Source organism: Lepisosteus oculatus, chromosome 17, assembly GCF_040954835.1.
Source record: "Lepisosteus oculatus isolate fLepOcu1 chromosome 17, fLepOcu1.hap2, whole genome shotgun sequence".
In the NCBI taxonomy this organism is placed as follows: domain Eukaryota; kingdom Metazoa; phylum Chordata; class Actinopteri; order Semionotiformes; family Lepisosteidae; genus Lepisosteus; species Lepisosteus oculatus.
In genome coordinates, this window is record NC_090712.1 from 15037665 (window position 1) to 15478510 (window position 440846).

The window sequence follows — 440846 nt, forward strand, 5'->3', positions numbered from 1 at the left end:
TTCACCTGCACTTCTCCTGGAAAACAGGATTTAAATAATTGAAGACTGAAATAAAATAATTCAAAACATACAGGCATGCAAAGTCATGTTAATCATTCCATTACTATGTTCTTAGGAACCAGAGAAAAGGTAGGATTGTGAATGAAGAAAGAACATACAAAAAGGGGTTTCAAACAGTGACATATCAAAATAGAGAAAAACTGGACAAGGCTCTGACTGTCAGTGATGTGATGTGCGGTTAAGAGATACATATCCCCCTGGGTGGCCAATTGAGGTGAATAAGAGATTGCTAGCATTTACAGGCTTGGCTCTTCTGAGTAACAGTTAATGTGCTCTGGAGGGAGCTGTGGGGTGTCTGGTTCGGCCTGCCTTCCGCCTCTTACAGCTGTTTTGGGAAGTCGACCAAGGTGATGCCAGATGGACTGACAGCAGTGCCAGCACTCCAAGCCCAAGGCTTGAAATCTGGAATGGTTTCACAATTATAACATTTTGTTTAATTTAAAAGCACACACACTCACACTCTGATGGAAATATCCCATAAGGAGTGCAAATTAAAAATACACATCTCGAATTACCCATGTGTTACAGTTTTTTGGAAGCCCTGAAGTGTCTGCTGAAGTCTTGGCTTTTCTCTTTAAGCCATACCCCAAAACACTGTCACGCGAAATTTAAACACCTAATACAGGAGGAGCAATAAATTACAGAGCTTAATGCATTTATTGAGGTACACAGACTACATGTACGCTGAAATGGTCTACTGACAGCCACTATCACACAGATTGTATTGGGATCTCTGCAGGAATTCCAGTCTCCATGTTTAGAAAACAAATCACTGGCTCATGCCGCGCATGTCTCCTCTATCACAATAAACCTTTGAGAACTCTAATGATGTACTACAGCCCAGGAACTGTTAGCTTTGGCCAAACGTCTGTGTTTTCAGCTTTCGGAAAGCTCAGCTCAGCTTGGTCTCTCTCTATCCCCAAAGCCACCGTGACAAAGAGCTCTGACTGGGGAAAGCCAAGAGCATAGTTAATCCTGGTAGTTGGGCCTGCTGGGGGCCCCAGCCTACCTCCCATCAGATAGCGTTCAAACACAGGATGCATGGGTTAGAATCAGACTAAGTTCTTTTTGTCTTACATAATACTTCTTGCTACTACAGTGGCTACTACCACAACTCTATCTACTACTACTATTAATAAGAATTGTAATTTAGAAATGAAATGTTAAAAGATATGTACAGGTAATAACTGGAATTAAAATGCATTTTCCCCCCATATTGAGGTTTCTCAATGCAAACAAGTCTCTTGTGAATATGCTAGGTTTATGGGAAGCTGGATCTGTAAGGTAATTTTCACATTAATAAGTGGAGTGCCTAAAATGTTTAGCAAAGGGCTATATAAAAAAGAAATTCATTCAATTGGATGTGTAATCTTTCTCATTAAAAGCTGTCTGCAAGTTTGGTTTAGGTTTTAGAAACCTTGTGCAAAATGTGTAGCCATTTCTGTGGCTACAAATTTCAGGGGTTTTGACACTGGCATGAAAGACTATTTAAGCCACTAACAGTGACATTGCTACTTATATCCACTTTAAACCTTTGAAACTGAAAGTTAAGACACAGACAGGCACACCTTTTACAGCTTTTAGCTGTCAAACACACAGCATGTGTATTTTTATTTTTCCATACAAAAATAAACAATATATCTCATCATAATTAATGTTATCATTATATATAACAAATATCAATACAAGCTACAACAAAACAAAAGAGATGGCAAATTAATATTTTGTTGTATTTTTTTGCTCTTTGCTTTCACTGAAAGCAAATCTTCATGGCAAGATCTGTTGCCTAGTCAAATATACATTTCTCATTTCCTTTGGAAACTTAAATCCTTGATTCATCCTCATGTCACCTCTCAGTTTTACCTCAGAGAACACTATAAGAAGGGGACCCTGCCCTGGAAAATATATTTCAGAAACGGCTGACAATATGCCAAATAACCTGATGTTTTATATTCACCGTTAACACATTCGCTCTGATGTTCTTAAATAACATTTTTAAGACTGGTTTCATAGACTCTAATCAGCACCAGTCTGGACACTCTCATCTAAAATATTTATGTAGCCCAAGATCAGGGCTAGGTGGGGTCTGTGAAACTACTGCTTTGGGCTTTACTGCCAATGCTCTGAAGAAGCATTGTCTGTTTTAAATTATAGATCTTAGTGATATTTTTACACTGTAATGCATAAATATGAAATTTGGTCAAGAAGGAGATACAAAACCAAAAAAACTTAAAAGCATGATTCCCCAGGTAGTACAATATACAACATAAACACTAAATCCATATTCAAATAAAAATAAAAGATTATGAATGTGTTTCTCTAAGACCTGTTCTGTATATACAGCATATAGAAACTTTGGAAAGAAAGATAATCTTTTTTAGAACAAAGGATTCTTTAGACTTCCAAAACATTTCCCAAAGCAAATACAGCTGAAAATGAAATTTGTATTGCTAGGAAAAAAAAAATCAAAGAGCACAAAAAGACATTATTAAAGACAAGTGATTATCTGTGTCGGCTATGGGCAGTGCTCCTGTGTCATGAGCCACATCTGTCTGATTTTTTTCCAGTATTGTAAAGCCAGTGAGATTTACTTCATCGACTGCGCATGTCCGTTTTCATCTGGTAAGGTTGCCAGCACTGATGTAAGCCTCTAAAAATGGCTTGAATATACAGTATTTCGTTTAAAATTTTCAAAGATGACAAAACACAATCTCACTATTGAATAATGAGGCGAGCACACTGTAAAACATGAAAAAAATAACAGTAAGAAGGTTCACAGCACAAGAACATGGATTAGCAAACCAATTTCCTGAAAACCTCCTAAACATCAAACACTCAGATTTCAATAGAAGAAGTGCTCAAGGGGGCAAATGATAGAACCAACAACAAATACTGGGCAAAGATGCAGATGGGTCTACTGTAGAGCACAAACTGAAGAGCACAAAACACAAAGAATCAAGCCTTGGCACTTAACAGTACCTGCATAAAGAGCAACCCGAAACAGGAGATTGTCACATGTATCAGATGTAGCATTTAAATGCTTACAGCTCCCCTTGCTAGAAAAGATTTATAAATGTCAACGCCATCCCAATACATGCACTTTCTGCACTTTGCACCTCTGCAAAGGCTTCTAAGGAATGGGAGCTGTCTAACTCTTTGACAGTAAAACATGAAAAATAGTATTTATAAAAATGAATTACACTAAGAGCAATAACAATACGAATGATACTAATGAGAATAATTATCACATTTTCCAACCGGCAATATTGCACATGGTCTCCTGCTGTCTCTCTGCTGAGTAAGTCTGACACTTCAGAGACAAGTTTCTTCGAAAAATAGTGCAAGGGGGTGCAACCTTATCCCCCGCCCTCTCTCACTTCATGCCTCCATCTCTGCTCCTTCTCCGCTCTGTCTCTGTCTCCAGCGCCCAGGAACTCCCAGGGCCGCTCCAGGCTGCTGTGTTTGATCCACGTCAAGCTGAACCCTTGTCAACTAGTCGCTTTCAGGAAAGCCACCTTCCCTGGGGCTGCCACCAGGCTGGCAGAGCCTGTCTTGAAGGACACAAGCTGGTGACCTGAGGATGAGGAGAGGGAGGGAGAGTCACAAACTCATTTCTCAAGGCAGCTAAAAGGTACACATGTGCGACAAAGCTATGGCTGGACTGAACTATTGCTATCAATTAAACATGTTTTTGAGCTCCAGATGTATGGGTGTCTGTGTATGTGTGCCTAGATGCTGACATTATTCTAGTGTATGCAAAAGTAAGAAAAAAAAATAAAAAGCCAGAGACACACTAGGTTATGGGAATCATGCTGTTTTCAATTCATTTCTACATAAAAATGATAAAGGAAAGAAGAGACATAACAATGGCAGCTAAATATTGAAACTGTTTCTGTGAGGAAGTTCTTCATATCGTAGTGTTGCAGTAGTGACAGAAGTCAGCACAGCGATACAACATTGTGACGTTGTTCCTGCCACACAGAATGTTATTCCAGGAAGGTAATTTTACCTGCAACAGCAATATCTCATGTCATGTAATGCAATATGTATATACCACACCGCCAGAGAAAGCTGAAGAAATCATTTACTATACAAAACGAAGGAATGGACTCTCGGGCACTTGTAAAAATGGAATGTTAACTTAGCATAATTATGTACTTTGTGCAAACAACAAGGTGCAAATGGCTCACAATATACAAAGACTTTTTTCCCTTCTCCCTTAAAACCATTCCTTTAGCTCCGACAGACTTGAGTTGGTCAGAGACAGTTAAAGAGGTAGACCGAGAAGGAGTGAGAGGGGAGAAAAAGAAGTGGAAAAAGTAACCAGGCACGTGAAAGTGCTCTGGGTCCAGTAGAGCCTGTTTCAATAAAGATTAGCGACTGCGGTGCTGACGTCTCCCTTTCAGCTGTGTGGTTTAATTAAGTGGCTGAGCCAGGCTTCCTTGTGCAGCTGAACATGAACTAGGGAGGTTGTGGGAGAAGGAGAGGCCTGATGAAAGACGGAGGGTGGCGAGGCTGCTATTACTGCAGCCATCCATCGACACAAAGCCTGTTTAATCAGGGAGTTGTCTTTCACGGCGGGGTCATTACTGTCCCTGGGTGTCTCCCAGCACAGCCTGAGAACAGCACCCAGTGAAACACTACACTCCAACAGCACACTCACAGCAACAAAAACACCGGGCAAAGTACTCTGCCCACTTCTCCCCTCGCACTTACATCATTCAGACATGTCTGAGACGGTGATGGGCAACTCTTTCACCACAAACCCGCAGTGGGCTCCAACCCTCACATGCAGCATGGAGAAAATGTTTGTGAACCCCCACCATAATTATGGGAATTACAACTTCTTACCAGGGGTCCATTATTTAATTGAAAACAGTCTAGTCTTAAATAGCCAAAAGGGTTTATATTTATCAATGCAATGTCCTCTGAGACACAATGGTGTATGAGGCAGAAATAAATGAATATTCATCCATTACTCCATCCATTGTCAGACAGACGGATCTACCAATGGAAAATATTCAAGGCCATGGTGATCCTACCCAGGGGCAGCCTTCCTGGCAAGATCTCCTCCATCATCCAGGAAGTCACACAGAACCCCAGAATAACATCTAAGGATTTGCTGGCCTCCCTTACTGTGGTAAATGTTAGTGTTCATGCCTCAGGCATCAGGAGCAGACTGAACGGGAATAGATTTCATGGCAGGATAGCCAGAAAAAAAAAACATTGCTCTCTAGAAAGAACATTGCTGCCCATCTCACGTTTGCCAAAAAGCACCTGGACAATCCACAAGACCACTGGAAGAATGTTGTCTGGATACAAGAGACATACAGTAGGTTGGAACATTTTGACCCCAATGAAAAAACTTGTATGCGGTGAACACCAAACACTGCCATCTAACAGAAGAACCTCATCCCACCTGACAGACATGGATCAGGGCTGCATTGCTGCCTCAGCACCCCCAACTGCTTGCCACCGTGGACAGAGCCATGAATCCGGCATTAGCAGATTCAGGAGGAGCATATCAAGCCATCCATTCGCTCACTTAACGTGAGTTAAAAGTAGGTCATGGAGAAGGACAATGATCCTAAACACATAAGCAAAGCCACTGTGTAACATAATTGCTGAAAAAGAAGAAATGTTACATTTTGGATTGGTCAAATCAAAGTCTAGAGCTAAACCCCTTTGAAATATTATGGCCATACCTAAAGTAGGTGTTCATGCAAGAAAACCCTCAAATGTCACTGATTCTGTAAACCAAAATCCCCCAAAAAAATCCCTAAAAGATTACCATTTCAGTAAAAGGTTAAAGTTATTGCTGCTCAAGAAGGTGTCATCAGTTACAGATCACAGACTTATTCACAGGAAATTTATATTTGAATGAGTTTGTTAATAATTCAAATCCATCTTATCTTTAGTTTTTGTATTACAAGTTTATTGAGATTATCTTCATCTTTTATTAAGACTTTCATTAAGATCTAATTATGTTTAAGATCCAGAATATATATAACATAAGAATATGGACCAACCAGGGGGGTCTCCTAACTTTGTTTGGTATTGTATTTGCCTTACCGATATTCTGCCTTGAGCAGGACAAGCAATACTCAAGTACTAAATGTGCAATGCAAAAAAAATCAAGACATAAAATCTGAATACTTTTTTTTGCTATAACAAAATAATTGAAGATGTTTTGTTGACTGTTGAAAGACAAGTCTTTCAGAAGACTTGTCTGCTTTCAGTTTTACTTATTTGCTTACTATTAGTAAATATGCACTACTTTTCATTCTTGTACTTTTCTGTTTTAAGCGTAAAAGAGTGCCTTTGACATTACACACTGTAGTGATTAGCCGTGTCAAAGCAAAATGCAGATGCCTTTTAAGCTCAACTCAAACCAAATTCTATTAAAATATCTGAACTTCAGAGAGTGGATGTACAGTATGAGGGATACCGGACTGCTTAACAGCAACATGCACAACACTGAAGATCAATGTAACACACTTTCAACATTTTCAGTTGTGTCATTAGAGATATGCGACCAGGATTCCTTATTCCCCTTGGAAGCACATGAAAGACTGTAGCACACACATCACTGTGATTCAGTGAGGCAGTGCTGGCAAGGGCTTCCTTCGTTTGCAGTACAGCTGGTTGGAACAGTGCTGATTCGACTAACAGTTGGTGATACTGAATTAGGAAAGCACAAAATAGAAATACAGAGGGAGATTACAAGCTGCATGAAAGAAGTTTCACACAATAAGAAAATGAAGAATCCACTCACATAGTAATACATACACAAACACAATAGAATTATATATTATGCACTGTTATCTTCAGCAACCAACAAAAAGAATCCATTTAAGCAGAGCAAAACTGTCTCCTTAACACAAACAAATGTTAGGTACAAGAACCTGATAACCTTTCACACCCATACATAAATGCTATAAGTACTATACAGTTACTGCCTACTCAATCAGAAGCACACACAGCCAATGAGAATGAAAGGCATGTTACACTCAGAGACTGGGTAGGAGAGGGGAGGAGGTGGGGATCACCTGTCCATGTGGTCTGATTGGTCATCACAAAGGCTCGGCACTGGGCGTGGCTTTCACACACGCCAATGGCCTCGCGGACACTGAAGACTGATAGCAGGCAGCCTTCATGTTGATAGGATGGCCAACAGCGGTAGTTGTCCCCAGCAATGGTAGCATCAATCACACGCTTGTACTCTGTGGAAGTGGAAAACAAGCATTTTTTTTAATGGCGGTGATTTTGTAATGTTTCTCTATTCTTAAATAAGACTGACAACAGAGGACAGGAAATAATAAACTGCATGGATACCATCATTTTGATAGATAATTCACTTAATTAAAAAATCCCTTAGAAAAATGTTCTAAAAAATAGCACAATTTGCGCAGTTTGCCTCGCAGTCTGTGATGTATATCCTCATTGATTCATGCATAAAACATTTTTAGCCTGCCTGCGCGCGAGTTCTATTAACATAACTTCACAGGAGCCGCACAGTTGTGTTTTCACAGATGCCCTCTGGGTTTTTAAAGGATTCAGTAGACAGAAGACATCCTTGAGCTGAAATCTTAAAAAAGCAGGAGTGATTGTATTTTACAGGATACTGATTAACTAGCAGAGCCGACAAACAGAGGTCCAGTTAGGCACCCAACAGATTAAAAAGAGGATATTGCAGTCTGGTTGCTAATTTATTGTTCTTTTGTTGTGTGTATTGGGTTATGTGTTTCAGCAAAACAAGTCTTGCAAATAGGCCCGTCTCTCATCCATTGTTTGTCTGTATGGCTTTTACATGTAGTGTACCAATGCTTTTGCAAAGCGGAGGCTGTGCTGACTAGCCCCTTTCTGCTATGCTGTTTAGCACAGGCTGTAAACTGTATCTAGGCAACTGCAGGCCAAGGCAGCTAGCTTAAACTAGAGCCACACATGCATAGGAGATAAAAGCGTGGAATCTATGAAAAGTAATTATTCACTTTCCAGTAGCCTTTTCCTGAAGAAAAAACAGTCACACTAATGTGCCCTGGACTTTTATTTCAGAACACCATCCTTCACGTCTTAAGTCAATAATTGTATTTAAAAACCTTGGCTCAGGAATGCTACAAAGCCCGAATCAGTAAATATTTTGAAAATACATGTAACTATTTAGTACACTTAACTACATCCTAGACAGAAAAGGATATAGAAAAGAGCTCCACATCATTTCACAGTAAAACTCAGAAACACTACACTTCACAGCAGTATCAAGCAAGTCTGCTTTAATAAATGGTGTTAAACTGAAGTATTTCCTCCCGTGCCATGTCAGCTTGCTGTGCTCTGTGCAGGGATGGGTGTAAGTGAATGGGTATGTTCGCGTGTATGACAATTGTCATGTGTTCCTACTTGGGTTGATGTAACAATGAGAAACATGCATTATGTGAACCACAGCCCCTGTCCACATAATTTTCTTGTTAATTTAAAAGATTTTTTTAATACAAATGCTCATGATTATGGTGATTAATGCTGCAGTGGAGATTTAGTCTTCACCATAGTGAAGTTTCCCCCATCTCTGCTTTCTGCGTGTGTTTGATTGGGATACAAGAGTTTCTGTCTGCCGGAGGGGTTTATCTCTCCTATCCCCTGCTAGTTCTTCCTCAGCACAATGGCTCAAGCTGAGATTAACTGTCCTCAGTGCACACCACAAGTGTCCCAGTACTCTAACACAAAGACAGCTCTGTAGGCTGGATTGTGCTGTAGGAGGACTAACATCTCGTAATTTCGGAGTGCTGACAGACTTCACTCAACAGGGCGCCGCATAAAATGGGAGAAAATGAAGGCAGTTAAACAGCACACCTGTGGGAGTGTTTGTGTGCCAGCACCCGCTGACAGCACCCAGACATCTAAAGCTCAGAAAGATCTCAGCAGTACTGAAAAAGGGCCTAAAAGCAGAGAACAAAGAGCCCTCTCCAGCATTTTGGGAAAACAATTTGTCAAAATGTCTGACGACCTGGACTATTTTCATTGTCTGTGAAACAAGAGTGATCCAGCAGAACTGGGTGTCAGGCACTGGGGAATATTCATTCTTTTGAGTGATGCTTTGTTCAATCCCAAAGTAGCAACTTATAGAACATGGCACATGCTTGATCATATTAATTGTACCGTCTGCCTTTTTTAAAAAAAAGACTTCTTTTTGAATGTGAAAAGAATGAGGCAGTTAAGAAAACTGAATGTCACGCATCGCTTTTTAAGACTGAGTCACTCTCTTGCCTGACTGCACTGTAACTTTCTCTCACCACTCACCACTGCACTGCCCTGAGCCATACATCACAATGCATTGCAGTAGACATTAATCAGGCAGCTCTGTGCTGACTGAAAAGGTGGTTAAACTTGCCATTAAATCTTGTTTTAAGATGGTTGAGCTGGTTCACGAGACTGTCATGATGACTCAATAAAAAGTCCACTTTAAAATCCCTTTCATTATAAACTCCTAGTCAATTTACTGTGAATCAGTGCCCGTTAGTTCCAGCAAACATCTTTGGATGCCAGGCTGTATTTGTACACCAACCAGCTGATTTTGTGGGTCAGTTTACAAACCTATTTAAGACTGTGGACTAACAAGTTAAACATAAGTAAAAAACAGAGATATTGTTTGGCAGCAAGGAGCCAAATTTATTACTTCTCCTCACTGGACTGGGAGTTTACAGACCACGACCCTTCGCTATAAAGCCTGATACTAAAGCTAGCTACAGTAAAAGGAAATATTGTAGTCTCAACAGTTTTAGTCTTAACAATTATTTGAAGAACTTCATTGAAAAAAAAACATTTGAAAACTGAACTGGCAAATTTTCCCACAGTTTTACTGTCTTATACTAAATTTACTTTGGTCTTTCATCTTTTCCTATATTTCCTACTATGTTTTACCATTCTACTCTGTACGTAAGTTTTCTTGTGATTTCAGTACATTTTTGTGAGGGAAGAATTTCAAATGAAAACTTCATGATCCTAAAACATACCTATGAAAGTCTTAACTCTAGTTTTAGTCCAATAGCTCTAGTAGGTAACAGTACACACTTAAGTAGATCAATACAATTACACTGGCTAAGATTTTAAATGGACTGAATAGTGTGCAATATTCAATGCTCTTGCAACACGCAGGACGAGACTGCACAGAGTTAACTTAAGCCAAGTCACTTAAAAAAATAAATTCATATCACCTCTCCCTAAAATCTCTCATCAATCATCAACTGTCTACATCTGCTTTTCACTGCCACCGAAGCAAGGAGAGCACTACAGAGAGAGAAAGACAGAGACAGCTCAGAGCTTTAGATTACTCTGTTTTTTAACATGTCACTGATTATGACCTATTTGAACTCAACCAAGTTATTACTGAAGTCTTAACCTCTTTAATGTGTTTTCTTATTCAACTTATGTGAATTATATCTTACCCTTTCCTGTATCACCTGATGCAAAACAGTCACAAATATTGGAAAAAATACATACTTGGAAACAACCAGCTACATTTTTTCCCAATATTTTTATTCTCTTATTATACATACATTATGTACATACATTAGGTCTTTTAGAGGAAAAGATACAGATGGGAGTCAAATGTATTACGTGATTGTGCTGTACAGCGACATAAAGTCAATAGTATTTTGTGGTATAAAGGGAACTTTAACTCCTTCTGTTATCCTCGTTTTGGATTTAAACAAAGTGTTACCCACGTAAATTGACAATCATGTCTGTCTCTAGCATTTCTTGGTCAGGTGTTCTAGAAAATGAATGTTCTAGAAGATTTATGACAAAATCTCTTGTCACAGTCATCTGGTCTTTCTCTTTGTTCTGTTCTGTGTTCTTTATGAGCATTAATTGAACCTGCTTTTTATCGTGGAGAACACACCTTCAGAAGGCTTTGCTGCAGGAAGACAAAAGCTTCACTTTCGCACACTCTCAGACATGCATGGCAAGTCTCCAATTGTGAGCAATCTCTGGCATCGTGTACCATGGTAAATGCAGTTAACCTACATTTTCCTGTAGTTACATATAGTTTGGTCTGTGGTCAATAACACTGCGATTTCCATTATTTTATATCATTCCGTTTCATATTTCTGTACTTCACAGTATTGTGGGCAGGACTTTATTTTGCATGACTTTACCCTAAGCCTGTCTAAGGCTTGTGAGGCATAGGAAATTGAGTGGGCAGAGCTCTCTGTTGTGAAACACAGACCTTGGGTACCACTCGGTGTAAATCCAGGCACCTCTTCCTGTTGGAGGTGGCACACCCAGTGTCAGCTTTCCACCTAAATTGAAGCCTCCTGACAAAGCAGTTAATTTGACACCTTGAAGACGTGATCTCTTAATTTCAGAGTAGAGGGCATGACAACATCTTGTATTATACACCAACGGCCAGTCAACAAATAGAAGATTACGGATAGGTTTTCGCTGATCCTACTTTAATTGCGTTTTTTTTCCAGAAACCATATTTTGAGAACCAAAAAGAAAGAAGTAAAGTCCTTGCACGCTATGAAACACCTGCCAGAGTAAGCCTGTTTCTTTTAAGAACAAAAGCAGGTTAAACACTTGTTTCTTAATAAACAGAGGCCTCAGGGTGCTTTATCGCTTGGATGGAAATCAAGAACGTAGCCTTTGCTTCACAGTTTTTAACTGGTACCACCCCATTGCTTAAGAATACGGGACAGGTTTGGAATCAGTGACACCAACATTGTAGTAGGAATTTCTTCCCTAGAGGAAGGTAAGGGCAGGATGACGACATGTTTAACAGAAGCTGAAGAGCTGTTGATATATGCTATCTTTCAGCAAAAGGTTACGTTAGCTGCTGTGCAATTCCATGTCGGCACATATTCAAGTACTTTCTAGAGAATGAATAATACACTTGACTAAAGGCTGGAACACATCAAACCTCCAACTTTACGTTAACAGACTGCATAACCAGCACTTAATGGCAACCCTTTTTTTGTGCAAGAGGCAACTTCTATCAATCCCAGAAAAACCTGCAATTAAGCAACGGATTTGTTATTTCCAGGTGGTAGGAGGGGTGACATTTGGATTTAGTTCAGAACATAGTCTCCTTATATTGTAACTTACTTGAAACATTAAGGAGAAACTTCATTAACATGTTTAATTAAAAATTAGTTTGATGTTAAAAATAATCAAGTCTTTTATTCTTCAGGTAAAATAGCAGAATTGCCCAGTGGGTTTATTTGTATTAAATGGAGATGCAACAGTGGCAGTACAATAGTTAGTGTTCTTACCTGCTCTGGGAGTGTGTGTCATGTTCTGCAGGTAAAGACCGTTCCTGTAGAGGTGCAGCACCTTCTCCAGGTGACCAAGAGTCTCATTAATCCCCCAAATCAACTCTCCTACACAAACAAAGGCACAACACACTATTATTTCAAGAGACCTCAGGCCCTAGCTGGCTGAAACAGAGAACCTTCCAACTGAAGAAGGATAAGTGAAAGCAAGATTTGACACAAATAAAATTCACTGAGGAGGTAATGAACAAACATTTCCAGAATACTACTGTGATAGTTTTGCATATCTCCATTTTCTAGCTTGGCAGAAGAGGGTTTCTTTACCAAGTTTTGTTAATTATCAGTATATATGTCCCAGTCTATAAAAATTAATCTGTCATTAATTAAACCATGTATGCAACCACAGAAAATATCATATGAGCACTACGGTTATTTTTTTGCTCTTATGCGTACTACAAGCATGAAAGGTTTTGGCAGATCAATGCCTTTGGCCAATGTGATTCAGAGAGTACATGCTTTGCCCCTTCACGAAGGCTCAGTTCAGTGGAGGATGCACATCACTAATACAGGATACTCCATAAAGGAAACCTAAGACAATAAGCAGCCTGTCTGTGACTTCCCTGAAGAAAACAAGATAGCATCTTAGCCAGCCTGCCCCACGGCGCGACAGCCCAGCGCCGTCATGGGCTGCTGTGCCCTAGAAGACCAGATTTCAAATACCGTCTGACATACCATCTACTTGATGAGTACACAGATACTGCACACTAGCCCAGAGGGAAAATGCAAAAACAGAATTGAAAAATGCTGGTCTGTTGTGCGGTGTGGAGCGTGTCCAAATCATGCAGATGAAACAGATAGCAGGGGCTGCAGTAACTTGAGCTTCTAGGAGCCACGACTCCTCCTTACGAAGCTTTAACATCAGTGAAAGAGAAGGTGGCGAATCCCACCAGAGTATCTCATGTGCAGCAGATCACTGACCCACACTTTGATTTTTGGGGTTTATTGGCTAAGAACTAGAATACATCTAGTTCTCCTCGTCAGGAAAGCTGTCAATCTGCTGATTGCAAAAGAAGCAAAAGATGAGACCATAGACATTGACTGAATTCTAGTGTAAAATGAGCTATTGATATCTGAGATACTTTTGGATTTACAAATTAAAGCAGAGATAAACCAATACATCAATAGTTGTTAGGAAGACAAAAGTCCACAGAAGGTAGACAGTAAAACAGATAAACCAGCAGTTTCAAAAGGCCACAGAGACCTCAATGCTCTGGAGCTGTGGAGTCTCTCACCTGTAGAGTTGACTATCTTATCTAGTAGTGGTCTCAGAGCAGCTGGAGCACTGTGAGGCAGAAGGTATGTGAAGAAGAACCTGGAACACACAGAGCAGTGAGTTTCAGCTAATTGCTGTTGTCTACAGGAGTGGAGATTACATCTGTTGCTCTGAGAGGAAGATTGTGAGCAAACAGGTGGAAGAAGTTCTTTCATGATCAAAAACAGGATTTTTTAAGCCTTTAGTTGTGTTTAGGAGATTTCAGATTAAAGTTAAAAAGGAAAGATCAAACTGAATGAAACACTTAAGCTCACAATGTAAAATACAAAATTATTTTCCAACCACTGATTTCCCATCAGACTAAACATTGTGGATCTTGGATACTTATTACACTCATATGAAGAATTTAAAGATATTTTACCTGTGCTAACTTGACTTTTTCAAATGCCCAGTAATCATGAATAACTGTACTAAAAGGTTTCCAGTGCTCATTTGTTGCCTTTTGAACACTGCTCAGTATTTATATGAAAAAAAGTCATTTTTTTCAATTAAACTTCACAGTGAGGATACAGACCAACATCTACATGTTTTCAGTCTAGCTGGGCTTGTAATGACTTGAATCAGTTCGTTACTGGTGTAATTGCACCAGTTTACCACCTTCTCCCAGGTCTTTAGGTACTGGTACTTTAAAGAGACCTGGACAACCTGCAGGTACACTGGCCCTCCTGGACCAGGAGCGAGGGCCCCTGATTCAAAGATTCCTATGAAAATGAGTGTTTCCTGTCCGGGCTGGCTCACCGGTAAGCATTGTACAGGTTCCTTTTTTCATTGATGGCGAGGCAGCGGCCCTGACTGGAGCAGGGCAGAGTAAAGTTGCGGGCAGGGAACTCCATGAAGCAGTCGGCGCTGGAGGAGCAGGGCGCCTCTTCCGCACTGGCATCATCCAGGTCCGTTACCTTCAGCTCCCCATCCACCAGGACAAACTGCCGGGGCCGGAAATCCAGGAGCGTGACGGAACCCAGGGGGGAGTTGGCCAGGTAGTGCAGCAGACGCACCAGACTGAGACAGATCTGAAAGAGAAAGGCTGCCAGCTGTACTTCCAGCACAGACAGGAGGAGGAATGGGACTGGTGCCTCTTGAAGCTATGAGAGCACTCAGAGGACTGCAGCTCGCAAAGAGCAGTCAACACGCGAACTGTTGACAACCATGAAGAGGGTCAAAGACAAAGAGTACAGCGGTTATTGATGAGACTTTTTTGGAGCACTCTGAAAATCAACAATGCCAGTAAAAGATGAAGTATCTACATTATATTTGGACTACATTGGACTCATAACTAACTGATTGTGGGCGCGAGTCTCTGCTGCAGACACTGCTGTTGTACCCTGAATGAGATACTTTGCCCCAGTTGCTCCAGTCCACTCAGCTGTATAAGTGGGGAACAGCCATTACTGAGGGTAATCCCAGCAGTCACATCCAAAGGGTAATTGCCTTGCTCTCATGTGTACTTAACACAACATAAACCAGGCTGAGCTCTGGCCCAATAAACTACTAATGCTGTGGTACGGACTTTTCCTTTATCTATCTGCTCTACAGAAACCATGTATTACCGACCACCAAAAAAATAAAGGCATGTATCTCAGACAGTACATTTTCAAAATCTAGTGCTAAATAATGAGTGCTAAATAATGTTTAAAATGTCCCTAATTCTTCACCTCTCTTCACTGAGCACCTTGGTCTTGTGGTGTCTGGCCTAAGAGTTGGACTGTGCTGCTTATCTCTTCTTGGCTCTGATTCTTGTTTCTTTGGCTCCACTGCCTCCATCAGCCCATGACCACCCGACCTCCCCCTAAACAGAACAATGGTCTGTTCGCTTTTGTTCCCATCAAACAATCCAGTTTTGTTTTTTTTCTAATTAAGCTTGGCGGCTCCTTGTTGGCCTGTGAATACATTGACTCGGGAGCATCCCGCCTGATAGTTCAAAACAGACAGTTATTCTGTGCTTCGCTGTGTGGATTAAGCCTGTTCTATTGTGTCTGTGAGGCAAAGGGCTCAAGACTTGGCACACCAAGAATGACAAATATCTGTGGTTGGGAGAAAAGCGGGAGGTGGAGGGGAATTACTTTGTTAAAGGAACAGTACATGATTCACCCTATTGAAATCAGATTAGGCATCTTTTAATATACTGGGCTTTAAGAGAGACTCAGAGAGGTCAAGGAATAAATTGAGGGGAAGCTGCATTCTCAATCTCTGCTCAGCCTTGTCCAGGCTAGGGCAGCCTGGAAAGATATTTCAACACCGGCTTCAAGCAACAAAAAGGGGATTTAATATATGCAACCCTAGGAACCCTGAGTGGCTCAATGATTATGAGCACTAACTTTGAGAGCAGGTTAAACTCCACAGTTCAGTCATGTCTGGGTATTGTCACAAGCTGCCTGTGACCAGGATTCCCCAAACTTTTGCTGCCAGGATTTGGGTAGGGTTTCAGTTAATCGGGTCCTCTAGGTTTCCAGCATTCCAGTAATCCCTGACTGCAGTTTGTGGTGATGTCAGTGAGGGACGCACTGCAGCTCCAATTTATCGCTAAACCTCCTTTACGTTGCTGCAGAGCTTTGTAATTTGTGAAAACATGAATGATTCAAGGGGTGGAAGGGTGAGAGCAGCCTGTCTACACGTCCCCATTCTCCCTTTGTGCGTATGGGGGTCATTCCTGTGAGTTAAGACACAGATTCAAAGATTCAGAATGAGTGGGATATACAATAAATGATCGCCAATGTATAACAGATAAGGATCGCCAATGTAAAACCCAAAAGTTTAAAAGGCAACTATACAATGCCTGTGCTACAGATCAATTCTCGACTTTCTTTTTGTGACGGGAAAATCCACTCATATATAATAATGTATGGGAGCATGTGTCAAACACCAAGTCACTCTGACAATCATAATCTATCCACCTCTGGTTCCAAACAGACACCGTCAGAGCAGAACAGCTTAACCAAGAGCTTCGTTTAAAAATAAAGCATGAAAAGAAATCGCGTTGCCTTCCATTTGCCTGTCTGACCCCCAGTGTATATCACTCCACACAAATGTCACAATTTATTTTTATTAGTTACTGGTTTTTAGTGTGATTACTTTCTCTCCTGCTTCTTTGATAAATTTGATTTCTTGTTTGGATTGCACAAGAAGCAAAAATACCCAAATATAGCATAGACATAACAGCAAAATCTTTTAAAATATAACTAACCACATTTTAAGACCTGAACACCATATACAGCAGCTGTATGTGAAAATGCATTTTCTCCATATGATATTTAAATATTGGTTAATATAACACATTTCCCCTAACTGGTAAAAAAAAATACATAATGTTGCAATGTACAGCATTTTAGGGTTTTATGTTCTCTTACTTAATGGGACTATAATGCTTTAAAAAAACAAAGCACATATGAAAGTGAGTTCCTGTTCTAATCTAAAAAACAATGAACATCTATCTTGTTTCAATGTTTATTTTAGCTTTTTATTCAGGCTTTTTAAACAGATTGTAAAATCATTAACCCTAGACATCACCAAGAGCATATGCAACCCAACAGTAGGGAATAAGCCTACCAACATATATTCATGCATAATATTTCTACTATGAAAAACACAAAATAGGTTGTCTGCTGGATTTCGGCACAATGAAGTGAGATACGAAAGCATATTCCCAGCGGTACTGTGATATGAAAGTGTACATCAACGCACATAGGAAATGGCTGCAGACCTAAATAGGCTATTTGAAATTCACTGAATTTACAGAGCTGTTCCCTGGGGTCTATTAATGCCTCATATGAATTGCAAATGTCGGTGAAACATTTGTACACGCCACGGTTGGATGGTGAGCAGTCTCTGGATTAAGTTCAGTCTTCAATGCACTGCCACAGTCAGGCACAAGGAGGGACATTTAGAAAATAAAACAAATTCTGTTTCACACTCCATGAAGAGAAGCCATTCAGGCTCAAAGTCAAACCCTCCTTTCAACTTTCCACTGAAACACTGTCCAAAACTAGCAGCCAGTGCATTCCATTAAGCTCTGTCCACCCAGTCAAAATACTCATCTCATGTGCTCTTGGTGTATCTGGGTCAAAGCAATTTTATCCATTTTGCTTACAGCTTATATAATAGAGCGATCTCACATTAAGAGAGCCAATATCTAATATGACAGATGTGTTTGGGCTATAGCACACTCAACCTTCAATTACATAGTTATTTTGGTTCTCTTTTTTGACTGCCATTTTGTAGGCAGAAGACTATTTCCTGCACATCTCTATTTCTTTCAGTCTGTCTTGCCCTGATCAAGCAGACAGAACAACATGTTACTCCAGATCTCTACACACGGTAATATTGTGTGGTCTCTCATTCCACGCAAAGCCACGATCAAGCACCAGCGCTCTATTGCACTTTGAGTCCTGCTCTTGCAGACAGTCTGTGCCCTGCGGAGTGCACAGGCAGCCAGTGAAAGTGTGTTCCTCCGCAGACCCTGCTGGAGATTTATGTGCTGTAATGATTTCATGCTCCCAATAGCGGGACACTCCCAGGCCACAGGAAGCAATAGGAAATAATTACAGGGGCTGCGCAGCGATAAAGATCGGCAGTGGAGCTCGTATCTATCACTGTCTGTCTGCGGGGAGGAAGCAGGCTCTCGCCACAGGGCAGTGCAGGAGTCTTCCTCCCGTCGTCAGGGCCCAGCCGGGCCTTCCTGCCGCCTGTCTGTCCACTGGCTCCTCTGCACTTGCCAAACGAGAACGAAGGGCCAGTTGGATGGAGTATGTCTTGTGTCCTTGTGTGTGCTACTGTATATCCTTCCCTCCATACTTCCTTTATATTCCACCCTTGTTCTGGACTCAGTGCAACATGTCCTATCAGGTACAGCTCATATATGAAGTAATACATTCTTAATTTCTCTAAATCCTATTACTATGCAATCATAAAGGGGCATCATGTGAATCTTAAAGAAGTCAGAAAAACCTCTAAGACGCATAGCTTTTCCTTCAGTTTTATTCCCTCTGCCCCTCCTCCCATATTCAAGTTCTATTCTTGTTCAATGCAGTAATGCTTTTTCGGCATAAGTGTATTTTAAACACTTTTTTTAACATGTTCAAAAAAGGATTTAATACTTTCCAAGCATCACTACAGTCATCACAAACCAGTATAATTGGCTGGGACTGCTTTACTTACAATCATTAATCGGCATGAAGTAGGTGCATTCAAGGCAGGCAGCACAGTTAATATTTCAGATTCAAATGAGTACTGAGGGGTTTGTTTCATATCTAAAGCTTCCAGTCTGCTTTATATTGCCTACCTGCAGCTGGACACAGACAGTGGGAACAGTGCTAATGTACTACGTGTAATGACCCCAAAACAAGAAAATATACAGTGCATACAGTACATTGTGCTTAGGTTGAACTGTGAGAGGAGCACAACTTCCTCTCATGTTTAAAAAAGTTCTAAATACTAAGAAAATGTAGTTCATCCATGTGAGGGAAGTGTTTTTTCATGCCATTGCGCTCACCAAGTGCAAAATAATGCCTGGATATGTGCAAATTGTTGTTGCTCTTTTCTTCACTTCCAAAGGTTATAAAAAAATCACAGATATTAGAGCTTGCTTAATAGAATGAATGTTTTTAAATGCGAAAAAAGATTTAAATTTTAAAAGAAAACATCCACTGTTTTCGTTCAAGTGGTGTGTCAGGGGACTGTCTTTGTTGGAGACTCTGAATTGTCACACACAGCCTCCTCCATCACAGTCACACACAGAACACTGTTTACAAAGATAGGTTTTAAATACCAATAGAATGGACTTTTCTAAAGGCTGGTAACTGAATTCAAGACCCCTCCCCCAAATTATAGAATCTATAGATGAGTATTCTAACTACCATTAGTCTGTCTGTAGTCTTGACACCTAAAACTTCAGTCCTGTGGGAAGTTTCAGTCCACCCTTTTCAATGTGTTATCCCTATAATTGAATAGCACGCGTTTGTTTCATGTTCAAATATGTTGTTTGAGTTTTCTTTTGAAGAGAAAAGGTGTGCACAAAATGTCAGGCAGGGCAGCACTCAGGCATGGTTAGGAACAGAGGCACTTACAGACAGAATTACACGATGACAAATGCAAGCAGGCGGGTAAGCACACAGACAAGCAGACACATGCACACAAATCAAACCAAAATCAGTTTCAGGACTAACAGACTGTTGAAATGGTCATTCAACAACAGATTAACTGGCTGGCGGACTGAGGGACAGAACAGCAACGTATACAGACAAGCAGGCAGATGCTGTCCCAAGCTCTGTGTATTACTTACTCTGAATCTCTCCTCCCAGGAAGTCTGCAGCAGTTGGATCATCTCCAGAGGGCTGCCCAACTCTGTGATGGCTGTCAGAGTGTCACTTATGTCATTGCTGTCGTGGTAACAGTAGCCGTACAGCTGCAGAGACAAGGAAGTGGCCAGCGGTCAGAGATCCGGTTCATAACTCAACCCACCAACCCACAAGCTTGCACTGATACACCCATTCAACGTCTGCACCCCTATCAGCTATGAAAACACCAAACCAATAAGAATATAAACTGGGTTTGGTCATAGCAACAAGGATCAAAGGAGGTGCAGGCTGAGAGTCAAGTGCTGAAAAAAACTCTGTTTTTTTGTGTATTGTATTGTATCATATATATATATATGTTGTATTATATATATGTGCCATTCTGATCAAAGTAAATAAAAATGCTTCTGGGGCTGTATAGCTGTTTTCCACAGAACGCAACTTCTATAGACGTTCCAGTGTCAGAATGCTTATTTACTTTCCCCATACATTTCCTGGCAATCATTCACAAGAAATATTTCCATAAGCTAATTTGCCAGAATAACTAGTAAGTATGGAAAATAATGAATTTAAACAAATTTACAACAAAGAAACTCTTGTAAAGCACTGCACAGTACATCCAAGGAGTATTAAAATAAAAAAACAGGAGAAAGCATATGACAGAAAATCTTATTTATACTCCTGAAAATATAATTTTACTAATAATATTGGTAAGTTATTTAAATATAAACAGGAAAGGTTCATGTTTATAGATTATTATCATTCTTGTTAATGGAGCATTTATTAAAACAATATCAAAGCAAGGACTTCAAAAAAATTCTAAGAGTGACCAACAAGTATACACAACAGAATAAATATTACTCTTATTTTATGTGCATATGGAACCCATAAAGTAAGGTCTTTTTAATATAACAGAGAATAATGCCTACCCAGGCAATACCAAGAAATCTAAATATACATGTTTGTAGATAAATTACATACCACAGTGGTACTAAATAATTATATTTAAGAGAACACTCATCAGGCCACATTATTGTACTCACTCCTTCTCGAGCTCCTTTATGTCAGAATTTCTATTAAAATGTTCAAAGTATTGTCTGGGCCTAGTCCACACACTATATATAATATATTATAATAAATATAATCTAATATAATCTTGTTATATTTGCAATCAACACTCGGAGTCTCCAGGATAGGGTAAAAACAATTCATTTATAACCAAATTGTGTTTTTACTGAACACACATTTGTAATAAACCTGGAAGCTCTATAAAATTAACATTTCAATCTCTCAATTATTTATTCTCACTTTGCTGTAATTGACAAAGCTGTATTTTTCCATGGTTTAATCTGAAATATTTGCATTCATAAATTAGCAACAATGTTACTGATTCCTGAAAATCAAATCTTTATACAAATTACATCTTAATCCAACAGCAATAATCTGGAACAAATGTGTTTATAGTACAATATACTACAGAGGCTGCTTATTGCATCAGATATTGAATGTATCAAACTCAACAGCCTGAACTGCAGCACACCAGGGACTGTGCAGAGACTTCAGCTTGGCTGAGGAGGAGGGTCTTACTAAAATAAAGTTGTTTCCAACCCTGTAAATTGTATCTTGTTGTTGTGTTTTTCATGTTTGGACAACCAGGCAACTGGGTGGAGTGAGACAGGGTTTTATTTTGGTGTGTTTTTCGTTTTATTGCTACCTTAAATAAATTGCTTGTGCCTTAGAAATGTGTCAGGCAAACATGGGTGTGAGGCAGGGGAAAGCTCTGTGTGACAGTGCTGACATCACCTCTTCATCCAGACTGAATCAGAGCCTTTCCTCTGGCCAGGGAAACTACTGCAGAAGATGGGTCCAATTAGCTAATTAAATCTAAATTAACTGATTACAGTGTAGATGGAATGACAACCTGAGGTTTAGTGGATGGCTGGCCTTAAAGTGGTAATCAACCAGGAGACAATGACACTGTTGAAGGCAGGAGCACAGCCAAATTCCTGACCAGGTGACCAGAGAGAAGCAGCCAAACAGCAGGATACGGAGGTTTTAGAAACAAAGGCTGGGCTGCCAAGCGTGTGGGCTGAGAGTGATTAAATCTGGGAAGGCATGCTGGCAGGGAGCTGCTGTGCTGTGCTGTGCTGTGGTCACAGCAGGCCCGGCAGAAGAGTGCTTTCAGCTTCATCAACGGCTGCTGCTCCGCACGCATTTAAACAAATGCCGAGGCAGAAACGGAGTTTTTAAAACGAAATTCGCAAAAGCCCTGCCATCCTCACATCCCAATGTGCACTTATAAGACAGAAAACCCCAAAAAGGGTTTATCCACAAGCTTGTCCATCTGGTCTCTGCACCGACTTGACCATACTAACCAACTCTGAAACTGTGTGTTTCAGCATGCTGACCAAAAGTAACACATGGCAGCTTCTAGCACCTCTCCATATCAGTTTGCACTCCTTGCAGGCCTTAAGCATTCTTCTACAGTAAGTTTCATCATGTAATACATCTTTAGACGTTCAGGTTTGTGAGTATACTAGCAACGGACCTGCTGCTTTTAGTATTTCTTGTAAATTAAAGGTGAAGATTAATATAAAATGCTTTCTGAGCTTTGTATGCATTTATTGTCAAAGAACAGGCTGCTATTTGTCTAGATTGAAATCAGTCAGGCTGCTGATATTTGTGTTCTCTAATGGAGGTTGTACAGCTGTCCTGTGGAGGACACGGCTGTTCTGTAACCTTGTGCCATTGCTTGCTTTTTAAAGGGACAAATTCTGTACGTTTCCTTTTTCTGCATTAATACATTATACATTGTTTTGTAAAATGTTTGTTTTCAAATACCTTCTTTAGCCTGGTTAAGAACTCTTGACCTGTGGGTCTGCTTTTAAGGACTAGATGTTTAAGGATGCTTATGTCTAAAAATCAGGAATTGTAACCCATAGTGCCCTACATACAGTAGGAGTGTATTGCCTTGCTTATAGCATCTACACAACTGAGGTTACCATCTTCATCAAATAATGAGCTACCTCTTTGAGGCCAATCACTTTCCATTTCAATAGGCTGTGCCTGCATCCAAGCTGAGCTATGGTACAGCCAAAGTTTATATTTACTTTTGTTTCTATTTATTTGGTGCATTTTTAAATCCAAAGAGGCACTCTGGCATCTCCTCCTGTGAATCCCCAGAATTTAGGATTTACAAGATCAACACAAAGATCCAGCTTTTTATCAATTAGTAGATAGCTCTCAAGATTTGCTATGCTTATAGCCCCAATGCAGAAATAAACCTAAGACAAACCATGAACAATTAGTCCCAATAGGCAGGTTTTCCATAAGCAACATAAGCTATCCTGATTTACTACATACAGATAAAGGGATTAATTTGCCACTTAAAGTGTACAATCGCATCTTGAAAAATAAACAAGAGCTTCTCGGCAAGGAGAAAGCAACAAAAACAAAATAATTTGTTTTAAAAAAGAGAGGGTGAAACTGCAGGAGGTGAGCTAAGTGTGAAAAATTCAATCTTCTTAAAAGAACTCATCATAACAGGAAACCCTGGCAACATCCTTGTTCTTGACAAGAAACGGTGAGTCAGCACCAGGCTGTGCTGGTTATGAGGAACATTGTGGAGCTGAGAAGCTGCTCAACAAGGAAGGCAGTCAGGTATCTCAGAAACAGCTAGGAAGAGTAGAACAAATTCTGCCTCTAGGTGCAACACATCCAAACGAAACACCCCATCAATATTCACCAAACATCTGTGCTCTGTGTTGTACATTAACAAACCCACACTGTACAAAACATTTATGTGTCTGACATTATTAATACATAAATAAACTCATGGCAAGGTAAAGCTGGCTGTTACCCCAAGGCACTTTTTAATGAGAAGGTTCTGGCAGGAAATCAAAATAGGAATAGAAGCGGACGTGTTTGTTCAGAGCAGAGAATCAAACGTCTGCCTGTGAACTTGTGTGCCCAGAGTTGCACAGTGTAAACTCCACCAGAAATTAATGGGGGGCACTTCAGATTAACAGCAAGATTTTCTTGAAGGACAGAATAAGGACTTGTCTATAAAATATACAAAATTATTTTACTTTTTTAATACTGCACGTTTGCCTTGAAAGGTTCTAGAATAGTGAATAAGCCCTGTTTTGAACACTTTGAAAGTGTTCAAAATACTTTAAAAGAAATATAGTTGATAACATTAATTGAAGGAAATGTGCATTGCACAGTCCTGCAACGAGTATGCTTATCAGTTGAATTATTAGCTCTTTTTTGTTCAATGTTTAACCATTAATTTTAAATGCATACTGTACTTTACAGTGTTTGCCCTACTTTGTACATTGACTGCTGTGAATATATTAAATAGCTTTCATGACAAATTGAATTCAAATCAATACAGCCTCCTGTGATTCATGTGTAAAGAGCAAATACTGTCATTAACTTTTTAATGAAATACAATGAAGGTTTAATTAAATCCATAATGGGTTTTGTGTAATTACTTGACAAAAAATAGTAACTACATTTGTGCAAAAGGATACGGGTTTGTATATTTGGTAAAAGAATTAAGCCATAAGGGCTGACTGTTGATGACAGCTGTTGAACTATTTGTTGTTTTGAACTTGTTTGCACCTCTCTTCTGCCCAGATTTTGATCAAGTGTTTGAAGTTCTGGAAGAAACACTGGAAACAAAGTCTGTTTTCCAGTGCAGGACAACAGAGTTGAGGTAGCTGGCCACCTTTCAAAATAGATTTACAAAGCCAAGATAGCAGTGAAAGGAGTTTTTTTCAGATGTGAGAATCATTAACACTTATGCACAGTGGGAATGGATTTTTTTCTGTACAGGAATGAAACAGAAAATGAGTCACAAAAATTGGGACAGGGATATACACCCATAAAAGTATTAAAGTGCCAAACACCCTAAAGATACAGTCAAATTCTAAGGATAACAAAATGTAAAATTCCAGGACAGGAGCAAAATGAAAAAAAATCAGCAATCTGTTCAAAAAAATAACACAGACTTTAACCTTGATTTGACTTTGGAAAGTTGCTGTTCTTGCTGCAAGATGGTATTGCACAATTAAACTTTGAATGTCTTTGCATAAAAACTGAAGTGATTAAGCACTCTTAGGAAAGGTGATCCGACATTCTGGTGTATTTTTTTTTTTCGTTTCCTTCCCGTAGAAGGCTGGGGTTAAAAGTGTTAACCCTGCCTTAATTGTGCCCAGTGGCTGCCTTATCTACCACCCCAGAGTGGCCTTCATTCTAACACATCAAGGACTGGCCAGTTTTTCATTAACACAACCTGGTTATTTATTATCACACTGGCTGATATAATTGGATTCGCATATTTGTACAAACCAAGAAAATAAAGACTCTGTGGGCTAATAAGAGGGACTGAAAAATATAAGTTTATGACTCTCACCGTAAATACCAGAGCATGATGCCATTACCCTGAGCTAAGTCTTCTGTTATGTATTTTATAAATAAAATTCTCTGTTCTCCTTTGAGCATTCGATGTTTTTATTTATAGGCATGGATAATTTGAATTATTTGTCTTTAAAGTATCATTTATAGTCACTGTTACACACAATCAGGCTATTTTTTAATCTTCAAAATGTGCTTTATCTCTCTTTCGCCTTTTCTCCGAGCTCCCAAGATCTGTACTGTATGTGGTTGTTTTTTGTATCTCTTACTACTTTTTTGTGCTATTCTGTCTGGAGAAAACCAAAACGGCTCGAAATAAAACATACCATGGATAAAATAAGGTTGTGGGCATTTCTCCTCCATTACACGTTTCGCTAAAAATGTTATCCATTACAACTGCTTCAAAATATTTGCTGATTTTATGAACATACAATTCATCGTGAAAAAAACTGCTTATCTTCACTTTAAAACCTTTCCCCATTAGATCTGAACTGTACTGTTCACTTCAAAAGCACAGTGTTATTTGTTGTTGTCTTTTAATTTTGCTTTATTTCAAGTACAGCTGTAGGGGAGCCTATCTGATACGTTGCAAGCGCACTGAGAAGAGTTGCTACTCTGAACTTCAAGCACAGTAAATTGGGGTCTCAGCCATGTCTTTGCCCACACAGATTTGTTCCCAGCAGACATTTATCTCATTCTCAGATCAGTACAAGCCTGTTTTCCTTGACGAGAATTGATCTTGTTCACACTGTGAGTCACAGGAAAGAAAAAAATGAAGACCGACTTCGAGCAGCGTGCTGGGTTAAGATACGTGCCCCTGCACACCTCCACATTTTGGACTCACAATAATAATCCGTGTGTTTATATAGCAGGTGTGCCTGTTACAACGTTGGAAAAATTCTCCAGAAAGGAAACCATAACTGCCACGAAACATTACAAAACCGTGGCAGTATTTAAAACTTCCACACTGTTGTGGAAACCTGGAAAACAATTAAAGGTGTCTGGCTATTGTAAAAAAAATGAAGCTTTTTCAAGCTTGCGAACAAAACTTGGTTTTTGCATATGCTGTTAAACTATTGAAAACACATGAAAGTACGGTTCACTGGCTTCGAATCTTTCCTGTCAATCTTTAACTGTTCCAGTATAACAAGAGGATACTAAAAAGACTACAATTTGATGCTGTCTGTGCTATCACAAAGATTGTTCTGTGATTCGTTTGAATTCCAATATTCCACAGCAATAAGACAGTGTAGAGCTCCAGACAAAATTTTCCGAGCCTCCATTCCATTTCCTCTGATGAATACGTGGCAGTGAGTTTAAGCTATGAGATCTGAGGATGGAAATGCAAAAAGCAAATCAATGATGCTGCGCCAGGTCTGAGTGCTGAGGCCCAAGAGATAAGCACCACAGTCTCTCTGCTCTTTTTATAGCAAAGATGCCCACGTTTGTTTGTGCTTCTGACCCCATTAATGCTTCTTAATTACTCAGATTTGTGTATTAAATTAACATAATTTGAACTCAAGTACAAAAATGTTACAAGACAATTCTGAGGTTGTTTCAGGCTTTCTTTTACTAAATAACACATCTAAGGTATTTGCCAGACTTGTAATATGTTGCATGATGCTCCTTGATCAAGCTTAAGATAGTAGGTCTGACAAGGAAAGGGTACTGGTGCACCATCAATATCCTGATGTTGGATTTTTTTTTTCCAAACATACAGGGTCTAGCATCCACATCCATAATGGCTCAGCAACTGCACGCAGTTTGAAATTTTTAAAAATTCTTGAATGACATAAAACACAAAAAACATCAGGACTCCGGTCTGCAAATAAGTCGATTACGACACCAATGAAAACAGAAGAGCATCTGCTGCTGTACGATATTTATAAAAATAGACTCATCAAAGTGCATTCTACTATGTAGGACAAAGCAGCAGGCCAGATGACACTTCTCTGCTCTTTACACTACTGAAAAGCCCTCCTGTAATTTCAGAAATGAAGCCCTCGGTACACACTGTTCCTGATGCTCACCGCACTAATGTTGGATAAAAAGGAAGAAATTGCTAACTAATTTCTCAAGTGTTGTCTCTCTGTTCCTCTGCTACCCCATACCCATAGAAGTATAATTTGATGGAAATAATCTGCATACATATGTATGCTTTCTGTGTTTTACATATAGGTCCATGTCCTGTGTTATCATATTGTGTCTTGACACGTTTAAACAACTCTTTAAACTTTTAATACAAAATGTGTTGCAAACTTTAACAGTATGTATAATATACACACATGATTTTGTCCTGGTATTACTGTTCTTTTGTTAATTTAATATCATTGTGTGTTTTATGAAATGTGTTTTTTTTGTTACTGATTTCTCTCTCATTTTTCAGAGACATGCGCATATATCACAGAGATCTTTTACAAACGGCTGGCGAAATGAAGCCTTCTCCTTTAGCACAATCTGTTCATAAAATTAAATAAATTTTGTCAAACTTAGCAAATTCTTCATAATTTTCAACAACAGTAATAAAGTTATTTAAAATCCAAATGAAGACTCTGTTACTCCTATAAATCTTAATTAATTGAATCGGCAATTACTTTTAATGTATCACACATAAAATTCCTCATCCTATCTTCAAATAAACAGCTCCCTGGAGTATTCTACTGCTAAAGACAGGACCTTAAAAATATATTTTTTGCTCTTAGTTACAATATTTTTAGTTGCATTAACAGTCCTGCACAGACCTAGTGTAGAAATGGCAGGACAACGCCTTTTCTGGTAATATCTAACAGAGCTGTATATTGACATTTCTGGCAAGATACCCTTTTAAAGACAAATTTAATGGAAAATATTTTTGATGATGCAAAAGCATAGATCAAATGCAGTATTTTAATTTTCTTATTGATTTGCAATGTATGTGGTTTATTGGTGGTAGACTAACACTATATTTGTTGTCAAATGGCTCAGTGATTTTTTTTAATATTGAAAATTAAATCTATACTATTTAAGCGCATTGCAAAATAAAATGTTTCCCATGTCTGATAATGTAAGAATGACCATAACATTTTCTCCCTTCACGATAATTAGCATGCCTGTGCCTGGTGCTGAAATCTTTTTACACTGACCAGAGACGAACCTGCATTAATGTTGGTGCACTGTCTATTTCCTTTAGCAAAGAAATATCATGAATTTAAAAACGAGCGTTGCTCTATTTCAAATAGTTCTTAATTCCTAACAGAACCTGCAGAGACAGATTTATCTTCTTTTCCCTGCAAAGCTCTGTACTCCTGCCTCCCTACGACCTGCTAACTCCATTTGAAGGAGACTTGCGTGGGCTGAATTTATATCAACCGAAAAGAGCTCAGTACTGACCAATTAGAGGTCGCCCATGCTAGTCTTTTGACGGAACTCCTAATTAGAGGGCTCACTAAAGGCGCGTTAGAAAAAGCCTTTGTACCGAAAATGCACAATTAGCTTTGGAGCACAGCATCGTGCTTTTGTGAAATTCAGATCTCAAACGTAGACCCGATTGTCTGTCTTTGGCTGAAGAGCTTTAATGGTTTTGATCGGTGCTTATTGATGTGTTTCTTTGTATTCTGTATCTTCGAATAAGTCGAAAATTCCCCCCCAAATAAATAATATGTCAAACACGCTGGCTAGATTACAGAAATCCACTTGCATAATAGTTTGTTTATGAAAGTACTGATTCAGGTTTTTTTTTGTTCAAATAAAATCTATATATTCTGGTATCTAATGGTTGAAGATGTCTCTTCTTTTCAGAAACTCTTACCACAGGTCTTTACTGCTATGCATAAAAATATTTACACGGACGCACCTACGATTATGTATATGGCAACCATTGAGCCCAAAAGAATACGGTTTACCGTCGGGCAATAATTCAGTCCGACGTTGAACTGCCATTCCAGTTTAACTGCCACTTTTGAGTCGTTGATTGTTCTCGTGTGACCTCCTGCTCATCATGTGCCTGTTCCCTAAATTAATATAGACGTTGGTTTTAAAAAAGAACACAGACTGTCTGTCTTGTCTTAACTCATTTCTGAAAAAAATGTCAGTGCTTTCCATAACTTCCAAACCACAATTTATTTAAAATTTGTTATTTAACTTTCACCTTCAGGTAGCTCTTGCAATTTTAATTGAGCTGCCAATATGAGTTTGGAAGAATAAAATCGGTACCATTTTCTGCGACTATATCTCAGCAGAAATAAGATCAAGTTAAAAAGAAAAGATTCCCCACTCAGTTATAAACATATCTGGTTTCGGTTTTCATTTCAGCCGTATAGAATATAGTCAGTTCAATTGAGATATTTGAATAATCTAAAGGGGTGCGCTGTTCCTAATTTGTATTAACAAGAAGGGAAAATAAAAATGTTAGAATTTCGGAAATGCTCTCCTCTGTTGTTTACAAGACTTGATTATTGATTTCCCAAAGGACCAGGCGCTACAGAACTTCACTAAAGCAAATAAACTCGAGACAGACCAGAGCCTGCTACCCAGGTCTCCTCCGCGGCTTGAACTTTGTAGCAAACTCGGTTTGGGAAGGTCAGCGTAAAATCACTATTATAAAGAAAAAATGTCAAAATACAAATGTTAACCGCAAGGATAAACCTCGCTTTCCACAATGGTAAAAACAATTCTTCAGTGGTAAGCGTTACAATATACAGTAATCAGTTTTGAAACAAAACATCGAGTCAGTGGCATGTCAACAGGGGAAACTAAAAAATTAAATGTAAAATGTGATAATAAATCTCTCAATGCACTTAGACAAATGCACAATTCGGCGTTAAAGGTTAACAGTTTGTGTTAATATAAACACGCATGGTGTAAATTTTAACAACTGGGGGCTGTCTTTTATGAAGCCATTTAAAAATAATGTGCATTGGGTAATGGTTTCTTCGGGTGAGTGAATGATTTATGTAGTAAGATACTTCCTGTGTTAAAGGATTAAGATGAGATGAATTTAGAATAATATGCAGTATTTGGTGTCCGACCACGGAAACCAAGGTTTCTATCGACACGACTTCCAATTAGTACGAGCGCACCTTGAGGAATTGACTTATTCTCTCAAAACGCTGTGATCCAATAAACCCCGTCTTAATAACTTAGCTTTCACTGAAACAGCAGAACCGAAAACAAAAGCTTAAGAGAGCGAACAGATTTCTGCTCAAGAGGGGAAAATGTTAGGTGGCCTTTGTAAGTTCACCGTGACACTGTCGTATTTGTAACATTTCATCTAAAACCCCGGACAATAACGCGCGCACTGTGCACTTTAGGAATACATTTGTTCATCGCTACGAATTTGTGTGCGATTACGATTATGCGCGAAGTCTTGTTTACCTTCAAGATGTTAGGGTGTTGCAGTCTCTGCAGCAGAGTCATCTCCTTGATAATTTTGTAGGACGCCAATCGGTAACAGTTCCCGGGCGAGGCGTATTTCTTCACGCAGTTTTCCATGTCGTGCCCCCCGAAATCTACGGATTTCAAAGCCACGGAAAAGCTTTCGTTCAGGGCCACCTTGTAGACGGCTTTGGTATAGCCCGAACCCAGATACTGCACGTTTGTTGCACTGTCTATGCTGCTGCAGCCCAGCATCTGTCGACTGTTAACACTGTTCATTTTCAGGTCGAAATCAACCTGGGTTCTCGCGTATAAGGATGCTGAGGATGAAGAGCCGCGGTGGTGCGGTTCCGTGTATCTGTTATTCAGTCTTTCCGTTGCTCGGCTTTGCTCCGAAGAGCTGCGCGGCGCCAGGTCCATCAACCGCCGTCTTTCCAGAGTGCGAACGGGGTTCCCCGACCCCGGCGGCGGTGGCCAGTTCTGGCGGTACCGAAGAACCTCGTCGTACCTCTCCTGGATCTGCTGCAGGAGATCGCGGTGCTGGCTGCTAGCCGTGGGCTCTCTATTCATATAGGCACCAGGCGGAGCAGCGGGGTCCCTCAAATTAAGATCCCTGCTTCCCGCGACGTGCTGCTGCTCCTGGTAGTAGCGCTGCACTCTGTTGCTGTTGTTCCGATGGCGATCGAACCCCGGGATAAAGAGCAGATTCATCAGGGTGCCCAGAAAAAAGGAGAAACAAAACCCAGCCGCCACAGCAATCTTCCTCCGCTTCATTGTGATCGGCTTTATTTTCAGCAGCCGTATTCTTTTCTGTCCGTTTCTATTCCCCCCACGCCTTCCACCTCTGTAGCTGCAGCAGATGTTCAGTTGTGCAATCAAAAGGGTTGATTTTGACAGCTCTGAGGTATCCCGATGGTGCGAAGGATGCAGAATGCGCGCAGCTCAGGTCTTCATTTTGTATTTGTGTGTGAAGAAGTCGCGCAGGTCCAGGATCCACCCCATATAAGGCTGATCATTATGACACTTGCCTCCGATGCCTGACTGCACACTCCGCTACTACTGCTATAGAATAGGCGCATTAGCCAAGGTCCGGTCTTTCAGTGAAAGCCCTTGAGCGACTGAGCACGGGTGACGTCAGTTGATCTACAGCTCAGGGTTTCTCTCACAGCCTCTGCGCCGCCCTGGACGCTGTAGTTCTTTCGCGGCAAGCCTCGCACACGCGAGCGCAGAAGCGCGGGCGAGAAAAGACCACAACTCCCGGAGTGCAAGGAGGCGCGGCGGCTTGCGCGGTGCTCGCCAACCAGCAGCGGCAGGGCGGGTCTCGGAGGGGTTGTGTAGTCCTGGCAGCCTCAAATCCTGCTGGCACGCGCAAGGTGTGAGCTGGAGCTGCGGCGGGGCGCGGGGACGGTGCTCGCGCCGTTGTCAGGCTCTCCTGCGGGCTGTTGGGTCGAGCGCGTTTATTAGCCAGACGCACATTTTATAGACATTTACTCTCTGCGGTTGCGAGTGTTGCGAATCCCTTCTCATCTGTCAGAATTGCAGGAATGAGAACGTTAAGGGTTGCGAGCAAATGAATTCTGTACACGGCCAGTGCAGTATGCACCAAAATAAAATCTACCGTTACTGTGAATAAAACAGACGTTGTAATTTTACAGTGCATTTATATGTTGAGAGGTTTCTTTTCGTTTGTTACAGTAATACCCTTTGTTAACGTATTAAAATTGTTGTATACATTTTCCTGAAATTATGGTTTCTGTTAAAAATGGAATTGAGTATTTTGTGGGTTTTTTAAGGAAAAGTGTTCGAATAATAGTCCGTTATGTCTTTATAGAAGTATAATTTCAACGAAACTCGCAGTGCAACTGTTTTTCACCACACTGGTATTCTGCCACAGGAACACCTCTATTTGATATAATTTTATTATATTGTATCTAATCCTTTTATATGAAACGAGTTAAAACGCAGTTCTCTTCAGAGTTAAGGACTTTTCGATCAATTATGTAAAACATGATCGCAATGGTGAGAAGAGTTGGTTCTTAACGTTTCAGTATGTTTCAGACATCTTTCTCAAAGATGACTAGCAGATAACTTGTACTGAACGAGTTCAAGCGTTCATATTATATGAATTCAAACAATCTGTGTTCCCATTACAGTCTTTTTTGCTGTCACTACAGCAAGGATTGAACGAAATAAATGATCCATATATTTCTGTCACGCATGCTGATTTATGCCTATTTTTAAATACGGAATAATATCTGTCATATTTACTTCTTACAGGGTAAATGGCCTCCCCGTTCAATAGCTAAACCACAAATCACGTCCGCGACACGGGGAGCCCCTTTGCCTGCTCGAGTTGTGAATTGTGGAGCTAAATGCCAATGACATGGCTATCCATCAAATCCACATTACCATGCTGTTAGCAGCTAATTAACAAATACAATCAACCTGAAAACTCTACAAACAGACCTGGGACAGCGGGAGGCAGTAATGAAGAGAAGCTTGGAGCGAAAGGGAAGTATTTATACAAGGGCACGAACTCATACTTGCTAAACAGTGATGATTAGGCGTGGGGTAATTTAGTGAAATAAACATTAAAGTGCAAGAGTTAAAACCAATAGAAACGTGAATACACATCCTTTAATGCTATATATAGGCTATGAAATACATTTCAATTAATCAGAATTCAATTTTTTTCACTCTCTGCGTTTACAATTCCTACTACAAAAAACACATTTTAATCCACAGGAAGAAACCAATTTTATTTATTCAGATGTAAGGTTCTCTGCGTCAGTTTCTGTTCAGTTAAGGTATGTGATTATGTAATCTGCTGCATTTTACATATTATTATGCATATTGTCCTATAATGTCACCCTTGATTTGGATACTTAGTAAATGGGTATAACCAAATATAAGCTATATTCTTCAGTTCAAAAAATAGTTTTCTTCAAGAAATCACAGACCGTACATTATCTTACTTTTGAAACTGTGGTTTTTGCTTTTCTTTTTTTGGAAAGTGCACGCAAGGAAAATAACCTACAGTTAATTTTGGAGATCGCCTTAAAACCGACCTGTAAAAATTATGTGGAACCGATGAATCGCAGATTGCGAGAGACAAGCGGTTTCCCAGCTCAAGGAAGCAGTTTAGCAAACTGGGACTGTCATAATGCTGTCCACAAATAATTAAAATGACGCTACAGATTCCTAAAAACTTAATATAGCCCTAACGGGTTACTAAACACCGGCTGAGACACGGGCTGCAGGTCCTAGCACATTGTTATCATAGTTGGAAGGACTCCTGTCACTTTAAGTCTTGCTTTATTGCTTCTTAAATACCCTAGTCAGCAGAATGATTTTGAGAAAGTTTTGAGAACAGGACAGGCGCGGTAATGCCGAGAAGGATGGAGCTCCATCTTCCGGGCGTTAGGATTTCTGAGCAATATCCAGTATCGTACCAAACTATTTTGCTAAATTAAATAGACTTTTACCCCACCCCTAACGTCTATAGAAACTAACGTTTAGAACAGGGGTCTCCGGCTCTGTTAGTGGAGGGCCTAATTTCATTCGGTTTTATACATGCTTGTAATAAAATTTTAGTAACCATCTGTAAAATAGCTTAACGAAATCCTTAGTCTAAGGACATAATGAGGTAAATTGCTTAATTCACAGTTAATGTTGGATTAAACATCCGAAGACCACAGGGCCCCGAGTTTGAAACCACTGATTTATACGAAGATGAAAAATTAGAATTTGTATGACGGATTCTAACATAACAGCATAAAATCTTAAACTCCCAAACTTGCAAATATAAGAGATTGGGTTGGGGTTATAATAACCAGTAATTTACAATGCAAACCACCAAAGCAGTTTTCCGTGAGTGTTATGTTAAGTGTCTGGTTTACATTATAATGGATAATGAGATCTCTCAGGAGCATCGTTTATTCTGTATGCTTATTGTAATGGTTATTTAAGACATTTCCCAAACAAGGAAACAAGAATTGCTGTGGCGGCAGCCTTCGTACAATTATACATCAGTCCAGAAACAGAAATACGGTTTAATAATGTCTTCAAAATCATCTCCATAAAAATTTCAACGTTTACAACCAGTCCTTCTCGATATTTACTTACAGTGCGATGTTTGTCCATATTAAAAACAGTTTATCATGAAATCGCTTTCTCTAAAAGGAATAAAATAAAGAGGAAATTAAATATATCTATTTCATGTGCTGTATACGGGCACGCCACTGTTTCTTAAATTTACAGCTAAAAGCTAGAAGCAGCTAAAAGGGCATTTGCATTGAACTGCTTCGGGTGGGTTGGACAGCCCTACTGGAGGTTTAATTAAGATTTTGGAGAGCAAATAGACATTAATCCGTGTTAAATTAGTCTCATTTTCTTGGAGATTTTAACTGACAATGGAGTAAACATGGCTTTCTTGGAACACCGCGATGGAAGAAGCTGATCTCTTTTAAAAGCACGTTTTACATCTGAATCAGACCTCCGGGGGGTGACGGGGTAAACCGGCTTGGAAGAAACCAGGGCGTTTCGGATTTTAAGGGGATTACTGCGATACAAGAGGACTGAGAGGACCGTCCTGGTGTGCATCATCCCGCTGCATCGCGCTCTGCGGGCAGCGCTGGAGTTTAATGACTTATTTAATCCTGTTATGTGGTGCACTGAAAGGCGTCCTTTCTAACTCTCATACATATTTATTAAATAGATAAGATCGACAAACGTGTGTCTTTACAGTGCATTAGGAAAGAGACCGATCAATTAGTTTAACAATATATTACCCGTGTACAGTATACCGACCGACTGGAAGGACCTCGCCTATAAATCTACTAAATCTACAGGTTCTGTGACCGAAAACATTTTTTCCCTTTAAATCTTTAGATACTTTAAATGGCCAAAACTAAAATGTGTATGTTTTTCTTTTTAATTTGAATCCCATTTGGACACGTATGATATCAAGCATTAATGTGTCAGATTTGACTAAACGATGCAATAAATACAATCATACTTGTTTCAGGTTAAATGGAATATTAGCCCGTTTTGTTTAGTTCAGGGACGTCTGTCTATATACTTTGTATGAAATAGATGTGCCTGAAACCGTTTTTTTAATACTTTTGGCCCTGGATTGAGTGGAACATTGACACATTTTCAGAACTAAATCTGTTCATTGTCACAGATACTGATAAAGTTGAAACAAAATGTATCTAATGGTTACAGTTTCTTTGGTCTATACACGTGCGTATTAGAAACACTATAGTCAGCTTTTGAAGAAAGTTGTTTCACTATTTTTTAGTGAACTGATTTTTTTAAATGAATGCTGTTCTGAAAGCTTCACGTTACAGGAGAACACCCTCTCTGCTTACCCTCACAAGCACAGATAATCAATCCAGATCTGTTTCCAAACAAAGACTTTGAATTCAGAGGATGTTCTGTTAAGTGTTCACGTTGTTAACGTGACTCACTGTGACATACTGTACAGTGGAAAAAGTGCTGAGAAATTAATGGAAAACTTTGGCAACCTCTTCAATAAAGCAGATGATGAGAATTTTACAGTAAGGCAAATTATTTAAATTTTGTCCTTTGCTTAAAAGGGGGACTTTTAATTCTCCCAAAAAATATATATTTGACTATTGTACCAGACATTAACTTTTTTACCTTGAAAAACAAATGACATAATAATATAAAAAAAGATTACAAACAAGTGGAAGACTTGTAAACTTACATTTTATGTGCCTTTTGTCCACTACCATCCCCACTGTTCTGTCCCTATCCCAGATTACAGTGTAACCTGGTTCAAGTGGTTAAATTGTTTCGCTTTCTGTTTTTCCCTTTCCAAAATGATATATTCCGCTTATCTACAGTACTTAGGGGTGTTGAACTGATATCCAGAAAAATCATTCTTCTAAATCTATGATTACCCTTAGGATTGGCCTAGCTTTAAATAATTATCAAAATAAATTCTCAGTGTCATAAGAAATTTAATATCTATCAATGAATCTGATCGTAATGTTCTTCTGTTACAGTTAACAACCTGTGCTCGCATCATCAGTCTCTTGCTAATCAGAAACTTAATAAGGGTCTTTTTTCCAGGCATGTGTTGGAGTTTGCATTTTATAAAACATAAATCACAGCCAGAATGAATACAAATTGGTGAAATTTCCTAAACCCTTTTCTTACATTATATGTCATTTTTCCAGTTTCGATCTATGTGAATAAAGTTTGAGTATGATCAAACAAAAATTTGCACTGGAGTAAATAAACGGTTTATGATGAAAATCATGAACAATGCACTAAACAAAACAAATCTACAAATGCAACACAAGATTACTTGCTGACACAAAAGTGATATGTGCATTGGAGAAATTCATACTATTTAAAAAACATAGTTTTGAAAAATTTAATGTAATTGGTTCAGGAATTTAAAAATGTCTAGCACACTTATATTCTAAAATTAAACAAAATATGTAATAACATATTGCTAAAATGTTATTGCTATTGTCCTTTTTCTCATAGCAATTCTACCAGCAGTCATGGGAGATGCTGCCTTGTGTTTCTTTGGGGTTCTTGTAGAACAGTGAACCTTTTGTAAAGGGATCCATTCTCAGGTCTGGACAGGAAACCTACGGCTGAGTTGATCAGTTCTTCGGTTTTCCCATGAACGTAAGGTTGTATTCAAATCTACCTGATCTACTGTTTTCTAATTGTGGGGCCAACTTGTGCCTGTAGCAGGATGATTATTTATGTAAAAGAAGCCACACGTTCCTGTTCTGTGGATTGTTCATCGCTCAAAAATTGTATCTTTGGAATCTTCTGGTTGCAGTCACAGAAACAAAAGTTTGCCTTATAGTTTTATCCACTCCTGATAATGTTAAAATGTGAATTTTCTCAATTTTTGTCTTAAAGGAATATTTAAAAGTTGTAAACGTTCGCCACTCATGGTGTCCTAATCCCAGCTGTTATGTTTCTTTTATGTGGTGCTCAGCTATAGCATGCCATTCATACTTGAGAATGGTGGCATCGTCATCTGTTAGGCCCTAATGCCACTGCAGTCCAGTTAGTAGGGCGGCGCTGCAGGATTCTACAGCACAGTGATAAAATGTGAGTACTGCCCTCGTTAAATAAAGAGTGTTTGCTTTTCTGAGGAGGTCAAGTAGAGACATTTCACTGCTTACTGCTGGCAAACAGAAGGCTTAGAGACTCTATAGGGAAGTCATGAGTGCTACTGAACTGGTACACTGACAGCCTTGTATTGTACCAGATAGCCTGGTTGTTCGACGATCCAAAGCAAACCAATATGAATATATTTGTTAGTGTTGCTTATTTCCAGGATTTCTAAAATCAGAAAAATCTAAAGCCCACATCTGTTACAGATGAGGAAAAGGCAGGGTGTTGTTTGGAATAATAATATACTGTAGAGCAACAGAGCAGGCCTCAAAAGCAAGATGCAGATGTAATTTATGGGCAAGACCTATAACTGCAATGCAGACACAATAAAACTTAAACAATTCCATATCAGTACAGTAGGGAATCCATATCTGAGTGATCATATTGCAAGGTCTAGACTTGATTATAACTGTATAGATGAAAACATTGGATTTTGTTAAATATTATTTGACTGTCTACTAATGCAAAATAAATTGTGTGTGTCACCTTATACCTAGATAATGATCACACCAGGCATCTCTCTGAGCTCATCTAGCTACTGTATGCATGTCTATAACAAACACAAACAAGGCATTGTGTTCTTGGACCATTATTGTGCTGTACTTTAAGACAATGCTGCCAGATTGCAGTTATCACCAGTTAAACAATTGTAACATGCATATATAATCATTTTGTATTGTCTGCTTTACTTTAACAAAATATTTGTACTAATGATTATTTAACTTCTTGCTTCAACATACCTGTATTGTCTAAAATTAAGAACATAAGAACTTCAAATCAATTGTGTATTTGATTGGTCACCTCTTGTTTGCAAAATGTCTTGTTGTCGTAGGCATGTTTTTAAACAAGAGAAAACCTTTCAGTCTATCTAGTTCATTTAGCTTTTAGTTATTAATTAATCCAAGATCTCATCCAGCCGTTTCTTGAAATAAGACAGGGTGCCAGTTTCAAAAGTGTGTCTGGGCAGCTTGTTCTAGACCCTTACAACCTTTTGTGTAATAACGTGCTTCTTCTTCTTGGTTTTAAACCATCTTCCCAAATTTTATTTTAAGAACGTAAGAAAGGTTATCTGGCTCATTTTTGTCAAGAATGTCCTGAACTTTACACAATGAAATTGAACTCCCTCCTCTCTGTGTCAGCGCTGGGTGGGAAACCCATCTACAGATGGTTACAATAAGAGATGTCTAATAAACACGGCCCCAAGGGTCAGCCAAGGTCAGTATATCTCTGTGTAATATAATTTCATAGTGGCAGCCAGGCAGAAAATTGTATACCCATTTTACAGTTTATCAGAGGTATTTTTGCCAGTTCCTTTCGTATAACAACATTAAAAGAGAAGCTGTGATTATAAGAGATCACTCCTGTGATACTGTCACTTTTCCCCTGGCTTGGCTGTGTTAAATGGGGGGCCCTTGTAAACAGCCTGTCAGCCCCCTCACTGCTCCTCGCTTAACTTTATCTGACTGAGTAATTGCTCGCTTGTTTTATGTATCAATTACCTTCAAACCACAAGACTTTCTTTTCCTCCCTCACTGGGCAGTCAGCCTGCATTTCCTTGAATTGCCCTCAGGCCAGGCAGTCCTACTATTGGCACAATGTGGCAGCCAATCAGTATGCTCAATGGGATCCAGTTACCTCTTTAAAAAGGCAAGACTCTCTCAATGTGAGACATGAAATAAAGGGCTTTGAGCTCACATTGTCAGTTAAGTAAACACCTTAATGGATAATGTGAACAGGTGCAGCAGAGCTCCTACAATATTCTTAACATTCATACTGTTTACAGTAGCAGGGTCAAATTTGGAGGATGAATGAGATTCTTTTCTCATGAAAGCTGGAACCATAAAAGGAATTCCTCTGAACTGATAATACTTTTCAGATTTGTTTTTCCTTTTTGCCAAAAAGGTCTGTTTCTGTTAAGTGTTAGAAAATCGGTCATTCTCACCTTTCAAGTCAAAAGATTCATATTTTTGTGTTACCCCTTAAGTTGTATTTATTACACGTCATCCCACAGCACAGCAGTCCAAAGGCCTTAATGTTCATGGTTCTCATTTTAACTGGTGTTTCATAATCAGACACAGACCTTTAAGCAATTAAAATGTTTCTTACTGCAGCTGTTTCATTTGGTAACAAACATGTAGACAGCGTGACTGTATCACATAAGGGTAGGTTTTTGTAACTGTGGACCTAACCTTGGAAAGCTTAGATCTAAAGATTCTGGTTTGCAATTCAAACTTTGTTTAAGGTCACCTAAAATGCTGGTGTAAAATGCATCTCCTCAGCGTCTTCTTTCAAAGGTGTGAACAACCTTGTGGAAACTGGATAACAGTGTTGACCTGTGCCAATTAGGGCTAATCTAATATCCTGCTTGACTAAATTAGAGTAAATAGCGTAGCCCAGGGAAGGGGAGGGTAATGGAAGTGGGCAGGATTTGCTTGAGGATTAACAGAATTGCAGGGGAAAAGTTAAGTATTAAAGTAAACAAGCTTGTCATTTTTAGGTGTCACTGGGAAAGTTCCAGAAGCCCTAAACTAGTGTTACTTGTTCCAGAAACTTCCATGTAGCATTACCTCATTATTTCATTGCCAGCACTCACTTCCTCATTCAATGTTTAACTTTTCTTGCTTTGCAATACAAACTGTGTAGGGGACAATAAAAAGTGAGTGGTCACCCTGAAATGCATAACAAAATCTACACATATTTAAAAACACACTTTGAAAAACTTGTGGACTTCTGACTATGAAAAGTGGTCAACAAGGCCAGTGTGTCCATTAGCCGTGCAGTTGGTGTTCAAAGATTGCTTTGCTGTTGCATAATAAATGTTGACGTTTTTGGCCATTATTGCTTAAATGTTCGGGAAGATATTCTGGTACTTTCAAGAAATATGTAAGTGAGTAAGATCCTTGGAAAAATTAGCTATCACCAGATGTCTGGTAGGTAATGCCAGATGTCCCCCCCCCCCCCCTCAAATGTAGCCTTTTTTATGTTCTTAAGAAAAAATTGTCAATTGGTCAAATCAGTCTTAGGGTTAGCCATTGCTGGTGAAATGGAAAGCTACGAGAATCCTGCAAGTAATTAGCCCTGTTTATCACTGCTCCAATTAGAGTTTTTAAAAGCACAAACATAAAGGCCTAAAGGGAATTTCAGAAACAGGTACTGTAAGTTAAAAAATGCAGTCTCTTCAGACTAAGCCTAGATGATTATGGGAGAACATGATATAAGAACTCAAAATCTTGACAGGTAGGTATGGATAAAGTCATCCCAAAGTATTACTTCATACCATGCAGAAACAAGGGTTCTAATGGATGTTAGAACCAAGTGTATTAGGACAGAGAATGGGAGACATTTTACTTGTGAAACAAATTGCCAAGTAGTGTTGGTAAAGCTGAACTCTTCCTATATTCCCTTTTCATGTTCTAAATTTCCAATATTTGACAAGTAAGCATTAAAGATAAATATGAAAATCTCTAAGACTGGGGGTCTCCAAGCCTGAAACCAAATACCTTTGTTTCCCAGTATGAGCAATAATGGTTATTCGACAATAACAGAATCAAATGGGTACTATGAGTTGAAGGACTTCCACTTATTTTAAGTCTTATTTTAGAATATCCTAGATTATTTCTAAACATTGGAGCACAGTTCAGGGGCATGAATCCCATCCCGTCAACAGCTGTAGGCATTTGAAAAGTGTTGAATTGGTCGAGTGAAGTACAACTGAGTCAATAAAAGCAGAGGTGGAATGAAGACCTGCAGACACTATGGCCTTCCAGGACTGCAGTGCACTTTAGATATTCAACGTTTATGTCTTCAATTTGCTGCTATTTACCCAGTAAAGCATGCGCAATCTACTTTCCTTTCATTTGAGATAATCCCTGAAAATGATGAGTACCATTTAAGACATCTATAGTTCGCTCAATAGACTGAAAGGAATAACAAGCTACTGTATAATCATGATCAATACATTATTACAGATTCAGATTTGTCAACAACATAGCAAGCCATTAAAACTGGTGAATACATGTGAAAAATATGCATGGTCGTGTTTTCTCAGATCATATAAGTTAACTGATGTGCAGACCCATTGTTTTCCAACTAAACCTGAAATGGTAACTCAATCTGTAACAAAACCTTTCAAGTCAATATCTGGTGAATGTAAGAGGGGGACTCATGAGCAACAGTTACTACAATGAGGTTCTTCATGGCAGTTCCCAATAGAAAGAGGCAGGCTTTTCCAGTTCAGGGCACAGGGAGAGAGCTGTCATTGTCACCAGAACTGGTAAGGGGATCACTCAGGCTGCAGCACCATGAACTTGAGAAGCCTGTCTGACTGTTTGAGAAAGGCTGAGCCTCTTTCTGCAGAAAAGGGGCTCTGTATTTGTGAGGTCAGTAAAGGACAGCCAGGTGTGGGGGGAGAAATGAGAACCTAGTACCTCTCATACCTTAGCCGTGTACATCTCTATCTTGCATTAAGTCTCAAGTGTTCTTACTTTTATGTAAAATATTAAATGTATGGATCAATACATAAGCTTGCACTATAATTACGCGAGTTGTAATGTTTCAAAAGTCAAATAGAAAAACAATGTTTACATTAATAAGTACCTTTCCAGGATAAACGGCAGCCAAATTTCCTTTTTACAAAAGTGTTCAAGTAAGCAAACACTCAGTTTCAAACCACCAACATACAACTTTTGTTTTTCAGCTCTTCATTAAAGACCTAGGCTATATTTTCTCAAGCATCCTAAACTCAGTCTCGCAGGCCTGTAAGCCAGCTCAATCCAAAACTGGGAACATCCCCACTTCACAGTACAGCTCTAACACACACTCTCCTTCCAGTCTGGATTCTAAACACATGCATCTGTCTTTTGCTCCTGGCAGTTCTTATAAATCTTACAATTAGCCCAGAGGTATGACCAACCACAAACAGAGCCAATCACACCAGTTCTTTTCCTTCATATGGAAAGTCACTCTTGCTGAATTCTAATTACTCATTAAGAGCAGCTCTATATCATTGAACAAGTTCTTTCAATGAACAGTCAGCTATCCTGATACAGTACAGTGACCAATTTGGAAAAAAGTTAAAATAATAAATCACACCATTATTCTCTATCTCCGAAGCTTCATTCCAGTTCGTATTGGTTAAAGCTATGAGGTAAAGTTGTTACATACTGTATATTGTTGTTATCTCAGTAATTGCTAAAATGAAAAGACTTTCTCACAACGTGGAGTCTGCTATTTGTTATAGTACAAAGACACTAAATGCAAATGTCACTTTACAGAAAAACAACATGTAAAAATCCAACGCAGGTGTTTTATCAGTTACAGATATTTTTTCAGGTTGTGAATACAGCAGAAGATCCAGTTCAATGAGTGGGATTCGATAACTGATCTGTAAGAGATCAATATAGGTGATTTAAAATGAAACCTATAAGGCCTTTGTGGTAATGGATGGTCTGTCAGTGATTACATACTTCATGGGTTCTTGATTTAAAAGCATGAGATTTTATTATTTCCATATATTAGCATTAAGATTGTGGTGAAGACCACGTGGTGTTAGAGGTCAAACTAAGTGCTTTACTTGATCATAGTTGTTAAGGTTCTTGAAAGGGGTACTATAAAAGATTAATTTTGCTAGTTTATAATTGCAGGTTTTTTGCATGTCACATTGTTGAATAGTCAAGTTAAAGTATATTCCACCAACCTAATGTTACAAAAATCATTTTTTTGCTCTGTGGTAATTGCCTATTAATTTTTATCATTTTTATAATTGCCTATGAATGTTTATAAATGATGATAAATCTGTGCTCTGATAAGACTGAATATGTTTTATCAAAAAATCGTTCCTCACAAGTGGACCAAACTGGACTAAAATCGATTCTTGTAAGAAATGTCAAACTCCTCTGTCTTTGAAAGAACATGGATCCAAGAAGACAAATAGCCCAAGATAAGGAAAGAAAGAGTGGGAGTGTGATGTGGGAGACATGGGGAGACAGAGATGGATGTCACACAGCTGAAAGGGGAGTCCAGGCTCCAGAGAGGGGAAGAAGGCCCGGCTGCTCCCTGTCACTTATTCCCAGCCTCCTAGGAGTGAAATTACATGCCTTGTCCGTCCTCACTGTTGGAAACCCTCCACCAACAGAAAAGGCATGATGGATGGGCTCCTCACCCTGCAGAGAGGCAGCCATCCAAGACAGATTAGAAAAACTCGTTCTATTTTGTTATGACACAGAGACCAACTAATAACATCCTCGATCCTTATTAGGCAGCTGGTCCGAAGTGACATGTTGTTCAGTCACTACTTGAGCTATTCAAGTAATACGATGTTTGAGGAACACATACAGTAAAATATTGTTCTAATGAATTTCACACTCCGTGCTTTCTGATACTGTGCATTAAACAATGTTGAATTGGTCCTCCAGAACACTTTGGGAAGATAGAGCATAATAACACAGACAAACCAGCCGACTTGATTGAGAGCTTCTTTGCAAATGTGTGGTCCAGATCATTATTTATTTAAAATTTTACATTATTATATTTGAGCAAAGTTACTGCACATGGAAAACAGTCACATTTTAGATTATATCCATTTCCTTATTTAAAAATGCAATATTGCTTTTTGTTTTGGATTTTGAAGCCAATGCCAAGCAAATGTAAAACAAATGCCTGCCTGACAGTTTCCAAAGATTTTCTAATGTCTTTAGTAATTATTTATTTTTCTATGGCAAGACGTTGTTAAACATAGAACTTGTACAAGAAAAGGTAATAAATGCTGCTGTTCAGTTTTTGATACTGTGCATTAAATTGACATCAATGTCTTGAATGGCCGTGAAATACAATTTCAGGCTTTTTCCATAATGCTCTTTACAAAATTTGCAGCTCTGGAAAATTTCTCTAAAAACATATGGACAAACATTTTGGGAAACATTGCACTGAAGTCTTCTGCAAAGAGAAGAAGAGTTTATATAAGACCTTGAAAGTGATGTCAACCATTTACCTCTGAATGGCTTCAGTTAAAATAATAAATATTCTTCAAGGGGCTTTCTGTAGCCTTGTACAGTCATGTTCCAATACAAGCAAGATGCTGTTTTACAAAATCATCCACTTTAATACCGAGCAGATGAAGACGCCAAGGGAACAGGGCAGGAACAGTTATGTCAGGGGGTTAGAAGAGAAGAGCTCTTGAGGATAAAGATCTCTCACTGATGAATCTGAATTAGCCTAATGTATACACAGGACTTGGTTGCAGCACCCATGGCTGCTTTGGTATATTTGCTGTGTTTTGTCTGGGATATGAAATAAAGCCTCTGTGGTTTCTCGGCCTGGCCACCCAATTGGAAGGCATGCCTACATCTTAATTCTGTTGCTTGGCAGCTGACATGAAGTGCAGTGGCACAGACAGATGGAGAAGCATCAGGAGGGCTGTATCCGAGCCAGGAGCCCCAGTGGATGTGTCATGGCATCACTGGCACTGACAGGGACTAGGCCAGCTGTCACCACCCTTGAGTGCTCAAGTTGAGGCCCCCCTGACAGACAGACAGGAATCCCACCCGTATGCACACACCCGTGCAGTCTGTACTAACAACCGAGTCACACTTGCAGCCAACCACATTTGAATTCAATTAAACTATTCTCTGTTGGATAAACAATCATGCTTTTTGGACTGCTAATTATATTAGTGGAAGGCCAATTTGCAGTCATTCAAAAAATCCTTCTTTATGCTAAATCGCCTTCTAATCTTCATAATGATAGTTTCTGAATAACTATAAAATATTATTTTATTAGTGTTTTGGAGACAGCGTAGAAGAAATGATGCACACTGCTGTATATTGATTTCTCAATCAGAAAGCTTTTCTTCACTGTAGACACAACTGTTTTGAGTGCCCTGACCACTTACCAGTAAAACCCATTCACCTGGCCTGCTCTGATCTGAGTAAACTGCTTAGGTTCTAGGAGTATTTATGATTGGATCCTTGCTTCCATGAAGTAGAAATGTGTTGTCCTGCCTCAGTACAAGAAGGAAAGAATGTAGAAAAATGCTGGATGAAGTTATAGATATATTTTATAGAATTAACAATGCTGTTATATTCCTGTTAATCACTTCCCATGTCTTGTATGATAAAAGAAAGATGTGCATGGCAATTTTGATTAATAGCCACACTTTCTTCAGTGGGTCAGGGATGGCAATTTTTCCCCATATTTCTTGAGTGGGGGAATGACTGGGATATCCCTGAGAGATTTAGGGTGGATGGGGTGGGCGTGGCTCTGGAAGTGTGCTTTCAGCAAGTGGACACATGTGGCAATACCCTATAGCTCAGAGGAAACTGAACAAATACGTCCTCATGTGTCCTTCTAAGTGAAGTACGTCTGTGCTCTGCTTTCCTATTCTGTGTGTAATTATTCAAAATGGAAAGGGGGAGGGGAAAGAGGTTGTTTAGTTTGGATTATTGTGAGGTCAAAACACAGGCAGTGGTACTCTGAACAGACACCGCCAAACTGACTTACCTCAGATCTATTTGTGATTAGGAACTATACGTACTGTTCTTTCACTCAGTGTATCCTCATGCACACTACTAGTTTGGTCAGATAAATAGAAGGGTGGGCTTTATAGCAGACAATCTGAATATGGTTATGCTGAACTAATATGATCACCATGACTGTGGCTGAAAAAGTTCCCTTGGTCCACACTCAAGCTTCAGCTCAAAAGAAAATTAAAAACACTCCACTATGTCCTGTATTCAGTAAGAATTTTATAGTGAGGGTGTCAGTGTAAGACATTTAGGGTAATTAGTTGTTTAGATAAAATCACTTTTGTTTTTTTAAAGAATAGGATGATGCAAATGGAGCAAATGTAACTAACTGAAACTAGAGTCAACAGGCTGCTGAGACTCAGAACAGGCACCTGTTCTGTCTGTGTTGCACAACAGGCTGAGTACCTTGTTACAGAGTGTTAAGAAAGGTATATTTCTGCTGCAAGTGTAGTGGTGCCCCTCTGAGGAACAGACCTGTCATTCTTTTTTAAAAGTGTTAAAATATTTTCTGAGAAAAATGAGTCTTGCACTACACTGGGAGTGAGCGCTGCAGAACAGTCGAGCTGTTGTAAAATAACCTAGTTTTTATATTAGTGCAAATATTTTCAGTGAACGTTCCTGAAATGTGATCTGTATAAAGATGTAATATGAAAAAAGTTGTAAGTGTTCATTTGGTTCAATACTTTTTATACCTTTTAAAGACCTAACCATAGTTTGTTTGATAAAGAGGTCTTATCTGACCATTTTGGCTGTCTGATGATAGTAGCACATTGGGAAAAAAAAGGAAATACAATTTATCCATTATCCTGGGCTACATCATCCTATGCAAAAGACAGGACTAGACTCTGGACAGAACAATAGTCCATTTCATGGTGTACGTGTACATACAGTAGGGACAATTAAGAGGCACCAATTCATGTGGTCAGCATGTCTTTACCAAGTGGGAGAAAACCTGAATATCTAGAGAAAACCCACATGAAAAATGGAGAGAACATAAACACCACACAGAAGACCCCCCAGAATCTAACTCAGGACCCAAAGACCTATAAGACAGCTGCTATGTTACCCACCATGCCCTTGTGCCCCTACGTTGGTGGACTAATACATAAGTTGTAAATAATTTCTCACTTGTATCACAGCTTGGAGTAACAGAATACGGGGAAGAGCCCTACCGATCCTGGAATTCTTGAAATACACTACTGAGGGATCTTTTTAAAAGATGTTGCCTTCAGGCAAAACCTAATAGCTGCTTTCATTTCGAATCTTTACAAGGAAAATGTCAACAGAATGCTACACTTTGCTGAATAGTAATGGCTTGGGGCAAACTAATTCTTTCAAGTACGACTCTCAGAGCAGCCTGCTGCATGGAAACAACAATGTTTCTATTCAGGGTCCGGCTGTCTCCACCAGTGCTGCTGTGCTATGTGGGACTTCATGGCTTATTACAATCAAATAATCATGGCATTGACTGTGGGCACCGTGTTGCTATCACTGCCATCTGGTGACTGGGGGGTTTAAGAGTGACTTATGATGACCAGGCTACCAAGCCCCCGGGATCTTTATACCCAGCTATGAAGAGTGGCACTGTTTTTAAATTGAAGTATAGCTCTGCAATAAGCTGAGATGAATGAGCCAGTCCGACTGACAAATGAGTTCCTTTCACTTATAACAAACAGCCCTTTTAATTGGAAACACAAATCCCTGGCTACGACCCTGGGTCTTAACACCTAACAGGTTTTACACACTAATAGCATTTCGTAGCTTTACCCATACCACTGCTCACCTTCGGGACGGATATCTGACAGAAACTCCGGCTCACATGTTCTTTCACGGGAGCTAGCAGTTGTACAAAATGTGAACTCACTTGAAAGATGTCTGTTTCGTAGGACTAGGATTGTTAACTATTGCTGGTATACAGGAGCTTCTCATGTAAGATAATGAGAAGGTCTTTGTTCTGTATACCATTGAACACAGTTCCTTAATGCACTTGGTGCCATTGATTTAACGTTATATGCAGTGGCCTGGTGGCATGGTGGTTACCTCTATCTCAGAGCTCCAGGGTCTTGTGTTCAATTCCAGCTTGAGCTGCTCACCTGAGTGAAATATGCCTCCTCCATGTTAGCAAGGGATTTTCACTGAGGCCCCTGGTTTCCTCCCATCTCTGAAATACATGCCAATTGGATTTGATTGGTTGCTTTAAACTGCTCTTTTCCAGGACAGGCTAAAGGAATTTCAAACATTGGAGAGTTTGCTCCCAGTACCTCCAGTACAGGCTATGGGGGACGAGAGCAAAACAACATTCCCGTGAAATACAAAACAAAACATTTAGGAAAGATAAATGGATTTCAGTCTTCTTCAGGGAGAGCTTGTTAGCATGAATATGGTAACATTTCAAGTTTACAAACAACTGGTCCAGATTTGTCTCTTTTCACTCTATTTCACATCCAGGTCATAAAAGATGTCACTAAGCACCTGCCTATAATGCCATGTAATGCCTATTCAGTAGTGCCCAGAACACTGAATATACACAGCCATCAAGCCCCTAACAGCGCCTTCCACCAGGTGGAAATGACATGGTTGCTCCCACATAGTTATATTACTGATATAAAGCATTAAAGGAAACACATGCATTATGGGCAGTGATGCCATTCCCTGTGATCCAATTTACTGGTAATCTTTATTACTGAGCTTTTTTTCCTCCATTCTCATCTTTTTAGTAATTATTTAATAATTATTTATTTTTCTATGGCAAGACGTTGTTAAACATAGAACTTGTACAAGAACAGGTAAGAAATGCTGCTCAACCTATGAGGAAACTAATTGGAAACATTGTGATGTAATAAATATAGTATTTATTTCTTAAAGACGTTATACGTTCTGCACGTTAAATATCAAAATGTTTGCCTGTTTTTAACATGCATATAAAAAGTATCATAGATGTGTATGCATTGTATGTTTCTGTATGTACTGTATGTGTGTTCATTTTTCTAATCCAGAGGATCTGAAAATGAGGAGCGTGTCCATTTTTCCAGTCCTGGTGGAAAGCAGGAGTCCTGGGCTGTTTTGGTGGCAGTTCAATGTGGTAGAAAGCCTCCCCAGGGCAAATACCGCTCACCTGAGCTACAAGGCATTAACTACAGTCTTTAGGCTTTATTCAAGGGACCAATTCCTGGCCTTAATCCTGACTTTTGTTCCATGAGAGGTAATCACATTATTCTAGCAGCAAGCAATGGCCTTCCTGTAATTTAAAACTGCTCAATTGTCTTCTATTAACAGATAAATGATCATTATACAGGCTTTGTCTGCAGGGCACTCACACACTGATTACTCAGTTTCCTATAATTAATCTTATGTGAACCTCATTATTGCCAGGGATAATCATGTGTTAATTTTCAGTGGTCCCAGTTATCTGATAGAGGTGATTTGCTGTATGTTAAGAATGCATACATTAAAAACTAAGACGGGTATGCCAATTTACAGTATGTTAAACTCCCACCATGTATTTTTAAATTGAATGTCCATATAAAAATCGTTAAACGTGAGTTACAGCTTTTTGCAGTATTCCACTAAGATGGGGGCAAATAGCAACATTACATTACATTAAAACTCGTTTAAAAAGGCTATTTGGATCGAGTTCTATTATCTCTTAAAATCCGTATGTTTATAAGGTAAAAGCCTAATAATAAATCTTTTATTATTAAGGTGGCCATTTTAATGAGATAGACATGTCTTGAAATTCTATAAAGTTCCATTAGTATTTTTACACAATCAGACTTAGAATCTCAATGATGGAATTCATTGACAACTTTAAACACTCCTTTATTTTTACAGTTAACTACTAAGTATCTTTTTTAACACTGACACTTAGGACTTTTCTAAATCAGATTTGTACAATTCCTGTCTAATAAAACATTTCGATACAATTTTGATTTGATTATTGTTTTAATTGCTTACTTTCTTATTAAAGAGTTTTTTTTTTCTGTGGCACACTGTATAAGATTCCTTTAAAGCATTTCCAGTATTCTTGTCCCTCTCAGCTTGGCCTCTACAAGCATGTTTTCTTTGTTAGATTCGTTAGAGTTATTTCTTTCTCTGCGTTGAATGAGCAAAATGTAGATGTGTCAGGCAGACAGGGCTGTGGTACAACATTTGCTTCCCAAATCATTGAACACTAACATGGCAGTTTGCTTAAAAAGTTAACAGGGTTATACACACAGTACCACAGATGTCCTGCTTCTGTTTTAGAGCCACACTTTTTTTATTACTTTACTAAACAAAAATTCACAGTCAGAAACATCTCTGTGCTTCAAATGTGCCTGCTTTGAGGACTGGCAATCCGTTCATTGGTAACCTTCTGCTGTAAGGAGAGGTTTAGTTACTCACTCTTCTGTTTGTAGTTGTTGTTGATTTTCTGGATATAATACCTCTTTCTACATCCAGCAAGTTTGCTTTTTTTTTACACGGTGATAGAAATTGTATTTTTAATCTGTCCTAAACTTTCACACTCTCCAAAAAGTAAGCTGTACTTTTTCTGAGAAATGTTTTGAATCACTGACTTTGTTTCAGCTCGTTTTAACCACATCTTCTCTGCTTCTCCAGCATTCCAACAGGGTGAAGTATGTTTTGTCAAATCTCAATTATAAAAAATCTGGAGATGTAATAAATAACAGGGATTAACTGCAGGGCGGGGGGTGTGATCTGGAAGAGAGCTTTGCCAAATCTTACCTAAAATGACAGCACAGCATTCCTCAGATTCTCCAAAAAATCGCTCACTTGCTGTATAAACACATCACAGGATGAGACAGACTGCAGCAATTAACTGTCTGAATGATTTTCCTCCTATGGCGGCGATTTCAGCTTCTCTGGTCAGAGCTGACTTAGTCTCTATTACTGTATGCACTACATCTTTTCATCCAAATTTCGATCTATTAAATTCAAATGAAACTCATTTTCCTTTTAGAAAAATGTTGGAAGGCTTAGGATACTGTTTAATTAGATTTGTGACTACTAGTCTTCAGATCTCTCCTCTTACTCTTTAGAAATTCTTTTTGTCTGTAATGTCATTTGCACATTAAATAGAATAAGTAAAAAAGAACTGCTTAAAAAATGTAACAATATATTTTTTCACTAAATGGAATTTTTATCACAGATTCAGAGAGGAAGATCAGATCCTAATCTCACCTGCTTCCACTCTACCACTTACTGAATATTGTATATGCCGCCACATCTTAACTCTTACAGCAGCTCCCTAGCTCATTCCTCATGACAATAGACTCCTGTCCTGTCCTTTCAGCCCCATCCTCATTGTTTGGTTGTCATTCCCTCATATAGGAAAGATACAGCAGACAAATATCCAGTTCATTTTATGTCTATATTGCACTTATTAGGATCTGACTGTACTTAAAAATGGATTGAGCACAATCTTTCCAGTCTTGGACTGAATGTTTGCACGACAACTACTTTAAAATAAAAGAGGAAGGAAAATAAAGCTCATGATCCATCTGTAGCCATGTGCAAACAGACAAGATCACATTATTAATACTAATGTTACATTCTGGGATATTCAGTTCATGCTTTGTAATAAAACCTTTGTTTTCTTCTTTTAGATGATATTCTTGCATGCCTTGCAAAAATGGTCTAAGCTTTGGCTGTATTGGATCCCCATACTTAATCAAGAAAAGCCTATCCACACAGCTGTTCTTAGTATTAAAAACCCAAACATACTGCAACCATCAAGAAGAAAACAGACACATCCAAGACCAAAAGACAAATGTTAAAACAAGAAACGTAGCCAGAACAATTTTTCTCTAATCTAAGGGTTTTGACCCCGGCATAACTGATATGCCAAAAATAAAAAACAGAACAAGTTGTCTCCAGAAAAATCCCTAACACACACATTGAAAATGTTTCATATGTCTGAGCCAAGTCTCAAGTTTAAAAGAAGTCGATCCCATATCCTAGCTGCATGACAAGTGGATCACATTGTGTCTGTGTCTGTGTAAGGAGAGCCAACCTGAAAGTGGCCTTTATGGATATATTTTGCACCAAAAGGCAACTTGTGAAGCTTGGATATCATTTGAATTAAAATAAGTGCATTTACAAAACAACCATGGAAGATAATCTCTGGAACAGAAGATCAGTGAATCTGAACAAAATCATTTGTCCTCTTAAGATAGGATTCCTTGCAGAACTTTTGTTGGGCACCTAGAGGGGAAACGTTAATTTGGTTGATCAGATTTAAAAAGAGAGTTGTAAGTAAATTATAGAGGGATTCTAGTTTCTGTATTTCTCCTTGAGTGCACTGATTGTAAATTTCACCCCCAAGCTGCTGTAGCTGTGGGCAAAAAAGGTCAGTTTTTCTGTTCTCTGCTCTCTCAGCCACAGTGGAAATCTCCTACCTTTTAATCCGGCCATGTGTCAGCAAATAGGCTCAAATCTTCCCAGGAGGGAGTTTGAGAGGACTGAGGTCAGCCCTCCAGGAAACAAGGCTCAGAGCTGCTTAGATATGAAGCACAACAATCCCCACCGTTTATTTGGGCTGAGAGGTCAAAGTGCGCGTATCCCACAACAGGAAGGCACTCCAGTCTGAGTGACAGATATTAAGAGTCACTTGTTATTCAAATAAACAGGCAAACCCCCTTCGCACCCTGCATCTACAAAAGACCATCTCTTCCCTCTACACACAGCACTGCAGGGACTCCATCCTGTCTGTCCTTTTGCTGTGACATATGGATGGAATAACATGAAATAACACAGAAAAATACATGGAAAGAAGCAATCAAGTATTTAAGCAGGTCGTATTATTCAAAAGTAAATTAACCTGGCTGGAGGTACAATATTTAACCATAAATCTGTAGGGGGGGGGGCAAAACTTTAGTTCTCTAGCCATTAATATGATGCAAAAATAAAGCAGCTCTGAAACTGCATTTGTCAAGATATGTTGCTGCCACTGAGTGATAGAAAATGTTTGCAGACAGTGCTTTTGAAGTTGTCCAAATCACACTAAGGCTTGAAAACTGCTCAGTGGTGTAATGAAATCTGGGAGCTTTTTAAATGGAAGCATGGGGATTGCATTTGCATGGACAATGACTGTAAACACAAGATGACACTAAATAGATTGGTGTCTGCTGGATCTTACTGCCCAGGAATGCACTGGGAATCCTCTAGTGAACAGTAACAATGTCCCCTTTTATTCCCTTTTTTATGTATATCCCATTTTGCCATTCACATGGTGTACAGTTGTTATGCTACACAGTGGTCTGAATATTGTAACCAACTTTCTAAGCATCCTATAGCACTGCAGCTATTTTGTGAAAGAGCAGACAACAGGTAGATGGGATAAGTCTAGCAAGTCCCCTAAAAGCCAATGGCTGCCATTTATAGTATGTATTACCATTTCTGCTTGATGCTTTGGCACACAATGACCATGACAAGTTGGGTCTTTGGCTTCTAAATATTGAGCAGAACTTTTATTAAGCACTGCTGCTTCGCTGGAATGTCCCTAGAATGTATTTTGTTGATAGATTTAAAAATATTGGTAAAGTAATTGTATCATTGTATATTTTGCCAATAAATAGCGTTTCATCACTACAGTTTAAACTTATTCCTCTTTTTTAACACACTCTCCTCTACAGCTCAGGTTTTATTATTATTGGAGTTCCTATATACATTGGTTTTGGTAAAGGAACTACAAAGTTCTCTAGAATATTACTTGTACTCATCCATCCATTTTCCATGTGCTTCTTCATGCTTCTTCAAATTCAGGATCACAGGTGAGCCAGAGCCTATGCCAGCAGGCACTGAGCGAAAGGCTGGGTGCTTCCTGGATGAGACACCAGCTCATCTCACAGACACACACACACACTCACACCAGGGCCAATTTTCCCGGAAGCCATTTGACCTACCAGTATGTTTTGGACTGAGGGAAGAAACCACAGCATCCAGAGGAAACACACGTGAACAATTGGAGACTATTTGCAATTTTTCATGCAGCAGGACTCATACTGCTTCCGTAGGATGATTAGAATTAAATAGAGAAGTGATGAGACTTCAACTGACACTGCAAACTCACAGGTGCCCAGGAGACTGGGAGCCCCTGGGAGAGCTCAGATAATGGACTCGAACTGGTAATGCCAGGATATTGCTTCAACCTGGGCTGCTAGAGCTACTTTATTGTCTCTCACAAAAAAAACAAGATACCACAAAACTATTTACATGAGACTTCACTGTGCTGTGTACAATAAAGATATCGAAAAATCTATCACTTTTCTTTTGTGGAATTTATGATTCCAGACTGTTCTTAAAAGCCCCATTTAATCTGGCTGTTCAGATTCATTTGGTTATTGAGAGCCTTCATTCACTGATACCAACAGATGGTAGAAATCAGTATCAGGATACAGTATATGCACACTGAGCCATTTTATCTGAGAAGGATCCCTCCTATCTAGTGTTCAGAGTTACCAGATGGTGCCATAAGGTAACTCTCAACAAAGCAATAGAGTTCAAGCTGAAACTGCCATAGCACACAGATAAAAAAGTTGAGAGGGACTGTACTAATTAATAAATAAAAACAGTGTTATTCAGAAAATCCTAGACTTGTAAATATAGAATAATTTTGTTGAGTAATTTCTCCTCAAAGATGTCAAAACAGTAAAGAATAAATAACAATCAGAAAGCCCTTGGTACTGTCAGTGATAACTTTCATAGAGTATAGAAAACAAAGCTTTTGTGGGATTGTTCACATTTTTAAAAAAGCAATAGTTACAGCAAGCCTGGTTAAAACAACATCTGTGAAAAGTTACAGAAAGCTACTGGGTTTTTATACAAGTCAATTGCAAAGAATGATGACATATCTGGTTTGAAAAAGTGGTCCTTTAAAATTCTTGTGAAGCAATGAAAAGATATGTCTTATCTTTCAGATTGTTTCTCTTGATAAAACACTTTCCTTGTGGCAACTTCATTATCCCAGTGTGTGAACAAAGAATGTACTCAATCCCTTGTATGAACAAAATAAATACCAGTACCAGTAACAAAGATACCAACTATTTGTTAAGCAGAGACTGCACCATAAAATTGACATCCACAGTTCTTTCAATTTTCAGTGCGAGTCTTCAGTATTTACTCATGAGAAAACCCAGAAGTTTATGATTTGTAAAATGGTTTTGTGAACTTTTGTTGGATCTTACATTTGTTTAAGTTAAACCAAATTTAGTGGTTTTGTATACACACACAAAAGAAAACAATTCATAATTTCAAAATAAACCATGCAATACTGAAATTGGTCAAAAGGAGCAAATTCAGTTTCACAAGTAACCACAATAATCTGATTTATTGATTCATGTTCCTGCCAGTTCTTTGCCTGGTATTCTGTTAATTTGCATTGAAGAGAAACTCTTAAATCCCAAAAATATTTTGTAATTTATTCACTATGCTTTTTTGGGACAATTGGCCAACATAAACATTAGTATTATAACTTCATTTTATACAAAATGCAATAAATATATTTTTCACTCATGAACCGAACTTATCCCTCTTAGAGAATTACCACATTTACTTCTTTGTCCAGATAAACCCTGTTAAATTTTCCAAACTCTGTTTAACAATCATCTGTCTCTTCAAGCCTGTGAAATAATTCAGCCACAAAATGACATCCTGTCTGTCTGTTTTTATTACTAATGAAATTAAAATCTCATAAATATGACACTTTAAGCTTTTTTATATGAGGCTACAGATTAACATTGTTTTTCTGTGGGTTCTTCTCTTCAATCTTAAATAGCACGGAAGAAAATCCCATAGTTATTAAAATTTTATTGAATTATAGACTGTCTGATCCATACCTGTCACACCAGACATTTAACCTTGAACATGAAAATAATGTGACTGATAAAAAATAGAAAACATGTTCTTTATAATCTCATTACGTAAAATATTTCTCACAGCAAATAACCCTTTAGAGAGTTATTGTGCAAGAAATGCTTCCATATTGGTGCATCTCATTCTGTACATAATACTCTAGCATATATGCTAAATTCAGGTGTGGAAGATAAGTTCTCAATGTAATAAGTTTAATGTTTAAGATTAAGTAATTAATCTGTCAGACAGTTTTAAGACAAATTAATCTAAAGGATTCATCTATGAATTCAGAAAGAAAGTAATACTGTACCAGAATTATGAGTCACTCGAACAAAATGTATTTTAAAAGCTGTTCTAAACAATACAAAAAAATAGCTTTACACTGGATGTATAGCCTCCCAAAGGATTTAGTAGAATGGGTCAATTTGGAAAGCTACACTTTTACAATAACAGTCCTCAAACTTTCACTGAGGCATTACACAAAAAAGGAGTTATGTTTACTGCATTTTATTAAAATCCTAGACTTCAAATTTAATATGGCAAAATGAACAATTCAATATAATAAAGGTGTGACAGTTTCTACCTATTTTCCTTGTATAACACCCTCCCGTTTAGAATTTTCAACAGTTCTTTGAACAGTTCAAAAGAGACAACAAGGTAATGTCAACCATGATCAATTTCCGCTCTGTTTTGTTTGAACCAGATGAACCTGATCATTTTAGATAACTAAACTTTTTGGAGAAGCCACAGCGCCCCCTTTCACTGGTTGGTGTCAGAGCATTGACAGTGATAAAATATTGATATATATATATGGAAACCTCCTGTTTTTGTTTTAAGAAAATGGAAGAAAACAAGGACCTTTGTCTTCGTACCTGAACTGCACTTCATCTCCTTACAATGTGATAATAGTACCAACATTTATATTTTGTACTTTTTAAGCTGTGTTGTTAAAGACAGAGTGCAAAGCAGTTTCCTTTTGTCTTGTTTTTATGATCTAGTCATCTGCAGGGGACAATACCACTGACTCATTCTAATTTATCTGTAATTACTGTCCTAATTTCTTGTTCTGTCTTCCTGTTTTTGTATAGTAAACAGTGCATTTGCAAATGAGAAAGACCACCAGATTGTTAGTCTCATTCTCCTTGATACCTTGGTTCACATTTATCAAGCTGTCCCTGACAGGGAGCTGTTTTTTGCTTGTGAGACTAGGGGGCCTCAGTTTGAACAAACACAGCAGGCTGTGACCTCCACTGTGACCTCCTAACCCCTGCCCTGTGAAATATGCACTGCCAGTCTGACCTGCTTGCTAGGCCTTTCACGTTTAAACACAGCTCAAGACAAAGGCTGCAGAAGCTTTACTTTATTACATGTTTAGCATCTGACTAATCTCAGAGTCTCTGAATGCCAAACACAGTGTTGTGTATCTAGTAACCACGGTACTAAACTGAAGTATGCCTTTATATCTTGAGCCTCATACTAATGCTGTGAAAGTGAATTGGATGCATAATTATGACAGAACATGAATTTAGATATTCATTTCTAGATGTAGCTTTTGCACTGCCAGTACCGTCTGGTTGTTTTTATTTTTATTTTTAGCCTAGTAATTGGTCATCTGGCCTAAAGAAAATTGATTAATTATAAAAGAAGCAGTCCTTAGGCTTGGAGCCCAAATGTGGTAGTTTTTCAGCTTCCCTTCTGAAGAGGGAAAAAAAATATTAGGATGATAGGAAAAGCCTTGCATGGCTTAACCTTTAGGATAGAAGAGAGATTTTTGTTTAGATTTACAAGCATATTCTTTCCCATCAGACTCAATTCTGGAGTGGAATTTTATGCACAAATAATTCCTCAAAACTTGCAATTAGTATGGAATTGACTACACTGGATTAATGGTGAGATTGATTCAGTACTAGAAGTTAGTTATGATTTGTTTCTGGGTGGTTTACAACAAACCAAGGAGCACCGCTTGCATGTCTAAAGCCACATGCTCTGTCAGGCCTGCAATTCAACATGACACCTAAAACAGAGGTGAATAGGGGGGTGGATCATTGAGTACCATAGCCACAGGAAGCTTTAGGAAAGGGCACATTTGAACAGTCAAAGGCAATTACTGCAGACAAATAGATGGGATTAATTGTTGAGCAGGTCAGTGATGATCTACCCAAGTTCAGAAATGGGCAATAATCATGGGTTTTGAATGACAAAAAGTCGAATGTCCACCACCTAGGTGGAAGGCAGGAGCTGGGGTCACTGTTCCTTTTAATCGGCTCTTTAAAGTCAACATGTCCTGATTGTATTACAAATGTTCGGAGGTTAAGCAAAGAGGCAAGAACATTTCCCTGCCTATTGTTTTTACCCTCCAGGCTGTTTTTACTGTGTTGTTGAAGGTCAACTGTTAATATTTAATTCCACGCCATAAACTGGAAGAAAAAATAAGTCAAGAGTCAAAGTCTCAGTAGCTGAGCTCTTAGTCTATTTCCTTGTTCAGTAATTTCCTTGTTCAATAATCTTTCTATATTCTTTATTTCTTTATTCTTTATAATAGTATTAAGGGATTCCCAGCTATGTATTAAAAAACTGCATATATTGTAGATAATTTATGTCATGAATTCAAGTTTCCCAAGTTGCAAAAAAACACAGCTGATTTTTCCCAACACATTAAATAAGATATGAAGGCTATATTGTAATCTTTTAATTACCCCCGTTACTCAGTACAGGATTCGTAGCTATAAAGCAACCATATTTAACAGAAGAGACTGGCAGGGGAATTAAAGTCTTTCTTTGTCATTCACCGTGTTTTTACTATTGAAAAATGTGTATTTATATTGGTGAAAAAGTCATTAGTTTGAAACTAGGGTACACTAAATTCTGGCACAGTGTCTGTGCTTTGTGCTCTGCATAGGATTTCCAGACCTGATTCTTGGCATTCAGCAGTGAATTTGCTTACACTACAGTCTTGGTGCAATGTGTGTACTGTATCTCCCTCCCTAACACATTCCACTGTGTTAATATACAGCTCCCTCTCGACATCTGAATGCTTCAGTGTCACAGCGGGAGGAACAGGAGATCCTAGCTCTCACTGCCTTGTCTTTAAAATAAATCACACCCTAATTGACCCGCATCTCCGAACAAAGTCCGACCATGGCTGGGGTTTGAAAGCTGAAGCAAGGTGCTGGTCTGTGAGAGCTGTAATGTTCTGTGGAGGACCAAATCATGAAAGTCAGAAGACGGTGATGTGCTGTGTTGTTTGTGGGCTCTTTCACAGAGCTTTCCCTTCACTTTTTTTTCAACTTCTGAAAATTCTGTTTATGTGATAGAATATCTTAAGTAAAGAGAAACTGTAGATATATTTCACTATCTTTGAGAAGGCTTCACTTCTTCAGAGAGGGCTTTGTAATAAAAGCAATCTGTAGAATGCACTGTGATTTTGTGTTTTTTCTATCAGAAATTTAAAAATTCTCCCTGTGTTGCCTTTTGTTACTGTGAACAACATGTCTAATTTAACGTCTAATTGTTTTAACCATTTCTAGCGTCAGAATGACAGATTTTTATGTCATGTTGCCACAGCAGTGAGGAGCAAGAAGTATTGTGATTCTCGTTCATGGGCCAGGTCATTACTTACTGATGGTGAGAATCCTAGGACTGGACAAAGAGGTGCAGTGAGGATTAGAGCAACAACACCCCCATAACTAGCGTGGAGGGAGAAGCTGATGCTGTTTTGAAATTAATTTAGTATCTGTTATAATTTAAATAGAGTCAAACCACTTAGTGATAGCACGTATATCTCCGATAAACTAATGAGTTGTATTCTACAATACAAACAATAAGTATAGAACATAGTTTATAACGAACACTTAATCAAATTATCCAAATTATCAGATTCACTGAATTACATTGATTCAGTTGATCAAAAGACAGTTTTACAGTTATCAAATGTTGAACAGGTTTCTCTCAGGCTAAGTGATATCTGAACCATGATATCTGATAGTCTAAAACATGTTTAAATGTGGGAATATTTTGAAATCTCTATTAACATTACTCTAACCTCACAAGCAACCAAATGTCCCTTATGCAGTATGTTTCATCTGGCTCTGGACTCAGATTCCACAACAAGACCTCAAAAAATCAATTTCCAGATTGCAAAACTGGCTGTATACTGCATGTAGGATTCCAGTAAGCCCAAAGAGTACTGTTTTAGGGTACTGTGTTACTGGAGAGTCCAATTAAATGCTAAAGTAATAGAGTGTGTAATGCTACTAGGGGAATATGGAAATCCAAGCTGTTGGCCTCACAAGTCAATTGGCATAAAACAAGTTGAAGAATAAGCAGAAACAGCTAACCTCATCTCATTCAGACCCTTGACTTACTCTAGCTTTTGAAAAGCAAAACATCTTTAAAACACCGTATTCCCAATCTCTACCGTTCCATGCTGAGCAGGAAAGTATCCTCTAGTGCAGATATCAATATCCTCTAGCTCAGATATCAATCAGTGTAAACTATAAGGGTCTGTTGCCTGGTAGGGGAATCAAACACTAAAATGGAATATCTTCTCCAAGGAATGGGAACAGATGTGAATGTGTTTTCCATGTTAGTTGGAGGCCAGATCAGTGAAACCCAATACCTATCAGGGATGAGGGTGGTCTGATCCAGTTTGCTTTTGAGCACAGGTTGAGAACCCCAGCTTGTCTATGTGATAAAGGGGCCCGATAGCACCATACTATCAGTAGTGTCACAGAGCGCACCCTATGTGAGTCATGACACATTGACAAGGTATTCCCACACAGCATGGACTCCTGTCCTGCGCTTACTAGCTTAAAAGTAAAAAAAGGTCCTGTTTCTTGATGATACAATAATACCAACGACAACAACAGAAGCCAAGTGGAAGGAAAGAAATTCGGGAAATGCTGTTAATTCAAAATTCAGTTTTAAAACATGGATAGGAGGTATGTTTAGTCAATGAATGCCAGGTTTCTGTGATAGAAATGGCAGATTTGTGTCTGTTAGGGCAGCATCTTAACGCTTCACCTAAAAAACTTTTGAAACCATTTAGTGATACAATGCTGGCCTTTTTGGTGCCTCTAACATCGTTTGATGAAATTGTCATGTTTTAATCGGCTTTGCTATTTATTCAATTACCCTTTATGTGTCTACTGAAATAGTATTACTTTGGTTTTATTTTATTATGCCATTCATTGTACCACTTCCAGGGAGAAATGAAGATACCAAAAGACACAGACAAGACAAGGGTAACCTGTAACCTATTCAAGAGTACAGTGTGGCATCACAAGTGGACGGTGCAGTAAGTGAAACCAGCACTTGGGTCACAGGGCATGTCCTAACGGACAGTAGGGTGGTTAGGCCCATTAATGAACAGCTTGATATTTCCAGACTAATACGTTGTGAACAACTTTCTTTTCCCCCGACGGCCACAATGGTATCTGACATGCACAAATATGAGGGCAAGCATCTGAATACCTTTTGTACAACATAGGGCAGGACACAGAGGAAAACCAACCTTGCCAACTGTTTAAAAAACATCAGTGAAGGTAATTTTGCTATGAGCAGCTACTTAACTATATTTTTAAGTTTAAGTTAGTTATCAAGTTAACTCAACTAGTGTGGAGGTGGAAGTACTTATATATGAGCCAATTGTAAATTTAGCATTTGACCAAAACTTAAATGTGTTTTTTAAACTTTTATCCTTTTAATACTAGAATCATTTAATTGTGTCTTAAATGTATATGAAAAATACATTATTTTGATTTTCATTTGATTACATCCTTTTCATGGGTATTTTAAGGAAACATAATTAAATTCATTACTTTATCCAGTATAATAATTGCACATGAGTCTTCATCCAGTTATAAATCAGAAATGCCATACATTGCATTCTACACGATGGTAGCACAATTTAAATGGCTTTTACTATTGTGTGTGTGTGATTAAAACTCCAGTAACACAGTTCAAAGTAAATAACCTCTGTTACACTGTCATATGTCTGCCTAGAGCCCCTTTGTTAGGGATCTGAATTCATGCCACGAAGGTCCTGGTTTAAATCAAAGGTGATATATTACAAGTCACCTTGTACCATAGCTCAAGGTAACATCACTAAAACTGCTTTAGAAAAATACCCAGCTGTATAATAGATGAATGTTTTTTTTACATTTTCAAAAGTGTATAAAAGGTCACCTTTAGTATGAATTTATATACCATGTATAAATCAGCTTCTCCACTTGGCCTGTGTTGTGTCTGTAGTTACACTCATTTCAGGTTGTTATCCTGCTGGGCCCAGACTTTAAAAAGTTTAATTATGCCCATTACAGCACAGAGTGCTATCAAACGTTTTTGGCACATTACAGCATTATAAACACTTCATTTTGCGGTGTTCACCTGTGGTTTAAAGCATCAGACTGCAGACGCCAGCAGGCCACAGGCAATGACTGTTTGAAATGTGAAATGACATAGGAATGGGGAGCAGAGTGACCCGTTCCCAGAGTCAGTCTCATGCATACTGTTTCTAACCGTTGGTGCTCTTGACCCTCATAGATACACCACTTAACCTGAGTGTTGACCTTTAGCCATGAGGTCGGTGTCTCTGTCTCTCTCAGTCTGCCCCTGCTTGTGTTGAGAAGAGTCTTCTTTTAATCCCCCACCCCGACAGAGAGCCTGACCTGCTAGGTTTGGCCTAAAGGTCACAACCGTCCCTCTCAGCATGATGAAGTGCTGATATCTAAACAGATCAACCCATGTTTTGACAAGGATTTGTTTTCTTCTTTGAATTCAGACACCAACATTAAAGAGTACTAGCTGTCTGACAGGTTCCTTGTGTTGAGGATACTACATTTGCCTGGATATTCCCTCCATAAGCACTATTTTGTCTTGGGACTAGATTGCACTTACAACTTTCATATGAGGAGTACCCTCCAGTACAGTATCGTACTGACTCGCAGTACTTTACAGGTTTAACGTTTTATTTTCTCTGACACCCTTGTACTATTTTTTGTAAACTGAACAACCCAGATGTGAAATAGTTTTACTGACAAGCTACTGAATGTTCTGGTTTACTCACTGCAGCATTTTCAAAAAGGTCCCAACATTTCAAAGAATTAAGTTAATTAAATAATTCTCAAACATGTAGCACAGGCTATTTAGCCTTTCAAATGCAGAACGAATATCTAGAATCTACAGCCAGTATCCACAGCTTTTCAAATTGAAGTTCAGTGAAGAGCAGAAAAGGCAATGAATTCCTCCATGCAATAATGTGATAGGAATATTTCAGACACGATAAAGCTTAATTAGAAAAAGATTTGTCTTGATAAGTGAATTTTCTTATATGACAGTCCTCAAATTTCCAGATTAATGCAGAGGTAGATTGTTGAACTGGCACAAGAGGAATATAGTGTCACGGGTTGATCTTCACTTCTTTTCTTTTAAGAAGGCTGAGAGAATCAAAGTGTAGCTCTTTGATATCTCGTTTCTAACCAGAAAGCCGGCTGCCTCCCCTGCTTTGATAGTGGGAAATCAGGCAGTGGTGGCAACATCTGTTTCCGGGCCGATGGCTTCAGCTGGTTTTGGTTTCCAGAAGAAAGGCCTTGCAGTAATAATTCTGCTTTAGGAAGTATAGAAGGAGGTTCACTTCACTAATGATCTGGAGAAAAGAAACTAGACAGAAGCTGAGCCATGGCTTCTTTTTAAACCGGAAAGCAAGACGTGACAGAAATACAGAGAACTGGATAATAGCCTCTTTCTGTGAGAGTGTGATTTTATTCTACGCAAGTGAAAGCTGAGGCGCAGGTTGTGCACGGGAATTGTTGGCTTGTTTGTTTTTGTGTGTACACGTGTATGTTTGTGTGTGGTCTGGTGAGTTGATAGCTATAAAAAAAATTGTATGCATTTTTACAAATCAACAATAAAAGCAGATAATTTGCTGCTGAGGTTTTTGATAGGTTTAATGATGGATGAAGAACTTTGAAATGACTATAAGATTTATGTTACTTTATTAAAATACTGTCAGCATGGTGGCACAGTGGTAACTATTGCAGCCTAGAAGGACTGGGACCCTGTGTTCAGTTGGAGTGCTAATTGCAAGGATGTTCTCCCTGTGTTTGCGTGGATTTCCTCTGGTTTCTAACCAATGAAACAACACATGAACCTTTAGAAAACGAATGCCTTTATTTCCAAATTACTATTTACATTAGGAAAACATACGAAATAACTTTCATTACCCAATATCAAGTTTCATCCTCCAGATCCCTGACATTGACCACACATATGCACTCAGATGTGAACATGAATTTTTATGTCTGTAACATTTATGTCTATAAGTGGCATCGATAAGATTTATGTTCAATAGGAAAGACTTTTTTCATAAATTAGAGCATCATCCACAAATCAACCTTCTCTTTAAACTGGCATTACAAGAAGACAACAACAAAAATGCATCAAATAAACAAGACTGACAGGCTTTGCCTGGCAGATTTAAAAGAAAACTTCAATATTTCTACTGAAATGACAGTACGAATCCTTTGTCTAAATTTAGCCCGAACCTTCAGGTCCCAGTTTATCAAGATGCAATACAGGTGTGCGGAGGATTGTAGGTTGGAATTTACTCTCTCATTGCTTCTTCTGTCTCACTTTAAGCTTAGCACATGGTCACATGGGCTGCTGGACATCTTCTAAACATTTCCAGCCTGATAAGTGGTCCAGCCTTCTGGTCTCCAGTCTCCACTCATATTGCACTGTTATCTAGGAAGATATCTCTGCAGCTGTGCAAACACTTCAATGCCCCTTTTATCTAGCAATTTCAGCCATACTGGTGCCTGGAGTTGGGGAACACTCTCTTTAAGATAAGGGGTATAGGCATTTTAAAACCTTTCACATAACTATATAATGTATAGTTAGATACATTAAATATTAAATAATATATATATATTATGTATAATATGCATAAATGATAAATACAATGTTTATGTATATACAAATACAGGAAGGGTCTCCAATTTTTTTAATCTACTGAGACAAAACCTTGGTCTGGGAATCTTGCGAGAATCTCAGTGATTTAGCAATAGTTAAGAAAAAGGGTTTCTATACTTTTGCAAACACTGTGACTGTTCAATGATAAGTGACATTTCTCTCTTGTACAGGTGACTCTGTCCCATCACTTTCTTACAGTATTGTGTAAACTGTATAAAAATAGAATGAGGGAGACAGATATGAAACAATAATGCTGAATGAACACATTTTTAAATAGAGAATATTTTTATGGTTTTATGGTTTTCTTCAGTGAGCATTCTGTCAAGGAAGCATGTTTATCCCTTTTTCCCATACCTTGCCTTCCAATAATATCCCTCCATCAATTTTCTAACCACTTTCTCCAATGCAGGGTCATGGGGGATCCGGAGCCTATCCCAGCAAGCAACAGGCACAAGGCAGGTACACTAGACGGGGCTCCAGTCCATCCCAGGGCAGAAACACAGACAAGCACACACTCACACCAGGGCCAATTTTCCCAGAAGCCAACTAACCTACCAGTATGTTTCTGAACTGTGGGAGGAAACTGAAACACCTGGAGGAAACCCACATGAATACAGGGAGAACATTCAAGCTCCACTCAGATGGAGCGCCCCAGGTCTAGAATTTAACCCAGGGCCCCAGCGCTGCAAGGCAGCAATGCTAATAACTGCGCCAATGTGCTGCCCTTGCTCTAACATAACGCACTCAAATAGCAGTAGACCCGCCTGATGGCAAAACATGATGACAGTAACGATCAATTATGTTCAATGTGTATTACGCTAATGAACCGGGGCAATAACAATAAAAGGAAATGACAAATGAAGCCTGATTAGATAGACCTGAGCAAAAAAAAAACCTTAGGCCCTAAGGAAACACTGCCATCTGAAGAAACTAACACAACATGGAAAGCAGCCCAAGTCAGTCAGGGCCAGTGAGTGCAGACACAGGCCTAACAACACCAGCACACATATGCACATGGAAAGAATCCAGATGTGCTGTTCAGTGATGGGGAGTGGTGCTTATCAAGAGTCTTCTCCCTTTGCCCCTAGGTAATAAGTGCGTGAGGGTTTTGTTAAGAGAAGCCTTTTAATCAGTTCTAGATTCCCATTAAGCCTGTCAAGATGGCTGCCTATCACCTATAACCACTCTCTCTAGGCTTCAGAACTGCAGGGCCTCTTGTCAATGGAAACTACTTCACTGTAAGACTATAAAACAGGCTGCCCCCTCTACAGTCCTCTAATTGAGGCCAAATGATTGCTTATTTACATTTTTTATGTTTTTTTTATTAAAGCAACAATGAATGTGGTAGTTTTATTCCTATACTTAAAACACAACAGAAAATAACTTCATCTTGTCCTCTTTATTTTGAAAAAATAATATGTTAAAATTATTCTTCTTAAATGTATTACTTGTTTTATGGAAGGTTAACCTTTTTTTTCCAAGCATATTAAAATATAAAATATACATTTCTTTTTCTAAGATTGAGAAGGAAACAAAAAGCCCAACCCCTTAATTGCTGTTAAACCTTCATCTTAAAGGGAAATTTATTAACCTAAAATCAAAGACAGACAGCCATAAAGCTTGACCGATCCATTCACCTTGATTAATTTCACATGTCTCTCTTAAAAGTAACTTCTGCCAGTTCACGATTTATAGCAGAGATTTAAAAAGCATGCATCACTCCTGTCTCCCATAGAACTTTATAAAGTAGCTTCCTTTTCAACATTACCTACAGACTGTTCAAAAGAAGGAACATTCCCACACAGCCTGGCAAGAGTAGGACATACTTCAGTTCCCTTAACTGGGTCTGATTTATGGGTTCTGCAGTGGAAACACTCCAAATCTGACTGCCTCTGTAGGTGCCTATATCTCTGCATTTCAGCATCACTGTCTTTCACTCCCTTAAGAACATCAAATGACCTTTGATGCAAATTTTTTAATTCAATAATTTTTAAACATGCTATATCTATCCTAGCAGGTATTAAAATACGTAGTTGTGTATGTCAGTATATATTCTTCTAACCAGCATTTCCTATATGAAAGATAATATTACTCATGTGTATTTATGATACCCCAGGGATGACATCTCTGTGCAGATCTGGAATAAATTTAATTTTTCATGACTGCAATGAGCCACAGTGTTCCAGGCATGGAAGTCTATTTATTTTCAGAAACATTTTTTACCTGCCAAAAACTTAACAAATCTTGTAAAATGTCTCCAACAAAATGAGCTTCTAATTTGAATGTTGCGCAAGCTGTCACCTCTCAGTCGTCGGCAAGCAGAATTGAGAAGGGATGCAGAGTAGGCGCCCGGCCCTTTTCCAAGCTCTGTTTCAGTTTCAGAGGGGGAGAAGGAGACCTTCACATCCCTGAGATAAGACTGCACCCTCTGTGTGCAAGCAGGCAGCTCTGGCCCTGACTGCACCAGCAGCAGCACTCCCACAGAACAGGGCTGACGGCCTGCACAGAATGATTTATTGACAGCAAGTTGTAAAAACAATCTTATTAAAGACCATAATGTTTGGTAAAGAAGAAGAAGAAAAAAACTCCTCTAATTTATGGGGTAATTAGCCTTCATAGCTGCAGGCGTAATGCCAAAAGTACCATTCTCCCTGGCTCTGGGAGTCCAGCGGCTGTGGGACTGTGATCTCTTCCACACAACTCCACTTCTCCATCAGACTCCAGCCTCCCAACATCCCTGCCAACCAGGAGCTCCAGCCCTCCGGATGTACACCACATTCAGACTGTAAATACCAAGCCCCGTCGCTCATTGGTGAAACACGGGGATTTGTGTGTGTTTGGTTATTGTTCATAGTGAAAGTTGTTTTTTTGTTGGGGGGGATAATAATTCCTTTCAATTCTTAGCCAGTATCAAGTAAATTAAAATGTCCTGTTGCTTAGTTTTTCGTGGTTGTGATGTATTAACTAGTTCATAACCTGTAACCTGCCTACTACTAAAACACACAAAGGAGATAAGGCCTTTGGCCCATTAAGTTATTAGTTTTGTTCTTTAACATACTGTACTGTATATGAGATTTCTTGAGCAATCCCTCCCAAAACAACACAGGCATTTTATAATTAACAGGTTGTTTAAAGATTTATGCTGCCATGCAGTCAAATGGAGAGTGGATTTTCAGACACAGTAGGCATAATCTCATTCTTCTTCCTTCATAACCATGACTCATGAGTCACAACCTATTGATATTTTCACATAAACAGATTTTTAGAAAAAGTTAATGACGTTTGCCTACGGTTACAAAACACTGATCAGATTTTGCACCTGATCGAACAAAAACGTTGGAGAGTTTTCTTATATCTTTTTATAAAGCGGTCACCCTCAGGACTGAGATCATAAGAAAGGTTATAGATCGTACGAGGCTATTTGGCCCATCTAACCCATTTGATCTTAATTAATCCAAGGATCTCATCCAGCCATTTCAACTTCAACGTGACAGAGTAGTGCTTCCTGTTCACCATTTTCAATTTTTCCACTTGAGCCCTTTGCTTCTGCTGGTGGACTTTGTCAATGCCTTTGAAGCATTCAGTGGTTGTCAGTGGATTTTGGGGAGTTTCCATGCTGTATTACATCTACAATGTGGCACAACACCCTTGGTCAGTGGCAGATGAAGCTGTAGTAGTGATCTTTTCAAGACATTCAAAGGGATGTTGAGGAGTGAGTCTCTTGCTCTTTGTTTATTCTGGATGCTGCAATATGCCTCTGTAACCCCGGAATCTTATATAATAAAAATTGTTATTAATGTGAACTGAGTAAGAGACAGTCATATTAACATTGTTTCCTTCCTGTCTTGTAGCCAGAGGTCTGACTTTCTTAAACGTATTTGAAAATCCTCTTAGCAACTGCTGTTTGTCTCATACAATTAACTATTAACTGGAACTGAAATAAGTGCTTAAAGCATTAGCCACACTCTGTATTGCCATTGATGATATTGTTTTGCAGTTAACTGGGTGTACATTGACAATCACAATTCAGATTTCTTGTACAGCGTTATTTCAGTACAGTATTTAAATGACTCTAACCCATCTTTTGATCATTTGGAAAATTAAACTGCCACACTGCAGTAGCACACTGATAAAAAAAAGTCTTCTGTCAGCTCATGATCTCTGAGATCATGACCTCACCGCCATGGATTATAGATGTTTATCCCAAACATATGCAGCTGGATTTATAGAACACACTGAAATTCTTTCTTTCAAACACAGTTAAAATGGCTCCAATATAGTTCTTCCATCCTGACATCCCCGTGTGAAGACTGGCAGATTTTAAACTGTGTGGTGGGTTTCCAACAAGCTGAGCCTATGAGCCTATTTCTAGATTGACGCTTTTCAATCTGCAATACAGGTGAAATGCTCAGAATCCACATCAATTAAACCAGTACACTAGTACAGCATTTATTTAGATATTAAATCAGTCATTGTTCTTTCTACCTGTCTTTACTTAGAAAACAGTATATGCTTTATATTCTGTATTAGAGTGGAATTCAGAGCAGGACTGTTAGCTTTTCTCACTGATCCTCGACTAATTCAAAAGAAGGAAGCAGACTTGTGGTCATGACTTATCTGATCTCCTTGTTAAGTCAGAACTTTCACTTGAATTAAGGATGTGGTCCCTGAACCTTTTAGTGATTGGCTTGTGCTGTCATTCTTAGGCACAACACTTTGTGTCGGAAGAAAAGCACAGCATGCCTCAAAGAAGCACTTTATTACCTTCATAAACTGTACAGTTTCATGTCTGACTGTGTTCATAAGTTCCTCATCAATCATTCTTAGAAAAGCTTAGCAGTTTCTTTTGTGTAGTATCTGCAACACCCTTATCAACCCCTTTTCCTGCTTTCATTGAACTTCCACGTTGAGGGGGCTTCATTCAGGGTAAGGGGTCATGCATGCAAGATCTGACTTCTGGAATGTTTCTGTCGTCTCTGCTTGAGTTAACATGTACCGCTGCTAGAGAGACAGGAAGCTGGAGGAATAGATGTATTTTTCATCTGATCTGAACCGGAAAAAAAAAAATTCTTTAAAATGGATTAAAAAAATTAAAATCCTACAAATTTCATAAACATCGTAAATATTTTTTCCAAATGGAGAAATATAACAGTCAGTGTATATAAAGCCATGAATCTGAAGGATTATAAGATGATCTTGTAAAAAAAAGGGGTTTGTTAGAGGTTTTACACTATAAAACTGCTAATGGTGGAATTAAGGAGACAAAAAATAACATTGCGGGAAAGGCCTCTGTTCTTTGACTTTGTCATGTTTGTGTTCAGCATTCTCTCCTGGGGCTATTTCAGTTTGTATGGTTTATTAGACAGTATTCTAAAAAGGAGTTTAACAAGACTTGCTCACTCAAGTTAAATAAGTTTTATTTGCATTTAAGAAGTAGATAAAAATCTTACTTTCTCCTTTGGATATAAACAATTTTTAGCAGACTGAACTGATACTTTCTTAACATCCTCTAGATAGTGTTTGTGTTTTTATCTGCATCTCAACTCTCAGATTTTTAGCAGAGCACAATAATATATGTGTGTTTGGACCATCTATTACACTTCACAGCCTTTATGTCTAGATATACTTAATAGTTGTGGAATTTCCCAATGTATTCTTTTAAAGTTATGAGAAATCTAATCCAACTATGTGTAAATTTAGAGAATTAAATGTAGGCCGTCATTTTTTAGTAGGTGTTTGAGAGGAGGAACAGAGTTGTGGTCAGACCTAAGACCCTTATGAGGTTTACCATAGTGAAGTTATTATGATATGTTTGCACTTTCACCTTGGTTTAGTGTAACATTTAATATAGTTTCCTGTTCTAACCTGCTTTCACAGTGCTTTACTATACTTTCAAACAGCAGATGCATGTTAAAACTATAGGATACCCATGGGCTACCATACCAAAAGTAAGGTAAAAGTAAAAAAGAGACCATGACAAATTCACCATGGAGAATGCTAATCAGGGGAAACAGCCTTTAGCTGGATGGACACTTCTAGCACATGCCTGGAGTCATTTAAAAAACAATGCACAGCATAAAAAGTAGATATAAATATTAAGAAATATTTTAATTTAATAGCAGCAGTGACCGTAGCTGAGGTGTATTTTTTTTTTAAATACAGATTTTGTTATTTTAGCATTGTTGAAAAGGTGGTGTTATATTGTATTTTTGCACCTCTGCACTAAATGTCTTTACTTCAATGTGTATGTTGGTAAGAGATTTTATCTATAATAATAGCGTATGATTTCAGTGCATTGTGCATATCTTACTCACATTTATTTTAGAAGATTGGCTAATATTGTCAAAGGGTGCATTTAGATCTAACAGCAGCACAACTCCAGCTACCCAAAATCTTCTAAGAGGTACAGCGATGAACAGCAACAACACTTCCTCATTTTAGTAGTTGGAGTTGGGTTTGGCAAACTCAGATCCGGATGCCAGAGGGTTTTTTTTGGGAACACTTTATGAAAACTTGTGGGACACTGGTTCATTTGGCAAAAGGACTTTTCTTTCCTTCCTTCATGTTTGGGAAATAATTTTGAGAGAAAAGGTAAGAATCGGCAGGCATAGCAGGGCATTCAGCCCAAATTTGACTCTAGCAGGAATAAAATTGTCACAGCGGGTGGTGAGAAACAGAAGGGCAGGGCTGCCAAATGAAACCAGCTGCGTCAAGGTTTACCACTGCTTACTGGGAAATAGAGACGTGGCACTGGAATGGGAGAGTAGAGCAACAGATCAACGTTTTACAACCATAATCATTGCAGATTCCTATTGAATCAAACGATACAAAAATTATAATACTGTAAGAAGTTTTTATTTGAAATTGCTTTGTTTTTTCTGGAATATCTTTCTGTACATTTCTAAGTTTATTTTTATACATCAATATAAAAATTAATTTACCTCCAGCATTATAATTGGGTATGTAAACACAAATCTCTAGCAGACAATTTGTTTTATTGAATAGTTATTTTATATATTTCTAGAGAGTGCATCAACTTGAAAATGACCAACTTTGAGGAAACGTTTAGTTGTCATTTTCTGAACAAAATAAAATGAATATAATTTAGCATTCATATAATTATATAACATATATTTTTATAACAATGTAATATAAAATTAAACAATTTTCTAAAAAATAATTACATAAACCTTACAATAGAAAATAAACTCAATACAAAGCATTTGGAAGTGACTAATCATTTAACTCCCAAGTTAATTTATTACAAAAATATATGAGCATTAATTCCGAAGACTAATGTTTGATTAAGGAATATAAATGGTTATCAAGCTTTCAAAGAAGGACAGACAGCTAAGTTCTCAGAAAGGTATTTCTATTTTTAAAATAAAAGAGACTTGAGAGATTTAAACAAAAAACACAATATAAAGTTTCGTCATTAATAAGGTACCGAAAACCTGATGATTGCTATTAAAGGTTTTAAGGTCTCTCAGCACATCTCACAGTATATTGAAGAAATGTATACAAGAGCTGGGAAACCAAAGGTTCTGTGTCACAGTTTGTGCTGATTTTGTTGCTCCTTAGCTTCCTGACGCTCCCCAGCAAATGTGGAAATGAATCATTTTCCAGCAGGACACTCGTGTAATCTTCATTTTCTTGAAGGGATTGTGCAGGAAACAAAGGATTTTTACAGTAATTTGGTGTGTACTGTCACTTTTGCCTTTCCTTGGCTTTGGGTGACATGTTCTGCCAGATTGCAAGTGATCAGGGAGTGCTGCTTGCCAGGAGCAGATTCTGGGGGATTACTGTGTCTGCATGTCTCCTGGAAAACACAAACATCAAACTTCAGGTTTAAAATGTTACATCAGGAAACTTTATTTGCTAGACAAGCAAATAATTTCCATTTCAGCTCTTAAACCACTGGTACTCCCTTAAATTCCCATGTAATTTTTACAAACCTCCAGGTTTATTTTGTATTACAGCATTCAACAGAACAGTTTTTAATAAATTAAAAATGGTAAAAATGAAACAATGAGGTTCTACATTAAACTCTACAGTAACAATCAAAAACAATGTGAATTCACAAAGCACAGAAACTGGAACCAGTTCTTTAATTCCTGTTTAGCTGTGATCTGAAAACACACTTAATATATACAGCATGCAGACAATAACGTTTGATAAATGTTGTGAAGGCTTCCCTACCTTCTTGCATTTGGTCTAATGACCGCCTACTAACATGTAAGACATGTTGTCTCTTTGTTAGAAGCTTAGGAAGGCTGGGCCTGGTTGAAACTAATACACAGTTTGGTGACTGTAGACACTATGCTCTCTTTCAGTGTAGTGTGTAGTGTAGGTATATAACACGGAGCAACTTTTCTCTGCATTTCCAGTGTAAGGGATCACGGATGTGATGTCACTCTTCGATGGTTTGGCCAGACACCATTTCAGTGGTGGTGGAGAAGTGACCATCCTCTTGGGTTCCTTGCTCACTTTGAAGCAAATGCCTCTCTAAGCACATTCACAGAGAGAGACTCCATCCTTGGCTTTGCCACATGAAAGGTTTGCTAAGTTTATTGCCTGTGTGATGGGACTGTGTAACAGCTCATATCATATTTGTTTTCTTGGGAAATATTTTGATTCCTAGGCAACCATTGCTTTTTCCATCATCCTGCTCCCCACCCTAATTTCAGATCTTCTAGAAGTGCTTATCCTGTGGTATACGTCCAGAGTGCTGTAGTACACAGCATCTCTTCAATTCAGCCACAGAGGGTTCAAAGATCATACAGTATATATAATTTAGAAGTCATACAGTTCATTACTTCTTGGGAAGGTAAGCTGTACCTAAAAAATCAAACAAACTTGTTCAAACACAAAGATTATTCGTACACAACAGGTAGTTCACGGTATACCTCTTGATAGACTGTAAAAACGCAGAAAGTCATATTGTATAAATAGATTTCTAAACTGAATGTTTTCCAATTTTTTTCAGAAATGCATTCCTTTTTTTAATTTAGTTGAAACAATGAAAGTTATGATTTTCTTCTAATTCTTAATTTGGTCTACTGAAAACCAACAAAGTAGTGAAGCCAGCAAAGTCAGCTGGACCTGAAAAAGTTGAAGAAAACATAATTCAGTTTAGGAAGAAAATAGCTCCTCTTCAAACCATTGTAACAAACGGGCAGACTATAGAGGCTCTTGATGACTTGTCACAGACAAACATTTAAAATGGGACAAATGTTATGAAACCATTTATAAAAAATGCCAACGGAGACCTTTTTATCTTAGAAAGCATAGTTTCTTTAAGATGGACAGAAGTATTTTTACACTTTCTGCAAATCATTTTAAGAAGTGTCGTAACATACCATATTACCTGTTAGTTTGGTACCAGCAAGGTTGGGGAAATAGTGAACATAAGTAGAAAACTCATTGGGGTGTTTCAGATCATCCAAAGTACTCTCTACATATACTGTAGGTTTCTAAAGGAAGCTAAAAGCATTATGGAGTGAGTGACACAAACACTTGTTATTGTCGTATTGTTGCAATGTACCCTGTCACAAAACACACTTCCCCAGGGCATAATAAAGCTTGATTCCGCCCTGGTGTCATTTACACTCAGATGTAAACCACCCAGCTGCTTTTGGCGATCAAACACGTTTACCTGTGTTTACATTTGTATTTAGCTCTTGAACAACCATCAGACAATACCGTTGTCTTTGATTTCATCGTGAACACAGATGTGTTTGGTGAAAGGGCTTTGGACGGAGGCCAGTGGTACATGTGACATTCAGGAAAAACATCCAGCAGTGCCCCAATAACTGGTTAAAATTACACATCCCATTTGCCAGCTCAGTAAGTCAGCTGTAATTTACGAAGTGCAAGTTCAAATATCATCCACATATGCATCACACATGACTCTGATGTAATGGTTTCATCAATGCTGAAGGCTCTGGCTTTCATTTATAGACACATACTTATAAACTACTCTATGATCATCAGGCACATCCTTGTGGTGAGCCTGCCCTTTTTATCTAGCAAGTCTTTGCTCATCAAAGCTCAAAGGTTCGCTGGAGGAGCTCCTGCAGAAGCACCTGAGGTGATGATCTCCCATCTTGCTCAAATTCAAGCAGATAAAACTGGCAAAATCCAGTAAAAGCTTTCAGATATAAAATCAATCTTCTGCAAACGATGAAGACTCAAGTTTCTCATGTCTGGACTCTGAGGAGTTTTTATCAAAAACCAAGGTGTCAATGGTTTATGAACATCCAGTAGCTTTAGATCATACATTTAAACATGGTTTTAAACTTTTTTTTAAGTACACATCTCAAAGACGAATACAAAGTGCATATGTAATTCAAGTAACAATGCTCAGAATGACTTTTTCAAAAGCTTATGGTGTCTTTATTACATGTTACCAGTCTTAATGTGTATATACCTTCACAAAGCTGACAAGCTAAGCATACATTTGTAAGAATATACAGACCGTCTGTAAATATACATATACCCATAGAATTCAATATCTTTGGCAAGAAAATCAGTTCCTTGAGGCTGCATATCTCAAGCTTCATTACATTCTGTCTAGTCACTGTGTTCTCCTCTCTTCATGTCGCCCACATGAAACGTTAATACACAAGCCTACCCTCAATAAGTCACTTTTGATTTTTTAATTTTTTTGGCTTTTCCCTCAACTACAGTTTTGACATTTTGTTATGATCTAAACCCCTAACTCCAGCCAACTCTATTAAAGTTTTTTTTAATAATTCTTTAATAATCCCCTCAATGATTTGATACTGGGCTTTGAAGCATGGTTTTAATTCTCTTTCCTAGAGATTTCAACGATGAGTCAGTCTATCCGTGTCCAAGACAATGTGCACATCTGTAAATTTAATTGCTTGCTGACGATTTGGTATTTATTACAACACAGTACTGATGACCAGTGATAGATGGGAATTATCTGCTAGATACGGCCCAGCTGCTTCATCAGATTATAGCAGCGAGACACTAATGTAATAGTGCCAGGATCAGGCAGACCAAGCTTCTCAGTATGTCTGAACAGTTGAGGTGCAACTGGGATTTTTTTTCTTTCACTGAACAAAGCACACCACCTCATTGGACACGCTGTGTGTATGTTTATTTGGACATCTATTGTGTTTGGCTCACCCGTAACGCTATGAGTTGAATTTTAAAATTGATAGAGCTAAAAGGCTCGAAGTATGCTGAAAGATTCTGTTTAGGCAGCCATATAGGATTTTATCATTACATTGTAGATGCATTAGTAGTTGCCAATGAGTACAGACCGTTTGCATGACTTGATTGTAATTTTTAAAACACAAGAAGGTGGCCTCAGAAATATGTTAATTGACTCATGGAGTCATATATTACCATTTGTGTGTGCCAGAAAACCCCCACATCATTTGTGACACAATGAAATACAGGTAAGACAGCTGCTTTTCATTCCTGCCAGGCTTTAAAATGGGGCATGGCTCATTAGCACAGGAAGAAAACAATGTAATTTAAAAATACGGTTCGGAATATGGTTAAAATGAGAAAGTCAAATAAGTGAAAAGCATATGCCAGGAACAAATAATATGAATGTTCTTACACAAATCAGAGAAGGAGATGAGAGGTAAAGCACATGGAAACAGATCTGGGGTCATTCTGCCTCTCAAATCCTGTAACAAAGAGGAACATTGTGCTGGCAGTGTGAAAGCTGGGCTCCACTTAGAAGGGGTTTGATTGACCCTCAGCCTACCCCTCTCCTTGCCCTGCCTTTATTCTCTCCACTTTATGTCAGTTCAGCAGTTGAGTAAAAATCAGAGAGGTCCAGGGGGAAGGAGAGTGTTTGCTTTTCTGGGATCAGTTAAAATCATGCATGTAATAAGGAGAAAATCGCTTTTAAGCCTGCCTGTAGGAAATACAGCCTGGCAAGCAGTATTATTACTTCTTATTAAAGGCAGACGCAGAGTGGATAAAGACAGTTGTGTAGCAGGGGATGGGTGACCTGTAGTGTTAGTACATGTTAGCTTGTGTAGCAGAGGGTGGAAGAGGAGCAGATGATGATTATAGTGTAATCTTGGATAATCAGTACCCATACAATTGTATTTTCATGTTTAATAACTTAACAGACGCCTTTTCCAGTTAATACCTCACATTATGCTGTCATTTATTGTCATATATTATTTATATGCTTTTGGCCCAAACATATATCAACTTTCTTCAAGTGCAGTTTAGTCTTTTAGTTGAGTTTGCACTGTCCTTTTTCTTGTCTGAATATTGCCACAGTAAGAAAAAGTCTCTCTACTCTGGCTGAGGTGGACAAAAATCTCTCATGTTTCTTTACTTTCTTTCCGACAGTAAGCTTATTTTCTTACGGGCTGTAGCCTAAACTTTAGAGAAAAAATGTGACTTCTAAGCTTTTGCACATACATCACTTTTAAACCCTGATCTTTTGACAACAAGGTTTCTTTTTATATATTTCTCTTTAAATGTCAATATTCCTTAAAATAAAATACAAAACCATTTACAAAAAAATATTTCAAAATCTTCCAGGGACTGGTCCACTTTATTTTTACCATTTTGGCCACTCAACGGCAGTACTTTTCCTTGTGCCCCATATCTCGTCCTGGCTCATTCGCACATCATGTCAGGGCTGAGGATGTGTGAGATACATGAAGCAGAAGGCAAGACTAAGGAAGCAACTGGAAAACACATGTGGCATCTTTTTATTTTTAAAATTATTTTTTTCATTCTGATGAAGCTCTTTTTAAGTACAAAGACATATTTTAACTTTACATTTGTCGAGAAACTCTATTGTTTGGAATTTGCCGTGTAAGACAAACATATTTTTATTTTAAAATCCCAGCTTTATGAAGGCCTTGTTTAAGGTGCAACAAGTCAGAGTTTGAAGAATGTGGAAAAAATAACTGAGTTCCGTTCCAGTCATGGAGCAAAATTTATATTGATATAATTGTGCAGTTGCCTGTTTGTTTTCCTGTTACAGGCCTCAAAGAAAGACCTGGTAATACCATTTTCTTCCTTCTCCCAGCAGAAGTGTAACCTTATTCTCTCTTAGTCCCAGTTAAGAACCAAAACTATTTTGTTTCAACTCTGCTCAAGCTGTAAAATTATTATTGTTTCACTGCCCGGAGTGCTCGAAAACTTTCATCAGAGTCATGTGGCATGTAAGTCTTTGATTTCAGCTTAACAGCAAGCATGAAGGGGACATTTTCCTGACAACCAGTAATAGCCACTTTGATCTGCAGTCACTGACTTCAAAGCATGAAAATCACTGAAACCCCAGCTTCCTTGTGGATAGTAATTCACCTGACGTAGTCCTAACAGAGCTCCACACAGTGATGATCAGTGATGGCTTTTATATTTGGAAAGACATATATTATCTCTAACTACCTAGACCCCAGAGTTAGACCCGGACCATAATTCAAATCTGAGGGAAGCAGAAACTTGGCTCCTGATGTTTATGAAATCAGCAGAATCTCTCCAGTGAGTTATACTCTTCTCCTGGGCTTCCTCTGTTTTATCTAAAGTCATTACCCTAAATCAGCAGCATCTCGCTTAAGACCACTCCTCACATTTGTTTTGCAGACTGAGAACTCCCTGTGCATGAGCTAAGGCTAACTATGTCCATGTGGTACAGTTTGCTTTTTAATTTTTAAAGAAGGCTTATAGTGAAGAAAGTCCCTAAGCTCTTCTTTTATAAGGGCCTTTAGCAGAGAATCTCTGAAAGCCCTACAGATTGGTAACGTGATCCAGGCAGTTTGCAAGCATCTGGAAATCTTGCTTCCTTCTATAGCTGTCTTCCGATGAAGTTTTCTTCCAGCTATCCTCAAAATGTGCTGCACCCCACAACTGGCTAAAATCCCATAGTATTTGATACCAGACTCTCACAGGTGGGTTATTTTGACAAATTCATCCTGTTCCATTGAACACTCCAGCTGGTTATCTTCACATTTGGATAATCACTATCTCCTGAAACATTGTCTCATTGAATGGTTTTTAGCAAGGTCCATTCCTTCATATGCTAAATAATATCTTATTCATGTCTTTTCCTAATAAAAACAATTTTACAATTAATTATAGGTATGATTCGTTTAGTATTCCTCATTTAACTTTGAGAAAGCTGAGAAACAAGGAATTAACAGAAATTAAAGCAAAATGACACAACCAACTCATGAACTCTGCATACCCTACCGTATTCGTAAACCGTATGTGTGTGTAAACCCATCTATTTAAATACCTGGCATGTATTACAAAATAATATAGGTATTTAGGACTGAGGATTTAAGGATTTTTTAGATACAAAGCACTGTACATCTGTGATATACCTGTAGGGCCTAAGAAAATGTATGCAGCACTTGAATCTAAAAAGAAGGTGAAGGAAGGGAAAAAAATAACTGAAAAGAAGCTCCAAGTAAACACTGTTCCGACATATATAGGTTTTTATTGGTGTAAGTTAATTTTAAAGGCTCATAAAACAGTGCTCTGTATGAGGTCTATAAACACAATCAGTAAGTATCCTTTGATTGTGCTTTCTGGCCTGTCACCAGAAAGACTGAAACTCCAGCTAGTCTCTAATGAAGAAAATAAACAAACGAAAATACATTTGCACATATTTTAAAATATTAGAATCTACATTAGAATCTGAGTCTTTACATGTTTTCTAATACCACTCAAGTAAACACAGCTTGCATGTTTCTATATTTTTTACATGGTGCTGTGGACGGACATTTATCAAAATAACCGAAGAAAGCAATTAGACTAGAACTGTAGCAAAATTCATGTAAAGTTGTTAAGATAATCCCATGGTACTTGATTTCTTATGAGGTCATGTTCAGCGTAGCCCTTAAATGTATTGCATTTCTGAGCTCCAGGTTAATATTATTGCAAGTTACTTTTTTCTTTTTATATCCTATATGTTTTAGTTATTTAATTGCTAATCAACAATTCTCAAAACTATATAGCACCCTCATATAAATCAATGTGAAATAGAAGCACTGATCCTTTTCCCTATAAACATGCTCTTGTCAAAGCTACACACTCTTAACCACTCTGCTGAGTCAATAGGTGATCTCATGCAGTGGTCTGGAGGAGTGATGTAGTTTTTACAGACACCATGCAATCATTACAGGTGCCAAACACAGAAGGACTCCCTGCCTAACCTGTGGTCATCCAACCTCAGCAGTACTTGTGTGTAACATCTTGAAAAATCCCAGTCACAACTGTTTGTCGACGTAGCCTAGATTCAAACTGGCAAAGTTAAGATCATAGGACATCATAGAATTTCTTTGCAAGATAACTGTATAGTCCAAAACATCTTCATAATACCACTCATAATAACTCTTAATGCAGCTCCCAGTACCACTGAGGTTTGTGCTCATCTGGTTCAAGAAGGAGAGGTATGATTTGGAGAGCATTAATATCATACAATGTGTGACACATTTCAGTGAATGCACCATTCTGTATCCCACAAACAACACAAACTGAAAACCAAAGCAAAATGTTGTACATAGCTCATAGCATGTACAATTCCACACTTTTGAAAATGAGGACATTCTCATGTTTGACCACAAGTGAAGGTTAATGTCTGCCCTAGGTGTACAAGAGGAAGGCCACTTGAGATACAGTGGACCACCCAGGGGCTGGAGATAGCCAAGAATCACAGATCCTGCGGCATTTTAGTTAATGCGTTGTCTGAAGTCAGATTCCTTTTCAGTTGTGCCCAACCTTCCAGTTTGTCTGGTTAAAAAAGGAGAGCCCAGTTCCATTGCGGCTGAATATAATACACCAGCACCTGGTTCTCATTTCGCCTGTGCCTATTCTGCTGATTCAAGCCTCTTCCTGCTTAATTAAGCTGAAATGTGTTCAGGTTGTTTTCCCCAGCGCTCTGAGGGAGTTTGGAGGGGAAAGGCAATTTGCACCTGTTGAATTCCATCATTCTTTCCCTGCTCTCAGCCAATAACCTGGATTGTTGGCAGTTGTGAAGTTTTGTATCCACTCAATTAAGGAAAATCTGGAAAGGTGATTCACTATTCCATTTTCTCAACATAATAACCATTTTCTGGGGTGATTTAAAAGTGTTGTCCGCTGTTAAGGTTAAGCATGGCCTTTAAATAGTCTTTTTTGATGCCCCTTCGTATTGGTCGATGGAATAGGCTGTGGCTCCCCTGAAACCCTGTATTGAATAAAGTGGTTAGAAAATGACTGGATGGATCTTCAGTCTTAAGTTTAACACTTAATTAAACTGCATTAACAAACTGCATTGGAAACTGGATTGCTGAATGGTACAGTACATTTGCTGAATGGGTATGAATGGTAGATCAATGATTACAACAGTATAACCCTATATAATTTCTTTTTGCCTTTTATTAACAATGCACTTCACAAATTATGCTACCCACGTTCCAAATAGTCTGCTGTTTCTGCCACTCCTGAAGGTAGACAAGTCTGCAGTGGTTCCAAAGGAACCTGGACATTCTTCAAATTCATTCTATTAACAGTAAACAATTTGCTTTGCTAAATATATGGCCACATATACATTAGTATGGCTTTTTGCACCAACAAGGAAAATTATGGCATTATTTCTCAGCAAAATAGTATTTCTCACCCTGAAAGCTTTGACAAAGTTTCTAAGGATCCCAAAGAAGTACAAAACAAAATAAGCATAATAAGCAAAATAATGCATCTACCCTAAGTGGAAATGGCTGTTATCAACAAGTTTTAACTCAGGAATTCAATGGTTTATTACTGTCACTTCCACTGTTGGACACTGTCTCAGAAAATAAAATAAAGGAGGGGGGGAGAATGCATCTGTATCCAGTCTTAATGGGCCCTTTAGTCACAAGGTTCAGGAGTAATTACTGGGCTCATATAGATAATGGCCCTAGAGGTACTTAATAATTTCTCCCGATATTGATTGACAGGTTAATATTATTTTTCCTGATGAAGGATTACCAAGGTTAAATTAAATGGAGTTTCTGTGGTTCTAAGAATAAGCTCTATATTAGAAAACCTTCATTAAATCAGAGTGACAGTCTGCTCTCCTCTGAAGTGAAAGCAAACATATTTGGTTTCTCAACAGCCAGGTAAGGAGTGGGACACCCAACGCCTCAAAGATCCGAAAACTAATCAGCTTGATGAACTTGCTCTTACATTTTCTGTACAACCATTAACAACTCTACCTAACTCAGCAGCTTTTCAGTGAGGCCCTGTGACATGCACATAGAATTTAATCATTTCTATATGTGCTGTGCTTTTACTATAGATCTCTATAGTAAGCATTTCTGCAACAGGAATCTTTTAGGCTGCTTTATATTGTGAAACAATATTTACATTCTTACTTATTTCCAGTAACAAGTGACTGTACTGTACAACTCAGTGATAGATGTCTTGCTTGTCTTTGTGATGAGTTGATTAACTACAGGTTCCCTGGTTGCGGAAGAGTGTTGTAGTACTCAGATAAGAGATGGGTAACATACTGGCTTGGTCTCTCTGCTTGTTATTAGGATTTAATGGAGACCAAGGTTCATCCAGCAGCCAACAGGTCATCAAAAGACCATGACTCCAAATTCTGCAGCTGTCACAATGAGCCCATTCTTCCCATTATTAAAACAGAATGCCTGAGAGACTTGCACTGAGTGACAAATTACTATAAAGGGTGTACTTGTGTTTGACAGTGTGTGTGAGTGAGTCTACGCACAAGCAGGGAAATGAAGGGGAATTCTTGGGAAGAAAAAATAATAGATGTCAAGGCCGATAGGGTTGTTCAGCCAGAAAGGAGTTGTGTTTCTTCCATCTGTGGAAGAGACACTGCCAACCATTCATGGGACATAAGATAATACACACCCTCCCAGCGGCCATCGTCTTTGGCTGGCCCGGACACCTGGGTATGCACCAATATGATTCAGTCAGTAGGGGTCTGTTTGAGGGGTGTCAGATGCAATGCAATTTGGGACTGATAGCGATCTTACTTTTGACACCCAGTGTTGCTGAGCCAGCAAAAGCACTAAGAGTTATTTTTATATGATGATTTATTTTAATATGCTGCCATAAATAGAGCTTGGCAAGCTGTGTCTCAGTGCTTTCTTTGATTAAAGAAAAATGAACGGACTTGAGACCTGCAGAGCAGCCCTCAGTGCTTTTCATATTCCACAGAGGAGACGACAGTGAAGCTGGGTCTTTGTTAGCTAGACACAGAGCCCGGTTAGTCTCAGCAAAAGTCAATGCATTTATCCAGAAGGGCGAGTGGGTCACTAAATGTCAAAACTCTTTCCAAGAAATCAAAGCAGATAAAATTCCTTAACTCCACCACAGACTTTGTATTGAAAGATTAACTCTCATATTGTTACTGGAAACGAGTATAGAGAGAAAGTTCTAGCAGACAGTTTGATTACTCCAGATTAAGTATTTTCTACCGTGTATCAGAATTATATATTAAAATGTATCCCTCAAGCAGAAAGGTCACATTATTTTCCTATAAACAATCAGCTCTTCTTCAATTTCATTTTTCTCTGGTGTATTTGTTTATTTTTCTTTTTTTTTCATGATTGTAATACAACGTTTCTTCAGTAAAAGTGAAAAAGAAACAGCTTAAAGTGACAGACCAGTAAGTAAATAATTAAATAAATGCTCTGTGGCTCTGACAGAGCGGTGTGATGTATGCTTGTGTGGAGGTCAGGGGTTGCATGTTTAAGCAGCATGGCGCCACCATGGTGGTGATTTGCTCCCTGCGGATCAGAAACAGGGATTTCACTCTGGACACTCTGGCCCATCTGCTCCCTGCCATGACAGGTCAGCGCCCTCAGATCTGAGGACGCCAATATACAAATAGTTCACATGACATCAAGAATCTGTGCGTCATCCCTGCTCTCAGATCATCTTTCTTCATTTTTAGTTAGCAATAGGTTAGACAGGCCTCCCTGACTCTATCTGGTGTCAAAGACCATTGCAGTCTCTACATATGGAGGAACTATCATTGTCTTCCTATGTTATACCCACACAATCCCAGCAGGGGGAGCTCTCTCATACACTGTGACAACTGGGCAAGTGCTTGCCTGCCAAAGTTGAGCATTGAAAATAAATAGGATTAACGCAATAGCAAGAGTAAAAGGACAATTTACATTTAAAATTTTAAGGTGAATTATTAAAGGAGAAATGTATTTAATTGGCCATCTAGAATGAAAGCAGCTGTCTTCTAAAGCAATGCATTTCAAAGACATTTCTTCCACTTAAAACCTATAAACATACATATTAATTTTAATGAGCTAGTTTTACTTTAATTATCATGTATTGTATCTGATTTGCACAGGCCATTACCGGCCACTGATTGGGAAGACAGATTGTAACTAGTTGGCTTTCATCTCGTTCTCAGGAGTCAAATTAAACGTTTCCTGCTAATTCATTTCCACTTTAACACTCCAGTCCTATTACACTTTGTTTATATCTCAAAATGTTGTAATGTGCATCCTGCTCATTTAGTACATTTCTCTTTTGCTTTGCTCATTTTGGGTCCAATACACTGTTTTTCTGTTAGTCAGTTTCCTCTCAAAATTGGAAAGAAACTTGCACATGATGCAGTTTCTGCAGAATCTAAGTCTATGAAACTAATTATAATAATATGTAATAACAATAATCTAATATGCAATTAGACTGCAAAGACCATTGATTTTACTGTTTATATATTTGAACAGGAATTTATGTTCTATCTGTGAGAATGTAATTTTGCTAGAATTTTATGCTAGTTATTGTGCTTCTTAGACTGACGTAAGAATAGATAAGTGTTATATAGATAGTATCAATCCAGTAAAGCACATCTGGAAAAGGTGTAAAGGATTGTTCATGCATAGAGAAGATTCCTTGGGCAGATCCCTGTTGCCATTTTTTCAGCAAGATCCTCCTGCAAAAGATATGCCCTAAACCGAACAATCCCTGATGAAGTGAGCTGTGTCTGCTGAGGAGCCTCTGCACCCATGAGAGTGTTTCTCACTTGCTGTGAGCTCCCTCCTGCTCACTGTACCCTCCAATGCCACACGCACTCTTGTAGGGTGTGTAGGCTATAAAACATCATACTGCCCCATAAAACATTAACGACAGTTAATAATTTTCCATCTCACTCTTGGTTTGTTGTGTACACTACTTGGCCAGGGCCCTGTTCCTTTCCTATGTGCCTTTTCAACAGTGCTTGGAAATCAACCTGAGTGCCTTAAGTCTTTCTGTTAATAACCTAATTTATAGCCGTGCTTGTAGCAGGGTGTTATTTTAGCTTACAGTGGAGTGAAGCCAGGGTAAGACAGGGACACCAGATGAATAAGAAATTCAGTCTCTACAGCTAAGAGCGGGATTTAGAGAAAAGGACCTTCCTCTGTGTTTTAGACGTTTTTTAAAACCTTTCATAATGGAAGCATTGTGGTGATTTGTACATGTGATCGTTATTCTACTGGAAGCCGTAGTTGTGTTCTACAAGATATTGCTTATTAGCTAGGAGCTGATGTTTTCAATGGCACTGGATTCATTTCTCTCTCAAACCAGGGAATCACCAGTTCTCTCTAGTCTACCTTACCAGTTTGGAATCGTGGTTGTTTGTTGACTTTTCTTTTTTTTTCTTTTCTCTAGAACCTCTCGTCAAGGAGAGAAGGTGCGAGGAAAATAAGGATTCAAGGATGTACTTCTCCAGCATGTCCACTGTCTTATCCAAACCCCATTAAGCACAATGACCTTCAGGGGATTTAACACCTCTCCTTGTCGCCACTGAAAGCTTACAGATGGCCGCCAAGTCCCAGATGTTCCTTTTGTGCAAAGGTCAAGGATCTGCTCATCGGCTAAAGCTCAAGGAACTCTGGTCTGGTTCTCAAATTCAGCGTTACCTCTTGGGGAATCCCAGTCTCACTTCCTTAAAGGCATAGCCTAGCCTCCATCCTGGGTGACAGATCTAAATCTGTGTTCTGGGGATACATTGTTATTGATAGAACCACTCAGAAGCCGATTTACTGGCCCATGTTCTTGGTATATAGTCTGGTTTGGTCCAGACTAGCCCTCCTGCTACTTTGTTCTTACATCAACAGTCTCCCCAGCCTCTACAGTGGCTGGCACATGTTTGTTCAGTACTGTTTGGCTGCATTGACTACATGTGGAATTTTGGAGGAAGCCCAAAGAATATAACATAGGACCCATAGGTGGATCAGCTTCCAAGCTCTTCTTGGCAGAACACAAGCCTTTCTTCTGTAAGATTATTAGCAGAAAGTCTAAGCATAATGTAACAACCTTCTGGCAGGTTTCTTAAGGTACATAACATTTAATTTGAGATCAGAAGAGGAATCCATTTAGCTCTGCTCATGTCTTGTCTCTTTTAATTGCTATTGCATTATTTATTTTTGCTTCTAATAATACACCTGGTTAGCATCAAAGAGGGGTCACATCCATCCTAATTTCTCCTCCTCCCCCTCAGACTCTTGGTCAGATGCATGTTGGAAAGAAAAAGCTTGTGACGGATCTCTTTTACAATGAACCTTGAATGTATTGTTTCAGGCTCCCAAAGGAATCAGTTTAAAAAGCTCTCAGTTTCAGATACACAGTCCCTCTTGTAATCAGGTCCAAGTTATACAGGATACGATGCAGTATATCACAATTCTTTGAAGTAAGCTCACTGAGGGAGAGCACCCAGACCTCTCATGCTGTGTTCTGAAATGCAGCTACAGCACAACGAGGTACCTACAGGGTGATAAGAAAGATACATAACATATGCAACACATGTTGTTATTTCAGGTTTTAGGGTATTTTGTGTGACTTTCCTTAGACCTATTGTTATAGCTGTACAAAAATAATAGGATTTCTTCTAAATGTGTTCAGCTCTTTACCTATGTAATCAGTAGCACATTTCATTGTAGTGACCCTTCATTCAGCACTTTCACTCCCTTTTCTCCTAATTTCATCACTGCTTGCCTTAAAACATAGTTTAATGCACTTCTTGCAGGGTGTTGAAGAACAGTGTATAGCTTTAGATATGAAACGCTTAGATAAATATTCGGGCAGTGTTACAAATTTTCCAGCCTCATATCAAGGGCAACTTTTCTCTTAGAGGTTCGTGCAGGTTTTGTTCGACATGACATCGATGGAGGTGTTTTTGAAGTGTCCTCTTGTATTGGGGGGGTTTTCTGTGTCCAGACTACTCTCATCTTTAGAACAAAAACATTTGATGGCAATGTTCATAATGTCTTGGCTAAGAATCCGTGCAGCACATTTCAGACATTAGTTTGTTTTATGTTCAAGAATAATTATACTTACAGCACTTGCAGTAGTGGTAAAATAATACTTGCATTTAAGCAGTCTTTAGTTATTTAAGGTTTTTGCCTCTGATTTGTTTCCTTTAGAATATCAAATGTAATATACAAAATTATATTCTGTATAACTGTATTATATAGGATTCTAAGGAAAACACCTAGCTTTTTAAAACAGTTTTGACAAACACAAAGGTACTGCTGGTTTTGTTAAACACGGAAGAACCTTAAAGAAAATTAAGGTACATGGATGTTTTCTTAAACAATGGAATGACTGTACTAACAAAAGAAATAAAAAGACCTTCACTGAAATAGCCTAGCAGGCCATAAACAGTGACAGAATAAAGAAAACTAGGAAGATTTACTGAAAAAAAAAACATTCCCTTTGAAATAAAATTAGCTTTTGTTTTGTTTTGCTGTTTTTTTTTTTAATCTCGATCTTTGGTTTCTGCTCCTTTTCCTGGTCTCCAGGACAGAGCCCAAACCAGGATTTAAAAAGACTTGTGGTGGTTGCTGCTGATCAGTGGTTTACTCACGAGCCACAGCTGTGTGCAATTTTCCTGCTACCACATGCCTCAGCTGCCACAGGTCCTACTCACATTCTGAAGCGCCTCTCAGCCAATCTGTGTCTTTTAGATACCTAGAGGAAAAATCCCCAGTTTGAAACTTCAATTTCTTTTTCAGATTTGCAGTGTGGAAAGTGGCTTTGCTGAACGATTCCCAGAACTGAAGGACCCAGGAGTAGCTGGGCCTGTGTTCTAACTGGTTGCACAAACTAACAGTGCCCCCCCCCACCTCTCTCTCCCTCTCCCTCTTGCTCTTTTTGGAAAGTCACATTGTTTTCTGTGGCACCTTCCCAAAACTGTTGAGTTGCATTGACAGTGAAATTACTCACTACAGCCATTGTAAACTCTTCCACTCAATCATTTTAAACCTCATGCAGAAAAACAGAGAGCACCCCGTGCTAATAAAACACTGGAATGAACTGGTCAATTATCTTGAAGGGAAAAAAAATGCCAAAAAGATTATTTAGTAAAAGTAATAAAAAAAGGGGAAAAAAATAAACTGATTCTTGGATAAAAAAAGACTTTGGTGGAGCTGGCTTTCACCCGTTTGAACACTGGGAAAGAGACTTATAATTTAAAAATACCAAAAATACAAGGGAATGCCACAGTGGTAAAAAAGCTTTCTGGCATTTTGTTGACACCACTCAAAAGATCGGTTGTTATCGTGATCATCCATCCTGTAATGGATTACAAGAAATGCAAATTCACATACTATTGGAAGCATAGATCAAATAACAGAATTTTATTTTTAAACCACCAATATAGCTACATTCGGAGCAAGTAAAGTATAGTTAAAATTCTTCCAGTATGGAGGCTGGTGAATAAAAGAATACGGTTAGCTATCTAGCTGTCCTTTTACTAATAGGTAGATTTCAAACATTCACCAAGGCGTTCAAACTGATGCTTCATTGATATTTACCTCAAATTTATTCTGTGCTTCAGTGAGTTCTAATGCCTATCTAAATAACCGCCTCTGTGCGGATAATTCATTTCCCATGGCCACGATTTACATTCCTTTGTATGAAATGTTTTATAATCACTGCTTGGTAATGACTTAATTATTATTTGGATCAATTTACTGTGACAATTTAATCATTTTAATCTTAAATTAGACCGATCTAGGATTTGTTAGGGTGATGTAATTGAGCTGGATTGAATTAAATCCCCTACCAATTTCTCCTGGCCTAAGTTACCAGTTTTTAGTGAATAAAAAGAACACTGCTGCCTTCTATAGTCTGAGTCAACACAAACCTATTGTTAATAATGTATTGTCCTATCACTTCCAATCTCTTTATTTTTATTATTTTGCAGTCCTGTGTTCTGTCCTTTCCCCAGTTCAGACAGTGAGGTGAGTCATCACATTTGTGAATTCAAATATTACACCTCAACTTACAGAACACAGTATGTTCAGCTCAGTCAATTTCCAAAACAATTTAACTGAAGCCAAAAAAACAATTATGTTAATGCCTCTGTGCAATTGAAATTTACTGCATCTGCCTGTCATTTTTGTGAAGAAATTCTTAATTCATTTTTTTAATAATGCAATTCATCAAGTTACTGTGCATTGATTGTTTTCTGAGCTCATTCAGGGACAATAAAAAGAGAGTATTTTCATATGAGCTCCACATCCTTCTTCAGCTGCTGAGATGCCGGCATGGACACGAAGCAGTCTGAATGTCGGTAGGGCCCCTGACTCTTTCTTTCCTCTTGAGGTTTTCCTGGAAAGATGTGGAATTAAGAAGGGGCTGGGGTGAGGGAAGAAAACTAAAATAAAAGAGATGTCGGCCAAACTCAACAGGTCGACTGCTGGGAGATCATGTCCCCCCTTCTCTCACAGATGGAGGCCAGAAGAATGAGGTGTTTATGCAACCGGCCTCTCGCTGTGTGCCGAGCACAACTGCTCGCGGCTCAAGCAGCCATAAGTCTGTCAGTCTCCTCATCCACCTCCAACCCCTGTCGTACCAGGAAATTACAGGAGTCATTACCAAGCTGCGCTGGCCTGGCTGCCACTTCTTTGTGGTGCTGGTTTTTTCTAATGGCCGTTTAACACAATCATCTGCTTTCTGTGTTTTGATATTTGACCTGACTGTGTGCCATGTTGAGTCCTACCAAGTGAAGGAGCAATGTGCTCCAAGTTCGACCTGGAGCGAAGCCCACTTGTACAGGATGCTTTCAGCACAATCCTGATGGGACTTTTTTTATCCCCGATCTGGAGAGGCATGATTAATTTCATCATAAAAAATAATTTAAAAAGCATGGAAATGAGCAATTTCCCTTTTTCATTTTTACTTACCTTATGAAATGGTGAAACAACTTAACAGTAACATGTGCCTGCTTTCAGGGGGTATTCCCATCAGACTGTTGTACTGTATGTTTGAGGGAGATGGAGAACACCTGAGGACACCATGACTTTCCAGAGCACATGTAAGATGGTTTCCTTTCAGTCTTGTAGTATACAGTAGGAGTATGGTACACTTTGCAGTACTTAAGAAAACCTTTGTGCTTTGTGTCTAAAGTATAATGACCATAATTTAATTCTCAGAAAGGTTTTGTAGATATGTTTGGTAGCAGGAATGTTTTTGTTTTTATTTCAGTCAATATGCATGTTTTTTCATTTGTTATATGTTGGGCTATTTGGTCCATCTTGCTTATTTTGATAACTAGTTGTTATTTGATTTGATGCTCTCATCCAGCCATTGAAGAGTCTCTAGGTAATGCCTTCAACAAGCTGCATGAGCAGTTTGTTATAGGCATCTATATTGCTTTATGTAAGGAAGTGCCTCCTATTCTCAGTCCTTCTTCATTTTCACTTGTATCCTCTAGTCATGGTTTCACTGGTGATGCAGAAGACATGGCTGATGTTTTATCTGGGATGTTTAACATCTGTAGAACACAAGGAAGATTAAAAATGAGAGGAGGCCATTTGTCCCATCTTGCCAATTTGGTGCTTAGTAGCTAATTGTTCTGAGGATGTTGCGTAGGCATTTCTTTAAAACAAGCCAGTGTATTGGTTTCGACAGCATGGCCAGGCAGCTTGTTCCGTACTTTCACAACCCTTTGTGGAAAGAAGTTCCTTTTGCTCCACTTGTCTCCACTGGTTTGTTCATTGTTCATTTCATTGTTCATTCTGAAGATACCTACAAGATGCTGCTTGTAATGTGTTTGCTTATCCTTCTGTTTTGATTTTAAATACAAGGTTGACTAGTGTAGTACTAACTATAGAAATGCCAGAATCTAGATCACTGATGTAAATTAGGAAGAGCAGTGGTCCTAGTATAGATCCCTGTGGTACTTCACTGATTACATTAATTCAGTCTGATCATTCATGTCACATTTACTTTCTGTTGCCTGTCCATTAACCAATTCTCAAACCGAGTTTACACATTTTCCTGAAAGACTACTGCCTGAAATGTGAGAATTCAAATCTCTATGGGTAGCAAGTTCTTAATCTAATAGAATGTCTAGATTTAATGTCTATTAAAACCTTAATTACAAGAAAATAATATGCGATCAAATCATTTTAAAAAACAATTACTGCAATAAACATTTCACCATGTTAGCATGCTCATATAATGATGCTCTATAGGATGAAGCTTCTATTAGTAACGGATGAATGGAAAATATCCAGTCGGTAAGGGGTGTTTTTTTGTCTATAACTTTTGAGAGATCATTTTAAAATTTTGCTTGTGTTAATTTTCTCACTGTTCACATGTTCATTTTTTTCTTCACACTGGCGGTTTTATAAATGATATTCTAGAAATGCATCTTCAAGAACAAAGCTAGAAAAAAGACTAGTCTGTCCTTGTGAAAAGGAACACTTTAAGCAGTACAGGGGAATTTCTCTGGAAGTTTCTAACAAGAGCAGGTGTGCTAATGAATATCCCAGAGCTGCCATGTTTCAGGCCACCCAGAAGTGTCTTTGAGCTGAAAAGGCAGATTATGAATTGATTTTAAAGTGCTATTCCTCCCTATAAGGTAAAAGCAGTATGAATTGGTTAACCTAGAAATGAAATTACACAACCTGTGGTTTAGTCAATTTTGTTTTCATCACTTTTAAGTGATTAAGTATGTGGATGACTCAAAATTTTAAAACATCATCTTTATTATTCAGGGTTGGTTCTATGCTTTGGAAAGAAAAAAGAACATTTTGTAACTGTTAACAGCTCATTCAGCTTTGTATGTGAGTAAACTCAATTCTCAGATGTTCAAGTCTAAAAAAATAAGAATTGCAGGGACAAAATGGTCTGTGAACGCCTCAGTCTTCCCCTGGGTTGACTCAGCATGTTTCCCAGGCCTTCGACCAAAGAGCCAGTGACCTGTCCCTACTCCCCAGACGTCCAAAAACAACTACATTTCTATATTGGTTCAAGGAATCTGCCCGTTTGCATCTCAACTGTCACGGTATTTTTTTCTATGGGGGAGCAGTCATTTTAGCTGCCAAAAGCAATAAAAAAAACAGCTAAAATCACTTACAAAATGACAGACGTGTGTTCAACCAAATGTGAAAAATTCATTAAGTGTTCCTCACATGTTCCACAAGTGGTGTATAAAACTGACAAATACCACTGTACTTGTCTTTTATAAATATTAATTCTCAAGTGTTTGTGTGTTCTGGGTAGTTTATGTATTTAAACAGTACACATATTTGTTATCATTCTTAAAGTTCTGCATTTTCTCAGCGAACAGACATGTCAGAAACAAACAGTCCAATAAGTATTTCAGCAGCAGGACTTGGATCAAGGAGACCGCCATGTATGGATCATAACTAACATGTATACATTATTTAATTTGAAGAAGTGGAGTGCAAAACTTACTCTGAAGTAAGTGAAAATCTACTCTGAAAATCAATATATCTGCTGCTTTTCTCCTCTAACATTTTTATTTTGTGCTTGTACCTTGTCTCTATTTTTCTTAGCCGAACACATGCCATAATGCATCTGACCATTTATGAGAAAACCTCTTATTCTCGGTATGGGTCATGGTGATTCAGAATCTATCCAAGAAGGATAGGATGCAAAGCCATGCTGTACTGTGGATAAGAACGTCTCCAGGCAGACATACACAGAAGCACTCGGGTACAATTTTAGAGGCACATTAATTTAACCAGTGTTTCTTTTGGGAGGAATCTGGGGCACCAGTAAAAAAAAAAAAAAGAAAAAAAACATGCTAAACATGGAAAGAGCAATTAAATGTCACACAGAAGGCACACTAGACCAGAATCAAACCTAGGATCCAAGCACTGTGAGGCAGAAGCACTGGCTGTGAATACACCATGCCACCCATGTGCAATATTTATTTTGCATTAGTTCATTTCCTATGAGTTCACTTCAGTAGCTTGGTCAAACTCTAATTAATGTGGCACAACTACAAATTTGATAGGGACAGCATATTGAAAGTTAATTCGGTGTAACTTGCCTGGCTGAGGAAATGGCAATCTGACAGTGGGGGTTACCAGGACCCCAAAAGAGATCCCCATACACCCATAGCAGGGTTCTCCAGTGAGAAAGCTTACTGAACACAAGCACTTGGCTGATGGACTCGCTTCAGAAAGAAGCAAGGTTGGTTTCATGGACAACCAAGCCATGGCTTGATAGGAGAAATCCATGCATTGCAAATCCATGATGGGCTGTGGATAGTGCCGACCCAGAAGGAGCGACACAAAGACTGTCAGTGCTGCTGTCTGCCTGAAGGACAGTGCTAATGTCTTGCTGAAGCTTGTAGGTGAACATAAGGGCAGACAGAATGGCTGAATGAGATAAGCAAAGGGAGTAACAAAATAAAGAGATGTGTGAAGCTGATGGTAAGCACCCCCAATCGCCTCCAATGAGGAATTCCAAAATGCTTTCAGGTTTTTGCAGCATCTCCTTTACCCAGTTGATCATCCAACAAGCCAACTGGCAGAGTTCTCCTCGCTGTATCTCCTGACAGGAGAGGTACAGTAGTAGCAGTTAAAGGTGTACTGCATCTTTCAGTGATATTACTTCAGGCCTGTGGGTGTTTGCCAAGTCACAGGAATTGCCATTTGCAGGACATTTGTTTTAATTCTCAAGTGTTCTGTTGATTTCCTTACTGAATATTTGTGCTGTAAGTGAATTTTTCCACGGCTTTTTGCCTGAACTGAGCGGAGCACTGGAATTTGTGCCATGATTTAGCAGTTGCTGGGTAGCTATAGAAGGGTGGGGTGACCTCTGGTTTATTTGACAAGTCATTCCTTGTTCAGCCATTAAACACAGGATGAAAAATTATGAGTTTAGGGAATTTGTCTGGGAATCTTAACATGTGAGGTACCAAACAAAACTTATGTGACAAACCTGTAGATGTTTTTTTATATATACTGAAGCAAGCATGACTTAATTTGGACCTCAGGTCTCCTGATCATATGTCTTTCAGATGTCCAGCTATTAAATCAAAATAAGGAATCAAGTTATTTCATATGAAACACCTGGCAATAGGAAAAGAGTTGCCAAGTAATATTTGTAGGTCATTATTGTTTTCACATTTCAGTCTCTTGCAGACCAAAGTAAATGCCACTGATAATGAGTGCCAGTTTTATTAAATTATTTAGTTTTACTGTAGAACATACTGTAGAAAACTGATGGACTCAGCTGCCTCTGACTCATTTTGAAAAGATATTTCAATGACAATGGCTGGTAGGACTATTAAATTCATTCAAAGAGAATAAAGGCATCTACCAGCTTTATCATCCATCCATTTTCTGTTTTTCTATCTAATACAGGTTCAGAAGAAAGTGCAACAGGCAGAAGGCAGAATGCACCCTAGACAGATTGTCTCAGGGCAGCCTGTTAAAATAATAATAATAATAATAATTTCTTACAATTATATAGCACTTTTCAGGACACTCCACTCAAAGCGCTTTACACATAATGGGGATCCCCTCCACCACCAGTGTGCAGCCCCACCTGGATGATGCAACGGCAGCCATAGTGCGCCAGAACGTTCACCACACACCAGCTATTAGTGGGGAGGAGAGCAGAGTAATGAAGCCAATTCATAGATGGGAATTATTATTCCATGATTGGTAAGGGCCAATGGGAAATTTGGCCAGGACACCGGGGTTACACCCCTACTTTTTTCGAGAAATGCCCTGGGGTTTTTAATGACCACAGAGAGTCAGGACCTCGGTTTTACATCACATCCGAAGGACGGCGCCTGCTGTCCATTAGGACCCACGTGGACAGCAGGGTGAGCGCCCCCTGCTGGCCCACTAACACCTCTTCCAGCAGCAACCTTAGTTTTTCCCAGGAGGTCTCCCATCCAGGTACTGACCAGGCTCACACCCACTTAGCTTCAGTGGGCTGCCAGTTGTGAGTTCAGATCTTACTACTGTCACTACTGATTACAGTCCTAATGAGCACTACTAAGTAAGCTACTGCTCCTCAACTATTATTACTGTCCATTCATACATTCACTGGACAAAATATTAGGAACCTCAGTCAAATGAATTGAAGTGTTGTCTAACTGGTAGTCAACCAATGGATGGTTTAATGAGGATCAGACAGATTTTTATCACTGACCCTGGTCAGAACAATCTCCAAATCTAAATCCTGCTGAAAACTCTACAGTTTATAGTCTTACCATTTAATACCACTCACTGGTACCCTTATCACAGCCTTCTTGAAGAATAGGTTGGGTTTGTGTTACACATATTTAATGTACTACATGCTACGTAAGACATATGTAGTGTATTTACAAAGAGTCATAGACCGCTAAGAAGACTCTCATCTGCAACTTTAGATCAGTAATAGCAGAATAACTCATTTTTTGTGGGTGTACATAACCAGATATAGCAAGAACCAGAGCCTGGATGTTTGGATTTCACTGGTATTGTTCATTATGCTCTTTTGATGTACTCATTATCTTTGTCTAATATAATTTCTTTTTTAATGAAACATCTATGATACTAGAAGTGGCAGCTTGGGAATTTGATAATGTGCTGAGTTAAAAGCTTGCCATTCGGATATGAGCCTGTGTTAACTCTCAAGTCTCAACACTGTCCTGTTGTCTTTTCCGCACTGTCAGATCTGAAAAAGGGCAGTATTTTCCACAGAGATCTGCCTACCCAAATCAAAGCTTCCCCAAACCCCAGCACAAACCTGCACATAATAAATGTCCATTGTAAATCAGGACAATGTTAGTACAACTCAGTAGCAATACTTGTTTAAAGACAGATCTCCACTTTCACAGGAAGCATCCATTTTTATTACCAGCTGTGTATCACATTACTGTAGCCATTCCCCTTCTCACCCATTCAATCATTACCTATCAGAGAGGTGATTTTTCATTTGCTCCCATGCAATAATTTCATCAGTGGTGCCTCATGAGAACCCCGATGCGCAGTAGTGTCGCATTGTTGATAGGATCACAATCGTGAGCTCCAGACAGAAGTGTGCAGCAGAATGAGTGAGGGAATTTATAATGACTCTAAATCATACAGCATTAGCTTTCTCTGTGCTCCCCCTTGAAATCATACCTCTCTAAATGCCTTTCTATATCAGTTCTCTACAGATCAGTACAGTACAGCCAGTGCTGAATCACACTTGTTTGAGCCTTTGTTTCAATTCACACTGGGAGGTAAACCATTTGTTTAATCCATGGATGGGATAAAAATCATTTATTCTATGCTAGAAACTCTACTGTGTTGATTGAGTGATAATTGAATAGATTTTTTAAACCAGGCTTTGCTGTGCAACTGTGCTGCGGTACTGATCTAATCTGGTAAAAATCCAAATCTGTGTAGAGTGCACATGGTACGCTTTAATTACCACATTGTAGTTTTAACTACATGATGTTCTACAATGTGTCTTCAATTATGAAATTGCATGTAGTGATGGGTTTATCAGAACAGTTACCTTCCATGCCACCAGGGCAATGCAGAATTATTCCCTTCTATAGACATACAAGGTGTTTAAAGTGCCTGTATTTTATTTTGTTTTATTCATCAGCTGGATCAAATTGTTTACCTCCCAAAGTATCATAAATACCAGAGCACTAGAAATGCTACACTTTTACAAAAGAAACCTGTAGTATGGTGTGTAGCATTTATGTAGCTAATGGCATTCTTTTAGTGCATTTCTCAGTTAGGTGACATTTATAACTATACAGTTCATACTAATAAGACTCCAAATGTCATTAATTGTTTTTTGTTAAGCATTTTTGGTCAGAAAAAGCAATACTTCACAAATATTTTATTTCTGCACATTACAACTGGGAAACCTAGTACAGAAAAAAAGTGACAGAGCAGCATGAAATTTAATCAAGGGTGTAATAGGAGACACCAAGAGAAATATTTGCATAGTTGAGACTATGCTAAGAATATGTACAATATTATCACTGCAGCTTTAATGAATTCCAGACCTTAAACACCATGGCTATTGTCTGTAACAATTAGAATAACCACTGTGAAAAGCACCATTGATAATTGTACAATAAAATAATGACTTATTAGTGGGTAAATCTGCAATGGACCATAACCTCTTAAACATCAAGAGTTTTGAGGCTTTCAGAAAAAGAAATTTCCTCTTGCTTGTCCCTGCAGGCACAAACTTTGTTTAAAGAAAATGTTAGAGGATTCCCAAGTTTTTGGAGGGGTTGCAGTTTAAACACTGGAGACGTGTGGTCCAGAGTCAGAACTTGTCAGACATACAGGCCTATTAGCTGAGTGAAAACATGAGGTCACAGGTCAACAGTTTTGTGATATTAATCTGTCTCTTTCAACATAAAAAACTCATCCAGACACGCAGTGCTGTGTCCTTCCTGTCATATTCCTTAGAGTTCAATGAAAAAGAAAGACCGGCATCAAGGTTAAGTATCTCTTCTGGGTATTTTAAGAGCCCCTCGATTCATTTCTAAAGCAGATTGCTGTAAATACTGGGTGTCTAACTCAGGGGAAGAAGCAGGGCCTCTTTAAACTGAAAGCATGTAAATCTATGACTCAGTGTCAGGTTCAACTAGGAAAACTACAATGTATTTCTAGAAAGCAGTATAGTGGAATGTATAGGATATTCCCAATACTGTGACAAAAATGTATGCAACGTTCCAAATTATGATTTGGTAGCTTAACTTTTCTATTATTTGGAAAAAGGGAAGTGGGCAGCTCAGTGCTACAGTGGTTAGCATTGCTGCCTTGCAGTGCTGGGGCCCTGGGTTCAATACCTGTTGTGCTCTCTGCGTAGAGATTGTATGTTCTCTCCCTGTTCACATGGCTTTTCCTCTGGGTGCTCTGGGTTCCTCACAAAATCCAGTATACCAGTATACCGGTAGGGAAAAACAGCCCTGGTGTGTGAGTTTGTGTCTGTGTGTGCCCTGCAACAGGCAGGCTTCCTGTCCGGGATATATCTTGCCTTAAGCCCATTGCTTCGTCTGCCACGTTGACCCTGTGTTGAATAAAGTGGTTTGAAAATGGGATGAATGATGGAACCTGAGTTAGCATGACTGTTCGAAAGCTGTGGAGAAAAAAAAAAGAATTGACTGTGTAACTGTGTCTGAAGCAGAGGGATGTTCTGGGCTGTGGTCCAGGGTAATGTGTCCAGATCCCAGGCTCAGTGTGTCACCTCCCAGGTGAGTCTTAAACAGCCATTCTCCACACTTACAGAGGTCAGAAAACATTGTGAAATACAAGAGGTGACAGCTTGAGAAAGCTCTGCATGCAGAGCAGGAAACCGCCAGCCCTAGACAGTGAGTGTAAATGAATGTTTTGTTGAGTGTTTTGATTTTTTTATTTCAATGAATGCTTTGCTTTTGGAAGGCTGTCAACTTTCAGGTTTCCTTTTGTGATGACAAAAAACCCACTTAGGTAGGTTATACAATGAAAAACACCTAAATGCATTGTTCAGAGCTTAGACAGTGAGAATGAAAAATCCATCTGGTGCTCATATATTTTTTACTTTGATTTTTTAGGAAACAATTGTAAGTGCATTGTTATGACCTTAGAATCTTAGATTCAAAGAATTCAATGAGCTGTGATATGCGGAATGGCCTGCCTGGTCATTCCAAACTGTTCAGGTGTGCATTAAAGAACTGATGACAAAATGTTCAACTCCTGCAGGTCCCTGTTCTCAAGATGCCGAGTGTTCAAACTGGAAAGACTCGTGCTCAGCATAAAGGTGCCCTGTACACTTCATCAAAAAGAGAAGGGGACCTACTTTGTCTAGTACTGCATTGCACCTGGGTGACACCTGGCAGCCATTAGACTCTATCAGCCCAACTACAAGTTAAAAGTTAAAAAATATTTCAACAATTGAATGAAAGGGGGGAAATTGAAGGAGGCCAGATTGTGCAAGCTCAAGGTAGAATTTAGCCAGTGCACTTGGGTTAACACCCTTACTATTTCATGTATAAACATATTATCAGCAGGACAGCCCCCTACAGCAATTTCTTGCCAACCACTGGAACATTGAAATTCTGGTCAAGAGGGAACAGTGCCACCTACTGGTCCATCAACACTACATGCAACAGTAGCTTAGTTGTACTTGGGCATCTCCTATATGTAATGCTCCTGTCAATCCAGCATTAATGGCAGGTAAAAAGCCTGGTTACTCTTGGAGCCAATGAAGCTCATTAGAACCTGGGCTAGAAGACTACTCTGGGCCTAGTGCTGGCTTCTGATTCAGAGACACCTATCCCACTGAAAGAAAATGATAATAAAACTAAATTACTCTCTTTCACTCCCTCTGGATCTGCAAGCAATTTTTGCCCCCAACTTCTCCTTCAACATGTTTTCCCAAAACTCATAGGCATTTCGTTTGTTTTTACTGGAGACAAATTTTCCTCAATTGACGCAATTCTATTGATTAAATAATGGCCTACTTCCTCACTTAAAGCCAATTTCACTCCCCACTGCCTCTCGATGCTTGACATTTCGCTGAGAGGAAAAGGGAGAAGCGTGCTGGGTGCTTGTCAACTGAACAGACAGCTTGTCAGCTCCTAATGTCGGGGCCTAATAGGGGGTCTTGATTTCCTTCTCTTTCCGTTTTTTCCCTTTTTGCTCAAATGTTTCAGATCGCTGTAGCTGGAGATGGTGACAGTGAGTAGATAATGGAGAGCAGGTCAGCCAAATGGCAAAATGCAGGTGTCTCCTCAGGGGATAGGGGCTCTTCCAGGCTTCCCTCCTGGTGAACAGACTGCCTTTGTCCAGTGGCCTCTTGTGCAGGTGTTTCCCAGCTCACAGTAACATTCCACAGGTACAGCAGAGCTCAGTGAGTCAGCCCAGACATGGCTGGTTTAATTTATTTTTTTACCATGAGGCAGCTGTCAATTTTTATGTAACTTCAGTTTAAGTACTAAGCTGTGTTTATGGTTATGATCTGTTCTTCGCGCGTGCAGACTAGGTTCCTCAAGACTGTCCCACATTATTTTAACATATGAGACATTGCACTGGCTTTGCGTGCATTGACTATGTGATACTCCAGACCCAATGGTTCCATGGTTTGCCCTGTGGAGTCAACTTATCAAGCACTGGAGGTTTTGCCACCGACATCCTCACAATTGCAGTGAATTTGGAGGGTTAAATCGAAACCCGGGATGTCAACACACACAAAAAAAAACAACGGAGAGAGGTGTGAGGCGCTCTTAAAGGACCTGAAAGAAAACCGCAGGAAAACAGGAGGAAGGAATTCCACTGGCTTGCTCCAGCGACCTTGACTACCAGCTTGTAAAAATAAATCACACATCTGTTTCCAATGAAGCCTTGACATATTAATGGTTTTATGCTTGTTATGAAATTCTTCTAATGTAACTTTTTTTCTCCCCCCTGTCCCCCAACCTTAAATCGAGAGAATGCTTTCTCCCAAAGCACTGTGAATCCTACGGGTATATTTCCACCACCCAAGGGTTCGGAGCCTGAGACCAGATTCCTCAGCTTCCAGGATGCTCTCCCTCTTACCTACCAGTAAAGATGCCAAGGCCTTTTTCTGCAACATACACCACATAAACTGATAAAAATCCCCTAGATTTTTCTCATTTGTCCAGTTCATCAGAGTTTTGTTTCATTCTCTTTTTTCCCTAGACAGTAAGGAAATACAAAAAGAAGGGTCTTTAGCTTGTTCACCTACCTTCGTGAAAGTATACCAAAACTTCTGCTGAGGATTGATTTCTGTTTGCCTTGTTCGGTTAGTCCATTTCCAAGCTTTTCCTGTGAAGCAATCCAGGGTGCTCTTGCTGACAGCATTTACTTTGGTATGTGGTCAAAAATGAATTAAGAGCACATATATAACAATATGCTGACAATTTGAAAATAAATTTCCAGAACTCTAACGGCTGCTCTTTATGTGGAATTTAATAGAGAAAGGGGGCTTTTGTGGTTGACTGTGTTCATCAGCCATTTCTGTGGGGATCCAAAAACATGTGTGAGGTATCTGCAGCCCATATCCCTACAGCGCAAAAGATCCAGACCATTCAAATCATTCAAAACTCCTACTGCTACCAACACAAGTCAATAAAACTGTTCATTTGAAAAATGCCTGTCTCCTGGAACACAGAGAGATGAACACCATTTTTCTGGTGTAGGGGGTGAACTCCATAATACAAAACAGAGATAGCGTTCACTTGATTTCTGATTGATTTGGGTTCTTACATTCCTTTGCATTTTCTTCATAACATTTATCATTTAATTGCACACATTCCACACATGGTTTTGATCAGGCGGTAGCTCTGGTCCTGGCTGGGCTGGAAAAACAGGAGTGTCCTGCATCTGTAGCCTCAGCAGGGCAGTATTCTTCCCAGGAGGCATCAGACCTGACTGGAGAAAAATGGGCTCCTGCCAGAAGGCTGGATTTAAAGTTCTCTCCATTCCACAATTTGAGGTGTTTCCTCAAGCTGGCAAACTGTAAAAAAATTAAGGCCAATGCACTGCCCAGAAAAAAACTATTAAGAAAAGACAACTTTAGAAGATCTCTACAAAATTATGCAAACACCATGACAACATCATAAATCCTTCAATTGGCATTCATTATTAGAACCACTATTAAAACCATACTGTTTCACATACATTGGCTCTTATAAATTACTTTCAGACAACTTTTTGAAAGAACAGAAAATTCACTTTCAACCTGTTTCTTCATTTTCAAATCTCATCTGTTTGAATTTTGGGCTGTAGTTTCACAATGAGTGCTATACTAGTGCTATTCTTTAGTGCACTGTTGCCTTGAACTGAAAGGATCTAAATGGAATGTTTAAAGTCACCCAGTTCTGTTCTCCTATTCATAAATATTCCCCCTCCCAAATACTGTGCATTTTTCTCACACTTCGGATTTGCTCTTGCTAAAGATAGGCTATACCTCCCAGTTCTCTGTTATTAACTTTTATCCTTTGTTGTCTTGTGCTTGCCCTGTGTTTGTTGCTGGGTTATCCCCCATCATCTCTCCCTTCCCTCTGTCTTCCTCTCCCCTTCCAGAATCCCAGCTTCGTCTGCTCTCTGGCTCCTTCTCTCCTTCCTTCTGTCCTGTTTCAACCCACTGACCCTTGAGGCCATGAGCCCATGGTGCTGCGTTCAGGCTGCTCTTTCGCTGTCTTCACGGCCCCTGGTGTCCACACCCTGCATGAGGTGAAAGATGTGGTAATGACAGGTCCCTCACCCTTCCCTTTCCCCCCAGGTCCAGCTGGATGTTGTGTTGACCTTCAATCCCTCACGACACCCCGCGGACCAGGTGCAGACCCTCTCACTCATACCAGTCTCCTACTTGTTTTAGCCACTTTCTTTGGAGGTACAGTTGGGAATCGAGCCTCATGCAGACCTAGCAAAGGTACCATCCAACACTTCATTCTGCTATGAGCCCTTTGCATTCTATTCTTATAATATTCTCCCTTCATTTTTCTCAATCAGCCAATTTGTCCTCTCAACAGCAAGCATCAGCAAGTGGTAACTCACTACCAGCTCCAGTATTCCTCCACAGTCTACTTCTTGTATAACCAAACCAGCCTGATCAGCCAAAAACTTGCACGTTGTAAGCTCTGTCATTGATAACTCTGTGTCGATGTTATGAGTTTCCTTCGGTCTCGTTTGGGGTCTTGTGAGCCTTGACAGTCAGTTTGGCATTTAATCATCCAGGTGAGACGGACCAAATTAACTGTAAATATGTTATCCCTATAAACTGTCACATTGTTACACTAATTAGACATTGATCAACTTAGTAAAATTAGAAATATCCCAGGCACAATATTCTCTTCATTAAAGATTACTTTATAATGTTTCATGTTTTGTATGAAGCTCTTTTATGTCTGTGAACTTCCTGGCGGTGATAAACTTCCGAAATAATAATGACAAAACGTCTGTTTATTTTAAAATAAGCATACAGTTATGCCCAAAACAATACAATAATTAAGGCTATAAAATAATTTTAATAAAGTAGAGAATGAGCTCATAATACAATAATGCATTTAATTTTAATTTAATTTACACACGTCCTATAGTAGTACCTTGTACCTTTTAATACGTTTTAACCTGTCAGAAACTACAAAATGAAATTGGACCTACTAAGGACTTTTTAATTGCAACATTCCAAACTTTTTTAATCTTTCCCACCATTTAGAATTACATACAGTGTTTAATTAAAAATAGGCTAACTGTGCTTACCTCCAGTTAATGTATAGTGCACATTTATGCATTTACTGTTCTGCTGTATGAGCTTACTCCCTTTATTTTATGTTATATAATAAGTAGCTTGTACAACAGCAGCATATGTTGGGTAAATTACCACATGTAAACAATCAATCAAAAAAATTCAAGTACTGTGATTTAAATTGCCAGAAACACTTCTCACTTATCACCACTGGCTTAACAAAAATAAGAAAAATATCCATTGCAAAGTAAAGAGACAAGCAGGGAATTACATTTTTGCAATAAATCAGTTTTGAACAAGTTCCTCAAAGTTTTAATTGATATCTGACATGTTAAACATAAAAGAGGGAACAATCAGAAATCCCTCATTTTACTTAACTGACATGGACAGCATGTGTGTTTCATCCAAACAGGGAACACTCTTAACACGTTCTGGCAAAGAAAGTGCATTGCCTGACCTGAACCATCAATTTTCACTCCTCAATTGTTAAAGACTGGAAAAAACACAGCCGGTCGATGAAGTAGTTAGCTAAATCAAGACACCAGGAGTATGGATGAAAACCAGGAACCCCTGTCTTTTGAAAACCAGACAAGGAGGAATCAATCAACAGTCCTCAACTGATCAGAATGGAAAGTGGAAAAATATGCTTTCTTGGGACTGAAAAAATGAAACATATTATGACATGGGTATTGGGGATCAGTATAGGAGATGAATGGTAAATGTATAATCAGTCACCTACTACAGAAGAAATAAATAACATACCCTTGGCTGAAAAAAAGAAGACGTTCTACTACATATTAAACAGGATTAAGAAGAGAAGTGGCAGACATATTACTGGTACTATAAACAGTTCAGATAAACAAATCCCCAGAGCCTGGTAGTTAATTATAGGCCATTAACAAAACTCTTCCTATAGTCAGTCAAGATGAGAGCAATGTTTATGGGCTGGAAAAGTGCTAATGTAGCAACCATCCACAAAAAGAGTGACAAAGCTGAACAAAGTCATTCAAGTGTTTTATTATATGAGGATGCCAAGTAGAACTAAACTAGAGTATTGTCTGTAAAGACAATAGGATTTTAGGGGTAGTGAATATGGATATATTGTAGAAAAGACACCTTACCTTTGCACGAGTGGATAAAACTAAGAACACTATACACTTTTTATACGAAAGACTGTGGGAAACTGGAGCAGCTACCCAGCCATACCATTGAAGCTCATTCACTGTCATGAAATGTTTGGATGAAATCCTGTGACCAATAAGCAACTAGCAGCAATTTTAAAAATATTCTTGTTGAATATTTCTCTTTTGTTCTTGCCACATCTTTCACAATGGAGGCACAAGCTATAAGACTTTCTGGTCTTTGGGTCTTGCTGTTAACCAATGATACAATGCCTTATGATGGTTATCATGAATTACTTTTCACATATTGATATTGATATATTGATAGCTACTGTAGATATTCATTGTGGAAAGAGAAAAGAATCAACACTTCGAATCAGGGCCTGCTCCATGCATTAAGAGTATGGTCTATGTCTGGTCACTATGGTCTCGTTCTATGGTCTTTGCAAAAACAATTTTAAAAGCCAGTTTCACCTTTAATAATTTAAGCTTAGCTTTGAAAATAACACCTACTTTATAACAGGCATTGTAATTCAGAGTTTCAATAGCCAGATGTCTGGAATTTATGCCAATAGTGCTTATTATAGGAGTGTTTGACATATATGTAATTTTCACTTGTGTCTTGACATCACTAATTGGCAGCGTATTAGCCAATTATAAATATTAAGGTTGAAATTGTAGTGTATTCAGTTACTATAAAGCAACCATTTGTAGATTAAGTTGACAAATGACCGAAGGTCTGTTCTTTGTAAATGCATTAACACCAGCTCAGTTGAGACAGAATATTTCTGAAACCAACAATTTTTAACAAAGAATGAATAAATGTAATCAGCTGCGATTGTTTTCCTCTGTGCTCCCCTGCTGGAAACACCACAGGCCTCAAGCCCAGAAGGGGAGCATGAGGTTCATCAGAGGAATTTGAATGGAAAAGGGACCAATCCTAGCAGGGCAATTATAAAGTTAGCAGATAGGCTGGATTAAAGAAGATATAAAACAAAAACCTATAACAGGACTTTAAAGTGGTCCAGGGCAAATTATAGCCCTTTATAACTTTGGCCCTACTTGCTCATCAGTATACACTTTAATAAAGAAATCATGTCTTACTCTTTAATTGGAAAGCTGTGATCACTGTCCAACAAAAACACATTTTCAATAGAGCATATTTCTTAATCTTCGCTATGGTCTAACAATAATTGCATGATATTATTATATATAGAGTACTTCTAGAATGAAAAATAAACTAGGACTAGTCGTACAAGCCTGCAATGAGCCAGACATCTTAAATTTTAATTAATAGGTGTTTGAGAAGCATTACATTTTAATTAAGCTCTAGATATTTGAGGAGTATGTCATAATAATAGATATTTTGAGATAGTGGCATATATGGCTTCAAGTGCTGGCTTCACATCATAAAACTATTGATTTTCACATTCCTGAAGCACAATTGCAGGGAAGGAGACAGTTCTATATGCAAGTCTGAGAGAGCAACACAGGGATTAATTACTGCACAAAACACCAGAATACAGGACTGAACAAGGGAGTATTTGCATGAATAAATTGTGGGTATCTGAATACGTTACCTAGTCATAGTATTGAATACAACACCTGGGATTGCTCCAGAAATGGATTAATGGATCCTCAGATAAATAAGATTATAACGAAACAACTAATATGGCCAAATTAGACAAGTCTGAAAATTCTTTCTTGTACTCTGCTGTTGTCTTTCCTAATGGCTTGTGTAGCTGTTAAAGTTGAAATAGTAGAGTTGAGGACCATGCCCCATCAGTCAGCTTCTCTTTTGCAACTTCCAGCTTCTCTCGTTTTTCATCTAATCCATCTCTTGCACGTTGAAATGAATTCCTGAAGAACTTCAGCCTCTCATTCTCTTTCCTCGGCCTGCATTTGTGAATACGTTCCATCCTGCGCAGAGTGCCTGACCTCATCCCATAATATCTTCAGCCTCTGCTTCTGCAGCTCAGTTGCTTTCCTCCATTTCCGTCATCTCCCCACCAACCGGTCTCTCTCCCTCTCCCTCCTTCCCTTCTTTCTTGTTGCTGCTTTTCCTGTTGCTTCCTCTCCGAACCTGCTCCTACATTCCTCATACAAGTTCAACCTGGGCTCCACTTTACCAGCAGAACTCTCTCTAGGATTGCACTCAGATCATCATCCAATGATTCCCACTACTTCTTTTCACTCACCTTTGGCCATTTGATCTTGATCTTTCTCCCTTGGTCCTTGAGTTTCCTCCATTCTTGGCTTGTCTCCTCCCTTGAAACTGCACTTGAGTGTATGGGAGTTCTAATACTCACCAAGATGCAGCTAATTGAACAGCACATGTCCCTTCAGTTGATAGCTGTAAATCTGATTCTTTTTCTCAAGTGCCTCCAGGTGAAAATTCTCAGGGCACAAAATAGGTTATACTGTTTTATGTTTTTGTATAGTTTAAGATTTTTTTATTGTGCTTTAATACACTGGATAACTAGTAAACTGCAGTAAATTATAGGACATACTAATGTTCTTTGGAAAACAATATTTTTTTACAGTATATCATGGCACCACTATAATCCAATCTTGCACTGCATTAAGAGGGCATGTTAAATCTACAGTATATACATCCATAGCACAAGTACAGTAAAAACCACAATAAAGGTGCAAAAATCTTAAGTACCACCATGATAAACTTACATAAAGGGTGAAAATCCAACATGCCTCTATTGGTTTGGAGAATGTACTGCTTCAGAAGCAAACTGACCAGCTGTCTAAATGGATACAAAGGTATTGCAGCTGGGGGAGTGCTGGAGGGCAGTGCAGCAGCCAGGTGAGGGAGCTGGGCTCTCTTCAGCAGAGAGGGGGCTCTGTGTGAGCAGGCTGCAGCGAGGCCAGCTTCACGCATCAGGAGGAAAGGGAATCTCAGTGCACCCTGCAATAAAATCAGCTCACAGCCCATGAATCACAGGCTATAAAAAGATGATTATGAATAAACACATTCCTCGGATGCATTTTTCCCCCCTCTCTTTACTGCTGGCTTGGAAAGGCCACTTGCATTTGGTTTAAATTAAAAAGCCATCAAACCGAAGCAAATAACTGAATGGAAGGAGACTACACCCTTTGAAGTTTGTGCAAATCATACTGAGAGCGATAATTAGCAGCAGACAATTGCAATCTACTGTTTATTTGCAAGTGGTGGGGGGGGGGATTCTGGGGTAGGAGATTAGAGAGGGGTTGCTTTAGGTATTGTTTTACGGAGAGTGAGATAATCTAATGCCAATAAACGTAAGTTACCCTTAGCAGCTTTTTGCACTTAGTGAATATTTGATGAACAGGAGGTAATATAGAACATCATACATTGAGTCCCCTAAAAAAGGAATCCTGATTGTCTTTGTCCTTCTGGATACCTCGATATGCTTATGTCTTACAGGCAGGGCATCACATTTATAGGAAGCAGTTCTATACAATAGGATACACCTCTTTACACAAATGATCTGAAACATTTGTACCCATGGTGTTGAAGCTGATCCTTGGATCAAGCAGCTTCTGACAACCAAACACGCTACATGTGGTCAATGGTTTCCCCTCATTTGTAAGCTTTCTTATGGTCATTTTTAATCGGCTTCATCAATAATTCCACTGGTGTCAAGCATAAGCTGCAGAGGATCAGCAAACTGGATACAATTTAGAGCACCAAAGTTTCACTGTCTGTCTCCAATTCCTCAACAACCTCAGACCTCAGAGAAAGGTCAAATACTTGGTCCAATTAAACAAATAGCATAACTGCATAATTTAGACCTCAGCTGAAAGAATAATCAGAAGACCAAGCCACCCTTTGGAGCTGGAAGTTGTACAGCCCTTGACTTGAGGGATGACTCTTTCAGAATAGTGTCCTCAAGATATTAAGGAAGGGAGATCAGATGTCAACCAGGAGGTCCAGTAAAAACTGATTTAGTAATTCTTTGTCCTTTACATGAACTGAGACCCTTATTATAGTATAAGTCAATATTTATTTTTTTGCTTTAGCAGTGGTGTGGTTTTCCTCCTCCAGAGATATTTTCCACTCACGTGCCTTCTAAAGACACAGAGAAATAATGGGGGGGCATCTTTCTTCAGTGAAATAGTTGCCTACGCACACATGAAAAGAACAATGTTATGAACATTTTGTTTAGTATAACTGTTTTTAATTCCTGAGAAAACACTGTGTGCACAATTATAAATACCCTGCTTTCAGCTGTGCATTCAGCTACTATGTAACATACCTGTACTTGTCATGATCCTGAACTCCTTTTCCTAGCTCTAAAAAGGGTTCTGTGTAATTCTTCCCAACAGGTAGCAGCACCACCCTTTGGTGAATATATGAATTGCACTGAGTTTTTGATTACAAATTAATTCGATATGCATTTTATTCTTCTTTAGAAGTCTTTATGGCATTACATAATAAGAAACAGAGTTACAGATAAAAAAGGAAACCTTCTGCTTTGAAATCCACAAACAAGGAAATTGCTCTTTTGATGCTCATCCAAGATTAATATGTGAGAAACTCATTAAAGCGATCCAAGACCATTCTTATGACTCACATCCTAAGCTTCATATCCCATCCTCGTGATCCAGAATCCTGAATCCAGTATTTTTTCTGTTACTAATTTATAAAAAGCATTATGCAAGAGAGAAGGGTTAAACTGATTCCGTTTCAACTGGACCTATTTATCACTTCTCCGCAGTGGTAAAGCTGTGGCTCAGTTAAAGAGACCTAGAAAACCTGCTGGATTCCAGAAACAAGGACCAGAAGGAACCCCAGCATCTATCCCCTCCTCATTTCAACAGAAAGCAGTATTCTGCTTCATCAAATGAGTGCATTTCTGTTTCCTTACCACTAGATGGAAGCAGTAATCTTTGACAGCTCTTCTGAACCAAACTATGGTACTGAGCAAGAAATGAAAGACATGCACTTACCTTCCTAAAGACTCTCTGCTGAAACATAAGAAAAGGGTTAATGAGTAGAAATGTGTAGGCATGGCATGAATCGTCACAATTTCCATAAAAAGAAAATAATGACAAAAAAAACATCAGGCTCAATTTCAAAAGTTAAGAATAAAAATATTATTTGCAAAAATAGGAACCTGGCCATTGCAATAAAATTATACAAGCTTGTACTCAACTAAGTACAGCAGAACAATAAGTTGTATAAATCTGCTGTCCAATAACTTATTAACTTTCTGAACACTCAGGGCAAGTTAGTGCAAACCGTTTTCAAAAAGAGGTTAAAATAAGGAAAGATATTGTTTGATTGATTGGATTACCTACACCTAACAATAAAATTATAACGGGATCCACAATCTACAAATGAGCTTCCTGATATTCATTTTGCTGAATGTGGGAGCTGTGTTTTCATCAACCAGCTGATTGCAAAGTTCAATCATGTGATGAGAATGGTCTCCTTATTTGTAGCAGTGGTTGAAGCTGTTACTGGGCAAATAATCATTCATTGCTCAAGTCAAGTTAGACAAATGTCTTCTTAAATGGACTTGACAGTAATGCTGTCTAAATACCTGGCAGATCTTATCTCTGGTCATCTGATCACAAACTCCTATTAATAGAGTTCATGGTTTTGTGTGGGGTCAGTGCTGGTTCTAGAGCTTTCTCCTTTCTCCTCCTCATTGTCCCTCTTGCTGTCATTACATTCATCAAGTGCCTGTCTAGTCTGCACGATCTCACAACGATAGTACGTATTAAACCCAATTTGTGGCAAAAGGTTTCCAAGGAATTTGATTTGCATGAATACAGTTTAACCAAAACCAATGTATCAATCGTACATATCTAAATAAGTACAAAATTTTCACCATCTTGTACAGTATTTGGAATCTGGGTAATGCTCTCCTAGAAATTTTAGACGTGATGCACAGTATAGATTAGGCTACAGGTTTCTCTTTTAAGAAGTTTTAAGTGGTAATAGTTTTCTAATCCTTGAATAATATCAGGACTCATTACTGTAGTGGTTCAGCCAAATTCTTAAAATCAAGAGTGGAGTCTAGTAACTAAAAACAAAAATACGTCATGCAATTGTTGGTAGATTTCATATTCAATTTCAGCCAAACTGGATAGATTAGTTGGAGCATCAGATACAGAATGTAGGTAATTTACAATGTCTCTGCACACAACTTCCAGTTTCTACAGTCCATGTCAGCCAAGTCTTTATTTCAGAGCTATATAAATTACAATAAATGCAAATTTTTTTAGTTGTAAATTTTTTAAAAGATGACTTTGATCATTTAAGAATATATTTTTCTTATGCACAAATGAGTTTTCTTTAGAATGAAAGTTTGACAAAAAAAAAACTGCCGTTTGTTTTTTTATTAATATTGTCAACAAGAGACACCTTAAAAAATACACAAGACGTGTACAATGGAATCACACACTCAATGTAAGCAGACAATTGCACACCAACACACTCTTACTATCCAGACATACTGTGTACAATAAATAGAGAGAACACAGTTTTCTGCAAGTCTTTGGCTGTATTTGAAAATTCATTTCAATTTTTTATCTCATTTTGTTGTTGTGAACATCCAGACAAAACAAAAACTAAGAATGAACAATATATCTTAACAACTTGTTTTTTTTAACGCATCATATCCAACATAACAAAAATAACTGCCATTTCTCTTGGAATTTTACAAAAAATTTATAGTTTGTGTTTTAATTTTTTTCTTTTTTATGTTTTTATACAAAAAACTGTATACAAATCATGTTTCAAGTGAGACCAATACTATACAAATGAACAAATAAAAAAATGCAAAGCCATGAAATTTAATCACCAAGCACATATGAAGCAACTTATTCACCACATGGGAAGTCAGTCTGGTAAGGCCACACTAATTCAGTTTTAAACAAGCAGCAGCAAAACAATTAGAAAACAAATGGATCAATATACTTATCTCCTAAGGCAAAAGAAAAGCCTTTTCAAAGCACTGGAGTTTAGGTTTGTTCACAGAGCAGAATGCACTTAATCAAAAATCTATTTGCCTTTTGTTTTTGGTTGGACTGAGGACAACCAATGTAGTGTAGCATTAGAAACAAAAAGGGGAATAAGGACTACGTAAAATGATTTTCTTTGATCTCTGGTGTGCTGCCCATTCTACTGCTTATTAATTTCAGGCATGGGACATTCACACATTTCTTGAACTCTGTATTTAAGTCACTGGCCCACACCTCAGATGCACTGAGGCATTATGTATAGAGGAGTGCTTTCTGTAATATTTTCCATGGCTTCATACAGCATTCATGTCTTGACAGTCAGAAGAAATAACAAATAGGAAAAGTCAAGTGTCTCCTTTTATTCCAATAGGCAGGATCCCATTTCCCATTGAATTACAAAAGGGTTCTGGTGTACCTATATCCTTGCTGAGCCTCTGCTGCTTTCACGACTACAGAAGGGCCTCTTCAGTGCATGCCAGGAAAAACACAGAGGCACTGAGCTAAAAGAGGAGATCTGAAAAACCTTAAAGGAAGGCAGAACCCATTTAGCTTCCTCTAGTGCTAGTACTGAAAACCAAATTCAGCTACAACATACATTCTCAATGTTTTCCTATGTCGATCATCTCCTTTAAGATGCTTGCTGTCTTCCGTTTCATTTATCTGCCCCCTAGGCTGCCTGACTTAACCGAGCTTTAAATATGCTGATACAAACAGTCCCTACCTCTAAAGACATTAATGCCAAGAGAGCTGAAACAGGATTTATGTCAACCACTTCTATAATCAGATACAGGGTCTTCCAAAGACTGAGGCCTTATTATCTGACAGTGATAACACTCAGTTCCAGCACATCTGATTCAGGGCATCCCTCAGCTGAGAGTCCATACAGGAGGACTCCTGTAGCATGGCTATCTTGTTGACTTGCTGACTGCTTTTCCTCATACAACATATCTGTCCTATTCAAACAAAGCCACACGCACAGAAAAACAAAGGGTTTTTACATAATATATCAAGTAATTAAAATAGTGCACATAGCAGTACTCAAAGTAAACAAATACAGCCAAATTAATTTAAAAATCCATTCTGCTCACTACAAATTCAAAAACGTCTTTCTACAAGATCACGACGTCTGACCCCTAATCTTGTCCTTGATCTATACTCCCCTTTTCTTCAGCCCTACATGAAAGAACGTAACTCTTTTTGTCCGTTTTTACTAATGCCCTACTGTAGGAGAGCAAGGCCTGAGGGGCACCAATGGCTTCACAGACATTGGGAAGATCGAACTCATTTAAATTAGGATATGGCACAGTAGCTCACATTAATTTGGGCTTCAGTTCTGTAAGATTGCCACAGTGAATGGATTTCCTACAGTTTCAGAAGCCTAAAGAAAAGGAGCTGGTGCTGAAGAGAAAGCAGTGCTCTCACACCTGCCATACACAGCATGACAAAACCAACCTGGCTTCAGTGGGGCTATAGTTTGTTTTTAAATAAGTAAAATTGGCACATACTTGCTAAATTAAATTAAAAATAACCACAAATATTTACACAATTGCAGTAAACATTCTTGGAAATGCAAACAGAGACACGTGAACTGCTGGGCAACTCTCCACTGTGACCAATCACTGGTCATTCTGCAATCAGGCCAAATGGCATAATCGAAGGGTCAAAGTGCTTCACAACACATAACATTACATTAACACAAGGCAATGCCAGTACTTTTAAGCATCCTCCACTGTGAATATTTCATTTGTTCTGTGCTTTTACCTATCCAAGTTAAATATCTTGAAGCTAAAAAAAAAAATCCACCCAAAGTGACCATTCTCATACAATGAATAAATACCCACTTACTCCCAAGCCACACTTTCTGACAAAGCAACCACTAGACACGGACATGACTCCTTTTAAACACACTTCACACCACCCTCAGCTTTCAAACGTGTGATCGTCAGTTACATAAAGCGCAAGATGAGACCAAAGGTTTTATGTGACAATAAAATATTAGCGTAAAATTATCATCTGCTTAACGAAAAGACTGCATCTATACTGAGGCCTGGATATTTCATACAGGAACCTTGAGACTAAAAAACTAATACAAGCATTTCCTCTTTCAGAACCGCAGTTATGTTCATCACACAAACACCTTCAGAAATTCAGAAAACATAGTTCTTGTGATTAATGTACCTAGGAAGTAGCTATAACCTGTAAAACTAGTTCCGACATCTTCCAAACTGTTTGACCTTTTATATAGATGTCCGATATATCAAAAAAGGGTACGTAATTGAAAAACATAATAGAGCAATATCATTTAACATTTAGATACTTCAGAATAAGTGCTGGTGAAATTCTCCTGACCAACGACTATAACGACACAAGTGTGCCTCGTAACCACTGAGAAATTCAATTTCTTTATAATGATTTGGCTCAAGCTGATGGAACTAGATTTGAAAATCTTAGAATTAAAGTATGAAGTATGATCAATACAATCACTTTGTTATTCAAATGACCAGTCTGTCTCGCATATCAAAAGAAGAAAAAAACTTTTATGAAATAAACTAATAAAATCTTATGCTACATCACGACAAAGAACTACTGCAGTACTTAGCAGTGTTATACACTATTCTTTCCTTCACTATGCAAGACTAAGTCCATCCTAATATACATATTCGTGGGCATTATTTCATTTGCAACATTTAAGGTGAGGGGACTTTTAGTGACTGGATAATTCAAGTGCTCTCTTTTTGCAACATGCACCTTCAATGTTTGATGAAGGTGTGTAAATAACATGTTAAATACTTAAATCTTATTATTGCCTTACACCACCTGTAGAGCAGGGTATCAGGTATTTATAAGCAACAATGTGATACCAAAGTCAAAGAGATACTAATTTGGATGGATTAAAAGACTGTTCTACTGCTTCATACGGTGGATATCTTCTGTGAAAAATTGCCTTTCAGCGAAAACAATATGTCTTTAGTGACTTCAGTGTTTTACTGAGCATTAGCGTGAATGTAACTATTGTCGGGCTGTGAACTGTGCAAAAACAAATCCATAAAAAAAGAAAAAGAAGCAAAAATAGCAATAATAACCGTACATTAACATTTATACCATTTAACATCTGCACCTCAATCTGAGGTTAAAAAATTGCCCTTCACATAACAGATTTCTCCAAGCATTAAGGTCACATACCTTTAAGGTACAAACAAAAACATGAACAAAAATACTATTCTTCAAGTTATAAAAATAATAATAAAATAAAAGCCTGTTTTGTCAACTTGGTCAGATTAATTCCTGCACTGTTTGTCACCCTTCTCAGACAGACGTCATGCGTATATCATCTCAGTGTGAACATCACCTGCCGGACACTGTGAGGACCATGTGGGCTCTGGTAAAGGCAAAGGCTTCGGCCCACTTTATCACATTAATGTCTTGGGTTGCAAGTGTAAGTTAAATGATCTCCTTCAGTCCTGAGCTAGCTTTACACATACATACCCTGACTGAGGTAAAGCAAGCAACGCAAAAAGCAATGTCACGGACTCCCATTTATTTCAGCAGAACCTATTTAGGGCTGTGCACTGGGGCCACTGAAATATGAGAGAGGTCGTTTTTGTGCTTTCCATATTGCTTGCCCTTCTAAAGTCATGTACATATCTGTCCTTACTCAAGTTCTTATATAAATGACTGTACACAGAATTCGAAAAAATGATTACGTGTTTGCCGAGGGGAATAGTAAATAGGATGTACAATTTCTTCCTCTCTTTCTGCACCCGAGCGTACAGAAACCTACTCCTCCTCTTTTCCACAAGTTCTTACAGTCCTCGTCTCTGAGCTGTCGGCGGTGGATGTAGGAAAATTATAAATTAAAAATGTGTTTTAAAAACCAGCATGGCACCACCTAACATTCTAAGATGCTATTTACAGCTGCTTCCAGAACAGAGTCTGTGTCAGCCAGCGGCCCCTGGCTGTGCTCTAAAGGCTTGTCCGAACCGCGCCCCGGGTGTGGGGCAGTAGGAGGGGCGCTGGGCGGCACAGTGGTGCTGTGCGGTACAGGAGCTGGGGGGGCAGAGACAATGCTGCTGCTGCTATTATTGTTATTGTTACTGTTGAGGGAGCATTTCTGGGTCTTCTTCAGATCCAAGATGCTCTTGATCGCAGTCTCCAGGTGTTCACTGAGGGACACCTCCTGCTGGGGTGGGTCACCCATGGAGTCCTTGCAGCTCTGAGAGGAAGGAGAAGGCTGAGACGCTTTTCTGACGGCAGAATCCAACGTGCCCTTACACTTCGTGTCCTCCCTCCTGTCCTGCGCAGGGCTGCATCCCGATTGGCACTGTAACAGCGTGCTTGGAGTCAGACTGGCTTTTCTTGTATCCACCCCATCACCACATAGCTGCTTTTGCTCTGATCCTGGAGCCCCAGTTTTGGTCTCTGTGTCCTGGGGACCCCCCGTTAGCCTTGGAGAAGAAGCCCCTTCCTTCTCAGTCCTGTTTGGAGGGGAGGGAGTTTGAGAGGCCAATGCTTCCTGTGCCGCCTGCTCTGTGGGTTTGGCCAAGCAACAGAAGTCCTCCAGAAAGCCATCTGAAGTGAGATGACAGGACAATGTTACCATCAAACTGCAACCATTTAGTACCTACTTAAAGAATAGGATGCCTAATCACAGTTTATCTCTGCTTGCTCGCATACAGAGTACAGTCAGTGAAAACAGGACTACTGCAAAAATTTCAGAGCTACACTGAACACTAACTATGGAATTATGCAGTTTTCAAAATTAAAAATTCTATACAGTGTATATATCTAAGACATTTCACATGGTTCTGTTCTGTCTCATTTCATGGCTTTATTCCGCTTAATCCCTTCATTCTTTTCCAAATTAAAATCTTTGTTCTTCAGGAGGACTAAGTAAAAAACAGGCTTGTTATTAGGGATATGCCCTCATCAGGCTGCAAACACAAACACAGATGCCAACACACATCTTAACAGTTCTTAGCAAAATGATAAATATAAAGAGAACCTCTCTAAAGTTAACTTTACTTCTGCAAACAACAATGTTACCTGGATCCATAAGTGCCAGGCGCTTGTCCTGAGTAAGATTGGCTCTTTCTTCCTGATTAAAGGTTCTGTCAATCATCACCATTTCAGATGATGGACTCATTCGCTAGATGGAAACAGAAAAATGAACAATCTCTAGTATTTATTTAACTTCTCATCTATTTTAAACTATCTAGACTATCTAACATCTATTTCTCATCTAATGCCAGTAGTAACAATAAGCACACAAATGCTATAAGAGAAGACACTGCTCATGGGACTGGCCTTTTTCTTCCCCTGGTCATGAGCCGCTCAAGCAGCCTGAAAATCCTACTATATGCCAATAGAACACCCGGTTTTAATTCCAGACTCACCTTTCCCTCCACCAGCAACAGTCGTCTGTACTTGTTCAACATGGCTTGTGTGCGCTTCAGTACCTGTGTTGCAACTGCCTCAAACTCATTATCCACTGAAGAAGGAAGAACAGAAAGAAATTCAATTCTTCCATACCCTTCCATACCCAAGGCACATATTTTCTGCTTCATTCTTCATCTTAATTTTGGAATCTACACAGAATTTACTTGAAAAAAGTACTAATATCAAATGGGGAAACAAGCAGGTAATTAGAATACTGAGTATACTGAACTGTACAATACTTTACAGTTATTATGTTAGTTGCTTATTCTCTTGTATTGCTAAGTTCCAGAATTGGGCTCAAATCCAGTTTTTCAGTTTAATTCATTTTTTTTTTTCATTCATGGAATTGGAAACGGCGATCTGTTTGAAGAATAAATTTTACAGTAAATGAAAAACTGAAATTGACCTTAACTCTGCCAAGATCTTGCATGCTTGCAATGTACAGCATAAAACACACTTCGTTTGAAGGCAGATGATAATGAAGCACCTCTTTTGAAATCCTCATCAGTAGGCAAGGAGCCCTGAAAGACGTGGTAGGGCAGTAGCCTTTTGATGGCATCATCCACAGAGGAGAAGGGAGACTTGTCAACAGCCTGAACACTAGCTTGGTCCTTTCGCAGTTGCTGGAGGATTCTGCACAAGAAAGAGCAGGGAGAATCACAAAACACAGCTGATCGCTAATGTCTAAACAAGTCTTATATACCACAGGCACACATCAGAATCATGTGCACACAAAACATAAATCTTGACAGGCACGATTTGGGTACATTTATTTATTTCATGAGCCCCGTCCACACGTTTAACAACTGAGTTCAAAACCGATTTACCTGAAGCCTAACTCAACATCATTAGAGTGTACAGATTACTTTGAAGTAACTGAGTTATTTTAAATCAATTACTGCTTTAGAACCCAGCACTAGAGGATTGTAACCCAGAAATCCCATGTAACATACTGTAAGTGTTTTTCTATTACATATTGCAGGGCTTACCTACAAACATGGAAGTGGCAAATGAGTACAGCAAAGGTGTAATGGAATCTTTTATCTAACTGGTAAGTAATCAGCATGATTGTTTCTGCTGAGAATACCATTTTGTCATTGTCAACTTTGTACAATTCACTTAGTATTTAAATATCAGGGACAAGTGCAACAATCAAAAGACAAACAAGAATGCAGAGTCTTTGAAGTGTGCACAATGTCGGTTTCATTCACTACTTTGGCAAGTGATGCTTTATCTTGAGAGAAAACGTGGGTTTAAAGAAACAAGTGTTTATATAATTTTTTCAAATAGTATTAATTATATATTAATTAAATATGGTTAGTAACTGACAGAAATTAAAATCAAAGATACTGAAAGTGGCAAAAACACAGTTAAGACCATTTACAAAAGTGAACTCTGCTCATTCCCAAACATTCCCAATAAAATATGTTCTCACAACTAACACTTACAAGTTTCCCTTTGTTAACTGCTGAGAAGCAGGCCTCTTGTGGGCACTGATCTGCAAGAAATAAAATAACGCTGTTACCAAACCAACTGTGTTATCCATAGCTTTGTTTTCTAACAGCCTCTTCAATGGAGAAAAGGACACCGTTATCTAAATAACTGGGGTGAAACCAGTGAAAACACCTTCTTCCAGTGAAACAACTTAATTTTCAAAACATATTCAAAACCTGACCAAGTGACATAATGGGGAAGACAAATTCCAGAACAAGTTTCCATTTTCAAAATACGATGCAAAATGAACCATAAACCGGAAGTCAAAGCAGCTCTGACTGTATGGGTCTGAACCAGCCATCATACCTGAGTGTTCGGCTGATGCAGATGCTGGACCTCTGCTTTATTTGCCAGGTGCACATTATCCAAAGGTGCTGACGCTGCACTTAAGCCTTTGTTAACTGTGAATCAAAGAGGAAAAACATTGACTCCACTGTACAACTGAACATGAGTTAAGGAAAGAAAGTTTAATATCCAAAAAAAGTTATCACTTATCACATACTAAATTCAGTGCTAAAAATTTCACAAGTAACAACCTGTTTTTTTTCTCTTTAATACAATTCTCTCAGCATTGTTATTTACAAATGTCTCTTTTAAAAGGTTTGTCTCCAACAGGTATTGCTTAAAACAATACTACAATATTTAATTTTTAATTTAAATTTCAGGATCGGTCTTAAAAACTCCTCCTAAAAAATACTTTGGATTTTAATGAAAATAGAAGGCAAACACAAAAGACGGAGCACTCTGGTTTTGAGAGACCAGCAAAGTAGAGGAGTAACTGTGGTGAGTAGGCTTGCCTTTGTTACCGAGAAGGTTAGCCAGCTGAGGCTGTCTGAGGCCGTCTTGCAGCTTCGGAAAAAGTCCAGCCTCCTTCTGAGTCTGCACAGCAGGGAAACAAAACTGATTACAAGCAGATCATTGGTGCAAAACAGTGATAGTGCTGCTTGATTTCTTTTGTAAGCATACAACATTGAGCTCCTTATCTCTTCCATGACATCAAAACTCATTTGATGAACTTTTCCAGCAAATGGAGTACTAAATTATTGTTAAAGTTTTAACTCAGCATCGTAGACATTGTTTCCTCATTAAACAGCGCCAAACTCAAAGCAAATAAACAAATGTAGCCCAATACCTGATTCTGCCCAAACTGATGTGTTTCACATTGCTGGTGTTGCTGCTGCTGTACCTGCTGGTGCTGTGCTCCTTGATTCCCTAAAGTTTGAGAACTATTGACTGCTTCCTCTGATGCCGGGGGAAAGAATCGGTGGCCCATGTTGGCAGGAACCTGCTGTCTAACTGGGGCCTGTTGCTGTTGCAGGTTCTGTTGGGCACTTGCTCCCTGAACAGCCTGTTGTGACTGAGCTCCATAACCAGGATGCACAGAACCTGCTGAGTTTATAACTGCAAACCTGTTTGGAATCTGCATGCCTTGAACCATGGAGGACCCTGCCTGTCCACCAGCAGGGAACCCCGGCCTGGCTTTGGGTACATTCCCATGGGACGCTGAAAGATGTACCACTGTCTGAGGGGGCTGCTGCAGCTGGCTGCTCACCACTCCCTGATTGACAATTAGCTGCCCTCCAGAGGAAGCAAAGTTCTGCCCAGCAACCAGCTGCACAGATGTGCTCTGATTGGCCAGGATGGCCCCAGAGTAAGAGGGGTTGGCTAAAGTCCTGTTGCCAAAAGCTTGATCAGCAGGGTTGTGGATCAGTTGAGCCTGCTGGGTCTGCAGAACCTGTCCATTCAGGGCCTGGATGCTGTGCGTAGCTGTGCAGCTTGGAGAAATGGAAAGAGATGTGGGGAGCAAGAACTGGTTTTGATGCAAACTGGACTGTTGCTGGTGCTGGGCCCCCATAGGAGACTGGATGACGATACTGCCGGAATGATTGATCACTTGGTGCCCTGACGTGGGCTTCCTCAGGCCTGGCTGGTTGACTATGTTGAGTGTCATCTGCTGCGATTGCTGGGACTGCTGCTGGCCTGCCTGCGGGGAATTTGCAGAGGCATAGGGACTGCTCTGCTGTGCTTGATGCTGTGATGGTGGAGGCTGTATTCCTAAGCTGCTGATGTTGTAGACAGTCTGATGCCCCACCTGGATAGGCTTCGGCTGAATGCTTATAGGACCTTTTAGGTTTTGGTTCATAGTGCTCAGAGGCTGGGAGGAAGGGCCTCTCTGAATGATGATGTTCTGGACCGGTATAGGCGCTTGCAGTCCACAGCCCTTGAAAGGCATGGAAACCTGACCCGGAGCAGAGTTGCTGAACATGGGTCCACCTCCAGCATTGTGGCTTGGCTGTCTTTGTACCAACAGCCCTCCACCCATACCTGGAGAAGAAGGCTGTCCTGGCTTCAGCAAGATCTGAGGCCGATCCAGGTTGTTGATAGTCATCATGGGGGGCTGAGTGTTGAAGGAGCCCACCAGCTGGATGTGGCCTGACGGGCTGCCATTGTGCAGGTGCTGGGGATGAACCTGGTGAATGAAGCCATGCGGCTGCATGCCAGGAAAGTGACTCCCAGCGGGCGGTTGCAAAACAGGCAGGTGGGATAGCCCCATGGCACCAAAGCTGGAGTTAGGCACCACCTGCTGAGAGAAGGGCTGCCCAGCCACCCCCAAGGAAGGAGAGGAGGACTCCAGGAGCGCCTCCTGAGCAAGCGTCTGCTCTGTGATGTCTGCCTCCTGAAGGGATTTCTGCAGGATGTCGAAGGGCTGCTCCTCCCCCAGCTCCCCCATAGAGGGAGAAGCACCCCCTAGCTCCTCCTCTATGAACTGCAGGCTGCTGGAGAGCTGCAGTCCATCGCCACCTGTGTTCCCCAGGTGGTTACTCACATCCTTCAGAGTGGAACTGGGGTCTGCATTCTGCACAGCAGGAGAAATATAATGAATTAATCATAAAACAAGAATGAAAAATGCTACATAGAAAACAGAACAAGAAACAACATTTTAACTTGATGTTTAGCTGAAGGCACTGTATCTACACTACTAAGCTTTCTGCTTAGTCCCAAAATAATAAGCATTTTGTTAATTAAATCATAATAGAGCATCTAAAAGGAGGTATGATTTGCACTGCGTCAGCAAGCTCTGAAATATGACAGAATAAACAGGAAATAATGTCAGACTTCTGTGAAATTGTACTAAGTCTGTAGACTTACAGTGCCATATAAAAGGAGATGAAAGCAATCTGTCATCTTTATCACTGCCATAATCTACTTCTTTCTGTGAAGTTACCTATACTATGCAAGCACAGCCAATGAACTCACTGAAGCACTGGCGAAGAGTGAATTAGCTGAACCGAATGTAGCACTGTTCAGGTCATCTTCATCAATCTGGAAAGAGCACCGAGTGTTAATTGTACTCCCTTATAGCAAAGGATCATAGAGAAGTCAGCTCTATCCCAATTTCATTGTCTAAATCATCTTACACATGTACAGCTGAAGGAAACCATTAACACCTAGTACTCAAGTACAGACTACCTAACGTGTTTTCAACACTTAAACATTATATTGTTTTTGATGTACATGCAACAGAAATAAAATATATCCAAAAACACTGTGGGAGATTTTCAGTTTTCTTCATATGGTGGCTCAGTTTTCATTAATCATAATTATGAAAGACCCCACTGAGAATACGTCTCTAGCATGATTCACTTTTGCAGAAGCAGGAAGATTGTGAAACATATTTATTAATTGATCCCTGAAGAAATGAAGGGATTTAAATTTAATGAACAAGAACAGCACACTTACTGATTTACTGTTTGAACCATGAAGATAATCATTTAATGCCTGCACGTCTCTGTGTGAGAAAAATAAAAGAGCTGAAACTTCTCATTGCGATACAATCTCATTAACAGTCCAAGAGAAAACATCCTGAATCATTACATCAGACCACAAATCTCCAAAAAGCTACATTCGAATTGATTACTTTGGCAAAACCAATATGGCAAGGAATCTGTTACGTGCTGCTTGTGTGCATACACATTTGCTTTTGCTTGAATTGCACTTTGTAGAGTTTGATAAATGAGTAGACTCTTACCCTATAATATCTAGAAGACGGCGGTCATCATCATCATCCATGACAACTACAGTTTTGAGAACATCATGTTAATTTTGATGATGAGACAGAAAATGTTATTTAGCCAGAAAAAGTACAAAAACTCATTGTTCTTACAATTTGCTTCTAACTCTATTACCCCGATGCTGAAGTCAAATGTCTTGAGGTTAATTTATATTACATATGATGCATTTATACTGATTAATGGAATATGGTTATATCTACAGATTAAAAATTCATGTAAAATAAGACTGCAATCAACAAAGATATAATGAAAACAGGCTTAACATAAGAAAATCAGTATTGTCTTTAAAGACCAATGTTTTTCCAAAGAGTTAAATCCTCTCTAACCAGTACAAAATGATTCAAATGTGCATGTTTGATTTGTAGACTTTCTACGTGTCTTTTTAAATAAAATGTGCTATTGTGTCCAATTTTTGCAGCATAAATAATTTGACTGAGTTTTTAATCATTTTTTTCTCCACAAAGGTAACAACAAAAATCTTTTAAGTTAAAAGAGAGGCGTCCACAGAAAAAATGCTGCTTTCATGTATCGTACTGACTAAATTTCAATGTAACAGCTATTATAAAGAGATGCACTACAAATAAATATAGGCAACACTTACTGATTTCCAAGCCACTTCATGAAGACAATCATTTAACACCTTTAAGTTCCTGTGTGAAGAAAGAAGGGAGGTTCATCACGACACATCAAGCTTATTGTACAGTGATGAAAAACCTGCTCTGGTGTCAGGCATGGACAGGGTTCAAAGAACGTTAGGATCAAGATGGCTTTCTCTAAAATACATTTACAAATCACCATGGCAAGGAAAACCTCTAGGTCATAATGTGCACCTTATGTGAAACAGTTTTGGGGCACCATACTGACAAACTGAGATATACCACTATTCCTTGCTTATAGGCAATTATAAGGCTTTATAAGGCTTTGAGGTAAATATTTCCTAAAGGATTCCTAGTTCTCTCTTGGAGGTTGACCTGGACTATATATCTTCTTGATTTGTTACTGAAGCATGTTAACAGGAACTGTCAACATTGTTTTCAATGGAAGTGGTAACTGAACCAGTGACCTGTTTCTTTCCAAGAAATCAAAAACCATCTTCTTTTAAATTACATTAAGCAGAATATTAAAAGATACAAAAACACACATGTGGTTTAGCTTATTGCCTTGAGACACTGCAATTTTTGACAAATGCAGTTCACGTTTTGTCACTTGATCTAAAACATGAAAGAGATTTTTACTGTTTCAGTGCTCTCCACTTCAAAGAGATACCATAGATGCATTTTACATTCAAAAGGTCAATGAAGCAGTGAAGCAGCATTTTAACTGAGAAGCTACAGAGCAAGCAATTTTGCTGAAGGGGTTTACTCATACAAACTTACATTGCAGAACTGCCTAAATTCAAAATGAGCAACAAATAGAAATGGGCCATAGGAAATTGGCTAGTGTTATTTTAAACAGACACTCACAATGTTGCTGATGAAATACTGAACTGTGCACTACAGAATGAACTTTCAGTAGTTCAATAAGTTACATGACCATAAAAATTAGAAGGTTGCTACCTGTTAAGATTCCACTGTTGTACATTTTAAGGTTATGACAATGATGTTTATGTGGCATCACTGTACTTATTTATATTGGAGATGGACTGCTATCTGAACACTCTGCTATCTTTCAGATTAATACAGTAGGTGAAGATTTTAATTCCTATTAAATTACAAGTATGCTCCATAAAGTAAAATGCTCCACAAGTATTTACATAAAAATTAACACACTTCATACATATTTACAAACGAATGCGGCTCTGCATCTTGGTAGTATTTTACATTGCCAGTGATATTACATCAAAACTGCAGCAAAATCAATTTATTTTATTTAAGTGCAATGCAAAAACAATAAGGGCTCATTAAAAATACAGTTAAATCATAAATTATCATAAAAACATTACAATCCCCAATTTTGAGTCAACTGCACATTGTAATTAGTGTTTGGAATTTGCACAGGACTTTTTTTGGAAAACAAAAGAACTTAATGTTTGCATTTATGACAGTTCACACTGCATTACCACAACATATCAGACCTTTTTTTCAATCCTATTTAATAACAAAGATAGGCAATGATCACATATATCGCATTTGTTACAGATTGATCCTTCATATGTACATGCAGTATAGTTTGCAGCAAATCTGAGTTTTTATTTTTAGTGATCACACTAAAAAATAAAAATAAAAAAAGGTAAAAAACGCACGGCCACAGTCATTTGGACATATCATGTTTTAATCCCAAAGCTTTACTTTTTTACAAAGATTTTTAAAATGACACAAAAAGGCCTTGCCCTTTTTTGCAGTTCATAAAATAAAGAGAAGGCACAGCAAATGGAAAATGGCAAAACACACCAAGGAATCTGATATCAAAGTCACGTGTTCAAGTATCGCTTTTAAAAAATAACAGCCCAGATGGCATATGGAATACAGCAGTTTCATACAAACATTTCTGCACAACATTATTGATTACAGGGAAATTTGTGTGCTGCAATCTATTCTGAGACATTCCTTGCTGCAGTGTGCATTTATCTTCTTTGAAACATGGCATCATGTTTTTCAGTAAAGAACTATTCTGGAACGCAAATGATTTGTAGTTATTATTACCATAACATGAAATAGAAGAAAACTGATTAGACTAAAGATTTAAGTTAGTTAAAAGCAACTTTGCTAAATTTAAGAAGTCTGGCTAATATTGTGACAAGGACTATACATACATAGCAATATAACTAGTACATTTCCATAAAGAGGAAGATTCTGCATGCATATCTGCTGTACAAAATGAGCGCTTGTTGTTGAAAGACATGAGAGTAACACACTCAAGACCCCGAATGCATACAAATGCATACACATACCAGCAATACATTTTCACTAAAATGACGTATTTTCACTAGAAACGTATAACCACAAAGTGTCACATATGGCCAAACTAAGAGAATGTAGAAAAACAGCACTTAGTCTTAAACCACCCTTCTTAGTGTCATTTAAAAAAACTCACATATACAAACTGTGCTATATACAGCTATATTTTTTAATGTTGACCACAGTATAAACAGAAAAAATGAGAACAGTATTTAAATAAAACCAAATGCACGACAACTAATTATTCGCATCTTTAATTCACTCATGTCAACTGAAAAAGCCAAGACTCCCTGGAACTACCCAAATAAAAAAGTAGCTAAAAAAATATAGATCCTAGAGCTACAACCAACAAGGACATGTGTTTGCTCAATGGGCAAAATCATGTAAGATTTCTAATTAAGACACAAAACACTGCTATTATATAAACTTGAAATGTGAAAATACTGTGAAAACCTTGAATTCTACAAGGATCCTTATATCTCTAATTCTTGATGTGAAAAGAGCAAGGACCCAAGACAGCTCCAGTGCAGTATGTTAACCAGAGTGTAATAAAGACTGCTAAACCCTGTCCCAGCTTTGGAATGCCCAATATAAATCATTGCAAACCACTAACTGTATAGTACCGCATGTGAAGAAGCTCAAAAAGAAGAGTCTTACATTGTACCTGAACATGGTTGAGTAGCCACCCAAAGAACACTGTTCAGTAGACATATATAGCAAAAACAGTTTGAAAATTCAATTTCAATGCATATTTAGATTGGGATAGAACTACTGCATTGGCTTGATCGGAAAAATACAATACCACTGCAAAAATTGTTTCACATTCACAGCAAATTCACGCAACAGTTATTTCTTCCTGCAAACCCCCATTGTATTCAATAATTAAATATATAAGAAAAATATTTTGTATCAATTGTTTGCAGTATTAGAACCATACTGTATGTTCCTCAGGCAGTAAACAATTGAGTGCATCAAAAAATACACTCTGAAACTGAGGTAGTAAAATATCTGCATTTCACATATTGGTTGAAACCGTTTCGAGAGTCGTTCAACAAAAATCGTTCGACTGAAATTATGCCTATAGTAAGCACGTGTAGAAAAGTTGTGTATGTCCTCTAGATCCTGAAGACTGGCTGAAACCAACTGCCCTTTTGGAATACTGTGGGGACTTCATATTTCCTCCAATTTATGTTAAAAATGTGATGAAGTAACCTTTTTGTAAAGATGCATGGTTCACAGCTAATGACGAAAAAGCACAGCTTTGCACAGAAGTGACAGTGGAGGTTTTCAAATCCAGCAAACAGCATTGATTAGTATTAAAATGGCGGCCGCCGGAGAACTGCGCCACAGACGCTGGCTGGATGCCAAGCAACAAAGACGTTTAATGAAATATAGTGTTACTAAATGTATCCCCTCGTATCTGAAAAAGTTTGAGACAAACTGTTTTTTTTCTCCCCATCGGTAAACTGACTTTAAAAATCGAATACATAAAATAAGGCCCAACTGAAAACAGCATTGTGATCAGCCATACAAGCCATTTCCGCACATTATGTAAGAATAACGATTCAAACATTATTCGATGTTGAAATGAAGCCTACTTAAGCTTCCGTCCTATAATCATAACACATATAAATCGGTTTTACGCTAGTCATACAAAGACATACTATCCTCCTAAAAATCAATCATCATAAAAATACCAGTCAGATAATCTCGAAGGGCAGTTTACACGTAACATACGTAACTAATAGGCATAGGCAAAGCAACACGAGTTTCTCTTTGAAGCCTACCTTCACCATTGTTTGTAAAGAAAACTCCCGACATACATTTCAATTGTACCTCTTTATTTAGGAAAAAATAAAGCATAAATACAAAATAGCTTTCACACAAGCTTAAAATCGTATCAAAATGAAAATCTTTTTATTCGTCGTTCCAACTCCACACTGCTACAGTACATCATTTAAGATATCCTCATTTCAACCCTCTGCAAAAACACGAGCCGGGAAACGGTAACATATAGTTTTAAAAGCGAAAGATCTCAATGTATTGTAGATTTTTGAAAAAAAAAAAGTGTCGTTTCCACGCGAGATAAGGGAAACGAAGATCCACGACAGGTAGATGAAACACTTTTAATGCTGCTAGAAATCAAAATGGAAAAGGGAGGAGATTTTTTTTTCTATTTTTTCTTCCTCTCTGAATCTCTGATGGTGATCAAGGGGGCGTAAAACAAAAGGGAAAAAGGCACTAATTTTAAACCAGTTCAATCACTGAGTCACTGAAATATTTCTGTTACTCAATTTGCTTTGCATCAGCAAAAACACCCAGACTCCCCTCAGTCTCTCTCCAGCTCTTTCAGACCGAGCTCGAAAACCTATTATCCTGTCTTCGCCTTTTAGAAACGTAATGTATAGCAATTTTTAATGTCCAAAAATAGACTGAAATGACAGACAATCGTAGTCGCTTGTGATCACAAATCGCTTCTCATTTCCCTCTACGTTTCGTCGAGGTGAAGTCGTCCACTAGGCTTTCTTTTCGTTTCCCCTTTTTTTTAAACTCCATGTAGAAAGAGCCTGTTTTCGCTAAAACAAAACCTATATAATTACGAGCTACAAAAAGGGAGAAAAAAAACCCTGGAGTTCCTTTAAAGCTGCTATGAATTCAAACCTCATTTTCGTTCTGCTTTTGTCTTCTGGTTTGGCCCTGAAACCTAACGTAGGCTTACACTTTCCCATTATTTATTTGGAAACCTCGGGTTTCTATTCATCGTCCCAAAATAGACTTAAATAATGGACAGCCATAAATATTTATTTAAATTTGCATAACATCAAGACGATTAAAAAAAAGAGGCAAGCCCTTGCTCCTGTCTCACCCCTCTTGAAACCTAATATCTCCATTTGGCAACTTTTAATTCGCTCCCCCTCCTCCTCCTCCTCTCCCTCTCTCACTCTTATATATATATTTTTCTCTCTCTCCTTTTTTCTGTCTCAGATAGATTTTTTTCCCTCTCTCTCACTCTCTTCCCTCCCCGAAGGAAGGGGAGGAAGGAGGTTGTGTGTTTTTTTTCCTTGAAATTTTTATCACAAAATTATAATACACTCAAAGGGAAACTCACCGTCATGAAAAAGCAGTGCCTTGTCAACGGGGTTTCCTCGCCATCACATCAGGGGCCGGCGGGGCAGTGCCGCTCCTGCAGTCAGCAGCAACTGCAAGCAGGCAGCCCCGAGGAAACTACCACTAGCATTGCACACACATACCGCTCAGTGCACATGAAGAAATAGCGAGGAGAAATTGTTAAAGCTATGCACACTCTAAGGAGCATACAGTACCAGCTGATTGATTCACGTTTTTATTTATCAAAGAGAAGCAGCTTTGGAAAAAATCTCATTAAAACACGCCGTTTTTTTTTTTGTAAAAGAAAGCAACTCGCTAGTGAATTCGGGAAACGTAACTTGCAAAACTTCAAAAACTCGGACGCGAGGGGGCGGGGTAAAATAAAAAAGGCACTTACTGTGCAGTGCATCTGTACATGCAACCTGCGTTCAACGGGACATTTTTCTGGGTTTTTGGTTTGTGAAACGCTTATGTGACGTGTTTATTTAAAATTCATACCGTGAATCTAAATCGGGCTCGTGTAAGTTTTTGTGGAGACGTGAAGACCTTTTTCTGGGATCGTTGGAATACACAGGAACGAAAAAAGTATAATGTGCTGTTTGGGATAGAGAAAATGTAAATAGTTATATTTGTAAACGTGTTGATGCCCTATAACTATACATAATTTGCAGTGTGGTCTGGTAGTCTTTAGGTACTTTTCTATATATTGTAAATACACATTTGCAAAGATGTATAAGCTTACAACTCCTATCCTGTTTATTCTGGATAAAAAGGATATAAACAACACGATGTCAGTTGTTCACGAGTGAAGTAAGATTGCTCTAGCCTTTAGGAAGCAAAGTTCATTGAAAGGCAAAGGTCGAATGTCTTAGACAATACAAGTAAGGGTGGCATCTCATGTTTAACTACATTTGCGTTAGTGTTACAGTATTAAAGGGAGAGCAGACAGAAAAATCATATTTTGTGACTTGAATCCACTTGTTACAATTCCATAGAAGCAGTCTGATTGCAATCAGCCTTAAGATGCTACCTTGAGCAGTGGGTCTACCTCCACCTGTAACTGGCTTTCCACTGTTCATACTGATATTCATAAAAGTATGATTTTTTACATGCATGTGCACATTTAATAAGCGCTCTATGCACATCCACTAGTTGAGCTTAAATGCTATTGAGGTGATTTCTCTTTAGCATTTATCATACGAGCTCTGCATGCAAGCTGCTGTGAAGTTTCATCATCCCTCTGCATTTTCCCTGTAGTTCCTAATTCTCATAATCAGAAAAACCTGAGGAACGGAACAATTGGAAGTCAAAGCTGTAGGAATTTACACATGGCAGAAATTCAGACAGGACTGCGCAGTCTCTGCTATCTTTACTGGATTTTGTTTAATTGTACAGGAGTAGGACTGTTAATGGGTACAGGAAATCGGGGACATAAGGGCTGTAGAAAAAGAGGTGTCAAGTCACTTTTCTTAGTTATGACTCTGAAACTTCAAATGATGCGGTCAGTTTGGATCTGATGCAGAGCTAACAGTATTGGAGTTGCCTGCTTCACACAAGTCTGTCCTGAAAGGGTTTCTGTCTCTACCGCCCGCAGAACAGAACTAGCCATGCTCAGGAAACATTTTTGCAACTGTTTCAGGTCAGCACAGACCTTCTCTAAATCCAGAGGAGACAATAGTCTGTCCCCCAAAATTCATTTTTCTCTTTCTAACCTTGTAATATGAAGAAAAGGAAACTTTGGTCCTGGTTTGCAGGAAAAAGATGTATTCATATATGACTACAGTACTTTACAGCAAGGAACAACTGATGGTAAATATTATTAAAACTTTTTTTTATTTAAAGCTGTACAATACTATATGTTTAGCCCTGAAACAGCTGTGGTTTTGCATTGCATTGCAGAATATCAGATGAAGACTAGCAAAAAGCCTACAGGCTGTGATGTACACATCAAACTAAACCGAGCACCACTTCAGACGTAAAATTAAACTGAAGGAAATTTAAAAAAAATACACACAGGAAGTTCAGTCTTAATACATCACCTGCACAGTGGCATAGACAGTACTATATAGTTCTGTGTTTTCACAGTTAAATTATTTGACATTACAATTTTCTTAATTAAAATACTTGGCAAAAGTATTGTTAAATATATTCTAAAGTACTATTTTTAGTATGACATTTACAAGCTATAAAATCTCGACAGGTTTGAGAATTGATTTTCTAATTAACATACTTATTGCTCTCACTTACTACACATCACAGTGGCTCTTTGCAGTTAATTTAATTATAACACCAGCCCAGCCTAAAAGTCTACTTTAAGATGTTTCAGGGAACTTCACACAAGCATTTTGACTGCTCTTACACTGAAACACAAAATGTGTTTGAAGATCCATATGATTGCACATAACTTTTTATACTTTAACTTACAATATCACATCTACCACTGTTTACACTCCCTAAAGATCTATAGGAATTTCAGTATAGGAGTCTTGTGAATTGGAGGCAGTACAATGTGGAGATACATGCGTCATTGTTTTGTTGTGGTTTAAATAAGCATTGAAAAATGTTCTTGGTTTTGAAATTCAGCAATTATAATTACTTTCCATTTACATTGGTAAATGACCTCAAAGCATAGGAATTAACATTAAAATGAATACTTTAAAAATTCATATTTTTAAAATATAGTTAATACTTTGATGGTGCAACATGCTCATCTTCTTTGTGCTTTTCTTCTGACATTTTTTCACACCCTAGCCATCAAACAGGACTGACAGCTACTGTAGTGCTTTCAGTTTCTACATAGACAAATTTTCACGTCACTCAAGAATCTCTTTGTCTTTCTGTTGACTGTTATAAGATTCTAATGTCAAAGGTTGTACTGTATAACTGTCTATTGGCTAGATCCTGTGTAACCAGTAACTGCCATTTCCCAGCCCCATAGAGCACACCCAAGTGACTGTGTACACAACATTCCAGAGGTGTTGGGTTTCAGCTAGCCTCACCAGTGAAGCTGCAGCAAGTTCTTGTGTTCAATGGCTGTCTGTCTTTCTTTATCTCAGTTTATCTAGTCAGAAACAGCATAGCCATAAAATAAAGACTCATTTACGCAGTACATATATATATGATCGATGCATGTACCCTCTGTTTAGAACTATAGCTAAGATTTTACAGCTGCATTCTCATAATCAAAAACTAGGTAATGTCCACAAACTGTGCTAGTAAAATGCGTAAACAAATATGGAGACATAACCTTAAAGACTTTACTTTAGGAAGGTAGGTGACTATGGAAGAGGTGTTAGTGGGGCCAGCAGGGGGTGCTCACCCTGCGGTCCATGTGGGTCCTAATGCCCCAGTATAGTGACGGGGACACTGTACTGTAAACAGGTCGCTGTCCTTCGGATGAGACGTAAAACCGAGGTCCTGACTCTCTGTGGTCATTAAAAATCTCAGGGCTTTTCTCGAAAAGAGTAGGGGTGTGACCCCGGCGTCCTGGCCACATTTCCAATTGGCCCTTACCAATCATGGCCTCCTAATAATCCCCATTTATGAATTGGCTTCATTACTCTGCTCTCCTCCCCACTGAGAGCTGGTGTGTGGTGAGTGTTCTGGCGCACTATGGCTGCTGTTGCAACATCCAGGTGGGGCTGCACACTGGTGGTGGAGAGGATCCCTATTACCTGTAAAGCGCTTTGAGTGGAGTGTCCAGAAAAGTGCTATATAAGTGTAAGCAATTATTATTATTATTATTATTATTATTATTATTATTATTCACATTCCTGTTTTAATGCAACAGAGCGAATACAAAGTTAGGAAGATAACAGCTGCTTTTCCTGGGAAGGATTGTAGCATCCTGGAGCCCGTTTCAGAGGCACAGGACACAAGGCAGGACTACAGCTTGACCAGGACACTAGTCCATTATGGAGCATACACATACACAGAGATATGACACCAATTAGTGACACCAATTAACCTAACTAGCATATCTTTGGTAGGCAGTTTCTTTTTTTTAAAAAAAAAACATTTTCTTAACAACTTAAAACTGTCATCAGTGCTTGTGTTTTTCCAAATAACTCTTTAAAAAGAGAAAGAAACGTTATCTTCCATTTACCTCAAATGAATTGGCTAACACACGTGATTGTGATTTTAATGAATTTGCTTAGAGAAATGCAGATTCCAGTTTTAACTCGGATGATTTGTTGAATGCAACAACAATGACAAGGGTGCGATTTTAAACATTTGACTCCTGTTGGTACCTCTAACCCACGTGGTGTGCTGATTGTCGTTTTTCAGCTGAGCCGTCTTTAATTAGTAAAGGTCATTAAAGAGAAATCAATTGCTGTAATTAGATTTGTTTTGTTGTCTTAAAGGGCTGCCTGTTGCTAATTCCCCTCTGACGTTGGTCTGTGGCTAATTTCCTTTTTGTTTTGTCTGGGAATAAATCTGGAATGCAGGCTAGCCTGGATTTGCTGTTCTAATAGCTTTGCCTCTCCTGGAAAACAACAACACATAGATGCCATACAGTAACTAATAAGGATGAGGCGGATGTGTGTAGGGCTGCTACTCTGGCTACAAAAAGGTCTTCTTTGTACAGTTAGTATAATTATTAATACATTTAATAATTAATATTAATAATAATTAATAATTATACTAACTGTACAAAGAGGGTGCTTTGCAGTTTCTGCAAAGGCGAGAAGCGAGACAAACTGATGCCCAAGAAGGTCTTCTTTGTACAGTTAGTATAATTATTAATCCCACATCACCTTGAAGTTGTCCTCTTTTTATCTTGTTTGTGCCATAAAAATCGTTTTACTAAAGGGATTGTTTGACAGATACACCAGTACTGTAGGGTGGTAACAGCACTTGTAAGACACTTAAAGGCTTCTTAAACTAAATCTTAGTAATAGAAAATAATGGGGGTACTTTCCTTTAGTTTAAACCTGTGCAAAAAAAGCATATTTTGTGGCATACCATAAACGACAACATGAAAATCCTTAATTGCCACTAGTGTGAACGTAAAAGTTTTCATTTATAACATTTATAACATCCAGGTGGATGCTGCACATTCGTGGTGGTTGAGGGGAGTCCCCATTACCTGTAAAGCGCTTTGAGTGGAGTGTCCAGAAAAGCGCTATATAAGTGTAAGCAATTATTATTATTATTATTATTATTATTATTATTATTATTATTATTAATTTGCCCATTGTCCCTCGCTGGAGAAGAAATATTTTATGCCCCAATCCAGGTTTAACATTTTCAGTTACTGTGAGCATTGGCATTGTTCACATTAATCATAGGAGACGGGGAAACAGTTCCGTCATTAGTTGCTAGTAAAGCTACTGGTGGTGCTGTTTATGGTAACCGAAATTCACACTTCCCGTGCGAACGCTTGAGGATCTGTCAAGGCGTCCTCCAAAGCCAGTGTCCTGTGTCTTTAAGACGATATAACACCTGACCTTTAACCCAGCCAAGTGGTCCAATGAAACGAGAGCTCGCTTGAAAGGAAATTCGATATTTGACCAGTCAGAGGACGGTTTGTTAGGAAGTGACCAGAAAGGCTGTGGAGTACTTCCTTTAAACACAAAAGTCCATTTTATAATGGAAGCCGTCGTTGCATCGGAGAAAGGGGCCTGTCATGCGAATGAGGACGAGGAACCGAGCGGAAAATCCAATGTTCCCGAAAGGCTGCTGAAGAGGGATCAGGAAAGGCAGGAGGAGCTATTAAGGCGCAAAGAGGCCAAGGAGAGCCTGTCCGTCAGAGAGGAGAAAAGCGACTTCTTCACTAGCGCCTTCAACAAGGAGAAGGCAGCAATAGAGGATGTGCTGTCGGGCTGTACTGAGGGGGATGGAGGCACGACAGCTACCGTTTTAGAAGAGGTGTCTTCCAGGATACAGCAGCTGCAGAAATTTCTCAACGACAGCATGGCGTTCCTCACCCAGTACGAGCTGAGACAGGCTCAGGCCTCACTGCAGAAACTGCAAAGTACCCTAGGCGAGAAGCGAGACAAACTGATGCCCAAGAAGAAGTTTACCTTCCGGTCGCGCAACGCGGGGACAAGCAAAAGTAAGGAGAGTCCCGATTCTAAGAAGGAAGACTCGCCGGGCTCCACTGCTGTTGATGGGACGGAGGGTCGCGCCGGTGGCAGCAGGGGGCCCATGGCTGTGGACGGTGTTATTAGTGAGCAGCAGTGCGGCTTGTCAAATGCCGACTCGCAGGTATTCGTGAAAGGGGTGGATGAGATTCAGCAGAGCGACGTGCTGCTGACTCACCTTTCAAACTGCAAAGTCAAGCTGTTGGGCTCCCCGAGTACCCTGCACATCAAGCACGTCAGGGACTGCGAAATCTTGTGCGGGCCTGTGTCCAGCTCCATATTCCTGGACCATTGCTCGGGCTGCACCTTCGCTTTCTCCTGCCAGCAGCTGCGGACCCATAACACCACGGATTGCCAGGTGTACCTTCACGTCACCAGCCGGGCTATAATTGAGGATTGCAGCGGAGTGCGATTTGCCCCATTCAGTTGGAGTTACCCGGGTATGGAGGCCGACTTTGAGGTCTCCGGCCTTGACAGGGCTAAAAACAATTGGTCTCAGGTAGATGATTTTAACTGGCTGTCCGCTGAGAGTCCTTCGCCTAACTGGGGTGTTATACCCGAGCATGAACGGAAATCCGAATGGGACTGAATTATGAAGTAACTTGCTAGCACTAAGTTAAGAAGAGCAAATCGTTGCACTGCACCTATTTTTGTGTGTCTTCAGATTAACAGAAGGGCTGTTATCTTTGTGTCCTGAGCGTTGCTTGCTTTTGTGAGATTTCTTATCCAGCCGGGGCTTTGGCACATACAGTACATCAACAAGTAGAGTTGAATCTGGACTGTTGAAGACGATAAGAAGGTTGACAGTTGAATGTTATCATCAAATGCAACACGTGTTCATTAAAAGGTGTTCAGCATATGACCCTTTATTTTATTAGAGGAGCTTAAAAGAACTGTAGTATATCAATGTTCTACATTACATTTGGCTTTTTACAGACATGCTTCCCTGTTAAAAGTGTTCTTTTGGTTGAGACATTTTAGAAGGTCAGTGTTACTTTACTAAGCCTAAACATTAGTGTCCCCTTAATACTTTCTATGATTATGAAACAATAGGTTAAAAACATCTCTTGATTAATTAACTGGCTTTCAAAATATTACAAATCAGCTTGAAAGAAAATGTGAGGGTACTTCAGTCTTTTGAATACCTACAATACAGTATTAGAAGAAAAACCTGTTAAGTCGTAATTTTAAGTGATCTGTGGCATACTGCAAGATGAGTTATTTGATTATCACCTTACATACTATAAGATTAGTGATTTTTTAAAGTATAAAACCTTCCATAAAATGGAGAGCAGGAATGTAAAAATATTATTTATTAATTTATAGTTTAAGTTTGCTTCTCCTGTGAATTCTTTCATAACTTTATAATACATCAGATGCTATTTTCAAAATAATCATAGTAAAATGATGTATACTAAGATCCAACAAAGAAATGGATCTGAGAAGTCAACGACCTAAAATGTGCATGAAGGAATTGGATGCAGAGAGTCACTTAAGGGTAGGGGAGCATTTTATTCTGTAGAATATCACAAAAATATTTCATAAGGAAAAACATACACCATGTAAAAAACATCTTGAAATCACCTCCAAGATGAATGTCTCTGTAAGCAATATCCATATCTCCATAAGTTGCATTTTTTCATAATGTCGATTGCTTGATGTGATCTGCTCACAATGAATTAAATTTCAAGCATCTTGGATCAGCAGGTCCAGAGACATTCTTCTATACCCACATTGTACAGTGCCCTCCATGTCAGGCAAAAATATGCTCTTGATGAGTGCAGATCTACTGGCGCTTGTTTATCGGTGTATACTTCAGGAAATACCAGAGGCATGGTTTGTGAGCTTGTTTGATCAATAGTCTCTTTTGTTGCTTGTAATTGTGATGTGATGCAATGCACCTTCTCATCACCGTTCGGAGCCCATGTAACTGACAAATGTTCCAAATTAAAGGAAAACCACTTACTGTTACTCTGCTTTCCGAGTGTTGCTTAGTTTATTTTTACACGGTTTAGCCTTGATTCCAGATTGATGTCGTATAACTGGCTGGTGCCTTTATCTAAAGAACCTCACATTTGTACGGCTAACATTTTACTGATGTAATGTAAGTCACGTCTCTTGCCCAGGGGTACAACAGTACTGACCCACCTGGAATAGATACCCACAGTCTTCCACTAAAAGATTTTAGAGCCTTTACTACTCCAGAAGGTTAGATAAAGCAAAATAAAACTAGAAAAGTGATTTTGATCTGATTAAATGGTTCAAACCATGACTTGGTAATTTTGGGCCTATTATAATTAAATGGTATTTATTTAAAACCCAGACTATTCAAGAACTAAATGCGGTTATCACCTGTAAAATACTATTTTATATACTGAATATATTTTATATAAGTAACATATGTAGAAAACTAAATATTTTACAAAACACAGCTTTCCAACAGAAGAATCTCTTCCCGATCATCAAGCATGGTGGTGGGAGTATCAGGGTTTGGGGCCCACTTCGGTGCCTCAGGACCATCATTGGTGGAACCGGGAATTCAGGTTGAAGGAGAATGTCGGGCTATCCACTCATCGGCTGATGCTGAACAGAAGATGGGTGATGCAGCATGCAAGCAGATTATCCAAGTCAGGTCCTAAACCCCATTGAAATGTTATGGTAGTCACTAGTACTAGCAGTTACAGAATCATACTTATTCATGCATGGATATTTACCATTGAATCATTCTGTTAATCAAAATATATCCAATGTCTTTGTGTTGCTAGTTAAATCAGAGATTTGATTATGCTTTAGGTATAAAATATAAAAATATGGACCATCCAAGGGGGTTCACAAACCACACTTCTTGCACTATATATACTGAAATATTACAGTCTAATGTACGTAACCTGTGGCTCCAGTTAATTTGTCAGTTTGTAATGCTGTGAAACCACAGGTAATGCAAATCTATAGCTTTCAACCTTAGTAGTGGTATTGAAGTCTCACAAATGAATGTCCTGCAATGAACATACAGTTTTCCAAATCAAATTATAGTGCATTAACTAGTTACTAGTCTTCACCAGCCAGGGTAACTGGGTCATTGGGAGGGGGGTGTAAAAAAGGATGCACAATTCACATATTCTAGCTGTTTGTGTCCCCAGAGGCTTTTGCCAGCTTCCAAACTCCCTTCCTCGCTGTCCCTCTTGGCGAGTTAGAGATGGAGGTCCACACGCATTCAATCCCCCAGACTCTTCGTATGACATTCACGTCCAGCATGTAAACGGAAGTCGTGCCGGCCAGCTCGGAGAGCCTAGCTCCCTTGCCTACAACATGGACAAGCCGACCACGTGAGCTTTCAAACCAATTAAACAGTAAGACACTGGATTATTTCCTTGGCTCATCTGCTGCCAGGGATTTCTGCAAATGGGATAAGTCTGCTTAGAGGTTTTAGGCTGACGTACTGTAACTTCAGGTTTAATCATTTGGGTCCTAGGCAATCCTCCTCCTTTTGCTGGAAAAGGACCACCAGAAATACCTGTAGTGCCCACTTGCCAGGCGTTTATGTTAATTTTTGTAAAAACATCATAACAACGTGTGGGGGAGGGGGGCAAAAATTATCAGCTGTCTGTGCTCCAGGCGTTGCTATTATTTGGGTGGTCAGGATGGCTATGGGGAAGAGGATTCTAACCAAAGTATTGCCCTTGTCGGCTCCTTCCTGGAATGGATTACAAATTTCTTCATAAACCCGAACACTGTTATCGTTGCTTCGGTTCTTTTGCTTTTCAGCAATAAGATCTGCGGACCCAAGACCCTAGTGTTTCCTTTAAAAGAAAAGAAAAAAAACTACAAGCAGCTTCTGCTGAAACAAAAAACAAATCCATCAGAATGGCTATCATGAAAGTGAAGTTTGATCAGAGGAAGCGGGTGAAATTGGCACAGGGACTATGGCTGATGAACTGGTTCTCAGTGATGGCCGGAGTCCTGGTCTTCAGCATGGGACTGTTTTTCAAAGTCGAGCTCCGCAAGAGGAGTGAAATGATGGACGACTCGGAGAGCCACTTTGTCCCCAACTCCCTTATTGTGGTGGGGATCCTTGTGTCTGCTACGAACGTCTTAGGGGGCAAGATCTGCTATGACTCCCTGGACCCGGCCAAGTTCAGCAAATGGAAAGCTTTCCTAAAACTCTCCCTGGCTGTTTGCTTCTTCTTCAACATGGTTCTGTTTGTAACGGCCATGATGTGCTTCACCATGCGGCTGGCTCTGGAGAGCACCCTGGCCCAGGGGCTGAAGAATGGGATGAAATACTACAAGGACACAGACACGCCTGGTCGCTGCTACATGAAGAAGAGCCTGGATATGTTGCAGATCGAGTTCCGCTGCTGTGGGAATAACAACTACAAGGACTGGTTCGAGATCCAGTGGATCAGCAACCGCTACCTGGACTTCAGCTCCAAGGAGGTCAAGGAGTGAGTGAAGTCTGTCTTTTTTCACCTGTCCTTTCACCGCCCTGTTCGGGGGTTATTTCCAAATGCCATAAAACATTCCTGTGGGGGCTGTGAAGAACACATTTGGTGCGCGAAAGAAAAATGATCAGCCAGCAGGAAAAAAGGCATGTGTAATGACACAATATTAGAAAAGGAGAACAAAAGTTCTCTTGACAAAAAGCGATTCAGCGTTTCAATTCAGGAAGCAGTTCTCATGATAGGGCAGATCTGAGATGTAGCAAGGCATAATCTAGCAGATCAGATAAAGAAGCAGCTGCACACAATACTCTTTCCTAATTTGTACTTTATTACTGCACCACAAAAAGGAGACCAATGATGTTTTGAAACCATTATGACTCATTTCCCGACAGCACACCATTAATATTGCTTGATTTGCAATTTATTCAGTAGAAGCTATGGCAGGTGTCTCACTAAGACCTGATACAGAGATCTTTATTTGTCTCAGAATGCTGAAGGCAGCATTCTGCAGTGGGTTTCTGAACATCCCGCACCATCAACAGATAGTTAAACATAATTAGATATTGACTGATTTAATGTTGATTTTGTTAACTACACAGATGATTATATAAAGGATTGGTGTATCATAGTATTATTAACTAGCAGTACAAATTTCCAATTAGTCAAAAGGAAAGCTGGATCCAGATTAGCAATTGGATATCTGGGAGCTACAGTGCCAGGAGGACATTCCTGGAGTTTACAGACCTGGGTAGCTCGGCATGGCCTTGGCTATGTGCCTTCTCATGATCACTGGAGAAATTCTCAACATACATTGAGAGGTCTGTCTCACAGGGCCGGAGGAACAGAAGTGTGGGAAACACAAGTGTCTTTTTGGATTAAAAATTGTGCATGTCTGCATTTTACTATAAAACATGACTAGGATAAGGACTGATACAATCTTTCTGAAAGTAAGGTTCTTTAGTTTACTGAAGTGAACATGAGTAATACTGAAGACTAGGAAACATAAAACCCTTTTTGGTAAAACAACATGGCAATTACATTTTTTAAATGCGTTATTTCATGAGCTTTGGAAAACTAAATAGCAAACATGGAATTTACAAACCATAATACTTCGTTTATACTTTACATTATCACATGATGTTACTTGTGGAAAACAGTATGTAGCTTCAGCTAAACAGTTCAATGAGCATTTATTATAGTTGATATCAATAGTAATTTGACAATCCTTGCTTCATTTAGTACTCTAAAGAAAAATAATCTGCAATATGTCAACATTTTAATAAGAAAAGGACTACTGTATATGCAACAGAAGCTTTATAGAAAAATTCTGATCAAAGCTTTACGACCTATATTTTTCTGTGTACTACATTATATGAGTAAGAGTAGGAAACCTTATGTTTTCTTATATGCAAAAAGGTCCTTGGATATATTGGTTAATTGCTTACACAACATGGAGCTGTGTGGCCACAGTGAGTATGTGTATTGATGGGTTATAATTGTGAGGTATCCTTCAAAGTGGTGATACATTCTAAAAGTATGATATTATTATATTGTTAGCATAGTATTATAATACCATCATTGTATTATTCGAGTATAAAGTAAAAAGGCACAAGGAAATCAAGGTGATGCTTTTTTAACATGAAAATACATAGAAAAGCCTATGCTAGCACTGTGAAAGCAAAGTGTGTGCTAAGCAAACAGGTAAAAGATTATACAAATGTATAGATGTACTATATGAACTTTGGTGTGGGCTATGTATGCCAGGAGCAGGGGTTGTGTTAGTATTTGGGCAGCATATGCTCAGTCAGGGGCCAGGCCTTGATCAGACAATACAACACTGAATCTCTCCTTAACATTTTTCTCTATGACCACAGGCAGCTGCCTAGAACAGAAATAAATCCCAGATGAAGACGACTAGTGGTACATTTGTAAGTGTAATTGAAGACATTTTCATTCACACTTGCAAACGTCTGTTTAAATAATAACACCACATTGATAGGTACAATGCAACAATAATAATAATATACTGTGCATCACTTGTTCTTTCAATCATGCACTTAAAAAATAAAAAAATATATTTAATATAAAATTTAATCAGAATGTAAAGGCACACCACCTAATGCCGAAATATATTTTCATTTATCCTCATAAGGGTATTGTCAGAAATAAAATGAACATAGTAGCATGACCAGAAGTCAAGCACTTCTTTAAGCTAGAAAGTATATCAAGTTCAATTTTAATAGGACCTATTGTTAGTCAATGTCCTACTCCAGACATGATTTCATATTGAAATCAGTGAGGGGTATCTTCTTTTGGCAGTTTTGAAGTGTTTACCATTGCAAACATAATTTGAGATTGAAAATTAACCAGTGAGGTGGCTCTTCTTTGGCAGTTTTTTGAATTGCTTATGATTGTAAACAGAGGAAGATCACCAGGGTGGAAAGTACGACAGATTTAAGGTTTCTCAACAAAGAAAACAGGGGAACCAGCTTATGTTGGGTTCTAGAGAGGAACTGATAACAGGGTTTCTCAAGTCTGATCTGCAGGGTATCAGGTAATGAAAAACAGACATGTCATAATGTCATACTGGTTTACCTTGAACCCAGATGATGATGCTATTTTCATAAACCAGCTTTAATGCCACACTGATTCTCACACATCATCAGGGCAAACCCTGTCATTAACCTGACCTTCTCTCACACTTTTAGCACCAGCAAAGTGGTTTGTCAGCCTGCAGAAAACTGATCTAATAGGAAGGTAATCAGTGCTAAACATAGCACAGCTCATTACAGTGTGAGTGTTCTGTGAGCGAAGCCTGTACAGTGTATTCAGACTGGTTAATGGCCTTCTCTTCTTAGTCACAAAATATGCCTAAATCAGTGCCACCAATAAACATGTTTTACTCTGGCAACGTATAAGTGTTCATATGTATAGATATACATTATATAACTTATATAATGTTCCGCAAAATGCACAATCTGTAGTAATTTGGATTTCGGAACAGGAATTACTCTGAGATAAAGGTTCTAAAATGTTTTAACTGGCAATACTTTTTCAGAGCCAGGACATATACTATCCTTTCTGCAAATATATTTTACTTCATAAAGATGTCATTAAGCCTACAGTTGTATCAAATGCAAAAGCATAAGTAGGAGAGATAAATGTGTAAGGCATCATCCACCAGCTGACCTAGTTTTCAGGGTATTTAAAGATTATCACTAATTACAGTATATAATGCATACAGTACATGGTCTACCAGGATACAGACCACTTCTGGGAAAAAGTTCTCTCACCAGCAGCCCAGTGGCTGAGCAGCATGAAAGGGACTGAATTATATCATAGATTATCTACACCATAGATTCTTAAGCAAATACAGTACACTGTTAGAACAATAAAGCTGAACAGTTTTACAGATCATTGAATGGATGAAGTATGTGGTGGAGCTGTGTCTTCTTGCCCAGTTTAGCACCACTGCACAGCTTGCTCACTAAATATCTAAGTGCATTTTGAAACATGATCTCTTCTTCTATCAGGCCCAGTAAAATATGTTATGAACAAGTTATATCACACTTATACCAGCATCGCAAATACCTATCCTGTGTTACATGTTTGACACGTGCTCGTCTGCCTTGGCATTGTAGGCTGCAAAGAAATAGGTGCATGTTCATTCCATGCTGAAAGGTAAAGAAAAGCAACACTACATTTCCTCTGTGGAGTCATCTTCCACAACTGAGACATAGTCTTTCTTTTCTTTACCTGTCAGTAGGGAATGAACCTGCAGCTGTTCCTTTGCTGACACAGCTCCCTACTCAAACTGTAGGTTTCAGATGCTTTTTACACTACATGAATTGCTTGGCTTTATAGTGACCTTGTGTGTATTTTATTTGACAAGCCCACTGAGCGCAGTGCTTATTTCAGGGTAGGATGCAGGAAGCAGTACTTATTTTTAAGTTTCATATATATATATAAAACATAATAAAACCTAAAAAATATATAGAAAAGATCATCTTTTGCAAGAAAGCTCAAGCTTTTTATGCTCACGCTGCTGTAAAAACCGTGGTGTCTGCATTGGTGGACTGTGGGCTGTGACAGACCGGTTGCTCTCGTCTCCCTGTTTGCACGAGCAGCCGGATCCTGAGCAATGTGGATGGCAAGTACCTGATGGATGGGGTGCCCTTCAGCTGCTGCAACCCCAGCTCCCCGCGGCCCTGCATCCAGCACCAGCTCACCAACAACTCTGCGCACTACAGCTACGACCACCACACCGAGGAGCTCAACATCTGGACCCGCGGCTGCCGGGATGCCCTGCTCAGCTATTATGGTGGCTTGATGAACTCCATTGGCAGCATGGTCCTGCTGGTCTGGCTTCTGGAGGTGAGAGAGGAAACAAATCTGCAACATGTCACTGTCCAGTGACTCTGCACCCTTGGTCCTAGAGAGCTTTAGCCCTGCAGATTTTGTCTTAAAATGTTCATTGGCTAAGACCAAATAAGTCAGTAATTGGTTCAATTAAGGGCTTTGGTCATTAATTAAGGGCTAAAGAGGAAAGGACACTAAAAGACCTTGCTGCCTGTTGCTTTTATCTGCACGACAAGTGTTTGCATTCTTGCCCAAGTTTCCAGTGACGTTCAGAATAAGTCTATAAACCGCTAGGAAAATCACACCCATTGGCAGTCTTGGGTTGTTAAATGGTATGCTTTTTAGGTTTGGTTCATGCAGTCATTTCTTCCCCAAAATTAATAGGACCACATATTTTCAGCTCTTTGTACTCTTGCCTGTGGAAATAAATTCAACACATACATCACAAAATTCCAAACAGCATCGGAGTGAATTGAACTGAGTTCCCTTGATTGCACTTGACTGTGATTGATCTGCAAGTGGGTACCAGAGCCATGCACTTATTTTAAATAGCAGCATATTACAAGAGGGGTGGCTTAATCGATAATTTTATCCAAAGTGTTAAGGCATCAAGTACCGCACCATTTGCAGGTCTATGATCTATCTTTGGGTTTTTGTAGCTCATTCAGGGGATAGAGCTCAAAGGTTATATTTCATACTCAGGGCTATACAGATTGAGTCAATGTCAATTTAAGCTTGTACCTCCAGATAATGTCCCTGTACTTTAACCAGTGGGCAACTTAGTCTCTGATCATGAGTGCCTTATCTTAAAGAATGCTATATAGAATGTATTGAAGTGCATCACATTTAACAGGATCAGATTCTTAGATTTCGTCCTTTCAAATGTTTCAACTCAAGATCAGTATGACATGTTAAGAAGGTTACTGGGCCTCATATTGGAGTACACAGCCTTCCCCACATATTGGAATTGAAAGTATTAAATGCTGTGAATCTTTTCTAAAGTGTCATGGGGATGACAGAGCCCAGTGCCTGCCCTGCTGTGAGGTCCTGCTTAGAAGGTGACTCTGCTCACAATGGGACCACTGTTAATTGTAGCACCACTGACACTCCTTGGCATCAAAGATCATGATGATCCTGCCTGCCTTCATCAGTCCCTGTGGTTAAACTGCCTGACGTGGTCATGCTGATGAATATGAGGTGACCAGGAGAAATTAAAGCTGTTTTGCATGACCACTTACCCTCTTAATGTTCAATGAACACGTGAAACTTTGCTTTGACACTTTTGGATTGGAATAAGGGCCTGATTGTGACAGATAAAGATGAGAGAGTATGACCCTGCCATCCTCTTTTCTTTCCTATGTGTATGCCAGAGGATATTCAGGAGTTGTGGTTAATTCCAAGTCCATTTCATGGTAAATGGCATTGAATGAACACTGTAGTTACATGCAATAGAAAGATCTAATTTTTTCTTAAGCAAATTGAACACATCAGAAATAGAACAACACAACATTTCCCAAAAATCTAGGGCACCCGCCAACAAGTTTCCCCAGTAAAAAGTCTGAGACAGCCATGGTGTAATAAAGGTCTTGTTATCAGCACCACTCCATTCCTCTACAGACCTCTACCTAGCACCCATAGCACCATGGATTACAGCAGTGGAATAATATTAATACATATTATTAAGATAGGCCAAGATGGGTTTTTTTCAGTTATCAGCTTGGTATTTCAATGGAAAACAGTTCACTTATACAGCAGAAATATGTCCATTTTTCCTTAACTGACCTCTTAATCTGGAACATTTTGGAACACCCCATGAAATCTTGGTTGATGTTTGCATATTACAGATCATGCTATCATGATGCTTACCATGAACAGCAGTATTTTGCTAATACCCTAGGCAATAAGTCTACTTCTTACATTCTCAGATGGTGGTAATGGTAGGGTTGCGGTATCTGCACACCTCCCTGGAGTCCCTGTCGAACCCAGAAGACCCCGAGAGCGAGAGTGAAGGTTGGCTGCTGGAGAAGAGTGTGAAGGAGACCCTCTCCTCCTTCATGGAGAGCATCAAGGCCCTGGGGAAGACCAACCAGGTAGACGCAGAGGGCGGGGCAGGAGAAGGGGCACAGGCCGTTGCCACGGTGAGCTGAGAGAGCCCTGCCCACTGGAACTGAGACCACTCCCAGCCGGGAGACAGAAAAACAAAGCACGCTCGCTAACACCTACATGACAAAACTGCACAGTCAAAGTGAACAAAATCCTTCTTCTGGAATGTGAAATAAGAAAAAAAAAACATTTACATGTTTAAAAAAAGCATGACGTTTTTTCAGGTAGTTAATGGGTGTGGTAAATTTCTGTCTTCCAATGTCACCCATCTGAATTACGTATGAAAAATAACCTCACATCAACCCCAGCTGAGCTCCGAGTTCATGCCTCATGTCTTGCTTTGCAATAAGGAATCTTGCAACCAGAGAGCAGGAATACATTCCATTATTTACACCCTTATAATATTGTACCCTCATTTAAAAAAAAAATATATATATATTTTACGCTAGTTTGACATTTCAAGTACTACTGAAAAAAAGGATCTTTAACCCGATTCACATCGCCCTTCCTTGGAGCTCGGTACTTGCCCTCTCCACTGGTGCCCGATAACCTTTAAAGCCACAGCTCAAGTCAGTCTTGGTATGTTTTTCAATGGTTCACCTTAGGTCTGGGCGCAAGCACAGGCACAAAAATCTGACCGTTATCAAAGCACCTTGCACAGAAGAGAAAACAGAAATCAAGTCAGCTTCCCTTAGAAGAAACAAACTGATAAAGTCTGGTGTGTAATGTTTGGGGCACTTCAGGCTTTTTCTTATATTAGAATCATTCTGACAGTGAGAGTTGCCTTTCAGGGACTTTCTAAGGCCACACTGATCAGGTTGCTTTAAACTGTGAATTCAGCTATACGGTGGTAAAGGGACATCAAGCTAAAAGCTCATCAAGAGAAGGATGAGAGAAATAGGTGCCATGGTAGCACCTTGAATCAGGCAGCTGTCAAACCTCTGTCCTTGCCAACTCAAAAAGTCCCCAGGTGATACATTGGGTGGGCTTCTCTGCTGAGGCTAGCAGGACATGCCAAACAACAACCTTGACACAACTGTAGCTGTCGGGTCAGAGATCGTTTTTTTTTCCAATGAATCATCCAGGATTGTAGCATCTTTACAAGGGGAGATGTCAAAGAGATTTAGAATTGGGTGCAATTAATGTTGGAATTTGATAGTTCGGACAAGAGGAAGCTACAGCCGATTCTAGAACCAATTTCATGGAGTCTGTTTTAACACTGCTTCTTTATAAATGTGCATAGACATTAAGGATCATATTTCCAACTAAACACAATGTGTTGTTGCTAAATTTTAAACATATATATTTTACTTATCTTTGTAAGTATTTTCTTCCATTGTACTTTGAAAAGTTAACTCTTTCCTGTAAATTGTAAATTTCTATATACACTCTTCTGTCTTGTCCATTCCTACAGAGTAAGTTAGCTGGTTCTTCTCTGTTTGATAACGTGTATAAAGATTTACCCAAGACTGTCTCTGTCCTGTCTCAGCTGACTAAGCAAATTTGCTGTTAGGTTTCTGCTGCTTACAAGTAGGCACAATATTAAAGACATCTTGCATAAAACCAGATATTTTTTTCTGAAATGAAAATGCCCCATCTTTTTAAAAAGGACACATGGAGTTCACGTACACAGTGCTTGACAAGACTGGACAACAGTGGTTAACCTGCTGCTTTAGGTCTTTGTGCACCGGTTGTACTGTACGTATTAGTCTTACTCCGAGAGCCTGCTTTGCAGAATAGCCAGAAAAGAGAGTGTTGCTGTGATACTTGCAAACATTAAATGGCTTTGGGCATCTGAATCTCTACCAGCATTTATCATGAAGGAAAATGCAGAAGAGGCTAAAGAGGCTGTCCTTTCATCTTGATACTGCTGCACGGTGCCGAGGTGAAGGTGGTATTGGCAGCTAACATGATTGTCCAGGTCTGCAGGTTCGCCCTCAATCTAATTGAGCACATACCCTGCAAGCTGAGTCTCAATACCAACATTCAGGTAGATCATTTCAAAATTTTAACAAAAAAACTTTTGAGCAAAAAAAATATAGTACTTAAGACTTCATGCACTATAGTGCTTTTTTTAAAACAAATGTCTTTCTTATTGTTAACATTAGAGATGTAAAAAAAAACTAGTAACACTGGATTAGGAGTTGCAAAGTCCACACATAAATAAAGCATGAATATATTTACTAGTGTAAATTACACCCCTACCTCTAACCCTCTAGTGTAGCCCTTGGATTTGTTTTGTAGAAGGTAGCTTGTTCCATCAGTAATACATTATAAATGTGTTAACAGTTAATTTATCCGTTTATAAACTGTAATTTTGCAACTCATTAAACCAAAGTGTGACCAAAATCTTTAATACATGCTTTTCTTTGTATCTACGGAATAAATTACATCGTAATAAAAGTTATGTGGAGTTTCATATGCAGCCAAAGGATATCTAGTGACTTGTCTACTGCCAGTGGCGGCATTTGTCATCTCCAGAACCTTTTGCCAGAAAGCTGCAAATTTGAGCTTTAAACTCACCTATTATTTTAATAATTGAACACAGATTTGACCAGATGAAGTGAAATCAACCAGTGCATTCTATACAGCAGCCAGTGCTGGCTTTCGCCTTTGCCAAGTCTGAGGTATCTTACATTTCTAAGCAACTGGAGTTTTATTCTAGACAAGTTTTGGACCTCTGACATTCTGCTTAGGGCCTTCCTTAAAAGTTCCTGGTTTGAAATGTCTTGTTTCAAAGCATTGATCTTTTAAATTTCAAAGTGATGTGTAGAAAAGTCCAGGTGACCCTTAGGGAATCCAGATCTAAGAGACCTGCTTTATCAGGTTAAATAGAACCAAAGTCTGCCATCAGAACAACAAATTGTCAAGCTGTTGCCACCATGCAAGTGTAATACGTCTACATTGCCGTCTCGTTTCTTACCCAGAGCAATTTATTTTACCCTACATAAAAGAGGAGGAGAGGTATTTTTTAGTATTTCCAAAGAAGGAAATAAGATTCCATTTTCTCTTTCTGTTCTCACTGACCCAAAGAACATAAACAGCAGTTAAAGAGATAAGAACTCCTAAGTAGCTTAGATGCTCTTTATGGGTTTAACCTTCACGGACCTTTCCTAGGAACAGCCTCAATGACAATAATTGTCTTTCTGACGCAGCGCAAAAGGATTGAAAGGGGAAAGACGTACATCCTGCACGGCACGTCCTGCAGTGCCCTTCCCACTGCCACACATACTGGGTATCCATAATCACTGTGGTAGGTCCCAATATCAGTGCCAGGCACAATGCCAACACAACAGGGGCTACAGATAAATCACACAGTTGTTTTAACACAGCAGTGGAAACCTTAGTACATGCAACTCCACATCTGTATCCCACAGCATCAGAGTAAATAAAGCTTTAGACCATTATTATTTTAGCTACAATGGCAGTGAAGTTTTTCCACTTACAAACCCTCTGTTTTACTGCAATTTGTTTTGCCATTATGTTAACTATTTAGACTTAAATATACTTACTTAAGTATATGGGTGTCCACGTTTTTAGGCTACCAACAATAGGCTTGCAAAGAATCACAAGAAGCTTCTTCCCTTCTTGTGACAACTGGACCAAATGTGATTTAAGATACTTTCACTTGATCCTTTTCTATGTCTCGATTCTCCTCTTTAGCTACAGCAGTGCTGCTACCTGGGGAACAGCTGGTGCCTATGTAAGAAAGTTAAATTAGGTTAGTCTGTCAGGAGATGCTCAGTTATTCAATCGCCTCCAACACAGTCAGCTTCTGAAGGTGACACACAAAGGTGTTGAATGACCTATATATTAGCTGAAAATTGTGCTGATAGATTTAGAACAGAACTGGGATAATGGTAGACAAATGCAATCCTCAACAGGACACACACAAGGATAATTGCAAAGTTTGACATTTTGAACGTGAAAAGATTTTAGTTAACCAAGCCATTTTTGTTTTGTTTTTATTTTTTTACAATATAGTACAGTGTACTCATTTATACAAGAATTCACATATTAACAAGTCAGTTTATTACATGTAATAATTTATCCTCAATACTGGAAGCATGTCACAGAACATCTGGGGAAAGGGCGAGTTACAATACAAGGGGAACATGCCAAATGAATAATAAGACTGCAGAATGTAAAGCTGTATTTTAGAAAAAGATGGGGGGGGGGATTCAAACCAGGCTAAGTATTCCTGTCTGTAAAGATAACATATTCTTCAAAGTTTTGTCTCATTCCTGCAAGTCAGCAAAAACTAAATGGATCTGCTGAATAACAGTGACAGGATCAGAAGTGTGGTCATGAAAAAAGGCAAGAAAAAAAACATACAGGCAGCATGTTCCTGGGTCTGATGTTTAAGGAGGGCTGAAGTTCCAACCTGAAGTGTAAGCTTAAAGTATAAATAGCTTTAACAAACCAAACTTGCAGGAAGAACAAAAAAAAAAGGGAAAAATCTATACACAAAAAGGATACAGTTCAACTACAATTATGGGTGGCTGCTCACACACCGAGAAATTGAGGCACATGAAGAAGAGCCACCTCTGAAACACCGCCTAGAAAAGTAACAACATATTACAGAAAACCTACGTTATACAATGTTAACCCATTTACATCCCAGTTAATGAAGAAGCGCTGTACTTTTAGCTAGTAGTGGGAGGATTCTGACTGTACGTTAATATAGCTAGGTGTTGCTGCAGATTTAATTTCAAGCTGCAGATTGATTTACAACCCAAACACTCAGATGTGTCCCATAACTTACACTGCTGGCAAAATATATTTATACATTGCTCCGGCAGAGTAAAATAGGCAACCTCATGTGTATGGGCTGTTGGTACAAGAGTGATAGAGAACAGGGGGCCAGGGGACAAACTTAATAAAGCCATGACCTTCGAACAGATTTTGAGCAATGGGAATTTTAGAGATTGATCATAAGTACTCATCTTATTCTGCCATCACACTCCACAACACTTTAGTTTAATTGATAAATGGATTATAAAGATGATTCAGAAATAAAGAGGGCAAAATAAAAGTAGGAAAACTGAAAAGGGGAGAAAATTGTAACATGGAGGTCTGCTATACCAATATTTTGAAAACTGTTCCAGAATACACTCTTAAAATACATGAAATTCTCATAAAATAAACACCAACAAAACAAACTTGCGAACCAGGATGAAATCTGTTGAAGATATGAGACATGCTTTTCAGATGTAGGAGTAAAATTTGCTCTTTAAATAATTTCCCTATCCAATCACAAAATAAACATTACAAAAGTTGTTTACAATTTATGTGGGAGATCACCCATCACTATGCACAATAAAATGAATTTACTTAAATACCTAAAGATACAAACAATATCATCTCCTGAAATGTAAACATTCAAGAAAGCCACACACACACAAACAAGCATGTTCCATGTTCTCAGGGGCGTCATGAACTGGACTCTTTTCATTGCACTAGTTACCTGAACTACTCCAGCTCCCAAACTCTCAAGCAGAGACGGGTTTTTCACATACTAGCAGATTCTAGTTAAATACGGAAGACTGTTACCTTTCATACATTTAAAACGTTATACTTCCCCCAGGAAATCTCATTCTGCAAACGATAATTTATGGGCAAACATTTTTACACCTTATAGACCCAGTCTTTCTGTGCTGTTTACATAGGACTGCTATAATTGTAATAAACTAATCGGTGGATCATTAATTTGTTCTTATAAATCTTGACCCTTATTTACTCTCACTTTTAGTTGCAGTGAAATTAAAGTGAAATTGGGCTCTTTAAGCAAATTTTATAGTTAATTTTAGGAAGAGAGGCTTTATATATTTAGAAACACAAGATTAAATTAGAATTAGCTATGTGAGATCAAACAGACCTCGATGATCTCCATTTCTAAATCATTTCTGTTGTGTAACCTTTAATAAAATGAAACTGCACCTTGATTCATTTCTCAGAAGTAATTCAATTAAATCCTTCTCTGATAGAACCAGTTTACAGTAGTTTTTGAGCTTGGTGCAAAGTTGCAAAAACCCCTTGAAATGTTATTTAGAAACCAGCACAGAGAGCATCAACAAATTCCGTTGGAATTCAGGTCAGGTGTAGGGGTGAGTTCGCAGTACAATTCAACACTTACTGAATTTGTTAAACGCTGAGGCCTTGTGCTAAAAAATTGTAAAACTGCACTTAGCACAGGCTGTCTGATTGTTATAGCCAATTCATGATAGTGTGAACTGCTGCATTCCTAATCTTAACAAAAAACATCTTAAACTCCTATTATATGGTAAACAACCCCCCATTATAGGCAAGTACATTAAAGTATGCTGTAGCCCTGTAATTTTAGCTACATTCAATGACCAGTACATTTCCAAAATTTTTCTTCAAGCTTGCTTATTTGTGAAAACGTTTGCAGTCTAACAGCAGGTACTTTATTTTCAAGACATCACAAAATCACTTTGTATTTCTGTGGGCTTTATAAGCAGCAAATTACTGTTATGCTGTACATACCTCCTTAGGGAAGTGTCCATTAAAAATAGATGACATTAAAAAATGTATAAAAGGTAAATCACAGGCAGAACAGTTAGGTAGATATAGTGATGCTGAGGCCTGTGTAATATGTCTTACAAAACTATGCAAAAAATTGGATATTTAATGCTCTTCATAAGAACAAGAAATACAGGACCTCCAATGAAGTTTGATGTTTCAAAGATTCTGAACACAGAATAAACAGGTATCTCTTAGATGCTGCTGATGCAGAAATGCACATTCAGCCTCACAAACCAACAGGGCTCTCTTTAATGAGAAAAACATACTAAGCAGAATGACCTGTAGGGCCTAGGTTCACTTTCATGAACATAAGAAATTTTTTATACTTTGTTTCTTTATAGAACTAAATGGAAAAACAAAATTACAGATATCTTGTCAGCTTTTCTAGTATTATCTGAATTAGGTTTAGATGCGACAAGAAAATTGTGCTTGCTCAATATCAATTGTTCAGTTTAAAATAATTCAACAGAAAAGCAACATACTAAATTAAAAATAATTTAATATTCCATTTGAATAAACATGAATTAATTATTTTTATGGAAATAAAGATTAATCCATTCGTCTCTGCTGTATTGATGCCAAATAGCATGGCTAAATTCTTTCACTACATTAAAAAAAAAAAGACTGTTGAAGATGGAAACTGAAGGAGCAGCCCCCTGAATTTAAAACAAAATCCAAAGACAAACAGAAATGCTACTTGCATTCATCAACGCACAGACCTAGATGTTGTTGAGGGAAGTGGGTGGACTACAGGAAGCAGAGGCAGAGCCTGGCTGTCAAGAATACCTCTCTTTCAAGTGACCATGGCCCCTGTGCATCAGTATCCCCTTGGCTAAACGGGGCAAAGTCCGTCTATCTGTCTGGCTCTGAGCAAGACTGGGCAGTCCAGTCAACTGCCAAGTGAACGGCTCCACTGGGCAACGGGCAGCCTACAAGTGCTGCCAGTCAATGCCCACGAGGGTCTGGTTGGCCTCTTGAGCGTGGCCTATTTCTTCTGTGACACTGTGCTGCCGCCACAGCTTCTGGATCTTGCGGTAGCGCTCACGGCAGAGATGAAGAGGATTCCCTCGTCTGCGAAGGAAAGCAGGTCAGAAATGAGGAGCTAGCATAATGCAATTGGCCTAATTAGAAACCTTGATGGGAAATGTAGTGACATTTCCCATCAGTGACGGCTGTAGTTCCTAATTCACTGAATGTGTGCAGTAAAAAAAAATCATGATGACACTGGACCTTCTATTATCGTGTGCAAAAAGGGCTGAATTGCTCATTTTCATCTGCACCTTCATTTTTTCCCCAATTTCAATGAGAAACTTAATCATACTTGGGAGACAAAAATGATACAAGTAGACAATACAATTACATAATCCAACGTGGATACTGAAAAGTTAACTTTCACCAAAGTACTAAGTGGAAGCAAGGACCTGTAAGCACACGTATACACATTTCACAAGCCTTTTTTGCCTTCTGAAAGGAGATGTTTTTAATCTCACTTAGTAGAATGTAAAAGAAAAGGCCAGGAGGAGCCTCACCTAAGTCCCTGATCTGTCTCTCCATAGTCATCCAGGTAAGGCGGGGCGTAAAAACATCCCTTCGTCTTACCAGCGAGGAACAGCACCTGGCTCTCCCGTACTCTGAAATGGCCATTAGAACATTAATGCAAGACACCGCTATTGAAAGACAACATTAAAACAGTCCGTCACTTTCAGGAAACAGAGACCTAATGGACTGATGACTCAGCATTAAAGGCTCTGATTTATGTCAATACTCATCCAGGTAAGCGGGCTCTCTCTCTCTACAGTTTGGTTGAGGAGAAGAATCTGGTTTTACCTAAGAAAGATGCCAACTCCAGCTCCACAGGTGAAGGTGTGAGCTGTGCAGGCCCCCACATCTTCCCCCTCCAACTCCGTCTGGCAGCAATAGCTCTGAGAGCAGAGCATGGTGCCACACACCAGACACAGTGTGGGTGCTCGGCTCTTGTCTCCACCAGACTTTGGACACCTACAAAACACCGCCACACATACATTACTTAGCGGAGGCTCAGTCAAAACAATGAATGTAAGATAAGATTCAAATGTCTGCAATCAATGATCACCCAAAGGAAAAAAAACTAGAAAGTTTTTTTTCTAATAAGCTGTGCAAAAACAATTTAATAAGCCTTAAATTTATAGGCTGCTATTTACCTACAGAAAATAAAGGCAGCGAGATTTGCACACTGTACACACAGTTGCTACGATGAAGTCAAATCAAAATTAAGATGTCCTAAACAACAGGAAAAAACAGTGTAATACAGAAAAACCACTTACGTGAAGCTTGATGCCTGATTGATAAGAGAGCTGTAATCATCTGGAAGATCTATCAGTCGATTAGACTCACGGGGGTAGCTGGGTAAGGAGGGAAGAAATACCATGAATTCCAATTGGTGCACAATTTACTATTTTTACCCTTCTTGGCTTTCCTGTCAATGGTCATGTGTATTTACCTCTATCTACCCAGTTCCAAAAATATGGAGGGTTGAAGGGTCCATGCATACCAATATTGTTTAAAAGCAGCTTCTGAAATACTGTCAACAAAAAACAATTCCTAATGCAGTAACTGTGCTAACCTTATAAGAGGAGTGCTGCTTTGTAGATAGTTTTGTATACTGGAGTGAGAGCACCACCTGGAAGAGAAGGATAAATCAGACTATTGGTAAGTGATTTCTGGTACTTTTTTGACACAGAATTAAGAGAAAGATGGAGTGATTAAAACAATGTACTATAATTAGAAAGGTAAAGTTTTAATTATATTTTAGAAATAACATAAGGGAAAAAAAACATACAAAAAATACTTATCACTTAGTTCTAATTCAAGTCGATAGAACACTTGACCAGTGCATTTACATACCCCTGCAAGAGAGGGTCGTAAAGCTCCCTGTTGGCGTGGTAGAGCTGGAAGGGGTTGGGCGGTAGACAAAGATACCCACACAGCTGTTCAAACTGGCTGGACCCAAGCACTAGACATACACAAATGGAAACAGCAGGAAGTACAAGCAGCGTTAATGAAGAACCTAAAAATGCAACTTGCTATTTAAGATTTTTAACTCCCCCCCCCTCCACCCTCTTTAAATCATGTTTTTCATCTACAGTATATACTGAAACAACAACAACAATTTGAGTGCTGTGGATTTACCAGTAGTCATGCATGTGAACATCATTCCACTATTCGGGTATGACGAGAATTACCTTGGAGCTCTACAGGAGGAGGCACCCCATTGAGGTAATGGAAGAACACCGCTGCCCCACGCAGGTACGGCATGAGGCCAGCCTTTACACAGTGCCACAGGTGCCAGCCTGAGAGGTCTTCCCTTAAGGCACTGCAACCAATAAAGACATTCAATAGTGTTTAGTAAAACTAAATTCTCAGTGTTAGCCACTGCATTGCCTTAATCTTGGTCTTTGTCAAAGTGCACGTAGGTCATTAAGTGCAGGAAAAACATCAAGAATGACCAGAAAAACCAATCCTCCAACCACAGACCTTAGTCAATAAAAAGAAGGTACTGAGTATTTATTAGGGTAATAAATGAGAATACAAGAGCCCCATTAGAGCCCTAAACAGCTCCCCTTACCTTCCCAGGTGCAACCGGAGAACACTGTACAAGAAGCAGGCTGCCGATTCCTCCTCCCCTGAAGCATTCTCCTGGTCCATTGATGTCTCTGCTGAACACGGCATGTCACAATCAAAATCAAAAGGAGACTAATCAAAAGGAAGAGTCTGCACAATTATAAAGGTATTTCATTTGGGAGGGCATAACCCATATAAAAACAACCTATGATTGTAACTACTAATGACATTGGATGAATTACTGTAATGTGTATGTTACTGCAAAGTTCCAGCATACAATGAAAGATTCACAAATGACATACGACTGAGTAATTCTTTCCTACCTGGCACAGATGTGAACAAGATCTGGACAATGTGTGCCACAGTCACTAGATGAAAAATGTGCAGCTGCGCCGTGTCCAAGCTCAGCCCTGAGGAGTCCTGGCAGTGCAGCGCCGGGTACGACAGCACTAGACTGACCTACAGGCACACACAGCATTAGTGTACTCACAACAACAGGCCAGTCTCCCATAATGTCAAAAGTAGGAACAAACTTACTATACAAGTGAAAGCATGAATACAAGAACATAAAGGTTACTTTGTACTGAAGATATTTAACATGAAACAGTTTGCTCTGGAAATATTACAGTTCTTTTCAAATCATCAGGTTTTAAATTTTGTTTTGTGGCATACTCACCAGCAAGTGGAGCATGTCTATGTCAAGAATACAAGGGGTGTTCTCCACCTGATCATCTGGAACTAGAGCTGGACACAAACAGATCATTAAAGAATTAAAGTCCTCATATATTGTTTTAAATTAAAACAAGGTTTCTAGGGATATTTTATGGTTTAACAGATTTAGATCTGCATTTTCAAGTCATTTTGTCTCGGTACACTGAACACATCCACAACTTTACGGTCCTATACCACAACACTTTAATAACATTTCCCAAATTTCATAAAATAAAGAAATAAACCCACCTGCTAACAGTCTGAGGAAGTGGTTCTGCACCACAGTGAGAGAGGAAACTGTCCAGCATGCAGCCCCAAATCTCGTCAAGGATCTCAAACAGTCATCCTGAAGAGGATTATATTACAGGTTATGATATGAGTAACCAATTAATGAAATTTAACACCAGTATTGGCATTAAATGCTCATGACGTTGCATGTTACAAACTCATGCATGAAAACATGCTGCCATTCCTGACTAACATCTTAGCAAAGGAGTTATGAATAAATAGGTGACTTGAGAAGCACTGAAATAATTTAATAGCAGATAAAATCATAATTAATCTTTTAAGGATTTAAATGTGATTATGAAAAGTAATTGATACAGAAGTCGTGAGAGACGGAATGTCCAAGCTCACCTGTCTGCAAGGCAGACTTCCAAATAAAGGCTTCTCTTCATCAGCTAACAATCTCTCTAGGGAAAAAAAATGAGAACATTGTTTAAACAGATATCAGCAAACATGTTCTGGCTTTTTAAAAACTTAGGCATAGTAAAAGGAGACTTAAATGCAAACCTGAAAAAGAATAAGCTCTCATACGTCTACTAGAGCATCTTGTAAATTATTAGCTTGCTTCCAGAGCAAGTAGTATTTAACCATTTCTGAACATTTTTATTGACAAGAAAAACTCTGGAAAGCTAAAAAAATAAAAGGCTTTGAGACTAGAATTCCCAAAAAGACTGATTCTGGTTCAACAGAGTATAGGATTCATTTTATTGTTGAAGGAATTCTGAATTGTGCTCAAGCACATGGGACAATTCTCATTTTCAAATTATAATAAAAATTACTCATTAGTCAAGGATATTTTTCTAAGCCCAAAGTTGATCTTTTAAGACCCTGAACCCCGTACATTGATACCAAGAGAGGCGGATATGTCAGCTGTTAGCAGCTGTTAGGATTAGTGGTGTACAGGACCAGGCTTTTCCCTAGGGTGGACTTACCAATGGACTGGATAGTGTAGGCACAGCTGCCCCAGCACATGATAGGCACGCGGGGGTCCTGCTCATTAGGATGGACCTTAAGGCCAACTTTGTAGGTTGCTGTCCCAAATGTGGTCAGCATTTCCTTAATGCTACCTGAGTAAGGGTTCCTACAACAACATAAGATCACAAAAAGAAACCATGGTAAAAAAGCACGTTAGCTTTTGGATACTTGATCAAGACGGCAACTGTTCCTGTTCCTTTAACCTCAATGGTGAAAACTTTCCGCTGTCACACTGTTAATACGACAAACATCTCTGCCATTGCTAAACTAATTCACACATAACAGTTTAACAAGCATGACAACTTAAACCTGCAAGTGCCGATTCTTTCATAAATCTTAGCAAGCTGCCATTAAAATCCTGTACCACATAAAAATCAAAAGCAGTGAAACATTCAACTTCTACCTTAAAACTGCGAGGTTTCATTCCAATCATCACAGCCCTTTTGCAACAGAATTACAGAATCCTGTTTATGAAATGGTGCTTACATAGGAATCAGGTCGGGTCTGAATCCCTCTGAAAGCTGATTCTCATCCATTCTCTCTCCATCATCAGCCCCTGGACTACCTGTTAAACACCAGTGTTGGTTAACTGCCAAAAACATTTCAACAGACAGCTTAAATATTTTGCTCCACTATCATTTTTAGTGAAAATGTTTCTAGTAGCATAAATTGCTTTTTTGACATGTATTTGTTACTGCACTTACATATAAATCAGGTATGAAAGATACATTTTAAAATCCAGTTTAATAAAATAAGCTTTTTATGGTAATTAATTGCAGGATAAGGAACAGAAAATAAAAGCTACCTACACAGTAGCTCTAGCATTTTAATAATGCACATATATTTCCATATTTGCTACTTTTAATTTCACTCACTACTGCTGAATTACTTCTTCATAAATGTAAAAATTTCAGCATTTATAAAGCATAAGCATAAGAAGCTTCACACAGTCTGATCCCAACTATAAAAAACAAATGTTTAAAACCAAGACAAATCTGTGAAAAAAGGATAATCTTAAAAACTTACTGGATGAGTCCTGTTTTCTCCGCAAAGAGTGAAGAGCCGTTATCTGCCAGGATACTGTTTTAAGCCACTGGCTCAGGTTGGGTTGCTCTGCCGAACTAAAAGAAAAACAAAGCAAACTGTAATTGGAAAATAAATGGTTCAGTATTATTAAAATGCAGTATCACCACTTATTCGTTCTTTACACAACACCCGCTTTGGAAATGGGCTCATGAAGCACCAGCCATAGAGGTAATAATTATGCCGTGCTTAAAACAGTGCAAGCACACAGAACCGTGGAAAATCTGTTGTGTGGCAAATGCAGGACACTAGAGTACTCCAGCCCACCTGAACACAAAAGTCAGGTCAGTTGTATGCTACTGCTTAAGAATCCTTTTCAAAGTTGGGAAATAAAGCAAGGATTCAAAATCATGATTTCAAGACTGGGTTCATACTGCTCTTCGGTACTCTGTGATATACCTTATATTTAATCCTTTTCCTCCTGTTATGCATCATGACCTAAATGTTTGTCACAAAGGAAGGCACGTTATACAATGTAATGTGAAATGTAATGGGTATTTCCTGCTGGACACAACATAAAACCTTTAAAAAGATCTCTTAGTTTAGTTATATAGATTATCAATGGACAAAATTAGTTACACAACCTAGTGCTGGTAATTGGTGCACAGTTGTGCAGTATGAAGATAAGAGGTTCTGAGTGAGCCTTTGCCCTTTAGAGGGCTGTGGAATAGTAATACTGATAAAAGAAACATCTAGGAATCGCATGAGGCTGAAGGAGTTGTATCTCTAGTTGGATCTCCTTAGGAAGTGCCTTGCTGTTCAGGGCAGCTTTCAAGTCTTCTAATCTGTCAATTAAACCTTTTACTTACCTCCTGCTGAGTTTATCCAGAACTGACACGAACACTTTAGCTTCAACCTTAAGAAGCATTTGGACGCGAGCCCAGTAATAATTTTACTCCCTTAAGACATAAGCTTCAGCTCAGGTAAATGGCAGCGCATGACAAATGAATTGATATGATTCATCAAACATATTCAATTCAGAAACGCAAAATTCAATTTTCCAAGTCGCCGTCTCTTTATGAATTCCGAACTTCTGTATGTGAAGAAACTGTCTGTGTATCTGCTGCCTGGAGGAAAGAAGCGGGTTCATGAAGTGTTGCTGGGGTTCGCCTTTACCTGCTGCAGCTCCTAGACAGGGGCAGGAGAGGTATGACGGTGTTGCTCAGACATTCACACAGGGGGCACAGGAACTCGCCGTTCTCCACGTCATAGCTGGTGTGCACTCTCAGGCGCTGCTGCCGCCTCTGCTCCTTCGCCTGCACCGCCTCGAAGTACCTGTGAAGATGTCGGGACGGCCCGTCACACCAACACTCACACCGCAGAGCAGTCAGGTGTCGAAGGGCCTCATGAAAATCCTGAAGGGCTGGTAACCGTACTTTCAAAGGATTACTTTTTTGTACATACAGTCAATGTAACATTGTACAAATATAAATGGAAAAACATTCGAAATGGTCTACTCTTCATGTGCATCTGATATTTCCATTCCATCAGCATATACCTATAATTAGTTCTGTATTCTTTGAATATGAAGTACGCATCGCCCTTTTCTTAAGTTTAGCCATCCGTTTATCTGTTCTGCTCCTCTTTGTACCCGTTTGTTCTCCCATTACTTTTTAAGAAACAGCAGGTCTGCTGTACGGATTAAAGTTCTATAGTAAAAACCATGCTTCAGTGCTAGAGATCAGTACTCACCTCTGCCAGCAGTGTGAGTGCATTATGTGTCCACAGCTCCCAGTGTGAGTACCAAAGGACAGGTCAGGGTGCATGAACAGAGGGTCGTGTGTTTCTAAGCACAGGAGACAAAATGTTCAGCTCTTTCTCCCGAGACATACGTTGAACGACGTCTTGTTGACCAAAGTTGTAGTCTGGAATTGTGCAAAGCGTTTCTGATGTCCGATTCATCCATTTTTGTTTTTCACAAAACATATGACATTTATTTTCTTCATATACTCTGAAATGCTACTTATACACTTTGGTTTTTGTTGTTCATTAAACATGAATTTTAATGGGATATTACATTTACTGTAATTCAATATAATGCAAATATTTTGCCTTCATCCTTTTAGAAATGTATGGGCCAAATCACTTGCAATTCTCTTGGCTACCTTTGGGGTTCTATACATTGAAAATGCAGCCAAATTAAAACATTTAAGAGAAATGTACTTGTCATCTCAGCAGCAATCTTTGTAGCTGCTTAAAACAACACTATCTGTGCTGTTTATTTTCCAATTGCCTTTCCTTTAAATGGTAATGAGTGGTAAGGGCCTTAACTGCATCCAATTTATTGCCCTTTAAATAGAACTTTTATTAACTAGTGATTTAAATGTATTTATTACTATATACTACATACAGCTTCATTCCATTGAAAAGAGCAATTACCTGTAAGTTTAATTTAACTACTGGGGAAAACAAATCCACAACCATAAAAGTACCCACTATAAGAAAAAGTTGTAAAACTGCACACATTAAATGCAAGTTAAATTGGAATTGAAGATAAATATCACCTATAAACTTTGTCAACACCTTGTTTCATAATTAACAGAGCTTAAGTTGGAAAGTGGGAGACACTATTTGGCTCATCTATTTTGCATGCTAGTGGCCAATTAATTCTGAGTATTGCATGTAGCAAGTTATTGAAAGAAAACACATTATCAGGTATGGCAACATAGCTGGATGGCTTGTTCCAGCTGTTCAAATTAATCTGGGGGCAAAGTTACATATGGGTTTACTGCTGTGCCACAGTAATTCTAAAGTTAACTAATCCCCTTGAGTAAAAGTGTTTCCTGTTCTGAAATTAATGTATATTGTTGTTGATTCCAGTCTTGTTTTGCTGCCGATTTTCAAGTCTGTTAGAACCCTTTGTCCTTGTGGTGTGGGGTATTTAACTTCCAAATATACATTCCCTTCCAACTAAACTGTCCAATAAGCCAGAAGATAATAAGAACAATGTAGGAATAGTATCATTTGTTAGTTAAATTATTTCTACTCTTACAAAATATGCATTAAAATTTTATTTACGGAAAGAACAACCTGAAAATTACAAGATTATACTCGATCTTTTCTTCTATTTCAGCAGCATTTCTCCTTTTTCTTGATTAAACTAAACAGAAAACATTTATAACAAGATGTGATTCTCTCAGTTTAAATACCATAGTTCTACTTCTAGTTTACTCTGAAACTGAGAAGAGAGTCTGTCATTCTGTACTAATCCATCCGTAACGGCTTAGACTAAGTATTGCTAAGTAATAGTGGTACACTACTAACGAAATAAATACTTCAACATACAAATGAAATAAAGAACAAGTTTAAGATATTTTCTTATACACTACAAAGTAACGTCAATAGTACAAAGTTGGATGAATTGAGGCATGGAGCACTGATGAGAGCTTCAGCTCTCTTACCGGGATCATGGAACGGCCTCCTCCTGTTTTTGGACATTACAGTGGAGCGCTGCACAAAGGCCGCCAGCACCATGGCTCTGCTATCTGCCCTGATGTCCTGCTCCTCCTGGCACAAGATACAAGTCACCACCTGCCTCTTCTCGCTGACCCTGGTCCGGCGGGGACCTACGCACACCAGGGCAGTATCCGGGGAGGTGGGGCTGGAAAGGAAGAGGTACCAGTGAGACAAAAGCAAATGCCTTTTCATAAGAGCTGAACAAAGGAAGCAAAACACAGACATGAGATGTATGAGAACTGCCATGAGTCACATCATATTGCAAAGTCAATGTCCATCTCTTTAAAGGTCTATTAAGGCAGGCATTCTAACTCTGCATTGTAAACGTGTCTGCTACTGCCTTCAGAAATGGCCACCTGTGCTCCAGAGCTGCAGATGTTGAAGCCTCAAGTTCTTCTAGGCTCTGCTGGAATAGCTCCTTGTTCTCATTGATGAAATGTCGTTGCATTTCTGACATCTGGGCCATGATCTTTTCCCTGCGCAGTCGAGCTATCTCTGCCTTGCGTTTCCTCTCTGCTTTATCCTTGTCCCGCACCATCTAAACACAGAGATACAATATTACACAAACAAAGGGGCAGTGTCTAGTCATAGTGATTGATAAGAACATAGTTAAATCTTAAAACAAGATGGATGTTGAATTTAATTTGATAGTTGTCCTAATGAATATTAGAATATCAAACCTCAAAAACACAAAAAGATCAATTATATACACCAGACAAAATACATATAGTTGAAATATGCTAAAGTATATACATTTGAAACAATTTAAGACAAGAACTAGAATACTAATCCGTTGGCTAACGATTATTTTTATACTTTTCTCATCCATACTTTATTTTGCTAACATTTTATTATTCTCAAAAAAATGTCTCTCTCCCAATGGTAATATTTACCTCCTCAATGGTCTGCCCTCCTGTTTCAGACATTGGACTAGGAGTAGTCTGCTCACGTATTTTCTTTATGTTGCTATAAGTCTACAGGAAAAATGATCAGCCCTTAGAAACAAATGGCAAATCTACTTTTAACTTTGCAGAAAGATATAATGTGGCATTTTTTTTTCTTTTTTTCCCCTCTCTGGATTAAATTAATAACAAATGACAAAAATGTATTTGAAAAGCGATGGAAAGAAAGTTGTACCATATACAGTATATGGTGTCTGCAACTGAAAACTGCTTATACCTTAAAGTTTCTATGTATGGAAAAGATGTGTTAGGAATTAACCGTACTTGTCACTGATGAACACCCATGCACACAGCTTCTTTACCCAAAGAAATCAAGCACTAAAAGCAACTTCAAAATCTGTTGCTGTCCTGTGCTGCCACCGTGTGGCTGGGACTGCATTTTCTGCCCTGGTTTTGCATATGGCATGACAGCAAACAATACCCCCAGAAAAGACTGATAATCTTTGTGTAGTAAAAGATACAGAATATTTCACTGATCTAACACGGGTAAATCACAAATGCTAAATTCCTAAAACATGCAAACATTACTGTTGTTTATTTTCAGAATGCAGAATTCATTTAAATACCTTTTCACTTTAGAAATTGAAAGTTTGAAAGTCATACCCTTAGTATCCAGCTTATCATATCCTTATGAACCTCAAGGTGTGCTGCATTCTGGAGGGTCTCCAACATGGCCAAGACACTGGGAGAGTTACTGGGAGCTTCACCTGGACCTTGAAAAAGGAAAGGTTACCAAGTCCTTAACTGAACAACCAGAAATATTTTGGGCAGAATGCAATGCAGAATCAAATCAAGGATATTAGTTTCTTAATGCACCACTTAAATTTGATATTCCAAAGGAAAACTCTCCATTCATATAACAAGCAAATTTAAAATAGCAGTTATTGAATAACATTGCAGACTTAACTACTTAACAGTACATCTGATGAATTAAGGAAAAAGCAATACTGTCTAAGGCACTGAAAATTATTACTGTTCAAACACATGTCCCTGTTGTCTGTGATAGGAATATGAGAACCATTGGACTCACGGGAGATCTTCAGAGTAAAGTTAAAGGTAACATCATTATCCTCAGAGCTGTTCTCCAGCTGCTGTCTCTCTTCTAACAGGGCCATGCCAATCAGGTGCAGCACCTGCCAGATGGAGAACATTAGTGGGCTGCCAGCAGTCAGACTGCACTCTACAGTGAGACTGCCAGAGGTAAGAAGCCACTGAATTCTGACAATGACAGCACCCTTGAAGCACTACAAGATCAAGAATGTATGCTTTCACCTTCGCTATTGTGTAATGAGAATTTTTTGTTACTTTAACAATACTAGTGGCAAGGGCATTAAATGTGAAAAATTGTAAACTGCTTTGAGTAAGGAAATTGGAACGTGGATTGTAAAAGTATCAAAAAATGCAACTTAGAACAATTCAAATGAAGCCTTTTCAAATTGGGGGAAAAAAAAATAAGTACAGAAAAACAAATATAATAAATAATATAATGTTTAAATATTAAAATTTAATAAGAAAAACACTGCTGGATCTAAACATTTCCTTAAGTTTATTTGCCCGTGCTTGTTGCCTGTTACATACGTACTCTCTGCAGCATGGACTCCGACCAGTAACCCCCACTGGGCTCCACCGCCCACTGAAGCACTGTGCTCAAGATGCTCAGAAAGACATCACACTGCAACAGGTTCACTAGGCTGGCAAAAAGTGGGCAAAAGGGAGGCAGAGCAGGAGGAGGGAGAGCTGAAATAGAGAAACAGAACCATCGCTCTCAGTACCACTTCACGTGCCATTCCCTACATGTCCTCAAATAACATCTTCTCATGGCTTGAAATGACAGAGCCATATACATTCAGTATTTCAGCCGCTGTTTACAAATGAAGATAGCAGAAAATGTTCTCAGGGAATTTACAAAGACTGCCATTTCTGGAGTGTACCTCTGCTTCCACTTATCTTCATTGGCTTTTCACCGCAAGATAAGCAAACAACTATTAAAGTTCTGTTAACTTTAAACAGTTTGGTCTGTAGATATTTTTCTCCATTTCCTAAATTAGCATTTAACACTAAACTTCAATATATATTTGCAATTAGATTTAAATTAGCAGAATTTGAGCACTAAGAAAATAAAATAATTTGAATCTATTGTAAAAATGAAAACCTGAACATACAACTGCTGAAGGGATAAACTGCAAGGGGCTGTGAAAATTACCTGTGTTTTCTCCATTTTGCCTCTTCAGTTTTCTTTGTGCTTCCTCTGCCTATAAAATCAAAGTGAAGTTAATTTGGTAAATAAATTAGATCAATATTCTTAATTAAAGACAAATGTTAACAATTCCACTAGCTTGTTAATTGACGGACAGTTCTACATTGTCTACAGCATTTCATGTTTATAATCTTGTTTTGTTTGCTCTTCAAACTCACACTTTTGCAGAAAGTGATCATAAAAACCTATAGAAATCAGAAACCTACACAATGGGAACATATATGTACCTTGGACTGGTCTGCTCTGGAATAGTGATAGAAGTACAGATTGAACTCTTTGGCACACTCTGGCCTGAGCTCATACAGGCCCCTCCCTGTCACCCCAGGCTTCCTGAAAATACACCACAAGTCAATGGTACCCATCAGGAAAGCATGGCAATTGATTTAATGGAAAAAATAATCAGCCAAGGGCCCTAAAAAGGAAACATACTTGAATGAAGCGACCAATTCAATGACTTTCTCCATTCCCGTTTCTTTGTTCTCCTAAAGGACAAAGAAAGTTTGTTAGAAGGTGCCAGCATGGCTAGGCGCTAACTGCTTGAGCAGCTACTCCCTGTACTTCACATCCAATGACCTATCCGAGTCTTACTGTGCAGTACTGCAGATGGCAACCAAAAGGCACAAGAGTGTGGCATGACAGTACCATTGACACACAATGTAAAGGACTGGTCTAGGACATCAGTAACAATCCAATAATGAAAATATTTGGCAAACTAATATGCTGTTCAAAAAAAGCTATCTAAAGTACGAGCCAAAAACCCACCAGTGTGTCTATTTGTCAAGTGTTTCTTTGAATTCACATCTTTATATCTGTGCTGGAAAGAGAAGAACACTTTCTTCGGGTGTGGCTCCACAGCCGAAACGCTTTTTTTCCTCTTCTCTTTTCAGCATGGAATAAATCTTGACTTGATCCTTTACAGCCTACGCATGCTGACGCAGCGACCTACTTGAACTATCTGTATCTGTGGGCTACTCCCTGATAGAGCAGCTTATCTGTAGGACAGGGCGCTGTGCCCCAGGAACTGCAGCCTAGTACTCACATCCTCAGGCAAAGCCTTAACGAGCTCACTGTGCGCCATGGGCCGGATGCAGAGCTGGTGAATGATCTCCCGTTTGACTTCATCGCACCCCTGCACTTGACCAATTCCTTGAGTAAAACGCTCACCTGCACAAGAAACGGAGAGGTGCGTCTGTCATTTCTCCCCGCATGCTCACAGTAGAAAAGGCCAAAACCATAGCTGCAGCAGGCAGCAGAGTGCACTCCAGAAACAGTCCTACGGCACTTAGTTTTGATCAGAGAATGATGTAATAAATAAAGGTGCCAAACAAGTAGTTTAAATAGTATGCTATATGGTGTACAGCGAGACAGAAGTACTCATACAACTGGCCATTATTACAACCTAGACTGATTCTGAATTTGGAAAAAGTATAATCACTTTGCTAAGCAATATGATAAGGAAGAAATTCTTCACCAGGTATAATGCAGCTTACCAACAACCATCATGATGAGGTGTAACATTTCCTCAATAAGCGTGTTGTTCTGCTGTATCATGTCCTGCAAGGAACAAAAAAGGAATCAGTATAGCACCAAGCCATTTTAATAACTAAGCAAACAGATCAAAGCTCTATAGAGCAGAAACTGGAATATTTGTTTAAAATAAAGCAAAATTATGTGAATTACTAATTCACAGCAAAAAAAATAAAGTAGTAAACCATTTACCATTGATTTATTTCTGTGGATATTTTGAAAATATACCACAGAACTGTAATAGTTTGAAAGTAGAAAAAGAGAGAAGGAAGCTAGACTGCTTTGACTGGAAGGTCTTTTCAATCTTGTCTACCACATAGGTAAATTAGACAGGGAAGTGAGTATACATTAGCACATATAGTGGAACAGGAAAATCCAAAGCAGCACAGAGCTCTTAGACTTTGTATTTGCCACAGTGTTATTCTATTTCTACACCTGCTCGGGTAGTTAAGTAAGGAAGTAACACCTTGTTCGTGTTTTCTCTACCATATCTCTTCCCATAGTCAGCAGTACTGAAGATGTGATAGAGCTCAAACCGACTGAGGACAATCATGAGGAAGTGGTTGGGATCCATCACTGATGCACCTGCCTGAAATTCAAAAAAATATTTTTATTAAAACTGATAAACACAAGGGAGTAACTATGATCACTACTGACCAGTTCAGGACATTCTGCTGTACTTTCAGCATGCATGTACCATTGATTCCTTCATTTTAGAAGCTGGTTTACCTGGAGCATCATGAGGTCCTTGTCAAACATCTCTACCCTGCATTTCACATTGTGATAGTAATAAATCTGGAAGAAAAACCACACAGGAAAGTGTTGAAACAAAAAAACGTACTCATTTAGCAGATGTTGCTATCAGGTCAAGATGCCAAGATGCAAATGGTGCATATAGAAGCAGTTCCCAATTTAAAAATGAACACTGCATTCAAAAGCATTTACAACATTATCATTCGTGTTCTTCTCAGCATTTTTTATACAATTTGCAGCATTCTCATGCATTAATTCAAATACGAACAAAATATTTAAAATTACAAACCAGAAATTATATAAATGGATTTGTTTGGGAAACTATAATATTAACATTTGTATCAGGCACCTTTTACAGTTGGTTTGAATTATAATATGATTCAATATAAAAGGTTTTTAAACAGAGTAAGAAAGCAGAACTACAATCTGGTTTTATGAAGTTAAATCTTCATAATATCCATCATTTAAAGAGTAAATTTTGCTATGGTGAACAAATTTAAAATGACAGCTGAACAGGGGACGTATTAACTCAGTGTAATGTGCAATCAAAACATAACAGGAACAGACATTAAAACGAACTAAAAGCTTATTTACATCACATTTATTAACACTGCTGGTAATTGTCTCAAAGCCCGCTCTAGATCCTTTCTTTTTATTGAGTGGCAAAGCTGAAGTGCTACCACACTGCCAGCCTTTCCTGGTGCTCACCTGATTGACCAGCGAGAAGCCATTTCTCCTCCACATGCCGGCATGGACCTGCGCACAGAGCACCAGGCAGCGCAGGGGATGTTCGATCAGCATGGGTGGACTCAGCTCGCTCTGAGAGGCAGGAACAGATACCGCGTTATTCTTAGAAACTGTAATAATGCTTAAACATAAGCAGTTAGGGCTGGCAAAATTCACCTTTGGAAGCTGCAATGGGAAGAATTAAATGAAAAGGTCGCTTTGAAAGGAAGAAGGCACCATATCGAGGTGTTGGTTTTCAGCCACATTGCAGTAATTTTGTTTGCTGTACAGGTCCTTCATTCTCAACAAACCATGCCATTACAATCTCAAACCATACTGTAAAATGCATATTACTTTTTAAAGTTTTCCTTAACTTAAAAGAATATATACAGTCCCTTGTAAAAAAATTACTTACAAGAGGTAACTGCTCAGGAAATCTGTAAGCCACTTCAGTTCTGCTTAGAAGAACATGCAAACCTGGAAAGAAATAGGAACAAGAATTTAGGGCAATCTTTTAAATGTCCTGTAGTGGAGATCTGAAAATGATTATGGGATGGCTATTCAGTGAAATACTGAATTAGGCTGCTTGAGACTTACCTGCCAACAGACGGGAGACAGGCAGGTGGATGCTGACCTTCTCCTGAGAGACACAGTATCTGATTGTGTCAACAGAGTGGCCACACATGCTCAGAGTGATGGGCTGCTCCCCATCTGCGAAGCCACTGTGACAGTGCATCAGTGAGATCAGGCACTTTTTGTAAGCTTCAATCAGGACCTTCTCCTGAACAGCCAAAAAAAAAAAAACAACAGATTACAGGATAAAGGCTGACTTTATTGTCTCTAATTCACAATTATTTGCATTGTATATGAACAGCAGCTTATGAACAAGCATGTTATATTCAAATTTAAAATGATGTTAGAGGCAGCTGAGGCGGTGGAAAAAAAAACGGTGGGAACTGAACAAAGTCGACTGCAAAGTCAAACCTTCACTTACATCTCTTGCACACCACTCCTGCATCATCGAAATGATATGAGTCAACTTCATTTGAAGTGTGAAGGCAGCTTCCCACTCGGGCTCCATTTCAATGTGCTGTCCAACCTGGCGAACTACAGGATCCATGCCCTAAGGATGACATCAAATAGGCCTTTTCTTCTTTGCTAATTTTAAATCGATGCCTTCTGGAGTCCAACCAAAAAGATTTAATTCATGGTATAGGATAAACGTCACAATCGCCCATATTCAAACAATTTACCTGCATGCACTTCAATAGCTCCAGGAAAGCATCAAATCCTTCAAGGAACTTCTCCCTGAGTTGATCGCTCCACTCCGATGGCCGACTGATTAAAACATACCTAAGAAAACCACAACAATTCATATGTTTCCCTGAGGAAATTACTTTGATTCTGAAGACTGTATCTGTGAGTAAATCAATTGTTGATGAAACTAAGTATACAGTAAACAAAACCAACAGTATTAATGGCTTTATATGAGCACCGTGAAAATCTAGTGTTCTGATATTTGCATCGTGCAGTACTTAGAAAGAACTTTTCATACAATTGTTCTTATTTAAGCCATCGCTAACCACTGCAGCACTGGCAGCAATGTTTCTAGAAATGCCAAAGACAGCCTTAAAGACCACAGACAGTACTGCAGCAAAAGGTTTGGACTGTTTTGACATGGTGGCATAAGCTTCACTGAATAGCTACAGCACAATATCAATGTGTCCTCAGCTATTCTCAGTAATTAAGGGTGAAACCCAATGCAGTAAAACTTAACTGACAAAAACCCATTTTAAGGGCAAAGTTACACATTCCTAGGTGCTTTATTTTTTAAATTGCAGATAAAGGCTGGCTAAAACTTTATGTAAGCATAATCCAGTCCTACTTCAGGTCTCCAATGAGGCTCTGCACACGGCGGAATTTGAAGGCCTGCTGTGCTGTGTAGCGCTCAAACTGGAAGCGGCCCTGGAGGTCCCTGTGTCGCAGGTGCTCTATGAAAGTGCGGATGATGGTGGCCATCAGGTTCTCCTCCACAATCAGCATCCGTGCCTGAAAGATAGTACTTGCTCAAGGGCCTGCCTCTCACCAGCAATACATGGCTAGGATACACCATTTAAATCCATGCAGCAAGCCTTATAAACTATATAAATGATCCCTTTTTCGTCTGGCATTTTAAAATTTCAATAAGACATATTCAATAAAAATATTTATTCTTAAAGAAGTTTTGTTCCAAAAACCCTGTAACAGATTTACCCCAGAAAGGCCAGCAGATTGGATTCTCTCCATTAAATCATTTTGTATTGGCAAGTCAACATGTATGAAAAAAATGTACACAACTTGAGAAGATCAAAAAGATCAAAGATCAAACCTACTAAATCTGTGAAATTTTTAACAGAAAAACACAACTTGATATTGTATACAGAGAGGTAAAAAAGAACAGCAACCATGCAGCACATCATTAGCACTTTTGTTACTAAATGATTTACATCACACATTCAAATGGACATTCAAAGGGTTTATTTTTTAAGAATCGAGTAGTACAAATAGCACAATCAAGATATAAAATATATTTTACAAAGTTAGCAAGCAAATCATTTAATGAGCAGCAGAAATTCAGCACAAAAATGTCTTACCGCTGCATTCTTAAATTGTGGTATTTAGTGAATCTCCATGTTCTTAATGAATACGGTTTAATCCACAACAGTCAATAAGCCTTTGGCCGTTAATTGACTACTTCTAAACTTTTATTTAAAAAAAGATTTTAAAGTGACGGGATTAAATTAAGTCGGAACCACTGCTGCCGTAAGATGTCGCAGGTAATACTGCAGGTGTCTTGTGTAGGCTCTCACTCCAGCTTACACTAGTCTGCTCACCATTACACATACTCACCAGCGAGGGCACCGTGAATATTTGCACGGAGAGGTCAGTAACCGAGAACTCTCTGTCGTGGTCATCTTTCACAAAGTCACTCTGCAATCGTTCAAAATTCTAATGGGAAGGCAAAGAAGAGGCAAAAGTGGGGACGCTCAGTGCGTTCAGAAGCCAAGCCTGTACAGTACTCACCATAGTGGGCACAGTGAAGAGCTGGACAGACATAGACGTCACTGACATTACACGCTCGTGATCATCCTCCATAAAATCTGTCTGTAGCCTCCGGTAATTCTAAACAACAAGGGGGGGGAAATTCACCTCCAGGTCAATGGCCTCACACTGCATTACTCTTCAGCAATGACCTGTCCCCCTTCCCAAATTATTAGTGTAGCCAATTATTTGGACGCAATTTGGTTCAGAAAGACATCCTTTTTAAAACAAAACACTTTGTACTCGTCTTTTAATTTTTTGGCTGCAAGAAAGAAAAGATTATCCAAAGCCCTGTATCAGATCACAACAGTAACCCCTGTGCGAAAGCTATCTGTAAAGCTCTGGTGCAGAACAGTAGAATTATTGCAGAGAGAGAAGCAGCACTATCCTCTTTATTAGAATTTTACATATGATAATAACTACCAGTTTATGATTTTAAGTAGCAACTACAGTTCTGCAATTAAAAACATGAACCATTTTTGGTTTGGCTGATAATATAAGATTTCAATAAACAGCATTATAACAAAAATCGGCATCTTTAGCAAGTATTAGTCTTGCTATTTGAAGGTTTCCCGTGTTACATATTAGTAAAGGATACCTGTATCCCAAAAAGAAAACATTCTCCAAGTTATTTACAGCTTTACAAGTTCTTTACATCTAAAAATTTCGCAAAATGATTTTTAAACAAACCTGTTTACCCATTATTTCTGTTTGACACTTTATGCAGTCGTGTGAACTTCAGGCACTCACACGCTGTCTGCACACCTGGTTCAGAAACAGGTGAGATTTACGGCTGTCGATTCCTTATGTGCCAAAAAAGTTACAATGCAAATTCATCTCCAGACAAAGACGAAGAAGGATCAAATTGGTAGAACTCAGCAATCTGTGCAAAAAGCAGTAAGGAGCACTCCCACTTGGATGTGTTAACACTATATTACGAAATATATTTTTATTCTAATGGCTATATCAAATTATATAAGAATGAAAGATACAAAATACTATTATGAATGTGTTATATTTATTTCCAAGCATAATATTGGGGTTTAGTTAAACAAAAGCTGACAAAACTATAAAATAGAACAACAATCGATAATCATAGAAAACCCAAGACATCAGGTAATCAACCTGAAGTCTTTATTATTTTTACCACCAGCAATAAGAACTACAGCTCCAAAAACAGCTAATGAGAACTAAAGGCTACTGTATGAACTGCTATTGCTGTTTGAAATAAAATTTGAGTACAACCTTATTTGATTAGAATGTCTTCTATCTATTATAAAATGAATTTCTCCATCAGGAAATGGCTGTTAATGTTGCTTCTTATACAGTATTAATGGATTCAAGTTTTAGTACTGTCCTGGATCAAGTGTGTCCTCAAAACCATTAGAATGATCCTTAAAACTATGCACATCCTATGTTTTTGGGAAATGTCAGGAGGGGCCTTAAATTGTTACTAAACAATTTGACCACATTTTTAATGAAATAACCATTCACTGTTTTTCACTACAGGTTCTATAAATGCCTTGAAATGTGCAGTTGACCCCTGTAAAATGAGGAACTGCTCATTTTATTAAGTATAACCATAATGAGCATGACAACAAATGTCAAAAAGTAATTTTTGACAATTTGGAAAAGTATAAGAAAACTTTGAATGTATTTGATATTTTAATATTCAGAAACAATTAAGAACTGCTGAGGGTAATTCACAATTTTCTGGTAGGAGATTTTTTCAGCCACACTGAAGTTGGGGAACTAGTATTACAGATAATGTTAAAGCCGATAGACACCAAAAATAATACATCTAAGAAAACTGACAAACACATTCTGCCTATTTCATCTTGCCTCCCTGGAGTTGACAGGCACTGAAAATGATCACAGAGACAGCCCCCAAGTTTCAGCACAATGCAATTGACCCCAAAACATGCATTTTTCCCAATAATAAAAAAGTGAACTTACTTTCGCAAACTGTATTGCAAACAGTTTCTTGTACTTCAGGTCCATAAGAAGGCTGATCATGAACAACTGATGATATACGCTCCTGGCACCTGGAAAAGCAATCAGACAAGCTTTTAAACCCAAGCACAGCGGACACCAATGAAACCTATTATAGGATTACTTCTGCTAAATATGATGAGATTTTAATAAAATGATCAAGACCATCTAACAAACAATTCACATCTGTCACAACACATGCAAGTGTATTACTGTGTGTGTCAGCCATCGTCCCTTCCACCAGGGAACACATACGCAGAAATTTAAATTGGTTTGAGAAATAGAATTCACCTTTTCCTGTCTGCATGATAAAGTGCAGTTCTGTACATGGAGCCCTCAGGGAGAAATTACAGAACTCATGATAAGGCTCAGCACTGCATTAACCTTTTCTCTCCACTTGGGACTTTGCACCTCTTCACCTTGGGTATTCTATAACTGCTATCAGTCCAGTAACATTTACAATAGTGGTCCCTTCTGAGGTATAAAGCTATATTTTGCCATAAATCACAGTGGTATTGTAAAAAGGAAATATAAAAACTGGAATAGTAAATGGACATTGAGAAATAAATACAGGCTGCAACTAACTTTAGGTGCTCAAAGTTCATTACTTCTATGTTTTGTTGTTTTATAAATTCCAGAAAAGAGTATCCATTTAAGGTTTAATTTGTGCCAAAATTAAATTAAGATGCACCTTCACTATAAATATATATAGAACTGTACGTAATGCAAGCACAAGAAAATCCATTTGACCCCTGGAGGAGTCACACGGTAAGTGGAGCAGGTTTGTTTCAGGTCCTCTTAGACTGTGTATCCGGTCTCACCTTTCCAGAGCTTGGAGTCACACAGCATCAGCTTGTCCACCAGCGAGGAGTTCTCCCCGTCAGGACCCTTCTGCAGCCCCACCCGGCACAGGATCCTTCTCAGTCCATCTGCAATTCAAACACAAAACACCAACGTTTACTTCAGTACAGTCTTTTGCACATGTTGGATTACCCACTCCTTCTTTCATTTTAAATCATTCTTCAGCCCTTGACAGTCCCCTTTACTAAACTTTTTTTTACTGCAAAGTAATCTACATAAAAATGATTCAATTTAACATTTGAAATGATCATTTACTGAAAATGAAGGCAATACCTAAAAAGAAAGAAGACCAAGAAAACATACTGTACCATGATGGCTGATAATATCAATCAAAGTGTCAAGAATAACAAAAGTTGTGTACCACAGTAATGGCCATTTCCAAGTATACATATTTCTAAGAAAATGTTAAGACAATTATATTCAATTCCACACTTGACTTTAAGATGTGTACTATTCTGACGTGTAGTAAATATACTAACAAAAGAAAGTAAGAAGCTTTGTCGATTACTTGTTGAAGGCACTGTGAAATTATTAAAAACGTCAAGGAGAGTATTTAAGCTATAAATCCTTTATACAACTACGTAAGTCAGCCACTTATGTTTTTACTTACAATGACAACTTGGCGAAGCCTCATACCGACTGTGTAAATAATACAAACAAAACCACTGTTCTGAGAAAGTCGCCTCACCTGAGTATCCAATGATGTGTCCAAGCCAGGACAGGACCTTGAGGCCAAAGCACTGATGAGCAACAACAGAGGAGTGCATCACTTGTACCTTCAGGGGCTTAGACTGCCGGCTGGTGTTCCTCTGCAATACACAAGACAACTTAACAGACTGGAAAAGCTGACTGCTGTTGGTTTATGCTGCAAACCTCAATCAGCTGATGTAAAACTCCTTAAAATAAGTAGTGTAAAATATTAAATGGGAATGAACGTTGTGCAAACCGTGTAGTGGTAACTTACAATATATTTCAGAGTTAAGAAGTAGTTTCCAACACAAAACATATGCAATTAATAAAACTTAAAATATTTTACTACTCACAACTATGACTGATTTAGCTTGCTCGCAGAACTGAAAGTCTCCATATCGCACTGATTTCCTGCCCTGAAGAGGAAGAAAAGGTAGCATTAAGCAAGGAAAGCAACAAAACATATGTACACTCATTGTATGAGAAACTCACATTATTATTTTTATTTTATATTTTAATTTCATGCAATAAACACATGAATGTGTTTACATCCCTTATATTAAACAGGAAGCAACTCTACAGGTCATAATAAGAAAAAAATTGACAGTAGCCTTTGAAAGCCATTTTACATGCTACTGATATATAAAACCCATATTCACACATAAGTCAAGAAAAAAATTCTCAAAGTGCCTAGTGCAGGAGGGGAACAAAATTTGAATATAGCAATAAAAAAATCTTACGTCTCTATCAACTGTTGTGGCAAAGCTGACAGCTTCCTTTTGTGAGCAATTGACAGCTTTCTGTAGTGTGTAGATCACCTGCTCGTAGGTGTGCACCTCATCGTTGAACAGCATGCAGTAATACGTATCTGCTTTTTCTCTGAAACATTAAGTGAGAGGTTAGAACTTCTGATGAAAAAAAGCGCCTTATAAAAGCTTCTTCCTCATAATGACAGACAGCATTTAATGCCTTGGGGGTCCGTGCTTCTGGTATGATGCTGATGAGACTGCTATCGAACCCCTTGTTTTCGCCATAGGTAATGAAGCCTATTTATGAAGAATGTTTGCACTGTTAGCGAATATCAAGCACAATAAATTGTCAAAATCACTCACAAGAGCTCCAAGCCTGTGGGCAATTCCTCCTCTTTCTCCCAGGTCAGCATGTCCACAGCGTACTTCAGCATGATGGAGAAGATGTTGTAGGCATGAGCAATCATGTCCTCAGAGAGGTGGGCCAATGGGTCCTGAGGTCATACAACACCAAATGTTAACATCCTTTGGACATTTTTGGTTCACTTCTAAATCCAACACAATATAAACCTCAGGACATGTAGTAGAAAATAAATCTCACCCAAATGTGACTTCATTCCTTATACCAGTGTTGAGAGGGATATAAGATCAGTAGTGGTACAGTAGTAACATAGCACCTTATTGTAAACTGTTTTAATCAATAAACGAACAATGGTATTGTATATTACTAGGTTCAACATTTTTCTTAGAAAACTCATTAGGGAACAGATAAAGACAAAAGTCGTAGCCAGTGGGATTTTTTTATTTACATTTGAGAAGTGTTTTGAATACGCAGAAGCACTAGGGTAATAAAAAGCATCATTCACAACACATGGCAGTGTAATTGGACAAACCATTTATGTTGCCTTACCTCTTCTGTCCAGTCACTGATGTTTGGCTCATGTTTCTGACAGTAAGGACCCTTCTTCCAGGCCTCTGTGTCCCCACAGTCACAAAAACCCCCTCCTCCAGAGGTTGTCATCTGCAGCAGATATGTTAGCAAATATGACTGATGTTAGACTGCTTCCGAGTGATGAGAGCATCCCACTGTTAACCACGGTGCCCTAACTTATCTGGTCAAAGAAAAGAAAATAATACCCAGTGGGCTTTATGCTCTTACCCTGTAGCGGTGATCTCTATGGACACTGCCCAGGAAACACTCCATACACAGAACACAGGTAGGGTCAGATGCACACTCCCTTAAAAAGTAAAATAACTGCCATCAAAAAGAGTATAGAAAGGTACTTATTCAGAAACATACAGCTCATATTTAGAAGAAGCTAAAATTCAGTTTCATCAGACTTCAAGAGAGTAAAGTTAAAGGATCAGCTTTTGAAGTAAGTTTCAGAGTATTCAGTTTTGATTCTTTTGAATTTCATATTTACCAACCATATGGACTGAATGCCACACATGTATACTCAAATATCCCATGTAAATGTAAGTTTTTTGCCCTTGCAGACTTTAAAAAAATCAGCATAAAAACTACAAAACTTCTATAAATTCTATAATTACAATCCATCTTTTTAATAAACAATCACTATAAGTGTGCAAATTATCACACTAGTTTTGCTGCCCTTCAAATAAACTGATTTTTCTTTAAATAAACTCTTTCAAGAGGTGAACTTAGAGAATACCTATTTTTCACAGGAGCTCCTAATACAGATTTTAAGGAGAAAGTGCATTATATGCAATGGGGCTTTAAAGATGACATTTGCTGGTTAAATACAAGTGTTTGGCAGCTTGATTAGTGGTGACTGATAAAAAAGGTTCTAATGCTCTGCTTTGTACCATCACGGTATTAACCGCATAAGAGCTGCTGGATAAATCGGCTTTCTCCCCCTTCGTCCTGATCCGATTTCATAATCCTTTAAGTAGTAACAGTTTATCATAAATACTTAGAACTATGCAAGACAATATACTATTAAAAAAAACCCTTATAAGCTTACATCATCCTTGCCAAATCCATTAGGTTACTCCTACCTCACATAAGATTAAACATCTTAGGATGACGAAACCTAGTTAAATTGAGACTATGAACATTAAATAAGACACTGACCTGCTTTTGAGACAAATGCATCTTATCACAGGACATTCTAATGATTTTTCACTGGGCTGTCCTTTATTTTCATAAATTGTCATAAATAAAACAACGTTCATTCGAACGAGTCTTTAGAATGAGTCTTTAAAAATTCAGATAAGGCATTATGTTAAGTTTTACATCCAGTGAATATTGCATGAGGCTGATTTAACTACAGGACAGAAACTAATACTTTGTAACAAAAAAAGCCTAACTAGTTGAAGAAATGGTACTGTTTTGCATCTAAGTATCTAATTTTTTTTAAATTCTGAAACTAGGAGTACAGGCGTTTATATACTGTATATATACAAACACTGAACATTAAAAAAACTATGCAAAAAATTAAAATTTAGTTATGAGAACAATCTTTTTTGTAGCCCAATGCACTGATACTTTATTGAACTCACGTTACATATTTAAATCCATTATGCTGATTACTATTTTTCATCAACAAAGTTGTTCAATAGGAGGTTTACTGTGAAAATCATAGCATAGTAGTGAATAAGACCACAACTGAAAGAAAACAAAAGCAGTGCATTTGTAATATATGCTTTCCACCAGGTTGGAGATGGTGTCTTTTGGGATTCTGTTCTATTACTATTAAACAGCCTGGAAACGTGTACCGGTATAATTGTAACTGAGCCCTAGATGCCACATCAGATCAGCTCATCCCAACAAATACTCAATGGTGGACAAGTTTGATAAGTAGGGCTCCACAGTATAACTGTGACAACTCTTCTTGTTGTGTCTTTTAAAAAGTCACTGTAAACCCAGCAATTTTAACTCAGCTCAACTATAACTTTTATTCAAACTCAGATTTGAATAATCACTATTTTAACTGAATCTTGTAACTATCTCTTGCCATATTTAGGAATTGTTCAGCAGCTTAGCTATTGCCATCGTCATACAGACTTCATTACTATCAGAATTTTTACACAGGTTTGATTAAATTTGCTCTGTCAGCACCATTTGAAATAAGCATGATATATCTGAAAGGAGGAAATAAATGTTAATCCATTTTTAAGAATTCTTAAAAACACTAGATATGTTATACAAATACTAGGAACAAACTTTTAGGAAATTTTAAAATGGTAAAAAAAATGTACCAATGCAAAAATTCAACTGCTACTGCATTTCAGATACAGTATATAACTGTACAAAATATTCAAAATAAGACAAAGCATGATCTTAAAAGTGATTTTATATAATTACATAAACATCTTACCAAACTGTTTGTGCCCATTCAACAAATCAAGTAATTTCATACGGCTTCTGCAACAATTACGTTTGGTCTGATTAACTACTGCTTTCAGTCCAGTTTGTAATGCTAGGAATGCAGACTGACCAATAAGGCCTGTGATTGTATTTAAGCCATATTATACCTGCAGGAATATGTAGGTTCTCCAACTTTGAAGACATGTCCACAGAGATGGGAGGGCTTGTTGGCTTGCTCCAGTTTGGACAGGCCGACGGTGGGATCCTCGTCACACAGGTACCACTCCAGGGGCGCCAGCAGGATCAGCTGAGCCCAGAGGTCCTCACTCTTGGGGTTCAAATTTGGGCCAAGGCAGTAAATTTTCGGCACATTCTGGGCCAAGTGCCAGTAAATCTCTTTTGGAAGGTCGGAAGCATGGCGCCATTTCTGTAATGACAAATGATTCTCACATGGATACAACTGGATGACCCACTGGTCTTAAACTGCATGGTACTTAAGTGGCAAGTTGTGGCTGCTGCAATGTCGGCCTTTTCCTGTCAGATCTTTTGTAAATAAAGAAGGCACGAAGAAGTGCTGGTCTTTACTTCATTAATGTGAAAACTGACTATGAACTTTGGAAACTTAAAAGCCTTTTCCAGGTTGTGTTGTTGCTCTTCATAAAGCTCCAGTGACTCTGTATATAATAGAATATCAGTGATACTGAGGCAGTCATTGACAGCAGACCAAACAAGATTAGTAACCACAAAATTACAATCATTTGGAAAATAAGTAAATGTGTATTTCCCAAAGAGCTACTGCATTGCAGTTTGATAAAGGAACAAAGGCACACAGCCAACAAAGAGGTCGTTGAAGTGCCTGTTTGACTATTTGTACAGAACCAGAAAAAAGCATGATATTCCAAAACAGCTGATCCGGGCTGATAAGAAGATCTGTGGCTTGCATCCCTACCGCTGCCATGTGTTCACTGGGCTATTCTTTGTTGTGCACAGCAAACTGGCAACTGACTGTGTAAGAACAGCTTAAAGTATCTCTTCCTAATGTGTTAATTATAAGATCTTTTGTATTCTATAGTAATCCAATCTGATAAAAACTACAGAGAAGCCACATGTTGTCATTAGAGGCGGAATAATGTTGAATGATATCTTATACAGTATTTAATGGACAGAAAAACTGCTACTAAGAACTTCCAATAATACTGGAGCTTACTCAAATATTTAAGTTATGGTTAGTCCCACAAAATTCAAAAAGCATTTACAGAGTATTACAAAAACATAATGTTAATTATACACTTTTGAGAAAAATACAAAATCCTCACTTTCTGCAGTTTTGGTATAATGATTTTATTTTGTTATACTACAGTGTTCTTAGGAGTGTGTATTTAAACTGACTGCTATCACAAAAGACCTACAGCAATATCCCCAAATCATAGTTGTTTAGAAAAAAATATTGTAAGTCTAGTTTTATTTTTTAGAGAATGCAGACAAGCCAAATGCACATAAACAGTCAAGGGATTTCAATTTCATTACCAATAACATTAAAATGGGAACTCTTTATTTTGCACTCAATTGAAATTATTTTCTCTGCAGAGGTATAACAATGACAGAGTGACTAACATAACCACAACCTACTCATCAGGACAATCTGGGGGTCACCGGTCAAAACCTGGCACTACAGGCACAGATCATAAGCTAGTATTGTTAAATACAACATTTTACTAACCTTTTTTTTTAAACCAAATTTTACCAAAGAGGCCAGACAAACCAACTTGCAAAATGCAAGAAAAACGCTAACAGGCTATTTCAAATTGTTCTGTACTATTAATAATTCTATAGGCAGCCATTTGGTTTTATTACTTTGCCATAACTTATTAGAAAACCTTCTACCAAAGTAGATCAAAAGGCACAAACACACAGATAAGGACAAATAAACCAAGTTTAATCAAGTGAATCAAAAGATGTAGACATAGGTGTTAATATTATGATTTATTCTAAAATGAAATTTCTAAATTAAGCAAAGCGAAAGGTGTCAGCAACATCAACAAAAATCAGAAAGATACTTCTGTTGACACAGATAAGATCGGCAACTCATCATATCACAAAATAGTTGGCAACACTATTAGTATGAAATGTGAAAGTAAAGTAAGAGGGCGGAATTCGGTTCTATACCTACACCCAGAAAAACTAAGCAAATCGTCAAAAATTCTAAAAAGTGAGGAAAATGTCAAAATACCGTCACTGTTAGAAAAAAAACTGAGTAAAAACAAAGCAAACGCCGTCACCGATTATGTGGAAATAAAAAATGTCAAAATATATAAAGTTCGACTTCCAGGTAACCAACCTCGTATTTAGAATGAAAAGTACTGAAAATAAACTAGATCATAAAAATCAGGTACACATCCTCGACAAACCCTGTATATGGCCTAATCGCATCGGACACTACTAATGAAAGCGCTCTCCAAATGTTTCTTAAATACACAGTAATTTCTTATACATTATCTTCTGCATAATTATGTTTGTACGTCGGGAGACACGAACGCTCCTGTACCTACTGATCAAATTGTAACATCTGTAAGAAAAAATGGGTTTCTGCATTGAAACTAAACACAGACGGACAACCCAATGCTGAATTTATAAAGGGAATACTCCTTTCTTAACCACTATGCGAATGCCAAGTTTTGTCACTCAAGACAATGTACATTTTCTTTTGGGGGCTGTTATTTTCCTCAGCAGTAAGAAAAACACGGCCCCCAACCATAACAGAAAGTCCTTAAGGAAATCACGTTATTTCTCGCTAAAACGAGGTTCACGTTTTTCTGAGGCCTGATATATCGAAGCCCCGTGTGTTGCATTATAATAGTGTCGCCTACCAAAGCTGTATCCCTGGGTGAAAAATCGAGAAATTCCCCATTCGGAGGGGGTGATGCATCAACATCAGCCTCGGCAGCCGCCATCTTCCTTCACAACCGAAAGACAGGAAGCGGAAATCAGCCGTTCGTTGAACTTCCGTTCCATATAAGCAGGTACAGACACGTACAGCATACCAGTAGCGTGAAGCTAGCTACACTAGGCGACACGAGTGATCCGGAAGTGGATGTAAATAGCCGAATTTCAATCAAGATATACCATACAGGTTTCAAGAACTTGGTGGCAGTGACAGCTGACTTATAAAGTAACCAGAGCTGCCTACCTTTAAGGTAAAAAAAAAGAGTAGACCCAGCCCACAACATTAAAGCATGAAATAAATATAACGTTTTAGTCTGGAGCACTATTTCCAAGTAACTATACAAAAATAATTAAGTTTCCAACTCTGTAAAAAATAAATTTTCAGAGTGGGCAATAACAATATGGGCAATTATCAAACTTTAAAACATTAAAAATGATCAAACTGCAAGTCGATGGATCCGATATTATTGTAACGCAACGGGGGCTCAGGCGGGCGCCCTTGCCGCATCTGGTCGGCCCCATCCCGACTGGAGGCTCGAACCCGGGACTTCCGCGTCTCTCTGCAGCGACCTAGCCCCGTGAGCCAAAGAGAGATCTCTCTTTGGCTCACGGGGCTAGGTCGCTGCAGAGAGACGCGGAAGTCCCGGGTTCGAGCCCCGGACGGTGCAGGGGCCGACCTAATGCGGCAAGGGCGCCCGCCCGAGCCCCCGTTGCGTTACATTATTGAGCTAAATGGGCCGAGTTTGTAGCCTTACATCCTTCTTCTCATGACTTGTTTTTCTTGCCTTAAATCAGTCCCCTACAAGTGACCATATGGTATAGAGAGCTAGACAAGTATGAAGGCTAGTTCCGATGGCATCCAGTGTGGGATAATTTCTCTTGTATCACAGCTAACCGATCCATGCTAAACACAGAATATGCAACTCCATGACTGTTCATGAGGGTGGCACATTGGTTAGTCCTGCAGCCTTGCCGTACAGGGCCCCAGGGTTTGATTCTGGAACTGAGCTGCTATCTGTGTGGAATTTGTCTGTTCTCACTGTGTTCTTGTTCCTTCCACTGTCCAAAGGCTTTCTGCTTCTGGTGTGAGTGTGCACATGCTTGTATCTGTGTGTGCAATGCGATGGGCTGTTCCATCCATGGTGTACCCCATGCTTGCTGAGACAGGCTCCGGCTCCCACCTGGAGTTGGATACAGCAGTTAGAGGATAACTGATGATGTGATTGTACAGCTGAGCCCTGACCTGCTCCATCTCAAAACGATTCTCAAGTTACTGTTCAGGCTATTTTTTAGTTTATCTACAGCCACAGAATGTATTCTCAAAATGGATGGATGTGATGTTATTGCACTTAGTTGCATTCCTTTGTAGAAATTGTTCTTGTGAAGAGAAGTGACTTTGTATTGCAGCTCTGACAGTATATTCAGACACTTTCTCATGACATCAGGACCTTCTTGATTTGCGCCCTTTTCTCTGAATGTATTTATATTTGTTGTTGAATAAAAAAGTAAAAAAAAACATGAAGGCAACTGGTTACATGACCTCTACTGTACTTTCCATGTTGTAAAAGTGCATAAATTCAAAGGAAAGAGTTATATGAGAGTTATATATATATATGTGCTGAAATAATTTGTCATGTCTGTGTAGTTTATATGTTCTTTATTGTATGTCTATGAGGGGATTAATAAAGTGTATTGCACTGCAAATTGTATGCCATTTTTTATAATAATTATTGATACAAGGCAAAACTGAAGAAAAACACAGATTAATTCTATATTATGTATGTTTTACTTCCAAGAAAAACACATATTAATTTTATATTAGGAATGTGTGATTCGATTCAACTTCTTTCTTGTAACATCATCTTTTTATCAAGCCGCCACAGTTATTTTTCTGAATCTTTTTAATTTTCTTGAACTGCTTGGCTTCTGACTGCATTATTGAACAGTTATCTCTGCTGACACCCACACATAGTTTGCAGTTTTTGGACCCTGGCCTTCTCTCAGTCCCTAAAACAAGACTCCAAATACTGGGAGACCTTGCTTTCCATTCTGTTGCTTCACGGCTGTGGAATGATCTTTCAGCCAATTTCAGGACATGCAAGTCAGTCAGCTCTGCCATATCATGTCTTAAAACTCATTTTTAATTTCCCACTTTTATTTCTGTTCATTTAACTGTAGAAATATGTCTACATTTGCATCTCTGTTGTTAATGCATTTGTTTTACTACAAAACAACTTGACATGATTTTATGAAAGATGTTATATAAACAGATTAATGCTGGAGAGGAGAAGATTCATTTTGGTGAAGTTTTTGAATGACAGCTAATAATAGTAAAAGTGGTTATGTTTACCATTAATGTTGATCTATGTAACTTTTAATCTTAAGCACTATATTTCAAATAAAGTAATCTAATTCTATGCTGTTATGTTATACAGTATATTATAACTGAGTGGTGCTCTGGAAGTTGTACCAGTGTTATTTTTATGTTGCAGTTTAATTCTGAAATTTTCCTTTGTCTCATTATTTGACTTTTGTACTAGGGCTGGCATAGAATAGTAGACATGTCCTTGAACACCCGGAGATCTATGGATTTGATTTCCCATCACAGAAAATCACAGGAAATAAGTGATGATCCAGCACTCCATTTATGGGAGAGTCATGTACTTAATGGAAGAGGCATACATTCCAAGCTGATATGCCACTAAGCTTATGGTCTTCACTCTTAAGTGGAAAAGAAAAAAAAGACACCAAAGGAGAAGTCTGTGTGTCCAGTCTTGCTTCTTCCATTACTAAACTATTTAACTATTACATTGTAGCTTTGGTTGTTTTGCCGAACATGAGATTCTTTCATTTCAGGTGAGCATTGTGATATAAAAAACATTTAAGTTGGTTCAGTTTAAAACAGAAGATTTAAAAACAATGAATACAAATGAAACATAAAAGAGTTCAAAAGTGTACGTATAGATCTTGGTGATTCAATTCTTCCACAAGTAAAAAAGATTGACAGCTTATTAATAGAAGAACATACAAATCATGTGGAAATAGATTTGAAGTAATTCTGTAGATACACATAAAAGCACAGTGGCTACAGACCCATCATGCTAACTCAAAGTAGCCTTTGTGCTAAAATGCATGTTCTTTATAAACACCCTGCATTTGTTCAGCTATTTCCTGTGTCACATTCTGCAAGCTCATGTCCACAGTTTCAAAGTTCTGAGCTGCAGTCATCAGAGGGAATTCTGGAGGCCTGAAAAAAAAACACCCTGTGATCACATACAGTATCTTAACTGGTCTTTCTTGCTGCCCATCTTGACATCTTTTCGAGCCAAAGCTGCTTCTTGATGTGTTGCAACAAGACAACATTGAAAACAGCTTCCTGAATTTGAATTAAAAAGAAGAGCCCTTCACCTTTGTGCTGTTTCTGCTGTACTCTCCCTCCATGCTTTCTTCTCATTTTGGGAGATTGACGTGGATTGCTTGCTTAGTATTTCACCTAAAAATAAGGTCAAAGTATAAGCTATATAAATGTATGTTATAAACTAGTAACACTACACTATTCACTATACACTATACACTAGTAACATATATATACTTATATATTGTATATTTACCATGAACAATGTACCACTTTGAAAACCATGCATGGGTAAAAACGAAATATTTCACATTATTACAAATTATATAATATTTTATATAATTGGGTGTCCATTCCTGACCCTAGGAAGACCTAATCTTATAGATCTTATAGGTGACTGAATCGAAAACTGAGAACACTAGTAAGATCAATAGAGCAAGTCATGTTTTAATTATGGACTTATGTCAGTTAACCAATTGCTTTCTTAGTTGCTCATATTCAACTATTCCATGTCTTTTCAGATGATGGTGATGATGATGATCATAATAAAAATAATAATAATAATAATAATCATCATCATCATCATTCCTTACACTTCTATAGTGCTTTTCTGGACACCCCACTCAAAGCGGTTTACAGGTAACGTGTACCTGCACTCCACCAATGTGCAGCCCCACATGAATGATGCAACGGCAACCAAAGTGTGCCAATACTCTCATCACAGATCAGCTCTCAGTGGGGAGGACAACAGAGTGATGAAGCCAGTTCATAGATGAGATGGGGATTATTAGGAGGCCAGGACTGGTAAAGGCCTGGGAGAAATTTGGCCAGGACACGTTTTGAGAAATGTCCTGGGATTTTTAATGACCACTGAGAGTCACGACTCGGTTTTATGTCTCAGCTGAAAAAAGCAAAAGAAATGTGAAAGAAAGGCACCTTTTTTACAGTGTAGTGTCCCCATCATTATACTAGGGAAATCGGAGATATATATGGTTACCTTTAAAATTTGCTGGACTAGGGCTATCCAGGTCCAAGAGTAGAAACCTTTGATTAAGGGTGTGTGTCAAAGGTCTGTCTATGCGTATGCACACCATCAGTTTGTTCTCTATACATTTTTTACTGAGATTGAGATACTGACATGAGCCAGGTGTAGCTATCAGGAGCTGCAGGAGAACCTGGAGCTCATGCACTTCCTTTTCCAGACTCAAGAGGGCAGTGTTCTGTTTGCTCTGAGACATTTGGAGATCCTTCATGACCCTCAGACACTCTCTCTGCATCTGGATAACACTCGACATCTTGCTGCAATTCAAAAGAAAACAGAGCGTGAGGAGTCTGGCTTCATGCTTGTTGGACATAAGGTTCCATTATACTGAATTTAAGTGAAGTTATTAATTCTGAGACTTCAGGTTTTATGTTATAATTCCACAGTGTTTTACTGGTGACTCATGGTTAGAAAAAAAGGACTATAGGCAACTTAAAAATATTTAAATAAGTGTTCAACTTTATATCCAGCACATTTCAAATTGCCAATTATTTATCCAAGGAGCTTACTCTGCAACTCCAGATCTACAGCACAGGGAAGATGAGGATGCACCCACCTGTAAGAGCCTTTTATCATTTGAGCTGCAAATTACACAAGTGCCATACGGAATAGCAGGCACCAACTGGAGAAGTGGAGCATCTCTTACTGCAATCATTGAAAATGTAAGTCCCTCTTATACAGCTTGCTGAGGAAATATCACCAAATCAAGCCCATCAACCCATGGCAATGCATGGTCATTTTTGCTCCTTCACTTGGGGAATCCAAGCCTGTGTTACTGACATAATCTGGGCTCCAACCAGTGATGTGTGCTGCAGAGTACTGGTTGCTCTGCATTTGGAATAGCAATTTTCGCAGGCTGACTCATTTAGGCACAACTGATTTCTGACATTTATAATGCTTTTTAGCTAACCTCAATAAATATAAAATGGAATCAGAAGAATAAAAAAAAAATTAAGCAATACATATCAACAAAGTGGAACTTAATCAAATAAACATTTCCTAAATACAAACCTGATGTTTTGTGCTCCCTCAGTGGTATCTGTAGTCTCATCATCAGGTTTGGATCCATCTCTCTTACTCTCAAGGAAGTCATCCAGTGCTTCCTGTTAAGACCAAATCAATTTAAAAAATGCAAAGGAGGAACTTACCAGTGGATTCATTCTAACTTTTACCAATGACAACTTTAATAAAAGTGCCAAAGAGCTTTACTTGGTCACAAGCATTTAGAATTTTGCATTTACTATGCTGAATCATTAAAAGATATGTATAAAGACTGCTTAAAGACAATGACTTAAAAGCTGAATAGTTGTGCCTCACTAATGAACTCATTGGTCAAATGTAACAATTTGTTTTTGTTAATATACAGTACTTTCATTGAAGATTTGAAGTAGAGTGCATATAATGTGTACTCTTTGACTGTACAATAAGACACATGATTTCTGTTTAAAACTTTTCACGCCACCTTAATCTGCACTGTGACTTTCTTCATCTCTGCATCGTCATCCTTGTTGGTGGTGATGTCATCATCGCAGAACTCTACAAGGGGGGCGCAGTGCTTGTGGATGTGATCAGGGTCATAAAAACGTCTCAGGCAGGGCATGGAGTCTTCCACCAGCAGGATGATGGAGGCCTGCTGCATCACTGCATTGGCAGTGGCATTGTCATACACCCTGAGAGAAAGGTCAGATTACTAGAGGTGCGATTCAGAGCTGTTAGCAGTCATACTTACCATAAATAAAGCATTACTTCACCTAGATACAATGATTAACTGTCCTGAGACTCCCAGAAACATATAATTAAAAGTTATATTTAGAATCATCTGTGATTTTCATATACAGTATACCCACTCATTTTGGAAACATCACATTAAAACCCCCATACCTTCTCAGGATAGAATAAGACAAATGGATATTCTTTTTCAATATGCTCATTTGCTGAGCTTCTAACATGTTGCCAGCTCCAGAGCAGCTGATGTGAACTGCAAGCTTGCAAGCATCTACCAAGGAACTGCAAACATACTGTTGTACTCTCAATCCTTCCTTGACAGCATTCCACCAATTATGTGTGACTGCAATACTGGTCACAGCTGTTGTGTGGATAGCGACATGACCCACACTGAGTCTAGTTGAGCTCAGCTTGAGCACCAAACAAACATCTTTACTGGTACTTAAGAACAGTTCTGATCAGAAATGAAGAAGTCTAGTTCTAGGTCTAAAAATATACATTTAGTAATATTATATGGAAGATGCAGAATACCACAAAGTTATGGCACAGTGTTTAAAATATTGTCGTTCTTCATGACATCTGGTAATATCTGAATAATGCTTACGAGCTGCCACATGAGTATTCCCCTCTTTCATAGTGATGTGCACATCAGCACATCAACACCATGCACATGTGTGCAGATGTACCTCTGGAAGGTTTCAGATAGCAGTGCGATCAGCAGGTTGACACACAAGATGGCAGACAGTCCCAGGAAGGTTCCACACAACAGGTAGGCCATGATGGGGTCGACACTGACCATCGCTTCAAACTCATAGTCATCCACCAGTGTTATCCTGTATAGACTATAAAGCAGTTTGGGGACCGTCTCCATGCTAGGGATTGTAGCTGTCCCTGGGATGAAGTGAAGCAACAAGATATCAGGGATGATATGGAGGCTTGTCTTCTCACTAGAACTGAGAGCTGCACAATACAGTTTTTATAAACATTTACCCTTCAGAAATGAAATTTCAGGTTGCTAAACCCTACTAAGTTTATCTGTTAATTTTACACATTCTAAGATGAAAATCAAAACCGTGTGTTACAGATACTGTAGATGTCAAAGAGCAGATTCAGGAAAATGTATTTCAATTACCCCCAAATATAATCCAGAAGGCACATGCATAGGGAACATAGAACTCTGCATAGAGGAAGAGGAAGCGAAAAACATCTCCTACAATCTTCCCCAGCATCACAATGAAGGGTCCCATAACCCTGCCACAAAAGCAACATGTCAGCAATATCTTTGTTAAACAGTTCCTCAAGTATTCAAAACCTCAAGTGCATTGGCCCAATCAATCTTATGGACTTCCTTGGAATCAACAGTGATACTTAAACTACAGGCTATAACATGGAAACAAAGAAAAAGTGCAATGGAAAATGGGAGCAACTTCTTGAAACTAGGGGTGGTGAGAGCTATCTAGCACTGGCTCTTTCATGAAGTGGTTGGATAACAATCTCGGATAAATCAGCTACTTAAAGCCAATTACACTGGATAGGCTGGATGACACGACCTAACAAGTATCCCTTCCACTCCTTCACACCCCCCAGAAAATAAACTAGTTTTGGAAAGTATTAGCACACTTAAGAGGAGAAGTACCTTTATGTTTATGAACACATAGTTTGTAATACTGTATATAGCTATAAGTAGACTACAGTACATTTATAGGGTAGACCTTTTAATCTGATTCTATTATGAGAAAAATATAGAATTTAGTTTAGTTAATATTATACGTTTTATTCCATTCTGAGACGGGTTTCTTAATTACTCAGTCAAATAGTGCAGACCTCTGATGATGTCAAGGCTTATTTCTGGGTACCTGAAAGCCCTGACATGCTTCATCAGACGCAGCCAGAGGAATATAAGGGTGACAGCGAAGAGACGAAGGCTGTTCACCCGCAGGCTGACGTTGTTGATGAAGATGTCTGCCACATGGATTCCAAACACCACCATCAGAAGCAAGTACACCAGCCAATCAAACACATTCCTAGAAATACAGTACCACAGCCTATAAAAAACAGTGCTAGAAGTATACCATCCAGTCAAATGTACCTTATAAACACACTGTCCAATCAAACCATCCCAGTTAATATAACAATCAAATACAATATATGCTTATTAATACAGCAGAAAATCAAAACATTGTTGCAAAGACACAGTAAATCAATCAGAAGGCATGTATAGTGGCAACCCCCTCATTTTTTAATAAATTAAGTTGTTTAGCTGACAGCAACGGCTACATCAATATTTAACTTTTGTTTAACTGAGTGGAGGAGGACCACATGAAAGATCAACTGACCCTAAACATACAGTGTGCAATTTTTACAGATAGTTACCACAAATCCTGAAAGTAGTTAGGTCTCATCTTCAGAATGGCTTTCAACTGCTCTTCTAAAAAATATCTTTCCTTAGGAAAGACAACAATTTTAGTTAAATTGTTTAATAACTCTATATTTCAATGGCTAATAGATAAATGCCCTTCATAGCTATGAATTTTAATGACATGAACAAAACTCACATTTATGAGGCAAAATTTACGAATGTTCCTTTAATCCATAGTTCTAAGTACAATGCTTATTATCCATTTATATGTAATTTATAGGGCCGTAAATTAAGCTTCTGTCTTCAGAGTCAATTCTGAAGGCACTATTTTATCTTAACAGTTTTCTACCAGTGAGGAGAGGTAGGTGAATGTATGCTTGTCCCGCAGTAACTGTATGTCCTGCGGCCCAGCACTGTTTCTGTGGAAGGCAGGGCTGGCTGTACCTCTGGCCACATGGGTTGCAAGCACCGCTTGTCTGCAGTGATCCGGTCCCGATACCAGGCCTGCCAGCGGCTCATCTTCCCACGGGAGCGCGCCATCTCAGCCAGCTCCTGACACACCTCCAACACGGTGAGCACAATGGCCACCACAATCACCAGCACCCTCCACCAGTCCTGCCAGCAAAACTCACGAGTTAAAGAGCTGCCCCTAGGGCTGCATTTGGCAGTGGTAGTGGGGGGAGCGGGGGGAGGGGGGCATTCTTACTTGCTTCACAAAGCAAGACAATCCCAGACGTTTCCTTGACTGCAAGGCACACACATGCACTACTTCTGTGCCACAGCTGCTTAGGAGAACGAAAGTATTTAATATGGCTTTCTGATTTTGTGATGCTCTGATACACTCAATTTTAACATTTTAAATGGCACAATGAGGCTTTTTGAAGAACAAGTGTCATATCTAGAAGTACAATTACATACAGTTTTTGAGCAGGGAGCTGTGTCAGCATGCATAGGCTGCAAAGGAACAGGTAAAGCTGTAGATCATGCTGACAGGAAAAGAAAAGAGCATTTTTTGGCTGTGGAGTTTCTTCAGGTATGAGGGAAACTAGCAGATAGATAAAGCATTAGGAAAACAAAAAACAGATTATTTAAGAAGGAGTGGAGAGCAGGGTGAGGATGAGTGTCCACACTCAGGGAGAGCGGGAGGAGAGGGGTGGAAAGCCAAATTGTGCACATGAATAGAGAGGAAACGAGTCTGTTGTTGAGAGAAGGGAGAAGGTGTGATCTAGGTTTCAGGATAATTTTAGTTTTGCTTTCTGCAGTAGGAGTTCTGTGAACCCTCTGTGAAGACACAGACGAAGAGATCAGCAAGACCGTGGCTGTTAGAGGTGAAATGGGGAACTATCGCTTTGGAGAGATCTTTGATTCTCCAGATGATAAATCTTTACATGATCTAATTACATATTCCTTTCACAACATCTTAATTTTCATGATATTAATGCTGGAAACTGCATTGCTGTTGACATTAGGAGCTACTCTTTGGTGCTGTTGCCCAAACAGAAGTGCAACAGGACAGTGAAACATCATTTTTTGCCTGACCCCGGGAAAGGCATAGGGCAATTCTTCAGGCCTGATGAGCGCCACAGAGATGGCGACGATTGTCCAGGACAAAATGAAGAGGAAATTCAGAAGCAGCAGGATCCAGGCCCCTAGTCTGTGTGAAGAAAGAGGAAACAGAGAGAGGGAAGAAGAAAGACAATATATATTTTCTTTAGAAAGGCTTTAATTCATGTCTGTATCTGCCCCTTTGCATCTTCTAGTGCATTCTTAACCCTTCTGTTGCTTTAGGGTAATTCTGTTACCTCCTTTCTTTATTGCTATTTTCTCCTTTTACTGTTTTTTGTTACGTTTTCCTGTAAAGCACTTTGAGAAGATGTTTTTAAAGGCACTACATACTGTAAGTTTATTAAAAAAGGCAACTGAGTGTCTCACCAATTACTGATTCTTCATCCTACCCTACAGTATGTGTCTTATTGAATAATTTTCAATTATTTTTTACAGCCATGCTTTGGAGTACTAGAGCGAAGGATAACATGAAAATACTCTATAGAGAAAATTGTCCATTTTTCAGATGGTACTTTTGTCACAAACTGTGAATTAAAATTCTAGAAGAATAAAGATAACTTCTTTAGGAGAAATAACAATAATATAAATGTTGGTGGAAAAACATTACTAAATGCAATGACACAATAATACAGTACCTCCCATAAAGATTCCACTTCACTTTAATAAGTTTCAGGATGACAGGGTGCATGATGAGGTCTAGCTTCCCCTGTTTCACTATAACCTCCAGCTGCAAAGAATACAGCAGCAGAAAAGAAGAGCCATTGCACTATCTACAGGTATAAAAACACAGATTTATCATGATTCTCCCACTTTTGTATTCTTTGGATCAGAATTTAATATTTCAACTGAAAAATGCATACCGGAGATGTGGGTTCATTCTCCTTGCATTCTGAAAAACAACATAAAAACTTTTGTTGCATCCAGAAGCCATCCCTGTTAGCTCTGCATATCTAAGGGGAACATACATTCATCTTCATTAATTTGAATACTTATACAATATTTGTGTCCTAGGTGTAATAAAGGCAATAAAAGAACAGAATGTCCACACTATACAGGCAAGCCACAATATATATCTTCATTAATTGTCACTCTACTCACTTAACTAATAATATGCATGACAAGGGCATGCTAAATACCTAAGTTAGGTGTGGAATAGAGTGTAGTATTAAGTATGCATTATGCAGGCACCTAGGACATAAACAAGTGGCCATTCAGGAGAATGGGCAAGCACAGTTGAGTGATTAGTAAGTCATGCTGCCACAACACTATGTGACAAGAGTATCGATACAGAAGATCTCATCAGAAATTGACCTAGGACACTTGATCTAGCAAAGAAGTCTAGAAGTAGAATGATGAATGTGAAGTTAAAAGATCATGTGCTGAACAAGTTACTTCAAAAAGCCACAAAGAAAGAAATAATAAAGTGAAAATGATTGTGATCATTTTGTTCAGCAGCTTCTCAAAGGCATCCAAGCTAGTTCATGTAGCCATTCCATGAAATACTGTATAATAGGTATGGTGAAGCACACTTGAAAGTCTGTGAAAGCCTATCCTGAACTTGATATTTTCCAGCAGCACTTATACTGTTATATTGAAGGTGGCATGGCACCCTGTATGTGTCCTCAAATTAACACATTCATTAAATTATTCTTTTGCTTTTAAATGAGAATGCATGAGAATGTTGAAAGATGAGAAAAGATTAATGGGCTGTGAAAGCCTGTACAGGAGATAATAAGCCAAATGTGTCATTTAATACAACTCTTTGACTTAGTTTCACATGTGTCTTTACAGACCATATGAAATAAACATCAGAAAGTGAGAATTTACTCTTGGCATGTTGACCCGTCTTGCTGGGAGCCTGTGGTTCCACCAGGTTGAGATAATAAAACTGCTGTCGAGTCACACGGTCCTTCACATGGAACTGATTCAGTGCCAAACGAGCCTGGGAAAAACACACACACAGCCATTGACACACTCTGGAGATGTCACTAAATACCAAAACTCAAGGATGCTTTAATTCAGCGTTCTAATAGTAACATATGTAAGCCCAGATCGCAGGGACCATTATTGGGGTATACATCCTGAATAAAGAAAGCAACAGTTAAACTGTGGCAGAATTTCAGATGGGTCAATACAGTCTTGTGGAAAGCTCAAAATCCTAAAGGTGGCACATCAAGAGTCATGCATTATTTTCTGCTATTATTTCAAAACCCAGAATATTATTTTAACCAGTGAGGCCTCCTTTTGATTCCTCTGTTTGGACCTTCCACTCACCACAGGAGCCATCCGGCCAATCATGGCTGTGATACAGAGCTGCCCATCATCGTCTCGCACCCCAGCGTCAGCCCCCAGTTCCATCAATGCCCGGGCTGCCTCGCTGCGATCTGCGAACGAGAGCACGCGTGCACGCAGGCACACCGGACGGGGGAGATGAGCAGCAAGACGATACCCACCGCGTGCGGAGCCAACTCAAGCATCTTGCCCCACCCAGCCCTCTCGGAACAGTACCTAGGTTTGCTGCGAGGTGGAGCGGGGTCCTCTGTTTGTAGTCGCGGGAGCTGATGTCTGCTCCATGTTTGAGGAGGATTTTTAGAGCTCCTACAGCGTCATTCTTGGCAGCAAAGTGCAGGGGAGTCTGCAGGTCTCTGACGGTTCTGGCTCCAAGACTGGCTTCATTAAACAAACGAATGAAGAACTGAACGGTTACACAACGTGTGATGGATCAGTGTCCACTGCATAGACAAAATCAGCTTCATGGATGCCATCAAACCAAATTTCAGTTGAGGAACATGTCCAAGCTGTCTCTTGACCAGACACCTAGTTATTTAGTATTTTCACAGGGTCAGGACCTTTGCAAATGTTTCTAAGGGATGTCAAGCAGAATAAGGGGACATTGCAAAAATCTAATGATTTATTGGTAATGATTTCTTAGGACAGGGCCAATCAGACTGGCTGTTGTCGTTTACCTTTCCTCTCAATTAGAAGCTCAACCATTTCTTCATAGTCCAGTGCAGCTGCTACATGCAGTGGTGTTACTCCATATGAATCAGCATGATGAATATCTGCTCCCTTCTCCAAGAAGAATTTCATGACATTGACATTCCATGCCCGGGAGATCTGGACCATAAACAACATTAGTGTAATACAAAAGGCAACTGTTAGCAACTCAGTACAAATACTCTCTTAAATTGAGGCAGAGACTGGAATGCAAAATCAGATACACTGTGGACATGCTGTATATACTGAGAGGCATCAAAAACAACAAAAGCTATTTACTAAAGTTTTAATTTGTTGTATTTGTAATCAACAACTGTAAAATGCCACAATATTACAAATTTAATTAACCATTCAAAGTGTATATGTGTAACAGGGACCGGAATATCTGGTTAAATTATGCTCAAAACATAAACTGTGATTCTATTATAAGTTAAGCAAGTAGAAATCTAAGTTACCTGTTGAAATATGGAAAATAGATTGCTGCTATTCTGTTCAATGCCAGAAAAAAAGTGGCGTCGAGGAAATCAATTTATTCTGCAAAATAAATATTAGGAAACATATCGAAAAAAAATGACTCGATTGTGTCTCCTACCTCATGCAGTGCTGTTTGCCCATATTTATCTGCTGTATTGACATCAGCACCATCAGTAATTAAACTCTCCAGAAATTGAAGGTCAACCTAGAATTACACAAAACATATAGAGACACATAATTCTAATTCTCACATCTTCTGGATGAATAAAGTTGGTGGCAGAATTGTTGTGACAATGCCATACAGCTTTGGTAGCTTGTTCTGGGACTCTTGTCACCTAGAGTGGTTTTGCAATGTCACCTTGCCCTGCTCCAGCTCTCTTTAAGGCCTCAATGGGACTTAATGGTATTTGCTGTTCTTAGACATATCCTGAATCAGTAGAATGCACAGTTTGTAAAGTAACCTTGTTAGTTTTGTGAAACAAAAAAAAAAAGACAAAATACCATCTTCACCTGGTCAGTGTCCATGTTGCTTGCAGCAAGCGTTCTGAAATGATCCAGTAACTCTTTATTTAGGGCCTCTGTCCTGTTCTTGCCATCAATTATATCAATATCCTCTGCCAAGCCCTGGTAGGGGCTCTCTGCTGGCTTCCCTTGAAGTGAATTAAAATGTGAAAAACATGCTAACTTATCAGCATCACGGTGTAACCTGTTTTATTTTGCAGCTAAAAAGTATCTGAGTTTCAAATGCCAAATGCAACTCTTGAGATTCCTGTGAAAATATGAAAATGTCTTTGAGACTGAGGTTAAAGCAACCTCAATTTGTGATATGCTGGTCCTAACATCTGTTCAAGTATACGTTATGCTTACACTTTTTACTATATATTCTAAAATTCTGTTTACCTGGTTTATTTATTTCCCACATTGGCTAGAAAATGTAAATGATGTAGCATACTTAAGCTTGCTTCTTCAAGCTTTGTGTTATTCACCTTCTATGCTTTTTTTCTACATGATAATACAGTAGACTGTTCACTTGTCCACATTAAATATTACCTGCCAGATGTTTGTGCAGTCTTGAAACATCTTTTTGAATTTCCTTTACAGTTTCTACTACCATCAAGTACAGTACTTGCAACCAGGGGCAACAAATGGCTTTGGACAATGTCGCAGCAGAATGCGCTATATCAACTCAGTGTGACAACTATATCTGTTCCTGATGGTTTATATGCATCCTGCGGTGGACACTGATAATATTAGAGTCCTCTGAGACACTAATATCCTCCTGTTATGTCTGCATCTACAGTATGAGAATATGTTCACCATAGTAATATTTGTACGAATACCATTGGTCATTGTTTCATAGTACACACTTTTTACAACAGTTGTTAGATTAAGACAACTGATTTTATATATATCCCCTAATACAGAAATCTTAGTTTCCAGAATTTTCATTTAAGCTTCAGCTCAGATCTTAATTACCTGTTAGAGGTTTCCGGACACAGAGAAGGTTGGATCTGTTCTTACGGCTGCAGTCACATGATGTCCACTTCTTTGCAGCCCTTAGAGTACTGGCCACTGAAGGCATGGGCACCTGGGGGCCCAATGACTGCCCTTCTGCCTTTAAAGAGGAATCCAACACTGCCTTTTCATTGCTTCATTTAAGAGAAGCATAACAGGCTCATAGTCAGATTCTACGTGACTGAAGACATTTGTTTCAAAATGGGTTTAACAGAATACATTCCAGTCCATCTTGGATTCAGGAGGAAAGGCTCCTCCACTTCTGCTTTACTATCCTCCAGGTACCTTCAGAAATCAGCCTGCAACATGGCCTGTAAATCTGTCATTTTGCAAAAGGTTCACCAACACATACAGTAATGGTACATACAGAACTGAGGCAGAGAAGACAAAGTGCCCTTCACTATTGCTATAAAATAGAAGCTTGAGCTGTAATTTGGGATAAAGTGTGAAAGGGACTGTTATTAAATTCAAGGTCTTTTGGGTTTATGTGCATTGAAAGTGTTTCATAATTGAACATAGAAGCTAATGAAACGATCAGGCATTACATAAATACAAAATACTGCACATACAGCATTTTTTATTTGTTCTCTTTCTTTCAAACCACTAAAATCATTTGGAAAACCCTACTCTCACCAGAAAAATTCGAACAGTATTTGCCCCTCTGTTGCCGGTCATGGCTGCAGTTCTGAAACAAGTAAACAGCTTTCTCTCACCTGGCTGGGACCCACTTCACTCATATCGAAGGCTGTGGGACGCACTTGATTAGGCTTCACCATGTTTCTGCACAAATCCCTTCGCAATAGCCGGCTGTTACACTTAGTAAATACCGAGCCAAAAGAAAAAAACTAGCCTGAATCTGGAAATGCTCCTGGTGCTCTGTAAATGAATCAAATAGCTTACCCTAGGACTAAAACGTGAAAGAAGTTTGTCCAAATATATTTCATCCCCACCTCATATACAGCATACAAAAGCACACTGAACGAGTTGAGGTGGGATAGTGTAGATAAGTGCAGTGTGCAATTAGAATGGTTGCCTGGAGCTGATATTCATCTCCCCTTCCCTGAGCAACAAGTAATAAAAGGAGTCAGTCTTGCAATGTTACCTCTTAATGTTTAACTATGGGTTTCTCTTGATTTGAGGAATGAAGTGTCCGATGAAGCAAACAGAAGCGCCACATGAACATCCATATTGTGACTTCACTGACAAATTAATAAGAATTCTTCCAGCCGGAGATATCTACAGGATATACAGTATATTTGATTTAGTGGCCTTCATCTAAAGTTTAAAATTTGGTTATGGCAAAAAAAAAGTATAAAAGATTTAGACAACAATAATGGAATAAAAAGGCAGATTATTTGGCCCTGATTAACATTTGCCAGCAACACATTGTAATGACCATACCATACAAGGGAATAGGAGGAGAAGGTGAGCTGAGTAAATCAGGTCACGATCATCCTCCCTTTACTGGCCCACAAGGGGCTCAGCAGATCAAACCACCCAGCCATAAACCTGACACTGTTTCAAATACCAAAGGTCAAAACAATTAAGAAACACTCCTGTCCATTTTTTAAAAAGTTTATTTTTTATAGCTATAATTACACAAATATATTAGACATTTGCACTGAAAAAAGTAATGTGATGTTGATGAAAATGTTATGCAAATCTGACCTGAGAAATAATCAATGTGGCGTCCTTTTAAAAAAGTAATCCATTACAATTAGAAGATACTTGTGTAAGGAATTGGTTTTTGAAACTCATAAGATGTTTTAAAAATCCTTTGATCTACAGTATATACTGGGTATATGTTTACTATGTGACCCAATACATCTTAAAACCAATAACCCACAAGTTATTCATTTAAAAAGAAATACCTTACTAAAGTAATTTGTAATAGTAAGAGACTTATTTTTTAAATTAACTTACCGCAGCATTGAAAAGTTACCCTTTCCAGTAAATAACCCTCATAAAATAAATACGGTACAATAATAAAGTTAATGGGTCTATGGTACTGTAACATTATAAAACTAATGTTAGAATGCTGGAAAACATATCTAACATTCTAACAACCCTATCACAAAAACCGTGCACTGTGTCATAGTGAACCCTGGTACATACAAACAACACCTAGGGAAACATTTTACTATGGAGATGACAGCAAACATTGAAGCATAGTAACATATCAGTGTGCATCACAGCTCGACGTTGGGGTGTAAAATCATGTTGATAATACCTGATATTGTACCCTGTGGTGTGTATTGATGTTATCTATGGCAACTTGAATTTGCCAGTGTTTTTGTATTCAATACCCACTACAGTTTTCATTAAAAAACCAACAACCATTCAAATAGGCCAATTAACTTCATTAGATTTCATTTTACATTTTCAATAAATGGAGATTGCAATTGCAAATCTACAATCATACAATCATATTGCAAACTACTGTATGTGAACAGTGTACTTCAGAGTTTGGAGGGGCTGCACCACTCCTGCAGATATTCCTGAGGCCTGGACGGTGTGTGTTCAGCCAAACCAGTGGTTGCCCATGCAGTCTCTGTTCCACTCCACCCCACACAGCCAGCACCACTCGAACCTGCACACCGGCCTTGGACACGCCATGTGCATACAGCCTCCTGCAGGACAGCAACACACACACACAGGACCCAGTGATTAGCTATATTATTACTGGTTTAGCAAAAAAAGTGCTGCCTGTTCTCAGAGCTTTTATTCTTCCAATCGATAACGATAACAGATGTTAACGATAACAGCAATCGTTATTCACATCTCCGTGTTGCTTCAGCTTGAATTATCCATCCATTTTCCAACCGCTTTATCCAATACAAGGTCACAGGGGGAGCCAGGGTCCATCCCAGCAAGCAGTGGTGAAAGGCAGGGTACAACCTGGACAGAATGCCAGGCCAACACAGTTCAGACCCTGACACACACACTCACACTCACACCAGGGCCAGTTTTCCCAGAAGCCAATTAACCTCCCAGCACGTCTTTGGACTGTGGGAGGAAACCCCCATGAACATGGGGAGTTCGTACAAACATCCAAACCCCATACAGATAGCTCCCCAGAAGCTGAAACCAGGGCAACGACCCTGAGAGACAGCAGTCCTAACCATAGTCACTGCACCACCTGCTTTGAATCATTTTGTGAAAATAACCTTTATTTAGTCATTAATTAAAAGTTTTCTTGTTTATTTAAAAAGTCGGTGACTTTAGCCACATTTGGAATAGTCTGGACACTATTCATATAAAGTATTAAACAAAATTAATCTTTCATCATTATTTTAGCACTTACATTCCTGAAATACAGGGAAATTACTGAGAAGTTCCTAGAGTTGATGATGTCGGGTGAGAACACGTACCATTCTTCTCCACAGGTACCTGACACTTGGGGCAGGGCTTGGTGGTCTTCTCGATGGTTTCCTGTGATGCCTGTTCCCACCTGGCCTGCCGTGCAGCCTCCTCATCAATGATGTAACCCTGCGGACAGCCAGAGAATCTCTGTGTGGAGCCGGAGAAGAAACAGGGCTGTGGCTCTCTCCTGGGTCTGTGCTCTGTAATACTTTGTGCCTAAAAATGAAGTCTTTGCCTACTCATCAAATATGAAATCTGGGGTGTACTTCTTCTCAGCTGTAGTGGGATCTGCATTCCAGACAGAGCTGATTGACAGAGCAAGTGACCTGCTCCTGCTTGTCGCTGAACCAATCAGCTATCAACATGTCCCAAAGATAAGCGGCTTCCCAGACAAAAAAACACAAGGAAATGGAAATGAACAAGAAAGCTGCACACAAAACAGGCCCCTCTCTGATCTCGAACCCAGGACCTTTAAGCTGTGAATTGGCATGGCTTACCATAATTCTTCCATATCATCATAAACCTTAGATTAATGTTATGTTGTTTTTCTCCTGTACTGCTTTTCATCAAGACAAAATTGTGTACAAAGTGCCATCCTGTGGTATATTTCGCAACTGCAGTCTTGACTCTTGAAAGTGTAACATGTGACAAGTATTACTTTCCTATTCCTAATTTATTCATAATTGTGTATTAAGTTTTCACAAAAGGTTATTTTTAAATGTCATCCTTTTAAGGACACCCATAATAAGATCTGATCAGGGTTGACATTTTAGCCCTGCTGCAAAGGGGATCCATTATTAAAATCACAGAATCAGACTTAAATGTGTTGGATATAAGGAGTGCAGGTATTGAAACACTGCAGGTACTGTACTCTACCGTTTCTATTCTTACTTCAATACAACCATGTTTTAAGTTAAAAAGAAAAGCTGGAGTATGAATTAAGAGTTGGGGGATATTAAGCTTTAGTACACCTGTAATTTGTAGGAAATCCTGCAAAACCACAACAAAAATTTTAAGTAAGATAGTAATATATAGTAATAAAAGTCATAATCACAAAAACAATTCAAACAGCTAACAATCTCAGGTTTCAACACTGCCTTCCAACAGTTCAGTATATTTTCATAACAAGGAGACAGTAGCTGAGTTCATACCCAGCTCTGCTAATTTAAAATCCCTCGCCGTCTCTTGAAGTATGTGCCAAACAACAAGAAACAGTGTTAGCAATTCCTTGGCTTTTTTTCCACAGGCAATATGTGCCTGTGAAATATGGGCACTGCACAGCCCAGGGACACTGGGCAACAGAGTGGCATCAGCGTTGTAATTCACATTACACAAACAACACTGTATTGAGCAATAAAGAACACTTAATATGTCAGTCTGTTGAGAAGCTCCAAAAGGCCAGGAAAGGTTAGAGGACTTTAATATCAGTTTTCCTTTCAGGAGGTCTGAGGAGCTCTCACAGGATACTAAATACAGTCAAAGACACTTCACACTTTTACTGAATCACATTCCAAAACAGCTTTTACTATATAATACACAAGTCTGGAGTTTTTGCTCTTCAGCAATGAACCACAAGGCATGATAACCCATTTATAGCTCTAGGCCTCTATTTCCAGGGGAATCCCTACAAGTCCTACTTCCCACTCTCCGAAACTACTGAAAATATCTCAGAGGTGCACAGTATGTTATAGGATTATTACAAAACTCATGATTATGTGGCCTAGCCAGACAAAGTATACATGAGGACTTTTTATTGTTAACAGGAGACAAAGATTTTTTGTCTTGTTTTGCATTACAAAAAAATTAATTTCCCATGAAAATAAGAAATGTTATATTCAAGGTAAAAAGGAGTACCCAGATAAACATACAATACTCATGTGCTGTAGAATAACATAATAAAAAAGGAATTACAGAATCAAGCTAAATTGGTGTTTGCTCAGTCCAGATGTCAGGTCCCTGTAGAACGCTAGCAGGTGTAAGATGATGATTCACCCACTCTGCCAGCAGTGCTCCCACTGTCCTTTATAGTCAGCCTCCACGTGGAAGAGGCAGCCAGTGGGGGAGGTTCAGGGAGCAGTAGAGCAGTGTTTTAGTCTGAGACCGAGACTGTAATAAAACGGCTTTGGGGGGAGGGGTCTGACTGACAGACGTTGGAGATAGAAAAATACAAAAGGCTGTCCTACCTGCAGTGTAGAGTCTCTTTCTCTCAGCAGAGAGACCCTGCAGTCCCCATCATGGTATGCTTCCTTACAGTCGCGGCAGAAAACAAACTGGAGATGGAAGACAGACACACAGAAATGAACTCTAGCTTGGAGATGAGTTGACAAGCATATAGAAAGCCTTAAATAAATACTGTCTTGGATGTCAAACTAAAATTATTGAATGGTTTAACCCTTTACTTTAGGGACTGCACAAGACACCTTTTAAATTCAGGACTATCAACACTAAATTATGCATTAAATTTGCATTGATGCTTTTATCTAGAAGAAAAATATGACCTTTAAGATCAACATGCAATCAAACACTATTAAAACTTACAAGGCTGCAGGCAATAAAGAAAACATTAAAAAGTATTTGCAACACCTAAGCTGTTACTCTCCAGTATACCACACAGAGGTTGTTAGTTTTTTAACCAGTGTTCCAAGTGGAACTGCTTCTGTGCTGTACTTCTCTACTTGAACTGCTGTGTAGTGGGGATGCTGGCACAAACTGGCAATACTCAGACGATACCCAGGTGGAGCTCTGCTTTACTGGATAAAGGGGGTCTCCTATATGTAAAATACTTTGGGATCCCTTGGGATTTAAGGTGCTGTAGAAATGCAAGCAATGCAAACTTGATCTACACTGGTCCTTTCAGTGAGACCAGCTGTTCTTACCTTGGGAAGTCACTTGATGGCATCATGGCAGGTGACTAATTAAAGAGCATATGGTGACTGACAGGGTTTGCAAACTGATGAATTGTCACAGTCAATTACTGCTTAATTATCAGATTATTTAATTATTAAGTAGAACATAAGTCCTCTTCAAAAACAAAAAGTATTATAGCAAGAATTATTATTACTATTTAAAAAGAAAACTGCTGTGATTACAGCAAGAATGACTGACAGTTTCCAGCCACTCAAGTGGCAGCAAAGACATCTCTCAAAGTCTATGATTCAAATTTCCGTTGTGTTACAGTTCTGAAGGTTATATAATAAGGATGTTGCCATTACTGCAGCTTAGTGAGAGCTTTGGTCAAATAATGTGCACTCAGTCCAAAATGTCACACAATATTTCCAAAAATGTATTTTTAAATATCACAATTGTAATCAGTGCTTTTAACCTGCATACATCAGGTATTAAAGTCATACACAGTTCTACTGCATATGTTAATTTTATTCTTCAAACAGCTTTGCACCTTAAAGCAATTGAACTTAGCAACTGACACATGGAACCATTAGGAACATGTTGCTAAGATCAACGGGAGTGCACACAACACCCCATTGTAACTTACAGTTCTCAGGCCAACCTCTATGATCACTGTGAATATTGCCTAGGCCCTGAGTGCTCTGGACAGTAGTGGACAGCACTACTTCTTGTGACATTCATCCTGAATTCTAGAAACGCATTTAGAAGGTGAGTTTCTATGAATCATCAAATCCAGCTAGATCCATCTCTGAGCCCACAATAGGGCTTAGGACACCAACATGCTAGTGGCTCATCTGCTATAATTCATCTTCTTCTTATCCATCTGCAATCTGCCTTTTCATGGGCGCAAATATCTACTTGATCATGGCTCTCTATCAAGGTCTGATTCAAAGGGAGGGGAACCTGCACACTGATGTCTCATTCCTCTTCGCCTGCCAGAAAGATGTCTACTTTCACATTACTGTCCAAGAGTGCCACAGGCAATACTTTAATTTTGCCTTGTAAGAACAGTCTAGGAGTGGTATTTCCAATCTTGCTGTTCCGGTTCCCCAGGCCAGAAGGTATTAAATCATCCAAATGAGGAGCAATTCAACTGTGGTAGTTGTGCAGGTAATTAAGTCATTAGCCATTAAGTCATTCAGCAATCTTCTAGAACAGACGTCTATCCCTAAGGTACTAAAAGCACAAGGAGTTTGCTTAACCTGATGGGCTTAATTAATCAATAACTTACAAAGTGTTCCCAGCCTTTTGAAACAGGTGATTTAGGGTGACTAAAAGATTGGACATGAGGCTTATGATTGGGTATCTCCAAGACTGGGGGTAGTGACCCCTTGTCTATGAGGCCTGGGTTCTTCCGTTCAGACTAACTTGTGCCCCATACTTGTATATTCAGGAAAAAAGCTTAAGCATAAGAAATTAAGAAAGGCTGGGCCTAGTCTGTATTGGGATTGTACTCTAAGGAAAGCCAGGCTGCTGCTGTAAGTGGTACTAGTGGACCAGTAGGTGGAGCTCTTCCCTCATGACCAGAATTCCCAAAACCAATTACCCAGTATTGAAACCGGGGACACTGTGCTGTAGGAGGGGCTGCCCTTTAAAAGAGATGTTAAACTGAAGCCCTAACTACTTGTGGTCATTAAAGACATATACCGTACCTTCCAATGTTTCCACCTTAGCTTAATTTGTGAAGTAATTTCTCACTTCTCCACCTGATCCACTGGGCAATGAGAATGCTGCTCAGACTAGCTACAGAGCTTCACCCCGCTGGACCCATACTTCAGTGGTGGATGAAGTGGGCCGCTTTCTACATACGTAAAACATTGTCCCACGGATGAAAAGAGCTATACGAATGCATGGAGATATGATTAATCATACCCAGAGAACATAAAGGAGCCAACTCTCGATCTTCACTGGCTTAGCTCTGTAAAATCTTTGTTGCATGGTATTGAGAATGATCTCATTTCAATGCCACAGAACAGCTGCATAAGATCCCCGAATACTTAGGTACACTTGTTAAAGCTTCTGTAATGACTGCATTTCAAATTGAGAGAACAGTGACCTACTCTTATACTCTTGGTTTCCTGAGTGAGAAATGCCATCATTACTCTACAGGATCAATCCCACAGATGACCTCTGGTCCAGAAAATGGCAATGATCTACTTGAATCACCCCAGTTTCATTGAAGATAAGTGATGAAACAATGTGACGGAACTGACTGGACAGTTTTGACACACTTGCACAGGACTAGGGCAAGGACTAGGCCACTTCTCACACATGGGAACAGGTTTACAAGAACAACACACCATTATTTAATCTTCTGTAACAAAATGTTAGAGCTATCTTTAATGGAGTTGCATTTATTTTTTATCTTGGCCACTTGACCTAAACAAGGTCATATTTATTTTTTATTACATGCAAACACTAAACCTACCTAAAAACCCTCCACTTACAGATGTTAGCAAGCAATTTTAGCAATACCCAGATGGTACATAATATATCCCTCTGCATCCTATTAAATATTGTCATGAAATTTGCAGCTCTCTCTGTAAATTGTCTGATAAAAGAATTAAAGAAAAGTACCTATGTACCACACAAACCTATTTGAAAGACAACATCTACATCAGACAACAGCTGAGTTCAAGGAGAGGGAAAAAATCTATCACCTTAACTGAATGTCGAAATGACTTTAGAACTGTAGGACAGGAACACTTTATAAGCCTATCATTACAGCTTTATCCAGATGCCAATATACACAAGAAAATGAATGTCTTATTTCAGCAAAGCCTTGTTCCCTTAAGGATATGTTTTACTGTGAAATTATTTACAGCCCTTTCTCTTAACATCACCACACAAGCTAATTTACTAATCCCCTGAAACCAATCCCATTCCCTGCCTCTATTTTTTATTTTATTATAGTATCTTGCAGTCTCTTTCTTTCTACAATGGAATAATCCATTAGTCATACAAACTGCTTGAGTCAGTGCATTTTAGTTTAATTGGTTAAGCAGAACGTAGCATGAAAACAAAGCTGTTACAAAGGGTCGATAAGCTAGAACTACTTGAACTCCCAGACAGGTTAATATCAGAAGCTTAAAAGGACGCATGGAAAAAATATTGATTCAAATGTTGGCTTTTGAATAATTGTTTTCATAAAGTGCACTGCTTATGCAGCTACTCAGGATCAAATGTACAAATTCATAAAGGATAAGAAGACCAAAGCAGATGAAGAAAGGGCGGAAAGGATACAGAGAAAGAGAGGTGTGAACTCATTTTTCTGGAATTGGTGGGTCTGTTAGTGCAGACACCTCTCACTGGTTCATTGTTAAGGTTAATATTGTTAAGTTGTAATTTTGACCCCAAAACATTGCTTAATTACACTGACCAAATTTACAGCACAGTAGAGTGCTGGCAAGCACATGTTTTTAGAATATGGCTCTTAGAATTTTTATCTAAAAAAGTTAAACAGTCTCCAACGTTTACTTTATTGGCTATTTTGTTTTTGCAAAAAGTAGTTTCCTTAATACAAGTGTTTCTGTAAACTTCATCATCCTTAATAAGACTTTTAATACAGGCTTTTCTGAAATTTTAGGTAGAAAGACATTTCTTGTCAAGACAAGCAAACACTCTTGCAGTTAGGGCAATTTCCAATTGTACATCTATCCAGAATACAATTGCTTGTATTGATCCAAGGAAGAAAGCTATTTTTACAAAAAAAAACTTTACTAGGACTTGTAGCTGAACAAATAGGTTCCAGATAAATTGAGTCACCGTGTTTGATCATCAAAAATGATTTTCATTTCTGTGGTATCACAGATATGGCAATAGCTATTGAAAGAGTACAGGGGCTTTATAAGACAAGCTAATATGTTCTATTCAGTGCGCCAGCTGAATTAAAAATGTCCACTGCCAGAATACTCAATTAAAAAGGCTGTTCTTGTTTCCATCACTCTGTACTCACAAGAGAACTTGCTCTCTGATTACTACTGCAGTCACCCACCACTGTTTGAAGAGGGAAACCATTGTTCATTAAACAACACCAGTGGCATTACTAAGGCAGTAAACAGAAAAGGTCAGTGAGTTTTCTATGTGCTATAAAATATCAAAAATCAAGTGTAATCATAAATTCCAGCATTTTGAGTCACTCCTGGAGGGACACGGGCAATGAAAACCAGACAGGTGTCTGTGCACGGACAAGACAGTCATTCTGACAAACTACAGAAGTACAGTACAGACAAATCTGTTATAACATCTGTTCCACTATATTTAAGTCCTGTCACTCATTTAAGGTATAAATGCAGGTTATTCATATTATTCTAATATTTATATTGAGAGAATGATATGACCCATATGCTGTACTTCCCAGGTCCTTAAATTCACCTTCCATGGTAAAATACAGAGTGTGTTTGTCTTTACACCACTGTGTTTTCTTAATATACTGTCAGTGGGCTGAAATAAATAGAATTTGTCAATGTATGTTCCTAAAATGTAAATGCTCCCCTGGGCAAAGATTTAAGAAGCACTAGAGATATTAAACAGTTGCAATCAATGTCAGAAGCTGAATAAAAACCAGTGAAAAAGGACACCCATTGGAAAAGCTTTTTAACACTTCATTATTTTATCCTAAATGCACTGCTCTGTGCTTCCTGCTGCATTTCACCAGCTATACTTGCTGTTGCATTCAATTAAGGCAAACCATTCTTGCCAAGAAGAAAGCTTGCTGAAAACTGACAAGAATACCCGTTCTGCTTTTTTGAGCATTTTTTAAAATGTCTTATCAGACAAGCCAAACAAACTAAGTGCATCTGTCCTTTGAGTGGTACCCAGGGAAACTGCCAACAGTTTCATCTGTACTTGAATGTCATTCTTCTTATTCACCTTATTGGTTAAGAGACCACTTTATGTAGACATATGAAAAATATAATGAAAAATGCTTCCTGTTATTGTGTCATTTTGGCAGATGTATCCAGAAAGCACACTCATCATGACAAATAAATGGTAGATACTTCTGTTTATAGACATATCTTGTTACTTTAGAACATTAAAGGGATTTCTGCCAGTTCCTTTCAGCTGAAACTCATAACATAGCCAATTATTCGTCATCTTTACAGACTATAATATTGCAGCGCCAGTACAGATGGCGTATTTAACCGGAACTAGAAATATCCTTTCAAAAATATGACTTGAAGTTTTTTCTTACTACCAGTGCTGTAGTCATATACAGACTAGCATGTACCAGAAAAAGTAATTTATACTGAGTACGTTGACCTTTAGACAGTTCTTGAATTGACCCTTTCCAGATTAATTTGTTGATGTTCATATAAGGATGCTGTAATGGCCAGGGAAGAGGCTGCATCTATTCTTTCTATTCCAGCAGAAGTAGTTTTGGGTCTATGGTACCATCACACTCCATACTGAGTGTCCCAAAGTGCAGAATGTTCTGTTGGCACAGTAAAACATGGACTTATTGCCTGACTCCAATGCAGCCATTATACTAGATATCAGGCTGTAATACAGAATCTCACTGATTGAGTAATGTCATAACCTCTAGCATTAATAATATTCATACTGATAAGGCAGTTCGCTAGATGTATAACCCAGTGGTTCTCAGTCCTGGAATACTCTGTGTACTATCAACTATAGGTTTAGACAGCTCAACGAGTTTGACTTTGTTCTCCACTTAGCCATTGGTTTCAGAAATACCCTAGTAAAAGTGCACCATTTCCAACAACCTGCTGATGCAACAATTTGTTGATGAAAAATTTGCTCCCTTATTTCTGGCTAAACAGTCCATTATAGGTGATCAACTGCTAATCAATGGACACAGAAGGGAATGATGCAGTATTAGACAACAACCGACTGAGTCAGTCATTTCCTTGTTCCTTGTTCTTGTTCCAACTCATTCTACGTCAGCTCGCACACCTGAATGAGGACGGTTCTCATTAATTAACACAGGCTTTATACCAATTATAAATCTCACTCAGCTTTTTAAGAGCTGAAAGCATATTTAAAAAAATACCTCAAATAGAACATTAAAATAAAATAGTTTTTGATGATTAAATCTTGTTGGAGCCAAAACTAGTAGACAGTGAGTTAGCAGAGGACAAGGACAGATATCCATCGCTACAATCCATCAGCTCTGGAGAGCATTCTGCAGTACTTCATTTTGCCTCATGTCTTTCTGTGGGCCTCGAATGGAACACTGACTCTGGACACCAGAGAGTTAAACCACATCAACATGACCTTCCAGACTGTACAAGTGTACATCCCATTTCCACCACACAATACAGCCCTGCTGGAGGTCTTTAAAGGCTGTCTTCAAATCAGAAAAAAAAGCAAAAACTGCAGTTGCGTAAACTGCAAGAAAAAATCTATAATAATTTCCACTGTCTTTGATTATGAAGATATCAGTGGCGCGAGCACTGTTGCAGACTGTATTTTCCAAGAGAAGGCTCCAAGTGAAATAAAATGACAATTATATGTATTATTTTTTTCCGCCCTGGTTGTTAAAAACCAGCTGGAGAAAACTGGTTTTGTTCCTCCTGCGGCGCATCCCGTACGTTTCTTTTTGTGGCTAAGTGAATTGCAAGAAATGAAACAGCTCCCTCCATTCTGCCGCGGGCCCGCCCACCAATCAGGGGACAAAAGTCGTGAGCAAGACAAGAAGACCAGCACAAAGGGAAGCAGCACGCAGGCTGAGGAGCAGCAGCGGGGACCGAGAAATGAAAGGTGACCTGGGAAGCATGATCAATAAGGCAGAGATGACAAAGAACCTAAAAATCATGTTTTAAATGAAGGAAATCTCGCAAAAGGCAGGAGGGAGAAAATTCAAGTTTCAAATACCTTGGGAAATGAAAATTAAAGGCAGCCGAGGCTAAGCAGGTCCACAGTGAAAAGGCCTGAAGTCTCATGGGTCTGAAAGATGTCATACGGATGACAGGTGGCCTAAAAATGGACAGCTGGCTGCCACAGAGCTGAGACGGTCTGCAGATCAGGCATGAAATGGTTAGGCAGGTGACAAAGAGAAAGAAACTGCTGAGGTTCTTCTTCATGTTTGCAGTCCTGGCACATACAGTATACATTGGGTGAGGCCTGAAGCTAATCCTGAAAACTATGGGCAAAAAAACCTCAACGCAGAACAGCAATTAGTACAGTCATCATATACATTCTAGATAGCCCCTGATAAAAAAAAAAACACAGGGTAGCTTGGATACATACTGGAGATCGTCCACAATAGAATACCAAGCACCAAAGACTCAAACATCTGTCTGCATCCCACACAGCCTGGTGTAAAATTCATTCAGAAGGCTGATATTGTTTCAGTGATCTTGCTTCAGCAAATTCTCACTTTCAACATTAGTACTGAAAACAAAAATAATTTTCCCCCTAAGGTCAAAAATCTCAAGTGGTCAGACTATTGCAGGAGATAGCCAAGAATCAAAAGAACATAAAAACTGAACCCAGAAGTGGTAAACTAGGACATCTTTCAAACAGATTTCACACATTCCACTACATGTAGGGGATTATCTTGTCTTCTACCCTTTACTTGTTTATTTGCCTCACTCAGGAAGTGAGAGTATTCTGATGCAGGCATTGAAGCCATTGAGCAGTGAACAGATTGCTCTCTCCCAGGTGAGCCAGAAATGGACTTTCATTCTGTCAAAGGCCTTTAAAGAGGTGTGTTTAACTTCCCTGTTGTCTAAAATGTTTTTTCTTTACAAGCAAGAAAATAGCAGAGGCGGATTCCATTGACAAAATCTGTGCAGGCAATTATTTTGCCTTTGCAATTTTTCTGTGCCTGTCTGCGCGGATCTCTGGAGACTGCTCAGGTGTGAATTAGCCTGAGGTTCCTTGCAAGAAAATATTGCCATCCTCGCTTTTCTTTCAGGTCAAGGTGGCAGCTCATAGCCAGTCATTGGCAGTAAGAAGGTTTCATTTATCTTATCATTTTGATAAATGTGGTCCTCCCTGACAAAAAAACCTCATTTGTTGCTGTAATATTTAGTCAGTAAACCTCAGCTTTAGCATATATGCCCTAACTTTTCATTTAACAACATTAGACATTTTAGGATTCAGTGGTTCTACAATTTCTGTAAAATAATTTTGAAGATTAACAGATTCATATTGAAGAAATTGCATGAAACCGTATAATACTACAGGGTACTTTTCTTTCTACTGAGTTGAGGAATTGCTTATTACCCGAAACATCCTTTAACAAAGCTCTCTTATTCAGTCCTGAATTTTACTGATATTGATATACAGTACCCTTGTGATGCTGGTTTTGTGATGCCCTCTCTACCTTTTGTATCGAACATTTAAACCCCCCTTTTAAAAAGACGTGCCTTATATATTCTCATTTTATGTTTCTTTTTGTTTCTATTTTTATGTAAAGCTCTTTGAAATGTGTTTACATAAATTTTATACATGAATGGCACTGTATAAAATACATGTTGTTTTCTTACTTCTCTAGCTCGATCTACTTCTTTTGTAACTCTTGGATGAATACCCAATCTTCTTTTTTTTTCTGGCACCAGGATCTTAATTCTATTTTACAGTGATGGAAGTGCTAGAGATTCAGGACTGTGTCTTTGACACTCCATTTTCCATGCTGTAGAAGTGTAATAGGAGGCACTCATGTAATTCATGAGTCAATTGTATGCTTTGGGAAGGTATAGGCCAGCCTGTATTATACATTTATCTTTTAATAGCTCCTGTAATAAGTCAGGGAAGCTGACGTTCTTCAAGTTAAGTAAAAGACCTGCTGATTGTTTTCTAATTGATACAATCAAAAAAGCTACTGCACAGCTATATGGATTTCATTCACAGTAAACACCCTGAAAGAATTGTAACTATTATGGCAAGTTAGATTATTCAATTGCACATCCCAATTATTAAATCACATCTGTATGTTTCAAATATGTTATTTTTCTAATAATTGTGCAGCCTAGTTACAGCGAATAGCTGATTCTAAGGCAGCTTGACACTTTTTGCAGTATGGCAAATTTAACCAACCAAGCTGCAAATAAAGATGAGAGTCACTCAAGTATATATATCAGCAAAAAGTAACTTATCGAACATAAGCAAGGTTGCAGTGTGTTTCATCTTTGTAATACTGGTAGTGTTTTCTTGACACTGCATCAGAAATTAGAAAATGCATTTTGAACACAGTATACCTGAAATCAAATGTTTTTTTTTACGTGACCCGATTTTATAACCTGAAGTTACTGTAGGATGATTCTAAATGTTGTTTTCTTTTGCTTCACAGAAATGTTTCTGCTTTTTTGTCTCAATGAAAAATAATGAAAGCCACAGTTATTATGAGCTGAACATCATATTAATATGGATGTCTGCTGTACTGATGTATCTTTTGTTTAGTAAATTATCATAAGAGCATATCAATATATGTTGTGAAAGAGAAGAGGTCATGTAGAGCAGTAAAGAGATTTGTAAATCTTACCGAACCTTTCCTTGAAGAAAATCAGGTTTAATAACATGGCACAATAGCTTGTTCCAGACTTCCACAACCTTTTTTTTATAGAGAAGTGCTTCTTGTTGTTAGGCTTAAATGCACCTCTCTTCATTTTTACTTATTTAGAATATGTGCTTCATTACTTCAGGTTTTACTGAAAGAGGTCTTGCTTTTGTATTGTATAATTTTAATAACACAGCCCTTGATTTAAATTGTATACTTTTTATTTTCCAATATTTTTGTGTGCTTTTGCTGCTTGTGATTGAAAGGAATTCCATTTTGAGCCTCATTTAAAACGTTTGCTAAAAAACTCCCATTTTGTAGCTCAGTTCTTAGCCAAGAGAACTGAAAAAACATCTATAAATGAGAGCAAGCTTCATATAATTTTTATTGAAAATGCACTTGAAAGTGCAGTATAATTATCAGTCAGATAGGGTTGGTGACTATAAAAGTTTAAAACATGTGCTCTAACAAACTATTCCATTTGATTTCCCAGAAGCAGACACTTTTTAAGAAGTCTTCAGTATCTCCTTCCTTCATTATTCCCTGTTTCTCTGTTATCTTTTGCTTAATTTCTCAGGTGGTATTCATGCACTTTCTATTTGTAATAAAAGTGTAAGGAGTAGAGAACAATACACTATCATGTAATATTAGGTATTTAATATTTCCAATATTATGTAAGAAGGCAGTGGGTATTGACAAGAGAGCAGATACACTTTATGGATGTAATTGTTTACCTGATTTCATGAGATACACCTATTAAAAGATGATAGCTATGGCACACAGTCATCAGATGTATCTCTGTGGTGAAGGACACTGGTAAAGGATGTGGTTTTGGGAGTAGAGGCAAATGGCCAAAAGGAAGCCTCTCCTTGTCGGTTTTTAATTGTCACTTGACCAACTGTCTTCTACCAATTGGTCAGGTTACTGAGGATGACAGGTCCTTCTGGGAAATTTGGTTCTCACAGGAACTGCCATCTTATCTCCACCTACAATAGCTCCCACCTACAATTAATATAAGACAGGTTACAAAAAGGTGTGAGTGCCTATTAGATACAGATTTAGCAGGAAATACAGTTGTCTGAAACACACTGTCCACCTTTTGTCCATGGATCCATATTGAACAGGGGTGGGGTTTTTCCATGGTTTGAATAACATGACAGCTCTGGTGTGGGGAGTTGTGACAGACTGATGTACACATCTTGTTGTAAATGTGCTGTGGATACAGGGGCTGGTGATGGGGGGAAATGGTTCAGTGAGATTTTCCATTAAAGTGGAGAAACGTGGCTTGCCCTGTGGCATCACCTCTGATGGCTCGTTCGACCAGCTGCTGCTTTGACGCCCCACCGAGGAACAAATTGCTTTCCTGGCAGGGCTTCTGGACACTCCGTCATTAATAGATATGGATCTCAGCATGCCAAGCCAACTGAGAAGGCAATTTAATATGAGCAACACTGTCATCTCAATTCAGGTCAATAACCAAGATTGCCTACTGGGTGTTTCGACAGACTCCTCAAGTTCAGAATGTAAGATATTCTTTGCTATCTTCAGGCTTAAAAAAAAGAAATCAAAAAGCAGAATGGTTAAACCATACTAGTAAACAACAGAAAATAAGATAAACTAAATCTAGGCTTAGCTGAAAGGCTTCAATTTTACACAACAATGTCGTCAGCATCACATCACCTGTCCTCAACTTGCTATACAGTATTCCAGGTTTTATCATATCCAAATAAACAGTCCACAGCATCACTAGGTGGCAAACTCCTTCCATGTTATCTCTGAGAGAGACCGGATTAGCATTCTAAGCCTTCAAAGGAATGTTAATGTTTTCTCACTGAAGTCCCTTTCTCTTTGGGGATTAGGAAGCAAATTTTTATTTTTAGCTCAAATGCTGTCTTTGAAGCACAACAGTGAAATTTGCATTATCAAAGCTTTGTAATTTGAAGTCAGTATGTTTCTGAGCTCACTACACAGCAATATTTAATGGGGTCGGGTCACTCACGATCTGTTGCCCGAATTTCTTTGTTGTGAAACTCTGGGATATGTGTCTGTACTGATGAAATGCAATGATTTGCTACATTGAATAAAAGCAGTTCTGACAAATCGCAGTTTTATTCTGCTGCAAATCCCTCCAGTCTACATCCCTGCAGTAGATTACAGGACAGGACAATCTTTAAAACACACATCTATACTGTATAAGATCTGACAATGCATTCACTTCTTAAAATGGGCAAGTTATAACTTTACTACCCACATCCTATGTTTAAAGAGTTTATTATGAAAAGAGGTAGAATGCCTTCCTGGACCAAATATTTTTAGCTCCAGCTAATATTTCAGTTAAAAGGGGCAAATTCTGGTAATCTATATTTTTCTTTCTGCACATTCCTCATTTTCAACTGAGCTGAACCACACTTATTAATCATAGCTCTTCCCATGCATCACATGAGAAAAGTTTGCAGAGACAGACATGTGGACTAACTAAACATTCACCTTTGCCCCAGTATCACTTCTGAATTATTATACCCACGAAACATGCTGTGACAAATCTTACAGTGAGTCAGCACTGATCATAATGTGAGTGAAGAGAATAAGGTGATGGTAGAGAAGAGGTTAGAAAGAGACAAACAGACCTGTTTTCCTTCAATTTCACTATCCAACAAGCCAGAACTGATTATTTTACAGCTCCCAGGGAGCAGAATGCTAAAGCTGCAGTATTCTGAGAACATGCTCTTTCTTAAGATATCTAACAATGTCAGATTTGCATTCCTGGTGATTGTGAACAAGGCAACTCCATAAAGCCTTTAAGTTACTAAATACATCAAATATAATCTACTGCCTTTTAAGAAGCCAAAATATTAAAACAGAGAAATAATGAAATGCACAGAGGACAAGAACTGAAGTTCTATACATTTACCGCAAAGAAGGCTTAGATGTTTTATAGCATGAGTAGGCTAATTTTAACAAGAAACTCCTTGATCTTTTTTCCACTTTTAAGCTCATACAAATTCTTCAGCAAATGGTGCATGGAATAAAGAATTAATAATTGCAATAAAAAAGGTATATGTATTACATCTTGCTCATGTAATATGAGTACCACACTGAACAGAATTTTAATGTCATAATGCAGGGAAGGTCATTAATCTTAGGTGGTTGTCTCTATTTAATAAATTACTGGCTGGAAAACAGTCAGTATTAGAGATGCTAACATGACGTGCTGTTACAATCAAGGAATGTTTTGAGACCTAGACTGTAAAACAGCTTTGTGTTGCTTCTTGATTTCTATTTTCATGTTTAAAAGCTATTTTTTAAGAAAATATGGTGAATACTCCACTTTCTTGTAGACACCTTGATAAAATCGGACTTCTTCTGCTCTTCAATTAAGCATGTTAGCAAATGTGTGGAAAGTAGAATTAGACCTGTCTGAAGAGCAGCTTTAGAACTTCGATCCCATTCACATTTGACACCCATAGGGGCAAAATAATCTGTCATGTGGAAAGACTGCAGTACTTATCAGGATTGTTGCATGAAGGCGCTTAGTTAGAAAAGCATCCCTAGATATAATCCTTTTAGATGCAATCTGGTCAACTGCACACTTTCAGATAATGCACGTTTTACTTAGAAATGAAAACTGTTCCCGCAAGAAGATATTAAGCTGGAGTGAGGGTCATGAGGCAATTATCTATATAGAAGTATTCTGGCAAAAACACAAGAAAATGCTGATTAAGTGAATTTCCATTGAAATATTTTTTTGTAACAACAGGAGATACAACGTTCTTTAAACGTTTGACTTGGAATTCCATCAAGACAAAGGTGTATTCAGAAAACTGGATGCACTTCAGCAATTTCACTTTCACAACATATTTATCAATATAGTGACAATTCAATTTAGTCAAAACAAAGGTTGTATGATTATTCCACAGAGCACAGTTTTACCATTTAAGTTCTAATGGCCTTTCTCAACTGAAATAGTGAGAAATATCCTACAAAAGCAACAGAAAATTGAAACAATCAATTTAGTATTTTTTTTCTTGGTTACAGAACTTCGGTAACAATACTCTCAAGATGAACAACGTGATGGATTCTCTATTTATTGCCATGTGCTCTGTTCAAAATTGAATGTTTTTTCGGGTTTGTTTAATTCTGAAGGTGGTGAGCTATCTGCTGACAGCAGGTGTAGCTGGCCATATATCAGGCCTCTCTCCCGGAACATAAAAGGCAGCATTTTTATATGAAGCACAGCCGAAAGGAATGATGTATCCACCATACCTCCATTGATTTTACTGTGTGTGTCTATCAGCAGTATGAGGAGAGTCTGAACCACTGGCAAAGGAAAAGGCCACAATATTGACTTATAACAGACCGATGCCTCCTGAGTGCTGTAAGATGTCACTGACATGGCATCCTGTTTATTCTCTGGCCTTTTCCATAATTAAATTCTTCAGTATTAATAACCATCACACCTTCTCACTTATTTAGTACTTTTCACCATTTCCGACAAGTTGTAGGTAATTTGGCTGTTGACAGCTCCTTCCTCCATTTTTATTGCAAGGCTGAACAGAAATCCTGAGCTCCCCTTTCCTGCCTCATTAGGTTTAGAGGCAATCATCTGACTCCATCCATTTTGCTTGTTTTTAATGGACTTAACTCTGCTTTTGAACCAATACTGTCTAATTCCCTTACTCTTTTAAAAACAATATCAGTTTACTGTCAAATGAGCGAGGTGGGTTAATTCCCTCACTCAGCTTGTCATTTGTTATGATCTTTTATATCACATACATTACTGCAATGAAGCTGTAATTCAATTGGCTGAGTGCAGTATTTAAAGTATAACTTGTGTCTTTTACAGGATTTGGAAATACTTGTGGAAATAACATCCATTTTAAAATGAAATTCCTTCATATTTTACTGTTTTCATATATGCAAACTGTTTTCAAATCAAACAAGACAAAAGAGGGGTGAAGTATTAAATGGCAAATGTGTTAAAGTGGGTAAAAGGCATTACTGTTGTGTTTTATTTTACAACATTTAAGGAACATGACTTCAAACTGAAAGATGAGCTGGTCAAAATAAAAATATTCCAACCATATTTGCTATTGTAAAAGCACTTAGCTCCATAATAACTCCACTGAATCAAATTCATTGAATCAATTCAAACTGAGGTCTACCTTGTCCTTGTGTTTGTTTGGTTATGAACTACATCCAATATTGTATGTACTGCAGATACATACTTTAACCCCCCGTTACAAGGCTGATTTTTCTAACATCAAATTTGTATTTGTTGTAAAGAAGTTTTCATGGTTGCTGTGGTCCTAATATTATCTGTCCTTTACAAAGCCAAGGTTGTATTAGTGACGTGAAATCTAACCCCCCAAAAAGTAATAGGAAAAACAGCATTAAACACTAATTGTGGCTCATCCCCTTACTTCATGAATTACCATCCTACTTTACATTTCAGATTCCTTACGACTTTCTAGTCGTAATTAGCTGATTTTACATCTGTTAATTCCACCAGAATTCATGAATAAATTAGCCTACCCTGGTGGAATAATTACTGCTAATTGACAGCACACTGAGAGCTATTGGAGGAAGAGCACTCCCCTCAGACTCTGCTGGGCTCTGAGGTGTTTTAGCCTGTTTTAGAGGATACAGAGCAGTGAACGGACTGGTAAATGCAGACATTCAGAGCCCCTGTTCAGAAGTGCAAATGATTTTGTTTAGTATTATTATAGGTATTACGTTCTGAAAACAAAAGAGGAAATGACAACTGTAATAATAAAAATGAAAGTAGAACAAGATGCTTATATGCATCATAGATGCTAAGATGTATTATATGTAAAAATGCTACAAATGCGTAGAGAATATAGAAAAAATCATAGACATCTATAATGGTACATTAGAAATTAATTTAGAATTTTAGACATCCAATTATTTAGCATGAGTATTGGGTGATTACAATATTATCCTCATAATATATACTCAATCATTTTCAGAATACAATTACATATTAAGTTGTTGTTATTTGTATACCATTTGTGTTGCTTTTGATTGACTTGCTGTATACTACAATTTTAAAGCCATGATTTATCTTAGTATTGCAGTCATTTCTGCACCTTATATCGTTTTTTGGAGAGCACAATGATTAATTCACACATCAACTGACTAGTTGTTGTTTATAATTCTCTATTTTTCTACTATTTTTGACAGTTTGACAGTTGTTTTGACTATACGCTCCTTTTTTATAAAGTCATCAGTTAAACAAACATACGAAACAATAATACCATGAAAGTGTTCAATAATAATTCTACCTGCTGTAGATCTCCAACTTCAGAAGAAAGATTTATGATTTCTTAGCACTCTGGGGTCAGAGAGTTAAGTGAGGATATGTTGAAATGCCCACGGGCTGTATCCATTGACTGGAGGCAGCGGGTTAGTCTGACACAGAAGTACCCACTGACACAAATGCTGACAAGTTAGATAACGTTGCTAAGTAGTCTCTTGCTACTGCACCACTGGCAGTGTGCCTGCGACATCAAGGGAAAATGTTCCTTGACAATGTTCAGGATAGTTACACTGGGCCATGTGTTGGCATGATAAGAAGGCCTCCTGTTAAGAATGGCACACAAGATACCTGTTTGCATTATTATCAAGAGAAAAGTAAACATCTCTTCATTAGTAAACATATTATTGATGGTAACATTGAAGATTTATATACAGTACATAGATTTTATAAACATGAATGTTTTTATAAAGTCTGAAGATTTTGTCATTTTTAGTAGGAGAATTATGTATCTCTAACACAGTGGTCAGCAACCTCATTTTGTGTGTCACACTGGTAGATTGTATTAGAATCCATTTTAGCCAGGCTAAGAGGGGTGTGGAGAATGGTAATAAAGATTTCATTATGTTTTCATGCACACAATGAATAAAATATGCTGTATAAACAGCAGTCTTTTCAGTGATTAGTTGTAGCACTTCATTCACCGAACAGTAACACAAACTGCAAACGGACAACTAAATTACAGCACTTAAAATTAACAGAATATTAATATCCATAAACAAGAGGACAGAAATGTATTGTAATGTGTAAGTTTTATGTACAATTATTTAAGGCACCACACAAACAATAAGGCTTTCAATTTGAAAATTAAATCACTCTATCCATGCTTGTTGGAACCTTTGACTATTGAAATGCTTTACCACCCATAATTAGGTAGTATTTGCATTATTATTACATATTACTGACTGACTGTTTGGCTGTCAGAAAATGACTTTTTGTTATGGTAGAAATTATAACATCTGCATTTTTTACTGTGATAAACAGTACAAGATTGAATCATCACAAGAAAAAGTGACACACCTTTTTGTTAGCACAGTTTATGGATCAGACTCACATTTATGAATTATAAATAGAACTGAAAATTAGCCTATATTTGTATTAAATATTGCATGTGAAATCCAAGAGGCTCCAGAAAGTGTTCTGAGAGCCAGGTATATCATCTCCATGTGGCAAGATACATATGCTGGGGTTTACTGACGCCTGCTCTGTGGTATAGTAAGAAACACTAAATCATGAGTACTCTGTTTAAATTATAGCATGGTAACAGAATCCCACAAGCCAAGTCTATATTCTCTCCGCAAGAAGAAATTGTACACAACAGTGATGCATTGTAATGGTTTATTTGCAGCAGTAAGCATTAACATTGTGATGTTAACTCATCCAAATCATTTGCAAGTAAATTCATTCCAATATCATGCCAAATTAAATTTCATCCTTCTAAGAATGTCATTAGACTGTTCCTTATATATTCTTAATTGCAAGGCACACCTTTAAGGTTATTTTCTGCATTAGGTGCACATTCAGCTTGAACAGGTTACTCAGAAAATGCTCTTTCTCAGTTAATAACAAGCCTTCTAACTTATAGGCATACATTGTTGCCTGAAATACGCATGTGTACACATCTCCTGTTGTTGAATATTTTTGTACCTGTTCATGCTTCACAGTTTGCATACCAATTCCAATTACAGCAGTTTTGGAATCTTGACTGAGTTTTCATTCTCAGCACAGATTTGGGGGAGATCCAAGTTTTTGTCTATTTGAAAACATCTGGGAAGCTCTACCTTCCTCTTTCAAATAATGATTTCTTCTCGATAAATAAAAGTCTACAAAAGACAAGGAGGATACAAAAATTGATACAAATCAATGAAAGCTGAACTTTAAATGAGAAAATATCCAAGACATGTTAAGAAGATTGGATCCAAATTTTACACTGATACTCTGTATCAGAAGTTTTGTAAACAGCTACAGAATTAGGCAGAACATAAGGCACAATGACTCTCTTGACTCTCAGCTATTGGGCATCATTACACTGAATCAACTAGCACCAGATCTGTATATAATAGCCCCAGGGACAAACAAACACTAGGCTAACACACACTTAGAGGACTCCTATCATTATCAACATTCTAAATGAGAGTAGGTAAAAAAAACAGATGACTAAACAGTCAGAACTAACAGCAATTGCTGAAGAAACTTTAATTCTTAGAACATGTTTATGGTTTCTTCTATTTTAAGCATCTCTGGGATTGTCCAATTTGAATTGCCACCTCTGTGTAATACAACCCTGCTGCATATCTAAAAATGACAAGAAAACCTACTTTACATACATACTTTACAACTTAAGCAACAGCAACAAACACAAACAAACTGGGAGTAAATAATTACCCACTGTTAATTTGACATGAACTAGACCCAGCTCTTTAATCGCCTATGCAATTGAATACATTCTGGAAACTGCATCATAATTAAAGTTTAATTGCATTGTGTTGAACTGAAATTAAAGTGATTTCGAGCTCTCAGAGGAAACAGAGAAGTGTGAAACGTATGAATATTAATCTCTGAAGGAATGACGGCAAGCTCATGTATTCTGATGAGGTCATCGGATTTATGGCATCCGTTTGAAAAGCATGAGGACATAATCGTTTCTATGAAAGGCATCACTTTGTGCATCAAGCCCTTTTAAATTCTGTGATTTGCACAACACGTGGCCACTTTAAACTACTGTTGCTAGCTTAACGGTAGTTCCACAGGAGGGCATCTCACAATAGGGGTTTGCTATTAACACTGCAACCTGCTCAGCAGTGGGGCTAGAGTATAAGGCTCTCACTGATGGAGATGTGCATTCGCCATGAACGGTCAATCAGTCAGTCAATCTACCTTGGACACCCAGCTCCAGCTATAAAAGCCTGCACCAATTTCCATTTGAAGAAACTAACGAAATTACTGAGAATGACTGTAACTGAAAGTCAATCACGTTTCATATGTCTTTGTTAAGCTTGCTAGCTAACTTGCTTTCTATTGTTTTTTTAATCTTTTAGCTTGCTTTCTGTTTCATCTTGCAAAGAAACGAACTGGCTGATCCTGTTGCTGCATTCCTGATGTCACTCAAGCTTCAACCTGAGTATAACAGCACACTGCTGTTTACCAAAAGCCCTTCCTGCTTTCGGTGATTCTGCAAGGAGAATCGGGCCTTCATGTCCTCAAATATTACTCAGCAGCCGATACAGGTTTTCTGTACTCAATGATTGCAGCCAAACTGGTGGAATGATGGACATATTTTTAAGTATTAAGCACACAGCCACTAGTCAAGACAAGAGGACATACTGTGATTGCTGAAGGTCTGTTTTAGCATTCAAACTTATGTGTATGAATAAGATTATATCCTTAGCTGGCCTGTTTGAACAACTGTATCTGTACCTTCATGTGTGGAGTAAACATGCTCCTGCAGGGAAGCTAACTCGAGCTGCTTCCCAGCTTGATACGCATATGGAACCATCGCGGCTGTCTTCACGTCAGCCCCCTGACCTCCTTACCCCACAGCCCAGACCGCTGCTCCGCTGGCACTCGATTCTGCGCTGTCCGCGGTCTGGCAGCAATCCGGCCCCACAGCCTGGCGCCGGGCAGAGCACTCCCCCCGTCTGCAGCACGCACTCCTCTGCTCCGTACCGCTGGTAGCGCTCATACTGCGGCACATGCAGAAGAAGACAGGCTGTCCCCATGGCAAAACACCTCACCGACAATCATCAGATGTTCTCATTGACCCTGGCCTGCTTTGTGTTGTTTGAATGATACCAGAAACAGTGGTACAATTTAGCTAAGAAAGCAAATTGCATTACTCGTGATATAACTGCCTCAAGCTTTAGAAGCTTTTTTCTGCCATACAGTAATTTCTCTGACTTTTTTCGAGAAATTTTATAAAAGGGTTGAGGTGTCAATCAAAAGTGATGGACGTTTTTTGAATGCCAGATCTCAGATCTCTGATCTCTGGTGCGAGTATGTGTAGAATCGCATGCTTTTCCATACGTGTAAATCATTCTGCAGTGGGAGACAGGCAGTATAATGTGTATCCTTTGTAAGAGCTTATAGTGGCACTTAGAGGAAGGTGGGGGTGGTAGCCTGGAAGCCCAATTTATTGGTGAATACCCTCAATGACAAGACTAAGACACACTGCCATCGTCCTGTCTCAATGTCAGGAATGGGTCAAACCATATTATTAACGGGTAAGACCAGGAAACATTCATGCTCTATTGATCTGGTAACAGTAATAATGACTCAGAGTGCCAAATGGAGGCAGAATCCTGTACTCTTGCATTGCAGTGTTTTTCATTTCTGTATTATTTTTCCCACAAGCGATCAAATGGCTTCATGAAATACAGCATTCCTGTAGTTGCGACAGAGAGAACCTTCTTTTTCTGATGGAGGTTAAACTTTCAGGTCTTCAACACTGCTAGTGTGATAGACAAAATAGAAAAATTACAAGTTCCTTACTTATACAATGCTAGTAAGACATGGGGAGCCATGTTTTTAGAATCAGCAATATTTACCTAAGCAATATTTGTGCTTAGATTTGAGCCAAGATTACATTTACAATGTTATTTAATTAGAATTAAATGACCTGTAATTACAATTCCTACCTATCAAATGAAAAATGGAATCCCTTAAAACTTTAAACTGTGCTCTATTAACTAATTATACATTAAAATTACATTTTATAATAAGTGGTTTTCAATTATTTTTCTCCAGTTTCAGTAGATAAAGAAGAATCCCTTCTCAAAAGCACCTGTGAAAAGCATGGTCGGTATACTCAAATCATGAAAAATAACACATGTCTGTTAACAGCATCGTGTAATGCTAGAACCTGGATCAGGCTTCTCACATCTCAGTGAGAAAAAAAACAAATATGCCAAAAAATAATTAAAAACAAGATTTTACATTAAGGAAAATTAAGACCGTGTTTTATTTTAAAAACTAAGCTCTGTTTCATGAGCCTACACTGTCAACTTTTGGTGAAAAATTTAAATGCATGTGCTTTCATATTCCACATTATTTAAAAAATGAGGTCTAACTGACTTAATTAATAAAAGTTCATTTTGATCTCTAGATGAGAAAATTCTTGCTGTGTCTAAAGGTTAATGAACAAAAGCCCAAAGAGTTTAAGGCCTGCTGGCACTAACAGAAAATTGGAAATTTCCTGCAGAATTGCTCACCTTCCCCAAAATCACTTAGAAATGATGTATTACTAATGTTTTATTCCTAATATTTTTATGTTCTGGCTTTAAACTAATGTTATCTCAGGTGTTTAACTGATTCTGCAGGGGAAATGAGAGGTTCTCCATGTCTGTGGATTTAATCAAGGAGTGATTTATATCTGTGACAGTACTTTGGGTTCACTTACAACGTCAGGTTTCAATTAAATAATTTTTAACCATGTTGATTTAATGTTTCTATTTCTTATAGTTATTTTATTATTCACATTGCCTGTTGCATCGTCTCTTGGGAAAAATGTACTACTCTGATTTCTTATGCACTCTTAACACAATTGTGGGCATCGTAGTAATATGAAGGATACTAAGTACTTCTGTCACTGTAACAAAGGTTATTGTTGTCGAGAAGATTATTAATAAGGTGTTTGTGAAAAATGTGAATTTGCTCGGTTTTCCTTTGAAACAGTGCTAAAAATCTAAAACAGGTTCCAGAGGTACTAATTTGCTGTAAAGAGATTGGTGTCAGTCAGCTCCAGTGGCAATCCTCAGAACAGAAGGAGCATAAAAGATGAAGAATAAACAGCTTACAGTAGGTACACTGACATTCCTGCAATTCCTGTAGGGTTCAATGAACACTGCAGTAGCAGTTAGGCACAGGAAAAAGAAACAATTTAGTGCAAGAATGACTGTTTTTGAGGACTGTGTGATAGCAAAGGTGGAGGGAGGGACAGGTGGAGGGACGATGCAGCACTACGTAGCAGATGCAGCAATTAAGAGCTTGTCAAGTCTGACAGAAAGAACAAAAACACATTCCCACGTCTCTCGCGTCTCACTGGGAGCCGGCCGGCAGGGTCAGAGGATGCGCCGGGCCTCCCTGAGGATGGAGGACCCTGTCTCATTAGAGCGCTGCCTGTGTAGCCTGTAGTTGCCGGCTCTCTGCAAGTAACTCACCTGCTCCTCTCCAAGAGCACGGAAATGATGAAGCTCTTTAATCAGGGAGTCTGGACAGCCGGCTGGAGAAAGAACAAAAGAAAAAAAATAGCTCAGACACCAGGGTATCGCAATCCTGCAGGGAGTTTCATGGCTTTGGGGGAGGATTTTTTTTTTATTCATTAAAAGGGAATGACATCTATGCTGATAATCATACCAAGAAAAAGAAATAAGACAACTGAACAAGAAAAGGAACTCATTATGAACTCCTGCCTCACCTAAAAAGAAAAATGTACCACTGTGATCAATAAGATGATGTGCAGAAGCTCCACTCTTTCAAAAATCATTTCCTTTTTCAGACCTACATTGCTCCATGAAAAGCTCCATCACATATCTCCGACATTCTTTGGCAAAGCACTTGTAAATATAAACATTAAAACGATAAAAACTGTAAATCCCCCTTCTTCATTAATACATCACACATCATACGAGATGCAGTAAAAAGCCAGTGAACCATAAGCCAGTAAGTTTAGCTGTGCTGTTATAGTGGTGCAGATCAAATATCTGGATTCTGGACATCACTGATCTTACAAAGTAATTATTAATAATCTCTCAGTAGACCATCATTTTCTAGACATAAAATGAATAAAAAATTCTGTCAAATCACTGGACAGACATTACATCCACCAGTTTCAAGTAAAATATCACATCAACTGACTTTCAGTAACCTTTTTGTCAGATCAAATCTCTGCTTTATTTTTAACAAGCATTTCATAATGATATGACCCCATCACAGGTAAGTCAGCTGCTTTAGACCAAAAGCAACTTGTCAGAATGACATCCCAATTACACTGGCAGAATCTAATGACTTCTCTCATTTCCATGTCGTAACATTCAAATGAAATCAAACAAGCCGTTAAAATGCATCTCTGAAATATTCTGGTATATGACAAAACTGTTGCTTTACACTAACTAGACTCAAATTAGCACTGAATGTGTGCTTTCAGCTTTGGTGCATTCCCACCAAAAATAATTGTCTTTATTATCTTATCTTAATTTTAAAAATAAATTACTTTTTTACAATGATGTTCTCATGGTAATAGATGGAAATTAATTCCTTTTGTCTGGGGAAGCAACACCAAAATACTTGATTATTGTGGAAAACAGAAAGAATGCAAATGTAGGCCAACAGAAGTAACCTGATAGGAGTGTGTAATACTCTCTAAAACAGAAAATCATTAAGATGACAAAATATTACTCACTGAAATAATTAGTTATATTCAGCAATTAAGATCAGAGTTCGAAAGTCAATTGAAGAAGTCTCGGGCTCTCAAGAACCAGAATAGCTCATCCTTTCTGAAAAACACTTCACTAACAGTTCTCCAGTACTGGATTCACCAGAAAAGTCTCATCAAAGAGAAGGTTAAACCTCATACGGGCTCAATATTAAAACACTTTTAAACCCCCATAAAATATGCAAATACTCCTTACATACAAAGTTTGTACTTGATTATTTCATTGAACAAGGACACTCTTTTATCCATCTGAATGTGAGCCATGAGGTCTGCACAGTGCTTCATGCTCCACTCCCAATTAGCTATGTGAAAGCTGAGTGTAAGAATGCGCTGCAGGTCTGGGACTCGTTGTGCGTTCCACCAAAGGGAGAGAGCCCCATCTCAGGCGAAGAGCAGTCAAGCCGGGCTCCTCGGCCGGCTGCAGCACCATGCACGGAGGCCTGACCCCCCAGCCCATTCACGGGCCCTCGGGGGCCGGCTTCCAGAGCTCCGCATTCCTGAGACTGGGCATGATGGAGAACACACACTCGGAGCGGACGAGTGCACCGAGCAAACGCACACAATGAGAAGCGGCACCATGCCCAACCATGGAACCATGGTCATAGAGAGTAATCCATCCAAGTACACTGGGAGAATACCCGGCCGCAGGGATGCCACGAGACAAGAGAATACCCAGCCCTAGGGAATCCTAGAAACAAGAGAATAACAAGCCATAGAAGCTGCAAAGCAAGCCAAGGTCACAAGACCAACAAGCGGAACTAGGGAGGAAGCCAGGAAAACACGGAAACCAAGCTCGAGGGGGGCTCCGTTTAAAACACAATGACAGAGCCCCGTGCCCTGCCAGATCCAAGTACAGTATTTATTGTTATAGAACACCAGGCACGGGCATGGCCATAAACCGATTCCAGGTGCCTGGAGTTCCCAGGTAAACTGTTTCCATGGCAACCGGCCAAGGGACGCAGAAGACGATGACATCACCAGCTGTATTGACACGCTAGCTTGCCCTGCGGAACAGTAGCAGGGCCAACATTACAACTGAGCAGATGAGAGGTCAAGTGTATGGACAGAAATCATACATGAAGACCTTAAAGCTTTTAAACATACAATTAAAAATGTGTTGACTTGTTAAAATTTACATTGAAAAGTAGGAGGATTCAGATCTAGTTTAATATGGTTTTAAAAAGATTTAGATTTCAGGAGGTCAGAGTAGCTTACAAATACCTTGCTATAAATGAGAAAGCTGACTCCTCAAAGGAGAACAAATATATCTAAGCTAATTACACTGCATTCTTCAAAAAGCACTGATCTGTGACTGTTTCAAATAGGCAAGTGTTTGAAATTTTAAAGAGAAACAGTGTTTCATATTTCACTCTGATCGGAGCCACAGTTGAGTAAACACACCATAGCATGTCACTACTGCAGATAGCAGAACGAACAGCAGTCCTCAACTGTGACATGTTATAAACAATCACCCATTAATAAGGTATAGATTTTAGACAAACTTGATTTTTTCCACATAGCATGTTCTCCCCGGGAGTTTCCTCCATGTGCAACAATTTCTTCCACCTCTCAAAAACAAGCTGGTTAGGCTAATTGGCAGCTAATTGGTTTCACCTTGTACCCTAAGATTCTGGGACAGGTTCCAGATTACAGGTTGCATTGACCCTTAGCAGAAATAAGAGACTGTCAAAAAATAGATGGTTGCATGGATAATGTACGCAGTCTGTACCTGTCCACATACCAGGTAAATATTAGGAAAGTCATTGAATAATGTATTGGGTATCTGCATGTTTCAAGAATAGCTTGCAGAGGACATAGCTTGTGAATATTTGCAAATCAGAACCACTTATTCTAGCAGGATCTACATCAATTATGGTGGTGATGAAGGCATCAGTGTGTGGGATTAAACTTCATTGTGCATTATTGCATTTTAAACTGCATTTCACAAGTTTCATCAGTACTCAGCAGCAATGAGATCATTTGTCTGGCCTATAGTAGGTTGAAAAAATAGTTTTGGCCCATGCTCCTTAAGCAAACCACTGTGGGTTCCTAATATTTTGACTATGGAGTGTATGAGTACCAACAGGAAAATAAAAGAAAAACATTCAATGTTGTGCTCCAACTTCCACCAATGGCTACTACCAAAATATATGATAATGAACTTCCATGAATCTTGTTAAATACTGCTGATGGCATTTTATCATTTTATTTGTGTATCTGTATTTAAGATCCATATGGCAAAGTCAATGTGTGTGACATTAAACAACACTATTCTTGATGATTATTCAAAGAAAATATAGATATATGTTACAGCTGCAGGAGACAAATAGCATTCCCATTTCCAATTCCTATGCAGGAAATACCAAGTGTTTCTCGGCACATTATTGATCATACTCTTTTTAAGTACCATACTCTACTTCAAAGCAATTTTTACCAACAAAATTGATGGACAGCACTTTTTTATGATTTCCCTAGATAATACTTGTGGCCTAAGTCTGCATGCTGCATTAGATGTCTCATCTCTGTGATGCATTATTTTCTAAAATGTAAGCATCAGCAAATTTCCAATATATATTTATGTATGATTTTTTTGACCCTGCTGACTTCTCGTATAACTTTAATTCTTGTCTAACACAGCTTTCCTAAAGGCAAAAAGACATTTTTTTACAATAGAACTGAGAGTACACACAAGCACGTCAGCACAACTGTTTTAACACAATAAGCAATACATATATATTTTAGGTAGAAATGCAAACTACTAAGAAAGCAGGAATTTTTCATACTGCCTTCAACAGGCGGGAGTTAAAGTTTAGTCTTTGAGTGCAGAACATGGGTTGTACTGAATAATGTAACAGTTACAAAAAAACACCTGCGCTTTCAGAGAATGGATATCCGACTGCTCCTCAGAAAAGTTTCTATACCTTTGTCTCCTTTATGTGTTTTTTCTGCTGTGGATTGAGAAATCCACAGACCCTAAGTGATCTTAATTATCTAAATGAGAATTATGATATCTCCTCAGCACATAATTTCACACTACGTCCCATTCATTCTCCAGCTACTCCTGGAGACAATTGTGGGATGCCTTTCGTCTTCCCTCGCTTCTATTTTGCTGGCTCAGTGGACAGGAACCTTGATGAGTCTGATAGTTCTTGCAGCTTCAGTAATTTAAATAAATTATGCAAATGAAAACAAAGCAGTTTCCAGAATATTTATCCCTCCGTCTCGAGCTGACTGGGTGTCAAACAGTTTTTGGAGAAATGTTTCTATTTTTTTTCCACTTACAGTCAAGACTTGGCACTCATACACGTTCAAATGTTTGGAAGCACCATATTCATTCTTCTTGACTGCCATCCCTAAATTCACTCTTATTTTTGCAGCCATGAGCTGACCACTCACTAGTCTTTTACAATATTCTACAGACATATACTGTAGGGTCTTAAATGTGGTGGCAGCCCAATGGGTCTTAGTTTTATTAGTAAACCTATACTAATATACTAATATAATATACTAATAATATGACTATGATCATCACATTTTGCACATACCTATGTATTTATTTTTATTTATTTATTTTATATTTATTTTGTTGTCTTTTGTTTTATAACTATTCTGATGTCTGTTTTTGCTTGTCTTGGGTTAGACTGCTGTAACACATCAATTTCCCTACGGGATTAATAAAGTCTTATCTATCTATGTATACAATTGGTGTTGAAGTGTGTGCTCCTGATTAAACAACTTTTGGCACTTGCATAATAATGTGTTGGTGTCTTTCAACTAGTAACATTCTTCTACGTAGTGCAAAGGTTTGGAATCAATCAGTACAAAGACACTTGACTTACACTTTTAATTCTGAATTTGGTAAATATTCTTGTCAACTCACAAACTTACAAACAACACTCAAAAGACTGTATTATTGAATTACAGTATGGGGCAAGGATACTGTATTTTATTTTTTCAAGTGTCAGTCTGCCATAAGGCTGGCATGTGAATTACAAAATCTCTTCCAAAATAAAAAGAAAGCATTTCTGATATGTCTCTTTCTTAGAAAAAAAAGTTGAAATTCATTGATTTCTGCAGCTCCTGCAGCACAACTGCAGATGTTAAATAATGCTGTCAATCATTTCTGAATAGCTGGCAAGCTACACTGTAACAAATGAAAAGCTTTTCTCCATGACTTGTGTCTGCTTCTTTGACAACTAAATGTATAAATCTTATTGAATCTTTCCTTGTGATACATTTTAAATAAATAAAACATGAAAATAAATATGGACAGCTGGCTGTGCCAGTTTAGACTGAATAAAGATGTAGGGTAAAAAAAAAAGAATTTACCACCATTGGCAGACACAGCAAAGGCAAGGAAAACAAAGGTTAGCAGCAACACTCAGTGATCTGTTTTCTTAGATTTGAGAGATTGCTCTTCAATTTATGGCTCCAAGATCATATCAAGCTCTTGTTTTCATGACCTTCATAAGCTGAGGAAAAAAAAACAATTCTGTTATAGATGCTTATAAATGTGTACTTATAAAAGGGGGAATATCTTGTATTTTGTACAGTGTCAGATTCCACTACTTCACAACCTAAATATTTTAAATCTGACTAGGCCACATATTTCTCTGTTAACTGTTTCTATGTTAACAAGAGACATGTATCAGAAATCAATCAATTTGAATAAAGGCTTAGCTATCAAGGGTGAAAGACTATGAAAAATGTACTTATTATCTGTATTTAATGTAGAATGAATAATAAAGACAATGCAGAGAAGCAGTAAAAAAATCAAAGGAAATGTTAGGATATACTGTATGATTAAAAGCACTAGAAAGTTTAAATCAAGGGATATTGTGATAAAACTGCACCATGCACTAGAAAAGCATAGTAAGAACTCATTTAGAATATTGTGTAACTTTTTGGTCACGATGTTACAAAACACATGGAGTCTTTGGAATCAGTCTGGTTGGAAACATTCCTGATCTTAAATGCCCTACAGTGACAAACCTAAAGAACTTAACCTTTTTTGTTTTAAACACGGAACACTACAAGAGGGGCCAATCCAGGTATTCAAAATCTTCAAAGGCACTGACAAAGCTGACTCAGTGGACTAAAGAATGAGCAGTGAAATAAAAAACAGAGGACACTAGCTGAAGCTATGAGGACAAGTACTGTACCTTTGTATGCGAAGTGTATGGGAGAATGGAAAAAGTCACCCAGCTGTTTTGTCAAAGCCAGTAACTTGACTTCTTTCAGGAAATGGCTGGACAAGATCCTCAGATCAATTATCTGCTAACAAATGGACTATATGTGCAAAATGGCCTCTTGTTAGCAACCTTACTCATGTTTTTATCTTCCTAAAACTCAAATATCAATCAACCGACGATTTCTTTACAGAAATCTGGCATTAATCAAATTCACACCGATGGTAAACATTCTTATTGTGTGCAATTTGTGAAATTTCTAAGTGCTCTGTGTGATCAAGATTAATTACTGTGCATTATTAAGTTCAATATTAACATTATGTAAATCAAAACATCTGCATAATCATACAAATTAATAGCAAGAGTATCTGACAACAACATCATCCAACAGTATTTGCAGGAATTTATAGACATAAGATGTCAATAGGTATAGTGTTTTTAAAAGATGCACGCTTGGTGTTTAGATTTCTTTAATTCATTGTAAATAGATTTGTATTCATGGTAAAATGAGAACAACAAAAACAGTGGAAAAGCAGTTCTTCATGCAGTGTTAAAATTATTATCAATAAAATCCCCAAAAAGAATGTTTAAAAAATAGCAAAACCAAAAAAAAACCATATTGAGTCATTTAATTTACAAGAGTCTTTCTCCTCTCTCAGTGTAACTAAATTCTATCGTACTAATCCCAGAGATCAAGTTCAGTAGTCAATATCACTTATTTAATATAACCTTTAAACCCTCTAGTGAGAAATTCTCAGTGAGAATTCCTTTAAGACTATGCCTGATCTTATAAAATAAATGCATAGCAACATGCATAACAACAGAAGTATAAAAACCGTTCTTTCATCTCTTTACTGTAATTGAAGACATTCTAATTCAGTAATGTGTCTCTTGAAAGTATCATACAGAAATGAGTCATAAACAAAAGGTTGTTTTTAAGGAAATATTCATATAACTAACAGACAAAAATATCTTTAAAATATATCTTGAAATATATACCTGGGCAGAAGATTTAGTTCTGCATGAGGTTCAGAGGGTCAAATACATACAGCACATGGAAAAAACCCATTTAGAGCTGTACCTCAGTTACAGGTCCCTGGTACAAGTACCATGTAACATATACATCATATCACTATATAGTACAGTATACTGTATACTGTGCAATATCTAATGAAAGAATTCAGAAGCCTGCTCAGTTTTCACACTTCATTGCTGGCCTTAAAAAGTCCTGACTTTGATACTATTAAGAATCTGTGTAAAGGCTTGATGACTGCTGTTCATAAGAAATTCCTAATCCAATTTAAGAGCGCTACTGCGAATTGGCAAAAACTACATTAAGCCAATTTGCAAAGCTAAGAGACTTGGCCCAAAAGACTTGTGGCTACACCTGCTACCAAAAGGTGACTCCATCAAATATTAAGTTCATGGATCTGAATGCTTATACAATCAATATATTTAATTTTTTTCTGTTAAGTTTTTGCTGAAGTTTAATGTAACCTGTCTTGCTCTTAGAGGTCTTCAATTTGAACATTCATGGTTTGAATGAAATATTAAGTTGATAAAGCATATACTGTATGCATCATTTTGTAATTTTATAAAACCATTAGACGAGTATGAACACTTTTGCAGGCATTACACTTCTTGGAGTCCACTGTTTTGTGGGTGTGCAATTCATGCTATAAATACCTAAATGTATTTTCTAGGCATTGTTAGCAAGCAGGACAACACTAATTTCAACATTTATCTTAAAAAAAGTTCAAATCCATCAAAGATTTCTTGGTACTAAGGTACAGGTTCTTGAACCTCAGAATGTAGTCTCAGAATCCAGAACAGAATGAAGGGATATTATTTACATTCGCAACTGAGTTGCCCTCTGTAATCTACAGCTGACAGAGCTGACAGCTATGAGCTGTATCTGCTGAAAGCTCTCATGATAAAAGAATGATGAATGCACACATTCTCCTCATAACTGATAGAACCAAAAGATTACTGAGCTACAACACAAGTAACAGCAAGTAAGTATAACACCAAGCAATTAGAACATAATGCCTTTCACAACATTTATTTTTTCTGTATCTCCCTTGTCTAAATAACTAATTAGTGCAACTACACTCATTGGACATGGAGTCTGATATCAAAGTGCTTTTGCTTCTAAAATGGACACCAGCACAGGTGGACAAGTCAACATTGGCTCTATATGCAGACTACTCATCTACACAAGGCTAATTATGTGTTCAATGTAAAGCTTCATTTCTCATCTGAATAAAGGTAGCAAGATGCCTTACTAGTGTAATGCTTTGCACTCACAATCCAATAAAGCATGCCCCTCTGGCTAGTCCGCAAATGCAATTTTCTCTCTTTTTTTTCCTTAAGCCCTTACTGTTTTCTTTCGTGTTACTTTTATTATGCAAATGTTTTAAGCTAATATTAATCAGACAGACGAACTGGGATATTAAAACAAGGAACATCACACTTTATCAAAATGTAATTAAAGACACTGAAAATGACACTGTGTTGCCATGGTGACACAAAGAAGGCAATTGGATTTACACAGTATGATAAACTCCAAAGATAAACTTGCACAGATACTCCATAACCCCCAGCACCACTTCTCAGCATCTTCACTTTCAGGGCCACAAGGTGCAAAACAAAAACAATTAACAGTCTGTAAGGTGTCCCAGGTGAAGGTTAAGTGGAGCAGGTAGACGTAGAAGATCACTAAGCAGTAGAGATAGCCTTTTAAAAAGATTAGGGATGAGAAGTCCTTCTTTACAAGTTTGACTTCCTTTCTCCAGCTGTCTGCTACCTTTCTGAAACATCACAAACATCTGTAGGGAACACCTGCATTTTAATAAGGCATCCACTGAATGCTTCTCCTTTATAGAAATGATCTGACGAAACTTCACACAATAAACTTGTTAATTTAATTAAACTCCTCTGTGGGGCAAGAAAAGCATTCAAAAGATGTTCACCTTGTTATGTTCTCAGAGGAAGAACCAAGTCTTGAATATCAAGTCAGCTTGGCAATGCCTCTAGGTAACAGGCTATTTTATTACAAATGACTATACAATTCATTTTTGCAAGGGAACAAATATATCAAAGTTAAAATAAGTCAATGGAACTGCTTCTTGTGATCCTGTTGCAGTTTGACTGGGTTTTAAATTGTGGATTACAGATCAATCCAAAATAATGTGAACAGATTGTTTTCAGGAGTGAAACATTAATGTTTTGAATCCAACACAATGCTCTGATTGAGACCAAAGTACACCTTGACAATACTTTGTACCTAACTCTTTCTTTGAATGAAGGTGTAAATGAACATATAAATATGAATTTCAGGTTGGAAGAAATATTTAAAATCTGAAACTACATGATGAAAAGAAACAAGCAAAACACAACTGCATTTGTATTGTCCAACTCTATTTTATAGATATAAGAACAGATTAGGTGATTATGTCTTGCTATAAACTATTAACGATCTATATGGAAAGAATGACGTGGGCACTTTTAGCTCAACAAATAGATTTGACCAGCTCATACTTGTTCGAGAAAAGACACTTTGCTGGTTCAAAATTAAGACATATTTTTTATTTATTTTACATAGCTCTGAATTTGGAATCATTGCAGTGCTTCTACAAAATCAAAATTCCTGACCAACAACCTACAGAAGAAAAGTATTTTTGTAAAAAAAAAAGAATGTTCAAATGGGAAAGGAAAAACCCTTTGATACATGTAGATCATTAAAGCATCATTTAGCATACTTTTAGGCGATTAATTACTATTCAATGCACCATTTGTGATGACGGATTGTTGTTTTCTACTGAAAAACTATTTGCTATTTTTAGCTCTGCAAATCTTAATGGAATTTATGTTGATGATTTGTGTATAGCAGCATCTCCGCATTTCAAACATTCTGTATTTTGTACATTCCAGAAGACACTGAATTCCCTGCTAAAAAAAAAACAAGTAAAACAAAAAGCCAAAGATATGTGCTTGATGTATAGAACATGGCACCCTTCAGATAAACTAAATCAATTTCAAATACAATAACAAACTCTTGCTGGAGTTATATTTTTTTCAATCAAATTTGCTGTGGTAAGAATACAATGTAAACTTAAATGTTTACTTTCAAAATTTAATGTAATTTTAAACTTCAATAACCTCCTAAAAGTAAACTCCTATTTATTGTGGAAGTAAAGTGTTCAACAATCTCTTTATAAACCTCCAATTTATGCAAATGAATGGATAAGTGAAAGGTAAAAAAAATGTGAAGATAGAACATACATGCTCTTCTTCATTTCTTCATTCATTCAGTACTTTATCAGTTTTTTTCACTATATCTATCCATCCCTTTTTTAACCGATTTATCCAATAAAGGGTATCAGGGGAGCCAGAGCCTATCCCGACAAGCAACGTGCGCAAGACAGGATACAGATACACGATACATGAGACGCCAGTCCACTGCAGGGTACACACACAGACACAGACACAGACATGCACAGAAGAACACCAGGGCCAAAAGCAAGATCACGCACCGCTACTGTATGTCGCTGGACTGTGGGAGGAAACCCACAGGAACACAGAGAGAAGATACAAACTCCACACAGACAGCACCCCAGGTCCTGCAAGGCTGCAATGCTAACCACTGTGCTGTTTTCACTCTGTCAAGTTCTGAAACATGGAAATTACTTTTAGTTTGATGTCGTGCATAAAACATGCATACAAGGTGTCGGACAGATTCCTTGAGCTACTTGCTCCAAAAACAAATAACTCTGACATTCCCAAGGGTTAAAGGAATTTCCATGCATAGTGAAATATAATAAACATGTAGCAAGTCTGACAGGCCGCTATGACACCCTGTAGTAAAACAGGCAGCAGTGTGGAGCAATGGTAAAGGGCTCTGGAGGGGAGGAGGGTGGTTTCAAATCCCAGGTGAGATTTTGTATCCTTGAGCAAGGTACGTCAGTAAGTTCTCTGCTCTATAAATGGGTCTCCAGGTCAACATTGTAAATTAGAATGTGTTCTCAATGGATGTACCTGGTACAACAAAGGAACAAAAACATACTGGTGCACACTACAGACAGGAAAATGAACCTCTTCCACTGAAGTTCAAAGATTCCCTATATCCTAGGATGAGAAAGAATCCCATAATGATTTCAAAAACCTTTAATTTTCAAGAGAAATGCTGGGAAAAATCTGATTTGTTTCTGATTAAACACTGGAGTTAAGCATAACATATCACTTTTCTGATTGATATTCAATATGAACACTTCAATATGTTATATATGCAGTGAAAAAGCCAGAAATTCTGTATCATGGACAGAGTTTGATAGCTGCTTTCACATTCCATTAACAATTTAACTGCTATTATGTAAGAAGAAGTGACTCTGTTGAATAAATGCTACTGAGAATTCAGTATTTTAAAAATACATCAGCTAAGCTAAGTAGATGATCCAAAGCAGCAAAATGCATTGCTTTCTATTGTAGAGGCCACTTTTCCCTCATGTCTTAGAAAGGAGGCCACCTGTTGAATAAGGGTCATTATTCCAGCTCTGAGTAACGTACAGTATGACAGCTGCACATTTTGTGAGGTTTGCAATTCTAGTGTTTGAAGGGGTGTTTACATATATTTTCATTCTAAATATGTTATTTTCCCAACAAAACATTTTATTCTTTAAAAGGATACACAGGAGGCAGTTTGTTACTCACAATGGTTTGCGAAAAGGGAAGTCATTTGTTTGAACTTCAGAGCTATGCTTTGAGGAAACAACTTTCTCCCTGCTTTGCTCTCCCGAGGCCCTTTGTAATAAACTTATTTCAAAACTACGCCAAACTGCACTGTGTGCTTTTGTATCCCTTCACTGTTGACAACCCCATTAGTTTCTTATCCTTAATACAGGTTTCCTTTCGATCCAGGCAATTGAGAAATCATGGACTGTCACAGACAATAAGGTAAAAGGTAAACTTGAAGCAATATCAGTCTGCTTTAGCTTCACTTGTACTGTACATCTTTGGCCTTAAATGCCCTGATCCCTGTCACTCGGTACCCAACTTTTAACAACCAACTGGGAAAGAAATGGCACTTTGTGGTACATGAGTGAAATCAGGTCTTTGAGCTTAATGATTCAGAGACATTCTAAGTCATGAATACTTCATCAAAGCTCCGAATGCACAATCAAGCCGATTCTAACTCCTCACTGCCACACTCTAATGGCAGAGCCTGAATAACAATCAACAGCAGCACATTATTAGGTACAAAATAATTATATATTTACAGGTATGTTATAAAAATGAGCAAATTATGTGGCTGGTTTAAAATGTGTCTAATGTGCATTAAGCTGCATTTTTCTTATATCCACTGAAAAAGAGACGAAATCATACAGTAGGATTCTATGTTAATTTAGCACCATGAAGGTCTTTCTATTTAAAAAAGCCCCAAAACAAAATAACACAATTTTAAAAATGAAAATCAAAAACTCTGCTGCACCTGATTAAATCATTGATCTTTAAAATGTTACTAATTATACAAAATGTTCCAACTTAAAAAAAGACAGCCGTATGTTCATTTACCACAGCTGTTTACTGCCTTATTGAAAAGTACATTTTCAATACTTTATATACAGTATTATTGACACCTTTACTTGCAAGATTATTTTGTCTTGGGTAAAATTCACAAAGCTTTTAATATGTGCACAGAGCTGTTCTCTATTTCTATTATATTTAATGTGCAGCAGTGTGGAGCAGTAGTTGGAACCCCAAAACAGAGGGTCATGGGTTCAAATACCAAATGGGTACCCCCTTTGTGTTCTTGAGCAAGATACTTCATTCAGATTGCTTTACTTAACACCCTGCTGTGTACATGGGCACTATACAACTTGCAGTTGTAAATGAGTTTTAGTTGTAAATTTGTTCTCAATTGATTTATCTGGTTTAAAAATATAGCGAAATATATATAGTGAGGCAAATGCTTCATAATTCAAAACATTACATACTTTAATACCAGTTATGTTAATGGTTCTGTTCTTGAGCCAAGTGTTTTATAGCTCATTACAGATCTAAGCAAGTCTGTTCAGCACTATAAATATAAATAAAACACACAATAAATTTCTACCTTTCAGAGTGTGGACTTCTAAACTCTCCTGGGGAAAGCTCACAGGAAGTATAAATACAGGATGCCCTTGATGTGAATGTTGTAAGAGCTGGTTTTACTCATTTTTAAATACCTTTTCAAAACAGTGACTTATTAAAATATCAGCTTCTTCTCTATCTGCTTGGACACAATACAGAAAGCAAAGAATGATTTGCAGAAGCAGCAGTAAAGTATGACCTGGATATGAAGAGAGGATATTTATCCATTCACTCTTCTTATGAACTAGAATAAAAGGAGCGAGTTAAGTTCATTAAAACCATTGGAGTCTCTACACAAAAGTCAAGATGTTCCACTTACATGAACATAGCAGAAACTTGATCTCAACCAGCACGATATCACACTCTGAATGTAATGTAATTATCTCCCTGTTGTAACATCTTACAATGACGATACTTATCTTCAAAAGAATCAACATAATTCTAATATAAAAATCCAGCCCCACTGATCTAAAAAATGTACTTCATTTTCACTCTTTTTCTTTCTAATATTTAACATTGAACTGTTCGCTTCTCCATAATGATATTCCCATCAATTTATTTTCATGTTACATTTCCCAGTTTCCTCGAATGCCATTATTCCGTCCTATTGTGAAGGATTTCCTGCTCCACTGATTTTCACTAGCAGAAGGAAAAAGACTTTTCAAACGTATTGTGATATTACTGAATATAGAGTGAGTACTGGCTCTTAACACATTCAGATCCAATACAGAGGGCGAATCGCCCCTTGTTCCAGCAGCGTGGATAGTAATGTCTCCTCACTGGAAGATGAAAGAAGTGAGACGCTTGACAGGAAGACAACAAAGGCTGTTTTAAGGTGCATTTATTATAAATATACATCTTTTATCCATCCATTTTATAACTGCTGTATCCAAGGTTGCAGTGCAGCCCATTTTGGCACGCAACGGGTGCAAGGCAGGATGCCAGTTCATCACAGGGCACACACAGGCACACACTCACACCAGGGCCAATTTTCCCAAAATCCAATTAACCTACCAGTATGTCTTTGAACTGTGGGAGGAAACCGGAATACCTGGCCATCTCTATTACTTTAAAAGCATTTAAATACTTTAAGAACAAGTTTGCTGATGACCTGACATAGCAGGAACATGCAGAGCCTTATGGGCAATTCCTTCAGGAAGTCTAAAGAAAGAAAACAGCGATGATTTCATGAAGGGTATTCCTATACGTTTCATGCAAACTTTATGTATTTGGCCCCCAAAGAATGACTGTTGTCTTTACAACTAATGGAGATTAATTTTAAGTGTCTTTGAAATAATTTGGAAAGTACCTAATACCTTAAGCTGGTGTTTGTAGGAAATCAATGAATGTCTGATAAACTCAATAAGACACAATAAACACGTTAGTCATAGGCAGGCTGATCTGATCTGCTTCATCACGAAAAGAGGCTTACAAAAATGTGCATGTTCATCATCATTAATGTCCAATAGATAAGCTCTTTGGTAACCCACATAAAGAGTTGTTTTAGCCATTAGCAAGATATCAAACAATTATCACTTTTTCATATAAGTGTTCACTAAACATAAGTAAGACTCCAGATGTCCTATAATTGCAGTTTAGGAGTTCAATGTATTAGGTTATGCCAGTTTAAATATGACTTGATTATGAAATGAATGTTTCAATACTGCAAAAATCCAGTTAAAATAAGTTTCTTTGTTCCTTTGTTCTTTGTGGTGCAGGCTTTTTGCTTCTACTTCATTCATGTTTTGTTGATCATTGTATGCAGCAAAACATGAAGCCAATTGAAATGATCCATTCTTTCCAAGTCATGAGGACTGTAATTAGATCTAGTTTTGCTAGAGCTCTAGCTCTTATATACCCAGGATCTCAGTTTTAAAAAGGCAACATACTGGAAAATCAGCAGAAAGTAATTTTATGTGTTTTTCTCAACGTTTAAACCAGGCTTTTACTGCAAACCTTTCTAGAACCCTGTGCCTCTGGAATAGCATATCAAAACAAAAAAGGCAGTCAACTACAGTAGTATATGGTAGTAGATGTGTGCCATCAACAACACTGGCTTCTTTTATTCAAAATGTTTTGTTCTATAAATGAAGTTTTTTCTCCATCTGAGCTGATCCTGGCCAATAGTCTCCCATGGGTGTCAATGTTGCATGTCTTCACATTTGCATTTACAGTATCTTTGAAGAAGTTGTCATGCCATCTTCCGGAATGTACCTCATGTTTGAGTTCAGACAAAAAGATCTGCCTTGTGACTCCTGAGTTGGACAACCGGACGACATGACTGGTACAGGGAAGATGACAGTGGATGATCATCACCTTGATGCTTGTGGTGTCAGCTTGTGAGAAGACATTAATGTTAGTTTCTCTTCTTAGACAGCTGGCAAAGCTGTAGACAGGCTGTAGACACTGTACTTTTCCAGTGCTTTGAGATGTCCTCTTAATGTGGTCCATGTCAAGGTTCTACAGAGTAAGAACTTAACACAACAAAATAGCAGGAAGGCCAGAAAAATGTGCTGGGAAACTTTCAGGATAAGGTTAAGAATGACCAAGAAAGAAAACCATCAAAAATGTCTACAAAAGAGACTTCCATAGGCTGATTTGCCATTTTCCTCACTTTACCTCAGAGAAAACCATAAATTCCACTGACCTGGTATTACAATAGCAAAGAGCTTCTAAAGGAAAAATCAACATTGTCATGTTCAGTGCCGATTTTGGGAACCAGGCATTCAGTGCACTATGTTATGAATAACTTATGAGAATGAGCAGTCTAATAGCCCTGTTAATAATTATATAGCCAGTGAGCTTTTGTAACAGACCAAGGACGTCTACACAGACACAATGAATATTTCATAGATATTAAGATAACTTGCAAGCAATGTGTCAGCACCAACTAAGGCTGCGTGCTAAGAGGGTGATTTGGTCAGACAGCCAATTAAAAGGAATATATATTCCATAACAACCTCCACTTACACACATACTGTACAATAAACAGTAAGTCGTGTATTTTTCGAATATGTCTTAGAGAAAGTTCTACGCTGAAATATTGTTTTTACATTTTATTTCAATACATATTTGCAGAGGAGCAAATGTCTTACACTGCAGCAAGGTATAGAACTTCCTTTGTTCATTCTGTAAAATACCTAGCTCTTTAAATGGGAACAAATTTAAGTTGCTTTGTGACCCAGATAAATTAATATTAGTAGTATATTTAGACAGATGCAACAATTAATATTTGTTCCTTTCTTGCCTTTATTTTTACATCAAGTGACATGTCACTGCTCAGCACATGTAGTAAGACTGCAAGTTGAAAACCTGACTTCATGTGATGTGAAAGGTCATAAACACCTGCAAAAAACAAGTATTTAATTGACAGTAATTTGGGACACTTCCATTATGATTGTTAATATCTTTAGCAGACTCATCTTATTGTTGAATAAAAAATTCAGTTTGCAAACTGCCAATACCGCTTGTCGAAGAATAAGGTAAGAACTGCAATCTTCATAAATAGGTAAATAGAAAGGAAACCAGCATTCTGCGTAATAGTTACATAGCTGAAGGTGATTTTGTATTAAGTATTTTCATCAGACATTGTAGACATTCTTTACAATAATGCCAAATTGAAGAGATATACTGAATTGTTATCCATATAATGAAGAATATGCAATTTAATGTTTTTGCTTACATACAATGTTATTTTAACGTTTTAAGTCTTATGTGGTACACTGTATTACTTTTCCCTCTCCTACTAAAGACAGCACCAGTTTTGGACAAGGTCAAAATTTTGAAAAATGAGTCCCATTATCAGAGTTCACCTTTCCCTTTAAAACTCAAAGTTACCAGACCATTCTGTCTATGAAAACTCAAAGAAGCGTGGTTTATAAATTTATAATCCCACCCAGTGAAAAATTGCATGGTACTGCAAAAAAAAACAAGAAAAAAAAATCTCATACCATAAAAAAATCACTATCTTGATAAAAGCACTGTAGAACCCGTTCTTGGAAAAGCAGTGTAAGTGCACATTTCCTTTAAACCTTAGGAACATTAGAGGAGATATGCATGCACAGGAAAAGCTCTCAAAGAAATAACTTAAAAAAAATCAGTGATATTAACAGATCTTTCAACAGCTACAAAACAGCCAAAACTGAATAACTTAGCAAAATCAGTAGGGCTTTTAACAGAGAACTCACATATTAACTTTGGAAAGTTTTTGAGCAAACAAACGAGTGGGAAAGACTTAAGTCTTTGCTTATTTACCTCTGAGTACTGTATCGTTAATGGTTTTAGATTCAATAGTTTCCATGGCAATACAAGAAGTGAAAACCAACTGGTGCACTTCAAAGGCTCAAGGACTTAAAAGCATAACAGCAAAGTGTACCTTATCACAACTTCTGACGTAAAAGCCCTTTATCTGGTATTACTTTCAGAGCAGGTTAATTTTTAAAAAGTCAGTTTAAACAGAAAATAAATGTTTTATATCTAGAAAGACCACTGTATGCACACAGACAGGATATGTGTCTACAAATGGGAAAATCATTTATTCTCTGTGAGCCGCTAAAGTACTTTATTCAAAACGCTCTAGGCCATTTTATTCTGCCATAAACTTTAGGTCAGATAGAAACATTTTCACAGCAGGGACGACAGCAATGCTGATCGCAAATAAAAACTGAAAATAGTCAAAAGATACTTTGTGATTTCTTCAGAGCAATGTCCATGTTTGTTCAGATCTTAATTAATTTATAAGATCTTCTCTCGCCATGGTTAACTGTCGATTAACTGAACATTATGGCTGCATCTTTAGAATTAAAGTTTACTTTATTAAAATAGTGAAACACTTGCAGAGCACTCATTTTTATTACTGTACTATACATTTCAAACATATATGAAAGTTCCAGATCTTGAAAATCTTCAAGCAAATCATTACTTCCAAATACAGAGACAACAGTTGTACAGTTGCTATGTTTATTGTGACCCTAACAAACATCCACAGTAATGGGTGAAAATAATTATATTAATAAAAATTTAGTAACTATACTACAGAGCTACTAGACTGAAATATATTAGACCCACATATGCCATTGGAAAAAAAAGTATTTTAGGGCAGTACAGTATCCATTGTAATGCAACCTAATTTGAAATACTGTATGAAAATAACATACACTTTTCACATGCTTTTCAAAGTATTGCCTACATCTGCCTATGTTATTTTATGTAATATTTGCCTATGAAGACACTTATACAGTATATTGGAAATACATTAGCATGATTTCAAGATTTGCTTTCATCCATCTAAATTACCTTCTTAATTTGAAGGAACAGAAAGAAACTACCGCAACCACAATCAAACAAATTACCCACTCTGACTGAATTCGACATACCCTACAATTAGATTATGAGATATACCTGTATATCCCCATGTGGTGCCATGAACACATGCTGAGAAAGCCCTCTACAATGTATAGCAAAACTGATACCATTTTCAACAAATCACTAGTCAAAAAATAATACTATTTTAGAAGGAACTATGAGATAATTTATTCAATTAACACCATCAAAGCATAATGCTGCTGGAATATTTGTTCATGCAGCACACAAGAAAATAATATTATATGGTGTGCATTTATGGACCTTAAATGAATAGAAAATAACTGCTCTTTATTGCTCATTCTTCAACAGACATTGGAAAATAAAGACATTCCCCTTTAAGCATTCAGGATTTCACAAATCTCCTTAGCCTCCTGCTGAGGTCTTTTATTTCTGACACAAATAAAATATTCAAGGTCATACAAGACTATTAAAACTGACCTGCAGCATACTGTAGATTCCCAGTAAAGCATCCTAATCTTTACTGTTGCTGTCTCCAATTGAAGCTAATCTTTATAGTTTGCACAGTTTTCCACAACTGCAGAGACACATCCAGTTCTGCACAGGTAATAAAAAGGTTTTGTTAGGTACTTAGAAAGGCTTACTGACACTGCAATTTCATTCTTCACTGCTGCAACATCTCAAAAAGGATCTCTACCATTTCTCTTTCTTTATTTAACAAAAGGGACATCTTTGTAAATACTGTGTTTTATTAAGGACCTGTACTCTCATTTAATCCAAATGTCTTTCAAACATTCAGACACAGTATAATCTAGAATTCTACTTTCACAAGTCAAACCACTGTGCACAATGTCCCAAATTGTGAATAATAATAATAATGTTAACTTTAACATATGGCACAAATACGTTTGGTAAAAAAACTCAATATGGTGCAAGTGAATGGAAAACGTACAGAATGAAATTTGCAATTTGTATGATGTGAATGCTGCTATTACTATTTAATCTCCTTTTGTTGTTCCAAACCATATGAGTAACATCCTGGTCCATCCTTTGTGGAGCAATGTGCTATTTTAAGAGTACTTGCCAATTAAGGTGTCTTTCTGAGGCTAGATGCACTGTGGGAGAGACAGAGATACAGAGGCAGATACACAAAGAAATGAAAATGGTAGAGGTGAAAAGTGAGGGAAAAAAAAACAAGAAAGGCTATAGATTGGGACCCACACATTACCAGAGGAAGCAATGACAAGGAAAAGTTTGGTTCTGGGCCAATTCATTTACAATAACAGTTGTTTCAGGGGCTAATTACCACTATATTGAGGAAGCAAGAATGACAGAGAATTAAAGACCTTAAGGTTAGCCCTAGGGCCAGTCTCCTCATCATCACATTGCCTCTGCATATTTCCAACATCGCTCATGATGTTCCCTTGTTGATCAAGTGTGAACCTGACAAATTAGTTTATGGTAACAGCCAAATGTACTGGAATGGACTGTAATCAAGGTTTTATTCTGAAGAGACCAAAACTCATTAGCCTAAAGCTATAGAGGTCAACTGGCAAACACATTTCCTGAGTCCAGGTCACATTACACCCAAGCAAAGGTATGACAGTCCTGCCTTATACCCAGTGCACGGGTTGAAGGGTAATGTACTGTATATACGGCATATACACATTTACACTTATACTGCTTAGTATCAATTTTAATTTTTTGACAGCAATACTCAACACTGTTGCTCAGTCATATCCGAAAGACATTATATACTATTATATCCTAAAAAAGCCATGAGTGGAGCTACATTTGTTCAAACAATTACTGTATCATGAAAACAATGAAATGGGCATGTGGCAATGAAATTCAGCACTAATTTGAATGTGAAATGGGAATGGGATGTAAAAACATCACTAGTTAGCACCACAGCATGCAGCAGAAAGTCCTGGACAAATGTGGAGGTCATATTGAGTGGACATTATACCTTTGGGCATAACCTGTTTGTATACTGAAGGCCCCATATGCAAGTGTATAATACTTCTCCAGTTTAAACATGTCAATAAACTTTGCAGTATATGTATCTTGTACATACTGTAGATCAACATGGGATATTTTAATTTTGACTTAGTGTAAAGCTAAATTAAAGGAAATCATAAATATATAGTATCGTAAATTGGAAATATAGTAAACATAAATATACTACTTCATTTTTTGCCTGATTCTCTACTGAAGACACATTCATATTATGTTGATTAACCATGATACCAAGACCAAGTCTAGATTAATCAAATTTACATCATAACAGATGCTGAGGAGGAAAATGAAACAGGTAAACAACATTTAAATCACACAAAAAACATTTTAGAAAACCCATCAACCTTATAACTCAAGCTTCCAGTTTTATAAATACTGGAAGGAGATAACAGAAATTTATTTTTTCAGGAAGAGAAGTATATTGAATCAATACTCATAAAAAGTGGGTAGCACTTCCTCAATAGATATAAATATGTACCATATATCACAGAGCTCCACTGGCCCCGGGCACTAAACAGCTGATAAAGGTGGATTGAAAGCTTCCAAATCTCATTTTTAATGTCCTTGTAGGCCCATGAAGGGCATCCTCTACTGACAGTGAGTGAAAGCAAACTGTATTATCTTCAGGAATGACTCCTATACAATTTTTATAGGGATGAAATGTATCTTTAAGCATGTAAGGATGTAATAAATATACACACTCTGGCATATGTAATGTGACTGGCATCTTCTGTTAAAAGAAACACTGGCTGTCCTCCCTGTTTTTACACAATAAACATACAAGTTACAAAATAACCCACAATTTACAAAATGCAGGCACATTTCGTACTGTATATGTTAAGCTGAAGAGCCCTTACGTGCTACATTTTTAAAAATGTGGCCCTATATGACGACCCCATGGTATGGAATGTACTGTATGGAACAGGGTTCATGATGCATTCATGTCAAGCACCCCTGTGCAAGTGATCAGTTCCAGGTGCACCCCTGGGACTCAAGCATGAAAGCTGTGTGGCGCAAACCGTCAGAGATGCCCACAGGTCACAGGGACATCCTTCCATTACATCTGTATAGTAACTGCCCAATCAGTAGCCTTCTTTAAACAGTGGTACTGTAGATACGATTTGTAAATTGCCGTCATAAAATCTCGTGATGGCAAAGAACATTTTTAAAATACCATTCTGCAGCTACAACTGTTGGTCTGCCAATTTGGTGATTCCAGTGGGTTCTTACATGCAACAGATACACTTAACAAATGTGAAAATACAATGATTCTATAAAGTGCTTCAGTATCCTTTGTTTACATGATCCTGAGGTTTCTCTGAAACAAACCGACTTTTAATTGCTGAAGAAAAATAACAAAACTGCTGCTTTTGTTAGAAATGAATATCTAGGTCACATGGCATTAAAACAATACTCATTCAATATGTCAATACTAGAAACTTCCTTTCCAGGGAAACAAGTTTCGTTACTGTGCCTGTTCTCATCCGGCTACACTGTAAGGGTATTTATTCTTGAGTAGTTTGTGATCAAAGCAGCATGGACATATCATGGCTCCCCTCTTCAGAATACAGCTCTTACGTCTCAGAGTTTAAGTAAATTAGATTACCAGCAGAGAGGAGGCCATTGAGATGTACTGGCCTATACTATCATTTATCTGTGTATAAACAGAGGACTGTAATCTCTAGTGTTGTCAATAGTTCAGCTCTCAGCTACTCCATCTCTAGGGTTCGTCAAAACCTACTTGCAGATTGAAAAAGAAGCCAGCTTCATTAAAATGAGTGTTGTAGCAAGACTAAGGACAGACAATTAGAGTAATTGATACTGAAAACATTTTTTAATGTTTTAAAATCTACTCCACTTGCAGTCTTTTTCTGAAATAAAATTGGAACACTGTGTCTAGCTCTCAAATAACATATACTTTATATGAATGGACACATTCTGTAATGACATAAAAACAGGATAGAATGCATTGTTATTGTTTTATATTAACCACATAGAGGTATCATAGGCCTACAGAGTTAAACAGTACTGAAATAGGTAGAAATCTGCAGCAGTCATCCAAATTCTGTAGCCTGAGTTTATGCTCAAGAGATCTCAAGAGATAAGGCATCAGTGTTACCACTTAGTAGATTGACCTCATCAGATGTCAGAAGTCAAGCAAGGCTGGGTCTGGTAAATACTAGAATGTGAGACCTCCAAGGAAAACCAGCTGCTAGTGATACTGGGGGACCAGTAGGTGGCACCCTTCTGTCTCAACCAGACTTTCCAAAACTCAAAGCCCTAGTTTGATGACTATGCAATAGACAGTGCCATCCAAGAGATGTTACATTGAGGTCCTGACTACTTGGCCATTAAAAATCCCATGGTAGATTTAGAAAGAGTAGGTGTATTGTGCAATATGACCTCCCTATAGGTGCATCTTCATTCCAGCTGGTAAAGTCGTTTCTCACTTTGTCTCCTGTATTTAGGGGTTGCTGGTGTGTAACAGCTATTAGACATAATAAAGTTGGGGGCTGCATTTCTGTAATGGATGAAGTGGGCTCCCTTCTAACTGCTTTAAGATGAAAGGTGCTATAAAAATGTATGGAATTGCTACAGACATTTGAATCATAAGTGTCTTAAATAATATTTTCTTAACATATTGACTAAGGATCAATGTTGTATTACAGTATATTGTCTAGATACCAACGATGATTTGATTTTAAATCCACATTGTTGTAAAGTGATTAAAAAGGGAGGGTGATGGAAAAACTTCTGAGCTTTTAGAAAACTTTGTAATACCTTTATTTTTTCTGAAGTAGTGTAAAAGTTCTGGCCCCTTGCTTGTTCAAACTCATGTTTAGAGGCTGTATGGTCACAAGTGTATTATTGCAATATCTTTTCAGCCTTAGATGAAAGGAAGACAAACAATAAAAAGCAAAAGCTACATCAGAGCAGTAGAATACCCCAGAGAGGCTAACATCAGCTTTTCTTCTTTCCTTCACCTATTTTAACTGGGCTACAATTGGTATTAGCTTACTACTGTAGGTTCAATGGGAAAACCGAAGTAAAATACATTTTTCACAGCATTTCAAACACTGTTTTGTCTAACCTTTTAATTCTTAATTTCAATACATTAAATAACAGTGAACTTTAGATAGGAAAATTAATTTTCTGATTTGCTAATTACCTCTGGAATTGTATCAGAATCTGCACACTAATTTGCATTATTCCCCTTTCTTGCTGTTCTAGAAACATTGCTTTATTAATGCCTCTCATGGCAAATGTAGATTGGACACGTGTTAACATGCTAAGTGACCTGGTGCTGTGCCCATCCCACACCTGCTAACCATCTGCATGCACAGATGCTCCCTGTTTTGAAGATCAGGATGAAAAAATCTTGTCATGCAGCGCATGACATTTAAGGACATAATTATTATGGAGCAGCTGAAGATCAAGATGTACAACTACTTTTAAACAATTTTTATGTTTTAAAACTGGCTTGGTAAGAGATTACGAAGCCATATAAAAATACTCTTCTTATCAAATACGAACCAGTTTATCTGTTTGATATTGTGAAGGTTGGTGCTCAAGGCCCCACATTGTCTTTTCACAGCTTTTTACCACTCGAGTACAGTATGACCTAACCACCGTAGCAGATCCTCCAGTCAGGTAAGTATGCAGTAACTGAGAAATCATATTTCATCTCACACACAGGATGTGATAATAGGATTTATACCAACCACTTGATAAAATACCCTTAGCCATCCTTAAGCTGGTTTTCTACCTACAACTACTAAGTTTTCTCTATGATAGTCTTCTGTAGTTTTTTTCCATCGCCTGGCAGATACTGTTAGGTCCAATACCTGGACTCAACCCCTGACTCACATTTAATAATCTTTGGTGTGATATAGTTTTCCTGTCAAATATAGTTGAGACTTAACATAAATAAATGCTACATTCTCCTTTGATGTCGTTTTCTTTTCACTCTAAGATGTTACCAGCTGAGCAAGTTTGGCCCCAGGCTGGGACTAAAAAAATCTCAAACGAGTTGGGACACAGTACAGGAACTGTCGGAGTAATGAGTTTCTTTAATTGCTATAATACGTGAGCTTATAATTTTGTAAAATAGATGCTCCTTTGTCTCACCTGTAACTATAATATATACCATTCTATCACTCTTGAGAGTTGGATACTCTCAGTTTTTTCCCATTCTCTTTTGTACAGTGCAGGAAACGAGCTCACTGCAGGTTCTTTTGATTTCTCTAACTCTCATGTGGGAAACTGCATACTGACGTTCTTTTGTGTCTGGTGTGATTACCTGCTGGCTTCAGCTGTCTCAGCTGATGTCATCATTTCTGATTCCTCTCCTGGGTGACACAACTAATGGTAAAATCAAAAGTGCACCTTCGAACTTTAGCTTTCTTATTTATTCTAATCCTGGATAAGTAACATTTCTACACCTTCTGCTCAAATGACCAAACCACAAAGACAGAAACTCTGGGCCTTTGCATTGTAAAGATACTACAGCTGCAGGTGTGAGGCTGAGTGGAATTGCTGCGTATATCACATCTGAAACTCACTCACCCGTAATACAGAGGCCAAGCTCAATTTAAATTCAACGATTTCACTAAGATCGTAAATCATAAAAAAGTCGGATCTCAAACATAAAATGTCAGCTTCCATTCATGGCAACAGAAAACATTGGGCACAGTCAAAGTCAAGTGAGGAATTAGTTTGTAGCTAGGAGCTACTTCGTGGCTTGATGTTTTAGTTGGAGATTTTCCTGTGTCTTACAGTACAAGTGAGGCATTTCAAGAAGCATCAGTGTAAGCAAAAAGATAAATATTATGCCATTACTAAGACATAAAGTAAGACATGTATAGCACCATCCTTGTGGAAGACAAGAGAGTGGTGGCAATAACCACATCTGATGCCTCATTTCCAGAGTGCCTTTAGGGCTGAAGAACTGTATTTATCTTCTTAAGAACAAGGCTTCACACGTCAAGCCCTAGGGACAGAGCTGGCAAAAGGAATCATGCGTTTTCATTCACTAACAGCCCTTTCGTTTTTAATCATGCAGCTATCACCCCGACTAAAACGATCACCCTTCAGGACACGATTGTCTTCACAGAATAACGAAAAAAAAGTTTAATTTTAAAATGACACACAGGGAAAGTGCTAATTAAAGAGACAAATTCTGAATAATCACGACTAAACAAATGGGTTAACATCTACTGTTTGTAAACATCCATCATAATGGATTCATGGAAGCAGAGGTATAACAAGAACTTTGAATCAAATGAAAGGCTTCCTTCTTTTAGGACTTAAATATTAAACATTGTGAATAAACTTAAGAATTGTATGTATTTCACCTTGGAGATCTTAATATTGGTGTTTGTAAACTTCAAACATCTTACTGTAAGAAATGCAGATCATGCATTTTATGCCACTAAATCTATCTCTCTAGATATACTATTGTATAAATTATTTCATAATATAATAATCAGAAAATTAATTATGTTTATAATACAGAATAAAAAATTAACTCTTGATTCAATAAATATAGAATTTCTCTTAGTACTGTATATAACACTTAATCTGAACAATCCTTAAATTATTAATATTTAACATAAATGTACTGCCCAAGTATGTCGATAGTCACTGACTCTTTTGATTATTTAAGTCAAATACTGTGGAAAGTTACAAAAAGCTTTTCATGATTTATGATATCATTCTGGAATCTTCCAGATTTTATCAAGCACTTCACCATAAGATACAGAGAAATATGGCACAATACAAATGACACATTACAGGAATGCAACCCTAGACATTTAAAGACTCTAGTTCAAAGGCTTACCAAAAGAAAATCTGTCAAAGAAATACTTTTTGGATCAAAACCTAAGGCTTAGAGAATTTCACCTTTGACTAGGGGTATTCTGACCACTCTTGAAGTATTCATATTTCAACAGCTTCAAAGAAAACATGTTAAAAACATATACAGTATATAGACTATATTAAGTTTCAAACATCTTTACACCTCAAAGGAATAACCATTTCCATGTTTTGCTATGCTTTCAATGCTTTTCATTTCCATGTAAACTCAAGCTGTGAGTGTTTTGTGACAGAAACAGTGGCACACCAAAGCAAATTAATCACTGAAGCATTTTAAAGCTAGGATTTAATTGAGATCTGTGTCTTTCTTGACAAGACTTTCACTTCAAATTTCATAGCACAGAGTCTATGAAATTAAGTATAAGTGAATAACAATAATAGTTTAAATTAACTGCAGTTTTTAGAGCTATGATATCAAAGCATACATTTTGTTGTTCAATCCGTCTTCAAACATAAACCAGCCTGGAATTTGAAGTTGTCTCTAAATTAGGAAGATACAAGGGATAAGTATCAGAGAGTGGGACTGATATCTTTAATTGCTGTCTTGGCTTTTATGTTCTAAAGTACTGACGACCTTTGACTAGTTCATTTTCGAACTTGTTAATTTTCATGTTTCCTTTAAACTAGACTGAACTAGACTTTAAACAGACTGAACGTGTGACTGAACAGGAGTATCTGTTCTTTCCACAAAAAAATACATTTTCTCATGTATTTTTCTTGTTACTTAGTCATTAGCTGCATTAATTAGGTAAAATGTTTTGGATCAATAGGTAGTCACACATATAATTGTGCTTTAAGCCACTCAAGTCAGTTTTAAGTTATTGTTGCTGTGAACAAATCTGATAGGCATGGTAGTCAGAATATCTTCAGATTGCCAGGCTTCATTAAAGCCTGCGACATGCAGGTACAGTACCTGTGAGCTTGCAGGGTTATTAGCGATAGCTGCTTCAGTTCTCTAGTCAATAGCAACAGTCACACTGGTGCTGAAGAAAACAACTTACTGCTTTTGAACGAAGTTGTGCACTGTTTTTATCCCCCTCAAGGATGGTGGAAAGGTAAAGACAAATCTGTGAATAACTGGCAATGCTGGTTTATGAGAGTGAAAAAAACACAAAACTAGAAATATAGAATTAAAAAAGAACCTTGCGTGTGAAACAAACTTTAAGGAGACAACATCAACATTCCTCTAACAACCTTCCCCTTCTCTACCTTCTTATTTAATCTTTACAAATACAGAGCGTAAAGAGTAGCCTTTAGCGAGGCTAGCAGACACCCGGGAGCTGTTCTAATAAGCACTATAATAAGAACCCTTAGGAGGCAGCCGGCTGCTTGACCTCTTGTCAGAAAGGTGCGAGATGCAGAAAGATAAATGGCCGGTCCCTGCTGCAAATGAGAACTTTCCTGAGAGGGAATTCAAGGGGAAAAAATGAATGCTGGCTGTAGATCGTTCACTAAAACCTTATTGTTTGAAAAATCCCTCCTGTTACAATCACTGCAGTTCCAAGTCAGACAGCGAGAGTATGACAACACGACTAAGGTGTGTGCAGAAGACAAGCAGCATGAAAGGAAGGAACATCAAGGCAACGCGTTCTCTGTGATTCCATGGAAAGAGAGCTGTGCCTTAGTCTGGGGGCTTTGGGTTCTGGGATAGACATCCACATGGCTCCCCGAGGTCGAGCCTTCTGATGCACCTGTCATTTCTTTCCAGAAAAAATAACCTCCCTGAGAGGGAGGGAGGTTCTTGTAAATCCCAGTACCTAATCAAATTGTGTGGCAATTTTCTTGCGTAGCAGTTGCATTTCACACTGGATGCTAATACTGCAGTGAATGGCCATATATTTTTAAGGTTAGAGCACCAAGCGTGCAAACAATTTCTTTACGACAAATACACAATACAGTATGAAATGTATGCATTTTAAAATTTCACATTCAATTTTAAGAATGGCATTTCGACTCATACTTAAGCACGTGCAAAATAGCAACACTAATAACTGTGTAACACTAAGAGTTGGCTTATCTCTAAAATCCATTAACAAACTTGCTGCCTTTAAAATGAATCCAATGCTGAGCCAGCTGCAGTACTCCCACAAGGCATCACACTGAGGCAAGTGTCTAATTATTAACTCAGGCTTCTGGTGCCTAACTCATTTGCAAACTTGTACCATTATTTTCTATATGTATATGGTTCTTATCTACTTTGTGGATTTTTAAGACCACTTTTGTCATAATTTCACTCACTATATAAAGTCAGTAAGAACTACACTGCATTTCCATGTACAGTACAAGGAAATTATTCAGGAAAGGATATGGAAAATGTAAACCCATCCTTGAAGTTAATGTTTATAGACACCTAAAAGTGCCATGATAAACAAATTGTATTTTTGTGGATCATGGAAGAACCTAATTAGTTATCTGTCCTGCAGGGGGTTGTCTATACAGTGTGGAGTCTTGGCATTCATCTGATCTTTATAAGCATAAAAAAGAAAGAATGAAAAATGTGAAATGCTACATTATTCTTTTGATCAAAGGGTTATTCTTCTCTGCAGTCTTTTTTACAGACATTGTAGAACTCATTAGGAAACAGAAGAGGGAGCAGTGCACTCGTCTTTATACTTATCCTGTGATCTTCCTCTCTCTGCTATTGTGTTAGTGCAAACTCAATTTCAAGTCACTGGCAAGAACTCTCATAGTCACCTGTCTCCGCATTAAAAAGCAGGGAGCTGGAGATTTTGCTTTCTGCTTTTCTTTCCCTATTGACCAAAATGAATGGAATAAAATGAAAGACTTGATATTTGAAAAGCATATAAACTACAGGAGATACTGTACAGGCAGCATTCTTATAAAGCTGAGAGTGTCACAGATATAAAAACACACTTTTTTTTTACACCACAGTTTATCACACACCCCGTGTCTTGGTGTCAATCTGTAACTGCTCCCTGTTCGCCTGGGGTACCCAATTGTTATTCTTCTGTCACTTCTGCCAATTTCTCTGTGCTTTCTCCCTCATACCAGGTTCCTAAATGAACTAGATTAATGACGAGGCTGTTACCACATGCCAGCCTGCAGAGTTCACACATCCGTAACACCCCACCACACCTCTCATCCTCAAGCCTGACATTTTTCTATAACATTCATCTGGTTTAAAGGAGGTTAATACAATCCCCCACAACTGCGCACTCTGCTCCACATCAACTGGGTTTTAGACACAAGCGCAAACCAGCGTCAGCCTATAATTACAAGCAGAAGTTTTAGTCTGAGTACTGTCTGAAATGAAGAATCACCACGGGCTACCCAGCCACAGTAAATACCTAACCCTGACCACATGCTGGAAAATTATCTACTGTACTATATTCTCATTTTCACTCTCTTTCTGTCTCTCTAAATTATGCCAGATTCCCCATGCAGAAGGACATTTATGATGTACTCCTCCTTCCCGAGCTTTTGAGAAACAGGGAGAAGTTCTGCAGCTGCAGACATTGTAGCCCAGGGGGAACACCAGGGCTGGTAATCAGCCTTCTGCCCTCTGATCGGGGAGACCCGGTCACCCCAAAAGAAACTGACATAGATATCTCGACACCTCAGGAGGATAAAGAAAAGTGAAAGTTTAAAACCACCTGTAATTAAGTAAAAGTTCACAAAATAATTAACCTGGGATTTCTTTGCAATTTTCTAAGCATTTACAGGGCACACACAGCAAGATACTCATTTCCAAGCAATTACTGTCATTTAAATCTCTACCAAGACCTACAGTAGTAGTCAAGTAGCAGTCAAGTAACTCTGAAGTCTAATAAAGATTTGTTATAATTCTGCACCATAAATACAGTCATTGGCTTTTCACATCAACTCCATTGCTGATATTTTTTTGCGTATTTTTGTTACCATTCTCTTAACCAGAGAAATAAATATATTGCAGGCAAATTTTTCACTTGTAGTCATAACAAATTAAGGTCAGAAAACTCACTACAGAAGATGTTATTTACTGTATTTTTTATTTACTGTGCCCCCTGTTGAAACCCTTCCAATGGCGTGGGAGAGATTAATCCTTTTTAGTCCTGAAGTGGAAACAACAGGGCTTTTTTGTAATCCAGCGGACAGATACATTTCATGATAATTATAGCCAGTTCCCAATCAGGAATAGCAAAGAATTCCCCATTCAACTCCACACCGCCTTCCTTGGCAGCACCGAGCCAATTATCTGCTACCACTGGGAAATCCCAGCTCCAGTCAGGCAAGCACATAGCCTGAACTGACATCTTAAAGAAGTCGGGACTCACCTTGCATTTCATGAAAAAAGGTTTCTGCCAGACATATGACTTGGAAATAACATCCCTTTTGTGGGATAAACTGACTTGCTCATGAAATTATAAGATTTACGTATAATAAAGTAAAATACTGGATTAGCAGCAACAATTTGCTCACAACATGTTTGGGCCTTTTGGGCAGATTTCACCAAAATGGCACATTTCCCAACACTCCTCATGGGAATTGAGAGGGAATTTTGGTAGTGTGGATTCAATGATGTTAAGCTTGGGATCAAGGTGTTCTAGGCAAGCAGTCCAAGGAAAAGAGCAAAGGGTGTGGTAGGAGACCGATGTTACTGAGCTACTACTCTGTCTGCAGATAAGAGAACTGAATTCTCCTTGGAACATGTCAATGGGTAAACCCAATTAATGGTGAAACACATGATGTGGGCAGAGTTTAAAAGTAGGAGTAAAGCTATTAATCAGTGGCTTGTAAAGAAAATCCCTGTATTGTTTAGAATACTCTGAGGATGCCACTCACATACAGTATAACACCAAAATCCGATTCCAGCTTCAACGGGCCCGGAGAGTGGAATCCTCCAGAAGGTTACAGACCACGCAGGAATAACAGGATGTACAGGAATTATAGAAAGAAGGAAACACACTTCTTATTTAATATTTTGATTTTCGAAACTAAGCCCATTAAACAACCAGATCTAGAAACAAGTGCAATGTAAGTGTCACCTTAGCAATTTCCTTAATGAGCAGTTATCTTTTTCAGGCATTCTTCTAAAATCTTTACTCGAATTCTAAAACTTAAATTCATGAAGACCCAATTAAAAGAGAAACTGAACTATTGTCCGAAAACTGTAAAAATGAATTTATACTAATGGGGTAGTGTTGTAGCCACCTTTTTAAAAACTGCACAGTGACAGTCTTATATTTTAAACTGAATAACACATTGATTGGAATGAATAACTAAACAAAGAAACCTTCTACTGTCAATGCATCAGTTTAGCCATGAAAAATAAATATTTTAGTTTTTCTGAATGCTTTATAGAACAGTTTTTATTATTAAGTTTATTATTTTTTAACTGAAACAGACATTTTATTGAATTGCCCATAGCACACAGGTGTCATTTTCATTTTTCCCTTTCCATTTCTCTCCTCTCTCCATTTGAAATCACTAATGTGCATCTCATTTAAACAATAAGTGATCAATTCCATTAACTGATTCAGCAGAAGACCAACCCCATGGCACAATAAATCCTTCAGACAAACAACCACATATGTACAATCTGAGAAATTCTGCTTGAATTAAATGTTTGATGTTCTCTTATGTGATCAGTATTAAATATTTCAGATTCAAATAAGAGGGGGAGTTTAAATAGATTTTTTGGAAATTGTCAAAATAATTTGAAGAAAGATATAACATATCACAGACACTTAGAAAACATTTATATGTGCTTATCCTGTCTGAAGGATTCAAGTGTGTGCCTCTATTTCAGAAATCTATTCATAGTTAGCCAATAATATAGCCCTGATTGGGCCCAACAATGTCTGCACTATATAGAGCTCAAACTGAACTAGATTTTCATTACTAAGCACTATTGGTGTTATACTAGATGAGCAAAAGACAGCCTCATTTACAGTTTATCCTTTACAGTTTATAACTTTTTCTCTTTGTGTTGTCCAAATGTTTTGGGATAATTTGAACTTTTTTATAATACTACATGAGGAACAAAGAAAAACATACTTTCATAATTCACAATTGGCCTGTAATCTTTTTTTTTTTTTACTTTAAATTTGAGTTTAACTGGACATTTTGAACGGTTGCTGGTTACCAGAAGAACAATATACTCTCAAGTGAAATTCATACTTCCAGAAAACCCAGGACAACACAATTATGAAGCACAGCAACTGATAAGAAAAACCTCTTTGGATAAGATGCATACAAAGCTCCCTGTCAGGCAGAGCTCTAAACAGATTTGTCTTACTGTATATAGTTTAAGAATAAAAACTCACAGAATTAAAAACACAACATTGAAACAATAAGGTTTTCTTTTCCGTATTGCATATTGAAAAGCTGAAACAGCTCCCTCACAGGGTAATCAACATGTTTATCTCACGTGCTAAGAACCTGATAACCACAACATATGGCTCAAGGACTGCATAGGAAAAAGAGAAGTGCAACATAAATGATTAACATAACATAATAAAATAGACTTTTAATAATTTATATTAATAAAAATGTAATTTAAAAAGCATTTTATTCCATGCAGCAACTATATTTACCTATGGTAAACTATTGTCTCTATCTCTTGCGAGCTAAGGATGATGTAGTTTATTGCATATGGTAAGATGTTACACATGAACTGCAAACTGCCTTCCTCTTTGACAGCACAGATAGCACCTTTAGAGCTGGACAATGCTTACTAATCTCATTGGCCTGGGAGGGATGCTTTCAGATCCATAAAGATTTATAAGTCTTTTACATTCATTCCAGTCTTAATTTAAACAATTAAGACCACGTGGGCAATAGCTATTAGTACTGCATAATCCGTTGCAGTTAACAGGTCCTTATAGGATTACTGGAGGAAAGCTCCAAAGTTCTAATTACCTATGGACGTCCCCAAAGGTTACCATCATACATGGCAATTAGAAAGTTGTAATACATGCATTTACCAAGGGAGAGTGTGGTTACACTGGAGTTCTGATATCCATTTGCTGATGATAGCAGAGATAATTAAGGGAATTTGGGGGAATCCTTTGGTGATATTAAGAAGGCATGATTATAATTTAAATCAACATACTTATACCTACTTATCCTTGATTTTTCCTCTGCATTGCCAAGTTTAAAAGATACTGTACAACTGCTGTGTTAATTGGGATGCCTTTCATTAAAATAATAGATTGTATTTAGAGAGTGTTCTACCATCCACTCTGAAGAATCTAACACAAGAAGGCAGTGCTGCCAATCAGTTTTGCGTCTTCAAAGACCTTAAGTGTGACATTTCCTGTTCTCATACTGTTGGTTTCAAAAGCGACGGATTTATTATATTTAGAAAACAAGCACTCTGAGGTGTGATTTATGAGAAAAAGACGAATGAATGGATGATGAATGCCTTCCCCCCCAGCTTCCCACAGATCTGATGATTGTGTATTTCAAGTAGCAGCTGATTGGATTCATTAGAACTGATTGTGGAACTCTGAAGGAGTGTAGGAGTTCCATGTTCTATTGTTTTGCTCTTTATTCCTCCTTTTCAGACAGAACTGTAATCCTCCAATTGTAAATCTCTTTCAGCCCTTCAGTTGATTGGTGTGGTAACTGTGTGTGAGCCATGAAAATCAGGACTTGTGAATCATCTCTGGCTTGCCTGTTTAGTTCCAGATGCCAGTTTCAGTTGGTCATTTCTGACTTTACAGACTAAAGAGACTAAGGATATATGTATACAGATAATATATAGTTTAATTTCAACAATGCTTTAAGAGTTAATAAGACTATAATTTGTCATTAACATGCACTAATTGGATTTGTCATTTTGTCCAACAACTCTCAGTACACTACATGCAGATATTTGACTAATTTTATCCAGACATCCGATATTTTGCTGCTTTACAAATAGACAATTCTTTTGTACAGTGGACTGAACATTTTGGACAGTATAGTGATTTTCATGTATTTTATACATAACGTTCACATGCAAAGAAAGAAACATTTACAGGAATATCTCTTACATGTAATGAACAAGCCAAGTTTAAACTTGCCTATGCCCCTATATACTTCAGAACAAAGGAAAATCTCTACTTGAATCTTATATTTTAGATCTAGCATTCTTGCTAGATTTGGTCTGATGGTAATGCAGTTAAAATTAAACAAATCTGTAAAGAGATGTAAAACTAACGGTACATCTTGTGAGCCAGAGCAGGTCTCTGTCAACGCCACAATAATGAACTTTGTAGAAGCAGTCTGGGCTGGGCTAACTGGGGCATGGCAAGATATGAGAGTATGAAGCATTCCACATTTTCTTTACTCAGTCAATTAGTCAACTGCCCATCCAGTGTACTTACCAATCCTTTAAAAGAGACAACTGCATTTACACATCCAGGGACGTACAAGGGAAAGACGGGAAGTAGGTGAATTATTTTTTTTTATTTATTTTTTTGCTTTGGGCCGACCAGCCACCTTTGCTGTGTATTTTGAGATATGCAAGCCTGTGGTCTTAAATATTTAAATATCACTTTAAGGTACAATACATGCAATTAAATATCTAATATGTTTTTTCTTTGCCATCAACAAAATATGTATGAATAGTCATATCATTATTCCTATCTAGTGACTGGAGTAACCATACACCTTTAAACATTGAAATGTTTAAATACCAAGGAATTCCCTACAACTATTTAAGTGTATTCAACATTTCCATAGATTAACACTTATTTCCAGTTATTTAAAACTGACATGGCATTTCAAAATGATGCTTGACCTTTCTATCTTGCACCTGCAGTAGATCAAATACTGATTAAGTATCTTCAGAACACCACAGCTTGTGTGAACTTTACTGACATACACTAACACATCCTGAGTCTCTGCATGTACTGTACTGACACACACTAACACATCCTGAATGTCTCTGTATTTACTATACTGACCCACACTAACACATCCTGAATGTCTCTGTATGTACTGTACTGACACACACTAACACAATCTTAATGTCTCTGTTTAACACCTCACTGTAGCTAATAAACCAGCCCACATTAACTACAGACTATCACTGTGTGCATCAGGCTCTGTCCACTCTTATTATTATCAGGACAATGCCACTGCACAACTGTGACATAAGAGAAACTAACAATTGATGGAATTTTCCTTTTTTCACTGTTTAAGAATACATTTTCAGTATAAAGGAAACAATAAGCATAGGTACTAAGTGTAACATCAAAGGCAACTAGTACATTCTTAGCTATAAAATACTACATCAAGAAACAGATACTGTATGTTCTCTCAGCAAATAAAGTCTTACAATGTTATTTTTCTTTAATGAAGGAGCGGTAATGTAATTTCAAATATATATACATAAACAAACACAAAGGTAAAATCTTTTAACACAAGCCTGCAAGACACTGGTAAATGTGATATTCTAAAAAAAAAAATATTACTTCTAATTTGCAATCCCGCAAAATAATGTGCTGTGTTGTGGGGGTGGTGAGGTTGGATTATGTGTTCACAGCAGGTTACTTCATAAGTGAAAAATATATCTCAGCTCCGATGCTGAAAATAAATACTGTATTCACCGCTGTGTTACAGGCTGCAATGTGATTTCCTGAATATATTTAAAAGACAAGTGCTGCACATTGCCTCCAGGACTTAATTAAATTTACCTTTAACCAGAAAGAAGGCACCTATGCAGTTGAAGTGGATTGCTTCTGTTGAAAGGCCAATGCCTGTCTTTGTGACTGTTAAAGGAAGAAATGCAGGGGGCTGTATTTGAAACTGAGCTGTCTTGTGAGGTGAATACTGTGTACCTAAGAGACAGATGCAAGGTCAAAACTGAGTGCAAAACAAATCAATTCATTTATACCCCCATTATGTATCTTGCATCTTCCATTGAAACTCTTTGGTGTGTAAAAGACTGTCAGGCTTTTATCAGTCTGTTAGTCACATTTATATATATATAAAAAAACAATTTACAGGACATCACATTTTCCTTAGGCACTTATTCTTATTAGCTTTTTTCACTTATCTTTGTATTTAGTATTTTGTATTTGTTTAGACATGTTTCAAGCTTTTGTCCTTGATTCTGCAAAACAGAAGTGTCCCACCTGTACAACCATTTACTTTACAGGTCCGTGTTATGTGATCAGTTGGTAATGGACACCACTGATGTACTGTGGATGGGAAGCCATTGGCCAGTCTTCTGTTCTTGTGCCCCATGTAAAGATTAATCTCTTTTGCACTGTAAATTAGTCATAGTAATTTTGCACTTTTACCATGATTTTTCATAGGCCTTTGTTAAGTGGACCATAATGTACTATATTAACGGTATTCTCATGATTCAGGATAATAAAATATTGAAGGTATAACTGTAGGAAACCATAGCAAATAAGTCAGCTTTCATAATGGAGAAGTCATCCAAACTGCTTCTATTCAATTCAGTATTTACTTTAATTATGAAAACATTCTTAATCCTGAATATTTGTCAGGTGTTTCTGAAAACCTCTATTCATTCTTGCTGTTCCCTGATTCCTGTTGCAATATACAGTGTAAAATATATTACAGTATATTACAGTGGCAGGTTACATACAAAACCAATTGACTGGGAAATTAGTAAAGCAGTGCTGTCCGTTTCCACTTGTAATGTACTGTAGTACTAAATATTTAACAACAAACCATCAAATACTACAATACATGCCATTGAGCTGACACTGACTTCTGCATTTCTGTTACATTAATAACTGAATTGCCAAAACCTACAGTATCTTATTCTGACTAGGGAATGCTTGATATGGACCTCTGCCATACAGAAAACACACTAATTTATGAAAGAAGCTACATTCTAGGTGTATAGATATGATTATTATGAATACATAATAAGGATTCATTTGTTTTGCATCTTTTCCTAGTTTCCATTTCCATTTTTAAAACAAACAGCATACTCCTGAATGGACTTCACTGTCTAGGTGCACTATAGATACATGCTCATCCTTCTGCCAGGCATCTGGCAGATACAAATTCTCAGAGCCAATGGGGCAGCAAGGTGACCAGGGAGAGTATGTCTGTGTTCAATTGCGTCTGATACAATCTCCACACTGTGCTGTCGTTCCACCACTGTCATCAATCACTGAATGCCGCTGCTGCTGTGTTCTTAAACGCTAAATGCCACAAGTGGATGTGACTCTTATTAGGGCGATGTTTTGCATCTTTAAAAAATGTAGCCTTTCATTTAAGGTAAACAGCTTGCACAGTGACTTTATAGCCTGTACTGCCCGTACAAATTTAAAGTACATAAAACCTGGTACTCTCTGCAGGCTGTTCTGATGTAGCACTCTGAATAAAAAATTAACAGTTCTTTCTTACTCTGAATAAAATAAAATCTCATTAAAATATCCATTAAAAAGGATAATGCTATAAATTCAGTACTGTGGTATTATGTACTCCTGTATTCTAATATCTAAAGTAATATTAAAATACCGCCAAAATGCTGTGCATCATTGAGATAACAATGGCATCTGTGCCTTTCCTAAATTAATAATAATAAATTAACAAAGCAAATGTCAAGTCAGATTGGCAGTCTATAAAGGAAACAAGCAGCAACGCTGAATGAAAAGTCTTATTTCTTGCCTTGTTTATCATTCAAGCTGCAGCTGCACTTTGAGAACATTTCTTAATCTTTACCTGTTTAGCTGATAGACCCGTCTTCTGTCTCCAGTGCTGGGTCTCCTTCACCTTTGACAGTCCACAGAATGAAGAGGGATGACAGACATTAGTCACTTTATTAGTGACTGGAGCAGACTTACCCACACAGGGCAAAGAGTATCCAATCTGGCCATCAAGGACAAACTGGCGGTCATTGAGCCTTGTCACACAATACAGATGGAAACAGTCAAGGCAGATAACATGACGGTCTGGGCACTGGTAAACCAAGACAGGATTCCTGGGAAACCAAACAGAAAACACAGGGAAAAAAAAAAGATGTAAAGAGACAGCTTTTTCTTTCAAGGCAAATGATATATGTTTCTGTCCAAAAGACTTAGGGGTCACAATGGGCCATGAATCATGTTGTTCTGCATTCCACCCCTCAAAAGAAATAACGAGAAAGCTGTAATTACAGAGTACTCTGCGCTATTTAAATAACGCAATTGTGAAAAACTGTGAAATCCAGTACCACCTACAAATGAATTCAAGGGACATTGTGGTCATGAACAAGGGCTGACAGTGCAAGCTCATGTAAAACATGCTACTCTCATTTACATGTGCATTAAATACTATCTGGAAGTGCAGTGTATTTCACATGTGCTTGACAAACCTTTTACTATGCTGGAATTAATAATAAAACTTTTTTTTAAACTTTAAATAATGTTGAGTAACTGATATAAAAAAGTACTTAATAAATTGTAAATCCATGGTATGGTTTTAAATCTAACACCTTTAATGCAATTCAACATTTGTGTCAATTTATAGCAACTGACCTCCTGCTCAGCTCAGGGTGTTAAGAAGGACAGCTATTTCATTGTGGCCAAAGAGCAACACTTTCTGTTATCGCAATTATCTAGTACTGAACCTGCCCAGTAAAAGCCCTCCAAAGGGCATTTTGGCCAACTGCTCCTGTAAAAAGACACTAATTCATCAGGATTAACTGACAAAGGCGCAGGGCTGTGAAGGCCACAGTACACCTTTCTAATCTCCCCAGAGGAGATATTTTTCACAAAGAGGATGGAATGACACAAGGCAGCTTAAGAAACAAGTTTCATCCCAAAGCATTACAAACCCATGCTTATGAAAATTTTATCACATTTATTTAAATTTTCACAGTAAAACTGTAGAAGCCCTATGGTCAATTTTCATAGATAAAATTTAATAAGGGCTTCTGTCCGAATATTGCTTAGCCACTATATGCCCCAAACAAACCACAAACAACTGTGAGAAATCCCAACAATGACAGTATACAGCATGCACAAGTCTCCAGTATTTAACAGCCTCACATTTGACTCCATTTACCACAATATGCATTGAATATGTCTCATATGTCCAAAGAATAAATGAATAACTCTCTCCTCAAGGGACTCTAGCAAAGTATTGGATACTAAAGTGCATTAAGACACAATAATAACCCTTAATGAATTCTTTATCAGAGCTGTTATATTAGTGATGTAAATAAAGTTATCAGGAGCACTTTCCTATCTCCCATCTCCCAACCATGAGGGCACATTAAACAGCACTCTAACATAATAGCTGCTAAGCAACTGCATTCCAAAGTTTACTCTTAAGTGCACTATTCATAAAAAGGCAATTTACAATACAGTGAAGGCTTCGGAATAACCAAAAATGAAAGTAAAACCAATAAAAGAACAGGCAGGAAATGTAATGAACTGTTTCGTATAAACTATGCATATCATAATCATTTTATGGTAGATAATATTTATTTTTTAAGTATATATTTACATTTTTTCATAACATTGCAGAAATCTACCTACTGTAAATCTACTTAGAACCTAAATGAAAACTAAAGGCAGTAGTCAGTACTGGTTTTGTCTCTGTCACACTTTCCACATTCCCAATCTTTGAATGACTGTACAGCTGTGATGTGAAGGTTTGCAATTTGTATTTCTGCTGTCTTTAATTTCTTTCACCATGAATTTCAGAGTTATTTAACCAATGTCAGGAATTTCACAAGGGAAGGACTTGGGAGAAATTAGTTTTTTTAACAACAACAACAACAACAACAACAACAACAACAACAACAACAACAATAATAATAATAATAATAATAATAATAATAATAATAATAATAATACTTCCTGCTTATGTGATCAATAAACAGTAAAAAGTGTCCTTATCAATGTAATGGGTGAAAATTCCCAAGAAAGCAGCTAAAGACAGACAGCATCCCTGCAGAAAATGGTTGGTAAAATCCCAGGAAAAATGCAGGAAGATTTGAAGACTGATCTTGTTTAGATAAGGAGCTCGCGGGGGGAATAAAATAGTCAAGCTGATTCAGAAGGGGGCCGGATGACAAGCATTATTAATGGGCTGTGAGCCAACCTTGGGGCAGCCTGGATCCACAGCACTCTTTAACATAAGGAGTTTTTCCTCCCAGATAGAAACAGTGAATTAAACTGTGTATCAAATGAAATGCTCCAGTCCTTTCCATCTGCAACAGAAGGCTCAGGGGCAATTTCTGACAGTGAATAGCTCATTTTCTCCTTTTTTGTTTCACTTTAGAAGAAATGCCCAGCATACCTCGTCCCCATGCAGCTAGCTAATGAATGCTTATCACACATTACCATAAAAATAAAAAAGCAGGCTTAGTTTTTCCTAACAAAACCAACCTGCATAAAATCATTATGATAATGAATACTTTATTCATGGTACAATTAAGTACTATTTAATCTGAGATCTCCTTGTAGAATGTAGCTATTGTGCTATCATTCTTATTGCAGTTTCAATCAGATCATTAAGTTTTTCAGGGGGAAAAATAAGTAAACTGTTATACTATTAAATAGATAACAGTATAACACTTTTATTGCTGGACAATGTTTTAATTCTTTTTTTTTTAAACATAATCTGCTGCACATGGGGTTAGGTTGGTTCACCACACAATACCATTTCAAAGACATGCCGGGCACTGTCAAACTGGGAGTGACATCACGGAAGGATGTCTATCTCCTCCAATCAGGACTAACTCTCCTGTACAGCACTATGGAGGTCCCAGATTGTCAAATGACATGTACAGTATATAGAACAAGAACTATACAGAACAGGAACTGCATCAGTAATGTGATTTGATGGTGATTGCAACACTAAACACATGATGATTCCAAATGTAATAGGAAAAAGACAGATACAGTTTGTGCCCATAGCACTCCAAAGGCACAGTGTCCTGATTATTCAGGACTGTTATTACCCAATCAGCATGGAACACATGCTAATGACAGGAAAACTGTTAACTTAACCTACACAAGAAAAGGTCAAATCTTGAGGTGCTGATCATAACTTTTCCCATTAACAAACAGCTGACTACTGGGGACTTACTCATGTTGATTAAATCATCGTTCTACAGTTGAACATGGCCTTAGGAGAGGTGATAATTTACAGCACACAATGACTGAAAGAAATGAGAGTGAAATCTTAAAAGATGTTATAATACCTCATGCACATGCTTTTAGCCATCCTTATTTAAATATGATCATCGGTTTTACTGTTTACTACAGGCTAAATAGATTATAAATGCTTCTTCAGTGCACCAGAGATATTGTACTGTATGTGGTTGGCAAAAAGGCTTTAATTGACATGGCACCATTAAACCAATAGTTAATTGGCACTTAAGTAATTGATGCATACATTTTAGATGTACACTATAGATTAACATATAAGATTAGATTTTTTAAATATTGCTTTCACTTGTTTTCGAAAAACATTCATAAATGTTGAATGAACAGATGAACAAAGCATTTTGTTTCAGGACCACCATTAGTCATAAAGCTACGGTAAGACTATAGGAAGATTGCGGATTGCGATCAAGCAACTACTACAGTAGATGAATAAACAAGGGTATCATTCACTGTTGATAAACTGAGGATGAATGTACATAAAAACTGGTTACAATGGTAGGGAGATAAGACTAACGACATATAATAAGGGTAATAAAATACACGAAAGGTCTTTTTCATTTGAAACAGCATCCCAAAATGTTAATTCATAAATGACTGACTCATGTTATGATTGTCCAGAACTGTATAAGCCAGAGCTGTTATAGCTCACAGTAGTGCGTGTTGCTCATGTAACTGCTGCTAAGCCAATTCCTTTTCAGGTGAATAGAAAACTAATGAATGAATTGTCACAGTTTAATACATTTCAACAAAAAAGGCCAAAAAGAAATATATTTGTTTCAAAGCAGAACATGCTTATTGTGTATAATTCCATCATTGTTACCACTGAATAGCTCTCAATGTCTTTATGATATGAACCAAAATAGATAATTATTTGCATCCAAGGACAGACTAGAATTCTAGTCATTCACTGAAAATTATTTGTGAAACAATGTCTAAAAATGACTGTGTTTAAAAACATCAGATCACCATTTTAGAAACTTGGAACACAAGCAAACAAGCCCACTGCTGTTACAATCACACAGAGAAGGCTTGACCCGAGTAACACAACCTTGTGGCCCTGTTACATGAACACAGTATAAAGAACTGTGAATGTGAAATGTACTATGATTAGCAGAACAGCATTTCGTTTTTCTGAATGTCTGTAAATGTTTAAATGTACAAGGTTAAATTAATAGGATCAGTAGGAGCAATAATGTTCCCAAGACAGCACTTGAGCTATTAAATACTTTTCCACAAAAACTACAGCGACATGATTGCAAGTAGCTGTGTCACATCTAATGCATCTTTGAAAAAGTCTTAAGTTAGTCTCAGGGGTCCAATTGTAAAGCATGAAAGACTGCACTCATGTTACCCTACATTACATTTCATGCTACTGTAAAGCCCCACTTTAAAAAAAAAGACAATTTATCTTAAAGAGACAGTTTATCACTGTCAGAATCAATTACAATTGACATTTACAAGGCTATTAGAGGCTTTATATTTTACATTTTTAATAGTTCAAACACTAGGCAAAAGGAAATATTTAAGATTTAACGTTTTTCTACGTCTTATAGCCTGTAGTTGGAGTACTGCATACAGCTGTGGTTACCACACTATATAAAAGGACATTGTTGCCTTAGAAAGAATTCGAGGGACTATAGTCAGAATAATTCTAATAATACACAGATAGGTTAAATTAATTTCAACTTTTAAGTGGCATGCAGAGGAGTGCACACAAGGACAGAGTCAACTCTACTGAAGTCGAAATTACAGTAGTTTATTTCCAGGAGCAAAACAAGAGGACAAGACCATCAGTAGAAGTTAAGATAAAATGTTTTAGAACTGAGAACAGGATGTTATTAATTGCAGTAGTGTCTGGAACAAGCTATTGTACCAAGCCCCGTTCCTGAAGCCACTGCCCAGGAAATGTACAAGAAATGTCTGGATTAGATCCACAAATAACCTTAATTTCATTAATTGTTTTAAACTATAGATGCATTATGCTAGAAAAAATTAACCATATCATGTTGCTTAGGTGGAATGTAGAGCTTATTTGTTCACGTTCATGCTTTGGGCATCATTAATGACTTCCCTTCAGTGGAGAGCAATACGTCTCTCCCTTCAGGCTTTGTGGCTGAATGAACTGGACACTTACAACACTTCAGTACAGGTGATACATGGGATCCTCCTTGTGTTTGGGGTAATGAGGTCCAGGGCTACAGAGGTATCACTGCTGGAGGTAGGGTGGGCTCCACACTTCAGGTAAAACTCCTGCAAGAGTGAAAAGTGAGGTGAAACAACTGAGAGTCGCTCCTTCGCTATAGTGCAGCGCTCGATGAGGAAAAAATATTTCTCCAATCTAAAAAGCAACACTTAAAGTCGGTAAAACAAACCAACTGAGAAGTCCCACCTTTGGGGACAAACTGTGAAGACAGATATATGTCACTTTGTCATGGATTTACTGTAATCTTATGAATTGGGGAAAAACTGATTCACATATTCAGAGATGGGCTGAAATTCCTCTTGGGAGTTTTGAGATACTTAGACGGGAGACAAACCTAAAACTCTACATACTTTATTGTCTCAACTCAAGGTATTACAGTAATTAAAAGAATTAAGAAACCATACCTGTGTTACTAGTATTAAGTATAAATTTATGCTGCACCTTGGTGGTGGTGGAGTCCCCATTACCTGTAAAGCGCTTTGAGTGGAGTGTCCAGAAAAGCGCTATATAAATGTAAGCAATTATTATTATTATTAATTATTACATTTGTAACCTGAACTATAAAAATGCTAAATATCTTTTTAATAACCTTTTTTGTAGTGTCCTATGCATCGCCATGAAGGCATAGTAATAATAATAATAATAATAATAATCATCCGAAGGACGGCGCCTGTTTACAGTATAGTGTCCCCATCACTATACTGGGGCATTAGGACCCACATGGACCACAGGGTGAGCGCCCCCTGCTGGCCCCACTAACACCTCTTCCAGCAGCAACCTTAGTTTTTCCCAGGAGGTCTCCCATCCAGGTACTGACCAGGCTCACACCTGCTTAGCTTCAGTGGGTTGCCAGTTGTGAGTTGCAGGGTGATATGGCTGCTGGCTACAGTGTGCTGAGGAGCACAAGTTCACTGGACACGATTAAAAGTGGGCAGGTTGTAATCAAATGAATTCTTAGCCTAATGTGATTGCAACTGCAAACGATAGAGTTATTAGGGATTTAATTTAGTTCTGTGACCTATTAAAAGGTGCCCGGTCTTAACAAAAACTACTAGTATGCAAAAATGAAAAGGGCAGATGTGCTGGGTCTGTGCACTGGACATTTTCTGACCTAATTCAAGCATGGCTATAATGTATATTTAATCACACACCACATGCCACAGAGGGTTAAATGCTTTGTTCAGCTTAACCAAAAAGAGCCAAAATAAATCTCAGCAGAGAAGCACAATGCTGGAAGTAAGACTACAGCAGATTTTCATGTGATGAAATATTTATAAATTTTCAGTCAGTTTAGATACATTTTTGTTCAGGGACTAAATGTGTTTTCATTAGAGTTATTTTCGACTATTATTTCATTATAATTATTTCATGAATACATTATTTTCTTTGATAAAGATTTGTATCTGGTTCAGATTGTAAGAGTTGACAGATCTCTACAGGAAACACATAATTCAAGTTATTGCAGCTGAAGGGGGTACCACTAGTTACAAATTTGTGTGTTTGTGTGTTATTTGTCAAATCAGTTTAGTTTTATCTACTATTAGGGCTTGTTGAGGACTAACTTAAATATGTCTAAATATAAGATCACTTAATTAGCCATAACAATTTCTTACATTAGGAATTTGTATTTTCGCATACTCCAGCTTGCTCTCCCTGTCTGGGGTGAGACACACAGACAGGGAGAGAAGCTTTTATACCATTTATACGGCACCCCTGGAGCAGTTGGGGTTAAGGGCCTTGCTCAGGGGGCCCAACAGAGTAGGATTCCACTGCTGGCTTGGGATTTGAACCGGCAACCTTCCAGCCACAGGCGCAGATCCTTAGCCACAGAGTCACACAGCCTCTTTTTTTTATAAGAATGAAATATGATGTTAAACCATAAAATCTTAAGGGGGTGTACAGTACATATATTTCACCACACAGTAAGTGTATTAAGGTTGGTCAGTTAGTAAGTACAGTGAATGCTGAAGGCTGGAAACAGTGTTTTGGCTCTTCAGCTGTACATAGTAATCTGTAATGAAATGCAGGCGCTTATGACCATTTGGATCACTGAACAATTCAAATTCAATGAAACCTAATTGTAGAGACAGCAAAGCTCTGCTGCACAGCATGTAGAAAGGTAAGCTCTGTAAGTCCAGAGGAAACATCGGACATGAAATGGGTTAAAGAGTGGGTAACATGAACTTTGACCTCCTCTCGTCCAGCTGTAAAAAACACACAAAGGGCTCTAACGACAAAGCTTGTTGCACATGCTAAAACCAAGGTGCATTTTGCTTAGAGAAAGCTAAAGAGGACCCTTTACCACAGAGCACTAACCTGTGAAACTGAACAAATTTCATCCACAGACAGGATTTTCTGTACAGCTAACAAAGAGGCTAAACGCCATTAATCCACTTATGGTTTTGGACATTAAATTAATTGTCAGGAATTGAAGAGACTGATAGGGCACGGATGTTGCATTTTGATGTCACATGCTCAAACATTCAACAACACATTTCCTCCGAAATAAAGAGTAAATTGAGAAGACAGTACAGTGTCCTTAAAATAAAATGATATATTTTGTAATATGGGCTACAGTATATAGCATTAAGTAATTTATATACTGTAGTTTGCTTTGCCCCTGCTGGGATTCAATCATTGCTGCTGATGGTCTCAGGGGAAGAATTCTACACTATTCGAGTTTCAATGCAGTGACACAAACTCTTTAAAGTAAATTTACCTTGTGAATTTGTTAGCTCAGAATCAGTAACTTGAAAGTGCATTAAATTGACATTATGCTCATGTCATGGTTAACTCCTCCAGTTCAACCACTGCACACTGTACATCCACTCTCTCCAGGTCGGCTTCATCTCCGGTACCCCATGATTTCCAAATGAAGTACTGCATAAAGCACAACACCTGAAGTGTAAACATAAATTCCCAAATCTATACATGCCCTTAGACAAAACAGCCTCCATGAGCAGTTACATGAGAAGTAAGAACCACTGTCCATTTCAAATCTTTGTATCACTGTCACCTTTATACTGTCGCCAGTGTGCCAATTTTCACTGAATTCAACAAATTCTCACATTATACAACAAAAATTCAAATTTGCCTGACTTGACAGACATTTCCAATTGGAATAAGTTTAGCAATAACTTCGAACCTCAGTGTCCTAAATCAGACAGCTGAACTTTCAGGTATTGCCGAATAAATACCAAAACTCGAGGAGATTTCACACGGGTTCACTTATCTGATACTGAGAGGAATGGTATTACACAGCTGAAGAAATAGGTCATTTAGATTTATAATTTATTAATTCATATGCCCTTTCGCAAAATAAATGTAAAGTCTCAGAGAGACTTTCTTGTCTACAGTATGTGCTTTGAGCTTTTACCTGTAAATAAAACTGACAAAGAAAACTAACTGAAGATGAAAGAACATCTATCTAACAACTGTAAGAGAATACATGACACCTTCTTGTAGTCAGGCAGCAGCATTGGCTGCACATGCACACATGCAATACATCAACCCTTGTATTTTTTAAATATTATGTTGTTTCACCTCATTAAAAAAGGCTTAATCAAATGTACAATGTAATGTCTATGACTTAAATAAATGTGGGCTTTCATATCAGGTATTCTGTAAACATTTTTATATCCAAACCAATTGCACACCTGGCACACTGCCCAGAAAATGAACCAGATGGAAATTCATTAGCTGAATGGCACAGACATTTCCTTTTGCCAGTTTAAGTTTACATTCTTGAATTCCCTTCAACTCCCTGAAACAATGTTTTTCAATGAAGGTTTATTATACTTTTTTCATGTTATAGAATGTTTATCATTTTCTTTCCTTTCTTCCTGTCCTTATGAGAGAAAATTCTTTGACTTTCTTAAATCCAGACTCAAAACTCACATTTGTACTGGGGCCTATGTCTGATTGTCCTACATTCTTTCCATATAAACCTGTATACTCTTGTTTATTTTTTACTTTAATTTTTTTATTGGACCTTTATTTCTTTATCACTATGCACAGTGCATAGTGCTTGAATTGGGAAAGGTTCTTTATAAATAATATATATTATAATTATTTATCTAGAATATTTTCTGAGCTTTTCCAGCACTTTTGTTATAAAGAGATTTCACAAATCAAGTGTTAATCAAGGGAACAAAATAACCGAAAAATATGTGTATATTTAGTGCAATTAAAACCACAAGGGCACAAATTAACAGGTACAGTACCTGGAAAAATTACCAGGAACCATTTCTAATACTGACATACAGTACAATACTGACAATCGAGTGGAACTCTGTAAGTAAATAAGAACTTTTCTACAATGTAAAGTAAATCCTCAATGGCTTTTACTGCACAGAGCAATACCTGAATGAAAATAAATTTGGAAATATCTGAGGAACAAGTCATGAATGAAAACACAGTTATTGTTCTGAACCAGCGTTAGAAGAATGTTGGTAAGCTCTGTGGAAAACTGACAAGTAAAGACGATGACAGAAGTCCACTGAATGACAGACAGTCTAGGCTCACTGTTATGGCTCTCATGTGTACGGTTTTGATATCAACTGCCTTGATAGATGCCAGAGAGAATGTTCTCATTAAAGAAACACTGCCAACATACAGTGGACAGTAATGTGAATTGCTATTTTTGCTGTATAGCGATTCGGATATTGAGATGAAGAGATTAATATAAGCCAAAAGTACAGAATGTTACCTTCTATTTCTGGATATTTCTGAGCATATATGGTGTGTTTTAATGTTTTAGTATAATACCACTTTTGTGTTCCATCACCCCATGAGCTTAACTACTGGGATACATTAACTTGAATTCAATTAAAGTAGTTTTTTAAGTAAAGTCCTTTGAATGCAGTAACTGCATCAAGCCAATAACTGACTTCAAAGGCAGACACCAAAAGGAAGAGCAATCATGACATTCATTGCCAATTGTCCCAATACTTACTGTGTGCTCATCTGAAATGGGGGGATTGAACACAAGAAGTCCTATTATTCTATAATGGCACAACATATAAACACAGAAATATACAGCAATAAAAGGGTATATTTTTACTTTTGTCTCATATTCAACTTTTTTATCTGAAATCCAAATTGCTTGAGTATACAATAAAAATGGCAATTTTGTCTTCACTGTCCCAATACTTATGGAGAACTCTTTAGATGCCAGTTCTAGTTGATTAGCCCACCATTATACTCTGAATATTATACAGTATGCTATCCACACTCTTGAAAAGCCAGATAACTGACCTTGTTTAATCACAGCATCACATGATACGGATTTAATTAAGTGACCCCATACAACATTCACAGGGTTAACTTTTTTGTCATTGTAAACCCTCTATAACTTCCCTGGCATTATTTTCCAAAAGTGTGTGTAGCATATTGCTTGACGTCAACAGTGTAAGGCCAGCAACACCTGTCATAAAACTGTATGTTAAAATGCATCAACATTAAACAGCATCACCACTCAGAATGCCCACAATAAGCCACAATAAACAAGAAAGTGAAAAAACCTACCATATAACATTAACACAAAGTCTCCAACCCTAGACCTGGAGAGACCCAATACAGTTAGTCTTCGCAGCCTATTTAAAAAGATTGGAAACACTTGTGAGTTAGTGATCAATTAAGTAAATAATTTAATTAACTTTGATCCTCGAAGGCAGAAGGGTACTAGTATTTTGGCCCCATGTGATTTCGAATTACTTCATTTAACAAATCACCTGCTTAATTAATCACAATTAAATTATTCCAGATCTTTAGAAATTAGTTATTTAACAGGGATCTATAAACCTGCTACATTTGGGGCTCTCCAGGTTCAGGGTTGGAGACCCTTAAGTTTATGTAAGACCAGTAATACCAATTTAAGTTGCATTGATTCACAGTAAAGATGGTTCAATGCTTTCCTGGGATGCTATCTACTGTATGTGGAGTTTGTGTGGCCTTAAACTGGGTGTTTCAGTTTCTCCCCGAATTTCTCCCCTTTTCAAAGACCTGCATTCACCATTCTAGGTAATAAACACACTGATGCATAGTTACTATTTGAGACTATTTTGGAATTACTTTCCCCCATATCAAATTTCTGAAGTACAAGTTGCAGAAATGGCTTTAAGTCTTCTTTGTTCTTCTCCCAAGGTCTTCATTCCAAAAGCTTTGATCAAAAATGGATTGACTTGTGAAGCCCGAGCTTAGATCCTTGTGGACTACAGTCCACATAACAGACAGTTGACACAGCTGACAGTTTGCACTCATTAGAGACTTTAAAAGCAACAGGAGTGATAATGACAGCAGTCGACTTTGTACACAACCCAGGGAAAAATGACAACAGCATTGCTTTCCCAGACAGACTCATAATTATCACCCCCAAATAAACCCACGGGGCAGATATTTTAAAAATACTTATACAGTGACCCAGTTAAGGACATGTACTAAAAAAAAAACTGATATCACTGGTGCAACAGTACAGTGTGACAGTATCATAAAACATTCTGTATGGGATGGCATTTCTCCATTTCTACTTCTGTTTCATCCTAAATATGTCAGAATACATACAGTAAATTGTAAACCGTACCTCTTTATGAAATCATAATGAACAACATGAAATGTAAGAACAATAAAGTTTTTTAAATTAAAAAATAATTTCTATACAACCATCCCAAAAGCCAAGACAGATTATGCAAATTATTTTACAGCCTCTTATTATTCTGCCTTTGAGCCCACAACCGTTTCAAATTGATCAATCCCCAATATATCTACATATATTCAATTTTAATTTGATAGAGAGCATACATATTCTTCAGCATTAAGCAAAATGAAAAGGCCTGACCACAGTAGTAGCGGACATACAAGTCACTCAACAGCGCCAGTGAGTGACTGCTCTGGGCACCTGTTTGCCGTTTTACAGAGGATAATGCTGCAACTGTCAACTTCTTCTGTTAAAATGTGGTTGTATTTTTCTAATGATAATGCTCAATATCAAGCTGAGGGGCCAGGACATAGCTCAGTGTCATTTACACTATGAGTCAGGAAAAAAGAAAAGAAAAAGAAGAGGAGATTCATTTAAATGTTTGTTATATTGTGAACAGTGCCTTAGGCATCTGCAATAATAAGGCCCCTCTGAAGCACACCTAGAAAGATGCCACTGCTTGTAGTCAAAATTAACATACTGTAAACTTGAAATAAAAGGAAATACTTCAGATCATGTTTCAGAAAATATGTAAATGTGAAAAGATTTAGAAACCTTGGAGAGGTTTAGCAATATCACCAAGCAAGCTTTCATTATAGAAACCTGACCCTATTTTTTTTAAGTAATAAATTATAAATTACCTTGTTGGTACAAAGTTCTTTCATCTTTTGTCACCTTATGCTCCAACTATTGGACACCTTATGTCCAGAAAATGTATTTCTGAAACTCTGGCAGAGATGCAGTGTCAACGCTTACAAGGCTACCCTAGCTTGTTATCATAAACACACTCCTTCCAGAAAATAAAATTAAACAAATGACACACTTTACCCGTTCAAGGTACCAGAATTTGGGTTGAATTGGAATGTAGGAGAGAATGGAATCACAATTCCAAGAGCATGAAAGGAAAACATCTTTGTTCTGAAACTAGGGAATCTCATCCAGCACCTGAGCACCCCTGACTGCTGACTGGATCCAAGCTGAAGATTTTTTACATATCCATGAGACCCTGGGAGATCAGAGAAACTGTCTTGGTATACCACAATACAAATTCAAATGATGTAATGATGCACACTGGAATCATAGCAAATCATAAACTAAATAATACAAGCCATGAAAAAGCTAAACAAACGCATGGCATAATGCAATGAATGAATGAAGTCTATAAAAGTGTGAAAATAGGGCACATGTTCTACATAAGGTGTCCCACAAAGGTGTTGCTGTTGTATAGTGTGCAGTATGATCAGAAATAAAACTGCAGTCTATATCTAGAAGATCACATTGCTGTTTGGTAAGTATATTTTAATGGAAGTTAAACCTGTCTGTGGGTGAGGCAGGGCAGACTGTGCTGTATCAGTAATTGAGGTTATTTCCACCACAGACCCTGCAGTCAGTTAGTAACCCACAGGTTACCCTTTCAATTGAGTGTTTCTGAATATCTGCCTTACAGGGCAGTGGGTCAGTCTTACTAATGATTAGCTAAGAAGATTTTCCTTGTGAAAGAAGAAGGGAAAGAATACATTACTGCAAACTTGCTGGGGGATCAAATTGCCGCATAACCAAAACACTAACCACTGGGGAGATAATAAAAGCAAAAACAAAACCCTACAAAACCCTAGGACAACGGGAAAATGCTATCAGAGGTGCGTGCTTAAATTTATCTTTACAAAGTCCTTTCAATGTTTCCAGGTAGATAGGTACAACAACCTCTTATCAATATGAATTATTATTTTATCTGCACACCGGCTCATCTGCACAATAACTCAGAAATTAGGACTGATTAAAAAAAAATCCAAGGATGTTTACAGTATGTCTCCTCAATGGCAACAGGCTTCCAGTGAAATTAGGCAGCTGCGATGGCACTACAATCGCATCAGGAAAAAGGAATTCCTTCTCAAGTGAGTTGAGTGAGAAGTTTTTTTTCTTAGTACTGAGAGCCAACTTACAAGGCACTGCCCAAGGCACTTGTTGGACTAATATAACAATATGTAAATTATACATTTTAAAATAAACAAAATGAAACCATTAAAAAACAATTATCAATTGTTTTGTAGATGTACTATGACACGTACTGTACATTCAATGTCCATGCAGTCATTTATTTTTCAGTTTTGAGTTCTGAATTATTGACTCCTGAACAGATATAAAAAAGATCTCTCAAGTTCTTCTGCACAAAATGCACAGTATCAGTGTGAATGGACAGATACAAGACATTCAGACACTGGTATGGAAGTCCAATGCCCTATGTTTTGCTGAGAAGTGTTTATTTAGCCTTTGAGAAATTATTCACTATCCACAACATGGGCACTCCAGCAAAACCCTTTCTAGCAAAACATGTGAATGTTTACACCAAAGTGTTACACTTGAAAGGTTCTGTATTCCTATTTAACTGGGAAACTGAAAGTTGTGTTCTCACTTTCTGAATGTCAGTTATCACTCTAAGTGCTAAATACTATAGAAGCTTACATACCCTGTGCTTGTTAAAAAACAATTTAACATCAAAAAGTGATATATGTGAAAAATGAACTTTGACAAATACAGTACAGTATGTGAATTAGCCACACTTCAACTCTCAGAGTCTGAGGTTACAAATTTAAAGGTAAAACTGAATGCACTGTATCTATAATATTCCCAGCAAAAAAACACTTTTAAGGTTAAGACATGACCTCAAAATACATCTACAATTCCTGATAATGCCCTTCCTGTACGTTGCCTTTAAATTCACAACATGAGCATTCGTTTAGTGGCGATGTACACTATAGACAACATTTATAATAGAGAAGACTTTACACATACAGTACAGTAGTTTCTACATCTAAAAATACATTTTCACTTGCTGTGAGCTTTAGTACAATACAATTTTAATCTACTAGCATATACATAATACAAATGGAAAAATAGTAACCTCTAGTTTAGATTCAAGAACTTAAAGACTGGACTACATAAATACATAGAACACAATGTTGCATTTCTTTTTCTCCTCTATAAATCCAAACACATCTATCGCAGTATTAGTGCAAGATAGTGTACAGAAATATACTTTTGACAAGGTCATCATAATTCATATAAGCAGAAAAGGGTCAGTAAATGTACACATAGACATCAATCACCAAACACCATCTCTATAATCAGTGTTTGAGCTCACACACTTCTTGAATTTTATTTCCAGAAAGGAATTCAATTTGTCAAAATGCATCTGCAAAAGTGTCTAAGCAAATGGGAAATAGCAAAAGCCCAGCTCAGCATAATATTTAATAGATAAGCACAGAAAAGGATTGTTAGGTTGAGAATAGCATGATTAAACTATGTCACAAAGAGCTGAAGAGTTGTTAACTGCCGAAAACTGCCCAGCATGGAAGAGTGCAAAAGAAATACATTAACTCACAAATTGTTTATGCAAAATAAAAATAACAGATATTAAAATATTTGACTGGGTAGCATGATATATTTTAAATCCACAGTGTGAAGCATATATTTGTACTCTGTTCACTTACTGCCACACTCCCATCGCAGTCCTGAGACTGGCAGACTCCAGGTATCCTGTTTGGTAGGAGTACATCATCCCAGCATGAAGGGCCCTGCAAAAATGAGACACAAGGTCAGCCTGTTCTCTCTCAGTGTGAACAGGCACTTATCTATTACTCTCAAATGCGAGCAATAAGGAACATAATGCAGAAAAAAATTACTTCAGCAGGGGAGGCTGTGCTTAAAATGATAATACAGGAAGAAGAAAGCTGAATGCTTTTCTGAATATTATGATAAAAAAAATGAAAAGCAACCAGACAAAAGTCACTGCCTTAATGCAGGCATTTTTGTTCCAATGCAACATTACTATAGCCTGGGATACAGGTTAAATAAATTAACAGCCTGACTGTAAACTATGGTCTCATGACTCCAGTCACTCATTACTGAACACACTGTATGTCTCTACTATTATGCATTTTAGTTATTCAATGTAATGCTACAGTATAGACTTTGCCAATCCACATTTTGTGCTTTAACCTGCCTATGGTTCATGATTATTCCTTAAATATAAAAGAGAAGAAGAAATTTTAAATCAATAAGTCAGTTCTCACTCAATGCGAGAAGCTGAAATAAAATAAGGAAAAAAACTACTGCTACTTCAAAGTGTTACAGGCACAAACAGCAACTCTGTGAAGCTAAATGGATACCCACCGAGAAAGGCAGCCTGAGTCAAGTATCAGTGACTCAAGGGACTGAATCTGGAATGCATGGCTTAAAGACCTTTTTTTGAAGGGAGAAAGCCTGCAACATAACTTGCAAATCCATAAGACAAACCTCCCCAGAGACAAGCCAACAACTTTATCTACGATACACTTGCACTTTACAGAAACTAGTAAGCAACAGTGCTCTTGAAGGAAACAGAGCTTTATATTCGGCTACGAATGAATGAGAAAAGTATCCTTATGTGGCTCACCATCTCTCTAGTGGCTAACTGTGCTGCTAAGCAAAGGCATAAAGAAGACAGAGAAAAACAACGCTCCAGATGGGACATACCGTACATAATCTGTTGAAAACAAACCCAGAAAGCAAAACGAAAGTAACGAAGGACGATAAAGTGTTAGCTGAACTCAGAGCACAATAAACACCTAACAGGCCATAAGATCATACAGAATGAAATATAGAAACCCACATGATAAAGAAGCTCCCAATGGAATTCTGACATCTTATACAGAGCCATCAAAAAATAACCAAAAAACACAACATAAATAAACCTTCTAAAGCTCTAACTGGTTGGAGGGGGAGGTTGATCAACTAAGGTGAAAAATGAAGACCGACAAACACAAAAAAGGATTAAGAGCACTCCCAGATCAACAGAGATTATGACAATTGTAAATTATTTTGGGCTAGATGGATTAAGTGCCCTCCTCTTGTTTCAATCCATTCGTCTTACGTAGTGAAAGGCATTAAAAACAAAACCGATGGATACAGGAAACAATGTTGTGCATACTGTGACATATAGGGACTTACGAAAAAGGGGATTTACTACAAATAGACCACGAGGATTAATTAATACATAAAATATATAACCGTAACCCCTAAATTGTAGTAATTATGCGAATAATTGATAACAATGATACACTAAATAAGACACAACATAAAAATGCAAGTTATTCTATTTACAAACAAGAAGCATGTTGACACTAGGACACTAGCCAGGTGTTGACCATTGTTTCTAAATTGTTAAACAACTCAGTAGTGCCATTCCATAGTGATAACATTATTGATTTCATTAGTTGTGCAGTTCACATCCTGTGTTGCTAGCTTCTTGGCAATGCTATTTCACCAATGTGACCACAATTCCCTAAGCAGCAGCACGTAACTGGCTTAGCTTTGCTGGTTTGGGTGGGATCCCCTGCACAAAAGTGGCTCCTGAGATCCGTTTAGTAGCTGCAAACTTCCAGTAACATCAGTGAAAGACAAGACACTCATCCACTGGAGCAGCATTACCTCCTTGTAGCCTGATCTTGTCAGATCACAGAAGCTAAGAAGGTCTGAGCCTGGTTAGTAGTGGAATGGGAGACATCTAAGAAAAATCAAAGTCATTGCTGTACTGTAAGTGTTGTTGATAGATCACCAGTAAGTAGCACTGCTCGCTCTGGGACAAAATGTGGTTTGTGTTGTAGGAGGTGTTGCCCAAGTAGCGACCTTGACTAGTTGGTCCTTAAAGATCGCATGGCTCTGTTTGTAAGAGTTGGGGTGTTACCCCAGTGACTGAGCTAAATTACTCTTTGGGATGTCAAGTGATTGCCTATCCAAAGCTCCATTCCAAGCAAGGTGGATATACAGTAAAATGTATATACAGTAAAATGAATAATATCTATGATTCCAAATTTTAATTATTCGATTCTGTTCCTTTTAAACACAGAGACTAAGTGTGTAGTGATTGTAAGTCATTCATGTCCGAGGTCATTTAACATTTTATGATGTAATGTCACTGGGAACTGTGGACAGAAACCCAGAGCTTCCATCCTCCATCTGTTAGGCAATGATCCTTACAATGTCTCTGTCTAAATCAGTTTCTTTTTCAGATGCTCAATTAAATGCCTGAATGATCTAAACCCTAATGATTGTGATTGACAGAATGAGCATGCTAATTCTACAACCAATTAAAGACTCCACACACAATATCTGCTGTTATAAGAAACATTTTTTTTCTGTTTTATCTAGACTAACTTGTCTTCAGCCGATACTATAGAACTAAATACTTTAAAGAGAAGCTAGGGGTTTTCATTATCTCTTAACTAAACAACTGCAGTTTAATATAGCCTGTTTTAACAAATTGAGAAATATCAACAATTATCATATCCAGGTATTGAGGAAAGCATTTTTAGATCATTTTACAAAATCCGCCAGTTTAGAGTCTTTAGGATTGGACTTGTTATGACGTTTTGCACTAAAATTCATTAGGAAAATTCAATCTGGATACTGTAGTTCCACTACCTCCACTTAAAGCAGGCAATTCACAACATCAAAACATTGATACTATTACTGCATGTGGGTTTCACCATTGATTTTCTCGTATACCTTAAATACCACATCACTTGGAATGTCTTGTGCATTTGGGAGTCAGTGGCTTCATGGTTTAAGTTTTTTTTTTCTGAAATATAAAGATGGGATCTGGAATGCATTGCTGCAAATCAGAATTATAAGATATGCAAATCTTCATGTCCTCATGAGCATACAGTGTCTTGAATGGTTTTATTTTGATTCCTTTCCTACTTAAGCAGTTTTTTCAGAGGGTGATACTTCTAGCCCATGCAGCTAAAATGCTTATTGATTTCCTTTTTATTTCCATAACCATCACCTAGGCATCCCAGCTTGCCACAGTCATTTCAAACAAGCACTCGAAATGATGGGCTAGGAATTATGATACTTTTGTATATCTATTGGGAAAACCATGGTGAACATGCCTTCATGAATTGTGACAGAGACAGATTCAGAAAGTGCTATAATCTCTCATAAAAGGAAAAACAATAACAGGGGATAATGCCAACTAAATTTTTTAAAAACACTCAATTCTCATATGGAAAATGACAAAGACATTTGTTTTGATCTTCAAAACACTTCGACTCCGAGACTGCTGAAGAGAGCCTGTTTGTGCCTTCGTTATATCCATCATCGATTCTGACAACCCGTTTTCCTGATATTCCATAGTGCACCCAAAACAGGGGGAGTGAATGGAGGTTTCTTCATTAAAAAACGTTTTTTTTTTTTTTTAAACAGTGAAAAACAGTTCATTAAATCAGTGAATGACATTGAGCAACACTGGGCGCACTACAGAACTTTTTTTTTTGGAGTCACTTTTTTTTTTAAACCATCTCTGACTGTTAATTTAAAACCTCCCCAAGATGCAGTCTTAGTATAGTAATAGGGCAGCTCCCTGATTCTCATAACAGCCACTCAGCTGTCGCCATCTTCAATCCTGTTTTTGATTCAGAATAAAAAGTAGTAACCTCAGTTTCTATCAGCTGCCAGGGGTGAATTCTGTATGATCAAACCTATTGTGGGAGCAGATTACAGCTTTACAATGTAACAAATTCCACTGCATGAGTACAGGCTGGACCTAAGACTCTTATCGCTCCACTCCAGGCACCCAGATAGGCTCCATATCATAGTGCCACCAGTTCCACTGGAGCGCCTCCGCTACAGTAAGATTATTTGGCTGGTGTTTGCTCAAGTAAATGGTTCATAACTTGCTTCTGTCTCTTCCTCTAATGTTTTTGTAGAACAAAAGGCAAAACTGAAAATGGCTACTACCAAATAATAGCGCACTTCTTCTTTGCTTTTGTTTTAGCAAGCCATCACTGATGCTCTATGCACAGTATTAAAAACATCCTTTTTCACGATACCTTTATTTTAATTCTTTTGATGTGGTGTGTGTATCACTGTACAGAAAAGGAAGAAAAAAATAAGTGGTGATGTACTGCATAAAGGAAAGCACTAAAGACGCTTTACAATGACAACATGATAAATGTAAAATTTGACAAAAGCAGTGTCAAAGAGGAACGTATTGTGTTCCAGTGGGTAAAAAGTGTGAGTTTTAATCCTTAAATGCTAGGTCAGCAGTGGTTGAAACAACGATACATTTTGGTTACAGTAACTGATAAATTTTATAATTTAATGTACTTCCAATGAATTCACAATAAGAAGTCAGAAGCCCAGGGGAATGAGACGCTACCAGGTGGAGCACTGAATACTTCTTACAACTGCTGCTGCAGTCAGTACAATCCATGCTTTTCTTTACGTGCGGTGCAGGCTCCAAAGGATTATAGTCCTAAAGAAACCATGCCAGATGTTTTTGTTGATGTTGTTGTTCAGTTTTTTTTCCCAAATTAAGATGCTCTTTGAATAATTCAAATTCTGTGACTTGAATTTGAAATTATGCATGCCCTGAGTAACATGTCTATTGATAAAAAAGAAGTCTCTTATCGGGGGGTTGTGTATGTTACAGGAATGCAAGCAAAAAGGATATGTTTTAAGGGCTGGCTATGGGCAATTCTGAGAACAACACGCCTACTACACAAAAATCATGGGTAATTAAAAATACAATGGCAACATGCAAACATTTTTTATATTGCAATCAAGATGTTGTGTTAGCTATAATTGGCACAGGGTAATTTTTCCTTCCATGCTATGTCTTTCTTCAGTGCCTGATTAGCATAAGCATTTAAACATTTTGACAGGCACCTTAATAAGCTTCTGAAAGGTTAAAAAAAAATCATTACTTTACCACATGCAGTGATAGACTCTCAATATGCATTAATTTAGCAAACCTGCATCCAAGCTCTCACTGTTAGTGCATGAAGATTAGAATTAGCAGCACCTGCATTACAACAGCAGCTAAAGGTCACCCATACTCACTGCATTCTGCTGAACAAAAAACCACCTTCGCTGAATGTAAATGATTAATGAGCAGATTAATGAATAATTCACAACACACTTCTCATTGTTAACATACTCCTTCCTTTATAAAGTCAACAGCTTGATCCCTAAACTTTAATTACGTTTCTGCTTAAGAAATGCAACACATCATATCACGTGAGCAAGTCACTTCTTGTATTCCACCTTTCTGACAAATTCATTCAGTCAGTTTTCTTTGAAAAAGAAAACTGCATCAGGCAAGGCACAGTTACTCTGGACATCATATAACCCAAGAGAAAATGAACTGTATCCTTTGTGAATTTCATGTCTAGACTGAAAAGAGCAAGCACTACAACAATAATAAAAAAGAACACAAGAATTGTTACAAATGAGAGGAGGCCATTCATCTATCTGGTAGTTAGTAGCAAACTGATGCAAGGATCTCAACTAGCTGTTTCTTAAAAGAAGCTTCAACAATATGGCTGGGTAACTTGTTCCAGACTCTCACAACCCACTGAGTAAACAAGTGCCTACTGTTCTCAGTTTTAAATGTGCTTCTACAGTATGTACAGTAGTTTCTACTTGTACCCTGTGGCTCATGTTAGACTATTTATTCTAAAGAAGTCAACTGGTTGGACGTTGTCAATGCTTTTGAAGATTCTGAGTGCTTGTATCAGCCCCTAAAAAGAATTTAGTTCTTTCAGTCTGTTTTGCCTTTACCTGCCTTTATATTGCTTAAAAAAATGTTAGGATACACAGTCAAGACTTAGGGGAAATGTTTAATGAAGTCAAGAAGTTATTCTACAGCACTTTGAATGTCTAAGAGCACTTTAGCGTTTCACTGAGTGGCTTATCAGAAGAGAGTGTGAGGGGATTAATAGGATAATAGAAAAAAAACATCTAAAGGGCTTCAAGTTATCTGGCTGGAGACAACAGAAGGAATAAAGAGTAGGAAGCCTTCGCAGGGCCAAGCTTTCAATACGAGACGGACAGCTTGATCCACCTTCTGTAACATTCAGCTTTGTCTCACTGTCTCGAGAAGACAGACAGCTCTCGGCATAAATGGTGCTCATTCCAGAAGGAAACATTTGTGGCAGTTGGAAAATAGCTCGGCACTGTATGATGCAAGGTGAAATGTGTAGTTTTAATTTCAGGTTCAGAAATGTCAGTTGACCACTTATTTGTCAGTATGGTTTGATTCCTTCAAGGTTTTGCCCAGCTACAAATGGTAAGGAAGTAATGATAAGTGGACTTTATGTACAGTATAAGTTATCATTTATATTTTTACTACATTCTAGTTAACTTTACAAAGGGTTTATCTTATTGCAGAAAAGAGAATAATCTGTGCCACTCTGGGTTTTGTTAGAAAACACAGTTTCATTTGGAAAAGTTAAGCTTTTTAGTTTTCTGAATTTTGTTCTTCCTCAGTTAGGAGTAGTTAGGAGTTAAAGCTACACAATATCTAGATACATGTTTCAATGTACTTTTTCACCAGTAAAGTACCAGACTTTAAAAATAAAATGCAGCTGGCAGTCAGGGATGTATGCAGACACATTTTTAAGACTGACACCTGTATAATCATGTGTCTTTAAGACTCTGTGGGTGGGGGAAATCAAGTAAAAAGGAGTTGTCTTTCAAGATCTTTTGCAAAACAGAAAACAGTACTGGAAATGCATTGCAGATGTTAGGAAGAAATGTAAATGCTAGGAACTGTTATACATCATGCCCTTTTGTGTACTCAAGTGTGAGTGCTTGTGTGTGCTTTCTATTCTTTAAACCTGTGGTAAGAGGAGACTCAAAATAATTCTCATGTGGCCCCCGAGTAACAAGTACTCAATTTAACCTGCAGATACAGACCGAGCAGCTGTAAAACGGGATTAGGCAAAACCTTCATTTGTTCATAAAATCAGGCTTGGTAGATTGAGGAACTACAAGAAAAACTTAAATTCTTAAAATGTATTGACAGAAAAAAAATCTTATATAAAAAGCTGTGAAAAAAAGGCAATGTTTGCTAATTCAGAAACTGCTTCTGTTATGGATTATGATGCTATTACATTTTATCTATAATCTGTTTCCTAGTTCAAAGGACAAAATACTGCATATTTACCCTATTTAGTTTTCCATAAAACAGAAAATAGTTCATATTTTATCTGCTTTCACAGATGCATTCATACTGTGTGAATTATCAATGAATTATCAGCATAAATTGATCTCCATAACCCGCCAGCACATACTCCTTGGAGCTCTGCTCAAGCTTCTTGAAAAGACTAAGTATACAAGGGTACCTAGGGTACCAACATTGCTGAAACAAAGGGACAAAATTGACAGACTGATTAATTTTCAGCACAAAGAAATGCTTCAAAAAATAATTCACATTTGCAGCTAGCTTTAAAATGGAACAGAAAGCTTCAAGATTGCAATACTTAAAAGACTGTGAAAGAAACATAAGAAACTAATGAAAATTCTGGTTAATCACACAAACACAATAAGAAATGTCAACTGCCATGACAACACTTATAGACACGTCATGCAAAGCCAGACATTTGAGTTTTTTTCAGGAGTCATGACTTTCTTCTCTCAGTCCTGCTGTAACTGTTTTCTCTTGCTCTTCTTACATATGTAAGCAGAAAAAAAACAAATGACAAAGACACAGGGAAAACCTGTACCTACAGTACATCTGCCCTCTGTTTCTTAACATGTATTCACTGTGCAAAGCAGAGGAATAAAAACTGCTGCATATGTGAAGAGAAATAATGTCATATGCCTTGCCCAAAATCTATTGTCATTCCTATTTTATTTGTTAAGCCTAATGAGTAGACAGTTTAAGAATAAGGAAACAAATTCTAAAAGTATTTTTCATAACTTTTATAACATACTTTCTCTTTTCAGTGCTGCTGAACTGGTAGAATCGAAAGTCTTACCCTGCTCAGAGTCAGAGTCCCTTGCTTGCATTTGTGGCACCATACTCTCAACTTCCCAGGCTGAACAGACTTGCAAACACTTTTGCAGAACACGTAAAAGCTGCTGTGAGGTCTTGAATCTATTAACAGAAGTAAGGAAAAAGTGTTTGTTGCACAATTAGCTTAGCATAAACTGATGCAATGTATTAGTATAACTAAAAACAATTACCCTGTTTATTCTAATGCACTATAAATTAATGCAATTAATTTGCCTGATCACTTCATTGCCCCAATTACGATGTTAATCTTTCTAGACACTTCAATTTGAAAAGCAATTGTTTAACAAATAATAATAGAAAGTAAACAGTTTTCTCCTGATTAGGATTCACTGCATTACCTGCTAGCGGTTTTTCTGTCGTTGATATTCCCATTGGGAAGTTCATTTTCAATAAATGTTAAACATTAAAAAATTGTAACCTCAAGAAAACGTTCCACATAAACACTCCCCCCAATCACAGAGAGACACAGAAGCAAACATTTCTATTTCTATATTTATAGGGACTTCCCACTTACAGTACTCTCATTCTTATTTTTTTTATTTTCAAACTACACATGGACTACACATGGTAGTAAGGAATAGGACACATTTTATTGTATAAAACCATGTGAATGATACTGCACTGATCTGCTAAAGATATAAATATAGAAACATTCAGCAACCCTCCCCTTAAAGCATTATAGCACAATCTATTTGTGTTTGAATTTCCAAGCTTTGTGTGCAACCAACTAAAGACATCATAGCTGGCGTTTACTGGGAGGTTCTTTAAAAAATAATTCCAGAAATGACATAAGCAGCACATATACACTCCAGCGCCTTTCTATGCTATTTACAGTAGCTATTTAGAAAGGTAACACTGAGGTGAAATAAAGGAATGGAAAACCTGGCATTCGGCACACCCCAACCATGTCTTGATTTGCTATCACAACGTCAGCACAAAAACAGCATATACAGTATATGAACCAAACCTACAGTATACTGTACTGTTATTTACTTTTGGCATTATTTCTCATATGCTCTATATAGGATATACAATGTCATGAGATTCAGGAGATACAAACTGCATTGTAAGACAGCACAGATCTCTTCAATATTTATGCACAGTCTTCCAAAAACATGAATCCCTTAAAGTGTAGCCCAGTAGTTCTGCCATGCCCTGAACTCGTTCCTGTGGATAGGCAGATTAATGGCTTTATACCACCGCATCGTAAAACATCTATCAACCCTATTAATTCTAATGAGGGACTGGGAAACTGCTGCTACCACCAGAACTCATTAAACAGGAATCAAAATGATCCAGTTCAAGATGTGATTCAGATCATTTTCTGACTCAACGCAATGTCTTTGCTTGAAGTCCTGTCCACGGAACCTGTTGTTGTTTTATTTTTTAATTTTACTACACAATATGTTAAAATGCCTACAACCTGCTGTCAATCTTAAGACAAAAAGTGACACTTCCTTTTCACAGCAGCATGTATTCAAAAGACGTGTCGGATCCAGCCACTGGCATCGGCTCCAATTAGTAAGGAACAGCTTGAAACAATTAAGTAATTAGACATCTTCATGACAGATAATTTAGTCAAGTTAAGATGGGCACTCCCACTATGCTGCAACTAATAATTCCTACATCTCTGTTTTCACCGAAGTAGTCTTGCAATATAGAAAATAGCTGCAAAAAAAAAGAAAATGCTGGTCTTCTCATTAGAGTTAAAAGCCTGGGATGAAGGAGAAACTGATGATCTTTTGACACAATTCACAATAAATCCACCCAACTGGATTTTATAACTTGAACTCTGTCTAATTTATCATTTTAATGAAAAGGTTCTGTTATGCTAATGCTTTAAAAGTAAAAAAAAAACACTACAGTCGATATTAAAGGAGGTTAAATAAAGGATATTTTCTGACTTGAGTAAAGAATCTAACTAGAATGACTGGAGTGAAGCTGAACATGAAAAGGGACAAATGTAGGACACAGAACTGAAAAAAGGTGTCATCAGGAAGGCCAGCAACTTCACAACGTCCTTAATGAACCTGAAGGCTAAAATCTTTCTGTATTTCCTCATCTATAGCAATTGCAACCATGGCTGCATTAGAATAAAATTTATGGCCTGTGAAAGAGTGAAATATATTCTACAGTACACAGTCTGTAGAGTACTGAACTACTGTACAGTATATGCTGGAAAACCTACAGTAGATAACTAAGGGAAAGGAGACATTTTCTAGCTGAAACACAGTAGCACCCTTCTTTTTTTCTTTTCTGAAAACCGACAATGGACTTTTGTTGTTTACAACAGAGTAGTAATATACTGATGCCAATAAAAGGGTTCAGCTAAGATATCTGCTATCAGCAGTTTCTGTTGTTTTGGCTAATAATGTACATTTGTTAGAATAATGTACTTGATATTGATGCCTGCATCTCACCAGAGTTTAAAATTTGGTTAGGAGTCACAATATGTAGAAAATCAGATTGGAATTTATTTTTTGCAAAACCTCTTTATTACTTGTACTAATGCAAGTGTTATTTTATGTTTTTGTTTGTGTGTGATAAATGCCAGTGATGACTGCTCTGGAAATTAATATAATCCTTTCATATTCTTCAGATGCAATCATTTTCTGTAGTTCACATGGCAAATAAACAGTAACTTTGTTTTTTCTTATATATAAACTAAATATGCATTCTGTATTTGTCCATATTGTATACAGCACCTGAATGGCAGCATTTCTAAATAAGTTAATTTTAGTTTATATTGGTTTACACAGACATTGCTTCCAGTATCAACAACACCAATACTAACTGGTGCACTCCTGTATCAGGTAGAAATTCCAGAATTATATGTTACATGTTTTGTTTGTGGATTTTCACATATTATATATTGGTGTACAATCACCTGGTGGCACAACTACGTACTATACCAGTTAACAGTGCAGTTCCAATACCGCCCAAGCCCTCCTGCTGTCTTCCAGGGGGTCACAGGCTAAACCTGTGCTCTAACATGCCATCCTGTCCCTGGAGTACCAGCCATCTCACCAAGTAACGTACAGTACATTTACACAAATGCACTGCTGTGCAAGCAAATACATTTGTTGAGATAATGGATTTCACTTTAATTAAGGTGTGCACATTCCAGATGTGCACATTAGTTCTGTGTACATATGCCAGATTTCTATAAATAACAGAATCTAAAAAACAACAAAGAGAGAATTTTCGGACTTTGATGAGCAGTCCACACACACACACAAAAAGCTTGGGAACCACTGCTCCAGATAGCCCCCCCCCACAACACCACCCTAGAGATTTACAGATCTTGGTGCCTCTTAATTATAATCATCAATCAAGAGCTTGCTGTCGACACAAGAGGTACAGTAGTAAATCAGAAATTAGTAACATTTAAGATAAAAAACAGAAATTCTATGCTGCTTCAGAATACACTTTGTATACAAGATTTCATGTTTTTTTTTAAATTTGGTGAAACTTGGTGAAACATGACATCCCTTTTCACCATCGAAATGTCAATACAACACATACTGGTGCGCTGGGTAACTCAGGTAAACATGTGATGCACATTACATGATTTTAAAACTGAGACCAGTAGATACTTTTTGCACAAATGGTTGTGGGAGTCCGAAATCCAGACTCCAGACATGTTATCAAAGCTGATACCACAATTTCTTTCAAGAAACACCTGGATAAGATCCTCCGATCAATGAGTTACCAGCAAGCAATCAATCTACAGTAGATGGGCCCAAAGGTCTCGCCTCTTTTGCACATTTTCTAGGTTCCTTCTTACAAATCGTTATTCAAATCAACTGCTGGGTTGGCTGTCAGAGTCAGCTGCAGTGCATGGTAGCGAATGTCTGAGTACCTGTGGGACCAGGCCCAGCAGGCAGGCTCAGGTCTTCATCCTCCAGAATGGCAGCCAGTCCAGCTGAGTGAGTGGGCAGCCGGGAGGTGCTGAGGTCCACTCGGGTCAGACTGTCCACCCCCTGGGGCAGTGGCCTCTGAAGGGCCCCACCGCTGGCTCCCCCGCTGTCTGGCTTCTCGGTGTGTGAGGAAGAGCACAGGACCACATGGACCGTACTCTGCTGAGGAAGGTCACAGCTCTGGGAACGACATACAGTACAAGCACCATTAGGCAGGCAGAAACAGCCTAGTGTGTACACCCTGACTTTCCAGATTTCTTAAAAATATATTTTGTTTTAGCAAGGCAACCCCTAATGGCAGCTCAGTTTGAGAAAAAAACCCTTAAAAGAACTAGCCTTCAAAGGAGACTTGCTCTTGTAAGGATTCAACAACAAAAGGCAACAAGATAGCAGGGGTTAAAATGAATTCAAAATTAAAAAAAAACAAACAAACAAAAGATATAGTTGTGCAGATCCTGCTTTTGCAATCTACGAAAGACTGGAAACTTGCTTTTTTTCTTCGTTTCACTTTTTACCCTTGGTGCAATGATAAAATATTCTCTTTTTTCAGTCTCATGTATAGAAGACAATAAATGAATCTTCAGCTACATACTATGTCTTACTCATGCTGCTGCTTTTAGCCTTTTCACCCTTTCCCTCACAACAGTGATGGTGAGAGCTTTAAACCCCATCTTTCAGCTGGAAACACTAAGCATGCACCCCTCTTTGCAACTTTGGGTCAGAGCTCTATTCACGTAACACCCGTCAGACTCGTCTGAAACAGCTGCTAAGTGCTACAGAAGCATAAGCTTGCCTGGCTCCTAAGTGAGTACTGTATGTGTGCTGTTTGGAAAAACTAATAAGACCTTTGAAATCCATCATGGTGTAAGAGGCAGATACACATGTTCAAATGGTGATGTGACAGGCTTCTGGCAATAAGAGCAGAGGCCTCACAGATGATAAATGAAATGACTTCTAAGTAGTCTTTTTCATTTGTTTCTTATTTTGCTCAAGATACAGTATCTAGTGACATAACATTTATGATATTTTATTTTTTCCTTTATTTTTCCTTTAGATCTGATAGAGTCTGTATATACAGTACAGAATGAGGCTTCTGCAGTTCTTCCAATTAATTCTGCCACAGCATTCAGGTGCTTCAGTAAGTGCAGATAGGAACCAGCATTTTAAGAGCTGCCTTTAAGTAGTAAAACCAAAAAGGCTGGTACAGTACATATGCATCTACCCAGGTCTAAATCTCTGTCTTCATGAAATCAAGCTGTGCTTAATGAAATATCCTGTGACTAAAAGCAGTTTCTCCTTTTCAACCTAAATGACTTAAAAGTTTATCCTTTAGTGCACAGATAATTGTTGCTGTTTCTTTCTCTATTTCTTCAAGCCAAATAAAGACAGACATGAAGAAACCCTTACTTTGAATATACAAATCAGTGTGTCTGTTAAACTGGCAATCTTGTAAAAGTGCAGAATTGCACCATAATTCTCTCTAAATAAAACTCTTTCAAAATGTATTGGGATTATGAGTAATATCAGAATGATGACTGCAGCAAGATGGACAAATTTGAAAAAATAAACACATTAAAAATCAGTTGATGGAATGAGTCACATAAGTGCAATATACGTCTGTAGAGGAGAGGAAAACATTTAGTTCGAAGTCCTTGTTACCCCCATACATAAGCTAACACATGATTACTGTATGCAGCACCCACAACAATATCAATGACAGCACCTCAGATGAAATGTATTAAAACCAGAAGCTTGAAATATTTACCCAACAATCATTTTTTCTATCCTTACTGAATGACACTGTGGAAAAAGTCAACAAAATCATTATTTTTAAATGAAATCATTACAAAAACAATCCTCTGGCATCTGAGGCTTTTCTTCTGAAGCAAATGATTACCATTGGATTGATCTTCCATCAGAAAGGAACTTCATTTACTGTATATTTGGCTCCTATTAAAAATTATTTCGAACACCAGGTTTCAAACAAAAGCAGGCAACTCTACTTAGCTGCTTTTATCAAAGTGATGCAAGAGCCCCATCCTGTCAGTTCATAAAAGAATCCCAGTGACCCCAGCTGGGTACTCATTTTTTAAATTTATTTTAATTATTAGGCATAATGAGAGAGGTTGGAGGTGCATCATTTTGTGTGCCTTACGGCTTTTTCTTCTTCAGCCATATACGGTACATGAATTTACTATGCAGGCCAAACATTGCTTCAAACAAATTAATAACCAAACAACTGCATTTTTTGGAACTTTTTATCTTAAAGGTGCAATGCCGCGCTACAGTGATGGGACTTATTGGTGAGATCCTTGAACGTAGGGGAACTCAAATGTTGGGCAACAAGCAGCTGAGTTAGGGAACCTGCAAGCAGCATACAGGGAAATAATAAGATCTGTGCATTTCTGGAACCGGATGGAACGTCGGAGAGTGCACTCTGGAGACGGGAAACAGGCTGCATGCTTAAAGGCCAGCTGAACGAATCCAGCACGCAGGCAGACATGATGCTGTGGCTAGCGTGAGACTGGAGGAGTAGCAGAACTGTGCATACATGCGGAAAACTTGGTTCAAGTCCACGAAGGTGGAAGTCGAAGCCAGGAATCGCAATAGAACGGTCTAGCGTAGCAAGGATGTTGATGTTGAAAGAGTAATCAAGAGTCAGAATACTAAACCACACAGCTAAGGAGAAAATTTGGAAACTCCAGAGGATCCAGAGGCAGAACTCTGGAGCAAGTCATCAAAGGTACCCACAGTATTTACTGGGGTGATAGGGGCACCTAAAAAGTGCCCGAGATAGCCAAAGTTGCTGTCGCACCACAACAAGAGCTCCTGGCCCCTTAGCTTTCGCCTTCCCGCTTTCATTTAGTGAGCTAGAGTTAATGCGGAACATTACAGATGTTTTGGCTGAATCACCAAAAGGACACAACAGACATTCACTATGTGAGCAGCCAGAAAACCCGTCACGAATATCTTCTGGAGGGCAACCCTTCAGCATTGCTTACTAATGGTCAATATGTTGGTGCCCTGGACCACCTGGATTCCTCAGCAGGCGAAGATTGCAGATGCTCACCACGTCTGCTCCATGCATAGACAGAATACATTCTGTTCCGCAGGCTGTGACAGGAACGGTGAATGTGTTGCCCCATTAAGACTGGACTTCATCAAGGAATTCCAGGAAAAACTCAATGAGGCGAAGCCCTTGTGAGATTGATGGGGGTGCCATTAAATAGATCAGCGATCCTATGGTTCCTCCGACTAGGGTAGCTAGATAAGTGCTGCTCTCTCAATGATGAAGAGGAGCTGACCTGGCAGGAAGCCAACCGGGCTCTGATATTTTAGATTCTGGTCACTATCAGGTGTCACATCCCCCAGATCAACCAACCCCAAAACCAAAAGAGACAGAGCACTGAGAGGTTGCTTGCACTACTAATTCAGAAGGAAGAAGAGTAGGTGTGCTCTGTCTGTTTCAAGACTGGCCAGCTGGCTTCCAGTCACTAGTGTCTTGGCAACAGACTCCAGTTTGTTTACACCGCCCTTGTCTGTCAACGCTGAAAAGGCAGTGCATGTATTGAAAGAGTGAGTGACCCTCCAGGCGTTCAGAGAGTAGTGTACAACCAAAATCAGCATAAGGACTTGAAGATCCACATTTTACGACAAGAACTTAAGCCTGACTATACTACAAGGTCTCCACTGTTCATAGTTCAACTCGTATTCTAAGAAATTGAAGAAAAATGAAGACATTTATATTACTGTAAGTACTCCACACATAAAAAGTGAAAACTATAGCAAAAAGGGCCAATCAGATAGTTCCACAGGAAAGCAGGCATTATGTTGTGAAATTTTAAGACTTTTATTTTTGGACTACTGTCAGATTTTACCTATGGAGATCAATTTTCTTTGTATTGTTTAAAGACAGATATACATACTATACATAACATTATGTTACACTATAATGAGCTGAGCTAAACAGCAGGATATTTTGAAGTTGAGCTCTGTACTGGAGCAATTTCACCATGGCAGGCTAGTATTACCTGAAGACAGAGTGGTTATTAGGGAAACAGCAAGGACTGTGAAGACAGTGAGTTCACACTTCAATACCTGAAAGAGGTACTGTTATAATGTGCTCAGCATTTAATACTTTATAACAAACATCATATCTGTATTTATACTGCAATGCTGTTAAACTCTCAAAACCTTTTCAAACTGGCAAATCAAAATACAGAATGCTGTAATGTACATCAGCTGACATAAAACAGTCCAAACGTATAAATATAAGTAGCACATTTCAGTTTAAATCCTACTGTACTGTACAGTACATACATTTACTTACAGTACTAGCATACATATATGTATATCCCCTTAGGATTCTATGGTTTAACATATTTAGACATATTTGACCTTCATTAAATCTTATCAAGTCCATTAGTAGATAAAACTAACCTCATCAGACAAATAATACACAAAAAAATCGACTTTGTCATTTTTTTATTATTTAAATAAATCAGACAGTATTCAAAGTTTGTGTGAAAAAGTAAAAGCAAACCTTGATACAGTAACTAGCAGCAATAACTTGAATTAACCATTTCCTATAAGAGCTGATCAGTCTCTTACATCGCCTGTGAAGAATTCTGTCCCACTTTTTCTCACAGAACTGTTCTGACTCTGTAATGTTTGAGGGCTTTCTTGTATGCACAACTCTCTTCAGGTCTCGCAACAGCATCTCTATAGGGGTTTAGGTCCGGATTTTGACTTGGTCATGCCAAAATCCTGTATTTCTTCTTTTTAAGCCATTCTGTTCCAGATTTGCGAGTGTGTTTTGTATCATTGTCCTGTTGCATGATCCAGTTTCGATTCAGCTTTAGGTATGGGACAGATAGTCTCAAGTATTCGTCAAGAATACTCTGATATACCGTAGTGTGGAATTCATGGCAGACTATCCTATGATAGTAAGGTGTTCAAGTCCTGAGAATGCAAAGCAGGCTCCAACCATCTCCCATCCACCACCGTCATTGACAGTTGGCATGAGGTCTTCTGGTCAAAGGCAGTGTTTGGTTATTGTCAAACATGATGCTTTGAATTTAGTTGCTTTAGTTCTATCTATCACTAGGACTTAGTGAGAACTAGTTAATGGTAAAAAATGTTTAAAGATGTTAAAACATAAAATCTAAAGGGTATGCATCTAGTTTTTCACCAAACTTTATATACCTCACAAACTTAATAAAACAAAAGAAGGTTACAAAGAAACAGAATGCCAATCAACCTATCTAGCTTGTTTGCTTGCTAGCAGCTGATAGATCTGGGGATCTCATCACACCTTTTCTTAAAGAAACCTCAGTGTATTAAACTGACTTATTCAGTTTCAACATACGCACAATGTCACAGGTGGCACCTGAAATTAGAAATCAGCATATAAACTCTATATATGTGAAACACAGCTCTTTAGATGGCACACCTCTGTAAATATGTCTTAATTACCACTGCCTGGGTAGAAAAAGTACTTTACTGCCACTTCTAAAGTCATTAAACAACAAGAGTAAACCAAAGGCATTCATTTAATAAAGGTTTAGTAACCATTTGTAACAGTGTCATAAGCCCTTGATTAGTCTATGGTAAATAATTAATACATATTTTGCATTTATTAAATCAAAGGGATTATATCAGTTAATACGCCCTGTGGCTGGAAGGTTGCCGGTTCATATCCTGTGGCTGGCAGAGGAATCCTGCTCTGTTGGGTCCCCAACTGCTCCAGGGGCGCCATATAAAAATGGCCAACCCTGTGCTTTTACCCCCAGCTTCTCTCCCTGTCTGTGTGTCTCATGGAGAGCACGTTGGGGTATGGGAAAAGACATATCCTGAGTCATATTTAAATACTTATCTGCATTTGACAAACAATATATGTCAGTTTTATATCTAGGACTTTCCATAATTATTACTTTTGGGTGCATTGCCATATAAAGTATAATTGTGTGGCATTGCTTTTTTGTTTGCACTACATGGATATCACTTCTTCACTTTTGACAGCATTGGGGTCTTACTTGGCACAGCCTGTTTTCTTGCCTGTCTGTATTTATAAGACAGAGGATTAATCTCACCCACGCCAGCTTTATTTCTGTGGCAGCTAAGGAAGTAGCAGAAGCCACACATTTCTTTTTTTGCCCATCTGAGCACGAAGAAATACTGTCTAAGAGACCAGAGCAGTGAAGAGGAAGGCATACCTGCATTGTAGAGAACACGTTTTACATATTGTGACAGGCTGCTACCCAGCAGAGTCTGATCTAAAAACTGTTTATTCAGAGGCAGAACTTCCACTGGAATTCAGACACAGATATTTGTTTTGATGACACTGCATTAATTTCCATGAAAAGACAAATTCAAGATGCACTGTAATTCATGGAGTTGACAAGAAGAGAAAAACTGAAATATAATTTTGTGAATATTTCATTGACAATATGAGTCCACTATCACCTGACATGACTGCACCACTAAGTGCTTCGGCACCTTCTAACTGTTCTGATCTGATGAGATCTCAGGACGCTTCATTTGGGCTTCAATATTGGGATATGAGATCTTTAAGGAAAACTAGCTGTACTGTGTTGCTGTACTTGGTGATGGAGCACAATACAAGCAAAGCTTAGAGGAGACTTTGCTTCAGTCTGCTTAAGACTAAAAACTGGGATGAAAATTCACCTTTAAGAAATGTCACCTTGTTTAAATAAGCCAATCCTATTCCAGCAATGAACAACACCAGTCTGATAAAACATTTCCTAAGGTGATAATGACATTGTGCCCTCCATCATGTTTGGGTGTGTTAGATGTGGCTAAGGTACATAAAATATTTGAAATTACCTTCCTTATGAACATAATCCAGACACCAAATCCATTATTTCTATCAAAAATGCAAATGTATTTCATGATGCACTTGCTATTACTTGATTCCTGGTCAAGCTGGTACAAGATTTATTTTTCCTCATAAATAAAACATACAAAATAACAAGATGATTAGTTAGCTAAGGCACCTGGAGATGAGGTGTGGTCACAGAAGTCACAAAATAGGCCAGACACAAAAATAAAGTGCAAAACTTAATTGTTTCTTAAAGTGCTCTAGTAAAAGGAAGATACAGTATTTAAAAAAGTGAAAAGACAAAATATTATACGAAGATTATAAACTGTCGTCTGTTCAGAGAATGTGGTAGTAGACTTTTATAGAGGCCGGCCTATGCTAAATCCAAATAGTACAAAGGGACACAGACAAGGACTCATGTGCCTTACAGTATGTTGCCAAGACCAGACTCACTGCTACACCATGAATGTCAGGTTAAACACCCTTAACTGCACCCCCAGCTCATCTTCATGGACTGGTAAACCTCCATTTAAAGAGGAACTGCAGTCCAAATTTCTCAAACTGGTTATGGAATCTTGGTAACAAAATAAATTGACGTTCTAGAACAATTTCTATATTAAGTACAAAATCATAAACTTTGTGAAACACTGTAAGTTGCCATGCTGTCACAAAGCCGTGGCCCCGCCGTGGGCGAGAGAGAGAGTTCCCATGAACTGTGACATGGTGCAGCCCTTTCTGCTCACTAGTCACTGTTATGACTAATGTAATGCGACGCACAAGCGAATAGTGCAGCAGAAATGTCCCAAAGTGATCTGCATTCAGCGTTAACAAGTAAGTTCCTTTTATCGGCAAAATCATCTTGAAGTCAAGAGCGATATTTCTATTGCATTAAAAGTGATGTATTCACAAGCCTGACTTGTTTACAGTGTAAGAAGGAAACAACACATCACCAGATCTCAATCGCACAATATGGCACTGCACATACCTGGAAATTTAGTCTATTTTAAGGTGTAAATTGGGGAGAGAGAAGCATTACTGTTTTTCCACAGCATGTACAACAAACAAAAATTAACCAACACAAATTGTTGAGAATTACAATGAATGGATATACAAAGACCCTTTACCTGAAGCAGGTACGGAATATTGAATCTAAGAGATTGCAAAAGATGTCATCCAAGTTCACGCAATGAGGGTGTACAACAGCCCTTCACTCCACTATTGTTTCAGTTTCAATAATGGGAAGGAAGAAAAGAACTGTACGGAAAACAATTCCATTAAAGTACCAGACTGTAAAAACTTGACAGAATAATTCCTGATAGTCAAAGACGCAAAATAAAGCTTTATGGTTGCTTCATTAAATGTCATGCGAGTGATCAGCCTCAAGCTAGTGGAAACTAGAAAACCCAAAGCTTTGCTTTCAAGCTGGTCCTTTTTTTTCTATTGTAATTAGCTGAGACCAGATGCCACCTATTATGGGCTAACAAGCCATTGCTGGCTAGTGAGAAGCCAGCAGGCACAGGACTTCAAAGGCAGGCTGGAAAGCAGGCTTGATCAGAAGGAACACTTATTTCCAGAAGCTGTATCTCACAGACCCAGGCAGCTTGGAGTATGACCTTTTAAAGGATTAGCATACAGTGCACAGGATCTGCTCCCTTCTGATGTGTACGACTTCTGACAGTAAGCATTGACAACGCTGCCTATATGTTTTCGTTCAAGGGTGTGGAGGAGAAACTGAAAATTGCTGTTCGCTTTAAAACAAACCGTGAGCTAAATTTTTCAGACTTGTATTGTCCTCTATCCGCCCTTGGCATTTGCCTGCGTCATGGCAGGATATGCTTCACATAGTCTCATAGGTCATCTGAAATCACATTTCTGATGACTGAACAGTTGAAGTTTATTGATCAATTCAGCATATTATTTGTTCAATCATTGTAACAGTCATTGAGGACTGAAGGGTGTTCAGATTTTTGTAGTTATTGATCTCTTTATTCCATATTTAACAAAACACCATTTTTATTTTTCCTTTAAAATTGTTCCAGGGCTAATGGTGATCTATAAAAACCTGTTGGACTGTGCTGTTCAGGGATGGAGACACCTCTTTATATGCAGTATACAGATACTATACATTTAGACAGAGCATGGAAAGATGGAGAAGAAAGGACAGGACAGGAAGTCAGAAGAAAGACAAGATAGGCAGACAGAGATTAAAAAGACCAGCCTTTGACTTTTGATCAGTCCTAGAGAGGAATGATTTACTGAATTGTAAAATAACAGAAAACGACATTATATAGAAGTTAATGATAATCATGCTACAAAAAGAGAATAGTTCAAACCTGAAACCAAAACATGTAGCACGAATGATGCATTTTCAATAATGCTATCAATGTTTCTGGCCTTCTCACTTGAAATTCAGCTTAGATGCATCCTAATGGCACACAAATACCCTGTATATTTGCAATGATATAATTATGTTGAATCCTTCTTCACTTAAAGTTTTGCAGTTTTACCAGAATCCAATGACAGCACTGACACTTGATGCTTCTGTTGTTCTACACCTTCCAGGTACAAAAGTAAATAATATGTTTCCCTACCATTGTCAGACTTTCTCTGACTACAGATCTGGACTTCCTTTACTTCACTTTTCACATATTCTCTTCTTTTCGCATTGCAATTCTTATTATCATTGTAATCTGCGATATGCTGGGACTGGCAAAAACCCTTCTGTTGCATTGTACTCGGAACATCTCAATCTTCTCTTATTTTCCCAGGAAGTTATCCTCATTGTGTACAGCTGATTTCAATGTAACAATACAGCATATGACCACACTATTATCAAAGGTTTCAAGAACCCTATAAAAATAAGCGTTGCTGTAGACACTTGAAGGACCAACTGCAGCTATTCTATCACCTCAACAAAAGAATCCAATTTGAGTTCCATCCTGACAAAAGAATTTTTTACCAGCAGTGGGAAACTGAAGTGCTGCAATGAAAGATAAGACGGTGCTTACCAAGCACAGGTTTAATTGCCTTAAACTTTTGCAACAGTCATACAGTCACCTGTCACAGAGCCCAGAGGCAGAAATTGTGACATATACTGTATGCAGAACCTAACAGAACCCAAGGTCGGTAGAGAACAGTATTTTCTTTTGTTTCAGAGTGTTAGATCAAGCAAGAGAGAAGGAACCAGTGAATAAAAAGGTAAAAAAAGAAGAAAACAGTCTGACACTCTCAAATAAGGCTATCCAGCCCAAGCCCTGGAGGACCAGTGAGCCAGCAGGGTTTCTAGGTCTTTTCAAGCACAAGCATCTGAGAATCAGGAAGAAGTTGTTAAACAAACTCAATTAAGTCAATTAGGTGAGCTGATTTAGGTTGTTAAGGGCTGAGTTGGAATGAAAAGCTGCAGGCAAACAGGCCCCCCAGGACCAACCCTAATCTCCAATCTATAATAGATCTTTAAAAAAAAACATTACTGGGTTGCAATTAAAATACACAAAATAAACAAAAGGACAGCTCACCTCCAGTAACTGCAGATAAACTGAGTACTGAGTACTGCTTAACAAACTGCAAGGCATCAACAGAGGATGAATACAGAAAATGTCTATTAGAAATTTAGGTTTGCTGATGACTTGTAACGTGTTTCGTCTTCCTCATTAATAAAGTGCAGAAACAACACAAAATAGATATAAAATGATGAGCTACTGTATCTACCAAGATGGTAGATCTGGGAAATCTGAGAAATTCCATTAGAAGTTTGTGATAAAGAAATCAACAAAGATGGTGTGAAACAGTAATGTACTCAGAAGTGTGCCTTGGACTGTAATTTATAGAGAAAGAATAATTATTTTGCTTTATATAAATAATTGATATCTGATCTTGTTTTATATATCTATGGCAATACTACATATAGATGATAGCAGCGACAGCTACATATATACAGGTATGTATGTATGTATTTATTTATACCATTATGGTCAGCAGCCATATCACCCTGCAACTCACAACTGGCAGCCCACTGAAGTTAAGCAGGTGTGAGCATGGTCAGTACCTGGATGGGAGACCTCCTGGGAAAAACTAAGGTTGCTGCTGGAAGAGGTGTTAGTGGGGCCAGCAGGGGGCGCTCGCCTTGCAGTCTATATACAGTAGGTCCTAATGCCCCAGTATAGTGACAGGGACACTATACCGTAAAACAGGCGCCATCCTTCGGATGAGACAAAACCGAGGTCCTGACTCTCTGTGGTCATTAAAAATCCCAGGGCGTTTCTCTAAAAGAGCAGGGTGTAACCCCGGCGTCCTGGCCAAATTTCCCATTGGCCCTTACCAATCATGCCTCCTAATAATCCCCATCTATAAATTGGTTTCATTACTCTACTCTCCTCCCCACTGAGAGCTGATGTGTGGTGAGCATTCTGGCGCACTATGGCTGCCGTTGCATCATCCAGGTGGATGCTGCACTTTGGGGGAGTCCCCATTATTTGTAAAGCGCTTTGAGTGGAGTGTCCAGAAAAGCTCTATATAAGTGTAAGCAACTATATTATTATTATTATTATTATTATTATATACTGTATTGTACAGTGTAACAATAAAGTCTCCAAGTATATCTGCTTTATATTTGTATTAACTTTTGTGCTTTGCTTTTAGTTGTTATATGCTAAAATGTCAAAACGAGGGTACAGCAAAACCAGTATTTACTGTATATATTATTATATTTATATAACCAATATTTATAAATATTTTCAATATTTAACAACTACAAAATTTAATCTTAATCAATTAATGTTGATATATAGAGGTAGCGTGGAGCAGTAGCAATTAACATTACTGCCTAAGATCTCCAGGATCCTACATTTCATTCTGATGTTTTATGTATTATCTATTCTGATGTATTATAAACAATCCATGATATCTGTGATCTCCCGTTCCCCCCGAATATCTTTAAGCCATATGTACATGACTGCTGAGGGTTGGGTACGACTAGTCAGCCAGGGCTCTCACAGCTTGCATCAGGCTTGTGATGATGTCATTGAGAGACATGCCTCTCCTTCAATTGGTGCTGAAGCACCTGCATGTCACTGGGGAGCTAGCAGCACATGGACTGATATTTGATGGATGGACATGCCTATCTGCACTTCCTCGTTCTCCCTGTGTGGGGCTGCTACTGCTGAGAGTTGAGACACAAAGGCACAGTTGATAGATTCAAAAATGGGTGGTTTATGACAAAAAATAACAGTTGATTCTAAATGTTTTTTTAAAAAATGATAAAGAACACAGTACTTATGGCACTACTTTATACTAATTTGTAAACACACATAAAGCTAAGATGAAGTTAGTTAATTTAAACATTTTTATTTTTGCATCCTAGCAATTTGGAACACTCAAAGGGAGCACAATTTAAAATAAAAATGAAAATCTAGATGAATTCTCTTATACACTTTACTAAAACTCCCTTAATTACAACAAGTTTTTGGCTGTGACCCAGATAATAGGAACACTTCAAGAAGTCAAAACTAACTGCTTCCTTTGCTGAATGCACACCCACCACTAAAGTAAATTATGAGTTTTTAAATCTTTTTAAGGCTTAGAAGTTGGTCGACCATGTCAATCAGCATCTCATTTAGTGGCTGTGTAATGTACATTATGTTTTCTATTACCGAAATGAACCTTTTCACAACCCAAAAAATGGAAATAACTGACTATTTGAAAAAAGGCATCTACAGTAGAGCAGGATTCTGTTGTGTTATAACTGGAACACTGAAGAAATCAGAACACAGTCCCTCACAATCCCTGAACACTGATTAAATGCTTTCAAATAAAATGACAGCAGAATGAAAGATGCATTACAAACCACGATACGGCAGTGGGTGAATTGACATAATCTACCAGATTATGTTGATGTATCGTTTCTGTTTGTTGTATTTGAATTTGACATGGTATGTCAAAGAAAAGTGTTGAATCCTGCCTGAGTTACAGTATCATAGCAAAACTGTATACAGTACAACTTTCTTCCAAAATATTTATACACAGTGCCTGACAACCTTAAATTAACATCCTTAACTTGAATTCAAGGTTTAAAACCTCCTGGGCTCCTGTTCCAGGTCTGACTGCTGTCTGTCCTGTCTGCTTCATTTGGCTTTCAGGCAACTTGCTGGAAGGCTTTACAGAGGGATTGGCCAGCATGAGGTTGTTGCTGAAAGCTCTTCTGTTACTGCTCCGACAGTCACTCAATATAGGTGACTGGATGGTGCCACCAGCCTCTATGGTACTTTTTAGGACATTAGGCCTCATGAGTGCTTAGCTCCTGTTTGAGCCACTGTTCTCGCTTTTCCAATGCTTTGCTATGCTTATGCTTTTAAAAGGAGAAGTGCTGGTTTGTTAAAACTGAGGACATAATGACATTTTAGCTGTACTGCCATCACCAACATGCTTTATAAGACTTCATTAAAAAGGTACTGTAACATTGTATAATTGTAATTTAAATATTGATGTTCTGATGTTCCTTAAAAGTAAAGTTGGTTTTACTGTACATGGTAAAAACTCTGCTTTCTCTGAGCCTCAATTGGACAGGAAAAATACAATATCATGCTGTCTAGCATGCTTGCACTGCCATATACACTTGTTTTACTGAGTGCAAGAGCAAAACGTTTCCAAGTAATAATGATCAGCTCTGTATTTTTAATGAACCACACATATTGGTTCAAAGACAAAATGTTCATTTTAATCTAATCTAGGAAATTCAAGTAAATAACTAACCAATAAACAGTAGACCTTTGCTGAATATGAAGGAAATGCTCTCTTTCTAGCACTTAGATTATATAAATATACTCCAAAGCAGATGCTCTTAACCCTTATACAGGTGCACTCTATGCCTGCAGGATATTTTTACTAATTGAGCTCTCAGTTATGTAACAGGCAAATTCTTTTGTTTAACAGTAGCTCTTTGCAACTATCTGGACCTACGACCCAACAGAAACTGTGGTTAAATACATTCTTACTTGATGTGAGGTGTTAACCTCGTAACTGAGAGCAGTGCTGGCCCAGCTTGTTTCTCCCTCAATTATACTGTTCACTTTTCATTATGGCTCACACATTGTACAGTACCTCCTACAAACACCACAGCAAGCACTAATGACTTAACAGAGCTCACCAGCTGGCTATTAAAGAAACATTTGCATGTGAATTTCATAAAATCATATTTAATTAAATTTTAAAGTCTTCTCAAATTTGGTCTCATGCTCCTTCGTTGCATCTGTCTAAGCTCATCTCCAAAAAGGCAAACAGACCAGAAGGGCTTAAAAAATAAATAAAATATGGAGTCAGTCAATGCTAAATCCTGACACAGCACACACATGTGAATCTGAGACTTTAGGTGCTCAAAAAACCACTGAGGAAGGACAGCACCTTCATGAAAACACTTTTATGTTGGTTGAAACCTCTAAAAAGAGTCAAACCAAATTCAAGGAAATTCAGAAAAACATATTTCCTTATTCCTTTTCCTTCTGATTATTTAAGCACAGTTCCAATGAATAAGTAATGGTTAATTTCACAATGGCAACTAAAAAGGAGAAAGATGACGTTTCAGCTTTTGAGCCTTCTTGGGGTGTAGAAGGTGTGGAATTACTAACCTTTATTTGTTAATTTGGTCCCAATGCATGCTGATGCAGCTCTTCACTCTTAAAAAGTCTGTTATATTCTTTCTTTGTCACAAACGTGGAATAAAATATGAAAATCAGAACATTACCTCCCAAAAACACAAAGAATGAAAAGCACTAAATGTATGGTTTATTACTAGGCCAAGAATATTGTGATGAATACATGTGATAAAATTTTTGCGAAATTATACTGTAACTGATGTGACTATAAAAACTGACATTCCCAACAATCCACAAATTTTATAGATGACTGTCGCCTGCTGTTTTTTGGATTCAATAACTCATATGCCTTGAGTATGAAATAATATACTGTAGCTGGCTATGCGCTTCATTAATTTCCTTCTTGATTTAGTGTCAGTATATCTGCTGGGACCCTGAATAACATGACCCAGTGCAGGTTCACGCATCACAGAGGTTTTGTTTGCATTCTAGCACAAACTCTGTAGTTCGCTGAAATCAGTCTTGCAGTAACCACAGTGCTAAACCTGGTGTGAAAACCTTTATCAAAGGCATACTGTAAGTCAGTAATACTGTACTTCCTGAATGGATGTTGATCTTCCCTGTTTCAGTCTGGCATGTGGTTTAGAGACAAAGCTCTAGTACAGTAGGTGATAATAGCTGAAAGGCCTCGTGATCAGAGGCCAGTAAATAACTTAAACACAGTGTATGTAGTGTATGTGCCCAGTAATTAATTTGATTTGGTGCTGCTTTGGTAAAGGTGCATGACAAAGACCTGACTGACTGAAGTCTGATAAGTCCTACTCCTCTTTCAGGAGACATCAGCCTGTCCTCGCCAGGACTCTCAATATCCTACCTCTGTAAATCTTGTGAACAAAAAACTGTTTTGTTTTTTTTTATAAGTACAGAATCCTCTGTTATGGGGGAAAATAGGTATTTTAAGGAAAATCATTCTTTAAAATCCTGGGAAACTGTAATTTTTACTATAATGCAAAATTCTTTAGCATTTCCAAATTGCTCTTCTAAGCAATAACTTGCCACCCACATTTCTTACTTTACCATAAATACTGTTATTCAATATCTTTTTTCTGCTTAGCATGTTATTTCAATAACTCTTTATATTATTAATGCCTCATAAACATTTAATATGTATTACATTAGGATTATTAACCCATTGAAATAGCACAAGGCTTTTCTTTAACTTTATGATTCAGTTTGCATAGCTGAGAAATAGTCAGCTGACCTTATTTTAATCATGTCTGATAAATACCTCTCTTACAGTAGCATTATGACAGAATTTCAATTAGGCAGAACTGCAGGCTGGCATAAAATAAAATAAATAAATCTTACTCCTGGGAGACCAGATGTTGTGACCTATAAATGTATGCGACAAAAAAACCTTTTAAGTTGTCTAAAGCCAGCTAAGTGCACCAGTAAATATTTATCAAATAATAAATGGTTGCTCATACTCAGCGCAATAGTGAAGTGTGACACCAATTTTTATCTTTACAAATAACATGAATAAATTACAAAAATAACCTGTCTGACATAACATCCAGAATGAATCATTACTACAGATATGCCGCACTGTGGTGATTAATATCTTTCCACTGAACAAAAATCCTGCTTTACTATTTCAGCCCTTCATTTGTATTTTAAGAATGATCATGTTATTCCCTTTTGTTTTTTTCCCTTTTATTTGATAATATCTTGAAATGAAACACATTATTTTCTTGTGGCAAAACACTAAACAACATTTAATATTTGCTCTGCATTAAATAGAATAACACATTCAAACTGTTCTGCTAGGATACACACTTGGTGCAGCAAGATTGTGCCGTGAAGAATAGATTTGCAAATTTTATTTGTAAAAATAATTTTCTCATTTAGCATTCGCTTGGATAAAGTGTTTTAGTGCTTTGTTGTTTTAATTGGATTAATGACACACAGAAGATTCATGAGCATCAGAATTTTATCATAATAAAGCTGCCTGGGTTGCTTTGTTCTAAGCCTCCTGTGGGCATACAGTGCACAAGAAGGCAGAAGTGGAATGAATGTCTGTCATGAACATTTAACAGAGGGGGCAGATACAGCTTTTCATTTTGTTTCCATTGTTTTAAATAAAATAACACCTGACGTGACAAGATAATGAGCCAGCAATTTGCAAAATATCCCTGCTTTCCTATTTTCCCAGCACACCCTTCTTTCTAAGTATGGAAACTTGTATGGGCAAGTTTAGAATAGCTTCTCCAAGACACCTCTTTTTATCAGTGCCAAGAACAGTCTGCATGCCACACACTTTAAAAATATTAGTCAAAGCTTTCAAGGAGACCCAGTAGGTCTGTGTTGCAGTGGCAGCGAGACTGCACGTCAGCTTTTTAAAATGTGTGGTGTGATTCTTGTGAGAAAGGCTTAGTAAAGTTCTGCCATCAGTACATAAGCGCTTACTGTATGTATGGACAGGACCCACAATAAAGGCACCAGATGCCACAAGTCAGTTCTAGAGAATCATGCATGGTTTAAAATGGCAAGAGGCCGTACTTTATTATTTTGAGGCTATGGAAAATAAAAATAAAAATACTTGTTTATTAATTACAGATTTGATAAGTTACTGCAAGGACGTATACTGTATTCAGCAAAAAAAAAAATCTGACTTGTTACATAACTGCCATACACTCAGGTCTTCAAATCCACAGCAGTACTGTCTTTTCCATTCCAGCAAAGGTGGAAATACAGGAGCTAAAAACAACACTCATCTGGCATGCTTCTCGGGGTTTTTGAGAACTAAAAACAACAAGGTACAACGATTCTTAAACGACAGACAACTATTGTGGGACATTAAGACAAATCTTTCCTCATGGCTAAATATGTCAAACTCATTACAGCTGATGTCTTAGCAAAACAGCACTGCACAGCAGACATTGTATGACAAACAGGCCCGCGGTCCTCACCATCGTGTGCCTGTTTCAATAGTAATGAAAATTAAACCCATCGGAGGCTCTTCCCGTGCTCCCCAAGGAAGCTACTCAGCTTTTTCCTGGCATGTTTTGTGCAAAACAAGGCTGCTCCATTCTGATACAGAATTCATGTTTCTAAAGAACATTTACATTTCAACAATGTGTAACTGGCACAACTCCCACTATGACATCTTTCTGTGCAAAAGACCCTGGGAAGGTTTCTGCTGTGATGTTAGCGCCCATCACCTGTATGATCACCTACTACTAGAGCACTGACAAAGATATCCTTATATTAGGGTCCTGCACAGAGATGTTCAGCCCACAGAGTCTTAAGGTTGTAACAGTTTTAAAATGCCAAATTAACAGACCTGAATATTAATATAAATTATCCTGTGTGTGCACCACTGAGGCTAAAGCATTATCATCTTCCATATTACACTTTAGACTACACAGTACATAATGCTAATTATTATGGCCGAGGGTCATAATAAAACTAATGAAGTCTTTGTTGCTGTACCTCTTTGAATTGTAAGTACTGCTAGGGCATTTATCAACATATACAGTGTGAGATAAGGTGCTCTTCAAAGGATTTTTATTGAAGAAACAATCTTATCGGTGAGTTCTTAACTGCGACATAAACATCACATGACCATCCCAAATTATAACTTAACAAATGAAATCCCGGTCTCCTTGTTAAACAATATAAACATCACTGATTTGCATAATGTTTTCAGTGCATTAACATCTCATTTGCATGAGAAATGTTTTATACCGTCACAAATAAATTCTTTGCCATCTTGCTTGACGTTAATTTTTTTCCAGCGGTATACGACTCTCTGAAAATGAGGAAATACATATTAAGTTTCTGAAACAGAGTTCACAACTGGAAATTAACTCAGTGAATTCATTGCCCATTAAAAATCAGGCCCTGAGTGGCTATGGCTCTCAGACAGCTCTGGGCTCCTCAAATTAGAATTCTACATTCTGCAGTCCCTGTAACCCCCAACTCGTTTACATCAATAAGCAGCTTTTGGGCCTTTTCAATCTGGTGTTATTATAATAAAATTTCAGTGCCGCAAGTGTTTTGCAAGGCTGGTGGGTGGCTTGTAAGGGCTGCATGTGACTGGATTGGTGACTATTCCTTATCTTAAACCCGCCACTGAGCCACTGGAGGTCCTTTGGCAATGTCCTGAGGCACTGGCAGTGCAGAGCAGCTCTCTCTAAGCCCTTCAAGGCTGGAACCTGAAATCTGAAGTGACAGAAACCTTGCAGACATCGCCTGTGAGTATTTTATTAAATGATGAAGATAATAATATGGAAATACGATTCCCTTTGATGCAGCCTGCACACTGGATTCTAACTGTAGGTATTGATACTGTTGTGTCATTGTTTTTTTTTAAATAATTCTTTCAAAAGATCTTTCTTCACGGCTCTGCTTGCATTACTATTTAGAATGCTTTTCCGCCAAAGCACATGAAATATAAAATCTATTTAAAAACCATACTAAAGTGTCCCTTGAAGAGAATAAAAATGCTCCTTTTTCTCCCTTACTAGCATTCATTACATTCTTTTTTCCCCGTCCTGACATACCTGTGAAATAAGGATCTACCATTGCATTGGCTGACAGGCCAGAACTGAAGGGGAGCCAGCCTGGGTGGAAAATTCCTTCCACCTCATCTCCTAAACTGTTTGCTTGAGAGACTCTCTGATCAGGCATGTAAATCTGCACAGCAGTAGGTAAGGTTAAATATGTATATGACAAAAGGGCATGTCAAAACCATTAATAAAATGCTTGTGGCTAAGCATCAGTGCAAATGACCGTGCTTTTATTGAAGACCCACATTAACATTTTTGGTGGTCTTGGCCTAGAAGGTATGACCTCAGCTTAATTTTCTTTTTTATCAAAATAGGAAAAAGTCCCACGTTGACATCCCAGCTAATCATACAGTAGATTCAACTGGAAATTCATTTTTTAATTTCCGTTTAATTGAGTGAGGTTTTTGTATCACTGTTGGGGGGGGAAGCTCAACAAATTTATCCTGGAAGAAGCATCAGACTCATTGTAGCTATCTGTAATGTTAACCACAAGTCTGTTATCATCCCATTTCAGCAATGATTGCCACAGATGGCAGATAAATGACATAATTTTGAATATTATGGCTGACATTTGTCTTGCAATACAGAAGGAAAATATCACATACCAAGGGAAAAGATATTAGACTAATTAAGTCTGCTGAACGGTGGTATCAAATATTAAATGGAGGTTGTTTACCGAAAGATAAAACAATGACCCCAAGCTTCTGATTCTCAGGAGATCAAAACAGTAAGCACTCTTTTTGTAAAAAATCATTGCTAAAAGACATGCTGTTCATTTGTGGAATTAAATATTCACTACAAAATGCTTCAAACAAAACTCAGCTTTACCAGAGCTGCAGAATTCTTACTCCCACACGCACAATGTACACTGAAGCATTTTGTGCTGAACCAAATATTTTCTCCTTTTTAAAAAAACAAAGAAAAATATGGAGACACAGACGTTAGACTGACACATTCACACATTTACAGTATATGCATCCGTTTATATAAGTATACAAGCACACAGTGCTATGCAAAGGTCTTAGATACTTTGCGCTGTTCTGCTGTTTTTACTCAGTGTTTCTCCCTCTTTATGCATAAACACTATTCTCAGGCAATTACTACTAAACTGTAGCCATTTTGTTTTAAGATAACAGATAATCCTGATTGATCTGCATTGTTAATAAAAGAAAAAGCAGCCTTTTAACTTTATAGCCAACATGGAAAGGAACAGAGTACTTTAATGATGAGCAACACCTGACAATTTGATGGTAAATGTGATGTATTTGCTACTAAAATACTTTTTATTGACTTATTTAATGTATTAAAGGGGTAACAATTCTATTTTCAAACAATGTTTTAAAATGGTAGATTTTAGTGTTAGCAAATGATAAATTAGCAAGTATGAATATTATGTAAGTGATTAATATAGATGATTTTGTGTGTGCTTTACTGGAACTAAAGCACTATTATCTTCCAGCTCACACCGATTTGATGAAAGTCCGAGGATCATAATATAGCTAATAAAGGCTTTGAACCTGCACTTATTTAAATGTATTCAGATGCATCAAATAAGGAAATCAATAATTGGTACATTATTTCAATTCAGTACAACATCCAACATGAAACTCACCATATGTAACAAGTCTGATCATAAAAATGAATCTTGACTTGAGTGTTAAAAAAACCTACTAATTTTATACTGATGGAAAAAAGAAACGCAACATTTTCTGGAAAGAGAATACTATAGTTATAGCTTATTTACTTTCACAAAAAGGTGTCAATTTGTTTCAAGCCCTCTGACCAGCAATACAGCTTGTGCAGTGAGGCATTGCAACTTGCCAATCACACAAAAGCTCGTTAGGTGCACTTTCACCCAACGAGGTCCAGGTGGAACAATGCCTGATCAGGTCACCTTTAAAAAGGCCTCAATTCAAAGCTTAGGTCACTGCAAGAAAAACTGACACTAAGTCAGTTTTCTGTGCATTCCATAATGCCTCGAATATCACCAGAAACAAGGGAGACGTCCATTGGCACGTGGCAGGCAGCCATGTCATGTGCCAGCATTGCCAGACACTATGGAGTGAGCCGCTGCACTGTGTCCCAACTGCAGAGAAGGGTTTACCGGACTGGCAGGACGGATGACTGTCAAAGATCTGGCTGCCCTCAAGTGACCACACCAGAGCAGGACCGACACATCAGACTGGTCCATCTGAGAGATCGTTTCAGATCTGCCACCCGTACTGCTGCTGAAACTGCCAGCAGACACAGTGCCCGCATCAGTGACAGGACAGTGAGGCTCCATGCTTCTGGCCTCTGAGCAAGACGACCTGTCGGAGGCCCTCTGCTCACACCTCCTAGACGTCACACCAACTGGCTTGGGCCAGACAGAGATGGACTCGTCAGCAGTGGCATCAGGTCCTCTTCATGGATGAGTCACTCTTCAGCCTGTCCCACGCAGACGGGAGGGCCAGGGTGTGGAGGAGGAGGTGTTGCGTTTCTTTTTTCCAGCAGTATATATTGACCAATGTCCCATAGCCTTGACATATACAGAGACAAACCTATTTCGTACAGTTAACACCCTGGGCTTATTAACAGACACATAACCATGCCAACAGTAAAACTAACTGTTAGTCAATAAAGTGACTTTTGAAATGGGGTTAAATGGCTGTATGACTTTGATTTGGTTATGAACTGAGTGTCACTATTTGTATAACATTAATTTAGTGATGTACCCACAGTCTGCCAATTGATTATAGGACATACAGTATATATTCACATCAAATTTGAACAAAAATGCAATTAGAGAAAATGATTGAGAAGTAATTTTGTAAACCTAGCTAATCACCCGTAACCTTAAGAAACCTTTAATATTTAAAATCCTCAGTGAAATTCAGTCTGAACATTTCAAAATCAACTCCAACAGTTAAGCATTGTTCAGTTGAAGAAAACAGGTATCAACATGCATGTTAGGAAAATGAATTGTTTTTCAGAGTTTTAACGTTTCTGCTCACAGCCGCACACAAAAAAAAGATGATCTACTAAGCTAAATGCTGAAGATAAGAGATGGTAGACAAAGTGTGAGTGTATCTTACTTTATAATTACTTGAAAAAAATTAAACCAAGTTATTCAATAAGCACAGTTGTGTTGATTACAATATCAAACAGAGTGAATTTTGAAACACCAAAATTAACAGCTTGAAAGCTGCTAAATGCTTCATTAATGACCCATTAGCAAATTCTCATTTTATTTGTGCTCAATTGAATAGTGACGCACCGTGCTCAATTTCCTTGTCGATCTCTCTTTTGGAATTCACATGCATCAGAATATAAAAAACAGTAACAAACTATTCTGACTTTATAGATCTTCCTTCTTTAAGAAAAGAGTAGAGCTCTTAGTATATTAAACAGGCTGTATTTATCTGACATAATTTATACTGAAATAAAACTGGTTACATTATGCACATTGCATAATTACTGACAAAGTATGAAACATCCTGATGAAATTCAGGGTCTGAATTACCATGCTACAGTAAATGTACTGTATCTTTCTAAGAACATTTACCTTTTAATCATATTTGGTGATTACAATGGAAAAAAAAATCTTAAATTTAATGTATAAAAAATGTATAAAAAACTTTAAAATCCAATCTCCTGAATAAAATGTTTCCTGAGCAGCAGTGAAATCTTAATGCTGATCAGCATATTGTATGTAACTTCACAGCAAGTGAAAGTAACTTTGATGATTTCTCACAATGCAAATTGGCCATATTACTGAAGTCCTATTTTTGTCCACTGTCATATACGTACAGTAGTACAAAGTAAATGATGAATTTGCTCATCTAAGCCAAATATATACTCTCTGGAAAGACAAAAATTACAATTGAGTTCAAATATAAATAATTTATAAATTAAGGTTCCCAGCCTTACACATAAATGAAGAATGTAAAACAAAACAAAAGTGTTAACAGGAAATGTTGGAGATGTGGTGAAGACTTGAAGACCACAAGTCACATAGTGACAGACAATTTTCAGTTGAAATTATAAATGCTTAATCCCAGTAAAACAATTCCATAGGCATCAAGGTTCTTCTTTCAGTATTGTCTGTTATATGTGACAGGTGAAGACAATTAAATGTATGATTAATTTCTTTGTCAACGCAAACCTTAGCAAATACAGCATTCCACAATTAATAAAAAGGCCCCAGGTACAGTAACTTTGTGTCGGTTCACTTCTTTGAACTTTTACGATACCCTTGCCAGTCCTCATGATTTTTTTTACTCAGGAAATTTCCTAAAGATATTTAAAATAATTAATTTATTTTCTCTACTCACACCAGCTTTCTCTTTGTTCTTCAGTCTAAACAAGCAGAGCAGCACTGCAGTTATACTCTAGGGGTCACACTTGGGTTATTCTTCCCTGGCCTCCAACAGTATAACAATGCATTTAACAGTCCAACAGTACTAATGCACTTAAAGGCTACAATCACCCACTCTCTGGTGCATTTTGTTGGGGAGAAATTGAACAGCATATGAAGGCAAATGTGCACAGAGTGCATAACTTGGTGCCGAAGTCAGTAAACATTTGTTCACTGAGCTCTCGACCTGTCTCCTTGCCTTGTAGCCTGGCTGTTTTAATGCATAATTAAGAAGGTCAAAATTAATGAAGCACTGTGAGGAAAAGTTCAAGGAATCCCCAGGCTCAATTTATTCTATTAGGTCTTCAGGAGTGAGTGTCAGACTGGCAGCAATGGAGACGTTCAGTTTGTAAGTGGAGCCGGCACGCAGGAGCGGAGCCTGGTGGCTAAGGGCCCTTACCTGCAGTGTACAGTCACTCCCTAGCTCCTTCCCTGCGAAAATCACATGCAGCTGCTGAGCTGGAACCCCTCGTTGCTTGGCAACCACCTCCTTGAGGTGGAAGATGCTGGCATCTTCATCCAGTTCCACAGGGAAACCATGGTTAGAGTTGAACCTGACAAACACTGACCACATACAGTACAGACGAGAAGAGAAACACAGGTGAGGAGTGCAGTAGGTTTACAGGCAAGGCTTGCTGTAACAGGGGAGTTTCATTTTCTTTAATAAGGGCACAACATGGGACTGGACTTACTAAGCCAACTCCCCAACCTTCATTAAATTCAGTTGCTTTTCAGAACAGAAGATTGCTTTTTTCAGTGCTGTTGCTTACTATTTTTATTCAGATCAGTCAACCTTTACAAGAACCCAAGAGTGTTGAAAATAACTCAAGAAAATTAAAACAGTACAACTGAAAACATTCTCAATAAAAGCTTTCACAGTCAAAAAGCAGGACATTACAAGAAACTGAATGGATTCAAAAGTTTGCTTTCTTTGATTTTCTGATGTACAGTACTATGTCAAATACCAGTGACTGTGAAATCTTGAGTATGTTTTATTGCATGAACAACTTAATAAATGCACACATTTTGGCTCCAATACAAAATGTGTTCCCCCTTTTTCTAGAAACAAATAAACCCCAGTCAATATTCTTAACTAAGTTTTTTGGTAGCAGTAGATTTGCACCCTCATACATTTTAATTAGTGGTAGAACATGGCCTGTAAACATGGGACTATAACAGAAATCTTTGAAAATCACTCAAACAGTATGCACATAATAAACAGCATTTACTGTACATGAGATTGTACTCTTTGTGTATGTGACAGACATCACCCTTAAAGAAAGTGACTCCAGGGATCTGAACACATAGAAAAACCACAATGGCAATACTGAGCAGTGCAGCAGGCTTTACTACAGTTTTCAAAAGATTTACAATGGAAAAACTCCAAAGCAGCCTCCCTAGCCTGCTACCAAAAGCCATCACCTAATCCTCTGTGGCCCTTTATATCCACAGTGATATTAGAGATATCACTAATTAGCCCCATGTGAGAATGTGTACCTACAGTATCTACTACCAATAATCTAATGAACTATTTACAACCTGGTGTGTCTATTTACAAATAGAGTTTTTTTCTGTATCTAGTGGCAGATCAATTGCTATTACAGTGCTTTCAAAGACCAGCCTGCCTCAGAGTAGTTAAAGTTAGTCAAGACCACAGTATAAAGCCTTTGTCATAAAATTTTATTTCCAGGCTGCCTAGGTAACACTTAGGTTTAATCAACAATTCCCCAGATTGTCCAGAGGCCTGAAAAAAAACAGAAAGCTGTCTTGACCATCCCAAATCAGATCATTCTTTCACACCTGTCAAGTTGGTTTTACCAGAGGGTGTGCAGGGCTTGTTAAGCGTTTTGACGAACAATTACCTTTTAGCACTGTTTGCAAAGTTCTTCTATTCAAACTGAAGGAGTACAGCAGCTTACAATGTGCAGGATCTGTCAGGCCGTGACAGGGTGGCTTGTCCTTATGGACTTTGCATTAATCTTTCTCATCCAAACTTCATTTCATTTTCATGTTCTATGGACCGACGAAGCACATTTCGCCCTCCGATGGACCACAAACAAATGGAACTGTTGGACTTGAATTGGTTCAAGATGAGGATGCTGTGCTAATTGAACAGTCATAGTTATGTAGCACCACCTGGTGGAAATATATATATATATATTTTTAATATATATATACATTCACATACATGTACAGTACTTAAGATCCAATATGTATACAAAAAAAAATACTAATTGGAGTGTTATTACCACTCTGAACACAGCCTTTTACATCTCACTGTCAAGGCATACAATGAATTCACAATTCTCTTAACTACTGTACCTATCTCCAGCTAATAAACTGGGTATCAAACTATCTATGTCAACATTATTAATTTCAGCAATTGTTATGCAAAATTATCTAAAGTATCTAAGATGCAGGACTTGGAACTCATACCTTGTTGCCAACCTGAACAAAGTCATCTTGGGTTTTGGAATTTGTTTTCACTAATAAAGAACGATATAAGGAATTCTATCTAATCAAGAAATGCATACTTTAAATATTACTGTTATTTTTATTTTTTTATATATTTAGAATGAATAAAAACTTGTAACAAAAATGTGGTTTTAAGATGAAAAATATTATTGTCTGCAAATTTTAAATAAAATGTCCTTTATCGCTTTATGCTGGGAAGGTCAATTGAAATAGTAAGACCTCACAGAAAAGTACAGTGTGTAGACGTACACCAACATCATGGGATGTCTGAATAAAAATATAAGTCCACAGTTTTAAGGAAAAATAGCACATTATACTAAAAAACAATACACAACAATGTAAAAAAAAATTTAAATAATAATTTCCATGGTTTAAAATGAAATGTAAATCCAAGTTTTCCAATATGATCATGAATTAATCAGATGTATTTGTTTACCAAAAAGAGTTTTGTTTAGAAGAGTTATGTTTTAGTCTAATCAAGCTGGTTTCAAATCCTAAGTATCAGGATTTTGGGGGAGGAAAGGGGAGAGTCTGATACAAAAGAGTTTGTAAACTTTTGGGCTAATGTGCTGAAGACAGTGCTTTGCACTTTACATGAATTACTTGGGGAAGCAGATAAAAGATCCCCAGTGCTTTTAAAAGTCACAGTCCCTAATAAATTCCAGTGATAAACTGCATGTGAGGTGCAGCAGAGCGGGGTGTCTTTCTTTCCATTCCAGTGAGCTCTGTGTGCAATAACAGTATGGGCCACTTCACTCGAGACAGGCGTGGCTTCAGCACCGCTAGAAATCACACGTGAAAAGGCAGAGCTTTGTCATCGGCGCTTTGTCACATCTATCCGTCCATTTTCTAACCACTTCATCGAATTCAGGGTCGCAGGGGAGCTGGAGCTCATCCCAGCAAGCAACGGGCGCAAGGCAGGAGACACTCTGGACGGGACAAGTGTCCATTGCAGGGCAGACGGACACATACGCAGGCTAGTTCACACTCACGCTCACAGCAGGGTACATTTTCCCAGGAGCAAATTGATCTGTACACTATAATCTACCAATGTGTTTTTGGACTGTGGGAGGAAACTGGAGCACCCAGGCGAAATCCACATGAACACAGGGAGAACATACAAACTCCACGCAGATTCAGAATTGAACCCCGGACCCCACCATGTTGCCCAGATTTGTCACATTTCCATCCAAAATACTGATAAATGTATGGGAGGGCTTAAAAACAAAGGTCCGGAATTGAACCCAGGGCCCCAGCACTGTGAGGCAGTAATGATAGCCACTGCACCAATATGTGCCACCTGCTTTATATGCATCTACTACAGAAATATCAATCTTAAAAAAATGTGATGTTGACTACTGAATCCCTGGAAGAACATGTTAAAGAACTAAGATGTTCAGTTCCCTTTTGCACCTGAGCTGAAGCTACCAGTACACAATTTAAAAAAATGATTCAAAGACCTGGGAAGGCAGGAAAACTCCTGTGTTATATCTATAGTTTATGTGCTCCTCTTCTCCCAGTTTCCCATTAGATTCCCCGACCAAGGCCACACCCAAGCCAAATTACGAAACATGAACTTGCTCTCGGAGAACAAGAGGTCACTCTAGCAGCCAATAATGTCAAATTTCAAAGCACCAACCCTGAGAATTAAGAGTATCGTGTAACACTGAAAAACACATAAAAAAATAAAATTACAAGAGCCTGCTGAAGTTTCCATCCTGAGGCAAATTCACTTTTCTTAGGAAGCAAAGATCAAATCTCACCAAAAGAGAAAAAACAGTGCAATTATTTTCTGCAGATCCATTTGTTTCCATCATTACCTAATCCTGAGCCCCTCCTATTTCTGAGAACAGTGCTGCTGTTTGGATATAGCCCCAAATTATCCTCATCGTTTTAGACTCTGCTCTGTAACTCATGGGAACACCCACTATGCACGTGCTTGTCCTTCATAATAATGCCATTTTTTAAAGCAGTGATCTTTTCTTTTCCCGAAACGTTCCACTGTCTTTAAGAAAAGATGCAGATTACTTCTCTAACCATAAGCAATTTCATTTCAAATCATTGAACAATACCAATATGCTGAAGCACAATAAGGACCATTATTGTTCCCTATTGATATATGAGGTGGGGGGTCTAGAGTCTATAATACTAAGATTATGCTGTCTTAAAGACATGCCTCAGTACATGGCTATTTGTTCTATGAACATGATTCAGGATAGTCCTGTTCCACTTATAGCATTCATATACAACAACCAAATGTGATGCTATTTAAAACCACTCAATACAGCACTTAATTTCACTGGAACAAGTTTATTGGAAGGGGATTAAAATGCAACTCAGTGTGAAAGAACATAATAAAAACACTGTATACCATAGTTTAAGAATGATACAAGTACCCACAATTGAAATGTCATAGAAAAATGCTCCTTTTACAGATGATGCCCTAATTCAAAGCAATAACGTACCTACTTAATTACAAAGCCATCTCAATTCTACCACTGTTCTATTTTAAAAGCGCCATTTTGACTGTCTTATACATCAATCGTGCTTCACTCAAGTGCTCATCAACATTACACTAATGCACTGTCAAAATGTAATTGTGAAGGGGCTTTTAATCTCAATTTCAATGGATTTTTCTGTAATATGAATATCAATTCACTTTGCTTTTGTGTGTAGTATGCAGTTACATTGACCCACCACAGCATCGTAATGCCACTAAGTGTAGTCTTGAATAATCATAAACACACTGTATGTGGTATTTTCAACATTAATGCTTGCTTGTCCTGGTAGTACTGTAAATACTGTATGTCTCTTTGTTCAGTCTGTGTGATCTGTCATACAATTCATAAATGCTCTTGCCTATGTGAGACCATTAATAACCTTTCTGCACAGGCAGAGACATGCTCCTAACAAACATGAGGACAGAAATCACACAGCACTTTTCTCAATGTTATTTTTTTAAGACCTTCTTCATCCTTTCTTTAGCCACTAATGACCCCTCCAGCACAAATCTTACATTTAAAGAAATCTAAACTCTACTGCCAGACTGCTTTCTCACAGCTCTGATTAAGCAGGTCTGACTCCCTCACGTGTAAGCCCAAAGTGTTATGCTTGACACTTCAACAGCAATAGCAAGCGTCCAAGAGCTTGAAGAACAGGTTTTGACAGATGTAGCAATCCATTTACTATGTTAAGACATTTATTATTTGTATATGAGGCTCAGTGGTATTAAATCATCAAGGGATCTCTTTATTATGCATCTCAGGATGATTTATGGCTTCATTTTATCCCTGAAATTAATTTACAATCTGTTTATGGCAACACAACATGTGGAAGGTAGAGTGCATCTTACAGCAGGTTGGGATAGAGCCTAGAAATACAAGTGATTTGAGGGACATTTGCTAACATTGCTTAAAATTGAACAGAAGCTTTAACTGAGGAATCAACAGTATTCAGAAAGCAGAGGATACAAGCAGACATGCAATCGCACCTGGCTGTTTTTCTTTTTATATTTGCTTCCTATAATCCCAAAAAACTGTCATTTAACGTCAATCATTACTTAAAACTATGTTTACTAAAGGCATTTACAGTACGTATCAACTCAGTACATACTACCATAATGCAATGAGACAGTAAATGAACATTAAAGCATAAAAACACCAACTTCTGCCTGCTCCATACACTGACCAAGACACTATGCTTATTTTTTCCATGTTTATTTTTGTATGCATATGTATAACCTTAAAATTACTGTATACAGTATATGATACAGTATACAGTATGTACAGCATGATAAATATATGATCAAACTGTCAAATTTCTTGTAATGTACTGCACTGCCATACAGACTGTGTCTACTGTATAATTCTATGTCCCACAATAGAATTGTACTGAACAGGAAATAATAGCACAGTTTGACACTTAGTACACACTGTACATGCACTGCTGCCCATTAAAAAGATAGTTCTGTTAATTATCTATGAAGTAACAGGCTAGTGATCTAATTTTGAGTTTCAGTAAAAAGAGTAAAACTGACATTAAGTACTGCACAATCCCTGCACATCTAACTCTAGTCCTTGCTATCAGATACCTAAATGAAAACCATGCTTTTATCCTTGTGTAGATGACTCGAGTCCATTAGGAAATGAGCTTTCATGGCTAGAACACAAGTCACATACGTTGGGTCTGCAAACAGCCACTGAAGACAATCACTACAGATCTGGGCTTGAATTTGAGCAATGACCTTGAACTAATAGGCTTCATAAAATATCCGGTTCTCAATTCAATATAGCACTTAGGCCCAACGTTATAAAAATCGGTTATAAAAATCCTTTAGTCCCATTTATGCGCTTACTAAATGGACAGAGGTAAAAAGAATAGGATGAAATTAACAAAGGAACAGAATCTATTTTTGGTAATTATGATGTGTAATGTTCCATAACCATGATGGATGAAACACGATGAGAAATGCTAACTGATGATTCTACCTCTGAGTCCAAGACTCTCTTAAGGGATGCAGTTATAGCATATAAAAAGACATGCAGCCTTAGGTTTCTGTCCTTTGATTGTGTTATGGACACTGTTTTTTCATATTCATGGAATGCACTTCCATGCTTTTTAGTATAAATTTATACTGAAAAGTAACTAGTAAAAGCATAGTGGTGGCCTTTTTTTATTTTACAACTAGCATTTTTTATTTCATTTGTAAGATCAACGTTTCATTAGCTGGGCTAATCAAAAGGCAGATTTAAAAGGACCAAAAAAGTTTAATACAGAAGAACAGACTTTTCTTTTAATGAATAATGAAATCTTATAGTCATGTCTTTAACAATCAAATAGGAAATAATACCACAAGTGCTCCCTCTGAAAGACAATGAGTCCGATTTGAAAAGCCTCACTGCACTTAACTCTGCTCTTGGAGCACTCCATAATATTGCTACAAATTAAATAGGTAGAATTTCTGTCTCCAGTGCCTACAGAAGAAACTAGTCTAACAGAGAAGGCACACAGGGGAACACAACCCCATTCAAGCAGAGCATTTCCAGTAAATTGCATTTCTAGATATTGGTGACTTAAGCAATAAAAAGGAAATAAAAACATTCATTGTTGATAAACTGCACACTCAAGGAAATTCCTGGTTCAGCCCATGTGATGTTGAATGATTGCCCATTGCCAGGCTATGACACTTACAAATAAAAGGAGATGCTGTGCAATATTTGTAAAGAAAATGGCAGATATAGCAGAGCAAATGGAATACCAACCACTGGTGGAAAACATAACACACTGCAAATATTCTGGACAAAGCAATGCAAATTAGGTAAACTCACATTTCTGTACCTGACATTCTGATAGATACAGATTAGAAAAGGAATACTCAATATTGCATGCCATCAGTCTGGAGTCTGTCTGATTTTATGTGTATTTTTATAGATTTTGACATACCGTATGGCATGGCATGTCCGGACATTTCCTGACTTAACATTTGCGGCTGTCAAAGAGTAAGTGCTTGCAACAGGAAGCTGGAAATATCTATTTACCAAACACTATGCATTTTCAATGAGAAATGTTTTTCACATAACTCCAGTCATGATCCAGACTATTAAAGATTTAGGTAGATGTCAAAAAATGTTCATTTTTCTCTCAGTTTCCAGAAAATTTTAGTTTTTCTGTGTTTGAAGACACAACAATTATTAATACTCTCCTGAAATTGTAATGCTTTGGAATCAGGCAGCAGATCAATTGTTTTGCATGGATGATGTCTCTTTATAGACAATTTTAGAACTTAAGATATCTTTTCTGATATATTTAGATCCAAAATACTATCACAAAGCCACAGAAGAAAATCACACAACATGAAATTCCCTTTGATTATAAATTGTTGGCGCGTCTATCACTTGGATTATAACTATATAAAAAAAAGACACATAAGATACAGCATTGTCTAATTTCTTTTACTTCATTTTACTTCAAATTTTGCTTTGTGCCAATAAGGGATTCTACATTAAAATAACAAGCTGGTTTAGCTCATTAATAGCCTAGGACCAGACTGCCCATTCTGGCGACATATTTACTATACATGCCAAGTAAGAAACCAACACTACCATCTATTTTAGGACTTATTGCTGGAAATAAAGGTAATGAAAAAAACTTTAAGGATTATCCGCAACGTGGGCAATACAAGTAATGAATGATATAACAGCTTATAGTATTACTAGCCTCCAAGGAACTTGCTACAGAGCTTCCTCAGTTATCCTCCACAGGGTGCACTACCCTATATCCCTCAAGCAAAACATAACTCACCATCTCAACATACTGTACATGCGGAAATGTTGTGTTTCTAAAAATTATATTTTGATTGCTGTTTTTCCTCCCCAGATGCCACCATAACAATACTTAAAACTGTACTTAAAAAAAGTAGTTCAATTCTCTGTTCTGCCATGATGCTCACGCAATGTTTTCTAAAGAAGCAGAGAGAAATGTGCCTCTGCAAAATGAAATCTTTGTGTCAGAATTGTTTTTTTTAAAAGAGGTGAGAATATCTCACTCAAATCTAATGGATTTCCTTTAGAAAAGACTTTAAAAAATGTCTTCACTATCCTGAAAGGGCAGATGTGCAAGCTGTTTCGGATCATCCTGTTCCTGTTTTGAAAGATAACCTACAGTATGGAGACAATTTTCTCTCTCGGTTCATGTGATTTTTCAGACTCAGTGACCAACTGTAAGTATGGTCTGCGTAACAGGAAAAATCACTGGTTTTCTTTTTTATATTATTTATTAAAAAAAGTGCTGGGGCCCTGGGTTCAATTACTGACCTAGGGTGCTGTCTGCGTAGAGTTTGTACAGTTTGTTCTCCTAGTGTCAGCATGGATTTCCTCCCAAAGTCCAAAGACTGGTAGGTTAACTGGCTACTTGGAAAACTGCCAGTAGATGCGAAATTGTGTGTGCCCTGCGATTGACTGGCATCCCATCCAGGGTGTACCCTGCCTTGTGCTTATAGGCTCTGACTCCCCAAAAACCCTGCATTAGAAAAAGAGATTAAAAAAATGGATGAACGGATATTATTTTTAGTATTCTCAGCAATACAGGTAATGGAAGGAAAAGATCGTAGGAGAAAATATTATTTGACTAATAATGTGCAACTGTAAATCTGCTAAGTTAAAACCCTCCATTTGTTTGTATTACTGTAAATGTCTTTTTGTTCGCATATCTTGCACGCTACAGTTTTGCTCATGAACATTCAGTTACAGTATATTAAGTATCCCCTCTATGTAGGCGAAAGCATCCGTGGTTTAAGTAATGAAATTCCCACAGTGGCTATAATAACGCTGAAGGTATTGCTACAGGGAACCAACAGATAATGCCATGTGCAATACATAAGGATGGCTGAAGAAAAACGGAAAAGGGCTTCTAGGTTGATAGAGTTCTCAAAGTTATGATGAAAATCAATAAGGTTGATATAGACAAATTGTGGATTCTGCGGGAGACTGTTGAGACTACCAGAGATAATATGAAAGTTCTGAAATTAAGGGAGAAGAGGAAACTGCAAAATTATTTCACACAAGGGATAACAAATGGCTGTGGAATACATTTTCACATACTGTAGGACCACTGACAGAATGAGGATAAATGCATTCGAGATTCTTGATGAAAAGACACAGTAACAATGAAATCACAAAGCAAAAGATCCCAAAGAGGGGAAAAGCGTATTTTTAAAAAAGACTCAAGAACTTGGATCTTAAGTATTCCAGTATCATCTTGGACACAGAAATATCAGTACTTTCGGATATGTGCACAAAGAAATCCCGTCAATATTCATTAACACCAAAACCTTTTTACTAATGATCCCTTCTGTTATATGACAAACACAAGAGCAACACCAAAAAATGGGTAAAGCAACTAGAGGAGCAGTGCTTCGTCTGTAAGAATATTTTGAAACAATTTCTTACATTGTCCATTTCCTATTCAAGTGAATTGCAAATGAGTAAATTCCTCTTTTGTCATGTTTAATCAACAAAAGAGTCAGAAAGCACCGATCCCTGTAGAGGAATTTGTGTGCCTCAATTTCTTGAGGTCTTTCAAATAAGAATGACAAAATGCAATCATTTATGACTGCCACTACTGGTTAGCTGCAACTGAAATGCACTTAAACCATTTCCTGCATTTGCAGATATACATACTAAAACAATATGCAAAAAACACACAAATCCGCACCGTAGCACTGAAAATGAAGATACAGTACTATTAGTACAAAATAAAAATAATAATAATTACACACATTTGTATAACACTTTTCATCCTAAAGGATCCCACTTTGGCAAAAACACTTCACATAGAGGAGGGAATTCGCTTAATCCACAATAAAGTCAAATCCCACCTGGATGGCACACACTAGCCATTATGCAAAAGCAGCAAGGTCTAAGTCAAAGACTAACACTATCTGTTGAACAGAAAACGCCTTACAATACACATTCGATAAAAATGATAACGTATTGAGCGCTGAGCTTGCAATTCAAGTCTCATCACACTAAATGCAAAATCAAAGCTAACTTCCCTTTGAGTTCTGTTCTTGTAAAATACAGACGGTGCACTGCGCGAGAGGGAAAAAAAGTCTGCAGCCAATTTTAATGACAGTAATTCAAAAAGGGGAAAAAAAGAAAGACAAGACTTGTTCTGTCAATCAAATTAGGGAGGCAGAATATCATCCATACCAAATGATTACTGTCTAGGTCTGAGTGGCCCACTGCCAGATCAATTACAGTGGTACAGAAGCGGTAATATGAAGACAGATTGGCTTAATTCTAAATAGAAGCATCAGTGAAATGGAAGTCTAGGGACTCTTTAGTTGAGCAGCCAATTACCAGCCAGCTCATCTCACAAGTCTGGATCTATACAAGCTGCATTTCTCCTGTGACAGAACTATGCTACGTTTCCTCCATGCTGATAAATGATAAGGCCACCGTATTTCCTTTTTCTATTAATCCCTGATTGACAGACAGTGCAGCACATCAGTCAATCTTCACTGTTTCATTCTGGTCTTTACTTTCAGATAGACTAAATGACAAAGCATGGAATGACTTTCAGTCTACTCTATTCTAACACAGAATAAATAACACACAACTTTTCTCACACAAAAGTAAGCAAAAGCGAGTGGAATGAGCATATGAGAGTAAATAGAAACCAACTGTACATCAACTGTAAGAAATAATTTTAATGACCTGTTCTGAGTTACTATCTTTCATTCAATACCTGTTCTTTCTTGAACTTTTTACATATTTATATATTTAAAAGCAAAAACAAAACAAATATTCTAAAATATTTACCCCAGGTCATAAACTCACCATAACAAAGAATTGTCCCCAGAGAAAAATGAAATCAACATTATGTCTAGAGAAAACATTAAACCTAACATTATATAACTTATTTCTATTGATCTTGCTACTTGGTGGTTTTTTTTCCCAAATACAAATACACAGCTGCTGATGAGTACAGATATTTTTTCTACTTCACATTAACAATAAATATGTAAAAAAACAGTAAACTAAAAAGGTATCATGTAGGGTGACGTAGAATCAGACACAAAGACAAAGAGACTCAAGTACTGTTCACAGCCTGTCCAAAAGAACAGAAGAAGGGTTAAAAATGACTGAATGAAATTTCTCCTAGTTCACCTAGCCTATTTGGTAGACAGTAGGTAATCGATTCAGGAATCTCATTCAGGTATTTCTTGAGAAGTGTGACAGCTGGGTCTGCACAGGGTGTAGTTCAATCTACACCTGAATTTACTGGACATCTGGCATGTATTCTTACAAACAAAATTTCTGTCGCCACCGACTGGTTTGACATCAGAGACACCTCCATGTTCAGGGATGCCACAATGTGAGATAAAGGTATTTTCCAGAACTGTTAATAGCAGTGACAGCAGAACTGACAAAATTATTTGCCAAACAACTGTGGCAAGTACTGTATCATAGTGCTGAGGCATTTGGCATAATTAGAAAATCCTATCTGTTGGTAAAGCATGTGTCAAGGTCCCCTGTGAACTAACCACATCATGACATTGGGTCCTAAAGACCTTGGTGGAATTTCTCATCCTGCAATGCTATTTCACATTCCCACTCTGCTTGTACTCCTGTACTTTCTTGATGGGCACTGCCTGCCCTTCTGAGGTTTACCTTCACTTTAGAATGTAGTGGAGCTCTGTAAAGACTCTACTGCTACATATTACCGTTCCACCCCTGAAAATAACTGTATTGTACTTTCAAGCTTAGTGCATGTCAAGTTAGTCATACGTGGTGTTCTACAGACATTTTGTTTGTAAGAAGTAGTACTTGTACCTACATCATACATTCATCATTGGGTCAGATTCTTTATAGCTGTGGCACCGTCTTTCATTTCTATGCTGATAAAACCAAACTGTAAATCATGTCACATTGCCTGGATAATGTTAAGAACTGAATGCACATTATGCTGTTCTTACCAACTCAATGTTAACCTTACTTTGACTACTGATAGTCCTGGAATCAGTTCCATTACTCAGGTCGGGAATCTTGGTGTAATTTTGTTTATCACAGCCTTACATTTAAAATTTAAAACTCCAACTCTAAGCCACACCACCATGATTTGGGCCCATCTTGCCAATGCCATTGATGGACTGGCCAACTCAACACTTTTTCAGTCTGCACCCTCAAGAAGGAGACACATCTGGACTTCATAAATTCACTGAAAAGGCTAGAGTGATCCAGTGAGAAGTATGGGGATGCTCACTATACCTGCTGACATCATGACCAATCACCCATGATGACAACTTAAAAGTTGCTCCATAAGACATTTGAGATGCTCTCCAGGACCTGGGCAACATGTAGTGAATTGATCACAGTGCCGAACCGCAATCAAACAATATTAAAGAAGTAGACTGCAGAGTAGAGAGACCTCTGCAAACCAGAATTTTGCCGAAGACATCCTCTGCAACCGTAGGTTTTTAATGAGCTCCCAATTGTAATTTCACCCGATCACCAAAATAATACAGTTGGACATGTCAACACCTCTCAATAACAGTGAATATTCAGCGTAGCGGCTACAAAATTTGGGCAATCAGACTTTTTAAAATTCCCCCCATCTAAGCCACACTTGGGGCCATGTTCTCAGGTCCTGAGACTATGTGCATATTCCAGTGGAAGCTGACTTCAGCACAAAGTGGACGAAAACCGACAAGCTCCAACATGGATCCAACCGTTCCTCTCACCATGGGACATTTACCTAATTAGAATTGTGCCTGGACAAGCATTCTCATTTCTGACGAGTACACATTCAATGTTCAAATTTTTACACAAGAGAATTAAGCTATTATTCCAAACATGTACTGCATATGTTCAATAAAGATTAGTTCATGCAAGTAACTGACTATTTACCTGTCTTTCAAATGTGTATGAACATTGATGTTGTTATGAGAAATTATTACGAGGTTGACTACATTAACCTGAGTATTAAAGTCAATGTATTACACCTTGCAATTATTACCAGAATCCCAGTCATCCCTAAGTGTTTGATTAAATATTTGTGCCCATCACAGCAAATTGATTCATATACTGTATACTCCTGTATTTGGCATGTGTTATTATTGTATCAATAAAACAGATTTTGGGTGTATTGATTTTTTTATCGTCTGTATGTTAAAAAAGGACAATCCAAAGCATTTACCATTAAACATGATGTTTTGTACTATTAAATCAATAACACCTGTCTAATAAAACCCAGTAAACATATAACTCTAGATCCTACAAGATATTCAATATTGTGCAACCTACTGTATGCACAGTGCTATTACTGTAGTGCACCAGTTAACAGAAAGGGCAAAAGACTCAAAAATGTATATCTTGACAAAATACAAGGAGACAAAGTCAAGACAGAAAACAGAAATAGTGTTTGCTACTTCCAAAATACCCAGGCTACCTTGAACCACAGTACATTGATTGCCCATAAATCACAGATCAAGACAACACAAATTTAAATTATTAAAGGTGCTGTGTTTTTAATTTCCCACGTATTAAGATAAACAACATTCATTCCTCAATTTTAGAACTCAGATTCAGCAATTAAGAAAATACAATCCTTTCACTACGACGAGTTTTTTTTAAATGAATTTTGCTTTCTTCCGTCTGTGAACATCTGAATTGTTCGTTAACTCACCTCTGACAGACAAATAGCTGCTCTGCTTCCGAGCTAGGCCAGGGCTTTTTTAGTCACTGCCATTCATTTTCGCATCTGACAGTAAAAACCTCCGGACCTGGTTGTTGTGAAGAGGATTATCTTACAGATCAATGCTGAAATTGATTCCAAACCACACAATTTATCAGCCTGAAGCAAACGCATGAGGAGTCAGGTAATATTTCCTCTCCCAGCAGTCCACTCTTATTGCACTGATGGAGGTAGCATTTGACCAGACTCTACATTAATATTAGACTTTATTTTCCAGTCTGTACTTGACAAACCCCTGACACCATACCAAGGAAAGAACTCCTCTAGAGGATATCAGAATAGATAAACCTGCAGCACACAATACAATCGCATTCTGGCTTACACTACTACAGCCTATTCCAACTTTCTTTTTTAGGCTGATAAACTACTGCCTGTACAACGAACAAGCTGAATATATTCTAGGGTTTCCTGCATATAACCTCTGGAAAGATGTTTTAATTTAAGGAGTGTATTAAAACAGAAGTGCTTAAAAGAAAAGATGCAATGAATTTTCTTTTTTTTTAATCCAAGTGATTACTAAGAAAAAGGGATATAAACAAATGTGCATACTATTTACTGATTTTGACTTAACCATACCTCAATGTGTTTTTTTTCCAGCAAGACTACGGTGCCAAAAATCCATTAACACTCCTGATAAAGGATGGATGGAGTTGAGACAGCTTAGTAATTAACAATTATCCCAGGTCTAGTCTCTGCTATACCTTGGGAACACAGTCAACATGTGTCCATGATGGTTCAGTGTTAGATGCCAGCTAATTAACAGTCTACTTGATTTGACAGTAATTAGACAGCTCAGCTGTATGGAAATCAGTGCCATTAAACAAGCTGATGAGAAGCCAGAGGAAAAGTCAACTATCCCAAATTTCTGGAGCTCTTTTTAAAGCCATTCAAACATTTGTGCGTGACTACAGTGATATCTTTGAATTTACTGTTGTGATTTATGGTCCTCATTGAGCAATCTACAGAAGTCTGTTGCAGTGTGTTAAATTAGCAAACTCAATATCATCGGCAAATATAATGTAATTACACTCACCAGATACCACAAATGTAAATTAAAGGTAGGTACCAATAATAATTCTAACATTAAAACTATTTTACCTTTAACAAGAAATGTTGAAGATGTACTTGCAATTAAAAAACATGAAGAACATTTAATGTACAGGTATGTATTTGATATTACAAATGTTGTTACAAACTGGGAAAACTAAATTTGACTATTAACAACGCAGTGGTTTCCACTGAACAACTACTAGGATGCTCTTCAAATATTTTAACATTATATTCATATTCACACAGGAAATGAGAATAATAAACCTTTCAGAATAATTTTCAGCATGATTCCTTCTTTACTGGTTCTTGACACGCCAAGGATTGTTTCTGGAGAAAAAGGACTCAGGAGTCATTGAATTGGAAGATTGCAAAGCAGAACAACTCAAGTGCTAGAGTGTAAAACAGCTCCTTTAGTGGCTCAGCTGGTTGATGCACTCAGTCAGAGCTCAGGTTGAGCCCTGTGCTCCCTGACATTGCTGGTCCCGTCCTGGTTCATGTCACTGACTGACTTCAACAGGAATTTCTCAAGCAGCAGTGACGATTAGCCAAGTACCGCTACAGTAGCAAAGATATTAGCTGGCTCAAGTCTCCTGCATGCCGTACAGTAAGCGACATACTAGGAATTCTTCCAGTTTGCGTTACTTCTCCTATGAGGCACTGTAGATCTTGCTGCGTGCGTCATCACACGAATGGCTCCGATATATACTGTACACCTGTATATGTTGGAGGAATATCCCTGCATGAAATCATTCTCCCCATGCTGTACAGGAGCTGAATGCGTGAACCAAAGAGTTAATAAAATGAATACTTTCAACTGGCCAAATCAACCACAAAAAATCATGTGTGAAGCCAATTAAAAAAAAAATATCATTTTAGCATTTAAAGTAAAAGTCTGGGTTTTGTTTGAATATGCAAATTGATCGAGACCAATTACTGGGGTCTTTATTTACAAGCAGTCTGAGATAACGTACTCCAGAGCTCCTATGCATGAAAAAAAAAAACACTTTACAGCCACCCTATGAGGAAAAGAGAAAGATTGTGATTAATGTTTAGATTAATCACATATACTTACGCAGATACACATTAGTATTCCAAATACAGATAAAAGGGGCCAGGTGGTTCATTTTATTTTAAATAATAACTGCAATTTTTATTTCAGTTTTCATTTTAACACATCAGCTGAGTTATTATATATTGTATATGTATTCATAAATTTGTAGCTGCAAGAAATTATATTATTGCATTAGCCCTATCACAGGCAGTTGCTATTTGAGATGGACTGTGTTGTATATCCTGGATTCAAGTTTTGATGATTAAATAATTAAATAAAATGAACCCAGATCAGTGGTACTAAGGAATTTTAATTTAGGAGTCCTGGGACTTAAAAATTCCAATCCATGTTCTTTGAATTTTTTAATATTATTCTCTTTTGGCATCTCAGTTGGAAGAACAATAACAAGTTTAAAAAAAGAGAGCCACATTTTAAACTGATTAAACACTGGTTTGAAAACAAATGCATTCCTGAAATGAAGAGTCTACAGAAAAGCAAAGTTTTGATTTTATATATAATGTAATTAAATGTATTGAGTGGACTTTATTCTTCTAGTAGCCCCATTCAACTTATAATATACTGTATATTTTTACTTTTCCTTCTTATCATAATAAACATCTGCCTTATGAATGAAGTTTAACAGTCTAGAGACCATTATTTTTCAGTAGACAGTAGCTACAAATTTATGAAGTGTTCTGGAGAAACCATGTTTAATTTTCACCATCTGGTTGTCACAATACTTTTCAAGCATTAAATCACTTTTAAAATATTTACTTTCATACTTAAAGCCTCGTATGATTTGCTATAATTCAGTAATTATTCTCTAGTGTTTCACATGTTTAATTTGCATTTCTAGGAGGCGGGGTTGTAAAAATAGTTTTTATGCTGGCTTGGAACATTTTTAACCATGTCCGGAGGTACAAATTAATTTAAAACTTCATTTCTTAGAAGCTTAGATTTAAAGAACAGCATCCTACAGTAGGTATAACGTATAAAATCGTGTCCATGGATTCTTTTAATATTATTCACCAAAAGCCATGGTTTTGCATGTACTTTTTCAGCATTGTGGTTAAAAAGAAAAAAACACAAAACAAATACGATGAGCACTTTTCTAGCTTGTACAACCTTAGAAAAGCTAAGGAGTGCCAGATTGATAAATTCTGTATTGGAGTCCCCTCAGGTTTGTTGTCTCAATCCTTTATAACAGTGTTCAGCTACAGTCAGCTGAGACTTACACAGTGGCCTATGGCAATATAACATTAAGGAAATAAAACAGGAGAGACTGAAGCAATTGAAGCTTAGGGAAACCATTTGACAGCTCCCTTTAAAAAAAGCCTAAAACATGGATAATGAACAAACTCATAAATACACTGTGCTTGTGCTGTGCTTATTAGGAAATCTGCAACCCCATGTGTACCTTGCTACAGAAAAATCTGTACTGCACTCAGAGAATTCTGTAAGTCACATTATCTCTTGCTTCTTATTCAAGGGAGCAGTTGACCTTTTTATATTCATTAATTTACAATTAAATGCAGCTAAGGTATAAACATTAAGGTATTAACGATAAACCCTAAAGAAACACTTTTATTTGTAGATTTGCTCTTGCATATCTCCTTAAAGCACAGTTCCTACAGCTGTACACAGAGCATAGACAATCTCAAGACGTCAGCATATTGGAAACAACATCATTCAGTGGGGCATAAAAAGGTTATAATCACAATACCTACCAGCATTTATATGCCTCTGAATTTTCCTCTTATTTCTCTCCTCTCTTTTAGAGGTGGCCTTTGCTGACCTAGCAACCTTCTGCCAGCAACTAGCTTAGAGCCGGTGGTTAGGTTCAAACTGGCTTTGTGTCTTCAGGCCAAATTCTGTCAAGAAAATCCCAATTATATTTTGTGAAGGCACCATATGCACAGAAGCAGGACTGCATTATGATAATTCACTGGGTTCCTTCACCCACCCCCACCATTTCCAAAGGCAATATCAATTTTATGCTACACTGCCAACAGTCTGGCCAAACAGCTCATCATTTCGCTAACCTTTGTGGATGCAAGCTTCATATTTGAACATCCAATGTTTTGTGGCAGGAATGCCTCATCTGCTTTGCATTTCTCAGTCTCTCTCACTCTTTCTCTCGCTCTCTCTGGGTACACTTTGCTTGGAGATATGAAAACTTAGGAAATTACAACCTCACAATTTGTACAACATTTTGTGAAATCAATAGAAAATCTAAATAAGCAAAATGAAAACAGTTTGCCAAACCACACTAGAGGACCACTTTGCCTGTTCATCTCCACAAGTTAATTTAATTGTATTTAATTTTGTAGTTTATAATTAATTTAGCCTTGTCCACTCAGCCTCAAACACACAAAAGCAGGTGGCTCACATGTCCATCCTTGCAGTCTCATCCAGATTGATGTGTCTAGGATACGTACGGTGTAGCTAAACATATCTTTACCATGGTAACTTCCAATAGTAAAACTAAAATACAGTGAAAATTTACCACATTTCCAACAGAAGCTGTTATTACTTAGCCAGGGAGACAGACAGTTAAATTGATCTTATAAGCGACAACATTCTGGTTACAGTGGTATTAAGTCTAAATAGACATCTCCATGAATTATTCGACAGATACTGAGAGGCATTGAAAATGCAATAAATTTTATTGGTTACAATATAGATTTGTTATGTTTGTAATGCCCCTCAGTATATGAATATCAATTACCTTTGACTGTTTCACTACCCTAGAAATCAGAACAAATTTCTAATTCTGCTTCATCGAAATTAAGTGAAAGGAAGCAGCCTCCGAGGTGCCTCCAGGTCCGTGAAGTTTCAATGGGATATGGGCTGTGCTCCCCCCTTTCAGCCTTAACCATCAGGGAAAGCAAACTATGTTTCCCTCTTTTTTAACCAATGGAGCTGACCCACTTCCCCCTTAAACCCCGCAGGAAATGAACACTTTTTTTCCTCTGTTCTAATCACAACCTTAAACCAGTCTGACTCCACAACTGGCTGATTAGACCTGCCTCCTGGACCTGCATCCTGGACCTTCTTATAGCAAGAGCAATAGTGGAACACAGCCACCACAGACCTCACTCTGGTGCCACTGCGCACACATTTCTCTCACTCACTGTGCTCTAAGCAGGGGCTCTAAGCAGGGGCTGAGAGACATCTGCGCCATCACAATCACATAGCCGTAGCCATTTACTGTACCATGCCACATAAGTAGGCTCACATTTGACAGACTCCAAAAAACGAGGTTGTTTTGTTACAAATATGAACTGTACATTGAAAGAGTTGTCAAGCACAAAGCCAAACAGCACTCTGTATGGGAATGGTCTGGTGTGAAAATTCCCTCACCAATATGGATGATCGGAGAGATCGAAGCACATTCAGAGTCACCTCCGGCAGTCAAACTGGGGATAGGGCCCAGAGAGCTTATAACAGTGGGTGTGAAAAGGAGGGTCCTGTGAACAATAGTGTTTCACATTGGAAAGTGACGGATCACTTTTAGAAGCAAACGCAATTTTTTTACATAATCAATGAAAGTTAATAGAATTTTGTTTTTCTCTGGACCCGTCCTGTAAAATAATTTTTATCAAATCTATAAAGAAATATGAACACTGTTTGCTTCCTTTGTTGTTAATCTTCATTCAAAACCCAAAACAACCAGTGGGAGAGATGTTAAATGATATAGATCAGATTACTAATTGTATTGATTGTTATTCCTTGTTTGATTGTCTTGCCCAGGAGATCCTACTGTATATAGCCCTTAAGTTTTTATCTTGTGATAAAAAAAATCACTCTTTCACAACAAATTTTTATAGGATAATAATAATTGAAGAAATCCAATTTAGAGCAATTGTATACAACTCATGTTTCATAAGTAACAGTAACAGTACTCCTCAGCGCTAAGAAATCATTAATAGTGAAATTCACAAGACATTACAGGTCAGCTTTGTGATTATTGATTTTTCATTCTTTAAATGCATTGGCACTGACCTTGCTTGCTCGCAAAAACATCCATTCAATTGGTGATGTTTCCACTTAGTCACACGAGTTAAAAATAACAGCAATAAAACCTGCTGGTATATAACATCTGTTTATAATATGTTATTCAAAATATCCACTATGTTGCATTACAATTAAAAACTGGCTGACAGATCCATTTTCTATTAGATAAGTATGATAATAATAACAAGGTCAATTACAAATGACTTCAGTAATGAAAATGGCAAAAAGCCATTAGAGTAATATAAAGTACAGTACTAGTCACTCCTGCTGAAGGTGATCCAACAGATAACACCCCTAAGCTAACGGTGGCTAGAGACTGAGATTCTGCCATATCAGCAGGTCCGGACCTTCTGGTGATGAGGTAATGTGCTTGCCTTGGAGGGCTGGGGTTCAATTTCCCTCCAGGAATTGCTTATTCCCTGAGTATCAGAGTTTTTAAAACCACCTGTAACCCACTGTAAACAGGACTCAGAATTTTCCACTGGCCTGCCAAAATTACTGCAGACTTATTTCAAATTCCAAATTCCCTGGTGTTGTGAGGGATCACGCTTATAATATACAGTACAGTACTGTAAACAAGGTTGAGATCAGCAATAGTTTATAGGATGTGTATCAAACCAAACTGTTCACTTCTAAAAATGATGCTAAACATTTTAGAAAGCTTCAGAAATATTAAAGTATGTATGTTGAATTGTTTAATTTATTATACCCCATAATTTCTTTAGAAACGTAAAAAATTGTTTGAAAAGTACTGTGACATTAAAAAGGTTTGCTTATTGTTTTGCACTGTTTCATTTGCTAGCTCAAGTTTCATTATACTAGGAAAACCATACGGTATATTGTTACAAATTGAAACCTTTTTATTGTAGCCTACAGTACTGTATATCAACTCCAGCGCATGAGACCAAGAATTCTGAGTGCAGGTTAAGTAAAAACACTTATTCAGCCATCATCATGATCGGTTCTTAAAGATCTCAGTTAGAAAAGCTCCTACACTCCTACTTGACAGTGCTGGTCTCTTGGTAGATTAGCACCTGTTAGTAAGATTACCCTTTCAGAGTATTCACAAAGGTCGTGTAGTAACTGTTGTAAAACCAGCAGTATAGCATTTTCAAATGAAATGGGTAAAACTTGATTTGAGGTTTCTGAGGTCTGAATTATCCAAGATTATATCTTCATTTGTATGAAGAGTCTGTGTTCAGATCTGTCACACAGTGAGTAGTCGTCTGAACACAATCAATACTGGAGCAAAATGTCATGCTTACAGTAACCTTTACCACACAGTTTTAACAACACACAAGTTTCTTTTAATCCATTGATTAGTCAGTTGGTGTTTTCTGGATATAAGGAGCAAAACCAATAGTTTACCTCCTGTACTATATGGTGTAGCTCTGAAAAGTCAAAAATGGGATTACATAACCAGCCCCAGTTTCACTCACTACTATTGTTCAGGACATTTAAAAATGTCCACACTCATTAGTAATATCAAAAAGACTTCAATTAAATTTAACCAGACACAGCAGTCAGACCTTTACATTTGTGTAAAATTTATTACCAAGATCAATAACTAAAGTGAGTTATTACTGCACATCAAAGAACTGAAGAAATACATTTAATTCTGCATTTGTTTGAATGAGTGAGCAAATACTAAGCTTCTATAAATGGTAAATTACATTTTCATGTAATTGAAATGTAGATTGATTGGTGTTCCAATTTTAAATTCTATAATTTCCATCATTTTCATATTATTTCAGCAAGACAACCTCTTTCTCAACAAATGATGTTACTACAGCACAAGGACCCTGAAATATGGGAAGTTCAGTACATGTGATTTTCTTGGTCTAAATAAAAAAACATTAATAAGAAAATGGCATCCCAAAAGCTAAAAATATCAGCATCAGCAGAATAATAATTCTATGAATGCATAGGTTTTACTGAACCATGTAACAAGCTAATTCTAGAATTTTCATCAGCCCTCTTGAGTAAAGAAATGCACAAATACAGGTTTTATTAAATCAAAGTGTTTAAGGCTATCAGACTACTCATCCCAGAAAAAAGACCTGAATGCTAAACTCACATTAGAAGTGTCAAAAAATCAAAAAAGGAGAAAAAATATAATCTGTGGATCAGTTCTCAGTTAGGTTAACAGAATCGAAACACAAGTAAATTCCTCTACTAGGAGTTTTCATAATTTTTCAGATTCTTAATCAATTTCCTTTTCAGAACACAAAGATGTTGGCATCAAATCAAGTTAGAATTCTGACAGTATTCTATAATTCTTGTCGAATTCCATCACTGATTTGCAGGACACTTGGTTCATTCAGCGCAGAAAGAGCACTAGCCCAAGCACATCATATCTAGCCCATCTGCTATATGCAATAAAGCAGAAAATACCAATCCTTCGATCTCCTATGCATTACTTCCAAGCCATTTCAGAAGTGTGGCTGTTTAAAACGTCAAAAAAGGGTTTCTTCATCTCAAAGAAAAAATAGGGAGAAAAGACAAAATAAAAAAGTGTAGGAAATTACAAAAAAGCTAACCCACCACCCCTACTGATTCAATTTACGATTGAGCTGCACAGATGGGCTCTGTTAGAGCTTGCACTCCAGGATATAGTCAATACAATCAAAATGAACATCACCCCAGGCCTCAATTACTTAAGAGATAGGTACTTCAGGCCTTGAAAATACCACAGCTCCTCCATCAGTCAATTGTTTTTATTTGTTGTACTAAAAATGATCTAAAACCTTTCCTGTATTTTAAATGTTAAGAATTTCATTAGGCTAAAAATACAACAACAGAATGTTCAAACATGATGTAAAAAGTGGTTGTACTTGACTGGGCTATGATACCAGACTAATATTGAAAAGATAAAGTTGTTACTGTCAATTCCAGAACAGTTACTGTACTGTATATTATTAATTGTATAAATAATCCGCATTATGCAACTGAATGAATCTGGTTAGTTGGACTGAACCTTCCTTTACAAGTCCCTAGTGCTGTGTAACACACTTTATTTTATACATTATTATTACTGGAAATCTGATACCTGCTGCAGAATACTGGGAGGAAAGTCAAAATCATCCCTCTCCTGTTATTACAGGAGCATTATATTTAATTAACTGAGAACAATATCTCACTAAATGGTACGATTCTGGACAGAATTTCAATTTTATGGTTCTAATAGAAAACAGGGAAACTGCAGTAACCTTTCTGGTGCTCAATCAAAGTGAGGAAAGATTCAATTAAATGAAATCCTTCAGTGCCATACACAAAATGTATTGAAAATTATTAGTAGACTTAACATCGTCATTAACTGTAATCCCAGATGGCATTTATTCCACCACTTTTACCAGAATTTACTAAACTATAAGCGGAGAGAGAAACCAATAAAGAAGGAATTACTGAAGTAATTACTCTGCGTAAAAAGAGAATGCAAAGTTAGTCTCTAATTAGTCGGCAATGGGGTATGAGCAATCCTGTCCCATCAATTCAGGAGCTGAGAACATAATGTAAAAATAAAAGTGCTTTGAAGAAAAATTGGATTTGGGAAATGAAAATCCTATATTGTAACTTTCAGTATTTCAACTATGTGTTGAAAAAATGCATCTTTACAAAGAAAATATGACAATACCAGAAGACATCATTCCTGAAAGTATCCAGAGAAGGGACACAATACAACTAAGCCAGAAAACCCTATAAACACCCAGAATACAGAGAATGGTAGATTTTCTATATCTGTATTTCTATATATAAATACACTGACACATATACCAACTGGAGCAGGACGAGGAGGGCTCAGAACATAATGTACCACGCCTAATTAGACAATGCAGCTGGGGCAGTGTTTCACTTGGGCTACCTAAAAGGTTAATTGTTTGGCACGAGAATAGTGACGCATGCTTTATTCTCATTAGTAGGGCAATCAGTCAATTAACTGCTCAGGTGGCAGCCTCCAGTCCTTACAAAGGTTATTGACGCTCCAGGAACGCACTATTAAGGCAACTATATAGTTACCTTCAAGTTTCAGCGTAGTTGTGTGTTTGAATTTGCTCTACTCCACGTGATGTACCATTCCTCCCCTGCAATCATTGCAATCACTGACTCTTGGGCAAGGGTCCTTCTGTTGATTATGTACTGTATATCAAAGTTGTCCAGACCCTGCCATGAATGCCTGGCATTCTTCCCCCGTGAGGCTGAATTTGTGCAGCACCTCATTGACATTTTTTGCATCACTGCTGCTCCAGCAGCATTCACTGAATGTTTTGAAAGAACAGGGACCTCTATAGACCAACACTAGGTTTCCTGCTCCAAGGTGACTTTGTATTTCTCCTGGGTTGCGAGATTCTCTTTCTTTTCTCCATTTATTTCATGTAACAGTAAATCACAGGTGATGGCAGTAGAGATTAGGGGATCTGTGGAGAGAGGCGCCTCTTGAGTGTTCACTAATACTCCAGATCTCCTCAGGACCCACAGCACCCAGGATTGTGCTTTCTGAGGTCCCCGGGTAGAACTCTGATCCTCCTGTTCTTAAAGGCTTTGAGCCCCGATGCAGGACTGTACCATAAGGTCTAAGCAAGGGCTCAAGCCTAGACATAGACAGCTCTTTCTCAAGATCCTAACAGGGTCAGCAATTCTAACATGGGTCCGTCTCATTTATTATTTGACATGGTGTTAAGTCCTGTTATGGATTTTAACTTCTCAAAACATTGGGGCCTTAACTAGGATCCTCTGAAGTGCTGCTTCAAGACATGGAGCAACCAGCACATCCATCTGGGAAGCCATCCAACCTGGTGGTTGCAAAAGCCGGAATCTTAGAGTGCAAGAGTGAGACACTCAACCTAATAGAGGTCTGAGTTTGTGGTTTCACCAAGGCCCAAGCCAAACACCCTAAAGACTCACTCCCTAAGGAGTGAGTGAACTGCTATCTGACCCACAATACCCATGCTAGATGTATAGGCAGTTCTGGCTGCCTGTTGCCCATTTACTACTAAATGGCATGCAGAACAAGCTCCCAGCTGCATGCTCCCCCCTCTCTTCTTCCTTCTGTAGTTTGGCCTGTGGGATAGTCTCAAGTGGCTTGAGCTCTCTTGCTGCTTTTTTGCAGCAGTTTGCGGTGGTGAACAAACTTCTAGCCCACTAGAACCAGTGGGTTTGCACTAGCTGGTCTCCTGATTCCTGAGATTCCTGAAGAAGGTGTTTACCCTAAGAATCTCCCTGGCAAGTGTGGAACCTCAATGTGCTTCTTTCATGTTCCTCATTTCCAATCATTCTTCAATCACTAGGCATAACATGGCCTTGATGCCTTGTAATACCCAACCTTCCACATGAACCAATAAGTGTTTATGGAGGTCTTCCAGAGTGCCATAACCCTATCTTGTTTCCAGCTGCTACCAAGCTATCTACTACTACAACCCCTGGTTTACTTTTTGTAAACAAGGCATGAGGCCTGGTTATCTCCTGGGCCTCTACGGTGCAGTGTCAGTATAAGATCTCTACCTTACCTGATGTTTACCTTACCTGCCATAAGTTTCTATGGCAAGAATGCTATGAAGACAGCTCAACCCTCTATGGATTTAGGGTGTGGTGGTCTGCTTCTCATGACCCTCATGTCCTCTCATGTCCCTCTCATGACCCATCATTACCACAGCCTCTACATGCCAGTCGTCCTGCTGTGAAACAGTGTGTGTAGTCCTGCACCCCAAAAGGCAATTGCTACACTGAATGAAATGCAGTCATTGTCCTTCTAAGTCACTGTATAGTTTGCCTCAGAGAGGTGTCAGTCCTGTGAAAAATGATGATGGAAAAAAAAGTTAAAAAAGCTTTGTCGGAGGAAAACAATAAGGCAACTACAGTGCGTGAAGCAGGAGTGTCTGATTAGTTGATTGCGATATACAGTACAGTACTGTGTTTATTCAGCCAACAGCAACAAGGACACCTCTCAAAAAGGTAATAGATGCATATCTTTTCAGGGAACTTGGGTTATAATACAAAGCATTTTTCAGTCTGTAAAAAGTGACTAATCACCAACTGTGCCTCATCTTGCTCATTTTCTCGCTAATATCTTATTGAGCTGAGGAACCAGTTGTTTCTTGTAAGATCTCAAGGAATCAGCATCAACAACAGGTCTCCAGTGCTTCCTCATCTCAGTCCTAAACCCCTAACTTTCCTCTCAAGTATTATTTGTGAAATAAGTCAATACACAATATTTTAAAAGAGGTCTGTCCATTGCTTTACCGAACATCAGTATAACATTCCTTAATTGAACTTCCAATTGTCAGTCTACTGACAATATTAACTCCATGCCAGAATCTAGTATTTGTAACGAAAAGTTTTGCCATCTGCATACAAATGTTCACTTGTCTTACTTTCTTCTGTTCAATTCTGAATTTCACTTAAAATGTTTTATAATAATTTAACTTCGTTTAATCTTTGTGGCATTGTGTATGAGAGCATGCATATACGTACTGGTATCAACAGTGTTGTTTTTTGCAAGGACATGTATCATAATCAAAAGCCAATATTTCAAAATCATTTCTAAAGCAAAACACAACAGATCGGTAAAATGCAAGAACTGGAACATTAATCGAGAAATTGAAAACGCCTTGCACGGTAATATGAAAATTACAGTTATCCACACATCCTGAGCTCCAGTAATGTACAATACAGAGATTTGTGTCACAGTTTGATGCATTTTTATGAGGACTATGATGATATAGAAAAGTGAGATAAACATGCACATTCAGGCAGCAGCTGTCTTGTCACTCCTCAAGCTGTGATGCATTTTTGAACTGAACTGTTGTTACCATCTGGCACTGTCTGTCAAAACCAGAAAGGTATTAAGAAATGTACTGCACATTGGTCATTAAAGAAAGTGAGAAAAAAAATGGTGAAATGTTAGACTTAGTTTCAGATCTTTAAAAATGGAATACTTCTTCTTGCAGGTTATATGACAGCATGGGCAAAACATTATTTTTTCCTGTTGTTCAGTGCCATGCTGTGTATTTTAACAGAAATATTTTTTGTTAAATGCATTCAATTCACAAGCTTTTAAGAAACTCATTTTTGGCAGCATGGATTAGTGGTTTGGACTATGGATAGCAGAGGGTATTAGGTTCAAGTGCGCTAACAGATGTACTGTAGCTATTGCAGTCTTGAGCAGTGCTTTGCCCCAAGAGCTGTAGTTTATCCAGCTGTTTCAATGGCACTGTCTGGGAGATAAATCAATGACATACTAACGTGCTATCCAGAAAAATCATGTCTCATCAGTCTGCTTAGAGCTTGCAAAAAACACTTTGGTTTGAAATGGATATGAAGTGCAGAGCAATATTTGATCATTGCCTGCAACAAATTAAGCTAAACTTTTAAATTTAGTACTGAACTTTTTGTTCAGAGCACACATACTGTACCTCTTCATGTAAAATAACAAACAGGCCTACATAACAAGCAAAATATTTTGTTGGTTCTATAACCATAATTAAAAAAAAACTCAAGACGAAAGAAATTCAACTCTCAGAAACTTTAAGTGATAGTGTAGAATCTCAACCTTTCTTTTATTTTCCTTTTCTATTTAGATTTATAGAGCTCCAATTGATGAATTCATCTGTGTCCATGACATTTTGGTCATAATCAATAATGTAATTTTATCCTCAAAGTGGAATTCAATTAAAGTTCATTTTTCAAACATAATTTTATTTTAATCACTAATCAAAGTCTATGTACTGATCTTTAACCATTTCTACACTATACAATAATGTTGTGTGCTTTTCTGCAGGATCTTTAGTCCTACCAGCGAAGTCATACCTCTGCCTTTCCTACAACTGTAATGCTTCTAGTTACACAACAATATACAGTATATACAACAGTATTCAATACAACTGTGTAGCAATTCAATCTTTAAAGCCAGTGAATTAAAAATAAAAGCAAGCAGATCTGCAATCCATGTCTTGCAATGATTAATTTAGGCATAGCTGTAAGAAATCACACATTCAAAAGTAAAAACTCTTTATTTCTGACAGAGCATATTGATTTTAAACCTACTCAAACCGTGAGGCAGTAAACATGATTGAATAGGTACTGATATTATGAAGCAACAATTTATTTTATATGCTACTGTAGACGTGCCTTACAACTGGTAGTTCCATATTTCAAAACTGCTGGAATTTAAATATTGGTTATATATCAATACAGACAGTTGATCATTTGTAATGTACAGTATAATAATAAATATCCCTAATTCTTCTCAAAAACAAAATACATTTGAAATTTGTGGCAAAATCAATATGTATCCCACAAGGAAATGATACTTATCAATAGAACTGCTTCTGTATATGTGCTGGTGTTTGTCTTGAAAGCAGAATACACCACAGATGAAGCACTAAAACTCTGATTGAAAACCAACCAATCGAGTTTTTTGGTCTTTGCCCCGGAATTACTACTTCCCTCGTTAATTTTGTCTTCCAGAACTTTAGACATGATCAAAGACCTCAGCTTAAACCTCTCTCACACTGTAGCTGGTGACAGACATTAAAGTGGTGCAGTATCAACACACTTCCAGGATTATGGACAGGTTCAATAACAAACAGTGGTTGCAGACCTCAGACCAATGCATTTTTAAAGCCCTTCATCATTAGCACTTAAACCAAATTGTTCACGGAATGGCAAAACGATCCACTGCCTGACAACCAGTTTGAAGCAAACAATTTAAGATTTAACCAGCTCATTCCATTTGTGTGTTTTAAAACGGGATAGAGTTCATGATATAAGTGGACTGCAGAGCGGTTCAGATTGACAATATAATTACACAAACAACTGAGGTATGTCAGTATGGTGTATGCATAAACACACACACAAATAAATAGGTAATGAAAAAAACAAGTTCATTTAATAACATGGAAGAATGCAATCTGCAAAAATCACCTGAGCAGAAAATCATTAATTTTTATAAAGGCCAACACAAAGTACTTTTTTCTATACTGTGATTCTCCCCTGAATGTGGCTTTCTCATTATCGGCACAAAGAGCTGACTTTCATTTTATGAAGTGCACTATCTCTGAATAGTCAGACACTCTCTTCACAGGGTGGCAAGAATTTAGAAATCTTCCTGAGATTATTTAAAAAACTTTTTTTTTTCTGAGATTAATGTCTCTCCAAATGAACTGTCTTGACCTTACGTACACTTTCACAAAGAGTCCACTAGGCGTGAGACTGATCAAGTTCTTAAGTACAATTTGAGACATATTTTGCAACAATCAAAGCAAAATCAAATGGATGATCGTTGAGTAAAGTGCAATAACAAGCTACATGGACCGTTCAACTAAGGACTCTAAATGGTGTCTTTCTGTCACTAACAGCAGTAAAATATATGCTGTAGAATGATGTGGTAGAATATCATTGATAAATTACAATGCATGCCTACAGGGTCACTGGGATAGCTTAAATTGGAAAATTCCAGCCTTCCAGTTCATTCAAACACTTTACAAGCAGGCTACAGTGACCTAACAAGAAAGCACTGGATGCATAAATAAGCATATATACATTTTTATGCTGCTCATCAATTTTAATTGCTTTAAGAACTATTTGTAAAAAAAAGGTGGCTTTGTCTCAGACCATGAATTTACTTATCTGGTCAAATATCTGGCAAAAAAAGAAATTAATTAGCTGCAAGATCTGAAATCGCCATTTTATTACACAAAAAGAGAAATAAAAGGGATGCTGAATACTCTCCTCCTGTGAAACTGACATGTACCATCTCTCACATGTGCTGCAGTTCAGAGCACAGTCCTGGGGACCTGACTTTAAAATTAATGTCTATTTAAAGAACAGCTATAGCTCAACTGAGGGCGATGTTTAATGCAAAGTACATCACCGAGCACAGGGAAAAGTGTTCCAGCTGGTTTGAAAGGTTCCTGCCATTTGGTTACCATGGGGTATTTCATCCCAGAAGTAGTACATTAGACTTAAAATGCCTTTATAATCCCGAAGAAAAAGTGCGGAATAAATCAGTGTTGCCTGCTTACTCCCTGCAATGGTACAGATTGCATAGTTATACTATGAAAAATATTTGTGTCATCTGCTGCTGCAAATTGTATATTATTTCACCATATCTCCCAGCTCAACTGTGAGCAAGGTGCCAATGGCTGTAATTGGCATTGCAATTGCATGTGGATATATGCTGCTCTTTTTGACAATGATATGTGTTTACTATATCCTTTGAGTCCGTACGATATCACTAGTATGTTCGTAGGTTGTATTATTTTTTTTTCTGCCAAAAGCACCCGCTGTTCTATAAATGGTGATGCCACATCTCCTGATACCTTCCTCTTAATGAGGAGTGTCAGTTGTGCAGACAATCCATGCTGATGGCAAGAGAGCTGTCAATTTTATTGAAACTAGTCTGTGCAGTCTGGGAAGCATACAGTCCACTATCTAAATGAGAACATGGCTCTTGGGAGGGAATGTGTTTATGCCTTGTTGTTATTAAAGTCATAGGGGACTGTGTACGCGACAAACACTAAGTTTTGCATCCAGTCAGGAGGCAAAGGATGAAATCAAAAATGCTTGGTGACAGAAGCAAAAGCATGAAGAAAACAAACATAAATAAATGCTAAAGAAGATTATTCACGCTCTCTCCCAGACCTCTCTACCACCCAGACATTGGGGAAGGAGGGAGAATGGGTCACTAAAAATCAATAACAATTTATTCTCTCCTTGGACTCTAAACAGAAAAAGCAAATAATACTGTCACCTTTAGTCTGCCCCAGGAGCACAGTCAAAAACACTCCCTTGCTGTTGTGTCATGCACTTTGCCTTTGTCCTCTCTTTTGTATATCTGTAGCCATCGTGCTGACAATGGTACCATCCTTGAGTTGCTCATGTTGTACTGTATAAAGGCCTGCTGAATGCCAGCACGGCACACTGTGGTTCAAACTGCTATATAGAGTCTAAGCCAACTTGCAAGTTATGCTTGCTTCACAAGATGTGAAAAACAAATTCAACCAAAGAAGATATAGGAAACATACTGTATTATATAAAGAAATATGAAACAGGCTTCTTGCCTTGTTCAACAGAGTCAGCTTAAGGCTCGCTTCATAGCAAATCTTTTTTGTATTATTATTACACTAAGTGTGCAATGTAAACTACATCTACTGTACAGATGTGAGAAACAAAGACTTCATGAAACACCAGCAATCACATACACTGCTTCCAGATTTCAACAAGGCCTTCACTGTTATCTTTAAAATGCAACAGCTGTTATTTACTTCCCCTTACTAAACCTACAAAATGTTTTGAGATGTGACAGCAGCAGACACTCGATGTATTCAGGATTTGCTGTGGGCTGTACAATTTTTCTTTTGGAAAACGTCTACACCTGTACCTGACTCCTGTGAATCTTGAGCATGTCTCACACATTTATGCAGATGTACAGGCTCAAGTAGTGAATTATGCAGATACGAATCCTCATTAGAGCAAATCCCTCCTGTGTATTTATTGTTTGGCATTCCAAAAAACAGGTGGGAGATTCAGAAGTATCTCAAAGTGCAGTATGTCTTTTTACTTTTCTAATAAATACAAAGTTTCTAACACTGTAGTGTATATATCAAAATTTAGAAAACACATGTCAGTGCTCCACAGTCCTCAAAAATGTACAGTATTTGACCAGCAGGAATTTTATTGAGCTGTTTCCAAAGGCTCAATAACCTACCCTAAACTGTGAAGTACTTTCTGTAGGAAACCCACATCACAGTGGAAAGGGGGGATTTAACAGAATAATGAAGCAATCTTTTGTTCATAAAAAGCATTTCATTTTCTGTCATTGATTTTACAAAGACAGATGCCTTTTGTAGTATCTTCTTTCCATTAATCATGGTGCTGTGTTTCCTGACATCTATTGGCCGTTTCTTTTATAGACATTTTGTTTTCATTGCAGAATATGTGCACTTAAAATTTCTGTTACCTTCTATTAAATAAGCCACCTCTCTGCGAATTGAGCTTTAAATTGTATAACACAGCTAGTTTAAAAACACAGCTCCTTGTTGTACTTCCACACAATTGTACATTTCAGAGGTTATGAAACTGTCATATTTGTGCAAAACTGATGAAGCGACATGGGTTTCATTACACATAATATTTTGTTATCTTCTGTTGAGGGAATCTGGCAATGGAAACTACTGTATGTGTGACAAGACAGCAGAACTGCAGGAAATAAGGGAATGGGAAGCTAAGGATGTACTGTATTGCACTTCAATGAGTTCTCCTTATATTGAAAACTGCTCGTATTACATAGAGCAGCAGTTAGGAGTCTGGACTTCCAAACCAGAAGTCTGCGGGTTCAAGACCTCACTTCACACACTATTGTGTCCTTGTCCTTTGGAAAGGTACTTATCCCTGTAATGGACCAGCTTCCCAGACAAAGTCAGTCTGGGCGCCATGTGATCTAAAATGAGAAACTGGTGCATCCATGGAGTAGATTAAGCAATGATTACCTTAGAACGCAAAGCCGTTTAGAAAACTTGTCAACTTCCTGAACTTTTGCAAATAAAGCACACCAAAATATCTTGGCCTTGTGATATCTCAATTAGTTTGACAGTATGAGTCAAGAATCCTCTCCCTGGAGCTCAGACTCACAGCACAATGTGCCTTTGGCTCAAACACGGACCAGTCCAGTGCAGGAGCTTGGGTTTAGTGTGAAAGAAAATTGCTTCTTACTGTCTTGTTATGGGCTTGGTATAGGGATAAAATGCTGAATGGAGAAAAAAAAATATGAATGTGCCCCCTTTTCGCAGAAAGCAAATTTGAAAACATGAAAATGAAACGGTCAGGCACAGGATTAGTTCCAGAGATGATTTGTCACCAGATGAAAAGGTCCAATGAGACTGACTCCCAGGAGTTTCATTTAGAACACTGGAATAATCTTTTTGTATTCAAGATGTAGCACTCAGTTTTACGGAAACCATAGAAAAACTATGTAACTCTCATTCTGGAACGTGTGTATAATGCAAATTTGTAATTACTGTTATACTTACAGTATGCACAAACATTTAAATCATTTTACAATTAGTGTTCTCAGTATATTTAGCAGACAAGTTTATCAAAGATGACTGAAAGAGTTAGGAGTTTCCAAATACAATGCATAAGGAAGCTATTGCCACAGAAACATAAGTAGCAATTCAAGTTCAATTAAAATCTACAATAAAGAAATAAGCAAGATCATTTTGTGTACGAGTGAGAAACTAGGATGAACTATTTACTTATAACTAGAAATATGACTTTTAACTAAAGTCTGATAGTGGTGTTTAGTGAAAACAGGTTATTGCAGTATTTTGTGACATAAGCAAACAATACCAATTTGGTGTACAGAGGTTGCAAAGCTCATCCCTTGCTTTTCAGTCAATTCTCATTACTTTGAAAGACTTCGGCAGTACAGTATGTCTGCACATTGATGTCACTGTATACATTTGCACACTTCTCCCTGCCTCCTCATTAAACACAAACCGAAATAATGAACTGTTCACTTCTGAAATGCATGGTCACCTCTCCACAAATGTGGGTAATATGCTGTTTATGCTAATAAGCAGGTAATCTGTCTGACAAATGCAGCCAATTCCAATAACAAGCAATGTCAACTAAAAAAAAACAACACAGCACTGCAATTAAGACAGCAAATTATGCAGCCAGGTCAGGGGCTCAAGATAAGTCCATAAACACTGCTTTAGTTAAAAGCACTTTATTCTAGGTGAGCTTCAGCATCATTAGTCACTTTAATATAGAGCTGAACAAGCTGGAATAAAGTTTGGCTTGATAAAGTGGTGTCTGGCTATTGATGTTAAACCTGCTATTAACAGATTTAAAGACACAAAAATGTTTGTTTCGTCTGTGCTACAGTTTATTTTTATGTGTTCTTATTTTCATTTATCTGACCTCATCCATCATCTTTCCATCTTAATACACTAGAAAATAAAAGTTTAAACCCTGCATCCCCTTTTAAAGAAATATTGTAATAGCCAAGCTCGCAATGTCAGCTTCATCAGGGGATGGCTGGCTCCCTGACTCTCGCCATTCTTCCCAAGACTCTGACCACTAATTCCCATCACAGTGCTATTCTCACTCATGTCCATACTTAAGGCTTTAGACAGCTGCTTAACACCAATTCATTAGATCTGGATTCGATCAAAGTCTCTTTCTTCTCTGTTAATGGCTGCTTTCAAGTACAACAATACCCTCGCTTCTGAGTTGTTTAGATAGAAACCTGACAACTGTCAATACAGCCATATCACGCCTTCCCATCACCTGACAACACGCCATGCCGGTGTAATCTTCTACGACACAGAAAATAAAATTCAGTGTTTTATAGCTGTCCCTTTTCAGAGAATCAAGAGAAAATCAATATTATCTCAGGCACTACATGATGTTTATAAGTAGTGTGTATTTAAGACCTACTCAGCGGCCCTTTTGAATAAACTGGACTATCTACATTCTAATTCTCCCACTTTTGTTAAGCTTGTCATATACAGCATATGCAAAATATAATGGACCTAACATTTGTCTACTTCCAAAAGCCAGATAAACATAAATATGTTTAACTCCATATGAGCATCGTACAGTACATGCAGTCACTTACTACATTATCAGGGACATGCAGTCAAATGATGACTATCTTGAGCACAGAGTAGTGGGCTAGAGAAGCAGGACAGATATTTCTATGATCTTCCCAGATCAGAACCCTACTCAGATCTCAAACCTATTGTGAACCTGTGGAATCTTTGCATTGTGCTGTTCTATCACACAAGCCAATACATCACAACTTTAACTGATGGTGACCCTGCTAGAAGAATGCAATGCGATTAGGCCACACATATTTTAAGATCTAGTGAATACAGCCCACCTCAAGTCTGAGCTGTGACTGCTACTAACAGAGGCCCAATATTACTTGGGGGTTTCTAATATTTTTGTCAGTGAGTGTTTGCATTCATTCAGGATGCAGGAAATCACAGAGTCTTCCCAGTTAAATATACTGTATGTGCATGAACATTCTGCAACCTTGGTTTTAGCTACAATCATTAAGTCAATAAGTACTGTTGCTACTTTGCAGATCTGATTTGAAAAAAATACCAGAACACTCATTACATATTACAAATATTATTGGACAAATGAGAATTTCAAGATTTAATTGTGGATCACTTAGTTAGATTTTCTTTAGCATTCACCTTTACATGAATCCATAAACATAAACAAAACATTTCTGATAAGACATTGCTGACTTGAATTGAAGTCTTGTCTCCGTTTGCCTGCATCAATCAACCCTACTGTGGCCCACAGTACAATCAAATAAGGCTTTCCTATTTTGGTAGATTTACCTCAGTAATCTGATCAAGAAACTCTCAGTAATATTGTAATGCACTCTGACTGTTTAAAGATGCTGTTGGGAAGCATTACACCGACAGAGGACTATTTCTAAACTTCAGGAAAGTGAATGTACATCAGAATTACTGCTGATGAAAGACTGGACAGGTATCACATTGAGGTGGTCAGTTGTCAGATTTAATGAAGCTGTTGCAGGTTACAATGTGCTGTCAGCAGCACTCCATCTTCTTATAGTTAATAAAAAAGAATAGATCCTCCCTGAAAAAATAAAGAGATCTTATTGAATGTCAAAATCAATATCGAATGGTGATTGAGCCTCCAAGATATGTGGCTGTCTATTAGAGCAAACATTGTGGCACAATAGGTAGCACTGTCATGTTGCAATTCAAGGGTCCTTGATTCAAAGCAGGCTGTCTGTATGCACGTTCTCCCCATGCTTGCCTGGGCTTTCCTTACTCTGGTGCCCTCTGACAATCGAAAGACTGGATCCAGATTAACTGAAGTCTAGAAAATGTCCATACATTTGCATGGATGGTTGGATGCATGTATGTCCTGGAATTCCAGAATTAAGTTGTAGTCCTGGCTCACATCCTGTTTTTGCTGGGTCAGACTCTGGTTCACCTAACTCCTTTAAGGATAAAGGAGTTACTGAATATGAATCGGTGGTTGATTGACTAATAAGGGAAATCAATATGTTACCGGAGTGCCTTTTTGTAACAAGCAACATCCCCCGGGGTCTTTAAAAACCACGACACTAATATGTGGTAAAGAGCAGAATTGCCTCTTCAATATGTCCACCTAAGTTCAGACACTGGTAACATGCAGCCCTTTCCCAGTTCCCTATCCTCCTTCTCAATTGCCACACTTATGTTAGTACCTTGGCTCATTCTTCCAAGTGGTACAGTGGTACTGTAGATAGCCATAGCCTGTCAAAGCCACAACAATATCGACAATTGTTCTCTCAGATGAACATGCCTGCACGCACATTGATGGAACAATTTAACCAAACTGTAACTCTGGAGCTCTGGTTAGGTTTTTATTATTACTTGCTTGTCTGACAATACGTGGCTGGGGTTACACACTGATAATGAGCTCCTAGTTATACTGCCCACTATTCACACAGCTCCAATCAGTAGAGCTTTAGATCACTGAAAGCTATAAATAAACATGGAAACATTCAGCTAATGTGAGCCACACTCTCACAAAACTACAAGTTTTCAATGCAAGGGGATAAACTTGTCGTTTTATTAGAGACTAGGATTATACATACAGTATATAAATACTGCAGTATGGCTCAATCTCAGAGTTTAAGGAACATCTTTGGGAAAATCTTACTTTTAGATGTTGTATAAAAAAGGTAATGTACTGAATTACACTCCAAGCTTCAGGGCAAGTGATTTGCAATTAACTAATTAAAAATCTAGATTTGTTTTTTACTTTTCTGAAACTATGGTGGTAAAGGTTTTATACAGTACTTGACGTCAGAAATTTTAGGAATTCTTCTATTAGGATTTTTAGAAACTCTAAAAAACATTTTGTCTGATTTTATACTGTAAGTCACAATAAAATGTACAGAAAATACAGTCTCACATCTCACATCACATAGAATATTCTTAGTTCAGACAACTGCTACTAATTATATTATTACTATTGGCCTAATGTACCTAAAATAAATGTGATAGGTCTTCCAGAGATTCTAGAGATGCAAAATACAGAATGTTGATGAAATTCCAGGTTTCCAGCTGTACTGGAAGCATATCTTAAACATAAAGAGCTATATTTAACTAAAGATTTGACATGAGATTAAGCCAAACAGACAAAGATATAAACAGCACAGAAAATTCCACTTGGCTAAACAGTTTGTCTGCCCTAACACTAGTGCTTCAATATCATCCTAAAAAAAACTAAAATCCATCAAATATTGTATTTCCCCTTTAGCCATTTAAAAAAGGAGTATCCTGTCTGAAATGCTGAACAAGCTCTTTTTCCAATCCCATGAAAAATTGTTTTTTTTTTTATTATTGTTCTGTTTAGAATAAAGTTTCTATTAAAGTTACTGGTTCTGGAAACAACACAAGATATGAAGTGTTTTGACTTCACATAAAGACCTGCTACAGTTCTGCTAACGAATTTCACGGTTCAAGGAGATTGAATCAAGTTAACCTTGAGATTTTGATATAGAAAAAGAAATGGGTACATTCGACAGGAAAATGGTACAGCTGTGTCTCTTTGGCTTAATTCAGAACTCTGGGTCAACACTTTTTACAGGCCTTGCCTGGCCAGAAGCTTGCTTTCAAGATTTTGAATATGTTGTTTATGAGCTCAGGGTGGCCCAGTGCCGCAGTGGTTAGTATTGCTGCCTTGCAGTGCTGGGTTTTGGGGTTGAATTCCAAACTTTCTGTGCAGGGATCGTATGTTCTCTCTGCGTTCGTGTGGGTTTCCTCCAGTTTGCACCGGTTTCCTCCCACAGTCCAAAAATACATGTGTATATTTTGAGAATATTAGCCCTGGTGTGACTGCGTGCGTGCCTGTGTGTCTGCCCTGCAATGGACTGGCGTCCCGTCCAGAGTGTACCCTGCCTTGCGCCCCTTGCTTGTCTAGTTAGGCTCCAGCTACCCTGAACTGGAAGAAGCAGCTCGAAAACAGATGGTGGGATATATTACCTCGATCGGTGTTCTCCTCAACACCTTTCAGTGTCAGAACTGCCACCTTGTTTAAAAAGCAAGGGCTCATCCACAATGTCAGACTCTTGGCTCCATGCTGCAGTAACCCCAATGCCAGCTACAGCCTTCATAATGAAATTAACACTGTTCCTACAAGGGAAACACTCTGCAGATGCTTATAAGTATTTTAATAATGTTCAAATTGCAATTTGATGACTAATCATATCACTGCCTCAGATTTTAAGAATTCTCACAGTCTCTCTAAAACTGGGATTAAGAGGCACTACATAAATATTGTGCACTGAATCTTTTTCATTGCGTCTTTTGTACAGAATGACAAGAATGTATGGGGAATTTAAAGCTATATACTTTCCCCTACGTACCTAGTTATGTGCAATAGCAATAGCACGTAATTAAAAACGCTCATTATCCTATCGATTCACAACACCTGCTAATAATGAGAAGTGCACAGAAAAAAAGAGCCACCGAGAGATCACGTGATACCCTCAACTAACCTCTGTCAAAAGCTGCGTGAAATGTCTCAGGATTTAATAGGTATCTCGTGGCTTATTTGTAGATAAGCAACCAATTTAAACAAAAAAGTAATAAACAACGGAGTGGGAAATGAAAAGCAGCATTAATTATGCAATGGTGTCATGCACTATACATTTTCTTCAGAATAATAGTATAGTTTTAAGATTAGAATGCGGAGTTGAGGGGACTATTCCCCGTTTAAGCGTCTGATTTCTATAGCTGGGATCATGAACTGCAAGCCACTATTTACCATCTCCCGTCGTCAAGCTGAATTACAGGTTAGATGCACTTTTTCTTATTTCGAAAGAAAAAGAGAAATCAAGAGAGACACGTCACACAGTATCACCAGAGTCACATACCTATCATGCTGAAGAGACGCAGTCTCTGACAATGTGACACTGACAGTCTACGCACACGTCTCTGTTTGTATTTAAGGCTATGGCCTACGACATCCCAGGTCACACTGCATCAGCGCACGTGTAATGGTCCCTGAAGCATGTTGGGAAATGTAGTGCCCTTTTTTTCCGTTTCTGTTTCAACGTTTTCGTGCAACGATTTACAAGATACAAACGTAATTTATTATTGCTGTCATGATTTCTGCTACTACTATTTGAAAGCAACTACTGAGTTTTATGTATTTTATAGCATGCTTCTTCTGGTTGTGACCGAGTGCTTATTTAATTGGGTAGGTCAGTCTCTGCACAAAACGAAGAATTCAGGTCATTAAACAAGAGTTGACGGTTTGGTCGTCTTATTTCACGAATTTATTTTTTTACTGCTAACCTTAGAACTAAAACTTAGAAAGGACCCTGAAAACGGTGCGAGCGAGTGCATCGCTGCCAGTCCAGTTCTAACTGTACGTAACCAGAGATCTCTTTGTTATAATTAAAAATGTATGGTGCCGTTTTTTATAGCCTGGAACTTTTTTTCGTTTTTCTAAGTAAAATTTGTGTATTTGGTAATCACATGTAAAATCTCGCCTTATAACAGAGAAGGGACTTTTTCATTTGGTTGTGCTTTTTCGGGATAAGTTGCTTTTGCTTCGGCAGTTTGGCGAGTGAGTACAGTTTCCCTGTAATCATTCATACATTATTGTAATGATTGAAAATGATTGCATGTGCTTAACAGATTCCTGCTATCGTAGCAGACGTTTTGCTGTCGAGCTAGTCGAAGATCAATTCTAGCGGTAATTTAAGGAAGGGCGCCGGTGGTATTTTATAATGCGTCTTGTGTTCTGTTTAACTTTAGTATTTCCAGGTATGTCTGTAAAACTCAGTATATGAGAACAATTGACCAAATTACACGACACCCGATTTGGTGCAAATTAGAACAGTTTGCTAACTCTCCAGGTGTTATGGAGGACTTCAAAATGACAAACTGCAATATACAGGTATTGGACAGAAACAATGGAAATACCCAGCAAAGGGGGAACACTATGGATATTGAAAGCAAGGTCTCCCACTCAGTTCTGGTCATGCTTTAATTAAGCAGCTAGCATCCCAGCACGCTTAGAGGCATGCATAAAAACAGGAGGGCCTGGTTTCTGGAATTCTGGCTGTGAGAGCACAGTGACTTTGAAAGAGGTGTGTTTGTTGAGGTGAGTACAGCAGGAGCTTCGGTGACCAAGACGGCTCAACTGGTTGAGATTTCGCAACAGTAAGTGGAAGCACAAACTATAATCATGATATCCATGCTTAAATTCAGAGTGCAGGGCAAACGAAGCCAAGCAATTACGCAGCAGGTGATCTGACTGCAAATGCCAACCTGGGGTGCAAGCATCCAGTTTAATCAAAGGTGGTCTGTAAGAGCTCCTCAAAGTGGTACACTGTACAGAGGTGGATTGCAGTGCAGGAACCACTCCTCACTCCTGGCACGTCCAGTGGTACAAAGAGCACAGGCAATGGACTGCTGAGCAGTGGAGAGATGTGATATGGTTAGAGGAATTATCCTTCATGTTCTCGACAACCTCAAGCACTCAAGGATTGTAGAGCTTTTTGTTCCAACAGTAAAGGATTCTGGTGGTTCTATAATATTGTGGGGCTATAATAATATTCCTGTGATGGTCTGGGTGTATTTGTTCCTTTCGAAGGCAAGGTAGATGTTATTGGCTACTTAATAGTGATCGTCTTCACCCCATGTAGCATTTTTTTTTCATGGGGGGCATCTACCTGATGGCAATGTCCACATCTACTGAGCATGTGTGGTCTCCCAATAGTTTAATCAGCTGTACACTGATGTGTGTTACAGTATGAAGTATGTCATGGCCTTCTCACTCACCAGAAATACTGTAAACACAAATGAGCATTTATGAGATATTTTGGATTTTTCCAGAGCATTTTTTCACTTCCATCAGCCAGGCTTTCTCATGGAAGAATGGTGCTCCATGCCTGCTGCAGAACTCCAGATGGTGTACACTCTATGTGATGATGCATACAGGCCATACTGGTTTCATGTGGTGATCCAGCACCTTATTATGTGAACTATACATTGATTGACACTACCTGTGTGTTTTGGCTCTCAGTTCCTGCTTACAGTGTATTTGGAAATTCTAGCAGCTTCGTGCCGTTTTACTGTACATCAAAATGCTCAAGATTCCAACTCTGATAAACCCTATATGTCTTTACTATACTTTAGTATAGTAATCCTATACTAAACCCTATATGTCTGTATGTTCGCAGTTGTAAATAAGTTGCTTCAAAATACAGTATTTAGCCCTACATACTGTACACTAGCAAGGAAGTAAGGGTATGAAAAATAGTTCTATTTTTTCATTTATAATGTTTTATTGTTTAATTTTAGATTCATACAAATTCAAACATAAAATTCATATGCAGTAGCATTATTTCTAGATGCACATCATAGAAGCCCTGCCTCATTTAGATTTTCTGTTTCTGTCTTGTGGAAGCTTAATGCGTTAAGCATTGACGGTTGGCAAGTAAATACTTTTAGAATGCAGTTTTTCATACCCTACAAATGTGTGCTTTCCATCAGTACTGGATATCCAGTGAGTCCTAAACCAGTTTTGAGATAACAGTCCAGTCATGTGCTCATGGTCTTTGTGTGTTCAACAGTGATTTTCTTTTTTTTAAGCAAAAGGAATCTTGGCAAAAATAAAATGAGGACCTGCTGCCACCCTGGGTGTGTAATGATTTTAGGATAAATGCAAAAAGTCTTGGGTATAAAGAGTTAATTTACATAATTATGTTGTTTTTTCTATTAGTCTTTCTAGAGAGATTTATGTGCAGCTTTTTAAACATGTAGACTATTTAAAGCATTGGGGCTGGTAGATGCTGTAAACTTCATTAATATTCAAATTGAAAATGCATCAATGTAATGTTTTCTGCATCTCTTCAAATGTGATGTGGCATATTACAACCAAAGTTACAGGGTTAGATGATTGACTAAACATGATTCAATTTACATATTAATGAGTAAAATGACAGATTATAATATTTACCCCCCTCTCTCCCAGGGGTCAACACTGTACTTAGTTCCAAGCTTTCAGGTTCCAATAATTCTACAATAAAAGAACATTCTAAGTTTTTTTTTTTAACCTTGTTCGGAAAAGGTTAAGGAAGGTAACATTCTGTTCTGGATTTCCAAATGTTTTTTGAGCTGTTTGCAGGGTCTGTTTCAATCATGCTCAAATAAAGTTGTGAAAACTGAAAATCATTTTTTGTTTTTTGAGCCAAGAGATTAGACAAAGCATAGACTTTTTAAAGAATAGGGTTCAGTGACATGAACAACATGCTTAGTCTACTAGGAAGTGTAAAGGTTGTTTTCTCTATGGAAGCTCATCCTTGTTTAAAACATTACAAGTGAGGATGATACTTTCATGTAACTGCTTCATGCCACCCTCTGCTACTTTTTTGCCCAATATTAGATAAGCATATTTGCACATTATTCAAAAGCTCAGAGTATGTAATGGACAGTATAAAGCATTCCCTAAGATGCAGATATCTTTGATCTTTCTGTAGTGATAGAGTTTCAGTGTTCTTTTAGTGCTGAATTTAAAGTGAACAGCACTGAAAAAATATAAGTGCAGTACATTAGGCATTATTTATGCAGCAGTATTTTTCAGCAAATATGGACACTTGAACCTGTAAATTGCTCCCAGGCGAACATTAAAATTTCGTAAGTTTAAAGGACTTCTTTGAGCAGCTCTGCCAACTGTTCATCTCCATTCCACTCTGGACATGTGTTGGCAAATATGACTCACTGGGGAGCTCTGGCTAATGAAATTCTATCTTACATTATTGGAGAGTTCTCAACATAAATAATAATTGCAATCTAGTTATGTTTAGTGACAATTTCCAACCTTGTGCCATAACTAATCTCAATTGTTTTATGTTCAATCGACAGTGATATGGATTCAGTACAGGTAGTTCTGCTGTTTTTGTTTTTGATTCAACACACCTTTAAGGCTACTGTATGTACTACTTCATAATTAAGGGCACATTAGTTTGCACAACATTTCTATAAAGTAGGAGCCCTATAGTGAACAATACCTCAGCCAAAATGCATTATGATGCTGCTGCAAAGCTCTGACAAACACATCATTGAGAATGACTGCTATGGTACTGTACTGTAGGTCCAGTGGCATCTTTAAAAGTGTTTTATACCCTGTGACATTGTAGTTTTAAACATACCAATACATGAATACTCATACTGAATACATGATTTAAAGTAAGAACATGACAACATATGTACAGTATTATTATAATAATAATTGCTTACACCTATATAGCACTTTTCTGGACACTCCACTCAAAGCGCTTTACAGGTAATGGGGACTCCCCTCCACCACCACCAATGTGCAGCTTCACCTGGATGATGCGACGGCAGTCATAGTGCACCAGAACGCTCCCCACACATCAGCTATCAGTGGGGAGGAGAGCAGAGTAATGAAGCCAATTCATAGATGGGGATTATTAGGAGGCCATGATTGGTAAGGGCCAATGGGAAATTTGGCCAGGACGCCGGGGTTACACCCCTACTCTTTTCGAGAAACGCCCTGGGATTTTTAATGACCGCAGAGAGTCAGGACATCGGTTTTACGTCTCATCCGAAGGACAGCGCTTATTTACAGTATAGTGTCCCTGTCACTATACTGGGGTATTAGGACCCACATGGACCACAGGGTGAGCGCCCCCTGCTGGCCCCACTAACACCTCTTCCAGCAGCAACCTTAGTTTTTCCCAGGAGGTCTCCCATCCAGGTACTGACCAGGCTCACACCCGCTGAGCTTCAGTGGGCTGCCAGTTGTGAGTTGCAGGGTAATCTGGCTGCTGGCGACCTGCTGGTGGCTGCGGGTTAAATTATGATTTAACCGGAACAGTAGATTATGCATACCTTTTCTTAAAGGATCAGCAGTGTAGCTGGCTAACTTATTCCAGACATCCATAGCCCTCAGTGTGAAAAAATACCTCCTGTATTAAGGTCTTAGTGCACATCCTCCAGATTTCCATTTGTGTTTTGGGCACAGTTGATCCAAGCATAGTCTTTTGGGTTATTGAAAGTCTCAGATAACTTTGAGTATTAATATTGCGAATATATTTTCAGCGGGTGGAAAGGACTGATTTGTGTCTGCCTTGTTGAAACAGTTTTTAAATCCAAGCTTTTGTACATGAAATAAGTGTTGGAAAATTTGCTGTAGTTGACATGCAAAAATGTTTGTTCTCTTTAGTAGCCATAGTGATATCTTAATAGCGTATCCCTCTGGATTCAAGGCTGGGTGAGAGCTGAGATGCAACATTTTTTAAAGTATGATAATGGTATTCTTTGGTTGATCTTGTGTCTGAAAAAGTGTACAGCTTATTTCTTTTATAGTGCATTAAGTCATCAAAAAAGCACATAAAACTTTTGCTACTAATCATGCTGTCCTCTCAACACACCACCCAGTGTTCTTGGAATAATCTGTATTAATGAATATGCTGTACCGGGTTCTTTGAATTTTTTAAGATATTGTTGAAACCTTACTTCTGTACACTTACTCAAAATATTAAATTTCCTCTCCTGCATGAACCTGTTTCATGTTACTACACTGTCCAGTTTTTCCATTTTAATTAAAATTTATTTAAAAAAAAAACCTCCTTAGTTATACATCTCGCACACAGTACATTATTTCAAAATGCTGTTTAAAAGAATGGTAAATGGTTAAAATTATGCTTACTGAAAATAAGTAAAATTACCAGACACATTGGCTAATTTTTAGGCACAAAAAAAAAGAATTCATATAGGATAGAGAGGTAGATTAAATGTCTTTGCCAGAACGGGTTTTGCTCAGAATTTCAATAAGCACATTATGGCTGATTTCAAAACAGCTGGTGCATTGAAACGCTTTACAGTAACTGCAATTATGGCCTGCTGGAGAAGATAATGATTTTCCTGATTTTCTCATATTTGAATGAATGGCTATCATTTATTGGCTGGGGATATATGCCAATGAATGGTAGAGTTTGCCAATACAGGAGTGAATAAGAACCTTTATCCTCCATATGGTAAAAAGGATGACTCGGATATCCAGGTGTATTCTCAAAAGATCTGAGGAGGTTGACTCTAGGCCAGCCTTTCTAGCCATTCCACATTCCACGTCATCTTTGGGTTCTGTATCCTGTTATGAAAAAAGTGAGGCAATGTACAACCCCTGCTGAATTCATTCTTATTATCGGTAATTATTTATAGGCCTCTCTATGTTTCATTCGGGTTAAATGGCATCAGATTTAAACTTTAAGAGGCTGTGTGAGAGGAAAAATCGTCTGCTCTGAGATTGCAGTGATTATGAGATGAGAAGAAAATATATTGTGGTGCTTTCAAGCCATTAGCTTTGTGAATGTTAATGCAGCTATTACTATTAGGACACTGTTTGGTTTGGGACGCAGGCGTTGGCAGCACCCCGTTAAGTTAAATTAACCCTGCTCACCTTGGCAAGCGGGAGATATGAAGGCAAGCAACAAATTCAGGAGCACTGTCAGGTCCACTTGCTGCTGCTCTGACAGGTCTCTGATATAAAACCCAATTTGCACTTTTAGGAGCAAATCCATTATCCTTCCAACCAAGTTTAAAATAGTGTGAACATCAGCAAAATGATGATGAGTTGAAATAATGGCTTTGAGAATTATGAAAGTCAAGGACTATTTTGTATTACACAGTCATTAAATGCCTTCACCTTTTTCATCCGGAGCATTTCTCAGTCTGTAATAAGTGAAGGTTTTTTTTTTTTTTTCACGGTCTTAATGCCTTTAACAAGATTTCTCAGCGGCTGTCTTAAACCAAATGATAACTTGTTTCTATAAGGATATCCTTTTTAAAATTTATTTCAAACAACTAATCTACACTTTAACTTTATCTTGGTGTACACTATGTGGAGAGTATTCACACTTAGCAGAAACACATATTAAACAGTCACATCCTTAAATATTTCAAATTCAAACAAATAAACATTAGGTAGGTAATTCCATAGCTAGAAAAGTCTTGCATATCACCATCTTCACCTGATCCACTCCTGGATGAAAACCACAAACCTGTCTTCAGCAGTTAGCCAGTTGCAGTATTGTTCCACGCATGACTTTACAAAGTAAGTTGCAGTAGTTGGAGAGCTACTGCAGAAGTGTGTAGTAAAGTATGTGTTCTTGTTGCAAAACTTTGTTCACCACCACTTCTTTATTTTTAGTTTTCTAAATGTATTTAGTTGCTTAGGACAGCAATAGCAGTTTGCTTTGTAAGGTAAAATTAATCAACTAGGAAATGAAATGGAAAATGCAGCTGATGTTAAATGCTCTTTGCATATGAGGCTGCAATAAAAGTGCTACTGTTTTTCTATAACTTAAATCCTCTTAGTACCACATTGTTCATATAGGATGAAATCTTCCTTTTGTTGAGGGCAGTAATCCCTTATTGAGCCTCTAGTGTCACCAACATTTCTTGGTGATTTCTTTTTGATGAAGACCCCTGCTGTGATTTCTAGGGTACCGTGGTTTCTAATTTCTGATGGCGGTCCCAGATTAACAGTAGGGTGGCTTTTCGTATCTAATCAACGTCACACAAAATTTGTGGTACCGTCATGATTAGCACTCAATTTTGAGGCAATTTTGTGATGAGATTTCTTTATTTTTTTTATTTGAATACCAATCTAACTTCTTAGCTCACACTTCAGAGCTTTAACCAGCTTTATACTGGTCGTGCTTACAAAATCACAGCTAAATATTTTAAAACTGAGCCATGTGATAAATAAAATCTGTTGTTCATTGTCCTGATCAAGAAAAAAGCAAAGAGTAAGAAAGATAAAATAGCACTATAAAATATTTTAGCAGTACCCTGTAATTATTTAAAGTAGCAGACATAATCTTTTCTGCAGAGTATAGATGTTTCAAAATTAAAAATGTTAATTTTGAAGAAATAATGTACTGAGATTTTCTTCTCTTAATTGCTTGACAGTTTTTGAATACAATAACGGATGCTCAGTCATTTTTTAATAATTGTTTATTTGACGAAATGTGTGGAAATATGCACAAAGCGAAAGTAGAGAGAAATTTTGTTCTTAACTTAATTTTGTCGGCAATCAAGTTTGACTCTAATCATGTGTGTTTTAACACTACCGAGCGCTTGCTCTGTGTTCAGAAGCAATAGCCTTGGGAGCTCAGGAGTTGTTGCTCTGAACTGTATGCAGATGTTTTTGTTTCCTCTTCCCTCTCAGGAGAATTCTTTGTGGTGTTGGTGTCAGGTCCCTTACTCTCCATGTCATCTGAAAGGCATTTAAGCCTGTCATTTAAAATATTCATGTAGCAGGCATGCATCTGCACTGTTGATCCCCTTGGCAAGGAAATTGCATAAAAGCAATGTTTGCAGAGAACTAGTCTTGTTTACTGCACACAAGTGGAGAAGTACAAGTAACTCATGCATTCATGATAAGGCTTTCATCTCCCAAGGAATATCGTAGCCCTTTGAAAAATGGAAGACAAACACATTTAACAGTTAGATGCTCTGTATGGTAATAGTGTGGGCTGATCGGATATATCCAAGCCTGATATTTGTATGTGCATTTGAGGCAGTGCTTGTTTGTTGTGTTTTTAATTACCTCTCAGTGTATATATACATTATATAAAGTAGCTAATATTACACATCTCCTGTAGCCTTGCTGGATAATTCAGATCTCCTCTACTAACAGAGACCAATGGGGCAGAATAGAATCATGTGAGTAAGAGAAACAATGACCTTGATGTTATGTGCCTCTGTGTGCTGTCTGCTGTTATTTATATTTTTATATGTCAAACAGTATTTTGTTGCAACAGGATGTGAATTCCAATGTAATCAAAGGTGTCTTAGTAGTATTCAAGAATTATCCAGCCCGAAGACCTCACTGTTTATTTAGGAAAACCATCATATGACATTATTCCAGGTCTGCAAACTTCCTTGTGATATCTTGACACTAAAATAGAAGGTTTTGTTCAGTGTCAGTATTAAGTGTCTAATTAAAATGACTAAATATGACATTTTAACATAATTTAGAATGTAGGCATCTTTTTACTTGCTGAGAGAGGTACAGAAACAGGAGCCATCGTAGGTCTGTATAACTGTATAACTGATGAATGCACACCTGCCCCAGCAGCAGTCTGTTGACTGCAGATCCCTGCCACTCAGGGAAGTGTCACAGGTGGTTAGTTACATGACCCAGCTCAAACCAGTGACATCTGGGCAATAGTGGTGGCCCACTCGGAGCAAGTAACTTTACTGTTTGAGCCTCCCAGAAGCCCCTCTATTCATTCACTTTGTCTGTTCACAGATAGTTAGAATGCGTGACCTTTTTCTCGCATGCGAGAAGCCAATATCAACAGCACATTGCTTTGGCTTTGACCTAACCCTACATATGCAAAATCTTGCACTGTTTTGGGATTATTACATTTTATTTGCCAGTTTATTTTTAGTCTTTCAGAAATACCTTCTCTTCTGTCTGTAATGAGACAAACTCTTGGGCATGAAAGAATTCCTCGCCCTGAATTTCTTGTTGGAGATAAAGACTGTGCAGACAGTGCTTGTAGCTCACCATGGTTTCCAACTCTACCAGCCAGAGAGTTAAAAAACACACAGAATGTGTGTACCCCGGGGCGTGTAACCAACTGTGTAAGTCCATTAATGAAACTACAAAATGAGCAGTTTCTAATTCATGCTTCAAACAAATTTTGTACCATATCTTTTTAATTTGTTTATGCCAGTACTACATTTTCATTAGCTGTCTACTGCTCTTTATCTTTTCTGTTGATAAAATTTCAATCCATGCCAGTGCAGACTGTATTCAAACAAATGACACACTGCTAGACCTAAGCACCACCAGCATTCGTTTTATTCGGCACTGTAATTAAGCACTCAAGAAACATTTCTAACAATGGGAGTGGAAGAACATAATTTTGAGTTCTGTCTTAGAAGTTCAATTTATGATAATTAAGTGTCATCGTGTTGAAGAGCAATGGAAGGGAGAAACATGTTCTCAATGGTCACTAAGGTTTGTCTTTGCACGCAGCATTCCCACAGCACATTTCTTACACTCAGTGCTGGATTTAGGTTCCCAAGTGAAGTTTAAGATGAGTGGTAATGTGCTCCTCTCTTCAACTTTTTTTCCAGAGACTTTTGGCTGCTTTTCTTGTCTATTGAACCGTTCAGGAGTTGTATTCCAAAACCGAGTCAAACGAAAAGTTGACAGAAGACCTGTCCTACTGGGTAAACTCTCATACTTTTGTGAATTAACTTGCAAATAGATGTATAACTGGAGTGTACTCCACGCAAACCAAACTCAAGGTCCGGAATTAAAAAGGGACCTGAATGCTACAAGGCAGCAATGCTAACCATGTGTCCACCTGCTGCCCATTAGACTTTGTCTAAATTAGAACATTACAGATGATGCCACTGATTATACTGCTATATAATCAAGAGTCACTGTGCATAAATACAAAAATGAACAAAAGACCAATGGAAATCAGCTGTGGTTAATGTCCTTGTACCAATAAGATCACATGTTTAAAGAAAAACATCATGGATTAAGATCACCATCTTCACATAGTCTGCTAAAAAATATGTTCTATCTGAAAGGGGTTATCAGCATTTTTCTGGCCATTCACAATTCTTGTCTGGTTTCGAGAGTGTCACACTATTGCAAAACTGAAAGACTTGGTATTCACTGAACCCAGCTCTTTCAATTCTAAAAATTATAGCCAAATCCTACAGTGAGGACAAATCTGTACAGACAATTTAGTTTAATCATAGATGTTACTGTGCACAAGCCTGTGATATTTAAAGAATTATACAAATTTTTACCATATTGCATTTTATTAAAATAGTCTGTATTTTATAAAATGCAATTACGTTTGATGTCGTATTTCTGCCCTTTTATCTTATTTGTTTCTGTCAAAACAATTAATATATTCCTGGAATTTCATGCTAAATCAACCTTTACTTTACAGTTCATTAAGTGGATGGGTAAACATGGAGATCCTGTATATTCTCTGCCTCTGGTCAGTCCTCCTTTTTGAAGATTAGCAATGTGACTTGCAGTGTCTAGCAGAAGTGCATCAAGGGATGGAGCTGGGAGTATGGAGGAAGGGGGCTATTTATCTCCCCAGTTTTACGTTTGCAGTGGACCCTTTAATTTCTTAATGGATGGGTCAGGATTGCTTGATCCTTGGCAATGCAGTTAAGAATACTAAAAGCTGCAGACTCATCCCTGCATCATGTGTCAGTTGGCGTAATGGCTGTCATGCACTTCTTTGGTGCAAGTGTGACCACAAGAGCTGAGATCATTGTGTTACTGACAATCTCCTGACAAAAGGTTAATTGGCCTCAAAATAAATGCATTACTTAATGACTCTGCTGGAGTAGAGGTAGCTTTCACATTAAAAGGCCGTCTGATGTTATTTGTGCAAACATGCCAATCTTACATCCTCCAGGAGAACACTCTAAATTTAATTTAAAATCTGAAGGACAGTGTATTCCAGGGAGACAGTTTGTGGCTTTTGTAATGCAAAGGCAGTGATGTGTTTGAAATATGATATCATTTGTTATATTTTAAAAAGAGCTGTGTTTTATATTAATATTTTAATACTGTGGTCGGTGTGAAAAGTATTTCAAAATAAAGCCTATAAAAAGATTGTATTGTTATACTTAATGCCAACTCCATATGTCAAGCACATGAAGACTTTTTTTGTGGTTCCTGTAAAGCCACAATTTCAGAAGCACAGTGCATCCATAATTTACTCTGATGATTTATTTCTTACCCAAGGTCAGTCTTGTTTTTAAAAAAACTGGATGACAGAAATCTTTGTCTAATCATTGGATTTAAAAAAACAACAAATAAATTTCCTATTTCATAGGAATTCTAGTGATCGATTTAGGATTTTGAAATTGGTATTTACTATGGAACCGAGTAAATGGCAAACACTCTTTGTGCATCAGATTTAATTGTACTTTGAATATGACATTTACAAAAGTGCCAGTCAAACAGCTGTTCAAGTAAATACGGACAGAGACTATTTTTTTTCCCAACCTAATTGCATATGAAACAAAGGAGTGATTTGAACACCTTGAAATAGGAAGGTGTCTTACTGATCCAGCTGCAAAATAGATTAAACGTAGCTAATCTTTACAACCATTTTCTAACCAAGTGAGACTTTAGTTATAGTCTTTGCCCTTTAGTCTTTGTGTTGGTAATTGATCGTCTGATCTTTGCTCTGATGTGCTGTAAAATTTGTAAGTATGATGAAAGGTGTTGTTCAAAACTTGGTGTCCTTCAGTTCAAGCCAAACTAAAGTTTATCGACGTACTTTATAAGGCATGAGGCATGCCAGTTAATTTTCTATCCCCAGTCATTCGTTATAGGACCTCTTTAATCTCCCTTGGACAATTATCAATCAAAGGATAATTTGGTATATCTGGAAAGCACAGATTCTTGTGCAGTCAGTTTACTTTTGTACTAAACCAAACACAATCAAAAAACGAATAAAAAAAGACACCAGCATAAATTGCAATCACAGCAAAACACATGGCATTAAACCCCGTCACTCATCAAAAATAACTTTAATTTAAATTTGCTAAATGACCTCTAAAAACGAGATGAGAGATTTTCTGCTAAATGGGTTTGTGCTCCCTGCCTGTATAATTTATGTGAGAAATCAGCGCAAATGGCTCTCTTTTATAGTGCAGTGCTGCTTGTAGCATGCCTCCAGAAACAATTTCCCCCCAAGCTTCCATCTGTTCTTCAAACCAGGGCATATGCCATCTCATCCAGCTTGAAACTCAACTGATTTATAACTCGGGAAAAGTGCATAGATTGAAAAGAAAGGTCGACTTCTGCAATGTGACAGTGATTTGTTAGGTGCTTGAATAAAAACAATCCACATTACAAGGAACCCGAGCTGAGGCGAACTGAAGTGTTTGCTTCAGATACATCCTTCGATGACAACTGAGAAGAAAACATATCCTATCTTCCACCTTTGACTTCAACAGCATCATTTCTTCAACCTTTTCTGTATGAGAGTGGGAGATTGGTGCCGCCTGCACGAAACCAAAGTAGCTTGAATGCTATTGCTATTGTCAGGGGCAAGAAAAAGATTTTTTTTCTTACAACTTGCGGAGATTGCCATCCACCACTGTCCAAACCTGTTATGCTTTAATCTTTAAACTGTAAAAGAAGAACATTGGTTTCACAAGCAATCCCTGGATTGGTAAAAAAAAAAAACATCCTTCTCAGAGCCATGGAACAAGGCTTTGATGAATTTTCCATGGTTGCCCTAAAGGTGAAACACTCACCCTTTTCCAATTAGTAATCTAATGAGTTATTTTATTCTCTGTCAGTTTGCTTTCACTCCCCTTTCCCACCAGACCTTAGCAAGAAGAAAGAGAAGGCGCACGTTTCAGGTGGAAAACAATCAAATGAAATTGACAATGTGACTGCTGGTTTATATAAAATCAATACATGTTCAGATGTTTTCATTTATCGCTCTGAAACAAGACGTGTCCTTTGATCAAAAGCAGCGATTCCTGGAATGACACATTCAAGGAATATCATCAATAATTACCAAAAGGCTGGAAAAGCTGAAATAGAGACAGAAAAGAGCCTCATCTCTTCTCCTTCAAAGAAATTAATTTTAGTTTTGTTTCATCTTCTCCAACACTATATGTGGTGGTTTGATGCTGGATGAAGAATGCATTCGATAGACTTCCTCTCTTCCTAATTGGTGTCTGAGGTGTATCCCAAGAACATCAAATAGTAAGTCAGGTGTTCTGATACACTCTCCAAGAGTAAGGGGTGCATATTTAGCCCCCCAAAAGATTTTTTTTAATTCCATTTTCCATTTGCTTTTTAACAAAACACTTGCTTACTGAGATGTCCACCTTTTTATATGTATAGTACATATTTGTACTGTATATGGGTGTCCTTCAGGTGCTCCAGTTTCTTCCCACAGTCTAAAGACATACTGGTAGGTTGATTGGTTCTGGTAAAATTGGCTCTGGTGTGAGTGTGTGCACGTCTGTGTTCGTCTGTCTCCCCTGTAATGGACTGGCGTCTGTCCAGGGTGTACACCGCGTTGTGCCCATTTCCTGCCAGGATAGGCTCCAGCATCTCCGCAACCCTAAATTGAAAGAAGCAGTTAGAAAATGGATGGATGCATTTTGTCACACACTTTTAAGGGAACGAGGTGAACTACAGAGAAGATGCTGACACTGCTAAGCCATCTTTATGCTTATATCCTATTCTATCCTTGCTTTATCTTTACTCCAAACAGTCAGATGTGAAATAAGACATAAAGGCTTTACAGCAATCAAAGACTTTCAATATTGTGGTTCAGATATGCTTTGTAAAGCAGAAACAGAAATGCTATAAAACAGTGTCACCCTGGATGATTTAAAGATGTGTACCTTACTCCTACATTGTTTAGAGAACAGGTGACATTTTATTTGCATTTAAAGCCACAGGACATAATGTGTGATTCATTGTCCAGTCTGAAATGATTCTTTGGATTAATTTTGAAGAAACATATGTGGTAGTTATGAAATGCAGGGCATCTCAGACAACATTTCTGTTGCAATACCTGAGCACTTTTAAACATGACTTCACACAACAATTTCTTTCACCATTGTGGTGATAACATAATGTTTTTTATTCAGATCATTTTATTATAAATATTTAGGAGAAATGATTGAAATTTAGTTTCATATTTGAAATGTCAGTAAGTTTTGTTCTATATTGAATATTCATTAATCTTTTTTTGTTGTAGTCATACCATTTTCATAATTGATGTTCGTATGAGACTTCCTGTTGGCTTTGTATCCCAATTATTATTTGCAATGCTGAATGATTGTTTAATTAAAATATTAATCAGGCTCTTGACCATGCTGTTAGGACCAGATTTCCTTTTGTTATTTTCTCTTTAAATATTTAACTGTCAGCCACTAATGTAGTATAATGCTTCTGAATTTGAAGTACAATCCCATACTTTTCAGACTAGCTATTCCTTTTTAAAAAGCAGTGTTTTAAACTGTAGGACAAATTAAATGCCCTGGTTCTCAACAGAGATGTCACTTTTTCCTCATTAAGTTTTTATAGACAATATTTGCGTACATTCACTCCAGAAGATTAATCTGGCACTGTGCAAACAAAATGAAATTAACAGGCGATTTAATTAAAAGGCATATTGTCCCTTCGAAATAAAAAAGACACTATAACAAGCACACACCAATATAATTAACTGAAAAATGGGGTATACAGAGGGCTTGTTTAAATATGCAGTATATATCTGAACGCATTTATAAACTACCAATTTACCTCCATAAATCAAACTTGAAGTTTTTTTAATTATGTGTGCTATCTTCTACATTCCCCCCAGAGGCTCTCTACAATTTAAATAGTAATTCTTTAGAGTTGACATTTAATCCACCTCGGAGACCTATTACTCCTCATAGAATGTGGGGAAAAACCATTTAGAAACTTAACTACTTCCTTTTTTCTCTTGTTTTTGTATTCCCCTTATGTAAATGATCCCAATAAAGTATAATTTTGTTCCATATTTCCTTTTGATTACATATTCAAAAGGACGTTCTGAAGTGAATTGGTTCGGTGATTAAAAGTCTTTCACCATTAGGTGGCTCACTGTGTATACAGTATTTGTTGCTGGGTCACAGTGCTGTCCCTTGTGAGTGTGTTAGGGCATGAAGTGCTAAACAGAAGACAGTGTGCGTTTATTGACTTAACTTACATGTGAAGGGCAGAGACAGACAAGGCCACTACTGTTGAGGTTTCCTTGGATACCTTATTCCACTAACAAAAAGGAATACTAGAAACTTTGGATAGCCAATTTAAACAGCGCGAATAGATTAAGTCTATAGAGAATTAATATTACTCCAAATATTCTCAGTTCTGCTCAGTTCAAATAGGAAAATACAAAGACACATTGTCAGAAACTGTAATTAAATTATGTAAATTTAAGATCACTTTATTGGCCATATACAATTTATTGTATTAGGAATTTTTCTTCTCACATACCCCAACTTCCTCTCCATGAGACGCACAGACAGGGAGAGGAGCTTGGGATGAGAGCACAGGGTCAGCCATTTATACAGCGCCCCTGGAGCAGTTGGGGTTAAGGGCCTAGCTCAGGGGCCCAACGAAGTAGGATTCCTCTGTCGGCCATGTGATAGAAACGGCACCACCCATTCAAAACTCTTCAAAACAAGTCTTTACAACTTGCCTTCTTTTAATAATACTTAGAAAAGCTTTAGCCTTTTCTTTTTAAGCAAAAGTTGCATTGTTTTACATTATCAGTTTCAAACTAATATTAATTGTTTACTCACATTCAAAGAGCTATAATTTACTAGGATTTTAGTTAATGTTTCCTTTGCACAGCAACGACAACCTCATTTGCAAGTGCAATGGTATTTACTTATGCGCTGCAATTGTTGCTTTCCCTCATTAATAATTAAAACAAGTCCAACTACCAAGCCCCAAGGTATCTCTATTAATCTCCATTGGATTGGAAAGACAGTTATCTCTGCTCACTAATTGTTTCCTACCACATAATTAAGAATTAAACTCGGAACGTGCTTGTGGCTCAAAGTCTTGTACTTCAAGCCTCCTGAAAATAAAATATGATTACCATAATCTTTAGAGAAAGTATTTTTTAATCAGATAAGGACTGTTTTCTTAAGAAATAAAAGAAAGTGTTATTTCAAAATCTAATGTTTAAGGGATCAGTGAGGCTAATGATAAAGAGTTGCTGCACTGCTGGACTGTTGTGCAGTGAACTTCCATGAATATCTGCCACACATTCATTAAAACAACCTGTCAGATGTGAAGCTCATTAAAGTATTTTCTGTGTGGGTCATACGAGGACAAAATGTTTTCAAGAAGTTTCATGGACTTAGGAAGAAGACCTGAGAATTGAGAACAGGAGGCACGTGCCTGGAACATGCTGCCCAGCAATATTGTTGAAAAGGATACACTGATTTTTTTATAAGCTTGATGATATTCCCTGATTAATTATCTACTAACTAACAAGTGTGATGTATGAGCCAAATGGCCTTCTCTCATAGCGGCTTAAGATGAAAGCAGGCCATTCTCTTTATATGAAAACTTCTATACAGATATCTTGTACAAACAATGTGTTAAAGTGCTTAGTCCCAATTATCTGGTTGCAAATTGATTTGAATGAACAATCTCTAAATTATATTGCTTGTTTTCACCCACTTATGGGAAGCACTACATATCTAAGGAGGTGAGAGATCTTAACCTCTTGTTAAACTAACAAAAAAAGTTAAAAGTAAGTGTCATCACGTGCTCCTATCAGATGTGAAGCTTATTGCCACATTTTTTGTGGGTTAATGTCTTTAATAATGTTTCAGAGACCTAAGATAAATCTAGAAACCACTAGGAACCCCCTTTTATCTTGTATATGTCCATTGAATTCACATTACTTGATATACAGAATAAAAACATATAACACAGGTTTTTCAAAGTATGATTTTTTAAGGAAATGAAAGATTCCTTGTTTTTAATTTTATGTAAGAGAGTTGATGAAGGTATATGCATCAGTGCTGTGCTTTCCTTTTTCTGGCTTGCTTCAAAATAATAAAAAAGGAGTCCCAGGCTGTGATCTGAGAATGGAAACAGCTTTGGTCCTGGTTTCTACAGACAGTGTTCCAAAACCAAGTCTGTGAGGAGAACTATGTTCTCTCTCCTCCCTGCCTTTGGTCTTTGTTTCCTGTCCCTGGCATCAGCTTAAAGACTTGGTTCTTTAAAATCCAGGCCCTTCTGTGTCATTCAAGAGGAAATAATAAGCCATTGTCTTCATTAAGAAGCCCTTGTTTTAGAAGCCTGATCTCAGAAAACTGGAAAAGAGACGTTGGAGGGGGAAAACGCAACAGAATTTTTAAGTGAGAAGCCTCTTTGTTCCCTTCTGTTTTATGGTTAGTTACTGTGGAGATTCATATTCAAATGGGCCGGGGTTGTGAATCGGTCGTTCGCACATTCTCATGCACCCAGGATGACTATGATTATGGCTAATTAGAATGACGAATGAAATCCTAACAAGAGTCCTCAATCAGATTGGCGTTCATGCATGAAGTATCAGAGTCCAGCCAACAGAGGTGTGATTTTTAGTAACTGCAAAAAAAGCCACTATTTGGAGAAAGCTTGGAAGATCTGTTGAAGAAAATGAAGTCTAATTAATCACTTAACTGCTCGAATTCACAAGCCAATCATTTGGCTCCGATTTGTCCTCTTTAATGTTTTTTTTTAATAGACTGCTGAGAACTAAACGAATGCCAGAGTATTTAGCTCACATTATTGTAGGTACACAATCTGCTGTTATCTGATCTCATTGCGCCCATTTACAAAACAAGACAGCAAAAGTAAAATATTAAGATTCAGTCTCTTTGATGCTAGGCAACATACAGTAAAAAAAAATCAGAATTCATTACTAGCTTTGACTGATTTGCATTAAGAAAATGTTTAAATAGTATTTTGAAAAGAATCATACAGTCATAAATTTAGCACTATTATTACATTTGTGGCCTTAGTGTTGTTTAAGTCAATAACAACATAGCTCATATTTTGTTAGTTTATCAATATTACCCTTTGCTAGTTTGCTGGATATAATTCTTGCTCATCTATATAGTAGATTGCATGTCTGCTACAGCCAGGATAATATATTATTAATCCTAACATATCAAACCTACTAAATAGAATAAAACACTTAAAATAGCACGCCATCTAATTGTCTCTTGAAACATATTTATAATACCATATTTTATTATATATATATTTGCTTATTTAAAATACAGTAATGTGAAACTGTTAGACGTTAAGCAAAAAACAATGAGTACATGCAATATTCTTTGAGATTTTATATCTCATGAAAAACAGTCCTGTTACAATAAAGTTTACAGCAGCTTTCAAATTGGAACTTATAATTTTTTTCTCAACTTTGATCTATGGACAGCTGATGGTCATACATTACGATTGGTGATATTAAAATATTAATAAAGAATAGGCATGTAAGAAAAGGCATGTTATAAAGAAAAAGCAAACATAATAAAGATGAACATTCACAGCGGAGCAATATGCACTGAAATGTATTGCTTTAAACATAGAAATCTGTTCATATGTTCAACCCTCTGCTATAAAGCTAACAAGTTAAATATCCTGAAAGAAGGTATTTATGATCATTCAGCGCCAACTATGAAACTCACAGCATGGGATTCTCAAAACACCTGCTGCTGGTGCAAATACAAACCTGACCAGGAAATAAATCTTGAGTTCTTGTTATTTAGGTCACTTTCAGTTTTCAGAAGCATATAGACATCTGACTGAGAGAATCTAAATCTTAGAAATACCAGGCTGTTTTCAGTAAGAGGATTAGAATGAAGGAAAGAAATACAAGTTTTTATTTAGTGTTTATTACAAAAATGGATTAGTGTAGCCGAGGTTGTTAAATTGCAAGAAAGAGCAGGCATGGGGATGTACCATTTCATGGTTCTCAACTCTAAAGCAGCCATGTGAGGCTAAATTTTCATCTTGCACGATTAGACCTTTTTAACCTTTCCTGCACTCTGGTTTCAAAACCACTCTGTCGCAGGTGTGATGTTGTGAAGAAATGTAACCATCAGAACTCTATCCATTTTCTTAGCAACTTACTTATTACATCTAATGGAAGTACTGTGTTCAAGGGTCCAATACCTGTATGTGCCCAGTAATCAACCTACTGTACGTACAGGTATGTGTCCAGAGGCCTAACTACTATTACTTCCTTACCAGGTGACCAATTAATGATGCCTGGATGCCTCAGAATGTTCCATAAAAAGTCCAGTTCCTTACATTCCACTCACCTGAACAAAGGCATGGTGAAATCCATGCATGGTTTTAGGGTTGATAGCAATTACTAGCTAGCCCCACCCAACTTCTCAACTGCAAAAAAAGTCCTCTTAATTAGTTCAATCAATTCGGCTACCAAAGTTCACGACAAATTCAGTTAGACTTAAAACGAATAGATCTAGAGGCCTTCCCTTGAAAGACAGTTGAGAAACACCATATTAGTACAATCCACCTGGTCTACTAAACATCCTGCTCTATTCAAGAAAAACACTGTCCCTTTGAAACAAAGTATTAGTACAGTGACTGATTGTAAGACTGTATAACACACAGTAAAATGTTACTCTAACTGTATTGTATTGTAACTTTCTACTGCAAGTACTGCTGATCCAGGATGTCTCATTTAATACTGCCATTAACACATTCTTATAGCATTATTTTTTTATTCAAAGGTGTATTATAGGTATAAAATATAGATAAAATTATTCTTATAAAAGAAAAAAACAAAAAATGAGAATTTTGGACTGTTTACTCAGACTAACATTGTTAACATTTACAGTAGATCCTTAATTTAAATTATCATTTAGATTGGAATACCTTGCCTGAAATTCACTTACAATATGTTTTCATAGAAACTCAGTGGGACATCACCTTCATTATTTCTTGTACAGTGAATTTAATCAGATACTACAATAAATGACCTGTGTCTGGAAAGCAGTGGCTGCAAATGACTCTTGCTTTATTATTTTTCACAAACGTAAAAAGCCACTGCATGAGACAGAAATGGTTTCGTCTTTGCTACTGATTACATTGAATATGAAAGCTATTCATGTTGCTTCACTCATTATTTTTATAGGGAGAAAAGCATTGCACTTTTTGTAATATTAAGCAGCCCTACCTTGAAATCCTGACTTAATCAACGCGTTTTGATACGTGCAGTTTTGTTCTGTTTCTTCATAGAGTTGCAAAAATATTCTATGATAAAATCATAAAGAGAACAAAGCAGATGCATATCCCCAGAACTCATTTTAAGGCGCACAAATGTAATTATAGTATAAATAATGCAGGTGGTGCCATTTAATCTCCTGCTTGGCCCTGTGCATTTGGAGAACAGACACTGAATTTCATTGCTCCTCAAGGTTTTTCTCTTAGTAAAACACCTTGACAATGGCATAAATGACAAAGCACATTCTCAGCTCCATGCGACTACTAAGCAATGCAATAATATTGCATTTACGTTATTAGTAGTGTGTTTACTATGTCTTTTAATTATTCAGAGGGCAGATATTACAGTTCTTACCAATTTCAAAACTGTGCCCAATAGCCAAATAGCTGAACTATTCTATTCAAGCTGCATGTTTCACAGTATCCTTATTTTACAGTATACTCTATATCTGATCCAATACATCTTAATATCACAATTTCCTTTTTGGAAAATACAGTTTTACAAACAATCAATATGCTCATGCTTTTTCTGCTCTTCTTTGCGCTTGGCATTTTGCTATAATAGTTTCACAACACATACTGAACATTATTATTATTTATTCCTCTCCATTACACAGATTCTGTGTCCATTTTTTTTGGTGTGCAGAAATGTACTTTCATATTGTACAGTACGTGTGCTATGACTTTGTACATTGTACAGTATTTTGTATCCTGAAAAGAATTGTGCTCATCTAGGTTTACTAGAAACAACATTTTGCTTTCTTTTTCATTTTCAAAATACATGAATACATGAACACTCACATGAAACCTTCAAACATGCCCCTATAATAAGCAGCTTTACAAATTCCCAGACACTCTGAAACCAGGCAGTCAAAACATGATGTCAGCTTGAAGATATCATCAGTTGCAAACATCTGGCAAAGCAAGTTAAAAAGAGCTACCTTTTTTGTTTGTTTGATTTCTTTGCGGTTTAAGGAAATATTTGGATCTATTTACATAATGAATCTTTGTCTTGTTTTCTTTTCATTCACAAGGTGCTAAAAAAAAGCATTTTTCAGACAAACCTATTATACCAGCAAAGAGCTCTAGAAGGACACAGAGACCAAAAAATATTTGCAAAAACAAATAATTTTGCCAGATATGTAATATAATGGCCACTCTGCTTCCCTGAACATTGAACTCTCACTTATATTCTTTTTATTATGAAAACATTTAAGCAATGAATACAGGCTGTTATGTACCAGAACAGCTGTACTGTATTTAATTCAACATTATGTTACTAGTGTCAGATCCAGGTCAAGCACAAAAGAACTCAACACAATAAAATCAAGAGCTTGCCATCAAACATGAACCCTTCTTACTTCATAGAAAAAAACTGGTGTGAAATTCCTTCCATTTGCAGCCCGGGAGGGTCTATGGGTCTTGAAAAGGTATATTGTGCCTTCGTGCACATTCTATTCAGGAGACAGGAGCCTAGCATGTCTGCTGCCTGAACTGCATACTATTGTCATGATTAGAGTTTAACTTTGAAAAAAACTAAACCTTAAGCTAGTTCCTAAATGGCCTTGAGAATTTCAGAACCCATACAGTATTTCAATCCTTATTTCTTAAAGAAATGTCTTAAAGATTCATCATCACACAAAGCCTTTCATGGTAATTACAATGGCTAAGGTAGTGCCATCACATAAAAGGAACAACACTAAATATCTCTTTACTCCAGTAGGTTAGATCAAAGCAGTTCTAAAAATTCTATTTATACTGCAAGCAAAAATGCTTCAAGACTGAAAAATTGCAATTTACAGTCAAACGGCACAGTCTCCAATGCCAGTCATTTGCAAATGACAGCAATCTGCTGATTCAGGTAGGAAGTGGAAGCCTGAGTGACTTTATGTTCACCATGAGAATTTGAAAGAGAGGCCTTGATAGGAGTCACTGACAGAAGCACTTTTAATCCATGCATGATCTCCCAGTCTAGGCCTTTAGAGAAAGGCATTGAGCAGTGAATAGTCATGCAAATAATTTTTAAAAAGTCATGTGTAGTATTTATTTTAACATCTTTTCACAGGTCTTAAGAACATGTCATAAGCCTGTTAAAACATTCCACACATCAGTCCATTTTCTAAACACTTCATCCAATTCAGGGCTGCAGGGGAGTTGGAGCCCATCCAGGCAAGCAACAGGTGCAAGGCAGGTTACACCCTGGACAGGACACCAGTTCATCGCAGAGCAGACAGACACAGTCACACCAGGGTCAGTTTTCTTAGAATCCAATTAACCTACTGTACCAGTATGGTTTTGAACTGTGGGAGGACACCAGAGCACCTGAAGGCAACCCAGGCGGACACCAGGAGACCTTACAAACAAATGCCAACCCCTGTTCCACCTGTGACATGTCTTTAAGGAAAAAGCTGCAGTTAGTAGTGTAACTGCAGACTGACTGGTATTGTGGTCGGTTTCCCCCTCCCTCCACAAAAAATCATCTGGATTTATTTGCAAGTTAAACATAGCACCATACTGTATTCTGCTGGTTTGTTGCTTCATTAATCAGAACTCACATTATGTATAAAAGCTATTTATACAGGATCCTTTAAAAAGAATTGAGTTTATATAATGTGTTCTTTTTTTAATTGTCCCTACAGTAAATATACCATTGAAGCAGTAGGGATATCTTTTCTTTAGAAATGCAAGAAATGGTCTGTAGGAGGCAGCAGTTGTAAGTAAAGTGTATTTTATTCCAGAGGTGGAGCAGTTCGTGAAAGTGCCTTTCCCTCAGGAATGCTTAGCAGCCACTCCTTATGGGACAGAGAAGCAAGATGCAATTGATAGGGTCTTCAGTTAGAAAAACGGACCTGATTTATTCATCTGTCATTACAACAAGCCTGTACCTACCTTTAAGGAAGAAGAAGCTGAAAAAAGAGAAAATGCTGTTGTTGGAAATGTCCACTGATTCTCTCTTTTGCTGATATAGATTTGTGTTCCTACTGGGACTACTTTGGGCTGCTGTAGGCACAGATGGGATTAACGTATCATAAGGATCAAGTAGATAAACTGGAGAAGAAGCATGTTTTAGGTTTAATGTTTTCAGTAGGCCGCTCACTGGAGGAATTTTTTAAAGAGAAGTGCAGGGGCATGAATTTCAGCAGCAGAATTGGAGATACGATAAAGTCAAGCAATTCCACTTTGCAGTTGCCAAATAATGAAACCGAAGTTAAAAGTTTCTCTCCTTGTCTCTGGCTCCAATGATTTTTCTCTGTTGATATACAAGGCTTTAGCAGTCTCCAGTCCTCATTGCACAAACATACGTGCACACACGTAATGATACCACCGGGAAATCGAAAGGATTCGAAAGCATTTATTTTGGTTACTCCAATACCTTTCATTTGTCTTTTTATATCTGGAAGGCAGGCAATATTTTTTAACTCCTCTTTGTTTCTGATGAAATTGCTTTATCCCTGGGCTAATGTCAGCTCTGTGGGCTTTACTGGAACATGCCAGCAGGTCTGAGCCTAGCCTCCCCCTCCCCTCAGTATTACAAACATTCCTTCTAGGAAAAGCCTGTTCTGAGAAATTTCACTTGGAGAAAGTTTTCCTCAGACCGCCTAAGTATACACAGTGAGGTGGCAATGTTCTCTGTCTAAACGAAGTCACCTATATTGTATTATCCTGTTATTATTCCACCACTAGGTGGGTTTCTTACATTACTTCAAAACAGGGATTAGCAAAGCATCAAAGAACACTGGATGACTTGAGAGAGGTTGCCAGCCTTGAACATAAGAATTGAGTGAGTAAGATAAAGGGAGGTAGGGGGTGGAGGAGAGAGAGAAATAGGGTTGGCGGGGAAGAAAGAAATAGGGAGGAAAGGGAGAAAGGACTCTGGTGTCCAGCCCAAATCTACTGCTGCTTGGCCAGAACTAAATCATTTGCTCATTCTACGTGACTAGGAAACATATCACAACAATACAAAATTGTGTGTGTTTTTTAGCAGGTGCACTGCATACCCATAATGACATCACTGGATCAACACTGTCCAGCTTAATGGTCTACAGTAACAGGACAAATATGCAATCCCTGTTGGAGAACATGATAATCACACAGCATGATGAAGTGCCACCTTTTTTTCTTAAATACCCTGTATATGACAGAAGGCCAGAGCCAAGCTTCTCTTGCTAACAGCTTAAAAAGAGAGATTCTTGAAAGAAGGTCTCAATCTTTTTAGCTTTAGCTGTGCCGTCACACAGAGTATCAGGTACCTACACAGTGCAAAACACAGAAGTCCAAACTAGATGACAATAAAGAAAAACCCTTGGACGGTACACTTGTGGAATGCAGTTTCCAGACTATAGCTTTAATTCCTACTGAGAATGTCTTTGAGAATTCTAACTGAAAGCTACAAGTCAGGAGAACATAGCATAATTATATTGAACAGGAGTAAAATAGGCCCAAGGAAAGATGGTTTTTTAATATTTCTTATAACATAATTCAATCTATACACTCCACGTGGGCCAGTTTATTCTGCTTAAAATCCATTTGGCTGTCAGTACAAATTAGCAAATGGTTTAATCACATAATCCTAAACAGCTTTTCTATTTGTTTGTGATGTTTCCAGAAAACCAAATCAATTCTACATTTTGGGAAGCTAAAATGCAATTACATTTTTTGTTCATTTAAATTCCTTTGATTTATATATACTTCTGTATTGACAAGCAGGCACATACCTTTCCTTTGGGCCTCATGATTAACCTTTCGACCAGGACTGAAATTTATTGACTTTACAGAGTCAGGTGAATATATAACCAACAGCTAGAAAACACATATTTTGTTGCTACCACCTGTTTCAGGCTGATAGAACAAAGACAAGGGAAAATCTTTTAAGAAAATGATTTCAATGCTTGTAAATTAATTGGTAATAAGAGATGTCTATCGGTTTATATGGTACAGGTGAAACATACAGATCCTGTCTAGGATTCCTTATTTGTTATTTGTTATCCCTCTATTTTAGTGTGTCCTAAGTGGTACTGCATAACTGTGACATTGATGGTTTTATCTGAGGGATGTAAAGTATGAAGTATTTAGTCATTACCTTTCTGAGAGCTTTTTTTATAGCCTTGTGAAAAAGGAGAGAAGGTGCATTTGTACAGTTACTAACTCATTCACACACAATGTCAAAGAGCTCATAATGGAATTAAAAGCATGCGTGGAACACAAAGGATGAGGTTTGTGTGTCCTGAATTCAAACATGTTTTATTCTTCAATACTTTTTAGTTTAGAATGGCCTGTTGTTCTGTTGTTTTGAAACTCAGCTCTCAAGGCAGAAAAACTGTGTCCTTCTTTGGAGAGAATGAGAAACATGGACTTGCTCCTCCAACATGGCCAGAGTCATTAGCATTTCATACGCTCTACGCTCCACAGCTTCCGACAGGAGAGCTAAATGCCACGTCTCTCACTGACGTCCCTGAGATCAGATGCAAGAGACCCAGCAAGTCATAGGAGTCGCAGTCAGAAAGGTAGGGGAGCCCTCGTTGGCTAATTTCAACTTTAGCCCCAGTGGCACACTGCCAATTAGGCACCACTGCTTAGGGGAACCCCCATCATAGTCAAGACCGACATGACTCAGTAGCACCATCTGGATCACAGAGTTCAACCTGCTTTCTGAGCAAGCGATACTCATGATCAGGCAACTACCCCCCCCCCCCCCAAAAAAAAAATTCAACTTTGTACAAATGTTTATCACTTAGACTAAAAGAGACTAAAGAGAAATCATTTTTATGCTACTCTGTGCAAAAGGTTGTTTTTTTCTATTAAAGCATTTGTCATGGGTGATCTACTGTGCTCTAGAATGACATGATCTTTTCCACATCACTCAAACGAAAGCACAACAGTTAGAGGAAGGCTCGTGATTGCTGGTACGTGAAAGCACACAGCAGTTAATTTGTTAATTCATGGGTATAAAATTCTATCTAAATGGTTACAACATCAGTCTAAATGTTTTTGGTAATTATTGACAACACTCTAAAGCAGACACAGTTAGTTGCCGTCTAATCTTTTTAACTACTGCTTTTGGCTGTAAGAAAGGGGCAGACATGTACAATCTTCTTATTCCAAATTTGTAGTTTGATCTTTCGCATTGCTTGTGAGTTCTCACAATGAATTCTTGGGTATAGACCTCATGGAACAGGAATGCACTTGGTAAGCTGTAGGTAGCACAAACAAGTTGTATTTTTGCTGAGAGAAAGTGATGTAATGTAACCATTATGTCTGATCTGTGTACTCTACAGCACCTTGGCGATTGAGTATTATGTGATAATTGAGAGTGTGATAATTATGATTTTTGCAATTTCAGCCTTCTGCATTTCGATCCTGTTTCAGCATGTTACAGCGAAAAAGCCTGGTGGAAGATGAAGCACAGTGATTGTTTGTTCAGGTCTGGATCTCCGTGTTTTTTCTGTAATACTTTACCACTGAAGCAAAAATCATCCTTTAACCCTATCTGTAGGATATCCATCCTCCCAGATTTTTTAAGAATGTTTTCCAGTATAGAGCCAGAGTCTATGCCAAAAAGCAATGGACACAATTCAGGGTACACTGGACTGGACAGTGGATGGACACTACCCATCACAGGAGTGGTAGACACAGGTATGCACACACTCACATTCACACCAGGGCCAATTTTCCCAGAAGTGAATAAGTCTGCCAGTACAATATGTTTTTGGACTGTGGAATCCAAGAGCACCCAGTGAAAACCCACACAAACGTGGGGAGAACATGTTCTACAAACTCCATGCAGCTAGCACCCCAGGTCCAGAATTGAAGCCAGAGCCCAGTCATGATAATCACTGCATTAGCATGCTGTCCATCTGTTGTGTATATATATATATTCATTCATATATAGTGAGTAGTGTATTTGTATTGGTCAGTAGCATGTCTTAATTTCATTTACATGAACATGCACAAGTACAGTATGTGTCCCTTTCAGTCTTCTCAGACTTGTCATAGTGTTAATCATAGTGTAACATTTTCAACTGATACCGGCTACTACCTATTACATTCAAAACTTAAATTTGTGTTGAAAGATTTAATTTCTAATCAGACACAACATCTAATACCAATAGAAAACTAAAGAAAAAGTGAGTTGATGGACAAGTCATCTTTCACCAAAAGTGCATACTGTCCAATTCAAACCTGCACTTCTGAAAGTATATTTAAATGTGCAGTATAGAGTTTCAGGAATGGAAAAGGATGGGCTGTCCTCTTTGGATACATTGTTATAGTTGTGCCCAAAACTTACAATAACTGCAGTCTGGTAAAGAATGCCAATCCTAACAGATTCCTTACTACTAAGGGTCAAAAGGCTGCATAGCAGATCGGAATAAAGGGTCTTACTATACCGACACATCACTGGTAGACCGCACTAAGGAAAATAAAGCCTTTTGGTTATTTTAAAGCAAAACATATCTCACAACATGCACACAGACACAGGTCATGTTTCAACAGATAAATCAAATAAAAGAATAGGCAAAAAACAAACAGCAATCCCAGGTAATCTAATCTTGCTGTAGTCCTGTGTTCTGTGTAATGTAATTGTTGAAGTTTATGGAGATAATAAAGTGAAGGATGAGGTGGCCGTGCTTGGTGCTCTCTCCCCGTCCTCTGTCTTCCAGGGGGACCTATTTTGTTTCATATCTAGACTCGCTGTGTGTTGTGTTTCTTTCAGGCATGAGACGACACAGAACTGCGTAAGCAGGGGGATTGTTATTGATCCCGATGAAGCAAGGCCTGACCTGTACACATCTTGAGAGTGGCCTCAGCTGTACCATCTCAGAGGGATAGACGTCTTTGTCAGGACTGCCAATACACATCCGCTACAGGAGCAAAGGTGAATCAAAATGTCCACTCATCTTTCCTGAAGACCACATTTGGCTTACTTTTACATTTTTTGGAAAGCAGATTAAGCCTTTTCCTTTAAATCTTCATTGTGTGAGAAATGAACCAACTGCAATTGTTACAGTTTATAATTTCACTGTTTTGCATATGACAAAGAAAAATCAGAAATTTGTGATAATAGGGCTTTGTAATCAAGTTGTGCTTTGTACGAGAAGCAGTGAGAAATTTGAGGATCAGTGTATAATAAATAAAGAAAGTGGCATATTTACTTTTCTACGGATAGTCATATTTTTCAGCATTTTCTTGATTGGAGTTAGAAGTAATTATTTTAATAGATGTTGACATACACGAACAAGAAAGTCATAATCCCATCTTTATATATCATACTATTTATATTTAATATATATATTATATATATCCCAACTGTATATTTTCTGTTTATACCTTCTTGCTAGAACAGAATGAAAGTACTGAAAACAGTGAAATTTGAATTGCTCCTATTTTTAAGTGTTCTGGCTATAGACTATATTTCTGATTATATTTCTTTCCTTTTTTCCAGTAGTTCCTTCGAGTGCTGAAAAAAGCAAATCTCTAAGATCAGTGTAGAACTATTGCTGAGCAAAGTAAACCTAAATTACTGAACAGCTGACATTCAACCTACAACATAATGGGAAGAACTTGTGAGCGTATCAATTACCTTTTATGAGAAACGTTTTATCAAGGCAAGGAGGGAACTGCGTGCTGTGATTCCATTAAACTGATTTCATTTCTTATTATTGCCTATCAGCCTCATTGCAGGAAAGGGTAATCTCACAAGCTGCCCTACTGGAACAGCACCTGACTGTACGCAGCACACTACATTAACAGGTGACAAACGACTGTCAATCACAAAAGCAAATCCCACCTTTTTTTGCACACAGCTTGAGAGAAGTCTCAAGCAGCTTCATTCTTACTACAAAGTCAATAGAATGCACGGTTGTACAGTCGCATAAACATGCGTACATAAGACCATACAGGAAGGTTACAAACGAGAGGAGGCTAGCCAGCTTGTTTAGTTGCTGGTATTTCACTTACCCTAGGATCTCATTCAGTAGTTTCTTGAATGACTTCAGATAGCAACCAGGTTCGATAGCATTTTTTGGTCTCTCATAGCCCTTTGTGTAAAAATGGAATTCCTGTTCTGTATATGAGGAATAACAACACCCAAATAGAACAATGTATTTGGGAATGCTTATCGAAACATTAGGCATGGGAATAGAGATTTAGGACAAAAAACTTTGCATCCCCACAGAGAGAGAGGAGTTAACCAAGGAGCGGCCGCAAAGGTGGAGCTTACTAAGGTATTTATAGTTTTGGGAAGTGACTTCACAGAGGATTAGAAGCTAAAGAAGCAGAGGTGAAGGAGAACATCCTCTTTTTTTCTATTTACTGTATGCCTCCTAGTTGTCTATGTCAGCACTTTAAAATGTTGTCCACAACTAAATTTCCTTTAGGCCTGTCCGTGTGTGACATTTCTTTGAGGTTACTGGACTTTACACACAGTGTATTTTACACATTTGTTGTGTCACATTATAGGATTTCTGAACCTCTTTTCAGGACTTTATTTCTAGTATAATTCACCCATGATAAACAATCCTACCTTTTCAAATAACATTTTAATATTTTCTAATATCAGACCCCCCCAAAAAAAACTACAGCATTGTGTGTTGTTTTCAACAACATTGCCCAACAAGAAAAAAAATAACGTCATTGTGCGCTTTGATAGTGAACTGGTGCAGGGAGGAAGTCTGCTGTTGAAAATCTGTAGTGGTTGATCATGACCATTATTGAAGAATTTTGCCTGGACACGTGTTTTCACACTGTGTGAAACAGCGTGATTACCAGCCCCACAAGGCATAACATTACAATAGACAATGGTTAGATGATATGAAGAACTGACTATGTAACAGGCTATTTTCTTTCATCACTGCTCTTCAGCATGGTTTGCTGTGTTCAAGGATTTAAAGTTTTCTGCAGATGCTTACACCGCTGTAAGACCTTAATGATTTTTTTTACATGGCTCAGTATTCACAGGTCAAAAATACAATATATACTTTTAACTTTTAACTTGTCAGACATGCACTTTATCTGTTTTAAGCTAATGGCTTATTAATCTTATATGCAATTCAACATTCTTTTTCACAGGGTGAAAAAAGAGCAATGTCAGAGTCTTGAAACTTACATGAAAGCTATTTTTCTCATGTTTCAGACATTTCTAATTACCTTGCGCTGCATGGAATTATCTAGAAAACACCATTTTTATAAAAGCTTTTCTGACAAAGTCTCTTAATGACTTCACACAACATAATACAATAAAAAGTGATCATTCCATCTCCACCAAGGCAGACATTTGGAGGTTAATTGGAGTCAAATGACTCAATTTAATTGCGTCAGGTTATACAAGTATGAAAAAACCCAAACATATACCCAATAATTGTATACCTCACACTGTTTTTTTTTATTTAGGTGTCTGCTGTATGCATGCAATGTGCCTTCTTTTGACAAGAATTATCATTCGTCTGACTGGCAAAAAAACAATCTGTCTGTGTTAGGAGAACTTGTCATCAGTGTGCACGAAAAAGAATTGGAAGATGGACTTAAAGGTTATGTCAAGGTTAGGCTTCAAATTTTGAATGTATTGCATTAATGTCACTCATAATTCATATATGGGATATAAAAGGCAGATTTTTCAAATGTTGTAGAAACAATTTGCTATACAAAAAAAAATACATTGTCTACCAGCTCCAATAGGTATACTATGTTGTCACTAGAGAATATGAAAGAAAAATGATTTAATAAGTTATCTTTAGATACAAATAAAATATGAGAATAGTTTTAATTTTTTAATTATTTAATAGTTTGAAAACTGTGCACCAAAGACAAGTAAAATCTGGTCAACACATACTGTATACACCAAGAGGAACAGTGGTGTAGTGTGCCCTGCTTTGCATGTATGCTGTGATGCACACTACTGGTCGCCACATGGAGCTGATGTCTCATCCTTTGGTGTGTGCTGGCATTGTCCATAGGAAAGTGCTCATTTTTATTCCAAATTTCATTGATTTACACGACACAGTTTATAAGCAGCCTTTATAACATATGTACATTTTTAGCCATATCTGGTCGTGGTTGTGACGATTGTATATGGAATGAATGGGACAAAAGCCATCTGTTTTTGTTTTACCCTGAACACATGGGGAATCAAGTAGAAAGGCTCAATAGAGTTTGTGAGAGAAGGTGGGAGTACAGTAGATATAATACTATCAAGGATCCATGACTGACAGGTATTGATGATCTGCACACCCACCTCCCTGGGGAGATGAGCTTAACGTAATTAAAAGCTTTGCAAACAAAGTTGTAAAATAGCCTTATTTTTCCTCTAATGCTGTAATCATGATGGACAAGAAAAAGTAAAATTATAAAATTAAAAAATAGTGAAATTAACAATTTAACTTTATATACTGCATATTTGAAGATCTGGCATTTCACTGGTTTTGTTGGAGCCTCACAGCATGTTAATTTACTTTCCAAGGGCCATTTGCTCATGATCATACTGAAGTTGGAGATTAACCATAGTTATTTTAGTATTTAGTCCCTCTAAAAGGAACCATTCTATTGTTGTGTGGGGAATATATATGTACTGTATGTAACAGTTAGAAACCCTGAAAGAATTATGATCCAGCTGATGGGCTATTTTGATGGGCTCTATAGGTTTTTGTTTTTAATTAGCAGAAGAAATGGAAAAACTATAATACACTAAACTATAATTTTCCTCTATGAAGGAGACAGCAGATCTAACTACTGTATACCTAAAGCAAGATCAATGAATCCAGGTGTCTGTGCTAATTACTCAACGAGTTCCAATTAACAGATTACACAAAATATTGTTTATCTGTAAAACATTCATTCTGAAAGACAAACATAATTTCAAGAACTCACACTCGAGGCCAGAGGGAATTGGTAACCATTGCAACTTTGAACAAAATGATCACTATATTCATGTGCTATAGACAGTCATTACATTAAATTGCTCCGTACACATAACACAAAGAGATCTTAAGTTTTTGTTTTAAATAGATGCTTTTTTAAAAACTCAGTCCATGCTCAAGCACAGTAATGGAAAACTGTTTTTAATTGCTGAAAAAAGTTATTATAGTAAAAAAAAAATGTATTATTTTTGTGCATGAACGCAATGATAGATATTTGGGTGGATTCAGAGGAGAATTAAAAACAACAAGGAGTTTAACAATTATGCAAATTCATTATAGCTCAATTCAATTGCAAAAAAATAATTTTTCATGTGATTATACCTTTCCTTTGAAATTGTAAAAAATAAACTTTTACCATATTAAATGTTCTTAAGAATCCAATAGATCATCCGCCTGCCTAGTTAAAAGAATGCAAAGTTATTTTAGACAACTACAGCTGCTACATTCCACAGGCTTTGCTTTTAAAACTGTCCCTTAACCTCAGCAACCTCGGAATGTTTTAAGCTATTTATACTCTGAATGGCTACATTCGTATTCTAGGTTACATTATATGCATTTTCAATCGCAGATTGAAGTACTATTCATGTAAAACAATGCATTGCTCTCTGGCGGGGTTGCAGATATTACACCGCAAGGCAACACTGAAGCTCTTCCTGTACAGGGAGGATGCACAGATACTGTCATGTCCGAGTTACAGATAAACTGCCTGCCTGATTAGACACGAAGTGAGGAGACTGATGCCTCCATTACGGACCCACAAAGCTTTAAACAATCTTTCCAAAAGAAGTGTGGAAGGTCAGGAATGGGCTCTGGGGGCCTGCAAATGATTAAAACAATCTTTAACGGATTGGGTCACCTTCAAGCCAGGATCATAACTGACATGTCTGAAATCAATTTGTCCGTTTTCTGTGACCCAGACAGACTGTCTTGAAATGAAGTTCCTATGGGGAGGTGGAGCCAGAGGATTTATCATTAGATTCATGCCATCTGTCAGCCATTTTGTTGTTGTGTAGAGATAATGATCATTTATTTACTTGTAGTAGATGTGACACAATTAGGTTCCCTCCTTTCCAAGACAAATTAATCTAATTTTATTTCAATGCTGAATAATACTAATTTATTAAGAGAGAAGCATCATATGAAGGGAATATAAATGCATAAGACATAACTATGATCTTCAGAAACTCATCTGAATTATCATAAATAATGAATATTAATAAATAATAATACATTGTTTTATTTTTTATTATGTGGGTGACAGCAATTTAAGATCCACTATTCTCTTGCGCTGTTAAATAGCGTGACCTTCACCTAAACACCCGCCTGAACAACTGATTGTCAGAAATCAATCAGGTTTTTTCTTTGGTATCATGTATCAATGCTTCAAGTGGATAATACATAATTTAAACACTGACTAAGGTTTGTTGTGAATAAATATGTTTTTGAAAATTTATGCATGGTACGGTATGATATTGTCTGAGTATCGAAAATCTTCATAGCAGCTAAATTAGTGTAATACAGCCATGTGTTAGACTTGACAAAAGAAGAACTTTCTTTGTGCAGAGCAGCAGTTCTTGGGTGCAGACCATCTGCCATTCTTTATAATTAGAATATGGGAACAACCTAAAAAGAGAATTGATGCCACATAGGAACAGTGCCTGAACTAAGACAACACTGATGATCTCTTGATTCTGTTCCATGTTGTGATAGAAGATGATATCTTCCTAATAGATGGTTAATGGCATGGATGTTCAAACCTAATCAGAGCAATATTTCTCATTGCTCTTGGACCTGGTCTCCACAGTAATTTTCCCATCAATATGTTACCAAATAAAAGATTCACCCTTAATTCTCTATGTCTTGACTTGCTACCTTCTCAGTTTGTACTTGGAAATCTAACATAGTAGCAATTAATGCTACTTAATGCATTTTTCATTGTAGTCATTAAACTGATGTATTAAAATTTAAAAAAAACTAACATATTTAAATTGGATCTAATTAAACAACATTGGTCAGCCTGCTTTTGCTGTCCTGTAAGGTAACAAGAAATCTTGATGAAAATGAGTTTGCATCATTCATCATCATTCTTACACCGTGGACAGTGGAAAAACTCAATACATTTTTAAAAAGCAATGCAATGTTTCCTTTAGAGGAAAATATCCATCAATTTTCTAACCTCTTTATTCAATATAGGGTCAGAGGGGAGCTGCAGCCTAAGCGATGGGCATAAGGCAGGATACACCCTGGACAGGACACCAGGCCATCAGAGTGGATGGAGACAGAAACACTCACAACAGGGCCAGTTTTCCCAGATGTCAATCAACCTACCAATATGTCTTGTGGAAGGAAACCAGACCGCCTGGAGAAATCCTATGCAAACACGGAGAAATACAGAGATAGCACAGATACACAGATAGCACCCCACATTCAGATTTGACCCCAGGGCTCCAGCACTGCAAGACATCAATGCTAACCACTGCACCACCATTCAGTCCTAGAGGACAGCAGTTATGGTTAAACTTCTCTTAGAACAAAGAGCACCTCATTTTAACCATTTCGTTAATTCACAGCTGGAGACTATATACCGTCACTTTCTTTTAACTGATTTTGACAGCCGTGATTCTGCAACATGCCTCCAGCACAAATATGGAAGCGCTAGACAATATGTTGTTTTTAATGTGGTCTCACAGTGCTCTGCCCAATCTCGGCATTTGGAATGGTACTCTGCAAGGGCGTTTATGATGTCATTCCACTTCAAATCTCCACGGATCTCACAGGCTACCAGGCAGGCTTTAAAACAAGCGCAGTGCAGCTCACACGTTATCAGAGAGGGATGTTTCCCATGGTCTTCTCAATCAATCACAATGAAAGCCTGGACCTCATGGCGATGGCTTTGTCAGTTTGCTGCCCCCCCTGAGAAATGGCCAGTAAACAATTTTCTTTGGTTAAGTAAATGGGGGGTACAGGGTGAATGACTCAAGAGGTAACAAAGAAGTAACCCAATTACCCCTGGCAGCGAAAGCACATCTGTTTTGTTTTGCCTTTTTTTCCCTGTGCTTAATGCACTTCTACTTTCCCTTTATGTACTTTTCAGAGTCCTTTAAATGATGGTCACTTTAGTGCAGTAGCTCTGCTTGGAGGAACGTGCTATTAATCACAGAGCCTGGGAGATGAGAGACAAAACATGGGCAGTTTTCATTCTTAATCTTCCTTTGTATTTATTTAAAAATAAAGCATCTTCATTTTGCAGTATCAAATTGTTTTGCAAGACATCTTGGGGTTTTTAAATGGAAAGGCATGGTAAAGTGGGAGAAAATGTTACTTACAAAACTTGGGGAGCCCATTTCTCAAATGTTAAAAGTTATTTCCACAAATGACAAATGCAATCAAAAAAATGTTCTCGGTTAAAATTTAATGAGCAAGTGCAAACATTTTTATTTTTAATTTAGCAATTCACAAACCTACCGCCTAAAGTATATATCACACTTAGCCACTTCATTTTCCTTATGTGCTCATGTGCAACTAGGAGGAACTAATAGTAGTCTAGTTTTGAGAATTTCATTTTTAGAAAAAAAACATTTCTTAGCTTAACCACATTTTATACAAGAGCTTATTCTGCTCACGTTTTCTATGCATATGAAATGGTCTGTATTGCTGTTTTAATGTGTGTCCATTGTGTGATAAAATTTAGGTGCGAAAAATGTCATTCGATTTTATTTCATCGGCACAAATTGTTAAATCTAGAAATTGTACAGGAACAGAAAATGTAGCCTTTGGTATTGGTGTGTGAAACTGGTTATCACAAGCTAACAGGGTTACATTTAAACAAATGCATGGTGTGAGGATTCCTAAGTGGTGAAACCATTAAATGTGATTTCTTTGACTGTACATTTCCACTACTAAATTTTTCATACCCAGGTCATAAGAACAGCTGACTGTGGCCAAATTGCTGAAGTTACCTGTAGAGTGCGCATTTGTAGACCAGGGTCCTTTCAGTTTTTTTTTAAAGAATGACTCCTGAAGCTCTCTATTTCCTTGTTTTGACATCAGTGAGAGATGCACTGCTCCTCCATTAGGTGTTAACTTTCTTGTGAGGCACTATGGAGCTTTCTACATCTGAAAAGAAGAAAGGCCATGACATATGAGCATATCAGAGAAACCTGTTTGCAGGCCTTTTAAGTGTCGTGGTGCAGTAGAGTCTTAAAAAAAGCCTTAAACAACTGGCAGTTCCAAAGTGGGAAGGTGTTTAAATAAAAAATCAGCATTTATGAAAAGTGGTTGTAAACCTAAAAGTATGAGCAACTGTACTCTCTTGCTTATAGTGTTAATAAGAACAAGTTTCCTCCCAAATGTACACATTCTCCATAATCTGGGAAATGTGGTGAACACAAATTAAAGTTTTTTTATTACTATTATTAATTTATGCAGCTGCTGCTTTTATCCAAAATGACTTACATTACCCATTCACACAGCTACTCATTTTATTTAATCAACCTGAGTGGCTGCTTGCTCAAGGGTACAATATGGATGCACACCATCGACGACTCGAACATGCAACTTTCCAACTGCAAGTCCAGAGCCCCTAACCATACAGTGTCCCGCCCTTGTTTAGATGTCCTAGTTGCTTTTGTTTTTACAGTTCCATAATCCTTATCAGTGCAGTGGAGGAGAAAAAAGGAAGAAATATTGTGGGTAGAACCTTATGAGGCAGTGAAAAATCTTAGCATTACCTCCTCTGGCTAAAAACCAAACTGAACATATTATTTCAAGCATTCTGTTTGCTTCCAGTTGTACACATGTAGTCAGTGAGAAGGAAGGTAGACTAGCAAGCTTCAGGGGATGAAAACACAGTCAGGGGTTCATTCCGGTGTATTCAGGGGTTACTAAAAGCGTATTTTATCACTCTTGGTTTGCACTCGATATTTGAAGGGCAATCTTAAGCACATAATGAACATTGTTCTTTTAAATCCATCCATTGGAGTTACTCTGAAACAACAGAAAGAGTAGACAGGGAAAAAAAAACTTTTAAAAATACAAGGCCTCAGGGCATTTCAGCAAGGTTTCCTAATAAGTACTATTGATTTTTCAGCTTGGTTTAAATAGGCTTCAACTGGTGGTTCTAAAGAAACATGCTGTAAAGTTTAAAGGGGTTTTGTCATGCTTTGCTTCCAACAGTTTGTTCAACTCACAGATTTGTTCTTGTTCTCTTACTTGTGGTGACTTGTGGTGAGGCCCAAAATCAAGAGAAAGCATTCATCTTTTCAGGCTGGTGTTCTCTCACAAAGTGTGGGGTAAATAGGAAGCAAAAAGGCACGAGAGACTGACGTCATATTGAATGGCTGACCTTAGTTTTTCCCCACTAAGTGCATTTTCTAAAATCCAAATACCTAACCATAAATGAGCTCTTCCTTGTTAAAACCATAGATGGATTCTGGAAATATTACTAATCTCTTATACCTTTCACTCAGATTAATTGTATGAAAAGAACGTGTAAAAATGAAAAGTTGCATATACATTATTTTGCCATTTTTGGTAAAACAAATTAGTTTAGCTATGTAAGTCTTCTTCTGTGGTCTGTGAGAATATTTCTTTACTGGCTGTTAATTATGTTTCTCACTTTAGTCCATTTGTTACTGTACCTTTCATGATGAGCAGTGCGTATTCTTCTAGTATTTTAGGATCCTTGGAGTTGTCATGTCAGTATGTGGTTCTTACAATGGTCCGAGATCCTGTCATTGGACAGAGAACATACAAAGAGGAACTTTTTCTGTACCTGTTACAGAAATAATTCTGGATGAGTCAAATTCTGCTATGGAGTTAATCCCTTTTCATACTTCGTCTATTTTCAAGTTGCATACTGTACTTTCTGTTCCTGGGCTCTTAAATTAGAAAGACACCGGTAAACAGGTGTGTCACACAGGTCACATACCTGAAGAAGGCTCCGCCACTGAAACATTGTATCTTGTATCTTGTATCACTGTAGGGAACAAACCTTTACCTATTCCTTTGCAGCCTACGCATGCTGACGCAGCTACAGTACCTACTCGACAGAAAGATAAAATAAAATTTCAAATAACCAGTTTTTTATACTCGATTTATGATAATTTAATGAGTTCATAGTTATTATGTAGCTGAGCTGGTGCTCATACTATATCCGAAACTAAAACTGAAGAGAGAAATATGAAATCCAGAAAACAATGGCAGTTTTTAACTTTGACATCCTCCTAACCTCTAATTCTGTTTTAGAATTACTGTTTTAGAGTTACTCATAGTTTTTATGAAACAATTACATAAACCATAAAGCACAAAGCCAATGATTGTTTTTTTATTTATGATGTTTTAAGTTTAAAGCCAGATGCACATTTGAGTTTTCTTTTTGGGAGCTTGTCTTATCTGTATCTGGACAATGGGTTCAGAATACAGAGATCTAGCTGAGGTTGTCTCTTGTCATACTGTCTGGAAAATACTTTTCTTTTTCATGACCTTGGTTTACACAGTCATTCTGAAGCACAGCATGTGATTTGGTCCTCAGAAATGTATACAAAAATGTGGCATTGTTCCGGAATTACAGAATAATCACTGTGCATCTCAACAATGTTAGTGTTGGCGTTTTGTAACAGACGATAATATTCAGCTCTCTGGGGTGTATGGATAAGACTTTTGTTGTTCCGAGTTTTTTGTGAATACATGTACTAATTGTTCCCATGTCGAGGAATGCAGTGGGAGGCTTGGGACTGGAGGTGTAGCGTATAGAATAAATATTCACTCGGGTGCACATTTTTCTTAAAGGCTACAAAAGAGCATACAGTCCTGGGTTCAAGTTTTGCCAGACACGAGGAGGGCAGATACAGCAAAAACACACTTACTAAATGTCAAGATTACTGAAGGAAAAATTGAACTTTTTTTTTCCAAAACCACGCAAAATGTTTAGGAACATAACAAAGAGAAGTTGTTTTTTCGCTGTTTTTTTTCTTTGTGTCTTTCAAAGCCTTGGCCCTCATCCCCCCCCTCCCGCTCCCCAATACACACCTCTCCCTTCTGCATAAACATTTGCCTCATTGTGTTTTTCTGGAGAATAGCATGGTTGTTAGTTCCTCTGAATGAAGAGATCTGCGAGCAGTGAAGGACAGGACACATAAACAAGCGATTGTTTGCGGGGAATGTATGTGCTGTTGTCATCCTCTGCAGGTTGCCTCCCAGTTCCACTGGCCCGGCTGGTACACACTGCGCTTGTCGGATGAAGCAGTCAGTGAGAGCCAGCGTGATGAATAAATGAGCTGTGTTCTGGGGGCTAGCAAGAACACAGTCAGTGCAAATTGTGAAAACAAATGCCAGTTAGACAAGGCAGTGTTTTATAACCTCCATCACTCCACAATCTATCTTTCACAACATCACCCCCCCCCGGCCTTCACTGCTTAGCTGGGCTAAGAAAGCCATGCTTTTCAATCCCCAGCAGAGCACTGTTTAATTAATATTGTCACACAGACTTTCTCTTCCTTTATGTGTCTTTGTTTTCCCTTGAAATGACTCAGTGAGCTCATTTGAAAATTAAGCATGGTGAATGTCCAATGGAATAGTAAAATACTTTAGCCAATGAATCAGTTCATTGGTTTGATATTTGATATAATATATAGTTCATAAATATAACAATGTGTCCGACCTTACATATAATTTAGTGTTAAAATATAGCCAGAATGCACAGACCTTAACATAAAATGTGGTGTTTCATTTAGTAAATTTAAATACAGTATAATTGGCCTACTGATTATCATTAGTAGTATATCTCTGTAATTGACTGATTCAGCATTATAGCCAAAATCTCTCAACATACAATCTGATTTAGGGAGATACAGTATGAATCCGTGCAGCTGTGTAGTATTAAATGCAGCCACACTTATTAGTAAAACCTTTTTGCTGTATGAGATTCCTTGGAAGCAAAAGTATTCGGAGGACTCTGGAGAACCTTGTTCTGTGGGGGAAAAGGTTCATTGGCGGATTAGCAGGTTGTGACCATTGATACAGATAGAGGTCACGTTGAAATAAGACCCAGAGTGCAGACTTCCCATACACAAGGCATTATATGCAACCCCTGTAGTATAGTTATTCTTGTTTTCTTCCTCTGTACTGAGGGACAGGGGAATATGCTGCAGTTCAGAATGTTTTATGCATGTTTTATTGAAGCTCTGATACAACCATCATTTAATGGACTGGAAAGGTGTTAATGTGTTTTTCAGTTAATTAACTAGTCCAGAATCTGTCAGAAATGAAAATCCTGAAGGTTCACTCGCACTGAGGGACTGCTGGGCATCTGTTTTCTACAGGGAGAGATGAACAAATCTATTTCATTTCACTCTTACCAAGACAACAAATATTTTGACCTTTCAAACATGTTGACCCTGTGCCGTCGGAGCAAGAGGTTTCAAAAGTTCAAAGACTTCTATTGTTGTTTCATCTATTAAACAAGATGGAAAATAACACTGATTGTTAGACCTGCTCCTATTCCTTTGATGTTTTTAAAGTCGACTGACTTGCAGTTCAACTTTCACTGTTTATTAGATGCCCCAAGTAAGACCACTCCTTCTACAATTCCCTTGTCACTGTAGATACAAGGCAAAATGACCCTGAGGCAGCACCTGAGTGTTTGAGCTTGGGTTCATGCACCACTGCACACAAACCCTTCCCACTCTCAGTGTGCTCTGAAACAGCAATGGGAATCCAGACCACATACTGTACTGTATATACAGCACATGTGTTACATTTCCATAATCATCATAATAACCCCGATGTTTTTACCAACAATTCTACATGTTCCTTTTCATGAACTCCTTTGAAGCATTATAGTAAATGCATTATGATAATATATTATAGTAAATGGCTGCCTTACAGTGCTGGGGCCCTGGCTTCAATTCCTGGGATGTTATCTGTGTGGAGTTTATAGGTTCTCCTTGGAATGGGCTCCCCTGTGACCCTGAATTGGATAAAGAGGTTAGACAATAGATGAATGTTATAGTTATAGATGGATGAGTCTTACTTCTATCACATGTGAGGTTGTGGAAATGATCATTAGAACTAAACCAGAGGATCATTTATGTGAAAATGAGGTTATAAGTGATAGTTAACATGGATTTAGAATAGGTAGGTTTTAGGTATCTTAGGTCTTGTGAACAAGCAGTAAAGGATGCAAACAGAAAATAGGATACATTTAGATCCTCAAAACTTTGAAAAGGTTCTACAGAAAACTTTTATAAAATTGAAAATGGTAGACATCACAACTTGAGTGATATATTCCCTGGGGGTGCCACAGGTATCTGTATTAGAGCCACTGTTTATTTTAATTTGTATAAAACAGCTTTAGATTATAGGGTAGTGGGTCAACTGTGTACGTTTACAAATTATACCAAAACCATCAGAGAAATTTCTAGACTGGACAAACATCTGATATTTAATGTAGACAAATTACAAAAACTAGAAACAGATTATAAGAAATACTAGTCATGAAAAATCTACATATGAAAATAACTTAAGTATCTATGATTATATTTTCATCCTCTAGACAATATGGAGAAACAATAAAGAAAGTGTATAATATATACTGTACTTAAAAGTGTAGAATTGAAACCAAGTGAGGTTAATATTGAATATCATATATATTAACTGCACATGTGACATGGCTGCCAAGTTATGAAAAAGATACTACTGCTCTAAAATCAGCCATGCAGCAATCAAGAGTGACAGAAAAAACAGAGACATGTATAAACTACAGTGATGTAGAAACTGCATTTAAAACTGAGAGCAGGGGACACTGTTTCTACACAAAAGGTTGTGGATGTCTGGAACAAGCTAGCCATGCATGTTGTCAAAACTCATAGCCAGCCTTATTTTAAGAAATAGCTGAAAAAAGCTGTTGCATCAAATAAATGGGTAATATTTATATTAAGATCCTCTGATCAATTCTCTACTTCTGACCTTTGATGTTCTTAAGAAACATCTGAATTGTGAGTCTTCTGAAGAAGTGATTGTTTGGACCTTAGTTCCATGATTCATACATTGAAAATTAAACTGTGTTCTGTTCCCGATTGCAGGAGTTAGTCCCATTAAAGAGCATAAGAATTCACCAGGTTCCAAGTAAGATATTATGCAGTTCTATAAAACAATTAAATGTACTACAATTTGCTTCTTACAAAAAATAGCTTTTCCATTGTGATGTTTTCACTTTCTTCATTTACATACGCGTTTGCAGTTAATAACTTTGTTAGTCTTTATTGTAAAAAAGCGTTTGGATTTTTTCCATGAATATCCTATCAAAAGTAGAAAACATGAAGCACTTGAAGTTCAACTTGAAGTTGAAACTTGAAGTTCCTGCATAGTTTAGGGTTGTGTCTCATTTGACAAGCAGTTCTGATCTGCTCTTCTTACTTAACATACAGATACTGTACTTATTTTCTCTGGTCTGATAAGATGCTGTTTCATTTAATTTTGCTCCAAAGCTTAAATCACACAGATTAAAATGAAAATAAAGGGATGCTTGCATGGAATAATAAATATTGCTTATTAATTAGGCTTAGAAGATTTTAAAAGGGTTCTGTTGCCCCATTATTGCATTATAAAGCATTTCTGTACAGCTTATTTGCCTTGAAAATTGCTATGTAATGCATTAAGTGAAATGCATAAATATACATAATTTAATTTATTACAAGGGGTTCTTCTTGCTTTTTAACTATAAAATGCCCAGATGTACCCATATAGTCTTCTAAACATAAAAAACTCATTCAAAGAAACTATAGGTGAAAAAGTCTGCTTGGGCTTTTGTTCTGTTCATCATATTTGCTTTATGCTACAACATTGTTGTAAGAACACCAGAGCACCTAGCAAAACCCCACATGAACACAGGGCACATACACAACCTCTACAAAGACAGTACCCCAGGAACTGGGCTCAGGGCTCCAGCACTATGAGGCAGCAATACTACCCACTGTGCCACTGTCTCATCTATTGGTATTCATCTGAAAAGCAAATAGCTTTTCCATGTCACAATGGACTGCTACCTGGGTCCCATTATCTTGGCATTTATCAATTACTAATTATGGAATAATAGCTTCGTTCAAAGACCGTTTATTACAAAATACAATTTACATGTATTACCACTCACAAATTTAAATGATCTCTGATTAGTCCTTGTGGACTGCAGCAAAATTAATGCAGCTATCAACTCTAAATGAATTTCCTCTGATATCTTAATTCATGCATTACATGAATATTTTAATATTTGTGTGTCAAATATTTTTTTGGGATTGTCACAATAAAAAAGCATTTTTTCTTTTAAAGAAAACCTTCACTTTTTAGTCACAATCTGCTATGGAGTTCCTAATGATCTGTGGAGCATGGAGAAATAAATTGATGCAAAACCTCACAAGCAGGGAAGAAGTACTGTATGTTTTGATCCACTATGTTGGATTCCACTGGGAGTGATTAACTATCTGTGTTATGCAAGCTCAATGTATTGTACTGTATGTATTCTGAATAACATGCCTTGTAAATATTTGTTTTACCTACCATGAGACTAAAGATCAGTAAAATCTTTTACATTGCTGATGGAAACTAAAAAAGTGCAGAGAAAAAAAATAATGGAATCAAATTGCACCTTCTTTTTAATCTGCCTTGAGAGCATTGTTACATTCAACTTTAATGGACTGCATATTGGATATATGCACAAAGACACATATAGAGTGATGAACCATACCATTTTATAAATGAATACATGACAAAATGACTTACCAGACAGACAACTGGCCAATTGTGTGGACTAAATAATTCAGTCTATTGTGATGCCGTGTAGGGCGGCACACACTTAGGGGCGTTGATCCAGATTGACGAGCGGTGTCACCATGTCATTTTCAGAGCAAATTTTCTGCTCTGCAATTTGAGCTAATTCCCCTATTGCAAAAGTAGTGTTTTACAGTATATGGCCTCCTTCTTGGGAATTCACTAGATTTGAGGTATCCAGCCTTATTTATACTAACTGGACTGAGGATTTCAGAGTCCCACAACCAATCCCAGAGACCAGTCCACCCATTTTAAACTGTCCTTGGTGGAATGCTGTACCATTTTAAATGCATCAGCACTAGCTTTTGTGACCCCCTCCAAGGTCATGGACACAGGAACACTGAATATATGAATCCTCATCTCAAAGCAACTATAAGTGAGAAAACTGACTATTTGGGCTTTTGTCCTGAACAGTACAGAATTTTGCAATTACATTTTTCTTCTGAATTTCAAGGAGATGCCTTGGAAAACTTTCCAATCCCTTTTAAATGATGTCACATTACAGTATGTTAAATTATAAATTGTATAAACCTTTTTAGTGTAGATCATTTTAATCAAGCCTGGAATGTTCAAATTCAGTATGTTTATGTGTGAAAAGTAAAGGTCTCCAAAAATTGCAAATAAAAAAAAACAAAATACTTTATATACTTATTAATCATATAATCATGAAAGTCATACTGTTGCAAAGCACTGTACATGCAGTTCTGAAAAGACGCACTGAGTTTGACCTACGAGAGCTGTGGTAACCTACTGGGTATTCATTTTTTGAATTAATGTCTGTGAAGTACTTTAAGTGCTGGATGATACTTTAGGAAAAATGCTCTGTATCAAATTTCAAAAGCCATCAGAAGTGTTCAATTAACACATACTGCTGTTTTTACAATCACAGATGTGCTGTGAGTACAATACACAGTAGATTTGAACATGTACATGACTTGTAGGGACTGTACAAGTGTCAGAAAATGACACTTCAATTTCATAATTCATTTTATTATTAGATGTAGAAAAAGTCCAATCCAACCTATACATGATTCATTTTCTATTTCATACATTAATGGGGTTTAAAAGGGAATAATGGTAATCTTCCTTTATTGATCGGTATAAATCCATGTTAAAGAAATATAGCATCCTACAAAGAACCACTGATTTTTTTAAGAGCAAGTAGTCACTATGAATTATGGTTATGAGAATATTAATTAGCCCCAACTGTTGCAGAATTCCAGGAAGCAGAACCATCTAAAGAAACATTTAATGCCACTTTGCAGATATAAAGTCAAAGTTAGCAGGACAGCTGTTTTGCTATATACTGTATATGTAAATGCATTTCCCAGCACTGTGAAATAAAAAATACAAAAGAGAGGAGGCCATTCAGCCCATCAAACTAATACGTATTCTAATTAATGTTAGCTAGTGCTGAACAGTCTCATTCCCATAATAACAGAACACTTACCTCAAGTCATGCGATTTCCCAAACCCTCCAGGTGCTCAGTGTTAGGTATGTGAATGGAGTTAAAATTCCCTAAATTTGTTATTTAAGAATTAGAATAACCATTCAAAAGTTATTTTAACCAGTGCAAGTACATAAAAAGACAGAAGCAAACCCAGTATGCATAATGAAGATCACATGTGTTATCAACAAGATTGAAGGTGGCCTCTCAGAGCTATTCAGTTGCACAGAGATTGAGATGTTCTAACCAGTGACCATGAGACATTCCAGGAAGAAATAAAACGCAGATCAGCATGCCCAGAGACTTTTCAGTGGTAACATGTTGACAACTGAGAGACAAATTTCTGTGGGCCAAACTCTTACAGAGTGGTAGAATGTTGTATTCACAGATGAATGCAGTTTTGACCTTGACAAAAGACTTGTCATGGTGAGCATTAGGCAGACTGTTGCATTGTGGGGCTATGGAAGTGTGGTGATGTGAGGAAGGTTACCATATCTCCTTTAACACATGAATGCCTTTGGTGCACATTGAGGGCAGCCTCACTGCTCAGTGACCTATTGATGAAGTCTTTGACCTGGTAATTTTCCAGTTCCAGCAAACCAGTCTGGAAGTGTCTGTTATACTGTACAGCAAACAAGTACAAGACCATACTGTACTAGAATTACAATGGTGTGACATCAAGTAAGCAATATCAAGGTCTTGCTATAGCCATCTCTTGACCAGAGGCAAATAGAACAGCGTAGGGAGGAGCTCGTCAATGCCCTCAACAGGAATCAACCACACATGACCATACGTTGCCAGCTGGCTGTAGCTACATGAGTGGCACAACATCCTACAGCAATGTATCCAGAGGCTGATCAGATCTATGCATCAACGTGCCAGGAATGTATTAATGCTTGGGGGTTTATAAAATTAAATAAATACTCTTTGCGATATTTTCTTTTTGAATGCATGTCATGTCTCATACTGAAAACATACTATGTTTCACGATCACAAAAAGTTTCTATGCCTGTTCCTGTTCCCCTCCCCGGTTCCAACCCGGTTCCTGTTTATTTATTCCTGCGTTTTGGATGGATCACCTGGCCGTGGACTTTTGGCCGTTTCGTGGATTCGCCTATGGACTTATTCTTCGGATTGTTTGCATCGGCCACACCTTCCCTGTTCGCCAGCTCACCAAGGACACGCCCCCGTCTCAATTCCCGTCTCCTGCATGACCTTTTCCCTTGTGTTTTCTCACTTTACCCCGGATTGTGTCGTCTGCATAGGGTCCAGAAAGAACTGTACCTGACACTATGGTTCTTTCACCTGTAGTTTGGTGATTGTGTTGACTATATTGGATTAAATCTGTAAGGACAGAATGTGTAGTTCCTTTTATGGAAAAGTAAAAATAAAATTAGAAAAAAATAAATATAATTTAAAGTTTTAGTAGTAAAATCTTTCTTAAATGAAATTGTTATACTGTGCATTTACAGTCGAGTATGTTTCGTTTTTACTTTGCAAAGTAGCCATGTTTTTACTTGCAAGTCCATTTAGTCTGATTAAGTAAATCACAAGGCATCCAATTAATCTAGCTCAGTTCTAAGTTTGCTTTGCATCATGATTCTTATACTTTTTTTATAATAAGAAACTAATATTAGCATTAGCAAACATATTAACAATTGTTTAGTTCCTGCTAGGGCTACTAGATTGGGATGACTGCTAATTTCCTGGCTGATGAACAATATCAGCTGTTCTATAAGGATGTGCCTTAGTGCCAATTCCTCCTTTTATTCCAGTCTTATTGAGGAGTGTCTTACAGGCCTTTAACACGTCTTCCATAAAATGCTAGTCTGCAATGCAAGTCTTCTTCTGCCCTCTGTTCAGCAATGTGTCACATTCATGTAATTTTCACAATTTTAATAATAATTTGCTCACCTCACAGTAATCAAATCAACTATGCTTATTCCTGCTCTCACAGGCTTGAGGTTTTCTCATTTTACAGCTGTGGAAGCTACTTGCCAACTAGCTATGCTTTAGATCCTATTCCAACTTAAATCTAGGTTTTCTGCTCTTTGTCTGTTTGTTACTAACCTCATCAATGAGTGCATGAAATCTGGACTGTTAAATAAAATCTTGCAGCTGTTAGCTTAAGGCCTGCCTCTATCATAACTAGTAAACTATTGCATACCCTATATTATTAAATAATTATCCTAATTATGATCCCCCTTTTCTTAAAAAGATTCTGGATAATATGATTATGGCTTAACTGTATCTTATCTTGCATCTTATGTGCCATTTGAGCCATTCAAGACAAAGTTTAGACAAAGTCATAATATTGATGCAGTGCTTAAAGATGTTAATGATTAGCTGATTTCTGATACTGAGACACTTAATATTCTTCTACTGGAATGATGTTCAGTTTTTTAAAGAGTCGTCATGGCATTTTACCAAATCACATGTAAAATTTAAAAATGATTGGTATTCACTCTATCTGTTCATCCGTTTGGTCTTTGTTGGGTGATAGGGGCCATTTTGGAAATCTTGGCAGCTTTAAATCTGATGATGTCAGAGGTATTTTGGATATTTCACGTGGTTCTGTGCTGGGATCTTTATTATATTCGAACAAACTGTACAAATTGCTTTGTGACATATAGTATTTTGCTACATGGACTTGGGTTTACCTATATACTGCAGAGACTCAGACATCAAATACTACTGCTGCTTCTGGATTTTACAGCTGCCAATCTGATATTAAAGATAAAGATGTAACTGAGCTTTTTTAAGCTAAACTGTGATAAGACTGAGGTTATGCTTACTGGCTCACATCAACTACACGAAATAGGTGATTTCAGGCCATTGTTGACAATGCTTTAAATGAAACCATTGGTTGAAGCTAGAACCCTCAGCGATATTTCAGACCCTGTATAGTAATCTGATGTTCATGTTGAAAAAGACTCAAGGGTATCTTTATTTCTTCTTCTGTGTAAATTTACTCTCTTATGGACCTGGCTCTGTCTATCTCATGTTAAAAAGTTGCTAGGTACTGTATACAGTTGATGTTCAATCCAAATTATTATATTTTTGAATTATAATCCAAAATTACACTACTGTAGTACAGGAAGTCTGGTTAGCAACCAGTACAGTACTGTACTGCAACATATACAGTACAGCACACAATAGAACAAAAAGGTGTTTAAGCCCCTTACTGTACTATGCTTTATTGTAGGCTCTTTATTTTTAACACACTTAAAAAAAGCCATTTAGCACAATGATAGTAGGAACTTTAAACCTGCCTAAACTGTAATAAAATTCTCTGCTTATCTCACCATTTTTATATCTGTTAAGGCTCAAGAAGAATTAAAGGACTTGGCCTCATCCTTTGAAGAATTTGATACAGTATGTTGTTAGACATTTATCCCAGAATCATTGATGGCTTTATACAAAATAGTGCTAAATTACCTTCATTTCTCATATTCTTTGCAAATCTTTGGAATCCATGAAATACAGTAGTTATAAGGGTAATATGTCCCTTCAGAAGCTGAAAATTAGGTTAATTTGAGATTTATCACCTTTACAACATGAACATAAATCACAGAAATAATCAGGAATTGTCAGCCTGCATTACAACCTTCTCTTGTTTTCTATAATGTGTCAACTCAGCAGAAAAGCTATGTGAAGCATATCGAAGGCCATAAAAGCTGAAAAAAATGATACTTTACGCCTACTTTAACTGAAGCTGTACATCTGACCTTTCTACATCATTTCTAATCCCAGGCCAGGAGAAAACCACTTAGCAACCTGCTGTTTTTTCTCATTCGCAACATTTCTTTACTGTGTCCTCTGCACAGGTTTTGGGACTGGCCTGCTGCTCGGGGACTGAAAAGGCAGTGTCAGTGAGCTTGTTTATATTTCACATTTTCTGATAAATTCCATCTGACACAATTAGTGCTGCTCACGGTCAGTTTAACTTTAAGCTTCCTGGTTGCATAGAAAGAGCATAACATCCGATATTAATTGAAATTTACGTTTAACTTAATTTAACTTACAATTAAGGTCTTTCATTTTAAACCTGCATATGTGTTGCAAGGCCATGTCTGAAAACCTGATACTGTACATCTAAGAATGCTTTAGTTGGTACATTGTCATGGGCTCCAAAGCACATTGTTTTTCATTATTGCTGAACACCTTTAGGTATAAATTCTAGTTTTTCTCATTGATTTTACTTGTTTTCATATGAATTCTGTTGTGCGCCCTTCCTGGTAATGCAATAATGAATATATTGGCTGAGCACCTATCCCATCAGCAGGAGGACTGAATTTCCTGGGGGAACATCCTGGTCCATGTACAGTAGTTGGTGCAGTGCAGAGTTTTATGGTGCATCATGATCAAGTTAAAAAGCAATGTTTAGGGATAAGTCTGCGTGTCACCATGGTTATAATAATTGTGCTCACATTAGGCATAAATTATAACATTTCATTGTGACTAAACCCCAATGAAAAGTATGCACATTCTACTGCGCTGCAAACACTAAACCCAAACCTACAGCCGAGCCTTCGATAACGTCTGAATGCCGTCATTGCACAATATAATACAGTAGATAGTTCACACATTCAAATGATCATTGATATCTCATAATTATGCGATCATTTTCTGTCTCATAATAACAACATATTGCAATTTCCTATCTCATAATTATACGATTATTCACTATCTTGTAAAAATGACAGTTTCTTATGAGGAAATTATGAGAATTGTCTCGTAATTATGAGATACCGCATTAAATACTTTTTTTTCTTGAAGGCGGCAGTGCACTTCCATAAAAAACAAATCTGACTGATAAAATCAGCAATTAACACTACCACCAATACTATTGTTGAACACTTGGAATAGTGTTATATCATGTATTGAATCTTTTAGGGTTCCCAGTGATGTCTTGTGTTCCAGTTGTCTACGATAATGATAGTCCAATTGCCAATTGTCATGTGATTAACTATTTTTCGTATTTTCACCACAGATTTGACCTTAGTTTCATTGCAACTGAACCTGCTTTTATTTTTTGCATTTAATACAGAATTAAGTAATTTCAAAAAAATATTTCCACCTCAGAGCATACCATATCACATTCACATTTGTAAAATAAAGTATGTAAGCTGTGCCCAAAGGAAGAATTATCCATGTTGCTTTATATCAGATTTCTGTCCAGATTGGTGTTCATCGATCGCAGGTTTTCAGATTGGGAGTGACACTCACTCTGACAGCCACTTGCAAAAGTATCAGAATTCCATCTCTATAAATAGAATTCTGCTCTGAAGGGAATGGAAAGATTTTCATTTGGTTTCGGGCTTAACATTTTACCGGCACGTGCTGATTTTAGCTGACAGGGGTAAAGAGATAGGAATTTTGCTAACCTCACTCTGACCTCCTGGATGGACCTTGGGCTTCCCAGCTAACCTTGAAACCACCAATGCGACCCATACAACTGACTTGAGTGATAAACAATCAAGATTATTTCACATTACAATGTTTCAGCTCACCGTGACATTCCAATTTTGACTGCAATTGAATTTGTAAGTATCTGTAGTATTTATGAGGACATTTACGAATGGCACGGATTTATTGTGTGAAATAATACTGGCCTGCTATTGCCTTCAAGGACCGCATTTCATATATCACTTTACTGAATGAAATATCAGCACCATACTAATAAAATAGCATAAGTCTTAAGATATTCGTTCCGCTCTCGTTAAGGGAACTCCTATTTAAAATGCATAGACTTCCTTGCAGCCTTTTCTTTAAGGTTCCCATTCCTAGTAGTTTTTTTATTGCGTTACAGTGTCCATTATACGCCAGTAAGATATCACGGTTTCCGCTGTTTTTATAACACACTGTTTCCGCATTTTTATTATGTATTGCATAATTGCTTGTTTCTCACATCTTCTCTTCATTAATTGAATTGGTAGATCTGTGTGCCCCTGTTTAGAACCGTGTCGTCACAGGCATTTGTACAGATGTGCGTGAGAGGGAAAGGGAGACAAGTGGCCTGGACGCTGAGGTGATGAGCATTTCACTGGTTTCTGAAAGTTAAGTAAACATGGAATTATTTTCCATTTTTGGCTCTGGAAGTTGTTTAAGCTACTGTTCTCTCCCCTGTGGAGCTGTATTCCTCTGTTTGAATTTGTTTTTTTGTGCACGACGTTTCTTATTAATACAGAAGGGACGAGGCTGCCCAGACTCCCCCTTTGGATGCAAGGACTGAGCGAGGGAGCTGCTGCAGGGGTGTAGATGGGGTGGCGGGAGGGGTAGGAGAGCGATCGATTACAGGAAGGCCTGGGTGCAAGATTTCTATACTCAGGTGCGTGGAAGTGTGTGAGATTAGTATCTACTCCTCTTCCTGAATTTCTGTTAGAATTTTTATAATGACATTAATTAGTGTCTTGAAGCCATTTCCACAAGCGTAAGAAGTACAACTCACAGGAGCAATCCATCCATATATAAAAGCGTAGAAAGGTTAACCTAAAACTGTGTAGTTTCACCGCGCAATGTTTGACAATTGGTATTTATTTTCCATGTAAAAACTTAAGAGTAATTAAATATGACAGTCCTGGTTCTCGATGTAGGCATTCTCAGAGGGCATTTGGAGAATGGAGCCAGTCAGGTGCCGCTGTGAAAGTACTTTTTCAATTAAAGCTTTTCAGTATTCAAACCACTTCAGCCAGAGATAATTAATAGTACCTGATTTCTAATGTAAACTCTGGGGAATAACTGGCACACAAAAAGAATCAAGGGGCAAGCATTGAAATTCAGGCCCAAATCCAGGTGAGATCAGGTGCATAATTGTTCTGGATAGTGAAAATACATAAAGAGGTTTTAATGGGGCATAGATATTTGTACTCATGTCTGTGCATGACATCTCATACATACTTTTTAAGATGCTGCAGATAGTCAAAATAATGCTATTTTCATTTTAAAGCAAAAAGTTAACAGTTGTTCAATGGTTTAAAAGGCAAATGTGGAAAAGGAGTGAAGATTATATTTCAGATATATTCTAAACTTTTAGTTTTGCACTGCATGTATACATTGTCTTTAAATTCTGGGCTGCAAATGGCATTGATAATTGCTTTATAATTGAAGAATATTTAAGGTATTCATTGGAGGTTAATAACAAAATTCTAATCCTGACCACAGCCTAATTTATAATCCTAAACGCCTCCTTATTTATAGGTTTCAGTATAACAACTTGTACTGTATGACAAATAATATTAACTGAGACTTTCTAAAGTCTTATCACATACCTTAACTTACAAGAAAATGATTTGCAAGAAAAGCTCATTAAAGCTGTGAATAATTGACTGTATTATATGGAAATGTTAAATGCCTGTCATTTCTCTGCAACTTTTTAATTATATAATGACATAAATAAAAAAGGATAAAAATGTTTAGCAAATCAAACACGTAGTCTTTGCTAAACATGTCTAATCATAATGTTGTGGCCAAGTTCTGGCAGATAAAGCTGTTGGAAAGTGAGACTCTGGGACCCTCTCACCTATTTACATACTGTAAGAGCATACCACGGACTGCAGAGGACTGCACAATTGCTGCCTGATTATTGATCTCTTCACACTGTTGTGTTCATTATTGTGTGCATCTTGCACTGTTTGCATTCTTTTGCTCCCCACCCTGGGTTAGCAGGCTGTTTCAGAAAGTGACTATTGTCTGGGTGAATGTACGTGGCTGTATGCTTCATGGTTCATTGTCACTGGCAGAGAGACCGAGCGAAACCAGCTGGGGGATCACTGCGCTGACTTTGTCTATGGCTTTGAAGATTTTGAGAACTTTCATAAGGTCTATGCAGGATGGCCATACAGTTCTGATACATGGTGGTCTTCCACCACAATATTGAACACTGTCAGGCCTGTGCTATTTGTAGGGTACAGAAAGTATTTGGTAGAAGGGCTCTGCAGCATTATGAGATGGGGGTGTAAGAGCACAGAACAGGAATTCCAATTCCATGCGATTGTATTCTCTTTTCCGACGTTTATACAATTCTGAGGAACAAACAAGGCAAACAGAATGTTAGAAAATATTTAAAGTGTAGATTTTAATTTATGGATGTTATGTTTAAATTGTACAATATCACCTGATTTAGAATAGCTTCTGCAGTTTTGTTCTTCACACTGCAAAAGAGATATTGCATCCGTAGAATCAGAACAAAGAATAGCAACCAGATACAGTACTGTACATTTCCTAGTTCAAAAGAATGGCCAACTCTCGCAGGCTAAAATACCAAATCTTTCTAACCTTGGACAGACAAGACTATCAATTAAACCTGATTTAAATATTCAGATCCTTCAAGGCTTTTGACAAAATCCTTTGACTGAGGACACATACTGTATGGAAAGTACGAGTAAGTGATATAAAAAATGAGAACAGGAGGCACTACCATGCTTTCAGAGCTCTTTTTGTAGCAAATAAACAAACTACCCTGTCATATTGAAGCCAGTATTATCAGTTCTTTGGCTCTCTGAAGAAATGGCTGAAGGATTTGCTTACATCAGTGAGCTACTAGCAACCAAAATATTTGTTCTTGAGTACTAATTAGTGTGCAGCTGCAGAGTCTTGTGATCATGCACTTCATAAATTTAATAGTTTGAAATCTAACTTTTATTTAATAACATTTAAAATATAGTGGGCAAGAAAACATTGATTTTCTGAACAGTTTATTTGGCCAGCTCCCTTCAGTGTCATTCAGGGCTATTAGACCCAATACAGGCTCTCATATGAGTTAGAGCTGAAAGAAAGAGTGGAAAACAACATTCATCACATCTGGGATCACATTACCTCTGCCAGCAGAATGGCCTTTTTTATTCAAATTCTGCTTGCTTATGCTTTTTGCTTGATAAAACATTAACATGCAAACATCTTAGAGCTCTCTCCTTAATGAAATATGCCATAAACCTGTTTCCCTCTATTGATTCATGGGAATGGATTAAACCTTGAAGCTTTTTTAGAGAAAATATTCTGTACATTGAGAAAAGTTGGTAAATGACCAATATTCCAGAATAAAAGCTGTTTGCTATTTTCTAGTTGCTATAGTGGAGGTTTTTGTTTTCTGATGAAATGAGCACAGAACCTCCAGTCTGTACAAGGCTGGTTCAATAAACTTTAGACCTAATAAAAACCCTGATAAAGAAAGCAGTAGAAGACGCCATTGCTGTCCCATCTGTTATTAGTCCAAATTCATAGATCATTTTGTTTGATATCAATGCTTAGCCCTTGATGGTAAGTTGACCCTAATGGATTGCCAAAACCAAAAACAATAAATCAAAAACAAACATTGAACATTTGACACGGAATCACTTGAAATTGGAATTTGTAAATTTCCTTGGGTTCTGAGTTTTTTTGTATAAAAAAATAGTTTATTTAATACTTTGCACAGTAGTGTCATACATTTTTACATTACAGTGGCAGTGCCTTTGTCTGCTCTTCAATGATACCAAATTAATTTTCATGAAGGTATTTCAGTAGCAAGGAGTGCAGTTACAGTACATAGTAAAAGAAAATGACACAGAGTTATAAAGTACAGTGGACCGTGCAAACAAGGATGCATGATCTGTGTCATAAAGTACATCATAACAATCCATCTCGGAGGTGTGTCCAAAGTCTGATTCATCACTTTCCTACACTGCTCAAAACTCATTAGCTCTCCAGGGGGAAGTGCAGAATATGAACGTGCTACCTCATTGAAGACATTCTCAGCCCCTCCAAAGGCTGAAAAAATTTTGTGACCTGAATTAAAATAAAAATGTAAACTATCTTACAAATAAAAAATCTAAACCCCAGCACAATTGTGTTTAATTTTTTAATTCATTGGACCGTAGATCTTTGTTAATTTTGATTAAGATGCTGAAGTTCATGTCAGATCTTTTATAAATACATTTTTGAGTTTATTTCAAACCCATTCAGGGAGGAATTCGCAAATATTTCTTTACACCGGGGCTCACAGCAACAGCCTCTGCACTGCATGAGGATGAACATGGACTGACATGATGTACCATCTATTGAGCCATTTCCTGACATGCTGAAAACCCCACAGAGAGTGGAGTGGCCGGAGAGTTGGCTCTCATGGGAGTAGCACATCTCTAATTGACATCACTGTAAACTTGCAGGTTAAAGTCATCGATAAGCTTACAGTAGTCCTGTAAAAAATCAAGACCACTCTGAGTAACCCCAACCCCATCCTACAAACTGTCCTTCAAGTGTTTTCTACTGCATGGGGAATCATAGTCAGAGTTACCTATTGGCATGAACCAGCCAGCCTTAAACTCACAACATCTGTTCATAAACCTCACAGGGACTTTTAGCAAGCACCTTTACTGGCTGAGCCACTTGGCACCCTGCATGAGTTCCCTTTCTAAATTGCCTAGTGTTTTTAACTGGTGAGCAGGACAAAGATAAACTACTGTATAAGAGACTGCTTACTTTCCTTAATACTTATTTTTAGTCATGCAGCTTTGTAACTGTCCCTAGTATGGGAATATTTTAACGAGGTGTTGGAGAAGCACAGAAAGGAATGCAGCAATCCCTAGAACTCTACCATAGGGGGGTTAAGTAAGATGCTGGTCATGTGACATGCTTGACTCAGTATGAATTAATCAATGTTTAATTTCTTGATGAAAAATCATGTTAATTATTAATGACTCAGAACAGGTTTCAAAGACAAATTCGAAGAGGACCAAGAGAAGGTCAAGCTAGACACCAGAAATAATTAAAATAAACATGATGTTTTGTTTTATATTCTGACAACCATTCAACATTTCTTTCAAAACAGACTTCTGCTCCACCTGTGTAAACTCTGTCCTCTTCTTATCTGAAAAATACTGTTTGGAATATTGGTATTTTTGCATGTGTTAGGTTTGTGTTAATGTGCATGATTCCCTTCACTGGGCTCTCTTTTAACAAGTATTTTGAAACCAACAAAAATAAATGCTGCATGAGTTACACATTAAAGTAATGCTACAGAACATACTGTATGCATTCTTAGTACAGTGTTGTAACAATACTGGTACAGGTGTGACTGTCTGAGGACTTATTTCATACTGCAACCATATTTATGACCCACCTATTAACATAATGTATATTATATTAACACAGGCTTAGTGGGGATTGGAGGGGGGTCAATTAAAAAGAAAATCTGGAACTGTTCACTGTTAGAATCTAATCAGCTTGTCTACATTCCTGCTGCTGTTCCCTCAGAGATTATCATAATTTAATGTCTTATTGATTCATAGTTTGTGTGATGTTCGTATATAATTCAATTTAAACCATAGTGTGATGTTAATGTGAACACCCAGCTCCATTTGTCAAGGAGAATTAGAATGGGTTTAAGTCTCCAAAATACCCCAAGAGTGACAGAAATAGAGAAATTACCAAATGAGGTGACACTTTCCAATTTCCAACAGCAGTCAGGATGATGTGAAAGGAAAAAAAAGAAGCAAAACAAATAGAGAAAAGAACAACTGCCTCTTTGATTCCTGAATGTTGACTCATATAAATTAAAGTTCAAACAAAATATGTCAAATGCATTTAGAAAAGGCCTATTGAGCAATGGTATTGGATTTGACATATGAGCAAGTCAATCATTTTTACAGTCAAGCCTGTCAAGAAAAGCTTTTTACTTTGAAGAACACAACTGATATTTTTTTAAGAATACAAAGAGAACCTTTAAAATCTGCTCTTATGAACCACATCACCACATGAATCTCTGTGTACCCTGAGTTTATATTATGAATGATTTTGCCATTTTAATTATTTATATTTAAGGTCCTCCATAACTCACACAGTTGTCCATTCAATTAATAAACTTATGATTTTTTAGATGTAAAATGCCTTTTCTGCTAATGAATAAATACAGCAGACTGTTGATCCTGTCTACAGTATGTAAAGCTTCTAATTAATTTTTCACCACTTTGACTTCTAAAGTAATTACTGTATTGAACATTTGGGGTAATTGATTCAAAGTGAAGAAGTGGATTGAAACCTTACTTAAGAGATTGTACTTACACAATAGCTCATACAGTATGTTAACTACAATGCCTTGCAGAAGTATTCATTCCCTTTTAACATCCAGTTTTTCTTAATAATAAATGTAAACGCATTTTTAAAGTGAATATTTTACTCAAAATGCGAATTCTCAAATTGAACACTTGTGGATGAAATAAATTTGTGAGTAGAAAGAAAAATGTTGATTAAGAAAGTATTCACCCCCTAGAGTTAATACTTGGTGGAAGCTCATTTTGCAAAAATTACAGCTGTCAATCTTTTTGTATACGTCTCTACCAACTTTACACACTGGGATGTTGCAATTGTTGCCCATTTGTTTGCAAACGTATTTGAGCTCTATTAAATAGGTTGGGGGTGGGGGTCGTTAATGGACTGCTATTTTCAAGTCATGCCAGATTTTCTATTGGATTCTTGTTAATTCAATAACAAAATCATTAATAGGCATTATAATACTAAGTATTTTAAGGTACTGCAACCTAGGTAGGAAATTTAGATTCTTCCTGTTCTGTTAACCAACAGAATTCAAAACGTCCTTGAACATGTTCATGTTCTACAAACAGAAGAACGTTTTTGAAAAAGAGTGTTTTGTTAAAATCCCTCAAGACAGAATCCAGCTGCTAAGAGGAGACCCTTCATTCCTGCACAGAACCAAACTAGATCCTCCTGGCCAGCTGCAGCATCTGGATGTCTGGTCCTAATTTACTGAGGAGTGTTGATCTTTACACATTAAGGAGATATAGTGATTTTACCTTCTTAGGCCACTGAGGAATCCTGTTTTTCCTGTGTAACAATCATGGGGGCTAAAATTGTTACATAATCAATAGATTTTGAAATGAACTCTGACCTTGGAGGCCCAAGGTCCTCTTGAATTAAAACTACTGTCCTTCACATAGCAGCAAGGTCCTTGCAACATCTCTGGTTGAGTTGTCACAACACATTACTCAAATACTCTCTAAGCAACCATTTCAATGAATAGATAAAATTATTTACAATGCACACCAGAATGGTCAGATGACTCTTTTTACTATCATGGTAACTATGTTTCTTACAAGCACCACTAAGAAACAGAGTCCAGTGGTACATCCTACCGTCCAGGAGAATTTATTAATCACCATTGTAGAAGAGAAATGAGCACTTCTTACTGAGCACAAGTAATTCATAAAATTAAACGATAACAAAGATTTTAGGAATGACGTGAGACAAAGAATATGGGTACTTCTCCAGCTTATTCTCATGAATTAAATTTGCAGAAAGTATCTCATTAGAAAAGAGGGCCTTATCTCTGTGCACTAATGTACTTTGAAGGTCGACCGTGAAGACATTTACAGTAGAGATACCATAAACAATTAAGAGCAACTTACTTTCCTTGTTATTTCTTGTACATTTACTTCTAAAATCTTCTACTTCAAGGGTCCTGAGGTCCTCAACCAGTAAGTACTGATTTACTTGGGTTTGGACTCTATCGTCCAAGTGTTGCCAATGTGAATTAAGGCTACACCCTTATCTGCCTGCGATTGGGATTCCTGAAGGGCAATAGCAAAGTACAATTGATAAAGCAGCCCCGGAGCTTTGATTCTGCTAGTTTCTAACTTTCCTGCAAAGCACTGTGAAGCTTGCAGAATGTCAAATGATGAATGACTCTTACAGGCAGGTGTTTCAGAGGAATGCATTCACAGAACCACAGTCTCCCCACGCAGTACAGTAATTATTGCTGTAGGATGAGAGGATATCAGTCGGTAATACCAAATTGGGTAGTCTAAAATAGAAACTGGCAATTACAAATTTCTTTGTGTACGGTAGAATTGTCCACTAGTCACAACCATACAGAAGCTTCTCTACAATAGAAGGATAATTATTCGATTTCTGATGTACAGTACAAGATAATTTTATTTATTCAAGTGGATATTACACACATTACAAATTTCATTATGGATGAAGTTAGGAACACAGGTTTTTGTAAAACTAAGATTGGTTTGAGAAAGTCAATATTCCTGCTGTTACTCTTGGTGGTGTTATATTGAAATGCAGAAGCATACATTGTGAAAAATTATGAACAGAATGGGAATTATGTCCTGACTTCGCAAAGAAACTTTTGTGGATTAACTGAATGTTCTACATGAAACCTTTCAAACCTGAGTAGAAACTACATCTCAACATTAATAATACATGGACTTTAGTTCAGCTTTCCAGTCAATTTGTTTGCCTGAATTTAAAAGGTCTTCAACAATCTTCCCAAAGCTTTCAGTGCCATGACCTCGAAAGGTTCATTTCTCCTGACCTATCTGTGCAAGTCATACACTTTAGCTCAAAGGGCATTAGATCATTGTCCTGACAGCTTTAGATTACTTCTGCTCCACAAACTGCAATATTTTTATAGGTTACCACCTATAGAGGCAACCAGTGATCTCCTTTATGTTGTCTTGAGGGCTGTAGAATTGTGGTATGTGCAATTTATTCAAGCTGTAAAATACGATAGAAATACAGTACTTCTAAAATTCTCTCCATAATTGTAACATTGCAATTAATCCAATATGAAAAATGAATTCATTTCCACAGAAAATGCTGAAGACTGTGAAAAGTGAATTTAAATCAGATGTACTTTTTCTCCCTCTGACCTAGGATCACTTCTTATCTCTCTGCTGTGCTTAGGACAGATCTACCACGCTGTGTGGGACAGGCGTTTCAATTAATGAACTATCAGTTACACTTAAATTATCATCCTATTCATTCTGCTCTTCTGTTCTTTCTCACAGCTGACCCCAGTGACCCCACCCGCAAGTTCACCTGATCTTTCTCTTTTGAAGCCTAATCCCAATAATCTGTCAGATTTTCCTAGAGGGATCTGTACTTTGCATATTTCTTTCTGGGAACAAAATCTGTGCAGCTTCTGAAGATATATACACTTGATCTTAGCACAGAGTAGACAGTTGAATTTACTTATACTGTAGCATGGGTTGCCCATCCATGCACCATCTGTCCTTCTCTAACCTTTGATAAGGCAAAATTGCAGCACCTCTACTAAATTAATATATTGCAATTGTAGCAAACACCTAAATCGTAAAGCATATTGAAATCAATATAAAAACAGTCAAATAACCTTGTAAATGTCCTTTGGATCACACATTGCAACTATAGCTTTATAAAGAAAACTCTAACAGCTTGTCTGAGATCAGGTGTGCCTCATTAGCCACTTGACTACAGTGCACATGAATGGCTTTAACTGCCCCTCATCATATTTTTCACTTTGCAGTTTTATGACCTTTTCAATGAGGTGCACAGTGTCGTTTGGAGGAATGTGCGTCTTAGCCATGTTCCTTTGCTCCTTTCAGGAAGAAATATTGTCAATGAATTAAAAGACTAGATCCAGGATAGGTATCTCCAGTTCTCAATGGCCAGATGGTCGCTTGGTTTTTATTGTACTTGTGATCTTAATTGCTTAATTGAACTTATTTGAATAGCAATGATTATCCACTTTTTTTAGGTCTCCTTTTATTAAACAACAATTACTTGTAAAAATATGCCCTTACGGGATACAGTTTACCATTCCAGTGTTATGACATATTTATAGCATAGCTTTAACACATCTTTAATCCTTTTTAAAAAACACTAAAGAGGTCAATTACAAGACAATTACAGGTATTAAGTTGTTCTTTTTTGGTAGTTTCCTCAAATTATTCCAGAAATGTGTAAAAATGTGTTGAAACAATATAAAGACTCTGCAAAGGGAGATATTTAAGCAACAAGTGTCCTAAAAATTCTAAATATTACTTGGCTACCCCATATTTATTGTCATGTTTGTTTATTGCTCTGTATTATGAATTGTATGTTATTGTGCTTTGTTGTACTGTCATTATTTACTATTTACTGTTTTGTAATGCATTGTGCAGATTGTGTGAAAGTGTTATCTATTGTACAGTGCACTTCCTGAGACAACAATGCAAACACAAATCCTGATGCAAGTACAAATACAGATGGCAAATAAACACCTCTCTCTCCTGTTTGTCTGCTAAACTCAACAACCTGTTCTGTTAATGCCTCCTTTGTCTAGCATGTCAGTGTTAACTTGAACACTACTGAAGATGATCATTTTTGTACAGTTAGAAACAGTTTGACCAAGCCCTGATACTTTTTTCTATGTGCTCTTCATGATTTTTTTTCATTCGAAATAGAATTATTCATATTCATACTTTCCTCTTTTTTAAAAACATGCTTGCCATTCATGCTGTCAAGCCTGTTGATTTTTCCCATTAAAGTGATGTCATCTCCTGCAGGGATTTTTTCTCTTGCTCCTCATCTTAAATTAAAGTGACATACAAAATAACCTAGGTTTAAAAATTAATGTTTTATCTTTTCAAGATGTCCTGCTGTTAATTGCTACATATAAGATTACCACTGAATAAAGTCACATCATGCATTCTATTACCATTAACTGCAGCACATATGGTATGGTAGCAAAATGTTACACAGAGACTTATAAATCATTAAATTGGTGAATTATAGTATTTGTGTACTTTCACTTTGCTTCCACTATAGTTTTTACTTTCACGGTGCTTTACTTTCACAATAACAATACAAGGTGTATTAGAATATTTCTCCAGATTCATCTTTTAAGGCATATAATAGTAGACTGTGGTTTGTGCATATTAAAATGACTAAGCCACTGTGTTTATTCCTTATAAATATCTATACCGGTAACTGAGTGTATTTTATGTAGGTTAGTGTCCTAAAGCAAAGAGAAGACATGTTAAACCATCAAGTCATTAAAATGTCATTGAGACCTAACCACAGCAGAGCTACAGATACCGAAGATTGGTGAGTTTTGTGGACTTTGCGTTAAGCAGGTGAAGCTTCTTCAGCACAGTACCAACCAACAGTCTCCCATACTTAGAGAGAAGTTAGGATTTTTCCAATAGAATTAGCATTCTAGATCATAAAGTATCTTTTCTTACTGCATTGAACTGGTGAGCCCTGTTACAAGGATACCTTACAGCCTACTGTGACATGACATGCATTCTATGCCAGCATTGTCCCATTTTCTGGTGGTTTTAGTGTTATAATGCCATTTTGTAACTCCATGATGTGCTCTTCTGGAATCATGAATTTGTTACCAGACTCCTTCCTTATTCTGTCACTCTTCAGCAAATCCTCTAACTCCATCTTCAGAAGCGTCTCAGGCAACAAACATATCTGTAACCATTACAATATTAGAGCATATAAAGTAGGAAGGATTTAAAAAGCAATTTCTAGATTCTGCAGAAAAAAGATATGTTAACTTTCCTGGCAGCACTCCAGCCTACAGCCTCCAGTTAAACGTGGTTCAGGTACCAAAAACCTAGAAACTGTACTGCACTTCAGTACAGCATTTGACATCTGTTCTCAAACTACTACTGAGTCTATTAGTCAGCCCTATCCCACTCTAAATAGAGCCTCTCCCCATAGAACCCTAACAGTCTTTGCTGGCTGATCCTGTTTGGCCAGGGACACCTCTTCGCATTAAGCACTAGCATCCCAGACACAGCAGCAGCCAGATGGCTTCAGTGGTCTTACAGTTTGTGAGTCTACTCGTAGACTAACTGTCTTTGCCTTCCTAGGCAACTCTTATAAGGTTCCAAATCAGTATCAATACCACAGGAGCCTATCCCAATAGCTCTTGTCTCTCATAGAGAATTTCACTCATTGCTCTGGGTGCCCCACTCTCAATGCTCAGGTGTGTCCAATTGAACACTTGTTTTCAATTAGTTTCAGCAGCCATCTGTCATATTGGCAAACAATCATCCTTATTTAATCAGTACAAATTACTGAAATCAGTTTTAACTTTCAGACTTTAAGGAGACTTTGCATGACCTCAGCTAGATAAATAATTGAAAGTAAATAAAAATGGTGGAAAAATATATGATTTATGCAACACTTCATATTATTTCATATACTTTACAACTCTTGGAACACAGAACATTTACAGTAACTCCACATATCAACAAAAATGTGACTATTCACAATAATAAGAATGAAAATGTATCTGAATGATTAAAGCACTTTTTATTCTTGTCAAAAAGTGACAGGGTAGCTCAATGGTGACTGTGTTTTTGCCCATTTTGGTGCTTTGAATCAATCACTGACAGGAAGTCACAGCAACTGATTCAGGGAAATGAGGCCCAGCTCTTGTTTTCTCCAGCACACAGAACAGAGCAATTCTGTTTGAGCCCTCAGTGACATAAAGGAAAAAAGCTAATTGTTAGGCATCATGATGTACTGTACTTCTACTCAAAGTACATACTGTAACATTATTGTATAATGCCAGGAATGTCTTACTGAAGAAGTCAAAATATAACCTCAAAATTTAAGAAATAGGCCCAATAATAAAAAGTAGCTTTATGTTATATATATTTCATGGTACATAATTTCAAGATCCTGTGTCTATAATTAAGTCAAGTGAACATGTTGAGGACAGCACTTGATTAAATGTGAAAGATGTTTCCTAATAATTCTCCTTGCTCATTGTCTAGATGTCCTTATTTTTACAGATATCAGTTTAGTTTCTGTGTAGAAGGTGTCAGCAGGATTGTGATGACTATTATCAGTTCATTGCAGTTAAATAGAGCAAAAGTCATAACTTTATGCCCTCAACCTTGATTTGATTGTCTTTTAGTTGAGAGGGACAGGGAAGCTATTAATACAAAATGTTGTTCATCTAAATTGTTATATAAAACAGTTGAAATGGCAAAAAAAGGCAATCGACTCCAAAGCTGATGATTTCTCTTCACAGAGTGAAGCATGCCATTCCATCTTGGAGATTAACCCACTTGTCATTTCTAATATACGTTTTATTGTAAGCATTTGTTATGCCATTTTTATAGCTGTGCCATATTAAAATGAACAGCCTTACGATAATAATGATGCAAGCGTAACAAAATTCCTAAGCCCAAAATGGAGGAAGCAAACACATGTCTTGTAGCTTGGCGTTTTGCATGATATTCTGGTTATTTTTGGGTGATGGAACAATAAAGTGAATTCATAGCAAGTGCTTTAACAAAATATGGTTTGTCTTGATAAAATATTTTCTATTAGAATTGCAAGAGTTAGGTAGCACAGTGGTTAGCATTGCTGCCTTGCAGTGCTGGAGCCCTAGGTACATTTCCCGACCTGCCCTTCGAGTGCTCCAATTTTCTCTCACAGTCCAAAAGCATACTGGCAGGTTAATTGATTTCTGGGGAACCAGGTGTGAGTGTCAGTGAGAAACCAGGCCCAGAGGCCCTAGATGTGAATGTGCACGTCTGTGTCTATGTGTGCTGTGCAATGGACTGCTGTCCTGTACAGGGTATATCCTGGCTTGCACCCAATGTGTGCCAGGATAGGCTCTAGGTCCCCTGCAATCCTTAATTGGATGTACTTAAAAAATGAATGGACGGATGGAATTGTAAAAATGACAAATATAGATTGGACACATACCAAGGAAGACAGACTTCCAATCGAAGGAAATAACAAACTGCAAGGACAGTTTCAATGAGTGTAGGTGTAAACAGAAATTCTCATATGCTTCATTAATGGATTTCTGAGTTCCATTAAAGATTTCTAAATTTGGCTTATACCTGAAAGTCATGACAATTGTAGGACATATTTCATGTTTGCATTGGCCCATCAATTAATCAGTTGACCTCTTGGGCCAGTCATCATACCATTTAAAAACATATAGAAGTTGATCACCTTTCGGACTAATGGAAAGTGATAAAGCCCTTCTTTAAGATGGAATTTTCAACTTTAGTTAAAATGATTTTAACAGGGTGGCACAGTGTTACAGTGGTATTGTTGCCTTGCAGAGCTGGTGCCCTGGGTTCAATTCTGAGGGTGTTCTCCCCATGTTCGCGTGGATTTTATTTAATTTAACAACGTCGTGTTTCCTTTCTTCTGTTTTCAGCATGGAATAGACCTTTACTTGCTCCTTTGCAGCTTACGCAGCTATCTACTATGACATACTGATAGGTCAGTTAGCCCTGGCGTGAGTATGGTCTCTTTCTTTGTTCATGCTGTGATGGACTGGTATCCTGTCGAGGGGGTATCCTGCCTTGCCTCTGTGGCTTGCTGGGATAAGCACCCCCGTGCCCCTAAATTGAATAAAATGGTTAGGTCTAAGACAGAAGGTTGTTTTTAACACAATATGTTAACTGGTATATAATTACTTATTAATCACTGCTGGACTCGGCCAGTGCTTAACTATCAATATTAGCAGTTGTACAAGTGGCCTTTCGTCATGTAGCTCATGAAAGGAGAGGATACCACAGAATAGTCTTAAACAGCAATACCAGTGTTTTCTTCCGCTGTTCTGAATAGCAGAGAGAGAAAAGGGGATTTTAAAAGGATAGGCTGGGAAAAATACTCCAGCTTCCCACTACAATTGTGAGGATGTGACATGCATTAATTATGTGCATTCCTCACAGAAAAGTAGTCCTTTTTGTTATCAAAAACAAATGCCCAGAAAAAAATATTAAATGTTAAATTTAAAGACTTCACTGGTGAAAAGAATATTCAACTCCTTACCTACAGTAAAGACCAGTGTTGATATAACAGAGTTTCGGTCACAATTGTTTGGGCCACCTGTAGTGGAGGAGTCAATTGACATTCACACTATTTACAGTATGCCTCATTTTAAAATGCAGATTAAAACGTGATTATGTGAAACAGCACATGTAAAGTATGTTGAAAAAAATAGATTTTTTATTATTTTATTAAACATCAGTTGCATGGCTAAAACATCACAAAAGCCACCTCATCAGCTTACTGGCTAAAGTATTAGGAGCCCACAGTAAAATTAATGCTTTAAAACTAGAATTACATACCTGAAAGGAGAAATGTACAGAGAACATTCAGTCCATCATATTCAGTGATTTCTTCTATAGTTACATAAACACTACTAGTCAAACTTGGAACATCCCCTCCTCCAGAAAAATAACAATTTTGTGTTGCCAATCAAATCTAACTGGTATGTCTTTGTGAGGTAGAAAGTGACTGTAGCACCCAGTGAAAACCAATCTGACCATAGCAACAACTAGACACAGACAGGCATTCAAAGTCCCAGTCAAGCCCAGCATCCTGGAGGTGCGAGTCAGCAGTACTAGTCACTACACCCCCATGATGTGCTCTATTCAGTGTGCAGGTCAGTGCATATGTATTTGATGTTTGAAGAAAACACTGAAACAGAAAATCAAGAAACGGAAGCAAAACAAGACGAACCTATTTTATCCTTCAAGCATCCGTGCTACACAATTTGCTCACATGGGAAATGTTCATGAGCCTGGCCTAGAAACTAAACTTCTCTCTTATCTCTCTGATGGAGGCTGTGGCTATTGCCACTGTTCCTGATAAGCTTTGTACTTACAATGAAGGCAAGGTGAAAAGTCGGGGAAAATCTATCAGAGCTTAAGGTGCCACAGATCTGTCTCTGTTGCTTGCTATTACTTTCAAAAGCCTACGCTTGGCGTAATCCTGCTTTCAGCTGTGCTGGTACAGGTGCACAGAAGGCCAGCTTGGAAGACAGTAATTAGGCTTGGAAACAAGTTAACAGAGTCATATTTTGCTGCTTGAGAATTATCAAATTGGATATCAAATGATCAAATTGGATTCACCAGTACTGCCCTGTCCTTAGAAACTGAACCTCATCCTTCTTTGCACATACTAGGCTGACATGAAGGGCTAAAACCCAAAGAGAAAATAAAGACTGAGTTAGCAGTAGTTAGAGACGTAGACTCTGGACTGGAGGGTAGTTGTGTTGGTTCTGATCCCAGGTAGGATACTGCTGTTGTACCCTTGAATGAGGTATTTCACTCATATGCTCCATTAAATGACCTACTGTTAAATAGGAATTCTCCAGGCCATCATTGCAAATGAGAATCTGTTCTTAATTCACCCATCTGGTTTAACAATGGATAAATAAACAGTATTTTACAGTAATAGACTCCCATTGGACTGTTACTCATTTTCCTCATGTGATATGTTAGCACAGATTCATGTGCACTTACTGTATCTGTGCTAATCAATAATTCACAAATATTTCATAGCATTTCCATAGAAATTGATAACGGACAACAAATGTGGTAAAAATGCCTTTGGGATATCTGTTTTATGCAGCCTTTAGATAATGCCACAAGAATATACTGTACATGTATTTACTGGCTAGTTCTTTGTGTATTGACTTAATGAGATAACATTTTCTGTAGGATTATAAGGATTTTTGATTTGTGTTAGCAGACATTACAGAGTATTGACCATCTGTGCACTAATGCATGTTTCTAAGCAGAGTTTTGTATTTGATACACAATGATCCAAATGTTTTAATTTCCTCTTCAATTTATGTTTTATGCTTATAATAAAGATCAGACATACATTCATTGTACTAGCGTATTGTAGGAAATTTTAACATAAATGAATGTTTGGAATTTCTCAATAATTATGTAAGTTTGTTTGTTAATATATTCTGATTTTATTTAAGAACTGTCACTTGATGTATAATTGACATTATAAGGACATAAGTATATCAAATTAGGCTGCCCAGTGAAAGCCTCTGTGGAGCGTGGTCAACATCATAAATCTGAGGAACTTTCGAAAAGATTGTCTTTTGACATTTCGAAGCTTGATTCAAGTGTACGTTATTATGCTAATTTAAAAAATCACCATAGTAGTGGATGTTCTTCTAATTAGTAGAATGGGCATTCATTTTCAAGATAGTGACCTTTGGTTAAATGACTAAAGATGGATATGCCCTTCAGTTATAACCCTTTCTGGAAATATTCCTGAATAGCCATTCAATTTAAGTGAAACAGATTCCTACTTTGATTGAAACATCCTTTAGCCACTGCCAAACTGCCTGTTTTTTATACATAATATTCATGAATGAACTTTAATCTACCTAAAAAACAATGAAAAAGACCTGTTTAACGTGAACGGGAGCAGTTTCTTTTATTTGTTGGTGTGAATGCAGTTCCAGATCTTCCTCCCTGTGGTAAACTCAACAAGAGTTCAACAAGTGTCCAGGTCCCAAGATTAGGAAAGGGTCTTGCTTTCAGTCACTGTGATGTTTCAGCGTCACCTCTATGCATTGCTTAGATCCCCATAGACAAAGTGTTGGTGTGCAAGCACACAGGTCAATAGCACATCTCGATTGAACCTCAGTATCTGTTCTGTTTCCACTTTTTAATTTCACAAAAGACCTACAAAGCAGAAAATGCGACAGTAAGCAACAGGGTGGAAAGGAAGAAGTACAGGTTTATTCAAGGCTGAAAAGTGAAAAGAGGAAACACAAAGTTTAGTCTTCTTCAGGTGCAAGGGAGAGAGAGGAAGGTAGTAAGGATATAAAGCACAGGAGACCAAAGCACAGAGCGGGTGAGAACAGGCACAGAGCAAGTGAGAAAGAGTGTTCAAATGAAGGGAGATCTGTGACACTCTTCCTCTTTTCTCTCACTCTTTCTGTCTTCAGTCCTTTAGATAATGCAAGCACATCCAGCACCTCACTTAAGCAACAGCCTGATGCATTGCCACTGTCTAAGCAAACTTCACAGTGTTGTGATAATGTATGTCAGAATTTATCATTCCACTGTGATAGCCCCATTCCAGTGCATGGAACAACCTAGCCAATGTCATACTATAACCGTCACAATCGGAATCCCTCCTCTTAAGAGCACTCTGGCTCTTTCACATTTCAGTTGATCGTGTGCACCTGCCACCAATACTGCCCCTCCTTATTTAAGCCTGGCGCTCTCACTGCTCCTGGCTCTGCATTGGAAGACGGATGCCCATAGACCCGCCTACCACCAAGTCGCCCTACGCCCGCGGCTTGAGAGCATAGGCCTCCTAATGGACCCAGCTGAATCCGGGGCTCCGGGCGCCTGGCCCCGTCGTCCCCATTTTTGTTCCCTCTCCCTGCACCGGATCCCCTTCCAGTTTTTATCCTTGTCTAGTTTTTGTTTCGGATGGATCTCCCAGCTATGGACTTTTGGACTGCTTCCTGGTTTCCAATTCTGGATAGTTTTGGACTTGTTTGCCTGCGCCACGCCCCCCGAGCACCAGAACACTGCCGTCACGCCCCCCTGTCAGTCATCCCATCCTGATCCTGTCGTGTTTCTCTGTTACCCTTCTCCAGTCTCTTCCAGATTTTACCATCTGCATAGGGTCCAAAATACTCACTACACGGGAGTCTGAACCGGCTCCCATTAAATAACTTCCATAACTGCTATATTAGTAGTAGAAACTAGAAATATCTATTCTACTTGCTGCACTGTACTGTATGCGGTCCACTCTCAGCAAACTTAATCTGTAGTGCATGCTGCTCATTAAGCCGGTCTTTCTATTTCAGCTAAATACTGCTTTTTACTGTTATGCTTTATCAACAAACATGGGACCAGAATGGAAGGGCAATGCTGAGGAATGCAGAAGCAGAAATTTTAGTTGTCATTCACTTTTAATAAATATTATTACGTGTCACTGTAAGATAAACCCCCGTTCACTGTGGGCTAAAATGAATTTCTTAAGAGAGCAGTTAAAATTATCAAGGAGCAGAAAGAGGTATGAGGTCTAGTGTTTTAACCTGAGCAGACTCATAAATCTATCAGACACTGCTGTGTATCATGGTGACAACAGTATTTCCCTCAGGGTGTTATGATATACCCGTTTTCAATTACAGTTTAGGTTACATCTGTTAATTATGTAAAACGTTTCTCTGTATAGTAGTTCAAATGAAATAGCTATTCACTGTTTGATAATTTAATCAAATTTTTACACAACACTACAATGTTGAAAACACATTTCCATTTAGTGTTTTACAAAATTTCTTTCTTGTGTCCCTATTATTGGTAAAATATTGTATTGTGTACTTCCTCTGTTGTGAGTAGAACCATTCTGCTTTGATGCTAGGCCATTTGGTACCGAGCGTGATTGCAGATCCATCGAGGTGTAACTTGCTTCAAGTTCCAGACTGCATTAGACTGTCTGATTGTTAAGTATGAGAATATCTATTGCTGACCTCGACACTTACTTTGTTAATGTTACACCCTTTTATGTCACCTTGACCTAAACTCCTTTCAATAAGATTTAATTATGCACTCTGCAACAATTTGTTAATCACCAAAAAAAAAAACTGTCCATGTAGCCTGGAAGAAAAAATGTTTTAAGGACACTAGAAAAAATATTTTTATCATCATATCATATAAGTGAATAAGTAATTTAATAAAAAATTGAAATGTTCTGATTTTTATATCATCAGAAGGTAAAAACAATATGTGTGAGGAAACATCAGGAATCAGTATAAAATAGGATCAAGTAGGTGTAAAAATTGAAACCTTCTTGCACTTAAAGTCAAAAGAAATGTCCATAGTAGTACAAGTAGTTATTATTCAGTTATTATAACAGTTCAGTTCTTCTGTTATGGGTGTTAACATGGATACATTTAGTTAACTTAATTAACTTAAAAACGCATTCTGTAATCGTATTACATTCCAAATGTAATGTACTATAGGTGTTTGTAATCTGTTACTTGATTATAATTCCTATAGGTTGAGTGACCTCACAGAGAGCCTACAGAGTTTGTAGACTATCATCAGACAAATCACCACTGGTCTAATCGTGCCAGGTCTCAGAAGCTAAACAGGCCTGGGACTGGTCCATACTGGAATGAAGACCCTCTAAAGAAATCCAGGTTTGAGATTTCTGCACGAGATTTTCCAAACCTGTACCAAAGTACAGTGACTTGGGACATTTTACCACAAGAGATGCCATCTTCTTGAATGAGGATAAACATCTGCTCAAACTAATTGGCCTTTGAAGATCCCGCGGTGCTGTAAGTGTAGTGGTGTTCACTTCCATTTCATGGCTCAGTTGCACTTCTGGTTTGTACATTCCAGCCTCCTTAAAAGAGTTTTTTCGCTTCTCCACCTCATCTGCTGTTTGGTGACGCAGCTGACACATAATGGCTAGGGCATGTCACTGAGAGGGATGGTAAAATTGTGCTGTTCAAAAATACTTCTAATGCTCACTGTGTGGTGGGGGGTCTCTAGCCATAGTCCTGGATTTTCTGGCTCCAGCGCTCTGCTCTCTGAACTGCAGCAGAAGTTTCCGATGATGACTCTCTTTACCTGAGCGCTTCACCTGTTTCCAATCATCATCAAGAATGCTATTTAAACCGGCTGCTCTGTTCCTCTTGTGTTTGCTCCAGATTTTGGCTTTTGTGTCTTTGTCTTGGCTGCTTTTTGACTCAGCTTTTGCCCGGTGTTTGTGTTTTCCAGATTGTGAGCCACTGCCTGTCTCTGCCACAATATCTTGCTCAATCATCAGTCACCCAGGTAGGCTCTGCATTTCAGTGGTCAATGAACGGAGTTGGAAAACTTACAGTACGAGCTACAAATACAATCTAGGAATTCCTGGAAAATGCCTGCAAACATGTTTCCCCTTTCTTTAAAATTAAATCAACAGGAAAGTCTTGATGCGGTTCATTGTTATACTGTATAGTTTCATTTATTGACATTTAAATTGGATTCGTTTTTAGGCCAATTTAAAGTAAGTGGTCCCTGTTGAAAGTGATTACAAAAGTGTTTCTCCAGCCAAAAGAGTTTGAGGATAATCGAGTTAGTGGAATGTCCTCTACAACATCTGAATGCATGAGGTTTTACCATGTGACCAACAACTTCCTCTGCATTGACAAGCATGTTCTGATCATTTTGACAGAGCTGTCACATTGTGATAATTCCCATAGAGACCCTCCTGGGGTTAGGAACAGTGAACTGAATTCTGTAGTTTCACAGCCCAATTGCTGTTGATGGACACGAAGTACAAGTTTGCTCTCTTTATCTCAAAATGTGCCATCAAATGTTATTTCCTGGTTCATTCTGAGATTTTTTTTTCTCTATGACAGCTTGTCTTTGTAAAAGCATCCGTGGTAGCATACCAATACACATTGTGCAGAAGTATAAAACTTCTTATCCATTCTGTCTTTTCAGTGCTTGAAAGGAAGGCTCTAAAAGATCTTGATCATCAGTCACAACATAGTCTTGGATTTAATGATCCTCTGCGAAGGGGGGGCTTCTAATTTGCATTCTCAATGTCCTATTCTGAATCTACACGCCAAATTCCTATTCAGATTATCTTGTATAAATATTTATTTCTCTATAATGCATTTTCTTTACTTTTAGTTTCTTTATACTTCATGTCATGTGTTCTCATTAATACGCACATAAACTTGCTCATACTGTATCTACCATTGTAACCATGAAGCAAAAGCCTTGCTGACTGCCTTTCGTGCAGAACATACCAGCAATATTCTGCCATCCCTTCCTTACCCTTTGATTAACAACCGTCTTTGTCCCATTTCATCCTCTGACAAGGGCACCCACACCTTGGACCCTGAAAGACGCATAGTGTTTCCCTTCGCTGGAGAGAAAGCATGGTGTTTACAGTGGTTAAGCATTGTACAGCAATTCCAGTACAGGAGAAATGAATACAATGGAAAAGTCGTAACAGAGAAGCTACACAATGAGCTTGTTGAACCAGTGGTAACAAGAGGATCAAGACAGGTTTATTGTCAATCATTATATAGGAGTACAAAGGCCTAAATGGACTGTTAAGGCCATGAAAACCCCAATTGAGAAACTGTTATCTCTACCTTACAGGCAAAATGCAGTTATTACCTCATGGAGGAGTGGCTGTATTACCCGGTCCTCCCCTTCTCCTCATGTGAAGCTGGTCTGACATACTGTAGGAGCTCATTGTCATTTCGTGTCTCATTGCTGCTCAGACAGAAGATTAGTCTTCTGAGAACCTTGCTAGAGCCGCTGCATTTCTTCTGGTGAAAGAGACTTACCTTTTCCCACTGCCGTCATGTTCCTCCTTCTCACTTGTTCTCTTTTCTCTCTCTTATTTCCCATCAGCTCCCTTCTCCTCTCCAGCCCAGTTGGCCTCCACATGCTCACCCTGTCTGGACCTCAGGGTCACTCCTTTCAGGGCCCTTCAATGCAACACGTGCTTCACCCACATGAACACATTTGTGCCGATCTCTCTAATAACCTTTATCAACCAATGAACCCATGTGTGCCTCCTGAGATTCCTCAGTCAGACCACCACATCAGCAGTTCTGTTACTTAAGGATTGGTCTGAACTACTGAAATAATCATTACAGCTACTGTTATTAAACAGATGAAAGGATGACTGTTTTTTGGAAGTGGGTTTTAATTTGGGTTTTTATGGCACCTTTCTCCTCTTTCTATTTTTAAGGGAAGTTGGTATGAAATCAAAACTCCCCATTAATTCCAGTAACCTGTTAATTAGCTAAATCTTGCACCTAGTGTAGCATTCTAATCTTGAATATTAACAATTTGGAAACAGTAAGAAACAGTACTGTTTGACCGTGTACTTAATGTGATGTGAAATCCTACTTGATGTGAACCTTATTTTTTTACCTGTAGAAAGATTGTGTTTATTATTCTTATCTGTGGTTTTGCTAGTAGATCCTACAAAATTGTCAGGTGTTAAATTGACATCTTTAATTCATGCATTGTGCCTTACGTCATCTTTTATAACAAATGCCAAGAAAAATGTACAAAACTAGAGCTGGAACCCAGAATGCCATACAAATGCTGCACGTTAGCATATTCATGCAATCAAAATAAAACACTAAGTAATCACACTAGCTGTTAATGTCAAGTGCAAGGGGGTAGGTGACTGTTTGTAGGAACTATGTGTTCAGATTGAAAGTCTTTTAACCAGATGTGATGCCCCATTAGGACTACCTAATTCACATCTCTTCAAAATTCAAGACAGGAATGGAACTGAGAAAAAAGTTAAAAGACTATACCAAGACCCACTGGAACAACAAAGTGCTTACTGTAAAAAATAAAGCAGTAAATGATCATTTCTGGGTTAAAAACTAAAAGGAGAGCCGCTAAGACTGTAATAGTAAGCAAGCGGTGAAGCAGATTATAATCTTCAATTGTTTTTTCCCCCTCTGAGCATATGCTGCGATATCTGTATTCACACTAAACATCAGGTTGGGATTTATCAAAATGGCAACATGAAGCTACTGGCAACATATTTTTCCAGTTGGCTTGCTATTTATAATAAAACCTCTTTTGTATCTATGGTGTAACAATAAATGCTCGCTACTGTGACTTAAGGAGGTATTAAGAACCACTATATCATCACACTTTAATGTTAAGAATAAATAACCACTTTTCTCATTAGCATTAATATCACTTGGTTTTGCATTACCGAATTCTGGAGTGCACATTTTAATAATTAAAATAAAAATGTCGGGAGCCTAGAGGAGGTGCATTCTACCTTCACTGTTTTGTTGTATACAGGAGCCGCCACTTTTAGGACGCTGTGTGCATGCAGTAGCACAATGGTATATCTACAAATGTCCCCCTGGGGCATCAGATATTACAAGAGTGTTCTCTCCCCCTTACATACTTCTTTAGTCTGCTTCCCACAAACCACTCTCCCTTGTTGTTCAGATATAAGGATATACAGTATGTTGAAATATAAATTGCATAAGGATACTTAAGTTAAACTTTCCCTTCATTTTTTAAGTTTAAGTGTATTTCAACGATTTCAGTTATTATTATTTAACTTTTTTATAAACACACATTATCACCATCAAAGCAAACATCCTCTTCTAATACTTAAGACATTATGACTTTAAGTGTAAAAAATGTAAATTGAGGTGTTTTTGCAAAAAAAAAACAATGTGTTTGAGAACACAATATATAAAAGGTGAATTATGCAGTATAAAAGCAGTGAAGTGGAAGAAATTCGTGCTTGGTTCTTCAACTGGAGCTCAGTCTTAAAATAAAGCTGTAGAAGTGTGTGTGAATACTTTCTGAGGCCAAAACTGTTAGGTCTGAATTCTTCTGCGACTGCTAAGAGTTTTCTGTCTTTTTCCCCTTTGATAAACTGCTGGCCCTCTTTTATAGGACTGGCGTTTTAATTAATCATATTCTTTTACTTTAATGGTCTTTCAGGTTCTATAGCTACAGTACATATTTAACCACAGATGTTATATCATGCTTATTTAAACAGTGAAGTAGTATTTTCTTCATCATTTTATATTTTAAAGTTATATCTTGTAGCTAGGCTATTTCAGAATAAGGTTATTCACTTTTGTTTTGTTTTGTTTTTTCATGTTTGTGCCATCTGATAACTCTGCCTAAGAATTATATAAGAAACTTTTATTTACTTCCCTGTCCTGACTTGTCTATTCCTGGTTGATCATAATTGTGTCCAAAGTTCAGTGTCTTCATCTAAACTTGGTGATTCAACAAATTACAACAAGCTGGGGCTTCCAGTTCTAGTCCCAGTCCTGGTGACCGCAATGTCTGCCAGTTTCACTCTGTCTGGAATTTATTGAATCCTTTCAGTGACATGGTCAAATTCTAATTAATGTAAAGTAGAGACCAAATGTGTATTGTAAGTTTATTTGGCATAACCCACCTGTCTGAGAGAGTGTTATCCGTGAGGATGAGACTGACAGAATGTTGCCTAGCATTCAGCAGGAATGAGCTGCTACAGGAGTGATGAGGGAATGGAGAGAGACGTGCAAAAGAAGTTGCAAGAATGGTGCTCTGAAGACAAGTTATACAGTACAGTATATACTCTGCAGTGGGAGAGCTAAGGGCTTGACTTTTTCCCCAAGCTTAAAACTCCATTAATTGAACTAATAAATGTGATTGATTAGAATGTTCTAATTTTCTTTCAAGTTTCATATATGCAATTTAAGCATGTTTGCACTGTTGATCAACATAAAACGTATAATTTGTTAAATATGGGCTTCATGTAAAACAGCAGACACTGGGATCATGAGTATCTGGATTGGGAAGACCTGTATTTTAGCCAATGTTTTTTTTTTAAAGATGTTGTTCAAGATATCTATAATATAATTAAAATAGAATTTGTGAAACGTTACTGCAGTCTTTGTCTGTTCATGTTACCCAAATCATAACATACACACAGTCCCTATGCTAAAGGGATTATAATGGGGTTCTAAAGTGTGACAAGACAGAGATAAAAAAGTGACTAACTAAATTCCCTTATGAGGTAGAAAATATTTATATATAAATCCAAAAGTAGGGCATTATGGTTAGCATTGCTGCCTTGCAGCACTGGAGCCGTAGATTGAAATCCTGGGGTGCTGTCAATGTGGAGTTGGTTTGTGCTTCCTGTGTTTTTGTGGATTTTGTCCAGGTGCTCCAGTTCCCTGCTACAGCACAAACCACACTGGAAAGTTAATTGACCTCGGTTTTAGTTTGCTTATTTTTTCCTGTGGCTGTCCTGGGACAGGCTGGAGTCCTGCGCAGTGTGTATCCCTCCCTGTGTCTGTGGCTTGCTGAGTTATCTTCTGGCTCCCCCGCTACCCTTTACTGGATGAAGCAGCTTGGAAATTGGATGGAAGTAAAAAAGTTCCATAGTTCTATAGACGATAGACCTTGAGGTCCTCTTACCCACATGAAATGGAAATTCACAATCAAACCTCAGTGAAATTCTTTAATATTTATGCCGCCCTCTCAGCCTACACCAAAACACACAGAATTTTCTTCCTTCATTCCCTGAAAAGACCCCCCAACCTCCCTCCAAGAATCTGCCCCACCTACAGGGCGCATGATTCCAAGTTCCAAAAAGTTTGCATGAGAGACTCCGATTGTTTGTTCTATCAAAGTTTTACTCAAGCATTTGCCTGTTCCATTTTATTGCGGGGTTGAAAGAAAAGAATGGTCACATGTACTGTATGCCTTTGTTTAGTACAGATTTTAATTTAGACCAAGACAGACCACTTCTGATAACATCAAACTGCATAAAAACGATATGATGTGTTACTTCATTCAACTATAGTAGACGTGCTCAAAACCTTATTATCATGCTGGTTGACTGACTTCACTGTGTCAGCTGATGAGGGGCAGACTGTAGGAATAGGTCAAGTCCTTAGGGATATGCCACATTAAAAAATAATCTTCCTTGACACATTTTATAATGTTATATCGTAGAACCTGAAATCCTATGGCATACCTTGTCAATCAAATTTTAAAATTTGCTTTCCTTTACTGAAGAATGGACTTATCTCAGAATCTATGTCATGATTCTCTGTATCCATTTCTGTGTTTTCCATTACTTTAATCCAGTATCCCACATACAATCTTATTTAAAAAAATTATGATGAAATTAATTATGAAATAAATGTACAGTTGTGAACTATCATGGCATAGGGGTCCTTAAAGCAGTGGCTTCATTATTTTTTGGAAACAAATCAATGAATAATTTGGATCTTCAACAAATCACCCTCTGGCCAGTGTTTAATTGAGTGCCATTAGACTCAGATATTTACAGTGCTATTTGGTATGCCACATTTAGTGTCCATAATACAGTTCAGTAGCAGGTGAAATCTCTGTGGGGGTCAGCTGTACTCATAAAATCAGAGGCCATTTCTGCTATGCCTATTTTTAGAAAGCATACATCCTTGGAAATGATTTTACATCGATTACACTATTAGTCTAGACTGTGTTGTGCAAATCAGTATTCCATGCTCAACAAATCATCTCGATTCACATTTATCCAATAATGTGCAATGGAGGGAAAAAAACAACTGAGTGCAAAAGGCCACTAACACACTTTCTAAGAGTAAGGAGTTTGCTTTCATACAGAGGGCAGTGATTACTTTTCCCGTTACTTATTAGTATTTGAACTTATTATACCATCTGATATTTATACTATATTAATTTGACTATAAATTAAAAAAAATATTGAGGTTGTTCTATTTCTTCTTCTTCTTAAGATTCACTTTTGGTAAACATGCCTGTACATTTATTTCATCTGTGGCACAAATATGCCGGACCATTCAGGTCTGATAAACTGTTTTATGGATCTGAAACAATGTCCGTCCTCATCAGGTTAGTATGATGGACTGGGGCAGAAAAACCTGCTCAAAGTAGGATTTAAATTAACAAAGAAGGAAGCATAGTTCCCTTTTCATTTAGGATACACTAGAATGTAACAACTATTCCATTTCCTAGTTCAAAGAGAAAGCTGTCATCTTAACTGTTTTTCTCTTCGGTGATAATTGCAAAGCCAGCCATCCTTTCAGCCATTAGCATGAAAAAGGAAGAACATCATGGTGTCATATTAATTATAAATAGCACATAAAATCATTGTTCTTGCAGACGCTTAGCCATTATGCACACATGAACTGTTATGAACCTGGTTATGTGCCTTCCTTATCCTTATTTAAATGAGCTGTGATTTCCCGATACTGACAAAAGGCAGAAAGGCAGGTTAATAGTTTTTATCACATTCATGTGAGTGAGCATGTATCAACTTCTATCTCTTCCATTTCCTACATTACCAGAACAGGTTGTATTGGCGCTTATGATGATGAAGGCAGTTTATAACTGTTTTCAACACTAGAAACACTGTATAAGGATCATATATTAATATACAAATTAAATGCCATACTTAGTTCTGAACTGGATTTAAATATTCATTAATGCCGTAAAATCTTTGTGCCCATTGCACTGTTCTTGTTAAGCAAAAACTGTTCTATTTTCATTGTGCAACAGTACAGTATACTGTAAATAATTCATCTCAGCACTTTTAAAGATAGAAGTTCTCTGAATCTATCCAAACTTTCATACTTCTCTGTATATCAGCTATATTCCTAGTTAGCACAACAGAGTTGAACCCAAAGACTAAACTGACAAACAAATCTTGTCTCATTTTGAAAAAGTCAAGCAAAAACATATTTTTATCCCCAAATTGTAATTTATTTTCTGAGCTGCTTCATCCAAAGCAATATTACTTATCCGACCCATAACATTTTTTCTGAACCATTTGAGTGTAGGCCAGCTGCAGTCATCTGTGGCTTAATGTTTGCATGAACTTATCAGTTCTTCACCACCTACAACTTTCTACATTTTTGTTTTCAAAAGTCATATCAAAACTACAGCCTGTTGAATCATAACTTGCGCAATATACTGTATTGTATATTTTGGATTTGGGATTGCATTTTCTTCAGTGGCAGCACTGATTCTGCTGTGTCTTATCAATGATTCAGTGACTGAATGAATGTCTGCTGTATGTTTCTTCTCATTTGACTAAGAGGGGTCTTTAACAGTTCAAGTTACCATGGAAGTAGATAAAATAGTAGCTGACATTCAAGTCCAAAACCATATTAGATAACCAGGCTTGTCATGTTTGAACTGGAGGCAACAGGTAGAACTGACACTGCAGGTCCTGTCCTTAGTGCAGCAATATTAGCATGTGAACTGCAACCAGAATTTAGTTAAGTGAAATTGGAGCCTTGCTCATTTTAATTCCTATGAAAACATGAAGAGGGGTTGATAGGGTATGCTGACTGGCACCATGATTATTATTATTATGAGCATCAGAGAATCAAGAAATCTATTTATCTGTTTTTAGCAAAGTTCATCAAAACAAGCAGTAGGAAAGTAGCTTTTTAAAATTAATCTTAGTGCCGGACTTTGTGTCTTTCAGTAGTCCTGTAGTATTATTTCTAGGTGTACTATTACCTTCTTCTAAATCTGTCAGATTTTGTAATGTTAATTGGCTTCTCCATCTCTGAGGTATACCCCAAATGTAAACAAAAGAGATATAAAAAAGTGTAGGTATAGTTGTCTACTGGCCTGCCTCAACAAATTGTCTATATATTTTTTTAATTAGCGCTGAAACAGTATTGCATAATGAAATAAATTTATGTTGGCTATTGAAAAAAATAATTGTAGATTAGAATGAATAAGTCACAAGAGTGATTTAAAATCAGGGCCGTCTCCCAGCTGACAGGAAATTGTACACCTGCAAAGGCATATAAAATCTTTAAGGATAGAGATTTTTTCCCCTTCACTCTATACATAAACCAAATGGAATTAGCATGTCATAAAAATACAGATGAAATCCTAGTCCATTAAAAATCCATGAAGATTCATAGACTACATAGCCTCTGAGGTCGGCAAGCATCACGTTGAGCTGGGCATTAAAGTGCCTTCAGTCTCAAAGAAGCAAACAAACCGGGATTTCTTAAAGGTATACGTGTAATAACATCTGTGGCCTGGGTGAGTGAGAGTAAGGAAATGAAACTCCGCCTGCCTCATCTCCCTCACAGGACAATCACTGGAAATAAAATGTGACATCTCAAATTGTTTTTTTCACTGTGAAATAAGTAATAAATAAATAAACACATTTGCTGTCTCTGTTATTTATTTATTTCCTACGTATACTATCACTCGGCAGTGAGAGTACAGAAGTACATGAAAATCATCAGGTAAGTGGCAGCCAAGCAGAGATCCAATGTTAAAGAAGCGTAAATGATAAATTCCAGATCAGGCACCTCCCAATGCATTATTAAAAGTGGGACTAAGCTCCTCTGTAACTGTATTCTCTTTATTTTTAGAATACATCACATGTAGCTACAAATAGATGTAGTGGTCACACCACACTTCACCGACATCGTTCTTAGATTTATTTACTAAATAAGATGACCACCTAAGTATTCTGATAACCTTCTAGCTGACAGAGACCTTGCGTGAATTTATTGAGGGAAATAAATAGCTTGCCATTGTTAGTCTACCAGGAGATGTAGTGTCTGCAGAGCTGCAAGAGGCTCGGGTTATGTTTTCAACTGGCTATTGGAATTTGTCCTCTTAGAGGTGTGGAGAGGGTGTAGGTGGTTAGGAGTGAAGCAAGTTCTTTTTTCTTGTTTTCAAAAAAGACGGATGCATACTTATCCTCCTTTTACACTATTTCTGCACTCTTTCAGGTTTAAAAAATGTCAGTGTTGTCAGGACACTTGTGCTCTGACTCCCTATTGTGCTTAAATCAAGTGAATATTTTAGACAGATATATTAAAAAAAATATGCACACAAATACAAATTACAAGATTTAATAGTTGTATTTTATTGTACAACTTTGTCAATGTTTTGTTATAATAACTTTGAAAGGCAAATGGCATCCAATAATTCAGTTCTACCCAAGAATATGAATAATTCTGCATAAATCCACCTGAAACAGGTAGCATTTTGCTACTATTCAGCACACATGCTGATAAAATACATAAAATAAGGTTTATTTCATTGCTTCCCATTAACGGACAATAATGCACCTCCTAATACATCTCTGTCACCTAACGTTTATGGCAATGTTGTGTCGTTGTTACTGTACTTGGACAAGATGTGTGACTCTTTCTTATTTGCATGGTGTTTAATGGATCTCTGTTAACACTTCAAACCACTTACCTTTGGCTGTCCATTCCCTGGTACTGCCTGGAATAACTTGATAAATATATTTCTGGTTTATTTAAACAACTCTCTGCTGTTCAAGTTTAACTCAGTAGATAAAATATGCTGATCTGCTAGACCTCTATATAGAATTATGATTCAGAAGGATTGATACTAAGATACTTGATGTTAAATTGCATGATTGTGCATTGGCTTAGTTTTACAGCAAGTTTTTGTGGATCTTCACATTTTGTAATATTTACAAAATTGAGCTGTGGCTAGTTTCTATCATTATAGCTGTCATTGTTGTTCGTTGTAGCAGCCATTGTGTGCCTTGCTGTAACTTTCTTGATTGCGAAAATATATTATCTTATTTATCTCTCCTCCAACGTCAGTATAAAATTCATTTGACATTTTCTGAAAAGTAACACAAGAATGACCATAGTGATTTTAATTAAAAATAATATTCTTGTTCTCTAATCATGCACACCTGCCAAATGTTCTGAACCATATTTAAAATGTCTTTTGTTATCATCGGGAATGTCTAAATCCTACACAGAGTAATGGAAGTTAGAATGGGTACTAATAGTTTTTAATCAGAACATAGTTGATCATTTTTTTTTCTCTTTTTCTTGCTGCCAAGACTTTCTGCTTATGTGTCTTTCACTTTGTGCCCTTCAGCGTAGTTTACATGTACTTTCATTTTTTAGTTTGGAGTAGAAGACATCAGAAGAATTCTAAAATCTCAGTTGGCTGCATTTTTCTGATTCATCTGATTGTGAAGATTTGTGTTCTCTGATAATTACAACCCACTGTGTGCAAACACAAAGCTGGCTGATCACGAGATCAGATTTATACAGCAAGTACCAAAAAAATCTAACCAGATTATAAATTAGCATATAGTTCTATGTGATTTAATTAGAAGTTGTTATGTTCTTTTAGATGAAGGCAATTCTAATCTGAATGAACAATCGTTTTTGATTTACTCTTTGTTTGCCTCATCTTTTTCTTTTTATTTGCCATGAAAAAACATTCAATTCTAGACCTTATTGCATGAACAACAATCCGGAGGTGAAAATTATAATGCATGCTGACATCCCATAAATTCAGGGACATGTAGCAGAGCTTAAGCAGACTCATAAATGCACTCCAGCACGGCTATCATTTGACTCTTGGACTGGCACTGATAGTTGTTTCTATTATTTGACATCAGAGCTGTTGGCCACCAAATTCTATTTACACTACCATCATTAAGAGCTTGCACCTTGTAGCAATGATTAGAGTTGTAGCCTGAAAGTGTCAGTGTGCAAACAAGGACAAGCTTAAGCTATAAAAGAGATGTGGCAACTGAAGCTTAAGTCATTAACCCATTTAAAAAGAAAAGTATCCTGTTTTTTGTCTACTCTGAATTTAGTGTTACATAAAACCCAATATTGAATCTAGCCCAGGTGGGTGATAGGTGTTTAGGGTCTAATTGAAATTAGTTTCTGTGGTCAGAGCCCAGCTGTTAGGGATAAATTTAATGATGGTGGAATTTCATGCAGAACAGAAAATACAATTTGTATGAAAATAAACACACAGCTACCTTAATAAGCCAAAGAAAAACCTTGTAAACTAGAATCATACTTTTTCTACAGATTGTAAGGCAAGAACTCCAAGTATACAAAGTACTATTTCAGTGAAAAGTTTATTAATTTAACCCCTTGAGTGAGATAAAAAAGAGGTAGGCAGGTATCAACCTTCCAATCCATTTTAGTACAAGATTTGTATACAACCAGGTTGTTCACTTCAGTTAAATCATTTGATGAGACTAAATATTTCAATAATATAATTATACACCTGGCTGATTCAGAGACTTACACTGGAATTGATTGAAAAGACTGGTATTTGCCGAGCTGTGTCCTAAAACCTTACACAGTGTATAGGATTATGGTTCAATTAAATAAATTTCAAGCAGAGGGAATTATACTTTAACGCATACGGCCAACATTGCAGGTTGTGCGAGCCGGCTTACCAGCACGGTGACGTCACCGCCCTTCCCTGTGAATAGCAAGGACCGCAGCCGCCGGGCTGAGGGGAGACTTCCCTTTAGCTTAGCTGGCTGGGTCCCTGTTGAGTGATGCCGGAGACCCGGGTTCAAGTCCCCAGTGGTGGGGGGCTGACCTGAGGTGGCAGTGGCGAGGGCGCATACCCACGTGAACCCAAGAGGGCTACAATACCATAGGAAACAAAAGAACAGCAGCAAAGCTAGAAGACTTGGCGCTCCACAGACATGCCAGTTTAATTGTGTACTGAGACATGTATCCCATTATGCTTCACAGAGGATGCCTTGAACATGGGTGGTTCAAGAATGTCAAGACACTTCATCTACATGTTTTATATAAAAATATTCTTGAGCTCACAGGTTGCAAAGTATAGTTTTACAATATGGGACAGATTGCTGGTTACCACAGAAGGTACAGTAGGGCTCAGCATCCACTCTAGATCATCTTCTGGAGGTAAGGCCTCACTCTAACCAATTGTCGGTTCCACTCGTCAAGCGGTTCCACAATACCTCTTTGTCAATACCTCTGCTCTTCTCTGACATTCTGATTCATTTTATGCTCTACAGCAGCCATCTTCTGCCTAAATGCTTTCAAAATCACCTCCATTTTCTCTTACACACAGACCACAGACCGTTCACCACAGCTAGACTTTTAATGTTGTAGAAAACGTTTTATAAAGTACACAAAATAAGATTTATTAGATCAAAGGCCTAACTAAGGTAACAAAACTTTTTTTTTTCCCCAGTGTTCCTCTTTTAAAGCACTTTCAAAATTTTCACTATATATTTTCGCCAAAGTCTTTTGGAGTCAATTACTTCAATGTTTGTGGAATCTACAGCTCCACAATTCATCACAATCTCTTCCAACTCACAAAGCTAGTTGCTCAAAGACATGGTATCACCCAAAGATACCTTCTCTCACAAAGATTAACACACCACTATGTGGTTAGGTCTCTCCTCAACACAGAGATCTTAGTCTCCACAAGGCAAAAGGAGCTTTGACTGTCTTCCTTTTGTTTTTCTCTCTAAGGGGCACATGGAAATCAGGTATAGCATGTAAAATCAGTTACTTTCACAATAGCATTGCCTCCTTGAAGTCAAGGTTTCTCTCATGTACAATCATCTACATCATATTGGGTGTTTGTTCTATGAGAGGCCATGTGAGGTGCTTTCC

General features: G+C 37.8%; 7 protein-coding genes across 14 annotated transcripts; 2 read left to right on the plus strand and 5 right to left on the minus strand.

Annotated features, from left to right (window-relative positions):
* Positions 1–1639: 1639 nt before the first annotated feature.
* pkdcca (protein kinase domain containing, cytoplasmic a) lies at positions 1640–31833 on the minus strand. Its single transcript, XM_015363246.2, has 7 exons — positions 30720–31833; positions 19934–20056; positions 14398–14669; positions 13619–13698; positions 12327–12434; positions 7110–7283; positions 1640–3634 (listed from the first exon to the last, which is right to left on the minus strand). The coding sequence occupies exons 1-7, from the start codon at positions 31491–31493 to the stop codon at positions 3549–3551; spliced, it is 1617 nt and encodes a 538-aa protein (XP_015218732.1). The 5' UTR covers positions 31494–31833; the 3' UTR covers positions 1640–3548.
* A 79272-nt stretch (positions 31834–111105) lies between these two features.
* On the minus strand, positions 111106–129169 carry bicral (BICRA like chromatin remodeling complex associated protein). Its single transcript, XM_015363134.2, has 13 exons — positions 128754–129169; positions 123349–123397; positions 122705–122750; positions 122416–122464; positions 121933–121998; positions 119807–121531; positions 119472–119553; positions 118981–119075; positions 118629–118678; positions 117668–117813; positions 117138–117232; positions 116788–116890; positions 111106–116313 (listed from the first exon to the last, which is right to left on the minus strand). The coding sequence occupies exons 3-13, from the start codon at positions 122743–122745 to the stop codon at positions 115634–115636; spliced, it is 3132 nt and encodes a 1043-aa protein (XP_015218620.1). The 5' UTR covers positions 122746–122750; positions 123349–123397; positions 128754–129169; the 3' UTR covers positions 111106–115633.
* A 5099-nt stretch (positions 129170–134268) lies between these two features.
* tbcc (tubulin folding cofactor C) lies at positions 134269–136809 on the plus strand. Its single transcript, XM_015363263.2, has one exon. It carries the CDS (start codon positions 134345–134347, stop codon positions 135425–135427), a length of 1083 nt encoding a protein of 360 aa, XP_015218749.2. The 5' UTR covers positions 134269–134344; the 3' UTR covers positions 135428–136809.
* Positions 136810–137237: 428 nt separating this feature from the next.
* On the plus strand, positions 137238–147212 carry prph2a (peripherin 2a (retinal degeneration, slow)). Its single transcript, XM_006638801.3, has 3 exons — positions 137238–139283; positions 143408–143654; positions 145565–147212. The coding sequence occupies exons 1-3, from the start codon at positions 138703–138705 to the stop codon at positions 145784–145786; spliced, it is 1050 nt and encodes a 349-aa protein (XP_006638864.1). The 5' UTR covers positions 137238–138702; the 3' UTR covers positions 145787–147212.
* Positions 147213–149691: 2479 nt separating this feature from the next.
* On the minus strand, positions 149692–182310 carry ubr2 (ubiquitin protein ligase E3 component n-recognin 2). 4 transcript variants are annotated; one of them, XM_015363131.2, is made up of 48 exons: positions 182195–182310; positions 179495–179754; positions 177156–177234; positions 176907–177017; positions 176360–176490; positions 175988–176126; positions 175601–175663; positions 175246–175366; positions 174518–174625; positions 173661–173749; positions 171687–171785; positions 171513–171611; positions 170509–170672; positions 169877–169976; positions 169618–169746; positions 169221–169404; positions 169039–169100; positions 168606–168716; positions 167874–167939; positions 167611–167733; positions 167108–167171; positions 166657–166781; positions 166047–166099; positions 165845–165947; positions 165564–165612; positions 164943–165097; positions 164391–164493; positions 163964–164073; positions 163292–163372; positions 162755–162936; positions 162344–162543; positions 160635–160728; positions 160059–160217; positions 158886–158980; positions 158346–158424; positions 157817–157965; positions 157236–157291; positions 156849–156945; positions 156565–156632; positions 156212–156347; positions 155893–155980; positions 155510–155640; positions 155172–155280; positions 154891–154947; positions 154592–154669; positions 154116–154286; positions 153818–153919; positions 149692–153359 (listed from the first exon to the last, which is right to left on the minus strand). In XM_015363131.2, exons 1-48 carry the CDS (start codon positions 182276–182278, stop codon positions 153218–153220), a joined length of 5358 nt encoding a protein of 1785 aa, XP_015218617.1. In that variant the 5' UTR covers positions 182279–182310; the 3' UTR covers positions 149692–153217. The 4 variants fall into 4 exon arrangements, with proteins under 4 accessions (XP_015218617.1, XP_015218616.1, XP_015218618.1 ...); XM_015363130.2 differs by having other exon boundaries at positions 155893–155983; XM_015363132.2 differs by lacking the exon at positions 171687–171785 and having other exon boundaries at positions 155893–155983.
* Positions 182311–184163: 1853 nt separating this feature from the next.
* On the minus strand, positions 184164–197773 carry LOC102693044 (transient receptor potential channel pyrexia). The gene is made up of 21 exons (XM_069180023.1): positions 197265–197773; positions 196299–196438; positions 195907–195993; positions 195284–195434; positions 194826–194987; positions 194592–194701; positions 194145–194259; positions 193178–193206; positions 192953–193044; positions 192166–192405; positions 192030–192070; positions 191196–191452; positions 190766–190836; positions 190249–190416; positions 189525–189643; positions 189079–189283; positions 188130–188337; positions 187679–187770; positions 186764–186924; positions 185679–185763; positions 184164–185517 (listed from the first exon to the last, which is right to left on the minus strand). Exons 1-21 carry the CDS (start codon positions 197368–197370, stop codon positions 185394–185396), a joined length of 2763 nt encoding a protein of 920 aa, XP_069036124.1. The 5' UTR covers positions 197371–197773; the 3' UTR covers positions 184164–185393.
* A 1104-nt stretch (positions 197774–198877) lies between these two features.
* On the minus strand, positions 198878–355313 carry prkn (parkin RBR E3 ubiquitin protein ligase). Of its 5 annotated transcripts, none has more exons than XM_015363278.2 (13): positions 355232–355276; positions 354339–354463; positions 315865–316028; positions 292013–292250; positions 288113–288231; positions 279800–279883; positions 269546–269661; positions 264097–264233; positions 225529–225590; positions 222907–223056; positions 202850–202936; positions 200675–200813; positions 198878–199933 (listed from the first exon to the last, which is right to left on the minus strand). In XM_015363278.2, the coding sequence occupies exons 2-13, from the start codon at positions 354406–354408 to the stop codon at positions 199824–199826; spliced, it is 1476 nt and encodes a 491-aa protein (XP_015218764.2). In that variant the 5' UTR covers positions 354409–354463; positions 355232–355276; the 3' UTR covers positions 198878–199823. The 5 variants fall into 5 exon arrangements, with proteins under 5 accessions (XP_015218764.2, XP_015218765.2, XP_015218766.2 ...); XM_015363279.2 differs by lacking the exon at positions 355232–355276 and adding an exon at positions 355123–355204; XM_015363280.2 differs by lacking the exon at positions 354339–354463 and having other exon boundaries at positions 355232–355313.
* Between the last annotated feature and the right edge of the window lie 85533 nt (positions 355314–440846).

What these genes read in the sequence shown, in the direction of transcription:
- pkdcca (XM_015363246.2), bottom strand. Translation starts at nt 31,493, where the DNA reads ATGAAGCGGAGGAAGATTGCTGTGGCGGCTGGGTTTTGTTTCTCCTTT. An exon ending in AACCTGTACAATGCTTACCG is followed by an intron (nt 13,699 to 14,397) that starts GTGAGCCAGCCC and finishes TGTGTGTTCCAG; the next exon opens with GTTCTTCTTCACATACCTTC. An exon ending in CAATCAGACCACATGGACAG is followed by an intron (nt 3,635 to 7,109) that starts GTGATCCCCACC and finishes CCTCATCCTCAG; the next exon opens with GTCACCAGCTTGTGTCCTTC.
- bicral (XM_015363134.2), bottom strand. Translation starts at nt 122,745, where the DNA reads ATGGATGATGATGATGACCGCCGTCTTCTAGATATTATAGG. An exon ending in ATGGTTCAAACAGTAAATCA is followed by an intron (nt 121,999 to 122,415) that starts GTAAGTGTGCTG and finishes TGCTCTTTCCAG; the next exon opens with ATTGATGAAGATGACCTGAA. An exon ending in CCTGGCACTTATGGATCCAG is followed by an intron (nt 116,314 to 116,787) that starts GTAACATTGTTG and finishes ATCTCACTTCAG; the next exon opens with ATGGCTTTCTGGAGGACTTC.
- tbcc (XM_015363263.2), top strand. Translation starts at nt 134,345, where the DNA reads ATGGAAGCCGTCGTTGCATCGGAGAAAGGGGCCTGTCATGCGAATGAG.
- prph2a (XM_006638801.3), top strand. Translation starts at nt 138,703, where the DNA reads ATGGCTATCATGAAAGTGAAGTTTGATCAGAGGAAGCGGGTGAAATTG. An exon ending in AGCTCCAAGGAGGTCAAGGA is followed by an intron (nt 139,284 to 143,407) that starts GTGAGTGAAGTC and finishes TTGCACGAGCAG; the next exon opens with CCGGATCCTGAGCAATGTGG. An exon ending in TGCTGGTCTGGCTTCTGGAG is followed by an intron (nt 143,655 to 145,564) that starts GTGAGAGAGGAA and finishes TTACATTCTCAG; the next exon opens with ATGGTGGTAATGGTAGGGTT.
- ubr2 (XM_015363130.2), bottom strand. Translation starts at nt 182,278, where the DNA reads ATGGCGGCTGCCGAGGCTGATGTTGATGCATCACCCCCTCCGAATGGG. An exon ending in AGGACCTCATGATGCTCCAG is followed by an intron (nt 167,734 to 167,873) that starts GTAAACCAGCTT and finishes TTTGAATTTCAG; the next exon opens with GCAGGTGCATCAGTGATGGA. An exon ending in AGCAGCACTCCTCTTATAAG is followed by an intron (nt 154,670 to 154,890) that starts GTTAGCACAGTT and finishes CTCCTTACCCAG; the next exon opens with CTACCCCCGTGAGTCTAATC.
- LOC102693044 (XM_069180023.1), bottom strand. Translation starts at nt 197,370, where the DNA reads ATGCCTTCAGTGGCCAGTACTCTAAGGGCTGCAAAGAAGTGGACATCA. An exon ending in AAGTCACAGTGCAGATTAAG is followed by an intron (nt 187,771 to 188,129) that starts GTGGCGTGAAAA and finishes TGGTCTTAACAG; the next exon opens with GAAGCACTGGATGACTTCCT. An exon ending in ACAGCAGAAACAGCACAAAG is followed by an intron (nt 185,518 to 185,678) that starts GTGAAGGGCTCT and finishes TTTTTTTTTCAG; the next exon opens with GCCTCCAGAATTCCCTCTGA.
- prkn (XM_015363278.2), bottom strand. Translation starts at nt 354,408, where the DNA reads ATGAGCCCTTGCTTTTTAAACAAGGTGGCAGTTCTGACACTGAAAGGT. An exon ending in ATCACCTGTACTGAAGTGTT is followed by an intron (nt 264,234 to 269,545) that starts GTAAGTGTCCAG and finishes TTGGTTTCCCAG; the next exon opens with GAATCCTGTCTTGGTTTACC. An exon ending in GTGCTCTTGGAGAGGAGCAG is followed by an intron (nt 223,057 to 225,528) that starts GTGAGTTACTTG and finishes CATGTGCCGCAG; the next exon opens with TATGAGCGCTACCAGCGGTA.